Here is a 576,716-nt window from a genome sequence, read left to right on the forward strand (position 1 = left end):
TTCAGTTCCATCCAAGTTGCTGTGACATCAAGTTAGTCTTGTTTACGGTCAAATAGTATTCCACTGTGTACACATATATTTTCTTTATCCATTCATCCATTGATACTTACATTGATTCCTTACTCTTGGAATTGTGAATGGTGCTGCAATAAACACAGGTTGCAGGTATTCCTTTGATGTATTAATTTTCTTTCCTTTGATAGATAGTAGTGAGATTACTGAATTGTATGTTAGCTCTGTTTTTAATTTTTTGAGACATCTCCATACTGTTTTCCAAAAAGGTTATGCTAGTTTATATTCCCAACAAGAATTCCCTTTTTTCTACATCCTCACAAGCATCTATCTTTTTTGTTTGTTTGTTTGTTTGAGACAGAGTTTCGCTCTTGTTACCCAGGCTGGAGTGCAATGGCGCAATCTCAGCTCACTGCAACCTCCGCCTCGAGTTCAGGCAATTCTCCTGCCTCAGCCTCCCGAGTAGCTGGGATTACAGGCGTGCACCACCATGCCCAGCTAATTTTTTGTATTTTCAGTAGAGATGGGGTTTCACCATGTTGACCAGGATGGTCTCAATCTGCTGACCTCGTGATCCACCCACCTCGGCCTCCCAAAGTGCTGGGATTACAGGCATGAGCCACCGCACCCGGCCCACATCTATCTTTTTTTTTCCCCAGAGATAGGGTCTCGCTATATTGCCTGTTGTCGAGGCTGAAGAACAGTGGCTATTCACAAGAGCAATCATGATGCACTGCAGCCTTGAACTCCGAGCCTTAAGCAATACTCCTGCCTCAGCCTCATGAGTAGCTGGAACCTCAGGCATGTGCACCACTACACCAAAAGACTTTTTGTTTTTTTAGTAATAGTCATTTTAACTGGAGTGTCATGCTATCTTATTGTGATTTTAATTTGCAATTTCCCTGTTTAGTGATGTTGAACATTTTTTGAATATGCCCATTTGTCTTTTTAAGAAAATTATCTATTCATGTCCTTTGCTCACTTTTCTTCTTAGGCAGAGTCTCACTCTGTTGATCATACTAGAGTGCAGTGGTGTGATCTCAGCTCACTGCAACTTCTGTCGCCTGGGTTCAAGCAATTCTCCTTCTTCCACCTCCCCAGTAGCTGGGATTACATGTGCCCACCACCATGCCAAGGCTAATTTTTGTATTTTAGTAGAGATGGGGTTTCACCATGTTGGCCAGGCTGGTCAGTAGTGCTGGCAATGGCGACTGTGGGTCAGGTAGGTAAGCAGGTCCATGGGCCCTGGGCATCAGATGTGGTGTGGGCAATGGCAGTAGCAGTGGCAGTGGCAGGACAATCCTCTGGCTCCCAAGTGGTCCCCACTGATTTTTGAGGTGGCTGCAGGCCAGTTCCCAAGCCCACAGGTAGTGCACGTATGTGTTATTGGGGGGCGGTATGCTGGCTGTGGGGATAGTGGCAGGTTGGGTGAGCCCATCTCTAAACCTTCAGGATGAGTGCTCAGGTGCCACTCATCCTGAGGATTGCTCAGCAGATGGGGCTGAGCAATCCCCAGGGCCCTGTATGGGCACTGGGAACAAGGCGGACAGAGGTGAGCCTCAGGCCCCCAGATGGTATGTGCAGGCACTAGCTTTGGTAGGCAGGGTCCTGGTGATTTCCAGGCTCCCAGTGGAGTGCCTGGATGAGAGGACAAGCAGCCATACCCTGGCCTTGTTGCTGTGGTTGGTTTCATTGGCAGCAGCCTTAGAAGGGCCACTGGGCGCACACACTTTGGCCTCAGGTGGTAGTTGCTGGTAGGGTAGCCTGTTCTCAGGATGCTTCTAAATGCATAGTGCCCTGTTGATGGGAATGACAGGTAGCTTCCAGTAGCTCATGCATTGGATGTGGAGGCAGCAGCCAGCAGCAGCAGGATCTGAGTTAGTGGAGGTCAATGGGGCTCAAGGAATCTGGAGTTGCAAGGTCTGCTGGGCTTTCAAAGCGGTACCTTGCTGGAAAGCCTTAAGAGTGAGGTAGGAGGGTGGGTGGGGTGAGCAAGTGTTCGCTCCCCATCTGAAGCGACCCCAGCATGAGGTCTCCAGCCAGGGCCCTATGTTAGTCTCAGGGCTTGTGTGGGTTGAGGGTTTCTCTCCAGTGGCTAGGATCGCAGGAGTCCACTGTAGGAAGGTTGGCCACCGACCTACTCTTTCCTCTCATCACGGAGCCTCTCTAGACTCCCTACCAATCCAAGCCAAGCAGGCTGCCTCATTTTCCTCGTTTCTTCTGCTAGGTGTCACTTCTGTGTTGAATTCCAGCCTTCTCTCGTAGGTGATCTATTTTTATTTTACAAGTTAGAAATACAAGTGCAGAGAAGTTAAAAAAAAAAAAAAAAAAAAGGAGCAAATCTGTGGCCTCCATGAGTAGCAGAGCAGTTTCTAGCCTATGTTGGCTGAGTTTTTACCTGTAATACATATACATATATGTACATATGCATATACATGTACTTAAAACATTTTTATTCCCATGTTTGATACCAGTTGAATAGGGGTGAACACAGAAAATTCTACAATTCATTCTTTGCACGCCTGGCATTCTCAAATGCTTTGCAGATGCCTTTTTGAGGCAGCCAGTCTCGTCCCTTTCTTTGAAGTCGATGAGCATCGACTGTGTTCAGGATTCATGAAATAATTCTGACAATAACCAGCATTTTTTAATAGGAATCATGGATGTGTTATCTTCTGGTATTTATTAGAATTTGCTTTCAACTTTCTTTTGTTCACTTCATAGTTCTTGTTTCATCTTAGTTTCTCTTTTCTCTTTGTTCTTTTATGTGAGAGGTTTTTCTCCCATTGTCTGATAATCCTTAGGAGTCAGTTCATATTGAAGAGTTAGACACTAGAAAGCCAATGAAAATCCTGTGTGTGTACAAGGATTGTGGACTGGAAAGCGTCATGGGAATATTCTTGCCTGGCCATTCAACTGAAGGACATTCAAAAAACTGTTGCTATTTTTAGGTATTTTTTTTCTTGGATTCTTGGTTTTTCTGGTGATCATTACTTTGATCTCTTTGGTGCCATCATTCTACCAGCTGAGTATGAGAAGGGGCTGGAGTCTGTCACTGCAGAATATGTACTTGGTTCTGATATGGTAGCCTGGTTCTAATATTGTAGCCCTTTTCTCAGCAACAGTTGCCACCTGAGTCCTGAATTCCTTTGGAATCAGACTCTCCAGAGGGTATATTTTTAGAACCAGCATAAGTGAGGAGTAGTCATCCAATGACATGAGGTGGGTCAAAATATTTTAACTGCTTCATTTATAGATTTTCAACTGATCCTCTTGTTTTTGAAACCCACCAGTGCCCCCACTACCATAAGTCCTGGATCCTCCATTATCTGAGTCTTCCTGGGATTCTGTGGAGTAAATTAGCTTATTGATGGGTTTCCCTTACCTGGCCTAGGTTTCTGCTCACCCTGCTCCCAAGTCACTTGTGACCTACCTGGCTGCTTCCAGTTTCTCAAATGTAGTGTGTCAGCTCCTTTCCCATTGTCTTTGTCCTTGGGAGCATATCCCATTTAAAAAAAATCATTTTGTTGTCATTTTTGTGGAGAAATATAAAAGCATGTATATTCAATCTCCACATTTAAGTGGAAGTTCCTTATAAAATTATCATATTAGAAACACATACATATATGAATATAGATATGCACTGTCTCTCTCTCTCAGAATACAGAGTGCCTGTTACATAGCAGGTACTAAAAATAATATGTACATATATGTATGTAACAGAAGGCTAACAGGGATTTAGATACACTCGGGAATGTATGATAGCATGGAAGGTTGGAAGATTGGATTGCCTGTGAGCAATCACATCATGGGGACTTAGAAAACGACAGAACCTGGCAGGATTCAATAATTAAGCCAGAGTCAGGAGGAGAAGTACTTCTCAATACAGCATGGCATCTTCCGATTTTTAGACTCTGCTCTACCCCGCTTAATTGATTCATGCCTCTGTGTGTGTGTGTGTGTGTGTGAGTGTGTGTGTGTGTGTGTGTGTTTTAATTTGTTTGTTTTTTTTCCTCTTTTAGACTTCATCAACAGGAAGTAGATGCCCATGTTGTTGATAGAAAAGCTTGTAGGCAGGACTGCACAGACTTGGTTTTGGATCAGCATTTGGCAATAATCAGTCTTTCTGCTTTAGGCTTCAGAGAGTCCACTTCATTCTTTCTGGCATCCCTGTGTATCATATGATTACATATCTAATCAGTGTAACAACATCAGCTACTTAAAGAAGGCATGCCATTAAAGATATTGTTAACATCTCCATATTGCCTTTCAAATATAGGTAAGGATTCTAACCTGGAGTGAAAATCTTAGGTGCTTTTTATGTTGAAATTCTACCAGTCAGCTGAGGAATAAATAGATATGGCTTATCCCCAAAATAAGATATTCCAACAAATAATGCTTATAAAAGCTGTTAATTTAAGTAAAAAACGCTATTAATAAAATATTCAAGTAATTAAATTTGGGAGATTGGCAGTAGGAATATTAAGAGGATTAGCTGGATAATGAATGTAAAAAATTATATAATTATACTGAGTCAACAAAAGATTATATAAATTTAATTAATAAGATGATATTAGGTTAAATCATAATTTTAATCTTCGTAGAATCATTTTGGTATAATTGCATTCATAATAATACTCAAAATAAGCTTAAAGAATATTTTTAATTATTTAACTCCAATAAGTCTTACGTCTTATTCTTTACATTATGTGAGAATGAATTAAAAGCAGAATACCATTTGCCATTTCAGAATTTCATGGAAAGAAATATTTCTGGAATCATGTGCACCAAAAACATAGGAAAATAAAATTTGATAGAAAAAAAGAATGTATTTTAGCTGAGTGCTGACATGCATTTTATTCACAAATCAAACTTCAGAACACAGTTTATAAGATTGCTTTAAGAAAACAATTCCTTATTTTGAATTTATGGAGACCATTCTAATGTCAAACTGATTTTTACAAGCTACCAAGTATTTTCAATTGTTGAAGCTTAGGAGTTTTTCTAAGCTACGTAAATGCATGCTAAGTTTCTTCTAGAAAACATATTACTGAAAAACATTTTCCTGATTTGCATTTGGCTGTGTTATTTTCCAGAAGTTTAAATTATTAAACATGTGAAAGCCAGTAACTCTTTAGTACAGGTTGAGCATCGGTAATATGAAAATCTGAAACCTGAAATGCTCCAAAATCTGAAACTTTTTAAATGCCAACATGAAGCCAGAAGTGGAAAATTTTACACCTGATATCATGTGATGAGTACCAATCAAAACTTCGTTTTATCAACAAAACTATTTTAAAATATGTATAAAATTATCTTCGGGCTATTTGTTGAGAAATAAAAATAAAACTCTACGTCCCTCTGACTGACCCAGTGGATTCTCTCCTGGCTAAGTGAACCCCAGCAAAATCTTGGAAGCCTATTTCATGGTCAAGAAGGGATGGGAGATTTGGCATGCCTCATTATATCCCCACCCTCACTAGCAGTTGTTAGGTTTTCTTCCTTGACAGCTAAACAGAAACCAGCCTTTCCAAAAGACTGCTAGCTTATCTTCCCAAGTACATAACAGTCAGATGAGATTCATTATGTTCACCTTATCTCCAGTACTATGTAGAATTACCAGGCACTAACTAAAGTTTCTCAAGTATGTAATCATTTGTCTCACTGCTGATCCTCCACCTCCCCCAGCTTTTAAGGAAAATATATAAATACTAAACCTCCTAAGAACCTCTTTAGGAAAAGCAGCCACACATGCTTCTGTGACTATTTTCCCAGGTGTGCCCTCAAGCTGGCTCAGTAAGCTTTGATGCTTTGAGACCTTATGCTTCAATCACTCATTCAGTTGTCAGTGTAAAAGGTTTATATAAAACATAAATGAATTTTGTGTTCAGACTTGAGTCTCATCACTGAGATATCTCATTATGTACATGCATTATGTGTATCCCAAAATACGGGGGAAAAAAGTGAAATCCAAAACACTTCCAGTTCCAAGCATTTAGGACAAGGGATATTCAGCCTGTATCAGAAACATGTGATGGTGACCACAAAAGCAATCCGGCAGCTGAAAATCCTGAGTCACTATCATGTTAAACTATAAAAATTAAATTTTACGCAACTTAAAATATAAACCTGCACTAATCATTAATTTATATTATTGTTAAAATTATCATACAGTAAGAGTGAGTTTTTCCCTTTGATGTACAGTTCTGAAACCACCTTTACAAAAAATATAACACTGAGAAAATTTTGACAGTGAAAGCAACCAACTCCATCTTGCCTTTAACCTCCAAACTGCCCTTCATCATTCCTGGGCATGGCCTAACCTAACTTTGGGAGAAATTTAGGTTATACTTTAAATGATAATAGTCCTTTCCAAAACTAAACTGCCTTTGTAAAACTAATGAAAGGCCACCAGATTAGGAAGACAGGAGGGACATGAATTTGGCTAAGATATAAACATAGTTAAGTGATTACCAGCCATTATTCCAGAAGTCACACAATTTCCAACTTCTTCCATTACTCCTGTAAATAACATCACTATTGTAGAACCTAAAAATTAACCTTTTGAGATGTCTTGTCAGGCTTTTGCATTTCTGATGACCCAATGTCCTGAACCAGTGACTCCTCTGTGGCCCCTCCCAGAAGCCAGCTTAGAGCACATGAGGACCATTTTCCACACCCATGTGATTGCATCCCCAACCAATCAACAGCAGCCATTCCCCGGACTGCCAAATTATTCTTGAAAAACTCTAGCCTCCAAATTTTCAGGGGGTGCTATTTGAGTGATAGTAAAACTCCACTCTCCTGTTTAGCTGGCTCTATTTGTATTAAACTCTTTCTCTATTGCAATTGCCCTATCTTGATAAATCAGCTCTATCTGAGCAGCAGTCACAAGGAATCCATCAGACATTTAATGTTCTGTAAATTTTAACACAAACCTTGTTCATGTAACTACCAGTAGGATCACCATCTGGATCAGTTTTACCACCTAAAAAGCCCGTAATACCCCACTCCATGACACCTAGCAACAGTGACTGGTTCTCCATCCTAATTGCTTTATCTTTTGAGAAGTTTATATAAATGGAGTTGTTTAGCATAATCGATTTAAAAATAAAATTTCAAATGCATTCACACATTCCATAACTGTATTCTATGATGATAGTATTTATCTTGAGCCTCAGCTTATGCCAAACTAAGCCTTTCCATGTATGGCCAAAACGTGTATTCAGTATACCTCTAACTAGGAGGATCAATTGAAAGTGTTGCTTTATTAAACTCTATACCACACCGGAATTCAAGTGATACCTTGTAGGATTATTCAACTGATTATAACACAAAAGGGGAGCATCAATATCCCTGTCCCCAGAGACCTCTGGCCAGCTCCAGCTCCCTGAGGGAGCCAGCACAATAGTATTCCCTTTCTCAAGAGGTACTTGGGACACCAGGCAATTCCTCTTAGACCTTCCTAGCAGGAGAGGAGTTCCCAGCAGATGTTGGATAGGACCAGTAGCACTGAGAAGGGGTAGCAGAAGCAGCAGTGGCTTTGACTTGTGTATGTGCCCATATGCAAGGAGCCCTTGCAAGACTCCCCTCTCCCCAGGAAGCAGTAGGGTCTTGCTTACCCTGCTAGTGGCAAGAACCACTGAAGTTTAGTAGTTCATGTTAACATAACCTTACTTCTACTCACAGTGTGGTGAGGCCTCGGAAAACCCAAGTTATATAAACATTTGTCCTAGTTCATTTGGGCTGCTTTAACAAAAATACCATAAACTATGTGGTTTATAAACAACAAACATTTATTTCTCACAGTTCTGGAGCCTGAGAAGTCCAAGATCATGGTGCCAGCAGATTCACTGTCTGGTGTTGTCACATCCCCACACAGTGAAAGTGGCAAGGTAGTTTTCTCTGCCTTTTTTAATAAGGTCATTAATCCTGATCATGAGGACGCAGCCCTCATGACCTAATCACCTACCGAAAAGCCCCATTACCTTGGGGTTTAGGATTCCAACATATGGATTTTTGGTAGACACAAACATTCACACTGTAGCAACATTCAATAGTGGGAAGTCACCTACCAAGGGGGCAACTTTTCATTCCGATGCCCAAATATGACAGACCTCAAATCTGGTATTGCCCCATGAACCAGGAGTTATACAAAGGGTAGAAGGGCATATTTCTGGGTGAAGAGCTGAACTCTGTTCAGTCTGGGCTCTGTGTCATGGTGTCCCAGGTAGTGTCAGTCCAGCTTTTAAGTCCAGTGAGGCTTAGGGAAGTGATGTCATTTGTTCAAGTCTTCCAGGTAGTTCAGTGGTCAGATCATATCAAGTCTCATCATACCCAGGTTCTATAGGCTTTCCTCTTCAGCTGGTCCATTCTTATTTCTAACTGAGACCACATGTATCCTCATAGCTAGCTTAACTATCAGCATGGAAAACAGACCACCTGTGTCAATGACTACTATTTGTTCAAGAAAATTCTTGTCCAGGAAGATAAGACTGTGTAAAATAAATAACTTCAATGTTTACTTCAGAAAACTTCCAAAAACCAATTTATTCACTTGACAAGATTGCTCATTTGAACAAATAAACCCCTTCTCAGGACAATAGATTCCTCTCCAAGTCTAATAGCTTGTTTATCAAAGAGCTATCTATTTTTCAAGACTTCAAGATCCTCTTACCACAGTGTCCACCGATTCTAAACTATAGTATCATGAACTTTGCCAAATTTCCACCAGATTTCTTCATTGAAAGGCCTGACTTTAAACCACTTGAGCCCAGACCCTTAATGCTTATAAATATCTACCTGCAACCTCTCCCTTTTGAGAATTATAAAGACTTTTTCAAGATGTTGCACTCTCTTATTGCAGGTTAATAAACTCAGCTTTGTTCAATCAGTAGTTGATTCTCATGGTCTTCTTTGAAAGTCAGCAATCAACAGTTCTGGGGTCCCAATCAAGAATATCTGCTCCTGCATTTTAAGAACTTCAGCTCTAAAACAGTGTGTTATTCTGAAGTTTGCCATTTGGAAGCCTCCCCCATTGCAGTGTTGAGGCAAGTCTTGCATTGGATATAAGTTCCAGTTTCCTTTTCATAAAGCTCTTAAATTCTGTTTATTTTTCTTCCTAGAAATAAACAATTTTAAGAAATTCCTGGATTGTCTAATCAGATTTGAAAGTATTTTTTTGTGGAAACGTTTTACTACTAGTAACACTACTCTTTTTGTCTTTATCCTGTTTGTTGTAAGTCTACAATAAGAAGTTCATGAGGCAGAAGACAGCCATAGAACTGGCAAAGTTTGTCCTCAAACTGGCTCAAGGATATAATAATATCACCAGGTCTCATCAAACTGGCATCCTTATAGAACAAACTTTGCTCTGGGTCACTTACTAATATCTTACAGAAGACTTATAGCAGCAGTTATATATTGAAGGTGTGAATAAAAATCACCAGAGAATCTTTTTGAAAAAAAAATACTATCAGATTTCTGCTTCTGGCCAAAATGAAGAAACAGGGACTGGATTTACTTTCCAGTAAACCAATGAAAAATCCAGATATAATATTGAAAAATAAAAGATTTCTCAAGACATTGGATATCAGGCAATGAAAAATAGTGACCCGAGAGAAACAAGAAACAAGATGAATCTTATATTCGCCCCAGCTTACTGTCTGGAATGAGTATCCAGGCTGTGGTACAGAATGGAAAAATCCAGATGGAATGCTGCCTTCTCCTTAAGTCCTAAGTGGGAGTCTGGGTTGGGCAAGGTTGGGCAAGGTGAGTCGAGTTTGCAAGGAAAGAGATGGGAAAGGAGACAGCTGTGCAAAGAGAACATTGGGGCTCTGTATAGGGTCTTCAGCTGAGCATGAGTCAGTATATGCATGTGAGGAAACTTCCCAAGACTGGGGGAAGAATGAGCTGAAATGGTGAGAAGGAATAGAATCCAGGGCTTGGAATCATTCCTGTATCTATAAGAAATGTGCATCTAGTAGCATACTTGGAAGAATTTTGCATCAGGTCATGGAGTAACATAGAACTTAGACTAAACACTACTCTGATACCACACACTGAAACTCAAAATAAGACCCAAAAGAATCAAACTGTTTATAAGTAACTTAACTGAGCTTCAAAATAAAGTTCAAGAATATTTACAGAAATGCTGCCTAACAAAGCACAAAAAGGAGTCAAACTGTTTGCAAGTAACTTTAAGTGTGTTCCAGAACAAAGTTCAAAAGTATTTATAGGAATACTTTTTTGTGGATCCAAAAAATATCCACAAAAATACGACCCATAAAGAAGAGAAAAATCGGTCATTTGAAACTGACCCAGAAATGACAAAGATAGAATTAGCAAAGACATTAGAATTATAATTGTATTTCATGTGTCCAAGAAGCCAAAGAAAAGACTGAATATGGAAAACAAACATGGAAGATATAAAAAGACTAAAAATTAAACTTTAGAGATGAAAACTGTGTGAGATGAAAAACACATTGAGTAGAATTAAAGGCAAATGAGAAATTGCAGAAGATAAGACTAGTGAATTTAAGAATCGAGAGATAAAAAGTATGCAAATGAAAAACAGTATCAGTGAGTTATGAGGCAACTTCAAACTAATTAATGTGTAAATTGCAGTTCCTGAAGGAGATGAGGGATATGTTGGAAAAAATTTTGAAAAAATAATGGCCAAAAATTTCCCAGAGTTTATGAAAACCACAGATTCAAGGTCAACAAATTGCTTTAAAATAGAAAGAGAAAGTCTAATATTCAGAAATAAGATCTTGGCTGAGTGAGGTGGCATGCCTGTAATCCCAGCACTTTGAAAGGTCAAGGTGGGTGGATCACCTGAGGTCAAGAATTCAAGACCAGCATGGCCAACATGGTGAAAGCCCGGCTCTATTAAAAATATAAAAATCATCTGGGTGTGGTGGGGCACACCTGTAATCCCAGTTACTCAAGAGGCTGAGACAGGAGAATTGCTTGAACACGAGAGGTGGAGGGTGCAGTGAGCTGAGATCATGACATTGCACTCCAGTCTGGGCGACAGAGTGAGACTCTGTCTTAGGGAAAAAAAAAAAAAAAAAAAGGAAATAAGTTCTCAGTAACTTCAGCTTACACCTTTAAAAAAATAGAAATATCATTAGGGTCAGCACAGCATAGCCATATCGCCATATATGTCAATAAAACTTTATTTACAAAAACAGATGGTAAGAGAGAAGATTTGGCCTGCTGGCAATTGTTTGCTGACCTGGCTTAGATAATCTTGTAAGATTGTGCGGCAAACAGACCCTAAAATTAGGCAATTTGGATATTAATCCCCCTCTGCTAAGTATGGCTATGCTGGCTCTTCAAATCAGGGATGGATCTGTTCTCTTGTTTTAATCTGAACAACTCTTGGCTCCTGGAATAGAAGTCTCATCATGACTCCTCACTGTAGCATCTCTCTGTTACAGCACTCAAATGCATGAATTCAGAGTCCTACAAATGTTGCTGCACGGCCACAGTACTGTCATATCATCCAACCAATGTCTATCCAACAAAAAGAGGGAAAATTGCCCACCAGGAAACCTGGCTCATGATCACATCACAAAATACAGTGCAGATCCAAGTGCATCAAGTCCCCACATGATAATGTCTATCCTCCATCACAGCTGAAGAATGATCACAGACAGGACTGAGAACTGAGTCTCCTGCTTCCTCCTGTGGCTTAATTCATCAATACTGAAAACTGAGACCACTTACATCAACAAGAATTGACTGCTTTTTCCAGGAAATTCTAGTCCCGGAAAATAATTCTGTGTAACAATAAACTGCCGTTTCCTTCAGGAAATTCCTGAAAACCAATTTATTCAGACAATAGGTTGCTCACCTGGGGAAATAGCCTGCTTAAGCAACCACTGTTTACTGAATCAGATAGCTTCAAGGCACTCACCTTGGCTGGATCCATCAATCCTAAACTGCTATGTAATAAATTTTGTCTAATCCCCGTAAATCCTGGCCTTCAGAGAGCTGCCTCAAACCATCTGATGCAAGACCACAAATCCTATAAATATATCTGTCCGTAATCTTCCCCTTCTGAGACACCATGAAAACGCTGTCAAGGTGTTGCCCTCCCTCACTGCCATTGTTAGATAAACTTAACTTTGCTAATCAGTGGCTTCTTTTTGTGATTTTGAAATGCACTGGAAATCAACATCTTTGGGAAATTTTCCCTTTTTTCATATCCCACGTGTCAAAGTGCCTTCTGACTCTGATTCCCCAGGTGTGGTGGACTCCTTTAGAGGACACATCTCAAACCCTGATAAAAGTCCATTTTTCCCACAAATTCATTGGTTAATTTTGTAAAGTACAATGTTATGGTTTGAATGCACTTTCTCCAAAACGTGGATTAAAACATATTATTCGTTGTAGTGATATTAACAAGTAAGGCCTTGGAGGGGCTTCAAGATGGCTGACTAGAAGCATCTGGTCCTTGCCTCCTCCATTAAGAACAGAAATAGCACATAATCACATGTTTAATACATCACCAAAAAGCGAACACTGGATTTAACAGAGAAGTGACAGAAAACGCCTGAGGTGAGGAAGGAGCACTAGCGGGAAGAAATAACAGCCTGCTGGGATTGGCTGAGAAGCTCGCCAGTGTGAGGAAAGGGTTAAGTGACCTACCAACAGCGGTCGTTCCCATCATGGACTACAGCAATCCCAGCCCCGTGAGAGCCCCTCCACCCGCACGGGCCCTGAGGCTAACATAGGTAGCGTTCTGGATATCACAGATGGCATTGCTCTGGAGGGGAAACTCAGGTTGGATCCCACACATCCCCTGAGTCCTAAGCAGCCACAGCAAGCCATTTTGAGAGCCCAGTCTCCAGCAGACGGCATCCTAGCCTGAGGCCCAACAGGACCCGCATCTCCACATACCTGGGACCCCACTGACATCCTCTGCTGAAAGCGGGGTGCTGCTGCTGGCTACTGCCTCCAAGGCTGAAGCACAAGTCATTGACAGGGACCCCACTGGCCCAGTAGTAGGTCTGCCTTGCATTTACAAGCACCCTGAGGACAGACTACCCAGCTTGCAGTCAACAATTGGGCTGAACTGAGCGCTACTTAGCTGCCTATTTATGGCAGCTGCCACTGAAAGCAAGCTCGCCCCTACCTCCACTTCCGTCCCCACCTCCGTTCCCGCCCCACCCCCTGCAGAAGGGCTGCAGTGTGGCTGCTGCCTCCTCCCCCAGCAAAGCATTTTGCTGGGAACCTGGGGATCATCTTGGCTCTGCCTGTGACAGCCAGTGCCTGCACGCCCTGCTCCGGCGTCGCCCTCGTGCCTGAGTATGCCATCCTCCTGTACCCTACTCCATTATGATGTGAGTCCTTCGTGTTAAAACTGTGAGTACATGCCAATGGTCCACTGTTTTACTCCTTTCGGGTAATGCATGTGCATTCAACTTCAATGCATGTAAGGTGCCAGATAGTAACTATTTTAGGTTATTTGGAGGAGGCAGGATGCTCAAAGCAAAGTAGGCAGACTAAATGCTGTGGTCAGGGGTGAAATCAGGCCAGGCAGCTTATGCCTGTAATCCTAGCACTTCGAGAGTAAGAGAGGGGAAGATTGATTGCTTGACCCTAGGAGTTTGAAACCAGCTTGGACAACATAGTGAGACTCATCTCTCAAAAAGTTAAAAAATTATCCAGGCGTGGTGGCATTTGCCTGTAGTCTCAACTGCTCAGGAGGCTGAGGTAGGAGGATTTATCCAGCCACGGAGTTCAAGGCTGCAGTGAGCCATGATCACACCACTGTATTCCAGCCTGGGTGACAGTGTGAGACCCTGTCTCAAAAATAAATAAATAAAAGGCGAGATCAGCGGAGTCTAACCCACAGAGCTACTAAGGCTAGAAGTAGAAAAGCTGGGGAAAAGGGCTGCTTGATGAGATTGGTTTTGCATGCAGAATTGTCGAGATTTGGCCAGGTGTAATCTAATAACTTCTTCTGTTGCTTCTTGTTTAAAAGATATATAATATTGTTCCAGAGTCTACTGGAAGAGGAGAGATGCACTCCTCTTGCAGGAGGGCTATAGAATTTGCATATTAGCTTACCTGGTAGAAAGGATGCTCAGTGCAAGTGCCTCCATCTGGGAGACATTGGGTGAAGATAAAAATGCAAGGCTGGGTGAACTAATTTGCCATTCTCCTTCATAAATGTTGATAATAAAAACCATGAGAGTTCTATGACATTTAGGATTTGCTGTATTAAGAGAAAGTAAGAAATTTAGGGGAAGATGCCAAAAGTTAATGGGAAAAGAATCAGCAAAATGGCAGTTATTAATCAGCTCAAAGTATTTCTTGACCATCTTGTATTAAGACCTTAGAGAAGTGGCTAGAGAGATGAGGAGGAAAGAATAAGGAGAAGGAATCGTATTCAGGGTTTCCATGTTGGTTGGATAATAAAATAGTGTGTTATGGATGACGAATCTGGGCAGAAACCAAATGAAACAACAGTACGGAAATGGGATTTGGATTTGATCATGGGCAGGGATGTGGGTAAATTCAATGATTTGGGAATGGAATAAGATGCCTCAAGAATCTAGATGTTAGAAAACTCATACACATTTAATGACAAGCATACTTGGGAGATAATGGCAGAAAGTCATAGCATAGGTGACCTAAGATACACAAATGACTGTGTTTCTTGAATAGTTGGGCAAGTATCTTATATTTAGGGTAAGTACCATGTATCTGTGAATGGTGGGATTCTTCTTCTGGCCTCCTGAGGGATTTTACTTTGGACAGTGATGTCACTATTGTTGGCTTCTTGGAAGGTGAAATCAGAGGATCTGACTGGGTTGGAATGACTTTGAGTTTATACCTAAACGTGAACAGTCCATTTGTAGACAGGCTTGTTGGCCTGATAATTTTCCCTTAGGAGTTGGTTTTCTCCCTCTCTCTCTCTCTGACTCATTTGCCCATCAGCTCAAGTTTCTTTCAAATCCCAGCTGAAAGCATTTATTTTCCTCCATTTTCCATACCCTTTAATTTGTGGCTCCATTTGCTCTTGCTTAATATTAATTATCCCTGGTGATTGTCTTTTAATTGGCAATAGTAAGAAGTATTTGATGACACTGTTGTTTGGAGGAAGCTAGGGGAGGAAATGCGTGACATTATCAACAGAACCTGGGAACCTTTAAATCTGGTTGAATGCCCCCGCACTGGGGGATTCTCGGGCTATGCAGGGACTTATGGGAGTACTTGGTTTGTACACACTAGAAACATCCTAAGAGATCCCCCCCCCCAGTGCACCGTTCATAATACAACTCGGCTTTTCAGTAGCTTTTCATTTGATTTGGAAAGAACTGATTTCCACACAGTTTTGTGAATACATGGAAAACCCGTATCATTTTCCTGACTCTGCACCCTCTTCACATGCAGCCCACGCTGTTCTTTGTTCTAGTGAAAGAGAGAGAAATGGGTGGGGCTGGGAAGGGGGGAGAGAGAGAGAAGAGAGAGAGAAATAGGGAAATGGAACACAGATCACACTCTTGAGTCTATGATGACCTTTTATTCTTAACTGCTGTGTGTAAGGCACTCCTTCACTTGATAGGCACGAAGAAACAACAGGTAGGTAGCGCTTGGTTCTACACTGGAATCCCCACCACCACCACCCACACTACCACAGGATCACATTGCATAATTGCTTTCTTTTGCTTCCATGAAACATTTCTGATTATAAAAGTAATTAATAAGGAATACATGCTCATTTTTTACAACCAAAAAGCATAAAAAGGAGAAAAAATGTCTAGAACACCCAGCACAGTCACTGTTAACACTTTGTCTTACCACTCAGGACTGATTTAATAATTCATTAAATATTCCTTGAGTGCTTGTAATATACCAGGCATTATTTTAGTTGTGGCAAATACAGAGGTGAGGAAACAAGGTCCTTATTCTTGGGAAAAAATATCCCCTGATTACTTGAGCCCAGGAGGCCAAGGCTGCAGTGGGCCATGATAATACCACTACACTCCAGCCTGGGTGACAGAGTGAGACCTTATCTCAGCAAAACAAAATAAAACAAAAATGTCCCCCTTTTTTGTGTTCACCTCCTCCCGATCCTCCCCATTCTACACTTAGTAGACCCTGGCTACAAAGGAGTGTCAATGTAGGTTCTGTCTGTTTCGTGACATTCTGTTTCCTGCAGAATCTCTTGTGTTTACTAGGCTGGGTTAGCTGAACCTTTTCCTGTCCTTATACAAGATTCTCCTTGTCTCATTATGCAAAATGATTGGAATTCTGTTTTGAAGTGGAGGTCTGCATGTGGGGTTGATGTGAACATTTATCCTGTTGAACATTTAACTAATCACCACAGCCTTTGGGGACTGACAAGGATTTATGCTGGAGTTGATGACTGACCAATAAAGAACTTAGTTTTCTTATGATTGTTTTTTGTTTGAGCCAGCTAGTTATTGGACTAGTCCTTTGGCTACTGTAAACACCCTGGCCATGGTTTGTGAGTATCAGCTGGACTCTTAACCTGTCCATTTGTTTGTTTACTTATTTATTTATTTCACAAACTTCTATTGAGCATTAGTCAGTGTAGTAGGCACTGGTATTGCAGAGATAAGAAATAGCAGAGAATCTCCCTCTCCAGTATAGGGGAGATGCCAGACAAGCAATGCTGTGTGTTAAATGCTCTGACAGACTCTGGTAGGAGAACCAAAGGATGATCACCCGACTTTGCTGAAGTTTGAGGACAGGTAGTTCAAAGAAGTCTTTTTGGAGGAGTGGATGTCTGAGCTATATCTTGAAGCTTGAATAGAAGAAGCAGATGAAAGGTGGGGTAGCAATCCAGGAAGAAACAGTACGTGCAAATACAAAGGAGCGTAAGAGAGCCCTGTGCATTGGAAAGACAGCCAGTAATTCATCATGGCCATATTTGTTTGCAGAGGACTAAATTGACAAGCCATTAGGCTGGGAAAATAGGATTGATGCCAGATTGGAAGGATTGTTTCTGCTGTGCTCAAATGTTTCAGTTTTGTCCTGAAGCCATTCAATGGCAACAGAAAGTGTTTTCCAAAACAGTGACAAGGATTGATGCATAGTATGAAGAGGGTGGGAAAGAGGAAGTTTTTGTAGTAATCAAGGTGAGAGATACAGGCCTAGCAGATGTAGAGAAAAGAGAACAGATTTAAGAGATGTTAAGGAAAGAGAACTAATAAAAGTTCATGGCTGGCTGAGTGCTGGGGGGTGATTCCCTGGTTTCTGATTGGACAACTGGGTGGGTGGCTATGCCACCCATTAAGGTGTTGATACTGGTGGAGGCGTTCACTTAAAAGATGAGCAAACATAAAGGAACTGTGGAGGAAGAAGGAAACAAAAACACCAACTGGAAAGAAGAAAAATCAGGAACTCAGAGATTACATGTAATCCACTCAAGATAATTTCACTGGCATGATAGGGGCCAAAGAGAGGTAACAGTGGGTTAGGGAAAGAATGCGAGGTAGAGGGAAGACACACCAAGAAGAGGAGGAGGGAGGATGCACCCTAGCAAAAGAATTATCTAGTGTTACGGGGGACAGGGGGTTTTGTTTTGATTTAATTCTGAGATGGAATTCAGGACAACTAGTGAGTAAAGATGAGGTTGAAGGATGAAACAAATGGAGAACTGACCAAACAAAGTCACTGAAGAGAGATCCAGAACAGACCAGTAGTATTCTACATAAAGGTGGTGGCTCTTTCCAGGAGGTGTTTTGGAGATGTGTGGGACAGTTTGTGTTATCACGGTGATTTGGGCATGTTAGGGGAAGAATCCAAGGATGTGTTATGTCTTACAATGGGCAGCATAATGAAGAATAATTCTACATCTAGAACAGTTCTCAAATGACCCCCCGCCAGAAAGTCAGGAAGGTTAACACCTATTTAGAATTACGTGAGTTTAGAACTTAACTCTGTTTTTCATATAAACAAAATGTTTTTATGCAGCTTTAATGTAGACTATATTTTCCAAGGATGCTGCCACTGTGTCAATTAAGGAAACATTGTAGAGTGTTTTGCTGGAAGTTTTAGCAAGGGTTGTTGTTTTCGGAGGGCATTTTCGCTTCTATTTTTGTTTCAGTACTGAGCACCTGTGTCAGTTTACACAGTCATAACTATCACATGGTGATTCTACAGTAGGTACAAGCATTTGTCTACCAAATTATTCTAGCAGTGCCTAAGCACTGAGCACATATTGAAACATACATTATTTCCCCCTTTATTTATAATTGCAGCATTAAGTAAAAGTAATTATATTTCTAGGTGGGTTATATTAATTTCTCAATAGTCAAGAGGAAGCAGGTTACAAATTGTGTGTGTGTGTGTGTGTGTGTGTATTTTTTTATTTTTTATTTTTTAAATTTTTTATTACATTTTAGGTTTTGGGGTACATGTGCAGAATATGCAAGACAGTTGCATAGGTACACACATGGCAGTGTGTTTTGCTTCCTTTCTCCCCTTCACCCACATTTGGCATTTCTCCCCAGGCTATCCCTCCCCAGCTCCCCCGCCGCTGGCCCTCCCCTTTTCCCCCCAATAGACCCCAGTGTTTAGTACTCCCCTCCCTGGGTCCATGTGTTCTCATTTTTCATCACCTGCCTACGAGTGAGAATATGCGGTATTTCATTTTCTGTTCTTGTGTCAGTTTGCTGAGAATGATGTTCTCCAGATTCATCCATGTCCCTACAAACGACACAAACTCATCATTTCTGATTGCTGCATAATATTCCATGGTGTGTATATGTGCCACATTTTCCCAATCCAGTCTATCATCAATGGGCATTTGGGTTGGTTCCAGGTCTTTGCTATTGTAAACAGTGCTGCAATGAACATTCGTCTGCATGTGTCTTTATAGCAGAACGATTTATACTCCTTTGGATATATACCCAGTAATGGGATTGCTGGGTCAAATGGAATTTCTATTTCTAAGGCCTTGAGGAATCGCCACACTGTCTCCCACAATGGTTGAACTAATTTACACTCCCACCAATAGTGTAAAAGTGTTCCTACTTCTCCACATCCTCTCCAGCATCTGTTGTCTCTAGATTTTTTAATGATCACCATTCTAACTGGTGTGAGATGGTATCTCAATGTGGTTTTGATTTGCATCTCTCTAATGACCAGTGATGATGAGCATATTTTCATATGATTGTTGGCCTCATATTTGTCTTCTTTTGTAAAGTGTCTGTTCATGTCCTTTGCCCACTTTTGAATGGGCTTGTTTGTTTTTTTCCTGTAAATCTGTTTGAGTTCTTTGTAAATTCTGGATATCAGCCCTTTGTCAGATGGGTAAACTGCAAAAATTTTTCCCATTCTGTTGGTTGCCGATTCACTCTAGTGACTGTTTCTTTTGCCATGCAGAAGCTGTGGAGTTTCATTAGGTCCCATTTGTCTATTTTGGCTTTTGTTGCCAATGCTTTTGGTGTTTTGTTCATGAAGTCCTTGCCTACTCCTATGTCCTGGATGGTTTTGCCTAGATTTTCTTCTAGGGTTTTTATGGTGCCAGGTCTTATGTTTAAGTCTTTAATCCATCTGGAGTTAATTTTAGTGTAAGGTGTCAGGAAGGGGTCCAGTTTCTGCTTTCTGCACATGGCTAGCCAGTTTTCCCAACACCATTTATTAAACAGGGAATCCTTTCCCCATTGCTTGTTTTTGTCAGGTTTATCAAAGATTGTATGGTTGTAGATATGCTGTGTTGCCTCCGATGCCTCTGTTTTGTTCCATTGGTCTATATCTCTGTTTTGGTACCAGTACCATGCTGTTTTGATTACTGTAGCCTTGTAGTATAGTTTGAAATCCTGTAGTGTGATGCCCCCCGCTGTGTTCTTTTTGCTTAGAATTGACTTGGCTATGCGGGCTCTCTTTTGGTTCCATATGAAGTTCATGGTGGTTTTTTCCAGTTCTGTGATGAAAGTCAATGGTAGCTTGAATGGGATAGCGTTGATTCTGTAAATTACTTTGGGCAGTATAGCCATTTTCATGATATTAATTCTTCCTAACCATGAACATGGAATGTTTCTCCGTCTGTTTGTGTTCTCTCTTATTTCATTGAGCAGTGATTTGTAGTTTTCCTTGAAGAGGTCTCTTACGTTCCTTGTGAGTTGTATTCCTAGGTATTTTATTCTTTTTGTAGCAATTGTGAATGGCAGTTCATTCTTGATTTGGCTTTCTTTAAGTCTGTTATTGGTGTAGAGGAATGCTTGTGATTTTTGCACATTGATTTTATATCCTGAGAGTTTGCTGAAGTTGCTTATCAGTTTCAGGAGTTTTTGGGCTGAGGCGATGGGGTCTTCTAGGTATACTATCATGTCGTCAGCATATAGAGACAATTTGGCCTCCACCTTTCCTATTTGAATGCCCTTTATTTCTTTTTCTTGCCTGATTGCTCTGGCTAGAACTTCCAGTACTATATTGAATAGGAGTGGTGAAAGAGGGCATCCTTGTCTAGTGCCACATTTCAAAGGGAATGCTTCCAGTTTTTGCCCATTCAGTATGATATTGGCTGTTGGTTTGTTGTAAATAGCTTTTATTACTTTGAGATACGTTCCATCAATACCGAGTTTATTGAGGGTTTTTAGCATAAAGGGCTGTTGAATTTTGTCGAATGCCTTCTCTGCATCAATTGAGATAATCATGTGTTTTTTGTTTTTGGTTTTTGTTTTTGGTTCTGTTTATGTGGTGAATTATGTTTATAGACTTGCGTATGTTGAACCAGCCTTGCATCCCTGGGATGAATCCTACTTGATCATGATGGATAAGTTTTTTGATTTGCTGTTGCAATTGGCTTGCCAATATTTTATTGAAGATTTTTGCATCTACGTTCATCATGGATATTGGCCTGAAGTTTTCTTTTCTTGTTGCGTCTCTGCCGGGTTTTGGTATCAGGATGATGTTGGTCTCATAAAATGATTTGGGAAGTATTCCCTCTTTTTGGATTATTTGGAATAGTTTCAGAAGGAATGGTACCAGCTCCTCTTTGTGTGTCTGGTAGAATTCGGCTGTGAACCCATCTGGACCTGGGCTTTTTTTGTGTGGTAGGCTCTTAATTGCTGCCTCGACTTCTGACCTTGTTATTGGTCTATTCATAGTTTCAGCTTCCTCCTGGTTTAGGCTTGGGAGGACACAGGAGTCCAGCAATTTATCCATTTTTTCCAGGTTTACAAGTTTATGTGCATAGAGTTGTTTGTAATATCCTCTGATGATGGTTTGAATTTCTGTGGAATCTGTGGTGATTTCCCCTTTATCATTTTTTATTGCATCTATTTGGTTGTTCTCTCTTTTCTTTTTTATCAATTTGGCTAGTGGTTTGTCTATTTTGTTGATCTTTTCAAAAAACCAGCTCTTGGATTTATTGATTTTTTTGAAGGGTTTTTCGTGTCTCAATCTCCTTCAGTTCTGCTCTGATCTTAGTTATTTCTTGTCTTCTGCTAGGTTTTGAGTTTTTTTGATCTTGCTCCTCTAGCCCTTTCAATTTTGACGATAGGGTGTCAATTTTGGATCTCTCCATTCTCCTCATATGGGCACTTATTGCTATATACTTTCCTCTAGAGACTGCTTTAAATGTGTCCCAGAGATTCTGGCATGTTGTGTCTTTGTTCTCATTGGTTTCGAAGAACTTCTTTATTTCTGCCTTCATTTCATTGTTTATCCAGTCAACATTCAAGAGCCAGTTGTTCAGTTTCCATGAAGCTGTACGGTTCTGGGTTGGTTTCTGAATTCTGAGTTCTAACTTGATTGCACTATGGTCTGAGAGACTGTTCGTTATGATTTCAGTTGTTTTGCATTTGCTGAGCAGTGCTTTACTTCCAATTATGTGGTCAATTTTAGAGTAGGTGTGATGTGGTGCTGAGAAGAATGTATATTCTGTGGATTTGGGGTGGAGAGTTCTGTAAATGTCTATCAGGTTTGCTTGCTCCAGGTCTGAGTTCAAGCCCTGGATATCCTTGTTGATTTTCTGTCTGGTTGATCTGTCTAATATTGACAGTGGAGTGTGAAAGTCTCCCACTATTATGGTGTGGGAGTCTAAGTCTCTTTGTAAGTCATTAAGAACTTGCCTTATGTATCTGGGTGCTCCTGCATTGGGTCCATATATGTTTAGGATTGTTAGCTCTTCTTGTTGTATCGATCCTTTTACCATTATGTAATGTCCTTCTTTGTCTCGTTTGATCTTTGTTGCTTTAAAGTCTATTTTATCAGAGATGAGAATTGCAACTCCTGCTTTTTTTTGCTCTCCATTTGCTTGGTAAATCTTCCTCCATCCCTTTATTTTGAGCCTTTGTGTATCCTTGCATGTAAGATGGGTTTCCTGGATACAGCACACTGATGGATTTTGGATTTTTATCCAATTTGCCAGTCTGTGTCTTTTGACAGTCTTTTTGATTGGTTCATTTAGTCCATTTACATTTAGGGTTAATATTGTTATGTGTGAATTTGATACTGCCATTTTGATGCTAGCTGGCTGTTTTGCCCGTTAGTTGATGTAGATTCTTCATTATATTGATGCTCTTTAGCATTTAGTGTGATTTTGGAATGGCTGGTACTGGTTGTTCCTTTCTATGTGTAGTGCCTCTTTCAGGAGCTCTTGTAAAGCAGGCCTGGTGGTGACAAAATCTCTGTGTACTTGCTTGTTCACAAAGGATTTTATTTTTCCTTCACTTATGAAGCTCAGTTTGGCTGGATATGAAATTCTGGGTTGAAAGTTCTTTTCTTTAAGGATGTTGAATATTGGCCCCCACTCTCTTCTGGCTTGTAGAGTTTCTGCTGAGAGATATGCTGTGAGTCTGATGGGCTTCCCTTTGTGGGTGACCCAACCTTTCTCCCTGGCTGCCCTTAGTATTTTCTCCTTTATTTCAACCCTGGTGAATCTGACGATTATTGCCTTGGGGTTGCTCTTCTTGCAGAATATCTTTGTGGTGTTCTCTGTATTTCTTGCATTTGAGTGTTGGCCTGCCTTGCTAGGTGGGGGAAATTTTCCTGGATAATATCCTGAAGAGTATTTTCCACCTTGGATTTATTCTCTTCGTCACATTCTGATATGCCTATCAAACATAGGTTAGGTCTCTTCACATAGTCCCACATTTCTTGGAGACTTTGTTCATTCCTTTTTGCAATTTTTTCTCTAATCTTGGTTTCTCGTTTTATTTCATTGAGTTGATCTTCGACTTCTGGTATTCTTTCTTCTGCTTGGTCAATTTGGCTATTGAAACTTGTGCATGCTTCGTGAAGTTCTCGTGTTGTGTTTTTCAGCTCCTTCAATTCATTCATATTCCTCTCTAAGTTATCCATTCTTGTTATCATTTCCTCGAATCTTTTTTCAAATCTTTTTTCAAGGTTCTTCGTTTCTTTGCATTGATTTAAAACATGTTCTTTTAGCTCACAAAAGTTTCTCATTATCCACCTTCTGAAGTCTAATTCCGTCATTTCGTCACAGTCATTCTCCATCCAGCTTTGTTCCCTTGCTGGTGAGGAGTTTTGGTCCTTTGTAGGAGTCGCGGTGTTCTGGTTTTGGGTGTTTTCCTCCTTTTTGTGCTGGTTTCTTCCCATCTTTGTGGATTTATCCACCTGTCGTCTGAGTAGTTGCTGACTTTTCGATTGGGTCTCTGAGTGGATGGCCAGATTGTTGATGATGAAGTATTTTTGTTACTTGGTTTTCCTTCTACCAGTCTAGACCCTCCACTATACGACTGCTGAGGTCCACTCAAGGCCCTGCTTGTCTGGGGTACACCTATAGCGGCTGCGGAACAGTGAGGGATGCTACCAGTTTCTTTTTCTGCTATCTTTGTCCCAGAATTATGCCTGCCACATGTCAGTCTTCTGGATATAGAGGGGTCAGGGAGCTGATTGAGGAGACAGTCTGTACTTTATAGGAGCTCAAGTGCTGATCTGTGAGCTCTGTTGTTCATTCAGGGCTGTTAGGCTGCTACATTTAATTCTGCTTCAGCAGAACTCATAAAAAAAAACCCTTTTTCCTCAGATGCTCTATCTCGGGGGGTTGGGGCTTTCTTTATGAGTGTCCGTTGCACCGTCCTGCCCAGCTAGGAGGCAGTCTAGTCACTATTTGCCTGCCGAGGCTCCGCCCTGCTGGTGTGAGGTCCGCCCTGTTGCTGCAGGCTCTGCCCTGCTGCTGCGGTCTCTGCCCTGCTGCCACGGGCTACACCCTGCGGCGGAGTCTCTCTGTTGTGGCGGGTTGCCTTGGCAAGGCAGGCTGCGTCAGCAATGGGAGTGTACCTCAGTAGGGGTGGGTTTCCTCGGTAATGGCAAACGCCCCTCCCCCACCAAGCTGCACCGTACTGCGTTCAGCTGTGCCCACAGTGAAACTCTCCACCCAGAGCATTTGGAATCGCCATTTTGTTTGTCCCACTGCACTGGCCAAAACACCGTTTTTCTGGAATCTCCTGGCCTGGCTGACTGTCCAAGTCCCGTTCAATCAGATGGATATGCCAATCTGCCCTCTCAAGTCTCAGATTGCCGGTTCAACAGGGCACCTGGACCAATGCGCTTTGTGTGGAGCGCTGTGGAGCGCCACTGCGCTGCAGCGCCGGCCGCCGGCTGGCCAAAACTGCTTCGCTGGCATCCCATGTCTCTTTTATACCCGGGAATTTCCCTGTTCTGTGGGCAACAAAGATCCATTTGGAAATGCGGCCCTGACTCACCCTCCGCATGTTCACTGAGAGCTTCAATCCTGGGTTGTTCTCTCCGTGCCATCTTGAGTTGGTCTCCTCCAAAATTTTTTTTTAATATATAAAAAGAAGGCACTGGGTCTGACCCAATTGAGAATCACCAGCAAAGGTAGAGACATTTAGCAGGAGAAACTAATAGACACTGCTATATAGAAGGAGATGAAGTGGATGAGATACGAGTAAGTCAGAGGTTAGGGGGACATGATGAATTAGTCATCCCATTCCCATCTTCTGTCAAATAGGCTAAGATGTGTGAGAGTGAAGGGTGAAGGAAGAAGTAAACTTGAAGAAAGTAACATAAGAGAGAGATGAAGTCTGAAGAGCCACACTGGTGCATGAGCGCTGTTTGCCATGAGAAGGTTGCCAAGCAGTGTTGAAAGCCCAGCTAAGGCCAGAGACCATGGATTAGTCAAAAGCCTCAGTCAGCACCATTGTATGGTCTTTGCCAGAAGTACTCAGCTGGAATATGTCTCTGGGAGCAGAGAAAGAGGACGGCTGAATGAACCCAGGTTTAGAGTCTTCTTATGCAGGAGTAGCATGAGAATAAAAGATTAAGATATTGAGAGGATTGACTACCAGAGTGAGAGTGGTTTCATCAGTGAACCATGATTGGGACCAGAAGTGACAGTGAAGAGACTGTTATATCATAAAGGACATTTCCCTTTATGTCCCTGGTCAATTTCAGCGGTCTCCAGTAAGTAGTACATTCTTCTTCTTTCTATTCTAAGAGGGAAACCAGCTTTATATTTTACCTGGTGTGTTAGTGTTGCTCTCAGAAGATTTCCCTCTGTTTAGCTATATGAAATGTTTTTGCACTGATTTTCACAGGCTGACATCTTCCTTAGATGCTGTCTAAGGAAAATCTAAGCTGAAAATAAAAGGTATTTCAATAGAAACCTCTTGGTTCAAAAACAAAAAGCTCTATCAGTTCCCACATGTACTCTGAAGAGTGAGACATTTTAGAATCAGGAGAGGCTGTAAGTTTCTCACTAAATTTCCATTTCCAAATGTTGAAGTCTTGAGTGTTAGCCTCTGACTGCACAATTCAAGTTCCATCCTATTCCCCGCTGTTACTTTACTGTAGAGGAGGAAAAGAAGGACACAGGAAAGGAATCGCATTGGCATCTTATGGCCACATTCAGATTTAACTAAAATACGGAGAGAAGGGGAGGTGAATCACCAGTGGAGTGGTTGCAAGCTGAAGACACTTGGCAGCTCAGTGACACTGGAAATGCCAGGGGCATAACTGGTCTTGGCATGAGGGTTTGCATCCACGTGGGAATTGGATAAGAGTTGCAGACTAATGTGGGAACTGACATCAAATGGCTGTGGTGTCTTCATGAATAAGGTAAAAAATATATATCTGCCTTGAAAGATCAGGGATGGATGTGACTAAAAGCAACATGAGTTAATATCAAGAGGACACCAGGAAGTAGGAAAAGGGCAGAAAGAGGGGATTCACAGAAGAGTAAACTCAAATGGTTAACAAGCACATGAACAGTTACACAAACACAAATAATCACAGAATGGCAAACAAAAATGAGTCACTTGAGATTGGCAAAAATTAGAAACGTCCATAATACATAGCATTGGCAAGGATATTGAGAAGCAGGAGCTCTCAGGCATTACAGAGGTGCAGTCTGGTACAACCACTCTGAAAAGTGATTTGGCAGAACTTAGTAGAATTAAATGTGGCAATACTCTATGACCAGCAGTAATTCTCTTGCACACATACCCAAGAGAAACCATTTAAAGGTTCATAAGGGACATCATCAAGGATATGAGCATAGTGTTTTCTGTGGTAGAGGGAAGCTGGAAGCAGTAGGTGTCTCTCACTAGGGGATTGTGTAAGAAAGTGCAATAGAAGCACGTAATGATCTGCTCTGCAGCAGTCAGAAGCAACCACTAGATGTGCACATCACAGAAATGAGAGTTTTTTTTAAAAGCTAGTGCTGAGTGAAAAACCTAAGAAACAGAACTATACCATTTAAAATTTGAAACACATGCAGACATATTGGATGTCTCTACCTATTTTGCAGAGGTATTGTATTTAGGACATTGGATCAATGGCTACTACAGAAGCACTCAGAATAATAATGGATTAAGCTGGATAGATTTTTTTTTTCCTGTAAAAATTCAAGTAGGCAATCCAGAGGCATATGGTGGTTCAGCACCATCAGTGGCCAAGCTGCCTCTATCGTCTTTCTTTGCACTGTTGACTCGGCTTTTATTATGACTGCTTAATCTTCTGTTACCACAGTCACAACCCAGCCAGTGGGAAGTGGGAAAAGGAAAGGGAAGGACACATTTCTGCCCTGTAAAGATGCAATCTAGAAAGTTACACACATCACTTTTTCTCATATCCCATTGGCCAAAACTAAGTCACTTAGTCATGCCTAGTGCCCAGCTACAAATTCTATTACTATACAAAGAGGAGAACAAAGAGCAGTGCCTGCTTCAAACACGAGTCTTCAAGGAACATATATCAAACACATTAGGGTGGGGTCCTAAGGAGGAAGGAATGAGAGTGGACATCAGGATAACAGAGGAAGAATTATACTTACACAAAGTAAGAAAGAGTGCCTGTGTGATTCACGGTAGTGTGTCATAATCTGAGACCTATGCCTAAGACAATTCTCTGCATTTGAGGTTCATTAAAAACAAGAAAAGAGGGACAAAAAAAGAAAGGAAGGAAAAACAAGAAAGAAGGAAACAAAGACCGCAGAGGTTATGGTAAGGGGAGTTCTCAGGAGAGCAGTGAGAGCGAGTGATAATTACACGTAGGTGAATTTCTAGGTGTTCCAAAATTGGAGGGCAATTTTCTCAACAGTCTCATGAAACCACCAAAATGAAGCAGAGTTGGCCTCTGATTTCATAGGTCAGTTTGGCTGCTGTTTTCCCCTCTGGTCCCTGAGCTGGTCATTGAGAAATTTGCATTGTGGAAGTACACAAACAGCTAATACAGGGAGGATGAAGGTGCAAGGTTTTCCAAGGCCGAGCATTCTGTGGGCTGGTAAATTATCCAAATCTTTATTTACAAAGCAAGGGTAAACAGAGGGATAGGTAGTAGAGTAAGCAATAAGGATGCCATGCTCTGAGGAAAAAAGAAGAGGAAGGAGCAGGTTCACCCGTCAGAAGACTATTTACCCAAAAGCACTGACTTAGGTTAAGCATTTAGTAAGCCTCATTGGACTTGTGCAAAAGAGAGCAAAAGTCTCAGTAATGATTATGCAGTAGTTGATTCTGAAGTGACTAGAGTGGCCTTCATTAATTTACTAACACACATGTATCAGAGAAGTGAGTTAGTCTGTATTTAGCCAGTTGCTGGCAATATCCATGGTGAAATAAAAAGAGAATACAAGAATAACTGGGAAATGATAAAGATGCAAGTTCACATTTTTGCTGTAGTATTGTAGGTGCATGGTCTTGGGGGAGTCACTTAACCTTGCAAAGCCTCCCTTTCCTCACTGGTTGCCTAGCAGAGTTACTTAAGACACCGTAGGTACGTTGCATAAAATGTCTCCAATGCCTGGCTTACAGAGGTGTCCAACAAACGTTAACATGATTCACTGAACATGGAATAGGCCTGTGAAAGGAAAATGAAAGCTCAGAACCCCAGTTTAGTATGCCAAAAGGAAAAACAAACAAGGTGAAAGCTGAATCATGCAAGAAACTGCCTTCCTTTTGTTTCTAAGCAGATAGCTTGAGAGAAACAGTTAAATGTTTCCACAGGTAGGTACTCCATGTTCACCTAATCTTACTTGAAGTGCAGATTGACTGGCACAAGACAAATACATAATTGGCTATTCTCCTTCCTGTTCCTTTTCCGTTGCAGCACGTAGATGACCAGGCCCTTCCTCTTTCCCTTGAAGCCTGCTTTTCCCCTTTAAATACTGAAGCCCTCAAAATTTTCTTTGGAGAAAGGCACAGACCACAGACTGTTTCTATGATTCTGTGTTTTTTTCCTCTGGGTATATCCTTAACCTTGGCAAAATAAGCTTCTAAATTGATGGAGCTCTGTCTCAGATACTTTTCAGTTTGCAGGTCTTTTCCCATCTTATTTTTTAGTTGGTTATTTGATAATGTGAATGTTTTCTATATTTCTGGCTAGTAAATATGTGTGTGTATGTGTGGAGAAAGAGAGAACGAGAATTAACACTTCTCTACATATTTATGTATATAATTCTCATTTTTTAATTTTATTCATCCTTTTGGACCTGCAGGTTAGTAAATTTTGCCCATTGCTCAAACATAGTTGATTCTCAGAAATGTGACAGTGTATCCCACAGAGTCTGGGTGGAAACAGGTGAAATCAAGTGGCATGATGAGAGGGCTTTCTTTTGACCAGGTAATTGGACAGCACTCACATCAATGGTTATGACATTAAAAATGAAATGTCACCGACAGCCTCTGAAATTGTTGAAGGAAAAAATAGTCAATGGAACAAAGTTTTGAACTCAGAGAACTCTCAGCAGTCCAAAAGAACAGTCCTGCTGTTTTCTGGGAACACACACAAAAGTAGAATAAGGGCCACGTGCCAGTTCATTCAGAATCAGGTTTTGCACTAAGGGAGAGCCAAAGTGGAGCCTCACATAGCTCAAGGAACAAATTAATCACCATCGAGCTCAGATTTCAAACACACTGATAGGGAAACCAGTAATTTTCAGTGAATGACTTATCCTAAATTGAAAGAAATCTAAGAATAGCAAGGAGACTTCTCTACTTGCTGGGGTTTTCATGGGATAATTACACCCGGGGAGGATTAAAGGTATCATCTTTGTTTCTTGCTGCGTAAGACCATGGAACTGATTGTCTTTCAATTACCACCCATAGCTGCTTCTCTGGCTCAAACACTTGAGAATGGATAAGGGAGAATATATTTGCCAGTAAAATAATGTCTATGTTTTATCTGGCTCCTTATCATATGCCTTGTGTTTCTTTTTCTTTTTTGAGACAGAGTCTGGCTCTGTCACCCAGGCTGGAGTGCAGTTGAGTGATCTGCTCACTGCAACCTCCGTCTCAAGGGCTTGGGTCATCCTCCTACCTCAGCCTCCCGAGTAGCAGGGACCACAGGTGCAATGCCACCACGCCTGGCTAACTTTATTTGTAGTTTTGTAGAGACAGGGTCTCACTCTGTTGCCCAAGCTGGTCTTGAACTCCTGAGCTCAAGCAATTTGCCCACCTTGGGCCTTTCAATGTATTGGGATTACAGGCATGAGCCACTGTGCCCAACCCTGCCTTGTCTTTCTTAAGGATAGGATAATGATTACAGAAATCAGGGAATCCATTCATAAACTTTAAATTGAATCTAATTTCAGCACAGTAACTTGTAGAGAAATTTTATGTATGCATAGATATGTGCACATATACACATACGTTTGTAAATTTACATACATACAGACCTAGAGAAATATATATGTGCGTATGTGTATATATGTATGTTTGTGTGTATAAAACCATATTTTTGTAAGGAATCTTCATAGATAATGTGATAAAAACTTTTGTAGCTCACTTTCAGGAGAAAGTTTGTCTTTAAATGAGTTTGTGTATGTATACAGTGAAAACTAATGAACTAATAAACTCTTTTTGCCTTCGTTTCCAGTTGTAACAGTTCCTTTTATGCAGGAGCCTGGTAGCACCTAGTCCTTTGTCTCTTTTCTATAATCTCTTTTCTGTTCTTTAATCTTAGTTGTCCCATTTTACATAATGTTTAATTTTATAAGATGCCTGGAATAGTTCTTGGTATCTAGATGTTTTTAAATCAATCAAGCAAACTCTCTTCTCTGAATGAGACAAGGCAAATTCCCTTAAATATTCCCTTGCCAAATCCAGAATTTTGCCACAATGTTTAGATCCTTTTTCTCCTTCTGGTAGAGTTGTTTCTTTCTCTGCAAACGACTTCCCTTAACCTTCGTCATCCTGTCCTGGCTTAAGTAGCAACTTCATCATGCCTAGATTACACGGTCTCTACCCTGACACCCTCTTCAGCCAATTTTCCCCTTCATTTAATCTCCAAAGTGATGCCAAATCGACCTTCTTTACAGACAACTCAGGGTTTCTTGGGTAGCTTGCTACAGTGACTAAAAGCTAAGGTTATGTTGATTCAGCCTCAAACTTTAATGGGAAGTGGATGTATAAAGCCCAAGGGTGATGCGGTGAGTTTCCCAAGCCCTTAAGCCTAACCAGGTTTTCTGCTTTGGGATGATTAGAAATTTTCCTCTTGAAACCAAATAGGGATTATTGAGTTTTTACCCCCAAGGATTGTTTTCTTGCCCAACAAGTCTAAATCACAGGGAAAAGTGTCCAGATGTTAGCACATTTATTACTGGACTAGGCCACAACCATGAAAGCTTTTAGTTTGAGAGAAAAAAAGGATTACAAATCCCTGAAGGCCCAGGGAGGAAGATGCCTGTTTAGCTAGAAAACCAAAAAGCTGTTTCTTTTTTTTTCAGTATGTGTTGTTTGCTGGGTGCTCCCAATGGGAACTTTAATTGAGATTGCTGCCAGTTCACTTCTGTACTCTTGCCAGCTTAGGGTGACAATGATCAAGCCATCATTGGTTGGTAAATGTCTTAGGGCTGCTGTAACAAAGTACAACAAACTGGGTGGCTTAAAACAAACTAAATTTATTCTCTCAGAGTTCCGGAGTCAAGAAGTGTGCAGCCAAGGTGCTGGCAGGGCCATGCTCTCTCAAAGGTTCTAGAGGAGAAACTGTCTTTACTTCTTTCTAGCTTTTAGCAGTTCTTGGCCCTCTCTGGCATTCCTTGATTTGTAGATGCATCACTTCAATCCCTGCCCTCACCTAACACATGGTCATTCTCCCCTGTGTCCTTATGGCTTCCCAGGACATTTTTCTTTCTTATGAGTATACTCAGTCATGTTAGATTAATGGCCCATTTGACTCCAGTATGACCTTCGTCTTAACTAATTACATCTGCAACAACCGTATTTCCAAATACAAGGTCACATTTTGAAATCCTGGCCCTTGTTGGCCAGGCTCAGTGGCTCACATCTGTAATCCCAGCACTTTTAGAGGCCAAGATGGAAGAGTAGCTTGAAGCCAAGAGTTTGAGCCCAACCTGTGCAACAGAACAGGACCCCATATTGATAAAAATATGCAAATTTCAATATTAAGAAAAAAAAAAACAAAAAATCACCTATCTTTTTTGGGGGTATGATTCAACACACAACATTTGGGATCAATTTAGCTTAATGTTTCCCAGGTATGAGGGATATATTATGGCCTGATAGATAAGAGGGAAATCATTTCATCCTTAAGGGGATGGGACGTGCATCACTGGGTTGGGATCAGAAGGCGCTGGAGCCAGCCCATGTCCTCACTTGTCTGCTGCTCAGAAGGGAGGATTACCTTTTGCTGTTTGTCTGAGCCCTGTCTGCCAACTGGCATACACTGCAGCCAGCGTCCTGACAAAGGGTCTGTCCGCGTTTGTTGAGTGAGCAATCAGAGTTACATTTGTGCCGGAGGAATACATGCAGATCTGCCAGGAACATGAATGACAGGCATTTTCCACAAAAGTTTCTCTCCCTCAGTCAAGCCAGGGACTGTTTTCTGAAAGTACCACAGAGGCAGTGAATTCCCTCGTTATAAATCTCCTCGCAGGGAGCCAGATTTGCAATTGAGTGCCAGCTTCCTCTGCCCAAGTTTCCTCTGTCCACACCTCACGGGTTTAGCCTGGAAGACTCTCATGGAGCATATGGCTTGTGGTGGACTTCAGGGGAGGATTTGGCAGCAGTGTGTTTCTGCCTGGGGACCATTCCACAGGGTCATTTCTGGGACATTGGTGGGGCTGGGGAGGAAATGGAGAGGGTCTGCCCTTGACTTCCTAGGAGGTGGGCAGGGCCTGGAGTACTGGCAGCCAGGAGCACTTGGACTTCTGCCCAGTCCCCAGCTGCCACTGCTCCACTCCCTGGTGGCAGCTACCCGGGTACTCCTTTGACGCAAGAAGGACACTGAGAGGGCCAACAACAAGGACATTAGCTAGCCCAGGGTAGAACTGTGAAGAGGCAAAGTGTGTCAGAGTGCCTTGCTACACACATCCTTCTAGAACCCTCTGCCTGTCTCAGTTAAACCTCACTTTTACTCTGCCCTCAGTTTGTTCTAAGATGTAGACAGAATTGAAGTCAATCTGAGCCCTTTTTTCCCTTTCTCCCCCCCCAGCCCGAGCTAGCTGAGATTTTATTTTGGACCAAAAAAAAAAAAAAAGCAATTGAATTGTTTTGCAGCTGGAGCCATGGGCAAGGGGGGTCCCCAGGCAGTAAACTCCCTGCCGGTGGGCTGAGGGCTAGGGCTGAGCATCAGGCGGGGCTTCTGTTGCCTGCGCTCCCCTGCACAGCAGCCTCCCTCCTGGGCTCTGGGGAAGCCTCAGGAGGGGCAGGCTGGGAGGGGCTGTTGCAGCTGTTCACCTGGGCAGGATGTCAGAGGACTCAGACACCAGCCTCCCATCGCGGGTCTCAATCTTCTTCACAACCACAGCCTTGGTGGAGCTGGTGCGGCTGAAGGACCTGGAGCCTGTGACAGAGCCAAAGCTGGAGCCCAGGCCGTAGCTGAGGCCAGGGCTTGTGAGACCCCCATAGGCAGAGCTCAGACAACCTGCATAGCTGCTGGTGGTCTCGTGTGGATACTCATGTTCTGCATCCCGGACTCCAGCCGGCTCTCCTTGCCCTCCAGTAGCTTGCGGTAGGTGGCGATCTCGATGTCCAGGGCCAGTTTGACATTCATCAGCTCCTGGTACTCACGCAGCTGCTTTGCCATGTCCTGCTTGGCCCACTGCAGGGCGGTCTCCAGCTCCTGCTGCTTGGCATGAGCATCCTTGAGTGCCTGCTCCCTGCGATGCTCAGCATCTGCAATGGCAGCCTCCAGGGAAGCCCTCTGGGCTTTGAGGCCCTCGATCTTAGCCTGGAGCTGGCTGATGTTCCGGTTCATCTTGGAGATCTCAGTCTTCGTATGCCGCAGGTCATCCCCGTGCTTCCCAGCCAGCGTCTGCAGCTCCTCATACTTGATCCAGTATACACTCTCTGCCTTAGCCCGGCTGCAGTTGGTGGTCTCCTCGTACTGTGCCTTGACCTCAGCGATGATGCTGTCCATGTCCAGGGAGCGGCTGTTGTCCATGGACAGCACCACAGACATGTCGGAGATCAGGGACTGCAGCTCCCAGGTCTCCTCTTCACACAGCTGCCTGAGGAAGTTGATCTGTCAGTCAGTCCTTCCAGGCGAGACTCCAGCTCTACCTTGTACATGTCAGCTTCATCCACATCCTTCTTGATGAGGACAAATTCATTCTCCATCTCTGTACGCTTATTGATCTCTTCCTCATACTTGCTCTTGAAGTCCTCCACCAGCCCCTGCGTGTTGCCAAGCTCCACCTCCAGCTTCAGCTTCTCCTGGCCCAGAGTCTCCAGCTGCCACCCCAGGTTGTTGATGTAGTTCTCAAACATGTTGTCCATGTTGCTCCGAGCCATTTTCTGCTGCTGCAAGAGGCTCCACTTGGTCTCCAGCATCTTGTTCTGCTGCTCCAGGAACCGCACCTTGTCGATGAAGGAAGCAAACTTGTTGTTGAGGGTCTTGATCTGCTCCTTCTCCTGGGTATGCACGGCCTGGATGTTGGGGTCCACACCCACCTTAATGGGGTTCAGCAGGCTCTGGTTGATGGTGACGGTGGTGATGCCTCCCATGCCTATGCCGCTGGCCCCAGCATAGCCTGCGCCCAGGCCACCCCAGAAGCCACTGCTGCTCACTCGGGAGAAGCTCGAGGAGCTCAAGCAGGCACTGGGCCCACTCGCGAAGGAGCGGCTGCTGAAGGCCCCGGGGCCAGAGGTGTACACCTTGTAGGACTTCTGGGTCACCCTGATGGACGTGGTGGAGGCAGGAGTGGAGGCAGGTGGGCTGAACCAGGGAGAGATTCCAGAAGGAGCGGAGAAGCTGCTTCTTTCCTTTTTTCCCTTTCATTAGCACTTGTCTCAAAAGAAAAATCCAACAAGTCTTGAAGAGCAGTTTTCCCCAAAATCTTACAAAAGGTGGCAGAACGGGTGGCAGGAAAACATTTGTGATGAAACAGCAAAATAGCTAAAAAAACTGATTTTCAAGAATTATCTCCTAGCTGATATCCGTGGACTCTTTTAAAGTGATCTCTTGGTTTTAAAGGGCAATGCCCAGAACTAACTTAGATTGTGGACCTCGCCTGAGACTGGAAGCATGTGTAGTCATTCGCTGCATAATGACATTTTGGTCAACAACGGTCTGCATATATGATGATGGTATGATAAAGGATTATAATACAATATTTTACTGTTAATACCATCTTTTCTGTGTTAAGATGTGTTTAGATACACAAATACTTACCACTGGGTTACAACTGCCTACAGTGTTAGTACAGTAACATGCTGTATAGGTTTCTGGCTTAGGAGCAGTAGGTTAGACCATGTAGTCTAGGTGCGTAATAAGCTACACCATACAGGTTTGTGTGGGTACACTCTGTGATGTTCACACAGGGAAGAAACTGCCTAACTTTGCATTTCTCAGAACGTATCCATGTTGTTAAGTGATGCATGAGTTTATGTAGTAAAATTAAATAAAAATACCACCAAGTGGAAAAAGCATAAATAAAGTGATCTTCTGGATTCTCTTTCAGGATGCCACTTCTGGACCCTTTACCTTTTTTTTCTTGGGAGCAATGGCAGCAAAGCAGGGTAAAGGAAAGTGTGCACTTAACCAACCCATCATCAGGGCAGGGAGGACACAGGATCCACAGAGAGGGTCTTGGAGGGCCGTCTCTGACTAGGGAGGACATGTTTGGAACAATGAGTTTGTGCACATAAATGTGTGTTTATGACTTGGAGAAGCAGTCTAGCTTTAACTCTACTCTAGCTACCGCATAATGAGCCAAATCTGCAGCCACCACCAGATTTCCTTTTATGGACCTGACACTTCACACATTGTTTTTTTAATATTAGACATTTTGAATTGAAGCAAGTAAAAAAAAAAAAACTTGACTGATGTCTGACTCAGAGTAAGAGAATGAAAAGCTAAAAACAAGACATGACTTTAGCTGAAATAAATTTGAATACCCACCATGCTCTTATTCTCAATAATCACATCTAAAAACAGGCCAAAAGATCCCAATTGTTCTATGAACTGAGTAATACCAATGACTGCAGTTGCTGTCAAATGACAGGAGTTCTTGAGGATGAAGAAACACACAGTTGACTTCAGTGTTCCAGGAAAATAAAAGTGCTCATTTGGTTGAGAGGAAAAGGCATTAACAATTACATTCCAGAAAATTCTATGATAGTGCAGATCTGTGTTCTTGCCTTGAGTTCTGCCAGGAAAAATGTGCTGGTGACCTGCCATCTTTTTATGTCAGGCCAGTGCCCGGTCCCTACCTGCACGCACAGCAAACCTGCATACACCTAGATCACAGGCCAGATGCTCACCAATGAGCTGCTTGCTGTGAAAGGCATCAACCCTGAGCCTGAGAGGCAAGGCTGGTTTACCACATTTGCCCTTGATGCTTCCTGGATCAAAGCTCCAGACTCTTTTGACTTCATTAATAATGAAGACGGATGGAGAGGTTATATCGCTGTGAAGTTTGGTGATGCTGATGAGTTTTATTTTTACACTTTAGGATTTCTTGTTCCTCCGTCATTCAGGAAGGCTATCTGGTAACACTGGAAGAAGTCAATGTAAACCTCCTCGTCTCCTGATACTAGATATAAACAGCTTAAAGTATTCTCCAAGGGATCAGCTGGGAACGAGGGATGGGGATGGGGTGATGAGGAGCTGAGTTTCCACCCATCCATCTATAACTGTAGTGGGTGGCTGAGTCAGCACAAAGGAGAGGAAGGCAGTGGTGTGCCTGGGGGTAGAGGAGAAGTGCTAAGAGCAAGCTCCCATTTGGGCTCTAGCTTGATAGCTCCCCAGGTCAAGGATCTATGACATGAAAAGCCCAAAATCCCATCTTGGAAGTAATTGCAGACTCCCTAACAGAGGCAGTTCAACTGTCTACATTTTGGGGTCCAAAGCTTTGTGGTTTATGGTCCGAATATCCTCTAAAATCAGTGTGGGAAATAGCAGGTTGGGAAGCCAACGAGAATCGGATGATGTAAGAGTCTGATATTTGAAAAATGCTTTGATAAGATTGGTTGAAGTATCCCAGGGATCAAAATAGGTTATTTTTAACACCCAGCGCCTTGTCAGCATACACAGGGCACTCACCTTAGTCTGGGGAGTTTTAACATTTGCTTTATGAAGAAGGTCAGCATGTCCCGAGAGTATGTAAGTGATGGCTATTTCAGCATTATTATGCCAGCTTTTGTTACAGTGGCTCACATTCAGTGTGGCCAAAACCACAAATGTTTCTTATTGATGTCTGGCTTAGCTAGTGTATGAAGGCACAGAAAACCAGAAATCACTCTTCTGATATAGTTTTTATTTTCCCATCCTGGACCAGGTACTTCTCTGCCATTGCACCCTGATTATAGAATCTGAACATAAGAGCACTATGCTTCATCTCAATCCAGTGGCCTAAAAATTTCACTCAGCCACCTAGGCTCCTGCAGGTGTCATGCTGTGTTTAAGCATCTCTCAATGAGAACCCTAATGGCATTGGGGGTGAAGGGTGGCATTGGGCAATTCATTGTATAGGGTTGTCCCTTTCAATGAAGAATGACTACTGTGTCTGTCCCCATTACAAAAGCGAACTGAGGTTCACTTGCCCCAGTGCTGTACAACCAGGCATACACATTTGTAGTGATAGAAAGGAAGGCATTTGATTGCAGGGCGCCAAGCAAAGAGGACCAGGAAGGTAATGCTGAAATCCTGACCTCCCTAATGGCTTTCAGGTAAGGGTTTTTATTTATGTATTTATTTTAATATTTATTTATTTATTTTGAGATGGAGTTTCACTCTTGTTACCCAGGCTGGAGTGCAATGGCATGATCTCGGCTCACTGCAACCTCTGCCTCCTGGGTTCAGGCAATTCTGCCTCAGCCTCCTGAGTAGCTGGGATTACAGGCACGCGCCACCTCGCACAGCTAATTTTTTGTATTTTTAGTAGAGACGGGGTTTCACCATGCTGACCAGGATGGTCTTGATCTCTTGACCTTGTGATCTACCCGCCTCGGCCTCCCAAAGTGCTGGGATTACAGGCATGAGCCACCGCGCCCGGCCCAAGGGTTTTTAAAAGCAGGGTTAAATTTCAAGAAAGTAGAAGTTACAGGCAAAATTGTAAATCAATACATGGAGGTCACGCATTGGTTTTGGCCGAAAATGGCAGGATACTTTGAAGCAGGGGCTTACACGTCATAGGTAGTTTCAGAGATCTTCGGATATGCAGTTGGTTAAGGAAGAGAAGCTTTGTTTGAAAATTCAGGGTCAGCAGAATAGAATGTTAACCAGCTTGGGGATGTGATTCTTTTCAGGTGCCTCAGGAAGAAATATAGAACAGAAAATGGTGGTTAGAGCTTAGTCTTTAGTTCCTTCTTACCTGAGGTCTACACGCCAGACGATTTGTTTGGTGGGGGTCTGGGTTTCTGAAAAAAAAAAAAAAAAAAACAAAAAAAAAACCTCAGGGTCATATGTTAAGATGTTACCTTTGGTTTCTATAAGGGAACCTATAAGGGAACCTGACTCTAACTTTCTTGGTTATTGTTTTAAGCTGCTATCAACTTTTTGTTTATCAAGTTGTTTAATCGCTTCTCAAGGATTGCCAGGTGCCAGGAATTTCCCTGGAAGAAATCCAAGATTGTCCTTTATTTCCATGCTTGGGGACCCACGGGCCTCTAAAAGTGTCACTGTGATGTCTCTTCCTCCCACCTCATGTATATTTCCAGATGTCCCCTGGAAAAAGGAAATTTGGTTAAGAAACTCTATATTAAACAGAAGTCAGTAATAAAAACTCAAGCCTCTTGTATAGGTGACTATGAAGAGTTAAAGAGTTATGATACCACATGACCAGTCTGCATAAGACATCTCCTAAGGAAGCATTATTGTGTACCATTATTTGCACTCCACAGATTCCCTCATTTGTGGTCTCAGAGAAACAAAAGACTCAAGCAGAGAAGTAGAGAGAATACACAGACCACATGGTGGTGAATGTCCTTGGTTTCCAATGCTTTCCCTGTCTCTGGCTCTGCAAGGGTCTCATGAGATTTGTGCTCTCTGCTCTTGGATGCCATGGGATTGCCTCCAGCCTTTTAATCTCCTTCCCCCTTTGATTTTTAGCTTAATCTTATTTAAGATGTTTCAGTTCTTTTCAACCAAAAACAAACAAAAAAAAAACCTTGACTCAGAACTTACACTTGAAAGGATAATTAACAGTGCATGATACTCGTAAAACAAACCATAAACCCAACAAGGTCACTGAGGAAATGTCATTCAAGTGGTGACCAGGTTTATCTGGAAGTCTTGGTTTACACCCATTGCCTCCTTTCACATCCAGCATCTCAGTTTGATAACAGATTATGTGGTCACTCTAGCCAGAGGAGCCAAGGCAAACAACAAACTCTTTTTGAAGAAAGTTAACTTTAACAGAAAGTAACACTTCAGCAAAATGGAAGAGGAAATGCTTTGCCCAAAAGAGTTTCCCTTAGCTATGCCCCTCGCTCAGTAGAACCACCTAAGCATGATTTAGAAGGAAATACAGCTGCCCCCCACCAACCAATCAATCAAGTTGTTGATAAATTAAAAAGGGAGTAATATGTTTTTCTGTTTGAAAACTGTTATGTTTTTCTTCACTGGCAAACTCATCCGTTGAAATCTGTTATAGTGACGCATGCAAGTAACTGATTCTGGTTTGACGGAACGACAAATGTTTTAGGTTGATCTATTAAGACAAATGTCTAATCACAGTGCTTGGATGACCCCATCCAATTGAATTCCCTTCTTGTTGCAAAGGAGCAAAGAAGGAAAGGATATCTCCCCCTTATGAGAATGGTGGTGATTTCCAAGGTTGAAGGACATATAAACAGAAGGTCTATGTGACGTCCGGGACCACACAGAAGTAGCACTTGGCAAAAACTACTCTATCTTTGGTGCCAGTCAGGTTCTTTTCATTTGAGGTCCCTCTGACACTATCATATGGAATCCAAAGTCAGAAATTGCTTATTTTAAAAAAATTTTATTTCATGAATTTTGAATGCATGGATTGTATTTGGAACACTTAATATTCGATCCATTTTTTGCAGCAATTCATTATATCGGCAACACTATGTCTAGTTAGTCCATTCCTTGTACTTATCTTTGGGGCTGAGTTGTTTTGCACAAAGAAGCCTCCTGACTTCCTGTTTGGCTCCACTACTTTTAGCCAAAAGGGCTTTTCTACCCTCTCTTTTTGTGTTACTTTTCTATTTTACATTTCTATGTCTAGGAACAGGGAGAAGAAAATAAAACGATCAGGTCACTTTCTTCCATTTCTGTAGAGAAAAGGCTGTATACAAATAAATTAATGAAATAGTAGGAATACAGTTAACATAACTTTCATGTAAACTTCTCACTCTGAGTTTGAACACTTTTCTCAAGGAGCTTCAACTCACTCTTTTTCTGTTGGGCTTTTGCATCTTCACTACTGTAAGACCTCCGGTTGTGACTATTGTGGATGCTGTCTGTTACTTGTAAATTTCAGTCTCCTGACTTTTGTTTCTGAATTCAAGGGCTTTATTATTTATTTATTTTTTTCTATATTCAGCACCTTAGCTACCCTCTTTCTCCATCTCACTCCTTCCTCTCCAATGCAGCCCCTTTGCTCCTTTTAGCTTTACTGTATTTAGAGATCCAATGTATTGTATACCAAATTTATTTTAATAGTACATTAATTTCCTATTTCTGCATAACAAATTAACCACACACTTGTTAGCTTAAAAAAACATACTTTCATTCTCTTACGGTTCTAGAAGTCAGAAGTCCAAATGGGTTTCACTGGGTTGAAGTTAGGGTATGAGCAAGTTTGTGCTCTTTTTAGAGAATCTGGGGGGAATCTGTTTCGTAGCCTTTCCCAACATCGAGAGCTACATTTTTGTGTTCATTGGCTCATGGCTTTCCCCCCTCTATCTTTAAAGCCAATGCTGTGTAGCACCTTCTCTCTCTGAATCTGTTTCCATCACATGCTCTTCTTTTCTGTGCTCAAATCACCATCTGTCTTTGTCTTACAAGCATGTTTGTATTAGGGCCCACCTTAATAACCCAGGCTAATCCACTCATCTCAAAATCTTTAATTTAATCACAACTGCAAAGACTGTTTCCATATAAGGTAACATTCACAAATTCCAGATATTAAGACTTGAATATCTTTGGAGGTCTTTATCAGCCTACCACAAATAGTTAACGCAAATCAATGTTTAACCACCTTTGTCATAAAGTAGTTTGAATTCATGGTTTTCCAGTATTACTAGAAATCTGCAGCCTGAGATTGTAGGTCCTCAGGATCTGGCCCCCATTTCCTTTTACACACTGAGTATGTTTATGGTGTAACAAATTGGGAACATAGGGCACAAAAAATGTAAGGAGATGCTCACTCTCGGGGTGTGCAAATGCAGAGCTGCTCTTGAACGACCTTGAGAGTGTCTTTTTAAATTTTGCACCCAGCCAGGCGCAGTGGCTCATGCCTGTAATCACATTTGGGAGGTCAAGGTGGGCGATCACCTGAGGTCAGGAGTTTGAGACCAGCCTGGCCAACATGGTCAAACCCCATCTCTACTAAAAATACAAAAGTTAGCCAGAGTGGTGGTGTGCCCCTGTAATCTCAGCTACTTGGGAGGCTGAGGCAAAAAATTGCTTGAACCTGGGAGGCAGAGGTTGCAATTAGCCAAAATTAGGTCACTGCACTGTAGCATGGTGTTCGGTAGAAAGTCCCGTCCACCCCCCTCCCCCCAGGCTTCCCGCCGCCCAGAAGAAAACCCTCAGGTGCTGCTCTGTTCTGCCCAGCAACAACAAACAGCCAATCATCGCAGCAGAAAAGCCCGCCAAGCCTCGGCCTATCCTGACCCGACACATAACCCTCTGAGCTACCTCAGCAGTCTGCCCAGAGACGGACAGCCTATCCTAATCTCCCACGACACTCCGCCAGCCCTGTGTCCACGCCCCGTCCACCCCCCCCTATAAAACCCTCCTACCCCAGCTGCACAGTCGCAGCCACCCCCAATCTCCTTCCTTTCCTGGCCTGCCCACTGGTCCCAATAAACCTGAACTCGGCTTCCAACTCTCGCTGGAGCTGTTACTTGGGATCGGGTACCGGGCAGGGGTCTACAAGGGGGTCGCACACATGGGTGACAGAGTGAGACTCCATCTAAAAAAAAATATTGCACCCTATGTGCTTTACTTGCTTCATCCTTGTTCTGGCCATAAAGTAGATCACACGTTGCTGGGGCTGTGTGCCTTTAATTCTTTTCTGCCTTTGCTGGCGCTGTTTTCTCAACCTGGAAACCCCAATATTTGTACTTTCTAGGCTTTGAGGCACAGATATGAGTTCCTTCCCAAGGCCTTATAAAATTGAAATGGAATTTCTTCTTTGCTCATTCTGGTTAGGATCTCTAAATATATAGATTCTGAACAAATTGAGACTAGACAATTCAATAATTGTGGGAAGCTTTCCTATATAAGCCTTACAATTTGGAGAATTAGAGAAAAACTCTGTGGTCAGCCCATGTCCAAGCAGCAGCCCAGTGAGGCTGAGGGGAGCCCAGTAATTATTTGTAAATTTGCTAAAGTAAGTTGTCTTATCTTTTTGGGAAAAAGGAATGAATACAGGAATAGAGAGACCAAGTATGAGAATTATTTTTCCAGTGAATTTTCTTCTACTTAGGAGTAACTATAAGGAGTGGGAAAGAAACATTTATATTTTCTATACCATAATATTAATCCTTTAAAGAAAAGTTTCTTAACGCATTGGACTTAATCATACCCCATGACCAACCAGAGGTGTGGTGTTTTTTTCAAGAGAGGTAGGAGCATATCAAGGTAATTACATTCTCATCTTTTTAGGGCTGGGTCCCACTACCAACACTGCTCCTTTGGGAGTTCTCCAGGAGTCACTCTTGGGCAGTGTAGAGTTCGCCTATAGGGAGATCTAAAATAGGTCAATCCATTAATTAAGCGAAACCCAAGGCCACTTTATACCAACGCTGAAATTCACCAGCTCTCCTCTTTCCCAATCCATTATATCTGGGTTCTTTCGCTATCGTGAGGACCTGCCAAGAGTGTAAATGGAAATATTTATAAGAAATAGATAAAATTGAAACTGCCTTTGCAAAAATGAGTGAGAAAAATCTGACATAGAAAAATTATGACAGTGAAAGGAATCTGACCTAACTGACTCCATCTTGCTTCTAACCTCAAGATTCCCTTGTTCATTTTGGGGCATAGTTCAGGACATATTGTTGGGAAGAATTCAGTTTATAAATTCTTTGTAACAAAAATTGTAACAGTGTAACAAAAATCGTCACAGTGCTCCAACACTCTGCCTGTCCTTGCCCGAAAACTAACCCTCTTCTTGCTCAGGAACAGAAACTGTGCTTGTAAAACTAACAAATTAGTCACAAGGTTAAAATTCTATAGTTCGGGAATCAAGTACCAGAGGTCAAAAGCTTTGTAAACTTCCCAGTTGCTCCTGTTGATAACATCCCTATTATAAAACCTAAGATTGGTGTTTCAGGTATTCTCCAGACCCTACATGCTGATAGACCAGCTGGAGTCACCTGGACCAGTAACCCATACCAAGAAACAGGTTCATCTGGTCTTGTGATTCCCCACCCAGGAATGGTCTCTGCAAAAAGACCATTGGCTTCCTATGATTTTACCCTGGACCCAGCCAATCAGCATTTCCCACTGCCTAGCTTCCTTCCCACCAAACTATCCTTGAAAAACCTTAGCATCTGAGCTTTCAGAAAGGTGAATTTGAGTAATAAATTCCTGTCCTTCCATTTGGCTAGCTTTTTAACAACCAAACTCTTTCCCTATTGAAATACTGCTGTCTCAGTAAATTGGTTTTATCTGTGCAAAGGGCAAGAAGAACCTGTTAGGTGATTAAAAATGGATTCTAACACTGAACTGATAACATGTGGACATCCCTCAAATTTGAAAATAAATTGTATCAGATTGTTAAATTTTTGAAAAGTTAAAGTACCAAAATTATTTGGCAATATCCAACTCAATAAAGCCTTTTTTTTATAGAGTCTCACTCTGTCACCCAAGCTAGAGTGCAGTGGCATGATCTCAGCTCACTGCAACCTTCACCTCCTAGGTTCAAGCAATTCTCCTGCCTCAATCTCCTGAGTAGTTGGGATTATAGGCATGGGCCACCAGACCTGGCTAATTTTTTATATTTTTTTGTAGAGACAGGGTTTCACCATGTAGCTAGGCTGTTCTCAAACTCCTGAGCTCAAGTGATCCACACAAAGCAAGCCACCACATCCGGCCATCCATAAAGTCTTATAGTCTAACTCAAATAGATCTCAGGAAACCTACAATCATGGTGGAATTAAAAGTCCCTTTTTATGAATTAGAAGTCCAAAGTGTAAAAATTTTAAGTTAAAGTTTAAAAACAATCATCCTCACAATTTTTTTATTCTGCTTAGTTTCAGCCAGAACCCCAGTGTGTGCTGAGTAATGCAGAAAAGACAAATTTTTTTTTTTTTTTTTAAGATAGAGTCTTGCTCTGTCACCCAGGCTGGGCTGCAGTGGCCCAGTTTTGGCTCACTGCAACCTCCGCCTCCCAGGGTCAAGTGATTCTCCCACCTCAGCCTTCTGAGTAGCTGGGACTACAGGTGTGCACCACCATGCCCAGATAGTTTTTGCATTTTAGTAGATGTGGGGTTTCATCATGTTGCCCAGGCTGGTCTCGAACTGCTGAGCTCAGGCAAGCCACCCACCTCGGCCTCCCAATGTACTAGGATTACAGGCGCAAGCCTCTGTGCTCAGTCAGAAAGACTTTTCGATTTTACTTTTGTTTGGATGCTAGTCAGTAATGCCAGTTTTCCAGACTCTGAGACCTGTAAATTTATGTTCACTGGGGTAAAGTCTTTTTGGCACTCTATGTTACCTAATATTAGAAATGGAATCCAGCTCTGTATATACTCATCTCTGAAAGTGGCTTTTGAGATGGTGCCGTTTTCCTTGAGAACTTAGACATTTTCAGTGGAGGCAGCTGTAAAGGCAGAGGGAAAGCTACACCTTTGCTCACTGAGGGCTTGCTGAAAATAAAGTGAAAGAAAGCAAATTCATAGCACAAAAAGGCATATAATATTTAACATGTATGGATGAAAAGACTCGAACTCTGTAGAATATTTGAAGAGATTTATTCCGAGCCAAATATGAATGACCATGACCAGTGACATAGCCTTCAGGAGGCACCGAGAACATGTACCAAGGTGGGTGCATCTTGGTTTTATACATTTTAGAGAGGCATGAGACATCAATCAAATACATTTAAGAAATAGATTGGTTTGGTCCAGAAAGACAGGACAACTCAAATGGTGCAGGGGTGAGGGGTGGGGAGTAGCTTCCAGGCTATAGGTGAATTTAAACATTTTCTGGTTGACAGTTGGTTGAGTCTGTCTAAAGACCTGGTATTGACAGAAAGGGAATGTTCAGGTTAAGATAAAGACTGTGGAGACCAAAGTTCTTTTGAAGTCTTACAGTGGCTGCCCTTAGAGACAATAGATAACAAATGTTTCCTATTCAGATCTTAGTTAATCTCTTTAGGATTGGGCAAAACTGGAAGAAAAATATCTAGCTATGCTGAGAATGTCTTTATAGATACAAATTTCCCCACAAAGAACAGCTTTGCAGGGCCATTTGAAATATGGCAAAGAAACATATTTTGGGGTAATATTTTGATTTTCTTCCTTGTCTCGTAATGTTACACCAGAGTCAGGTTGGAAAATAAGTGGCAACATACAGGGTTAAATAAAACCCACCTATTGAGAATTTATTATGTGTAAGGCATGTCTCCCCAGACCCCTTAGATAGGAATTTGAGCAAGATGAAAAAAATCAGAGGTTAGTCCTCACATGCAAGAGAGGAAACTCACAGGAGTGTGATAACTTAATAATCCCGTGATGTCCAGATGCTTGTACACCCTTTGTCATAGGAGAAGGGATGATGGAGGTATAGGAGTGAATGATTTTCAGGGGAAATGAATATGAGCCCAAACAAACGACGATAGTCTGGGATCAAGGCTGTGAGCTCTCAGCTCTCTTCCACAGTGGAAGTTCATTGTGAATAAAAGCTGTCTTATTATGCAGATGAAGCCTTCCAGATAATCTTTTACAGCAATCCTCAGAAGAATAGGTGCAAAGTCTGTCTGGGCACAGTGACAACTCCCACTCTCTTCTCTTTTCTTGTGGTTAATCTTTCCTGGTTATTTGATGAGATTCCTAGGAAGGAGGTCTTAAGACAATTGCATTTCTTTGGAAAAGAAGCTCTTTTAGTCTGATAAAAAAGTTCCAGAGATCTGGAATGATAATTCTAATTAGAAACTTAACAGTAACAACAAAAAGTTCCAGAGAGGTTAAAATGCGCACACGCGTTGATTGGAGAGATCCTCCACCCCCAGACAGGCTTTGTGTGAGCAACATGGCTGTTTATTCACCTGGGTGGCTGGCTGAGGCCGAAAAGGGCATCAGTGAAGGGTGGTGGGATGGGAGTTGGTTTTATAGGTTGTGAGGGAGGCAGTGGAAAGTTACAAAAGTTAAGTTTAGGGCAGTTTCTTGCAAGCAGGGAGGGGGCGGTAGGGTGTGCAGTCACAAAGTTGGCCAAGTGGGGAGGGGGTCGTAGGGTGTGGCGTCATGAGGTTGGCCAAGGTTGGTTACAAAGTCCAATGGCCTTGTCAATTGAGGCCGGACTAAGAAACAATAGAAGAATGTCTCAAGTTAGTTAGACTCTGCAGGGGTTGATCGTTTCTTCCAGGAACACGTCTGGGATGTATGTGCAGGTCACAGAGATTACCATGCTGTTCATGGTGCGGTCAGATCCTACAGTGAGTACCTCCTGGTACTTTGGGAAAAAGGATCAGAGAGACAGGGAAGTTGGGAGAGGACAGAGAGAGACTTTGGTTTTGCGGATTATTTCTGAGGCCTTTCAGTATTCTTTAATTCGAAGCACTCAGCATGCCAAAGTGGTATATTTTGTCCCAACGCTTCCCTAGCAACCATTCTTATTTGAGTTGCTCTTCTTTCCTTTCTACAAATATCAAAATCTCTTAATTTTCATTTCCTCTTTGATCCCAGTGTTTCTGTTCTCTCTCTGATCTCCTTTTGTTCACCCATGACTGAGAATGGGAATCTGCCTTCTTTCCTTGCCCTTAACTATTACTATCTCTTGTAGAGAGCCTTTGTATGTTGATGATGGAGTTGTGAAATGGTTCTGCTATTGTGGGAAAACAGTTTGGTAGTTCCTCAAAAAGTTAAACAAAGAATTATCATATGACTCAGCAATTATACTCAAAAGAATTGAAATAGGTAAGGTTTATTGCAACACTATTTACAATAGCCAAAAAATGGAAACAACCCAAATGTTCAATAACAGATGAGTGGATAAACAAAATGTGGCATATTTGTACAATGGAATATTACTCATCCATAAAAAGAAAGATACTACAACATGGATGAATCTCAAAAACATCATGATAATTGAAAGATACCAGACATAAAGTTTACGTATTATATTATTCCTGTTTAGTGAAATATCCAGAATAGACATAAAATATGAAATATTTATAGAAACAGAAAAAGTAGAATAGTAGTTGGCAGGGACTTGGGTCGTTTGGGTGGGGGAATAGGGAATGACTGCTTAACAGGAACTTACTAGAAAGTCTCTCTCTTTCTCTTTCTGTCTCTCTCTCTCCACACACATGCATGCATAAATAAAAACAAAAAAATTGACAATACCAAGTGCTAACAGAGATACAGAGCAACTATAACATTCACATAGTGCTACAGAGAATGCAAAATAATACAATCATTTTGGAAAGTAGTTTGGCAATTTCTTTTTTCTTTTCTTTCTTTTCTTTTTTTTTGTTTTTTTTTGAGACTGGGTCTTGTTCTGTCACCCAGGCTGGAGTGCAGTGGAATGAACATGGCTTACTTCAGCCTCAACCTCCTGGGCTCAAGTGATCCTCTCACCTCAGCCTCCTCAGTAGCTGAGACCAGTATGCACTACCATGCTTGGCTAATTGTAAACATTTTGGCAAAGCCATGTTGCCCAGGCTGGTCTCAAACTCTTGGGCTCAGAGAGGTGAGATCCTCTCACCTCAGCCTCCCAAAGTGTTGGAATTAAAGGTATAATCCACCATGCCTAGCTAGCAATTTTTTATAAAGTTAAACATACACTTATTATAAGACTCAGATTTTCTACTCATAGACATTTATACAACAGAAATGAAAACTTATAGTCACATGAAAACCTGTATGTGAAAGTGATATGATTTGGCTCTGTCCCCACCCAAATCTCATCTTGTAGCTCCCATAATTCCCACGTGTTGTGGGAGAGGCCTGGTAGAAGATGACTGAATTATGGGGGAGGGTATTTTCTGTGCTGTTAGCATGCATGGTAGTGCTCATGATACTGAATGGGTTTCACGAGATCTGATGGTTTTAACAATGAGAGTTTCTCTGCACAAGCTCTCTTTTTGCCTGCTGCCATCCATGTAAGATGTGACTTGCTCCTCCTTGCCTTCTGCCATAATTGTGAGGCTTCCCTAGCCATGAGGAACTGTGAGTCCAACAGATCTCTTTCTTTTGTAAATGGCCCAGCCTCAGGTATGTCTTTATCAGCAGCCTGAAAACAGGCTAATACAGGATGTTGATAGTAGCTTTGTTTATATTTTCTCTACTACCTAAATGGAAACAATCCAAATGTGCCTCAGCCAAGGAGTGGATAAAGAAACCATGGTGTACTCAGCAGTAGGAAGGAAGGAACTATTGATTCAAGCAACAGTATAAGAATGTTAGATGCACTCTGCTGAGTGGAAGAAGCCAGACTCAAATGGCTACATGCTGCATGATTACACTAATGTGGAATTCTGGAAGATTACTGTGTAAAGAATTATAAATATGATTATATATTCTGGAAAAGGCAAGACTATAGGGACAGATTGGTTGTTTCCAGGGGCTGTTGGTAGGGGTAGGAATTGACTACAAGGGGTGAGAGGGATTTTGTGGCTGATGGAACTATTCTATGCCTTCATTGTGGTGATGGTTATATAACTTATATGTTTGTCAAAACTTCTGGAATTGTATGCTGAAAAATGGTAAATTTTATTGTATGTAAATAATACTTGAATTTGAAAAACAGGGAAAAACATACATACATTCCAACATTGTAGCACATTACCTAACATATAATTAGGCACTCAGAAAATGTTGAGCAAACTCTGCCTTCAGTTTTATTTTTTTAAAGTATTAAATGACAGAAGCACTTACATCAAAAGTTAAACTTTAGTTTGTAGGTTATTGAAACTGCCCCTAGCAATCCTATTGATAAGGAGAAATTTGCTAGGGTATCCAAAAGCTAGAAATTGGGAATGATTTAAAGGTTTCCATGACCTTTGGATCTCCTTTATTTGGGGCAGGTAGTTAATTTGTTCTTGATTTAAGCTGGGCCAGGAGGAGCTCAGCTCTTTTCAGTTTGTATGGGAATAACAGGAGGTGTGAGCTTAAATGGGCTTAACTCCTTTTTTTTTTTTTTTTGAGACGGAGTTTTGCTCTTGTTACCCAGGCTGGAGTGCAGTGGCGCAATCTCGGCTCAGCGCAACCTCCGCCTCCTGGGTTCAGCCAATTCTCCTGCCTCAGCCTCCTGAGTAGCTGGGATTACAGGCATGTGCCACCATGCCCAGCTAGTTTTTTGTATTTTTAGTAGAGATGGGTTTTCACTATGTTGACCAGGATGGTCTCGATCTCTTGACCTCGTGATCCACCCGCCTCAGCCTCCCAAAGTGCTGGGATTACAGGCTTGAGCCACCGCACCTGGCTGGGCTTAACTCTTAAACTGTGGTTGTGAGAACACTTAGAGCACTGATGTGAGGTAAAATGAAAACATAAGCATAATGTAATGAGGTTTCTCTAAAACTAAATCCGTTGATCTTAAAGGACTACCTTTTATTCTGGGATTATATACTTTATTTTTTATGGGTATTCAAATGGATTTTATTATGAAATGATGATAGTGAATGATTTTTTGATGTTTTGTTTTTAAATGTCCTTTAAATAAACAAATAAAATGCAGTGCTTTTTGGTTGTTCTCTGTTCTCCTTTCTTTTTCCCTTTCTCTCTCTTTGTCTCTCCTCCATGTATCTCTTGCCAGTCAGGGAAATCCAGGAATAGATGTGGTAAATAAACACTGGTTAGAAACAGAGCCGAGGGTGTTCCCTGCTGGGGCCATGGACACTGGGCAGGTGCATCTCGTCTCCCGGGAGCAATGGCTTCATTTCTCCACTGTCCTCCATTTTTGCTCTGGCTCTTGCTCCTAGCTGACTTCAACAAATGTGGCAGCCTAGCATGTTTCAGAAATGTTTTGAAAATTCACGAGGCATTTCCTAAATTTCAAGGAGTTGCTCAGAAGTGTTGGATTTAAATGATCAGAATCTAGGCCCTGCAGGTCACACACTTCCCCCGCATGAAGGGTGGAATTTGCAGCTCTTTGGATAGTTTGCTGTTTCACTCTGTCTGCCTAAGGAACAAACAAAACAGCCTGGCTCCACGTAGGCCCTGTTTGGATCAGGTCTCTCATCCTTGACTCAAGTAAGAATTTTAATGTGATCACGAACCTCCACAGCAACTGCTTAGCTGGGTTTATAGACTTCACCTGCCATGGAGGGTCCCAGCAAAGCAGCCACTGTGGGGATTCATGACCCCTACCCAAGGGGTCCCTCCATGGCAGGTGAAGTCTATAAACCCAGCCAAGAACATGTGGCCACCTCTATGCTTTGAAGGCATTATCTGAGTTGAGCATCATTCCACTGATACTCTACTGAGGTCATGTTTTGTTCTGCAACCTGATTGGGAAGTTCCAGGCTGCCATGCTATGCCACAGGCAAAGGGAACCGAGCTCAAAGCAGAGTTGATAAATGATACTCATTGACTGCCACTTGACCAACACCTTATGATTAATCTAAATTTATCCTGCCAATATCTTATACTGGTTAAATTCCTTGTTTATATCAGGTTTTGCATTTGTGGTTGTCTTTTATTAATCATTGCGTATAAGAAGTCCCCTTTTTTTTTTTTGCCTTGGAGGCCATGATTCCCTGTCACCTTACCCTCCCACTCCTACATGAGTCTGCCAATCTCTGAGTGATAAAGTGGGTAGACAAAGGGCTTCCCCTTGCCTCAAGGTGGGATTAACTTTGTGGTACAAAGCTTTTCTGGAGGATCAGAATGAAGTTAGTCTCTGACAGAGACCATACCTGACTTAGTTTTTCCCGTGACTTCTGAGAGCATTCCCTAATTACTTATTCGAACAAGAATCCCTGTGTTAGGCTCTGCTTTTAGGCAACCCGATAAAGACTGGCAGGACCCTGAAGTCACCACAAATGGTATGGTTATAAAAGAGTCCAGCTGCCTTCAACCTAATTTGTCAAGAGTACTGCCCACTAGGGATAGTCCATGTTACGTGGCAACAGACCAACCTAGCCTGATCTCCTTAGGCAGAAAGTTGGCCACTGCATTTCAGGTTATTTCCCAAAAAGATGTGAAGGAGCATTGTTGGACATTATTAAGGCACATACATAGCACATTGTAATGTTGGATGTTCTAGGACCCAAAGGCAAAAATGGTATTGAGAGGTGTATTAATTTACTGTGGCTGCTGGAACAAATTACCACAAACTTGGTGCTATAAAACAACAGAAATTTATTCTCCCACAGTTTGGCAGTCCAGATTGCCAAAATCATTAAGCATCACTGGGTTGAAATCAAGGTGTTAGCAGGGCTGCACTTCTCCAGAGGCTCTTGAAGATAAATCCTTCCTTACCTCTTCCAGTTTCTGGTGGCCACTGGGATGTCTTAGTTTGTGTGACATTACTCTGATCTCTTTGGCTTTGGCTTCTTCTCTTTTGTCTGTGTTTTATCTCCCTTTCCTGCCCTCTTATCAGAATATATGTAATCACATTTAAGGCCCACCCTGTTAATCCAGGGAACTCTCCTCATCTCAAAATCCTTAACTTAATTTTATATGGCAAGATCTTGTTTCCATACAAAATAACAGTAACATTCACAGATTCCAGTGATTAGCCTACTACAAAGAGACAATTGCAGTGCTATCTGTCTCCTTCCTATGCTCCTTCACAATAAACCTCCATCGTGGAGGAGGTCTAAGTGCCTCTTAGTTACATGTTTTATACTTACACAATGTATCCTATACAGGATATAGAGAAATGAAAACACAGCCCTCTCTCTCAAGGCTCTTGCCATCTATTTCAGGAGAAATACATGTTTCATGCTAAATTACAGATAAAAATGCAGATTAATTTATCACAAGGCAGTGTACCCCTCAACTGGATTCTTGTAGGCCTTATATTCCAAGAGGAGGTAAAGAAAACCAGCGGGCTAGAATGTGAAGGGAGACTTTAAAAAAGGGTAAGACTTGAGCAAAGTCTTAATAAGACTTAAATCGTGGTTGAATTTGACCAAGCAGAAGGGAAGAGAGTTCAATTGATTTTCTTATTTGATGTTTATAATTGTCATTTAGGGTTGTGTCTTTCAAACATTGTTGGACAACTCATAGTAAGACATATACATCATGACCTAGCATGTGACATATACTTATGAAATAAAAGTTTCACAAGACAATATTATTTATTCTTAACGATGAATTCTGTTTTTTAAATTCTATTCCATTCCATTCCATGTCCCCCAAAGATTCTGGTTGAAGCTCACTAGATCACAAAATTCAATCATAGCTGTTAGAATGGACTGAGACACAGACATCTGAAAAAAATGCCATTTCAAGGCAAATATTCTCTACCATGGTTTCTGACCATATTTGTTATTATCTATTGCTGCACAAAAATTATTTCAAAACTAAGTGGTTTAAAACAACACCCACTTATGATCTCACAGTTTCTGTGGGTCAGAAATCTAGGGATTGCTAAGCTGAGTGCATCTTCCCCCAAGGTGTCTTACAAGGCTGCAATCAAGGTATTGGCCAGAGTTGTTGTCTCATCTGAAGGCTTGACTGTGGGAGCAGGAGGGTTTGCGTCCAAGCTCACTCACATGTTTGTTGGCAGAATTTAGCTCCTGGTGGGCTCTCAGGGCCTCAGTTCTTTCTGGCTGTTGGCTGAGGGCCTCCCTCAGTTCAGTTTCATGTTTACTTCACAGAGCAACAAGCAGATGACAGCTGGCTTCCTCAGAATGAGTAAGAGAGAGCAAGAAAGGGTGAACAAGATGTAGTCAACATCTTATTATGTAGTCTCAGAAGGGACATCCTAATACTTTTTTCTGTATTCTGTTTTGAAAGAGAGTTATTAGGTACAGGCTGCACCAAAGGGGAGAGGATTGTGCAATGGTATCAGTACCAGGAGGTGGGGATCACTGGGGATCATCTTAGAGGTGGCTGCCTGCCACACTGATAAATCTGATATTAGCAAGAGAAGACAGAGTTAGTGGCAATTGGAGGAGCTGGGTATAACCTGCAGCCTAACTTACACCTTCCAGTGAGACATCTTGACTTGTGGGAGTGTGTCTAAGTCATGGCTGTTGTCCACAGTTCTGATGTTGAGGAACAAAATGCTGAGGACTACTGCTGGAAGGTAAACAAGGAAGCAAGGGTGTTAGCTTAATTTAACGTTTGGGGAATATGAGTTGTGGTGATTGATTTGCTCAGACTCATATGGTGAGCTAGTGACAATGCTGTAGTTGCAACCCAGTTCTCCTGGCTAGAGAACTCACCAAGGTTTCCTCATTCTCCTAAATCGCTAAGTTATTAACTTGACCTTGGTTACACAGTGAAGTGTTAACACAATACCATACCATGTCTCATACCAACCTAGAAGGTTGAGTAAAAGGAACTGACATCTGTTTCTGAGTTAGGAGAGAGTATAACTTTTATGAAGGAAGAAAATCATGCTAGGTTTTAAAGATTTCATCTCAAGTGGTTGGTGCTGTTCTTTTACACCCAATCATAGTTCATTCTTTACTGTAATAAGAAATTGTAAGAGCCTTTAGAATTTTAATGATGTATATAAAATAATGAGATGTGTTTTATAGCATGATACTATGTCACACAAAATCTAAAGTCTTGCTACCTTTTATTTATTTATTTTAGTGATTGGAAGATTGGCACTTGGGAAAATAATTTAAAATTCTTGGATTTGCCATTTACCCTAAGGCTCCATTTTAGTCATATATAATGTTTTAGGGATTCTCAGGTGAGTAGCTGGTGATTCACAGATATATCTGTTTTCTATGTTGCATTTCTCAGTGTGCTGGATGCAGTCTAAATATTAGGTAGCTTCCAACAGCAAAAGGAGGTGAGAGCCTAACAGAATGTAGAGAAGGATGAGTTTGAGGGCCCAAGGCCCTTTCTGCAGCATCACACCGTGAGGGCACCATCACCCTGCTTATGTTGCCATGGTGATCTCTACACTCAACTGCAGTCGGAGATAATGTGCTCAGCCTCATCGAGGATCCTCTCCTTGCAACAACTCACTAGAGAGATTTCAAGTGACAGTGCTCACCAGTGGTGCAGGCTGCATTTCAAATGATGTTATAAAACCTTTTTAATAGAAGAAGGAGTTGTCATGGAGTCACCAAAATGGAAGAAAAATAAATTTTTTAAAGAAAAAAATGTTATTTTGAACTAGGAATGACCCTGGGGTGTGAAAGAACTTTCTATCCTCACTACAGTAGTATCTTTAAGATACTGAAAATATTTTGTTCTCAGTTCCCAGTTTGGGATGAATTGAGTAGAAAGGATTAAGGCATAAAACAAATGAATATTTCTTTTTCTGCTTTTCAGAATTTTAATCAGATTATACAAAAGCAGTGTCTGTTATTTGAGAGACACTTCATTTTTAGGATGACAAGATATGGGAAAATAGAATAAAACTGATCTATGAATTCAATAAAGAAGACCGAGAAGACCAAAAAATTTTGGGTATCTTAAAAATAATAATCACATTTATTAAAAGTATAATTGTTCTTTTGAAATCGTTTTTTAAAAAATGACATATTCTTGCCTTTCTATTCTTTGTTTTCTATTACTGCTGACCACTTGTAGCAAGCTGTCTCAGATTCAATGGTCTTGCCTGACAGACATGCTGGCAGAACCTCTACTCATGACCAAGGTCTGGAAACTACTGGAATTTTCCTTCCAGGGCCTGCATTCCTGTCTGTTCTCTTTTCTCTCTTCCCCAAGTCTTTCCTTCCTATGTTGTACTTAGTTAACCATTTGATCACTTTCATTAATATGGACTGGGGAACTGATACTCAAATGTTTTCAATGGGAATCTTAGCCTAAACGTGGGTCTAGTGAAAACTCACAAAATTGAATCAATGGGGCTGCACACAGCCCAGGAGTCAGAAAGAGCCTCCGGAATCCCCAGGCACCTTCAAGCACTCGGCGGCGGGACTTTTCTATGGCCCCACTCTGCTGTTTCTGATTGTCTGTGTCTTTTTGCTTTTTTCCCCTGTGCTGATTCTCCCTATATTTTCCCAGTCCAAATTCTCAACTTGCAGTCTAATGATTATCATCTCTCTTTTCACAGAGCTTTTTGTGTAAAGCCACATCACAGGTCGAGGACAGCCGAAAGACTGGTAGTTTTTGTGCTTAGTCAGGTCACATGGTTGGAACGTTGCTGGTCCTACTGAAACTACAACTGGAGGCTCCTTTCTTCAGCGGGGCCATTTTTGTCAAAGGGACCGAAGGTCTCACACAATCGCTGTCTGCCGTAAACACTGTTTTCAATAAATCTCTCATGGCTCCAGCAATGTCTTGTCCCACATGTATTATATTAATCTGACATAAGAAGGATTACTCATTCACTTCATGATATTTCCTTTTTGTGATCTATTAAGTTTGTTTGAAGAAAATATGCAGGTGGGATAGAGAAAATTATATTTCTTTACTCTCAAAGGAACATCATTGCAAGAAAGAGAATGCCATGGGATTTCTAAAAAATGTGGGTGAAACCTCCTCTAACCTTTGTCTAGATTGTCACGTGCACTTAGCTAATCTCTTCTTTGGTATGTAAGTGGACATTGAACAGGGAAATGACCAGGACTTATGCATGGACACTGCCACTATCTGTTCATCAGTTAGATCAGCCAAGCAATCCATCGAAAATGGATAAAATTACAATGACCCCAAACTGTAGCATAATCTGTTCCTTTATGGGTGCTTCTCATCTTGGGGCAGTTTGCTCCCATCTTCATTATATTATGTGGCCTGGAGGCAGCATAACACGGAATGGGTAGGAATGCAAGGTTTGGTATTGCCGAGGCTGGCTTGGATTCTATTCCTATGGTTTTCTGTGCACAACTGCCTACATATCCTGTTTGAGGGGTCAGAAAAGATACCATTGGGAAAAAGATGCTTTCCTTTTGAAAATGACTAATCTGAAGAATTATACTTACAGTGTTTGAAAAGTCAGCCATTTCCAAAGGTTTACTAGAGTTTCCTCCTTGACCCAGTTTTAAGTCGTCTGCTGTGTTTCCTATTTCAGCCTTTAAGATTTAGGTTGCTATTAAATGCCTTCAGTTTTAATTTGCTCCAGAGGCCAAAGTCCCAGCATCTGGTCCACAGCCAGTGACAGGAAGACCTAAATTGCTCCATGTGTCCTTAGTATAACTAGTATCCCACTTCTCAGTAAGGCAACCCGCTTCAAGCCCTGCATTCTAAATGGGAGCTCATCCTTATTCAGCGAGAGAATACGTTTCTGTGAACTTGTGTTCTACACCTCTATTTATAAATCCACATGTTTTCTGCTTCCTTTTAAGATAACAAAAATCCATATCAGAAACCACAAATCTGCCTAAATGACCTCATTTTTAATCTGTTTATTTCCTCTTATCCTTTAAGGTTGTATTTAAAGAGTTAAACAATGGAAGGACAGGAGAAGATGCAGGTGGAAATTTCAGATTTGCTGTGTTAAATGCAAAACAACAAAAAAGTATCTGGACAAATAACTGACTGGTACTAACAAATGATGGCTAAAGCCCAAGGATGTCATGTGAATCATTGTATATAGACTTAAATGTTTGTGCATTTCACTTAAAAGTAAAGAAGTATTAGAGCAAATTTACTTTAAAAAGAACTATAAAAAACGAATTATTTTAACATTTTCATATCACCCTAGTGAATTATCTAAACTGTAATCCCTTGCTATTCAAAATGTGGTCTATGGACCAACAGCTTCAGATTCGTGTGAGTGTCTGCCACAAGTTCAGAATTTCAGTTTCCAGCTCAAAACTACTGACTCTGAATGTGTAGTTTAACAAGATGTCTAGGTGATTCTTAGAAACTTTAAAACTCAAGAAGCACTGGCCCAACTGCTTTGTTAGCTGTTGTCCTAACAACCCGGTCACAACCTGGTCACATCATTTCAATTGAATAGTTTTTTTAATCCAGTCCAGTTGCTCATTGCTCAGGGGTCTGCTGGGCAAACCAAACCCAAGTTTTCAGATTGGCCATAATGGCTGAGCACAGTATCTCCAACCTGTTTCTGACCTTGCCTCTCATTACTCCTTCCATATACATGATTATCTCAAACCAGACTTGGCTGTTTCATCCATCCTGTGAGTGTGTGCCTGACCACACAGTCACAAGGTACTTGCCTTTTCTTATGGCATCCTTTCTGTCTGGCCTTCCCTTCTTTCCTTTCTTCTGTGCATGCTGATATCCTACCCAATATTCCAAGACTGTTATAAATGGTACATCCTTTGGAAGCCTTTCCACAAATGCATGTGATTCCTCTGTGTCTTTGAGCTCCTGTGACACTTTATGACTCTTTTATGGTATTTTCCCCTAAATGTTTCACTTGTAGAGTGCTTCTCTGAGCTGCTACCCTGCTCCATATTGTAGAGTCCTTGAAACAATGGCTACACCTTAACTCATAATTGTTCTACCCAGAGTTATGAGGTTAGTACCCTGTGCATAGTGGATAGGTAATTATAATTTGTGAGTACAAAGTAATCATATACTAAGCTTCACATACGAAGAGGACAGTGCTGATGCTCACTATACACATTGTGAGCGGGGTTTGTAACAGCCGAAGAACATGGTCTTGTTCAATTCCCTTTTTGAGTAATTATTTCAGTTGCAAAAGACAAGATTGAATTATTTGGCCTTAGAGCATTGTGAGGCTAATTGGCCCAGTTTGCATTTAATTCATGGTTGGTATTCATTAATGTGGGGTATCAACTGGGATAAACAACCGGATATGTGAATATTCATTCTGCTAATTCCTAGATTCATCCCCTTAAGTACGCAATTGAGCTTTCTAAGCTGCAGTTTTTCATATAATAAAATAGGACACAGGAACTGTTTAACATAGTGTCTGTCACATGAAAAGCACTTAATGAAGAGTAACTATTTTTTTTGGAGGGGGTGTATTTTTTTTAATTTGTAGGTTTGGGGTACATGTGAAAAACATGCAAGACTGTTGCATAGGTACACACATGGCAGCGTGATGTGCTGCCTTCCTCCCCTTCACCCATATCTGGCATTTCTCCCCATGCTATCTCTCCCCAACTCCCCACCCCCCACTGTCCCTCCCCTATTTCCCCCTGACAGACACCAGTGTGTGATGCTCCCCTCCCTGTGTCCATGTGTTCTCATTGTTCAACACCCACCTATGAGTGAGAATATGCAGAGTTTGATTTTCTGTTCTTGTGTCAGTTTGCTGAGAATGATGGTTTCCAGTTTCATCCATGTCCCTGCAAAGGACACGAATTCATTGTTTTTGATGGCTGCATAGTATTCCATGGTGTATATGTGCCACATTTTCCCTGTCCAGTCTATCATCGATGGGCATTTGGCTTGGTTCCAAGTCTTTGCTATTGTAAACAGTGCTGCAGTGAACATTCATGTGCATGTGTCCTTATAGTAGAATGATTTATAATCCTTTTGATATATACCCAGTAATGGGATTGCTGGGTCAAATGGAATTTGTATGTCTAGGTCCTTGAGGAATCACCACACTGTCTTCCACAATGGTTGAACTAATTTACACTCCCACCAACAGTGTAAAAGTGTTCCTATTTCTCCACATCCTCTCCAGTGTTGCATTGAACTTAGAACAGAAAGTCAACACCAGAACAAAAGTATACCAAATTGCAGGGTTTATTGCCGGCGACCACGGAGGACTCACGTCTCTCCAACCCGTGGCAGAGAAAGAAGAGTGACAAGACCTTTTTATACCCACAAAACCACCTTGGGAGTGGGGGTGAGAAACGGAGATGGGAATGAAAGCTGTCAATCACCTCCTAGCCTGAGAGGAAGGTGAGGGGGCTCCAGATATTCCAAGGGCCAGGGGACTTTTGTCATTCCGATTGCCACTTAAGTGGTTTACAGAGGTCAAGGTAAACATTAGTTTATACGTTATTTGGACAGGTGTGGGGTCCATATAATTTTAGGTTACTTGGCACCAGGATGGAATTATCTGGGGGTGCTTACTTTGGTAAGCAAAGGCCAGCAATTCTGGCAGTTACAGATAAGAGAAAGTATGCAGCTTGTCCTCTCTTTACATTTTGCAAGGTAATCTTAGTAGTTTACAGAAGCCATGGCTAGCAGTCATTGTGAAGAGAATGAAAACAGTTTTCCCATTTTAAAATGGCATTGTACTGGTTCTAATTCTAGGCCAGCTATATCACACCAGCATCTATGGTCTCCAGATTTTTAAATGATCGCCATTCTAACTGGTGTGAGATGGTATCTCAATGTTGTTTTGATTTGCATTTCTCTAATGACCAGTGGTGATGAACATTTTTTCATGTTTGTTGGCCTCGTGTATGTCTTCTTTTATAAAGTGTCTGTTCGTATCCTTTGCCCACTTTTGAATCTGTAAATTACTTTGGGCAGTATGGCCATTTTCACGATATTGATTGTTCCTAACAATGAGCATGGAATGTTTCTCCATCTGTTTGTGTCCTCTCTTATTTCGTTGAGTAGTGGTTTGTAGTTCTCCTTGAAGAGGTCCTTTATGTTCCTTGTTAGCTGTATTCCTAGGCATTTTATTCTCTTTGTAGCAATTGTAAATGGCAGTTCATTCTTGATTTGGCTCTCTTTCAGTCTGTTATTGGTGTATAGGAACGCTTGTGATTTTTGCACATTGATTTTGTATCCTGAGACTTTGCTGAAGTTGCTTATCAGTTTCAGGAGATTTTGGGCTGAGATGATACGGTCTTCTAGGTATACAATTACGTCGTCTGCAAATAGAGACAATTTGACTACTTCCTTTCCTATTTGAATACGCTTTATTTCTTTTTCTTGCCTGACTGCTCTAGCTAGAACTTCCAGTACTATATTTGAATAGAAGTAGTGAGAGAGGGAATCCTTGTCTAGTGCCAGATTTCAAAGGGAATTCTTCCAGTTTTTGCCCGTTCAGTACGATATTGGCTGTTGGTTTGTCATAAATAGCTTTTGTTATTTTGAGATACATTCTGTCAATACCTAGTTTATTGAGGGTTTTCAGCATAAAGGGCTGTTGAATTTTGTCAAAGGCCTTCTCTGTATCAGTTGAGATAATCATGTGGTTTTTGTGTTATGTGGTGAATCATGTTTATAGACTTGTGTATGTTGAACCAGTCTTGCATCCTCGGGATGAAGCCTACTAGATCATGGTGGATAAGCTTTTTGATGTGCTGTTGCAATCAGTTTGCCAGTATTTTATTGAAGATTTTTGCATCTATGTTCATCATGGATATTGGCCTGAAGTTTTCTTTTCTTGTTGAGTCTCTGCCGGATTTTGGTATCAGGATGATGTTGATCTCATAAAATAATTTGGGAAGGATTCCCTCTTTTTGCATTGTTTGGAATAGTTTCAGAAGGAATGGTACCAGCTCCTCTTTGTGTGTCTGGTAGAATTCGGCTGTGAACCCCTCTGGACCTGGGCTTTTTTTGGTTGGTAGATTATTAATTGCTGCCTCAATTTCTGCCCTTGTTATTTGTTTATTCAGAGTTTTTACTTCTTCCTTGTTTAGGCTTGGGAGGAATTTATTCATTTCTTCCAGGTTTACTAGTTTATGTGCATAGAGTTGTTTGTTATGACCTCTGATGATGGTTTGTATTTCTGTGGAATCTGTGGTGATATCCCGTTTATCATTTTTTATTGCATCTATTTGATTATTCTCTCTTTTCTTTTTTATTAATCTGGCTAGTGGTCTATTTTGTTGACCTTTCGAAAAACCAGCTCCTGGATTTATTGATTTTTTGAAGGGTTTTTTTGTGTCTCTGTCTCCTTCAGTTCTGTTCTGATCTTAGTTATTTCTTGTCTTCTGCTAGGTTTTGAGTTTTTTTGATCTTGCTCCTCTAGCTCTTTCAATTTTGACAATAGGGCGTCAATTTTTAATCTCTCCTTGCTTCTCATGTGGGCACTTATAGCTATATATTTTCCTCGAGACACTGCTTTAAATGTGTCCCAGGGATTCTGGTAAATTATGTCTTTGTTCTTGTTGGTTACAAAGAACATATTTATTTCTGACTTCATTTCATTGTTTATCCAGTCAACATTCAAGAGCCAGTTGTTCAGTTTCCATGAAGCTGTGTGGTTCTGAGTTAGTTTCTGAATACTGAGTTCTAACTGGATTGCACTGTGGTCTGAGAGACTGTTTGTTATGATTTCTGTTCTTTTGCATTTGCTGAGGAGTGATTTACTTCCAATTACATGGTCAATTTTAGAGTAGGTGTGAGAAGAATGGTGCTGAGAAGAATGTATATTCTGTGGATTTGAGGTGTAGACTTCTGTAAATGTCTATTAGGTTTGCTTGGTCCAGGTCTGAGTTCAAGTCCTGGATATCCTTATTAATTTTCTGTCTCATTGATATGTCTAATATCGACAGTGGGGTGTTAAAGTCTCCCACTATTATTGTGTGGGAGTCTAAGCCTCTTTGTAAGTCATTAAGAATTTGCTTTATTTATCTGGGTGCTCCTGTATTGGGTGTCTATATATTTAGGATCATTAGCTCTTCTTGTTGCATCGATCCTTTTACCATTAGGTAATGTCCTTCTTTGTCTCTTTTGATCTTTGTTGGTTTAAAGTCTATTTTATCAGAGATGAGAATTACAACTCCCGCTTTTTTTTTTTTTTTTTTTTTCTCTCCATTTGCTTGGTAAATCTTTCTCCATTACTTTATTTTGAGCCTTTGTGTATCTTTACATGTGAGATGGGTTTCCTGGATATGGCATATTCATGGGTTTTGGCTTTTTATCCAATATACCAGTCTGTGTCTTTTGATTGGGGCATTTAGCCCATTTACATTTAGGGTTAATATTGTTATGCGTGAATTTGATCCTGCCATTTTGATGCTAGCTGACTGTTTTGCCTGTTTGTTTATGCTGTTTCTTCATTGTTTCGATGCTCTTTACCATTTGGTATGTTTTTGGAGTGGCTGGTACTGGTTGTTCCTTTCTATGTTTAGTGCTTCTTTCAGGAGCTCTTGTAGAGCAGGCCTAGTGGTGATGAAACCTCTGAGTACTTGCTTGTTCATAAACATTTCTTCTTCACTTATGAAGCTTAGTTTGTCTGGATATGAAATTATGTGTTGAAAGTTCTTTTCTTTAAGGATGTTGAATGTTGGCCCCCACTCTCTTCTGGCTTGTAGGGTTTCTGCTGAGAGATCTGCTGTGAGTCTGATGGACTTCCCTTTGTGGGTAACCAGACCTTTCTCTCTGGCTGCCCTTGGCATTTTCTCCTTCATTTCAACCCTGGTGAATCTGACGATTATGTGCTTTGGGGTTGCTCTTCTTGAGGAATATCTTTGTGGGGTTCTCTGTATTTCCTGGGATTGAATATTGGCCTGTCTTGCTGTGTTGGGGAAGTTTTCCTGGATAATAATATCCTGAAGAGTATTTTCCAGCTTAAATTCATTCTCTCTATCACATTCAGGTACACCTATCAAACGTAGATTAGGTCTTTTCACATAGTCCCATATTTCTTGGAGATGTTGTTTGTTCCTTTTTACCCTGTTTTCTCTAATCTTGCCTTCTTGTTTTATTTCATTGAGTTGATCGTTGACCTCTGATATCTTTTCTTCTGCTTTTCAATTTGGCTCTTGAAACTTGTGTATGCTTTGCGAAGTTCTCATGTTGTGTTTTTCAGCTCCATCAATTCACTTATATTCCTCTCTAAGTTGTTTATTCTCGTAAGCATTTTGTCAAATCTTTTTTCAAGGTTCTTGTTTCTTTGCATTGGGTTAGAATATGTTATTTTAGCTCAGCAAAGTTTTTTATTACCTACCTTCTGAAACCTGTTTCTGTCAGTTCATCACACTCATTCTCCATCCAGCCTTGTTCCTTGCCGGTGAGGAGTTGTGATCCCTTGTAGGAGGAGAGTCGTTCTGGTTTCGGGTGTTTTCATCCTTTTTGCACTGGTTTCTTCCCATCTTTGTGGTTATATCACCCTGTCATCTTTTTAGTTCTTGGCTTTCAGATTGGGTCTCTGAGTGGATGTCCAGTTTGTTGATGATGAAGTTATTTCTTTCTGTTTCTTAGTTTTTCTTCTAACATTCAGGCCTCTCCTCTGTAGGACTGCTGAGGTCCACTCCATGCCCTGCTTGCCTGGGGATCACCTGCAGTGGCTGCAGGACTGTAAGGGCTTCTGCTAGTTTCTTCTTCTGCTATCTTTGTCCCAGAATGATACCTGCCAGATGTCAGTCTGAGCTCTCCTTTATGAGTTGACTCTTTGGGTATACGGGTGTCAAGGAGCTGCTTGAGGAGACCGTCTGTCCTTTATAGGAGCTCAAGTACTGAGCTGTGAGCTCCGTTGTTCATTCAGAGCTGCTGGGCAGGTACGTTTAAGTCTGCTGCAGCTGATCTCATAAACGCCTTTTTTTCCCCAGGTGCTCTGTTCCAGGGAGTTAGGGCTTTATTTATAAGTTTGTGTTGTGTGCTGCCTTTTTTCATGGCTACCCTGCCCTCCTAGGAGGCAAAAGCCTCTGCTTGCAGAGGCTTTGCTGAGCTGCTGTGGGATCCTTCCAGCTGCCATGTGAACTTCCCTGCAGTCCTGTTTATTTGAGTATAGTTAGAACTGCCTCAGCAATGGTGACCCACGTCTATAATGGCGGACTCTCTGTGTAATAGCAGGCTGCCTTGGCAATGGCACACTGCCTCAGCAATGGCAGACTACCTCCGTAGTGGTGGACTGCCTCAGTAATGGCAGACACTCCTCCCTCACAAAGCTGGACTGTCCTAGATTCTGTGGTGCTTGCTGTGAAACTCTTAATCCAGAGCATTTCAGATTGCTATTTTTTTGTGGGTATGGAACCAGCCAAGCCTGATCACCTGGATCCCTTTTTCAGACCCTCCTTTTTTTTTCCAGTTGAACAGGTGACTCTGTCTCCCAGGTGTTCTAGTTGCCTGTTGAAAAGGCACCAGGATCTGTGTGATTTCCTGTGCAGTGACCCACTGCCCCAGCTGAAACAGCAGTGCTGAGATTCATGGTGCTTTTTTGGCCAGGAATCTCCTGCCCTGGCTTCCTGTTTTAGTCCCCTTTTTTATCAGTTGAATGGGCAACTCTATCTCCCAGGGGTTCCAGTTGCCAGATAAAACAGCACCTGGACCCGTGTATTTTCTGCAGAGACCCGCCGTGGCGAGGTGTCTACCAGAACAGCCACGCTAGCAACTTATGGGTCTCCTCTGCCTGAGAATCTCCTGGTCTGTGGGCAGTAAAAATCCATCTGTAAATGCGGCGTCCACTCACCTTTCGTGCTTTTGCTGGGGGCTGCAATCCTGAGCTGCTCCTAATTGGCCATCTTGAATCTGTCCTTCGACAGTAACTATTGTGAAGATTTTAAAGATAATGAAAATTGTGACTGGATTAATATGACCACTTATTTTATTATAAAAAGTGAAACTACTAGATCCTAAGAGAGTATCTGTACCCCTGCGGTGGTCATTTCTCATGTTCTGTGCTAGAGACAGTAGTGGACAGAGTTGATCGTCTGTGAGAGAATTCTCACATGCAGTTGGAGATAGAATTATCCCCAAATGATAAAGTGCTGTTACTCAAATGTGGGAAAAATAATTATTTTCCTCTTCTGTAAAATAGCACCTACAGTCATCAACAACTTTAAAGTAAGAGAAATCTGCGTGGGATAAAGTAAATAAACAAAATTTACTGTCATCTTGAACTTTGAAAAGTAAGGTAGACAGAAAAATATAGATGATAACATTATCAATATAACTGTTTTCCACTTGTGACATCATAGCGATAGAGGACCCAGTTAGTAGAGCAAAATCTTTTTCTTTCTTGTTTGGCTTGTTCTGTCACCTGTCATGTTGAAAAAGCAGCATACTTGTTAGCTCAGCAATATTAACATAAAAATCTTGATTATGTTCATTGATTTCTATTTTCTTGAAACATCCATCATTGACATCTTGATTTTTAGAATAATTTTTTTCCTGTCCTCCAACTTTGTTCATTCTCTTGGCCTCAGATCTTTGGCTAACTGGATAATATTCTCATCTTTCATGTTTGTTACTTTATTATTGGCATTTCTAATTATTTAAGTACATTATTTTCTATTTCTCATAAAATCAAGGACTTTCCTTTCCTTTGGTCTTTCTTTAATTTGTTTCTTGTGTTAAAGGACACAAAATCCAAAAAAGGAATCAGATATTTTTTCTGGCACTTCTCATCAAGAAAGGTCTCAAATGATCACTGCCTTTGGAGAAAAGCAGAAGTCTATAGGAAAAGTGAAGCCAGTGTGATCTTACTGGGTCAAAGTAGGTGGGATTAGGAAATTCTGTGGGATTCTGGAAACGTATTTTCTCGCTGCTTACTACACAATTCTTCCTCATTTCCCTTTGGGGAGTGCTAGTCAAAGAATAAAAACGAATCTAAGGGTTAGTCTCTCTTAGAATATGTGAGCCGGTGGGGTTGACCTGACTCCCTCTGGAGGGGCCCAGACCTAACCAATGGAACTCTTGGATAGAACTTTCTCTGGATCCACTGTGAAAGGCACTTTTCCAGCAGAAGTGGCTAAGCAGGTAAGCTGCAAACTGCAGCTGCTATTGTCTAACCTGTCACCAGGGGAGAGCTTACTGCAGATGAGACACACAGAGAGAGGCTAAGCAGATATGGAGTGGGAGTGACCAAGCCCTTACCTATTGGGCTCAAAATCAAGCTTGTTATTTCCATGAGCCATTGAGTTGTTGGCTTAAGTCACTCTGAGTTGCATTTCTGTCATTGTGAGCTGAGCTAGTCCTATCTGAAGCAAATAGTTTTTATTCATTCATAGCTACCTATGGCATGGAAGAGTAAGGGGGGAATTGAGATCTTTTGAAATCTCCATGTGGATTTTATCTGGTTTTACTTTCATTATATAGACTTGGACAGAGTTAAGTACAGTGGTAAGTGCAAGAGCTTTGGGAATGAAAAATACCTGTTTTCAAGTTCTGATCTACAGCTCTGTGGCCTTGAGCATATTACTTAACCTCTCTGACTCTCGCTTTCTTTAACTTTAAACATAGTTGTAAGGATCAAGTGTGATGCTGTGTAAAGGGCTTGGTATGTGAACAAGCCAAGGGTGAGGGGGATAGGGTGGTGACGTTCTAGGAGCGTATGAGAGAAAACAGTGTCCCAATTGGTGTGAAGGAATTTGTAACCTCTAAGACAGGAGGAACCGCAGTGGTGACCTCAATGTGGAGAGCACTTTACAACCCTTGTGCTCATAGAATGCATAAGCTATTGAAACCTGTGACCTTCAAACACCCGACCTGACCATGTCACTCCACTTTTTAAAATCCTTTAACCTCTACCTGTTGTCCAAGTTTCTGAACATGGGTTATAAATAAAAACCATCCAGATCTAACCCAGAGCCACTGCTAACTCTGACTCACCTCCACCTGTTACTTTGGCCTCTGCTCTTCAGCAAGAGCCCCACCTTCCAATTCTCTAGCCGCAATGGATTTCTTGTACTTCTCCAAAGACCTGGCAGCTTTCTTTCCTCTGGCCCTGTTACTTAAAAGCTTTCTCAGAAGCTCCCAGATAGAGATAAAAGAAAATGAAAAATGCCTATCTGGAAAATGCCTACCTTTGTGCAGTTGTGAGCAATTCTCTTCGGAAGCATTCCCTGACCACATCTAAGTTAAGCACTCCCTTAGAATCCTGTTTTTCCCTTCCGTAACACTAACCAAATGCTGTTTTTATAATTGCTTGTTGCATTGTCTGACTTATTTCTAGGCCATTAGATCTCAATACTTGTAGGAATTACAGTCACTTAGGGAACCAATTAAAAATGTAAAATTTGGGATATCCAGTCCCAGAGATTCTGTTTCAGTTACTCTGGGCTGTAGGAATCAGTCTTTTTAATGTAGGTTAAAGGCATGGGGTTCAACATTTGAGTCGTGGTTTTGCTGTTCTATAATAGTTTGACTTTGGGCAAGGTAATTAGTTTCTCTCATCTCAGTTTTCTCATCTTTAAAATGGGGATAATAACAATAGGTCAAATATAGGTTTTGCCTGAAAATAAAAGTATAATCCCTGTAAAGCTCTTAGTTCAGTGGCTGGCATATAACATGACCTTAATACGTGTTAGTTATTATTCATGACTACTTTGATGCAGGTGGTCACCAGGCCACACCTTGAGAGACACTGCACTAGGTGGTGGGTGCTTCAAGGTCAGCCAGCTCTCAGGCCTGTCTTGCTCACTTGAGTCTTTAGAACCTGGCACTATTCCTGCCACATAGGAGTCACTCAATCAATTCTCCTCTGACTCCATTGAGTACTTACGATCTGCCCCAGTCATCTGGCACCCGTTCAATGTTATTGTATGTTGTATATTTTGTGGTCTATAACTTGTCTATCATCCAAATCAGAAACATCCCAAGGGCAGAGAATGTGTCCAATGCTCTTGGTGTCTTCACCCAACAGGGCTTCCACAGGGCTTTTTCATGGAAAAAGAGCTGAGCTCATCACTATACCTGGTGTCTTCACACGTCTGACCCTTTTTGAGAACACAGACCTTGCAGCACCCAGCATCTTTCTCCACACACTCTAGAGCACTGAATTCTCAACCTTTATTCACTGCGGCATGTGCAGAGGCAGAGAAATGCTACATTATCCTCAGTAACACGAGCCCTTACTTCAGTGATTCTCTGTGGTAGGTGGCAGTGGTCTGCTGATAAATGTTTTAAAAAGCAGCTCTTCAGAGAGGCATGAGAAAGCTCTGGTTTATAATTATTGCCAGTTTCCATGTTATAAATAACCACACTATATCTGATTTCAAGCTACCAATGGGATGTCACTGCATATGAAGTTGGAAAAAGATGTGTACAATCTGCTCTTGTGAGCTGGTAGGAACTATCTCCAGCATGTCATTAGTGAGTGGGTAAATGGGGATTACAGTCTCTGGGGTTATGTGTATAGTATGCAGTTGAAAAGCTCTCCAGATGATTCTCAGAAGTTCCTTTAAGGGGGGCTCTATCCTCCTCCTCTACCTTTGAGAATCATTTGTGTAGATTCTTTAAAAATGTAGCAAGTTGCTGGGATTCGTGGGAAGGGTATAAGTGATATAGGTGCTTAATTTTTCAGGGTTTTATTCAGATGCTTTGGGTCGGGTGGCAGTGTAAGCCAGAATATTAAGAGCAGCTTGGGTGTTAAAACATGGGTTTATTGATAATGTTTCTGATGATGCCAACTGCAACCATCATAGCAAGCGTTACCACTGCCATTGGTGGAACTGGGAATTCCTCAGATGGATTTTAAACCATTGGAGAGTTCCATTAGTAGATGGTTTTATATTTTATTAATGTTTATTGATGAGGGCATGCATTGCACTACCCACATTTTTTTCCAGCTACCTTCCAACATACATGTGCATTAGCTCATTTAATCCTCAGAACAACCTTTATGAGGTAGACACTATTACGTTCTCTTTTATAGACAAGGAAATGGAAATGTCTTGTCTGTTTGTATTGCTGAAAAGGGATACCCGATGCTGAGTTATCTATAAAGCAAATAGGTTTACTTGGCTTACGGTTCTGCTGGATGTACAGAAAGCTTGGCACCAACAGCCAGTTCTGATGAGGGCCTCTGGTCGCTCCCCCTCTTGGTGAAAGGTGAAGCAGAGCTGGCAAGTGTAGAAATCACATGGCAAAAGAGGAAGGAAGAGAGAGAAGAAGGCCATGCAGGGCTCTTTTTAACAACCAGCTGTCTTGGGAACTGACAGAGTGAGAACCCCCTCCATCCCAAAGGGAGGGCATTCATCTATTTATGAGGGATCTGCCCCCTTGACCCAAACACCCTCTATTAGGCCCCACCTCCAATATTGGGGATCAAATTTCAACATGAGATTGGAGAGGTCAAATATTCAAACTATTTCAGGAAGCATAGGGAGGAAGGGCAAATTGCTAAAGCACACACAAGTGGTTGACTGGAGAGCTGGCATTTGAACCTGGACCTCCTGTGTGACCAGATGCTGAGCTCTGAAGCACTCCGTAGGCTTTTACTCCAGGCTGTGAGTTGGGGCAGAGGGTTGGGTAAATGGAGAGTGCTGGTGCAGTGTCACCTGGCACCCACTCACATACCTTTAATTCCTTATGTCAGTAACTATGACGTTTCCTAGGAAGGCATTGGCTGTCTTGCCTCAGACTTTCTCCAGTGAAGATCCTCTTGTTCAGCCTCATTCTGTGAGATGGCAGCACTCTTTCCTTGAGAATTTCTCTGGTAGTCAGTTATACCACACTAAGTGTGGCAGAGAGGGCTAGTTATCCTCCAGTCTTCATTCTTTCCTTTCTACATATAAACAGAAGTTCTAACTGGCTACATGGCTAGGAAAAGCCCTGTTTCTCAGCTTCCCTTTAAGTCTGGTAGGGCCAGGACTGCTCTCTGGCTCACTGGTTACAGAAGAAGTGAACTGTGCAGTATCTGGGTTGTGCCTCCAAAGGGAAGTGTGTACCCTCCCATTTCCAATTCCTTCTTGTTGGACAAGATGATAGACATTGTGAGTAGGAAGAAGTGCATTGAAGCCTGGACTCTTGACAACTTTGGGGAGATGAGCTACAATATCAGCTTTGATTTTTATGGAGGAGAAATCAACTTTGAGCTAATTCACTTTTAACACTGTGTCCTAACATCTAAGTCTATCTAAGATGTATGGAGGTCCTTGGCGTTTGGTATATTGTTGTGTTTACTTCACCTTCCTTATAAAGGCCTTTCTTTCTGCTTACACAGGCCCTTTTATGCTCCTGATATGAGCTGCTTTCTGGTCAGCCAAAGAGCACCCCAGCCCTCAACTGTCATTGAGAATTTATTCTTCGAATTTTTCATACAACCCCCATTCTTGGAGCCCCATTCCTTTTGGTCTCTGACTGAGGCAGAGCCATGTGCATTGAGATGAAGATAAGCTGAGATTCAGGCAATGTCTAGGGAAGATGCTGAGCAAGACAAAGGACTGCATAAAAGCCAAATGTCACATGAAGCAGCGAAGCAAATATCTGTTGCAGGGAAGAGCTAGGGATCGGGAAGAAATGGGGGTCAATACAAAACTAAGCTTAAAATCCATGCAGATAAATAAGAACAGAGACTAACAAGAATTTGGAAGCTAAAATGCAGTGGTGGGTGAAAGTCAGATATGCAACTGGGAGACCAAAAATTGCCTCCCTTCAGAGTTTACCTGTTGTAGCAGGAACCCCATAGCTGACTCAGGCTGAAATCCACGAAGAGCCCAGCCCATGTAGCAGTGACAGGTCCTGAACTAGCCTCTCAGAATTTTCCATGTGAGAGCTTAAAGTATGCATCAGCCTTTCTCCTCAAATGGAAACTATTGTAATGGAACAGATTCCACGCACAGTCTCCTTCATCATCCTTTCCAGTCTCTTTTCCCTTTTTTTCACAGTAGAGATACCCCTGATGCCTGGACACAGCCTAGGTTCTGCTGAGCAGATGCAGCCACATGCTTCTGTGACAGAGGAAGCCCCTGCTTTGCATCGCTCACTTCTTCCTTCTCGGTAGTATGTGGCTGCACCTGCTCAGGGAGCTCAGCTTTCTTTGCAAGCAGGGTAGCCAAAGCATTCTTCCCTTTGGTATCTTCAGCAGAGTTTGCACTCTCTGGTTCCTGGTGTCACTGGTGCAGAGTGGCAGGCAACTGCATTAGTGATTTCCACCAGAATATCCCTCGGGTGGTTGATTATTTATTCTGGCTACTGGACATTGTCTAACCCTGGCTTACTGGTCCTGTAAGAAATTTTATATGCCACCTAATAAATTCCTTTTTGCTTAAAATTCTAAGAGTGGATTATATTGTTCACAGCTAAGTTCAGGGCTGATACACACATTTTTTTTCCTGTCTCTTTTTATTTTTTTCTTTTTCTTTTTGAGTTCCAGGGTACCCATGCAGGATGTGCAGGTTTGTGACATAGGTAAATGTGTGCCATGGTGGGTTGCTGCACCTATAAACCTATCACCTAGGTATTAAGCCTCACATGCATTAGCTATTCTTTTAGATGCTCTCCCTACCCCCGCCCCTCTGACAGGCCCCAGTATGTGTTGTTCCCCTCCCGTGTCCATGTGTTCACATTGTTCAGCTCCCACTTACAAGTGAGAACAACACATATTGTTCTGTACTCCATTTGAATCTTGTCTGACATCTATTGTAATGTCTTGCCTTAACAGCTGTAGTATGTGAACCTGGTAGATCAAGAATATTTTAATCCATTTGAGCCATTTTTCTTTTGTCCCTTCTACAGTGCTGAGCACATAGTACATGCTTAACAAAATATCTGTTTTGGGCCGGGCACGGCGGCTCATGCCTGTAATCCCAGTACTTTGGGAGGCTGAGGTGGGAAGATTGCTTGAGGCCAAGAGTTTGAGATCAGCCTGGCCAACATGGTGAAACCCTGTCTCTACTAAAAATACAAAAATTAACCAGACGTGGTGGCGGGCGCCTGTAATCCCAGCTACTTGGGAGGCTGAGACAGGAGAATTGCTTGAACCCGGGAGGCAGAGGTTGCAATGAGCCACTGCAATCCAGCCTGGATGACAGAACAAGACTCCATCTCAAAACAAAACAAAAGAAACTTGTCTCATTGGAAAAAATAAAAAAAAAGAAAGAAAAGATCCTTTTGAAGAAGAGAAATATGAGCTAGATCAATTTCATATACCCTTGAATGTGTATAAAAGTATTTGTTGTAGTACAGGAAGAAAGTATTAGAATGTCTATATAGAGAGAACTTTAATTTTTATTTAAACGTATTTTATTACGTTTTGCTGATATTTAATACAGACTGAAGGTAGTACATCTACATTTACAAATAAGTACATGTGGATGTGCACGATCAAAAGTTTTATGATACAGGTCAGAAATGAAAAATATTTGGAGGTCACTGGGCTGAGTGACTTCTCATGATGCTTTTCAGTGATTTGTTTATAATAACCAGCTGGTAATTTCTCATCAGAGCTGAGATGTGCAGGGAATTTAGTAGAGCGCCACCTGGTGGTGATTCCTGCCACTTGCAACATTTATCCCATTGTTCCTCCCGGGTGCCATCTGTGAGCTTCCTCAGGCCACAGTATCATAGGTCTGGCCTTTAGGCTGCAGGCAACTCAGGGGGGCGAAAAAGGTAAGCTCATGGCACAGCAAAGGTTGAAGGAGAGAGGGAAATTCAAGTGGCCCAAGGAACACAAGGGGCGGAGGAAGAAGAAGTCAGCAACACAGGCGACGGGAGGAGAGGGCAGGAGACCAGACACAAGAGTGAGGTGGGCAGATGCAGAGGAAAAGTGAAATAGAAATCTGTTCTTAAAGTGCTCAGTGTGACGGCAGCAGAAACACATTGCCAAGAAGATTGTGCCTCCTGCGTTCTCCACATCCACAGGTATCACTAAAAACCAAAGGCTAGGAGGGAGGGTGTCCAGAGCTTTCCCCAGGGCTCTCCCCTGGGGCCAGGGTGTCATCGCAGAGCAAGAATACTTCAAGGCTACACTTCACCTTCCCAAGCAATAAATTATCTTCAAAAAAAAACCTTGCAACCTAACCACATAAAATCCAGCCTGAGATCCTCCCTCCGTACCGGCTGAATGATGTGATTTTTGCTGCTCTTGATCTTATTCATCCTTGACGCAATTGCTCCTCTGGGGGAATTCTGGTCGCCAAGAACGTTAGAACAGACACAGCATTTTTCTTGGGCAGCTCAAGGTCACTTGCGATAACGTCAGAGGAGGCTGCTCCTTGGGATAATGGAACTGAGCAGGGACAATTATGCTTCCCAACAGATGCCTGTGTCCTTAATCTGCCCGCTGTGGGGTGAAACAGCAAAGAGGACATTTTAATAGTCTTAGGATTCAGTGTCAGAACTGACCCATTTTGATTAGGATGCATCTGAGAACAGGGAGCTGAAGGCTTATCACTGGAAGCCCCGCTTCTTCCCCCTTAAGAGCACAGAGGGTATAAAGTCAAGAGGAATAGACAGAGGAAAGCAGGCAAAGAGTAGTGATGTCTGCTGGAGGGAGGGGGGTGAAGGGAGAGAAGGGAAGTGGGGACCGCACAGTCGAAGTCCCCTGTTCTTATCTGAGACAGAACTTCATCAGAATAGCCAGTAGGAGTGGGCAGAGGAGAGGGCTGGAAGGCGCACCCTGCAGAAATAGTCACTCAGAACAAAGACAGAACAAAGATCTTGGGCTCTTCACAGTCGGTGACAGCGTTGCGATAGTCTGCAGAGCACAGAGGTAGCCAGGTTGACAATTCCATTTAAAAAGGAGAAGGAGCCTTAATGAGCAGATGTCAGGGGTTTCCTACCTGGACCGTCACCGAGAAGATTTGACAGCAAATTGCCTCACGGAAGTGGCAGGAGATGCTAGGTTAAACCTGGTGCTTTGCAGATAGAACCTACTGTTTGCCAGGTTTGAGGCCAGGCCATTCGCTGAATGTGGGAGGCAGGACAGGACTGAGGTGACCGCAGCTTGGCTTGCTGAACTTTACTGGGGTCATCAGCATCGGGATGACCATGTGATGTAGTGGCAGGGGGCCAGGAGCTGCGTTTGGGGTCTCACATCACCTCTCATTAGCTTTGTAATCTTGGGTGCACCCTGTAACTTGTCCAACCTCATTTTTTGATCTGCTAAGTGGGTACACTAGTCCCTGTTGAATTATTCATTTGTCTGTGGTCTATTTATCGAGGGACAACCACAGGCTCAGCAAAGGGCTCATCCAGGTGCTGTAAATGTATCAACTTGCTTGGTCAACTAACCCTATGAGATGAATGCTATAATTCTCTCTCTCTCTCTTTTTTTTTTCTTTTGAGATGGAGTCTTGCTTTGTCATCCAGGCTGGAGTGCAGTGGCGTGATCTCGGCTCACTGCAAACTCTGCCTCCCAGGTTCAGGAGATTCTCATGCCTCAGCCTCCCAAGTAACTGGGACCATAGGTGCGTGCCGCCATGCCTGGCTAATTTTTGTATTTTTAGTAGGCACAAGGTTTCACCATGTTGGCCAGGCTGGTCTCAAACTCCTGACCTCAGGTGATCTGCCGGCCTCAGCCTCCCAAAGTGCTGGGATTACAGGTGTGAGCCACTGAACTCAGCTTATAATTATCTCTATCTCACAAATGGAGAAGCTGAAGCACCGAATGGTTAGGCACTACACCTAAGGTCACAAAGCAGCCGGGGATCAAAGAGGTAGGATTCCAACCCAGGCGACTTGGTGCTAGAGTCCAAGCTTCCACTTTCTGCTCTGCTTCCGGATGATCACAGACCTGTCTGTCTGCCTGGAAACTGGAGGTGTGTGACCACACTGCCTCCATCCTCGAGGTTCAGTGAGCCCAGCATGCAGTGTCTTAGGTTTCCGGAAGTACTGGCTGCACCACGGGTTTAGTCCCACAGGCCTGTGTCCAGCTTGTATTTGTGTACATAGAACACAGGAGCAGAAAAATTGTCTCTAATTCTCTACAACTCTCCAGTCTCTCGGCAGAATTATTCACCTCCTGTTGGAGGCCAGAAATGCGGATGCACAAATGGCATGCACTTGAGCACAGTGGCGAGTCATTGCAGTGCTGAAAGACAGAACATTGGATTTGGGGGCGGCCTAGGAGAGATCTCTTAGAGAACTTGGTTTTTAAAATTTGCTCAACTAATTATGCCATTTACTAAAACTGTGGTTAAAGGACTGGCAAAATTGTATATTCTGGATGCCCTGAAATCAATGGCAACAAATTATCCCTGAGGCAAGTATGATTGCTTGATGTATGTGCCTGCCTGCCTTCCTTCCTTCCTCTCGCTCTCTGGCTCTTTCTCTCCTTCATCTGTCTGTCTCCTGGTCTCAGTGTGTAGATCCAGAGTGGCCAGGAATGAGGTGAGAATCTAGGATGGGTGATGGAGGAGTTTTGCAGACACATAAAAACCAGCACTGGGCCGGTGGCTCACGCCTGTAATCCCAGCACTTTGGGAGGCTGAGGCCAGCAGGTCAGGGGTTTGAGACCAGCCTGGCCAACACTGCGAAACCCTGTCTCTTCTAAAAATACAAAAATTCACCAGGCATGGTGGTGTGCACCTGTAGTCCCAGCTACTTGGGAGGCTGAGGCAGAAGAATCGCTTGAACCCGGGAGGCGAAGGTTGTGGTAAGCTGAGATCATGCCACTGCACTCCAGCCTGGGCAAGAGAGTGAGACTCTGTCTCAAGGAAAGAAACAAAAACAAACAAACAAACAAACAAAAAACCAGCACTGGATTAACCCCAGGGAGGCATATCCAAGACAGGATGGTTCACATGGGTTTGTGTGTATATGTGGTCAGGTTTTTGAAGGAGAGAAAAGCCTCTTGTGGTTGAAAAACAAGCAAATGGCCAATAATGCCCCGAACTCAAAGAGCAGTTGCAGGCTCCACTATTTTCAAAATATTAAGGGGAGATCTTCAGGACTTCGCACGGAAAGATGAGGGTTCCTTCCACAAGCATTTCTTCTACAAGTTTCTACCACAAATCCCCATAGAGGGATGTGGGGAGGGGGAGAAATGACTGGGAGGTGGGCACCCTAATTGGGAATGCTCATGACTTGGAAGGAATTCCGGTCAGGATGTTGATGGGTTTTACAAAACTGATTTTTCTAAGGCAAAGACAGGTTGAGCAGGTCTGTTGGTTAAGGAAGAGGGGCTGGGGGCCGCCCAGTGTCCAAGCCTAAGAAGAAAACAGGGGAGAGGAGAAGGAAAGCAAACAGGAAGGGCACAACCCCAGCAAAGTGAGTCAGACTTTCCGAGAGCGGAGCCCAGAGGTCTGGCTGCCAAGTTAAGGCCAGTAGCTATCCAGCCATCATTTGCACCCAAAAGTCAAAGAGCTTGGACATGAGGCCAGCAGAGAAATGGTTCAGCTGCTCCAGAGATGAAGGAGCGAGAACAAAGGTCTGGCTTCAGATTAGAGGATGGAAAACTGCAGTGGACTTTTGGGGTGACCCTTCACTGCCATGGCAAGGCCTGGACCCTCCCGGAGAGAAATGACAACAGACAGCGTCTTTCCGAGGCTGCAGACTGCTTTGCACCCTGACCTGGGAGCCGGCATGTGACCTCCCTCTGCCTCTACCAGTCTCTCTTCATCCCTGCAAGTCAGAATGACCTGATGAAGCCAGGAGCTTAGTGACTAGATGTGAGGAGAACAGGAAGTCAGGGAGCACATCTTTAATGACGAAACTCCCCATACAATTTGCCCTTGGAAGTTCACAGAAGCAATGGGAGAGACACTTCCGTCTGATGGTGACGACTGTTCTGGGCTTCGGGTGACAGTCGAAGTCACTTGAAGATGCTGGAAGGTGGGAGTTGAAGGGAGCAGGAAAAAAAAAGCCTGTAAATCAGAAATTATGGCTGGGTTTTAAGAAGCAAGTACTTCCGGAGCCGCTAAATCAAGCTGAGGAGTAAACACGGATCAGATTCTTTCTCAGCAGTTTGGATTTGGGAAGGGGAGGAGAGGGACCATGAAGGGTATGCCTGAGAAGGGCTGGGGGGCAAGGTCGGCACAGTGGGGCAGAGACACCGGCTTGGGATGAGGGCGATTACCTCCTCCAGCCTTGGCCAGGGGCGCTTGGCTCCTGCCTCACCCTAAAGAGAACACACACAAAGTGTTCTCAAGAGACCTGAAAAGAACCAAGGCAGGCTGCAGGTCTGTGCCATTCAGAGATGGGCAGTGCCCTCCCTGCCCCAGTCCCAGGCCCTGCAGTTCTAGACGAACACACAGTGGGTGAGGCTCCCAGAGTGTCCACACTCCCCACAGCTCCCTCCACTTTTCGCCACTTAGAAATGCACAGTTGTGGTAACTTTTCTAAGGGGCAACTATGACTCTGCTATCTTCTTTCTTTCTTTCTGTCTGTCTTTCTATCAGTTATCTGAAGTAGATGGACACACACAGTCTCCTTCCTGTTTAAGTATCTCAGTTTATTGTCAAAAGCACTCCACAACTGAGTTCTGAATGCCCTGAAGAACAGCAATTTGAGGCTACTTGAAAAGTGCCTTGCTACAGAAACATCAGCTCAAGGAGGAGATCTGATCTGCAGTTCTGTGGGCCTCAGCCTTAGGGTGTTGGGCTCCCTGTAAGGTCCTGTGCTTGCTGGTACCAGGTGGGAATGACTGGGTATCTGGGCTGCCGGGGCGGCCAGCCTCCACCATGCCAGGCTGACCTGAGAGCTCCCTCTAGCAGCTCTTTGGAGCACGGGCTTTTCATTTCCCATCCACCAGGTTTTTAAAAGGGTAACTGCTTAGGCCCTGTGTGAGCTCTTAGATCTTTGCTTAGATTCTTTTGTTGATAATAAAAATGAGAAAACTTATTGCATACCAGATCCCAAGTCTCATTTTAACCACATGAGGTGGTATAATTGTTTCCACATTTTACAAATGAGGAGATGCAGCTCCCTAATACACCAAGATCACGCAGATTGGGAGTTACGGGGCAGGATCTGACTGAAGAGCGGTATTCCAGGCCCCCGCTCCTGGCCCTGTCCTCTCCTCCTCAACCATTCAGAGAGCCCTGATCTGCCGAAATCGCTGCCTAAGTAGCTTGCCTGAAACAGGGCACTCAACCGATTCCGCATCTAGCACTTTGATTTCTTTTTGAATCACCATTTTAGACTAACTTGTTACCACATTTACTGTCAAAAGATGCTTTACTTTACAAAGTGAGCTCTTTTGACAAAGTTCTATGCTTGATTTTGTTACTGTACCAAAAATCTTAAAAGTATTTTCTATTCTTCAATTTCCTCCTACCTAAAATGTAAATAGCATATTATTCCCTCTTTTTTTACTCCTACAGATAATTTTTTTTTTGAGACAAATTTAACGGACCTTTGGGTTTTTGAAAGACCTCTATTAAATAAAGACCTGAAGCTATTTTTTTCCCTGTTATTTGGAACTAAGATTCCTGAGGTTTGAAAGTACACTCATTTGGGAGCCAAAAAAGAATTATGTTGACATCTGGCTTTGTCTTTTAGCAGCTGTCTGACCTGGGCAACACTTCACGTTTCTGGATCCCAGTTTCCTTATATATATAAAAGAGAGGAATTTCACCAGATGCGTTTTAAGCCCCCTACCTCTACCTGCTAGAATATTAGGTGCTGCTGGGTTGTGAGAGAAAGTTTATGAAAATGATCAGCGAGTGTTGATGACTGCCCTCATGCAATTGTGCACCACATACTCTCCCTTCTAGCTATGGATAAATTAAGCTTATTTCTTATATTTTGTATGTATTGGGATGACTGGGACTGTTTTAAATTCACAATAGCGATTATCAAATTGAAAATGAAATCCCCCCTATATCCAGTTTCTGAGCAGTTCATCAGAGCAAAAATAAATTGGGATATATTCTCCAGTCCCTTGAGTTAAAACACTTAAGTGCACAAGGCCACATATTTGAGTTGTATATAGTGAAAACCTACAGAACGTGTAATAACATAAGTGACACATATTATTTACAAGGAATTTTCTTCCCTTTCTTGGTTTGAATCACACTTTGCCTCCTCAGAAAAGCAGCAAAAGGCCAGGGTCAGAAATAGTCCTGTCAATGTAACTCTTCGTGGTTAACCTTTACATAATGTGAGGACAAGAAGTCAGGAGTAGAGTTTCTCTGGAAACCACTGATGAGCAGACTCAGGATGTTTGGATTCAAGACCTCCTAGAGACCACATAGCAACTCTACTTTTCTAATTTCCAAGTGATCTACATTTACAAGTTTATTATTATTCATATTATTTTTACAAGTTTATTATTCATATTATTTTTTTAAGTCAAGTTATATAAGGTCAATCTTAGAGATTGGAAACAAAGAAAGCAATGTCCCCCTGTAGGAAAGAGAGGTATTAACATCAAATTTGCTCTCCACAAATCAGGTGTAAAAGGAATGTTTTTCAATATAATATAGGCTATATATGTCAAATCCACAGCTAATATCATACTCACTGGTGAACAGTTGAAAGCCTTTTCTTTAAGATTGGGAACAAGACAAGGATGCCTACTCTTACCATTCCTGTTCAACATAGTACTGGAAATCCTAGCCAGAAAACATTAGGCAAAGGAAAGAAATAAAAGGTTATAACATAATGTTACATATAGAAAATCCTCAGGAATCCACCAAAAAAATGGTATTAGAATTGATAAATGAATTCAGTAAATTGTAGGATACAAAATCAACAGCATTTCTATACACTAACAACAAATGATCTGAAAAAGAAATTAAGAAAACAGTCCCACTTACAATAGCATCACAAAACAAATAAAATGCTTAAGAGTACAATTAAACCAAGAAGTGATGAAAACTGTAAAACAGTTATTAAAGAAGTTGAAGATGACACAAATAAATAGAAATATTTCCTGTGTTTACAGATAGAATTAATATTGTTAAAATGTCCTTATTATCCAGAGTAATCTACAGATTCAGTGCAATTTCAGTCAAAATCCAATGTCATTCTTCACAGAAATATTAATCCTAGCATTAATATGGAACCACAAAAATTTCAAATAGCCAAAACAATCTTGACCAAAAGGAACAAAACTGGAGGCATCATACTGCCACTACCAGATTTAAAGTGTATTGGAAAGCTATAGTAATCAAAACAGCATGGTAATGGCATGAAAACAGACACTCAAATAGGATAGAGAATTTGTAAATAAAACCACACATCTGTGGTCAATTGATTTTGACAAAGGTGCCAAGACCACATACTGCATAAAGGACAGACTCTTCTATAAATGGTTCTAAAAAACTGGAAATCCACATGCAAAAGAAAAATTTACCCTTATCCCTTGTACAAGAGTCAACTCAAAATGAATTAAAGACTTAAATTTAAGAACTACAACTGTAAAGCTACTGGAAGAAATAATACGGAAAATTCTCCTTGACATTACTCTGGGCAAAAGTTTCCTGACTATGACCCAAAAGCACAGGCAACCAAATTAAGAATAGACAAGTGAAATTGTGTCAAACCAAAAAGCTTCTGCATAGCAAAGGAAACAGTTAATAGAGTGAAAAGACAACCCAAGGATTAGGAGAAAATATTTGCAAGTTATACATAGGATAAGCGACTAGTATCCAAAATATAAAAGGAACTCAAACCACAACCCGTATTAAAAAACAGGCAAATGACTTGGCATTTATCAAAAGAAGATATACAAATGGCCAACAGAAATTTTAAAAATGCTCAACATCACTAATCATCAAAGAATGCAAATTAAAAGCACAGTGAGATATTATCTAACACCTGTTAGATTGGCTACTATCAAAAAGATGAAAGATAAGTTTTGGAAAGAATGTGGAGAAAAGGGAACCGTTATATGCTGCTGATGGTATTGTAAATTAGTGGAGCCATTATGGAAATCAATATGGAGGTGCCTAAAAAATTAAAAATAGAGCTACCGTGTGATCCAGCAGTCCTACTACTGGGTATATATATCCAAAGGAATGGAAATCAGTATGGCTAAAAGATGCTTCATGCTTGTTGCAGCATTATTCACAATAGCCAAGATATGGAAACAACCTGAGCTCTCATCAACAGATGAATGAATTTTTAAAAATGTGGTGTAGATACACAATGGAATCCTACTCAGCCTTACACAAACAGGAGATTCTGTCATTTGCAATAACATGGATGAACCTAGAAGACGTTAAGTGAAACAAGCCAGGCACAGAGTGACAAATGCGATGTGATCTCACTGACATGAAATCGAAAAAAGTCAAATCCAGAGAAGTAAAGAGTAGATTGGTGGTGACCAGAGGTTAAGGAGGTAGGTGGGTGTGGTGGATTGGGAAAGGGGAGACATTAGTCAACAGATACAAAGTTAAAGTAGGTGAAATCAGTTCTGGTATTCTATTGAACAGCAAGGTGACTAGAGTTAATGTATATTTCAAAATAGCAAAAAGAGAGGGTTTAATAAAAAAGAGAGGATTTTAAGTGCTTTCACCACAAATAAATGATAAATATTTAAGTGATGAATGTGCTAGTAATGCTGATTTAATTATTCTGCAATGTATATGTGTATTGAAACATCATATCATACCCATAAATAAATACAATTATTATTTGTCACTTAAAAATAAAATGAAACTATAAAAAAAGTTAAACTTAACCTACAATGAGAGAATGTTAGAAGAATCAGCCAGACATCAAGAGTTATGGGATCAAGAAGAGGGTGTTTTCAGTCATCTCAGCTGTCAACAACAGAATTCAATCCTGGCGTGGTGAAACGAGGACATTGTTTACAGAATCCTTCAGAGGCTGGAATACTAGACCTAGAGCCTGTACAGCTCTAGGTCATACCTGCAGTCCTCACCAGAATGGATCCAGCTCATCCTTTTGCTCCTCAGCTTCAGATTTTAACTCTCAGGTAGGTGTACCCCATTAGTGGAGCCTAGTTGCAAGTAAAGCTACGAAAAGGAGCATTGGGCTTCTATAAAGATGTCTGTCTATGCCCCCCAACGTTAGGAATTCCCCAAGCCTAATTTATTAGTCATATTCTTGTCGGGAAATAGATGGCACTCGCAACTGTGATGACTCAAAAAAGTTTAATGAAAAATTGCCGTAATTATAAAGGCATAAATAGGAATATGGAAAACCAACAGGAGACAGTAAAGCTCTCCAGTGCTGTGGGAAGTCATTACCACTCCTAGACCTAAAAGGAGAAGGAGCTATTCTTGAGGTGTGGTGAGACTGCAGAAGTTGTGGCTCCTGCGAAGAAAGGCAGCCACTTCCAACTCATGGGCTGGCAGCGGGGGCACTGGTTCTTTTCTCTCCCGGCCTTTCAGTCTCCTGCTGCTGCGTCCCATTGGCTAAAGGAGCAGCTAGAGAGCCAGGGAGTCCATGTGCCATCCTTGGAATTCAGCCTTTCAAACAGAGCAAGTTGGAGAAAAGTTGAGCGTAGACATGGAGGGGCGAATGGATGCCATCCAACACTCTCAGGAAGGGGAATTAAGGTGTTGGGTGCCTCATCGCCTTCAAAACAAAGGCGAGTGCCCACCACAAAGCTGTGGAACGAGGGCCCGGGTAGAGACACGTGGTGCTGCGGCTGACAGCCTCCTCTTGGTGGTTCCTGTGCCACTTGTCTCATCACCTATTAGCACGTCTGCCCTTTTCCTATTCTTCTGTTACATTTAGTTAACAAAAAATGTTTTTCATGTTTTCTTTTATCTCTTGGCATATGTTTTCTTCTTTCACATTTGCCCCACACCTTTTCCCAACTCATTTGCTTTATCTTTTCCATTTCAATTTTATTAAAGTGAAATGTGTACTGGAATGGGAGTCCTGTAGCCCAGGTCCTAATCCTGGTCCTAACTCATTATGTTATGGGCAGAGGCTGGTGACCACAGCCTGCCTCACATTTGGGACTGTAGTTTCCTCATCTGTCTATTGAGGGTCTGAATTTCATTACTTTATTCTTTCATTCAAGAAATTTATTGAGGACCTACTGTGTGCCTGGCATTGAGCTTGATGTGGTTGACATAAAAATGATGAAAGTACACAGTGACATAGCCCTCAAGAACCTTTTAGCTTTGAGGAAGATAATCGTCAATGACATAAATCAGTGAACACCTATGACTGTGGTAAGCACTGCAGAGGAGGGCTCCAGAGTGTGGTGACAGCATCCAATAGCAGTGAGCAGTCCTGGCATGAGTATGTTGGGGTCAAAGGCAAGACCAACTCCCAGGAGCACGCACGTGAGTCCCATGGGGGCAGAGATCTCGGTGCACTTTGTCTCCTGCTCCATCCCCAGGGCTTACAAGAGTTCTTGGCACATGGTAGATATCTAGTGAATACTGTGAAATGAATTAGTGAAGGAAGGGAAGCTAGGCTGAGACCTGTGGATGAGTGTGAGCTATTTTAGTGAAGCTTGGAGACAGAGAGCAGGAGGGAACAAACAAGCAGCATGATGAGGGGCTTCATGCAAGAAGGGCAAGGCTGCTGTGGAGCAGGGCGACCCTGTGGTCCAGAACGAGGCTGGGGGATGCGGGTTTCCCATTGTGGTAATCTCAGGCCATACTGATAATTTTGACTTTTTTCTAAGATAATGGGGAGACATTGAATGTTTAAGGAAGAGAGAGACAGAATGGAGTTTGAGTTGGATTGGATAATCTAAGATTTCATCCAGTTCTATGATTTCTTCCACTGTAATAGATTCCTTTTATTTCCCAGTTTTCTCTTGTTCATAAATTTCTATGAATTGAACATCTATGATATGCACAATGCAATAGTAGTTTCCATGGGAGAATTAAAAATATTAAAGCATTATCTCTGTCTTCTATAAAAAGAATTTATAGAAACTCATACCTGACATAAAGCTTGGAACAATAAGCTAAGTGCTATAAAAGAAATCAAAAGGAATCACAAGTCTACTGAGTCTGTAAGATTCCAGGGAGAGAGACAAGATATCCAGATAGAGTGATGGCAGCTTCATGGCAGGCAGTGGAGGTGGGAAGGGAACGGGAAGGGATGCCTAGTTGTTGAAGTAGGTAACATTTGAAAAGATATTAGCCAGAGGGAAAATTTCAACAACCAAAGGAAGCAGAGTTTGAACTCCCAAATAAAAAGCAGAGTTTGAACAAAGACAGATGCAGGGAAATGATGAGACACATTTGGAGAAGGAGGTGGTGGCCAGTTGTAAGGGTCGGAGGGAAAAGGAGAGAAGTAAGTGGGTCCCGGATCCCACTGGGTTTGAATGCTCACTCGAGAGTTCTGGAGTCAGTTCTGATCCTTGACGCTGTGTGAGCTGGAAAGGGCTGCTATCCTAGGACGGCATTATCTTCTAATGGAAGAGATGCCATCATAGGATGCTGGAAGGGGAATTCAGCATCTTGGATGAAGCTCAGGCCCATCTAGAGTTATTCCAGTCCTAACGATAAGTTAATGGGGCCTAGACCAAGGGAGCTATGATGGGGATGAAAGGAGGGGATGCGTTTAAGTGCTATGGATTTATGGCCACCAGACTTAGCTGCTGCATGTCCTTAGCAAATGGCAATTTAGGAGGGGAAAGGTCAGAAAAAATGTAAGATGCCTGAGACCTCAGGATTGTGTGGCTAGGAGAATTTTGGTGTTATTAATAAAAAGAAAGAATTCAAGGAGAAAAGCTGGTTGGGAAAAGATGTACTGATAGCCATTGTTCAGATTACAAACATGATCTGTTACAGAAGGATGTAGCAAGACACAGTTTCTGCTTTGAGGAAAGATGAGGCACACACATACACATCAACACAAAATGGATGTGGGTGGCAGGTACAAAAAGGGTGCTATGGAATCCAGAGGATCTCTGGAATAACTCTTGACTGGCCCCAGCTTCACCCAAAATTATGAATTTTCCTTCCAAAGAAGCTATAGGTATTATGATGTGATCATGAGTCCTAAGACAGTACATCTTTCATTAGATGATGATGCCTTTCTGGGAGTTACATGTATCCACATGGACATATCACAAAGACATTATAGTGAGAAATCAGGGTCCCATCAGGAAAATATGGCACACCTATGACATTTAGCAGACAGTAATTCAATGAAGAGACTATGTGTGGAGACGTGGCGGGGTGAATGCAACCAGAGGGTTAGTAAAGCATGCGGGAATTAGCAATAGAAGGAAATCTTTACTGCCTCTGGGGTTGAAGTGATGAAGGGAAGGATTTGGTGCTAACTGAGCCTCTTGAGAGCTAAAGCCACAGAAGAGAACCTGCTAGAAGGATCTATGAACGAAAAGGAAGCCCCTCCCAGAAATGCAGCCAGCTGGGAAAACATATCTTCTATGCATTGGTTCCTTCTTTTTTTTTTTTTTTTTTTTTTTTGAGATGGAGTCTCGCTCTGTCGCCCCAGGCTGGAGTGCAGTGGCGCGATTTCGGCTCACTGCAACTTCTACTTCCCAGGTTCAAGTGATTCTCCTGCTTCAGCCTCCCAAGACATTGGGATTACAGACACCCACCACCACACCTGGCTACTTTTTGTATTTTTAGTAGAGACAGTTTCACCGTGTTGATCGGGCTAGTCTCAAACTCTTGACATCAGGTGATCCACTCGCCTTGGCCTCCCAAACTGCTGGGATCACAAGCATGAGCCACCACTCCCGGAGTACATTAGTTTCATATAAGTGCCACACTGAAGTACCAGAAAATGGCTTAAAACTTAAAATTTTTTAGGTTATAGTTCTGGAGATCATAATCCAAAATAGATTTCACTGGGCTAAAATCAAGGTATCGACAAGGCTGTATTCCTTCTGGAAGATCTGGGGAGAGAATCTATTTCCTTCACTTTCCGCTTTCTAAGAGGCATCTGCATTCCTTGATGCAAGGTATCTTCTTCCATCTTCAAATCCAGCAGTGGAACGTCTTCGGATCCCTCTGTCAAACCATGACCCTTTTGCCTTCCTCTTGTAAGAACCCTTCTGATGGCATTGGGCCCACTCAGACGATCCCAGACAATTTCCCCATTTAAAGTTCTTTAATCACATCTGTGAAGTCTCTTTTGTCATGTAAGGTAACACATTACAGGTTCAGGGGATTAAACATGGATATCTTTGGGAGGGCATTTTTCTGCTGAACACACCATACTTTCTCTTCTGCCTTTCTTTAATCTCCTGTTGTTGCTTTGCAATGGATATATCCAGTCTGACAAGGGAGCCTGCAGGTCCAGTCCATGGGAGTTCCTCTTTTGGGGATCATCATCATGGAGAAGGACAGAGAATGGAAGTGGGGTAGGGCATTTGCGACTAACCAACAGAAAAATAAGTTGCATAATTAAATAGGTAGCATGGCATTATTTATGTAAATTGGAAAATACAGAACAATGTTCATGGTTATAAATATAGGTAGTATTAATATATTTAAATGTAATCTTATTTTGAAATAGTTATAGACTTACAGAAAAATTAAAAAGAGAGTGCAGTTTCTGTATACTCCACACCCAGTTTTCCCTATTATTAGTGTCTTACACTAATAGGGCATGTTTGTCACAATTAATTAACGAATGTGTATTCATTATGGACCAAAGTTCATACTTTTCCAATTTTGTCTTTTCAATGTCTTTTTTTATGTTCTAAGATTCACCTAGGATATCATATGAATTTTGTTATCAGTCTTTCTTTTCTTTTTTTTTTTTGAGACAGAGTTTCTCTTTTGTTACCCAGGCTGGAGTGCAATGGCGCGATCTCGGCTCACTGCAACCTCCGCCTCCTGGGTTCAGGCAATTCTCCTGCCTCAGCCTCCTGAGTGGCTGGGATTACAGGCACGCACCATCATGCCCAGCTAATTTTTTGCATTTTTTTTTTTTTTTTTTTTTTTTTAGTAGAGACGGGTTTTCACCATGTTGACCAGGATGGTCTCGATCTCTTGACCTTGTGATCCACCCGCCTCGGCCTCCCAAAGTGCTGGGATTACAGGCATGAGCCACCGCGCCTGGCCTAGGCTTTTCTTTTGATGGATGATAATACTTAAAAATTACACAGCAGTCACAAATGCCACATTTAGTATAGTGCTTACCTCTGGGGACTGGTGAGGGGAATGGGATCAGGAGAGGGACGTGCAGGTGCTTCAGATATATTGGTAACATTTTCTCTCTTTAAAAAGATTTAAAGCTGGTGTGGCGAAATGTTTGGAACTGATAGCACTGAATAGAGAGTGAATTTATTTTATTATTCTCTGTGATTATTTACTTATTTGAAATTGCTCAGAGTTAAATTAAGGACTTGGTGGGGAGGCAGGAAGATAAGGAAAGGAAGAGGGACAGCAGCTGCAATTGAATGAGCAATGGGGTGTGACCTGTTGGAGCTGGAGTTGGCAAAGGCTGGTTGTGGGACTCAAAGCTAGAATTGTAGGCTGAGCCTCTTGCAAGTGCTGATGATGGAGGCTGGATCAAACTTCTTTGTCCACTGAGAACTACAGAAAATTTCTGAGCAGTGGAGTGGGAATGGAGGGGTGATTTTTTGGGAGATATAAGAGATGTGGTGAAGAATTAAGGCAACTCCGCTAGAGGATGGTGCAGAGGTAAAGATGTATACACATATGGACCTAAATATAAAATAGTAGCAAATATGTATCGAGTGCCCACTCTTTTAGTGCTCTGTGTATCTCATTTAATGCTTAGAACAACCCATTGAAGTATTACCACCTCTCTTTGCAGATGAGGAAACTGTGCCACAGAGAAGTTAAATAACTTCCCCATGGTCACAAATGTGGAAACTGTGGGCACTGGATGAAAAGTAGACAGGCTCAGTGAAAGGCAAATGTGCCTAAAATTTGGGTTCCACTCCCACCTGAGAATGTGAATAATAGAGGTGATGAGACCTAGGTATTAGGGGTGAGGGAGATGGGGGTGTTGTGAATCAATGATTTCAGGCTTGGGTGACCAGAGGGTATTATGACCACAGAGACAAATTTTAAACATCAAGAGAAAGAGCTGAATACTTGGCTAATAAAACAAGGTATGTTAGAGGAGCTGAAGAAAGGTCAAGTTGGCAAGCTGTAAAGCAGTTTGTGGAGCAGCTGCTCTGGGCATGAGAGTTAAAGCCACATGAGAAAGGGAGGAGGGAGGGCGATTTCTTTACAGAGAAAAGGAAGAAGGAGAAGGGAAAGGCAGGAAGCAATTAAAACTGTAAAGATAGAAGCGACTTTATAAACGTGGTTTATGAAATATTTAGCAGGCTTTTTACTTAGGTATGCTCCTTCCTCCTACGTCTGTTGGGGTGAGCCCACCTAAGAGGTGGTTTGTCTTTTCCTTTTACAAATCCATCTCCTTACGGAAGGGGTTCTTGACTTGATACGGTTTCTAGATGGACGAAATAGCACCCCATGCCCAGTTTATTTCTGTTTCTATTATTAGTTCAAATTTGGCTCAGCACTTTTCACTTTCATTTAAAGATTGGAAAATGATCTTCCCTTGTCTTTTTGACATCTTTACACAAACATACTTACTTTGAAGTGAGAGAACAAACACGAGTTGAAATAAACACCTGAAAGTTTAAAATGTTGTGGGCAGAACATTGTTGACTTTCAATTTCTTAAACTCGTCTTTGACTTTAGAGCGAAATTGGGATTTAAAAATGCTTGTTCCTTTTTTCCCCCATGAGGAGATAGCAGGGGAGGAGCTACGTGGCTTCTTTCTTTGCCCTATAGGGGCTTACATTTGCGTGCTCTTGAGATCCATTTTAAAACACACCAAGGAACATTCTTTAGAGCTCAGTAATATTTGACCACAAAACAGTGATTTCATGCATGCCAAAATATGTCAGATTACGGTGAACTTTCTGCTAAAGTATGTTGTAAAAGATGCATTTACTGCAACACTACATTAGGGGGCTATCAAATGCAAGGAAGAATTGGACAGCAGTCTTTTTCTTCAGTTATTTCTGAAGAAATCTGAAAAATAAAAGTTAGGGGAGGAAAACGTTGATCTAAAACTTGAGCTGTTTTGTTATTCTCATAGAAAGCAAGCTTTGTAGAATATTAGGCTAGTCAGTGAAATCATTCTCACATGTGTAGAACTGCTTGGAATAAGAGAGTAGAAGCCTGTCGTGGAAGATCACTGAACCAAGAGTCAGAAGACTTCGTTCAATCTCCAACTGCCATAATCCTGGACAAACTGGGGTCACCTGCCCTCACCTACAGAAATTCTGCTATAATTGATCTGTGGTGGGGCCTAGGCTAGGTATTTTTAAAAACAATTCCTGGGTGACTATCCTGAACACCTAGGATTGAGGACCATTGCATCGTATCAGCTATTAGCTGCTGTTTGATAGAAGACGGAAAGGCAAGACAACTAGTGCTTATGCGAGAGATGAAGGCAGAGCTGGAGGAGGAATACAGTGGGCTTGTGATTGACTCTCCACATTCATTTCACTCTAACTGCTTAGTCCAAGCCAACCAGGGGACTAAATGCTTAGTCCAAGCCAACCAGGGGATGCTTGGACAATGATAGGTTCCAGGTAGAGCATGTATGATCAGACTCTGTCAATGAGACATAAGAAGCCTGGTATTGCTGCTGGTTGGGGGTCAAGGGGTTTCATTCTAGGAAAGGTCTCTCACTTAAGAGAAACTTCCAGAGGAGATAGTTTCTTTTCTTCCTTGTGCTATTTTATGTGAATGTGATGCTTGGTTCCACTGAAGCTATCTGGCTACCTGCTTATGGATGTAATAGACATCCAAGTTCAGAAGATCCTGGGTCTTAATTACATTGATAAGCCATTATATCAACCAGCCCTGCGCCCATCTTACTTCTGGGATTTTTGTTAGGTTGGGTTTTAAAAACATCTATATATTTAAAACCACTTTGAGTTAGATTTTATTATTTGCAGTCAAGCCCACTCTAAATAATACAGTGAAAAATAGTTCATTTTTGGCAGAAAGTCAAAGAGAGTTTTCTAATGGGATTCTCTCTGTGACTGTGCCATTCTTCTTGTGGCCTCAACGAAGCCAATGCCTGGGCCATGGAATCATAGAATGTTAGACCTAACTATATGATTCAGAATCCTTATTTTTGATGAATAAATAAGTATCAGGGAGGTAATATAACATTCTTGAGGTCACACAGCAAATTGGTGCCATGGCTACACCTAGAAAACCTGAAAGATACTGCACAGTAAAACTCAACTGTAAAGGCTACATCTCACCATATTGTTAATATACAGCTAGTTTGTTCATGACCTCCACATGTACAGTGATGCTGTATCCCTTATATACAAAATAATATCAAGAATATTTCTCGCTAAACTTAGTCTGAAAGAGGTTTTACAAATTATACTATTAGTCTTTGCTATATTAAAGTTTCAGTCTGAACAGTCTAGAATTGTCAATCAAGATAAATTAGATAATTGCCCAAATTCATTTTGCTCTAAATTAGAAGCTACTGGAGTCCCATGAAACTTGTGCTTTGCCCTTGGGCAAAACAGGTGTCAGTCTCTTGTGCACGGAATGTAAAGAATTCATCTGCCCATCAAATTGCCTTCTCACCATTGATACTCGTCATCCCTTCTGTGTAAGGCTCAGTCTGATGTTAAAACACTAATGGCTCTGGACAGAAGAGTATTCAAATCATTGCTTCTCATGCAGAGGTAATCATATGCAACTTTTCAGCAGAGGAGCGGGGGGAAGATGGCACACCTTTCTGGAGAACAAACCTAACTTGATGGAAAAAAGAAAAAAAATATGTGGTACAAAATGCAAAATGACAAGAACTTTAAAGATGAAATAGGAGATTGCAAATTTTATGTTATCTGTAAACCTCTGTTCATTTTATTCTGTTTAGGGGAATACTTTGTGTGGAAAAATTTGATAAACACTGATAAGCTTTGCCTCACTTTGGATAATTTTTTTTCTCTAGAATATTCACTGAATGTTAGCCAAGCTTACGTATGGAGCTCACTATGATCAGAGTTTTACGCACTGTGACTGTGTAGCAAATTACATGAAAACTTACTGGTGTCAAATAACAATTTGTTATGCTCCTAGAATCTGTGGGACAGGAATTTAGACAGGATACAGCAAGACCAGCATGTCTCTGCTTCAAGATGTCTGGGGCCCCAGCTGGAGAGCTCACAGAGAAGGTCAAAGGCTAGAATCACGTGAAGGCCTGTGCACTGACATATCTGGGGGTTGATGCCGGCTGCCGGCTGGGAGCATCAGTTTTTCTCTGTGTCGGCTAATGCGGGCTTCCCCACTGTGTCCATGGAAAAGGTCCCTAAAAGAGATTCAGGCAGACGCTGTAACCATTTTCAGTGACCTTAGTCTTAGAAGCCATGTAACATCATTCTGCCATACTCTATTGATTAGTCAAAAGCCTGCTAGGATCAAGGAGAGGGGATGTGGACTCCATCTTTTGATGAGTAAGTGCCAAGGTTCTGGAAAAGCAAGCAGAATTGGAAATGTTGCTGTGGCCTTTTGGAAAATAAGGTCTGCAACTGTTAGCTTACTGTGGTCAAAGAGGTTTCATCTTTTTGGGGGTTAGTCTTCTATGGCTATAAAGAAATCCCTCAACTTTCATCTATATCTCTATTCAGTTGGGAGGTTGTTTTAAGAAAACCTACAAAGAATGTGGATATATCAGTTCTATTTCCAGTGCCTGAAAAGCAATCCTAAATGCAGGCAACTCAGGAAAATCCTTACAAATAATGAAAAGTACATTCAATTTGACTCTAAAAAATGTTGTTAAGGTAATGAAGCATCAGATACTCAGAAATAAGCTAGATTTTGATGTTGTCCTAAGCCTTTTGGATTTAAACTTCTTCACCCCAAATGGCAAAGCCTGGCTCTGTCCCCCTTAGAAGTTAGCATGACAGTGTTGTGTGGTGGAAAGATCATGTTTTGGGGCATTAGACAGTCTGTATTCAAACCTTGATTCACTTCACAAATCTAATCTTAAGCAACCATGTCATTCTTGAAAGCCTTGGTTCCTTGTCAAAGGCCAAAATAAAGATCCCAGCAGAACCTACCTCATAAAGGATACATAAAGATTATGCAGGTAGGCGAGGTGTGGTGGCTCATGCTTGTAATCCCAGCACTTTGGGAGGCTGAGGAGGTGGATCACAAGGTCAGGAGTTCAAGACCAGCCTGTCCAATATGGTGAAACCCCGTTTCTACTAAAAAAATACAAAAATTAGCTGGGCATGGTGGTGTATGCCTGTGGTCCAGCTACTCGGGAGGCTGAGGCAGGAGAATTGCTTGAATCCACTGCAGAGGTTGCAGTGAGGCGAGATTGCACCACTGCACTCCAGTCTGGGCAACAGAATGAGACTCTGTCTCAAAAAATAAACAAAATGATTATGCATGTGAAGTAAGTGACACAAGTAGGCTTTTCAAGTTATAGTTTTCTTATGGGACAGCTGTGATAGTTTAGTGGGAAAATGCATGTTAAGTTACTGTGCACACAGTATACCCTGGACAAAATTTGGTATTTTTGTTGTCATTATACCCAATTTGTTATATCTTATCTCAGCAGTTCTGAAATTTGGTGTTTATGATATTTATCTAATGTAATAGTTAAAAAAATAGATTATTGACATCTGTTTGGGAGATTCTACTCAGTAGGTCTGAGGTTGGATCTGGGAATGTGTAATCGTTGTAGTCCGTATCCCTTCCCATCCCCAGAGACACACTAGTCCATTGAATGGACTTCTGCTTTGTGTTGGGCAGTTTGGGGAGCTTCCCCTGCAAAGCATACAGGCATTGGAGGTGTCAGAATGTCTGCATATCTGAGAAGGGGTCATGGGAGGAGCGAGGTCAGACCACCTAATGGAAGCTCTGTTCCCATGGCAGTCTTCCCAGAAGTCCATTAGCCTCATTGCTGTCCTGAGTTCAGTGGGTATGAGATTTTGGCTGTTGTATGGACTGGGGAAGCTAATAAGGTAGAAAACCCTAGGACTTGATTTTTGTTTGAAAAATTAAGTAATTAAGAAGCAAAACACACTTTGCAGAGTACCAATTTACATGTCAAGCATTGGTAAAACAAGCTTCTTTAACATGGTTGGCTATTGGTTCCTTTCCAACCAATATCAGATCCTTCAATTGGATTCGATAAGATTTGATAAGTTTGGATTTGATAAGATCTGTAGCACTAAGCTGGCCACAGACACATCCGATTCCCCATAGAGATGGCCTTTCTGGAGGAAATGTATATGTTAATGTCAAGTGGTTACCATTGGGTAAGACACTGACGAGAGGGCAGAATGATTGATTTTATTTTCCTTGGCAAGCATATTCCCTGGGCAGTCTTTGGTAACTCAGGAATACCTATAGTTAAGCAACTCTTTCAATCTGTAAGGGTGTTGCCTGCTTCCACGCCTCCAGCAAACTCTTACTTCTGTGGTATTTTTAGATTTAACACTTTCTTTCTGAAAAATATTTTTCCACTTGTATTGCTTAATAGAGAGAGTGCTGTACTGGTATAATTTTTCCATCTCCCAATTTTCTCACTTTATCCCTTCATCAAATTTTAGAATATTTATAAGGATATTACTTTCCCTGGCTGATTACTTTTCAAACAGTAAAAATCTTCTCATAATGACTTTGTTTTCCTCACTGTTGAATTTTCCTGCTTCAATAATATTTATATAATTGCATACATCAATTATATAAACTGAATTTATATAATATTTAGATTATTCATCATGTATTTCTTTTGCGTATTTTTCTTTATTATCTTTTAAAGTCAATTAGATCCCCCTCTCAAGATCTGAGGATAGGTAAATTATGTGTAAATTATGCTCTCACATCACATTCTTGTTTCCCATATCAACATTGACATAGAAAAAGACACAACTGTTTTTACTCCGCCCTCTGGTGGTGGCAATTGGGTACATGTTTTCTCTTCAGCCTTGTCCTCTTGGCATATAAATAATATGCAAATATAATAATACCTACTACATATTTTTAATGCTTTTTTAAAAATAAAATTCAGGAGCACCTACTACATACTGAGCACCACATTGTTCTGGACATTTTATCACTTCATCCTGACCCTAATGTGAGATGCTATTACAATGAAACTGAAGATCATAGACAATGGATTCCAGCCTCCCAGGGCAAGATTCAAATCCAAGGACGTCCAAACGCAAAGCCTGCACCCATTCTACCATGGCATACTGCCTCCAATCTAGTATCTTCAACAAAGAACACAGTCTGATAACTCTCTGAATTGAGTCTTTGATGACTACCTTCAGGTGAGAGTACAGAATTTGGCATCAGAAAGACCTAGCTTTAAAATCAATCCCTGCCACCTCCTGTGTCTGTCACTTTGGGCAAGTTATTTACTATCCCACAGCCCCACTTTCCTCATGTACTGCTATCCATGAGGCTAGATAGATAGACCACATTTTAGGAGTTTGGTGAGAACTGAACAAAATAGCTCATGTAAAGCACAATGTAACTAATGTGTGATAGGTCTGATGACCATAGTCTTGTTGAAAAATGTTGGGCATTCCCCAAACTCAGGTTTGCTGGACACACTTTATTTTGATTCTTGTGTTTTCTGTGACTGCCTCTTAAAATTTCAATGCAATTTTCCTAGTATAAGGGGCTTACAGGCTTTTGGCATCTCATAGAGTGGACCGTGGAAGCTTTTTTTCATCAGTGGTTCTAGTTTATGTGTGTTACCTTTGATTTCGTTAAATACTTAGTTTCAAATGGGAAGTGGGTCCTTGGATCTTCACTTCTTGTATGTTATTCTATTCAAACCTATTTTAGACGTTTACCTCTTAATCAGAAAAATTGATTAATTGAATTTTTTTTTTGAGATTTGGTCACTAATTTCTATTTGATGTCAAATCTCAGAAAATCAATGTTAATTTTGCTGTCTAAAAGGCTTTACCATGCTTAAAAAAGGAGTTACCATCAAATGAAAATGTTTTCAATGCAGGAAACAAAATGGTGCAGGGTAGTTGTAGGAATGGTAAAAAAGCTCTTTAAAAACGTTTCAGAAACTCATGAAAAATAAATGGTACAATAAAAAAACTTCTACAATGCTGGCAAGAATGTGGTGAGACAAGAACGTTACATCATGCCAATGAGTCTGTAAATTGGCATGGTGTTTTTGGAAAGCAATTTGTTAAGTTGTAATAAGAGATTTAAAATATTCATACACATTGAAATGTCACTTTCAGAAATTTGTCCTAAAAAGAGGTAGAAGTAAAGCTTTAGTCAGAGAGCTAGAAGTCACAGCCATACCAATGACCAAAAAGTTAGAAACAACCAAAATGTGAATAAAAGGGGACTGTGTATAAACTCATAATAATCTGTACTAAAATCATTGCAATACAGCCATTAAAAATAATGTCTCTCAATATTTCTCTCTCTCTCTCTTTTTATTAAAAATATTGATGTGGTGAATAACTTGGGAGCTACATTGTAGCTCATAATACAATGAAAGGTGGAAAAATAAAACTAACATATACAATTATTTAAACTGTAAACTGTCTCTCTCACATTGTTTTGCTGTATGTATCTATTGCTCTCTATTGCTGTTTGTATCACATGTGCTTTCTCTGTCTCTGCCTTGCTGTCCCTCTCTTTCTGTCTCTTCACTCCCCGCCCTTTGTGTATTCAAATTATATACATATGCATTTCATTATAAATACAGTATTTCCTTCCCATGCTATTCTCCTTCTTCAAAATCAAACCGAATTTTCTGTGTTGTTCCAGAGCTATTTCTTGCCTCCATTAGTTACTATAATCAGGCACGGATTATACTCAAAGCATCTCTACTGCTGTTAGCTAGAAATTGTCTAGTGTTCACATTTTTGTTTTAGCCTATTATTGGTTGTTGAGCTGAATAAGGAAAAGCTACTAACCACCAATGGAAGTATGAATCCAGCAATTATAGCTAAATGTTTATTTCTAATGTGTAGTTAACACAGGAACGTCATTCTTTTCTGGAATTTTTTTTGTCTGTTTTACCAAAAATCCAGTTCTATACATGGCTTTAATCTACACATTGTCTTCTTAAAAGAGCCATATACTTCTATAGTAATAAATCATAGTACTTTCACTTTATTATATATCTTTTACATTTTTAGCTTTTAGTTATAACTGACCAATAATAAACTCTACATATTTAAAGTGTAAAAAGAGATAAATGTTACATATGTATACACCCGGTGTATTGTAATCTATTGCTGTGTAACAAATTATCCCCAAAGTGAATGGCTTAAAACAACAAGTGCTTGTTATTTCACAGGTTCTGTGGGTCAGGGACTTGGGAGCAGCTTAGCTGGGTGGCTCAGGCTTGAGCCAGGACCTTTCATAGGGCTCCAGCCAAGATGCCGGGTTGCTGCAGACATCTGAAGGTTTGAATGAGGCTGGTGGACTTGCTTCTATCATAGCTCAGTCTCATCGTTGTTGGCAAGAGGCCTCAGGTTTTTGCTTGCTGTGGATAAGAGGCTTTAGGTTGCTTAAATGTCTTAACATGGTAGTTAATTTCCCCCAGAGTGAGTGATACAAAAGAGAACAAGCCTAAAGGAAACCACAGTGCCTTTTATGACTTAGGCACCAAAGGCTATCATCATTTTTTTTTTTTTTTTTTTTTGAGATGGAATCGGCCAAGCACAGTGGCTCATGCCTATAGTCCCAGCACTTTGGGAGGCCAAGGAAGAAGGGTCACCTGTGGTAAGGACTTTGAGACCAACATGGTGAAGCCCCATCTCTACTAAAAATGCAAAATTAGCCAGGCATGGTGGCAGGTGCCTGTAATCCCATCTACTTGGGAGGCTGACACAGGAAAATCCCTTGAACCTGGGAGGCAGAGGTTGCAGTGAGCTGAGATCCCACCACCACACTCCAGCCTCAGTGACAGCGAGACTCCATCTCAAAAATGAATAAATAAACAAATAAGGGAAAAAAAGAAAAAAAGACATTGAGTCTCACTCTGTCACCCAGGCTGGAGTGCAGTGGCATGATATCAGCTCAGTGCAGCCTCCACCTCTGGAGTTCAAGCTATTCTCCTGCCTCAGTCTCCTGAGTAGCTGGAACTATAGGTGCCCACCACCACGCCCAGCTAATTTTTTGTATTCTTCATAAAGACAGGGTTTCACCATGTTGGCCAGGCTGGTCTCAAACTCCTGACCTCAAGGGATCTACTTGAGAACTTTGGCCTCCCAGAGTTCTGGGATTACAGGCGTGAGCCACCACAGCCAGCCATATCATCACTTCCTTATTCTGTTAGGAGCAACTCCCTAAATTCAGCCTATAGTGAAGGAAAGAGAAATTCAGTTCTACTTCTTGAAGGGAAGAATGTTAACATCTTTTGAGAACCTATTTTAAAATCACCTCACCTATGCAATCAGGAATGTGATCAAGATAATGAATATAGCCTATATTAATTAAGCTCTAAGTCAAATTAAATGTCAGTGTCTCTAATCTTTTCTTTGTGGAGAAGTCATTAAATGGCACAAAGTGTTTATCCAAATACCACTGCTACTTTGCATTTACAGAGAACATTCTAATCTGAATTATTTTTAAATAAACTTTTATTTTCGATCTAAATTATTTAAAAGTTTTTTAAAAGTATTTTCAAAATTGCTGTTAGAGCAGTTGGCACATCTTCCATTTCTGAAACCAGCCAACATTCAGAAATTTCTGGCCAGAAATACCAGAATTCTTTATTTTGAGAATAAAGAAAAGGACAAACTATAGCAGAGGAGAAATCAGAGCATGCACACGAAGGATATTTCCTTATGTCAGGGCTTTGATCTCCTCATAGCCTCACTTGGAAAGAAAATTATTTGGAACTTCTCAAGAAAGGTACTTTTCTAATAATACTGAAAATGCTCAACCATCATCTATCCAGCAAGCATATAGAGAACACCTTTTCCAGCATCCGAGTTTCTCTGGGAGGATCATTGCTGCTGTCAGAAGCACTTTTATAATAGCTATCGCAACATCAATGCCAAGGTCACCCATTGTGAGCTGTGCACTTTCATGTGTATCAGGCATGGTGCTGTCTGCTGTACACACGTTATTAAGTCAATTCTCACATTAGCTCTGTAAGATAGGGGTTATTTTCCTATCTTTTTCTTCTAAGAAAATGAGTGAAATTAAAACTGTTGCCCTGGGTCATTCATTCACTCTTCATTTAACAAATATTTTTTGAGCACCAAGCACAAGCCAGGCACTGTTCTAGGTGCTGGGGATTCTGCAGGAACAAAATAGCCAGTGTTCTCTCCCTCAGAGTTACAAACAAGAAGTGAGATGTGAACACAGATTGTTCAAAGTCAGTTGGATTGTTCAAACCATGTGCCAGGGGTCTCAGTCTTTTAGGGAGTGAATACTACCTGGGAAGCTTATTAGTAAGGCACACTTACTCCCTGAAGATTCTACTTTAGAAGGCCCAGGAATCTGCAATTTAAAAACCATCACAGGTGATTCTATTGAGTTGTTTGAATTCCTTATATATTTTGAATATTAACCCCTTATCAGATCTATGGTTTGCAAATTTATGTTCCCTTTTCTGTAGGTCATCTGTCTCTTCACTCTGCTGATTGTTTCATTTGAGGTGCAGAAGTTCTTAGTTTGGTCTAATTCCATTTGTCTACTTCTGCCTTTGTTGCCTGTGCTTTATGGCATATCCAAAAAAACCATTGCTCAGACCAATGCTGTGGAGCTTTTCCGCTGTGTTTTCTTCTAGTAGCTTCATAGTTTCAAGTCTTAAGCTTTTAATACATTGTGAGTTGATTTTTGTATACAGTGTGTGATAAGGATCTAATTTTATTCTTCTGTATGTGGATATCCAGTTTTTTCAGCACCATTTATTGAAGAGACTGTCCTCTCCTTTTTGTATGTTCTTAACATTCTTGTTGATCAACTGACCTTTAATGCATGGATTTATTTCTGGGCTTTCTATTCTGTTTCATTGATCTGTGTGTCTGTTTTTATGCTAGAACCATGCTATTTTGATTATTATGGTTTTGTAGTAATTTTGAAGTCAGGTAGAGTAATGCCTCCAGCTTTACTCTTTTTGCTCAAGATCTTTTGTGGTTCTATACAAATTTTAGGTTTTTTTCCTTATTTCTATAAAAGATGTCACTGTAATTTTGATAAAGATTGCACTGATGCTGTAGATCATTTTGGGTAATATGAACATTTTAACAATAATAATTATTCTAATCCATGAACATGGGATTCCTTCCATTTATTTGTATCTTTTAAATTTTCTTTGTTTTTTAATTTTCAGCATATGGATCTTTCACTTTCTTGGTTAAATTTATACCTTAGGTTTTTCTTTCTTTCTTTTTTTGGTTGCTGTTATAAATGGATTTTTAAAATTTCTTTTTTGGATAGTTCATTGTTAGTGCACAGAAACATGACTGATTTTCGTATGTTGAGTTTGTACCTGCAACTTTACTGAATTTATTTATCAATTCTAATAGTTTTTTGGTGGAATTTTTAGGATTTTCTCTATAAAATCATGTCATCGGCAAACAGGGACAATTTAACTTCTTTTCTGATTTGGATGCGTTTTATTTTTTTCTTTTGTTTACTGGCTCTGGCTAGGATTTCCAGTACTAAGTTGAATATAAGTGGCAAGAGTGGGCATCCTTGTCTTGCTCCTAATCTCGGAGGAAAAGCTTTCAACTTTTGGTATGAATTTAGCTGTGAAGTTGTCATATATGGCCTTTATTGTGTTGAGGTATATTCCTCCTATACTTAATTGGTAGAGAGTTTTTAATATCATGAAAGAATATAGAATTTTGTCAAATGCTTTTTCTATATCTATTGAAACAATCATATGAGTTTTGTTCTTTATTCTCTTAATCTCAATTTATGTCAGATTTATAGATTTGCATATCCTTGCATCCTTGGGATAAATCCCACTTGATTATGGTGAATGATTATTTATTTATTTATTATAATTTTTTTGAGATGGAGTCTCACTCTGTCTCCCAGGTTGGAGTGCAATGGCACGATCTCAGCTCACTGTAACCCCCGTCTCCTGAGTTCGAGTAACTCTACTGTCTCAGCCTCCCAGGTAGCTGGGATTCCAGGCACCTACCACCATGTCTGGCTAATTTTTGTATTTTTAGTAGAGATGGGGTCTCACCATGTTGGCCAAGCTGGGCTCAAACTCTTGACCTCAAATGATCCAACCACCTTGGCCTCCTAAAGTGCTGGGATTGTAAGTATGAGCCACCGTGCCCAGCCAAATGATTCTTTTAATTTAGTGTTGAACTTGGTTTGCTAGTGTTGTGCCCTCTGTGTTTGTGGGTTTTACATTAGTGGATTCAATCAACTGCAGATCAAGAAAATTCCACAGTTTCAAAAAGTATAACTTGGATTTGCTGCAAGCCGGATACTACATTGAATCCACATAGATGAAGCGAGGTGAAGGCATGGTAGTAGGTCTTAAAAGTAATCTAAAGATGCTTTTAGGTGATATAAGAGGATATGCATAGGTTATGTGCAAGTACAACATCATTTTACATAAGGAACTTGAGAGTATTGTTGGATTTTAGCAGGCACAGAGTCCTAGAACCAATCTCCTACAGAAACTGAGAGACAACTATATTTTGCTGAAGATTTTTGCATCTGTTTTCTCTAGGGATATTGGCATGCAACTGCTTTTTCTTTTTCTTTTTCTTTTTTTTTTTTTTTTTTTGAGACGGAGTTTCGCTCTTGTTACCCAGGCTGGAGTGCAATGGCGCGATCTCGGCTCACCGCAACCTCCGCCTCCTAGGTTCAGGCAATTCTCCTGCCTCAGCCTCCTGAGTAGCTGGGATTACAGGCACGCGCCACCATGCCCAGCTAATTTTTTGTATTTTAGTAGAGACGGGGTTTCACCATGTTGACCAGGTTGGTCTCGATCTCTCGACCTTGTGATCCACCCGCCTCGGCCTCCCAAAGTGCTGGGATTACAGGCTTGAGCCACCGCGCCCGGCCCTGCAACTGCTTTTTCTTATAGTGTCCTTGTCTGGCTTTGGAATTAGGGTAATGTTTCCTTTACAAAATGAGTTTGAAAGTTTTTCCTGTTCTTCAAATGTTCGGAAGAGTTTGAGAAGGATTAGAATTAGTCTTTCTTTAAATGTTTGGCAAAATTCAGCTGTAAAGCCATCAAGTTCTGGGATTTTTTTGGATGGGATATGTTTTTATTACTGATTTAATCTCCCTACTCCCCATTGATTTGCTCAGATTTTCCATTTCTTCATAACGTGGTCATATACATGTCTAGGAGTTTGTTCATTTTTGTCTATGTCATCCAATTTGCTGGCATATAGTTGTAATAGTTTCTTATAATTCTTTTGTTTCTGTGGTATCAGTTGTAATGTCTCCTCTTTCATTTCTGATTTTATTTATTTGAGTCTTCTCTCTTTTTTTTTCAGTCAAGCTAATGGTTTGCCAATTTTACCTTTTTAAAAACAGCTTAGTTTTTTCTTATTTTCTATTGTTTTTCCAGTCTAAATCATTTATTTCTGTTCTGATCTTTATTATTTCCTTTCTGCTACTGAAATTATGGGCTTAGTTTTTTTCTTTTTTTCCTACTTATTCGAGGTATAACAATAGGTTGTTTGGGATCTTCTTGTTTGATGTAGGCATTTATTACAATAAACTTTTCTCCGAGAACTGCTTTTGCTGCACTCCATGTTTTAGTGTAATATTTTCGTTCGTTTTAAGGTATTTTTAAGTTTCCCTTTCATTTTTTCTTTGAACCATTAGTTATTTAGAAACATGTTTAATTTCCCCAAATTCATGAAGTTTTCATAATTTCTTTTATTGATTTCTAGTTCATACCGCTGTGGTTGGGAAAGATACTTGATATGATTTCAATTTTCTCAAATTTTTTAACACTAGTTTTATCTCCCAAAATATGTTCTGTTCTAGAGAATCTTTCCTGTGTGCTTAAAAAGGATATGTATTCTACTGCTGTTGGATGACATGTTCTATATATGTCTGTTAGGTCCATTTCATCCAAAGTATAGTTCAAGTCCAATGTTTTCTTACTGACTTTCTGTCTGGATAATCTGTCCATTGTTGAAAATAGGGTGTTGAAGTCCCTTATTATTATTGTATTGCAACCTATTTCTCTCTTGAAATTTATTAATATTTGCTTTATGCATTTAGATGCCCGATGTTGAATACATATCTATTTACAATTGTTACATCATCTTGTCATTATATAATGACCTTCTTTGTCTTGTTTTACAGTTTTTGACATAATGTCTATTCTATCTGATGTAAGTACAGCCACCTCCACTTTATTTTGATTTCCATTTGCAGGGAATTTTTTTTTTTTTTTTTTTTTTTTTGTATCATGTCACTTTCAATCTATATGTGTCCTTAAAGGTGAAGTAAGTCTCTTATACATAGCATGTAATTGTGTCTTGTGGTTTTTTTTTTGAGATGGAGTCTCACTCTATCACCAGGCTGGAGTGCAGTGGCACAATCTCGGCTCAGTGCAACCTCTGCCTCCTGGGTTCAAGCAATTCTCCTGCCTCAGCCTCCTGAGTAGCTGGGACAACTGGTGCGCGCCACCATGCCCAGCTAATTCTTGTATTTTTAATAGAGACGGAGTTTCACCCTGCTGGCCAGGATGGTCTTGCTCTCCTGACCTCGTGATCTGCATCTGCCTCGGCTTCGCAAAGTGCTGGGATTACAGGCATGAGCCACCGTGCCTGGCCTGTCTTGTGTTTTCATTTACTCAGTTACTCAATAAACTGTTCTTGGTTTTAATGATGAGATGCTGGGTTGAATGTAGGGTGCTCTTAATATTTAATAATTTACACTTTAAATCTAAGGGTAGGTTCTTTCAGGCTAAAACCATTATTTTATGGGGCTGGCCTAGAGATCAAATGGAAATAACAAATAATAAATCCCTAAGAATTGTTATTATATTTTTCTATATCACACTGCCCTTGGAAGAGTCTTTTGTCTTTTCTACTGACAATATAAAAACAAAAACAAAAATCTTCTAGACCCTTACTACTTAAGGGCAGATACATACATAGAAGAACATGAAAATATCTTACAGAGTGGTAATAATGTTAGGAGAGTGACTGTTCAGGGAAGTGCCAGCAAATGTGTAGAATGTCCTAAAGGGTAATTTTAAACTAGAACAAGAGAAGAAGCGAGATTTTTTGAATGTCTTCTTCAGGTCCCATTCAGTTTTTAATGATATGCAAACAAAATCTTCAGAGTATTTTTGTGAAAACCCTAACTTATAGCTCTAGGATTTCAATTCCTGGCCACCTGAGAATCTAATAATTTCCAAGACCCCCTTTTAAGAAACCAACTTTTCACTTCTTGCTCATACTCTCAAATCTCTGTCAGTAAAAAATGCTCTCTCCCTCCCCTCCCACCTTCTATTGCAAAGCTTGACTTACCTCTTAGCTCAAGTATCAACAGATCTTTTATGAAAGCTGTCTTTTTTCTTGCTAAGCCTGTGGTTATATGTCAGTTTCCAGAATTTCCATTACCAACAAAACCCCTCCTTCCAAAGTTCTATTTTAAAGTGTCCTTGGAATTTTGGCTTGTTCTCCATTAGATGACCCTGTCTTTTGACTTTTCTGTTCTATAAATAGAGGCAAGAGCAAAATGATGTTGAGGAATATGCTAATTTATACTTGCTCTAAAGTGACATTGGCCGTAGGGAATGGATCACACCTGGTGCATCACAATGAGTGGAGAAAAGAATTATAAAGGAGCATCTGCCAACTTGTCAAAAACATGGTCACCTTCCCTCCTCCTGCAAACAGGTTCACGATTTGGTGAGCATTTAAAATTGCAGCTCAGTTTGGCCTGCCATCCGCTTAACTGACTGCTTTCTGGCTTCTATTACATTAAGATATATCCATCACAGTTGAGATGAGATAGTCTTTTCTTGGTGAAAATTGTAAGGAATAAATAAATAAATTTACACGTCTAGTCACAATAAGGATCTCAAGAAAGATAGCTATTGTTGATTTCACCATTAGTGATTGTCGCAAGCTCCATGCCCTACAGATTAATAAAAGTATCAGGAGAAGACAAAATCAATTAGCTTGGGATAAATGCATAGGAAACATTAATAAGATGCATAGGAAGGGAGTAGAGGAGATAGAAACAAGATTAGAAAGGAAAAATAAGATTTGGATGGAGAAGTTAGCGATTTTTGCTTATATCTTAAAGTCTACCTTTACTGGCTTTTAAAAACATACAGTGATATATAAGACACTCATTTGGAAGTAAAACCTTCCTTAGACTATCCTCATTCAATAACCTTCTCTTTTATTTTTCTTTCAAAGTACCCGAAAGAATAGCGTCTCATCTTCTTCATCACCATTTACTTCCCCATTCAGTGCAGTCTGTCTTTGTCCCTCATAACTATTCTAAAACTGCTTCGGTCAAGTTGACTTTTGTCTTTTTTAAAAAAATTATTTAGGTTCAGGAGTACATGTGCAGGTTTGTTATACAGGTAAATTGTGTGCTGTGTGGGTTTGGTGAACAGATTGTTTCATCACCCAGTAATAAGAATAGTACCCGATAGGTAATGTTTTTTGTTTTTTAAGACAGAATCTCGCTCCGTTGCCCAGGCTGGAGTGCAGTGGCATGATCTCAACTCACTGCAACCTTCACCTCCCAGGTTCAAGCAATTCTCCTGCCTCAGCCTCCTGAGTAGCTGGGACTATAGGCATGCGCCACCATGCCTGGCTAATTTTTGTATTTTTAATAGAGACAGGGTTTCACTATGTTGGCCAGTCTGGTCTTAAACTCCTGACCTCGTGATCCGCCTGCCTTGGCCTCCCAAAGTGCTGGGATTACAGGCGTGAGCCACAGTACCCAGCCCTAATAGGTAATTTTTCAATCCTCATCCTCCTCTCACCCTCCACCCACAAGTAGGTCCTGTGTTTGTTGTTCCCCGATTTATATGACTGGCAGTTGTGATTTTGCTTTGCATCATCTGAAAATGTGGATCACTCCTTTCTTAAAACTGGCTCCTCTCTTGGCTTCTTGTGTCCCGTTCTCACTTGATTCTCCATCCATCCCTTTGACCGCTCCTCTTTCAAGTCTCCTTTGTGAACTGGTCTTCCTTGGCTGCCCATAACTAGCATGTGCCCTAGTTCTCAGTCGGCTCTTCTCTCATTTAAAACATTCTCCTGGGTGTCATTTTCTCTACTCCCCAAGTTTTTGTTATCATCTATATACTAGAACTTTCCAGAACTCTCTTCTGAACTCTAGATCTGCACCCTCCAGATGTTCACTGGACTGCATCCTTTGCATGTCCTCTAAAAACATCAACCACAACATTGTAAATGTGGAACTCATTCTCTTTTCTTTAAACCTGCTGCTATGGTTGTACTTTCTTTTAGTTAATGGCAAAATCAACCAAGCCAAAAGCCTGAGGGTCATCCTTGGTTTCTTCCTCTTCCTGAATCTTACTGGTCACCATTTCTTACCTTGTAAAGCGAACTTTCATGTATTCCCTACTCTTCATTTCTGTCATTCCCCAATTCATTTAGAGATAAAACTTAAAGATTACTATAATCGCTGTGTAATACTCTTCCTGTTTCTACTTTAATTCATTTCTCATATTGCCAGTTTTGTGATCTTCCAAAATTCAAATCTGTTCAAACTTCTTCCTTTCTTAAGTCTGCTCATGAATTCCCACAGCTGGAGGATAAAATCTAGACATTTAAAGCGTTTCTGACAGTGTTATGATCTCAGGCCTTGCTCTTTCTCCTTTTGTTTCATCCTGTGGTCACCCTGTGTGAATGGCTTTGAAAGTCCATAAATAGTCCATGCTCTGCTATACTCTGTGGTTCGCTCCCCATGCTTGGAGCAGTCTTGTCTCACGTCTGCTTCTGCTTAATTCCTATATGTCCTGTATGTTTTAGCTCAGTCCTTGTTTCCTCTAGTAGGCCGTCTCAGAACACCCCAGCCCTTGCTTTCAATCTGGGTTACTAATTTCTTCTGTGTTTTCATAGTAGCTTGTATTTAACCTCTGTAATGACACTAATCAAATTATACTGTGATTGTCTGCTTGGTAGGAAATCGTTTTGAAATATTAATCCAGATTTTCATCCCACACTCACTTTCCATATATTTTTTCTATACTCTTTGCCTTTCTTCCACTTAGCAGTATTGCTTTAAGGGAGAGGCAATATTTTAAAAAGATAACATAATCTTTAGATAAAATTTCCTGAGATTTAGAATTAATAAACAATGAGAAACTTTAGCTCAAAATGATCAGGTCATTAGCAATAGATTATGAAGAAAAGGCGACCAGCCAGACTAAAGCTTCTTTGAACTGGGTGAGGGGTTGAGAAGTTAGTGGAGAAAGAGGAGAACCGAGAACCAAGAGGTGGAGTGTCCCTGAGAACTGTGAAAAGACTTTGTGGCCTTTTATTTAGAAGGTGTCTTGTCCTAGTCTGTTAGGAAGTTGAGGAGAATGACTTAGCATTTTCTGAAGGTGACAGCTGTTTTCTGTTTCCTGCCTACTCTCTCAATGCTGTTGAATAAGTGGCCGCATAGTAACTTCGTGTTTTAAAATTAATTCAAAGCTAAGGGGATATTACTTGAGAGAACAGAGTAGAGGCAGATTCCTGCTAAAACCAGTTGGATCTCGTTCTGCCACAAGAGCCTCAGAATAATCAGGAAACATGTGAGGTCTTTCTGGGCTCTTAATTTTTTTTAAGTTTTGAACTGAGTTTTATTGATTGTTATAAATTTATCTGGGAACAAAGGACTGTAGTCTAAAAATGCATTTTATAATATTTCAAAGAAGAAATTTTGCAAGCTCTTTTGAAATGAAACAAATTTTCAGCATTTATTTTAAGTATTAGATATACAAATTAAGGAATATTTAGTCTATCAATTATGGTTTTTTTAATTGATATTAACTTACACATTTTCCTTCATTACAATGGTTTAAATTCATGGAGGGTCAGGACTCTATTGTATGTGCTTTCATGGATACTGAGAAATTCGCATATAGAAGGCATTTTGTAAGTGTTTGTTGATAATATAACTGGAAACCTCTTAATTTATTATCGTTTTCTTAATTTTGGTTTCTTAAGCCCTACCTGCTTTGTCTGCTCAGGGAAATTACCCTTCTGTTACCGAGTTCAATTTAGAAGCTAATTTGACCCATGGGACTCACTGGCTCTTCCGGGAACCTTCCCCCTTGACCGATTTTCAGTGCAGAGTCCTGGAAATTGCCCTGAAGAATATTTGGAAGAAATTTTATAGAATCAGTGCTGTTAGCACAAGTAGAATGATACAGGATTGCAAAATTAGTAGTAGGTCTGCCGTGATACAAGTAGATTCATAGCCGGGTGCTTCCCCATGACTTGAGGTCCATGCCCAAGGAGAGCCTGCACAGCATCCTAATCATCACTGCACCAAGCACTGTGCATAAATGAAACCCATTCCATTCACACATCCCATCCATGTGTTGTCCTTGTTGACTACCCTTGCCTCGGGCTGTGCCAGTAGTGCATCAGTGATCATCAAACCTTAGACTTCCGATTTAGGGACACATGGTCTTCAAGTTGCAGACCTGAAGACTTTTTACTACCTTAGCAGCTATTCCTAATACTACAGCTAAGGTCTTTGTAACTCTGGAACCCAGTCAATTGGGTCAGATAAAAGGTTATCTACCTTGAAAGATTACAAGTATTAGAATTCATTCCTGTGCCTAAGTCCACATTTATGTGTGAGATATTCAATGAGCTAAATATGTTCACTCTTCATCTTTAGTTCAAACTCTGTGTTGTACGTAAGATTATTGAAGAGGAAGAAGAAATGGAAATAAGCGTTCTAGGATGAATAATAATATGAATTGAAAGAAGACAAAAACATTAATCAGACTAAGGCTGAGAAATTCAGGAATATAGTCTCTTAGATATTTATTGTAATCTTCAAGAAATTAAACAACGTAAACTCAAAGAACAAAAACCACTTTCTATACAGAATTCACATACAAACTGAATACCTAATAGAGCACATACCATTTTTACACAATTAATTTCAATAAAGATAATTAAAACTTCACAATGTGAATACACTTCATAGCTTTAAACCCACACAAGAGCTCCTGTGGACACATGAAGAGTCGCAATATTTGCTATGCAGTAGTAGTTTTCAACTAAATGTCAGTCACTATACGAAAGCATTAAGCTGTTTACAATATTTTCTTAAGAAGAGTTCTACAGTGCAGACACTGAGAAGGGGCCAAAAGTGCCTGGTTCCAAAGAAAGATCTTCATCTGTGCATTTCCAATGCCCTTTACAGGAAACACAGAGCTACAGAAAAATATCTGGGTACACACCTGCCGGGTGCCATTAGGTAGACAATCTCGCATGGTTTGGTGCACTGGCAAATGTCTAAAGCAACTGCTGTAATGTGGCATTAAAGCAATTTACATATTGTGGCTGAGTCTTGAGCGGCTCAGCACAGAGGAATATGGTGATACAACAGCTTGTCTTCCTCATGGAGAACAAAAGGTAGGGAGCTAAACTGGGGCAATTTGAGTGGTTGCAAAAAGCCAGTTTGGCTGTCTTAAGAAAAGAGTGAATCTATAGCTCATAGCTTTGTCCCTCTTCCATTCAAAGAAAACATAACTGCGGCCTTTCCCACTCATTTTCCTGGCACAGTCTTCTCAGTACCTAATTATTTCTGGATTTATGTTTGACCTCCTCAATGGAGCCCTCTCTGACTCTTCCAGTTCTTATAGGTCCTCCATTCTCTGTGCTCCTAAACCCTGACATAACCTAGCATTTAGAATACATCTGGATTTTTGTCCCTTGTTCTCATTAGGGGCAGGAGCCATACCTCTTCCATGTTTGATTCCCACAGCACTGAGCATATGGGGTTCAATAACTATGTGACAACTAACTAAACATTCAACCACACCCTTAAATTATCATTCTAATGTTGGCTACCTGTTTCCATTCTGTAAAATTTGGCACAAAGTTGTCACTAATCTCTCTATTTTACCCACCTTCACTTGACTTCTTCAGTGGGTTTGAGAGCTAAGAACAAATTTCAGTCTATCACAGTTACATTCAGGCCACATATCACCCACATAGACCAAATCCATTTAATATGATTGGCACATCCTCACATGGCAATCTTCAACCAAGCTCCATAGAGAGAACTGAAGGCTTAAATATGATGAACACATGGCCATGGTCATCTAGAATTAACTGTCTTGCATCAATTTTAGTGAATAAGTCATAATTTTTTTTTCTTCCTAAGGGTTTCATGACTTACTCCACTAACTGAATGAAAAGACGAAGTACAATATTAAAATGAATGCTTTACCTTAAAAAGAGAAATGGCCAATTCCTGTTTAAGATGGTTACTTGAAATTTCACATACATAAACATTTATAGCTTTTAGTTATCCAGCAGCTACGCTTAAGTTCTTGATTTTGCATTTCAGTGAAGTTTCAGGCCACCAATTGGCATTAAACAAGGGAGTGTGAGGATGAATGTATGAATTTATGATGGCATTAAAGTGTTTAAGGATTCTGATTTGTTCCTCTTTTATCACCAGTGTGGACAACTGAGAAGTGAAAGTGAATACAACATTAGCTACAACCTGGAAATACACTGGTATTTTAGAATTCCCAGCATTGACATTGTTGAATTTGTAAATAAAATACAAGTTTGAGTAGCAATAAAATATACATACAAATACAGAGGTGAAAATTCTTAGTAGACATATCATGTGATCAACTTTTGTGAGAAGAAAAACATGACTTTTCCTAATGCACATAGTTTTTCTTAGGTATCTAAATTAGTTGCTTAGAAGTAAAATGTACACTTTTATATGACACTTAATGTTTGAGTTATAGAAGGAGATGCTTTTATAAAATAAATGAACAGCCATTCTGCCTTGACAATAAAATCCACAACTCTAAAAGATAAAACTGACATATTTCCAGATACTAAATGTTTGGTTTTATAAGAAAAAAGTATTTTGAAGTAGGCACAGAGGAGTTTTACATGACACCAATAAGATATTTACTGTATAAATTGCACCACAAGACAAATACAGCTACAAGAAAATCATTTGAATAAGTCACACAGCTATCAAAGCATCTCACACATTCATTATAATTCACTCTTTCATACTAGTTTATGTACACTGAGTAAGTCATTAAATATTGCACTTATTGGCCCATGAACCCTCAATTCTGAGGTGTTGAAAATAGAAAACAAATCTATTTTTATAACATATTTCATGCAACATTTAAGACATTTCAGTTCTACAAACACCATTAAATAGTTGTACATTTGGACAGTCCAACGGTATCACATCACGTCTGACATTAACAATATATTAACAGGAATTACAGGACAGTTTTCCTTCAGCATGTATTCTAGGGATAACGAGATAATGCATGGAAAGCCATCATACTGATACAGCAAACAATACCCAAACTTTACTTTTACAAGAAGAAGTATGGAACCACTAGACAGATGTAGGTCATACTCACGTCCCTGAAAGGGCAGGTGTCTGAGTGGCTCATGTGCCATCTGTGTCTGTAAGAACAGCATTCACAAACCTAAGCAATACCTAGCCCCAAATAACATGAATGCAAAATAATTTGCATCAAGAAATAAAGCCACAGCCAACTCTCACTTGTCCACGATGAACAAAATATGAACACAGGTGAATGAAATACACAGGTAACCTCAAACCTCATTTCGACAAGTAATGACTGTTTGAAACTCCACTAATAATGGTTGCTGATGGGAAGTAAATGGTGAAACTTGAGTTTCATTTTCTATTCTTGGTCCTGTCATTCCATGAGGGTAGTGTTTTTAAAAACTGCAATAATTTACAAGAAAGTCAGATAGTAAAAGAGAACTGCAAATAGAAAGTTCAGTTTGTCCACTGGCTAGATGGTCTGATCTTAATACTCGAGCTCGGAGTGAGGTTTTAAAATAACTCATTTCTGTTATCTAGACTGTTTGCAAAATGTATTTCCCCTCCACTCTCTCTGTTAAGAGAAAATTAATTGTGTATACAGACTAATCAAATCAAATCAGTGTGAAGAACCAATTTCATGGACTTTGTAAGTAAGATGTGAGTTATAGTTAGAACATAGTAAAAGCTCCCTTTTCCCTAGCACTGAGAAAGCACCATAGAAGGACTTTTCCCTTCTTGAAAAAGTATCAGTGTTTACCTGATACCTTTGTATCATATGAGTGAGCGTGTGAGTGATTGTTGAGAAGGGCAGCACTGTGTGTGTAATCTAAGAGCAAATATTTCAATCTATCAAAGGGAAATTTTTTTTTACTGGAGTGTCAAGCATTTCTGTAAATGTTTTCAAGAAAAAATATGTGTAAACTACCAGTAACAAGGTATTATAACTAGGTAGATATATTTTAGACAAATCCCCCAATTTGGTTTTTCCCAGTTAGGGGGTACTGTATTTCTACAACCTAGAGCCCTTTAGATACAGTGCAGTGCAGGGATAAAAGTTTTTTATTCTGGTCATAAACTTTATTTTTTACCTAATTTGTCCCAGTAAATTCCAGGATATAAAACAGGTTATGCCTTTAATTGACTTTGGTCAAAAATTCACCTAAAATATGAAGAACTCCCAAAGGCTGTCTCAAAGGTTCAGCATATCAAAAAGACTTCACCATTTTACAGGCAACCTACTGAAGGGAAGTAGTCAACACACACAGGCAGAGCTGAGCAGAGCTGTGGAGGCTGCATTTTCCAGGGAGTGACAGAAAGGCCCCATGGGTGTAGTTGCCCATGTGGCCCCCAGACAGCACATTAAGTGACTATACAGGCAAAGGAATGGAGTTCCAGGTTCTAGTCATGCAAACTGTAATTGTGAGAAAGGATTCTTCATACAGACAGGCCAGCTCCCAAGTATGCCACACCAAAAGTACATGATTGAGCATTCCAGTAGTACTAGGAAGATTTTTATTAACACACACACAGAAACTTTTTGGTCTAGAAGGGTTTTAGTTAAGACTTTTTATAAATAAGATTCATATCACAGTTTTTCACATGCAGGTGCTACCTCAGCTTGGTACAGCTTGGTAGTTTGGATATGCTTTTAATATAGTCCCACAAATGCCACACTGTTAACTAAAAGATCACATAGTACATTCTCAACCATGCACTAAAAACACATGTTGGATAAATCACATCACAATGAACCACTGATTATGGACTACCATGCTCTAAAATTAATATTGCTTCATGGAAGTTCAGTTAATAGTGGAATGTATTTAACTTTTAAAAGAGAAGAAGAAGGTTGTATATGCCTGAAAGTCTATAGTCAGCATCCATGTATTTAAAATTGAAAGTTTAAATTGGTTCCTTAAAAAATAACCGGTGTACTAAACAAAAGGCCTATAATTCATATGAATAAAATTTAAGTAAGTGAAATATATATTTGTTTACTGAATGTATTGATGTCTTGTATAATTTTGGTTGTAACTTTATAGATTTTATTATTTCAATGCCGCAACTTTCTGCTACAACTGAAGGCATAGTTTTCTTGCCAAGTAAACATCTCAGCACTTAGTTAACAGGCAGGAAAAGAAGACTGAACTTCAAGTGACCCGAAGGAGGAACTAGAAGAACGTCCTGGCTTTCACAGTCATTAGAAGTTCATCAACGCAGTCGGAGCTGTTCAGTGGGGCAGGAACAATGAACTGATTCATTGTCCTGAGGCAGTTCCTTTTATGAGCGTGTAGATGTGATGCTAACATTCAAACATCCATCTTAGGATGCTTCCTGTACCTTCTACTTCTGTCCCCATCTCCAAAAACTGAAATACTGATTCACTCTGAGGATGGCTATTTAAGTGATTAAATTTTCAGTCCAATTTTTCAGTTGCATTGGGAAAGGAAAGGAAGGTACCAACACCAAAGCTCTTGGAAGAATCTATTTGAGACAGTTGAGGTTTATTCCTAAAGGAATTTAGAGGAGTGAGAGTGGTCAGGTAATGAGTGGCAAAGAAAAATAAATTCATTTTTAAAACACCAGTTTACTTGCATTGAAGACAAGAGATAAATGTGTATGACTTACAAACTAACAGGAGTATGCACTTTTTAAAATGTCTTGTTTTTAAAATATAAATTCAGTTAGGCCATTAATAAAAATGACCTGCATTTGTTTATGTATTTAGGTGGTTGAAAGATGAAGGGGTGTGTGTGGGTGTGTGTGTGTGTGTGTATGTGTGTGTGTGTATGTGTGTGTCTTGGCCAAAAGGCTGAAAAACCTTGGAACGATAGTGCTATAATTTATAAGTAACATAGCTCATTGCCAGTGAAAGCTCACTTAGTTAACCTTGAGTTGCTCCCAGCATTTGCCAAACTTGATGTTAAACCCCGGATTTCTTGATGCAATTAGGAATACAGAATATTCTCTTTCCTTATATACTTTACATTAGAAGAAAGTGTTCTTTCTCTTGAGCTCTGTGACTATTTCTCTGGAAACTTCTCATTGAATTATTTGGAATGGAAATCCAAGCAGGGTGGGAGTGTCAGACTGAGAATCAGTGAAATTTGTTTCCATTGGGATTTAGAAATTAGAAAGCATCAGATGTTTCTTGGCAATGACACTTGGGCTATGTTGCATGCCTTTCCTCTGATTGGTATAAAATGGTTCAGCTTTGGGATGTTTGACACTGCGTAAGTGGGCACTTGGCTTAGGGCTTCCCATCTAAGGGCCAATTAATTTTAACAGCAATCAGTTCTTCATGGAAGGGGTTTTCAGCAGAGCAAAACTCTGCTCTTTCACTTTTAAATACTGTTTCATTTTGATTTTTATTTTACAATAATACATATATCAAGGTCCTTCTGAAAAAGCCATTGAAGTATTCTTTCTATGCTTTTTACATCTATTTATATATGTGGTATGAGGGCTGTGAAGGAGGATGGGAAGGGTTTACTGGCTTTATTAGTTCCTTTTAGATTGTAAAAGTGAGCTTAATGCTATATCATTTAACACGGCCACATTCTCGTCCAAGTTACAGAAATATTATAACACCATGCAAACAGACTGCTGCTGCAGTCAAACCTGTTTTTATGCCCACCGCTATCTTTCCATCCACTGTAATTCCTGTGAATTTAAAGTTGGTTTCCCTATTAAAAACTAATAAAGCATTAATGTTTTCTTGTCTTTACCATGCTAAGCCTTGCCTTGTAGGGTGCCAAAGTAGAAACGTACTATGCATTAGTGGCTTTTCAACCAGGAAGGTGAGAAATAACATAGAAATGCTTAAAGCATTCCAAATGCTCTCTCCCCTAATTTCCAACTTTTAACTCACTAATGTATGCGACCTAGTTCTGTAACTTGTAAGGATTTAATTCTCCAGAGATATCTTCAGATGTATGCCTGTTTCACTTCTATCCAATGCTTTTATGGAAAGCTTCTCTATTTTTGAAAATATGAAAAAAAAATTCTTTGGCATAACCACTAAAAAAGGAGAAGGTTCACTTAATGGAACTATCCTTCCAAATCTGCCAAAGAGTCCCCGTTGCCTCCCTAAATCCTAGCAACAGTGGTACAGAGGCCAGGTTTCCCTGTCACTCTGCACAGCTGTAGGACTTGTGGTTTGCTCTTTATTCATATAGGTTCTTTAGGAAGTTTGTGATACAAAATTGGAATGTTCCAATGGTTTCCTCCCTCTTTTAAATTCCTATGGACCCTAAATATTTCAGAAATTGAAATACTACAGTTATAGAATGTTTGCTGTGTAACTTAACCATGCATGTAGTAGGAATATGCGTTAGAATTTATAAACATCTGGACTTAAAAGATGATTAAAGACTAAAATTTTTCTTTTCCTCAACTTGGGACCCTTTGAAATCTGATTTAAGTAGCATTTAAACAGGTAAAAGAGCTTAGCTGAGGTTGGAGAAGATGGCCATGTTTGGGGAGGCAAGTCTACATCCTATGGTAAGAGGAGCCCTAACAAGCTTCAACATAAGCTCTAGTCCAAGAGTGGGTGATGGTTCCAGAAAGTGATGGTGGTGATGATAATGCTGTGCATTATAGGGGTTGGAGGAGGCAAGTCATTAAAAAATAAGGAAGCTTGGACCTTGGAATCCTAGAGCTACTCACACCCTTCTTGGTTAAAATGCTTGTTGCATAACTGGCATTCAGTAGATACATCTCAGTCTGTTCGATGCTCTCAAATATTCAGGGAGTTGGGTAGGATCAGTGAAAAAAAAAAAAACAGTACTGAGTAGGTGTTTGCTTATTTAAATGTGTAAACAAAGATTATTGTTAAATGGCCCCAGTCAGGTAAAATTAATGACTTAGGAAAATTGCAAGGATCTTCAAAACAACATTTCAATTTCTTTATAGGCCAGTGATCTCCTCAGTTATGAATAAAGTGAAATAAAGACCCAGTTCCCAACAGTAAACTGACCAGACTCATGACAGCATCCCTAATCATGAGAAAAACTTCCATTTGATTTTCCATTAAGAGTAAAGCAATTGAAATCTCGTGACATCTTCCTCTGTGTGTGCACACACACATACACACACGCGAAATTCCTTGGTCATCATTCCTACAAGTGAATACTATAATTTGAATCAATGGGACAAAAGCCAGTTACAGTGAAATTATAGTCTGATATCCCAGAAGTAGTCTGAGAACAAATTTGAAACAAAAAAGAGCCTAGCAGACAAATAAATAACAAGTCACATGCAGGTACTAGATGTTTATAGGTGGATAGTCCTTACAAATTTAAGATCACGTGTTTGCCACATATTAAACAGGAAATCTCCCAAGAAGTGAATGCATGTATGAGCCATCGACATCAAATTATTCCTTCAAATAATTATTAGGCAGTATAAATGAAGGTTAAAGACCATTTACAAATGCTGTTTGTTGGCAACTGGAGCCCTCTGGAGCTGCCTGTGTGCATGGGGACACTAGCAGGCACAGTTGGGCTGCGGTGGAGGAGGGGTTTCCTTGAGTCTTGTGTTCTGCTTTGCCGCAGTGATGGCAGGATCAGTCTCCAAACCCTCTGACATTTTGTCGCAGATGATATCCACAAGGCGCTCAAAGGTCTGCTTGACATTAATGTTGTCCTTGGCACTTGTTTCAAAAAACTCAAACCCTGGAAGAAACAGAGCTTGGTTATTTCACATTTCTGAAATTAAGTGGGACTGATTATGGCTTTGAATGGTGATGAGTTAATGGTGAGACAGCAGTAGGTGGTAGCTTCAGTGTAGATAAGAGATTAGAGGTGGGCATGAGGTGCCATTGAAGCAAATGCTACCATCTCTCACTCCAATAAACATGAACAAAAGAGTTAAAAAGTGGAATTGGGGCTGGGTGTGGTGGCTCATGCCTGTAATCCCAGCACTTTGGGGGGCCAAGGCAGGTGGATCATGAGTTTAAGAGATCGAGACCATCCTGGTCAACATGGTGAAACCCCATCTCTACTAAAAATACAAAAAATTAGCTGGGCATGGTGGCGCGTGCCTGTAATCCCAGCTACTCAGGAGGCTGAGGCGGGAGAATTGCCTGAACCCAGGAGGCGGAGGTTGCGGTGAGCCGAGATCGTGCCATTGCACTCCAGCCTGGGTAACAAGAGCGAAACTTCGTCTCAAAAAAAAAAAAAAAAGGTGGAATTGGTGATGTTCACATTTTACTTTATTGATTCATTTGCATTACCAGCATGACTGAATAGATTAAAAATATTATTTTGCAAGAGTTAGTAATGACAACATTTAGAATCCTCAACACCAAATCTATCATCTTTTCCATCCCTTCCCTCAACCCCCAGCCCACCATATAGACTCTTGCAATCGTTTCCTGGCATTATTTGGCATTTTATTCTCTTTTTATTTCCATATTCTGTCAAAAATTTTAATATTAATTTTTTAAAATCAATTTAAAGCTCAGAAGGCTTCATGTGCATATTCTGCTATAAAAGGGAATACCAAGCTCCAGTTGAATCCAGCTCTAACTTTTCCATGTCTGCCCTGCTGCTGCCTAATGATGGGTCTGAGAGTGGGCTTCTAGTAAATTTTCAGTATCTAAAAGGACACAAGATGGCACTGAAGAGTCATAATATTTACCTTAAACGTGCTTCAACCTTCAGAAAATTTTTGAGTAGTGTTATTCCAGCAGCTCTCCAGGGCTTTGTATACCTCTGCACCTATCAGCTGGGTGCTGATTTTTCCATAGCTTCTGTTATCTATCAGCAGGAATGTTTTTACCAACATCTGGGAAAGGGCACTTGGCAAATTTCAGATGAGCTGCCAGAGATTGTTAAGAAGGTACAAAATGTAGCAACAGCCTCACACTTTCACCTACGTGCCACTGTGCCTGGGCAGAAGCAGCCTTAGTATGTTACTCTGTAAGCAGTCTTATCACTCTATTGTTTGCATTCACATTCCACTGGCTGAGCTTGCCAGTCAGTTGCCATGACAACCTCCTCACTAGGCTAGCCAGAGATTGCTCTGGTCCATTCAGAGGACGTTGATTTAGGATGTGTTGGGCTGAACCTAGAAAGGCTTTTCTAATCCATTCTGATTTTTACACCCTATAAATCCTTCTGGTTACATCTGGCCCTATCTCAGAGGAGCCACATGGATTCAAAATGATTAAATCATGTGATTTCATCCTAGCTCCCAGGTCCAAAAGAAAAAGAACAGACTAATATTTTGCATCGATGTCAAAAATCCCTTAAATAACCTGGAAATACTTATTTTCTTAAATAGTATTGAAGCTAGACAACAAAAGGCAATTCTCTTAAGTTAAAATCTCTAACTTAGTCATTACACTATTTGGTTGAATGACTACATCTGACCTTGAACTTCCCAAGCTACTCTCTTGTTAAAATCTATGTGAATAACTGCAGGACTGGGGCTGAAGAACATCAGTAGAGCCAAGGCTGTATAAAATAGAGGTGGATATTTCAAACCATTGTGGCTTGTATTTTTCTTTCCTTCTGTCTCTCTGGACAATGCTTGTATGGTTCTCTTATAGTCTGGATTTAAAAAATCTACAGATAAGGCCATCTGGTGTTAACAGAGCTCTCTTTTCTTTTCTTTTCTTTTCTTTTTTCTTTGTTTTTGAAATGGAGTTTCGCTGTTGTTACCCAGACTGGAGTGCAATGGCACGATCTCGGCTCACCGCAACCTCTGCCTTCTGGGTTCAAGCAATTCTGCCTCAGCCTCCCGAGTAGCTGGGACTACAGGCACTCACCACCATGCCCAGCTAATTTTGTATTTTTAGTAGTGACGGGTTTCACCTTGTTGACCAGGATGGTCTCGATCTCTTGACCTCGTGATCCACCTGCCTCAGCCTCCCAAAGTGCTGGGATTACAGGTGTGAGCCACCGTGTCCAGCCCCAGAGCTCTGTTTTCTAATGTTTATACAGTCTATAGAGCTAGACCATTCAACTTCAAGTAATTCAATCCATATTTGGGGAAAGGTAAGTATAGATCTAAGCAAGATCCTTGTTGCTAAGATATCAGACCTATTGGCATCCTTGTTGTGATTTTCCCAGAGCTAATGGGAGGCTGCTTTATGTCATAAGATACCAAGAACCCACTGAAGAATTCCAGATCCCTGAATGACGCATTGAAGAAGAACATCCTAGAATTTGGTACAAAGGTCTCATTTACAAGTTCAGTTTTCTCATCTCCTTTGCTAACACTTCTTCTACTTACTAGTATGATTTGGGAAGTCACTGAGCTTGAACAGTATCATAAAAGATTCAGCCCTTATGAAAAAATGGTAATCCACACAAGGTTTTGTCAACTGTGACATGTTTAGTCTGGGCATCTCAACACCCTATCATCAAACTGGTATACAATGTGAGGTCAGTAAAATGATCTTTGATCTCAGAAGCCAACATGCTCTCAGCTTCTCAACCTTAACAGGAACCCTAAAAATATGTTGCAATTAAAGAGACAGTGTGCCAGAAATAATGGCACCTATTTATTCAGCATGCTGAGAAGGAGACATCACGATATGGTGAGAGATAAATTATCAGTCAAAAGATGTGGGATCTAGCCCCAATACTTCTAACTTTGGGACCATGAGCGAGTCACTTTTTAGAAATCCTTAGTTTCCTTATTTATGACATTTGCCTTCCTTACCTTATAGGGTTATCATCAGACTAAAATGAGGAGAGATAGACACAAGTGCCAAGCAAACTAGACTATGCTATGATAACAATAGCAACAATAAACTGACATTTGTTGAGTGGTTACTATATAATAGGTGCTATTCAAAGCACTTTAAACATTGTAACTCATTTTATCCATTAGTAGGTGCCATTATTTTCTCCAATTTACTGATGAGGAAGTAGAGGCAGAAAATGGCTGAATAACTTGCTCAAATATTTCCTTGCTCAGCTAGTAATTGGCAAAGCTGGAACGTGAACTACTAACTTGTACACTCTCCTGCTTCTCCAGATACAGTGAAAAAGTAAGCTGCCATTTTGTTCTGGCTAAATTGTAAGTCCTATGTTAATTAACAATCACGATATACCATAAACTTTCATCAAGTTAAATAATCAGAAAATAATTAACTAGATTTAACACTGCCAGTAAACCAAATGAAACAATCTTTCTTGGTAATTCCAAAAGTACTGTGATATCTTGTACTGCTTAAGATTAATCAAGATGGTCATTATGACAGCTGTACTTCTACACAGAATTCTAGAATTATAGATATAAAAGGTTCTGGAGGCCGGGCGCGGTGTCTTGCACTTGTAATCCCAGCACTTTGGGAGGCCACGTGGGTGGATCACCTGAGGTCAGGATTTTGAGACCAGTGTGGCCAACATGGTGAAACCCTGTCTCTACTAAAAATATAAATATTAGCCCAGCATGGTGGCACATGCCTGTAGTCCCAGCTACTTAGGAGGCTGAGGCAGGAGAATCACTTGAACCTGGGAGGTGGAGGTTGCAGTGAGCCGAGATCGCACCACTGCATTCCAGCCTGGGTGACAGAGTGAGACTCCGTCTCAAAATAATAGTGATAATAATAAAAGGTTCTGGAAATTAAAGTGCCTTTAATTGACCAGATATGCTAGATCTTCTTGTCGTAAGTTTGTCATAAAATAAGATGTTCAGGATCAAAATCAATATCAATATTTTAGCATTTATTTAGTAGTTTAGATTTGGAGTAAAAGAATGTTTTCTATATAAACATGATTTTCTGTCCAAGTGAATCAATCTTTTCATTCAATCACCTGTGTATGAGGACGCTCATGCCCACAACTGTGTGTGCCCATGGGTGCTTATAGCTCATGGCCTAACTTATAACCACTAATTCAACCCCTACAGCTTTTGTTTTTTCACTCACTCAGATTTTATGGCTGTTACCTCCCAGTATCTCTATATTTTCTCAGTATTTGGAGCTTGTTCTCAGAAATCTTTAATCTTCCATTCGTACACACCAACATTAGTGTGAAGCTGGCACTTCAGTCAATGATACTTCAGAAACAGAGACTTATAACTTTGAACATCACTTCCAATCTACTGGGTAGAAGAGTGTGGTTCAGCAAAATCAAATAAGTAGCCCAAGGTCACACAGCAAGCTGATTGTGAAGTCTGACAAAGACCTCCTGATAAATAGGTTACTGATATAGCTTACAGCCTTGAACACCTGCCTCTCAGACTACATCATCCAACATTAGTATTTTCAGCTCATGTAGGTTTCTTCATCAGCAAATCAGTGAAGCCTTTCACTTAACTATAGAAACTCTGATCATTCTGTCTCATTCTTCCCTTAACAGAGCCTTTCTCATCTCTCTGGCAGAGGCAGGCAGCACTGTTCCTGAGATAGATGAGCTTTGCACTGTGATCCAGCACATCTCTGTTGCAGACTTCCTCATGCCTGATCCTGAAAGGGTCATTCTGTACTTTCCAAAAACTACTATAGGTACAGTGGGACACTAATCCCTTCAGGTTTACTTGACATTAGGGCTCAGAAAGGTTTTGTTTGATAAAACATGTTAGCTATGCTGAGGAAAGAAGAGAAGAAGCACAAAGCCAACCTGTGTCCTCTTCATGATGGACACTGAAAGAGCAAGCAGAGAGAGGCAGAGAGAGTGTAAGCCAGACATCACTTTAGTGCCAAAGGGCTACAATCTTATACCCTGACTTCATAGGATTGGGGTTTCACCCTCACTAGAACCACCTGAAGTATGGGCTGGGTGCTGTGGCTCATTCCTGTAATCCCAGCACTTTGGGAGGCCAAGGCGGGAGGATCGCTTGAGCTCAGGAGTTTGAGACCAACCTGGGCAATAAAGCAAGACCCCATCTCTCCAAAATGTACAAAGATTAGCTGAGTGTGGTGCTGGGTTCCTGTAATCCCAGCTACTCGAGAGGCTGAGGTGGGAGGATCGCTGAGCTCGGGAAATCAAGGCTACAATGAGCCATGCTCATGCCACTGCACTCCAGGCTGGTGACAGAGCGAATCACCCGAAGTACTTAAAAGTTTCTGAACTCCACTCTATACATACTGAACTATGGGAATGTATGGGGCTTCAGAACATGCATTTTTAACAGGCTGCTTGGAGGTTTCTTACACACATCAAAGGTTAAGATTCATCTTCCTCTGTTCACCCATGTTCATAGCAGCATTATTCACAATAGCCAAAAGGTAGAGCTAATCCAAGTGCCTATCAGCCTATGAATAGGTAAACAAGATATTGTATATACAAACAACAGAATATTCAATTTTAAAAGAAAGGGAATTTTCACACATTATAACATGAATGAACCTTGAGGACATTATGCTAAGTGTAATAAGGTAGTCACTAAAAGGCAAATACTGATTCATACAACAACATGGATGAACTGTGAAAACAGTACGCTAAGTGAGTAAGACCGACATAAAGGACCATATCTTACATGAGTCAATTTTATAAAAAATGCCTAGAATAGGTAAATCTATAAGACAGGAAGTAGATTAGTGGCTTCCTAGGCTGGGTAGAGAGTGAGGGAAAAGGCAGAGTGAATGCTGATGGGCAGGGGGCTTGTTTCTAGGGTTATGATAATATTCCAAAATTGTGATGAAGGTGGCACCGTCCTGAGAACATACTAAAAACCACTGAATTGTATACTTTAAATGGGTGAATTGTATGCTATATGAATTATATCTCAATAAAACCATATATATGTACACACACACACACACACACACACACACACAATGAAGAATCACTGTCTTAATGAATGAGAATGTATGTTACTCTTAGAGATTTTTCTGGGAAACCCCATGGCCAATTGGGGAAACCATTCCAGTGACTGTCAGAATTCTCTACCACAAAAATAGCTCTCTGGCCCAACAAGAACACTTGTTACAGGTGTTTAAATCCAGTCCTTTTTGCTCCGGTCTCAATAGAGAAGATAGAGCAGCTGCTTCTCAAGAAGGGCATTCTAATACATTCCAGTGCACCTGAAGAACATGAAGCCACACTTCCTGGCTGTGGTGCAGGCCTCATTTGCCAACACTCTTCTGTCCACTTTGCTCCCAGGAGGTCCTTAGAGCAAAGGAAGCATCAGAGAAGGCTGGGGCCTTTTCACCCTGATACAGGGCAGCAAGCGGGGCCTTAGGCCATAAGTGTGCTGCTAACTGAGGTGGCAGGCTCCGGGATGTCACTCTGGTGCTTGATGAGTACTGGAACATCAGAGTACCCCAAGGGACTCTGTTCTACTTGTGACTGCACCTGTTAATGGTAATAATCACAATTCCAGTCTTGCACACTTAACCACCTCTCTCCGCCCCCTTCTCTGGTGCATTACAACACTCTTAAAGGAAACACTTGATTCGTTTCAACCCGTCAATAGCTACACCATACTGTGAAATGATGTTTGTTTTTATGAGATGTTCTGCAGCACTATTGCTCTTTTTTCACAACAGGAAACTTCTAAACACCGCTTGGGCCACTCTGATTTTTTAAACCTTACTTTGAAAGAAAAATCACAACTGCTATTTTTTTTTTGTAGAAAGAAAGAAAATAGCTACTAAAAGCACACTGCAATAAATCATTTTCATCTTTAATTGTTAAAAATCTGTGATTTGTTCTTAAGTTTCTATTCTTAAATTTCTAAATGAGAAAATCTTCTCTTTCCAGATTCTAGTTGCAGTTCCAATGCCTTGTCTCCCCTTTCCTGTGGAATTGGATGGGCCAGAGCTGCAAGAAAAGGTCATTCTGCTACTGGGTGGTTGACATTTGAGCCAGAAGTAGGAATTGCTGAGCAGCAGGACAAACTGGCATATTAGCTTGTCCTTTACTGGGCCCCAGCCCAGGACAGGCTTTAGGAAGGAAGTGGGGGGTAAGGCTTTTGATCAATTTGCCCGAAGATGGGCCAAAACTGCAGACCAAAGCTGGAGAAAAGCAGGAACAGGAGCTCAGCCAAAGGCTAATGCTACTAAAAAACATGGCATTTCAGCCCCTGAGTCCATGTCTTAGCCAGGCATGACCAGATGGTAGCGTTTTCCTTCTGTTAGAATTCTGAAACCATGCAGTGGTCAGTCTATGGCCTTAACAAATCCTGGTCCATGTAGAGAAGGTTTCCTTTTTGCCTTTCCCTTTCAGACATGAGCTAAACCCTCTTCACATCTTGGAAAAGCTCGAATTCAGCTTTAGAGAGGATAGCAGCAGTCAGATTGCTGGTATAAAGGCTGCACATGCTAGGAGTCATTGTTAGCTGAAGAACTCGCAGCTCCACAGCCTATCATTCACTTCCCACCTTTATTGACTTTCCTGCCCCATATGCTCCCAGATGTACACCCGTGTCCCTAAGGCCTCTGGTAAATGGATGCAGCACAAGCCTTATTACAGTTTTGCCCATGAACGTCTCCTCTTGAAGCATTCTCCTCAATCCTCTCCATCTTCTCAATCCAATTTAACCTTTAAGGTAGAGTTTGTTGTGTGTTATATCTGTGGGAAATTTATTCTTAAGTCAACCTTTAAAAATGAAAATGCAGATTTCTAACTTATCTTTAAATATTAGAATGCTCAATGGGTCTGTGAGGGCATACCCTGCTGTCTATGACTGGTGCATGTCAGAGGGACATCCTCTCTCCAGCTGACCACAGTCCCTGTCAGTTCTGTTTGCCTCTTTGTCATGAAATCCATGTTTCAGTTGTCAGTTCTCCTTGCACACAGACTTGTGCTTCTTGGCATCCCCATCTTTATTCACAGTGCAAAATGGAAGCTGCATAGAGAAGGGCTTCTTGTTTCAAGAGAAAGGAGAAAGTATTCATTTGTGTTTGTGAAAACATTTTTGTATGTATTTAATCTGCAAACAAATTGTGTTTGCATCTTATTCCTAACCACTTTGCTTATTTGATTATTGCATCACCTACCTTTCCCCTGTGGCTATTCCAGTTTGAAAATCTCCAGATCAAGCTGTGTTCCCACTCAGCTCTAAGGTCTTGCTTGATTACTCTAGCCCACACTGGACATTATCTGCTCCCTACCAATTCTTATTCCTTTTTTTTCTTACCATATATTTGTAAGTTTGTTGCTGCTTTGTACCAGGTATAACATTTATATAACATACAATTCACTGTTTTAACTATTTAAAAGTGTCTAATTAAAGTGAATCCTGATGCGCAGGGGACTTCTTTCTGGGTTATGAAAATATTCCAAAATTGACTGTGATGAAGATAGCACAGTCACCTTCAGTGGCTGATATGGTTTGTTGTCCTCTCCAAATCTCATGTTGAAATGTGATTGCCAATATTGGAGGTGGGGCCTGGTAGGAAGTAATGAGATCATGGGGGAGACCCCTTGCGAAAAGGGATTTAGCACCATTCCCTTGGTGATAAGTGAGCTTTGTCTCCCAGTTCATGAGATCTGGTTGTTTAAAAGTCAGACTTCCCCAATTCCCCTTGCTCCCACTCTGGCTACGTGGCACATCTGCTTCCTCTTTGCCTTCTGCTGTGATTGTAAACCTCCTGAGGCCCTCACCAGAAACAGATGCCAACACCACACTTCCTTTACAGCCTGCAGAATTGTGAGTCAACTAAACATCTTTTCTTTATAAATTATCCAACCTCAAGTATTTCTTTGTAAAAGTGGCCTAACACAGAACCTTTTAGTAAATCCACAGTGCTGTGCAGTCACCATGATCTAATTCTGGAACATCATCATCACCCCTTAAAAAGAAACTCTGCATCTAAAAGCAATCACTCCTCATTCCTTGACCAGCTCCATACTATGCATTTTGCTCCCCAATTAGGATGTACATTCCGTAGTATGTCTCCATATCTGTAGAGATAATAGTGCCCAGCATGAGCAGGTGTCCAGTTGATGTTGACTAATTAAAGGATTTTTTTTTTAAGTTTTGAAATTTTTGTTGGTATATAGTAGGCATTATATTTATGGGGTTAATTAAAGGATTGACATCTGTTAATTGGCTGAGAGAAGCAGTGGGGCAAATAGGGAAACAGAGGGAAAGAGAATCACTTTTTCCTTTGTTTTTGGTTATGAAGTGACTAAACCGATGAACAATTCTGTCAGCCACACTATTTTTAGATTCATGCTTGGAATTTACCAAGCATGGAATTTCACAAAATATCATTTTGGTTTTTCCCTGGGGGAAATTTATGATATAAAACAAATTAAACCAGTTCTATTCAGAGGAAAGGCATATTTCTGAAAAATTTGAAGAAACGCAAGATCGTCACAATTCAGCACCTGAACTAAAAGTGCCAAGAAGCCGATGTTCTGTCATATTGATTTTAATAAAGAGATAAGGATCATTTGTGATTAGCAGAGTGGCTGCTTATATGCAAAGAGTGCTAAGTGTCTCTGAAATGGGTTAAATATATTTCCTTTGTAACTTCTTGACATTTCAATAGGCTTTCAAGGATAAAGGAGACAATTTCCAGCTCAGCCTATTTATGAATTTTCAACAAAAACATTGATAACTTCTGTCTGTTTAGGATTTTCAGGTTATAAAAACGTATACATTATCAATTAGCAAGTTATTTTTTTTCCTGTGAAGGATGCATATAAAATAGAGCAAATAATGTAATACATTTTTAATTAGTAGGGCCCAAACAAATGAAATTTCATTGTAATATCAAAGGATATGATCTTAAATATAGCTAACATTCATTAAGTACATATTATGTGCATATACTATGCTAGATATTTTTGCATTTATTTTCTAATCCTGTAACCAGCCCCATGAAGTAGGTGCCTTTACAATGCTCATTTTACAGTTGAGAAAATGGTTGAGTCACACACTTGGTAAACCAGGACAAGAACTAAAATCTGACTCTAAAGTCCACACTCTTAACCTCTTTACATCCCTAATGTCCATCTTCTTATACTTTGGCAGTGTTCTACTCAAACATCATAGAGTAATAGCTGTTGGCTTCATTTACAAGTTCTTGGGATTTCTTATCCTTCCTAATATGTACTAATGTCTGCCCATTCTTAAAATGAAGAAATTCTTCTTGAAGTCTAAATCTAGCTCCTTTCAATAGTAACACAGACTAGACACAGAACACTATGCGAAACTTCATACAAATGATTTTACTTTACGCAGTGATAAATTTGGAGAGTTGTAATTAAATCATCCCTTGTCTTGATGAAGCTTGAATATGGAAAAGAAACTCTCTCCAGAAGTGGCTGGCTTGTTCCCTGAACTCTCAAGGCAGAGGATAAGTTGATGTTTAACTTTCTCAGAATGGCTACTTTCTTTGTCAAATAAAGCCAAGCCATGCAAATGCCAGTTACGTAAAGTTAAAGGGAAAACAGAAAGAATAGGGCATAGTACCTAGACTTGGTGGAGAAAACTATTCTAATTGCTTTCATGGTGAAATATCACAGGTTAGTCTGTACACAGCTGGAGGTGAGATGCCTACAGGCATCAAAGAGCGTATGTCTTTGGAATTTGGGATTGAGACAAGAAAAAGTCATCCATTGAGAATAAAGTTATTATGTAAATGCCACAAAGTCCATGCATGAGATTAGCCATCTGCAGAAGTAACTAACTCACTCCAAGATAGGATGAACAAATGATTTTTCTGGTGATAATAGCACACTCCTCTATATCCATCAATGCACTAGAGTGTCTCCCAAATTTCTAAGATGGAGGGTAAGACCTCTCTTTTATCAGTGGTCTAATAAATGATAAAATTTTTAAGGTAAGACAATAAAAAGAAAATAGAGTTGGTTAATGTGAAGTCAAGGAAAAAGAGAGTCAAGGATTGAGAGTATTTGCTGACAATGTGGTCAAGGGGGAAATGAGAGGCTGCCTGCACTGAGCTGAGTGAGTATACAGGTTTACTTGCTCTGTGTTACAGTGAAGAGCATTGTATCCTCAATCCCCAGTGAATACCATTGTATCACTCAATGGTATCCCTTAATGTCACATGCCTGGCACATAGTGAGAACTCAATAGGATAAGAAATACATGTGTAGAAAAGGACCAAGGCAAAGAATAGACGGCTACAATGTGACTGGAGTATCAAAAGGAAAATGCTAAGTGCAGCAAGGAACTACAGACACACCGAGGGTGATTTGAAATCCAGAAGGGCTGTGTAGAATCACCTAAACTCTCCAGACTTGTGTCTCCAACCGGGATCAGATCTGCCTGGAATTAGAAGAGACTTTCCACTGAAGAGGAAAGGTAAAATGATTCCCATCAGCCCCCACTACCACAAACACCTATAGTCCTTACAAGAGGAGAATCCCAAAGCTCTTGCAAACCCTAAGCCCATTTTGGAGAGCTGCTAGGAATTCATGCAGCTGTATTGCCCTGTATCAGGAGAACAAGGCATGCACTCCCTATATCCCACATCCCTGTGAGCCAAGCTTCTGCCACATAGCACCATCTTGAGACCAGCGCTACCTCTGTAGTATACCCTTCTGTGGGGGCCAGTAGTTACCGCACCTCTCTGGCACTGGGGCTCCATTTTAATTCCAACAAGCTGATACAGGCAGCTGAATACGAAAACCCCAGCTGTGCAGAGCCTGGGCCCAGGATCAGCTATGAGTCTGGTCCTGCACAGCAGGGAAACCAACTCCTACCACTACACTTTCAGTTGGGGGAATAGTCTAGCAATCTTGCCCAGGGCAACTCTACTCTTGAGCCAGCCAAACTGCTACATGCCCTCCCATAAATGGGAGAGGGCCTGAGTCTCTGAGCAGCTGACTGCTCCTGGCCAACAAATCAGCTATGTGACTGAACTCAGGACCTGAGAAATAGCCCTGCCCCCTGTGACATGGCTGTGGCCTACCCAATGGTCCTGCACTCACTATCAGTGCCTGAGAAACAGCCTTGCAGGTTGCCCCTGGTGGGCATGCCCCCAGGCCAACTGAGCAGCCTTGAACCTGCGTCTCTACCTGAGAAACAGTTCCAAGGGCCACCCCTGGCAGGGACATCACTAAGTCAGACAAGCAATTGCATGGTTGTGCTTGTAGCAAGAGTAACAGTACCGTAGCTCCAACCCCAGTGAGCCAGACTCCACGTTAGCTAATGCACTGTGTGCATGTGTATGCCTCCAAACTGAGAAACAGTCCAGCAACTCAATCCTGACAAAGCTACACCACTGGTGCCACAAACTCTTTCATCCTGGATTACTGAGAAACTTGCTTGCGCTACCAGTATGGATTACAGTTGAAGAAACTACATGGAGAGTACACTGCTGCATCCAGCTAGAAGCAAAGCCAATGTACTCTATCAAACCAGTACCCTAAAACTCATTCATATGAGACCTACTTTATAAAATTGGAAGAAGTGACTTCACCACATTCATAGAAATCAGTGTAGGAACACATCAAACATGAGAAAGCGAGGAAACGTGACACTGTCAGTGAGAAACAGTAATTCTCTAGTAACAGACCTCAATGATAAGAAAATGTGTGAAATGCCAGAAAAAGAATTTAAAACAGTCAACTTAAGAAAACTCACTGAGCTACAAGACAATATAGGCAATTCAATGAAATCAGAAAGACAATTCATGATTTGAAAGAAATTCAACAGAGATGGGTATCATTAAAAAGAACAAAACAGAAACCTTAAAACTGAAAAATCCAATGAATAAAATAAAGAATCTCTACTAAAAATAAAAAAATTAGCCAGGTATGGCGGTGCATGCCTGTAATTCCAGCTACATGGGAGGCTGACATAGGAGAATTGCTTGAATCTGGGAGGCAGAGGCTGCAGTGAGCTATCATCCCCACTGTACTCCAGCCTGGGAGACTCTGTCTCCCCCACCCCCAAAAAATACATAAAAATGGGCAATGAATGTCTCAAAAATGTTCAACATCACCAATCATCAGAGAAATGTGAATCAAATCCACAGTGAGGTGTCATCTCACCCTAGTTAGGATGGCTATTATCAAAATACAAAAAATAACAAATGTTGGTGAGGATGCAGAGAAAAGAAAACTCTTATACACTGTTGGTGAGAATGAAAACTAGTACAACCACTGTGTAGAAAAGTATGAAGGTGTCTCAAAAATTGCAAATAGAACTACCATAGGATCTAACAAACTCACTACTTAGCATTTATTCAAAGAAAAGGAAATCATTATATCAAAGAGACATTCTGCTCCCCCATGCTTACTGCAGCACTATTCACAATTGCCAAGATATGGAATCAAGTGTCCAACAACAGATGAATAGATTTAAAAATGTGGTGTATATACACAATGAAATAATACCCAACTATAAAAAGTGAAAGCCTGTCATTCATGGCAATATGGGTAAAAACGGAGGACATTATATTAAGTGAAAAAGCTAGGAACAAAGTTAAGCACTGCATATTCTCACTCACATGCAGAAGCTAAAAAAAGTTGATCTTACAGTAGTAAAAAATAGGACAGAGGATACTAGACATTGAGAAGAGTGTGGGGGAAGGGAGGCACAAGAGATATTTGTTAAAGGATACAAAATTACAGCCAGATAAGAGATGTAACTTCTAGTGCTCTGTACCACTGTAGGATAACTGTAGTTAACAACAGAAGGAGAATACTGAGTGTCCCCAATATATAGAAATGATAAATGTATACTAATTACCCTGATCTGACCACTATACATTATGCGTATCAAAAAATTGCTGTGTATTTCATGAATATGGACCATAATAATTTGTAAAAAATTTAATTTTAAAAACAAAGAAATACATGAGTGAACATCATTGGATTCCCTTTTCTTTGATCTAGAGCCACTAAGAAACCATATTAAATTGATAGCCTTTCTAAGGGTATTTTTTCTATTGATAAAAGGATATGCTGATTAACAGGAATATTACAAACTGTGTGACATTTACATTTCTCAGGATATAATAAAAGGCATTTTAAATTAGAAATCAGTCCTCTGTGAGTTTGGTTAGTGTGATTTGTTCCCCTACTTTTCCCAGCTCTAATAATTTTACCCTGGGAGAAAGGAAATAACATTGGCCAGTGTGCAAAGCTGATGAACAGAGATGGGTTTCTGCCAGCTGTATCCAAGTACAGATCTCACAATTTAATGTGAGAAAACCACTTTTTCAGCTCTTAACACTTAGCAGATTCTCAAATCCAAATCCAAATACTGCATTTTATATTTCTTATATCTGACTTTAATTTTGGTAAGTAATACTGTCATTTATGCTTTTTTTTAAAGTAAAATCGAGGCTGGCACAGATTTCAGTTACATGGACCTGGATTAAGTTTTAAACATTTCACAAAATGTGTTTGCAAGTTTGTGTGAATGAGGAAAGTGCACAGCTTGGAAGATCATTCTAAGAGACGGAGCAAAGATGAGGTTTTGAGCCAAATCCAGTTAAGAAAAATGAAGAATGGACAATTTTGTGAGATGGGACAGGAGACATGTAAACATAAGGTTTGTTAGAGGATAAGCTTTGATCCAGAAATAGTAGATGGACAGTGGGGGTTTGGAAACTCTTTATAATGAAGAAGGGCACTTTACATATTGGTCACCCTTGGAGCTGTGAGAATCATGAGAATGGGGAAACTCAGGGATCAAATGTTGGTAAGATCTGTAGTAATAAGAAGCAGTATAGGAAAGAACACCTAGATTAGTGGAGTTGGTTAAGGAAGGCAATTAGGAAAACAGGGATTTGCCAGAGTCTTGGGAGTTTATTCACTGGAGAATGTGAGAACACAAGTAGAGGCTTACCAGAAGGGCAGCATAAGAAACACAGGAAGTTGAGTTTATCACTCTAAGATGCCGCATGGGTGGGGTTTCATGGATTTGATAGTCATATCATTTGTTCTCCAAACTGAGTTACTTTTGAGATTGAATGGGGATGCGATTAATACTTACACTGGGAAATGAACATAAATCAGGACTGTCCTGAGCAAAGTAGGATGTAAGGTCAGTTTATTCATAAGGAGCAGATTGTTTCTGAGGAGTGAATTTCAGCTGCCATAAGGGAAAGTGGAGATCCATAAGATTATGAAATAAAGATCAAGTTAACAGAAATTGGGGAGCACAAAGGAGACAAGAACCAGGGCCAACAGTCCCTTCCCTTCCCACCCCATGGATATAACCACACCTAAACCAACCTAAACACATTGAAATGTACACTGTTGGTTCATTTTATACCTCCTGGGAATACTTAGCCAAAAAGAATGTGAGCCAAGAGATACAGTAGTAGGGTGGCAGTGCTTCTCCTCAGAGAGCTGTGTGCAGATAGATATTTAGAACATTTCAGCAGCATCACTGGGATTCCCTGCTGGACCCAGAAGTTGGTAATTTTCATTCTTTGAAAAATACTACAATTAATATTTAAATAAATCTTTAAAAGCTGCTGAAGAACAGAGCTAATGCATATTTGGAACAGGTGGTTTGAGTTTTAAAAATAGGCTTTAGGGCAATGTTACCCTCATTAGAGTTTCTGGCTGCATAACCTGGCTTTATTACAGAATTGTTTTTGCAGGGGTAAGAGGGAAATGATTAAAACTGAAGGAAAAAACCATCATCCTTCATTAAAGTAGGGTGGTTAGAGGCAACATTGCGGGTCTGAGCTCAAGAGAAAAGCTTTAAGATGGCCAAGATGGGTGCATGCCCACAACGAGGGCTGCCCACGTATCTCTGGCTTTGCTGCCTAGCTTACTAAATGATCCTTGGCAAGCTGGACTGACACTGTAATGACAGGCTGAAGTCTATGAAATGAAATTAGCTATACACGTATTTGCACCACCAAACCATCAAATCAGCCATGATCTTTGGCTAAAGAGGTTAACAATGCAGACATAGGTAGTCACAATGGCTAGTTCTTACTGATGTGCTTTACTTTTTTGTACTAATTTCTTGTTTTATCAAAAAGACATTGAATGAAGGCAACTCTTAAAAACCTATTTCAATTACATTAAAAAGAAAGGGGTGGTTACCTGCTATATGCAATATGCAAATTGTCTTTTTCTTCCTAAAGAGCCTCCAAATTCCCATTATCCTCCTACATGTATTACTTCATGGATCATTTGTGGACCAATATTTATCAAAGAATTTAAACAATAATTTAGTGTCATATTTAAAATGATGGATTCCAGTGCATAAAGATGAGTTCTTTCAACATATTTTCTAGGTCGTGTCCCATTTGCTTTCATGACTGTCGACTTAGTATCTCCACTCTCCTTACTCTCTACTCTGACTTTTCTGGATATCTTCCCTCTGCCTGTTAGTATGTTGATTTTACTCTCAAATTCTCCATCCACAATGATTTCAATCTGTTACTCGAGCTAGATACCTATGTCATCTTTTATGCCTCTATTCCCTCAGCCTCCAGGATCCTTACATTTACCAAGTATTATTAGTTCTACAGCCTAAATTTTGTAAAAATCTCTTTCCTTGTATGTATCCCCAGTGCCACTCTTTGATTTAGGTCTGTGGCCTTCAACTTTAACACAACTGGGTGAGACACAGTGAGGGCCTAAATTCAGGGTTCTCAACCATGGCTGCCCATTAGAATCACCTAAGCAGCTAAAAACACTCATATTTGTATCTCAGCTTCAGATATTCTGATTTACTTAGGGTTTGTGTGTGATGGGGTCCGTGCCATGGTTTTTAAAATGCTACCTCGGTGGTTTGAATGTACAGCCAAGGTGGGGAACCCCTGCTTTTGGCCTTGCCATAATTTACCCAATAGCATCAGCTTCTTAATGGGATCTTTGCTTCCCGTCCTTACCCCCCAGTCTATCCTTTAGCCAGCGGTCTCCAAACATATGTTGTTTTATAATTATTAGTTTCAAAAAAAGATTCAGTACTGCTCTAATACATGAATATTTCATAAATTATATAATGTTCTATTCCAGTAGTAGATTATAAAACATACCCAATAACTGAAAAAAATTGAGATACAAATAAATAGAACTATTAATATTTGCTTTTTGTACTCTTGCTGATCTTCAGCATACTAATTTCTGGAATATTGCCAGTGTAATTGGTCCAAAATGAAATCTGATCTTGTCGCTCCAGTGTTTAAAACTTAGCATCCTCAGCATGCATAAGACAAAGCCTGAGTTCCTCAAGTCTTCAAACAAGGTTCTCCATGATATATGATGTCAATTTTCCAGGCTTACATCTGTCCAGAATGCTATTTATTATGCCTAGAGAGACCATCACCTGTTTGTCTACCTATCAAAATCCTATTCATACTTCAAGAATTGGTTCAGACATTGTCTCCTCAGTGTGACCTTTCTCAGAGCCTCCAAACAGGGGGAGATACTTAATTTTTGAAGCTCCTTTAGCACTGAGTCCATGCCTCTATTACAGCAATTATATGTTGTCTTTTAAAAGTCTTTGTTTATGTGTGTCTCAGACTAGAATCTCCTTTCAGGGGCAGGAATTTGGTCTTTTTGCTTTCTAACTCCTAGTGCCTGGCCAGTAGTTGATACTCAATCATGCTGAATAAATGAATTAGTAAATCAATAAAGTCCTGTAATATATTTGTGAATTCTATTTTGAAATGTCTATCTCCTGCCCCCACCAAAATAAATAAAGTCCTAGTGTGACGCCGCTGCAGTTTAAGAAGAGAATATTTGGCTTATTTGTTTCAGCTCAGTGGGTTGTTAGGCAATTCCAAGTGGACTTTGCTCAATTCACGTTAGACCTAATAATTACGCTCTGTTGCCTAACCTCATACTCCTCTTCTGATCCCTAATAGCCTTCTGTAAAACATGTGCACCCATTGGCCTCATGGGTACTAGACTAGGGTGCATGAAAGCTTCAGCACAAATCCATCCAGGAAGGCCAGTTCCCTGTTGTGTGCAGCACGAGCCCCACCATGAGGGTGAAATCAATTACAGCTTCCTTCTGCTGGCCCCTTGTTTTTTTTCTGTAAATCAGTGGTTTTCAATCATGTCTACACATTAGCATAATCTGGGACTTAAAAATACATACTGTTTTCTGGGTCCCAGCCCAGAGATTCCAGTTTAATTGGCTAGGGATGCAGCTTGGTCAGTAGGATTTTTAAAAGCTTCCCAGCCTATCGAAATGTGTAGCCAAGGTCGAGAACCCTTACTCCTTGTCCAGTCTTCCTTCTAGATTTGTTTCCCTGTCCCTGCCTTGGTTTTTCCTGATTTTATTTATTTACTTATTTTGAGAAATAAGCAAGGTCCCCTCAATGTGCTGAAGCCTAGCAGTGACTCCCGATATCCCTGCTATTCTCAATATCAGCAGTCTCAATGTAACAAACAAGCAAATAAAAGAGCACACTCTCTAACACCTTGGTTTTTAGTTATTCAGATGAGAACCACCTTAAATAGCTCTGATTATAGCTTCCCTAAAGTGGTGCTGAGAAATTGCTGTACAATTTAGTGGTAATTATCTCAATGTAACTGGGACATAGAGTGAGACACCAAGAATTTCCAGAGGTTTCTTATAAAGCACAGCATAGTTGGCTAAGGAGTTTTTCAGTTTATTACTTGGGGAAGTTCCAGAAAGCTGAGCACATTTTGAAAACAGAAATTATGCATTTGAGTAAGATTGATTTAGGATAATTTATTCTTCATAATCATCTGGTTATTTTCTAGCATCTTCCATTGGATTGTGTGGATCACTGAAAGATTGTCCAAGGTCAGAGTCTGAATAGGTTTACCAGCTACATATGCCCTAACTTCCTCCTGGACTTTAAGATGAGAAACTTAATTTAGTTAAGACCCATTGTGGGCTGGGCATAGTAGCTCACGACTGTAACCCAGCACTTTGGGAAGCTGAAGTGGGAGAATTGCTTGAACCCAGGAGTTCCAGATCAGCCTGGGTGATATAGCAAGACTCTGTCTCTTAAAAAATAAAAACCATAGCCAGGCATGGTGGTACGTGCCTACAGTTCCAAATGCCTAGCAGGCTGAGGTGGGAAGATTGCTTGAGTCCAAGAGGTCAAGGCTGTAGTGAGCTATGATCATGTTACTACTGCACTTCAGCTTGGGCAACAGAGCAAGATCCCATCTCTAAAGAAAAAAAAATACCTATTGTGTGACTCAAGATTGAATCAAGAGTATGATGACTGAAGTGGAGCTTAGTAGTTCTAGAAGCTATGATGCTGCTATTATAATTTTTCCTGGTAGAAATTGTATAAAGAGAACCTGGTTGCTTATGGCTAGAGCATAAGGATCCAGAAGTTCAGGGTTTCCACTACTTTATGATTTCACATTGCAGCCAATGCCTTTCTCCTTACCTGGGTTGGCAGTGAGAGACAAGGGTGATTTAAACTGAAAAGTTCATAGGAACGAATTAGAGAATTTAAAAGTCGGAGTTCCCAAATCAGGCATGCTGAGGTCATTCAGGCTCAACAGAAATCAAGAGCATGTTCCTAAAATCCAAGGAGGTAGAGTTTTCTAACTAATATATTTTCTAATCTATATATTTGAATCACTGCAGTCATCTTGCTTCTGAAAGTGAGGCCACGGCATATGATGTAGCATGGTCAGTATGCCCAAACTCTTATCCTTGGTGACACGGAAATATCCCACGGAATGCAAACTCCCTTCATTAGCCATGGTAGATCTGCCTTCATTGATTTATCTAGACTTTTTTGGGAAGTGATTATATGTCCTGCCTGCACCGCCTTCCACTTTCAGAGGTAACTGGTTCCATTAGTATATTTTTTGTTAGGTGAAAGAATATCCTTTCTCATTTATCTTAAATTTACCTCTTTCTAATTCAAGAAACTTGAAGAAATTGTTTAATTTAGCCAGTATTTATCAAATCAATGTGTTTTGGAGTTTACAGACATAGAATGTGTCTTTTTGTCAGTTTTCATTTTCCAAAAAGAGAGGTAACTACTCACTCATAGAACTTCATGCCCTTCCTTCATTCTTTGAGTTATACTTGTATTGATGTTTCCAGCCCTGTTTAAATATTCATAATATTTTAGTGTATTTCTGAGACAAGTCCACACTTTAAGCTTCATGAGAGGGAAGATACATGATATTTGTCAGATGAATAATCAAAAGAGCTATTAAATAGGAAAAGAAGGGAAGACAAATTATAGGTCTTGGAAAAATGGCAAAATATAAGAATATTTTGTACTTTCAGAAATTCTCATGGGGTTTGTGCTGGACAAGAGAGAAGGCTACAGAGGATGTATCTGGAATTTGGTAATACATATGTTCAGAGACTATTATAATTGTATAAATGAGATAATTGGGAATACTATCTGTTATTTGTTTTAGGAAGAAATATTAATGCAAATTAAAAACACTTTAAAATTGGCTCCTTACAAATTATTAATATTGACTTCTCCCGGAAGCAATTTTAGTTTAGCTGCAGTCTTTGGTTCTCTGACTACATTTTTTGAGAAACGGGAGTTTCTGCACCTTCTGCCCTTTTAAAGCTTATAAAAATGGTTGAAATATTCTTTCACCTGTGGCTTCAGGGCAATACAAATCCATTCTCCTGTATAAATTTCTTTCTTTGTTCCTATTCCCATGAAATTACTTGTATTTTATGAAGCATATCTTTAATTGTAGCTCCAAATTTTTTTCTCATTTGACATACCAGTTGTACATTTAAAACTTAAATTATGAGATTTTGCATATATAAGTACCATACTATAAATTTAATATAAAATTAAAAAATATTCTTATGTATTTTTATAGGTATATACATATAGACTGTTAAAACATGCATGGGAAAATAATACCAGCCATAGGATAATGTTTAGCTCTGGCAGCAATTCCCTACCCTCTCCAAACACTCGCTTCCCACAAAAGCCAGTGTTATAGATATTTAGTCATATAAAAGTCACAAAAGCATTTTTTAAAAAGGTGGATTCTAGCCTTTAACATCAAAAACTCTGATGAAGCAGGTCTGAGTTGGGTTGATGAATGTGCATTTGAAAAAGCACCCCAGCCAATTCAGCTGCAGATGCTTAGACAACTATTCTAAATCAGAAGTACTGAATATGCACAGCTGGCAGGTGGATGTTGGTGCCTGAAGTGGGCGCCTAAAGTGCCAGTGTGAGGTCAGGCCTGGGACATGATTTGGCAGCCATTAGTATGGAGGTGGAGTTAAAACTCCAGAGAGAGAGGAGTAGTAGACTACGGATAGAAAGCCAGAGTGCAAGAGACAGAAAGAGGAGGAGGAGTCTACCAAGGAAACTGAATGCAAGTCTGGAGAGGGAGGAGGAAAACATAGAGCACCATGTCATAAATGCCAGCCAGGCAGCATTCAGCAAGGAGGGGTGCTCAAAGGGCCAAATGAAATAAAATGGCTGAGAAAGGGAAAGCCAGAAAAATGCTCTTTGTCTGTGTAGTCTATCTCAGGCACTATCGTCTTTGCTCCTAAAGGCAGGGTTATTTATCATTTCATTCCGAGTAACAGGCATATTGTAAACATTTGATAAATGCTTGGTGAACTAAACTGGATTCAGAATGACAGCTGCCATACAAGAATTTTTTAAGAGACCCATTACAACTTGGTTCCATCAAGGACCCTCATTAGGATGAGCAAATGTTGTACAGATAAAACAATTCACAATGGACAATTAATTGCAACCAGATCGATAAGGCAATTATTTTAAGCCATCTGCCAAGATGAAGTAATGACATTTAAAAAACAGTGTGGAACCTTTGTGTGTATGTGATGGTATTCTGAAAAATAAAATTCTTTAGTCATTAAACAACAAAGCAAAGACCTTTAAAATCTTTACATTTAAATCACGAGAGCATTTTTAAAAATACAAATGATCTCTCCTGATCACTTGTAGAAGCATGTGTAGCCATGAGGAGAACAAGCCACATTAAATGAGGTAAATGACTCTCCAAGAATGCACATGTGTTGGTTGCTATGACAACAACTGGGTTTTTTTGAATAGAGAGCAAAAAATCAATTAGATACCATTGGAAGAACTTGAACAGGAACATAAAACATTCTGCCTCAGAATTTCAGGAACTTTGCTACATCTGTGTACTGAATGGACAGGGTTTGTGTATGCCAGTAGATGGAGCAGTAGAAAAGTCACCCTCCTGATGCATTTCCATCCTCCTAACATCCTCTTTCACAACCTGGTCTTCTCAATATCACAGTAATTTATGAGGGTGGTAAAAAATTTAGCCAGTTACCTGCCTCTTATGTATCAATGACATTAAATAAATCTTGGCTTGGATATATACATATTTTGAAAGAAACGCTTTTAATTTTTATTCATAGAGATAGCCTACATCTGTGTAGCAGTTTCTTCCCCATTCTGGCATGTACCCAGCTAGTTAAGAAAACACAAGAAGACATGGAAGAGACCGTCTTAGGAAGCCAACCTGCCAACCCTTTCCCAGGTTTCCTCCCTCTCTTTCTTTGGGGATCTACTATTTTCCATTCTTATCTTTCTGAGGTCCTAAGATGATTAAGAAAAAAATTTTAATTCAATTTTTTTGGACTATTTATAAGACATTATTTAATTGGTGGAGTGGCAAGAGCCCCTGTGTCAGAGATGATAACTTCAAAAGTAGCCACAGGAGACCATACACCAGCCATGTAACTTTCTCCTGGGTGGCTCCAAGATATTTGGCAGAGGAGTTCTTGTGGCCGTCCAGGGATAGATTTTAGTTTAATGAACTCATTAAGCTTATGAGAAATGGTCAGGCTTTCAGAGTGAACTGTATACAGTTATGAGATGATCAAGAGGAAGAGTGACCCAATGAAAGGGCCTTTGCTTTTTTGATTCATGTTGCACAATACCAGCAGATCAATCCCGAATCATCCCCTTTATAACAGTGTTTTTCAAATTATAGATTGAGACACATACTGCTTCTAGAGATGGGTTGGGACCACCATTATTAAAAAAAGAAGAAAGATTAAGACAGAAAACAGAGTGAATCTCATCAAGTAAAGTTAAAATGTGTTTTGTGAAACTTTTGTTTCATTCTCTCTCTCTACTCCTGTAGGTACTGGGATACTAAATTGAAAGTATTTCTTACTGCAGGTCCTGGCCAGAAAGGTTAAAAGTCAAAGTTTCCTTTGTTAAGACTGTCTCAATGTTCTCAGTGGTCTACCAAAAAACAAAAAACAAATAAATAACAACAAAAAAGAATTCCAACCCCTTCAACTCTAGGACTGGAGTTGTTCCCCAAATCCACAACTCACATCTGCAACTTTATGTTAGGTTCTCACCTTTCTGCTCACTATCCTCTTAACTTATGCTCATCTCAATGTCCGTGCTTCATGGTGCCCTTTACTAATAATACCTCATCTCCTTTGTTGCTGCAAATTCTACTCTTCTTTAGAGACCATTAAAGCTGTATCTTGCCATGTCAACCAAATGATCTCCATCTCCTCTCATCACACATCTCTTCCTCTTGGTGCTATTCATTTCCACACCTGATCTTCCCAGGGACCCTCTCTGTGCTGCTCTTTATCTTCCTCCGATCACACTCCACTCCTACATCTCCTTCTGGCAATGTTTTCCCCCTCCCTGTGTCTGCCTCCCTCTCCCTGTTGCTTTCCTGTCGGCATCTGCCTTGCAGCTCATCTCCTCATTGACCTGTTTTTGCTGTCTTGTTATTTCTCCTTCCTTATGTGTATCTCCAGTCTTCAGTCTCCACTTGAGTGGGAGCAACTTGAGCCTAGGAACTGTGAATCACTTTTTTGTATCCCCCATGATGTTTGGCATAATACAAAGCATACGTGAGTGCCCGGTAAAAATTTCTTGACTCAATCAATCAGTTAATCATCAATCCCTCCTTTGCATTAAATCTCTACTCCACTCATGCCAGCATTTTTCTCTTTAAATACAATATTTTGTGTTTGAAATGGCTGTGCCATTTCTGAAGCTCTCTCAAATCTATTATCTCATTTGCTGTTATCTACAAGGACTTGGTTAAGTAGGCATGGGCTATGATACTCTTCTTGAGAGATGGGGTGACTAAGTCTCAAAGGGAGTTGTAACAGTAACATGGCTCATCAATGATGTCACTAGAATCAGAATCTAGGATGTGACCTATTCTGTGCCATTATCCTCCTCCGATGGAAACCTGACAACAATAATCACACAATAAAATAAAGAGCTCAATGAATGCAATATGGAGTATGGAGAGAGGAAAAAAAATAGTGGGCAAGGCATAACCTGTGTTTCTCACGGAAGAAGAATTTGAATACCTTGTATTAATACCAAAATTCTAAGTATCATTTTTGCGTCTGTAATTGTGCTTGAGCTCTCATGATGCCATAGTAAATGGGAGAAAATAGACTGTCCACTTAGGGAGGATATACTGCTTTCCACTGTCGGATTGACAAATATTTCATTAACTCCACCCTGACAATTCACTGGAACTCTGTACAGTGTTAAAAATAATAAACAAATTCTGTTTCTTTTTAACTTATTAATTTGTTTCTTACCAAGCTGTTCTCCTAAATGTTGGCCTCGCTCCGTTGAGATGACCCGCTCGTCTTCCATGTCACACTTGTTCCCAACCAGAATCACCTGGGCATTATCCCAAGAATATGTTTTGATTTGAGTTGACCTAAAAGAAAAAGAACAAGCACAACATTATCAGAGGAAAGTAGAACAGCATAAAATGAAGGAGAAGAAATACTTTCCACAGGTGATGATGATAGCAAAAGAAAAAAAAAAAAACACATGAAGTCCAAGTGCCTGACATTTAGAGTTGATTAGTTTGGTGCAGTTTTACCCTTCAGATACTCATTAGAGATTGCATAAGTCAAAAATCAAGGGAACAGTGGAGGTGTACTAATAATCCTTTTGTATTTGATGAGATTACTACTACTACTGAATCTTCCTTTCCTCTTTTACCCCCACCTTATGCAATACCTTTATAGTAGAGTAGCCAGGCCATCTTGATTTGCCCAAGACTTTCCCGGTTTAAACAGTAACAGTCCGATGTCTTGAGAAACCCCTCAGTTTCAGGCAAACTGAGATAGCTGGCCAACCTGTTTACAGCCCATCACACAAACACATTATTTTCTCTTATCACACCAACAACTTAAAGAGCTAAAGCAATGCAGCTTAGGAAATCTAGGAGAAGTGGTAATTTTTAAAAAGGGAATCATGAGAGTAAATATGTTCTTGCCTTGCCTTTATAAAAGAAAAATATCAGGTTGATTAATGTCAAAATTATAATACAATGGGCTGACATTTTAAGTTGCTATAAACAGGATATTTAGAGCTTAGAATAAGCCTACAGTATGAATCATCACAAAATAACCAACTTTTGATTTTGGAACTTAGATAATAAATGTAATAGTTTGCTTTTACAGGTATTGTTTTTTTCCAACCTGCTTAGCCAGTAAGTTTATTGTCTTTATCTGAAAAATCTTCCCAGAACATTGTCTGTTTTATTTCTCAGCAGCCTGCTCCTGAGCTCTGAGGAAGCTTCCCTTCTTTTGGGCTACCTGATCTTTCTTCTGGGCATGAGACATTTTGGGACTGTTCCACCCATAATGTTTGCTGTTGCTTCTTAACTTCTTTCTTGGGCTTCTTCTCATAGTTTGGATTCTCTTGTATAGCAACATGAGCTTTTGTTTTTTGTCTTATTTATTTATTTGAGACAGAGTCTAACTCTGTCACCCAGGCTGGAGTGCAGTGGCATGATCTTGGCTCACTGCAGCCTCGACCTCCTGGGCTCAAGCGATCCTCATACCTCATCCCCCCGAGTCGCTGGAATGACAGGTACATACCACCACACCTGGGAACTTTTTATAAATTTTTTTTTTTTGTAGAAACAGGGTTTTGCCATGTTGTTCAGGCTGGTCTGAAACTACTGGGATCACGCAATCCACCCACCTTAGCCTCCCAAAACGCTGGGACTGTGAGTCACCATGCCCAGCCAATCTCAGCTTTCTTGTACATCTCCATCCGCTCTGAAGTTATGCTGTTCTTTATGTATGGAGAGAACCATTTCTTGTAAGCATCTTCATCTGCTTCCAGTAGGTAATGCATGTAATCTGCTTTATTCTGACCCATGATGTGTTTCCCATGCACTTCTGTATTAAATTCTTTGCTTTCAGAATCCCAAGCAGGGAATCATCTGGTACTATGAGGGACAGAACAGCCTTCATCAACAGCCCCCTTCAAGGCCCCCAAAACTTTATTGTCAGTGATGATTCTGGCAAGGCCTACATCCAAATAGCAGGTAAAGGCATCAGGCTGACCATCAGTGCTTTCCATATCACATTAATCTCTGATTATCTCCACTTGGCCTTCCATGACAAACCTACTGAGAAGCCTGTAGGGCAGTGGCAGGCCAGTACAATGTGCTGCAGCATAATTTGTCAGACCAACTTTCACACCATATTTTGGTAGTTCATACCATGTACATATACTGTGCAGACTACCGTATCCCCTTCTATATGGGCATAAGCATTCTGACAAATGATATCTGTTTGTTATACAGACTATCACCCTGTATTTGAGTGTGTTGTATTTATTTTTGTCCTGTATCACTGAGCCTTTTTGAGCACAGTAATCCATTTTACCCTCTTGTCATCTCCTAAATTTCACTTGGTATCTCTTAGTGGGCCTTATTCTTAACAACTTTAATAAACCCCATTCTGTGGAATAAAGACCCTCATCCACAGCTTGACACAGACCTCCAGGCCCAGCAATGCCAGGCAGAGAAAAAGTGCAGGTATTTTTCTAAACACTTTATATATGTTGCATTAATTTAATCCTTAGAATTACTTAAGGAGAATATTGTTATGCGCATTTTACAGTTGAGGAAAATGAGGCATAGAGAGGTTAAGTAATTGCCCAGGATCACTCAGCCAGTAAAGTGACAAATGTGGGAATCATGTTCTGGCAGTATGGCTCTCAAGCCTGTAGTTTAAAAACATGTTTCCATACTACTCATTAAAGGTTCAAAAAGTGAAGTTCTAGTGCATTTATTGTAATCTGGAGGATAACTATGTTCTAGAGGAAGGTGTGTTCTTCTACTCTTCCTTCATATTGGCCACATTTTTATTTGAGAGCAGTCTAAGATAGGTGGGAAAGATATATTACCCAGTGGGTGGTCAGGAAATAAATACTGAAATGTTGACATGTAAACAAATGATTAAAGTTTGAAAAAAAATAGATTTGGAACATGTTGAAGAGTAAAGCTTGTGAATGGTGTTACAAACAAGTGTTAAGAGAAGGAGCACTGAAAAAGAGAATGGTGATGAGCTGTTCTCAACTTGAAGAGGGAATAAAAAGCAAATATTATAGCTTTAAACTGCAGCCGGAGAGCTTTCAATGAGCTATGATCACTGTTTCTCCTTCCTGAGAAGAAAGGAAACAGCAAAGAGGCAGACAGGGTTTGATTTCAGCATATTCCCCTGAACCAGGTACATCTAACTTTTCGAATGAGATTAAATTATCTGGGGAAGTAGATTGTTGATTCTACCTGGAAATCTCAGAGTCACAGCATATTTCATCAGAACAATATGACCTTTCTAATTCTGATATCTAAGTTAATAATATATTCCTTTAGCAACAGTGAGATTTGGCAGGTATCTATAGAATGGAGAAATAAAGACAGAACTTCTAAACTCTATACTTTTTCCTCACTTAATCTTCTGTATGGAGAATATGAAAAATAATGTATTCATAATGAATTAGGGTGTAAAATAAATCTTAATCTTGAAAACACTTTAAGTAACAAATGCTAATATATTTTTGCAAAGGAAGTCACAAGTTTCTTTTGAAGGGTCTCACATCTGATCAGGTTTCCTCAAGTAATTAAAAGAAATGATCTCTCTGTTCCTATAGGTCTTGTAAGCCAGGGCTTGGACAGGCCCTGGGTAGAGGCCCTTATGTTAACAGAAAAAGTGCTAATCCTTGTAGTAAAGCTAGAAATTAGATACACAGAATGAGATTAGTGACAAGGGATCCACCAGAGTGTGTCACAGTTGTCTAAGTGTCTAAGGAAAGAGTTGTCTAACTCAGAAGTTGGGTTGGGTGTTACTGACCCAGCTTCTGAGTTTCTTGAGGACAAATGAATGCTTGAGGAAATGTAGCACTCTTCTGACTTGGGCCAGTATATCCGACTGCACCCCTAACTGTATAAACTCAAGTCGGTGTGCTTTTGTGAAGGTCGGGAAGGTGCATAACTTACCATCCACTAGCTGATTTATGTCCTTTAACCAAATTAATGGAATGCTTGCTTCTATACCTAAACACATCTGAGTATCTCAGTTCTGCTTACATAATAATAACCCATGGGGTCTTAGGCTACTGTAATAGGCTATACATTTATGCATATACAATATTCCCCACTCCTCAATAATTTATAAAAATATATAACCAAGAAGAATATACTTTTTTTGGCCATGATTATTATGAGATCCAAACTCTCCTCCATTTGCTCTTATATGAGAAATATTTTCATGTAACTTCAAATTTTCTAAATTGCCAGGGAAATAATGTAAAATGCTTACTTTATACAATTATCAGGGAATTATAAAGCATTATTATTTTGAAAGCTTAGACAGCCAAAGGAGACCGCTTTTCTTTTTAATAACAGAAAAACTGTGGTCCTGGAGCATTTGTACTAAGATGAAAAAAAAGACTGATTTGCTATTAGAGTTGGTTAATTTTATGATTGAAATTGGGGTTACAAATGTTCAATGTTTGGCTTGGTTTTGACTACTTCAGACTTTCTGATGTTGTTCTGCACCAGCAGAGCAGGGAAAGGAGCTTTAGGTACAGTCCCACCATCCGCAAGAGGGGATCGGAACCATGCTGGCTGATTTGTGAATTCCCACCCATCATAAAACCTAACATAAATGATAAGATCAAAATTATTTTACAATGGCCATGAACAAAAAGATGTAGCAAATGAGAAGCAAATCAGCTTCTTGTTGCTTTGAAATTCCTTTCATGTATTCTGAAAGAGTTAGCTTTTTTTTTTCTTTTAGTTTCTTTGCTTAGTGCATGGTAGGTTGACATGCAGGATCTACTTGTATCTTCCCTTTTTAGGTCCTGTAGAGCACTATGTTGTTGCTTTGCAAGAAAATGTAAAATGATGTTCATTACTCCAAAATAAGTATTCATGTGTCACTCATATGAAATTTATACCTCTTTCTTTTTTTTTTTTTTTTTTTTGAGACGGAGTTTCACTGTTGCTACCCAGGCTGGAGTGCAATGGCGCAATCTCGGCTCACCGCAATCTCCACCTCCTGGGTTCAGGCAATTCTCCTGCCTCAGCCTCCCGAGCAGCTGGGATTACAGGCACGCACCACCGTGCCCAGCTAATTTTTTTGGTAATTTTAGTAGAGACGGGGTTTCACCATGTTGACCAAGATGGTCTCGATCTGTTGACCTCGTGATCCACCCGCCTCGGCCTCCCAAAGTGCTGGGATTACAGGCTTGAGCCACCGCGCCCGGCCCATTTATACCTCTTTCTACATACACAATAACTTTCGATCCATGTACCAATAACTGTATGACTTTGGCAATATAAGCAGCTAGGACCAAGTTAGTACATGTACAAGTAATGAAATCTACATTTGGTATTGCTGCATAGTGATCATAATAAGCCATTGATTAAAAGACATATCTCAATGTCACAGATTATTTTATTTTATTTTTTGAGATGGAGTCTTGGTCTGTTGCCCAGGTTGGAGTGGCTCACTGTAACCTCTGCCTTCTAGTTTCAAGTGATTCTTATGCCTCAGCCTCCCTAGCAGGTGGGATTACAGGCACATGCCACCACGCCCAACTAATTTTTGTATTTTTTATGTTTAGTAGAAACAGGATTTCTCCATGTTGGCCAGGCTAGTCTTGAACTCTTGACCTTAAGTGATATGTCTGCCTTGGCCTCCCAAAGTGCTGGGATTATAGGTGCGAGCCACCATGCCCAGCCATAGATGTTAAAGTATGAAAAATGGTGCATCTTAGAATTTGTGAAATGCTATTGTGTTCTTGATGTTTTATTTTATGTGTGAAGACCTAGGTTGAAATAAGAGCTCAGAGTATTCCCTTAATCAGAAAAACTTAGAGATGAAGAAGTATAAGCCCCATGAGTTAAGAAGGACCCAGAGTTCTGTATTTTTTATCTATACTGTAACAGGTATTAGAGTCAGAAGAATGTGGGGATACTAATTCAGTTCTCATCCCTTCCAACTCAGACTCAACAATTTATTCAGCCAGTTTGAAAGAATGCTCTGATACTAGGTGAGTATGGGGAAGTCATTCTGAATTGTTTAGTTCAGTATCTTCATCTGTAAAATTAGGCTTATATTTTACATGATCTGGGGCTGTTGTAGGCAAAATATGGTTTTAGGTAGGGCCACACTCTACTTTTTAAATTGCAAACAGAACACATTATTAGTCTCCTCTTGGGCAGCCACCTGATCCTTTTCCCAAATCCGGCTTAATTTATCCTTTCTAATTTCTATAATTGAAATAATAATTGGGATTTTTTCATTAAGGAGTCTCAAATTTTGTTTCCAGTCCATATCTCTAGGCTGAGGTTCTATATAAGTAAATTTTTAACTGGGAGTAAATGACCTTCCCCTTATATGTCTATCAGGGGTATGACTCATGTTTGTTGAAATCCTCCTTTCACATGGTATTTATATGTATTTACCTTTTCACCATTGTCTGTATTTTGTGAAATTTCTTATTTGAGGGACCCATTTCCAGTCACCTCATTAATGGGACTGTCTTATTTCTTTGTTGGGTAGAGATGCACACTGAAAGAGAGTGGCTGTCACCAAACAAAATACATGTGAAAAGATGATTTATTTCTAAATCACTGCAAAAGATCCTTCGGGATTTACTGTTAATCTCAACAAGATTAATGGAATCAGAAGCCACATGCTGGTCACCATGGTTACTCTGCAAATGGCAGTTAACTCAGACCTTACCAGTACCAGATCATAGTTTCTAAAGAGCCTGCTATTTACCTGACATTTAGCTAAAACAAAACAAAACAAATACCCCAGGCTTTCTCTCAACATTTATGCATAATCTTCAAAGAGAAAGAGAGGAGGAAACCATAATTTATCCCCATTTCAGTTCTTATCAAATGTTAAAGTGGAATCTCTTTAAAAGCTGGGATGAGACAGCAAGATAAAAGAATTTTTGATGTTTTATGGTATTTTACATATAAATAACTGAACTCTGCACAGAATAAAATAATTTAAGTCTGAAGAGCTATAAACAAGTGAACAAACCACGTCTGTACAAGACTTCTGGTATTCCTTCCGTGCTATTCAGGGTGTGTAAGTAATTTCCTATGAGTTCAACCCCTTCTCGTGGAGAATAGACTTTTGCCTAATCACTATGTTCTGAAAAACAGTTCACAAAATGCATCTCAATGACCCACAAAAACAATTGTCTCCTAGTGTCTGATTTGGCATGTATGTGGGAAATATGAGGTATCAGAGAGAATAGGACTCATTCTTCCTCACTCAGTGAAGCTCAAACAGATCTTAATAGCAGTCCCTTTCTAATTCTTGAAGCTAATATTGCTCTACTGCATCCATTTCCCTTATTCTTTTTAATATTTGTGAGCTTTGTCTCTTTAGTATCACAGCCTACTTCAAGTTTGTAAAGAAACTTCCCAACCTGCTTGTGCTCATCACATACAATTGGCCCTTTTGTTATTTTTTCACTTAATTTAATCATTTGTTTATTCTATTTTTTTCAACCTTCAGAGAGTTTTTAAAAATTAGCCCAATTCAGAAACATTAAATTGGAACCTCTAGGGTCTTCATCGGAGGTAGTAAAAAGAAATCTCCAGGTGAGTTGTATATGTTATCAGGGTTGAGTATTACTGGGATGATTCCCTACAACTATTTTTCTTTTTAATTTTAAAATAATCTTTTTAATTTTAAAATAATCTGTTTCTTTATTTCCTAGCTAACACCACAAAGTATTTGCAGGTGATTTACAAAGATATATACACAATTAAAAAATTTAATGAGACTAATACTAAGAAACCAGAAATAGGCACATAAGAAAGTCTGATTAGTTACACATGCCATAAAGACAAATAGGTAGTTTTAGGAAGTTGAGGGGCTAGGCCTTTTATATGTACATTAACTCATAAATAACACATTAGAAAGGAAAATTTTTAAAAGATTATCCTTAAATAAATGCTTTTCAATATTTTATTATTTAGAAGTATAGGGTTTTTTTTGGTACAATTGCTACGTTCTTATTACAAATTCTAACAATAGTGAAAAGCTAAAGGAAAAATGATCAGAAATCACACTATCTCACTATCAAGTAGGATTTGATGTGAATTCGTCTAGTCCTGCACTTTTTTCTTGGTAATTTTTAAATTACCATTTCAATCTCATTGCTTGTTTATTGGTCTGTTCAAGGTAGCTAATTCTTCCTGATTTAAGCTAGGAGGGTTATATCTTTCCAGGAATTTATCCATCTCTTCCAGGTTTTCTGGTTTATTTATGTATAGGTGATATATTAATGTTTTGGGGGAAATCCAGTAGTAGGTTGTATTACAGTTGTTAGTCATTATTTCCCTCCCTGTAGGTGAACTATATTTCCCCGCTCTACTAACTTTGGATCTGGCCAAGTGAATCACTTTGGCCAGTGGATAATAAGGAGATTTGACCTGTGCCACTGTGATCAACAGACATCAGAGGCATGGAGAGGTTCCATCAGCCCTCTTGGGTTCTTATTTTTCATCTTGGGAAGATCCCATCCCAGAAAGGGGTTGTTCTGTTCTGTCAGCCCATCCCAGAAATAAGATGCCACAAGGAGCCCAGCTGAGTTTGGCAGAGACCAACAAATCTCAGCCAAATCTAGAAAAGCCCAGTTTAACAGAGCGCCCCTCAAGGGGCTTGGCTTAGCTTTCTAGCTTCTAGCTTCAACTTTCTAGTTACTTATTTCATCTCTTGCTACCCTCAATCTTCCCTCCAATTCTGATATGGGCTTATTAATTTCTCTGATTTTCCCATACATGCTGTATTTTCAGCAAATAAGGGCTATCACTATAGGTGGTTTCAGGTTTTGTGAGGTCTAAAATTCATAAAAAACTGAGGCCCCAATTTAAGAAAAATTCAAATTACAAATCCATAATTAGGCACAAAATATTTTGTACCAGATGCTATCTATATCCCTCAGGCCTTTCCACTTCTGTGCTTGTTGGCTGACTTCCAGCTGTCAGTATCTGCATCTCTATGCTTTACAGCCTTCTCCAAAGCAATGGAAGGTCACTCCGCTCATCAGGGAAGGTAAAATATAAAAGGAAAATAACACAATCTGGAGCAGACCTGAGCCAATGACTGAAAGGAGTTGGTGTATAAATACCCCAGCTCTCTTTCTTCTCAGGTTATCACACTGATTCTCAGAATTTTCAAGAAAGATTAAGCACAGGTTACCCATAATGGTAGCTGTTTTGAAAACACACCTTTTATTGGCTGTCTTCCCTTTCACAGCCCATTTACCTTCCTGCTATGGATATTTCTTACACTTCCCACATAAACTACTTGTGTGCAAACTCCTGTCTCAGGGCCTGCTCTGGGGGAATTATTAAGACATTAAGAGGGGATTTGTCCTAGTAAGAGGCCCAAAGTTCAGCAGTATTCTGGAGCTTGCAGTAAGGATCAAAAGCACTGATTATTAAATAATTTCATCCTTTTTTCAAAGAGCCAGTTTATGGGGACACCACTAAACTTAAGCTTCATTAGTATTGCAAGAAATCACCTGTAGCCATCGCATGTACCATCTGTCTAAAACACATTTCTGGCTTCTGTGTCAGGCCCTCTCAGTCTCCTCCTTCTGGTCTCAGCATACATCTTCCTCTGGGTTAGTTGTCACTCATGTGAGCCCACATATGCCTTATACATCACTCAGTATAACTTTTTCACTTACCCATATGCCCCCTTGACTATAGGTACCATAAGGGCAGAGACCTCAACTGTCTGTTCATTATTAGGTCTCCAGCATTCAACAAAATATATGGCACACAGAAGTTACTCAAACAGTAATGTAGAACTAGAGATTGAATGAATGAGTGAATGATAGACTGAATATGGCAAAAATGCCTGATTCAGAACATAAGCATAAAATGCAACAGAGAAGATGAGTTGCCATCTTATGTGATGCCAGTGCCCCTCTGCATCCCTTTTAGGATGTGTTACTGGCAGGTTCTTCCACAGAACCTCTTATACCCTGACACTGACCACAGTAAGGGAAGGCAAGTGTTCACTCCATCACAGTCTGCAAAGGACATCTGTGTGACTGGCTATTCATCTAAGTCTGGTAAAATAACATTTTCCTTTCTGATCTAGCACTGACGGTTAGGAAGAGGATACCTTAGGAGTGACTTAGCACCTTGACATCATGGAAAAGCTGCTTTTCCAGTCCAGCACCTTCATTTTGGAGATGACAAAGCTGAGACTCTAGATGTGAGTGCCTGAGATGGCTCCACTACGTAGTGGCCCATGCGGGTCTATATCCCAAGGCTCCTGCGAGTGCTTGTCTTCAATGTGCTGTCTGCTTGCACAGGGAGGGAGGTGCCTACGTTGTGTTGAATGTAGAACTTGGTAAGAAATTCATATCTTGATTATCTTTTAAAGAAGAAAATAGTCCGGGCATTGTGGCTCAAGCCTGTAATCCCAGCACTTGGGGAGGCCGAGGTGGGTGGATCACAAGGTCAAGAGATCGAGACCATCCTGGCCAACGTGGTGAAACCTCGTCTCTACTAAAAATACAAAAAATTAGCTGGGCATGGTGGCGCGTGCCTGTAATCCCAGCTACTCAGGAGGCTGAACCCAGGAGGCGGAGAATTGCCTGAACCCAGGAGGCGGAGGTTGCGGTGAGCCAAGATTGTGCCACTGCACTCCAGCCTGGGTAACAAGAGCGAAACTCCATCTCAAAAAAAAAACAAAAAGAAGAAAATAATATATCTCCTGGGGAAACAAAAAATGCTTGATTCTGCATAGATCCAGGAGTGTCATTCAGCCGCATGTGGAAGCAAGCAGAACTGCATGTTCTGGAAGGATCTGTTTGATCCACCTCTCCGTGATAAGTCTGCCGCAGAGAGCCAGCACTGAGAACGTTTTTTGAGAGCTAAAGAAGCAGCTTTCTTGATCCACCTAGTCCTGGAACTACCTTGCACCACATCCAATTCTCCCTTATTAGTCTAAATCTAAACTTAGACCTATTTCCATCATGCCCGTCTTATAATTTCTAATCTTTCTGATTTTATACAATGTCAAATTCATATGTGTGGTCGAAACAACTGGACATTCCTTTTCTTCTGTGCAAGAAAGAAAAGCAACAACTACTAGATGAAGCAAGGATCACCCTTCTGGACAACAAAGGGAGAGAAAGAAAGTCTGACCTAGGAAAGGGTAAGACGTTCCTCAGCTCAAAAATGCCTGGGTTATTCTTTCACAAGGGCAAAGCCAAAGTCATGTTATTAGAAATACCCTTTTCACAAATTAGACAAGATTTATACTGTCCTGAGGGAATTGTATTATACTGTCCTGAGGCTTTGGCAAGATACGCTTCCTTCTTAGGTTAATGGTAAGGCGATCAGACTTGCTGAAGGGGAAGCTGAGCTTAGAATCCTGTACCTACTTGCTGTCACTAAGGTACCAGAGCCTTCTCCTTCGTCTTTGTATCCCTGGTGGCTGAGAAGAGAAGCTTCACACACATTCATCCAACGCCTGAACACTGAGGTTTGTGAGACGTTAAGACGGGACCAAGGAGGAAGAAATTCCCCTATGGGAGAGTTGCGACTTCCAGGGAGAAGGAGTGGGATTATGAGTTTGTGGATTTTGTGGAACTTAGAGATGGAATCTTCAGGAAAGGGAGAAGAGGGTATTAAGAGAAGAAGAGAACAAAAGGAGAAAACTCGCTCAGGCCTTTTGAAGCCTAGAACTGTGAAGCCTCCTTTCTAGGCAGGGAAATAAGTAAACTGGATATAGTGATACCTTCTCTTCCTCCAATAGTAAACTACTCTTTGAGATCCCACCGTCAGGGAAGATTGTGAAAAACTTCAAAGTGGGCAGAAAAGATGACTGGGGCCCCTGTTCAGCACACCTTTCCAGGTTCTCTCTGCTTTTCATCATCTTTGAGCTATTTAATAGCTCTGTAGATGGTAGAAAACCGATAATAATACAAGTTCTTGCAAGTAGAAAGAAATGCCAATAAATTGTGTTTGGTGCAATGCATCTGATTCTCACTCCATGGATATTAACCCGTTATGTCACTTGATAAATTTGTTTCTGCATTCCCGATTGCCTGTATGTGTGCATTCACTGAATATTCCCTTGAGTCTGTGCAACATCTTACTAGTTCCATCTTTAAATCCAGTGTTAAATATCTTTGACATGTGTTTATTTTATATTTGGATAAAAGCTGTGGTTCTATCATGTGTGTGTGAATATATATATATATATATTTTAATTAACCATAACAACTTAACAATACAATTGCTAAAGAAGGCCCATGCTTGCAATGACTAGGTAACCTGTCCATGAGAGAGGGTGGTAAGCACTGTGACCACAGCAGATACCCAACCTGCAGCACGTATGAAGACCCACTGGGGAGCAGCAGTGAGAAACACTCCGGCGTGAAAGGCAGACTGGAGGCCTTAAATCTGTTAAGTTAGCAAGGAACACCTTCTGAGATGAGGAAGACCCCAGCCTTTCTAACTCACATATGAAATATGTATAATATATAAATTCAGACATGTAATAATAGTAATAAAACAGTGGCTTCATGTATTAAACCCTTACGTTGTGCCAGGACCTGTGCTAAGTGCCTTACCTTATTATTTCATTTAATTCTTACAACAACCCTTTAAGATAGGAACCATTGTTTTCCCCGTTTTGCAGATGAAGAAACTGCAAAGTAAAGACTTATAAGGGTAAGTTACTAGAAACACTCAGATAATATATGACAGAACTGGAATACCAACCTTTCCAATGGAGCAGGAGCTCAGAAGTCCGGGGTTCTAGCTTTTGTACCTAATTAGAAAAACTAAGACTATTTTCTCAGCTTTTCTGAACCTCTGCCTCTTCTTCTATGAGAGGAAAGAACAAAGCCTACACATTTTCCTGCCAAAATTTCCTGAGGACCAAATGAGAAATGTTCATGGAAGAGTTTTCAAAACCACAGAGTCACTATATGACTAGAAGATATTAATACTACTGGTAAACTGGTATTATTAATTATTCACATGGTACTGACATATTATCTCAAAACCATTCTCTAAACAGCACTCACTGTGATTTTCCTTGCTGTTTTGAAACCTTTAATTAGAAAAGGTTAAAGCAGAAAAATGAAAACAGAAGCAAAATACTATCTGATTCTATTTCCCTTCAACAAATGCACTGTCAGGCATTATGCAAGGAGCTAGGGAGACAGCAGTGAAGAAGAAAGATATGGTCTCCGATCTCAGGGAGCTTGCAGCCTGGCTCCACACCAGGATCTTGCAAATATACTTAAATCAGCAAGTCTTCAACTGTGCACAAGACACTGGTGTTGCTTGTCTTTGAGTCCACTGCCTGCTAAAGTTGGGAAAAGCAACACCACAGCAACCATATGGGGCCATACAGAGCTCCCAGCTAGCTCTATATCTTGGGGAAAGGGGAGGGGAGAGAGGAGGAAAGGAAAATGATATGCAGGAAGGCAAGGAAAGATTATCCTCAGGGCCTAATAATGGACGTAACTGAGGACTGTTGTCCCTTTTCTAGGCCTTGGGTTTTGGTAAAATAGATTTGAAAGAGCTAAAACTAACTTTTTTCTTTCAACACTACATTTGCCTTTGTGACCCCTCTCATTAAATGTTTCCAAAGCATTTTTTATTGTCATAAAAATCACTATAAAATCCTCCTTCTCTCTCTCCTCTTTCTCTCTGTCTTTCTCTCTCTCTTTCTCTCTCACACACACACATACACAATCTAACCTTTAAAATGACATTGTTTTTCAAATGAGCCAGAGCAAAGAGGTTTGGTCATTGTAGAGAACTCTGGCCTCAGGAAACCAAGAAATGAGAAAAGGCCAAGCTCCACAGTTGCCATTTGCCCCTGGTTGTAGAGAGTAATTGCTCTTCAGTCTTTCAGATCTCCCATCAAATAATGCATCCTGTAATGGGTTCAGCTGCAGGCTGTGCATAGAAACCATAGCACTTTTGCTAGTATGCTTTATCACAGCGGAGAAGTGGTTTATTAAACCCTGTGCTCAGTTCACCTGCTCAAATTAAGTCCTGGTCTTACTGTGCCTCAGTACGGTTAGAACGATCCATGTTCATACCACATTCCTTGGAGGCTGACGAGGCCATGGTTGTATCATTTTGATGGTAGCAAATTTCAGAAATGCACCATTAAAATAAGTGAATAAAGGGCTGGGCACAGTGGCTCAAGCCTGTAATCCCAGCACTTTGGGAGGCCGAGGTGGGCAGATCACTTGAGGTCGGGAGTTGAAGACCAGCCTGGCCAAAATGGCAACAACCTGTTTCTACTAAAAATACAAAAAATTGCTGGGCATGGTGGTGTGCACCTGTAGTCCCAGTTACTGGGGAGGCTGAGGCAGGAGCATCACCTGAACCTTGGAGGTGGAGGTTGCAGTGAGTGGAGATTGTGCCACTGTACTCCACCCTGGGTGACAGAGCGAGACTCCTCAAAGTAAAGTGAAGAGGGCAAGCTACAACTGATGCATCAGAGCAATACAAGAACTAAAAGACATATCTCATGTGTATATTACCATCCATTCTTGAAGTATATACATGTATCCTTCTAGTACTGCTTTATAAGGAACTGTGCAATATTACTAGGCTTCTTGAGAAGATCATATTAACTAGTATGGTTCACATCTTAAAACGAAACAAAAACAACTTCCAAACACACACACACACACACACACACACACACACACACACACAGAGAGAGAGAGAGAGAGAGAGAGAGAGAGAGAGAGAGAGAGAGAGCATACAGAGTACTTTTGTACCAGTAGAAGCACTTTTGTCTCTTGACTACTATATTCAAGATGTGCCTGTCATTTGTCTGTTTGCTCTTGAATATGTTTCTTGCCCTCCCTGTTCTTGAATATGTTTCTTGCCCTCCCTATGTTGTATCCTGCGTGGTAGGAGGCTGACCCTTGCAGTCTGTGTTTTCCTGGCTGCGTTGCCAGTTGGTTTCTGATGGGAGGCATTGGCAGGAGACTGGACATAAGGATGAGGGGTGAAACTGAGTGTTTCTCCCCGGCTTTCAGCAGTTTCTGTAGGAGGGGCCATAGCTCTATTGTCCCACTTCTACTGGGTGGTTGCCCCAGCCTGTGAGCTCAAGGAACACCACAAACATCTGGGCTGTTTTATTGCTCCAGCTGTTCTGCAAGCTTCATCTGCCACAAACAATGTGAAATGGAAGAACAGTAAATAATAAAGTTCATATAACTATCAGCTCTCCTAGCTGCATACTAGGTTGCAGTATGTCTTAGTACAGGCTGCTATAACAAAATACTATAGACTGGTATTTTAGACTGGGTGACTTAAGCAACAGACATTCATTTCTTTCAGTTTGGAGTCGGGGAATTCTAAGATCAAGGTACGGCTGAGTCAGTTCCTGGTGAGGGATCTCTCTCTGGTACAGAGAGATTTCTCTTGTGTCTATACTTACAAAGGCACTAATCCCACAGTGGTGGGGGGCCCACCCACATGACCTTGTTTAAAACTAATTACCTCCCAGAGGCTTGACCTCTAAATATCATCACACTGGGGATTAGGGCTTCAACTTATGAACTTGGTGGGTGGGGACACATAAACCTGCAATCATTTTCAAGTTTCAAAGTCAGTAAGGGGGAAATATTGAATTTGAGGAATTTCCTGTAGTGTCTGAAATTCTTCTATTGCTTTTCCTACCTAGCACTAACTTTTAAAAAGATTCAATGATCAGTTTGTGTTTCTGCTAAGGTTTTTTTTTTTTCTCCTAAGAAGAAGAGCTTTCAAAACCAGAAATCCTTTTTCTTTCATCAAAAGTCTGCCTTCACGGAGGCTTCAGGCACAAATTCTTCAGCGATATTTTGAAGTCAAAAGTACCTTTTCCAGGGACAGCCACAGTTCTCCAGGGTGTCCTTCTATTTTTATATGAGAAGAAACAATTTTTGGTCACAATTAAATACTTCAAACTCAAAATAAGTATTTTACTCCAGAATTTAATATTCCTTTTCATTCATACATAGTTTTTCAGCTACACTGAGTATTAGCATTCTCTGGATATGTCACATGCTTGAATTTTGCTGGGCTTTTGCCCTTCGGTGGCTTATGCTAGAATGTTATTTGGTAGAGAAGCTAGAAACATTACCATCTTATGTTAATGCAAATGCACTGAAGATAAAGCCATGACTACCAAATTTGGTACATGAAATTAGAATTAGATGTTTGCTCTACAAATAGGATTTTTATGAACCTCGCTTTTGAAATGCTAAGTCAAGAGAGCAGGAGAGTTATGCTGCCAATATGAAAAGCTGTAACAAGCTCTGTGGTTACGGCTAGATGTGTTATCAAACACTGTAATATTCCAAGTAAAAGCAGATCACGGTGGACAAATAAGAAAGAGCATCTACCATGTAGCAGACAATAATTCAGTTAGCACAAAGCTTTTCAAAATGGTTAGGTTTCAGTTTAAATCAAATACAAATTCAATATGATAATATCCCTACTAAGTAATTCTATTATTCACCTCATTATAAATTTCTTAATTATGTTACAAGTCAAAGAAATTAGAAATTAAAAAAGAACTCAGGCCACTTAATTTAGCTACCTGCCTGCATAAGATTTGCCCAGTGGGTTTATTTACCAGATCAACCTAAAATAATAAGGTTGGGGGAAATAGGTCAATAATCTGATTTAAAATGTTAGTTTTATTTCCTGCAACAGATATCCAATTTTCCTGTCTTTAATTTTATCTTCGAGCAGTAGCTTTTCTCATTTGGAGTCAGTAAAGAATATTTATTCTTTCTGCAGCTTTTCTCTGCGTATTGTGTCAGTTTCTCCAGAAATGCTGTATCATGTTTTGTCATTTCACAATTCATTTGTTTTGCCTGTAGCCAACTAAAGTTATTTCAAATATCTCGGTAAACACTAGAGTTTTAGATTTTTGAATACATTGTTTTTGCTGAACAGAGTCTATATTTTTTCTACATTTACTATTATTTCTTCTTAGAGATAATTTTATATTTCTCTCTTTTTTTTTCCATTTATTTTACTGGAGAGTACCCGCTGTGCTATGGATTGAATTTTGTATCTTCCCCCAAATTCATATGTTGAAGCCCTAATAATGTGATGGTATATGGAGGTCAAGCCTCTGGGATGTAATTAGATTTAGACAAGGTCATGTAGGTTGTCCCCCTACACCACTCTAGTTTTAGTGCCTTTATAAGTAGAGACATAAATCTCCTACTCTCTCTCTACCATGTGAGAATGCAAGAAGGCATTTCTCTGCAAAGTAGGAAGACAGCTCTCACCAGGAACTGACTCAGCAGGCACCTTGATCTTGGACTTCCCAGACTCCAAACTGGGAGAAATACGTATCTGTTGCTGAAGCCACCCAGTCTGTGGTGTTCCATTATAGCAGCCCAAGATGACTAAGACGTACCGCATTGTAGCTGCAACTCAGTATGCAGCTTTCAGTGGTCTCGGCGCTCACAGCATATAGCCATTTAGCTGAAATTGATCTTTCTAAAGTTGATAAATTATGATGGGAAAAAATCTAGCTATATTAACTCTCTAGGCACAGACAGATCACCTTCAATCAGAAAGGTCTTGCTTCCCATCTGCAGAGACCATCCAGGCCATGATGTCCTTTTGTCTGACATGCTGCCTGCTGCTTTAAAAAGCAAATTGCCCCGGAAAAAGCAAGAAGCAGTAAGTGTGTAAGAGATTCACATGACATACAGATTAAAGTAACCCTTTCTTAAGGAAAAATGGCTACGAAAAGCCAAATGTTTACTATTTTTATTTTCCTATTCTACAGAAGCAAAGAGATGATGGTATTACTCAGGCCATTCTGGTTGCTTAAAAAATAAGCACTATTCAAATCTTGCTAAATCATCAACACATTTCCAATTCCTCCTCTTTGTTGGTACCTTTGCACTCTACCACCTACCTGCCTTTGACACTGGCATATGGGCTGGGTGGTTTCTGCTCAGTGAGGTGCATTGAGATGAAAGCTGTCTGGTTTATTTGAGTGGGCATGGGCTAGTGGTACCAGTATTGACTTTGGCCATGTTCTTGTGTTTGAAAAACACAAGCAATGGGTATCCATCTGATTATTCTAACACAGAAGTTCTTGATTGGGGGTGATTTTGTTTCCCAGTGACATCTGGGGAACAAAACGGTCTGCAAACATTTTTAGTTGTGATGACTGAGGGAAGGAGAAGCTACTGGCATGTCATAGATAGAGGCCAGGGATGCTATTAAATATCCTTCCAGGCACAGGACATCTGCCTTTCTTTCCCAACAAAGAATTATCTGGCCCCAAATGTCCATAGTGTCACAGTTGAAAAACTCTGTTCTAACAGAACCAAGGGGTTTCTTTTCTTAAATAATCACGTATCCAGGGAGGTTGTGCTTCACCTTGGTATAAAGTAGTACAGTTTGATTAGCACTGTTTAATACTAAATGCATCCAAGAAAATCAGATTTATCAGTTTCTTCTTCCTTCTCTTGATGTATTGGTTGCCTGAGTTCCTTCTTCCTCACTGGAATAACAATAGCTACCATTTATTCAGCACTTACTATGTACTAGGAACTTTTCTAAGAATGTTACATATTTGGTCTCAATATTCAACCATATGAGATGGGACTAATATTATCACCATTTTACTGTTTAGTAAAATAAGGAACAAAAAGTTTAAGCATCCTGTGTAAAATTGCAAGCCAATGAATGGAAGTGTGGGGCACAAACCTAGGGAATCTGGTTCCAATGTTAGCACCCTTCACTTCCAGGCTAATGCTCAGTACAGAGAATTAGATACTCCTCTCTCTCTTTTATATATTTTTCCCATCTTCCCTTACAAAATTTCTGTTGGCTACAAAGAATCTGTCTACCACCAGAATGCTTAAAGGGATAGGAAAAAAAAATAAGTAGGATGCTAGATAACCCATTTACAAGAAATTAAAATATTTATAAGTTAGGAACCTGGTTATGTATATAGACTTCATGTATATACTCCCTGCCCCGCCCCACCTCCCTCCCATACTTTCTCATGGTGGAGTCATTTTTCAGGCTGATATACTTTGTAGCACTTCACTTACACCTCCTCAGCTTCGCCAACTCAGGCTGAACACTCACTCATACTACCTACCTATGAATATTTCATGCTACTCCTCTGCTCTCTATGTTAATCATGCTTCCTCATACAAGCCCAGCTCATCATCTGGGCACATTTTTCTATGTTCTCTGCCTTGAATACCTTTCCTTTCTTTTCCTTCCCTTTCTCTTTCTTCTTCTTCTTCTTCTTTTATTTTTTTTTTTTTGAAATGGAGTCTTGCTTTATCACCCAGGCTGGAGTGGAGTGCAGTGGCACGATTTTGGCTCACTGCAATCTCTGCCTCCCAGGTGCAAGCGATTCTCATGCTTCAGCCTCCAGTGTAGCTAGGATTACAAGCACATACCACCATACCCAGCTAATTTTTGTATTTTTAGTAGAGATGGGGTTTCATTATGTTAGCCAGGATGGTTCTTTCTTTTCTACAAATTCAAAATCTATCCATCTTTCAACCCCCAGCTCAAGTTCCACTTTGTTCAAATGCTATTTCCCATCTTCTTGGTATTGATACTGCCCAGTTGGCACTTAATTCTAAAGAATATTATTCTGTATTGCTATAAAACATTATATATGAGTATTTTTTTATTTCTGAGTTATGGAGTTGGATTCTTCAAAATAGGGAGACTTCCTTGTAGTCTCTCATGTATTTAACAGTGCCCAATAAGTATTTATAATTGAATAAATAAATGAATGAATGAGTGCAGTTTGGCAAAAATGAACCATTCTAGCTCTGAAGTAAAATTTACATATCTGAATAAATTAAAACCTAAATAAATTAAAAAATACCTTTGCCTCTCCCCAGTTTTGATCTTTTTACTATTGCAATATCTAGTATGTACAAACAACATGGACATTCAGTATAAGTTGATGGATGTTGTGTTAAAAAAAAAAAGGAAAATGACCAGGCAAAAACCATCATCTTTAGGCATTAATTAGCACCAAAAATTGATAAATTTATTTTTATTTTTTCATAGAGGAGTCATGGTTCCTATATGTGGGTGTTATTAGTAGCTTTTTCAAAAAAGGATGTTTAATGGAGCACGTGTGTATGAACATTGCTGTGGAGAAAAGCTGCTGTCATTTTAACGGTATGTGCAGACACACACACCCCACTGCGTACTATGACTTTTTCTTCTCTAGCATTCAGACCAAACCAGGTTTATATTAACATTCTTTCCCTAACTTACCTGTATTGCAAATAAGGTGCTAAAGATGTGTTAGCAATGGTGCTATTAAGACAAAAACCTCTTTGGGTCTAAGAAAGCAACTATGAACTTGTGATTTCATGCTCAGTCCTGAGTGGCTTCCTCATGTCCCTCCCTGGGTTGAGAGTGTGCCTATGAAGGAAGAAATCTGAATGGAACAATCCACTGCCAAATGGAGCAATTCCTGGGGACTTTGCAAGATTAAAGACCTGGGGAGGCAATAGGAATGCAAAGCACTCAAGAAAGAAAATAGCCTGATTCAAAACCTGATTAAAATCCGTGGGGCTCCTGGCATTTGAATGTGGAGACAATAAAAAAAAAACAGCTGGTCACTGCTTATTGCCAGCTATCCTAGAAAGGAAAGGAAAATAAAGTTGGTTATCTTAAGACATGTCACCAGAGCAGTGGTTTGTAGTTCTCCTTGAAGAGGTTCTTCTCATCTCTTGTTAGTTGTATTCCTAAGTATTTTATTTTCTTTGTAGCAATTGTGAATGGGATTTCACTCATGATTTGGCTCACTGTTTGTCTATTACTGGTGTATAGGAATGCTTGTAATTTTTGCACACTGATTTTGTATATCCTAAGACTTTGCTGAAGTTGCTTAACAACTTAGGAGATTTAGGGCTGAGACAATGGGGTCTTCTAAATATACAATCATGCGTCTGCAAATAGAGACAATTTGACTTCCTCTTTTCTTAACTGAATACTCTTTATTTCTTTTTCTTGCCTGATTGCCCTGGCCAGAACTTCCAATACTGTGTGAATAGGAGTGGTGAGAGAAAGCATCCTTGTCTTGTGCCAGTTTTCAAAGGGAATGCTTCCAGTTTTTGCCCATTCAGTATGATATTGGCTGTGGGTCTGTCATAGATAGGGCTCTTATTATTTTGAGATACATTCTCAAAATAGTTTATTGAGAGTTTTTAACATAAAGGGCTGTTGAATTTTGTCAAAGGCCTTCTCTGCATCTATTAAGATAATCATGTGGTTTTTGTCTTTGGTTCTATTTACGTGATGGATTATGTACACAAATAGATGGAAAAACATTCTATGCTCATGGTTAGGAAGAATCAACATTGTGAAAATGGCCATACTGCCCAAAGTAATTTATAGAGTCAATACTCTTCCTATCATTCTACTATTGACTTTCTTCACAGAACTGGAAAAAACCACGTTAAACTTCGTATGGAACCAAAAAAGAGCCCACACAGCCAAGACAATTCTAAGGAAAAAAAAAAACAAAGCTGGAGGTATCATGGTACCAGCTATCCTATTGCCAGCTATCCTAGAAAGGAAAGGAAAAGAAAAGAAAGACTTCTAACTATACTACAAGGCTACAGTAATCAAAACAGCATGGAACTGGTACCAAAACAGAGATATAGACCAATGGAACAGTACAGAGGCCTCAGAAGTAACACCAAACATCTACAACCATCTGATTTTTGACAAACCTGACAAAAACCAGCAATAAGGAATGGATTCCTTATTAAATAAATGGTTGTGGGAAAACTAGCTAACCATATGCAGAAAGCTGAAAGTAGATCCCTTCCTTAGCACCTTATAGAAAAATTATCTCCAGATGGATTGAAGATTTAAACATAAGACCAAACACCATAAAAACCCTAGAAGAAAACCTAGGCAATACCATTCAATACACAGGCATGGGCAAGGACTTCATGACTAAAATACAAAAAGCAATGGCAATAAAAGCCAGAATTGACAAATGGGATCTAATTAAACTAAAGAACTTCTGCACAACAAAAGAAACTATCATTAAAGTGAACTGGCAACCAACAGAATGAGAAAAAATTTTTGCAACATACCCATCTGACAAAGGGCTAACATCCAGAATCTACAAAGAACTTAAACAAATTTATAAGAAAAAAAACAACCCCATCAAAGAGTGGGTGAAGGATATTAACTTCTCAAAAGGAGACATTTATGCAGCCAACAAACATATGAACAAAACTCATCATTATTGGTCATTAGAGAAATGTAAACCAAAACCACATTGAGATACCATCTCTTCAAGCCCCCACCTACCTGACAGGCCCCAGTATGATGTTCTCCTCCCTGTGTCCATGTGTTCTCATTGTTCAACACCCACTTATGATGAGAACATGTGGTGTTTGGTTTTCTGTTCTTGTGTCCGTTTGCTGAGAATGATGGTTTCCAGTTTTATCCATGTCCCTGCAAATGACATGAACTCATCCTCTTTTATGGCTGCATAGTACTCCATGGTGTATATGTGCCACATTTTCTTTATCCAGTCTGTCATTGATGGACATTTAGGTTGGTTCCAAGTCTTTGCTATTGTGAACAGTGCCACAATAAACATACATGTGCATGTGTCTTTATAATAGAATGATTTATAATCCTTTGGGTATATACCCAGTAATGGGATTGCTGGGTCAAATGGTATTTCTAGTTTTAGATCCTTGAGGAATTGCCACACTGTTTTCCACAATGGTTGGAACTAATTTACATTCCCACCAACAGTGTAAAAGTGTTCCTATTTCTCCACATTCTCTTCAGCATCTGTTGTCTCCTGATTTTTAATGATCGCCATTCTAACTGGCATGAGATGGTATCTCAATGTGGTTTTGGTTTGCATTTCTCTAATGACCAATGATGATGAGCTTTTGTTCATATGTTTGTAGGAGGGAGTGGGGGTCTAGGGGAGGGATAGCATTAGGTGAAATACCTAATGTAGATAACGAGGTGGTAGATGCAGCAAACCACCATGGCGCATGCATACCTATGTAACAAACCTGCATCTTCTGCACAGGTAACCCAGAACTTAAAGTATAATTTAATAAATTAATTTAAAAAAATCATCCCACCAGTAGTTTCTATTGAAGAAATCTACCTACAGATAAAGGAATTTAGAGAAAGAATAATTAGCTAAAGATCCTGACAGTTTTTAACAATTTCATATTTTTAAGAAGCCCAGAAAACAGACTGAGTTCTTTGTTCCAGATACCTTTATCTTCCTGATTCCCTAGCTATCTTCTGTCAAGGATTGGTCCTTTTTAACCTTACTGCACAATCAATCATCCCACCTCAGGCTGTGCAGCAGATATGATACTAACAAAGTTTAAATGATTTGCAGAACATGCTGGTTATGAGAAAATGGACTGGCATAGACAATCAGAATTTGTTTTTATTTTTACAGACATAGAGCTGGTTTTGCAAGAAATTTAATTTATTTCTGATAGTGAGTAGTATAAGGTTATTTGTAAGTTTATTGAATATCTCAATGGAAGTCTAACAGATTCTCATATATCAAAAGCCACCTTTCACTTTTGACAGTCTCTGAAATGAAAACAAAAAAGCATTTATACTCTCATCAGTGAAAACTAAAACCCTAAACTTTGAGCCTAGTGCAGCAAATCTATTTTATTTCATTAACAGCTTTTCCCAGAAATGAAGCTTGACTGTTTAGTGCTTCTGACATCAGAAGCCCAGTTGAAAATAATACTAAGACTCAAGCAAAATGCAGGAGAGATCCAAAATGGCCGATTACTAGCAGCTCAGGATTGTAGCTCCCAGTGAAGGCGCAGAGAACGAGAGGACACCACACTTTCAGACAAATTTTTGTTGCTCACAGACCAGGAGATTCCCAGTGGAGGAGCCCCACGGGTTGCCAGCGCAACTATTGTGGCTGGTGCAGTGGTTTTGCTGGTGTCTCAGTGTGGCGGTTCTTGGTGCAGAGTAAACGGGACTGGGTCCCCTTATGATTGATGTTTGGAGCTCCAGGAAGGCAGAGTCACCTATTCAGCTGATTGAAAAAGGGACGCAAGAAGGAACCCAGACCGGAGATTTCCAGGCAGAAAAGCACCATGAATCTTAATGCCACTGTTTTAGCCAGTGCAGTGGGTTGCTTAGATTCTGGCACTGGGAATCAACAAGTTGGACGTCCACTCAGAGACCTAATTTGAAAGTCGGTAATTACAAAGACGACAGGTGGATAAATTTACAATGATGGGAAGAAACCAGCCTAAAAAGGCAGAGAATATCCAAAATCAGAATGCCTCTCCCTCTACAGGGGATCACAGTTTCTCATCAACAAGGGAACAAGGCCTGATGGAGAATGAGTGCGTTCCATTAACAGAATTAGGCTTCAGAAGGTGGATAATAAACTTCTTGAGTTAAAAGAACATGTTCTTTTAACTAAGAACCTTGAAACTAAGAACCTTGAAAAAAGGTTTGACGAAATCCTAAAGAGAATAGACAATCTACAGAGGAATATAAGTGAATTAATGGAACTGAAGAATACAATATGAGAACGCTGTGAAGTATGCACAGGTTTTAACAGTCAAATTGATCAAGCAGAAGAAAGGATATCAGAGGTCAAAGACCACCTTAATGAAATGAAACTAGAAGACAAGATTAGAGAAGAAAGAGTAAAAAGGAATGAGCAAAGTCTCCAAGAAATACGGGACTATGTAAAAAGACCTAATTTATGTTTGATAGGTGTACCTGAATGTCATGAAGAGAATGAATCCAAGCTGGAAAATATTCTTCAGGATATTATTCAGGAAAACTTTCCTAACCTAGTAAGGCAGGACAATACTCAACTCCAGGTAATACAGAGAACACCACAAAGATATTCCTCAAGTAGAGCAACCCCAAGACACATAATAGTTAGATTCACCAGGTTTGAAATAAAGGAGAAAATTCTAAGGGCAGATAGAGAAAAAGGTCAGGTTACCCATAAAGGGAAGCCTATCAGACTCACAGGAGATCTCTCAGCTGAAACCCTACAAACTAGAAGAGCGTGGGGGTCAATATTCAATATCCTCAAAGATAAGAATTTTCAACCCAGAATCTCATATCCAGCCAAACTAAGCTTAATAAATGAAGGAAAAATAAAATTTTTCACGAACAAGGAAGCACTCAGAGATTTCATCACCACCAGACCTGCTTTACAAGAGCTTCTGAAAGAAGCACTATACACAGAAAGGAACAACCAGTATCAGTCATTCCAAAAACTCACAAAAAGGTAAAGAGTAGCTCCATAATGAAGAATCTATATCAACTAATGGGCAAAATAGCCAGCTAGCATTAAACGACAATATTAAACTCACAAATATCAATATCAATCCTAAATTTAAATGGTTTAAATGCCCCAATCAAAGACACAGACAGGGAAATTGAATAAAAAGTCAAAACCCATTGGTATGCTGTATCCAGATCCATCCCATAAGCAAGGACACACAAAGACTCAAAACAAAGGGTTGGTGGAAGACTTACAAATCAAATAGAGAGCAAAAAAAAAAAAAAAAAACCAGGAGTTGTAACTTTCGTCTCTGACAAAATAGACTTTAATAGTAACAAAGACTAAAAGAAACAAAGAAGGACATTACATAATGGTAAAAGGATCAATGCAACAACAGTAGTCAATGATCATAAATATATATGCACCCAATATAGGAGCACCCGGATACGTAAGACAAGTTCTCAATGACTTATAAAGAGACTTGGACTCCTGCACAATAATAGCAGGAGACTTTGACACCACATTGTTAATGTTCGACGGATCAACAACATAGAAAATTAACAGGGACATCTGTGATTTGAACTCAGACCTGGAACAAGTAAACTCAGTGAATATTTATAGAATTCTTCACTCCAGGTCGATAGACCATAGATTTTTCTCAGTATCACATTACACCTATTTTGAAAGTGACCACATAATTGGAAGTAAATCACCCATCAGCATTTGCATAGCATTTCACAGACTTAAATGAAATATTGGTTAGCTGTTTGTTTGTTATTTTCTTCCCTTTTTCCTTCCTGTCTCCACTGTTAAGCACAATTATCAGCATAAAAGAGGTTTTCAATACCTATTTTTAGATTGCATTCCAGCCTGGGCAATAGAGCAAGACTCCTGTTCTCTGTCCCCCTTTCTCTTTCTTTCTTTCTAAAACAAAAAAAAAGCAAAATGCATACCAAAATATCTCTATTAGTGTTAGGAAGCACCACAGTCAATGATAGCAATTAATACTTCATATACCTTACAGAGAATTAAAGGATGCTTAATTATTACTCAGTATAATACATAAACTTAGGAAATATAGTTGATGACTATAGGGGTCATATAATACATACAATACTATAGGGGTCAGTATAATACATAAACTTAGGAACTATAGTATATGACTATAGGGGTATTATGTTGCCAAAGAAATGCATAGTAATTTCAAATCCAAACAAGAGAGGTGTAGCATTTATTGATTTTAGAAAAAGAAAAGCAGAGTACATGTTGTAGTCCATAATTGGAAGCCTATGCTAGAGTTACAGGATTTTCAAGGGTATTCCTCAGAGGAAAGGAATACTCTTCTTGACAGCTAAAATAATAATCTCCTGCAACAACTATTTATCAACCACCTATCATGTGCTAGGCATTATTGTAGATAAAGGGGAATGCAGCAGGAACAAAATAAACTAAAATCACTGCTTTTTGTTTTTTCTCAAATAAAAAAAAAAAGAAAATAATACTAAGACTCAATAATGAAAAGCCCAAGTCAGACAGTAGTAGACTGCCATTTGTCTCTTCCAAACCAGTTTTCTTCTTCTTCTTCTTCTTCTTAGGAGCATGGTCACCAGACAGACACCATTTCCCAGCCTCTGCATAGCTTGATATGGCTGAAGGAGTAAGCTCTGGTCAATGGAATGAGAGCAGAATAGATGGATACTATTTTGTCTTATTACCTTAAAAGGAAATTGTTTGCCCTGGACTGCCTCTGTGCCCTATTTTTCATGCATGTGAAAACCCAGCTCTCACCATGCAGATGATGTTAACATCCTGGTGAAGACTTCAGTAGCAAGCTGGAAAGAAGTTGTGCCCCTGAATGACCTTGTGGACAGTCTCCCAGTTTAGACCAGTTGTGAAGTGAAATAGAAGTCAATGTCTTGTGTCATTTAGCATTGTATTGTAAGGTCTTTTTGTTATTGTAGCTTAGCCTTTATATCACTTTTACATCACCTATTTCAGGATTCTTATCTAAACCTGTGTGAATTCAGTACACACCCTTATGCGCATCCACCTATTGCTATATTTCACACATAGAGCCATCGCCTGTATAGATTCTTAGCCCATCAAAAAAGGCTAGAATATACTTTTTAGACCCATGTCTTAGTAGCTGATGAAATGAAGACATTAATTAAATACCTACAGTTGCAACTTCTAATATGTACCAGTCTAGTTATTATCATCCTTATGTCAGCAGCTGCGGCTGTTAGGCACGAGCTGACATTTTTTTCTGCAAACTGCATGTGAAGTTTCTGCATGATTTCTTTGTCCTTTGGGAGTGTGCACACAGAGTCACTGCACTATAAATGCATTTTCTCAGAAGCACAAACAATAAAGAACAATGGCAGAGGGTCTTTGACTTCCTTTGAACCTGGAATAATGTGTGCTGGCCCATTAGCAAGGAATACCAGTTCCATTACAAATAATATAAGAAGAAGAAGTTCTCTAATTCATAATGAAGGTCAACGGGGTTTGTGAGTATGGATGAAAGTCAGATTGATTTAGCATAATTAAATACAGTTTTCTAACTTTCAAATACAGTATTTTCTCATGCTGTAGATTTTTAAAAAATCTTCTAAATATATATAATATTCTCTTATTACTCTAATGATTTATTGAGAAAATATTTTGTCTAATGCTTTGCTCAATAAGAACAATGTATGTCAGTGCTAAATCTTCACACATTCATATTAATGCAGTTTGGACGCTGGTTTTACAGAGAATTAAAAGAATTCAGCTTCATGTTTTTGTTGTTGTGGTGGTGTGAAGTCCCTAACAGTTGCTAAAGGAGCCATAGCTAGAAAGCTGAAAGCTTGGAGGACAGTTAACTTCTCAGGATTTACTTGAAGAGCAGCCTCACTATATGCCTAGGCAGCCTTTCTCAAAGTGGTCCTGGTATTACAAGTTGTTTATGTTGCACCATTTCAAGAGCTCTGCTTTGAGCAAAGCAATGAGGGTCTCATAATCTGCTGGCCTTATTACATCTCCAGAGAGTTGGCCTCTGGCCAGAAAATAGAAGATCCCCTTTCTGGGATTAAATTATAAATTTCAAATCTCATAATTTTCATAGGTATCCATAACTGTGAGTTGGAGATGATGCCATGCTGTAGTCTAAACATCAGGATTTAAAAATTTTGAAATCTGCATAGCAACCTAGTCTTCAGTGATTGGCTGGATTTAAATTTTGCCTTTGCCTCTGAGATTCCCCAGATGCTCACATGCCTCTGATTTCCATTGGTTCTCATGTCGCATGTCATGTACAGGTGCCACGTAGCCTACCGCCTCATGCTTCACCCTGCCATGTGTCAGTAGTTTCATGGATTACACTGGGATGAAATACTGCATGTTGTCATTTCCTCATTCCATCATTCATCATTTCATGAAAACGTGGCCTTGCTCAGGACTGTCGAGGTAATCCGTGGAACCCTACTTGAGACTTCTGCCCCTAGCCTTGCTGCCTCTTATCTCAGTTCCTTAATTGCTTGTATCTTTGCTAGAAACCCTCTAGAGTCCAAGAAAGAGAAAGCACCCCAGCTGTTAAGAAGGGAGAGGTCTGGGGAGAAGAGAAGCGCAGCCACATTCTTCATGAAGAGCATAATATTTCCAAGTCTCTGTTGGGGCAGGGGGTTTTTTGCAGCCCCATTGATATTCTGTTGTGTATCTTGACTCAGGAATGTACCCAAAGGCAAATGAGGGTATATGCTGCTGCATACACTGACTATGAGAAAATGGTAATAATTCCAGGTAGGAAGAAAGTGACTCAGAAGTGATGTGTTAAGTCCATATTTTCACTAAGAATGACTGGGCAAAGCCTAAGAAATCACTTGGTTGCATTTAGTTCCACATGGAGTTGAAGTGATTCACCAGTGGTCACTCTGAGCTACACTTGCTACCCTGGGGACCCTGACTCTGTGCAGTCTCCCACATTATTTTTTTCCTTTTCCTCAAGCTTGCCAAAGAATTCCATTTAGAAGAATGTTGACAGTCCCCCACAAAGTGTGATTTTCCCTGCCCTTCACCCTCCATGTGTGGCAGCTGACAGGCATCACAGGGGGATGCCCTGATGCACGAGCCACAGGCAGCACGGAAACACAGCATTTCCATTGTACTTACAGAGACAAAGGCACGGCAGGGACTTGCTTAAACATTAAAAAACACTCATCTTCAGGGGTGGAGAAAATAAGCATTTCCTAGTAGGAGGGAAGTACTAGCTTATAGAATTAATAGCTTAAAAACACTGATTATATTTTCCTGCTCTGTAAAGAACAAAATTGCTAATGACACCACTCACCTACAGTGAGCTTTTCCCCACTGCCTGCATAAATCACTTTCCAAAAAAAGATCTGGCTGCTATCAGCAATCTATAAAATACAAAAACTACATGTAGGGTACAAACAAAGGGTAAGAAGAGTGAGGCTGCTGCCTATAACTCATGAAGAATGAGTTTGCTTTAACTAGTTATATTGACTAAAGACATTTAAATAAGAATCTAGCTCAAATGCCAAAGAATTGTATTATGTAGCAACATAAGGTGTTAAAATGTAAACTTCCAAACACCACTCACTGGGAAGTCTAGGCAGCTTAGTTTAAATTATGGACATGCAGCAGGCATTACCTAAGATGGATACTGTTGAGGTAAATTGAGTGGAAGGTTATGTGATTAATCACTTCATATATACCAGATAAAATCAATCATTGTTTTCATAAATAGCTGATGATGTTTTGAAGAAAGGGAGTCAACTGGTTTGAAGAAACGCCCGTTTCCTCTTTTTTTTTGTTCAGGTATTATCAGTGTAACTACAATTGTGTATATTATGTTGACTTCTATGAGTTGTCTTCTGTTATCTCCTAGGTTTTATGTTCTGAGATGGTGAAAAGTCAGGATTCATTTAGATCCCAGCATGCTACAAGAGTTTACATTAGGCCTTAATGACTGACACAGAATGAATTCAGTAACATTAATAGAAGAGGGATGTGCCTTTCTCCTTCTCAGGGATGAGGGGACTGAGTGTGGGGGTGTGGAGAGGAGCACAGCACACCTGCAAACCAAACCCAAGTCCTTGTCTGTTTAGTCATGAGGGACTTAAAGAAATGAATGACATCCATTTTAAAGACCATTACACACTGATTGTGTTCACACTAATTTATTTTTATTTTTTTGAGACGGAGTTTCGCTCTTGTTACCCAGACTGGAGTGCAATGGCGCGATCTCGGCTCACAGCAACCTCCGCCTCCTGGGTTCAGGCAATTCTCCTGCCTCAGCCTCCCGAGTAGCTGGGACTACAGGCGCGCACCACCGTGCCCAGCTAATTTTTGTATTTTTAGTCGAAGCGGGGTTTCACCTCATTGACCAGGATGGTTTCCATGTCTTGACCTCGTGATCCACCCGCCTCGGCCTCCCAAAGTGCTGGGATTATAGGCATGAGCCACCGCGCCCGGCCGTGTTCATACTAATTATTCCAAGGCCAAAATGTACTCAAGTGGTTAGTAGAGTCAGAGGGACCTGGACTTGAAAATCAGCTCTAGCATGTACTAGCTGGGACACCTCAAGCTTGCTATACATCTTGAAAAAGTAGGATCAAGAATACTACCCATTTTCCTTCACCTCTTTATTTAAAAAAAAAATTTAAAGCTTGTAGACAAATAGAAGTTGCCATACACCTAGTTTTAACTTCAGTTCCTCAGTGGACATTTTGCCACATTTGCTTTGTCTCTTTTCCTATAACACTTTGCAGTGGTTGTTGATCTATCTGAAAGTAAGTTGCAGACTTGGTGACACTTAAACACTTCACAAATATCTCCTAAGAATAGAAAACAGTCACCTCCATAACTATAGTTGAACTAAATCAACCAGAAAACTCTGACTCTGAATACTATAACATGAATATGTACCCCATATTCAAATTTCCCCCACTGTCTCAGTAATGTCTTCATACATAACATTTTCCCCCCCACAGGATCCAGTTAAGGAGCAGACATTACACTTAGCTATTGTCTCTGCAGTCTGTTTCAGTTTAGACTCCTCCCTAACTTTCTCATTTTTTATGATGTTAATATTTTTGAATAGTCAAAGCTAGTTGTGGTCAGTTGTAGAATGTCCCCAAATTTAATTATGTCTGTTTCCTCATAACTGAATTCAGGTTAAACATTTTAATAAGAACACTACAGGTTTACATAAAAACCCTAAAAGAAAACCTAGGCAATACCATTCAGGACATAGGCATAGGCAAGGACTTCCTGACTAAAACATCAAAAGCGTTGGCACAAAAGCCAAAAGAGACAAATGGGATCTACTAAACTCAAGGGCTTCTGCACAACAAAATAAACTATCACCAGAGTGAACAGGCACCCTATAGAATGGGAGAAAATTTTTGCAATCTATCCATCTGACAAAGGGCTAATACCCAGAATCTGCAAAGAATTTAAACAAATTTACCAGAGTAAAACAACCCAATCAAAAACTAGGTGAAGGATATGAACAGACACTTCTCAAAAGGAGACATTTATGCAGCCAAAAAAAAAAAAAACATGAAAAAAGCTCATCATCACTGGTCATTAGAGAAATGCAAATCAAAACCACATTGAGATACCACCTCACGCCAGTTAGAATGGTGATCATTAAAAAATCAGGAGACAACAGATGCTGGAGAGAATGTGGAGAAATAGGAACGCTTTTACATTGTTGGTGGGAGTGCAAATTAGTTCAACCATTGTGGAAGACAGTGTGGCAATTCCTCAAGGATTGAGAAATAGAAATTCCATTTGATCTGGCAATCTCATTACTAGATATATACCCAAAGGATTATAAATCATTCTATTATAAAGAGACATGCACACGTATGTTTATTGTGGCACTGTTCACAACAGCAAAGACTTGGAACCAACCCAAATGTCCATCATTGATAGACTGGATAAAGAAAATGTGGCACAAATACACCATGGAATACTATGCAGCCATTAAAAAGGATGAGTTCATGTCGTTTGCAGGGACATGGATAAAGCTGGAAACCATCATCCTCAGTAAACTGACACAAGAAGAGAAAACCAAACACTGCATGTTCTCACTCATAAGTGGAAGTTCAACAATGAGAACACATGGACACAGGGAGGGGAATAATACATACCGGTGCCTGTCAGGGGGTTGAGGGTTAGAGGAGGTATAGCATTAGGAGAAATACCTAATGTAGATGACGGGCTGATGAGAGCATCAAGCCACCATGACACGTGTATAACTATGTAACACGCCTGCACGTTCTGCACATGTACCCCAGAACTTAAAGTATAATTTAAAGAAAAAGTCAAAAAATAAGAGAAAATTAAAAAAAAAAAACTACAGGTTAAGTATATTTTATCTACAATGCTGGGGACCAGAGAAGTGTTTCTGATTTCAAATTTTTTTCCAGATTTTGAAATATTAGCAAAAATGTAATGAAATACTTTCAGGATGGGACCCAAATGTAAACATGAAATTCATTTATGTTTCATAGACACCTTATACACATAGGCTGAAGGTAATTTTATACAACATTTTAAATAATTTTTGTTCATGAAAGTTTGAATCAGTTTTGATTATGACCAATCAAATGAGGTCAGGTGTGGAATATTCCACCTGTGATGTCATGTTGGTGCTCTTTTGGGATTTCAGAACATTTTGAATCTCACATTTTTGGTTTAGGGATGCTCAACCCGTATATATGATGATGCTGAGCACTTCCCATAAGAAACCATCATGAGGTACATCAGGTCAGTGTGTCTCATTACTGCTGACCTTAACTCTGCTCACTTGGTTAGTATGTCATCGGCCAGACTTTTCTATTGTAAAAGTATCTTTTTTTTTCCTTTGTAATTAAAAAATCAACCTGCAGCATGATGCTTTGAGAATGCACTTATATTCTATCCTCTAGCAACCTTTTAACCAAGATATTTTAGCGTCCACTGATGACCTCTGCCTGAATCATTTACTATAATCATGGTTGAAAAATCGTGATTTTCTATGTTTCATTTTCTCTGTATTAGCTGACATTCCTCTGTGAAGAAGAGCTCCCCGCTCGAGTGTATTAAGAATTATTACTCTTTAAGTTTAATATATTATAATCTAATAGTATCTGTCTTAAGAGTTGTGAGAAATAGGACAAAGGTTTCTAAAACTCTTGACACATGCCTGGACAACACCAGTCATTTGACAAGTGCTCTCTCTTATTTATAATTATTATTTTATCCTATGGAGCAGAATTTAAAGTGCCAATTCAATGTTGTTGTTGTAGTAGTGCACAAATTAGTCGCCAAATCTTATCTTGCCTATGGGAGAAACCATAATGGGGCTGCCTTGACCAAACAATTTCCAGATGTCCTGTAAGCCTGTGGTTAAAAGATCTCCCTCTTTCTTGGAGATCTAAATGGTACTTCAAGACTGACCAAATGATTCACAGCTGCTTATTTTCCAGTGATGCCTCTGCTTCCATCTCAAGACCATAGCATGAATAGCTCCTTTGCTGGTCCCTGCTGTAGGCTCACAAGGTCCAGACATCTCCACCAACCTGACTCTTCTCTATCTCTCTGGAGGGAAGGAGGATGTTTATCTTTTCCACTGGGAGGCAGCTCCAGTTGCCAAGAAGCCATTACCTAAATGAAGGAGTCCTGGGGAAGAACAGTGAGTGGGAAGTGGAGGCAGCAGCACTACACACTGAACTCCCTGCTAATTTTTAAATTTCTTTCTTTTTCTTTTTGTCTTATTGGGAGTCTGATATCCTTGGTGCTGAATTCACTCACTGGGGAAGCACACTAACTCTCTCAGTGAGCTAAAGGATATTTATGTATCCAAAAAATTGAATTTGAGTCCAAGAATTAACACGTCTTGCCAAGTACATACAGCCACTAATGCCCTGAACTTTGGGAGAAGGAACAACAATATTTAGTTTGAATTCATTACTGGACTTAGCAAATAAACATCAGTGGAATTATACCACCTGCTTCTCCCAGTACTACACATGCAGTTTTGTTTGGAAATATGGGGGCGGGCGGGGAAGGTGGGGGGAGAGAGAGAGAGAGAGAGAGAGAGAGAGAGAGAGAGAGAGTGAGAGTGTCTAGTGGGTCAGAAATGAAAGGTAGAAATGATTTTATTGAATAGCCCTTCTGTACCTCCTCCTTCCCCATCCATTCCATGCCTGTCTCTGTGCCCAGGGAGGATGACAGCTATGAACTCTGTCAGCCAGGCTTCTTTCTCATGTGGCTTCCAACTGAGTTTGGCCATGGGATGCTCAGCAGGAGCTCACATGCTGAGAGGAGTAAAAGGTCTCCTGCCCCTGCTTCTCTGGCTGGGTCTCTCCAGGCTCTAGGGCTTACAGGCTTCTCCTCCACAGCTCCTGCACTCATTGGAGATAGGTAATATTCTTTCCATCTCCTTTCCCTTCAGCTATGAGTAGTAATGGTTTCCTGCGTGAAAGTCTCCAGGTGCCTCACCATCCCATTTTTCTATCCCTGCCAACACTTTTGTAAATAATCTCTTTCAAAGTCACTTTCTTTGAGTCACCTGGGACAGCTTCTGTTTCCTGCCAGGACCCTGTTACATCCTAATATACCTTCTATTTTTCAGGTTCTGTACTAAATAATTATTCACCTAGTCTTCTCCACTACTCTGGGGGATGCATTATAACCACCATGTTATAGCTGGGGAAATTGAAGGTCAGAAAAATTACATGACATACCAAGTGTCATGTATCTACCATGGGTGTTAAGGCCCAACTTAGCATTTCTCAAATGCTACATACAGTGCTTCTACATACCATGTTTCTGTAAGTCTTGTAACACTTTCTTAATGATGGTCCAATAAGTTTTTAATTTCATAGGTGAGGAGATGCCTAAAGGTATTTATAACGCTTAGAACAAACACCATAAGAGCGAACCCTAAATGGCTTTGGAGAACCAGAGACCCTGTTAGATTTTTATTTCCTGCCTTCCAGTCACTTTATCTCAAATTCACAGGGAAAGGTCATCTGTTGGGCAAACCTATTATATCAGTCAACCTGATTGAAGGAGATACAGATCTGAGAGGAGTAATTTTCCTGGAGCTAGTAATTTGCAGTTGCCCTAGGAATTCTAGAGAACACACTCAAATCTTTGGTGGTCTGGATGATGTGCTGTTAACCTTAACCATGGTTCACTTTATTAACAAGATCCCCCATCTCCATAGCCACTGCCCTTTTTTCCATTTCTTTTTTTTTCCTGCTTTTTTTCTCTTTCTCTATATCTTACACCCACACTTCTGCCCTACCTCCTATTTTTCTTTCTACCACTGCTATAGAATTTTTCTGCATCAGTTCCCAGCGAGTGAGTGAGTGTGCCGCTGCTTAATGGAAATCACCATTAGAAGGGAATGGAAGGTCTGTGGGTTGGGAGACCCAACGAAACAGATAAAGCTATACCTGTCTTCTTTTCTCCTGAGCCTCTTCTCTCAACTCCAACTTTCTCAACAATTTTCACACCTCTTTTGGCCCTCCACACAGAATGAAGTTCAACATGCAGTTTCAGTAATCACTTTTTAAGTTACACAACTATAGTTAAAAAAAACTTTTGATTGAAAGTTATACATCAGGCCAGGATGGGTAGGTTGGAGTGTGGTTTCCTGTGGCATGAGTTCTAAGGGGACAAAAGCAGGTGATATAAAGGAAATGGAACAGGGTACGGACTTCCTTCTTGTCCTGAACTCTGAGCAGTCTTCCAGAGTGGGAAACCTATAGCATGAGTTCTAAGGGGACAAAAGCAGGTGATATAAAGGAAATGGAACAGGGTAGGGACTTCCTTCTTGTCCTGAACTCTGAGCAGTCTTCCAGAGTGGGAAACGTATAGTATTATATAAGTATCTGTTCTCATACTGCTAATAAAGACATATCAGAAACTGGGTGATTTATAAAGGAGAGAGGTTTAATTGACTCACAGTTCCACATGGCTGGGGAGGCCTCACAATCATGGCAAAAGGCAAAGGAAGGGCAAAGTCACATCTCACATGGTGGCAGGCAAAGAGACCATGTGTAGGGGAATTCCCCTTTAGAAAACGATCAGATCTTGTGAGACTTAGTATCATGAGAATAGCATGAGAAAAACTCACCTCCATAATTCAAATATCTCCCACCGCGTCTCTCCCACAACACATGAGAAATAGGGGAACTACAATTCAAGATGAGATTTGGGTGGGGACTCAGCCAAACCACATCAATAAGCTTTTTCTAAATGTGGCCTAAGAACTGCCTGCATTAGGCTCAGCTGGTGCTTGTTAACAATGCAGATTTCTGGACTCCATGGAACCTACTGAAGGGGAATCCCTAGGAGAAATCAGCATTTTAAACAAGTTCTCAGTGGAGATACTTAATGTACATCAAAATACAAGAACTACATTAGTTAGCCGAATCATTTGAGAAAGTAAACTCTGAGCCTCACTTTCTTCATCTGTAAAATGGGTGGAAAACCATTTTCATAGAGGTGTTATGAGAAGTAAAGCGTCATTTAGTCATTTGTCTATAATACTTAACAACACTAAATAAATGTTTTTAAAAATAATTAAAACCAGTGATTATTACATGACAAAACTTAATAGATTGGTAAATATTCACACCAACTGGCATTTGAGTTTTAGTAAAGACACAGACAACAGAAGAATGATTTTTTAAAAAGCATAACCGTTAGACAATCTGGACCACAACAAGCTTGGTCATGCCCACTTCAGGAGAGAAACTGAAAGTGCTATATATTGCTATTTTCTGTTTCATACAATCCTGCAGCCAGAAAAATCAGTAAGTTATCCTGCTTCCCGCAAGGTTCTGTGTTATGTTTTGTTTGGTGTCATGCCTGCTTTTTTCTACTTTTCTTCCTCTTTTATCTTTTAAATTGTAATTTTTGTCTGAAAAACAAACAAACAAAAAAAGAAAAATGAGGGGCATTATTTAAGTAGAGAAAACAGTTTTATACACTTCCAAGGGAGAATCTAATATATATGAGGGTATAAAAAGCACTGTGAATTTTCATTGCATTTGCTGGTTTCAAAGTTCTTTGGTGACCTGCTATAAGAACAGAAGGCCTTCCATTTTAATACACACTTTGCTGAGAAACTTGCAGCTGATTTATGACCTCTCAAACCTGAGGCTTCACTTTCTACATGTTTACTTGGGAGAAATCATGGTTTCAGGAAAGGAGAAAGAGGATTTTTCTTCCCTCGGTAATTAAATTCCAATTCTATCTTAAGGTGATCTCCAAGATTAAATAAGAACATAGACAATAAAAAGACAAAATAGAAATGTACAATCAGGACCATAGAAATTTAATTGGAGTAGAATATTATCAGCATAGAACTAGAAAAACGCAAATTCATCACCAATGATTCCTTTACCTAGATGACCATCAGAAATATATGAATGCTTTTAAAATGCTGATTCTTGGGCTTCATCCCAGGCTTAGTGAGTCTCTCCAGAAATAAGGTCCAAAAATCAGACTTTAAAGCTCCCCACACTGGGAACATAAACTATATGTATGTGTGCATGTGTATATGTGTGTGTTCATTTACTCATTCTGTACTCTACCAAAGCAAAAAAAAAGGCAAAATGAAGTCTGTAACATTTATAAATAGGACTTCTTAAAGTAGGAAACATAAGAGAAGCTTTTCCTCGAAGTGAATTCTGAAGGCAATCTCTCTTTTGGTATTGGATCCACAGGGCTGTGTAGTTTAGCAAAGCCCTTCGGGCCCACAGAGAGGTATGAGGCTGTGTGTCCCTTCTCTGCAGAGTGAACCAAGTATTTTTCTGAATGGGCTGCTGACTCCCCTCCAATGTGAGAGCGTTCTCAATAAGAGTGTGCACTGGATATAGATAATTTTAACACAATAATAAAACACTCTAAATATTTTTCTATTATTGCCATGTGCTAGCAAACATGAGAAATGAAATAATATCAATGATAAAATACTCCTGCCCTTAAAAAAGTTTTTTTGTTAGTATAAATTCTAACAATTACTGTTGAGGTGTCTTTCTGGTTTGTTTTTTTTTTTTGTTTTTTGAGATGGAGTCTTGCTTTGTTGCCCAGGCTGGAGTACAATAGCATGATCTCAGCTCACTGCAATCTCCACCTCCCAGGTTCAAGCAATTCTCCTGCCTCAGCCTCCCAAGTAGCTGTGATTATGGGCACCCACCACTGCTCCCAGCTAATTTTTGTATTTTTAGTAAAGACTGGGTTTCTCCATGATGGCAGGCTGGTTTGAACTCCTGACCTCACGTGATCCGCCTGCCTCAGCCTCCCAAAGTGTTGGGATTACAGGCGTGAGCCACTGCACCTGGCCACTGTTGAGTTTTAATAGCATTATATACATATACACACATACACACAAGTATGTACATATACTTAATAGTGCAGTGTTTATAAACACAGAATCAGAACTTGAATTCCTGTCATCCCATATGGAGTTAACTTATGCTGTAATTTAAATACAGTGTCTTCCCCAAGTTTTTATTTGTGCTTTACTTTAAAAACAGTAACAGAACATGAACTACAAATTGTAATATCCTTGTTTGGTAAATGCAAATTTTAGGTCACACATAAAATATTTTGTGGAATTTGAAGACATATATAAATACTAAGGTTTACTCTTCATTTTGAATTGTTTAAAAACTAAATAACAATTCAAGAAAATATGTTATTTAGTGTACAATTTAATAGCTACTAAAATTGTTTCATTTGAAGACATTTTACTTATTGCTATTGATCTCTACTGGCATGATCATGTATAAATATATATAATGGTTATATATAGCATGATTTATATATATATTATTTATATATAAATCTTTTATTCAACTTTGTGTGTGTAGATATACACCAAGTTTTATATATACATACACACACACACAAAGTTCAGTAAAAGACGATTTTTACTGTGTTTATTTCAGGCTATTCATTCCACATAATATTTATTAACGTAAGTAGCTCGGTCATCTATAGGAGGGGTTGTTAGGAAACATTCTGCTCTGCTGTCGAATCTAGTAGGTACACTGTTGCTCCCCTTCATATCTTCCCTCCCTCCCTCACCAAAATCAGTGTTTCCAGGCATGGTTCACAGCTTCTGCCTCTGGCTCTAATTGTTACTGCACTGTAATAGTCCCTTGCATTTGTATTTGTTGCTTTCCTCTCTTTTGTTTCTGCTCTCCCTTTTCCTTTTGTAAAATTTCTTGCTTTTTTCCTGTGCACTTGGTTCCTTCTTCAGATGCTTGGTTTGGACCATTCCTGGAGCCAGTAAGAATCCCTTTATTTCTGCTTGGAACACTCATTACTACATGAGGAAAAGATTTTGCCCCCATGGCTGAAGGGCTGTTACTGTTACTTGCCTGGAAGCTGATCCCTTCACCTTTTCCTTAATTCCTGGAGGTATTCCAGATATAGAAGTCACCAGGTTTATATATTTCCAATTTAAACACTAACACAATTTTACCTATAATGCTAAATTATTATAATAAGCTCTGGTGGTGAATTTAATGTACATAAAATGGACATGGCTTGCCATGCAAAGAAACAAGCACTCCCATTATCACCTAATTTCCTCATCTATTCCTTTGAAAAGTGTACAGTGACACCATCTCACACTTATTTGTATAGTACTTGCTCTTCCATTTGCATTAGTTCCTTTGCCATTTACAACAATCTTATTATAAGTAATCACTATTACTACTGGCCAATATCATCTCCATTTTAGAAGTAAAGCACTAAAATGACTTGCCTATAGTTACTTGGAAGGCCAGTGGCAGAAAGAAATATTTTCCACACATCAAACTGCTTCTAAGTATCATAAATTGTTACTTTTTAGAGTTTCAGAAAATACTGAAATGCTCATGTGAGGAAATAAAATTTGGGAGGCTCTCACTTTAAAATACATCATTATGCCTGATGATAGAGACCTGCTTATCTGAGTATCTGAATGATACAGTCTCTTTTATTATAAATAGAATCTTTATGAAACCAAAACATTTGATTCAAGCATTAAATAGATGGAGTAGCTTCTTAGATTCATAATAGTGGAGGGGGTTCTGGAGAGCATGAATTATGTTTCAACAGAATTAAATTTTCTTATCTCCTCTTAACTAGCCCATCCTCCAAGACTCATTGCTAATCATACCTTCTTGAAAATCTTCTTATATCCCCAGATGGGTATCTTTCTCTCTGCACCTGCAGATTTTGCGCTGGGGATTCCTTACTTTGTCCAGCCCAACATCTAACTCTTCCAGTGGTAATGGAACCCGCATTTCTCCTGTGGACTCACTCTTCTCCCATTGTGAGTCCTAGGTGGTTTGAGCATGCCAACTCTCTCTTGATTCCTGGGATGAGCCCATGGTAAAGGCCTAGTCAACGAAATCCCCTTGGCTACAGAAACTAGTTGAGGCCTGGGTCCAACGAGCCTCAATCACAAAGCTTTTTGTGAGACTGCTGTAAGAAAGAAAATGACTTTGGGGAACTAAGAACTGGAGGGACAGAAATTGAGATTTGTGGAAGCTGCATGGGTAAAGGGTTTGACTGAGAGTAAGCCTCTTCTAATATGTCTTTTTAAAAATTTCAAACATTTTATGTATAGCCAGACTTATTGTAAGATACTCATAACTTTGATCTTAGTTCTGAAGTCAAAATAAAGCCAAATTTGAGGCAAAGCAGGACCAGACAGAGGGAGAAAGGAGGAACAGGAGTGTCTCTGATCCACAGAGACAGAGACCAGTGTTGTCACCACCGACCTTCTGGATTATTTATGACTGATGCGAGATCACCTCCGGACTCTTATGTTATGTGAGCTAATGGTTTCTCGATTTATTTTTTTTCCTTCAGGAAAACTGAGTTGGGTTTTTATCAAATAATTATAATAGAAATAATCATAGTTACTATAGAGACATTAGTTTTTCTTCTCTTAGGCCACATATCATTCTTTGCCACGTAGAGCGTTAGCCTGTGAAAAAATGCAATCGTCTTGCATCAACAGGGAACTTTTGAAAGCAGAGAGCAGGTTCTAGGGGTCCTTGTTTGCTTTTTTCCCACATAATATTTTAGATTTGATTTTTGTTGTAGAGCACACATATCAGGGCTAGTGGTCCTTGTTTCCCTGTGGAACCTGGCATTTTTGGGGGTATAAATGCTCTACACTCACTTTCTTATGGACACTAAAGCCCACATGTTCATTTAAATTAACTTGCTGATGTAGAGCATTTAATTTGAGCATTGTCTTTCTTTGGCATTCAGGAGGGAGTTGTCACAACATTTCTAATATTAATTTGGTGTTTGAATGTGCTACTCCTTGGGTAAATCCCACAAATGCAAATATTTATGAATTTATATAGCAGCCATTTAGTGGTCAGGCATGCCTATTTTAATTTCAGAACTCAGATAAAAATATGACTAACTTATAAGTCTAGTTATAGTGTTTGACATTAAAAAATATCATATAGGAAGGCAAGGGTCAGGTTTAAGTGAAAAGATATAAAGTCCTATTTTGGACATGTTGAGTTTGAGATGCCTACGGGATAGGGATATTAAAGCAGAGATAGCTAAGAGTTAGCTGAGTTAATGGGTCTAGACTTTAGGAGAGAGTGTTAAGGGGAAAATACTTACTTGGCTACATATTAGTATCACCTGGGGAGTTTTTAAAACCCATAATATCCAGGCCACATCTCAGACCAATTTAATCAGAAGCTCTGGGAGTGGAGAGTAGACATAACTACTTTTTAAAGCTCTTCAGGTTGGTACAATGTGCAACCAACACTGAGAAATAATGCCCTGGGGTGTCTGGCTGATGTTTCAACTGGAAAATTCAGGCAACAGATAAAAACATTTTGGGATATAATTATCCACTTAAGGCATGGTTCCAATATTCCCCAGAAAATGGTTTTATTTGTATGTCCCTTTTCTCACTATTCCTATAATTCTATGAAATTTTCCAATTAAATAGATTGCATAAAAGTGGAAAGAACATAAACTTTCCCAGATATATAGATCTGAGTTCAAATCCTGTCTCCTCCACTCAATAATTGTGTGGCCCTGGCTAAGATACTTAACTTCCTTAAGCCTTAACAGTTTTCTTATTTGTAAAAATGGGAATAGAACTGACTTTCAGAAGACTATAGGTAAATGAGATACTTTAAATAAAACAGAAAACACAGGGCCAGCTATTTTGTAGCTGTTTAATATATTGATAGTAACCATTGAAATAAGGTACACAGTTCACATGTATAATGATAGGAGCAAATGTCTGTTATTCTGCAGATAACAGGCTTAAGGGTATCTGGTTTGGGGTCTGCAGCCATGCCTGAGTAGATCTACACACTGTATCTCAAGTTTCTGTCATTCACTGTCAGGGTTTTGTAATCTTTTCACCTTGGTTAATGTTGTGAGAAGAACGGGCCCTACACGAGGCAGCTGGTAAGCACAATGGTGGTGATAAGTCATAACCAAACAAGACAGTGGTTCCATTTTTTTTTCCCCACCAAGGCCTGGCTTAGCATCTAATCTTATTTCCCCAATTTTGTATTTACAATGCATTTTCCTTTTCTCATGCCTTTTAACAGCTATTTCTTTCCCCTAGCAGCACACGCTCATGCACCCCCATTCCCAAATTCATGTGCCCATGTTCCTTAGCATAGACTCCTAAAGCTAGCCTCTATTTTTATGTCTCCTCACTCTTCCCTTCGTCCCAGTGGCATCATCTGGTTTTGCAGATATTTCACAAAACCTCAACAGGCACTAAGCCAAGGAAATCACTTAGGGAAGGAGGAATATGATGTATTTACATACCATTATCTAAAATGTGAGATTTCTATAGCAAACATTGCTTATTTATAACAGCAAAATGGAGCCACCTACTTAACCTTTCAATAAAACTTTGATTATACATAGACTTTACCAGTACTTATTTAGAAAAGATTACACACAAGTGAAAAAATGTCCCTCCTTTCTCTACCACCCACTGTTCGATTCTAAATGCCTCATTAGTGCATCTGAAATGCATATTTTACTGAGAAGTGTGCCTAAAGCTTCCACCAAATCCGCCTTAAGGTGCACTAAAGCAGGGTCCAGCAACATTTTCACGAACAGGAAATCACACACACATAAATGCATTTGTTTTTGATATCATCTGTCAGACAGGCAAAATTAAAGCTGATTTTCTTTCCATTCATTTACATCAAAAAAATCCCAAAATAATAGAATTCAGCAGGTTCTCATTTGAGGGAGAGACAGAAATGGACCACATAGGACTTACCTGGCAGGAGTAGGGGGCAAGGTGGTGGCAGTGCAGCTGGGGCTTTCAGCCTACAGCATATGCATCAAACACAAAGCCATCTTTGGCTGTTTTTCAAGACAGAGGCAGGGGTGCTGCAGAAAGATACCGTGAACTCCTTATATGGAAAGAAGCCAGACTGAAGCAGCATGTGGAGCGAGCTGAATTAAGTGTGCAGATTAAATGAACAGCTTGCTTTATGTACATCAGTTAAGTTCAAAGCTTTTGGACCTGCTGCTAATAGCAGGCTTGGTGAAGAAATAAACAGTGAACGGGTGCCATGGGCCTGGCAGAAGGCAGGCAAGAACTGCACCTGCCCTCTGGCTCTCCGTTCCTCCTGCCTTTCTGTTGTACAGTTTCCTCTGTATTTGGGGCTTTATTTACAGCACTGATTCTTGTGTGAAAAAGAAAAGGCTTCATCTCTGTTTAGTCTGGAATCCCTAACCAACAATAGTGGAAGGAGGGGAGTGTTCTGTACCCAGGAAGAGGAGTTAGGACAGCTGAGAATTTAATAGCACTGACTTGAACATCAGAACCTGAAGAATGAGGGTGTCGTTCCTGCTGACCCAGGCACAGAGCTCTCCACAGGCCTTAGATGCAAATAGGACTGTGCACACCAAAGAACACAAATGTCATGTGGTGTCATTAGTGTTGCTTTTATTGTGCTTATTATCCATGGTAGCTAAAGGTGATTCTAGTTCCAGCCCAGTGAGGCTGGCAGATCCATCCCTCTAAGGTCTATGTGCAGAGGAAATAGTCTCCAAATGGTTACTGTCTCCAGTTCAAGCCAAAGAGCGTAAACTCTCCATAATTCTTCTTAAGAATTAGAAACTTATTTTCCAAATTATTTAGATAAAACACATTCTTCTAGAAAATAAGAAAATATAGAAAAACATAAAGAAAAAAAAATTACCCAGAAATCTACTTCCAAAAGAATCCCTTAACATTTTTCTGTATGTTCTTCTCAGGAGACTTCTTATGAGTCTCAAACTCCTAATAAAACTGGATTTTATTGGAATTTATGAGGTAATCATTGACAAAGGCACTATAGCTGAAATTCCCAGAGAAAATGCCTACAATTTACATAGAGAGTATTTCTCTGCAGTGGAAATCGTAAGGAACCCTGTGGTCAGGCTCAGAAAAGACAACAGAGCAAGCCTAGCAGCAGCTCCAAGCAGAAGTATTTTCAGCTCTGAGCTCCCGGGGCTTCCCAGGGGGCAGGTGTGGATCATCCAGGGACGTGTGAGGCTCAGGCCTATTGGCCAGTGCGTGTTGTCGTGGGGCTGCCAGCAACGGCCACTCATGTCACCCTTAAGATGTGAGGAGTCTAGTTTCCAATACATGAAATCTCGAAATGATGCACTGAACTTTCTGGCCCTTGTCTTATCTTGGCATCTTGGGCTTCTTCATTTCCTTTCAACTCGCCATGGATATCTTAGGAAGCCTGGATGCCTTTCAACTTCTGGACATGCCAGGCAGATGCGGCACATGTACCGCAGTGGATCTTTCCTATGCAGGGCGGGTTGTGGGGGGTGAGGGGCTGTATAAAAGAAACCTTAATTGTGCTCAGTTCTCACACATAAGTAGATGTCTTTTGAAAAACTGAGTCATGTCCTTTACTTCCTAGATTGGGTCTGTTCCCTTTTTCCCCTACTTTGTGGTGGAGCCAGCTGGGCTCAGTGCCTCAGGGAAGCCATGTGGTCTGGAAGAAAATTAAAATAACCTGCACGTTTTCCTGAAATTTGTGTTCCAAAGCTCAAACCTTTGGGATAATTTAGGGAATTTATAGAGATACACACAGAGCCTGGAAGAACCAGGGAGGCAGAAGAGCTGAGACAAGTCATATTCTCCTGGGCTGTGCTGAAGGGGCCAGGAGACCAAGGAAAGGGAGTGGGAGGGAACTGGGCGCCCCTCCTCTTTGTCTGGAACCGCCTCTTCCACCGCAGGAAGCCCACGAAGATTGCACCTATCAGTGTGCCAGTGGGGAAAAGGTTGTTGGTCCAGCCAGTTGCCTCCAATGCTAAACGCTGGACTCTAGGACTATAGCCAAATGTGAAAGTAGGGGTGGTGGAGTTCCAAAACCCCAGGAAGGGCTGAGGTTCAAGTCTGGGAGAGTGACTCAGAGTGAGAAACTGGCTTAATGAACAATGAAACTGTGTTTATTGCTCTTCTGAGTCGTGGATGAATATCATACTAGTATTAGTTTCCTATTGCTGCTGTTCCAAATAACAATAAAGAAAGATTTGAAATGGTGCAAGTCTATTATCTTACAGTTTTGTAGGTCAAAAGTCTGACAGAAGCTTCACTGGACAAAAATCAGTGTGTCCTTAGCAGGGCTAAGTTCCTTTCTGGAGGCTCCAGGAGAGAATCTGTTTATTTGCAATTTTCAGCATCTACGGGCTTCACAAATTTCTTACCTCCGGGTTCCCTTCTATCTTCAAAGCCAGCAATGGCTGGCTTTGTCATATTGCAGAACTCTGAAACTGACTATTCTATATCTTCCCCTGCTTCATGGACCCTTGTGATCATATCAGGTCTACCTGAATAATCCAGGGTAATCTATTTTGAAGTCAGCTGATTAGCAACCTTAATTCCATCTGCAACCTTAATTCTCCTTTTCAAATAACATAACACATTCATAGGTCCTAGAGTCTAGGATGTGAACTCCTTGTGGGGAGGCATTATTTTGCCTACCACAAACCCAGTTATACACTGGACCAACAGCATCAGCATCACTTGGGAGCCTGTTAGAAATGCAAGTTCTCTAGCCTCCTGTCATACCTACTGAATCAGCATCTTCACTTGACCAAGATCCTAAGGTGATTGATTCCTATGCATTGATTCAGAGCATTCCAAAAGCAGAAGCTTGAATATTTGTACAGAAGTAATATGCAAAGAAGCAGGGCCAATTTTTACCAAAAGAAAAACAGAATCAGAGGTTAAATAATTTAGCAAAATCACTTCATGCAGTGGTTGCCTGCACATTAATCTGTCCTGCACATTGAATTAGCTGAGAATCATTCACAATTGCTACCAAGAGAATAAAATACCTAGGAATACAACTAACAAGGAATGTGAAGGACCTCTTCAAGGAGAACTACAAACCACCACTCAAAGAAATAAGAGAGGACACAAACAGATGGAAAAACATTTTATGCTCATGGTTAGGAAGAAACAACATTGTGAAAAAGGCCATACTGTAAAGTAATTAATAGATTCAATGCTATCCCCATGAAGCTACCATTGACTTTCTTCACAGAACTGGGAAAAAAAACCACCTTAAACTTCATATGGAACCAAAAAAGAGCTTGCATAGCCAAGACAATCCTCAGCAAAAAATAAAATAAAATAAAATAAAATAAAATAAAATAAAATAAAATAAAATAAAATAAAAACAAAGCTGGAGGCATCATGCTACGTGACTTCAAACTATGCTACAAGGCTACAGTAATCAAAACAGCATTGCATTGGTACCAAAACAGAGATATAGACCAATGGAACAGAACTGAGGCCTCGGAAATAATGTCACACATTTACAACCTTCTTATCTTTGACAAACCTGACAAAAGCAATGGGGAGAGGATTCCATGTTTAATAAATGGTGTTGGGAAAACTGGCTAGCAATATGCAGAAAGTTGAAACTGGATCCCTTCCTTACACCTTATTCAAAAATTAACTCCAGATGGATTAAAGATTTAAACTGAGACCTAACACCATAAAAACCCTAGAAGAAAACCTAGGTAATACAATTCAGGACTTGGGCATGGGCAAGGACTTCATGACTAAAACACACAAAAAAGCAATGGCAAATTTCCAGCATGTACAGGCTTCACAAAATTGACAGATGGGGTCTCTTAAACTAAGAGCTTCTGCACAGCAAAAGAAACTATCATTAGAGTGAACTGGAAACCAACAGAATGGGAAAAAATTTTTGCAATCTACCCATCTGACAAAGGGCTAATATCCAAAATCTACAAAAAACTTAAACAAATTTACAAGAAAAATAAAATCCATCAGAAAGTGGGTGAAGGATATGAACGATACTTCTCAAAAGGAAACATTTATGCAGGCGACAAACATGAAAAAAAGCTCATCATCACTGGTCATTAGAGAAATGCAAATCAAAACCACATTGAGATACCATCTCAGGCCAGTTTGAATGGTGATCATTAAAAAATCTGGAGACAGATGCTGGAGAGGATATGGAGAAATCGGAATGCTTTTACACTGTTGGTGGGAGTGTAAATTAATTCAACCATGTGAAAGACAGTGTGGCAATTCCTTAAGGATCTAGAACTAGAAATACCATTCGACCCAGCAATACCATTACTTGGTATATACCCAAAAGATTATAAATCTTTTATAAAGACACATGTACATGTATGTTTATTGTGGCACTGTTGACAATAGCAAAGACTTGGAACCATCCCAAATGCCCATCAATGACAGACTGAATAAAGAAAATGTGGCACCTATACACCATGGAATACTATGCAGCCATAAAGGAGGATGAGTTCATGTCCTTCTCTGGGACATGGAAACCATTATTCTCAGCAAACTGACACAAGAACAGAAAACCAAATATCGCATATTCTCACTCCTAAGTAGGTGTTGAACAATGAGAACACATGGACACAGGGAGGGGAACATCACACACCAGGGCCTTTCAGTGGGTGATGGTCTAGGGGAAAGATAGCAGGGGATGGGGGAATTGGGGAGGGATAGTGTTAAGAGAAATACGTAATGTAGATGACGAGGTGATGGATGCAGCAAACCACCTATGTAACAAACCTGCACATTCTGCACATGGACCCCAGAACTTAAAGTATAATAAGTAAAATTTTTAAAAAACTACCAAAAAAAAAAAAAAAAAAGAAGTAGCTGGGAATATTGAGGCACTTTAAGAACTCCCAAGGGCCAGGCTACATCCTTGACCAGTGAAGTCAGATTCTATGGGAGTGGGACACCAATATCAGTTGCTTTTAAAATGCCCTAGATGTTTCCACCTGCAGCTAATTTTAAAAGTATGGGTTTTAGAAGACTTTAATGGTGAAGAGAACCTAAATTCTAGGTTTTCAGGATGATCAATTTTCTGGGTTTGCCCAGGAATGTTCTGGTTTTAAAACTATAAAGTGGTGTGTCTTAGAAACTCCCCTCAATCCTGTGCAAACTAGGATAGTTAGGCACCCTTGTTTCCAGGTATAAAATCCAGACCACCACAAGCTGCTGCAAACTATTGAGTTTAGCTTTTCACCCTTACCTTTCTCACTTGTTTCCATTTAGATACACACCGGACACAGATAAGCCATAAGGAGACCGTGCCTTGACTTGTGAGTGAGATAGGTAACACCATGCTCTCCTTTAGAACTGAGGTCTGCTCTTAGATCTGCATCTCACACAGCCTATGGAAGCATACTAATGATCCTTAAAAGCTCATTAACTCTTTTCAAGCATGACAGTGAGGTCATGGGAAGAAGGTAGATGATTTCTCTTTCCTTACACTGAGCCTTTAGTCTTTTGGACTCCTCCCTCCCTTCTAGTATATTTGGTAATAAGAGCAAGGTCATTTATTGGTTATTAATTGTCTTCTAAAACATTTTTTTAATGAAAAAGCAGGACTACATGTAAACTGGGTAATATGGTTTGTCAGTGTTCCCACCCAAATCTCATCTTGAATTGTAGCTTCCATAATTCCCATGTGTCATAGGAGGGAGGGACCTAGTAGGAGGTAATTAAATCATGGACATGGATCTTTCTCATGCTGTTCTCATGATTATGAATAAGTCTCATGAGATCTGATGGTTTAATAAAGGGGAGTTCCCCTGCACACGCTGTCTTGCCTGCAGTCATGTAAGACGTGACTTTGCTTCTCATTCTCCTTCTTCCATGAGAGTGAGGCCTCCCCAACCATGTGGAACTGGGAGCCAATTACTCTTTCTTTTATACATTACCCAGGCTTGGGTATGTATTTGGAGCATAACAACAGACTGATATACCCAGGGTCTCCAAAATGAAAATGTGGAGGACTATGTATTATATTCCTCACTTTTTTTTTCTTTTTTTGAGAGAAGGAAAGAAAAAAAAGGAGTGAAGGAGAGGAAGAAAGAGAAAGAAAAAGAGGGAGAGAGAAGAGAAATGTTGCTTTATTCTTAAAAAAAAATGGGTATTAATAATGGCCAATCAATGTTTCATTTAAACCTATGAGTAGGTGTGATGTGGTATTGACCAGAATGTATATTTTGTATATTTAAAGTGGAGAGCCCTATAAATATTTATTAAGTTTACTTGTTCCGGATCTGAGTTCAAGTCCTTGATATCCTTATTAATTTTCTGTCTCGTTGAGTCTAAGTCTCTTTATAGGTCTTATGTATCTGGGTGTTAGGATCATTAGCTCTTCTTGTTGCATTGATACTTTTACCACTATATCTTTGTTGCTTTAAGATCTATTTTATCAGATACGAGAATTGCAACTCCTGCTTTTTATTTATTCATTTATTTTTGCTCTCCATTTGGTTGGTAAATCTTTCTCCATCCCTTTGTTTTGTTTTGAGTCTTTGTGTATCCTTGCAAGTGAAATGGTCTGGATGTAACATGCTGTTGGGTTTTGGCTGTATTTTTGATTGGGGATTTAGTCAATTTAAATTTAGGATTACTGCCATTTGATGTTAACTGGCTGTTTTATCCATTCGTTGATGTAAATTCTTCTTTATGTTGATGCTCTTTACTTTTTGGTACATTTTTAGAAAGGCTAATACTGGTTGTTCCTTTCTATGTGTAATGCTTCTTTCAGAAACTCTTGCAAAGCAGGCCTGGTGGTAATAAAATCTCTGAGTACCTGCTTGTTCATATAAGATTTTATTTTTCCTTCAGTTGTGAAGCTTAGTTTGGCTGGATATGAAATTCTGGGCTGAAAGTTCTGTTCTTTAAGGATGTTGAATATTGGCTCCCACCCTCCTCTGGCTTGTAGAGTTTCTGCTGAGAGATCTGCTGTAAGTCTGATAGGCTTCCCTTTGTAATTAACCTGACCTTTCTCTCTTGCTGCCCTTAGTAATTTCTCCTTCGTTTCAACCCTGGTGAATCTAACAATTATGTGCCTTGGGGTTGCTCTTCTTGAGGAATATCTTTGTGGTGTTCTCTGTATTACCTGGGGTTGAATATTGTCCTGCTTTGCTAGTTTAGGAAAATTTTCCTGAATAATATCCTGAAGAATGTTTTCCAGCTTGGATTCATTCTCTCCGTCGCATTCAGGTACACCTATCAAACGTAAATTTGGTCTTTTCACATAGTCCCACATTTCTTGGAGACTTTGCTCATTCCTTTTTATCCTTTTTTCTCTAATCTTTTCTTCACGTTTTATTTCATTAAGTTGGACTTTGACCTCTGATATCCTTTCTTCTGCTTGAACAGTTCGAGTGTTTAAACCTGTGCATACTTCTCGGAGTTCCTGTACTGTATTCTTCAGTTCCATTAATTCACTTATATTCCTCTCTAAGTTGTCTATTCTCATTAGGATTTCGTCAAACCTTTTTTCAAAGTTCTTAGTTTCTTTACATTGGGCTGCAACTTGTTCTTTTAACTCACAGAAGTTTCTTATTATCCATCTTTGGAAGCCTGATTCTGTTAATGGGATGCACTCGTTCTCAATCAAGTCTTGTTCCCTTGTTGATGTGGAACTGTGATCCTCTTTAGAGGGAGAGGCGTTCTGATTTTGAGTATTCTCAGCCTTTTTACACTGGTTTCTTCCCATCATTGTAAATTTATCCACCTGTCGTCTTTGTAATTACCAACTTTCAAATTAGGTCTCTGAGTGGATGTCCAAGTTGTTAATTCCCAGAGCCGAAATATGAGCAACCCACTGCGCAGGCTAAAACAGCGGCGTTAAGACCGATGGTGCTTTTCTGCCTGGGAATCTCCAGTCTGGCTTCCTTCTTGAGTCCGTAATTGGTGACTCTGCCTTCCCAGAGCTCCAAACCTCGGTCAGGAGGGGAACCAGTCCCGTTTACTCTGCCCCAAGAACTGCCGCGCCGAGGTGCCGACGAAACTGCTGTGCCGGCCACAAGAGTTGCGCTGGTGACCTGTGGAGCTCCTCCACTGGGAATCTTCTGCTCTGTGAGTGACCAAAATTTGTCTGAAAGTGTGGCATCCTCTTGTTGTCTGAGCTTTCACTGGGAGCTGCAATCCCGAGATGTTAGTGATCGGCCATCTTGGATCGTTCTCTATTCCTCACTTTTTGATGGGTGAGGCTTTCTGACCCATTTTTAAAAATTATTTATTTATTTATTTTTAATATATTTTATTGCACTTTAGATTCTGGGGTACATGTGCAGAACATGCAGGATTGTTGCATAGGTACATACATGGCAATGTGGTTTGCTGCGTCCATCCCCCCGTCACCTGTATCTGGCATTTCTCCCCATGTTATCCCTCCCCAACTTCCTATCCCCCACTGTCCCTCCCCTACTCCCCTGAAACAGACCCCAGTATGTGATGCTCCCCTCCCTGTGTCCATGTGTTCTCACTGTTCAACACACACCTATGAGTGAGCCCATGTGGTGGTTGATTTTCTGTTCTTATGTCAGTTTGCTGAGAATGATAGTTTCTAGATTTATCCATGTCCCTACAAAGGACATGAACTATTTTTTATAGCTTCATAGTATTCCATGGTGTATATGTGCCACATTTTCCTTGTCCAGTCTATCGTCAATGGGCATTTGGGTTGGTTCCAGTTCTTTGCTATTGTAAACAGTGCCACAATGAACATTCGTGTGCATGTGTCCTTATAGTAGAATGATTTATAATCCTTTGGATATATACTCAGTAATGGGATTGCTGGGTCAAATGGAATTTCTATTTCTAGGGCCTTGAGGAATTGCCACACTGTCTTCCACAGTGGTTGAACTAATTTACACTCCCACCAACAGTGTAAAAGTGTTCCTATTTCTCCACATCCTCTCCAGCATCTGTTGTCTCCAGATTTTTTAATGATCACCGTTCTAACTGGCTTGAGATAGTATCTCAATGTGGTTTTGATTTGCATTTCTCTAATGACCAGTGATGATGAGCATTTTTTCATGTTTCTTGGCCTCATATATGTCTTCTTTTGAAAAGCGTCTGTTCATATCCTTCATCCACTTTTGAATAGGTTTGTTTTTTTCTTATAAATCTCTTTTAGTTCTTCGTAGATTCTGGATATTAGCCCTTTGTCAGATGGGTAGATCGCAAAAATGTTTTCCCATTCTGTTGGTTGCCGATTCACTCTAATGATTGTTTCTTTTGCTGTACAGAAATTCTTAAGTTTAATTAGATCCCATTTGTCTATTTTGGCTTTTGTTGCCAATGCTTTTGGTGTTTTAGTCATTAAGTCCTTGCCTATTTCTATGTCCTGAATGGTTTTGCCTAGGTTTTCTTCTAGCGTTTGTATGGTGTTAGGTCTTATGTTTTAAGTCTTTAATCTATCTGGAATTAATTTTAGTGTAAGGTGTCAGGAAGGGGTCCAGTTTCTGCTTTCTGCACATGGCTAGCCAGTTTTCCCAACACCATTTATTAAACAAGGAATCCTTTTATTTTTAAGCTATGTTTCCAAATAGGAGAGGGGAAGGTGGGCCTTCAAACAATCAAAAATAGATAGACACAGATCTACCTGTCACTATGGATTCTATGCATCCCTCATTCCTTATCATGGGATAAGAACCAGGCACAACATTCTAGGGTTACTAATAAAAATGCCTTCCCATATGCTCATCCACAGATTCCCGACTCACAACAGAATATAGTTCCCATTTCAACTTCTGGGTCTCCCAACAGACTTTTTTATGGTTATAGGGGCATGAAAATGTATTACCATGAAAGGATTTAAATCAGCCAACATTTAAGTCAAAAGCAAGAACTTCTCAAGGTTCCTGGTTTGCTTAGGAAATCTTAAAAACAATGTTGTTAGTGGATAAAGGGGAAGGAAAAAAAAGGGAGAATTTTTGATGTTTAATACCTCAGTACATTCTCAGGTCACAACTGGTCACATGCCAAAAACTGCCTGTAGGGTAAGCACCTTCATGGGATCCAAGCTTATTCATGCATTTACTTTAAAAGTATTTGATCCAGAGCAAGTACTATGTGAAAAATACTTTGTCTTATCTCCCTCGGTACTTTGTGAGACAACTACTTAAAATGCAAATAATCATTTTCTGTGTCATGTCTGCTTCAGCAGCAATACAAATTACTACCTAGAATATATCCCAATAAAAGATTATAACTCTTTGGAAGAAAATACAAATCTATTTTTGGTTTACCAGGTACAGAAAAAGCTTTCTGTGCTAAATGAAACACACATCTTTATTCCTGCACTTCAGATATGTATTATTCTGAATAATTCAAATGTCAATTTAAATTTTCTCACCATACATGAATAAGAAAATAAACTTTTTACTCTGCTAAGCTTGAGGTACAGGTATCTTTTAGCCTTTAGTCTGAAAAAATATCCCATGATGAGTATCTCATAGGGCATTTTCTTTCTGACTGGGACATTTGTGCTTTATATAAACATATATATGTTGGACTCTCACTAAATTAACTCCTAGCAAAGGAAGGATAGAATAAGGTCAGGAAAACACATTCAGACATGGCCAGTACTACATTAATGACACAAATAGATCTGAAGCAAAAAGGAAGAGTTACGAAAATTCAGTGTTACAGATCCGCATGCCACCTCTCTTGGAATTCAAAAGGGATTACATGGTAGTCTCCTACCAGGAAAGAACAGAAGCAATTTAAATAAATAACATTACAGGACATAATACAATAAAAGGCTATAAAAGTGGAGAAAGCCTTCATATTTTAAATCTGAAAGGTAAATGTGGTCCTAGAACCTGGCTCTTGAGAAAGTATTCTTATCCTATCTTTTTTTCAGGTGCCAAAGGCAGTAAGTGCTTTCTGGGTGTAAAGTTAATATTCCTACTGCAGTGCGGACTGATTCATACCTTTGTATGGCTTATATTACAACAATCCTATAGAATTCTCAAATACAAGGTACTTTAGAAATGCAAAGTTTTAAAAATTACTATCATTGAAATGATTTCTGAGCAGAAAAATGCTTAATTTTCATATTTGGGCTAATTTAGAAAAAAAAGTAACTCTTTAGCAGTCACTAAAAAGAAATCCTGTGCATTATGTTTAAGTATAGGAATAAATATTTAACATTTAATGTCAAAGATTCACAATTATACATATATATAATGGTGGGCATAATGAGTAATCACATTTGGAGATGCTACTTAAATACTGTGTACAAGGTGTTAAAGAATGCAGTGAGAAATTCTGGAGGACAGCCTAAGATAAAAGATTTGGTTTAAAGCTCTTAGAGGAAGTAGCAGGGGAATGTAGATTTTTTATGGGAGTTTAAAGCTCCATGCCATGTCATGTAACACACAAGCATGTAAAGAAGGAAAGCTCATTTACAACTAGGATGCTTTCTCTTCCAAGCCTCCCATGTTTAACCTGTTGAAGTTTGAATTTATGGTATACCAGTAGAGAAGTGCCAATGTATTCCACTTCTCATTCATTCATTCATTCATTCATATTCTCTGCAAAGCTTTATTGACCTTACATCTTTTAGTCATGGAGATAAGGGGTGAAAGAGGGTGCAAATATGCCTAAAACAGTTTTGCTCATTCAGGAAGCTTTCATGCTAGAGCAAGTGCACTCAAAAGATAGTGAAAAGTATTACAAAAAATCTTTAAAAGTAAAATGTTGTAGATATTAGCTAGAAGGGAAAGTCCAAAACAAATATTATGTATAATATAAAATCTAAGCTTGGCCTTAAAAAATGAGTAAAATGAGATATCCAGAGATTAAAGTCAGGGACTAGGGTAGTGGGGAGGAAGGAGGTAGCTGGAAGAATATATTCTGGTTTGGCCCTGGGTGAGCTGGAGAACTAGAGTGAAGCCCAGTGGCCCTGATAAAGAGAGATAAAAGATACGGTGTAGGTTGAATCCAGATTATAGGGAGTTCTACATGCTAAAGGGTTTAAACCTAATTGTATAGGTACCAGGGAGCCACTGGTAGATTCTAAGAAAGCTGATGACATGAAACATGAATGACAGAGTAATTTAAGTAGATTAACATAGAGTTTCCATCCCGACCCTACTTTTTTTTCAACTAAAAATTAAGCCTGAATGCTTTCAAAGTATATATTTTATATAACAAATTAACGTGTTCCCTGTGGATGTAGAATGGTGCTTCTGTCGTTAGAAATATGGTTAGGAGAACTAAGAAAATAGTGACTTAAATCATAGATGAAGAACCCTGGTTAAGAAAGGAAATGCTTAGAAATATAGAAGCCAAATTAGAAGACTTTTACAAGTTGAAACAAAAGAAACTAAGGTAATAGTAGGAAAAGACATATGTAAGTATTAATTTTAACCAATCATATCTACCTAGCAGTAGACCATTCTCTCGGCCAAAAGGTTATATGCAAACATGAAATCCTAGAGAACCATACTGAGTCAATGATAAGCAGCTATGAGTATTTTTGCTGGGGGTTTTAACATTTTTTATTTGGCTGATATCTCATTCATTCATTTTTAGAGAGGTTTCTCCTTGCCTTGAGAAATAATGCAGTTCTAGTTACTATTCAGAGATAAGGCTGGAGTATAATTAAGGAAAAACAAAACACATTTGGAATCCTAGAGAGAGGTGAAGAGGATCTGTATGAAATTATAGCTGGTACACAGTTACAGACTACAAGATATGTGATTAATAATAAAATATTAAATATATCATAGTAGTCACAATTTTTTTTTACAATGGAGAACCCATTTTTGGCCCTGTCATTAAGCAAAAAGCCACACTTCTTCAGAGGAGGGTTTGAAAACCTCCACCTAAGATCTTGATTCCAGAACACTGATTATACTAGGAACAACGTGGCCACAAAGGGTCATGAAACAGACATAGGCCGTTCTGTCTAGGGAGACAGAGTGGCAGCATCGCACAGCCACAGTCTGCATTTTGCTGAATACATTGGAAGCACCCAGTTCACAAGGGTGATGCCTGGAGCAAGTGCATACGCAAGGGACAAAACTTAGGTACGAAGGTCCCTGGAGTAAGAAATAAGATATCTAGACTTAGGCGATCTGGGGACAGAGACTGCACGTAAGTTACAAAGAAGGATCCAGACCAGACCAATATTTTTCTTTAGAAAGGAGAACCTGAAGAGATATTGGTACCCAAGGAGTGCTTTTAATAATTTGTTATACTTAAATACATGAACTGTTAAGCCCTGGGCCTCTCACTATTATCTTTCAGGGTTGCGAGGCACAATGCTTTGATTTTCAGGAAACCAAATTTGGAAGCTCTGTAAAAATTAGTCATTGTAAAAATGCATTCTCCCCCCAGGAGAGGGAATGTCGCATTTAATCGGAGCGCATACTTCTACTTCTGCAGTCTCATCTTTTTGGAGTCTACAGGCCTTACCACCATTTTGCTAACCAACCATTTGCTGTTGCTGTGCCACCCACAATTTGCTGCCAATAGCATGCCCACAACACTGCTGACCGCTTCTATTCCTCTGCCCTCCAATGCTTTTCAGCCTTAGACCGGTAGGGCATACCTTTCTGATGTTCATGACCATCATGAAGATGAGGTCTCTTCACCCGAAGCTTTTGGGCCCAAGTGTCACGTCCTTTCCATTTTCCACAGCATCTCCCTTTCTCTGTGCAAAATGCTCCCAGATGAGCCTCTTTCAATATTTCATCCTAACTGTGGATTAGGCTCAAGTTTTTGTCCACATTGCTTGCTGGCACTATATATCTCAAGAAATGTGGCTAAGCACCTTTTTTTTAGTGTTTCCCAAGCATTTTATAACCTTTCAATTCTCCCAAACACATTATATAATTAGCAAGCTGGATGGCCCAGTACACATAGACAATCTACCAATGATTCAGTTCTGGCTCCTCTAAATAGCCCTTTAAAATCTTATATTGTAAAGGCTGGGCAGAGTGATTCATTTCTGTAATCCCAGCAGTTTGGGAGGCCAAGAGGGGAGGATCTCCTGAAGCCAGGAGTTCATGACCAGCCTGGGCAACATGGTAACATCCTGTCTCTGTAACAAAATTTTGAAAAATAAGCTGAGTGTGGTAGTGAGTGACTGTAGTCCTAACTACTTGGGAGACTGAGACAGGAGGATCCCTTGAGCCCAAGAGTTTGAAGTTACAGTGAACCATGATTGTGCCATTGAACTCCTGCCTGGGCAGCAGAGTGAGCTACTGTCTGGGAAAAAAAAATCTTATATAGATGAACCCATTCATCTTCATCTATAATGGGTTCATTCCTGACAAGTGTACAAGTTCCTTTTTTTGGAGTTGTTATAGAATGCCTTCCAAGTTATAGCAGTACTGAGAGCTGACGGTCAAGACAGTCAGGGTCAAGAGCCAGAGTGAGAACTTGGATGGGTCCGTTTGTCATTGTGATTCTGTCTTGTTGGCACTAGACTGGACTCTCCTTTTTGAGGCTGATGTTACAAGTATTCAGCTCTGGGCTGCCTTTAGTTGAAGAGCTTTCTCTCAAAAGAATAGCACGAGATCTTCCTGTAAGTGAGTTAGCAGAGACAGAATGAATGTGGCTTACTAAGTGATTGCTGATGTGATATATAAACTGTCAAAGATGACTTGGTGTTTTTAATCCTGTCCCACTGGGAGAATGATGCTATTATTAACGGAGCAAGGAAAGAGAGAAGTTGCAGTAGGCTTGGAAGTGAGGGTGATTTAGTTTTTGACATGCTGAATTAGAGATTCTTGTGGGTCATCTGAGTGGAAATGGCAAGAGTCAGTCAGATACAGGGCACTTAAACTTAAGACATATATGTGAGAGTCATTTACATAGGCATGATAGATGAGGCCATGGCATAAATATTTTAATTCACTACCTTCACACTCCAGTTGGATATGAGAGGTAGAGAAGCTGGTAAGCAAAATAGTGTGTTCCTGACATGTCTCATTCAATAATGGGCTCATTCCTAATACTTGATGATGAGTAAGATGAGAAAAGCAAGTAAGTCTAAAATTACTAGGCAGTGCCAGAACCCTTTCTATCCTTTATCCATATCTTCAACTAATGCACAACTGTATTAGTTGAGATTCACAGTTTTTCCCTGCCTTCATTCCCTTTTTTATTGGGCATGGGCATGACTCTACATAAGAGGAAGTGAAAGAAACAACCAGCTCCCAGATAACCAACAAAATGCTTACTCTCTTTTAGGAGGCTTTAGGGATTTTAAGATTCACAATTTGTAAAACTGATTAGACTAAGAGGGTAAAATCCTAGAAAACCCTGCTTCTTGTTGAGATGTAGCTAAGGATTTATTGTAAGATTCTATATGATCTTCAGAGAAAAAATCTGCTAACTTGACTAATGAAGAATGCTGCTTTTGATAATGTTTCCTCTGAAATTCAATAATATTTAGAGCTAATAACTCCTATAACACAAATAATAAAACTCTGAAGTACAGAAAAATGATGAGCTGTATTTTTCTGAAAATAAAAATACAGTGTTCTAATTTGCATTATAGTGATCCATGTATTCATCAAACATCAATTGAGCACCCACAATGTACAAGCTTTGAACAAGACTCAGGGATTACAAATCTGGTCAGTAAAATTGTATATAAAGCATGGTCTTTCAAGAAGTTCCCAGTCTTATGGGAAATATAGACGTATAAAATTATCTATAAATGTGCCAAAATGTTATAGTGCTATATGAACTGCTATGGACATTAATTCTAAGGGATTTCGTAAAGCTTCTTAAAAAAGTAACATTTGAGGTGGATCTTGATGCTCAAAGAAGGTGTTTGAAGTGACCAAGGCAGAACTAGACATTCTAGAATATAGAGCACCCCCGGCGCACACACAGAGCTTAGCAGCGAATTGTTTGAAGAAAGAAGGACGTTTGGTACATAGCGTTAAGTGAGTTGCAGGAGGGATTGAGGGAGAGAACTGAAAAGGGCAGAGCTGGCTGGGGCAACTCTGGACTTCCCCCTGGATGCAAGCAGTAGGAATCCAGTGAAGAGAGGGAGGTTGTGTTAAAACTAGAAGTGACGAGAACAGGGATTGCAAAGAGAAGATGCTGGACTTTTCTGAGGTAGAATTACTAAGACCCAAACATAAAGTTGAGGTTATTCTCAGGTATGTATTTTGGAAGACTCAATAGCATGGCTGAGAATCCTAGTAATGTCCAATATTCTTCTTTCTTCTTTTCTTTCTGAGTATAGAGCTAAACTTAATTTCCCAAACTTTTGGAGTTAGTTGGGATTATGTATCTGGTTTTGCTTGACAGAAATGTGGGCAGATGTTATACACACAGTACTTCTGGTCCTATTCATTCTCTCTCCCCCGTCTGCGCTAAACTTCTAGGTAAGGTGTTAATGATGGCCACATCACAGGATAGAAGGAGTTTGACCCTAATATGTGTATGGAGCCTCCCCAAACCCTGTGGGACTGCAGTGGACTGTGTTATCCAGTGGAGTGGGAACAAGCAGTCAGGTTTTATTGTGCTAAGCTATTAAGATCTGTGGTTTATCTGTTTAAGCAGTGAGGTTTACTACTGTGAGCAACATTGCAAAGAAAAAAGGGGAGTGGTATAAGTAAGACAGACGATTAAGAAGAAAATAGTTTTTCTTCTTAGTTTTACCTATGTTGAATTTAAGGTAAATGCAGGGGCACCCAGGTGGTCAAGAGATCAGTAGAAAAAGGAGTTTGAAGCTTAACAAAGAGGCTAAGACTAGCTTTGTTGTAAGACCTTGGAATAGAGATATTCTTTGAAGTTAAAAAAGTAAAAGAACCACCCTTGATGCACAGGCTCAGATGAGAACATAAAAGCAGAACTCTGGGAGTAACACCAATATTTAAGGTATGGAAGGAAGAAGTTTCATCAAAAGAGTTTGGAAAAGTGAAAGAAGTCTCTTTTTATTTAAGTTCGTTTCTTCTTGCCGTAAAGCTAGCACATTAGGTGCTCTTCCATAAGCCTATCAGACATGATTCTCAAAAATCCAGTGAAATGAACACTTCTCAATTTAGGACCTAGAAAATGGAGGCATGAGGAGGTTGCATGACATCTTAAGTTTAGAATGTTTCTTAAGCAAGTCAGCAAGAATTTGAATCTGGACCTGTCTGCTCCAGGAAACTAGAAATGACCTAAACAGTGGCTGAAGAAGTGAGTTCCTGCAGAGAGAACAAGGGAAGAATCTGATATGTCTGGTGAGAGGCAGGGTGAGCAGAAGAAAAGTGTGGAGAGTCACAGCCAGGGAGTGATGGGCAAAAAGGTCAGTGTGTGATTGAAAATGCAGGGTCAGCTGGGCGCGGTGGCTCACGCCTATAATCCCAGCACTTTGGGAGGCTGAGGTGGGTGGATCACGAGGTCAACAGATCGAGACCATCCTGGTAAACAAGGTGAAACCCCATCTCTACTAAAAATACAAAAATTAGCTGGGCATGGTGGCGCGTTCCTGTAATCCCAGCTATTCAGGAGGCTGAGGCAGGAGAATTGCCTGAACCCAGGAGGCGGAGGTTGCGGTGAGCTGAGATCGTGCCATTGCACTCCAGCCTGGGGAACAAGAGCAAAACTCCGTCTCAAAAAAAAAGAAAAAAGAAAAAAGAAAATGCAAGGTTGTGGGATAGGCAACACGAGGCCAGGAACTCAAAAAAAAAAAAAAAATGTGAGCAAGAGGAGTTGCATGCAGGAGTTTAAGGCTGAGAATTGGGGAAATGGTGAGTGACACTTACCACCAGAACATCCACAGCATTTACAGAGCACCAGACCAAAGCCTGTGAGCCTCACCACTGCACTTAGCAGTTCCTCTAAGAGGATTTGAAAACTGGTGGTCTGCAGTTGTGTATGACTCACAGTCAGGTTCTGTTTGGCCCATAGGTATTTTTGTTTAAATTTTAGTTAGTTATCAACTTTTAAAAATGGAGGAACTTCACATAAAACTTCTATTTTCAGGATTCTTTTGAAAAATTCAAAGCCCGGCCACCCTGAGCCATTATTTCACATGGTACTTATCATGTGGAAGTGAGAAGTATTTACCACCTTAGGGGGGTCATCCCATTTCCATCCACCTTCACTCACCTGTTACCTGTCAGCCTTTGTCAGATTTCAGTTTTTAAATCCTGATTGAAAGAAATTAGAAAGGGAAACTCAAGCCTTTGTGGCTGTCATGATTTCACGAAACCTGCCAGGTGGGATCTTCTTACTTGGCATTACTTTTTATAGGTCAGGACACAGTTGGGCTTGCTTTAGCCCTGGGGTTTCATAAAGGAGCCTCAGACACTGAAGAGAAGCCCCTGGGTTTGACATTTGCTCTTGGGTCACTTGTGATCTCAGCCAAGAGTATTTTCAGAAGAGCAGTGGGGGCATGAGCCAGATGGGACTAGATGAGGACAGAAAGTACGGAGGCGATGAGCGAAACTGCCCTTCTGACAAATGTGATGGGCAAATGAGGACGCAGTGGTGCATGGCACTTCTCTCTGGGATGATTGCCATCACTTCCTAACTAGGGCTCCCACTTCTTCCTCCACCCCACTCTACTCAATTCATAACACAGAAGCCAGAGGGATCCTGCTAAATACGTTAGACCATACCACTCTACTCTAAACCTGCCCACCCGCTTCCCAATTTCCCCAGAACAAAAGCCAAAGTCCTTAGTAATAATGCTCCACAAGGCCCTCAAGACCTGGTCCCCTGATCTCTATCCTTTTAAAGTTCCACCCCTCACTCAGCTCCAGCCACATGGTCTCTTTTGCTTTTTGATTTGTGCTAAGGACACTCTGCCCTGATACAGGACATTCACATGGCTGTTTCCTCTGCTTCGAATGTGGACTCTTCACTTGGCATCTTTACCTCCTTCAGACCCTGACTTGAATGTCACCTGTATCTATCTGCTTTATTTAAAGTAGCATCCCTACTTTCTCCTTAGTAGACTCTGCCCCCATTTCCTGCTTGTATTTTTCCTAAGAAATTTATAAACCTCTATTTTAAATCTATTTGTCTCTCTCATTACCTTATTAGATAAGGTAATGCCCCCACTCACTGCCATGAAAGGACAGATGTTTTATATGTTTTTTTTTTTCCCACTAGTATCTCTGTAGTGCTAGGAATAGTGCCTAGCATATAAAAGATGCTCAGGACATACTAATTGTAGGAGAAAAAGACAGAGACTTAAGCATGTTTGTCGGCTGAAATGTGATGGAAAGAGAGATACAGAAGAAAGAGCATATGAATGATTCCAGAGGAGAAGGGAGCAGATAGTAATAGAATCAAGAGCTTAGGTGGAAGTTCTGGCCTTGGAAGGCAGAGAATTCTCCCTCCCTCCCAGGTATGTGTACAGGAAGCAAGGATAGATCTGATACCAGGTGAGAAAGAAAGAGAAACTGGTGCTTACCAGTTACATGCACGAGTAAATTAATTAATGAATTCATTGATCCATTGCAACATACTATGTCTCAGGTGCTACTCTAGGGAGTAGGGGTACAGAGCTGATGTCCTCTATTTTCTTGGTAACGTCAAAGCAAAGCCAGTAGCTGAGAATGCAAAGGGAGGAGAGCTCCAGCAAGCTTGAGAAGAGTGTAAAGAGTGGAACAGCTGCTCTGGGCACTGTTAATGGAAGGTAGTTAGGACACGTGAAAAGACTGCTGAGTAGCATGGAGAGCCCAGCTGAGGTTGTCCTGGTGCCAGCTGGCACAGGTATCCGATTTTCTCCAGCAGCATTTGCATCTTGGGAGCAGAAGCAGGAAAAAAGCAGATGGCCAGAATAAATTGGTCCTGGGAATTACTAGGAGAGGATGTTGTGGGGGGGACTAGGGAATGAGGGGATCAACTGATCAGCTCCTAAACCTAATGGTTTACTGAGTCTTCATCTTGATGCTGTTCACCTGATTTGGAGGAATGCCACTGATTGACAGCAGGGCTGCTTTCCCCCAGAGCTCTTGAATCAGTACCAGCCTCATCAAGGTACCCAGTGTGAATTGCTGCATAAACGCTGAATAACCAAAACGTTGATGTTTACTCATTAGGGCTCTTCTCTCCTTACTCCTCATGAATTATTCAAGAGGGGTATCCACCTACTTTCCACACAAAGACACCTTGAAAGCTGATTCCTTCCTATCCATTAGACATTTCTGACCCACTCCTTGGTGAATATTTCTTTTGCTTCTGGAACAGGCAGTTCCAGTCCTTTGAGGGGCAATGACTCTACTGCAATTCCGAGTTCATTTAGGACAGTCTCTTATTTGGGTTCTCAGAAACCTGCTTTCACTAATAGGGGTTCTTCCCTGCACCTCTTTCTCTGTATGAGTCTCTGTTGCCTTAAAAATGGATACTAAGTAGGAGCAGTATGTACTTCATTCTAGGCCACATCTATAGCTGGTCAGTTCCCTGGTCCTAGGCTTACCTTGCCTTTATCTCTTCATGTGACTGGTTTACAAAATGCCATTAAGCTGAGCCAGGTTGGCTTATCCCACTATTGGCCTAGCCTTCTTAGGACTTTCTCTGAAATCTTTATGACTGTTTTCCCAGATAAATAGTGTGTGTCTATTGCTCTCTTGGGAGAATCTCTTTATGTAGGCTTCTGGGTCAGGTGGGTCAAATGATGCATGAAATGCATAAAATGCCTGCTTCTTTTGGTTGTTCTTCCTTCCTACCTAAAACCTGACGCTCTCACCCTTGGTCATGGCCCTGTGAATGGAACGTGATTTTTTCTTTGTTATTGAAAAAAATTTTGCTTCTCTGCTCTTTTTATGATTTGCCATGATACAATAGATCTGTAAGTTCCTTACCTGATACATGAACTTCAAGCAATTTATGATTTTTGACATATGAATGCTGGACATTAGAAGAATGCAAAGATTTAGATTATTATGTTGAAATGAGGTCATCTGAAATAGTTAGATATTTCTAGAATTCAAGGAAATAAGTTGACTGTGCTTTTATGGGATGCCCAGAAACAAGATAAAATCAAAAGAAAAACACCATGAGCTTTCCCTCCTGTCTTCTTTGTTCTCATGACAGTGAAAAGGTTTATTCAACCTTGGAGAACACTCTGCAGGAGCTTGGCTGGGGCTGTCCACCTCTGCCATAGTGGTCTGAGAGAGCTGCCGCATCACTGTGGTGCTTTAGTCTTTCTTCCCTACAGAAATTTCTTAGCACACAGACTATTTCCAGTATTGATTTTCTGCCCTTCTGTTCTAATGGAGAGACCCACAATAATCCCACAAATGTTCACCCTACCAGGTTCTCCAAACACCCTATCCCATGTGACTCTATTTGAATACCATAATCAGGTTCATAGTCTTGAAGCACTACATTGATCCTGTTAGTCCCTTGCTTAAAAACCTTCAATAGCTTCCTGTTGTTAACCAAGTACAGTCAATTCTCCTGGTTCTGGCATTCAAGGCTGCACTCATCAAGCCTCTGCTTACATCCACGTCCCATTAGCCAGTGTGTTTCATAGGGCCAAGCCCAGAGTTAGCGTGACAGGATTATAAAAGAGTGTGGACACCTAGAGGCATGTTTTTATTGGGAGTTAGCAGCACAACCACCTAGCGTATTTCTGCCTTATGCAGTAGTATTTCAACATTGCTCTTTTCTATTTCCATTTTATAAGCTTTGGGTTTCCCAAGCCTTCTCTTATCTCTTAGTGCTCATGAATGAGATTGTAGTGCTTAGCCTTGAGAGGCCGGCTTTGTTATTAACCTCTGCCAGAAAAAAAAAAAAAAAGAAAAATGTTTTCACTACCTCTGCAAAAACAGATATTCTGATTTTTGGTTTTTCATAGAACTTGAGACATTGGCAAGAGTAGATCTTAACCTCTGGAGACTTGTGTAAGTATAATCATTCTTTACTGATTTCTGCTACTTTAAAATTTGTTCTGGCAACTGTTGCAAAAAAGTTACTGACAGTACCTAGACTCTGTAAATTATTGCTATTTCCTAAAAATTTTAATCTTTTAAAATTTTTCCATTTTTCCTTTCATGGATTAAGGTATAATATACCTTTCGGTGACTTATTTATGTTAAGTAGGAGTCTTAAGAGATTTTTTTTGTCTCATTTAAATTACTAGTATTTAGCTAAATATTTATTCCCTGACAAAATATAATCTTTTGAAGCAGGACTTCTTCTTACATATGTATACCTATATTTATATAACTTATTAAATATATTCATATTCTTCATAATTATTCATCCAGTACCTAGCATTGTCCCTTCGCCAACAAGTAATTGCTAAGTAAAGTTTTAAGTAGCTTTCATGATTTTTAGACTTATCAAGACATATGAACATTGTCTAATTGATCTTGGTAGAGCAGGAGCTGGTGATGCTAAAGTTGGGATTTTGGCCTCTATGTGTTCAGATATAATAGGGAAATGTTTATTGTTCTATGGCCCAAATTACAAATACAGTGAAACATTTTTAGTCTTTTCTGAAACACTTGAAGTACTTTTTAAATATTTTTAAACCATTCTTATTTAATTAAAAAGTATAAACTTATTATTCTGTAATATACATGTTTTTACATGTGTGAGTATATATAAGAATATGCATTTCTGGCTGGGCGCGGTGGCTCAAACCTGTAATCCCAGTGCTTTGGGAGGCCGAAGTGGGCGGATCACCAGGTCAAGAGATCAAGACCATCCCGGCCAACATGGTGAAACCCTGTCTCTATTAAAAATACAAAAATTAGCTCGGTGTGGTGGCGTGTGCCTGTAGTCCCAGCTACTTGGTAGGCTGAGGTACGAGAATTGCTTGAAGCTGGGAGGCGAAGGTTGCAGTGAGCAGAGATTGTGCCACTGCACTCCAGCCTGGCGTCTGGCAGCAGAGAGAGACTCTGTCTCAAAAAACAGAATATGCGTTTCAGAATCCAGTCTCTTCCTAAACTATTGAGTTTTGTCCTGTTTCCTATGAATCTTATTTAAATACTAACAAGGTAAAGAATAACACGTGTAAAATAAAAAAGAATTATTATGACTAGTGATGATAGTTAATGTTATTGGCCCAGACAATGGAGTATAGTAAAATTCATGTTAGCTCTTCAAATTCACTTCCTGTTTTAGGTTTAAAGAGATCCCAAGGTTTTTAAAGAAGGCAAAGTATAACAAGATGCCATTTATTAAAGATATTTTCTTATAACAAGTTCAGGGAAGTTTATGTTTTAGAAACTCTCAAAAATAAGAAACATTGAGGGGAAGAAGTAGACCAAACTATTACAAGAAGCTAGACATTAAAGACATTTTCTTATAACAGGTTCTTGGAAGTTTATCTTTTAGAAACTCTCAAAGATAAGAAACATTTGAGAGGAAGACGTAGGCCATCTCAAGGAAAACCTGAACTGGACTCAGGCCTGCATCAAGCCCTGAAGAACCACATTTACCCTTTGCATTGTGTCAGTCCTCCAGAATAAACACTATTTCAAGCTATTTCAGTGATTATTCAGTTTCTCTGACAAATATCATTTCTGGGTTATAGATAGCAACTCCTTTTCTACCTAGTTGAGAAAATGATGTGGATAATCCATTAGCAGGAGAGAATACCTAACCTGCTATACTATACACATCACTGAGTCATCCATAAAGTAAGAGAGAGGGTGGTTCGTTAATTAAGCATCCTACTCTCACCTCAGGGCAGAACATATTAATAATTACCATCCCTATTCTTTAATAACGCTATTCTGTATTGAAGTGAATAATTAAATTACATAGAAACAACCCAGCAAGGATAATTAAAATGATCATGACGGAATGAACTGCAGCATCATTAACTGGACTACACTTTTCTAAAATAGATGCAACTAGATTTATTCCTATAAAATGTGATTTTTAAGGTTTAGGAACATTTTTGCATGTGACTTAGTTACTCTTTTTCAGTAATCCTCTTCAGAGTTTTTATCAGAAAGAATCTGATCAAAACACTGTATATTATCAGTATTCCCTGGTATAGAATATGAAATGTAAGTTTATATCTTGAAGGATCTTGCACATAATTACAAATGTGAACTGGACTCCATTGTCCCAGGGGGCTAGCTTTCTCTCGCCCTTTAGAGTTCAGCTAAAATGTTAGAGAGGACATCATGACCACTTTCTACAGCAGCCTCTTGGACACTCTATCAAGTTATTATCATTTAAATTTTTTGCATAGCTCATATCACTCATATTTTTCTTGCCTATTTTCTTTCCCTACTAGTAGGCTGTAAGTTTCCATGTCTCTCTTTTTCTTATTAAATCCCCTGGGCCTAGAACAATGCCTGAAATAATAGTAGGTGATTAGTAAATATTTGGTGAAGACGAATATGACCTTTGTCTAGCTTAGTGCTTCCAATCCACTGAGTACCTAACAAATGCTACTAGAAATATCAGCAGAATGCATATCTAGCTCTCTTCACCAAGTCTCCAATTCATTTATAAAATGATGTAAAACTTTTTTTTGACAAAAAAAGAGAAAATGTTTATCTTTTACCCCAAATATCTCTGCAGCCTCTTTCTCTTGAATTTATGCTACATTATTATTTCTCTTCTTTTTGAACTAAGCAAGGACTATGATTTATTTATCCCTTTGTAGTACAGAGCAGAGTATCTGACACAGAGCAAGAAGAAACTAGAGTGCTTGTTTTCAGCCCACCTTTCAGAGCTGAGAATTTTCAGGTGAATTATTTTGGCCCAATTTCTGAGGTCTGGCTGCCTGCATCACTTCAACTCACTAGAAAACTGCTTATCCTCTTTCCAAAATGTTGGCCTGTTGTAGAAATTGTTGAAGACCCCACAGATAACTCAGTTTTTATCTGAAATTATCAGCACCAGCAGAAATTAGCTTTCCCTGGGTGCCAGAGCACATGTACTGGCACTGGTCTGTCCACAGGGTGATGATTTTCATGGCAGAGGTTTGACAGTTCCTGTCTGGGTCCCCTCCCTGGCTATATGACTATGTGAGTGTGCATTTGTGCTTCAGATTCAGAGATGCTGTTCTCAGTCTCTTGAGGCCTGTTTCTCACTTCTTTCTTCTAACTCCGTGGTACTTAGACTCCTCACCTGTATGTTTGGTTTGGAATCAGCTTCTGCCCGATGTCTCCCGGCTGCTGTGGCTTTGGTATATCATATTCTATACCCTAACAGGTATTTCTTGTGCTTTTGTGCCCCTGCAGCAAGGCGTTACCTAATTTGAAGGCTCTGATGATACCTTTAGCCGAGCTCTGTCTACCTACCAGACTCTGAACCCCACCAGCAACCTCTGGCTCACGCCCGAGCTTCGCTAACAAGAGTCGTAGTGACAATACACCCCATCTTCTGTAAATACCAGAACCTCTGGAGATTTTCCTCCGTATTTGGCCATCTGCTTCCTTGAAAGGGCTTAATTGTTCTCAAATTTCTAGAAATTTCAGGTGCTACAAGGCAGCTTGTCTCTGTATGAACATACAGCCTCATTTCAGGACTTTAATTCCATATGTATTAGTTGGTTCTCATATTGCTATAAAGAACTACCTGAGACAGGGTAATCTGTAAAAAGGTTTAATTGACTCACAGTTCCACAGGCCATACAGGGAGCATGGCAGCAGGAGGCATCATGGGGAGGAAATTTATAATTATGGCAGAGGTGAAGAAGAAAACGTCTTACACGGCCAGAGCAGGAAGAAGAATAGTGAGCAGGGGGAGGTGCTACACACTTTTAACAACCAGATCTCTTGAGAACTCACTCTCATGAGAACAGCAAGAAGGAAATCAGCCCCCATGATCCAATCACCTCCCACCAGGCCTGCCTCTAACTCTGTGGATTACAATTTGATATGAAATTTGGGCATGGACACAAATCCAAACCATTTTACCATATTATCTCTTGATATCATGTTTCTTAATGTGATGGATTAAATGAGAGATGATGCATCTACACAGTGAAATATTATATGTCCATTAAAAGGATGATGTATGACTGTATTGACATGGAAACATATCTGTGATATATCTTTTATAACAATATAAGGTTACAAAACAATATACTTAATATGATTACATTAACATGTGATTATATATTTACTTATAAAAAGAGGAATGGAAGGTTGCATAGCAAATATTGATGGTGGCAAGATTAGGAGTATTTGGACATTCTTGTTTATACATGACGCATTTATTACATTTCTAAAATGAGCAAGTGTTATTTTTGTAAATAGGCAACAGAATTAAATAGAGAAAAGAAGGTGGTAAGGACTCATTACATGACTGTTTCTTCTCTTATTTGTCATAAAGCAAGTCAAAGGAAAATGTGAGTGAAGGGAGGTGAAAATGGAAAAATCTGAGCCAGTCATAGCTCAATTTTAATAGATTTAGGCTGCCAAAGGCACACTGGGGTGCTGGGTCTTGTCCTCACCTTGGGAACAGGAGATGCTGGCTAGAAAGTTAGGGGTATATTCACTATTAACCTTAATTTTCCCAAAGAGTGCCTGATCCTCAGTTGTTTGATCCAATTCTCTATTTTTATTTTTTTATAAGAAGTTTCCTGCTCTCTAGTTGATTTTCTTTACAGTTTTGAAGAAAGACAAAACAGTATCAAAATATATTTCACAAATACATCAGTCATTTAAAATAGTAAGTGCTTGAAAATAATAACTATGATATGTATGCAAAGAAAGGAAGTCTTAAGGGCAGTACTCTCCTTAATGTTTACTTCTGTTAGAAGAAAAATCATCAGACAGGCAAATTAGATAAAAAGCCAAAACCCATTGGTGTGCTGTATCCAGGAAACCCATCTCACATGCAAGGATACACAAAGGCTCAAAATAAAGGGATGGAGGAAGATTTACCAAGCAAATGGAGAGCAAAAAAAAGCAGGAGTTGCAATTCTCATCTCTGATAAAATAGATTTTAAAGCAACAAAGATCAAAAGAGACAAAGAAGGACATTACATAATAGTAAAAGGATCGATACAAGAAGAGCTAACGATCCTAAATATATACGAACCCAATACAGGAGCACCCAGATATATAAGGCAAGTTCTTAATGACTTACAAAGAGACTTAGACTCCCACACAATAATAGTGGGAGACTTTAACACTCCACTGTCAATATTAGACACCTCAACCAGACAGAAAATTAACAAGGATATCAAGGACTTGAACTCAGACCTGGAAAAAGCAAACCTGATAGACATTTACAGAACTCTCCACCCCAAATCACAGAATATACATTCTTCTCAGCACCACCACATCACACCTACTCTAAAATTGACCACATAATTGGAAGTAAATCACTCCTCAGCAAATGCAAAACAACTGCAATCATAACAAACAGCCTCTCAGACCATAGTGCAATCAAGTTAGAACTCAGAATTCAGAAACTAACTCAGAACCGCACAGCTTCATGGAAACTGAACAACTGGCTCTTGAATGTTGACTGGATAAACAATGAAATGAAGGCAGAAATAAAGAAGTTCTTCAAAACCAACGAGAACGAAGACACAACATACCAGAATCTCTGGGACACATTTAAAGCAGTCTCTAGAGGAAAATATATAGCAGTAAGTGCCCAAATGAGAAGAGTGGAGAGATCCAAAATTGACACCCTATCATCAAAATTGAAAGAGCTAGAGGAGCAAGATCAAAAAACTCAAAACCTAGCAGAAGACAAGAAATAACTAAGATCAGAGCAGAACCGAAGGAGATAGAGACATGAAAAACCCTTCAAAAAATCAATAAATCCAAGAGCCGGTTTTTTGTAAAGATCAACAAAATAGACCACTAGCCAGATTGATAAAAAAGAAAAGAGAGAATAACCAAATAAATGCAATAAAAAATGATAGAGGGGAAATCACCACAGATTCCACAGAAACTCAAACCATCATCAGAGAATATTACAAACAACTCTATGCACGTAAACTAGTAAACCTGGAAGAAATGGATAAATTCCTGGACACTTGTGTCCTCCCAAGCCTAAAGCAGGAGGAGGTCGAAACTATGAACAGACCAATAACAAGATCTGAAGTTGAGGCAGCAATTAAGAGCCTACCACACAAAAAAAGCCTAGGTCCAGATGGGTTCACAGCCGAATTCTACCAGACACACAAAGAGGAACTGTTACTATTCCTTCTGAAACTATTCCAAATAATCCAAAAAGAGGGAATCCTTCACAAATCATTTTATGAGACCAATATCATTCTGACACCAAAACCTGGCAGAGACTCAACAAGAAAAGAAATCTTCAGGCCAATATCCATGATGAACATAGACGCAAAAATCTTCAATAAAATACTGGCCAGCTGATTGTAACAGCACATCAAAAAGCTTATCCACCATGATCAAGTAGGATTCATCCCGGGGATGCAAGGTTGGTTCAACATACACAAGTCTATGAACGTAATTCACCACATAAACAGAACCAAAAACAAAAACCACATGATTATCTCAATTGACACAGAGAAGGCCTTTGACAAAATTCAACAGCCCTTTATGCTAAACACCCTCAATAAACTCAGTATTGATGGAACATATCTCAAAATAATAAAAGCTATTTACGACAAACCAACAGCCAATATCATACTGAATGGGCAAAAACTGGAAGTGTTCCCTTTGAAATCTGGCACTAGACAAGGATGCCCTCTCTCACCACTCCTATTTAATATACTACTGGAAGTTCTAGCTAGAGCAATCAGGCAAGAAAAAGAAATAAAGGACATTCAAATAGGAAAGGAGGAAGCCCAATTGTCTCTATTTGCAGACGACATGATAGTATATCTAGAAGACCCCATCGTCTCAGCCCAGAAACTCCTGAAACTGATAAGCAACTTCAGCAAAGTCTCAGGATATAAAATCAATGTGCAAAAATCACAAGCCTTCCTATACACCAATAACAGACTTAAAGAAAGCCAAATCAAGAACGAACTGTCATTCACAATTGCTACAAAGAGAATAAAATACCTAGGAATACAACTAACAAGGAACGTAAGGGACCTCTTCAAGAAGAACTACAAACCACTACTCAACGAAATAAGAGAGGACACAAACAGATGGAGAAAAATTCCATGTTCATGGTTAGGAAGAATCAAAATCATGAAAATGGCCATACTGCCCAAAGTAATTTACAGACTCAATGCTATCCCCATCAAGCTACTATTGACTTTCTTCATAGAACTGGAAAAACCACCTTTAACTTCATATGGAACCAAAAGAGAGCCCACATAGCCAAGTCAATTCTAAGCAAAAAGAACACAGCGGGGGGCATCACACTACCGGACTTCAAACTATAATACAAGGCTACGGTAATCAAAGCAGCATGGTACTGGTACCAAAACAGATATATAGACCAATGGAACACAACAGAGGCCTCGGAGGCAACACAACATATCTACAACCATACAATCTTTGATAAACCTGACAAAAACAAGCAATGGGAAAAGGATTCCCTCTTTAATAAATGGTGTTGGGAAAACTGGCTAGCCATGTGCAGAAAACAGAAACTGGACCCCTTCCTGACACCTTACACTAAAATTAACTCCAGATAGATTAAAGACTTAAACATAAGACCTGGCACCATAAAAACCCTAGAAGAAAATCTAGGCAAAACCATTCAGGACATAGGAGTAGGCAAGGACTTCGTGAACAAAACACCAAAAGCATTGGCAACAAAAGCCAAAACAGACAAATGGGACCTAATCAAACTCCACAGCTTCTGCACGGCAAAAGAAACAGTCACTAGAGTGAATCAGCAACCAAGAGAATGGGAAAAAATTTTTGCAGTTTACCCATCTGACAAAGGGCTGATATCCAGAATTTACAAAGAACTCAAACAGATTTACAAGAAAAAAACAAACAAGCCCATTCAAAAATGGGCAAAGGATATGAAGAGACACTTTACAAAAGAAGACATACATGAAGCCAACAAACATAGGACAAAATGCTCATCATCACTGGTCATCAGAGAAATGCAAATCAAACCTACATTAAGATACCATCTCACGCCAGTTAGAATGGCGATCATTAAAAAATCTGGAGACAAACAGATGCTGGAGAGGATGTGGAGAAATAGGAACACTTTTACACTGCTGGTGGGAGTGTAAATTAGTTCAACCATTGTGGAAGACAGTGTGGCAATTCCTCAAGGACCTAGAAATAGAAATTCCATTTGACCCAGCAATCCATTATTGGGTATATATCCAAAGGAGTATAAATTGTTCTACTATAAGGACACATGCACACGAATGTTCATTGCAGCAGCACTGTTTACAATAGCAAAGACCTGGAATCAACCAAATGCCCATCACTGATAGACTGGACTGGGAAAATGTGGCACAGATACACCATGGAATATTATGCAGCAATCAAAAACGATGAGTTCGTGTCGTTTGTAGGGACATGGATGAATCTGGAGAACATCATTCTCAGCAAACTGACACGAGAACAGAAAATGAAATACCGCATATTCTCACTCATAGGTGGGTGATGAACAATGAGAACACATGGATACAGGGAGGGGAACACTACACACTGGGGTCTATTGAGGGGAACTGGGGAGGGACAGCGGGGTGGGTAGCTGGGGAGGAATAGCATGGGGAGAAATGCCAGATGTGGGTGAAGGGGAAGAAGACAGCAAATCACACTGCCTCGTGTGTACCTATGCAACTATCGTGCATGTTCTGCACATGTACCCCAAAACCTAAAATGCAATAAAAAAAAGAAGAAAAAAAAAAGGAAAATCATAATAGATAAGAGGAAGTGGTATTATGAGAATGAAGATCATTGATCTAATCGGTTTATGAAAATAGTTAAGATCAGTTCTTTGTGAAAGTATCTAAATTGATGGCTTCAGATATAAGCTACTTGCCTAGGTATGGAAGCAAAAATAGTTCAAATGTGCCAAGTTATTATGGGCAGGTTTTTTTTTTTAACCAAAAGAACAGTCCAATAGAATGCAGTGAGTGCCATCAAAATTGACAAACTAAATTGTATGCTCATTTAAAGTGAGAAGTTTATGCCTTTTAACTGAAGATTTTCCTAGTCTAAGTGAATCTTTAATTTAAATGTTAGAGAGTATTCTGGATACCACATTAATTATTTACTTAATTGAAAATGGCTGTGGCCTGGCAGGGAAGTGTCTCTCAGTGAGTTGGGACCACTCGTTCTGAAGAAAGCAAGTCCTCGGTTGACTTTCAGTAGTTATCTCCCAAACAGAGGACTGGGAGTTGCACAAGTGACCATGTGGGTTCCTTGCCTCTAGAACAAAGCTCTGTCCACACTGCTTTCTAAATGTCTTAGCCCAGCTTAGTACACCATCATGCATTAGGATTTAAAGGTCATGGCCATGGGCACAAGGAATAGCGGCTAGATTCAGAAACGTACTCAGGTTAGACTTTTAAAATTTACACAAAGATAAGACTTTCAGACCTGAGGATGAAGGAGTCACTGAAAGAAATTGTCTCCCTCTCTTAAGTTTGACATTAGACTTCTGCATCCTTAACAGCACAGATTAGTGTGTTGGGTTCTACAAAAAGATATTAAAACTTGATAGATGATACCAAATTAGGCTTGTTTTTATGTTGCCTGAATGTTTTTCTTCTAATTTTTAAGGAAAATAATTAAAAATAAACCTTATTCAATAAGGACATGACTTCATCTAGGACAAGTTGACAATCTATTAGATTATCCATTATTAACATTATAATATTATGTAAATATTATTTACAAAATATTGTGTGTTCCAATGGAAAACCATGAATCATATATAGTATGCCCTTTTGGATTTTAGGATTCAAGCCCTACTCACTGTTTTTGAGCTATTTTGTAATTCTTTGTAAGTTCTAGGTAACTTGGCAGTTCTGTAAGTTCTGTCTTACTTGGATGTAATTTAATTGGCTTTTTCCCTCTTGTCGAAAAAAGTTTTGTCCCCATTCGGAATTCATCTCAACATTGCTCTATTCCATGTAAATTTATACTGTTTTGACTTTTCTTTTGAACCGTTTATAACAGCTGCCTAGTTCTCTCATATCATGAGTAAAGAAAATTCTGTAACATATGTTCATTTTATATTTGTATGAGAGTCATGATTTTTACCTTTCCCATAACATTATCTTTTAGGAAATATTAAGAAAAAACATATTGTTTTTTCTTTCCTCAGATGGCTAGTTATTGGTAGGAAAACTGTTAAAAGGATAAACAGACACCTATGAAAAGTGAGAAAAATAAAATATTTTTCATTAAGCAAGTCAATTTAATATGTTATTTATTTATTTATTTATTTAAGACGGAGTTTCACTCTTGTTGGCCAGGCTGGAGTGCAATGGTGCTCTCGGCTCACTGCAACCTCCACCTCCCAGGTTGAAAGGATTCTCCTGCCTCAGCCTCCCGAGTAGCTGGGATTACAGGTGCCTGCCATGACACCCAGCTAATTTTTGCACTTTTAGTAGAGACGGGGTTTCACCATGTTAGCCAGGCTGGTCTTGAACTCCTGACCTCACGTGATCCACTCGCCTTGGCCTCCCAAAATGCTGGGATTACAGGCATGAGCCACTGTGCCTGGTCCAATTTAATATGTTATTGATTAATTACATTTCAGGAAGAAAAGAAAATCCTGCAAAACAATACATTACATCTTTAAATAGACCACTGATGAGATGGTAGTAACAGTTTTAAGGAGGTAACAACCATTGTCTAGATCTTCATTGTCTAATATGGTCACCTCCAGCCACACATAGCTCCTGAGAGTTTGCACTGTGATTTGTCCAAATTGCAATGTACTGCACATATAAAGTACACACCAGATACTGAAGACTTAGTACAAAAGAGTAAAATACCTCATAATTTTTATATTGATTACGTTAAAATGATAGCATTTTTGATGAATTGAGTTAAATAAAATACATTTAATTTTACCTTTTTTTTTTTTGCTTTTAAATGTGGCTGCTGGGAAACCAAAAATAATATATGTGGCTCAGATGATGTTTCTATTAGTCAATGCTGTTCTAGCAAAATAAGTGAAAAAATTTAATATTATCATATTAAGCATTATTGACATATTCTTGGGCTTCATATGTATGCTAGAGAAAAATAAAGGACAAAGAATGATCATAAATTGAAGAGCAGTTACCTGGGAATTTATGCAAAATTAATACGCATTCTTTTATGAACAGTCACACAATATTTGGTTGTCATCATTTATAGTATATAAAGACAGAAAAGATAATGAAACAGCTGCATTAAACAATTTAAAAATCAACGAGCATATAGTTGGTTTTATTATACCTTATGTCCCTGATGGAAAGCAAGCAAAGTCTGGAGTGTGTGTATGTGTGTGTATGTCAAAGTTCAGGGTTTCCACGAGGACATAAAAAGAGCTGAGCATTCAAAATGAAGAGATGCAAGCTTAGCTAAGCTTTCTAGAGATATCATTGGTTACCTTGGAAACAGTTCAAATTCTTACATCAAACAAGATCCTAGAAGTTGACCTATTTTTTTCAGAGCCAGTAACATAATGCATTTAAAATGTTTATTGCCCCCACATTAAATGTAAAAAGTATTTTTGGGATAGTAAATGGTTAGCTTAATTAATTGTATACTTTTTATTTGTAAAGAAAGAACATGTTGAGGGAGGGGACTCAAGATGGCGCTGTGAGAACAACCCAGGATTGGAGCCCGCGTTGAATTCGCAAACGGTGAGTCAGTGCTGCATTTCCAGACTGATCTTTGTTGCCCACAGAACGGGGAAACTCCCAAGTATAAAAAGACACGGGACGCCAGGCAGTAGGTCTGCCTGGCGAAGCCGGCAGCCGGGGCGGCGGCGGCCGGCCCTACCCAGCAATCCCCACAGGGCGCGCTTGTCCGGGTGCCTTGTTGAACCGGCAACCTGAGACTTGAGAGGGCTGGACTTGAGACTGAACGAGACTTGCACAGTAGCCCAGCCCAGGGGATTGCAGGGACAGATCGCTTGGGATACCCAGTGGGACGAACAAAACCGCGATTTCAAACTATCCCGGGCAGACGGTCCGAGACGCTCTGTGGGTGAGGGGCATCCACCACTACGGAGGCAACCTGCCCCAACTGATATACACGCCCACTGCTGAGGCAGCCAGCCGTTGCCGAGGCAACCCGCCCCAACTGAGATACACGCCCACTGCTGACGCAGCCAGCCATTGCCGAGGCACCCCGTCCCTACTGAGATACACGCTCACTGCTGACGCAGCCTGCCGTTGCTGAGGCAAAACGCTACAACGAAGAGACTCCGCCGCAGGGCGTGGCGGAGACCACAGCAGAGCCGGCAGGAACAGCGCGAATCACACAACAGCAGGGCGGAGCCTCGGCAGCCAAACAGTGGCTAGTCTGCCTTTGAGCTGGGCAGGACACCTGATCGGACATCCAAAAATAAAGCCCAAACCCCTCAACACAGAGCATTTGAGAAAAAAAAAAGGGTTGTTTAATGAGATGTGTTGCAGCAGAATCAAACATAGCAGCCTAACAGCCCTGAATGAACAACAGAGTGCACAGCTCAGCAATTAAACCCCTATAAAGTACAAACTGTATCCTCAAGCAGCTCCCTGACCCCTCTATATCCAAAAGACTGTCATTAGGCAGGCATCATCCTGGGACAAAGAGAGCAGAAAAAGAAACTGGTAGCATCCCTCGCTGTGCCACGGCTACTAGAGGTGCACCCCAGATAAGCAGGGTCTGGAGCGGACCTCAACAGTCGTACAGCGAAGGGGCTAGACTGGTAGAAGGAAAACCAAGCAACAGAAATACTTCATCATCAACATTCTGGGTGTCCACTCAGAGACCCAAACGAAAAGTCAGCAACTACGCAGACGACCAGTGGACAAATCCACAAAGATGGGAAGAAACCAGCGCAAAAAGGAGGAAAACACCCGAAACCAGAACACATCGCCTTCTAGAAAGGACCAAAACTCCTCACCAGCAAGGGAACAAAGCTGGACGGAGAATGACTGTGACGAAATGACGGAATTAGACTTCAGAAGATGGATAATGAGAAACTTTTGTGAGCTAAAAGATCATGTATTAAATCAATGCAAAGAAACTAAGAACCTTGAAAAAAGATTTGAAAAAAGATTCGAGGAAATGATAACAAGAATGGATACCTTAGAGAGGAATATGAATGAATTAAAGGAGCTGAAAAACACAATAGGAGAACTTCGCGAAGCAAACGCAAGTTTCAATAGCCGAATTGACCAAGCAGAAGAAAGAATATCTGAAGTCGAAGACCAACTCAATGAAATAAAACGAGAAACCAAGATCAGAGAAAAAAGCGCAAAAAGGAATGAACAAAGTCTCCAAGAAATGTGGGACTATGTGAAAAGACCTAACCTACGTTTGATAGGTGTACCAGAAGGGGACAAAGAGAATGAATCCCAGCTGGAAAATACTCTTCAGGACATCATCCAGGAAAATTTCCCCCACCTAGCAAGACAAGCCAACACTCAATTGCAGGAAATACAGAGAACACCACAAAGATATTCTGCAAGAAGAGCAACCCCAAGGCACATAATCGTCAGATTCAACAGGGTTGAAATAAAGGAGAGAATACTAAGGGCAGCCAGAGAGAAAGGTCAGGTCACCCACAAAGGGAAGCCCATCAGACTCACAGCAGATCTCTCGGCAGAAACACTACAAGCCAGAAGAGAGTGGGGGCCAATATTCAACATTCTTAAAGAAAAGAACTTTCAACCCAGAATTTCATATCCAGCCAAACTGAGCTTCAGAAGTGAAGGAAAAATAAAATCCTTTGTGAACAAGCAAGTACTCAGAGATTTTGTCACCACCAGGCCTGCTTTGCAAGAGCTCCTAAAAGAGGCACTACACATAGAAAGGATCAATCAGTACCAGCCATTCCAAAATCACACTGAATGCTAAAGAGCTTCAACATAATGAAGAATCTACAACAACTAACAGGCAAAACAGCCACTTAGAATCAAAATGGCAGTATCAAATTCACACATAACAATATTAACCCTAAATGTAAATGGACTAAATGCACCAATCAAAAGACACAGACTGGCAAATTGGATAAAAATCCAAAACCCATCAGTGTGCTGTATCCAGGAAACCCATCTCACATGCAAGGATACACAAAGGCTCAAAATAAAGGGATGGAGGAAGATTTACCAAGCTAATGGAAAGCAAAAAAAAGCAGGAGTTGCAATTCTCATCTCTGATAAAATAGACTTTAAAGCAACAAAGATCAAAAGAGACAAAGAAGGCCATTACATAATGGTAAAAGGATCGATACAACAAGAAGAGCTAACGATCCTAAACATATATGGACCCAACACAGGAGCACCCAGATACATAAGGCAAGTTCTTAATGACTTACAGAAGGACTTAGACTCCCACACAATAATAGTGGGAGACTTTAACACTCCACTGTCAATACTAGACAGATCAACCAGACAGAAAATCAACAAGGATACCCAGGGCTTGAACTCAGACCTGGAGCAAGCAAACCTGGTGGACATTTAAGAACTCTCCACCCCAAATCCACAGAATACACATTCTTCTCAGCACCACATCACACCTACTCTAAAATTGACCACATAATTGGAAGTAAAGCACTGCTCAACAAATGCAAAACAACTGAAATCATAACAAACAGCCTCTCAGACCATAGTGCAATCAAGTTAGAACTCAGAATTCAGAAACCGACCCAGAACCGCACAGCTTCATGGAAACTGAACAACTGGCTCTTGAATGTTGACTGGGTAAACAACGAAATGAAGGCAGAAATAAAGAAGTTCTTCGAAACCAATGAGAACGAAGACACAACGTGCCAGAACCTCTGGGACACATTTAAAGCAGTCTCTAGAGGAAAGTATATAGCAATAAGTGCCCATATGAGGAGAATGGAGAGATCCAAAATTGACACCCTATCGTCAAAATTGAAAGAGCTAGAGGAGCAAGATCAAAAAAACTCAAAACCCAGCAGAAGACAAGAAATTACTAAGATCAGAGCAGAGCTGAAGGAGATTGAGACACGAAAAACCCTTCAAAAAATCAATAAATCCAAGAGCTGGTTTTTTGAAAAGATCAACAAAATAGACAGACCACTAGCCAGATTTATTAAAAATAAAAGAGAGAACAACCAAATAGATGCAATAAAAAATGATAAAGGGGAAATCACCACAGATTCCACAGAAATTCAAACCATCATCAGAGAATATTACAAACAACTCTATGCACATAAACTAGTAAACCTGGAAGAAATGGATAAATTCCTGGACTCCTGTGTCCTCCCAAGCCTAAACCAGGAGGAAGCTGAAACTATGAATAGACCAATAACAAGGTCTGAAGTTGAGGCAGCAATTAAGAGCCTACCTCACAAAAAAAGCCCAGGTCCAGATGGGTTCACAGCCGAATTCTACCAGACACACAAGGAGGAGCTGGTACCATTCCTTCTAAAACTATTTCAAACAATCCAAAAAGAGGGAATCCTTCCCAAATCATTTTATGAGACCAACATCATCCTGATACCAAAACCCGGCAGAGACCCAACGAGAAAAGAAAACTTCAGGCCAATATCCATGATGAACATAGATGCAAAAATCTTCAATAAAATATTGGCAAGCCGATTGCAACAGCAAATCAAAAAACTTATTCATCATGATCAAGTAGGATTCATCCCAGGGATGCAAGGCTGGTTCAACATACGCAAGTCTATCAACGTAATTCACCACATAAACAGAACCAAAAACAAAAACCACATGATTATCTCAATTGATGCAGAGAAGGCATTTGACAAAATTCAACAGCCCTTTATGCTAAAAACCCTCAATAAACTCGGTATCGATGGAACGTATCTCAAAGTAATAAAAGCTATTTATGACAAACCAACAGCCAATATCATACTGAATGGGCAAAAACTGGAAGCATTCCCTTTGAAATCTGGTACTAGACAAGGATGCCCTCTCTCACCACTCCTATTCAATATAGTACTGGAAGTTCTAGCCAGAGCAATCAGGCAAGAAAAAGAAATAAAGGGTATTCAAATAGGAAAGGTGGAAGCCAAATTGTCTCTATTTGCAGACGACATGATAGTATACCTAGAAGACCCCATCGCCTCAGCCCAAAAACTCCTGAAACTGATAAACAACTTCAGCAAAGTCTCAGGATATAAAATCAATGTGCAAAAATCACAAGCATTCGTCTACACCAATAACAGACTTAAAGAAAGCCAAATCAAGAGCGAACTGCCATTCGCAATTGCTACAAAAAGAATAAAATACCTTGGAATACAACTCACAAGGAACGTAAGGGACCTCTTCAAGGAGAACTACAAACCACTGCTCAACGAAATCAGAGAGGACACAAACAGATGGAGAAACATTCCATGTTCATGGTTAGGAAGAATTAATATCGTGAAAATGGCTATACTGCCCAAAGTAATTTACAGAATCAACGCTATCCCCATCAAACTACCATTGACTTTCTTCACAGAACTGGAAAAAACCACCATGAACTTCATATGGAACCAAAAGAGAGCCCGCATAGCCAAGTCAATTCTAAGCAAAAAGAACACAGCGGGGGGCATCACACTACCGGATTTCAAACTATACTACAAGGCTACAGTAATCAAAACAGCATGGTACTGGTACCAAAACAGAGATATAGACCAATGGAACAAAACAGAGGCACCGGAGGCAACACAACATACATACAACTATACAATCTTTGATAAACCTGACAAAAACAAGCAATGGGGCAAGGATTCCATGTTTAACAAATGGTGTTGGGAAAACTGGCTAGCCATGTGCAGAAAGCAGAAACTGGACCCCTTCCTGACACCTTACACTAAAATTAACTCCAGATGGATTAAAGACTTAAACATAAGACCTGGCACCATAAAAACCCTAGAAGGAAATCTAGGCAAAACTATCCAGGACATAGGAGTAGGCAAGGACTTCATGAACAAAACACCAAAAGCATTGGCAACAAAAGCCAAAATAGACAAATGGGACCTAATCAAACTCCACAGCTTCTGTACGGCAAAAGAAACAGTCACTAGAGTGGATCGGCAACCAACAGAATGGGAAAAAATTTTCGCAGTCTACCCATCTGACAAAGGGCTGATATCCAGAATTTACAAACAACTCAAGCAGATTTACAGGAAAAAAACAAACAAGCCCATTCAAAAGTGGGCAAAGGATATGAACAGATACTTTACGAAAGAAGACATATATGAGGCCAACAATCATATGAAAAAATGCTCATCGTCACTGGTCATCAGAGAGATGCAAATCAAAACCACATTGAGATACCATCTCACGCCAGTTAGAATGGCGATCATTAAAAAATCTGGAGACAACAGATGCTGGAGAGGATGTGGAGAAAAAGGAACACTTTTACACTGTTGGTGGGAGTGTAAATTAGTTCAACCATTGTGGAAGACAGTGTGGCGATTCCTCAAGGCCTTAGAAATAGAAATTCCATTTGACCCAGCAATCCCATTACTGGGTATATATCCAAAAGACTATAAATCGTTCTACTATAAGGACACATGTACACGAATGTTCATTGCAGCACTGTTTACAATAGCAAAGATGTGGAATCAACCCAAATGCCCATTGATAATAGACTGGATTGGAAAAATGTGGCACATATACACCATGGAATATTATGCAGCAATCAGAAATGATGAGTTCGTGTCGTTTGTAGGGACATGGATGAATCTGGAAAACATCATCCTCAGCAAACTGACACAAGAACAGAAAATGAAACACCGCATATTCTCACTCATAGGTGGGTGATGAAAAATGAGGACACATGGACACAGAAAGGGGAGTACTAAACACTGGGGTCTATTGGGGGGAAAAGGGGAGGGCGAGTGGGAGGGGGAGGTGTGGAGGGATAGCCTGGGGAGAAATGCCAAATGTGGGTGAAGGGGAGAAGAAAAGCAAAGCACACTGCCATGTGTGTACCTACGCAACTGTCTTGCATGCTCTGCTCATGTACCCCAAAACCTATAATCCAATAAAATATTAAAAAATAAAAAAATAAAAAAAAAAAAAGAAAGAACATGTTATATAACTATTAGGTTAAAAAGTCCTTAATAGGAAATGAATTTAGCTTTTTCAGGGAATTATCTTCAATATATTTTTACTAAAATAAATAATTTCATTGTTTTTTCTGATTTAATTGTAAAAACAATTCAATCAATACAAAAGACTATGGAATAAAATGTGAAAAGTAGTTTTCAATTTCTAGTCCCAATCTCTTTGTCAGAGATGTTCACAGTAAACAATGTGGTATATGGTCTTCCGTATTTGTTTGTGCTGTGTGTGTATGTGTATGTGTGTGTATGCGTGTGTGTGTGTGGGGGGAGAGAGAACGGAATCATATGTAACTCACGTTCTATAAACTGCATTTTAAAAGCACAAATATTGTCTTCCTTTGGGAAATTAAAATGTTTAAGTGACACTCATATCTATTTAACTGGAAGTCTTGACATCAGCAGATAGACTCCACTGCCTGCAGTGCTAATCATTTGACTTGCTGTACTGATAACTGATGTTTTAAGACACATATGTTCCTGACATGTCTCCATTAACTAGACTGTAAGTTCTTTGGAAGCAGAAATCAGGTTGCTTTCAAGTGCACCATAGCATCTAGCACAGAGGTCTGAGCATGATGGACTCTCAAAAATACTTTCTCAATAATCAGTATTTTTCATTTCTATCAGAGTACATTAGCTGATCATGTAAAATATTCTAGGTCCTGAACATCAGACAAGAAGAGAGAACATACTAATTATTTAATACCAACTGCTTACATGAATTGGCACTTGCTTTTGGGGTGATACTCAGTTAAGTGTTTTGGCGATCATTTTTTTGAGCATCAGGATGCCTAAATGAGGCTTACAGTGAGCCGCCATGCCAAGTCCTTTACATATATGGGCTCACTTAATTCCCACAACAATCCGATGGTGTAGACACCTTTCAACTAGCCATTTTATAGTGAAGAATCCGATGCACTCCAATCCTTAAGTAGTGGTGCTGGGAACTGACGCAGCCATCTAACTTCAGAACTCATACTCTCATGTTCCATCTGGGAGCTCATATTCCAAAACTTTCATGACTTTTCTCTATGGTCACAGTAGACAACAAGTAAAAGGCTAAATTTTCATGCAAATAAACACCCAAATCTGATGGACAAAAACATCCATCACACATTTGTCCTATGCATTATGTTGGCATTCACTGGGTCATTCCCCATCATGATCTAGTGAATGGCAATGGTCCCTTAGTGGGAAAGTCTCAAATAAGGGTAGAGGGAACTAGCAATTAGGATTGGGTAAGGTCTCTTATCTAGGTCAGGGAGACAGAAGAGGAAGCAAGGAACACTTGTCTTGATTCTCTCTATTGCTCCTATTAGTTCCAATTTGGCAGTGACATTTTTAATAATGAAGAACAACACTTACTCTGAGGCCTAATTTTCATCTTCTAAATTTGTCATCATTTAGTTAATGCTCTTGTAGGCCAAATGACTCATCACTAATTAATCAATATCCATGATGCTAAATTTTGACCACAGAGTGAACCAAAGCCAAGTCGACCTGGCTTTCAGTTAATTGGAAAAACTGAATGGGTGAGAGAAGCCAGTTCTTCCAGGTATAAATTATGTGCTTTACAACCCATCTAGTTGAAGGCATCAGCAAAAATGTTTTAATACTAGCAGACTCTAAAACCACTTCATCCTCCTTTCTATTATGTAATTAAAGCTCAGGATGAATGTAAAGTTGATAGGACAGAAAGAATCTCATACACTACGTATTATAAAGAATTTGATATTAAATTGTATCATTGTTAACTTCTCTTCTGAGGACAAAATGTCCCTTAGCAAGTACCTACTCACTTGTTTCAAATTACTTATTGTCAATTATGTGCCAGATACTGGGGAGGCAGACAGTGGTGAACTAGGGGTTCGGGGTGTATGTGCCTACTTTCCTTGTGACATTGTACCTATTGCATGCACCTGGATACAGGGAACAGCTTGGGGTCTCTGGCTAACTTATATTTCTCTTTAAGTATGAGCTTCAATTCTAGAAAGCCTTTTCTGTCCATTAGACACAACCCCACCACATCTGAGTTAGAATCCTGTTCTATAATCTTTCTCAGGACCCTGTACTAACCACTGTAGTTACATTGATCACAGTATCTTGCCTAATTACTTGTTTGTATCCTTCACTGAAACCAACATTCCAATGACAAGTGTTCCAGTGTTCTGGGACACAGTGAATTCTTATTACATATTGTTGAATGATGGAGGGAGGTAGTATTTAGTATAAAGTGGTTCGGTTTGGCTATGTTATCATTTGTATCCTGGTGTACTTACTGACGTCACTGGTTTGGAAATGTCAAATCCAAAGGCTGGATCCATGCAGGGGGCAACAGCAGACATGTGCCTAGTTATGAGGCTGCTGCAAACCAACTAGTCAACCACCATGGAAAAGTATCCAAAAAATAAAAAGCCCAAGGAACATCTGCCCAGTGAAGCGCCATTTAAACATTCATGAGAGCCCACGATGAAGTGATCATTCCAGATTTCATTTTATTTTAGTAACGACTGACCCTTTTTTTTTTTGAGACAGAGTCTTGCTTTATTGCCAGGCGCCAGGCTGGAGTACAGTGGCGCAATCTTGGCTCACTGCAACTTCCACCTCCCGGATTCAAGCAATTCTCTGGCCTCAGCCTCCAGAGTAGCTGGGACTACAGGCGTGTGCCACCATGCCCAGCTAATTGTTTTGTATTTTTAGTAGAGCTAATTGTTTTGTATTTTCACCATGTTGGCCAGGACAGTCTGGATCTCTTAACCTAATGATCCGCCTGCTTCAGCCTCCCAAAGTGCTGGGATTACAGGCTTGAGCCACCGAGCCTGGCCCACGACTGGCCTTTATGTTACCTTGGTCATCATCCTTTATCTTAGCTCTGGTGTTTATGTTTATTTCTTCCTTTTAAAACACTTTTCAAAACCTGCAATTCTTCTGATAGTATATTTATTTCTTTATTGTCTTCCCCATTTGATTGTAAACTCCCTAAAGATAGGGACCCTGTCTGTACTCTCAGTTCCCAGAATGGTTCTCAACAAACCAGTGTTTTATAAATCTATTGGAGAAATGAATTAAGGGTTTAACTTGCATATTAAAAATATTCTTTTAGACTCTAGTTCTCAAATCTCTGTACATAACACATAAATGTCTATATATATGAGAAAAACAGGTTACATCTGTTTTGCCCACAGTTGTATCTCCAGAACAGACAGAGAAAGAACCTGGCATATTGTAAGTGTTCAATAAATATTTACTAAATGAGTAAATAAACCAGTTAATTAAAATATTATTCCTAATTATAAGCTATTGGAAAAAATTTATAGGTCTAGATCAATAATAAATAAAGAGGGGAGCTTTTGCTGGAAGTAGAATTCTGAGAGCTGCTGGCAGATGTGAAGAGAGTGCTGACAATGGAACATCATAATTTTGCAATTGTTTTATTAAAGATCAGATCAGGCAAGACTCATCAGTGGATGCTAAATCTAGAGGGAAATCTTAATGAGAAACTAGATACTAGCATGGCTTTAAACTCTCTCTTTCAGACTATTTATTATTTGCAGGGGAGAAAATTATACAATAATTACCTAGGAGGGAAATCAGAACACACTTGTCTGGCTGATTAAAGTTAGCATCACCAATGAAGAACAGGTGGACATGATATGCCTTCAGATGTGACAGCCCAAGAAGGACACAACATCTCCATGCAACATTCCAAGGAAAAATGCATAATGTGAACGTGATCATGAAAGACTATCCAAAAAACCCCCAGTGGGAAATGTTCCATTAAAAAACTGTTGGGAGCGGGGTGGCAGTAATCCATTCTTCCTAAATGTCAATGTCAGGAAGAGTGTCAGTGTCAGAAAATAAAAAGGACTATAGAAATAGTCTATATTGAAAGTGGCTAATGAGACATGGCGCTTAAATGCTATACCTGACTGGATCCTGTACCAGAGAAGAAAATACTAAAAGAACATTACTGGATCAAATGACAATACTGACATATGAAAGGTACATAAGACAAAAGTATTCTACCAATGTTGAAATATTTGAAGTTGGAGAAATTCGGATCAAAACCACAACCAGATATCATTTCACTCCAGTCAGAATGGCGATTATTAAAAAGTCAAGAAACAATAGATGTAGGCAAGGCTATGGAGAAATAGGAACACTTTTACACTGTTTGTGGGAGTGCAAATTAGTTCAACTATTGCTGAAAACAGTGCAGCGATTCCTCAAGGATCTAGAACCAGAAATACCATTTGACCCAGCAATCCCATTACTGAGTATATACCCAAAGGAATATAAATCTTTCTACTATAAAGGCACATGCACACATATGTTTATTGCAGGACTATTTACAATAGCAAAGACATGGAACCAACCCAGATGCCCAACAAAGATAGACTGGATAAAGAAAGTGTGGTACATATATACCATGGAATACTATGCAACCATAAAAAGGAAATGAGATCATGTCCTTTGCAGCAACATGGATGAAGCTGGAAGCCATGATCCTCAACAAACTAACACAGCAACAGAAAACCAAGTATCACATGTTCTCACTCATAAGTGGGTGTTGAACAGTGAGAACACATGGACACAGGGAGGGGAACAACACACAAAGGGGCCTGTTAGGGGGTTGCGGCGGGAGGGGAGAGAACCTAGATGATGGGTTAATAGGTGCAGCAAATCACCATGGCACACGTATACCTATGCAACAAACCTGCACATTCTGCACCTTTATCCCAGAATTTAAAGTAAAATAAAATAAAAAAATATATATATAGACATACATATGTACACATATAAATATATAGTGCTAACTCCTGGGGCTAAGTAAGAGAATATCTACATTCTTAGAAAATATGCACTGACGTTTGGAGTAAAGGGCCGTCATGTATATGAGACCTTCGATTTACTAAGGAAAAAAAATTAAGTATGTAATGACGTGTGTGTAACATGCATGGAGAGAGGGAACGGTGGGGTGAGGTGGGTGGAGAAAGAAATAAACCAAAAAGCAAACTGTGTGAAATGCTAACAAGAAGTCTTTCTGGGAAAAGGGTGTATGGGTATTCTTTATATTCCTTCTATATTTGCCACTTATTTATACAATTGAAATTATTTTCAAATAAAAGTTTTTTAAAAGTGTACAAATGTCAATATGTATAAATAACCACAGCAAATAAAAACATTATTTCATTAAAAACCCTTGCATGAGTTTTAATATTTCATCTAAGAATGTTGTTATTTTGCATAGCAAATTTTTAAACGGTCTTCTTTTGTATACTTAAAATTGGTTTAAATTCAAAGGTGAGAGTAGAATAAAGTCAGTGATAATGTAAAAGTTTGGAAACTATTGCTAGTATTCAGCAGTCCCCACACTTAACACTTCTTTGGGATCCAAAATGCTGTGCAGTGGGTATATTTAGAGTGAGAGAGACTCCCGCCTGCCTGCCTTGACAACGCTATCATTAAAGAGAAACAGGTTTCTTTCTGTAGCACTAGCTCTGGCAACAGTCACTGCCCTCCTCCAGTGCTGCAATCTTGCAGATGCCATCAGCTACCCCTGCCTGGTCCTGCCTGCCCCCAGTCCTGATGTGTAGTCTTGTCTAGCCCCCAGTACTCTCTTGCAGTAGTCTATGGAGGTACACTCACTTCAGTATTCAGATGTGAGATTATCAGGCATGACTTACAGTTTAAAGTGGTACCCAATATATATCCAAAGGATTATAAATCATTCTATTATAAGGGCACGGAAACACGCACACGAATGTTCATTGAGGCACTGTTTACAATAGCAAAGACTTGGAACCAACCCAAATGCCCATCGATGATAGACTGGACAGGGAAAACGTGGCACATATACACCATGGAATACTATGCAGCTATAAAAAACGATGAGTTTGTGTCCTTTGTAGGAACATGGATGAACCTAGAAACCATCATTCTCAGCAAACTGACATAAGAACGGAAAATCAAACACTGCATGTTCTCACTCATAGGCAAGTGTTGAACAATGAGAACACATGGACACAGGGAGGGGAGCACTACACACTGGGGTCTGTGGGGGCGGGGATAGGGGAGGGACAGTGGGGGGTGGGAAGTTGGGGAGGAATAACATGGGGAGAAATGCCAGATATAGGTGATGGGGAGGAAGGCAGCAATCCACATTATCATGTGTGTACCTATGTAATAATCTCACATGTTCTTCACATGTACCCCAAAAACCTAAAATGCAATCAAAAAATAAAATGGTACCCAAAATACGAACATCATTTCACAGTACACAAAGTGTATTCCACCCTAAAGAACAAGCAATCTATGTCAAATAAAAACAAATCACCAGATTAAAAAGAAATGTTAATTGGAAGTAGATAATTAAGCTTTTCTTATGTCAGATCAGTTCAGGCTTACAACCACATTAAATCAGGACATCAAAAGGCATTGCCCTAGAATAAAAATTCAGAAACCAGCACTGTCACTCAATATCTTCTGGAAATTTTCAACATGTGCCCTTCTGTTGTCCTCCCCTGGAATACAGTCCTCTTTGTCACAAGCCTCATGTGGCTGCAGTTCTTTTGGAGTTGTTGAATAAGTGATCAGAGAATGATTTCCAGTTGATAACCTGTCAGCTGTCAGCTCCAACTGCATGTCTTAAATTCAGCATCTTAAAGCCAATGTGATTTTTTTTCACGTGTTTTGTTTGTTTCCTTGCCTATGTTGCTTGGAATTGGAATTTACCTGGGGCTGACACAAAAGGCTTTATTGATTTGTGCAGAAGGAAAAAAAAGGAGACTGAGGAGATTTAGATGTAGCTCTCTGGATGATGCTGAAGCCGTGGACACAAGGGGGTGCTCAGTTAATAAATGCTAGATAGGATGCTGTATTTGCACAATTTGTTACTCTTTTTGTCAGTTTCCTTTATTTCAAGAAGGTACAGATTATTAAAGATTGAGCATGATATACACATTTATCTGGTTCCTCTTTGTTGCTGTGGCTCTTTGTGGCTGGTATAGTTGTATGAGTTTTTGTTCTGTCTATACTTGATCTGTGGTAATTGGGTAATTCCCACTGTCAGTGTGCTGGGGAGTGGATGTTGTCTACCAAAGGCCAAAGTTACCTCTTTGTGTCCTCCTTACTAAACTGGCCCTGGGCTGTATCCATACTTATGCTGAGTGTGATGCTGACCTTGACCTCTTTTCATTTTGGCAAGCACTTATCTGACGCCTAACATATGTAAGGTACCTGGGTTAGGAAAGGCTGAACTAGAAACAAAAACAAGACTCAGCCCCCACAGTAAGGAGCATGCCCTTCTGACAATGATATCCAGACAATGATATCCAGATTACAATCATTATATTGTTTTGGTTATATAAATAATTTAGTGACAGTTTCCATAAGACCTTTGTTAATGACATAGGCAGTATAATAATTGTGTTATAAAGCACAAGTCTCAGCCAGAGAGATACAGTGAATTATACAGTTCACATCACATAACAGAAAGGAGGGCTAACCCTATAAGTGCCAAAATTTAAACCTTTTGTGATGGAAAGCCTAAATGTCTGTACAATTCTCTCCTCTCTCAAATGGAAAAATCTCTTACCTCCACCTAATCCTGTCTCCGACCTCCAATCCCCTGACCCCAAGCTGAAATGCAGCATCTGACACGTCTTGGCCCACTAATGTTGGCAAGCAATTATTCTTCCCTTCCCCTCAACACAGAAAATTAAACCCTTACAAGTTGCAATATTTAAAGGGCTACAGTTTGGAGACCTGAGAAGGTGAAGGCCCCACCCACAGGGTAAGTGGTTCTTCCCTTCAGATCCCCCATGTATACAACTGTCCCGTCTGCCCTGAGACAGCCATGTCATCCCAGACACCACCAGCCTACAGAACTGCTACTTGTCTGTCATTCCCTTGCTTCCGTTCTTGTCTCTTGTAATCTCTCCCATGCTTCTTGCCCTTGTGTCTTTCATGGACAGGGCTGGTGGGTGAGGGCTCTCCTTTCCCTCCTCTCCTGTGGAAACAACTGTGGAACTAACTGCAGGGCATTTCTTTACAGTTGGCCTCTCCTGCTCCTTAAGGTTGACCTTTCCAGATGCTCCAGAGTTTCTTTTTGCCTTAAAAGACAGCTATTGTTGAGGGAGGTAGATTATGGTGCAGGATTACTTCTGGATCAAGTGCAGGGAAACTGGAAGTTTTGGAAATTCAGATTCTGGATAAATGAGGTGTTACTTATGTATTTATAAATGAGGCAGATTTACTTGCTTCTTAAAGTCTATGCTTTGAGAATAAGGAAACAGCATTTGCCTCATTGAGATCTCTTGGTTTTGGGGGGGGGTCAGAGAAAGTTAATTCAATTAAATAATGCCTCTACATAGAGAAAGATCAAGTTGATAATCCCCATTAATTTCCTTCACACATTGAAAAATAAATGCAGGCTCCAGACAGGACACCCACCTTAGCAGATAATTATTTTCATTCAGCAGCTAAACATTAAGCTTCAAATAACTAATTGATTCAATGAATATTTATGAATCTTGAAAGAAGTTTAAACAGGCTCAAAACATCCTATTAACCATTTTTCTGATAGCAATGTAGATTTTTTTTTGTTGTTAATGATTCCTTTTCATTTTTAAAGGTCTCTGTTAAAACTGACCCTGCCTGGGATCCTGAAATAATGGCTCTCATTCCAACTGTCATAAAGCAGTCATAAGCCTAATTTATTACAAGTAGTTAGATCATCAATAACTATTTTCAGATTGGGAGTGAATTTCCATAATTTAATCTTTTAGGCAAGCTGGTATATGATTACATTATTCAAATAGCATACTCTATTTTAAACTGATGAATAAATCTGCATTTTAGGTAGTAGCTGAAAAATAATAAAATTGAGCGAAGTAAAGGAATTTCAGATCTCTATATTTCCCCCAAAGCTGTAATATCTATTTATTTAGTATTTAATAGCTGGAGAAAGTCCATCAGCAATCAGGTTGCCATTTGTAATCAAGCAAAAAGGCTCACTATTGAGAATTTCCATTGGCTGAAATCACTGATAATATACCACAAAACCTATAAAGATAAGATGAACTTATTCAAATGTTTAACACAGATGTCTTTCTCCTTGCTGATTTTTTTTTCTGTCATTGACTCAGTAAGTTTTCTGTACTGTAGATCTTAATCTATTCTGCCCAAAGCAATCCTAGAACTTGTTTTCCAGGATATCCCTTTGGGACACAGTCTTGCTGGGAGTTTTCATGGTTGGCTGTATTTCAAAATCCCTTATATATAATGAGGGGCTGATATCTTGTTTTTTTCCAAGTACTGAATTACAGTTCTATCATTAAATTACAGAAGTAGTATTTTGTAAAATAAGACCAATATTTATTCTGGTAGGAGATACTGCTTAGTCAACAGATTTGTAGCCAAATAGTTACAGAGCTCAGAAATTGAAAATTACTAAATAGTTTCAAGAAGTAATTTCAGTATGTAATTATCTTGAATTTAGCTTATGTGCCATAGCTTAGGTTAAATATATATTTTTTGCGTATCTATAATAATTTTGTTAACAGTTTAGGCAAGTCAAGAATTCTAAATACACTTATCTCCCTGAGTCAGAAAAAAAAGAATCCTACTGAGTCTGCAAAGTTGATTTCTGTATCTACTTGCATACTGTAATGTGCTGAACTCTGCCCCACCTTTTTTAATGAAAAAAATGAAGGCAAATCAACAATTCTCTGACCTATATTTAAGGCATTAATTCACAGCTTTATTTATGCCTGCAATCCCAACACTATGGGAGGCTGAGGCTGGAGGATCACGAGGTCAAGAGATCAATAACATCTTGGCCAAGATGGTGAAACTCCATCTCTACTAAAAATACAAATATGAGCTGGGCGTGGTGGTGGGCACCTGTAGTCTCAGCTACTCAGGAGGGTGAGGCAGGAGAATCGCTTGAACCTGGGAGACGGAGGTTGAGGTGAGCTGAGATCATGCCACTGCACTCCAGCCTGGAGACACAGGGAGACTCCGTCTCAAACAAACAATCAAACAAACAAAAAACTACTGAAATACCAGACTGAATTCAGCAATCTGAAAAACAATAAAATATTTTATTAAATAAAATGTCAACTCAGTAAAAATATGCTCTTCATTCAAGTAAAATGACTAACATGACTAGAAGTAATTACACAAAATAGTTATTTTGTGACATCAATGTACTTTCAAAAAGGGACTTTAGCCATATGACAATGGAAATCACAAATATTCTTTGTATGCAATATGCAGATGTTATCCTGCCAGTCTATAAAGACTTTATAAAAAGCCAGGAAGTCTATCTCCCTCTCCTTCACATACCATGTTCATGGCTTCCATCCAAACCTCTGGCCCTAAACTATCTACAATCTGCGTTCAGACTTCCTCTCAGCCTACCTGGCTTAGACCCATGATTGCTCCTCACTCAGCTGCTCTGCTGGCTTGACTCATGCTTGACTCAACTTCCATCACTTGACAAGTGTTTACTGAGTGCCTACTATGTGTCTTCAAGCACTGCTCTGGTACTGGAGACATGGCAGTGAACAAAACCAATACTTCTCAATTCTACCTTTGGATTTCTGTCTCAACTATGATAACTATGATTCAGATCTTTATTTTTTTCTTAGTTATGCATGGTTCTAGCAGCAGATGTAAAAACAGAATAATGGTCAATAATAATACATGACAGGGCTGGGCATGGTGGTTCACACCTGTAATCCCAGCACTTTGGGAGGCTGAGGTGGGGAGATCACTTGAGGCCAGGAGTTTGAGACCAGCCTGGCCAACGTGGTGAAGCCCTGTCTCCACTAAAAATATAAAAATTAGCCAGGTGTGGTGGCAGGCACCTGTAGTCCCAGCTACTCTGGAGGCTGAGGCACAAGAATCACTTGAACCAGGAGGTGGCGGTTGCAGTGGGCCAAGATCACACCACCGCACTTCAGCCTGGGTAGCAGAGCAAGACTCCATCTCAAAATAAATAAAGAATAATACATGATGGCACAATTTAAAAATAATTATATGTATAGCACCCTTTCCAAATCTAACCTAATTTAAATCTTTCTTTTAAAATGAAGAAATGAGTTACAATAAACTACATGAGATAAAAAGTGAAAGATTTGCAATCTGATTAAGACGACTCTACTGACTGGGGGAATAATTTCCATATATATAAAGAATCTAGAGTGAAATCTTGTACTCAATAGTTTTCAAGAGAGGCGGAGACTAATTTCTTTTCTGCTATTTCAAAACCTTATTAATCTAAGAGTTTCAATGTTTTCTAATGAAAATATCTTTGAGTTTCTGTATCTACTTTAAATAGTGGCTGAATGCAACTGTTCCCCAGCTGATTCTTAAAGTTACTGCCACACAAAGAAATCGGCCTAGGCCAGGCAATAATTCAATTCAACACATATATCATGCATTTATTTTCCAAAGTCTTAAAGAGAATTAAGGAGAAAAATTAGATCACTGCTCTTGAAGCACTCACAATAGCAAATAAGAAGTACCAACCATATACCTTACTATTTCCTTGTTTTTAGACCTCTCAATTCCTTCTTGTTTATATTATTTGTTTTTAAACTTGCGGCTTTTGGGAAATGTTCTCTTGCCAGAGTGAATACTGTATTAGTTGAGAAGAGTCAGAGGGAAGATGAACACTGGGGAGCTTGCCTTGTAATATAGAAGAATATATTATAAAGCACTAGTTTCAAAATTGTGCTTTTCTATTTTAAAAATAGAAGGTTAAAAATAGAAGACTAGAATGATGAAAGTGAATAGAGATACTGTAAATGTAATAAATTATAATGCAGTAAGAAATAAAATAATAGTCAATAAATGGCTAATACACAGATTAATTATGAATAATATCTCATATAATAAATACTGGTTTATTTGTAATCACATAGAACCATAAATTCTGAATAGACTAAAGAATAATTTTTTAAAAGCATTCTCAAACTTAATAAAAATTAGGATGTGAATTAGATTATGTTTTGTTGTTGTATGTTTTATGAAATTAGCTGTAAGGCTAACACGGTTATTGAAACAAAAAACTTAATAACTAAGTTAATAACTGAAAACTTTATTCAACAAAAGGCTACAACAATGGAAAGTTATTTCTGATGAATATGACAAACTTTAATATTACAAACCATTAAATTTATATCAAAAGCAATATTCTATCTAAATATACAAATATTTAAAAGTTGTAAACAGTTATTCATATCCTTTGATAATTTTTATCCTGCAAGACCTAACTCAGTGACACCTTTCCTATGAAGCCTTTATCTTCTACTTCAAGTAAAGACAACGATATTTTCTACCTGCTCCTAGAGACTTATTCATACCGTGGTAACATTTTTATTGCATTCTCTTCTAATTTATCCTTTATATGTCTTTTTCTTTTGTGAATTCATCAGCTAATCAATTTGCATTCCCGAGGCCTAGAAGAATGTGTGCTCCACATAATGGTTAGATAAATGTTAACTGAAAACAAAATTCATACAGAACCAACCATATTGAAATTTTTTAAAAATCATAATTTCTTAGGAGGACTTTTCTAAACACTGTGAAAGATGGTGAAAGGCAGACTATAAGAATGCATAGTCTAAACTGGTTCTGGAGATTAGACAATAGAAGAAAGCTGAATAACTGCAAAGTAAAATTCTATTCACAAAGTATATTAGGAGTGAGGGCATGATAGAAGTTTACTCCTTCTGTACATAGTGTCTGAAATGAATGTTTAGGTTTGATGACATTGGAGGAGGCTTTCTTTTCAGGGGTGATTCTAGAAATCAAGGCTTTTTCTATTTTCTAGCTCTACTGTTTTTACTATATGGCCTCAAACATTCTGCACCAAGCTCATTAAAAGAGGAAAACAGGGATGGAGAAAGCAAATTCATTTCTTAACTACCATGGTCTGGAAATAATGGCATACTTACTTTGACAAGTATTGTTGGTGAGAACTAATCCCATGTCCTACCTATGTGCAAGAGAAGCTGAGAAATGTAGCCACTGACTGCAACTACTTCCCAGTAACTATGTTATAGAAGGGGGAGCATAAATTTGATGGACAGTTAGACATTTCCACCTCATACTCATTTCCTATCCTTTGTTCTAAATTATTCCTAAATAAATATCTAGGACATATATATATTTCATTTCTGGAAGATAGATATGTGTGTACACACACACACAAACACACATACACACCCCTATGGGTCTTTGAGAAATATAAGGTTGGAGCTACAAGCAAGGCAATGAAATTAGAGGTATGATTCTTCCCCAAATTAAAGAGTTGAGTAGTTTTATCTCCCAATTCAATTATATTCTATTTTACAGCAATGGTTCTCAGACTTTATGCAATAATTACTGCATGCACAATGAATCAGACAATAGCACAATGCTAGACAATAGAAACAAACAAAAATGAGGCAATTCCTATGACCTCACAGGAATTTTCAGCCTCATGGAAAGAAAGACAGCATAATTAAAATAGCAAGGATAAACCCACAATGAGAAAATATGCACAGTTTTAAGCTTTAAAGGGTCAATTATCCTTCTTGTTCTTGTGTTTTCCCTGTATTTTCTCTAGATTGATACATCATTTCTCCCCTTGAAATTCTTTCTGGGCAATGTAGAATTGCTTATGTGCCTATTAAGAATTCTTTCATTTCCACTATGTTAACAACAAGTATTGAGGATAGGAGTGAAAAAGAGAGCAGAAAGGATCTCTACCTCCCTGACATACATTTTGTTATTACTGTTACATCTGCCATTCATTCAGCAGTTATCATCATGGCCACCTGCAGCAACAGCATTGACTCTTTTTTCACCCCCCGCCAAAGATGACTCTAAATGTACTATTTAAATGCCTAAAAGAATTAAAGTGTTAATTTAATAAGGAGGGGGATTGGGCATAGGCGATATAAAATCCTATTTACAATCATTTAAGCCCTAGATCTTTTTTTCCTTATTTTAAGGTCTTAATTGTAATGCTTGCTGTTATGGAAAACAAATATTGACTGAATATTTACAAAGTAAATGACTTAGTGCTGAGTGTTGTTAGATTTATGGAGTTTTTCTTTGTTATCCCAAGCTAAAGAATTTTATAATTCTATTGATAAATACAAAAGGCTATCTAAATAAGGAGGTGATTAACATATATATATATGATCATATCTCCAGAGAGAGAGAGAGAATAATAATAACGTAGGTGGTTTGGTGCCCTGGTACTGCTAGCAGTGAACCCACATTATGCCGTTTTATTTTTAACAGTTTCTCACCACAGCCTTTCAAAGCTCACATGCTTTTGCCAGAAATAATAAATATTTTGACTAAATAATAGCATGTTTTTGGATGCCAGCTGTGACCTGCAGAAAAGGAAAGAGGCAGATGGTAGAAAGAAGTAAAAGGGAAGTTTAATGGAGAAATGTTAGAATGTGAGTGCTTTCACAGATGTTCTGCTATTCTCAGGTTGTGTATACCCTAAAAAGTAGCATAACGAAATAAAACAGAGGACACTCAGTTATATCTGAATTTTAGATGAACTATAAATAATTCTTAGTATATGTCCCACATATAGCATAGAGACACTTATACCAAAAATTTATTCATCATTTATCTGAAATTAACATTTAACTGGACAGTTTATAGTTTTATTTGCTATATCTAGCAACTTTACTAAAAGATCCATTAAAGATCCTTCAACTATTATAATCTATGTTTACTGTTGTTTAAAAACTGTATTAAAAACAGATTTGATCAGAAATAATGTTAGAAAAAAATATAGAAGATTTTGTTGTTGGTTCTGGATCAGTGAAAGCTGTCTGTATTCAGGGTATGTTTTAATTCCTGGGAGGAATGAGAAGACAAAGTGTCTGGCAGAATAATTAAGAACGTACGTTCAAAGTCTGCTGCTTCAGTTCTAGTTTCCACGGCCTTCTAGCTTCAGGATTTGTCTCCTGATGGATAACTTAGCTATCGAACTCAAGGAACCAATCAAGCAATTTTCTGATCTAGAAATATGAATCATTAAAATATCAACAGTAATTATTAAAATAATTTATATCTTTACATTTGCAAGGTGTTTCAGCTTTAAAAATTTTCAGAATCTGTTAGCACATTTGATTTGCAAAACAACCTTGTGAAACCATTTCCTATTTCAGAAAGATACACATGAGATTCTTGGTTTTAGAAAAATCATGTGAATTCTCTCTGCAGCTGCAGCAGTAGCTTGAAACAAATACCGCTTTCCAATCTAGCTTCAAACACGCACTTTATGGATGAGTTAATTATTATGCAAGATGGAGCCAAATCACATCGATGTGTAGTGGCTGCTAATGAGAAGTCATAAATCAAAGTCCTTAATGTTAAGCTCAAGCTCCCAAATGTAGTTCTCTAGAATATCATAAGGATGGCTACGTGTGTGTGCATATATGTGCAAGACCCTGTCCGTTAGCAGCTGCCTCATTCTCAGTTAAAATATTCAGCATATAACCCATTCTATCTCCCCTGAGTGATGTTCTTTGTTGTCGTGAAGCCCCAAGTACTGGTAGAGCTCTTTGGAAAGGTGATCAAAGCATAGACTGCCTGATAACGCACACAACAAGGTGGGCTCTATGCTCTTAATCCCTCACAGACCAGTTACAGGGAGGTTCTTGACTTTGCCTGGATGAGAGGTGGTTTTTGTTTGTTTTGTTTTGTTTTGTTCCTAGCTTCAGCAAGGAACAAAAAGACCCTTCTGTTTATATTGATCATGAATCCTACAGAAATTGGAGATTACTCTGAGGATATAAAGCTCTCCTTTGAAAGTGCAAATGTTCCCATCTACCTTATCAAATAAATTATCAACTTACGAATTCTGCGAATTGTTTTAATTTGATTAGTCTCTGGAAAGTAACAAAGCAGTCAGCTAAAAGGAATTGTTTAGATAAGAAGAAAATCCTATGGGAGGGAAAATTATGTGAGGATAAGTTTGGGCATGGGCATTTTCCTCATTCATTTATTCATCAACTGAATATTAATTGAGTCCCTAAGTATAAGGTTCTTTGAGATATCCTTGGGTAATATGAGGATAAATTTAATTCACATTCAACTATCAATAACTTTACAGCAAAGTACAATAAGGAAAAAAGTAAACATTAATAATATAAAGTAGAATAAAATAAGTGCTTGTAAGATATATGAGGGACAGTGCTGAGGGAGCCCTGAAGAGGCAACTGATCCTGACCAGGAGATAAGGAAGAAGGAAAGATAACTAACATTTAGTAAATACTTACCTCATGGGTGACCTGGGCCAGGACTTTACTCCCATTATCAAGAGTGGGATGTATCTGAGGTATGCTTTAGAAGGCAAGGAGGACTACAGAGGCCAGCAGTAAGGAAAGAAGTCCTTTGTTCTGATGGAAGAATGGAAATAGCAGGGAGCACCACTCACTTGAATAACAGCTTGTGGTCTGATGAGTCAGCATGAAGAAAGGTACCTGGGCTTATAATACCCCATCTACTTTCTAAATAGTTGGTCTGGAGGAAGGGGGGCTTTAAAAATCAGAGGGTGACATGAAAGCCCTGGCAACATGGAAGAAAGAGAGGAAAGGCAAGGGCTGAGAGACAGGCCAAAAAGGCAATCCTAGGGACAATCAATAATGGCCTGGTGACTACAGTCTTATTTTCCCTGAAAAAACTGAAATCTGAGAGAACAGGATATAAATCATTTTGATGTCTTTCACAGTGATTGCCATGAAAAAACCCTTGAATTGGCAAGCAAACAAATAAACAGAGTCCTTGTTGAATAGAATATTTTGTTGGTGGTGTTCTCCAGAGAAACAAAATAGAACCTTGTATGCTATCTTCAACATACTGTAGACTTCATGCCAATTAAAAAAAAAATTATAATATTTGAAAAAAACCACAAACATGACCATTCCCCTATGCCAATTCAGGAGTTTTCAAAGTTCAGAAGCTATGGCCTTGCCGCTTTTCTATGTAGTCATCTCAAAGGAGAGAAAAATGAAGCCATGAGGGGGCATATGTACTGCTGTTTCTTTTCAAAAGACCTCCCCAGGTGCTGCTTATGCTCATGAGAAGTTGTCCTAACCTGAATTAGCTGGTGATGTCATACACTGCTGGTGAATCGTGTGACGATGACTGCACATTTGTGGATATATTTACCCCAGGCATGCAGAAGCCTCCTCCATATCAGTCCTTCTTTGTCTACTTCCATTAATAAGATAGTCATGAGGTCCCAGGAACCTTTGCAGAGGCAGCACTGATGAGAAATCTTTGACGGAAACACCTTCTCATCATTGCATTTGTTATCTCTTCAGGGGACGCTACTTGATTCAACCCATGAGTTGAAGCCTGTCTTTCTCACATTGAGACAAAGTCTACAAGAAATCCCTGCCTCAGAAAACAGCTGGTTCCACTGCAGGTCTTGCTTTTGTAGATGATAACCAGGACTTGTTATATGAATCCTGTTGGCCCAACCACTTCAGTTTGAATTCCTGATCCATACACAGACTCTATGCCATGTGTCTATCTGAATCATAAAATTTCTGAAAACACACTGGCAAACAATTAACGTTAAGATCCAGTCCAAATTTTAATGTATTGGTCATAGAGATAAGGGCTTTAAAAAATCATTCTGCAAAATCCAGCTAAATGAAAGGTTAGGAAGTTATATAAGATCTATATGTGTATTTTTCAAGAATGTTTGTTAATACTCTACATGAAAGTTCAATTCCAGTAATATGTAACCAAAATTGCCTTGGGAAAGCTCTCATTTTTCAATGTGACCTCACATTTTAATCACTTGGAGAGATTTTTTAAAAATCTTGATGCTGTGTCCTCTGCAGAGACATGGATGAAGCTAGAAACCATCATTCTCAGCAAACTAACACAGAAACAGAAAACCAAACACTGCATGTTCTCCTTTGTAAGTGGGAGTCGAACAATGAGAACACATGGACACAGGGAGGGGAACATTACATACTGGAGCCTGCCGGGGGATGGGGGGCAAGGGGAGGGAAAGCATTGGGACAAATACCTAATGTATTAACGACTCAAAACTTAGATGAAGGCTTCATGGGTGCAGCAAACCACCATGGCACATGTATGCTTATGTAACAAACCTGCACGTTCTGCACATGTATCCTGGAACTTAAAGTATAATAATAATAAAATCTGATGCTGGGGTCACAATGGCAGAGATTGTGATTGATTTGGCACAGAAGATAAATATGCCTTTAAAAGATCTCCAGGAGATGGCCGGGCTCGGTGGCTCAAGCCTGTAATCCCAGCACTTTGGGAGGCCGAGGCGGGTGGATCACAAGGTCAAGAGATCAAGACCATCCTGTTCAACATGGTGAAACCCCGTCTCTACTAAAAATACAAAAAATTAGCTGGGCATGGTGGTGCGTGCCTGTAATCCCAGCTACTCGGGAGGCTGAGGCAGGAGAATTGCCGGAACCCAGGAGGCAGAGGTCGCGGTGAGCTGAGATCGCGCCATTGCATTCCAGCCTGGGTAACAAGAGCAAAACTCCGTGTCAAAAAAAAAGATCTCCAGGAGACTTTAACGTATGATCTGAATTGAGAACTATCATCTTAAAAAATAAACACAAACAAACAAAAAACAGGTGTTTACCCACTGCATGTACATTAGATTTTTCTCCTCTATTCCTCATGGCCACCTTGTAAGTTAGGAATTATTTTCCCATTTTTAAGATGGTCATTTAAGGCTGAGAAAAGTTAAGCACTGTCAAATTTTCCAAGATTGCACAGTATCTGGGTCGGTTAGATTTGTCTAACTTTGAGGCAAGGGACATCAGTAAAGGGATTGCAAAGCATTCAGAGCTCTGCTCACCAGACTCAGAATCCCAGCCTGGTGCCTCTTTTCCTTCTCAAAATGAAGCCTTAATTAAGAACTCTGCTCTCACATGGACTCTTTTCTTTCTGCCTTTTTCATTCCCTCCCAGATCCCTATCTTTGTTGGTTTTAAATGGAGGGAATTAAAAAAAAATTAAAAAAAGAAATTTTCCTCCCAGTTTAAGGAAATTTTTCCTACAAGACGCTGTCTTATCTGCTACATAAATGAAATCATATTTGGTACTTTTCAATGCATATTATAGGGTCATAGGATGTAAAACTCTTCTCTACCAATTCAGAAAGCACTCATTTCTACAATATAAAATATGAAGGCAAAGATTTACATAAATTACCATATTTATGTACATATTTTAAATTCACAGTTTATTACAAACAGAATGATAAGGAAATAATTTCAATGATAACAAAGCATCTATGTTTTCAAGTTGCTTAAATACTTGATATGCAATTAGGAGGTGCTAGGTTTGGGGTGGAGAGCAACTCTAGTTTTTATTATACTTAACTCCTTGAATACCAGACGGCAAATCTATAAAAAAGGTCATGATTAGGAATCAGCCCCATGAAATTCAGAGACAGCATGAAGTTGAGTGAAGGAATTTTCAGAGATGAGGTTACGGACAGAATAGGAGGTCGAAATATTTGTTGTACTATTGCTTACTAATATAAAAGAACCTTTTGACAAGGGCCTTTTGATGAGGGCTATATAAAAATTACCCTGTCATACTGGTGTTAGCCCTATGTTTAACTTCAACGGCAATGAAGCCACTGATTTGAATAGCAAAATTTGGGGAGCCAATAAAGGCAAAAGAGGGAAGGAATGTCAAGGGGAAAGTGAGATGTCAATAAAATATTGAGAGGGCCAGGGTAGACAGGCAGGCATGGCTGCAGTTGGTGTGCACCATTTTTTGTCAGCTTTACTGCTCTGCTTTATGGGGTATCTGGAGAGTTTTCCACTGGTTTTATACAAGGGTGCTTGAAAACAATATTAAAAACTCTAACTTAACCTTTTTTTTTTTTTTTTTTTTTGAGACGAAGTTTTGCTCTGTCTTCCAGGATGGAGTGTAGTGGCGCAATCTCAGCTCACTGCAACCTCTGCCTCCTGGGTTCAAGCAATTCTCCTGCCTCAGCCTCCCAAGTAGCTGGGATTACAGGCATGTGCCACCATGCCCGGCCAATTTTTGCATTTTTAGTAGAGACAGGGTTCTCCCATGTTGGCCTGGCTGGTCTGAACACCTGACCTCAGGTAATCCACCTGCCTTGGCCTCCCAACCCAAGTACTAGGGTTACAGGTGTGTGCCACTGTGCCCGGCCACCTGATCCTTTTTAAACATCTAGTTTTCTGTGCTTAATAATGTGCACTGTAGATCAACAAAGTGGTATGTGATCGCTATTTATAGATAAATAGTTTATTATTGCATAATAAACATTGTGTGATAAATAATTTGGCTGACCTTTGTTTCCAGTTCCTGAGAGGTAACCTTTAAACCCATGGTGTTTCCCCAAGTGATTGGAGTGTCTTTGTTCTTCATGGTGGGCCCCTTAGAGCATAACTGATGGTTTATGCTAACGGGATGACTCAGGATGAAGGTGGTCATGTCAGGAAGACCAAAGACAAGATGAGACGGTTGGAACTATGAGCCAGGTGGCATTAATTCCACTTCCAAAGAGAGAAGATGCATTGGAAATTGAGTTTAACTATTTGGGCAAGGATTTGATCAATCATGCCTATGTAATGAACCTCTAGTAAAACTTCTCTGGACATCAAAGCTTGGAGAAACTTCCCTGTTTGTCAAGCCTATGCATATTGTCATGCAGCAGTGTGCCATTAGGGTAATGTCCTTGAGGACATCAGAAGCTTCTGCTTTGGAACGCTCCCAAATCTTGCCCTGTGTATCTATCTTTTTGTCTGGTACTAATTCATATGTGTTTGTTATAACAAAACTGTAATCATAACTGTAGTGCTTTCTTGGTTTCTGTGTGTCATTCTAGTGGATTATCAAACCTAAAAGTGGTCATAGAAAACCCCATATCTGGTCAGAAGTTACGGTGGCCCTGGGGACTCCCAAATTTGCAGCTGGTGTCGGAATTGAGCCAGTCTTGTGAAGAAGTGTGTCCTTAATCTGGAGTTTGGTTAACTTTGAGTAGGCATATATTTGATGGGTTCTTTTTTTTCTGTTAAGGTATATATATATATTTTGAGACAGATTCTCACTCTGTCACCCAGGCTGGAGTGCAGTAGTGCGATCTCAGCTCACTGCAACCTCTACCTTACCGGTTCAAGTGATTCTCTTGTGTCAGCCTCCTGAGTAGCTGGGACTGTAGGCATGTGCCACCAGACCCAGCTAATTTTTGTATTTTGTAGTAGAGATGGAGTTTCACCATGTTGGCCAGGATAGTCTCCATCTCCTGACCTCGTGATCCACCCCTGTCGGTCTCCCAAAGTAATGAGATTACAGGTGTGAGCCACTGCGCCCAGCCAAGATGTTTTATTTTATAATCAAAATAGGCAATGTGAACAAGTTGACAAACCAAGATTCATATAAATAACTGGGTATGAACTTTATAAGGAAAAATACCTGTGAGCATGGTGGCTGGGCTCCTAATACGGGCTGGAGACCCAACCAGGTGACTCTGCTTTTAAGAGGTAGGAGCCCAGAGGCTGAAGGGATGGCTGGGCAGGGCTGCTCTGAATGGAAGGGATAAGTCCCTCCATAAATAAAACACAAACTTGTAAAAACACTTAAGAAAGAGCCACATTCAGGCCCAGGAATGAGGTCCAGGATGCTGCCAACAGCCCAAAACTTAGCAAAAATCTTGTAGTGACTGACTCTGGGCTCCTGAACTGCTTTGTACTCTCCCATGCCCACACATGACCCCTGCTTGGCCTGGCACCTAATTTAGAGGAGGCATGACTGACCCAACAACCAGGTACTAACAAGTGTGAGATTCTCCCTAAACCAGGAGGCAAGAAAAATCGAGGGCAAAGGGCCCTAAAGCCCAAAAATGTGTTATTACTAAGGGCATTTGGTTAAAACAAATTTTGGAAACCAAGTAAAAATACATTCTGGCCTTGTGACATCTCTCTCCTCTCCTACCGTTCACTAATGATTGCTTTCAATATGCTGTGGAGAAGAAAACTATAAAAAAGAATCATTTGGTGTTTATAACTAAAAATTAGGTTGTAGGATACAATAGGCTTTAAATGTGAACCAAGTGTTATTCTGTAAGTAGAGACCATGAGATCGAGGCTATGGACACTGTGACATATGGTTGGGGTGCTTTTAAGTTTGTCTTACTTACACTATAATTTTTATTCTTGCTTTGAAAATTGAGGATCAAGAAAGGGAACAGTATGTGAGAATACTTAATATGGGCTCAGTCTAACACGAACAGAATCAGACATGATATACCCTGACCTGTCTTCTCTGGTGACCTCCCATGTCTAATGTTGTGCTGTTTTTCGAATTTTTTCCTTTCAATAGTTTCCTTTGCTGTCTCTTTTTTGTTTGTTTGATTTTAAGAAGTGGGTACATAGTTGGTTCACAATTGTTAATTAGGATAATTATCTTAAATAACTGAACTGCTAAGATAAATTCTAGATAAAGACTCCAGAATTCTCCAGCTATAGAAAAGAATCCTACATTTAGGAAACAATGTCAAAGACTTGAAAATATGTAAAAAGTAGACTCGAATTGTATCGTTTTAGACTCAGAAGATTAGGCCTTTCTACTCATTTACAATGCAGTGGCTGAATACATATTTCTTGCCAACTGGGCAGATAGAAAATGAGGGTGAATAATATGTATTATGAGGTACAGAACACATTGGCTGAGGTTAGAAAGCAGACTTGATGGAGAGTATATTTATGATGGTTCTGACATCACTTGCAAGGTTCAAGTAGGTCACAAGTGTAATTGTTTTTTAAAGCCCAGAACTCTGTTTTCTAAACAGAATAATCAACAATATTTACTTTAAAGCAATCATCAATAATGCCAACCCAAGACCAGCTGAATACCTGGGACTGGATAATAGGTTCTTATCATAACTTCTTCTGAGGAGTTATGTGACAGGTGTAATTATTGTCTTTTAAGACAAATCTACTCTCAAAGGCAAGTAACTAATTTCAAAGAAAAGAGGGTATGTATATTGCAATAGAGGGAGACCAAGAAAAATGTTAGAAAATGCTGGTATTTGCAGTAAATATTGTAACACAAAACTGCATATTAAGAGCTGAGAGGGAGTATATGTTCAGAGTGCAGGTGAAACAGTACAAATAGCAATCATATTTACATAACACCTTTTATTCAAGAGTCTAAGTCTTTTATTTAATCTTTAAATTCTCTATATAGCCTAACTTGGGTAAGGCTGCATCTACTATAATTTAGTTTCTATCCTTCTCTTGAGTGTCAATATTTATGCAAATATTACCACTTCCAAAGTTCAGTGAGGCCAAAGTACAGTTGAGTTGACCGAAACACAAAGTCATAGAGGACAAGTGGACAAGGGTCTCTCTCTATTCTCTTAGCTCCTTCTGTAAGCATAATCAGCACATTAACTGCTAACATGTGCTTCAAGCGATTTGCTATTTCCCGAGATACACACACACACACACACACACACACACACACACACACTTTTCTGAAACCAGACTAGAAGCCCGGCTTTGTCTGTCTGGTCTGGACAGAAACTTGCTTAACTAAGACACGTTTCATTCAAGGCTTTACTTTTTTTTTGTTGTTCACATATCTTCATTGTTTATGGAGCTAATTTCTCTCTCGCTGTTCAGCCTGGGGAACTCATTGAGACAAGCCAGAATCAAGTGCAGTAAATGAAGGTGTGAGTGGGGAAAAAAAAAACAAGAAAACCCCGACTGGAAACCAAAACAGTAAGAGAAACTTTGAACAGAGGCCTTGAGAAATGAGCAGACATTTCCCATTACGTGACATGGCATCTTTGGTTCTTTTCAGATGTCTAACATTTGTGCTGCACTTCATTGGCACTAAGTTATCTGCAAATATACCCCTATCCAAAAACTAAAATGCTGTTTTAGGGAAAGAATGTGCTGCAGTAACTAATCAGGTAACCTTAAGACACTATGTAAGATAAGACACATTTTTTCCTTTTCTCTCTATCAGTCCTACCCACATCTTCTCTCCATCTCACTGGAAAGAAGAGATGTGCTTATATAAGCAAAGCTTTGGTAAAACAGACAGTGCCTCCGTATGTGATTTGAATGAAGCACATTGGTTTGTTTTCATCATAATGATCTGATACTATTCCAGCTCTCAGTCATCATTTTCTTTGTTGTAGAAAACATATAAGTGATACGTGCCTGGGCCTGTGCTAGACTATGGAGCTACAAAGTGAATAAGATCCAAACTTATATAATTATCATTCTGTCATTCATATAGTCATTCATTCTACAAATATTTATGGAATACCTAGTATCTGCCAGAGACTGTTCTAGGCACAGAGGATATGATACTGCATAGAAGAGATCTGCAGAGATCCCTGTCCCAAGAAGCTTGCATTCTTGTTAGGTAGACAGCCAATAAACATACTAAATAAGTAAATTATATATATATATACATATATATACACACACACACACACACACATATATATATACACACACATATATATATATATATTTCATAGGGTGATAAATACTATGAAAAAGACATAAAACAGAGAAAGGGAATAGAAAGGACTGCAGAGGGGTGTAATATGAAATAGGGTGGGGGAAGAAGAGAAGGCTTTCTGAGAAGGTGACATGACAGTGAAGATGTGAAGGAGGTATGGGGGCTACCATAAGGGTGTCTAGGGGAAAAAACTTCCAGGCAGCAGGATGGCAGATGCAAATGTTCTTAGATATAGGCATGTCTTGAATGTTCTAGGGATAGCAAAGAAGGTGGTGTAGCTAGACTGGTATGTAGAGAGCGAAAGCAGCAGAAGATGAGTTAGAGAAGTAGCAGCAAATTGTATGCGGTCTCCTAGGCTACTACAACGGCTTTGGCATTAATCCAGGGGAGGTGGCATGCTGTGAAGTTTTGGAGCAAAGGGGTGACAAGATCTGATTTACAGTTGTAAAAGCTCACTCCCGCTGCTGCCCTGGGAAGATTCTGGGGACAGTAGTTAAAATGCAGGAAGACCAATTAGGCTGTTCCAACAACATAGATGAGATGATGGTGGCATAAACAGGTGGCAGCAGTGTATTGTGGGTTGAGTTGTGTCCACCCAAAAGATGCTGACGTTGTAACCACCAGGACCTGTGAGCGTGGACCTTATTTGGAAAGTGTTTGCAGATGAAGTTAAGATGAGGTTATTAGGGTAGGCCCCAATCCAATCTGACTATGTCCTTATAAAAAGAAGAAATTTGGACAGAGAGAGAGAGAGTTATATAGAGAAAAGATAATGTGAAGATGTTTTTGGTGGGCTGGGCTAGTTCAGGTCCTTGACTTCGCCACACAAAAGAATTTGAGAGCGAGTCCAAAGTAAGAGTGGGTGAAAAGGTTTATTACAAAGCCAAATAATACGCTCTGAGAGGTAAAGTGGGCTGCTCAGAGGGAGAGGCAGCAGCTAGAGCCTTGAGAGGAATTCCTTTTATGGGAGCTGTATGTACATATTCATAAAATACTGGTGAGGTCAAATATGCAAAGAATGTGCTCAATATCTACATGCGGGAACAGATATCACACGTATTATTCGCATATAAAATCTCTACCTAAGGGTGTGCTTTTTACTATTAAAATGAGTTTTACTATGAGCTAAACCTGGAGACTAGCAGGAAGGCAGCAAGATGACGCCTAGACTATGGGGCCCTACCTGCTGTTAAGGATGAGCTTAGGAATGGTCCAGGGCTGCAGGAGCGGGGTAAAGCCAGGGGGACAGGGTGCAGATTACAAAGGGCTACATGCTAACACATTTGAAAACTTAGCTAAAATGGTAAGTTCCTATAGAAACATGACATTTCCAAAATTGTTGATGAAGAGCCTAGGTGCACATGCAGGACCCCAGAGAAGCCCCTGGCTCCCACAAGGCAGGAATTTGTAGCTAATAGTTTCCTGGGCTTTCGGTGCCAATTGGCTGGAGAAGCCTCAAGAATAAGAGGCTTCTGTTCTCTTTGCCGGGCTATACCAGGTGTTAGGGATGTATAAACATCCAGCAGTCTGCTGGGATCCTCCAGAACGGCTTACCTTGCAAAAGAGTTAGGTGCTGATACACGAGGGTGCAAGAGGTGTGGAGCCTGCTGAGATAGGGGTGCACCGGGCTTCCCAAGGGAGCAAGTCAGTATGGCCTACTAATCTTACTTAGCCTGTCCCAAAGACAAAAGGAGAATGCACTCTACAAGCCAAGGACTGCTCGAGGCTACCAGAAGCTAGAAGAGAGTCCCAGAACAGATTTTCTTTCAGAGCCCTCAGAAAGAATCAATCTTGTGGACACTTTGGGGACTTCTAGCCTTCAGAACTGTGAGATAATATATGCCTACAGCTGAATCTACCCAGTTTGTGGTATTTTGCTGCAGTGACCCTAGCAAACTAATATGTAGTAGATGTGGTGAAAAACGGTGGGAATTGTAATTCTACAGTTTGTCCTCTTTACGCACAAATTCCAAATTTGCAAATTCACCGACTTGCTAAAATTGATCTGTAACCTCAAAATCAACACTCGTGATGCTTTCATGGATAGTTGCAGACATGCTCTGAGCAGCGAGAAATCTGAATTGTCTGATACACATGTTCGCAGCTAAGGCTGAACAAGGCCCTGCTCACACTGTAAACAAGCGCCCTTTCACAGTGTATTTAGTGCCATGCTTTCTGTATTTTTGTGCTCATTGTAGGTGACTTTGCTGTTTTAAATGGCCCTCAAGTAGAGTGTTGAAGTGCTATCTGCTGTTCCTGAGCACAAGAAAACCGTGATGGGCCTTATGTAGAAAAAACAGGATTAGACAAGCACCTTTCCGGCATGGGTAAGAGAAAGTTGGTCCTAAGTTCAATGTTAATAAATCAACTGTATATATTAAATAAGGTATATTTCAGTAGAAACTCAGATAAAACACAGTTATATGTTAATTAGTTGGTGACATGTGATGGAGGCTTGCAGGAACATAACCCTGTGATTCCCTTCTGGGGCAAGAACTCAGTATATGCTAATTCAGTATCCGTGGCAACTTTATAGGGCATAACTGTCACGAATAATGGAAATAGATTGTGTTTTGAAATCAGACTCCAAATATAAAAGTATTTTTTTTAAGGACTGGGTGTGCAGTCTGAGAAAATGAGGAGTTAAGATTAACTCCAAAGATTTTAGCCTGATCAGCCAGAAAGATGGAGATGTCATTTACTGAGATACAAAGACAATGTAGAGAACAAGGTGTTTTGGGTTTTTGTTTTTGAAGGTGCCGAGGATTAGGAGCCCTCTATCTTCTAAATATAAACTTGAGTTTAAGTTGGGTTATCTGTACAAAGATAATGTTTTATGGTTGGGTCCAGCCAGCAATAAGAAATGTATCATTAACACCCAGGGAGAAAGAAGAGACTCCTTGAGGTCCACTGTGGGGTGGTCGTGAGAGTCTGGGGAGCAGAATTCTGTGCTCTCATCCCACCACTGGCCCCTCTGAGCTGTGACTCAGAACTAAGCTTTTAGTTGATAGGAGCCTTGAGCCAGATGAGAAAGCTCTGAACAGAGGCTTAGCAATTGCTCCTCACATCTTAGTTGTTATTAGCAGGCTAACGTTCATATATAGCATGAAGTCACATTAATTTAAGACCACTATGTAGTTCTGGAGGGGAAAGAAAAATTTAAAAATTGCAGAAGAGAACATTGGAAGGTGAAATTTCATTCTAGTTTCAGCACATCTGCAGCGGTACCCTGAATGTCACAGAAATGAATTATTTAAAACTAGTGGAAAGACAGTGTTAGACTTTTATCCTCAGCCTCTGATTTTTTAAAAATATCAATCTGCAACCAGACTTCCTGCTTTTAAAAATCCTCTATATTTGTAGTTCTTCATTGTATAATAAAAAGCAGAATGTAAATAAATAAGAGAAGGGGAGATAAGCCAATGGTATTCCTTTACAGGAAATACAGCAGCCTGTGGCCATGCCATACTTAGAAGAGAAAGATGTAAAAATTGGGATGGGGAAGATTTTAAGTCAAGTTCAAATGTACTGTAACGTATGCAGACCCTGAGTCACAGTGCTAGGAAGAGCCTGGCCATGTACTTGAGGTCACCTTCTAATTAAGACCCAGTAAACTCTCTGGTCACAACCCATTTGAGAAACACTTCGAAAGGAGTGAAGCTTTCATCAGTAACCTGGTATTTCTATATTATTTACTTAAGTCTATTTAGGACCTATCTCTTTAATAAATCATTCATTAATTTATTTATTAAATCAAAACCTGCAGGGGGATCCAGACACAGAATACTGTGTTTTTAAAAAAGAAGTAGCCTTCATTTTCCCAAAACCATGGAGCCACTAGATTGCTGCATTTGCCTCTATAGCTCTATGCAGTTTTCTCCTTAACAAACTGCAGATTTAAAAAAATAAGGTATCTGGCAAATTAGCCGACTTAAGGACCATGATTATGCACATTTTTACCACATGGACAAGTCTGAAGCACATCGTAAGCCTCATTGCAGCTTCCAGTGTGATTGTTTATAGCCATCTAACATCCCTGTGATTTTTATAAAACATTACTTAAGATAACCTCACTAGGTCTGCATTTTCTATTTCGTTTTACTAAGTCATTCCATAAATACTGAGCAGCCACTAAGTGCCAGGCACTGGAGTAGGCACTGGGATGTAAAAGTGGGGAAGATAAACATATTCTTTATCTTCGAGGAAGTTAGAATCCAGCAGGAAAAAAGATAACCAAATAAGCAGTTTAAGAAGTTGTTAGATATACTGGGTAGCACTGTTTCTAGAGTTCACTGCATAAGCAACTAAGCTCCTCTGGGAGTAAGAAAAGTTTCTCAGAAGAAATGAGAATCTAGCTGAAATCTGAATGATGAGAATAAATTAGCTTGATCTGGATGAAGGTTGGAAGAATATGGCTTGTTATAAAAGGCAGAACCCAGCGGAAGAGAGACTCAGAGGTATGAGAAGTTCAAGGGACTGAAAGAAGTTCAGAAATTGGAAAGAACTGAGCAAATATATTAATATAAGGTCAGCATCTGGTTTCCAAAATATTAGGTGGAGTATAAGCACCTGAGGTATTCCTTAGAGAGCATAACTTCACGTATCAAACTGCCTATCCAGCTCCTATCGAAGGCATAAAGTAGAAAAATGACATTTAGAGAAGATAGTCTAGGTAGCATGCAATCCATTCATTCCCTTGAGTGGTTACCATTCAGTTCTTGGATCATTTGAGACAACAAGAACTCTATATGCTTGGATTGTATTTGCCCAGCCACTCACAGAGGCCTTCACTGTACGTGCTCACACGTTCTGTCCTGAGACATAAAAAAAGGAGTCTCAGAGTCTTTTTAGTACTAGTTATAAAAGCTATTGTTAACATAAACCCAATGTGCCCCAAATAAAAAGCATTTCCATCCAAATTCAACAAAAACTTTTTTGAAGTTTCTCATTGCCCTGTAAGATTAATAGTTTTTTTTCTCTTTTCCTATGAGAGCTATATAATACATCATGTTTAATAAATAAAACATTAAATATATTAAAAATATTTTTTGGTCTTGGTTATTACCTTGGTTTTCAGCAATCTCATAACAAAATTGTATTTCAAGCACAATAACCATTTGCCCCTTTGGATTTCCATTAGCTTTAAAATTTTCTATACGACACCTTTTATGGAACCCCTCAGGTCTTCCTGGACTCACCTGTCTAAAGGGCTCTTGGCCACTTGTTCATTCCTTCTGCTAACCACTTCTACAAGGGCTCTTCTGGACTATCACCTGTGTTGTATGACATGGTCACAGCCTAAAGCAGCTCATCTCAGGCCAGTGCCATAGACCCCCTGCCTCCCACACTGAAGTTTCCCTGCTGCTGCTGAGCCATGAGTTACCCATGTGTAACTGGGAAGGGTGGAGGAGTTAAAGTCCCAGAAGTGAACATTGGACCAATAGATGAGAAGAGTTAATGGGTCAATTCTTTCTTCCTTCTACCAGATAGTCAGTCTGGAGATGCATGATTCATAAGGCACTTCTGAAGACGATCCTGTGAAATCAATGGTCAGTTATACTTGATACTGAGTGGAGATTAGTTTGCAAGTCCCATCTCCCTCCATGTTTATTTCTCTCTTCCCTGATGCTCCCTTTTCTTCTCACTCTTGCTTCCAGGCACCGTATGTCCTAATAGCCTATTAGCACAGAAAGCTTTTTTCTTCTCTGTTTCAAGGGAATGACAGCTACAACCATCATCCTGATTCTTGGGAGTTACTTTCTATTCATATTTTATTAACCGCAGTGTATGCATTTTTTGTGTTGAGTTTCTCACATTCTTTTTGAAAATTTATAGATTCTAGATACATTTCTAAATAGGCTCACAGTCAGGTTAATTTTGTCTTAATTTGACAGAACTAGAGAATTTGACCAGATTTAAGAGGATAATTTAACTCCTTAAATAAAATTCCACTGGAAAATTCAAAGCACAGTCCAATGTGTTTTCAAAAAAGAGAGAGCTTCCATTTCCTCAAAATAATCTGTTAGCTTGCTGCTACTCTCTAAATCTCCATGCTTGCTGCTATCATTTGGCTGTGACTCCTCCCAAATCTCACCTTGAATTGGAATAATTCCCCCTTGTCATGGGAGGGACCTGGTGGGAGGTAACTGAATCATAGGGTGGGTTTTTTCCCCATGCTGTTCTTATGATAGTGAATAAGTCTCACGAGGTTGGATGGTTTTATAAAGCGCAGTTCCTCTGAACATGCTCTCTTGCCTGCTGCCATGTAAGATGTGTTTTGCTCTTCCTTTACCTTCTGCCATGACTGTGAGGCCTCCCCAGCCATGCGGAACTGAGTCAATTAAACCTCTTTCCTTTATAAATTACCCAGTCTTGGCTGTCTTTCTTACCACTTTGAGAACAGACTAATACACTTGCCTTCTCCTTTAGAGACTAGAATTTTTTTAAAAGGAAATTTTAATTCTTTTATATAGTAAGACAGTTTTAGGATTTTGCTGAAATCACAGTCAGTAAGCATTGCTTGCTTTCTTTATAATCAAAGTGCATTTTGTTTGGAAGAGTAGCTGAAACTTTAGCTGCAATTCAGCTTTAATTAATGTTGCTTTTTGCTAGATATATTTTTCTGTATTTTTTATACCCTTAAGATCAGCACTTGGAGACCAATAATTTAAAGAATGTTTTCTTTGTGCTTATTTCTTTCAGAATACCTTATTTCCTGTTGTAGAAGGCCATCACTGAATATCAGCAAGCTTCCTCACCCACAACTACTGTTCAGTTATACTGTACATGTAAAGCAGGTTTGAGCAGCCGCACTGGAATGTTTTTCCCCAAAGGGACTTTTTCTCTTATGATAGAATTCTGTTCTTATTCCTTAAACATTTCTTAAGATTTTTTTTTTTTTTTACTTTTGCAATTAATAATAATTTTTAAAATATTTTGTGCTACTTACTATGTTAAGCAGGAAATATAGATGAGTAAGACAGTCTTTCCCTACAAGTAATTTCTAATGTAGTAGGAACTTAAGACAAGTACACTTAAGAAAAACAAAAAGCTAAATATAATTGGTGCCATAGTGGCAATTCAAACACAATCTTAAATCTATTGTTGAGAGGAAGAATAGAACCATTAATTTCTGACTATGTCAGTTTGAAGTAATTTCTATATTTTTGTTGGGAAATCAGGTAAGGATGTAATTTTCTTTAGTACTTTGGATCATCCATACAAATATATATTGTATTAATATAGTATATATATGTGTGTGTATATATAATATAAATATATAAATATAAAATATATTTTGTGCATTATACACATACACACAATATATGGTATATGTTGTATAACATATTGTGTGTGTTTATGTTTATTTTATATATAACATGTATATATATTTTATTATACATATAATAAAATATTATAAAATGGAAGGACATTCTCATATGCTACAATATAGATGAAACTTGAAGACAGTATGTTTAATGAAATAAGCCAGTCACTAAAAGACAAATAGGCATGATTCCACTTATATGAGATACATAAAGTAGTTAAAATCAGAGAGACAGAAAGCAGGTTGGTGTTGGCCAGGGAGTACAGGGAAGAGTGATAGGGAGTTACCGTTTACATATAAGTTTTGCAAGATGGTAAGAATTCTGGAGCTGGATGGTGGTGATAGTTGAATGTATTTAACACTACTGAACTGTAATTGAAAAACTGGTTAAAACAGTAAATTTTATGTTATATATATTTTACCAAGATAAAGAAATGACAAAAAATAAAAGAGCTCATATATTGTATTATATTCTGCAGTGGGGAAAATGATTAATGAAAATATAATGAAATAATAGCAGCAACTGCTAGGTCTTATGTTATCTGCAGAAAGTACTAGGGTAGTGTGGATGCAGAGATGAGGGTGTGGATAGTATTGTCCACTGTGAATAAAGATGAGAGGGGTAGGGAAAGGGGCAGAGATGTGTTTTAAAGCTTTATAAAATAATCAATATTTGAGATAACCTTGAAAAATAAATAGACTTTTTAAAGATAACAGAGAAAGTATTTCAGGCAGAAAAATAGAGGTAGTAAAAGGATGGAATTTAGGTAAACAGAAAATTTCTGTTTAGATGAAACATAGAGTGAATGGAAGAAAATGGTAAGAGATGATGTCAGTGAAATAGATATCTGGAGGTTGCACGGTCCACTATGTTAGAGAGTTTGGATTTCATTATAAATCAACGGTCTTAAACAGAAATGGACTTCAGAATCACTTGTGGAGCTTTGAAAAATTCATATGCCCATATATCTCATGGGAGATTTGATTTAGTAGATCCAGAGTAGAGCCTGGGCTTGTATATGTTGTCAAAACTGTACAGGTGATTAATATGTGCTCCCAGAATGACTACTGTACATAATAAGACATTATTGGGAGTTTTATTTTTAAGGCCTGAGATGTGCTAAGGTTCACTTATATAGCTCTGATGGCAATATAATGGATGACCCGGAGAACGTGGAACCTGAAGTTAAGGAGACAAGATAAAAGACATGAATGAATGGTTTGTATTAAGACATTGGCAATAGGAAGAAAAAAGAGCAATAGATTGGAGAAGCATTTAGAAAGTCAAAATGATTGTATTTTGTGGTCAATGAGATTCTATTTGTAGAAGAGGAATAAATAAAAGACGGTGCTCATACTTCTACATCAGATAACTGGGTGATAATGGATCTATTAACTGAAATAGTAAATGCCGGCATAGATACTAAACGCTATGTCTGACAGATTGGTTGTCAAAAAAGCAGGTACTCCTAAGTGCTTGTTGAATCAATTAAAAAACCCTAATAAATCAACTGGTCATATAATTTCAGATTAAAAAAAAGAATATGTAAGGGTTTGTTCCTAGAAGTAACTTTTATTGGTTTTTGACAAATCTAGATGCCTTGGGGCAGGTGGAATAGCAGACTGAGGCAAGAGACATGCAAAGCAGAGAAAAAAAAATAGAAGCACAAATGCTGGAAAATTTAAGCTGGGCTCCAGGAACAATGAATGATTCAGTTTGCTTCTAGAATAGTAAGAGATAAAACCATGAAGATATAGTGACACCATTATATGGTATGTCTGAAAGTCAGGCTGAGGAAGTTTTAATTAATTCAGCAGGCACTGATGAGTCAGGACTTTTGGACAGAGGTCCTCCATGTTTTTAAGATCTTGTTTTTCTGGAAAACTTATAATAGCAGTTCTGACCTGGTAGTGCTGGAACTCAGTATTTTCAGACAGGAAGTAGTCAAGGTTAAAATTACCATATTACATAGCAATTTGTGTGTTGGACGATGTGTGGCAATTAACTAGATGTCATGACCCTCTTAATTGAACCAAACTTTTTGTCACTAACTTGAATGTTACTTTTATCATAAACTATATCCCCATATAGATTTGTGCCTATCTCTAGATTTTTCGATTTCATTCCATTTTGTACAAAATCTGCTATATTTATTTGAGATGCCTTGAATTTATAATTTGAGAAAAACTGGCATTTTTACAATATTCAGTTTGCTAAAAAGAATAGTTACTTAAACTTTCTTCTGTATCCTCAGTGGAAGATAATTATTTTTTCATATACATCTGAAACTTGTCTTTTTTAGTTGATAACCCTGTATTTTTCTTTTGAGTTGCTATCATCGATAGTAATACTTCTTGCACTGTAACTGTGTGTGTGTAAATAAGAAGTCTTCCTAGATGAACAATTAAAATAGAAAAGAAAAAACAAAAGCAAATTGAAATATTTTCAATAGCATCTGACCCTCACTGAACTGATGTATATGTAAAAATCATTTTGGATAATATTATTATAGAACAAAAAGAATGCTGTTTGTTTTGCCTATGTATTGTCAAAGTTTTCCTTACATAAGATAATCTGTGATTATATGTACAGCTAAAGTATGGTATTTCTTCAATCAGTCCTGGTCACTACCAGTGGGAGCTTCATTTCCCTCCTAGTATCACACAAAGCCCCACCTAGATTCTCTCTCTTTCCACAGACAAACTGCGCTTTTTAGCCCTGTGCTTGAGTTCATGACCATTCTCCTTGGCTTTTTAGTGTCTCCTCTCAAGGTGTTGGTGGGACAGAATGAAGGATACTGTAACCATAGGAATAAATCCCCACTGTAAACACTCATCACGGTCAGAAATATTTTCAGATAGTTTGATGCAGCTATGAGTCAGAAAAGGTTTTGGTTTTATCTTATCCTTTGACTCAGTTCTTTGAAAATTTTTCAGTTTGAACAACCTGTTTAACAAATCTTCTGGATAAGGGGTCCACAAACTTTTTTCATAAATGGCCAAATTGAAAATATTTTAGGCTTTACTGGCCATATGGTTTCTGTTGCAGCTACTCAACTCTGCTGTGGTGGTGGTAAAGCTGTCAAAGACAGTAATGAGGTGGGTATATTCCAACAAAAGTTGATTTACTAAACAAGCCATGGGCCAGATTTGGTCCATGAGTCATAGTTTCTAGATCCCTATTTTAGATCAGTAAACTTCCAACCCATTCATTATTTATATTTTAAAAAATCAAAAGCAATGCACTAGTTTCCATGGAAGAAATGATGACAAAATGCAAAGCACTGAAATGAACAAAATGCAGAAAAGTCACCAAAATGACTTCTTATCAATCCCGAAATAATGGTACTGTATATAAATAGCATTTTTTAAAAATGAAGCACAAGCAGGATTGTAGTATAATGTAAACACATATATTACATGGTGGCATGGTCACTGCTTTGGGGAGAAGGACAGAGTTGACTGGAGAACCATCGTTATCAGTAATAGGAGTATTTGCTCTAACTTACCAATCTTGTACTGCATTGAAGGATTCTTCATTTGTAATGTCATACATTAAAATAAAGCCCATGGCTCCACGATAATAGGCTGTGGTGATAGTCCGGTATCTTTCCTGGCCTGCTGTGTCCTGAAGAATAAAAAAAAATCTCTCAGAAATAAGGCAATACATTTTGGGAAGTGATTAATAATTCCAAAAAAGTCACAATGAGTCTAAAATATACTTGCTGTGTAAAGCTGTGTATCTTGTTTCGTCTTGTTTCCGCTAATTTTTAAAAATAATTTTTTTACTGATATATAATAGATGTAGATATTTTCAGGGTACATGTAATAATTTAATGTATTTATATATTTTATAAAGATCAAATCAGTGTAATCAGGAAATACATAATTTTAAATATTTGTCTTTTCTTTATGCAGAAACATTCAAATTATTCTCCTCTACTTTAAAATATATAATCGATTACTATAAATTATAGTCACCCTAAAGATTTATCAAACACTATGTCTTATTTCTTCTACCAAACTCCATGTTTTTACTTCAAAAGACCAAATCTAAAAATTACTGGCGTTCAAAAGAGTTGATCAGAAACAAGGGATAGAAAGCTTATTTAAAGAAATAATAAGAGAAAACTTTCCAAAGCTTGAGAAATAGATAAATATCCAGGTGTAGCAAGGTCAGGGAATATCAAACAGATTTAACCCAAATAAGACTACCCCAAGGAATATAATACTCAAACTCTCAAAAGTCAAGGACAAATGGAGAATCCTAAAAGCAGCAAGTACAAAGAAGCAAATAACATATAAAAGAACTCCAATTTGTCTGACAACTTCTCAATGAAAACCATAAAGGCCAGAAGAGAGTGGGACTGCTCTTTTCAAAGTGCTGAAAGAGAAACTTGCCATCCAAGAATACTGTATCCAGCAAAAATATCCTTTATCTATGAAAGAGATGAAGTCTTTCCCAAACAAACAAAAGCTGAAGGAATTCAACACCACCAGACCCATCTACAAATGTTAAAGGGAGTTCTTCAGTCTGAAAAAAAACCTATTAATATGCAAATAGAAGACACTTGAAGGTATAAACACCACTAGAAAAATTAAGTGCATAGATAAACAGACAATACTCTATAATTGTGGTGGCAATCCCCTCATAATTCTAGTATAAAGCCCAAAAGACAAATCTATCTAAACAACAATAGTTACAGCAAACTGTTAAGAGAAAGGTAATATGTATGTAAATTGTAATAACACAGAGTCAAAATGTAGGAGGATGATTTTAAAGTGCAGAGGGTTTTTTTTTCCATTTTTTTCTTTGTTTCTGTTCTTTTCTTTGTGATCTGGGATAACTTGCTACCTCTTTTAAACCACTTATTATGTCCTAATGATATTTATATGGCAGCTCTGCAATATTCTGAAAAATTTTTTTTTGGTAAAGAACCAGCTCAAAGCACCTTCTATATTTGTTTACTTTCATTATCAGCATCTAACTGCAGAAAATGAAATAAAAAGAAAGATCAGACATAATTAAAATCTGAGCTTTTACTATAGTTTAAGATCGGAGGAGTATATTAGCTCCACCGTATGCATTTATCTACTAAGTACAAGCCAGTGTGTGGACAAAAAGGAAGTTTATAAAAATGTCCCTGCTTTTAAGAAGCTTGCAATTCAGTCTCAGTTTATTCAACTGTAAGATGGGAATATAAATAGCTGCTCTGTATGTGTGTTTCAGTCAGATAGATCTGGATTTGAGGTCCTTCTCTCCCATTAGATAGCTGAGGAATGTGAACAAGTTACTGAACCTCTGCAAACCAAATCCCTCTAACATTTAGCGTGCTTGTTAGGGTTCTATGAACTAATTCATGTAAAGTGCTTCCCACAGAAAGCATCACACAAAAATTGGTCAATAAATGACAATAAATGACTAGCTTTTATTCCCGAAATGTGGGACAGCAAGGCTAACAGAAGATAAAAATAGCAGCTTACAAGTACAGAAGTTTGACACTTGCAAAAGGGATAGCATATAACAGTTTAATTGTTCCTTACTTCAGATTTCCTCCTCAGGACCTGGGGCATCACTTATAAATGCTTTTCAGTTTCTGTCTTTGCCCTTTCCCTGGAGACTGGCATCTGGCTTATCTTTCCTAGTACTCTTTAGAAGCTTAGCAGTTTGGACAGAAATATTATCTTCTTTCTGACTTCAATCTGGACTCTCATATCCCAGAGATGCCTCCTTTGGGTGTAGAGTGCATCCCAGCTACCCCTAAGGTTTAACAGGCCTTGGAGGGAAAACGAATGTGTTGCACACAAGAACAGCTCCCTTTACCATCAAAACAAAACTAACATCTCATACGGTCACTACTGGGAAGGGCTCATGTTGAATTTGCTCTTCTTTACCCATAGGTATGTACCTGCTTAGATGCTTACATTCCACCATGAACAGCAGTGTGAAACTAAAGATTGCCTACTGCTCTCTCCCAGTTTGTGTGGTATATCCTATTTGGCTCCTGAAAGTCTACAGAAGAGTGATCAAAGGAGGCTGGGAATCAGTGAATGCTTCTGGAAGAATGTAGGGTATAAAATGGAACTGGAAATTAGCTAAGGGTGTGAATTTTTGTGAAGCCAACAATTACATTCTACTCTTGGAGCAGGGATAAGGTTAGCCTGATTAGAAGATATTTATTTGGTAATTTTACAGAAAATAAAGTTTCAAAAGTAGGATGAAAACAGATTCTAGTACTCAAAATATCAGAAATAATGTAAAACAGGTGAGGAAGATCTTTCAGAACATAGTACCAATGGCAGAAAACAAAAAATAAAGATTATCACTACACGAAAATCTGTCAATTCCTTGAATATAAAAAAGTAAAATTAAAATGTTAGAACATCAAATGTTAAACTGATAAATATATTTGCATTAGACCAAATAGACCAAAGGTTAATATATTTAATATGTAAAATGGTGTTAAGAAATCACTAAAAAAAGTTAAATATTCTAATAGCAAAAATTACTTATAAATAGGCACATAAATGGCTACTTTATAAAAGAGTTGAATCCAAGCCATAATAATAGATATGCAATGCTGCATAACTGCATGACTATATAATAGAAATTACTTGGCCATTATTTGAACATTTTATTGTACTTTGCTTACTATTTTATAAACATTAAAAATAAAAATGTAGATGCTAGGGATAAACAAAGACATCGTAAACTATATCATAAGGACAAATATACAAATTATGCAGAAAGAAGCAAATCTTGAACTTATTTGGATATTCTTATATATTCATTGGATTTAATTCAGTTAGCAGTATATCCAACTGTGAAACAAAGAAGAAAGTTAGACCAACATGTATAAAATGCCAGAATCAAACTTTCAAAGACCCTTTGTAATGCAAAGTATAAGCGAGGCTTTTGTGATATGTGTAAGCTTTCCAGGGAGCAGAACCCCTTATAACTATTGAGTCTATTTTAAAATTTTCCCACATTTGGCTTGGGTTCATATTTTCCAGAACATATTATCTATAAATGTAATTTACCTTTTTTTTTTCTTTGTGCCTATTTTAAAATAAATTTAAATGGCTTTCTTTTTCTCTTGGTCACACTTTTTTTTTCATTGATTACATAGTGTTTTTGCAGGTTGGAACTCCAAGCCTGTTGCCTTCTCTGCACTACAATAGGCAGCTTCCCCCTAATTTCTCAATAGGGGAAAACAACCAATTTACCCAGATACTGCTAAAAGGTGACCCAGACCTTTTCTGTCAAGGATGTTTTCAGCACAGACACTGAATAACGTTGTGTTGAAAAACTGACTTTATCTCTCTCTTTCTTCTTGACCTCTTTCAGTGGTGTCCCCTTTTCATAAAATGTTAATTTCATTTTGACAGTAAAGAAACTTGTTCTAGTGTTATGAAATACATCAATTTCATATTGTGGGCATATTTAATCTTTGAGAGAGAAGAAATCAAGTCGCCATTATATTCTGATTGAAATGTTGCAGGAAACTGTTAGAAACCACAGGGTTGAATAGCCATTATGTATCAAAATCAAAAAAGAGAGAGGGGAAAACCAGCTTTCAAGAAAAAAAAAATAGAAGCTTACAGACAGTACTGAAGTCACAGCAAGGGGCAAGATCATCAACATCATTCTGATTTGAACCCAGAAACACAATCTAATTGGTAATATTTATCACATAAAAGCTCTCAGGGAGAATAAGAAATTGCACTAAGTAGGGAAAGTATGGTAAGAAATAAAATGAGAAAATTTCTTCTCCAAATATAAAGAATAAAATTAAGCTAATACACAGTCATCAAATTGACTGTTTTGGCTTTGAAAACAATTTCAGGATTATAAACTCATTAGCATTTTCTTCCATTATATAAGGAAGAAGAGGAAGTGGGAAAAACACTTCATTACAATTGACATTTATTAATGATGACAGAAGGTTATATTTGAAAGGAAAAAAACATTTTATAATGTCAAGTGCCTCTGATGTAATTGAACAGTCTCAGGTAACTAACTAAAATGGTATCTCTTTCTTCCCAATTTGCCCAGGAAGCTGGCTCAAAATCCTGGCTTTGTGTTGTTCCTCTGCCTCGCTGGCTCTAATAACTGGGTATATTTGCTGATTTTCCACAAATGTAGGCTTCTGATGATTGAAAAACAACTGGAAATCTCAGAGAGAAAAATGAGGGAAACAAATGTGATTAAAAAATAAAAGCTTTCTTCCATGAGTGATAGTTTTCATTTTCTTCTTTTTAAAAAACAAAATTATTTTAGTTAGCTTAAATATTTTGATTTCCCAATCATGTTTTTGGGATGATTTTGGCATTAATGGCAGGTTTGATTAACAAATACTTGAATACCTGTCAAGAAAAAAACAAACTTTAAAATGAAAAACATTCACAGCTTGATAAGTAGTAGCCTAAAACATTTTTGGTTTAAATTTGGCACACTTATGTTTGTTTCTGCCTTATAATTTTTTTTTCTGATGAAATCTTTCCTTTTTAAAATAAATAAATAAATGGTGATATTCTCACAACCTTCTGAGGTCATGCAGAAGTAACACTTAGCTTTAAAATTGAGGAAATAGTCATTTGTAAGATACGAGTTGTACTGTCATTTATGTTTTGTTTTAGTGGCTATTTCTCTTTGTTATTTAATTAAAGGGAAAATGGGCATAACTGTTAGTATAGAAATATAACTCAAATAACACAGCCACAATGAAAATACATTTATTGAATACCTAGACAGAGAAAAACAGATCAAAGGACAGATAATCCTGATATATGATAAAGTAGACAGTTTTTTAGGTGGAGAAACCAAATCAAAACACATTGGTGTAACTGATCAACAAAAGTGGCTTAATGAAGCTGTAGAAAAGAATATACGATAACCTAAAAGGGGAAGTCAAAAGAAATGGGGGCTGGGAACAGTGTAATCCGAGACAAAAAAAACCCACTTTACCTAATGAGTTTCCAATGGACATAAAGAAGTGAAATAGAATTCTTAGTCATTGAGCACTTAAGTAAGTGGAAGTCTCTTAATTCGTACCTACTTACCTTATGCCCAAAGAAATTGTTTTGAATCATTAAAGACAGATTATACTCAGTATAGTTTAATGTTAACACTGACTGATTCATTCAATAAACATTTAGTAAACACCTATTACAAGTTAGGAATTGTGATAGTTATATATTATGCTTATTTTACCTACTCTAGCCATATTTGTACATTTTAAAATTCTACACAGTGAGAGCATTTCATTAGGAATACCATATTCTCTATATATCTACAAAAATTTAAAGTTGAAGGGAAAGGAAGAATGGGAATAACCATTAGTAATGAAAAGTAACTCAAATAATACCATCACATAGCAATTTAAAATTGTAATGGAGACAATTTATTCAGTGTTGAAGTTCCCCAGTTCAGTTTCTGCTGTGGGTTGTATTATGTCCCCCAGAGAGATACATTGAATTCCTCACCCCAGACTGTGAATGTGATCTTCTTTAGAAAAAGGGTCTTTGCAGATACAACCAAGTTAAATGAGGTCTTCTTTTTTAAATTATTTCAATAGGTTTTTGGGGAACAGGTGGTGTTTGTTTACATGAATTAAGCTCTTTACTGGTGATTTCTGAGATTTTGGTGCACCCATCACCCAAGCAGTGTACACTGTACCCAATGTGTGGGTCATTGTGGATTAAAATGGGCCCTAATCATTATACACGTAACACTTTAGATACATAATTCTCAGAGGAGAAAGCCACGTAAAGGCAGAGGCAAAGACTGGCCTGATGAATCTGTAAGATAAGGACTACCAAGAACTGGATTCTCCCCTAGTGCCTTCAGAGACGGCATGGTGCTGCTGACACCTTAATTTAGAACTTCCAGCCTCCAGAACTGTGAGACAATAAATTTCTGCTGTGTTGAGCCACCCAGTTTGTGCGTCTTTTTTACAGTAGCTCTAGGAAACTACCACAGTCACTGACCCCACTTTGCAATCTTCATGATCAGACTGAAAGCAATATAAATCTCAGAGCAACCCCCACACAACGTTAGTACTTTACAGAAGAAAAAACAACAGAAAGTTCAAGGTGGTCTATGGAGAAGTCAAACACAGTCTCACTGAGTGAAAGATGTTATGCTAAAATCCACTACCATATTCTACATTTAACTTATGCTAAATGAACCTGTTCAAAAAAGTTGGTTTGATGTATCTTGTACTTCAAAAACTAGCTATCTATTTCTCTATATCTATATCTATTCTAATATATGTCCTATTAGAAGAACAAAGCAGTGTTGCTTGATGTGACAAAAAGTTTCTGTTGGGATTTCAACCCAAAATGATTGAGATACTGTTACAGAAAAATGTAGAGTCATGATGTATATACTGAGACACAACTCCCCCAAACAACAGAAGCAACAAAATTTCAACTATTACACATCATGTTGTTTATGTTATGTCATTAATACTTGCCCCAAGTTGCATTTTTAGAGATTTCCATAAATAGACACAAAGCAGTATTGAATTTGTCTTTTAAAAATAAGTAATTGAACTGGGAAGCTTAAATATTTCATGCTTTCTTCTTGCACATTTATTTTTGGAATGAAATAGCAACTTTTTCCTTAGAGCAGTTAATCCTCCATTAAAGTAAAATTTACACACCACTTTTCCCAGCTGATCTTGTGCAGTCAGCCTGACTTCATTTATGCACATTTAGTTGTACAAGCATCTTTACAAAAAGCCCACATTTTAGAAAATACTAATAAACTGGCCTCTAAATAGTTCTTCAACCAATTTAAACATTCTCCCTATCTATTCTCATTTACCCACCCTTTTCATAACTGCAGATTTATTGATCAGATTTTTCTTGTCATGATGTCTAGCTTTGAAATACCAAAACCCTTCATTTTACAATGGTATCCACTTCTAAGTAAAACCTAATAGAATAAGCCTGAGGCAGAAGAATAAAACCTGACCTATTATTTCATGGCAGTGTTACCATGGCAATTTATCTTTCTTGGAAGAGAGGAAAAGCCATAGATAGCTTTTTTTATAGGGGGCCTTTGACTCTATTGTCAGTAATACCCTGACATGTCTGCCAATTGTATGTTTCTGCTCATGAAGGCTGGAGATGCTTTTCAGCAAACACTGTTTAAACACTCAGATGAACTCTCTTTGAGACCTTGATAAAATTTACAACCAAAAGCATATAAAGACATCTTTACTTATTTTATTCAAGTGCTTGTTTCTTAAGAATGTTTAACGCAAAGGCAGGAGAAGACACCATTTTTGCTTTCCTTCTAATTAATCTTTTTGACATACTTCTTCCCAGTGGGATTTTGATTAGGCTCATTTTTTTTTTTTCAAAACCTGCAGGATAAATATATAAATGCAGGCAGCTTCCAGCTTTTAATCAAGGTTGAGAATTGTTTTTCTTCACAGAACACATTAAGAAACACTTGCATAAGATCAAATGCATTGCATTTTAAAGGATATCAGAGTTTTGAGTGGGACTTTTACTATTGCCCTAAAATAGGCAACTAAGACTCAAACCAGACTCTTTATAAAGGAATGGGTGCTTTCATGCACACAAAGCCATGTGCTGGTTGGGCTGATTGGATAGTATCTGCTTAAACAATGACATTTTGATCTGCTTTTGTGCAAGAGCACTTGACATCTGGAGAGAGACAGGAGGGTTGAGGAAGGGGAGGCAGTGGAGAAGCCTGATTTCCACAGGTTGGTATGCCTAGGTTATGTGAGTTTCCCATGGATCATCAGTAAACACTACAGCAGGTAGCTGTACTTGAGACATTTTGCCATTAAGCTACCTCCAAGAGAGCTGTCTCCTGGATGAGGTGTGGAAAGCTATGATATATATTCTCAGGGACAGAGGGAGCTGAAGACATTTAAAAGAGAATGAATCTGAGCAAATCTTCCACGTCATGGCATTATGCAGTGAGAGAGCCCTAAAAGGCTCCCTCTGAAGATCCTCCATAAGGGAACCAGAATTCAGATGTGTCACACAGAAGTTTGTTCTGTGGGTGGCAGGACAGGCTTCACTAAAGAAGTCAAGAAAGAATTGTAATTGCACATCAGGTTAGGCACAGTCATCTGTCCTGTCTTCATCTTCCAGCTCTCATTCCATCCCTCGTTTTGAAACAGCAAGAACTACAAAAAGAAGGGACTGAAAGGGAGGATCAAACTGCTCTTTTGATTACATTAGCAGTCCCTGGGAATGTAGGCAGACTTATGGTAAGGGAAGAATATTATTGTTAAACTGGATATGACAATTTTGTCTTTTTAAACTAAACTCAACGGTACTGAGATTTGTTTTTTGTTTTAATCAACTTTTAAAAGAGAACTTTTAGGTTCACAGCAAAACTGAACAGAAAGTACAGAGATATCTCATACACACCTAGCCCCACACCTGCATAGCCTCCTCCACTATCAATGTCCCCCACGAGAGTGGTGCATTTATTACAACTGATGAACCTACATTGACACATCATTATCACTCAAAGTTCATAGTTTACATTAGGGTTCACTCCTGGTGCTTTGCATCCTGTGGTTTTGTGGAAATTTGTCATGACATGAATCCACAAGTTTAGGCTTTTTACCAAGCTAGCTACTGATAAAATATTACAAAAACAACCTCAAGAATGTAGACTTAAACAGGGTGTTACATGTATGTACATTCATATATATCACGCCATTTATTTATTCTGAAGTAGTAGACCATTTTTTAGATGATGAAACTGAAAGGTAAAGAGGTTTGGTGCCAGTTCTATGTCACAGTGCTGGGAAGTGACACAGGTCATACCAAAGACCAGCTTTTCTCAAATATCCAAAGCGTAGTCCTCTTTCTAAATATTAGGTTAAATGGTGAGGAATTTAGGTTATATAGTTTTTAACTCTCTCGCTATTTGATGTTATCATCTCTCTTTTGAACATTTATTCAGGTATGTGCTTTAGATCGTTTTCAGCTTCGCTATTTCAAACCCCATTCATTTTTCAAACAATTGTAGCTGTGTTCAGTGCTAAGACTCTACTGAAATTGTTCATGCTAAAATAATCAGTGACCTCATCACTGCCATATCCAGCAGGTTAACTTTTGATTCTCATCTTACTTGTCTATTCTGAAACACATGGTATAGATGATAACCCCTTATTTCTTTAAATTCACTCTTTCGGTGCACGACTCTGTCCTGATTCTTTAGTCTCTTTTAAGTTTTCTTCTTGACTTGGCAAGCTCCTCTTCCTGATTGGCAAGCTTCCCTTTCTGCTCACCTCTTAAAGGTGCTTTAGAGGCTTCTGATCTTCATTCTTTCTCATCCTCTTGCATGATGCTACCAGATACTACACTGTCTTCACAGTTTCAAATGTCATCTACAAATATAATAGCTCCTCTTACTAGGAAACCTTGAATATGCTTCTGTATTCCAGAACCATGTTTTCATCAGGGGACATGCAGATATCTCAAATTTAACTTGTGCAAAAACTAAAGTCAATGAAATTCTCCAAAATCTATTGTGTCACCAGCACTTAAAATCTTTAATCACAACATCAAAACTCACAAATTTTAACAAGCTGAAAAATTTCCACCTATCCAATATTCTTCTTGCTCTTCCTTCATTGATTTCCTGTGCATACTTTTAAAGATATAATTAGATATGAAATTATCTTTCCTTAAGCTTAGGTTGAGTCAAAAGACAAAAAAAAAATCACCTAAATTTTTTCTGTATTGCAAAATTTTATTCTCATTACCAGTCAGTCACAGCCTTGTCTATCCTCTAGGGAAAAAAAATACCCTTAGTCCTGGAGTCAAGGCCAGTAGTATCTTCAGGAAAAAAAAAAAAAAAAGATGCACCGAAACTCAGCCTGTGGAATTAAATACATTTTTGTGGAAAAGAAAATAAAAGTATCATTTAGTAGAGCTTACAGTATTAGAAGCCAGGAAACCTGAGTTCTAGTTGAATCTCTGGTACTTGTTAGATATGTGAACTTGCTTATCTCACTGGCATCTCTAGGCTTTGATTTTCTCATTTATAAATGAGAATCTACATTTTCTAAGTCCTTTTTAGCTCTGGACTAAAATAAATTTTTTTCTCTCATAGTATTTTTGATATAGTGGATCAGAATCCTTTTATCAGGAAATTGGCCCACTAATATTTTCTGTAATTACCACTATATTTACTTCTATATTTACTATCTTATTTTATGACATTTGACCTGATTATGCTATGTTTCTTTTTTTCACATCCTGCTTTCTCTTTGGTTGAAAATTTTCTATTTTGTCTAATCTCATTCACCTCTTTATTAATTTGGAAGTGATACCTATAATAAAGTGATTATTAAAATGTTAGAATTTATATTTAAAATAAGCAATCAATATCTTCAACTCCATTTTCCAAAATTAAAATACTTGGAATAATTTTTCAGTCATCCATTCCTATCTTAAATAATAATGTCATACAATGTTTTATATTTTAAAACTACCTTGACTTGTCACTCCTCAAATTAGACGTTTTTGACCATAGACATTATTTATTTGTATTTATCCCCATGTTTTCCAATTTCCCTGCTCACAGCTTTTTCTTGCATCTCAAATCATCCTTTCATGTTTTTGAAATCCCACTGGTGAAGGTCTGCAACTAATAAATACTCCTTTTGTATGTCAAAATATATTTTTGGTAAATCCTTATTAATGAATAATGTTTAGCCAGGTATATAATTCTCGTGATAGTCTATCTTCACTTTATCATATTATTCCTTTGTTTTCAGGCTTCAGTTGATACCATTGAAAAGTCTGCTGTCAGTCTAATTGTTGTTCCATTTTAATCACTATCTTTATTGCAATAAAGACCTCATGACTTCCATCATCATCCATACTACCATTCACCTGTTATTCAAAACCATGCTATGCCTTCCTGTTGGCTAGGAAATAAAGTCCAAGTTTCTTAGGCTCTTTTTCATTTATCTCCAACACATGAGCTATCTTAACTTTGAATCTACCTTTAGGAGCTTCCTTTCATCTTTGGTATTCTGTAGTTTCACTGTGATGTGGTTACATCTACATTCCTTTTACATGTACTGCTCAGGGATCATTGAGCGTCCCAGTTTTGAGGATTGTTGTCTTGTAACAACTTTAGAAAACAAATTCAGTTATTAACCTTACAAGCTACTTTAACCTTATTTTTAAAATGTGTTTATTTTAGAATTCCAATTATATGTAAGCAGATAGGGTAACCATACATCCTAGTTTGTCCAGGAATGTCCTGGTTTATACCTGTGTTTTGTCAACAAACACTTAATTAATTATTGTCTCAAAAGTCCTCTAAACCTGTTAATTCATGTTTGAAGCCAGATGAGGGTTTATAAAGCAAGTTCATAATTTCTGACATATTTTAAAGATTTTTATCATATTACCATCGTCAATTCTATAGAATTGAAGAATATTTGCAAAAATTGTAAAGCCTGACCAAGCTACACACACTGTAAATGTGTTCATTTTAAAATAAAACCAGTGAGTTTGTCTCTAAAATAAGAGTATTTCTCTGTCATGTGCAGTTCTTGCCCTGATTCTGACCAGCTTTCTTTAGTCACCTATTTTGAAAAGTGATCGTGTCACTCATGTAGGTCAAGATCACATGCTGGTATCTGCCTCACAGAAGTGCTCTGTTTGATTAACATTGTGTTTAAAATTTCTTAAGCTAACATTTTAAAATGTGAATTTTTTACACAAAAGCCCAGATTTCTAATTTGTTTTGAAAAATTTCAAGAGATGGTAAAAATGGTATGTGCATTTCCCTGTGACCACGGAGGACTACAGCTCGTAGCCGCTCCCACTTTGTACTCTTATCTGGCTGTCTTTATGTTGTTGGCTGTCCCCTGAGGTACTGAAGTATTGAGATGACCCCACTACCTCCATCGCCATCTGCACTACCATTCACTCCGGTTCAAAAACATTCTGTCTTCCTACTGGCTGTACAATAGAGTCCAAATTTCTTAGGTTACTTTTTATTTGACCACAGGATCCCTATCCAATTTTATATTCGCATTTATACTTAGTATATATGTTTATTCTTTTGTTTTTGATCCCTTCATGTCAGAATTTGACCATGTTTCCTAGTCTGTCCCTGTTTTCTTATCTGTCTTCTTCATTGACTCTACTCCTTTACACCTATCCTTTTGGCCTTGTGTTTTCATGTTCACATATATCTTCAAAAATAAAAATAAAAATATTCTAGGTTGGGTGTGGTGGCTTACGCCTGTAATCCCAGCACTTTGGGAGGCCGAGTCAGGTGGCTCACTGGAAGTCAGGAGTTTGAGATCAGCCTGGCCAACATGGCAAAACCCTGTCTCTACTAAAAATACAAAAATTAGTGGGGCATAATGCTGCATGCCTATAATCCCAGCTATTCGGGAGGCTAAGGCAGGAGAATCACTTGAACCCAGGAGGAGGAGGTTGCAGTTAGCCAAGATAGCTCCACTGCACTCCAGCCTGGGTGACACAGTGAGATTCCGTCTAAAAAAAAACAATTATATCAAATGTCTATTATTTCTATTTTTCTAGACTATTTTTAAACTAAGAATAAAACTAGTTATTAACTTATCCCAAATAATTTAGTGCCTAGGAAAAATCGATGTTCATACTCAAAATTGATAGAAAGCAAAAATTATGTTGTTTAATCAATATTCTTAACCTAACTACATAATGAAAACCAACCAAACATCAAATATCTATATTCCTAGCATTGTGCGGGGTACTGAGAAAAATACAAAGTAAACATCTGTGAGATACAACTTTGAAATCAGAAAATTTGTATCTCCCATTAACTTGCAAAATGAAGCACATAAAGCAATCTGAGAGCCCGGTTGTGTGTGAACTGTTTATTGTATGATGTAAGTGCTAGAGAAATCAGAGAAGAAACAAATCAATGTGAGCTGAAGCAAGCTCCAGGGAAGGGTAAGGTTGGTGCAGGTTCCCAGTGATGGGTAGATTTTGATGGGCTGAGGGGTGTTTGTTACTAGACTGAAATCACAATGATGAGAAAGACCATGAAAATGGGTTAGGGAGGAAAAAGGCTAAGACTGATGTTTATCTTTTGTGTATTTTCTACCACTTTTACAGTGCAAGAACTGAAACAATATTTAGGTATTGCAGAGGCTTCTGCTTGGCCTTGAAAAACTCACCAGACACTGCACAAGGGCAGTATGATGGTCACATCCTCCCTAGTTTTTAAACTATAGTATCCAAGGGGATGGTAGGGGTAGAGGGAAGGTATCAAGAACAAATTCTTGTGTATTCCAGAGCGGGATCCATAATCTGTATTGGAAGAAAGTAAATGTAATATATGACATGGTATCAGTTATATAATGCACTTACTATAAAGGGCAAGTAATTAAAGCCCTTTGAGTTTTTGCTTTCTAGCTAAAATAATGATGATATCTATCTTCTCAGGGTTTCTGTGAATAATATGTAACATATGTAATGCTTCTTGTGCATACTAGGTGCTCAATAAATGAGACTCCCTCTGCTTTTTTATTCAGTAACAGCAATGTGTGGCACAAAGAAAGGGCTCTGGAGTTCCAACACCTGGGGGGTTGCTACCCCAGGTCTAAAACTCACATGCAGGGTAGCTTCAGAAATACCATCTAACCTCTCCGTTCATGTTTCCTGATTTCCAAAATGAAATAAATACCTAATACTGAGTTGAATTGCAAGACATAAATGAGAAAAGTTCTCTGTAAAGTATAAAATGCTATGGTAGCATCATCATTATAGATTGTGTTAATAACAGAAAAAAATTGAAGCTAGCCTGTCAGACCCTAATAGAAAATGTCTTTTGGCCGGGCGCGGTGGCTCAAGCCTGTAATCCCAGCACTTTGGGAGGCCGAGGCGGGTGGATCACGAGGTCAAGAGATCGAGACCATCCTGGTCAACATGGTGAAACCCCTGTCTCTACTAAAAATACAAAAAAATTAGCTGGGCATGGTGGCACGTGCCTGTAATCCCAGCTACTCAGGAGGCTGAGGCAGGAGAATTGCCTGAACCCAGGAGGCGGAGGTTGCGGTGAGCCGAGATCGCGCCATTGCACTCCAGCCTGGGTAACAAGAGCGAAACTCCGTCTCAAAAAAAAAAAGAAAAGAAAATGTCTCTTAAGACAAAACTGGATTGCTCAGTGGAACAAAATTTCTTGCTCATCCCACTCCCAGGGGAGAAGAGAAAATAAAGATATTTGTCCTTCAGGATCTGCCAGAATTCACATGCTCTCATTTTCTCTCTCCATGTCTCCTTACATAAAATGAAGAGAGAATTCAAAGATGAAATATGCAATTAAATTCTTAACTTGACTATCACCTGATTATGTTTGCTGATTTAAGTTCTTCTGCACATTCTTATTTTTATGATTGTTTTGATCCTTATGGAAACAAAGAACCCAGTAAATTATGAGGGTGTTTTAAGATTAAAGCAGATTCTCACATCTCACACTAGTTTGAGTGATAAGAATCCATAAGTATTAGGCCTGGTGATAAGGTCTGTAAAATAGAAAGAAAGAAAAAGGGAAATGAAAATGTAGAAATCAGATACTAGAGAGCTAGGTGCTGCTGCAGCATCTCCTCATGTGCTCCATAGAGAGAGCAAGCACATAGCTGCCTGTGCAACAGACTTGCAACAAGAGGACCAAATGACTGCCTCTCGGAAGAGCAGTGGACAGCCAGGGACAAGACAGCAGAGAAAGGGTGGCAACTTTGGAAACACTTCTTTCTTTCTCTCTCTCTCTTTTCAAGATGGAGTCGTGCTCTTTCACCCAGGCTAGATTGCAGTGGCACAATCTAGACTCACTACAACTTCCACCTCCCAGATTCAAGCAATTGTGCCTCAGCCTCCCGAGTAGCTGGGATTATAGGCATGTCCCATGTGGCCCAGCGAATTTTTGTATTTCTAGTAGAGACAGGGTTTCCCCATGTTGGCCAGTCTGGTCTTGAACTCCTGACCTCAAGTGATCCATCTGCCTCAGACTCCCAAAGTGCTAGGATAACAGGCATAAGCCACGATGGCCAGCCTAGAAAAGCTTCTTGATTTGACCTGAAATAGTACTACTGTTTATAATGATGCACATTTTTCTTTATAGTGGGTCCACTTTACTTATTAGTTTCTTTTTAGATAATATATCATCTTAAATAATTCTAAAAACATAGTGCAATGATAATACATCCAAATGGAGTATCTAAACATCAAAGGCAATTTTGAGTGGGCCAGTACTGTCTCACAAGTGGTTAATTTGGTGAAAAATATTAAGCCTATTTGTCCAGCATTTGGGAAATGGTGATATTAAGACCGAGGCCTCAGAGAGCCTAGTGTACTTTCATGTATGACTTTAGTGACCTCACATTTCTGTATGAGATTACATGATATCAAACTTTATAAGGCATAAAGTTAACCACGGCCTCCTAAGGTCAATAATAACAGCAGCAAATGAGGCTTCAAGGTCACACGGCTAATTAGATGCCAAATCTGGCTTTTCACTGACTTTTTTGGGGGATATGTTGAAACCATCCAGAGGTGGCTTCCACTGCTGTTAAAGTAATTCTTTTCTGTTTAGTTCTGACCAGACACCAAAGACACTGGTGCTCGGATCCATAACTAGAGGAACTGAAATCACAGGCAGGGGTCAGAGGCCAGCTACAAAGAAGACTGAAGGGTTGAGAGATGGACCTATGGAAAACAATCAAGGAGCACCATAAACCTCAGAAGTCTGAGTGACTTCCTACCATCTTTGAGGACAGGAGCCTTTCTGATAGAGCATACAACAAGGGAAATGGCTTTTGTTCATTTTATACATCTTCATTCAAGACAGAAGTGGAATTTACTGCCGGAAATTGTGGCCTGATCATTGGCTGCAAAGATTAAAGAAGCTAGAAAGGCAGACATCTCAGTTTGAGGACTGCTCTGTGAGTTGTGGACTCTTCTGTGGAGGAGGTGCCGACCCCTCTGGAAGGTAGAAGGGCCTGGGTGGTGTAGGGAGACCGAGTCCCAGGGGCACCCAGGGCCACTTTGACACTGTTAATTCTGAGTCCTGCTTTTGAAAAGGATAAAACTTGACTGAAACGCCAAAGACAACAACATGTAAAATCAAGGCCAAATGCTTATGAAAACTTGACACAATTTAAATGTAGAATAACAGCTACTGAATGTATTCAATCCAAATTCTATTTAGGGGTTAAATTCTCTGCTAAGTCAGAGAAAACAAATTTCTAAGAGTTATTACAAATGAACCAACTCTATTATTTCCAAGCCACAAATGAGAAAGAACCTGCATTGATTTATGTGTGAAAAAGAAAGCAGACTGGCAAATATGTGCTATATAGCATACAAGACATCTGTACATTTACATTTTAAATTTAAGAAGAAAGATGAGGTAGGACTAAGAATGTTTTGGGGAAATAAAACCCATGTCTAAAGCAAAACTTAATTCTTTGTTTTTCATATTAAATTGTTAACAAAATCATTGCATTGCAGATAAATCAAATAGACCTAAATCATTTGCCAAACAATCTGGCAATTCATAAAAGCATTTTTTCCCACATTTAAATTTCACTGTCAACATGACTGTTGGCATGAGAAACCTGAAAGGGCACTAGTATTCTGACTATAATTCAGATTCCTATTTCATTGCAAAAAGTTCTTTCAGGGATTGTGTGCCAGACAAATGTATTTTTCTTACCCTGTAAACAGACTCTACTGCTTGAATTGCTTGGTAGCAGAGTCAGAGAGCAGATGCAGTGGCCTCTACTGATCCTTCTTTTACAGGAAAAACAGAAACTTCTCCAGCTGGGCGCCACTCAGGCTGGATTACGCCAGCCATCATGATAAGGTCAGGGTCTGATTCCTGTGTGTTTTCTCTCTGTTCCGAGCAGCCCACTATATGCTCAACCTGGTGAATGATTTCACAAATGTGAGAGTAGGCAGATGAGCAAGGGTGTAAAGCTAAATTTGCCCAGATCCATCCTCCTTCATAGAAGGATGAAGGAATGGGCCAGTCATGGTGGCTCATGCCTGCAATCCCAGCGCTTTGGGAGGCCGAGGATCACTTGAGTCCAGGAGTTTGAGACCAGTCGGGCAATGTGGCAAGACCTGTCTCTACAAAATATAAACAAATTAGCCAGGTGTGGTGGTATGCACCTATGGTCTTAGCAACTTGGGAGGCTGAGGTGGGAGGATCGCTTAAACCCAAGAGTTCGAGGCTACAGTGAGCTATGATCCTATCACTGCATTCCAGCCTGGACAACAGACAGAGACCTTGTCTCAAAAAAAGGAAAAAAATAAAATAAAATGAAAAATAAGGGATGCTTCATGATTCTTAATACCCAAAAACAGTTGCAAGCTGCTGCAGAACATGCCCAGGAGGGGCAGAGTTTCAAATCCCCTTTTGGAACCAAGCACTGAGTTATAATAAAGCACAGAATTGGCTCAGAGGACAACAGAGTGAAGAGTTTCCTTATCATTCATTTCTTTGGGGAAGTTTTAGGAGACATATCCCTACTAATGAATTTATATATACATTACATTTGGCAATTTAACATAGTGCTACGCTCTCAGAAGTACTCCCTTAGTAGATTTGGCAGCTGAGTCTGGGAATGTGTACTTTCTCCAAGCACCCTTGGTCATTCTGATGCTGGCTGTCTGACCAATACTGGAAAACTGTTAAGAGCAGGGACTCTAGGGCTGGATGACTTGTATTCGCATTCTGGCTCCCTCCTAACTGGCTGTGTGATGTTCAGCAAATCAATTAACCTTTCTCAACTGTAAAATGAGTTTTTCTGGAAACCTAAGGTTGCTATGAAAATCAAATGAGCTAACACAGGTAACTTGGTTAGCACAGGACCTCAGACACAGAAAGCATGCCACACATATCAGCTATTGGAACTCCTAGCTGCTCTTTCATTTTTTTTAAGTTTCTTTTTCATATGCAATGTTTTATACATCAACATATTTCATTTTCATGATTTGGGCTGGTTACATCTCTATAGAATTATCCAAATATTATATATGATATCTAATAATTGGATGCCCTTTTTTAAAAAGGTGTGGTTACGAACTACTGTTAATCACACTTATTTGAATAAAATTGTGAGTATTTTACAAGGAGTAAAGATGTTTTACAGGTTGTCATTCTTTCCTCAAATATCATCTTTTTTCCAGAAATGGAAATAAGATTGCTGCGATGGCCTTCCAATTTGCTTAAAGTTGACAAGCAAAAAACTATGAGCTTCAACACTTCTGCCAGAGGACCCACTTCAATATGGAACATCCAAGGCAATCAAACAACAAATAGAGACAAGCAAATAAAAACTGGAAACTGTCATGGAAAGAAAAGCAGGCAAAGGATGACTAAAGGTTGTCTGGGCTTTTCTCCAAGCTGGCTTTGGCAATGGGATCAAAACCCTTTGTCTCAATGGTAAAAATGATTAGATTTGCATAGCTTTTGACTCAAAATAGAGAGAAACTAATAAAAATGGGCTGCATTAGAAATTGGTGAGTACTTTATCACTGAAGATGTTTGAACATAAGAATGATAAGGATGAACATTAAGGATGTTGTAGAAGAGAGTTGTGCATTCTGTAAGAGGTGAGACTACACAACCACAAGATCCCAAGAGACAAGTTGCAGATGGTATCAAGGTTGCAAAAATGAGTTATTGTAAGGTTAATGTTATTAATCAATACAGATAAGTAAAGAAGTTACTGCATGTCTGTGGAAAGATAAGAAGCTTGAATGTTAGAGATGCTTTATCTTAATCCTAGATGAAAACTTCTACGCAGAGATATTCTAAAACCAACAATCTATAAATGGATATATTCTCATTATATTACAAATCTAACTTTTCTCCAGCAACTCTGTTATTACTGTTTTTCTGCTTTTCCTATTTTGTAAATTTCAACGTGTCCATGAGGGAGACTAGCCACTTACTTCTAAATAAAGATATAAATGTGAAATGAATGCCCAAGGCAGCCACCAGAAAAAAAAAGCAAGCTTATCCAGAGGTAGCCAAACTCTCTCACTTCCAATGCCACTGTCCTACAACTTGTAGCTGTAATTGACAGATATCACTTCTCAATTAGTGGAATAGTAAAGCTTATCATTTAAGATGGCACCATAAACCATTCCTAAGAAACAACAAAAGTTTCTGTACTTGCTGTCTCCTTTACACTAACTCCTAGATCACCCAGTGGTTGTTTGAACTTGATTATTTTTATTGGCATTTAAAAAAATTCATCCCAAGTACCCTTCAAACCATCAGAGAAACATCATGAGAGTTATTAAATTATAATTTTGTACTAAAAATGTAATATTCAGTATATCCTAAGAGCAAATGAACTGCAAGGCTACTAGGAGCAATATGAAAGTAAGAGGCAGTGGATTGGGCAACATAGGATCAAGTGTAGCCTTGTCTCCCATTAAGATGATACTCCAGGCACAAGTACATTACTGTGTAAAATTTAATTTACTCCATTTCCAGAAACAAGTTAAATAAGGTTAGGAAGCAAAGGGCTCCTTTCTAAAGAAAGACAGAGGGAGGGATGAAGAAAGGGAGAAAGAGTGCAAGTGTGGAAAGGGAAGAAAAAAGTGCTTGGGAACAAGTCATTGTAACCAAGGAGTCCTTCCAATTAAAACTTTGGGCAGCACCTACTTCTATTCCATAAACACAGTTGCAAGAGACTTACATTCTCCATCAAAAGAAAATTTCTCTTTAACCTTATTAATATTTACTGAAATACATGTTTATTTTGGATTCAAATTCAAGTACCTCTTAACTCCTTTCCTAATAGATAGCAAATCCAAATTCTATAATGCAAAATTTGTCATCAAAATCTTTTAAGAATTCATAAAACAAAGCCAATTATTTGTAGATGTTCAGGAATTTCACTTACTAACAATATTGCAGAACTCCTGACTGAAAGATAGAAGAATCTAGTTCACATTTGGACTGGGCACTTCTTTCCAACTGCTGCAATGGAATTCACTTGTGAGAAGCTGTTTTCCTACTGAAGGCAAAGGTTGCTTTGCCTACTTATAAAATAAGAACTTAAAAAATACCAGATGTATATTCTACTAGTTGTTTATTCTAAAAGTACGTTGAAAGCAGAGATTCTCTAAAGAAGTATCTTTCTACCTTCCTTTAGTGTAACATACAATGTGATGTCATAAATAACCAGATGGTTAAAAAAATTTATCAAAGATCCAGGAAAAACATAAAGAATCAAATTAACCCATTTGCTTCAGTGAAATTGTCTCTGAATATAATGTTGCATTAACACTCACTTTGAACCTGTAATTCATAAATTAAAATAAAAGGAAACTCATACAACTATTAATAGTTACTTGCTGGAAGTGCAGATTTGGTAACTTGAGTTTCTTATTGCACTATTGGTGAATACAACATTGTCCAACAAATCAACCTTTCTGGTATTTAGCAATAAGATGACCACCCCTCATTCAAACTAGAACTAAAAGTTCAACAAAAGAATGAATGAAGGTTATAAAAATTTTAAAAAAAAGAAAAGAAAAAGCTAGTATCCCTTTTAGACTTCTGAAAATATGGCAACCAAAATAATTCAGATAAAAGAAAAGTCACTTTACCTGCTCATCATGTTTTTGATGGCTTTTTAATGACTATTGTTCTAAAATGCAATAGAATGTCAGCTCCAGATACATACAGCACAGATCACTTATATAGCATTGCTTTTGTATGTCTTTATTAAAAATTTCTCAGTACTTTCAAGAATTCTGTTTATGATTATATTAAGCTATTTTAGATTACTTTTCACTTCACTAAACAAGCAGAATTTTTTTCTTTTCAGGAAATAGAGATATCAATGCAGTTTATTCTATCAGAGCCCTTTAATTTGGAAGTGTACCTGCTTCCTCTTATCTGAGTACACCAGCAGGCAAACTTGAGCATTATGAACCACAAATTACATGCAAACTGCAAGCAGTGTGCAGTTAGCAAGGGAGATTTCATGGCTCTGTAGTTTTCATAATTACATTAAAGCCAGGAATGTTTCTCTTTGAACACCAAAATGTGTTTTTATAAAGAAACTGATTTCAGGATTTGTCATTAGAAAGTAAATAAGCAAGGATTAAAGTGGTATTTACTGTGATGAAATAGTGCTTAAAATAGGTAAGCCAGGAGATATAGTAAAGCATGCTCCAGTCCGGAATAGGGGAGAGGGCTTAGGACTTAGAATCAGAGGTTCTTTCTGGGTAAAAGGCTCAGTTTCCTCTACAAACCTGCTCGGTGACTTGTGGGAGGACATTTCATCTTTTTAGTTTCCTCATTTGCACAAAGATGTGATTAAAGTACATTTTAAGGTCTTGTTTGGCTCTAAAGACTTCTGAGATTAAGCCCTTTTTAAGGAATGGAATTCTGGGATAATTTTCATTAACACAAACTATTAGTGCTCCCAAAGAGCTGTTTAATACATTGATTTTTACAGTCTTATAAGTTTAGTGTAGGGATATTCAAATTTTATTATGCATCAAAACTTGTTAAAAGGGGAAATTCCTGGCCTCCATAATTAAAGACATATTCAGTAGGACAGGATGGGCTTGGGAATCTGAGCTTTTAGTGGCCCGCAAAGTAATTCTCACGAAGTTGCACGGTGGACCTCACCCTGAGAATGCACTAGTGGCTTGAAAAAAATAAAACAATTTCTCCAAATTCTGGTTTAATCTCTGATAAACTGTCTTAATAGGGTACTAAGGCACAATAACAATTCCAAATAAAACTTGCTTTTCATCAGAAATATGATCACAAAAGAATAACTTGATATTATTCATCAGGAGAGTCCAAATTTGGCTGCTAAATATAATTTTGGCTGCCATATATAATTTTGGAAGAATCCTTTGCTTCTTTTATTAAAAGTTATTTACATTTCTTTTCATGGAAGTCATCTTTAATTACTATGTATCCTGAGTCTTCATTAAACCAATATATAGATTGCCTTGTATTTCTCTGTCAAAACTTGCTGGTTATAACTTACACTCACTATCCAGGTTAATGTCAAGTCCATCCCCAACAGGTTACAAGATTTTACCGCATGAACCTATCTCTGTTCAGTAAAGTGTGTAAATCTAGATACAAAAAGATTAACTGAAAACGTGTAAATAATAGTAGTTCTCTCTGGAGGGTTTGCTTAGAGGTAGGTTTAGCTTTCTGTTTATTCTTCTGTATTTTCGAAATGTTCTACAAAGGCTATTGTAACTGTTATCTTTCTTTTAGAATGGATAAAAATAAAGGAGAAAGAGAGGAGAACAGGAAAGGAAGGAGGAAGGGAGAAGGAGCAGAAGGAACAGGAGGAGAAAGAGAAGGATGTGTGTGTTCAGGAGTGAGAGAGAGACAGAAAGAAGAACCAGAGACTACCTGGCAAGTTCTATAACAGAGACATCATGGGATGCTGGTAAGACGTAGGTGTGTAGGTACCTGGAGGAAATCAAGAGTCTTTCTAAGGAACGAAATGTTTTGAGTTCAGCAGATAATAACATGTAAGCTTTGCAGGGCAAGAATAGCCTAGAGGGCATAAGGTATGAAAAAAATGGCCTGTTTGGGATCTAAAAGTAGTTTGCATGAATGAAGCACACACAGCCTGTATGATGTTTTAACTGTGGCTTGAAACCCACTAACAAGCCAGAAACTCAGTGAAGTAGGTCATGGACAGCATTTTACAAATTAATAGGCTGTAACAGAAACTATCAGAGTGAATTACATGTAAGAATAAGTGCCAAATTTTGTAAAGATTTTCATGTGTGTCTGTGAGTGTGTGTGTAAATTGGATCATGATGTAAAATACAATTGTAGGTTGAGTTCAGAAAAAAGTAAAGCTGTGCTGAGGCCTGGGAAGTCATGAGTGCTCCATGCAGGAAAATGGCAGGACCAGATCTGCATCATACTAAAAGATATCACTTGAGTTTTGTGGTAGGCAGAACGATGGCTCCCCAAGGAGTCCAAACCTGTGAATATTACTTTACATGGCCAAAGGAATTTCACAGGTATCATTAAATTAATGATCTTACAATGAGGGGATTAGCCCAGAATTTCTGGGTGGGCTCAGTGTAATTACAAAGGTTTTAATAAGGGAAAAAAGGAGGCAGAAGAGTCAGAGAAGAGGTGACCACAAAAGCAAAGGTGAGAAAGAGATTTGAGGAGATGCTATGCTGTTGGCTGTGAAGGCAGAGGAAGGGGCCATGAGCCCAGGAATGTAGGTGGCCTCTGGATGCGGAGGAAGGCAAAGAAGTGGATTCTCCCCTAGAGCTTCCAGAAGGAACATAGCCCTGAAGACCCATTTTGGACTTCTGACCTCAAGAACTGTAAGATAATACACTTGTGTGGTTTCAAGCCACAAAATTTGTGGTAATTTGTTACCGTAATAGGAAATGAATACAAGTTCCACAGGAATGGATTTGCTAGCAGGAAGCTAGAAGCCTAAAAGTGAAGAGAGGCAACTGAAATATACTGGGAGAAATGATAAGTGAACTAAAGTATAATTGGAAAGGAAACTCATCTTCAGAATGAGAAAGATTCTGAAGGTATTTCAAAGGTAAAATTGTTAAGATCAGAAGAATAACAGAATTTGGAATGTGATTAAAAAATGAACTAAAAGATTTTTAAAGTGGAGTACCTCAAAAGCTACCTCCTTTCAATTATTTGCAGGTCTATCCATAAAGGAGGAATTAATAAATTTCTTCCTCAGTAGCATGATTGTGAAACGTTTCACAACCTCGAGCTGATTTCCTAGCCAACTGGAACAGACAGGAATATCTATTTTTAAATATATATTTTACATACATACCTATGCATCAATTAATCATATAAAAAAACTTCACAGGCAAATAATGATGATGTTTTGCAAAGTGGTTCATAAAGTACAATCACATTCTCACCTCACTTGATCTTAGACAAACTCTGCAAGAGAACACACAGTGAATATTATCTTTGCTTTGCAGATAAGCAAGTTAGGGCTCTGAGTTGGGAGGACGTTCTCGAGCTTATCCATTAGACCTACAAGTTAATTGTGTTTCTAAACAGAAGCAGAAGTCTTAGACTGAATGTAACCTATTCAATATTTTAATAGAATTCAAATTCAGTTCATGAAATATCATGCACACATACAAAATGCATTCGTTGCTTCTCTCCATCCCCCTCATCAGAGAACATGAACATGTAGAGAGACACTTTGGATTTTAATATTACCTGGAAATTTCAAAAAACTAAATCATACAAAACACATGTAAAGTGCTACTTTTGTCTTTTAAAGTATTTCTATTAACTTGTAGGATAATATTCATAAAACACTTCCTGAGTACTTACTACCAAGTGTCATGCACCATGCTGACTCATTTAAAAGTTGAACAGAGGGGTTTGTCTTTCAATTCAAAAACTGAATAGATGGGAACTTATGGCACAGTGGAATGGACTGGGCTGTCCAGCACATCCAGGAAAGCCTCCAGACACCTGTGACTCTAGCTTTTTATCCAGAAGTGCTCCCTGTGCATAGACTAGAATTGGTGTGTTATCAGGCAAGCATTTATTGAGCCCTGCATATTCTGGTCACTGGGTTAGGCAGTGGGTTTACAGAGACATGTGTATATGACAAGGCACTGCTCTCAATTCAAGGGCTTAGAGTCTAATAGAGGAATGTATGGGGCTGTTTATACTGGACCATCTATGGTAGCTTTTGCTGAATAGAAGTAGTCACAGGGAGTCACTTTTAAACTTCTTAGCTCTACCTCTTGGCTGAATTAATATCTATTTTAATCAAAGAACAGTAAACACAATTTTGCAGTCTTTTGTTACATTTGGGTAAAACAAAGAAAAAAAACTTGATGGTTTGTATTAAACAAGATATATTACGACCCAGCTCTCACAGTTTGAAACCAAAAATGTTTATTCCCAGGTTATATTATAATTTAAATTCCTAGTTCAGGTGAATTGCAAGGTTTTAAGAAATTATATTTTGAATCTCTAAAGGATTATAAAATTATAGGTGCCAAGGACTTACAACCATTGTCTAAATGCTTTATTTTGGAGAAAGTAATTGAAAAAGGAATAGAAATGGAAAAGCAGTGCCAGAAAAGTTGACCCAAGAAGAGTCCTTAAACACAGGGCATGGATAGGGAACTATCTGTCGGGGTTATTGATGCTTACTTCTATTCGAATGAAGTGCTATTGTCACCTCAATGTTTACTATAATAAAAATGATGCATATGGGCCAATACTCTAGAGCAAATGTAATATGTTCTAATTGTCATCATGTTTTTCCCACTTAAATTTAATGTATCTTGGTGGTAGTTGGCTACATTTTATGCTTAACATCAAAATAAAATTCCAACTACTGACAAAAGATATCATTACTTATCCCACCTATCATTTACAAATATGAGGTCAGTCTATTTTTTTTATTTTTTTTTCCTGAACATTATTTTTTTCCAAGCAAATATGTATTTGCATTTCTGGTTAATAGTATACTAATTCATTGTTTTCTACAAATGCATTATCGAAAACATATCAACAAACAGTGAATATTCCATTAGCCAAATTTTATAAAACACTGAGATAAAAAGGGAAGTACCTATATTTTAAGATCTACTTAAATTGCATATACAACCTATCCTTTCATTGCTGTAACTATACATACTTCGGGATTTTAAATGTCCAACCGTTTGGAGCTATTTTCATGCCAGATGTAGCAGAAAAGAACCATTGTGCAGCAGGCTTACTCATCCTTGGGTGTTCTGACCTTGAAGGAAAAGCATCACTTTATTGCTTTAGCTGAAGTCTAGACTGTGATCCCCTGGTCTGAAATATGCTTGGGTCCATGAATCTTCAGAACACAATCACATTTTGTGAAGGGAAGAATGGAAGATTCACTTATGATTAAAGAACAAGAAGACCAGTTTCACACACTAATTGAATCATGGTATAAATGTGATTTATCTCTGTTTTTTTCAGTGACATCACAGGTGAGCAGAAAATAAATAAACCCTAGTCCAAAAGTGCATTATGCAAAAAAATATACATTTTGAGATCAAACACCCACTTGTATTCATTACATGTCTGGGTTCTAGGTATAATGCACAGTGAAGGCATGTTTCCTGCTTACCAGAAGCTTTCAGTAACATGACATTATGTATATTCCCTGAAAAGACATTCTGTAGAAGACTATTTCCTTCTCAATGCTGGTCAGTGTCTCTCAGACAGTCTGTTATGCCTGCGAATTACCCATATTTCCTCCTTCCAGATAGATCTTTTAATTAGTGGATTTAAAGATTGTAAAAGTGTTTTGGCTGATTTCTCCTTACATCTGTGTCAATGCTAAGAAAGATACATCTCTTCTTCCCTTTCTTGCTTCTTTCCTTGGCTTTTCATTTCCTGTGAATTCAACCAATATTTACCCAGCAAACACCACATCTATATGTCTCCAGCACTCTCTGGTTGTTAAGCTCTTCTTCATTTGGAGAAAGAAAACTCAGCCCATTTATGAACAAATGCAGAAGAAACTTCATTATACACTCACCCACAACCTAAGAACTAGATTCAATAAGACAAGAGTGGGTGTGGGAATCTGTACTTTTAGTAGCCCTACAGGAAATTCTGACGTAGGTGTACTGTGGACCTCATTCTAAAAATGAACTAGTGGCTTGAAAGAAGTAAAAGAATTTATCCATTTTTTTTTTACTGGAACTTGTGTGAACTATCATAATGTATGTATTCTTGGTGACTTAAATATATATTACATTTATGTATTAGTAATAAGCAGATACAAAAGTGGCTTAAGAGCAACTTACCATGAAACATGAAAATCTTCTGTAAGTTATCATCAATAATAGCCTCTTATCTTATGATCAATTGCTATACTTTTTAAATGTGGCAACTGGATTTATTACTTATTACAAATCTTACTAGTTATATTACCATATTATAACCTAATGGAACTATAGTAATAAGTAATATTAATTATCTCCACTTAACTATATATACATCCTTTCATCTTTCATGCCTTTCTATAGTCTGCTTTTTTTAATTTAACTACAAAGGCAGCAAAGAACCTTGTGCCATTTCTCAACCTAAGCAGTAAGCAGGCATGACAGTTTCAACATTTTTACTTTGCAGAGGCCTAAACTGCTGCTTAAGAAGCTGGATTACCCTTTTGGAGAGACTATGTGAAAAGATACAGAGAGAGAGAAAAAGACCCAGAGACTGCATGGAAGAAAATTAAAGAATCCAGCTGACAGAAATCTGTAGCCCCCAAACTACAACCCCAGTTAGGTTATTCCAGCCAACAGCAGCTGTCCAAGCCATCCCAGCTGAGGTGTCAAACATATGAGTACAAAAAGCATTTTGCACATTTCACTCCAGCAGACATCATGTGGAGAGAGATGAATCCTCCACACTGTGTCCTGTCTAGTTTTTTGACCTACGAAACCATGAGAAGTAATAAAATACTTTAAGCCACTTAGTTTTGGTATCATTTGTTACACAGTAATAAAGAACTGAAACAGGAATGTATTCGGTTACCTTTGTTTCACTTTTTAAAATAATATTTTAAAGTTACAAAGCATTAAGACCATCTCAAATAGCTACAGAATTCTTAACTAGAAGCACCTATTTTTAAGCCAAGAACTAGGTCATTCAGGTCTATACAGCTTTCCCTGTTGCTTCTCAATAATCTTATTTCTGCCGCTAGAGAAAGGTATAAATTTAGAAAAGTCATTCTTGTAGGAGGAGACAGTTTAGATGGATGCTAGTATGCATAACTAAAGGAATAAATTGTAAAGCATTTTAGAGGAATTAGTGAGCCACATAAACTTCAAGACATCTCCCCTAAGTACTGCTTCACGCACTGGTCTTTTGCTAAATATTGAGTGACAGAATATTAGATAAAAATTTGATCTGGAGTGCAATTGGTCTGTTATACCACCTAACACTAAGCAGTGTACTTTAATTGTCATCTGAACAAGGAGAAGAGTTGTATCATCTGAGGCTTTGAGGAGGCTGTCAGGAATAACAGCCTCAACAGAGGACATTTCTACCCCACTTAACTTGTGTCAAGGGAATGAATGGAAGGAGGAAAGACCATAATTCTCTGTAAGAAATAATTTTGCATCTGCTCTCTCACTAGAGAAATGGGTAATCAAGCCTCATTGTCTTCACCATCAGCCACGGTGACACTAATTTTAACCACCCCCACAACCCAAATCTTGGAACAGCCACAGAAATTAACCTAGGCCATGCACATTTTTTTCTTCAACAAAACATCTACAGTAAACAAAAAACAAAAACAAAAACTTAGCCTGAGCAGAATTACTTCATGGGATGCCCTCTAAATTACCTGATTACAAAATAGACATTTACTTAACTGAAAGATTTAAATTGCTTTAGGATCTCAACCCTAAGCCATTTAAATGTTAGGAATTCATAGTGAAAATTACCTTTAGTTTTATTGTCTGCTGTGAAATATTGTGTTGGCACTAGAGAGCAGGATAAGTTGTCTATACCAAATCTGAATTAAGGAAACAATACTATCTTTGCATAAGAGGTAGTATATAGTAATGATTAAGAGTTCAGTTCCAGATTCAGATTTTGTGACTTGAATTCTGGTCTCATCTGATAGTAGCCATGCTATCTGTGAAAAGTTACTTCTACCTCTCTAGGTTTCAGCTTTCTATTTGGAAAAATGGGAATAAAAATGGCATCAAGTTCATAGAGCTTCTGTGGGGATTAAATGAGAATAAACTTTGTAGAATATTTAGCATAATGCCTGGTAAACTGGTCAATAAATGTCAACTATTTCTAGTCCCTATTATGCAGAATGTATATCCAACTCACTACCAAGTGTAAACAAGTTATTAAGGTAAAAATTACAAAAAAGCCAAGATCAAATCAAATACATGTTTGACTTCACAGTAATCACTACTAGATCCATCAAGAGACCACTTCTACTGATTTTCCAAGTAGTATTTAGGTGTCAGTATTAATTACCAAAGATACACAATATGCTTGTAGAGTTTAATCTGTAATAAATTCCTATTCATGGATTCAAAGGCCAAAGAAATATCAATAAATCACGCAAAGTAATTAAAATGGATTCCAAAGTGATAAAGAATGCAAATCTTTCCTGATCTTTCTATAGAACCTTTGGTCTGAGGAGACAGTAGTATTGACATGTGCTTAGGGGAGTTCAGGAGCTAAAACTTTTGAGTGGATTGTTACTTTATGTAAAGGCTTCACAACATAGTGGCTGGCATAGAAAGGTTGGCTTTCAAAAAGTGGGATAGACTATGCCCTGAATAGGATCAGATGAGAAGACTGTCTACAGATCTGATAGAGGTCAACTCATTGTCAAAGACTGAATTATGCAATTTAGAGTTGTCTTTGGCCTATTCTGGGTCCTGGAAATATTACTATTTATATTAAAGAGTAAGAAAGGGGGAAATAAGGTTATTTCAGGGTACACATGGCTGCCATAAACAACATGCTCTTGGGTCAAAAACCTTCAGCCAGCCAGGCTTGAGCTATGAGGAGCATCTCACATGTAGAAGATGGAAAAGAAATGAGTGGCGAAAAGTCAACATGGTTGATAACATCTTTATGAGATTCCTTCTATATGGGTGCTCTGGAGAAACCATGAGAACAATAAACAGGTTATAAAACATCCATACCTCTAGGCACCAAGTAAAATGATTTTTGATATTATATAGAAACAAACATTTTGGCCTCTTAAAGCATTTACCAGAATTAATTAAAATAGTTCATATGTTAGAAATACCATATTCAACTAAAAAGTATAAGATGGTTAATGGAAGTTGACAGAGAAGGAAATGTAGAATAAACTCAGATAATAAACCAAATAAACTTTAGCAAGTCCATTCAGACTCGTTGCCCCACCAAGCAAATTACTACTGAAATGTTTACTGTGTTTTCTTTACTTGCAATTACTTTTGTTTTTGTTATTTTTAGTTCACAATTAGTTACCTTCATTTTTAGAACTATTCTAGCTAATTCATATCTGAAAGGAAACAGTGTCAAGGAAAAAATCAACTTAAATGGAATTATCCTCCAGCTGTCTACCATGCACTAGCACTAGAAATAGAAAATAAAACTTGGTTTAAAATGAATTCTGGCAAGGTTCCCTCTCTTTTAAAACTTGGCATAAAATATGATTTGGGGAATAGATGCACATTTTGCCAAGATAGCAGGTTATTTTGGTATCTCGTGGGTTGGCAAAATAAACCACAATCATTTCTAGAAGGGCTTCAACTCACGAAGATGGATGAAATGATCCTGTTCCCAATTAACCACGAAAAGAAACAAAGATGATTACATTGTCTTTATTATTCACTGGGGAGCCAGCTGGTTGGAGTTGTTAGCAAAGAAAAAAGTCCTTGAGCTCCAGGTCACTGAGTGAAATCACTTCAAGGTTTAAAACTGAAAGGTTTTGGGGCTTTTTTTTCAACTCTCTTTGAAGGGTAATTGGGCTTGTATCAAAATTGGTAAAGTTGTTGGGGAGATGTTATTACACATGCAAAGGCTTGTACCCTTCTCCAAGGGACTGTGTCAGTGGTCAATGGGCTGGACAACTGGATGGGCCAGGAGACCCTGCTATCTACAAAATTTATTTCAAAATAAAAGTTATTGATAAAGAGTCTGTCCTCTTCTTCACCCCTGTTTGATTAAGAGAGCTGGCTCTAAGAATTAACTTCGTGTGTGTGTGTGTGTGTGTGTGTGTGTGTGTCTGAGAGAGAGAGAGAGAGAATCAGAATTAGAGACAAATATAGAACAAAGAAAAGGGCAGCACAGATGGCAACAGGACTCATAAGCCATAATCAGTCATAACAAAAATAGTTGTTAACGTTTTTGTTAATCATACCTAACATGGAAGACATGTAGAAGCAACTGTTGCTAATCTGTTCCTAGAGAAGGAAATGTGGAATAAACTGAGATAATAAACCAAATAAAACTTTGGCAAATCTATTCAAGGACAGCTCATCAATTTTCAATGGTCTAAGTCTAAGGCTTCATAAACTGAAGAATACAAAATAATACAGTAGTGACTAGAAGGGATACTAGTGCATCTAAATGCTGAGCCAATCTATGTGCTGTTAAGGTATTTGTCTTTGACCACTTTTGTCTTTCACTCTTTCCTTCAACTTTGACTCCATAGGTCACTCTACAAATGCCATGATGATATTTTCAACTTCTTTGTGCTGCCTTAAATTATTGTACTTCCGGCCTCCAATAGCATCCAATGCTATAAGCTAATTCAGACTGTCATCACTTATCACCTGGATTAAAGCAGCATCTCTTAATTGGTCTTCCTAATTCCAGTCTTGTTTTCCTCTGACTCACAGTTTAGCCACAGGAATCTTCATAAACTACATATCTAATCATGTCACCTGCTTTTCTTTTAAAATTATTTCCTGCAGATTATAACCTTTCTAGCATAGCTCACAATGACTTCATTTCTTTGTATTCTATGCTACTGCCATATTGAACTATGCTACCACCTCTGAAAGGTGCACACTTTCTTCTATATCCATGTTTTTTTCCATATGCCTAGATTATTTTTACATAGAATCTAAGCCCCTAGAGAACAGGGAAGTTAGTGAATTTATTCACTGTGGTATTCTCATTTTCTGAGCTCCTAGAAGAATATCCAGCTCATAGTAGATACTCAACAAAGGTCTGATAAGTATGTCAACTAAATTAATGAATGATCAATTGTGTTAGGTTAGCTAATGTCACATTGAGCCAGTTCTCTCAGAGAAGAAGCCATTATCTGCTGCAGGCTGAAAAATATCCCAAGAAAGTCCACATCCTATTTCCTGGAACTTGTGAATATGTGGTCTTATTTGGTAGAAGGAAATTTTCAGATATAATTTAGTTAAGGATCTTGAGATGGGGAGATTATGCTGGATTTTCTGAGTAGGCTCAATGTAATCACATAAGTCTTTGTAAGCGGGAGACAGAAAGTTAAAGAAAGAAGATGCTAGGTTTGGAGACAGAGGAAGAGGCCATGAATCCAAGGATGCAGGCAGCTTCTGGATGCTGGAAAGCACAAGAAAAGAGTTTCTTCCTGGAACCTCCAGAACGAATGCAGCCTAATACATTCATTTTAGGCATCTAACCCCAAGAACGTAAGATAATACAGTAGTTTTCTCTTATCTGAGGGAAATATGTTCTAAGACTCCCCAGTGGATGCCTGAAACCGTGGGTAGTACCAAACCCTATATAGGCAGTAATCCTTTGGTGTCTATGAGGGATTAGTATGTATCTGTGTGTGTCTCATGAAAGTTAGGGTCAATAAAGATTCTAATCACATTTTCTAATTAAACATAAGCGTAAGTAAGCATTTTTAAGTACAAACTGCCACATCAATATTTCAGTAATATATTATCAGTAACATATTGTAATATATTCAGTAATATATGATCAGTAACAAATTGTGATAATCTGTAACAATATTTCCCAGTGGGCAGAACTAGGCCTCTAAAACAGGCAGATAGCATCACTGTCTTTTTTGACCCATGAGCCCACATGCCAAGGTAAAATCTTCCCTAATGCATTCAGCCAGCGGAGGGCAAAAGTAGGATTGCAACTCCTGATCACCAATTTGAACAATGATATCTTGCTATGATGACTTTCAATCCCCTAGAAAGCCAGGTAACAGTATTATTTGGCAGTGCTATTCCTGCAGACATTGCCCTTTCATCAATTAATACTCCCCTCTCCCCATAGGAGCTGCTAAATTCAAACAAGCCTGAAAATGGCCTTTATTAAGAAGATCCTTTACCTTTTTCCTATAGATTTGGGGGTCAAGTAAGAAATTTCAGCTAAGCCACAGTCAGAAAAGAGACACTATACATTTCCTAGAGCTGCTCACTTACTTGGCCTGATAGCCTAACATGTATTGTATCCCATAACCTAAGTTGGCATTCCAACTGAGGCCTGTGGATCTCTAAGGTGCCTCAAAGTAAGATACAATGAAGACTGTTTATATCAATCCCAAGTCCTATTCCAAAATTAGGTTGATTCCAAAACCTGAAGAAACATGATTGTCCCTCAGTATCCATGGGAACTGGTTCCAGTACCTCCCATGGACACCGAAATCTGTAGATGCTCAAGTCCCTGATATAAAATGGCACAGTATTTGCATATAACCTATGCACATCCTTCTATATGCTTTAAATTATCTCTAGATTACCTGTAATACCTAATACAATGTAAACACTATGTAAATAGTTGTTATTCTGTATCATTTAGAGAATAATAATAAGGATTAAAAATCTGTACATGTTCAGTGTAAATGGATGTTTTTCTGGATATTTTCAATTCATGATTGGTTGAAGTCATGGATGTGGAATGCACAGATATGAAAGGCTGGCTGTACTATGTTTTTCCTATACGTATCTATGATAAAGTTTAGTTTATAAGTTGAGTGTAGTAAGAGATGAACAATAATAAAATAGAATCATTATAACAATATGTCAACATCAATACTCCTGTGCTTTGGACCATTATTAAGTCAAATAAAAGTTACTCAAATGCAGGCACTGCAATATTGGGACAGTTGATCTCATAACCAAGGCGGCCACTATTTTACTAACAAGAGGGTGGCGCATGCAGTGTGGATAGCATGGACAAAGGGATGACTCATGTCCCAGACAAGATCAAGTGGAACAGTGTGAGATTGCATCACACTGCCCAGAACGGCATTAAATTTTAAATGCATGAATTGTTTATTTCTGGAATTTTTCATTTACTATTTTTTAACCATGGTGGACCATAGGCAACTGAAACTATAGAAAGTGCAACCATGGATAAGAGGGAACTACTATACATTTGTGTTTTTTAAGCCATTAAGCTTGTGGTACCATTACAGCAGCAATAGCAAACCAATACATCATCCCCACATTCTCAGTGTTCACATGTGTATATCCAGATATAAGAAAAATGCAGACACACACACACACACACACACACACACACACATATAATGGGTTCCACGTACAATTCTAAGTGGTTTACAAAAATGTATATTAAAAAGATAATTTTATTTTTAAACAGAAAAATAACAAAAAATAATTGCAGACCAGGAGGAAAAGAATATAAGAAGAAGGAAGCCAGGAATTCGAATTTAAATTATTATTCAAATCACATATTTTCAAGCTTTAAAATTTGTAAAAGTGGGCATAAATTTGTCTCTATGCTTTTCTGTAGCCAGTGAAGAGAGATATACATGGTGTAAAGATATACAATACTCAGCATTTGGGTCATAAAATGATAAACCATGCTTATGAGAATCACATATTCCTGGCCCTGAGAACAGAGAGAAATTCCTTCAGTAAATCCTCATTTCTTAAAATAGGCTGAAGATAATTCAGTGAAAGTGAAGAGAAAAAAAAGTTCACTTTAGACAAGGAAACATCATTTGTTGCATGTGTAATGATGTACAGAACACTCTAGAGTCAAGGAAAGCACTAGTTGGTAATATAGTCCTTTGTGTTATAACTTGGCAAACTATCAGGAATATGTTGAATAAATCCCGAAATATTGAGAAAATATATGGACCCAAGGAAAGGTAATCCTGGAAGGATCTCAAATGCTCTCAGTCATTTAAATTCCCTCTCTTACACTTCCCTCATAATAGTAATGTACCATACAGTATGCAGCCTGATTTGCAGAGAATTAAAATTCAGTGTAGCAGGAATCAATAACCTTTGGGTTTCTTGGTATTTCTGAAATTATCTTAAAAAATAATGCCTCAAGAATGTATTTTTCATTCTATTTTAACATAGTCTCAGTGGCAAAATGACCTATGTACAAAAAAGGCATTTGACTATACAATAAATAGCAGAGTCGACCTTACTGCCACTCTCATGTTCGGTCACATAAGCATATAACCTCTAAGTAGTTGACTCACATTTTCTCTCTAACCTTGACCTGTCTTCCTGAACTTTCTGTCTAGCTCACTTGATGTCACCATTGTCATGTCTGCAGTCACCCCAGGCTCAGTATCTTCCAAACAGAATCTTCACATGCCTCACCTCAATCATACAAACGTTACTCTTCATGACATATCACTTCTTGATAATGCCATCATCAGTTACAAAAGCTTGAACTTTGGAAACGTTGTTTTCCTCTTTGAATCATCTCTTTCCCTTTGACCCACAGATAATCAGCTGATAAATCACAAAGGTGCTTCCTTTGCACAGCCTCAAATCTGTTCCTTCCCTTCTTCCAGCATTATCTCAGCTATAATTCACTCACTTTTCATTAACTTATTTTCCAAATCAACCTGCGTCTAAGGGAGTGGTCAGATGAATCTTCCTAAAATATCCCAATCTTGCTTAAAATCCCCAATCACCACTCTACCATTTCCTGTTCAACTAAGAATTCTTTTCTACTCTGGTATTTAAAGACCCCATGCTTTGGCTTCAAGTTCCATGTCTAGCTTTTTCTTTTGTGTATCCTCAACTCCAGGCGCTATTCCAAAATACAAATGCTTCCTCTCTCTTCACTATGACTCAGGGCAGTTCATGCTAAAGATTTGTTCCAACAACTATAAGCTTATTCCTGCAGGTAATAGAACAGCAAAGGTAAAACGTATTCACTCAGGTGTTCTAAGCTACTTCATCTTCATTTTTGTGAGATTGCTGAATAGTAGCCATTTAAATGTTAAGTTCTCTTACGGGAACAAAAAGTACTTCATCACAATACAAATTTCCCTCTGGTGCAATTGACTGTCCAATTTTCCAAAATGACATTCTAGTTAAGTACCAGTTTCATTTACTTCTCTTCAAGGATAAAGCAGATCTTCACAATGGCACGACCCCAATATTCATCTGTAATGGTTGTGGATATTCTTGATTTATCATGTTGCGTGCCTTGAATAGATGCAGCTTTTATTTGTCAATTAAACATGTTTTAAATGAAATAAACATGGGAAGCAGTGCCTCACTATTTCCTTCTTTGATCATGTCTTTTTCTGATTCTCTTAATCTGTTTTAAGGATTAGAAACAAGCAATTCTTGATATAAATAACATTTACATAAATGGCATATACTTTCTTCATGAACATAATCAGTTCTCTATTGACGGACCCATGTTCCCACAATAATTTAAAAAATTTTTAAATAAATTTAAAATATTAGCCCTTATTTCATTAAGATTTATGTAATTGCTGTTTAGATGGCTGAGTGAAACAAGGGAAATGTGGCGGGCTGAATGACAGCTCTTTAGTGAAGTCCAAATCCAAATCCCCTGAACCTGTGAATGTATTAACTTACAGGGCACAAGGTCTTTAGATTAGTAGTCTTGAGATGAGGAGACTATCTTGGATTATCTGAATAGGCCCAAAGTAATTACAAACCCTTATAAGAGAGAGATGGGAATGTCAGAAGAGAAGGAGATGTGCTGATGGACAGAGGAAGTGGCCATGAGCCTAGGAATGCAGGAGACCTCTACACGCTGAGTAAACACAAGGAAACCGATTCTCTTCTAGAGCCTCCACGTGGAATGAAGTGCTGGCAACATCCTGACTCTCATCCAGTGGGACTGATTTTGAACTTCTAACCTGAGGACTGTAAGATAATAAATTTATGTACTGTAAGCCATAAATTCACAGTGATTTGTTATACCAGTAGGAAATGAATACAGAGGATAACTAATATTTTTTACCTAATAAGTTGCTGAGCAGTTTTTTGTTTTTGTTTTGTATATGATACAAGTGTCCAGGTCATCTTATTTTTACAATTCACTTCAATAGTACCACATGCAAGAAGCACAGCTTTCTGAATCATTCTTGATCTGGTTTCTAGGCAGTATAAGCTTTTTCTCCTTGGCTAATGGCCTGGCAAAGCTAATTATTTTTTCAGATTCTAGGATCTCAAAGGAAAGATCAATGGCCTAATTAACAAGTAGCTAAAGTGTTGCTATTGTGTATAGGGTATCTCATTTTTTTTTAAATGGGAAACCTCTGAAACCTCATTCAAAAATAATCCCTTCCCTTTCTTTGATTCTTTTATTTGTTATAAATTAGTGCCACATTTCCCTTACTACCATTCATTAACAAGGATAATTTCCCGGTTTGTTTCAGTTTATAAGGTTTGGGCCTCAACCATTTAGAATATTCAGATGGAGAAAGTTTAGATTCCCAAAGAAACAAGCAAAAATTAGAAAGACATAAAAAATCTGCTGACAAATTCAACCTCTAAAAGAATGAGCATAGCATCCATTTCTGCACTGAAAATCAAACAGTACATTACCTAAAGGATATGTTTGCTGCTCACTGATTTGAAGAAAATATTGCCTCTACTTATTTTACAGTGCAAAGAAAAGCCTCCATGAATTCGCTAAATAATCCACATTTGTATTTTCTAATTCTGATTCTGATATTTGAACCAAATAACAGCATTAACTAGCTTCATTTGAGGTTTAAAGCATTCAAATACAGCAAAGATCATCTGAAGGCATTATTTTCAGGGAGAAAGCTACAGAAAATATCTTAAACAGAAAAATTGCCTTCGGTCAGATAAACAGCATGCTATGAGACTATAAAGAACTGAAATGTATTATTCCATGTGGGAAAACCATAAGGTGAAGGCCCATGATCTAGAGAATTACCATGTTCTAGATAAAGACACAGGCTTGTACTATAACCGAATTGACTGCCTCAAAAATACTGAGATTGAAGTGCTCCAAATATTGTATTTTCAGTCAAAACAAAGATTTTCCTTTCAGGGTATTCATAATTAAGATAAAGAGAAGCCTAGCATCCTAGAGATGAAAGGGGCTCTAGAGAAGATCTAGTTCAAATTGTGCAATGAGTTTCACAACTAAAACCACCAAGAAAATGAGCCAAGTCCCAAGTCCTGGACCATGACATTCACAGAACCCTCATTCTCTCTCCTTCCTCATACCCCCACCCTGCTGCTCCTCCCTCATTATTTTCCTCCTTTCCTCCACTCCACACTGTCTCCTTGCTCCTCACGACCACATTGTGCTCTTGTTCATAGCAGCTGACACTGTGTCTCCGTTCTGGCTTGCATCATTGGGGTGGAAGAAAATGACAGGGGCCAAATACCACCAGCTTACAGTCCATCAGCTCGGGAAATGTATATTAGCCAGCATCTAAAATGTGAATGTTCCCTAAGTTGGAAAAAAGGGGGAAAAAAGGTTTTTTGGACACATAATAGCCTTTCCCTGGTTAAATAGGGTTTTTCTATTTATACCCCACATCCAGCAAAGATAGCAAAAGATTTTTTTAAAAATTAGAATGTGCCCTTTTAGTCAATAATAAAAGAGCTTAGCATGATTCATATAATTCTAAGCTTTTCAAAAAGATGTTACAATTATATGGGAATTAGAATAACTTGCAGTTGGGTCATTGTTAAAATGTAGAGAAAATAGAGAATGGGTGAATTTAAATTTTTATTCAGTTTAAAATAACTCTCTTAGGCAGAGTTGGAAAAAATATTTGTTACTAATCCAAAAAATATTTGTTTCTAAAAGCTAGCATATTAATACTTTTCTCTAAAACATGCAGGGAAGACTATGTTAAAATACAAAAAATATATAGTGTTTTGCTGAGAGATGAACTCTTGATATATATTTTTTTTCTAATGACTTTCCTGAAGTCAGTGAATTATCATGCTATCCTAGCCCATGAAACATCTTCTCTTCATGCTGACCGATGGTCAGGCAAGACTCCATGTGTTGCCTTCAAAATACAAATGACTATCTGTAATCGCTTTGAACACAAATATAAATTAAATGTAAAAATTTCAGCCATTTGTAGCATAATATCCAAGTAACATATCTATGTGTTATCAAATGCCAAACATGGACACACATAAGTTTCATTCTTAGCCACCAAAACTAGTTTTCAATATTTTTAAAAATGTTTATGTCTTACATGAAAAATACTTAGGAATTTAGCATCATAAAGTAGGAGATTGTTCTCTAAAACTTAAAACTTGGAATAGACCCAAAACAATCTTTTACTATTATTGCTCTAAAATGTTGCTTCTAAATATTTTCATGAGCTTCCATGGCTGTTCCTAGGATTATTTTCCTTGCCCACTCCCATGACATATTTACCTTGAACACACACACACGCGCGCACACACACACACACACACATGCAAAATAATCTATTACCTGCCAGTAAAAGAAGAGATCTGTTTTATAAATCATTATTTGATTCTAGGTCATTACCCTGTCTTCTATGCTATTACAGAAGATATGTCACAGAAACTGTGTTCATTTCCTTCAATAAACAGAAAATGTTAGCATTTCTGCAACCCAATATCCTTTTGGATCACTGCAGCTATAGGCTTTGTCAATTCTCTAGGATTTCTTCACTACTTGTGATCAAATTTCTAGATAGCCCCCATCGGTTCCAATAAATAAGCTACCTCCTAGTTACAAACTTAACATTTCAGTTATCTGGTAAGTGATGTAATTCGATTTTAAAGAAATTTATTGAGCATTGGTGGCAATACTTTTATATTTATTTATTATCAATCATTTTGCTAGGCTCTGAAGAGAATAATATCATGAATGGATAAAACACTATAATTAGCACTAACTCTTCAGTAAAATACCCAGGTGCATCCTTACCCCTGTCTTAGTCCTCAGACCAAAATAAATTTCAGGTGAACCTCAGATGAAGAAAATAAACCAAAACAACAAAAACTATCTATCTAGATAGCTAGCTGTCCGAAAGTCTTATAAGAAAGCCAGGACAGTCTTAGTAGAGTGTGTTACAGATTGTCTTGTGCCCACCGTCCCGCCCAAATTTATTTGCTTAAATCCTAGTTCCTAGTACCTCAGAATATATCCTTATTTGGAAATTAGTTTGTTACAAATAGAATTTGTTAAGTTAGAGTGATGTTATACCTAAGTATGATGGGTCCTTAATCCAATATGACTGGTGTTCTTATAAAAAAGGGAATTTAGACACAGACATGCACACTGGGAGAACACCCTGTGAAGACTGCAGTTGCACTGCCTCAAGCCACAGAAATAAATGCAGCAAGGAGACAGGCCTGGAAGACATCCTTCCCTAGAGCCTTAAGAGGGAGAGTGTCCCTGATAACCCCAAAATTTCAGATTCTGGCCTCCAGAACAGTGAAGCAATAAATTGTTGTTCAAGTCACCCAGTTCATGGTACTTTTTTACAATAACCCCAGTAAACTAAAATAGAGTGGGAAAGGCCATTCTAAGGAATCATAAAATCTAGAAGCCATAAAATACATTGATAATTTTGGGTGCTTAAACTTTTTTTTAAAAAAGTCTGATGACATGGGAAAACAAAACAAAACAATAAATAAAACAAAAACTTCCTGTTTTGGAATTTCAGCTGAGGAAAATGGAAGTCAAATGTCCTCACATGCTAGTGAAGCTGCCTGGTCATCAGTGTAGGACCTGCCAAGGGGGTGATCAAAACTGAACTCTGCCAAGATCAGCCCACCTCCCCTACCGCCCCGCACCTCCAGTCTGAATTCTCAACACTTCCCAGTCCAGTATAGCATGTATTAAGAATTTGGGGTGGCCATAGGTATCTTTTTTTTTTTTTTTTTGGAGATGGAGTCTTGTTCTGTCACTTAGGCTGGAGTGCAATGACAAAATCTGGGTTCACTGCAACTTCCACCTCCCAACTTCAAGTGATTCTCCTGCTTCAACCTCCCCAATAGTTGGGATTACAGGCATCTGCCACCATGCCTGGCTAATTTTTGTATTTTTAGTAGAGAGGGTTTCACCGTGTTGTCCAGGCTGGTCTCGAACTCCTGACCTCGGATGATCCACCTGCCTCAGCCTCTGAAAGTGCTGGGATTACAGGTGTGAGCCACTATGCCCAGCTGGCCTGGCAATAGGTTCTTTATATTTTAGAGAGAAGGTTATCTGAATGTTATGGTATTTCCTTGTTCCTTGACACAGTTTGAATGAGGGAGGCTTCAGAGAATTCCGCAGAAAGAGTGAGTTATATCCCGTGGGGCTTGGGGAAATAAGCTGACTTTTTCTTTGAAATGAATCTAAGGCTAATGAGAGGAATCTGCGTGGTGCAGCAAAGAGCCAAGCTATGCCAGGAAAGCCCTGACCTTCCACAGTGCCACAGGGTAAGGATGCACAAGGAATTTGGTGGGCCAGCTGGGGCCTGCTGAAACAGCTAGACTTGAACAGAATGGAAAGCAACTCTGCCCAAGAGACTGTAGAGGAGACAGCTGATGCCAACAGAGAAATCAATGAGTAGGAAATGAGAAGGCTGGGGAAGAATCACAGCAAGCTTAGAAGATACATTCATCTGAGATTCACCATGAGAAAACATTTTTAATAGAAATACTAAACCTTCCATGATCCAGTCTAACGCCTTGTGCAACAAGGGTTGGAGTGCTACTGATTTGGGTTCTGAGAAACTTTCTTTTAGTAGTCATTTGCTGAAAAGCCAAGAAAAAAATAAAGAAAAAAAAGACAAATGGCCTCTGGTGGGAGATGCTGACGCTGTGTTGGGAAGCACATTTCCTTCTCATTTCAGTAAAACTGTGACTCCCAGTTGCTATGCTTGAATGCCTGCCATGTGTGGAAATGAAGCAATGGTGAGGTTTTCTGCTGAGAAGAAATTTTGACTAGCAGATGGGAGAAAGAAACAGAAAATTTAAATTACAATGTACAGAAAGTTTAAAATGTATCTTTACAAAGGAATCTTAAAAGCCTTGCAGACATGGGAGTTAAGTAAAGGTTAACAGCCAAGGAAGAATTGATAGAGATGAAGAAAATCAGGTATGGAGAAAAAAATGTTTATCTTTTTAAGATATAAACATTTTTGAATGTGTAAGAGATATATTCAATGCCTTGTAGGAGACATATTCAATGTCATGTCTCAATGAACTGAAAATAATAGGATATGGGACGGAGACAAAGCCATTTTCATAAAAAATGTTTTTCAGAAAGGTAGGCATTGAGCCTGAGACAGGTTTGTGCTTGCAGCAAATCTTGCCTGTGGGGAGCATGAGAAAACTGCTTAGTAAAAGAAGAGCCTAAGTTGTAGTGATAGAGTTTTTAGGCTCAGTTTAAAAACCTCAATATGATCCTCAAGGTGCTGGATTCACCACGAGGCTTTCTGCTGAGAGGAAATTTTGACTAGCAGTTCCACGAGGTCTGAGGAACTCTCTTAGAGGAATCCTCTGAGCTTCAGGGAAACAAAAGGAAGTGCAAAAAGTCATGGTGCTTTTGGATGTCTATCATGTGACTCAGTATTGAGTTAGACTTCAGGTTTATAAAGAACTTTTTTTTTTTTTAATGTATGTGTTTCATCTCAAGACTTGCCCTAGCTTGAAAGAGAATCCAAATTTCTAAAGACCAGCAAAAGATAAATCTTATAATTTGTGTCTTTACCTTCTAAAGTTAAAGACACAAAATGCACTGTGTCTATGCACTTAAAATGTACAGTATTATTCAATGTAAAGCATCTTAACAAGTATTTGAACTTCATACTATTGGAAGCTGTATTACAGAGTTAAATATTGCATTTTGTGTTGACCACATGGTCTTCTGCACTCCACTTGTAGTTGGACAGAGCTTTTTGACTGTCATCCGTACACTTTTCACATGGATTGAGCAGGAAACATGATTTCTTGGCACGACATGCCATTTCCTACTGCTTTCTCTTCTGTAGGAGAAAGAAAAACTTTCCAAGTAGCATCCATTAGAAATTGGTTGGTTTATATCCAACCATAATACTTCGCTTTCAATTTAAAACCCAGGAATCACTGGATTGACTAAAGAACATATTAATATATACTTAAAAAAGACAAAGCAACAACTCAATCTCTAAATCTGTTTCCTGAAGAGTGAGAGAAATGATGCCTCGAAGTCTAAGTCTTGTGTAATATTCGCAGGGATGATTCACATAGAACATTCAAATAGATACTCACTGCTCTCACTAAATAACATATATCACATATATAAAATTACCTCAGTTTCAATTCTGCTCTCAATATATCATTTCTATATTCTCTGTCTAGAGTCCCTCAAATATTTGAGTGGCATTTTATTCTGAAAAATGTCAACACTTTGCATCCTCCTAAACTTCCTTTTTATTGCTGAATAATCATTTCACAAAGCTTATATATATCACATTATCATGTATACCTTGAATATATATAATTTTTTTGTCAATTATATCTCAATAAAGCTGGAAAAACTAGCCAACCAGAGGTTTATGCATGAATCAGAATGATATATGCCAAAGTCACCTTTTCAGGGTTTAATTCCTCGCATAATTTTAGGCTCAAGACTGGAATGCTGGACATAGATATGACCTTCGAGAACCATCCAATTCCATATTGTGATTCTACACTTATCATGAGATAAGTGAGGCTCAAGAAAATTGTCTGGCAACTTAGTAGTGCAGGTATAAAGTTAACTAAACGGTTGTGTGTTCCACTGCGTTAGAGGTCCATGACCCGGCTGAAGAGCTGAGTCTAAAGGAGAGGGCACTGTGGAGCAGGGCAGTGGTTCCGTGTTTGCCTAACCCTAGGCGATTCTTGTGCCTCTTGCTTAGTGTGCAGTTTCTGCAGTTCTTGGGTCCTTCCAAAGAGAGACATCATACTCCTGACCCCTCAACCAAATGCTGTTTTTACTTTATCCCATTATCCTGAAAACATTGAAACAGTCTACTTTTAGTATGTTTTGTTTTCATTAGTAACCCCTCTTGAAAGCTCTATAGTAAGACATCTCAAAAGCATATTTACTATAAAATTCTGGGATTATGGCCGCTAGTTTGTAATATGCCAAGCTGGAAAGATGAGTGAAGAGTACCTGATTGCTATGTAAATAATTCTTATTTAAATTTTTTTTCTAGAACCTTTCTTATGTATCATATCATTGTTTACTTGTATTTTGATTCCACTTAATATCTTAGCCCGTCTCCTGATGGAAACAGTATATTCTAAGTATTTCTAAATAACGCTTGTATTTTGCTAGTAGCCTTTCTTATTCAAAAAAAAAAATAAACTAGTAAAGACCTTGAATACCAGCACACCTAAAAGCTGAATGAAAAGTGTAACCTCACATTTTGGCCACAAAAATGACAATAAAAACTTTTTGGTTTAAATTATATTTTATTTGGAAACCCTATGTAGTCTGCAATCAGTGTATCTGTCACAGAAGGCTGATATGAAGACACAGGAAGGATTTAGTTAAAAGCAAATGTGCCTGACAGGGAAATTAATTATATCAAGTGCTTTTTAGGGGCACAGTTCTTTTTTCTGGTTCCAGTTCTAAAGTGTGTAAATTTTGGTTAAATGTCTCAAATCAAAGAAAATACATTAGAAAATAAGCAATTCGATGTAAGAATCCTAACCAGAAACAATTGTTGCTTTGCTCCAACAGTAGGGTCATTATTTATGTTGGCTCTGGAACCAAACAGCCTTCATTTTAAAGCCTCACTGTGCCTCTTGCCAACTGTATGACCTTTAGCAAATTATTGAACTTTCCTGATCTGCAGTTTTTTTCATCTTTCAAAGGAGTGGGATATCCCAATGAGAGCACTGATGACATAATATTGTTGTGAGATGGCCGGGAGCGATGGCTCATGCCTGTAATCCCAGCACTTTGGGAGGCCGAGGTGGGTGGATCATGAGGTCAAGACATTGAGACCATCCTGGTCAATATGGTGAAACCCTTTCTCTATTAAAAATACAAAAAATTAGCTGGGCATGGTGGTGCGTGCCTGTAATCCCAGCTACTCAGGAGGCTGAGGCAGGAGAATTGCCTGAACCCAGGAGGCGGAGGTTGCAGTGAGCAGAGATTGTGCCATTGCACTCCAGCCTGGGTAACAAGAGCGAAACTCCCTCTCAAAAAAAAAAAAGATTGTTGTGAGATTTTTTTTTTTTTAAACATAACATGCTTTGATCAGTGCCCGGTATTGATATATCTCAGGCTTTTGACAATTATTGTTATCTTTGGGAAAAGAAACAACATGCAATTAATTGTCAGCTGCTGATGATGAATCATTAGGAAGAGCACTGACTAGGAGCTGAGAGGTCAGTGATTCAACCTGGCCACTTTACAGAAAACTAAACTTGTTGTTGTGGCTTGCCCAAATAGAAACAAGAATCCAGTTAGCCCCTACTCCAGCTGTCTACCTGAAAAACATATGATGGCTGGGGCTTTGCCATGAGTTTGATTTCACAGATGTCATTGCATACTGACTTAGGTATGGCACATGGAGTGAGCTTTGTAAGTCACAAAGGCAAGGTTGGACTGAGTCAATAGTGAAAATGGGATTTCTGACTTTGACCTTGAAGTCGATCAGGTTCTATTATGCAGTTTACAAAATAAAAATGTCCCAGCTGTCCAAAGCAGACATAAGGCCTCTGTTTAACGCACTTTAACAGTTACACATCAGGTGGACAGTTTAAACAAATAGGCACTGCAGTTCTATACTATCTGGATTTTGAAGTGATAATTGTATAATTTGTCTTTGATAACATTTCCACCCTTTTCAGCATGTTTTCATATGCACCTTAACTTTTTCTTCTGTTGGAAATGCATAATGACATAACTTTGCTTTGAAAATTGGCAGATCCTTAAGAGATATTTGGCTAACTTAAAATATTATCACATTCAGCATAGCTCAGGAAGTCCAAAATCACCAAAAAGGGAAAGATAGTTGAAGAGAAATGTGTCTTTTCTTTAGATGTTGAGCACAAATCACTTATGTTCTTTCACAATTTTTTTCTCAAATTATATATAAGCCAAAGCTTAAATTAAAAAAAAAAAATCTATCCTTTGGAAACCGTCTTTATTTTAAGAAGCGTATGTAGGCATAGAATAAAAGACTTTATCACTACAGACTTTTCCAGAGGGTCTGTAAAGGCATCAGAAAGTGCTGGGCCTCTAAAATTGTATGTCAATTGTTCAGATGTGTATGTGGTAGTAGTGTTGGTGGGAGAGGGAATAAGAATGCTACTGTCAGATTCCCAGAGAACTCAATGACCCCTACCCTCAAATAAAGCCAGTTCTCAGAATACAGAGAGGCACACGGAATGATTTACAGACATGTGCATCAATAAGAAAATATTCACGCAGATGGTGAAAACGGCTGAGTATTGCCTACTCTCCAGATCTTCAAAACAAACAGGAATAAGAGCAAAAAAAAATTAAAGTACTCAGAAGTCACCAAATCCACCCATAGAAAAAGCATTGGTTAAGGAAAAGAAATGTGACGAGTTCATCTTTGATGAGAACTGGATAATGAGCTGTTGGTTGGCTTGAGCTTTGGTCTTGCCTGCATTTAGGATTGTAACAGACTTGGTGCTATTATCAAGCATGGATCACACTTACATGAGTCATCATTTGATCCTTTTAACTCTATAGAGTTAATATTGTTAGATCTGTTTTACAAATGAGAAAAGCCAAAGCACAGAGATAATCAGGGACTTTCTCAAGATCAATTTAAAAACTAGTTACTAGTGGAGCTGGCATGTGATCTCAGCTGTACCAGTGCACCTAAACTACTGCCTTCTGTCTACTGCCTCTAAGGAGGCACTGGCTGACCTTGGAATTGGGAATTACACCATCACTGTTAGTGTTACCTTGAATTTGAGGCTGATGGGGGTTAATGGGAAGTGGGTTGAATGTGAATTTAGCCCATCCCTATGGGTTCACTCTTTTCCATGTTGTAGTCACCTCTGGGTGTGGTCTGGTATGACCTGGGCAGTAGGCTCTTTGAACATAAGGTTGCATCTCAATAGGGATATTTTCTCTATTTTGCTTGAGGGAAAATGATACTCTATGTGACCACATTTGGGATAGGGATTTGGTTTCGGGAACAACACAGGACACATATGAAAGTTATTCATTGTTTGTAATTCTACCCATCTTGTGAGACTGAAAATATAAAAATGATACTAGAGAAATTGCTATGGCTAAATTATGTGTAAGAGTAGTTGGAGGACTTCAGGAGGTAATTAGGTCATAGGGGTGGAGCCCTCATGATGGGATTAGTGCCCTTATAAGAAGAGACATGAGATTGCTTTCTCTCTTTCTTTCTCCCTCTCTTTCTCTGCATGCAGCAAGAAGATGGCCATCTACAACTATAAGCCTGGAAAAGAGCCCTTTGTAGGAACTGAAGCAGCTGCCACCTTGATCTTGGACTTCCAAGCCCCTAGAACTGTGAGCAATAAATGTTTGTTACTTAAGCCACCCAGTGGATGGTATCTTGTTGTAGCAGCCAAACTGGCTCTGGCAGGAATGTTTGGTGAGAGACCATTAATGACTAGAAATTCAGATGTCGGAGCCCCTAACTCTAGTTCTGCCTGACATATTAGAAAAAAAAAAAAGGTGATCAGAATATGAAGTGGAGGGGTTATTCTTCTACCTCTCAGCTATATTATTTTCATTTCTAATATTATCTTAAACTAGATATTCTGAGGTCTTTAACTTTTGATGATTCTCTGATTTTACCTCAAATATACCTAATGTGGACTCAGAAGACATGATTTTGTAAACTCTTGTGATCTCCTGATAGGGGACTAGGCTGTGGGACTCATTAAAACTGTTGGTTGGCCTTTAATAATGATTTTGTGGAACACTGAGTGCCACAGAAAGTTTCCGTTTTTTGAGGATAATTGACTAGAATTTCAGTCTGATATTAAATCTAATTTAAAACTAGATTCTCAACTTCTCTCCCAAGACTCTAACCTCCCACCCACATATTTAAGCTGCAAATAAATTCTCGATAGTGTGAACCATCTCTTTGCAAGCTAATTTCTTCCTTTATTTATCTCTGAGGGTCAGGTCAATTTGCTCCACTTAATGTTCTAATCACTTGTCTCTGAAGAGGAAAGGAAGAACATGACAGTACAGACAGATTTTTAAGATGGGCAATTGCAATACAAAAATAATGAAACTGTCCAGACCACTGGAATATAATATAAATTTCAGGACATGCATGGGTAAGCTATGTTGTGTATAATACTCACAGCAACTACAATGAAGTCATGTCTACTCAAGCCAGATTCTCTCCCGAGTTTACACCCAAGTTACAAGAATCAAAACTGCTTTTTGCTTGTTTGTTTGTTTTTGGTAGTAAGCCTCACCTGTTTTTCAAGCTCAATGGAAGATGTGTATTAATAATTTCAAGTCAATATAATAGGCATAAAATATTACCACCATAAAATATATTATGTGTAAAATAAGTGTCAAAAGATTAAGAGAGGAGTTAAGTCAGGTTATAATAAATAAAATTTAAATTTACTCACAGAAATTTACCCTGGCATTATTAAAAGTCCATTTTAAAATGCTATTGATTCTTCTCAGAGCTTTTGGTAAAATAGAACAATGCATCTCATGGGGCCACTGTCAGAATTCAACGATATATAATAAGCATACAAATTTTTAGAAAAGTGGCTAGCATGTAATAAATTCTTAAATCAAACCCATTTCATCTGTTAGGAATTTTGCTTGGCTCCATATAATAAGCACACAAAAGCAGCTGCTTAACACAATTAATATACTCTTCTTAGGCAACAGGAATCTGGCGTAGGCAGCCCGGGGCTAGCATGGAAGTTCCAGACTCCCTCCATCTTTTCATTTGGCTTTTATCCTAATGCTTTCAGGATGGCTCCTACACACCCAGGCCTCAAAATCACATTCCAGGAAAGGAGGGAGAGGAAATAGCAAAGGGTGCAATGCAGCTAAGTCTGCCCTTTCATTTCTTTAAGTCAGTAAAACAATAGGATTCCCAGAAGCCTGTTTAGTAGAGCTCTGGTTATCTCTCACTTGCTGGAACTCTGTCATGCAGACCCAGGTAGCCGAGGAATCAAATTTTATAACTGGACACATTGCCACACTCAGTAAGACCTGCCCCAATTGTGAGTGCCATCAGCATGTAAAACCAATTCTCATTTGTTTCCAGTTTATTATATGGTGGTTCTGTTGGTAAAGGAGTGAAAAGACATTGGGAAAGCAACTTGGAGAGTCTGCCACAACTATCACTGTGATTCTTTTACACATCACACAGTCTGCCTAAACCACTAGATAATTTTGTTTTCCAACATTAATGGCAATTGCTTGTCTCCCTAGGATAAAATGCTCAAAGCTTCAGATGGAATAAAAGAAATTTTTGGCTCTGGTCTGACGTCCCACGCACGTCATCACCTCACTGCTGTTTTCATATTTCCGCCCAGTTTTGTAGCACCACTTTCCATAAATCATCTCCATTATCCTCTGAGTCAGATCCCATATAATTAGCTTCACATTCATCATCTGTCTTCAGAGAAGTCACAGTTTCTTCTTGGGGAAGATGCAGGCTTTCCTGCTCTGACCTCAGCTCAGGCTTCCAACTGATTTCTACCTAACTTCAGCCAAATGTGTGGCCCGCAGCCCCTATCTCTACTAACTGGCCAGCCTAGTGTGGTGTTACAAAGACTGTGGTGTGTGAACCACCATTGTTTGGGAGTTTGTTTGAGATTCAGTATCTTATGCATGCCTTGGTCCTCCGGAATCAGAATCTGTGAAAATAAGGCCCAAGAACCTTGAATTTTAACAAATACTCCAAGTGATCCTCATTTATGCTCAAATTTGAGAAAGACTGTCCTTGTCCCCCCAGTGGTTTTCAGCGTATCTGTAATGTAAACACTTGGTAGAACTAAAGGTATGAACACTTCAAGCTACCCACTCATACAGAGTAAGCTTGTTCGCCTTCTCTGTCAACAAATGCTTTAAATATTTTTGGTCTCCACGCAATCAAATAACCATAGCTGACTAGGGGAAACATGAACATTAAAAACATAATAAAATAAAGCCAATTATATTGTGCCGTGCTGATTTCCTGTGGGATAATGAATATTACCCTATGCAATCCCTAACCAAATAATTACAGCTGTCTACTTATTGTTTCATCCTCTTACCCCTGTGTGTTGGAACCTGCCAGAAGCAAGGAATTAAAATATAGTACAGCCCATTATCCATTCACAGAAATCTACTGCAGAAACAGATAGATTTGCAATGCAGGCAATAAAAGGGTTATTTGTGTCCCTCAATATTTTAGTGCAGTATACTGGCCTTCATAATCCTCAGTAGATATACATGTTTCCCACCAACTCCTACATTAAAGGATTTCTGGAAGTGTAGTATTCCATGACTTCATTGAGTTTCAGAAAAAAAAAAAGCTTATCAAAGATCCCTAATCCTAAATATGTAAAATAGAATTAAATATCCTTTTTGTATTCATTTCTTTGTTCTACAATACATGTATGGGATGCCTTTAACATGTAAGGCACTATGATGCTACCATGAAGATAAGAAATTAATAACATGGAGTTTGAATGATCTCAAGGAGAAGTAGTCCGAAGATTTGCATTGAGAATATGATTTTTCCAAAACAAGTGTCCATCAAGGAGTTAATGAAATAACAGCAGTGAAATAAAAGCACATAAATTCAAGAGTATTTAATGGACTACTTACTGTACTACTTCAGTTTGAAATCATTAGTATCATTCTTTGGTAAAAATGAATAGTCTTCTGTTTCCTGGTAGGGCCCAAGCTTTAGTCTATTCTGATAAGAACAGGCACATAGCAGCTCATTTCTCAGTAGGACAACTTAAATAAATAAAAACTGTATTGCAACTGAAAGAAGCTGCTACCAAATTTGCTTATGAAACATTTTTCTTAGGTAACACACTCACATTTTCTGCCAAAACAAGAATAGCTATCAGGTACTACTTATCTCTTATCTTACTTATAATGCAGTATTACCCCATAAAAGCCTTATCCACTTACCTGCCTGGTACGATTAAACAATATATAATGATTATTTTGTGCACTAAATTTTACACACAAATGTTCTCATAAAGGTATGTATAATTTTCCAATTTATTTTTGCTCATCAGAAAATACAGAAATATGTGTGCTGTTTTAGATTAACTGGTCAGGGAAGTCCTCTTCCAGGAAGTGATATTTTAGCAAATAACATTAAGGGAGTGAGATTAAGGAGGTGACATTAGAGCAACTATATTAAAGGAAGGAGTAAACTAGGCTATGATCTTGGAGAAACATATTACAAAGGCTAGAGACATCCAGCACCAAGATCCTAAGGTAGAAATATCTTTGGAGTATTTGAGAAAACAAAAGAAGTCAAGTGTGGTTAGGGGCAAAGTCAGTCAGAGGGAGAACAGTAGTAGGAAATGAGCTGGAAAGGGATGTCAGGAGCCAGCTACTGCAAGTCCTATTAGGCAACATTGAGGAGTTTTAGATCCTTAGTATATGTGATGGGAAGCTATTGGATGGTTTGCAGGAGGAGAGCAACATGATTTAATATGCTTTCTCAAAATGAAATGTTTTATTTTGAAGTAGATTCACATGCAGTTTTAAGAAATGATATAAAGAGATCCTGTGTGCCCCTTACCTAGCGTTCCCCAATGGTAACATCTTACAAATCTATAGTCCAGTATCACAATCTGGATGTGGACACTGATACAGTCAAATGTTACAAAGCATTTCCATCACCCTCACATTGATTCCTCCTGTTGCCTTTTGTATCCAACTCCACTGCCCACTCCACTCTGTCCTGACCCCTAGAAACTACTATTCTGACCTGGTTCTCCATTTCTATAACTTTGTTATTTCAAGAATGTTGTATTAATGGAATCATAAAAATATATGACCTTTGGAAGTTGGCCTTTTCACTCAGCATAATTCCCTGGAGATTCATCCCACATATTGTGTGTATCAATAGTGTATTTCTCTTTATTGCTTAGTTGTATTTGAGAGTATAGATTTGCCACATTTGTTTAATGATTCATCTATTGAAGGAAATCTAGGTTGCTTCCAGTTTGAAGCTATTAAAAATAATGCTGTTATAAATATTTGTGTACAGATTTCTATGAAAATATAAGTTTTCATTCCTCTGGAATAAATGTTTAGCAATTGATTGCTGGATGGCACTGAATTTTTAGAAGTGTAATTCCATGACTTCATGGGGTTTTAGGAAAAATAAGCTTATCAAAGGTCCCTATTCCTAAATATGTAAAATAGAATGAAATGTCACGTAGGGGAAGATCCAAGATGGTCGATTAGGAGTAACTCAGGATTGCAGCTCCCAATGAAAGTGCAGAGGGTGAGTGGACACCGTATTTCCGGATGGATTTTTATTGCCCACAGACCAGGAGATTCCCAGGCAGAGGAGCCCCATGGGTCACCAGCATGGCTGTTTTGGCTGAAGCAGCTGCTTTGCCGGCGCCCCAGCGTGGAGGTTCTCCGTACAAAATACACTGGTCTGAGTAGCCTTTTAAGTTGGCAACTGGAGCTCTAGGAAGGCAGTCACCCATTCATCTGATTAAAAAGGAGACTGAAACAGGGAGCCAGGCTAGGAGATTCCCGGGCAAAAAAGCACCATGAATCTCAATGCCGCTGTTTGAGCTGGTGCACTGGGTCACCACATAAGAAACCACACAGATCCCAGCACCTTTTCAACAGGTGACTAAAACACCTGGGAGAGAGTCTACTATTCAACTAAAAAAGGCTCTGAGGCAGGGAGCCAGGTGATCAGGCTCGGCTGGTCCCACCCCCACAAAAAAAAAAAAAACAGCAGTTGGAAATGCCCTGGGTTGAGAGTTTCACAGCAAGCACAGCTGAACGCGGGATGGTCCAGCTCTGTGGGGGAGGGGCATCCACCATTACCAAGGTTCTCCACCACTACAGAGGTAGTCCACCATTGCTGAGGCAGCCCACCGTTACGCAGGCAACCCACCATTACAGAGGTGGGCCACCATTGCCGAGGCAGTTCTAACTACACCCATATAAACAGGACTGCAGGGAAGTTCACACAGCAGCCAGGTGGAGCCCACAGCAGCTCAGCAAAGCCTCTGCAGGCAGACAGTGACTTGGCTGCCTCCTCACCAGGCAGGGCAGACCTGAAAAAAAAGGCAGCAGCACAAAGGAAACTAACTCATAAATAAGCCCTAACTCCCTGGGACAGAGCACCTGGGAAAAAAAGGGGTTTATGAGTTCTGCTGCAGCAAACTTGAACGTACCTGCCCAGCACCTCTGAATGAACAATGGAGCTCACAGATCAGCATTTGAGCTGACAGACTGTCTCCTCAAGCAGCTCCCTGACCCCTGTATATCCAGAGTCACCTCATAAGAGAGAGATAAGACTGACATTTGGCAGGCATCCTTCTGATACAAAGAAAGCAGAAGAAACTGGTAGCAACCCTTACTGTTCTGTAGCTGCTGCAGGTGATCCCCATGCAAGCAGGCCTGGAGTGGACCTCTGCATTCCTACAGCAGAGGGGCCAGACTGTTAGAAGGAAAACTAAGAAACAGAAATAACTTCATCATCAACAAACTGGACATCCACTCAGAGAACAAATCTGAAAGTCAGACTACACAGACAATAGGTGGATAAATCCACAAAGATGGGAAGAAACCAGCACAAAAAGGATGAAAACAACTGAAACCAGCACACCTCTCTTCCTACAAGGGATCATAACTCCTCACAAGCAAGAGAACAAGGCTGGATGGAGAATGAGTATGCTGAAATGACAGAATCAGGCTTCAGAAGGTGGGTAATAAGAAACTTCTCTGAGCTAAAAGAACATGTTCTAACCCAATGCAAAGAAACTAAGAACCTTGAAAAAAGATTTGATGGAATGCTAACAAGAATGGACAACTTAGAGAGGAATGTAAATGAATTGATGGAGCTGAAAAATACAACATGAGAACTTTGCGAAGCATGCACTAGTTTCAACAGCTGAATTGACCAAGCAGAAGAAAGGATATCAGAGGTCGAAGATCAACTCAATGACATAAAACAAGAAGGCAAAATTAGAGAAAAAAGGGTAAAAAGGAATGAACAAAGTCTCCAAGACATATGGGACTATGTGAAAAGACTTAATCTATGTTTGATAGCTGTACCTGAATGTGACAAAGAGAATGAATCCAAGCTGGAAAATACTCTTCAGGATATTATCCAGGAAAACTTCCCCAACCTAGCAAGGCAGGCCAATATTCAAGTATAGGAAATACAGAGAACACCACAAAGATATTCCTCAAGAAGAAGAACCCCAAGGCACATAATCGTCAGATTCACCAGGGTTGAAATGAAGGAGAAAATGCTAAGGGTAGCCAGAGAGAAAGGTCAGATTACCCACAAAGGGAAGCCCATCAGACTCACAGCAGATCACTCAGCAGAAATCCTACAAGCCAGAAGAGAGTGGCAGCCAATATTCAACATCCTTAAAGAAAAGAACTTTCAGGAGAGAGATCCAAGATGGCTGATTACTAGCAGCTCAGGATTGAGGCTCCCAGTGAAAGCTCGAAGAACAAGAGGATGCCATACTTGCAGATGAATTTTTGTTGCTTACGGACCAGGAGATTCCCAACGGAGGAGCCCCACGGGTCACCAGTGCAACTCTTGAGACTGGCGTGGTGGTCTTGATGGCACCCTGGAGCGGCTGTTCCTGGTGCAGAGTAAATAGGACTGGGTCCCCTTTTGGTCAATATTTGGAGCTCCGAGAAGGCAGAGTCGCCTATTCAGCTTATTGAAACGAACTCAAGAAGGAACCCAGACCAGAGATTCCTGGGCAGAAAAGCACCAGGAATCTTAATGCCACTGTTTTAGCCAGCACAGTGGGTTGCTCAGATTCCGGCGCTGGGAATCAACAAGTTGGATGTCCACTCGGAAACCTAATTTGAAAGTCGATAATTACAAAGATGACAGGTGGATAAATTTACAATGACGGGAAGAAACCAGCCTACAAAGGCTGAGAATACCCGAAATCAGAATGCCTCTCCCTCTACAGGGTATCATAGTTCCTCATCAACAAGGGAACAAGGCCTGATGGAGAACGAGTGCATTCCATTAACAGAATTAGGCTTCGGAAGGTGGATAATAAGAAACTTCTGTGAGTTAAAAGAACATCTTCTAGCCCAATGTAAAGAAACTAAGAACCTTGAAAAAAGGTTTGACAAAATCCTAATGAGAACAGACAATCTAGAGAGGAATATAAGTGAATTAATGGAACTGAAGACTATAATAAGAGAACTCCGTGAAGTATGCACAGGTTTTAACAGTTGAATGGATCAAGCAGAAGAAAGGATATTAGAAGACAAGATTAGAAAAGAAAGAGTCAAAAGGAATGAGCAAAGTCTCCAAGAAATATGGGACTATGTGAAAAGACCTAATTTATATTTGATAGGTGTACATGAATGTCATGAAGAGAATGAATCCAAGTTGGAATAAATTCTTCAGGATATTGTTCAGGAAAACTTTCCTAACCTAGTAACGCAGGACAATACTCAACTCCAGGTAATACAGAGAACACCACAAAGATATTCCTCAAGTAGAGCAACCCCAAGACACGTAATGGTTAGATTCACCAGAGTTGAAATAAATGAGAAAATTCTAAGGGAAGCTAGAGAGAAAGGTCAGGTTACCCATAAAGAGAAGCCTACCAGACTCACAGGAGATCTCTCAGCAGAAACCCCACAAATTAGAAGAGAGAAGGGGTCAATATTCAATATCCTCAAAAAATTTTCAACCCAGAATCTCATATCCAGTCAAACTAAGCTTCATAATAGAAGGAAAAATAAAATTTTTTGCAAACAAGCAAGCACTAAGAGGTTTCATCACTACCAGGCCTGCTTTACAAGAGCTTCTGAAAGAAGCACTATACACAGAAAGGAACAACCAGTATCAGTCAACCCAAAAACTTACCAAAAGGTAGAGTATCACCATAATAAAGAATCTGTATCAACTAATGGGCAAAATAGACAGCTAGCATTAAATGACAATATTAAACTTACAAATATCAATATTAATCCTAAATTTAAATGGATTAAATGCCCCAATCTAAACACAGACAGGCAAATTGAATAAAAAGTCAAAACCCATTGATATGCTGTATCCAGATCCATCTCATAAGGACACACAAAGACTCAAAACAAAGGGTTGGTGGAAGACTTACAAATCAAATGGAGAAAGAAAAAAAAACAGGAGTTGTAACTTTCCTCTCTGACAAAATAGACTTTAATAGTAACAAAGGCTAAAAGAAACAAAGAAGGACATTACATAATGGTAAAAGGATCAATGCAACAACAGGAGTCAAAGATCATGAATATATATGCACCCAATATAGGAACACCCAGATACATAAGACAAGTTCTTAATGACTTATAAAGAGACTTCAACCCCCACACAATAATAGTAGGAGACTTTGACACCACATTGTTAATATTCAATGGATCAATGAGATAGAAAATTAACAGGGACATCTGTGATTTGAACTCAGACCTGGAACAAGTAAACTCAGCGAATATTTATAGAATTCTTCACCTCAGGTCTACAGAACATACATTTTTCTCAGTATCACATTACACCTATTTTTAAAATGACCACATAATTGGAAGTAAATGACACTTCAGCATTTGCATAGCATTTCACAGACTTAAATGAAATCTTGGTAGGCTGTTTGTTTCTTATTTTCTTCCTTTTTTCCTTCCTGTCTCCACTACTAAGCACAATTATCAGCATAAAAGAGGTTTTTAATACCTATTTTTAGATTGCATTCCAGCCTGGGCCATAGAACAAGACTCCTGTTCTCTCTTCTCCTTTCTCTTTCTTTCTTTCAAAAAAAATGAAAAGAAAAAAACTTTCAACCCAGAATTTCATATCCAGCCAAACTGAGCTTCAGAAGTGAAGGAAAAATAAAATCCTTTGCGAACAAGCAAGTACTCAGAGATTTCATCACCACCAGGCCTGCTTTACAAGAGCTCCTGAAAGAGGCACTACACAAGAAAGGAACAACCAGTACCAGCCACTCCAAAAACATACCAAATGGTAAAAAGCATCAACACAATGAAGAATCTGCATCAACTAACAGGCAAAACAGACAGCTAGCATCAAAATGGCAGGATCAAATTCACACATAACAATATTAACCCTAAATGTAAATGGCCTAAATGCCCCAATCGAAACCCATCAGTGTGCTGTATCCAGGAAACCCATCTCATATGCAAGGATACACAAAGGATAAAAATAAAGAAATGGAGGAATATTTACTAAGCAAATGGAGAGCAAAAAAAAGCAGGAGTTGCAATTCTCATCTCTGATAAAATAAACTTTAAACCAACAAAAATCAAAAGAGACTAAGAAGGACATTACATAATTGTAAAAGGATCAAGGCAACGATCCTAAATATATACGCACCCAATACAGGAGCACCCAGATACATAAGGCAAGTTCTTAATGACTTATAAAGAGACTTAGATTCCCACACAATAATAGTGGGAGACTTTAACACTCCATTGTCAATATTAGACAGATCAACCAGACAGAAAATTAACAAGGATATCCAGGACTTGAACTCAGACCTGGAACAAACAAACCTGATAGACATTTACAGAACTCTCCACCCCAAATCCACAGAATATACATTCTTCTCAGCACCACATCATACCTACTCTAAAACTGACCACATATTTGGAAGTAAATCACTCCTCAGCAAATGCAAAAGAACGGATATTATAACAAACAGTCTCTCAGACCACAGTGCAATCCAGTTAGAACTCAGAATTCAGAAACTAACTAAGAATCACACAGCTTCCTGGAAACTGAACAACTGGCTCTTGAATATTGACTGGATAAACAATGAAATGAAGGCAGAAATAAAGATGTTCTTCAAAAGGCAGAAACTAACTCAGAACCACACAGCTTCATGGAAACTGAACAACTGGCTCTTGAATATTGACTGGATAAACAATGAAATGAAGGCAGAAATAAAGATGTTCTTCGAAACCAACGAGAACCAAGACACAACATACCAGAATCTCTGGGACATATTTAAAGCAGTCTCCAGAAAAAAATATATAGCAATAAGTGCCCACATGAGAAGCAAGGAGAGATCTAAAATTGACACCCTATTGTCAAAATTGAAAGAGCTAGAGGAGCAAGATCAAAAAATCTCAAAACCTAGCAGAAGACTAGAAATAACTAAGACCTGAGCAGAACTGAAGGAGATAGAGACACAAAAAAACCCCTCAAAAAATCAATAAATCCAGGAGCTGGTTTTTCGAAAAGATCAACAAAATAGACCACAAGCCAAATTAATAAAAAAGAAAAGAGAGAATAACTAAATAGATGCAATAAAAAACGATTAAGGGTTATCACCACAGATTTCACAGAAATTCAAACCATCATCAGAGATTATTACAAACAACTCTATGCACATAAACTAGTAAACCTGGAAGAAATGAATAAATTCCTAGACAATTGCCTCCTCCCAAGCCTAAACCATGAAGAAGTCAAAACCGTGAATAGACCAATAACAAGGTCTGAAGTTGAGGCAGCAATTAAGAGCCTACCACACAAAAAAAGCCCAGGTCCAGGTGGGTTCACAGCTGATTTCTACCAGACATACAAAGAGGAGCTGGTACCATTCCTTCTGAAACTATTCCAAATAATCCAAAAAGAGGGAATCCTTCTCAGATCATTATATGAGACCAACATCATCCTGATACCAAAATCCGGCAGAGACTCAACATGAAAAGAAAACTTCAGGCCAATATCCATGATAAGCATAGATGCAAAAATGTTCAATAAAATACTGGCAAGCCAATTGCAACAGCACATTAAAAAGCTTATCCACCATGATCAAGTAGGATTAATCCTGGGGATGCAAGGCTGGTTCAACACATGCAAGTCTATAAACGTAATGCGCCACATAAAAAGAACCAAAAACAAAAACCACATGATTATCTCAATTGATGCAGAGAAGGCATCTGACAAAATTCAACAGCCCTTTATGCTAAAAACCCTCAATAAACTCAGTATGACGAAATGTATCTCAAAATAATAAAAGCTATTTACGACAAACCAACAGCCAATGTCATACTGAATGGGCAAAAACTGGAAGCATTACCTTTGAAACCTGGCACTACACAAGGATGCCCTCTCTCACCACTCCTATTCAATATAGTACTGGAAGTTCTAGCCAGAGCAATCAGGCAAGAAAAAGAAATAAAGGGTATTCAAATAGAAAAGGAGGAAGACAAATTGTCTCTATTTGCAGACGACATGATAGTATATCTAGAAGGCCCCATCGTCTCAGCCCAAAATCTCCTGGAACTGATAAGCAACTTCAGCAAAGTCTCAGGATACAAAATCAATGTGCAAAAATCACAAGCATTCCTCTACACCAATAACAGACTTAAAGAGAGCCAAATCAAGAACGAACTGCCATTCACAATTGCTTCCAAGATAAAGATACCTAGGAATACAACTAACCAGGAACATAAAGGACCTCTTCAAGAAGAACTACAAACCACTGCTCAACAAAAAAGAGTGGATACAAACAGATGGATAAACATTCCATGTTCATAGTTAGGAAGAATCAATATCGTGAAAATGGCCATACTGCCCAAAGTAATTTACAGATTCAACGCTATCCCCATCAAGCTACCAATGACCTTCTTCAAAGAACTGGAAAAAACCACCTTAAACTTCATATGGATCCAAAAGAGAGCCTGCATAGCCAAGTCAATTCTAAGCAAAAAGAACAAAGTGGGAGGCATCACACTACCAAACTTCAAACTATACTACAAGGCTACAGTAATCAAAACAGCACGGTACTGGTACCAAAACAGAGATATAGACCAATGGAACAGAACAGAGGCATCAGACGCAACATATCTACAACCAACTGATCTTTGACAAACCTGACAAAAACAAGCAATGGGGAAAGGATTCCTTGTTTAATAAATGGTGTTGGGATAACTGGCTAGCTATGTGCAGAAAGCAGAAACTGGACCCCTTCCTGACACCTTACACTAAAATTAACTCCAGATGGATTAAAGACTTAAACATAAGACCTGGCACCATAAAAACCCTAGAAGCAAATCTAGGAAAAACCATTCAGGACATAGGCATAGGCAAGGACTTAATGACCAAAACACCAAAAGCACTGGCAACAAAAGCCAAAACAGACAAATGGGACCTAATCAAACTCCACAGCTTCTGCATGGCAAAAGGAACAGTCATTAGAGTGAATCAGCAACCAACAGAATGGGAAAAAATTTTTGCAGTTTACCCATCTGACAAAGGGCTGATATCTAGAATTTACAAAGAAATAAAACAGATTTACAAGAAGAAACAAACAAGCCCATTCAACAGTGGGCAAAGGATATGAACAGACACTTTACAAAAGAAGACATACATGAGGCCAACAAACATGAAAAAATGCTCATCATCACTGGTCATTAGAGAAATGCAAATCAAAACCACATTGAGATACCATCTCACACCAGTTAGAATGGCGATCATTAAAAAATCTGGAGACGACAGATGCTGGAGAGGATGTGGAGAAATAGGAACACTTTTACACTGTTGGTGGGAGTGTAAATTAGTTCAACCATTGTGGAATACAGTGTGGCGATTCCTCAAGGACCTAGAAATAGAAATTCCATTTGACCCAGCAATCACATTACTGGGTATATATCCAAAGGATTATATCGTTCTACTATAATGACACATGCACATGAATGTTCACTGCAGCACTGTTTACAATAGCAAAGACCTGGAACCAACCCTAATGCCCATCGATGATAGACTGGACAGGGAAAATGTGGCACATATATACCATGAAATATTATGCAGCAATCAAAAATGATGAGTTCATGTCCTTTGTAGGGACATGGATGAACCTGGAGACCATCATTCTTAGCAAACTGACACAAGAACAGAAAACCAAACAGCACATGTTTTCACTCATAGGTGGGTGTTGAACAATGAGAACACATGGACACAGGGAGGGGAGCACTACACACTGGGGTCTGTTGGGTGGAAAAAGGGGAGGGACAGTGGGGCATGGGGAGTTGGGGAGAGATAGCATGGGGAGAAATGCCAGATATAGGTGAACGGGAGGAAGGCAGCAAATCACACTGCCACATGTGTACCTATGCAACTATCTTGCATATTCTTCACATGTACCCCCAAACCTAAAATGCAATAAAAAAATAAAAAAGAAATGTCATGTATTCATTTTATTATTCTAGAATACAGCTATGGAAAGCCTGTCACAGGCAAAGCAGTATTAGGATACTATGAAGATATAAAACACACACTTGCTTAGTTTTAGACAAAACTGCCAAAGGGTTTTTCAGGGTGGCTGTACCATTTCACACTCCAGCCATTAGTTGCTCTGCAACTTTGCCAGCACTTAGCATTTTCAGCTTTTGGCTATTTTTGTTTGTTTGTCTTCATTTTATCATTTTTGTTTTCTACTTCACCCATTCTAATATGTGTGTGGTAGTATTATCCCATTATGGTTTAATCTGAATTTCCCTAATAACTAATGACAAGCAACTTTTCATATCCTTATTGGCCATTTGAATGTCATCTTTGGTGAAGTGTCTGGTCAGCTCTTTTGTCCAAGTTAGATTTACTTTTAGCTAGCAGTTACATTTGAATAAGTCTTTCCCTTTCTATTTCACCCAAATGAATTTCGTTATGTTTTAATATTTTAACTTGAAATTCTTAGGAGAAAGATGACTGATCTCTTTCAAAATTAAGTTTTCAACAAACTGATAAAGAAATTTTTATCCAAAATCACTTTTTGAAATGTATTTACAGGACAGATTGCCTGTGCCACAGATGGATCTACTAATTCTATCCCTTTGATCTGAACTGGTATAAATTTTATAACACACATTTGCTAGTAGGGTCACCTAGGCAGAGGTCAACAAAGCCTTATCTTTACATATAAAATGTCTACAGATAAAAGCAAAAATTAAAGCAATCATCTGAATATTTTAATTATCTAAAATATGCTTTCTTTTTAATTTGAGAAAAAGAAATAGCGAATGAGTGCCTGGATTCTTCACTTTGCACATTTTGTATATTTAGACATAACTATTGTGTCCCTATTAATTAAATACAAAAAAATGTTCAGTGGTGAAGTAAAAAATGCAGAAGTACTATTTATATGATTCATACAAAAGAAACATAAACAGCTCTTTCTTCAATGGCAAGCAATTCCACACTTATATTCTCCTTAAGGAAAGAATGTACAATATTGATAGGATCATTGGTTGTTAAAATATCTGTTTCATTGTGTTAAAATTTACATACAAGACATCCATTTTTACATAAAGTTTGATGAGTTCTGGCAAACATACACTTGAACTACCACCACAATCAAGAAAGAGAGCTTATCCATCACCCAAAAAGAGTTCCCTCATACTCTTTTGAAATCAATACGCTCCTGCCCCTTGCCCAGTCAACTACTGATCTGGTTTCTGTCACCATAGCTTAGTTTTTGTCTGTCCCTGAATTTCATATAAATGGTATCATGTGGTATGTTCTCTTTTGTGTCTGGCTTTCTTTGCTTTGCATAATGTTTTTGAGATTCATCCAGCTCACTGGATTTGAATCCCAGATCTTTTTTTATAAGACATATGACATTTGGGCCAATTATTTATCCTCTGTTTTCTCAGCTGATAAATGGTCTTATTAATACCTTCTCCTTGTGGTCGCTGTAAGAATTAATTTTAAGGTACTTGGCTTGGTGCTTAATAACTGTATCAGTATGGATATAAATAATATAATTTACATGACTGATTTTTTCCTTCAACCCCTCCTCTCACCAGAGGGAGAGTCTGCTGCAAGGCTTATTCAAGTCCAGCACATTCTGTGAAAGGAATCAGCATGAAGAAAGCTCTACAATCATAATTCTGTATTATTGAAGAGCACACCCCTCAATTTCTGCCTCCTTCTTTCCTGTCTTCACGGTCTATCACAAATTGGCAGCAGTCAGCTCTGATTTCTCTGCTCTATCTACAATTTGGTCCCTTCCAGAGTCTAATGATTTCCAAGAAAAGAGTGCAATATCCTCTTCCCCCAATCCAGAGAAAGAGGGAGTGAGCAGGATCTAAGACCTAAAGGAGACCTCTCACAAGAGCTGACGTAAAAGACTAAATTAAAAAGGACTTCCCTTCTAAAAAAAGATCCATCACTCCTGACCTGATTCCATCAAATGAGGACCTGGGATGTGGGAGAGAATGAGCAGTGAGAAGGATTAAGTAACTTCTCCCTGAGTATTTACCCCTGCCAAGTCTTTTCATGTTTACACTAAAAATGATTGATATTCGAGTTTCTTTTCGCTTTTACAACTGCTCATTCTGTTTTGCATGTGTTCTCTAACCCCTCTGTCCATCTCTTCTTCTGCGTGCATACATATTACAATGTGAGCATCCCTTGAGAGGAAGGTAAGGGAAGGGGAGGTAAGACAGGGCCAATAGTTCCAGCAATTAGCAGCTCTGAGAAATAGGGTTAATGGATTCAGTAAACTAGCCTTGCTCTAACCTATAAGACCTATCTTGCAGTGCCCCTGCCTGCTAAAGCATTGCCACCACACGGCACAGGCAGCTAATCAACTGAAAGACAAATCTTATGTGTTTGATCAAAGTTAGATCTGCTTCATCTAGGACTTCTCTAATCAATCTGCTGCATCATCATTTGCTCCAATGGGTCTTTAACCCTTAAGTTATTGGAGCCACTTAGTTAGGCATGCAATAACAAACATGAAAGAAAATGTAAACGAAGAATATCTTCAAGCAGCCAATGTTTGGATCCAGGAAATTAACTATTCTTTTGGGTCACTATAAACTGTCTGCTATGAATGGCATATTAGTAACATGGACATGTATATTAGAAATACCATGGCAGAAAAAAAGTAAGAGATAGTCATAGGATTTCAGGTGATAGTTTGATACATTGATTTATAATTCCTGATCTTGCTTATTTCACTGAGTATAATAACATCTGCTGTAGGTCACAAAATTCTAATGAAAAGCCCATGAGATATACTCTAAGATATACTTTAAGATATACTCTAGTTTCTTTTTTTTAAAATATAATGAGTATCCCATGTTTATTTCCTGAGAGAAATGAAATACTCACAATTAAGACTTTAATAGGACCTTCAGAGATGAATTTTGGGGATGCAGGAACATTATCATGTAGTGACTTTGATAGAGTCTGTGTTAATCAAGGTTGTCTGCATACCTCTCTGTGTGAGAGAGGCTGTTAGTTCCCACTTAGTCTCCGTTTGCTCCTCTGCCTTCCCCTAACTTCAAGCATCCATTGTAGATGAGTCCTATGACTCACTCTTACCAATGGGATTTGACAACAGTGAGGTCTCACTTTCAGTCCATGCCAAGTAAGAGTGTGCCCTTTCCATGTTCTCTCTTTTTTCCTTATGGTTAAAATACAGGAAGCTAAAATGGCAGACCTAAAAGATGGAAGTAGCCTGAGGCCTTGAGCTTCATGGAGAACCACACAAAAGAGCTACCCAGCCTGCTTCAGAGAAAGAACTCACCATATTTCCCTTTAAGTCACTAATCAGGGTTGGTCTATTTTGTTGGTATTAATTATACTGACTAATGGGGGCTCCTTCCCTCATCTGATTTATGTGATAAAATGGGGCTGCCATTGGCAGATCAAAATAAATATTGGCCAAATTTTGATTCCTAAAAATAATACAATGTGGTATGGAAAATATAGAGATCTATCCCTCCAACTCCAGACAACAGGATGAGACATCCTTGCAGATCTATTTACATCTTCCTCTCATGTTGTTTCTGCATGGGTTGGGGTGGGAGTGAACAGGAAAAATAATAAATATTATAATTCTCATGGTGGAAGTTTATACCACAGAGTAACCATCAGTCTCAGGGACTATTTCATCTTCTGCTTTTCAAATCCCAGGCAAGACATAACAATCCGAATTTCCACAAGGGACTGCTAAAATATCATGGGCTTAGGCAACCATCTAATAAGTTTCACATCTATATCTACCTTGCATAGATAGAAACGAAGTATTAAATTTTTTGTTGGCTTTGTTTTGTTTTGTTTTGTTTCTTCAAAGGTAACTGCTGTATTAAGAATTTAAGAAAAACCAGGCATGGTGGCTCACTCCTGTAATCCCAGCACTTTGGGAGGCTAAGGCGGGCAAATCGCTTGAGTTTAAGAGCTGAAGACCAGCCTGGGCAACATGGCCAAATGGCCATCTCTACAAAAAACGCAAAAATTAGCCAGGCATGGTGGCAAGTTCCTGTCGCCAGCTACTCAAGAGCCTGAGGTGGGAGGATGGCTTGAGCCTTGGAGGTGGAGGTGGCAGTGAGCTGAGATTGTGTCACTGCCTTGGTAATAGAACGAGATCTTGTCTCAAAACAACACAGAGCTTAAGAAAAAAAGTGATCATCGTAAGACTGATGGTCAGCAGATCCTTCGAACTATTTTTCAGCTGCTTGAGAAAAAATTAATTTTACTATTTCTTCGAAAGTTCAATATTGATACATTTTAAGCCTTACTTTCTTTTCTATGGTTCCTTTTTATGGCTGAGTGGTATTCCATCTTATAAGTATACCACAGTTTCTTTATCCACTAGCTGATTGATGGGCATTTGCGTTGGTTCCATGATTTTGCAATTGCCAACTGTGCCTCTATAAACATGCATGTGCAAGTACCTTTTTGGTATAATGACTTCTTTTCCTCTGGGTAGATACCCAGTAGTGGGATTGCTGGATCAAATGGTAGTTTTAATTCTTTAACGAATCTCCACACAGTTTTCCACAGCAGTTGTACTAATTTACATTCCCACCAGTCGAGACCTGACACCTCTTTCTAAAGGGACTTCCCCAGTCACCCTCTGTCCCCTTTCCTCACCTTTGTGTCATTTCCTTTTAAAATTTATATGCTTATTTCATTTTTATCTACTTAACCTATCTTTTAGACTCTTACTAGTGTGTGCTGCCTACTTCTACTTTATGAAAATGTTTGTGTTAGAGGCAGAGATATTAAAAACTACTGTAACTTTATTGTGACTTATGGAGTTTTTAATTTTAATTTTAATTTTTGAAAATTCAAATACACATTTTGGGCTTACAATATGGTGTATTGACGTGTATATATTGTGTAATGATTAACTCAAGATAATTAACACATCACCTCACATACTTATTTTTGTGTGTGTGGTGAGAATATTTCAGATCTACTCTCATAGCAATTTTCAGATACAAAGTACATTATTATTAGTTATAGTCACCATGCTGAACAATAAGAGGTCTTTAGTGTTTTAAAATGTTTCCTTTATTCCAATCTGTAGGTTTGGGCTTTAAGTCTACTTTGTGTGCAAACTAGATCAAAACTTCTAGGTGTTTTTTGTCAGCATCTGCCTAATATACCTCTGCTGATACCTTTTAGTCTTTCTAAGTTCCTTTGCTTGGTGTGTCTCCTATAGACCAAGTAAGAGTTAGGTTTTTTTTTTTTTTTTTTTTGTCAGCCATTCTGAAACCCTTTTCTTTTTAACAGGTGATGTGATTATATAGTATTGATACAATGACTATGCTTGATCTCAAATCTGTCACAGTATTTTGGGTTTTACTTACTGTGGCATTCTATTTCCCCTATTTCATTCTCCAAATAATGTTTCCTTGCTCTTTTTTTTTTTTTAAAGCAAATGTTAATTAAAAGAACTTGCATTTTTTTTTGCAGTCATTAGTTTTACTCTTTATCTTTCATAATGCCCTAGTTCTTATTTTTCTTAACATTCTACTAATTGCTTTGTCAGCCTTAAACTATAGCCTTTGCCTCCCAACAATTACCTACGTAACAATCAAAGCGTTTATTCTAATTTTACCTTTCTCTGTCTCTTCTCTATTTCTTAGGTTTGCTATTTCTACATTCTCAAAACATGTCCTTTTATGGAATTCTTCCACCCTTGTCCCACCTTTGTTTTTGACGTATTTCACTGGTCACTGCAAAACCTTTTGCCAAAAATTCCGCATTCATCTATTGACTGGATGAGGCTCATTTTCAGTTGGTACCACAGGAAGAAAACTTGACTAAGGTATTCCCTGAGGCTTTGTATCTTGCTATCCTAATTATGATAAGAACTTCAGTTGTAGATGGTTTTATTTGTTCTTCTTACTGATCTGCATAGCTTTGGAAGCGTGAGAACAAAACTATATTTAGCAATCATGATTCCCTTGTATCCTGCTTTATTTTCTGTATAATATCTATCATAAATAAAATTATATGTACAGAGAGAGAGAGTAGGTATATATGTAATTAGTTTATCACTACCTAAAATTATAGGTGCATAATTTATATTAGATCACTTACTGTTTGTCTCACCTACAAAAATGTAAGCTTTCTGAGGCATTTGTACATTATATCCCCACCACCTGAGATACTTGCCTGGGACATAATGGGCACCCAGTAAATGTTGAATGAAGGAATACATGAACAAATGACTCTGAATCATCACTATCAAACATGTTTAAGCAATTTTGGAAAGACAGCTATATAATCAAAGACTTTCAAATGTACTTTTGGGATATATTGGAGAGAGCTACAGAGAGGGAGAAAGATGGGGGCGGGGTATGATACGAAGGGACTTCACTGATGCAGCTTTACACAAACCTTATAATGACTTTTCATCACAATGGGAATTAATTTTTCTTATCTAAATTTGAAGATTTTATTTAAAATTTGGAAAACTGTATAATTATTTAAATAACCACTTTATAATAGAAATTATTCCTGTGACTTAAAAACATTTAAATTATAATTAAATGGCATAATCACATATACATCTGTCATATAATCTAGTTGAGAAGCTGAATTTGAATCTTGTAGGGTAAAATAAAACTGTTTTGTAAATGTTTCTTATTTCCCAGTTTAAAATATAGCCCAACTTGCTAAGCTCTTTGGAAAGAATCCATAAATCCTCTACCAAGAAAACCTCTTTTAATATCTGCCTTAAAAAATGATTTCCTTTGGGTAAATTGCACTCTCCAAGCAATACTTCATTACCTACATGATATATTATAGTCCACAGTGAACCTGAGTATTTTAGATACTTTTAGATTGCTGTAAGCTTTAAAATTAAATGCTTAGACTAAGCCAGCTCATCTAACAAAAAGAGCCACCTGAAGAAATTAGGCCAGCAAGGTGATGGTGAAGAAAAAGAACACACAGAAAGCAGTAAACTAGTCAGAAAGTCAGAAAATATAAAGTTTTATAGTTTTGGGATTCAGTTCTGGGGTTATTTAGTGTAGAACACTTTGTATATTCTTAGGGCTGCTGATATGATATGAATAATAAGCACCATAAGTAGATTACATATAAATGGAAGATTGTGGAAATTAGAATGCACAAAACTTGATCATTGTTTTTTAAGTTGAGATAAAATGTATCTCTCTATGACTTCAGCTATCAGCTCATGACTAATGATGTCCAGATCTTTGTTACCAGTTCCTATATCTCTCATGTGCTTCAATGGTCATCACCAAATAAATGTCCTACCAACACTTCATCACAATATTGTGAAAATAGATTTTTTTTTTCTGAGAATGATGGCTTCCAGCTTCATTCATGTCCCTGCAAAGGACATGAATAAATTCTTTTTTATGGCTGCATAGTATTCCATGGTGTATATGTGCCACATTTTCTTTATCCAGTCTATCATCAATGGGCATTTGGGTTGGTTCTGAGTCTTTGCTATTGTGAATAGTGCTGCAATAAACATACATGTGCATGTATCTTTATAAAAGAATGATTTATTATCCTTTGGGTATATACCCAGTAATGGGATTGCTGGGTCAAATGGCATTTCTGGTCCTAAATCCTTCAGGAATTGCCACACTGTCTTCCACAATGGTTGAAGTAATTTATACTCCCACCAACAGAGTAAAAGCATTTCTCTTTCTTCATATCCTCTCCAGCATCTGTTGTTTCCTGACTTTTTAATGATCACCATTCTAACTGGCATAAGGTGGAACTAACACCGGAACAGAAAACCAAATACCACATGTTCTCACTCATAAGTGGGAGTTGAACAATAAGAAGATATGGGCACAGGGAGGGAAACATCACACACAGGAGCCTGTCGGGGGTGGGGGTCTAGAGGAGGGATAGCATTAGGAGAAATACCTGATGTAGATGATGGGTTGATGGGTGCAGTGAACCACCATGGCACGTGTATACCTATGTAACAAACGTGCATGTTCTGCACATGTGTCCCAGAACTTAAAGTGTAATAATAATAATAAAAGAAAATATAGATTTTTTCTCCAAATTGCGTTGCAAATTCAATGTGATTTTAACAAACAAAACAGATTTTTATTTTGGAAGTTATCAGAATTTTTCTAAAGTGTATCTGGAAAAGTAATAGAGTAAAATTTCTAACAATAAACAATATGGAGAAAAATAGAATCCTTCCAAATATTGAAACTATTATAAAGCTAAATTAAAGCCAAAGTACTGGCACAGAATTAACAAACTGTCATCAACAAATTTACTTCATGTTTTCTCTTTTTTCTTTATCACGATAAAAACCCATAAACGTCTAAATAAATAGACGTGTATGTAATGTACATCAGTACCAGAGGTTTGAAACTGCAAGTTGCAATCCATAATTAATGGCATCTTTCCTGTCATACCCTGGTGGAATAATAGCAGCCTCTGGACAACGTGCTCTACGCTTTGATATAATAATACTTCTGACTGTACAGTTCCTGTAATAATGATTTCATCTTTATAGTAGACAAGGGCAAAAAGGGAAAATATAACTCATTAAGTTTTATGGAAAAAGTTTATCTTCCTTAGAGAATATAAATTGATTATAGACACTATACTTTATGGGACAATTCCTTAGAGAATATTGTAAAGTATTTTCCAACTTGAAAATAAAACTATAAAACAATAGTAAGTCAGAAGCCTTCCTTACCAACTCTCAACCCCAGACTAGGCGAAGTGCCCCTATTATAAGCTTACTTATATGTATGGAAAACATTTAGAACAAAGAAACCAATAAAAGATAATGCAACAATAAAAAGTAATACAAACAACAATACAACACTATAATCACTTAAATAGCATTTACATTGTATTAGGTATTATAAGTAATCTAGGGATGATTTAAAGTACACTATACCATTTTATTTAAGAGATTTGAGCATCAGGGGATTCTGGCATAGGGATGGGGGGTCCTGGAACCAGTCATCAGTGGATACCGACTCTACTACTGAATGTAGGACTTTAGCTTATCTTGATTACTATCATATCCTCAATGCCTAGCATAGTGCCTGGAAAAAAATAGCTGCTAAAAATTTGTGTTGGATGGATGAATAGTTAAATAAATGCATTGAGGTTGAAATGAAGTCCACATAATGCTTAGTTTTTTTTGGATGGCATATACATGCATACATAATAAATTACATAATACTGTACTAGTATCAGAAATATGTGCAAATGAAAACATACATAAAAATAGATTTGAATAGCATAAATAGATTTTCTAACATTTCCTGCTAATGTGTTATCTTGGGCACCTGCTGGAGTGAGCACTACCTCTATTGTTACCATCACCTTCACCATTCTTGTCACTTTAAAGACAACTGATCTAAAGAACCACAATATTTTCAAATATTGACTTATTAAATGGTGACAGAAAACATGAAAAAGAGATAGGAAGCTAGAAAAATACACTCAGTGTCAGTCACGATTAAGCAAGTAGTCAATGGTACTGTGGCCACAGCTAGTACAGATCAGCATTTCTACCTCACAACTCAGTGAGGCGACATAGTTTATGTGAAAGCACTGGGGTTGCTACTTCTATTGCTGATCCTGCAGGTTGCACAGTGAATAGAAACAACCTGATTTTAAGTAGGGTCTAATTTGCCCAAGTTCAATATTCTCGTCAGTGATACATTACACACTCCAAATGTTGCAAAGACATTATCTAGCTCTTATGGATCCAAATGCCTAGTTTAATCTAGGCTCAGAGAAAGTGATTTCTCCAGAGAATGAGTGATCCTGCTTAATAAAAACATTCAAAGCTGTTCTCTATTTCAGTTCCTAGTTTGCCCTTTTTCTTTGCTTTTGAGACTGGTCTTTTAGACTCACACATTTTCTTATTGCAATGTACATGGATGTTGTTTACCAAATGAGTCTCAGAAAGTTCCTAGCCAATTCTCTGTAATTCATATTGGAATCATGGATGTTAAATCCTGGACTCAAACCATCTGCAGATACACCTTTAGAGATGATAATAGAGGCTTAGCAAATATGACCATATGTATTTTTGTAGGAGTTGTTTCCTTAATTATAGTTTACAACAATTATGAAAGTTGATAAACTGAGGTATGTATGGACTCCATCACGCTCTACTGATAATATTTAGCATTCGTATGCTAATTATCACACATATCAGAAATCTCAGGGTTTCTCCTTACTCAACCAAACTGTATTACTTGTAAATTCATCATTTATTATTTGTCATTCATCATTCAAAAACCAGAATTTTACATTTTATTCTTTTCAAGTTTCTTGACTGCTACTCCTTTCTCTATGCCAGCCTTCTCTCCCCTTCCCTCTTTTCTACTCTCTCATTTCATTTCTCTTATTTCCTCTCTTCCTTAGATACTGATCTCTTACCTGATATTGCTGAATCACTAGCAGAAGACATATATCTTGCATTTTAAATTTGAATAAAGACCAGGGTTAGAAACCCTCATGTCATATTTAAGAAAATGTGAATTGGTACAAAGCCAGTATTTATTGTTTATTTATTTAAAAGGTCCCTAGCTACCTGACTTGGGATTCTTAAACCCATTTAATTTGAGGTCCAAGAGCAATATTATACAATTCTTTCAGTTTGTAATGGTCAGATGTTGAAAATTCTTTCCATATAAATTTGTAAATTATAAACAGAAAGGCAGGAAGTTAGAAATGCTGGGAAGAAAGAATAAATCAGAGACCACCATAGACAGGGGAGGAAAAGTGCAGCTTGATGTTGCTGTAGTGCCTGAAAGAACAACAGAGAGTGCTGCTTTTTGAGCTAAGGCTTTATCTGCAACATTCTCCAGATGTCAGGCAAATGTGCTGTGATGGGCAGACCATTACAACATTAGCAGAGAGTGTTTATTGCTTTGGCTAATAGAGTTCAGAGTTCCCTGGAAACATAATATTGGTCAGACAGATTTCGATGAGGTGAGGAAGAAAGTCTCTCTTTGTGGGAGGGAGACAGAGAGGGAAATGATAAGTGGGGAGAGGCAGGAGCCTGTCGGGCTTGGTGAAGCATGACAATGAGAGACTCAGAAAGCCAAGGGAGATTATGAAGATTATGTGTGCCTTGGAGGCTCCTCTGGGGTAGTTAAGAGACCCAGGAGGGGAAATGGGCAGGCAGTAAGATGGAGATGGGCCATCGTTACTGAGGATCTGAAAGAAGTAGGTCTGTATCCTGTCAAGGAAAGATGAAGCATTTCAGGAAGGTACTAATCAAGTCCAAAGGAAGAAATCTGGAATTATTGGTCAGTGAACATAGCAAGCAAGTTAGGGACAGTGAGTTTGGAAAACGGCGCTCACAAAGACACTAGACACTGATGTGATATGTCAGATATTTAATAACTAGTACTGAATAGGCACCAATTAATCAGAAGTGATTCCAGGCAGAACTTTGAAACAATGTCTTAGATCCCACTTAGTTTGGGCATCTGGTCAGGGGACTGTAGGGAGGTTCAGGTCAGGAGCTCCAGTGGACCACCAGGTGGTAGAGCATTTGGGGAACTTGAGACAGCAACTCTACCATAACATGACCAACTGAAATGTTTACTAGGAAGTGGCTGTCTAGCCAGTACATTTCTAGGCTTCCTTTTCAGCATGGTGAGACCATGTGACTAGTTCTTGCCAAAGGAATGTGAAGGAAACTAACTTTTGGCTTACAACCTCAGTGATTGAGCATTGGGTGTGAGATTATTTTCCCATTGACAGGGAAATCTTGAATCTACAAGCTGATGAAGCCGTGAGATAGCCACAGCCATAAGACAGAAGCCCCCTGGAGCTGCTCAGGAGAACTGTCCCCTGGGAGAAAATCAGAATTGGACTTTACATGACTCAGAATTAAACTTTATTATATTAACCTCCTTAGATTTGGGTTTTTTTGGTAGCATCTTATAATATCTTTTGTATATTGTATAGCTTTCTCTAATAAAACTATGGCATAAAATACTTGAGTATTTTAATGCATCTATTTTACACTGATAAATATGAGCAAATTCTAAGTTTGCACTTGTCTCTCCTAGAGGCTGTAAGACATTCTTCAAAGACCTTTAGGTTATTTCAAGAAACAAGTTTCCAGATCTTGTAGTAAAATCTTTTCAAAAAGCAGATTTTGTTTTTATTTTCTACTTTATTACATTTTGGACTATGATTTCCCTTTATGTTATGGAAAACTACAAGAGATTTCCATTTATATTGAGAAGCTCATTTCACAAACTCAAAACCCAAACAATCATATATTAGATTGTGATCTCTCTAAAAGAAGATACTAAGCAGTGAGTCTTGTTCATCTTTGTACACATAGTACAGAATCTATAGGACTTAACCAATAAATGTTCGCTGAATGCATGAATGGGTGAATAAACAAAATCATTGCTTCTAGAAACGCAATGTGCTAAGAAAAAGTAAATTAAAAGACAATTGGGGAGGCCAACCTGGGGTCTTCTGCTAATTCACTTTAGAATGCAGAATTCTCCATGAACCAGTGGGCTTTATTTCTTAGAAGGACTTTCATGACTTTTTAGTTTTAGCTCTCATTTTACAGTAAGGGAACTGTGGCCCAGGGAAGCAAAGTCATCAGCTTAAACCTATGGAATGATTTTATATCAAAACTTAGATAAAAACTGTTGTTTTTGTAATCTAAGAATATTATATTCCCTATACTATGTCACATTATTTTTTATACAGCTGTTTTTCAACATGATAACCACATTGATTTAACCTCAAACGGTTGTTGTAAAGAGAACAACAGTGTCAAAGTGCTATATCATACTCACTATCAAAGGAACCAGGATCCTTTCAGTCTGGAGACCTGATTAGCTAATTCAGATCCATGTGAGATTGTGTGCATGATTACATCCAAGGGTTAGGATTATCGTTAACTTCAATGTGTCATTTAAAAAATTCCATGGTACTTACTTATCCTGGATGCAACACAATTCATGCCTTCAGGCAATCTCACAAGAAATATCTGAGAACAGTATAGAACTCAAAGTTTTGGAGTGAGAAAATGATTATTTAGTTTATCAAAAAATAGCTAAAGTATTTGATATGGTTTGGCTGTGTCCCCACTGAAAACTCATCTTGAATTGTAATCCTAATGATCCCCATGTATCCAGGGAGGGACCCAGTGGAAGGGAAGTAGTTGGGGTGTTTTCCCCCATCCTGTTTTCATGATAGTGAGTGAGTTCTCACGAGATTTGATGGATTTATAAGTGTTTGGCAAGTTCCTCCTTTTCACACTATTCTCTCTCCTGCTACCATGTGAGAAGCTCCAAGCTTGCTTCCCCTTCCCCTTCCACCATGATTGTACATTTCCTGAGGCCTCCCCAGCCATGCAGAACTGTGAGACAATTAAACCTTTTCCTTTATAAAATTACCCAGTCTCAGGAAGTTCTTTATAGCAGTGTGAAAATGAACTAATACAGTATCTTTGTAGCTACAAAGCAGTTGTGTTGGGATTTTTATCATCCTGAGAGCTGACTTTACTTTTAATTGGCTTAAGTGCCTTAGCCAGTAGCTCTTCAAAATAGAGGATCTACATTTGATTTGATGTCAGTTTCTAAAGAGGAATATTAGTCAGTTTCTAAAGAGGAATACTGGATCAAGAAATACTCTGCCTCCATACCTGGATATTTTTTAGGTGGAGCTAGAGCTAATAATCCCAGCCTGCAATACAGGATGAGCAATATAGAGTGTGATTACTATTCTTCTTAGCTGATTCTGCACACTTTAAAATGATACAGCAGAAGGTGCCAAGGGGCAGCTTGAGGAGAATTATTTGCATGACTCCTAATTAAATGTGTCGGCCATGACTGATCACTGGTCTTGCCATTTAATGAATGCACTAAAACTCAGGCTAAGATGCATGGGGCTGACTTTCCCTGCCCTCACGAGTGATGAGGGAATGTAATCACAGAAGGAGGCAAAACTGAGCAGCAGGCAAAATTGATTTCAATGCCTCTATTTTCACTGTGTGCCCTGCCTTCCATGTACAGCACTCTCTACCCATCTGAAGGAGCTTAGTGTACACCATTGAAAGGTTTGTTCTTCCTTTTCACTCTAACCCCACATCCTAGGAGTCTATCAAGTGCCTAGAAGAGAACATTGTACTTTGCTCATTGGGTTTCTGGTGTGAAGCTTGTTCTGTTAATGTTTTTTTTTCTCCCTACAAAACCTTATGTATAATAGGTTTTCTTAAAATTCACCAGAATATCTAACTCATATATTTGTAGACTAATTCTTTCGATGAACCTTTCATCGACCTGACAAACCTTAGTTTGTCAGGTGTGCCAGGTGTTAAGGATGCAAAGGTATTAAATAAATACATTGTTCTCTGCTCCTCAAGAGACTGAGATAGAAGTTGTTTGTGTCAGTTACAACACACTGTGATTGCTGCAGTGAGAGAGATGCTATGAGAACAGAAAGGGGATCCTAACCTAACCTTGGAATAGGGATGGGTGGAGCTCCAGAGGCTTCCTACCACTCAGAGAATGAAGCCAAAATAGAAATCAGGCATACCCTAGAAGGCAAAATTATTCGACTTCACACCTTTTGTGAAACCTTTAATGAAGAGTCGATGATGAGGTTCGGTACGGGTACAATGTCCCTCAGACTCCAGAGCCCACTTATGGCTCTGCCCAAATCTTAATGGGCGACACTGAAGGTGAATGACATTTGTTTCTGGAATCACTCTCTCCTCTCCTAGAGTGAGAAAGAGTGTCCTTATTCGCCTCCAGGCCCTACCTGACCAGTCAGGTCCCAGTATCTGTGGGCCCCAGGCCACCTCCACCTCATTCTGCTACCTCTGCCTGGAAATTTCTGACCCTCAACACCACTCCTTCACTCTTCAATTAATTTGTTCTTGACCTTCGGGCTCAGAGAAGTTATGTTTTTCCAGAAAACATGCTGCACTCTTCGCTGAGAATACTATGATATCCACTGCTTAGTTACTTCCAGTCTTTCACAAATTACACTAAAGACCCTGTCTTATATTTTCACTTGTCTGATTTTGAAAAGACAGATCTTTATCTTCTTCTTTTTTTAACACAATGCTTAGCAAATGTAGATGTTCATAAGTTGGGTAGGTGGGTAGATGGATGAATAATGTGCCCTTATTTTTTGTCATATTTAAAGAACCCCTAGGACTTCCAACAATTATCCTACTCAAAGAATAACTGGTGCTACATCTCTTCTGTATTTCCAGCCAGTTGTATTTCATGCATCTTTATAAATCTGAAGCATATTTTCTTATATTAGAAGTGAGATACACGATTGGTCATGGAAATTCATTCTCTACACATTCATTTAGGAGACTTACAAGAGATAAATAGAATCTGGTCATCTCTCAATTTGTATTCTGGTTGCTAGTAATCAGCCCATAGCACTCGCCAATACACAGCAGCCTAATAAACTTTACAGAGGGAAATCTGCTCAGTCTCACTTGAGCCTGAATGATCCTAATATGTCTACTGACTACCTTGTGGTCATATTCAAGGACCTTTGTTTGAATCACATCTCCTTTCCTTTCCTAGTGGCTCCATTACCTCAAACACTCTCTGGGAAATTCTGTTTTCCAAATGACAGCTGCTTTGATCATAAATCACCTTCTCATTAATATTACTTGATTCTTTAATTACTCGGTTTGGTTATTAACCAAGAAATAGTCAAATCAGAACTTCATTTGTTCTCTGTAAATGCAGTGCTTAAGGGACAGGCTGGTCTCACTGTGTGCTCCTGTTTAGCTTTTCCGATACTCCTGCTGTGGCACACTTAGGGAAAAAGATAGAGTGCAAAGAAGTCTGCCACCATGGTTAAGCTCTGCTAGTGTGCATGGTAACACTTTCTTATTACATTGGTCAAAATACTATAAATAATTTTAATACCAGAAATAGCATGGAGCAAAACTTTAAATGAAGAACCAGGACAAATGATTAGGATGGGAACATTTCTTCTTGATTCCCGATTTGATCTATATATAGCTCCAAAATCTTAACCTTTGATCTTGATCTCTATGCCAGGCTTGAGACCCACTAGACGACTCCATTCCACAGAGAACTCGAACTTTACAGTCTAAAATAGAACCGAGTTACCTTAAAAATGACTGCCTTTTTCTCCCTGATCCTGATGTCTCAGATGTCATAATTATGAGTTATTAGTATCTCCCACCTACCTTGCAGTCACTGGTCTACGCATCTTACACAAATTACACCATCAAATCCTCTCAGCATCCTGTAAAGTCAATAGCATTATCATTATCCCTGTAAGAAACAACTGAAGCTCAGAGAGTTAAGTAATTCCCTTATAGTTATCTAGCTAATAAGTAAGGCAGAGCAAGAATTCAAATCCAATTCATAGAACCCATATTCTTAATTTTAGGCTACTGTTTGACTCAATTTCTCTAAAGAAATTAACAGAATCTTTTGTTGTTCTTTTATTCCACAAATATTATATCATAGAGAACCAGCATTTGTGGAAAATAAAACCAGTATTGCTAGGCTGGGTGTGGTAGTTCATGCTTGTAATTCAGCACACTTTGGGAGGCCGAGGCAGGCAGATCACCTGAGGTCAGGAGTTTGAGACTACCCTGGCCAATTTGGTGAAACTCTGACTCTACTAAAAGTAAAAAAATTAGCCAGGCAGGGTGGCAGGTGCCTGTAATCCCAGCTCCTCTGGGGCTGAGGCAGGAGAATCTCTTGAATCCAGGAGGTGGAGGTTGTAGTGAGCTGAGATCACACCCCTTAATTCCAGCATGGGCAACAGAGTGAGACTCTATCTCAAAAACAAAAACTAAAACAGTATTGCTCTAACAATTTAAACACACCTTGATATAGCCAAAAATCAATGATGTCCTAAATAGTATTTTGCAATCTGTAATGTGAACTTTCTGACTTGGCAACATTGTGACCAATTTAATTAACATGGATTCCAACTTCCTTTTTTTTTTTTTTGAGACCAAGTCTCTCACTCTGTCACCCATATTGGAGTGGAGTATTGCAATCTCAGCTCACTGCAATCTTCGCCTCCCAGGTTCAAATGATTCTCATGCCTAAGTCTCCCGAGCAGCTGGGATTACAGGTGTCCAACATTAGGCCCAGGTAATGGATTCCAACTTCCATAAATAATTCAATAGAAGAATAATTCCAAGATAAGTAAAAAGAAAAAAAAGTTACAGTTTACTAAGGTCCTAAAAATAAATCCCACAGGTGTCACCTGAAGCAGAATAGCTAAACATGCATAAAAAATAAGCCGGCCAACTGATACTTGTGTCATCCTAAATTCAATGAAAAAGGATTATTCCATATTGAAATAAGATTGAGGATTTTAAAAGGACAATGTTCTTTTAGCTGTTAGGATTCTAATTATCTGCTAGTATGCTCAGCCACATGCCCCATGCTTGGGAAATCTGTTACATGACAGGTATCAGATTCTTTATGATATGTAATTGGTAATTAGCTATACAGGCAGTCTGTTGGCAAATGTATCACATTTTTCTTTTTGAAATTTAGGCAAAGTGCTCGCAGTTGAAAACATACACTCAAGAGTCTGATTTAGCTTCCAGGTTGATGCGTGATTGAAAGTAATGATTTTCTACCTTTCAAGTCATCACATGTGACCTTCTAAAATCCCTATGATAAACAGCCTGTTTCTGAAATCATGCCTCTGTGTGGCCACAACCCATTAATTACACCACCACTACTGAAATGGTTACCTGCCTTGCTTTCCATAAAATAGTTCATTAGCTTTGCAGGGATTTTACTTCAATTCTATATTTACTTTGCACTCCCCGGGATGTTGCAAACAAAGGAGTGGGTTCCCTAAGGGAGGAAGCAGTGTGGTTAAAAGAACAATCAAGAAATACATATATAGTTTTCAAAACGTTCTTGGTTATACAGAAAAAAGCATCACAAGGGATGCTAGTAAGTCAATAGCACTGTTTTTCTATAGGCTTTCCTTTCATGATTATTTCAGGTAAGTCATAACAGCTTTCTCTAACAGGAAAAACATACTGTGACTCTCAGGGAACAATATCTAGTATTATTGTTGTTGTTTTTATAATGCTTAAAATTGTATTGAGGCCTGGTATAGAGCCCCTTGTAGGTAGAATGTGATTGCTGACTAGACTTAATAACTGTATTAAATGGTCAGAGTGATTGTGAGGAGAGCAGTTGACAGAAATAGTTATGAGAGAGGAAGAAAGCTCAGGTTGAAGAAAATTCAATAGATCTGAAGTTGGGTCAGATGGAATGTCCAGCTTTGGTGCTCCCATGTAAAACCTCCCATGAATTATTTCAGTTCTAGGGTATCAGTTTCATCTTCCAGTGAACTAGCACCTAAAGCTAAGATTTCTTAAGTCTCATTTGGTTCTAGAATTCTATGGTTCAGTAACAGTTTAAAACAAACAGTTCACCATGTTTAGAATCCACATTAGGCTGACAGCAAATGCATCCCATCATACAAATGGCATGGCTTGATGATAATAGAAATGGCTCATGGAAAGGAAGTTAGCCTAGACAAGGTGCAGTGGACTCACAATGGCCAGCCCTATGTACAGGTGTTACTACTGTGGTCCTTAGTTTCCAGAGGAGAACTGAGGCACAGGGAAGTTATGTGCCAAAGGAGCCTGTGCTCTTAACAACTACACTTCCCACAAGCCAATAGACATATTCCAGAAATTGCACAACACAAAAAACATAAATGATAATTATTTTAAGAAAAAGTAGAGAAAAAGAACAAAATAGTTAATAGATGAGCCTGATATGGGAGACAGGGGCTTAGATATGAAAACCTTAGAGGTAGACAGACTTTGCCTCAGTCACAGAAGGTACTGGTCTACCTAGGCTGCGCTGAAGGGGCAGGTCCTCCTGAAACCTGCAAGCCCTGAGGAACGGAGCAGAGAGCAAACTCCTGCAGGAAGGTCTGTTTGCTTGTTTTCTCTCCCAACTCACTTGGGTAATGCTGAGTGAGGAGTGGATGAGAGGCCAGAGTGCTCCAATCACTGTGCCAGTTGGAAAGAAAAATTAGAAATGCAGAAGAAATGTCCCATCCTTACCATTTCTGCTGGTTTAAAATTTATAATTTAGTTCGTCATTTTCATGCTATTTCTAGTGTTAAAATTACTTAGAACATTTTGACCAATATGAAAAGAAATTGTTACCATGCATACTGGCAGAGCTACCATGGCAGGCCTCTGCGCACTCTCATTTTCCCATCCACAAGTGGGCCACAGCAGGAGGATTGGAAAAACCAAACCAGGGTACACAGTGAGAACAGCCTGTTCCTTAAACACCACATTTACAGAGACTCTATATTCTATTGACTACCAAGTACAGCCTGCATCAGCAACATATCACACCTCTTTCTTTCTGGGGTCAACTCGTTTTTCATTCACACATTAACTTTGCTCTGTTACAAACTGACAGAGCACACCAGATCGCATTATATGAAGCTGCTCGCAGGTGATGACGGTCAGCCTGCAGGAGAGATCAAAAGCAGCTAAAGCAGTTTATTCACTAACATGGCTCCAGGATGCTTGCTCTGATGGGATAAATCACAATCCAAGGAAAGATTTGATTAAGAAAATATGTATTTCTTCATTCCTAAGAGTACAAAATACCAATAAGGTAACTCACCTAAAACTGTCTTTTGGAAGCCTCTGCTGTCTAATGGTCAGAAAGTTTGTATAATTACAATATTGCACTAGAGTACTAGTTAACAGCAGAAGAATTTCTGTCCTCTTTATAAAATGCTGTTGTGTGATTAGCATCCTACAGAAAACACCTTCTCTGACAACTGTCTCTGAGAGACATTTGATTTTCTATTCTGCTCTTTCATTTCAGTACCCTTTGGCCGAACCTAGGAGAGCATTTCTAGGGTCAGATATTTCAGCAGCATCTTACGTAGCACCTGAAGCAAGACAGTCTCAAATAAAAGCAGCACTGAGCATCATGGAAGTAATTAAAAATAATTATGTCCTCACAGTATGTGGGCTCATAAATTTTAATAGAGCTCTCTCTGCAACAGTGATTGCCAACTTTCCTGGCATTTGTGGGATCAATGTTTATCCAAACAGAAATAATATAGTCTGAAAAATTGCATAGTCAGCCTGAATCTTCCCTTCCTCATTCCACACTCCAAGTTATTTTAAACGCATAAGGTTTGGTGGAAAGGAAGAGGGGAAAGCTATCCTACTTTGCGAGTTCTGATGTACACTCCTGACATTCATTTTCCTGGCAGATATAGGTCATGAAAAATAGCACCAAAGCAGGCAGACACATTGGCTGCCAGCAGCTGGAAGTTCCTTCTTTCCAAGCGGCCAAAATGAGCTTGACTTCAGCAAGGGAATCGGAAGAGGCTGCTCCCCTTTCTCCCTCTTTATTTGCTGTTGGCTGGAGAGGGGCTGGGAAAGAAATCAAGCCCACACGTTAAAAAGGCACTAGGAATACCCAGCATGACTGCACTTTTATATTGTGCTCCTGTGTGCAGTAGATTCCCTTTATGTAGTGAGCTTCTCTAGTTCATTTAAAAGTCATTGATTAGTTGAGAGAATCTGTGGATACAGAAAGAGACTGGAAATGTTAGGAATTGTTGACAATGAAACACCATCGGGGAAGGAAGTGTAACATCTTTACATTTATAAAATAAATCTTTGAGAAAACATGATTTTATATAATTCAAGACAGTTAACAGACATGTTTTAGAAAACACACTGTTTGAATTTGAGTTCTTTTAAAAGCAGAGCCAGAGACAGGAACCTGTGATGAGCAGGTAGTTTATTTGGGAGGTGATTTTGGGAAATAGGAGTGAAGTAACAGGGAGCAAGACTTGGGAGACTGAAAGTTTGTGTTCCCTCCAAATTCATATACTGAAGCCCTAATCCCCAGTGTGACGGCATTTGGAAGTGAGGCCTTTGGGAGGTAACTGGGCTTAGATGAGGTCATGAGGAGGTGGTCCCCATGATGGGATTATTGTCCTTAAAGAACAGAGATCAGGGCTCCCTCTCCTCTCTCTGCCATGTAAGGACACAGAGGAAGGCAGCTGTCTAAAACCAGAAAGAGAGCCTTTGCCAGAAACTGAATCTGCTGGTACAGGTATCCTGGACTTCCCAGCCTCTGAGAAAATAATTTTTGTTTTGAGCACCGTGTTCATGGTGTTTTCTTATGGCAGCCTAAGTAGACCAAAACAGGGAGGGTGAGACAGGAAAGGAGAAAAAGACATTGTAAAGATATGTCATGCATGCCTATCTCACTCATTTCAATGAGCAAGGGTGTTTCAATACTGCTATTATCTGAAAAGCATACAGAAAGCTTTCCAGAACTGTCCACTTGAAAGATGGAAAGCTCGAGAACTTATCTCCTGGCTCTGGTCTTCTATCAATTAGGGTTGATGTGAGGGTGGCAGTGTTTCAGGGCACTACACTTCCAGGCCATACTTGCGTGTGTAGACCTAGGGAGCTGTGCTGTCAGAAAAGCCTTGGTAAATGCAGAAAGGCAAGCACGGTGTGCTTGAGGTAGGATGCTACCTGTGCACAGACCTGCCTGCTCTGCTGCTGAGGCTAACATCAGAAGCAGGCCAAGGAACCCTGTAGGGAACGCAGAGGCACCTGCTACATACATCTACTGAACAAAGAAGATCATTTCCTAGCCTTGATGTCAACTGCTTCAAGAGCTTCTAACAGTGTTCCACATACAGGTTGCATATATTCAATGCCAGAGGTGACATTTAATGTCTGTTTCCTGCAATTTTCAATTCTGAACTTTGTGTCTCTGTTCTGACACTGTTTTTCTTTTTATTTTTTCCTCATTAAACTTTTTTAATGCGTCTCAAAATTCTGTGACAAATTTTTGGTCAAGTTGTTTCCATTACAAAGTAGATTTTTTGGGCCAGGCGTGGTGGCTCACGCCTGTAATCCCAGCACTTTGGGAGGCCGAGGCAGGTGGATCACAAGGTCAAGAAATCGAGACCATCCTGGTCGACGTGGTGAAACCCTGTCTCTACTAAAAAAATACAAAAAAATTAGCTGGGCATGGTGGCGCATGCCTGTAATCCCAGCTACTCAGGAGGCTGAGGCAGGAGAATTGCCTGAACCCAGGAGGCGGAGGTGGCAGTGAGCCGAGATCGCGCCATTACACTACATACAGCCTGGGTAACAAGAGCGAAACTCCATCTCAAAAAAAAAAAAAAAAAAAAAGTACTGATTTTTTTTTAAAAATCCGTTAAAAAGCACTGATTTTTTAAAAAAACTAATAACTTAAAACTGCCACAAGCAAAAAAGAAAACCAAAGTGGTCCACAAAACATTCTCCTTTCCTTCTGAAGGTTACGATGCATTGTTATCATTAACCAGTTGGCTGAAGTTTCTATTATACTCACACCTAACACATATCTATGTGAGTTGTAAAGTGGATTGTAATTTAAAAATAACAAGGACTTTTAAAAATTTTAAGTAGTTTTAACATTAGTATGTCTTGTCTTTTGGATACATTTATTTTAAAGAAAATAATTGATAAATATAACTCCATGAGAATGAAAAAAAAAAAAAAAAAGCATGACCCAAACATGCCACATACAAAATTCAAAGAATTAGAAAAGCTTATCTTCAGAAAAAACAACTTTATTTATAAGAGGAAAAAAGCCTTAGAAATCAATAAAAATAAAGATGCATAGGACAATAGAAAAGTTAGTAACTTATGTAAGAAAAAAATGCAAATGGAAAATAAACATTTGAAAAAGACACCTCAAAAGATGAAAGGGAAAAAATAATGAATTCAAAATTGGCAATCAAAAGAATAATTATGACGAGCATTCAAAGGATTCAAAGAAATAGGCATCTCATGCCCTCTTGTTGAAGTGTAAAATCACAGCAATTAGGATGTCAACTTGGCAACATAACTGTAAGAACCTCAAAATTCTATTTTCTGGGATTTATCCACACAAAGGGGTATTTGTACCATTGAAAACTATCATTATTTATAATGACAAAAATAATCAGGACAAAAGAAAAGCCAGTAATAAAGGATTGCTTAAATAAATCATTCCTATGTTGCTACTTATAACCAGGTTTTCAACGTGTATTTTAGAAAAGATTCATAACATATATGTGAAAACACAGTTGGTGATATAGTATGTATATTTTCTTTAAAATACAGAATATACATATAGGGAAAAACTGGAAAGTTGTATGCCAAATAGTTACCTTTGGGTAGTAACATTTCCCATGATGTCTTTTTCTTTCTATTTTGTATTTGCAGATTTTCCACAATGAACATATGTACTTTAAAACACTAATAAAAGCTAATTATCTTTCTAAAATCTACTTCGTATTAAAATTAATTATGACTAAGCCTTGAGTGGGTAGCTCCCAACTATTTTTTCTCTTTCCACCTTTCCTTTTAAAATGTTTTATCTTTTAAAGGAATATATTAATTTTGGAACTTATAGTATATCTAAAATTTAAAGAGTTACTCTAAATTCTGTCTATTCTTCTTCAGTTAAATCTTCTTATAGGAAAATCCCAGAAAATCTTTGGAGTCATTGGGGATAGAAATTGCAGATCTTTTACTGTTTCAGCACCAGAATATATCCAGGTAATGAATATCTAATCATTTAGACTGAGAGTGAGTGAGTGATAGCAGGAGAGATAAAGGGAAAGAGGAAGACAGAATAAAGGAAGAGGAAGAAAAGCAGGTAAAAAAAATTACAAAATGTAGTTTGAATATTCAAACTTGTTTTGTTTTGGTTTCTTTCTTGAGTTCAGGAAGCCAGAAAGGCTTATTAAAAGATTGTTAAACTTTTGGTAACAAATATGACACTTTTGTAACATCAGGGATGGTAAATTGGAAGAGAATTATTAAACCATTCAAACTGAAAAGTTAAAAAAAAAGTTGTTCTTTGAATTAAAAAAAATAAAAAGATGATAATACTTTCTCAACATGTCCATTCTTTTCATGGTTATTTTCCATTAATGTGAATTTAACAACAACAACAAATAACCTGATCTATTATTAAATGTTTCTTTCCTATTCATGCTTCTGATTTGCATATGCTCCCTATCAAGTTTTCTAATTATTTTTATATGATGTATTGAATATGCAAAAATGTTACAAATGCATGAACTTTAAGGACTTGTATTAAAGGCCTTGACATAACCAAAAGAAAGAGACTGAAATTCTCATATGCCCTTCCTGTCTTTTTGGTGGTCTGTTACTGCCTTCTCATTGCAACAGTGTTCTTTGGGAACTGAAAAGGAAACAATTCCAAGGTTTATGATTCACCATTTTCTGGGTGATTTATTTTTCAGCCTGGTCTGGCACATTTTGTTTCTCTTTATTTGTTCTTTTCTATTAGACGAGGCTGATAAAATGATATTAACATAATTGAAAATACACTGGAGAAAGCATTTGGTGAACATAAAATCCAAACAACGGACTGGGATATAGGGAGTCCAATCAGAAAACTCAATAACACAAGTGCAGGCAATAAGTAAGGCAAAAGTAAATAAAGGGGCAGAAATGCTAGAACAAGGTGATGGCTAATCAAGGGGCATCTACGGTAGGACATGAGTTAAAAGACAGGATTCAACATTCAAGTTATGGTGAATACTTGACCAGAACCCAAACGAAATAGAGAGATCAGCATTCAGGGCAGGAATGTAGTTTCTACAAGGACTGGGACGCCAGGAAAGGACATTTGGACAGTAACCCATCTACTAGAAAGCTGGGATAGAAGAAGGAAATCAATTTCTAGGAAACTGGGATACCAGGAAGACCAGATAGAAGATCTATTTGAATCTGAGCAGGTGAACAAGTATGTTTTGATTTTATATATTCTCTTCATCTAAGATGGATTAGTTTTCAAGCTGGGGTGGAGCCAAAATAATAAATACAGTAATTATCTCACCCGCCTCAAGTTTGCAGGCTTGAGCGCAATGAGTCAAACAGGTAATTAATGTAATACTATATTCTCTTTGGCCCATGCTTTAACTTACTTAATTTGATTGCATTTTATTTTTAATATACTCAGTGATTTTCAATTGTCTTCTTTACTTCTCAAATGCAGGTATAAATTAGTAACCAGAATTAAATAACATGTTAACACAAATTTTGCATGTGTGTCATTCTATTACCAAACACCATGCATTGTCAACCACCTAGTGAACTCTTCCCTCCTGAGAACCTTATTTGCGTATTATGATCATGGACTGCCTTCTCAAACTGTCACAGAGTGGTATTTATTTTCCTTTCTGTGTCAGGAAAGAAAACAAATGCTCAGGGGACAACTGTTCTAGAGGTAAGTATCCTCTGTGCTTAGAGCACAGCCTCCGGGCTAGAGGAGGAAGAAGGAATCTGAGGATGTACAAACCCTGGTCCTGACAGGCACTTGCACTAGCCAAGTCCAAGGAGGTTTCTAAGTCCAGACGCAATTAGTCTGATTTTAATTCCCAGGATGACAATTCTCTGTCTGGCTAAAAAAAAAAAAAAAAAAAAAAAAAAACTGTAGAAATCATTCCTGTAAGCTCAGGGAACTATTCTGTGTGCCAAATGACACCACTTTAATTTAAAAAGGGGTTTTTGGAGGCAGGAGCCTTTGTAAGTCACCAATTCACTGCTCTGCTTTCTTTAAACCATTGAACCCAGGTTAAAATGCATTCCTTTGGAAAGCTTCCATTAAGAATGGACAGCAACTTCCCCATATAACTTCCCATATCTGACAAAACAAAAGAGACTTCCTTATTTATTTGATCTTAAACTTTTCATTTGCCATTTTAGTACATTTCTTCCTACTTTGTCTTCAAGATAAACAGGTGGGAGCTGATAACCTTTATTTACAGATGGGTATTCCAGTGTTGTGACTCTGGACACGTGATGACTTATCCCTTCAACGCACCACTGAACACTGGACAGAAAATATTCTTGTCACTTCTTTGAGTGTTTTTACATCAACCATCCACCTTACTGTGGCACCTTTACATAATTGAATGCAATAATGCTCTTGTACCAAAAAGTGTTGCTCTTTTGTATGTATTATCTCACATTCTGTCTTTTCCTCACTATCTCTATCAGCTTTATTTTAGTCCAATTGTAAATCTTCATCTTGAATGACTACTTCTTCTGCAAAGAGGAACAACAACCTCCAATATATTGTTACCACACTGCCTCGGCATTTCTCCCCCACTGACTCGGGAACTGACTTAGACCCAGGTTCTGTGGGGCCCAAAGTTTATAATATTTGAGAGGCATCTTGCAGAACTTTAAGTTTTTCTCAAGAAGAGAGTCAGAGAGGTATGACCTGAGGTGGTTACGGTGGGGCACTCTGATTTAGTGGTTTTATATTAACAGGGAAAAGTTTCAAAATGGCAAACCATAACATTCTGAGACAGGATGTTGAATTTTTTTCTTGGTCTAAGCTACAAATAATAACCAGAACTAATACTTCTGGAGTCTTACCATTTATGAGGTTCTGTGTTAAATGAAATACACGTTTTAACCTGATTATTCCTCATAACCATAGTATGGGGGAGATAATCTAATATGCCCATTTTACAGGTAGACAAACTGGAGCTGAGAGAAGTTAGGAAGCCTCTAGAATGGAGCCGATTCAGGATTTGAACCCACACAGTTTGACATGAAGGTCTGTGCTCCTAACCAGAATGCTACACTTGCTTCTGGGAAACAGAGTTCTCCCAGGTGATCTTATTTCCCTGTGTAATATTTCCTTAAACTTTTCAATGGTGTGAATAAATACCCCTCAACTTGAACTCCTGAAATAATGGGATAGAAGAATGGTGGTGATCGTAAGAACTAAAAATACCTAATAAAATTTAGGAGTACAAACGAACAAATTTAACAATTAAATACAATAAATAACAATTAAATAGGGTAAATGAGCATGACCATAACTCTGTTAGGTATGACTGTACTCATTCATGAATTGATTATGTGCTGAGATCTCCTGTGGGCCAATAATGCTAGATGCTGAGACTCCTGAATTAAACGATGTCTAGTCCATAACCCATAGGAGCTCATAACTTAGTGGAAGAGGCAGATAAGAAAAATCAAAATCTGAATGGTATTCATATATCTGTTAATAATATGACTTTTATTCAGATATTAAAAGTTTTAACTCTTGCTCTCATCTCGATTTTTTTCTCTTCTCTATCTGGAAGAATGTCCATGTTAAATGATTTTCCTGGCACTATTTACTATTGAATCTGTATCACACAAATACACAAGTTATATTAGAGTTATGGCAGATTCTCTGTGGGCTAAATGTCTTTAAGTTTGTGCCTCCCCCTCCACTTTCCTTCCTATTGTCTAGTTTTAAGAGACCTCAGGGGCTTTTTCCATAAAATCTGCCATCTCCAAGGGGGCTTACCCCATGGATGGAGTCTGCCAGAGACATGTCTGTATGTTCTTCTTCCCTTGTTCTAAAAGACATTGTAGAGCAATGGTTTTCCAGGATGAGCCCTTCCTGCCTTCCTCTAGGTAAAGGGTTGGGAGGTGGAAGAAAAGAAATGCAAGGCTTCTGAGCTTGCTGAAAACAGGTCAGTTCCCTCTAGTCACTGGAATTTTCTATATCCCTTCCTTTAAAGACATGACTCCATGACATTAAAAAAATTTGCAAATCACTGTGGGAAATGCCAAAAAGCCTAAGGAGACAAATGTCTCTTTAGTTGAGATAGAGATAGTACTATAACATCCCCATTTTGCTTCATGTCCAGTTCAAAGACTAGAATAGAAAACTGAGATGATGCCAAATGGAGAGAAAATGCTTCTAAACTTCAATATCTAAGAATGTAGTGAGTAGGAGGAAAAAGAAAGAATTCAAAGCAAAGTTAGCAACCAGACAGAAGTGGGACTGTACTAGGTCATAGAGAGAGGGAAGGAATGATGATAGGCTGGTAGGGAAAGAAGAGAAAAGGATAAAGGAGCAAGTAGAACCATTGCCAAATAGAGTAAGAGCTCTTAAGCTTTGAAGCTATTTTCCCAGGCACATACACCCTCTGACCACAACCATGCTAAAGGAAAGGTCTCCAGCCTGCCACCATATTTGGGCCAATTTGGGCCACCATATTTGTGGCTCTAGAAAACAGAAGGAGGTCTGAGAAGAGGATCTTAGTCTGCCCCTTCCCCAATCCATCCTCAATGTTTATACACTAAAGTAGACCTCCCTTCAGCCCTCCATGAACAGACACAATATGATAGCATGAACTCTTCCTCAGGATGGCAGTTATCACCTGGGAAGTTTATTGGAAATTCACATCTCCTGATTCTGTTTACAGAGAGATTTTAATTCAATAGGCTTGAAATGGGGTTCAAAATCTACAGTTTTAACACATTCCCCAAATGATTCTCACACAGGACTGACTCTGAGACCACACTTTGTAGGGGCCATGGTTTCTGTGTTAAAATTATTGACCAGACATCCTCTGGGAGACAGTGGTGCTAATAAACCCCAGTGTAAAAAAACTGTTCACCCAGGCTTCTAGTTTCTACAGCCTTCTTTGTCTGGTTGCTTTCATATGTGAATCTCTCTCATATTCTGAGATCAGACTATCTGCAAACTTGAGTGCCTCCTAACCATAGAATCACTTTCATGTGTCATCATCAAGGCCAGGCTGAAAGGTCTCAGCAGATCTGTATTTTCACCAATCTCTGAGTAAGAAGCCTCTCTCCTTTCATCTCTGCTTTCAGCCTTTCTTCCACTACAAAACTCAATTTAGAATTTCATTCTCAAAACCACATATACAGACCTTGCTACAACATTTGCAGAAGCTAGCCATACAGCAAAGTAAGAAAAACGCTTTCAATTCTCAGTCTTTTATTATATTTCCAATTGACAATAAATTAGGACAAATTAAGGGGTAGAGATAAAATATTCTGAGTTTTGTCTTAACCTGAAGGTTAATTCCTTTGCAAAATTTGAAGAGAGGAACCTCCCCCACAAACAAAAAAAACAAAAGTATTATGCTTTTTCCTTTCTTAAAGTAGGAGGGCAGATCAATTGTTTAATTAAAATGAAATAATTTATATCAGCCCATTTCTCCCTCTCAATTACAGTAGAGTGTCAATAATTTGCCTTGTGAGTCAGAATCAGCCTTCACACAGGGACTCTAATTTCAAGAGTCTAGGGAAGATGACCCACCATTCAACTTGTTGCTGAAAGTTCATTCACTTCTTTGCTTCACAAACTGCTATTCTAAAATTTAAATACCATTGAATGTTTGAGACATTAGCCTATCAGTAATGCATAACTTCATGTAACTGAACATTTAGCTTCTGATAAACTTTGAAAGACTCGGATTTCAGAATCCAGGAGCTTGTTTTCACCAGCTATGCTCCCTTTTTCAGAATTTGGCCAGAAAACCCAATGGCTTCTCCACTCAGTTGCCCAGTTTGTAAACCAAATGGAGGATGGAGGGAGGAGGACTCATCATATTCGTCCCCGGCCTCCTTTCTCAGAACTGGGGAGACTGTTGCTTCAGTGAGCCAGATTTGAGCAGTGAGGTGGGGCCATGGGACCTATTTCCCAGTCCTTTGCACTTGCTGTTGCCATACTGTTAAAAATAGCTGGTATAAAGGGTGTGTGTTTGTGTTTTTATTTACTCATTTTCTCACTCAGATACTGCTGAAAAATAAAAACTTCTTTCTGGTTTAGTCTTCTTTGCAAGACTCTTTGTCCTAAGCTTCAGACCTGGCTTCCATAGAAGCCACCTATTGTCAGAAGATCTGCTGCCTTTAATCTGACAGCATATGGGAGTTTTCCAATCATTTACAACAGCACGGCCTCTTTATAAAGATGGAGCTGTATAAAGAAGTTCCCCTTGTGATATATGCCAACATTGCTGTAATCTTCTGCTAATATTATTAATGATTTATATGAGTGCCTTCTATTGTCTAGAGCAGGGGTACTGAAAATGTGGTCTGTAGTGCCTAAAGTCTTTAAGAGGGTCTCTGAATTGAAAACTACTCTCACAATAATACTAAGTTTTTATTTGCCTTCTTCATTGTTGTTCTCCAATGAGTATACGGTGGAGTTTTCCAGAGTTAACTGACGTGTGATACAGCAACAGGTTGAATAAGAAAACAGATATGAAAAATCACCTGTCCTTTATTAAGCCAGATATGAGATTTTTTTTAATGCCACTCTTCTTGCTAATTTTACTATCTTTCAAAATATAGTCATTTTTCCTTAAAATATGTTCTTTATGCGTACATACAATGGGCTTATTCTGATTTTAAAATGAAAATATTTTTATTTCTTCATTTTAATTTATAATACATTAAATATCAATAGATATAACCCACATTCAAACAAGGTCATTGGTGACCTCAATAATTTTTAAGGGTGAAATGATTTTAAAAAATTTAAGAACACCATAAGAGGCACATTATACACATTAGATTATTCCTTAAAAGAGCCCTGCAAACCAAATATATTTTGCCTACAAGAAAAATATTATCCTCATTTTATAGAAAATGAAAACCAATGCATCACAGAGTTTAATAACTTGCCTGCAGCCAAACTATCAGACACCCAAAACCCTTTACTTTTTCTTGTGGTATCTCTCTTGCTGCACTAATTAAAGTTGGTTCTGAGTTAGGTATATTTATGAGACTGAATGTACAAATGGACAACACCCAGATCATATGTAAAAACAGAACTTTGACCCACAACCTTCAGCAGCCTTCCCAGGAAATCAACCTCCTTATCTACAATAAACACCAGAAGAGCCAGCCTGTTAGAAGTCAGACTTGCGAGAAGCCACACTGCTCTAATTCGTGACAATCCTGGAGGCTTAGCAAACACTTTTGTAATAATTTTCCTAAAAGGGCCAGGACTTGATTAATAACTGACAGCTTCCCTAGTTTTTGTCCCTGCTTCCAATTTAGGATCAATCAAAGACAGCAAAATATGTACCCCAAGCCAATCACATAGGATACCCCTCTTTTTGTAAGCAGGCCTACAGCTTCCCCATGCTAACAGCCTCCAACCAGGGCATACCTGAAGGCTCCCCCTTTTTTCCCACTGTAAAGCTTTCCCACTCTTCTCCTTGTCTTTGAGTCTCTGCCAAAATGCAAGTTTTGCAAAATCCAAAAATTTTGTAAAATCATTAAACTCTCCTAAATTATCCTCTTTGTTTCTCCCCAAAACCCTGTCTCATACTTTACCTACTTGAACTCTTTTTTATTTTATGTCTCTTTTGTACTTTTCTATTGTTTATCTGCTATTGTTTTTCACACAATCCTTTGTAAACATTTTTAAATTGATTTAGTTGTTTCCAGAGATTGTAAAACAAGATGGAGTCCTTGCTTTCCCTCTCTTCATATGCATCAGCACCTTCAGCAAAGTGATATGTATTAAGTGATGCTCGTATCTGCTCTCTCTTATCTCGCTGTTTAGCTGCCACAGTGGAAATGTTCAGGACCAGCAAAATTAGTGTTCAGAGAGCAAAAGTAGAAGGAAAAAGACGAATTTTCCTACTACTGAAAATAAGTACTACCCAACTAGGAAAATGCTGTACTCTTTTCTTAAGTCTGACTTAAAAAATAAATCTGGAGTAATTAAATGCTTAATTTGCACTGAATTTAAGCTGTGTTTAATGCCAGAACAACTGGCCAGTTCAGTTTAACTCAAATGAACCAATAGAAAAATAACCACAGGTGACCTGGTGGCATGGACACAGCTCACATCGTAGTCCAGGAGCTGCTGACATCACTAGACAATATCATATCCCAGTATGTGAATAACAGCTCTCTGTGGATCCAATAATTTATAATTGTTTTGTTCTAGGGCAGAACATCAATTTTATGAGGATTTAATAAATAAGCTATATGGGTTTGCCTTTCCTGTACAGTTGATGACTCTATTTCAATGCACAGATGGCTCCAACACACCAGGAAACACCTCAACAACACAGCTCACTGCACTTGGGCATATTAAAATTTACCAGTGGTTGGTGAGAGGAATCCAGGTACCCAGAAGATATGTCATCTTGTCAATATGCTTGTATATATCATTACTTCAGGACACCAAAATTAAAGTTCTTCATATAAATACCTGCCTGGCAATTAATTTATGGACCAGAAAAAGTCTACTTGCTGTTGCAGAAAGTATGAAGGGTTTGGCCCATAAAAAAAAGGCTGCTGAGAGACATAATAATGATTTGTTTCTTGAGTACTTATTATATGCCTGGTATTGTGCTAAGAACTTTGTAAATATCATTTTATTTCATCTTTACAATAAGCCTGTAAGCAAAGTATTATTATTATCCCCAGTTTACAGATGAAAACACTGGCAGGGAGAAGTTAATTAACTTGCCCAAGGTCATAGTATCCATAAATCTTATAGGCACAATATGAACTCAGACGGCCTGGCGTTGGAGCCCATTGTTGGTCACAAAACCACTATGTGATATTTTTGTCCTATGGGAATTTAGAACCAAGTAAGTCTAGAATAGTTCTAATATAAAAGTACCACCAATGTGTTCAGGCAGGTAAATATATGAAGATTACAATATAGTGCAAAGGGAGGCTTCTGGGAGATCAAATTAGATCTGCCCTTACTACAAAGCTCATACATACTAATTTAAAAGATCCTCATACCTATATATCGAGCCACTTTCCTCTCAACTTGGCTAAAAAAAAAAAAAGCATCATGAAAGTAAAAAATTAGAATTGGAAAGGAAAGCAGCTAGAAACATGAAGAAGGGCAGTTTGACACTGAAGAAAGAAAACATATTAAGTAGAACTAAGTATACAGAAAACATCATCAGATACTGATAATCCTGAGCATCAAGTTGGCTTATCTTTTGTGTTCTTTTTCTCCTGTGATAAACAAATGTGCAACACATATTAGAATAAATGTCATTAAAAGATTTAATTTGTTTAAAGTTCTCACAATTTGAAGCTTTACTGATCTGAAACTTCAGTTATACAGAATTTTCGTTCTCTGCTACCAAAATTATGCTATTCCAATTTTTTGTTTGAGACAGAGTCTTGCTCTGTTGCCCAAGCTGTAGTGCAATGGAGCAATCTCAGCTCACTGCAACCTCTGCCTCCCAAGTTCAAGTGATTCTCTTGCCTCAGCCTTCTGAGTAGCTGGGATTGCAGGCGTGAACCACCATGCCCAGCTAATTTTTGTATTTTTAGTAGAGACGGGGTTTCTCCATGTTGGCCAGGCTGGTCTCGAACTCCTAACTTCATAATTTGCCTGCCTGACCTCCCAAAATTCTGGGATTAGAGGCATGAGCCACTGCATCTGGCCAGTATTCCAATTTTTAGGTTTGAGAGCTGCTTAGCAGTCTTGGGATAGAAGTTCTGTAGGAGTTGGGCTGACTAGGGGATCATGAAAGAGATCGATCTGGATGGAATATAATGTCATGATTTGTCCATTTGTACCTTATATATTCCTGGAAAAACTTTTTCCTCCATTGATTGTTGGCTACTTTTTGATTTATTATTTTAATCAGTTATAAGGTTTGAAGTCACTCTATAAGCAGTAGAAAGAATTATGTGACCAGTGGGGAATTATTTAAACTCTCTGAGTCTTGGTTTCCTCATATCTTTATAAAGAGCAATATTAATACCAACATTTCTAGGTTATAAATAAAATTTCGAGCATTACAAATAAAATATGTACAGTGGCTTGTTGAGAACAATTATTCAAAAGTTGTACCTATAGAGAAAGAGTGCAGCAGAATGGATTAAGAGAAAAAGCTCCAAAGCTAGGTGGTCCACACTCAAGAAACTAGCCACTTCTTATCTATGTGACTCTGGGCAAGGAATATACACACTCTGTGCCTCGGTTTACTCATCTGTAGACTGAAGACAAGAATAGCATCTATCTCACAGGGGTTTTGTGAGGATTAGATAACTTACTATCTATAAAGTATACACAGCTGTTCCTGGCATATTAGGGATCACTGCATACCAGTTTGGGTTTTTTTTTTTTTTCCAGTTGAGTGGATCCTTTTCATTTCACAGATGAGATAACTGCTTCCCAGAAAGGTGAAGTTATTTGTCCCAAGGTTACACAGAGAGGTTTCAAATCCAGTCTCCTGCCCTGATGCCTCTTCTTTATCCCACTGTCTTGACACACCTTTGCCTGCATGTTCACTGTGCACTGCTCTTTGGTACTAGCTGTCAATGTGTCCCATCTCCCACATGTGTCTTTCTTGACACACACGTAAATTTTCCACAAAAGTAGAGGTGGATTTCCAGGAAGCTGATTAAAGATTAGGCTTTGGGTACCTTCCAAGTGGGCTTTAGCAATGTGTTTGTACGGCCACCTGCTTTCTGTCATCACTTCATAAGGAAGACATTTGTGTATCCTTTTCCTTAAAGAGGACTGGCAAACTGTAAAAACTTCAAGCCCCAACAGTATCAATCCACCTCTGCTCAAATAGGGGCAAAATAGGAGGAAAATCAGGCTCTGTTAGCTCAGTTAGCATCTTGTATAAACCCGTATCAATCACCTAAAACAGGCTGCCCCTTCCCATTGTTATTTTTCATTTATCAGAGTGCTCTGCTTAGTTCTCCACAGCACTTACCACGGTCTGTATCTCTTGTGCATATTTACTTTCAGTCCTTAATTCCTCCATGGTATCTGGCACATAGTAAAAACTTGTAAATACTAAGTGAGTGAGTGAGTGAATGAATGAATGAACAAATGATTCTTTTTCATTTGTCAGTTCTCAGCTCAGATACAGATACACCCAGAAAAACCTTCCAAGGTCCTCAGGACTGTGTTGGGTATCCTCCCTGTGTGTGCTGTGCTCAGGCCTTTTGGGCCATTTACAGCAGCAGTGGAATTCCATCTCCTATGGCTCCTGATGGCAGACCCTCGTAATGCTCTACATTATATGTCCAATGCCCAGCACAGTGCCTGGCACATAGTAGGCACCAACAAGTACTGGACTCAAATAAATTCCTTGAATATAAAATTCTGATTGTTGATATACTATTTATGGAAAAGAAGAAAACTAAATGCATTGAGTGCCTGTTTTGTGCCCAGTATTGAACTAAGTATAAGTATTTACAGTAGCAAATACTTAACAGCTCAGGGATATGGGTTATTTTCCTTCACTTCATAAATGAGGAAATGGAAGCACAGAGAAGTCAAGGCTTGAGGTCACACCCTAGAGAGAATCAGGGCAGCATTTGAACCCTGGGTCACCAGACTCTAAAATCCCTGCTCAAGTCAGTAGGCCACTCTACCTGTTGGCAGAACGGTTACTGATCCACAGGTTGATCTTTTCTTCTATGTTTGTTTTCCTACTTCCCATGGAGCTGGTGAGCTCTATTAAGCCAGGAACAAAGTCTGTAGCATCCTTTGTATTTTGTCAGTGCTGGCTGAGAAGAGCGGTTAAACACAGTGGGATGCGGGAGCTGCTGCATTCAGCTGCCTGACAGAGTGAATGTTTTCAGGCATCTTGACATTTCAGACACAGTATCAGCTTCCTCTTAGGAGTAAAACTAAATCTTCCCTTTCTCAATCTCTCAGGAAAAGCAGATGCTAAGTTAGAAGAAATGTGATGGGGGAAAAGAGCATACAAATGACAGCACCAAGAATGGTCTTGGCAGCTGTCACTGGCTTGGGTAGTTTTCTTAAGAAGCTCGCCTGGGCAGATAGTGTTGCTTCCTTATAAAGAGACAAGAGGACCTAAATGTTATTCTGGCATCAGTGGGCAGGGTGACTAGGCCACCTGAGCACCAAAAGCAAAGACTATAGGCAGAAATATTTTCTTGTAGGTATTTACACCATTTTACTTACACTCTTTCTTTCACACCCTTTTCTTTATGTGCACATTTTCCAACAGCCGAAACAAGACTCCAGAAATGTGCAGGAAGAAGTTAGCTGAATGTGTTCCAGTCCCTCCTTCTGTGCATATCTATGTGCTTTAAACACAAAACAGATAAAGCACACGGTGCTTATGCTGCCAGATAGTAAGTTCCAAGCACAACTGATTCTTTTCTGTTAACTATAAATAATATCTTGGACGGGTCACAAGAAACTACTGAAAGATACTGAGTAATTATATAGCATGGAAAAAGTACTTGCTATGAATTAAAATATGTGGAATTTGATATCAGATCTGAAAATTCTGACAAATCAATTGGCTTCCCTAGATCTCTTCTACCATGTGGTCAAGCACATAGGCTTAGGACTCAGTGCCCAGGTTGGAATCCTGCTTGTGACTATAACCTTGGACAAATCACATTGTCTTTCTGATTTTCTGTTTCCTTGCTATAAAAAAGGCTAGGCCAGGCGCGGTGGCTCAAACCTGTAATCCCAGCACTTTGGGAGGCCAAGGTGGGTGGATCACGAGGTCAAGAGATCGAGACATCTGTTCATCCTGGTCAACATGGTGAAACCCAGTCTCTACTAAAAATACAAAAAATTAGCTGGGCATGGTGGCGCATGCCTGTCATCCCAGCTACTCAGGAGGCTGAGGCAGGAGAATTGCCTGAACCCAGGAGGGGGAGGTTGCGGTGAGCCGAGATCACGCCATTGCACTCCAGCCTGGGTAATGAGCAAAACCCCATCTCAAAAAAATAAAATAAAATAAAATAAAATAAAAAATAAAAGAGAACTAATAATACCACCTTCATTTATTTGGTTGCTGCAAAAAATAAATTTTAAAACGCATAGAAACGTAAAGTACTTATGTTATGGGGCAGCACTGGGCTTGATAAATGTTGTTATTATTAATAGTATCATCAAATGAGGAGGTTGAGGCAGAAAATCTGTCAGATCTTTTCCTGGCTCGATGTGCCAGGTCTCCAAATACTGAGACCCAAAAATGTACCAATCCTGTAGTGAGAGAGTTGGGAATCATAGCATTTGTCAGAGTGAAATTAGTGACAGAGACTGGCCCTGGGGCTCCAAGAACTTTCCCTCCATATTAACCATGTCTTTTATTTTTATACATTTTAATTTTGTATTCGGATTCTTTGACATCTGGGGCCTCACTGAGTCTGGAGGGACTGCCCCTCCCAGGATTAGCCAGTTTCCAGAGATAGTAAACAACTCACTGGAGCACTCTTTTCAAAGGCAAGTCAACCAATCCAGAGCACATACTCCCAACCACCTCCATTACTCAGCTTTCACACTCTGGGCCACTATCCATCTGTCCTAATCACCAGGACTAATTACGTGCCAGGCAACTGGGGGATTGCCCCTGCTTCCCAGAGCCCACTGAAATTCTTCAAACTAGCTAATCCACAACCTGCTTACTCTGACTCTCCCATTCTTTCCTCTTTCCACAGAGATGTGTAACATATACAGGAAGTATAAATGTGTCTATATTACCTGTTAAAATGCTTTATTTGAATGTGGACTGTGCTAACTAGTAGATTAGCAAATCTACTAATCCAGTTTGAAGAATCAGAAAATCCCTATGCAGCACATGACAAGAAAGCAAACCATCAAGTAGAAAACAAGAGCTTTCCCACTCAAGCTCTTCCTTCGTGACATAGTAAAAATGCCTCTTGGGGCTAGGCATGGTGGCTCAAGCCTGTAATCCCAGCACTTTGGGAAGCCAAGGCGGGTGGATCACTTGAGGTCAGCAGTTTGAGACCAACCTGGCCAACATGGTGAAACCCAATTTCTCCTAAAAATACCAAAATTGGCCAGTGTGGTGGCACACACCTGTATTCCCAGCTACTCAGGAGACTGAGGCAGGAGAATCACTTGAACCTGGGAGATGGAGGTTGCAGTGAGCTGAGATTGTGCCACTGCACTCCAGCCTAGGGGACAGAATGAAACTCCTTCTCAAAAAATAAAAATAACAATGAAAATAAAAATTCTACTTGAAACCTGATCTCAAGTTTGATTTTTCTATAGCTGGAGGATTCCACTGACAACCAGGTTGAGATTTATCACAATTTTTGCCGTACAACACTTACCTTGAGAAGAGGTATAATGTCGTAGAACTCAGACTAGCCCAGCTAGCAGGAAACCTGGATTTTAGGCTCTGCTCTGGTACTAACTGTAAGGTAAGGTCAAATCACTTAGCGTCTCTATATCTTGGATTCCTAACTTGGAAACAGTTCTATTTGAGGGCAGTTTAAAATGAATAAAGTGATCCAAGTTAAATCAATGTCTGAAACCTGTCTTGTAGAGAAAATGGTATATCTATTAATCCACGATGGTTTCCATACTAGGAAACCATTTTGCTTCATTTCTTTGAGATATATAATAGGCTAAGATGATGTGGATCTTAATGAATTAGATACACATAATATAAATGCATAAAGATACTGTAAATTGGGAAGAGCAGTTCACTACTTGGTTATTAAAGTACAATGAGATGATAAGCCATCAGTGCTAAATATATTTCCAAATAAGTGATTTGTGAGAGTTGTTAAACAATCATAACTACCTACAACTAAATATTTTCCAGCACACTTACATTATAGTATAATACCAGGGTCCCTAAAATTATTATAGGAATGCCTATACTTAAGCATACCACTGTTGCTCCTCACTGTATCTTCTCCTTCAAGCCTCAAATCTGAACTCTCAAAAACATTTTCAACATCCCAGATGTATCACTCAAGTTTGCCATCTTCAAAAAAAAAAAAAAAAAAAAAACACCACCACCAAACTCAGGAAGACTCTTAATTAGAGCAGTGTTAGAATGTGATAGATCTAGCCTGGAATCCCCTTGTAGCCATCCTGACCAAGTTATTTAACTTATCTGACTGTCCTCAGGTAAAACAGGATAACAATAAATACAAAGTTGGGTTGTGAGAATTAGAGATAAGGCATAGATAAGGCCTAGCATATGGTATGTATTCAATAAATGCTAGCTACGCATTTTTTTTTTTTTTGAGACGGAGTTTCACTCTCCTTACCCAGACTGGAGTGCAATGGCGCAATCTCCGCTCACCGCAACCTCCCGCTCCTGGGTTCAGGCAATTCTCCTGCCTCAGCCTCCTGAGTAGCTGGGATTACAGGCACGCGCCACCATGCCCAGCTAATTTTTTGTATTTTTAATAGAGATGGGGTTTCACCATGTTGACCAGGATGGTCTCAATCTCTTGACCTTGTGATCCACCCGCCTTGGCCTCCCAAAGTGCTGGGATTATAGGCATGAGCCACCGAGCCTGGCCCTATCTATGCATATTTTTATACAATTTGTTATTTGCTTGTAGAAATACATAATTATCCAATGAGTATTAATTTCCCTTTATAACTATACAAGTTCAATAAACACAAAATCTTTGTATTGTGCTTCTTTTAAATGTTTCACAAATTAATAGGCCACAATAGTATGTATAATAGTATACAGTATTGTATGCACTATTGTAAAACCAATTTTCACACTCCTAGAATCAGATGTGCCTTAAGAGCACACAAAGAACACATGCACCTAAACAGGAAGAAATTGGATTATGTTTTAATTGCAACAATATTAATGGCCATTAATCTACTACTGTGACTGATGAGAAGTGAAAACTGAAGGATTCCCAAGTGGCTGAACCCTGATAGGTGTGTGGGTGACTGCAGAGCAGGAGAACGGAGGCCCTAGAATTAGGTCCCAGACCTGAGTGTCTATAGACTTGAAGGTTTTGTTGTTTTTTAAAAGAAAATGGCAGATTTTGGAAGATTAGAGACAAATCTGGAGAGAATGATATTTCAGAGACATTTTGATGAACTTACAGAAACTGAGAAGCGTGAGGCAGTATTAGAGTAGAAGCAGCTCAGGAATCTGAGCTTTGGTTGGCTCAGAGAAGAGCTACATTCATCCAGAAGTGAGATGTAGACAGGAACAATTTATTTCAATGCCTCCGAAAAGGTTAGTGAATTAGCACTGGCCTGGTACCAGCACTGAGTGTTTTAAGAAAAGTATTTTTAAGTGTGAAAAATAATTTATATTATTTGAAATACATATGATTTACATTAAAGATATATCATTTTGTACCTCAAAAAACAAATTCTGTCAAAAACATACATTGAAAATTTGCTATAAACTACAAGACTGCCTTAACACACCATGTTGATGTTTTATGTAAATGATTCTAACAACTATTTTTAATTATCTCTACAACAGAAAGAAGAGAGGAAAAAGTGGAGCTATCAACAAGAGGAATGATTGTTCTTTCATATTAGCAAAAAGAACACTGTCATGGAGTTAAGGGGTGTATAGTTTCCAAATTAATTTAATTTTCCATTCACCAAACCACTGAGAATTAAGGGACCTTTCTTAAAACTTAATATGAAATGTATCATGTAACAATTGGGTTGCCTACGGTTCAAAAGGAAGAGAATGAATCAGGACCCAGACATGAAGCAATGGACAAAGCTTTTTCAGCTATACAGGAGTGTGTGACTGGTATCTATACTAATTGAGGTCAAGTTCCTGAAGAGTAACGCTCCCAATAAAAATGGCTTTGGGGAATGATGGAGCAGGGAATATGCTCAACCTAAGGCCTACTTGTACAAGTTCTTATGTGAATTATAATTAGATCTGAAAGACCGCAGAGTTAGAATAAGTAAAACAGTAACGGCCTATTGCAGCTATCTAAGAAGGTACCTGTCTGTATATATACCTACATCTTTAAATTTTACTTTAAATTTCTACTTTAATAAAACCTTTAGGATGTTTAAAGGTCATTCAGTTTATATAGATTTTTAAATAAGTGGATGTTTTCTTTTTTTAAAAAAGTTAAAATTATCTGCTGTGAGATTTTTTTCTGTTTGTTGTTTGTTGTTTGTTTTTAGCTTTCTATATTTATGAATGGAGGCTTATTGTCAGTCCTACAGATCAATCCTGGTACCAGCACCAAATGGTAGTAGCTGTTGTAAATGTCTCAGAAGAAGGTAGAAAACACCTCTTGGGAAATGCCAGATTACAGATCAAATCAGTTTGAGTGGCAGAGGTATAAAGAAATTTTCCAAAAAAGGTACCAAAACTTACTGTAGAAACATTCTGCCTATGTACATATTATGATGTCAATAAAATATTTACCACATCAGTCTTTTTCATGCAACCATTTTTTTAATTGGTTACTTCATCTTTTGTATTACCTTGGACCTGCTATCCACATATATTTTCCTCTGTTTTTTGCTCACTGGGTCTCCTAAATTTATCCCACAAGTTTGGCTACCTCTGATCTTCTTCTGGAGGTAAGGAGAGGCATAAAGGTAGCCAAAACTTCAGGGGAACTTTCTGTTTTGGGAAGGCTGTTTCAAATAAAATAAATGAAATAAAGATTTCATTTCATTTGTTTTGTCTGCATATATGAGCATGGCTCTTAGAGTTGAAAACAGTTTGCAGAGTATAAATAGACCATCTTTGATAATGTTATATCTGGAGCTTTATGAAGGGTCTAAACCTATACTTTTCCTGTATTTGGTTGTTTATCTTCTTTAAAATGCCCAGGAAAGGCTGGTTTCTGTGACCTAAAAGGCCAGATCTACTTAGTCTATTTTATGGACTATGAAAATGTCAGAGAAGGAGTCACAGACTTTCTCAAGGTTACACAGATCATAAAGGACAGAGCCAGACTTAAAGTTCGTTCCGCCAGCAACAAGATAAAGGTTCGGATTTTTTTTTCTTCTGAAGACTCTTAAGGAGTGCCACATGAGAACAAGGCATAATAATTCACCCTTCATATCTTAAAGAATAATCATCACTGCTGTCTTTGAAACAGAATGTTCTGCAGCAAAGAGACTGGAAATTGAGGCTTGTGGATGCCATGGGGATAGAACAAGTCGGAAAGCTTCTCCCTTACACATGGATATGTTCAACACCCCAACCTGAAGAACACTGCCAGTTCAAAGCCACTTACCCAAATCTGAAGCTTGATTCTCTTTTCATTTTTGAATACAGTTTTTACTTTGAAGTCGATCCCCACTGTGCTGACGAAAGCAGATGTAAAGGAGTCATCCGCATAACGGAATAGAAAAGATGTCTTCCCCACACTGCTATTGCCGATGATGAGTAATTTGAACATGTAGTCAAAGTTCTGATCAGAGGAGTCTTTCTGGCCATACCTAGCATCTTGGGCAGAGGCCATCTGTGATAAAAACAAAACAAAAACAAAAGAGGTATAAATCAGACTCTCATTTGATATGAAGTTGGCAGCATACTCATTATTGGGTGTGCCAGAAACAGATGTCAGACACTCAGGAGGCGAATGGAGAGTGCTCCCCAGTCTTCCTCTGATGTTGGTATCCATGGCAATAATTCCCTGCTGGAAGACAGAACAGCAAATCTTACAGGCCTTTCCAGCTGTGCTGGTGCATGTCACTGCTCAGCATTCAGAACCAATCAAAGACACCAAAGGGGATATCTATAAGGGTAACATGACAAGCAAAGATATAAGAAATTGGCCAGGGCATGTGGGCTCTGAAACTTTATAATCCTACTGATGGACACCAAAGTGGCCGAACAGCAGAGTGTTTCTTCCCGAATTATCTGAATGATTAGAATCTCTCTTATTTCATAGGGAATCACTCCCAAAGCATATCTCTACTTCATTTATTATCATATCAAATCAACATCCTAACATAAATAGCAGTGTCTTTTAAATTAAAAATCATTGTGACGGCAAATATATACAGTTAAAACAATGTGCCAGATACTATTAACTTATTTAATCCCTCACAATAACCCAATGAGATGGGTACTTTTTATTATTACTATACTTTAAGTTCTGAGATACATGTGCAGAATGTGCAGGTTTGTTACATAGGTACACATGTGCCATGATGGTTTGCTACACCCATCACCCCATCATCTACATTAGGTATTTCTCCTAATGCTATCCCTCCCCTATTCCCCTACTCTCTGACAGGTCCCAGTGTGTGATGTTCCCCTTTCTGTGTCCAGGTGTTCTCGCTGTTCAACTCCCACTTTTGAGTGAGAACATGTGGTGTTTGGTTTTCTGTTCTTGGGTTAATTTTCTGAAAATGATGGTTTCCAGCTTCATTCATGTCCCTGCAAAGGACATAAAACTCATCCTTTTTTATGGCTGGACAGTATTCTATGGTGTATATGTGCCACATTTTCTTTATCCAGTCTATCATTGATGGGCATTTGGGTTGGTACAAAGACTTTGCTATTGCCAATAGTCTGCAATAAACATACCTGTACATGTGTCTTTATAGTAGAATGATTTATAATCCTTTGGGTATATACCCAGTAATGAAACTGCTGGGTCAAATGGTATTTCTGGTTCTAGATCTTTGAAGAGTGACCACACTGTCTTTCACAATGATTGAAAGACAGTGTGGTCACTCTTCAAAGATCTAGAACTAATTTACACTCTGAGATGGGTACTTTTAATATTTGCATATTAAAATGAGAAAAATGAGGCCCAGTGAGAGTAAGTAAGTTGCTTAACTTCATACAGGTGTTAATAGTAGAGGCAGGATTCAAACAAGCAGTGTGGTGCCAGGGCTCACGTTCTTTACACCTGCCCTACTTCCAAATGATGGCTAGGGAGGCTTGCACAAGTGCCCCAAAAGACCATGTAGGAAATATTCACCATGAAATGCATCAGTGGAGAACCTGACGTGGGTTCAAAACAACTCCACTACTTATTGGCTGTGTGACCCTGGTTTGTTATTTTAAATTGGTGTGCCACAGCTTTCTGCCTTACATGAAATGAAAAAATTTAATATCTAACTTGAAATTCTTGTGAAAATAATAGATGATATAGCTGTAAAGCAGATATGTAAACCATCTAGCATAAAATAGAAAATGGTCTCTACAACCAATTGCAAATGCTTTAGGTGGATATTGACTTTTATTCAACTTTTTTGATGATCATCTTAACATCTGTCACAAAAGATATTGCATTACTTCTAAGTATCATTTGGCTCAATATAGAAAAGAGGTATTTAGAATGTTGCATCTACTGATTAGTACATTTGCTCAGCACATTTTCTGATGCTATAAATTATTTGGCAATTGTTGTTCTGTTTAATATGGTAGCCACTAGTCACATATGGTGATTTAAACTTACATTAATATGAAATAAAATTATAAATTCAGTACCTCAATCATACTAGCCACATTTCAATGCAAAATAGCAACATATGACTAATGGCTACTGTACTGGACAGGGCGAGTACAGAACATTGGCATAATTGCAGAAAGCTCTATTAAAGAACACTAGGCTAGATCGCCTATTTTCCATTGCCCATAAAAGCTGATTAATAGTTACATCTTTCTCTCTGGGGTAGGGGGAGGAAAAGGGAGAAGCTCCAAGGAATAGGAAAATGTTAGAAACAGTAACAAATGGGAGTGGATCAGACTTGATCCACTCAGCCTCATCTAGGACAACACTGGTTGCCTGAAGTCAGGGGGGGTGTGTGTGTGTGTACACATATGTTTACAGAAAACTGAGGAAAAGGGAAATGGTGAGGTACTGTATTCCTCTTCTACAAATACTTAACGCCAGCAAGATAATACAATTTTATGTATAACAAAAAGGACAAAAGAAAAACCGTGTGTATCTCATGAAAGTTAAGGGCAATAAAGATTCAAATTGCATTTTATGTTTTCTTAGTAAACATAAACTTAAGCATTTCTCTTTTTAAGTCTATACAGCCACACCAGTATATTCAGAAATTATGAAAACCTGTAACAAATGCTTCCTGGAGGGCAGAGGTAGGCCTCTAAAACAGGCAGACAGCATCACTTTCTTTTTTGGCCCACCAGCCCACATGCTAAAGTAAACTTTCCCCAACACACACAAGCCAATGGCACAAGTAGGACTGCAACTCTTGACCACTAATTTGAACTATGATATCTTGCTGTGAAGATTTCTGGTGCCCCAGGAATCCAGTTAACTGTTTTGTTTGGCAGTACTATTCCTGCGGACATTGCCCTTTCACCATTTAATACTCCTCTCCTATATGAGCTGCTAAGTTCAAACAGGCCTAAAAGTGGCCTTCATTATGAAGATTCTTTTACCTTTTTTCATATAAACCAGTTTGGATTTGGGGGTCTGGTAAGAATGCTCAGCTAAGCCACAGCCAGAAAAGAGACCCTATACATTTCCTAGAGCAGCTCACTTATTTGGCCTGATAGCCTCCTCTCTGTTGCACCCCATAACCCTATGGTGACATTCCAACTGAGGCCTGAGGATCTCTGGGATGCCTCAGAAGAAGATCTAATTAAGACTATCAGTCTCAGGTCCCATTCCAAAATTAGGCTGGTTTCAAAACCCAAAGAAACACAATTGTCCCTCGGTGTCTATAGGGGTTGGTTCCAGTACCTCCCATGGACACCAAAATCTGCAGATGCTCAACTACTTGATATAAAATGGTGTGGTATTCACATATAACTTATACATATTCTCCTGATACTTTAAATTATCTATAGATTACTTATAATACCTAATGCAATGTAAATGCTATGTAAATGGTGGATATTCTGAGTTAAGATATGATAACAAGAAAGAAAAGTCTGTACATGTTCAGTACACATGAAATTTTTTCCCAAATATTTCCTATCTGTAACTAGTTCAGTCTATACACAGGAACTCATGAATATGAAGGGAAAACTATATAGAGATCATTAACATATAGCCTTTTGGAATATAACTGCAGGCATTTAGATGAAGGCAAGCACAACTGGGACAGCAATATCTTTAATTTCAAGGGCTAATATAACTTGTTGTGTTGGCAACAAAGAAGGTAATGGGGGCAAAAGAGGGTGTCTAGGAGGGAAACAGGGCTGGTGGACCCAGCAAAATTGTGTACCCAGAATTTTGTGTACCCAGCAAAATTCTTCTTAGGGAGAGACTCTAAATGATTAATTAGAAAAAGGTATTAATTTACTCACTCTTGAAGACTGTTTATGGGTTTGCTTTTTTTTTTTTAAACTATTCCCTAATTTACACACATAATAAGATTCACAAAGAGCCAAAAAGATATGCATTGGAAATGTATGTGTGTTTTTGTAAAACTTCAGAATAATGAAATAAATCCTAGCTCAGAGGATGAAGAAAGAAACGGCTCTAATCTTGCTAAGACCACAAGTGAAGCAATTTGACAGCATATGAATGTCAAAGAGGCTTATAGACAGGCACTAGGCAAGTTTACTGACATCTCTAAATGCCAAAGTCATGTGAACATTCTCAGAATTTTCATGGGGAAATACAGCTGAAATCTGAACAGAGGAGCAGGCAAGGAGCACATCAAATTTCATAATAGAGTTACAAAAGTAATTCTTCAAATGGCATTAATTTCAACTTCAAATAACAAAAAACCATAGAGTTGGAAAGAATCTTCAGGGCAGTGCAACTTCCTACCCATCATGTCCCCTTCATGGCATCCATCATCTGAGGTTGTTGTCATAGCTTCATCCTTCACACTGAGCAGCAAGATGTTCACTATGCTGTGAAGCAGCCTTTACAGCATAGAGAGAATGTCGGGTATCTGAAGGAACCCATCAGGCTCTGTAAGCTTTCTCTCCTCCTGCGTGGATGATCCCAACTGATTTAGCCTCTCTTATACATAGGACATGTCTGAAAATAGAACATCTCCTGCTAGGTTAAAACTGACACTGCTTCAGATTTTCAAAGTCCCATGTGTGGCTCTCATACTTGGTCACAGCATTTCAGATATTTATCTCCTTAGTGCAAAGTAGAATGAAACCATTATATCTTACCAACTTGACTTAACAGTAAAGTCTCCAAAAATGCTCATCAATGTTTTCACATGTAACCACAGACTTCTTCAGAGTTGTTCACATTTGTTTTTCAAATTACATAGGAAAAAGAAATTATTTGCAGGAATTACCTTGTGCACTCACAAATCTAAACTGCACTAAGCCATTCTGTGGATCTGATGAGGAAAAACAAAAATAAGTCATTTCGAAGTTACTATGTTTCATACAAACAGCCCCACTAAAAAGCAGGCGAAGAACATACACAAACACCCATGCATGCACACATGCATGCATGCATGCATACACATACACACCCCTAGGAACACAGCTAACCAGGGAAGTGAAAGATCTCTACAAAGACAATTATAAAACACTGCTCAAAGAAATCAGAGATGACACAAACAAATGGAAAAACATTCCAAGCTTATGGATAGGAAGAGGCAATATCATTAAAATGGCTATACTACCCAAAGCAATTTATACATTCAATGTTATTCCTATTAAACTACCAATGACATTCCTCACAGAACTAGAAACAACTATTTTAAAATTCATATGGAACCAAAAAGGGGCATGAATAGCCAAGGCAATCCTAAGCAAAAAGAACAAAGCTAGAAGCATCATGCTATCCAACTTCAAACTATACTACAGGGCTACAATAACTAAAATAGCAGGGTACTGGTACAAAAACAGACACATAGACCAATGGAACAGAATAGAGAACCCAGAAATAAGACTACACACCTACAACTATCTGATCTTCAACAAACCCGAAAAAAACAAGCAGTGGGGAAAGGACTCCCTATTCAATAAATGATGCTGGGAGAACTGGCTAGCAGTATGCAGAAGATTGAAACTGGACCCCTTCCTTACCCCATATACAAAAACTAACTCAAGATGGATTAAAGACTTAAATGTAAAACACAAAACTATAAAAATCTCGGAAGACAACCTAGGCAATATCATTCTTGACATAGGAGCAGGCAAAGATGTCATGACAAAGATACCAAAACCAACTGCATCAAAAGCAAAAATTGATAAACAGGTTCTAATTAAATGAAAGAGCTTCTGCACAGCAAAAGAAACTATCAACAGGGTGAACAGACAACCTACAGAAAGGGAGAATTTTTTTGACAAACTATGCATCTAACAAAGGTCTAATATACAGCATCTAAAAGGAACATAAACAAATTTACAAGAGAACAACAAACAGCCCCATCAAAAAGCAAGGAACATGAACAGACACTTTTCAAAAGTAGACATATGTGCACACAACAGGCATATGAAAAAAAGGTCAACATCACTGATCATTACAGTATTGCAAATCAAAACCACAATGAGATTCCATTTCACACCAGTCAGAATGGCTATTACTAAAAAATCAAAAAGTAACAGATTCTGGCAAGGTTGCAGAGAAAAAGGAACGCTTACACACTGTCGGTAGGAGTGTAAATTAGTTCAACCATTGTGGAAGACAATGTGGCAATTACCCGAAGACCTAAAAACTGAAATGCCATTAGACTCAGCTATCTCATCACTGGGCATATACCCAAAGGACCAGACATTGATCTATTGTAAAGACACATGCACATATATGTTCATTATAGCCCTATTCACAATAAAAACATATGGAACCAACCTAATGCCCACCAATGTTAGACTGGATAAAGAAAATGTGGCACATACACACCATGAAATCCTATGCAGCAATAAAAAAGAATGAAATTATGTATTTTTCAGGAACATGGGATAGAGCTGGAGGCCATTATTCTTAGCAAACTAACTCAGGAACAGAAAAACAAATGCTGCATATTCTCACTTACAAGTGAGAGCTAAATTATGAGAATACATGGACACAGAGAGGGGAACAAAACACACTGGGGCCTATTGGAGAGTGAAGGGTGGGAGGAGGGAGAGGATTAGGAAAAATAACTAAGGGGTACTAGGCTTAATACCTGGATGATGAAATAATCTGTACAACAAACCCCATGACACAAATTTACCTATATGCAAACCTGTATATGTACCCCTAAACTTAAAATAAAAGTTAAAATAAAGTTACTATGTTCCAGCTACTACTATTGATAATAACCTGAGGGTGAAAGGAAGGAGGAACTAGAGTAAATTATTTTTTAAAAATGTGATTCTTTTTTGAAATTAAAAGGGTAAAAATAAGGATGGGACATATGTATTGGAAGTGCGGAAATACAGAAAGTGGTTTCTAACCACAATCATTGTCACCTGTGAAAAAAATAAAAGAAAATGGCAAATTTCAGATTTAAAAAATACTCAACATTGTTAATACTAGAATATGCAAATTAAGACCACAGTGAGATACCACTATATACCTATTGTAACAGCTACAATTAGAAAAAAAAATTAAAACCTCACAACAATTGCTGGCAAGAATGTGGAGCAACTGGAATGCTCATAAATTGCTACTGAGACTGTTTAAAATGGAACAGCCTCTCAGAAAAACAGTTTAGCAGTTCCTCATGAAGTTAAATATGTATTTACCATATGACCTAACAATCGCACTCCTAGGGATTTGCCCAAGAGAAATAAAAACGTGTACACACACACACACACACACACACACAGAGAGAGAGAGAGAGAGAGAGAGAGAGAGAGAGAGAGAGAGAGAGAGAAATCACTTTCCTGAGAGCTTCAAAGTAAAGACTAAATTTTTTAAGCCAAGAAAGAAAATATTTAAAGTTAGGATTTCCAAACACCTGTCACCTGGACTACAGGCTATTTCTTCTGGTGAAAGTCCTCATCTGTGCACAGGTTTGCAGGTTTCCACATTTGTCTCTCAGAATTGATTAGAATTGTGATGTGCTTTGCAACCTCTAGCCCGCAATTTCTCCATGTATCTGCTGCTGTTTGCTCTTACAAGAGCCAGTTCACTGTTTACAACTCACCATTGAGCTGAAATGATGCTGCCCAGGGAATAGGAAGTGGCCAAGGCACTGGAAGGTTTAAATTCTAACCCTGGCTTCTGAAATAAAGGGCCTCTGAAAAGGGCAGATTCAGAAATTTTATTTATCTTTTTCTTTACTTTAGCAGAGAATGAGTAACTATTTAATGGGACTCACAAGAGAATGTATACAATACTATGCCAAATTATGGTAATGCTTTCAAGATGCAAAGCACTATACATTTTAAAGGTATAAAGGTATTCCTCAAGCTGAATTTCTCCTTTCAGCCTTTCTCTGGACCTCCAACTCATGTGTAGCTTCTTTAGAAGATGTGGATAACTCTCAGCTTATGTATAGGAATATGGCTAAAAAATAACAGTGCATGGGTCTTACATGTTCTAAGTGCTTTACATGTATTATCACACCTAATCCTTGGAAGGTGTGATAAACTCATGGGTCTTATATGTTCTATGTGCTTTACATGTATTATCACACCTAATCCCTAGAAGCTGTAACTAGTTTAACCATTAGCATCCCTTTTTAAAGGAACAGAACTTTCTGGTACATTTCCAAATGGCTACTTTCCCCTTTCCCCTGCTGGAAACATGAGACATTTTTCTCTGATCTTCACTGGAGGACCTGCTAGGGCTCCTGAAGGTAAAATGTAAAAGGTGTGAAGGGGCCCCTTAAGACTGGCATCCCCTGGAATTTTTCTTTCTCAGACTGGGCCACACTGAGCCTCCAGCAATGCAATTATAGTTCAGGTTCTTGTTGTTGTTGTTGTTGTGGTTTGAGATGGAGTTTCGCTCTTGTCACCCAGGCTAGAGAACTCTGCAACCTCTACCTCCTGGGTTCCAGAGATTCTCCTGCCTCAGCCTCCCAAGCAGCTGGAATCACAGACACCAGGTGCCCGATGCCACACCTGGCTAATTTTTGTATTTTTAGTAGAGTCAGGGTTTCACTGTGTTAGCCAAGCTTACCTTGAACTCCTGACCTCAGGGATTACAGGTGTGAGCCATTGTGGCCGGCCAGTTCATATTTTTCTACTTTAGTGCTAGTTCCCACAGAAGTTTCTGCTCTGTATACACCTGTCTGTCACTCCAATTACTGGGGGCAGTGATATGCCCCATGACTTCATGTATCTGATGGATATAAGAAGGGTTGTTGATTTTTAGTTTGTTCAACTTTTTTCTAGTGTGAAGATGGAAGTGATGACTTCCAAGCCTCTCAAGATGCAGAACCAGAGTTATCTCCATTTTAAAGATGAAATTAAGGGAATCTGAGAAAAGGGAGGATCATGACAGACAGGAGGCAGGACTAGACTGCAGCTCCATACAGAGCAGCATACGGAGGCTTGCATTGTGAATTTTAGCTCCAGATTGAGGGCAAGAAAAAACCAGCAATCCTGAGAAGGTCCACAGACCCTCTGAAGGAAGCAGAGTGCTCCTCCAGGACCCAGAAGACACCCCCAGTACTGTGAGTGCCCCAACTGCGGAAGTGGGAAAGGGAGGCCCTCCTCTCCCAAATATACACCCCCAATGGAGAAGCTGAAGGTTTGTTTGTGGGAGAAGTTTCCTACTTTACCTGGAGCTGAGTCAAGTTAGAGAGCCAAAGTGAGCGAAATACAGGGGTAGAGGAAGCAGCAGAAAGGCCCTGGGAACTCGTGGGATCCCCAAGCAGCCCATTTTTGCCTGGCACCACAGAGGATTCATCCAGAGGGCAACCAGAGGAGGAAGGGGTAAAACTCCACAGGAAGAAGGATTTCTCTAGCTGAGCTTTCAACAATTTGACCAGGGCAAGAAGCTTCCTGGCCAGAACTCAGGGGAGGGTATGAATCCGAATCCAGCTTGCAGACTTCACAGACTGGGAAAGAACTAAAGCCTTTTTCTTTAGCAGCTGGGAGGAGGAAAGCCTTGGGCAAGTTTTCAAGCCCATCTTGCCCTCTGCCTGGAAACAGACTTGGGGCTGCTGTTGGGGGCACGGTGGGAGTGAGACAGCCTTTTGGTTTGTGTGGGAGCTGAGTGAAGCCTGTGACTGACAGCTTTCCCCCACTTTCCTGACAACCTCCATGACTCAGCAGAGGCATCCATAATCCTCCTTGGTACACAACTCCAGTGACCTGGAAATCTCACCTCCATCCCCCACAGCAGCTGAGGCAAGATTTACCCAAAGAGAGTATGAGCTCAGACAGGCCTAGTCCCACCTTCCATAGTCCTTCCCTACCCAACCACCCTTCTGGTAGTGGAATACAAAGGGCATATAATCTTGATAGTTCTAGTACCCCACCCACTGCCAGTCCCTCTCCATATACCACAGCTGATGCTTTCTGCAAAGTGCCACCTCCTGGCAGGAGGCCAATGAGCACAAAAATAGAGCATTAAACTACCAAAGCTAAGGACCCTCATGGAATCAACTGCACCCTCCACCACGTCCAGTGGAACAGGCGCTGGTAGACCGTGGCTGGGAGACCTATAGACAGTTCATATCACAGGACTCTGTGTAGACTATCCCTAGTACCAGCCTGGAGCCAGGAAGACTGGCTAGGTGGCTAGACCCAGAAGGCAGACAACAATCACGGCAATATGGCTCACAGGAAGCCACATCCACAGGAAAAGGACAATACTACATCAAGGGAACACCCTGCAGGACAAAAGAATCTGAACAACAGCCTTCAGCCCTAGACTTTCCCTCTGACAGAACTTACCCAAATGAGAAGGAACCAGAAAACCAACCCTGGTAATATGACAAAACAAGGCTCTTCAACACCTCCCAAAAATCACACTAGTTCATCAGCAATTAATCCAATCCAAGAAGAAATTCCTGATTTGCCTGAAAAAGAATTAAGGAGGTTAGTTATTAAGCTAATCAGGGAGGGACAAGAGAAAGGTGAAACCCCATGCAAGGAAATCCAAAAAAGGATACAATAAGTGAATGGAGAAATAGTCAAGGAAATAGATAGCTTAAAGAAAAAAATGATAAAAAATTCAGGAAACTTTGGACACACTTTTATAAATGTGAAATGCTCTGGAAAGTCTCAGCAATGGAACTGAAAAAGTAGAAGAAAGAAATTCAGAGATTGAAGACAGGGTCTTTGAATCAACCCAACCCAACGAAGACAAAGAAAAAAGAATAAGAAAATATGAACAAAACCTCCAAGAAGTCTGGAATTACGTTAAATGACCAAACACAAAAATAATCAGTGTTCCTGAAGAAGAAAATTCTAAAAGCTTGGAAAATATATTTGGGGGAATAATCAAGGAAAACTTCTCTGGCCTTGCTAGAGACCTAGGCACCCAAATACAAGAAGCACAAAGAACACCTGGGAAATTCATCACAAAAAAAATCATTTTTTTTGTGATCTTTAAACTATCAAATGACCCACCTAGGCACATTGTCATCAGGTTATCCAAAGTTAAGATGAAGGAAATAATCTTAAGGGCTTGAGACAGAAGCACCAGGTAACCTATAAAGGAAACCCTATCAGATAAACAGCAGATTTCGCATAAGAAACCCTACAAGCTAGAAGGTATTGGAGCCGTATCTTCAGCCTCCTTAAACAGAACAATTAACAGCCAAGAATGCAGTGAAACTAAGCATCATATGTGAAGGAAAGATACAGTCATTTCCAGACAAACAAATGCTGAGAGAATTTGCCATTGCCAAGCCACCACTATAAGAACTGCTAAAAGGAGCTCTAAACCTTGAAACAAATACTGGAAACACATCAAAACAGAAACTCATTAAAGCATAAATCACACAGGACCTATAAAACAAAAAGACCGTTATATGATGAATGCAACAGTACCTCACATTTCAATACTAACATTGAATGTAAATGGCCTAAATGCTCCACTTAAAAGACACAGAACCACAGAATAGATTAAGAACTCACCAACCATCTGCTGCCTTCAGGAGACTCACTTAACACATAAGGCCACATATAAATGGGTGGAAAAAGGCATTTCATGCAAATGGACACCAAAAGTGAGCAGGGGTAGCTATTCTTATATCACGGAAAACAAACTTTATTTATTTATTTTTATTAGACTTTAAGTTCTGGGGTACCTGTGCAGATTGTGCAGGTTACATAGGTATACATGTGCCATGGTGGTGGTTTGCTGCATCCATCACCCTGTCGTCTACATGAGGTATTTCTCCTAATGCTATCCCTCCCCAATCCCTCCACCCCCTGCTATTCCTCTCCTAGCCCCCTACCCTCCAGACCCAGTGTGTGATGTTTGCCTGTGTCTGTGTGTTTTCATTGTTCAACACCCACTTATGAGTGAGAACATGCAGTGTTTGGTTTTCTGTTCTTGTATCAGTTTGCTGAGAATGATGGTTTCCAGCTTCATCTGTGTCCCTGCAAATGACACGAACTCATCCTTTTTCATGGCTGTATAGTACTCCATGGTGCACTGTGCCAAATTTTCTTTATCCAGTCTATCATTAATGGGCATTTTGGTTGGTTCCAAGTCTTTGCTATTGTGAACAGTGCCACAATAAACATATGTGTGCCTGTGTCTTTAAAATAGAATGATTTATAATCCTTTGGGTATATACTCAGTAATGAGATTGCTAGGTCAAATGGCATCTTTATTTCTGGATCCTTGAGGAATCCCACACTGTCTTCCACAATGGTTGAACTAATTTACACTCCCACCAACAGTGTAAAAGTGTTCCTATTTCTCCACATCCTCTCCAGCATCTGTTGTCTCCTGATTTTTCAATCATCGCCATTCTAACTGGTGTGAGGTGGTATCTCAATGTGGTTTTGATTTGCATTTCTTTAATGATCACTGATAATAAGCTTTTTTTAATATGTCTGTTGACTGCATAAATATCCTTTTTATGCAGTCTGTTCATATCCTTTGCCTGCTTTTTTATGGTTTCTGTTTCCTGTAAATTTTAAAGCAATAGTGATTAAAAGAGATAAAGAGGGACATTATGTAATGGTAAAAATCCTTGTCCAACAGGAAAATATCACAATCCTAAACATACATGCATGCATCTAACACTGGAGCTCCCAAATTTGTAAAACAGTTACTAGTAGACCTAAGAAATGAGATAGACAGCAACACAATACTAGTGGGGTACGTCAATACTCCACTGACAGCACTAGACAGGTCATCAAGACAGAAAATCAACAAAGAAAGAATAGATTTAAACTACACCTTGGAACAAATGGACTTAACAGATATATACAGAACATTTCATCCAACAACCACAGAATACATGTTCTATTCAACAGCACATGGAACTTTCTCCAAGACAGACCATCTAATAGGCCATAAAATAAGTCTCAATAAATTGAAAAAAATAAAATTATATCAAGCATTCTCTCAGACCACAGTGGAATAAAACTGGACATCAACTCCAAAAATAACCTTCAAAACCATGCAAATACGTGGAAATTAAATAACCTGTTCCTGAATGAGCATTGGGTCAAATACAGAATCAAGATTAAATACAGATCAAAATTCTTCAAACTGAATGACCATAATGACACAACCTATTGAAACCTCTGGAGTGCTGAGAGGAAAGTTCATGGCTCTAAACGCCTATGTAAGCAAATCTGAAAGAGCACAAGCAGACAATCTAAGGTTGCACCTCAGGAAACTAGAATAACAAGAACAAACCAAACCCAAACCCAGCAGAAGAAAGGAAATAACCAAGATCAGAGAAAAACTAAATGAAATCGAAACAAACAAATAAAAATATAAAAGATAAATGAAGCAAAAGGCTGGTTCTTTGAAAAGATAAATAAAATTGTTAGACTATTAGCAAGATTAACCAAGAAAGAGAAAATTCAAACAACCTCACTAAGAAATGAAACAGATGATATGACAACTGATACCACGGAAATACAAAAGATCATTCAAGGATACTATGGACACCTTTATGTACATAAACTAAAAAACCTAGAAGAGATGGATAAATTCCTGAAAAAATACAACTCTCCTAGCTTAAATCAGGAAGAATTAGATACCCTTAACAGACCAATAACAAGATGCAAGATTGAAATGAGCAAACAAAAAAAGTCCAGGACCAGACAGATTCACAGCAAATTCTACCAGGCATTAATGTACACAAATCAGTAGCTCTTCTATACACCAACAGCAACTAAGCAGAGAATCAAATCAAGAACTCAACCTCTTTTACATTAGTTGCAAAAGAAAAAAACAACAACAAAAAACTTACCAAGGAGGCAAAAGACCTCTACAGAGAAAACTACAAAACATTACTGAAAGAAACCATAGACAACACAAACAAATGAAAACATATCTCATGCTCATGGATGGGCAGAATCAGTATTGTGAAAATGACCATACCGCCAAAAGCAATCTGTAAATTCAGTGCAATCCCATCAAAATACCACCATCATTTTTCACAGAATTAGAAAAAAAACTTAAAATTAGGATGAAAACAAAAAAGAGCCTGCATAGCCAAAGCAAGACTAAGTAAAAAGAACAAATCTGGAGGCATCATATTTCCTGATTTCAAACTAAACTATAAGGCCATAGTCATCAAAACAACATGGTACTGATATAAAAATAGGCATGTAGACCAATGGAACAGAATAGAGAACCCAGAAATAAACCCAAATACTTACAGCCAACTGATTTTCAACAAAGCAAACAAAAACATACAGTGGGGAAAGGGCACCCTTTTCAACAAATGGTGCTGGGATAATTGGCTAGTTACACGTAGGAGAATGAAACTGTACCCTCATCTTTCACCTTATACAAAAAATCAGCTGAAGATGTATTAAGGACTTAAACCTGAGATCTGAAACTATAAAAATTTAGAAGATAACACTGGAAAAAACCCTTCTAGACGTTGGCTTAGGCTAGGATTTCATGACCGAGAACCCAAAACCAAATGCACTGAAAACAAAGATAAATAGCGGGGACCTAATTAAACCAAAAATCTTTTGCACATAATAAGCAGCAGTCAGCAGAGTAAAGAGACAACCCACAGAGTGGGAGAAAATCTTCACAATCTATACATCTGACAAAGGACTAATATACAGAATCTACAACAAACTGAAACAAATCAGTAAGAAAAAAAAATCACATCAAAAAGTGGGCCAAGGGCATGAACAGACAATTCTCAAAAGAAGATATAAAAATGGCCAACAAATATATGAAGAAAATGCTCAACATCACTAATGATCAGGGAAATACAAATCAAAACCACAATGTGATACCACCTTACTCTTGCAAGAATGGACAAAACCAAAAAATCAAAAAAATAGTAGATGTTGGTGTAGATGCAGTAATCAGAGAACACTTCTACACTGCTGGGGGAATGAAAACTAGTACAGCCACTATGAAAAACAGTGTGGAAATTCCTTCAAGAACTAAAATTAGAACTACCATTTGATCCAGCAATCCCACTACTAGGTATCTACCCATAGTAAAAGAAGTCATTATTCGAAAAAGATCCTTGCACACACATGTTTATAGCAGCACAATTCACAACTGCAAAATCGTGGAACCAACCCAAATGCCCATCAATCAACAAGTAGATAAAGAAACTGTGGTACATATATATGATGGAATGCTACTTAGCCATTCAAAAGGAATGAATTAACAGCATTTGCAGTGACCTAGATGAGATTGGAGACTATTATTCTAAGTGAAATAACTCAGGAATGGAAATCCAAACATTGTATATTCTCACTGATACATGGAAGCTAAGCTATGAGGACACAAAGACCTAAGAATGATACAATGGACTTTGGGTACTCGTGGGGAAGAGTGGGAGGGAGGGGGTGAGAGATAAAAGACTACAAATGGGGTGCAGTGTACACTGTTTGGGTGATGGGTGCACCAAAATCTCACAAGTCACCACTGAAGAACTTACTCATGTAACCAAATATCACATGTCCCCCAATAACTTATGAAAAATAAAATGAAATGGAAAGAGAGAGAGAGAGAGTGTGAGCGAGAGAGAGAGAGAGAAATTGGGAATCTGGGAGAAAGTTAAAGTGGAATGGTTCCTGTTTTTCAATAGGATATCCTGATTTCTCTCAGCCTGTGTACTGAGTTCTTATTACCTGGGCCAAATGTGTTCTTCAAGAACTAATGACATGCAGATCCAGCTGGTTCATTCTGCCCTTCACCAAACTAACAAGTCTGAAACTTCAATCACCGAGAAGGATACTGGAAAAGGTATGGGAGCTTCTCTTTGCTTTTAGAAAGGATTTATGTCTTTGTTGAAGAGGAATATAGCCTAAACTTGATTTTATATGTATATAGATATACATACACATATATGTATATAAATACATATATAATCCCAGCTGATTTTATATATATATATGAAATACATGTATATGTATTGTAATGGTTTTTCACTTTGCTTTGAAATTTATAGATGTATACTGACAGAGTATCAAGAAAAAGAAGATGAACGTTATCAAACTATGTGAAAACCATTCCTACTAGTATCAAAGGCCAGTGTTCTCCTCTCAGCCCATACTATATAGTTCACTCCCAGTTTGGTTCCAGAGGTTTCCCTGAGTAGAGACAGCCTACATTGGGTCTTACCAGCAGAAGAGTAAAGGAGAACCCCAGACCACAGAGAGAAGATTATAAACGAGGTCTTCTGGGACAGGAATGACAGTGACTGGGAAAGCCCCTAGAATCTGACAGTGCAACAGTGCAATCCTGACAGCTGCAATGATGTGGTTGGCAAGCTGAGAACTAGATTCAGATGTGGTCCTGAAGCTCCTGAAGCTCAGGCCCTGGTCCCTGAAGCTCCTGCACATATAAATGTGGAAGCCAGGGTGTCATTAGTGCAGTCCTGGGATACCAGAGAGGACCCAGCTACTGGCAATCCAGGCCGTATAAATCACAGTGTGGTAAGAAGTAGGAAAATACCATTCCACTTATTTCCTATTTCTAAAATTATGTGCATGCAGATGGATCTGTGAAAAGGAGCATTCCACATTCTTAGTGGGATTTAAGCATGGATAAGAGCACACGCCCTGAGGTCAGGCTGCCAAAGAAGGAATCCCAGCTCTAATACTTGCCCCTTCACTACTTAGGAACATTTGGGCAAGATTTTTGTTTTGTTTTGTTTTGTTTTGAGACAGAGTTTCGCTCTTGTTACCCAGGCTGGAGTGCAACGGTGCGATCTCGGCTCACCGCAACCTCCGCCCCCTGGGTTCAGGCAATTCTCCTGCCTCAGCCTCCTGAGTAGCTGGGATTACAGGCACACGCCACCGTGCCCAGCCAATTTTTTGTAATTTTTAGTAGAGACGGGGTTTCACCATGTTGACCAGGATTGTCTCGATCTGCCGACCTCGTGATCCACCCGCCTTGGCCTCCCAAAGTTCTGGGATTACAGGCTTGAGCCACCGCGCCCGGCCGTTTTGTTTTGTTTTTACCTATTCCAAGCTGCAGTTTCCTCATCTGTATAAAACGAACAGTGAGACGAGCAATGGAAAAGTGTTGGTATATGTTAAATTCTCAGCTGAAGCTTCCATTATTATCTTTGATATTCTTCTTGATTAATTCCCACCAGTGCTATTCCCTGAAATGGAGATGGTCAGTTTTATAGAACATGCTTTCTCTTATTACCTAACTTCAGAGGGCAAGAGGTTTTAACATCCAACATTTTCCCAAGACTTTCATAATTTCCGAAATAGATGCCTTACATTTTCTCCCTATTTTCAATGATTATGACATGGAACAAAAAGCATTCATCAATATATCTCTTGGGGTAGAAGCTAAGACACTGAGATAACTGTATGTAGGTAGAAGTGTTCTGTGGTCCAGACAGACTGCGAGGAGAAGAATCTGGCCAAAGGCCATATTCCCTGTGATAGGACCTGTCTTATAACGCTGCCTGCCACCCAGTAACTTCTAAACCTGCTAAAATCATGAAATCCTTAAGAGCAAATGAAATTTTGTGGAAACCTGTAGAGAGCTGAGTTTCATGTCTGGACTAATAAGGGGAAGAATGCAAGTGGTAAGAAAATGTAAGAAAGGGAGCCCCAGGAACTCACAGGGCTGTGGGAAAACTGTCCTCTCCTACAGCTTTGAAGGTGTTTGGGTAACGTTTAACTTAACCTCTGATACTGGACTTGGAAAAATCACCAAAGTCCACAATATCATTATTTCAATATTGGGAATCATTAAAAGGCTTTCAGCTATATATACATGCATAAAATCTTGCATGTGATGATGATCACCATCCTTTCCCCTAAACCCCTCTAAAATAATAGTAAAGGGATTTCACAAAAGCAAAATATTTATAGACAAAGAGAAGTAGACAGGAGACAACAATAGAAAAGACAGGTCAAGTGAATAGACTGGAGAAAGCAGAATCCTAAGCCTGCTGAAAAACCCCACAAGAACTCTTGCCTGGCAGAACCAGGAAAGGCCTTGGAATTGGAGATACCAATTGTCTTGATTATAGGGTATGGCTAGGGTTACCAATTGTCCTGGTTTTCCAGGGAATGAGGAGTTTCATGGCACACAACAGAACTTTCAGTGCTAAAACAAGCCAGCTAGGCAGTGGGTCACCCTAGTTGTGGCTGGGGCATGCAAACAAGAGAATTGGTTGAAAGTCCAAACCCCACATCCCTCTCAATAGCCAAGCAACTATCTTCCCTTTATAAAACTCTGATAAAACAAAAGTAAGTTTAAAACATAAAAAAAAACCTCATCAAACATTCTTGACATTCACACTTTCTACATGCAGATGTCAGTTTGTAAAAATGAAAGGGCCCCTCTCTTAGCAACAAAATGTAAAGAATCCTTCGAACTTTTCTCGCAGATATGATAAAATATACATAAGATTTATCATCATTTCTTGGCAGCAAAAAACACCAGACATCGTGTTTTCAAATACCTGTTCTCTCCAGTTGGATACATTTTTATTTGGGAATACAAAACAAAATACTTTTAGGGTAAAGTAGATCCAAAATTCTTAGACATGCAGAACTCCACTCAAATTCTGCAGAATTAGAATATTTAGATTGAGGCCAGAAATCTGTCATTTTTTATAAGCACCTCGTATGTTCTTTTCATCAGTCAGGTTTAGAAATCATTGGATTAACAGACATTCATATGGACGCCAGAACAGGCATACATTGCCAAGGCCTCAGGGATGAACTATGAGGTGACTAAGTAATCTGACATTTAGGCTGAGATCCCTGGAAACATGGAAATATGATCCTAGCGCTCTCCACCAGCTGTTGTCTTCACGAGACACCCCTCTTGGTGATACAGTTCAGCAGATCTCACCATCATGTTGGCTCTTTTAGAGAAGGATCTCTAACCCTGTAATGCCCAGTCTGCCCAGACAAGCTGAATTCTGAGGAATATGTTGCATTAATCATCTCTGCCCTGGTAAAAGCCAGAACCTTCTGAGGACCAGAGATATAACCCACTGCAAGCACCTTACTAGACTTTGAGGAAGGACAACCTAGCAGTAAACATGTTCTCAAAGCTATGCAACTCTGCTCTGCTGAACTCAGTGGAAGGTGGCCTTGACTTTCTCCATCAGTCATTTTATAAATAACACACAATTGGGCTTTACTTCCCCCTTGCTCCATTAGAAAGTATCGACATCTAAAGGAAATCTGTGTCCAAATGGAGACCACAAAATGAGAAATACTCTTACAAGAATACCTCTTCCTGAGGAGAAAGAATAAACAGAATGGACGTACCCAGTGCTATGTGTTATAAGGAAAACCTCTCCTAAAAATACCTAGTAAAGTACTCTAAAAATTCCCACTTGAAGAAAAAATAAAAGCATATATGTTAATATTAATACATTTGTTTCCCAATAAGTTTTCATCATTAAACATTTTTTAAAACACTAAATTTTTTTTTTTTTTGAGACGGAGTTTCGCTCTTGTTACCCAGGCTGGAATGCAATGACGCGATCTCGGCTCACTGCAACCTCCGCCTCCTGGGTTCAGGCAATTCTCCTGCCTCAGCCTCCTGAGTAGCTGGGATTACAGGCACGTGCCACCATGCCCAGCTAATTTTTTGTATTTTTAGTAGAGATGGGGTTTCACCATGTTATCCAGGATGGTCTCAATATCTTGACCTCGTGATCCACCCGCCTCGGCCTCCCAAAGTGCTGGGATTACAGGCTTGAGCCACCGCGCCCGGCCCAGCACTAAATATTTTTAAAATATCAAAACACTTTAAAAAAAATATGAGCCATTGAAAAATGCCTTCTGAAATTTGCTACAAATATTGGTTCTAGTGATATCTTGCCTCCTTATTTCATCCATCAAGGTAGGTCATGTGTAGGAACAAGCAGTTTGTTGTCCATGTACTTATGAGACAAAAGAATATCTGGATTATCTGTGAAAAACTTGGCGTATTCACAGTCTACATGTTTTTGTTTCCAAATTGTATAACTGCCCCAATTAGGATGACTTACAAAGCCATTTTCATAGTCATAATCATCCCTGCTTTTCATTCAAAAGCTACGGCCACTATTATTTACTGCAAATAACAAACTCACCCAGCATATCCATAAAAGAATGTTCACATCACAGATGCACTACGTTTCTGTTATTCTTTTTCATTAGTCCTGCCACTCAGACAGGTGTTCAGTGGATCAAACATTCTAATGAAAAACTATCTTCTATTAAAGCTAACATCTACAGGTGAGAGCTACAGGCAAGCCAGAATTTGCCAATTGGTACTTAACACATCTTTTCTTCATGCTCTTTAATAACCCTTGAGCTGCGGCCACTTAAACAGAAAGTATTCATCAGCATTGGCTTGTAAGTTTCTTTGTCATCCAAGACACTTGGTGGCTAGCAAGTAACGCCCATTGATCTTTGATAAGCTAGAGTTAACAAATGGCAGCAGACAAGTGATGAGAGGCTGATGGCCTTACCTCTTACTAGCAGATTATGATTCCGGTAGCCAGACATAAAGAGTAAGACTGTAGGAGCTAAGTGGCTATGATTCCATGTTTTTCTCAGACAGGAGGCCGAGTAGGCACAAAATGTGGTTTTTTGAAGGTCGTTAGACCTAAGTTACTAATACTATCCCCCAGCCAACCAGCTTGCTGGAAAGTGCAGCAGGGAACTACCGGCCCTTTCTTTTCGCCATTCACTAGAGGACTGAAGACCTAGAACACTTACTCCTATGGTTTCATTGTTTAGTGAATGCAAAAATACTTCATTATCTCAGCAGAACTGACAGGACGCTTCAAACAAATATGAAACATGTTGCTGTTAGAAAAGCATTTTGTTTCTGCAGGGTTGAAGCTATTAAGGAATACATAAGTGGCAAAAGAAAGTAATTGTTAAAGTTATTTTATTTTTACAATTTTGCACCTTGTTGAAATTTCAAAAAGTATCTTGAAGCCCACAATTTGATTTCAAAAACACAAAGAAAAAGTATCATATCACAGGGACAATGCTCAATAGAAATATAATTAAATGATAGAAATGTAAATGTAAATATAAGTATTTTTCCAAAACAATCTACAAAAGATAATCAAAGCACTAATATTACTGTTTACATTTCTCTATCACCTTTCCTATAAGAAACTCAGTTAATAACTGTGCTTCCTTGGTTTCTGCACAATTCTAGAAATGAATCTTATTAACCTCTTTCAATAGTCAAACACTTCATCCCAAGAGCTAATATCTATCTTCACTGGAAACAAGTTTTTAGTGTAAAAGGAGCCAATATTGAGCCTCAAAGGAAAAGTAAAATAACTAAAATGAACAATTCCTAGATAGCTTTAACAAAAGACTGAAGATGACAGAAGAAAGATTCATTAAACTTGAAATGAATCAATAGAAATCATACAATCTGACAAATAGAAAGAAAAATTTGTTTAATGAACAGAGCCTCAGTTATCTGTGGGATATCAGAATTCTAACATACATGTACTTGGCAGTATCAAAAGGAAAAAGAAGAAAATAATTGGGTAAAAAAATACTTGAAGATGTAATGGCTAAATAAATTTCCAATTTGGTGAAAAATATAAACTTATATGTCTGAGAAGCTTATCCAATTTTTCAATCTGACTAAATATAAATAAAATGACACCTAGGCACATTATAGTCAAATTGTTTCAACTCGAAGTTAAATAGAAAGCCTTGAAAACAGATGAGAAAGAATGACATTATATACAAGGGTATGATAATATGAAGAACAGTTGAACTCACATCATAATGGAGGTCAGCAGACAATAAAACAGCATATTTAAAGGACCAAAAAAAATCAACAAGAAATTTTATATGTAGCAAAACTCTTATTCAAAATTGAAGGCAAAATATTTTTAAAAAATGAAAATGAAAAGCCCAACTCTATACTGACTACAAGATTCACAGTTTAAATATAAAGACACATATAAGTTGAAAATAAAATTACAAAATTAAATATATACCATGAAAATACTATTAAGAAAGCAAGAGTGTCTGCATTCTCTATTAATATTAGACTACATAGACTTTAAGACAAGGAGTGCTGCTGGAGATAAAGTGGGACATTTCATAATATAAAAGGGAAAACTACTCGGGCAGACACATTTAAAAATATGTGTGTGTAGCTAATAACAGAGTCTCAAAATATATGAAAAAACTCAAAAGAACTAAAAAGATAAATAGGCAAATTGACAATAATAGCTGGAGATTTGAAAATCTCTTTCTCAGTAATCGATAGAATAGACCAAAAATCAATAAGGATATAAAAGATCTTAGCAACACCACACAATGCCATAACCCAATTAATATTTAGAGACTACTACACTGCACAACTACAGCACACACAGGAACACGTGGAATATTGATAAAGTCACACCACATGCTGAACTAAAAACAAATCAACAATTTAGAAGATTAAAATCTTAAAGAATATCTTCTGCAGTAGCAATAGAATTTAACTAGTCATCAGTATCAATACAATATCTGTAAAAATACTCAAGTCTTTGGAAATTAAACATACTTTAAACCCATGGATTAAACAAAATTATGAGTTCCAAATAGTTTGAAATAAAATATACTGTAAACACTACATTCAGAAATGTGTGTTTGTCAGCAGGAGAATCACCTGAACCCAGGAGGTAGAGACTGCAGTGAGCTGAGATCCTGCCACTGCACTCCAGCCTGGGCAACAGAGTGAGATTCTGCCTTAAAAAAAAAAAAAAAACAAAAAAAAAAACAGTGAACTAAATTTCTACCTTAAGAGTCTAAATAAAGAAAAGGTTCTACTAAGTAAGTATAAGAAACACAAATATAGTTTTTTTAAAAAAACTAAAAAATCAATAAAATACAAATTAAACAAAATTAACAAAGGTAAAGGTGATATTAATATTGATATAAACATTTAGTAAGACTGGCATGAGAAAGAGGGAGAAAACTCAGATGATCAGTAATAGGAAAGAAAGGGGATATCATTATAGATCCTACAGAAACTTAAAAGGCAATAAAAATATTTTTAACAACTTTGTGTTAATAAATTGGAGAAATAAGGTCAAAAACAATTTACCAAAACTGACTGAGAATAAAACAGAGAATTTTGTATATGTATATTTAGTTTTCTATTGCAGCTATAATGGATGTTTAAAACCACACTCACTTATTGTTTACTGAGCCAGAAATCTCAGCTGGGTCCTCTGTTCACTTTGCTTAGCTCTCTACATGGCTAAAATCAGTGTGTTGGCTGGACTAGGTTTTCATCTGGAGACTCAAAGATAGTTCCACTTCCAAACTCATTAAGATTGTCACCATAATCCAGTTGCTGGTGGTTGTAGGACTAAGGTCCCTGCTTCCTTGATACGTCCTTCTTCATCTTCACACCAACAATTTTTTTCATGTTTTGAAACTCTGACTTCTTCTGCTACATCACTCTGACTTCAATGAGAGAAAGTTCTCTATTTTTAAGATGTCTTGTGATTAGATTGGACCTACCTGATAATGCAGGTTAATATCTCTGTTTTAAAGTTTATAATATTAATTACACCTGCAAAGTCCATTCACTTACGTAATGTAACTTATTGTTACAGGGTTAGTCCATGGAGAATTTTGGGAGGGATGCTATTCTGCCTACTGCAATATACTAAAAGGAGATAGAGAGACAGACAGACAGACAGACAGATAGATAGATAGATAATAGAGATATTAGTATATCAAAGAACATTTTTTAAATTATGGAACTCTTATTTAAAATTTTCAGAAACAAAATTCCAGGCTCCACTGGCTTCAATGGTAAACTCTATTAGACATTTAACAAACCAAAATATACCCAATCTTATACAACAAAAATATTCAGAAAACTGAGAGGCAAAGAGTACTTCTCAGCTTGTTTTATAAGCATAACTCCAATACTATAACTTTATTAAGGTACTAAGAGAAAATCATAGCCAAATATCCATCATGACATATGCAAAAAAATACTTAACAAAATAAAATAAAGCTTAATCCAGCTATATATAGAAAGAAGAATATATCATGACCAGTATATACTGGGTTTGTCTAAGGAATGCCAGATTAACTAAAAAATCAATCCATGTAATCCAACAAACTAAAATAGATAAACTGCACGATCACATCAATAGATGTAGAGCAAGCATTTCACAAAATTCAACACCCATTTTTGTTAAAAACAGTTTTCTCATCAAACAGAAATCAAATTTATTCATTATAGTAAAGAATATCATACCAAAACATAACAAAAAAGTAACAAAACCTGATAGCTAACTTCACACTTAATGATAAAAAAATGGCCTTCCCTCCTAAAATGGGGAACAAGATAAGGATGTCCCCTGTCATAATAGATATCACACGTCTACTCAACATTGTACTAGTTGTTCTATTCTATAAGGTAAGGGAAAAAAGTCAATCTCTGGAAAGAAAAACGTAAACTATCTCTATTTGCAAATAATATGATAGTTTATGTTGAAATTTCTAAGGAATCTTAAAAAAGAACATAGAAATAAATATAGCAAGCCCTCTGGACACAGTCAGGACAAACAGATCAGAGTCTGGATACAGACCCCACCTATAATTAATTACCCATTACCCTAAACGTCATCAAAATTCAAAAAATCCTCATCAAAAGGCGGTATTTAGAATTTGAATGCACAAGCCACCAACTGGGAGAAAATTTTATTTATATAACTGTCTGACTTGACAAAGGACTTACTTGAAGATGAAAGATCTCTTGCAACTAAACAATAAAAACCAACCCCTCAAATGAATAAAAGGTTAGAACAGACACTTCACAAGGGAAGATAAGTAAATGACCAATAAGCATGTAAAAACATACTCAACACCATTCATCATTAGGGAAATTCAAATTTAAATCATAATGAGATACCAGAAAACACTCATTAAAGTAGCCAAAATGAAAGACCACTGACATTACATGTCGTTGAAGATGTGGAGCAACTAAAACTCTCTCATACATTGCTGGTGAGAATTGGGGGTCCTCCCACTTTGGCAAAAGATTTGATTGTTTCTTGTAAAGCTTAATACACACTTACCATTTATCCCAGCAATTTCACTTTCAGATATTTACCCAAGAGAAGTGAAAAGATATTATCATAAAATAGAACAATAGAAAAAACGATTATAGCCTTATTCATAATATCCCCAAACCAGAAATTATCTCAAAGTTCATAAACAGGATAATGAATTTTAAAAGTATAACAAATTGATTTAAAAAGTGTAATATTCAGCAATAAAATGGAATGAATTACTGATACACACAAGATGGATGAATCTCATACGCATTATGCTGAACAAAATAAGCCAGACTCAAACGAGAACATATTTTTTCATTCCACAGTATGTTCATACTGCATGTTCTACAGAACTATATAAAGTTCTGGAACAAATCAAACTCTTTTATGGTTAAAAAAGTAAAAAGTTTACTGCATAGGTAGATTAGGAAAAAACATGAACTGTCAGGGGTGATTAGAAACGTTCTATATCTTTATAGTGGTATGTGTTACACAGATCTATACATTTGTCGATATTCATCAAATTGTTCACTTAAGATTTGTGCATTTCCATGAATATAAACATTATCTTAACAAACCTAAAATTAATTAATGAAAAGCGCTAAAGATCTATGTAATTCTGAATAACTCCTAAAGACTTAATATTCAGAGGCTGTAGTATCCTCGGTAATAAACTGACCTTCTAAGTTGATTCCCACAGAACCTCTGAACCACATTAATAAAAAAAGGGAAAAATGGTTGGAAAACCTTTAATCTATATGAGAACATTTTTTTGAGGTGGCCCAGCTGCTTGTACTTAGTGAATTGAGTGGGCAAGAGTAGTTTCAAGAAAACCTATTCCTCAGCATAGACATATATTTCCTTCCTGGAATATGATGGTAAAGAAAGGATTGCCAATTCCAATACAAGCCTAGAATGGTGGCAGAAAATTATGACAATTTTGTGGTTTTAATGGAAAACCATTCTTATACCACAGAAGTGAATTTTTGCTATAGGTTAAGTTACCTTGCTATCCTCCACTTCCCTTTACAGGAGAAAAGTGAATATGTGAGCAATTAGCTCAAATGGAGTAAGGAAGAATTTCTCATTTCTGTTTCTGTAAAGGATGAGGACTGCATTTCCATTTCTCAGAAACATAGAGGGATGATCACTGAGGATGAATATGATTGAGTTCAACAATAATGAAATGCAAGAATGCCATGTACTTCCCATAGCCAAATAAAACAGTGATATTTAGACTTTAATTCTTTGCAATTTTGTTTTGTGTACAGCATGGCTAACTTTAATATAAAACTAGTGGTTTTTACTTCCACTTAATCTTCAGCCTACATCTATAGTCCTTCTTCAATACTCCTCATCTTAAACAATTTTTTGGGGCCCTCTTCTCCATGCTTTGGGTAGATATTTTTCTTTGAATTTTTTGTCAATAGTCAGAAGTGCATTTATGAAGTGATCCAGAAAACTTGTGGATAACAAAATAGAAAAGTAAGCATTTAGTCAGGGTCAATGAATTCCACTTTGGTCCTATAAGAGAGTATGTGAACCTGCCAGAAATTATAGTAGATAGAAGCGAGCCATTTTTAAAACATGGGCCCTTTTCAAATATTCGGTTTAGTTTATGCAAGTTTATTTTATAAAAACAAGATAGGGCCATTTTTTCTTTCTTCTGAACCAAATGAATGACTCAAAAAATTATATTAAGAGTTGTCTCATTCTTTACACCACCCATTTTTGTCTTCTTGAGGAATCAAAAGTAACAGAGGAAAGAACATGGGTTTTCTAGACAGAGAAATCTGGCAGAAATTTTACTCTATTCTAGCAGGAAAGTTATTTTGTCTTAATAAGTTCAAGTGATTGTGCCTGTAATTAGGGTAATGGTGGCCACTAGGATTTATATTGTCATAAAATATATACATACACACATATGATTGTTATATATACAATAAAAAAATAAAAATTATTTTATACATACACACAAATATAATGAGACCTGAATCTAAGTCACAGGGCTTGGCACAGGCAAGGCACTAGATAAACTAGAATTTGTTCAATGTGGCTCCTGAATCAAATGACAATTTGTTAACCAGAGTCTTGTCCTCAAGTCATGAGAACTGCTGTTTCTCATTTCATTTGGCCTTCAGGATTTATGTATACACTGAATGAAAGACACAAATGACCATCTCCTGCATTGGAATTCTAAGCCTATCGCTTGGGACACTTACCAAATGCTATTCCTGGTTATTTAGTTAGAAAGGAAATAAAGACGTCAGAGACTATCATTGTATATTATTTTAGTAATTACTATAAAAAACAATTATCCCTTATTTTCCATCAATTCGAAAAGAAATATTTTTGATAAAATATGCACATGTCAAAGATAACTACCTTGAACAGAACACCAAGTTATTTATATAGATATATCAAATGCTTTTTAAAAGACCTTATACGATTTTCAAAAGGCTTCTTTGATTTAAAAAAATATAAGTAGTAAATTGGGAAATAAGCAAAGACATTAAAAAGCTCATTTTGTTTCACATCAACAAATGAACTAAATATTTTTTAAGGCAGAGAAGAAATCCCTTAGAATAAGGAAACCATAAAATGAGGTTTTGCTTGTGAGTCATCTTCTAGAGACCTGAGTAAAGAAATATTTGGGACATATATTTAAAATGATGATGTAGTTCAGTCTTTAAATGGAAAAAAGTCAACTATTTATCTTGTTGCATTGTCATATATCAAAGTCAGGTGAAACTGATTACAATTCAGAAATATTGGTGCTATAACATTACTTGTTACTTTAAAATATTCAGAGTAAGCTTATAGTTTTTATCCTATTATTATATAGTTTTGAAAACTGATAATAATGGAGATGGGGTCACCATAACAACAATTTATTAAGTTGAATTAAAGCATGTGCTTTAATTAAATATGCTTTTAAAAAGTCTTTGATTTCCTAAAATGTACATTACTCATGACAGCATTTGGAAATTTTAAATTTCAAAGACTTTGTCCAATTACTAAAAATACATTATAAATATGACAATAACTCTATCCACAAGCAAATTAATTTCATTTTACCTAATTTTTATTTTAGTTCTTCATTAAAGTTTTTACTGAAATAGAAAATCACAGTGCCTACTACATAGTTGGTGAAGACAAAAAATAATTTTAACTATTTCCCAAAACATTACTTTAATATAGTTCTGTAATATTTTAATGACCCTTCTGAATATTCTAAGCAACTCCTGTAGGAAAGCAAAATTAATATACAGTGTGGTTAAATTTTTAATAATTTATTTTGATTGAAAAATATTGGTGCATATATAGAGCTGACTTTAAATATTAGCAATCTATTTTTCAAAAATTCTTGGAAATCTTTTTTATTGTGTAAATTCAAGATGTACATGTTTTCCTATACATATACATGGTGAAGTGTAATGATCTACTTTTAAAGCCTACTGTTAATGTTTACTTGTAATAAAATATGATTAATTTAGACAGTTGGCTCCTGGCAGCATCTCCAGTAATAGAAAATTATCATAAACCAATGTATCTTATTTCAACAGCCTGTACCTTTATTGTCCTTTCAGATTCTTTTCACATCAGGTCTAAATAATAGAAAGCTAAGTCACAAATAGAGGTATTAGAAGACACACAATGGGGCCACTGTTCCCTGGAACAAATCATATTTTCAATAACTCATAAGTAATTTGAGGACTTCCCTTATATAATCCTCCAACAAACAATTTAATCCTATAGGTTTTTCATTTAACAGTCCAGTCAGCGTTTCTTAATATACATAACCCATAAAATAAATTAAAAGTAAATCAAAACATATGTTTAAAGTCCATGATTCATGAAGAAACCAATTGGAAAACACTGAAGCCCGAATTAATGTAAAATATTTATACTGTTGGGTTTGGCAACAGAGGTGGGTTCTCAGGAGAGAGAGCACATTCCAAATGATGTATTCCATTCTCCTCTCAACCCCATTCATAAAAGGCTTTCTGTTACGCAGTGGGATCACTGCTTGATTAATAAACACAAGCTGATGTTTAGCATTAACTGGCTGTACATAGAGACGAGAATTATTACTCATCTGTACTTAAAAACAAAACTTAAGCAAGATGCTTAGGCAGAGGTACTTCTGCACCGGAGTACTTCGCATTTCTCAAAGGAAGCAAACCTAAGAATGTGACTGAAATGCGTAATCCGAGAACAAATAGGCACGTAACACAGGAAAGCTCAGAGGACTCAGAAACGGAGTAAACCAGTTGTGTGGACAGCGATGCGGGCATAGCTCCGGGATATGCCAAGCCCCGCTGTGTTTTCTATTTTCTGCTGATACTGGGAACTTAACTGAAGAAAGGGGACTTTGAGGAGCCTAACGTTGGCTTCTCTTTATTTAATGTGCCTTCAACCAAGCAGAATTCGCTCTGTGCCTACTCCAGTGGGGAGTCTTCAACCCCGAATCTGACCTATCTGCCTCCAATCCGTGAGTTTTCACCGCAATCTCAAACCTCGATGCCAAGAGAGAAGATCAATGCCAACACGAGATTGCATGCTCCTCTGACTTTTGTTTGCTCGGGTTTTCATTTTAGACGGACACTCTTATCCTCCTTTCAGAGCCTAGAAAGATTGTGAATAGCCCGATCCCTCATCAAGACAGCCCCAATCACAGCTACACAGAGCTTAGAGAAACCCAACTCCGTGCCCAGGGTCATGTCCCAGAGCCGCATCTCCGCGGGTGGCCGCCAGACCTTCCATTAGGTTGGACACAGTTTGTACGCGGAGAGAGGGGAAAAGCATCTCTTTCAATTCCTCCCGAGGCCACTCTTTCTTTATGGACCCACCTGCATGGGCGCTTCGTGTCTCATTGTTGGCAAATGTTCTTTCTCTCTGGCTAGGACAGCACTGACCCGGGCTTCCGGTCAAGCGTGCACAACCCGCGCGCTCCAAGCTCCACACTCTGCACTCTTGGGGTTCGCTCACCGGCTCCAACATCAGCACCGGAGCTGTCCTCTCCTGGCGCCGCACACGCGTACTGGCGGGGAGCCGCGTGCGCTCCTGGGAGCTGTAGTCTCTGCCTGAGGGGCTTCCCAGCGAACGAGTGACCAGTGAACTACAACTCCCGGCAAGCAAGCAAACTCTTAAACACGCTCAATCCGCCAGTCGGGCTCGGCCGCGGAGCCTCCCTTCTCCTTTCGAAACGCTCCTGGGTTACCTCTCCCAGTCTTCCCTACGTTTTTCCTCGCCAGGGGCAGGTGAAAGTAGCCTCAGCTTATCTCAGCTGGAGATTTTTCTTTCTAAACGCCGCCTATCAGGAGTAGATTGTGATTTCCTGATTAGGAAGCACACTATCTTAAGGTAATTTCCAATGCAAACGAAGCCAGAGCTGGTCTCTGGGACTCTCCCCCACTACCCTCTACCCATCCCGAATCGGCAAAGTTTCTACGTTTCCTTAGGCAGAGTGGGGCGGTTTTACAGTCTTTTTCGGCAAACATGGGGGAAAAAGACGATGAAGGGTATATACATAAGGAAAGGGGTTATCCGCACAATTGCACTGAGAAGACGCGCGCGGTACACACTCACACAACCCACACACCAAAGTGCGTGAAAGCGAGATTTCTGGCTAAGCACCCCAAGGAACTCCCTTTGCCTGCTTACCTTTCCATACAGCTCCATTACAACTCGAGGCTCGGAAATGCTCAAGTGCCCTCCCTACAAAAGAGATTAGGGCTACGTAGGAAGCGGGGCTAAAAGGAAAAGGCACAACACAATAGAAGGGGTAGGGGTGGCGTCTGCCGGAGAGAGAAAGGAGGGACGTGGAGAAGACAGCTGATTTAGATGGAGGGCTTCTTTCCTCTGGAGGGAAGGCGTGGAGTCTTCAAGCAGCAGCTGCAGAGAAAGGGCTGAGTCTCTTAGGAAGTGCCAGGGGCGCGATCGCGCTGGGCAGCCCCTCCCCAGACCCTCCCCCGCACCTTCCGCCGTCATTAGCGCACACACACAGCCGCTGGCCGCAGGCTGCAGAGCTGATAGGGCACTGGGTTATTTACCAAGAGCAAGCCACTTAAAATGAGCACATTCATCACTGGAGCCCAGAAGCACCGTCACAGAATGAGATGAGAGACCTCTATTAAGTTATCCTGTCGTTTCTTTAACACAAAATCATGCCTCATATTACAACGGGACTCCTCCCAGATTAGTTCAAAAAATGGTTTTGAAATCTCGGAACTGTACTTTTGTTACACTTACCCTTTTCCTGTCAGTTGACTAATAGGTATGACTATCCGTGTCCTCTGTAACTATCTAGAGACAGCCCTCTCTACTGAAAAGTAAGTGTTGATCATCCAGCAAATGAGCCCTGCCTTGGCATGAAATCAAAATTATATCAGAGGCAGAGTGAAAAAGGGATGATTGTGAAACTGGCGTGGAGGTGTGAAAGGAATAACTTGAATCAGCTTTAAACTTCATTGCAGCAGTAGAACAGAGGTTCTGAAACTTAAATGTACTTGAAAATCTGTTGGGACGGAGAAGAAAAATTTTAAGCCACAGGTCGAGATTCTGATTCACTAGATCTTTTGAGAGGTCTGGGAATTAGCATTTTAAACAAACACCCCAACAATTCCGATGCAAGTGGTTCCTTTGCCATAATTTGAGAAACATTGTCTTAAAAGAATCTTTGTGTAAGACTTTTTCAAAGATGCAAACCTCAAAAATTTGACAGTATGGACTCATTAATGCAGCAGTCTCATATTGGGAACTGCCATATTCAATATTTCCATTAATTTTAGTTGATTGTATTATTTAACAACCCTATAATCTGTCTTCTCTTTTTGCAATTAGTGAGAATTGAATGTGATATTGCCTAAGTAAGTAGTTTTTATAACTATTCAGAAAATACATTTAAGCCAGGTGTGGTGGAGTACACCTGAAGTTATAGCTACCCTAAAGGCTGAGGCAAAAGAATCATTTGAACCCAGATAACTCAAATGATTCATCTGGGCAACATAGTGAGACCCACCATCTGAAAAAAGAGAAAAGACATACATTTACAAATATCAACCTTATAGTTGAAAGTTGTGCGATGCTTAGAGAAGTTTTATGTAAGTTAGCTAATAACAAATAAAATTAAAAGTTGAAAGGAAATCCAATATCATATGTATCACAGAAGCAGCTTATCAGAAGTATGACTTATGCAATGTTTTAAATTAAGAAGTATCTAAAGAGGCATCTCTTTAAAAATTGTTTTCAAGAGAAATGCCAACAAAATGATACTGACATTTAAATGTATAGAATTTTTTGGCATTTAATAATATTTGCATAGCTACTTAGAGCCTGCCTTTCTTTAGAACAACTTCCTGTGTTTTTTGTACTATCATCACTTTCTGAAATTCTCAGAATTCAGTCTGATATAGAGCATATTTAAACATTATAAATATTTACCTTGCAAATTTACTATTCTTTGAGAAGTTTATCCCTTCTCAACGTTTCACTAAAATTATGTACATCTTCAGATTTTTAAAATATGTCTTTGTAGAAGAACCCATGAAAATTTAGTTTTTAGCTCCATTCTCCTCATGCAAAGCTAAGCCACAGAGATCCTGAATAGAAGTTTCAAGACCACAGGCATATAGTGTATCGGTTAGTTTTGCTGTGCAACAAGCAACCTCAAAACTTAGTGATTTAAACAACCACGTTTTTAGTTCATAATTCTGTGATGAACTAAAAACGTGGTTGTTTAAATGGGCCTTGATAATTGGGCCTGATTTTGGTTATGTATGCATCTGTAATCAGCTAGAAGTCAGCAAAACAGCTCTGCTTCTTTCAGATTGTCTGGCTGTTGGCTAGGGGATAGGACAGGAACAGATATACATGTTTCTGATCTTCCAGCAGCATATCTCAGGTTTGCATATGTGGCAGCTTTGTAGGGTTACAAGAGAAAATGCAGAGACATAACACCTCTTAGAGCTTAGATTCAGAACCACCATAGCATAATTTCTGCTGCATTATATTGGCCAGAAAAAGTCCTAACTCAACTCAGATTCAAAAGATGGAACAATCGATTTCAATTCTTCATGAAAGAAACTTTAAAATCACATTCCAAGAAATCTTGGATACAGGAAGGTATGGAGAATGTGGCCACTGTTGCAACCTCCTACATCCAGGCAGGTATCCTCATGGAGGCTCTCCCACTTTGGAGGCTATGCATTCTGATAAGCCCCTGCCTCTGCTGTTCTGGAAACCATAAATTTCACCACTTTCTTGGTTTCAGGGGTTCTATGAACATCATAGGGCACCTCTTTAATCACAGTACATCTGCTGATTTTCTCTTTGAGAAATACAGTTTAATTATTCACATGGACCTAAGCTTTTAGTAGTGAAGACGTATATGGGAAACTCCCTCCAGCATACCCTGTGAATTACTTCTCTTTCTGACTGTTAGCTACATCAGGAAGATAACTCTTCCTGGACAGAAGGATCAGAAGCCTGGTCATTATTACTGCGAAAAGAGAGTATCTTTCACTCTTCTGTGACCACCCTACAGAAAAAAAAAAGAGTCAATCATTCCTCAGTAGCGATTCTGTCACAGTACATTCTCATTTAATCTTCTTGCCACAAACCTTATAAGAAACTTGAATTAGAATTATTAGTCATTTTCAAAACAAATTTTTGTAAGCAATGCCTTGTCCACAAAGGCATTATCTATGTCAAATAACTGTGACCACTCACAACTTACTTTTTTTCGATCTGTTCCTTTAGCTCTTTCATAGTCTGAGTGTACATGTTTCTTAGAGAAGGATAGCATATCATTATAAAGCACATTTCATTCTAGTTCAAACAACTATAGTTGAAGTACTCTTTTCTTTATATTGCCATGATTTTTGGAAGATGCATTTTCTTGATTTATTTGCAAATGAACCCTACATAAAAAAGGTTTTTTTTATTTTTTCTACAAAAAAACTATTTTCTCTAGTTTTTCTTTTTCTACAAAAGCCTCTTCACTTAAAAGCTTATTAAAATCCTAAAAGTCACACTAAACACAAACTCCCTAGTACCATAGATGAATATCATGTCTTTAAGAAGGCCAGAGTAGAAGGAGAAGGAGAGTGAGAAAGTCATGTTTATCTATGACTTGCTTTATATTACGGGCTGTGCTAGACGCTTCATACAATTTAAATAAATATTTACACTAGCAAGAAGTAATTACGATTGCCTTCTATATTAACAGGAAAAGAGGACATGGTCAAACTGGGTAATTTGTAGAGAACTTAATAAAGAGACTGTTTACCATGAGCAGTGTTAGTGGAAACACAGAGGGCGAGTAGAGTACCCTGGGAATATAAGCAGCAGAGAACTAGTGAGAAGTTCTAGCCAGAGGGTCTGAGACCATGAAAAACAGAATCTACTGAAAATGCTGTTGAAAATGAAGTCTGCTGTAGAAGGAAATTACCAGCACTTCCACCCTCTGTCTCCTGTTGGCTCCCCATTGGCTGAATCTGACCAGAATCCAGAGCCTTGGAGCCTGTCGATGAAGTGCAGGCACTCAGACTCCTAAGATAGAGCTGTGTGGAAAAAGGAGAAGGAGGTAAACCAGGAGACATCAGCATATTTCCCCTGCATCCCCCCATTTTAAAGATGAACAGGTTGAGAGTTAAAGAAAATAGCTTCAGGAGGTCATTGAGGTAAAACAGAATATAAAATCAGGTCTTTCTTGCTCTCTTTGCATAATATGTGTTCACTATCCTATTGAGTTTGGTAAAGAGAAAAAAAAATATATATATATATATACTCACCATGAAGAGTATTTTCCAAACCAATTCCATCCCCTGCCCAACTTTAACTTCCACATCCATATCATCCCCAGGACTACACAGTCAGGGATGGTTAGTTTTGTTTAAAAAAAATTTTTTTTTTATTATACTTTAAGTTCTGGGGTACATGTGCATATGTTGCAGGATTGTTACATAGATATACACGTGCCATAGTGGTTTGCTGCCTCCATCCCCTCATCACCTACATTAGATGTTTCTCCTTTTTTTTTTTTTTTAATTTTTTATTTGATTATAGGTTTTGGGGTACATGAGCAGAGCATGCGAGACAGTTGCGTAGGTACACACATGGCAGTGTGCTTTGCTTTTCTTCTCCCCTTCACCCACATTTGGCATTTCTCCCCAGGCTATCCCTCCCCACCTCCCCCTCCCACTGGCCCTCCCCTTTTCCCCCCAATAGACCCCAGTGTTTAGTACTCCCCTTTCTGTGTCCATGTGTTCTCATTTTTCATCGCCCACCTATGAGTGAGAATATGCGGTGTTTCATTTTCTGTTCTTGTGTCAGTTTGCTGAGGATGATGTTCTCCAGATTCATCCATGTCCCTACAAACGACACGAACTCATCATTTCTGATTGCTGCATAATATTCCATGGTGTATATGTGCCACATTTTTCCAATCCAGTCTATTATCAATGGGCATTTGGGTTGATTCCAGGTCTTTGCTATTGTAAACAGTGCTGCAATGAACATTCGTGTACATGTGTCCTTATAGTAGAACGATTTATAGTCTTTTGGATATATACCCAGTAATGGGAATGCTGGGTCAAATGGATTTTCTATTTCTAAGGCCTTGAGGAATCGCCACACTGTCTTCCACAATGGTTGAACTAATTTACACTCCCACCAACAGTGTAAAAGTGTTCCTTTTTCTCCACATCCTCTCCAGCATCTGTTGTCTCCAGATTTTTTAATGATCGCCATTCTAACTGGCGTGAGATGGTATCTCAATGTGGTTTTGATTTGCATCTCTCTGATGACCAGTGACGATGAGCATTTTTTCATATGATTGTTCGCCTCATATATGTCTTCTTTCGTAAAGTATCTGTTCATATCCTTTGCCCACTTTTGAATGGGCTTGTTTGTTTTTTTCCTGTAAATCCGTTTGAGTTCTTTGTAAATTCTGGATATCAGCCCTTTGTCAGATGGGTAGACTGCGAAAATTTTTTCCCATTCTGTTGGTTGCCGATCCACTCTAGTGACTGTTTCTTTTGCCGTGCAGAAGCTGTGGAGTTTGATTAGGTCCCATTTGTCTATTTTGGCTTTTGTTGCCAATGCTTTTGGTGTTTTGTTCATGAAGTCCTTGCCTACTCCTATGTCCTGGATAGTTTTGCCTATATTTCCTTCTAGGGTTTTTATGGTGCCAGGTCTTATGTTTAAGTCTTTAATCCATCTGGAGTTAATTTTAGTGTAAGGTGTCAGGAAGGGGTCCAGTTTCTGCTTTCTGCACATGGCTAGCCAGTTTTCCCAACACCATTTGTTAAACATGGAATCCTTGCCCCATTGCTTGTTTTTGTCGGGTTTATCAAAGAAGATGTTTCTCCTAATGTTATCCTTCCCCAACCTCCCCAACCCCAGCTACCACTCCCCTAGCCCCACCCCACAACAGACCCCAGTGTGTGATACTTCCTGTGTGTCCATGTGTTCTCATTGTTCAATACCCACCTATGAGTGAGAACATGTGGTGTTTGGTTTTCTGTTCTTGTGTCAGTTTGCTGAGAATGATGGTTTCCAGGTTCATCCATGTCCCTACAAAGGACATGAACTCATCCTTTTTTATGGTTGCATAGTATTCCAAGGTGGATATGTGCCACATTTTCTTTCTCCAGTCTATCACTGATGGGCATTTGGGTTGGTTCCAAATCTTTGCTATTGTAAACAGTGCTGCAGTGAACATACATGTGCATGTGTCTTTATAATAGAACAATTTATAATCCTTTGGGTATATACCCAGTAATGGTATTGCTGGGTCAAATGGTATTTCTATTTCTAGATCCTTGAGGAATTGCCACACTGTCTTCCACAATGGTTGAACTAATTTAACTCCCACCAACAGTGTAAAAGTGTTCCTATTTCTCCACATCCTCTCCAGCATCTGTTGTCTCCTGATTGTTTTAATGATCACCATTCTAACTGGCATGAGATGGTATCTCAATGTGGTTTTGATTTGCTTTTCTCTAATGACCAGTGATAATGAGCATTTTTTCATATGTTTGTTGGCCACATAAATGTCTTCCTTTGAAAAGTGTCTTTTCATATCCTTCAGCCACTTTTCAATGAGGTTGTTTGTTTTTTTCTTGTAAATTCATTTTAGTTTTTTTGTAGATTCTGAATTTTAGTCCTTTGTCAGTTGAGTAGATTGCAAAAATTTTATCCCATTCTGTTGGCTGCCAGTTCACTCTAATGATTATTTCTTTTGCTGTCAGAAACTCTTAAGTTTCATTAGGTCCCATTTGTATAGTTTGGCTTTTGTTGACATTGCTTTTAGTGTTTTAGTCATGAAGTCCTTGCCTACGCCTATGTCCTGAATGGTATTGCCTAGGTTTTCTTCTAGGATTTTTATGGTTTTTAGGTCTTATGTTTAAATCTTTAATCCAACTGGAGTCAATATTTGTATAAGATGTAAGGAAGGGATCCAGTTTCAGCTCTCTGCACATAGTTAGCCAGTTTTCCCAATACCATTTATTAAACAGGGAATCCTTTCTCCATTGCTTGTTTTTTTCAGGTTTGTCAAAGATCAGATGGTTGTAGGTGTGTGGCATTACTTCCAAGGCCTCTATTCTGTTCCATTGGTTTATATCTCTGTTTTGATACTAATACAATGCTGTTTTGATTACTGTAGTCTTGTAGTATAGTCTGAAGTCAGGCAGTGTGATGCCTCCAGCTCTGTTCTTTTTGCTCAGGATTGCCTTGGCTATGCAGGTTCTTTTTTGGCTTCATATGAAATTTAAGGTGGTTTTTTGCAGTTCTGTGAGGAAGATCATTGGTAGCCTGATGGGGATAGCATTGAACCTATAAATTACTCTGGGTAGTATGGCTGTTTTCACGATATTGATTCTTCCTAACCATGAGCATGGAATGCTTTTCCATGTGTTTGTGTCCTCTCATTTTGAGCAGTGGTTTGTAGTTCTCCTTGAAGAAGTCCTTCACCTCCTTTGTTAGTTGTAATCCTAAGTATTTTATTCTCTTTGTAGCAATTGTGAATGGGAGTTGGCTCATGATTTGGCTCTCTGTTTGTCTGTTATTGGTGAATAGAAATGACTGTGATTTTTGCACATTGATTTTGTATCCTGAGACTTTGCTGAAGTTGCTTATCATCTTAAGGAGATTTTGGGCTGAGACAATGGGGTCTTCTAAATATACAATCATGTCATCTGCAAACAGAGACAATTTGACTTCCTCTTTTCCTAATTGAAACCCTTTATTTCTTTTTCTTGCCTGACTGCTCTGGCTAGAACTGCAATATTATGTTGAATAGGAATGGTGAGAGAGGGCACCCTTGTCTAGTGCCAGTTTTCAAAGGGAATGCTTCCAGTTTTAGCCCATTCAGTATGATATTGGCTTTGGGTTTGTCATAGATAACTTTTATTATTTTGAGATCTGTTCCATTGATACCTAATTTATTGAGAGTTTTTAACATAAAGGGCTGTTGAATTTTGTTGAAGGCCTTCTCTGCATCTATTGAGATAATCATTGGTTTTTGTTTTTGTTTCTGCTTATGTGATGGATTATATTTATAGATTTGCGTAAGTTTAACCAATCTTGAATCCACAGGACAAAGCCTACTTGGGTGATGGATAAGCTTTTTGATGTGCTGTTGCATTTGGTTTGCCAGCATTTTATTGAAGATTTTCACATCAAAGTTCATCATGGATGAACTTTGAAATTTTCTTTTTTCATTGTGTCTCTGCCAGGTTTTGATATTAAGATGATGTTGGTCTCATAAAATGAGTTAGGGAGTATTCCCTCTTTTTGTATTGTTTGGAATAGTTTCAGAAGGAATGGTACCAGCTCCTCTTTGTAGGTCTGGTAGAATTAAGCTGTGAACCCATCTGGACCTGGACTTTTTTTGGTTGGTCGGCTCTTAATTGCTGCCTCAACTTCAGACCTTGTTATTAGTCTATTCAGAGATTCAATTTCTTCTTGGTTTAGTCTTGGGAGGGTGTAAGTGTCCAGGAATTTATCCATTTCTTCCAGGTTTACTGGTTTATGTGCATAGAGTTGTTTGTAGTAATCTCTGATGGTAGTTTGTATTTCTGTGGGATCAGTGGTGATATCCCCTTTATCATTATTTATTGCATCTATTAGATTCTTCTTTCTTTTCTTTTTTATTAGTGTGGCTAGCAGTCTATCTATTTTGTTGGTCTTTTCAAAAAACCAGCTCCTTGATTTACTGGTTTTCTGAAGGGTATTTTGTGCCTCTGTCTCTTTCAGTCTGCTCTGATCTTTGTTATTTCTTGTCTTCTGTTAACTTTTGAATTTGTTTGTTCTTGCTCCTTTAGTTTGTTTAATATTGGTGATAGGGTGCTAATTTTAGATATTTTCTCACGTCTCATTTGGGCATTTATTGCTATAAATTTCCCTCCAGACACTGTTCTAAATGTGTCCCAGAGATTCTGGTATGTTGTGTCTTCATTCTCATTGGTGTCAAAGAACATCTTTATTTCTGCCTTCATTTCATTATTTATCCAGTAGTCATTCAGGACCAGGTTGTTCAGTTTCCATGTAGTTGTGCAATTTTGCTAATCCTGAGTTCTAATTTGATTGCCCTGTGATCTGAGAGACTGATTGTTACGATTTCCATTCTTTTGCATTTGCTGAGGAGTAATTTGCTTATAATTATGTGGTCAGTTTTAGAGTAAGTGTGATGTGGTGCTGAGAAGAATGTATATTCTGTGGATTTGGGGTGGAGAGTTCTGTAGATGTCTATTAGGTCTGCTTGGTCCAGATCTGAGTTCAAGTCTTGGATATCCTTATTAATCTTCTGTTTTGTTGATCTGTCTAATATTGACAGTGGAGTGTTAATAGTCTCCCACTATTATTTTGTGGGAGTGTAAGACTCTTTGTTGGTGATTAAGAACTTGTTTTATGTATCTGGTTGCTCCTGTATTGGGCGCATATATACTTAGGATTGTTAATTCTTCTTGTTGCATTGATTCCTTTACCATTATGTAATGCCCATTGTTGTCTCTTTTATCTTTGTTGGTTTAAAGTTCATTTTATCAGAGACTAGGATTGCAACACCTGTTTTTGTTTTTTGGTTTTTTTTTTTTTTTTTCTCTCCATTTGCTTTGTAAATCTTCCTCCATCCCTTTATTTTGAGCCTATGTGTATCTTTGCATGTGAGATGGATCTCCTTAATATAGCACACCAATGGTCTTGACTTTTTATACAATTTGCCAGTCTGTATCTTTTGATTGGGGCATTTAGCCTGCTTACATTTAAGGTTAATATTGTTATGTGTGAATTTGATCCTGCCATTTTGATACTAGCTGGTTGCTTTGCCCATTAGTTGACACAGTTTTTTCATTGTGTCAATGGTCTTTATGATTTGGGACATTTTTGCAGTGGCTGGTACTTGTTCCATTCCATATTTAGTGCTTCCTTCAGGAGCTCTTGTAAGGCAGGCCTGGTGGTGACAAAATCTCTCAGCAATTGCTTGTCCATAAATGATTTTATTTTTCTTTCACTTATGAAGCTTAGTTTGGCTGGAAATGAAATTCTGGGTTGAATGTTCTTTTCTTTAAGGATATTGAATATTGCCCCCACTCCCTTCTAACTTGTAGGGTTTCTGCTGAGAGATCCACTGTGAGTCTGATGTGCTTCCCTTTGTGTGTAACCTGACCTTTCTCTCTGGCTACCCTTAGCATTTTTTCTTTCATTCAACCCTGGCGAATCTGATGATTATGTGCCTTGGGGTTGCTCTTCTTGAGGAATATCTTGGTGGTGTTCTCTGTATTTCCTGGATTTGAACGTTGGCCTGCTTTACTAGGTTGGGGAAGTTCTCCAGGATATCCTAAAGAGTGTTTTCCAGCTTGGATTCATTCTCCCCATCACATTCAAGTAAACTGATCAAGCGTAGATTAGGTCTTTTCACATAATCCCATATTTCTTGGAGGCTTTCTTCATTTCTTTTCACCCTTTTTTCTCTAATCTTTCCTTCTCGTTTTATTTCATTGAGTTGATCTTCAATCTCTGTTCTTCTGCTTCATTGATTCGGCTATTGAAATTTGTGTATGCTTCATGAAGTTCTCATGCTGTGTTTTTCAGCTCCATGAAGTCATTTATGTTTTTCTCTAAGCTGGTTATTCTAGTTAGCATTTTGTCTAACCTTTATTCAAGGTTCTTGGTTTCTTTGCTTTGGGTTAGAACATGTTCCTTTAGCTCAGAGAAGTTTGTTATTACCCACTTCTGAAGCCTGCTTCTGTCAGTTCATCAAACTCATTCTCCATTAAGTTTTGTTCCCTTGCTGGTGAGGAGTTGTGATCTCTTGGGAGAGAAGAGGCATTTTATCTGCCTTTGGTCTTTGAAGTTGGTGACTTTCGGGTGGGGTCTCTGAGTGGATGTCCTTTTTGTTGTAGTTGAGGCTGTTTCTTTCTGCTTTTTAGTTTTCCTTCTAATAGTCAGGCCACTCTGCTGCAGGACTGCTGGAGGTCCACTCCAGACCCTGCTTGCCTGGGAATGCAGAACAGCATGGGGGCTGCAGAACAGCAAGGATTGCTTCCTGTTCTTTCCTCTGGTAGCTTCATCCCAGAATGGTACCTGCCAGATGTCAGCCAGAGCTCTCTTCTGTGAAGTGACTCTTGGGATATAAAAGAGTCAGAGTGTCGCTTAAGGAGTCAGTCTGTCCCTTGTCAGAGCTCAAGGGCTGTGCTGGGAGCTCCATTCCTCCCTTCAGAGCTGCTGGGCAGGGACGTTTAAGTCTGCTGCAGCAGAACTCACAATCACTCCTTTTCCCAGGTGCTCTGTCCTGGGAAGATGTGGCTTTATTTATAAGTCCCTGACAGGCTCCTGCCTTTTTTCAGAGATGCCCTGCCCAGCAAGTAGGGAGTCTAGAGACACTCTGCCTGCAGAGGTGTTGTTGAGATGCTGTGGGCTCCCCCAGCTGCTGTGTAAACTTCTTTGTGCTCTTGTTTACACAGGTAAGGTTAGAGCTGCCTCGGTAATGGTGGACACCCCTCCCACAACAGAGCTCCACTGTCCAGGGTTGAGCTCAAACTGCTGTATTGGCTGTGAAAATCCCAAGCCAGCGAGATTCAGTTTGATGGTCTCCGTAGGGGTGGGACCCACGGATCCAGATCACCTGGCTCCCCGCCTTTAGCCCCCTTTCTCTCAGGGGTATGGGGCACTGTGTCTCGCAGGAGGTGCCAGTCAAAACGGCTGCTCAGATTTGTGCTGGCAACTCACAGTGCTGGCCCAGATTTGCCCTGGAAACCCGTGGCACCTGTCAGCAGGCAGGAATCTCTTGGTCTGTGGGTTGCAAAGACTGCGGGAGAAGTGCAGCATCCAAACTGGAGCTCTGGAGTGGCCAGAAACGTCCTCAATGGCCTCTGTTGGGTAGGAGGGAAAGCCTTCATGCCCGTTGCACTTCCTGGTGAGGCAGTGCCCCACCCTGACTCGGTTTGCCCTCCTTGGCTACACCTACTGCCCAATCAGTCCCATTGAGATGAACCTGGTACCCTGGCTGGAAATGCAGAGATCATTTGCCTTCTTTGTCACTCTCACTGGGAACTGCACTCCAGAACTGTTCCCATTTGGCCATCTTGGCGGATGAACCGGGATGGTTACTTCTATCATCACATTTTAATGGGACCCTTGAATAACCTCCATATTTATACCATTTCTTTTACACTGCTTTTATTTTTGTTTCCTAATATGAACAATTCCACTACTAAGTGTTTTAATTAATTGTCAACAAATATTTATTAATTGCCTAGTATGTACCACAGCTATTTTTGTTGACACTGTAGAGGATACAACTGATGTCTATAAAGACATGGTCTATACATTTTTGCTTATACTCTTGTTTTTGTTTTTTCTTCTTTTTTTTAAAGCACTATACGCTCCAGGAGACCAGGGATCATTTCTGACTTGTTCGCTGCATTTTAGCAGTTACCTGGAAGAGTGCCTAGCACATAGTAAGTACTCAAAAAACGTTGTTGGTTTAATGAATAATAATTTTAAAATACTGGAAATCAAATGTGATAAAACTCATAAATATGTGACACACATAGTGAGGAGTTTGGAGGCGGGGAAAGATGAAGGTCAGGAATAATGCAAAGACAAAGGAAGATTTGTTGAAAATGGAGATGCCCAGAGGAGCATTGAAGGGTGAATTGAGTTTAATAGATATCTGAGAGAAGACTTCAAAACGTAAATGGAAATATGGGATTAAGAGATAAAAATAAAAAATATAAAATTCATTTCTCAACATAAACTTCATCAAATTCAAGACACTTTTGTAAGCTATGATACCAGCCATTTAGTTCAATTCTAAAGAACTGAGGTTCCTGGAAATCTAACCATGTTAATGCAATCTTTTTTACATTACTAACTAAAATGGGTGTCTTTTAAAGAGTTTTCTAAGACTCTAAGACACAAATTAGTCAGAAGAGATCATGTCAGGACTGTAAGGTGAATGCCTAATGATTTCCCACTGAGATGCTTACAAAATTGCCCTTGTTTGATGAGAGAATGAGTAGGAGCATTGTTGTAATGGGGAAGGACTATTTGTTGAAGCCATTCCAGGTATTTTTCTGCTAAAGTTTTGGCTATCTTTCTCAAAACACTCTTATAATAAGTCATTGTTATTGTTCTTTGACCCTCCAGAAAGTCAACAAAATGCCTTGAGCATCCCAAAAATCTGTTACCATCACCTTTTTCCTTGGTCCACTTTTGCCATAACCTTTGCTCTTGACTACCAAGAGGTAGCCATTGAGATGTCAATTTTAGCCAAGTGAGATGTCTTTGGTGTTGGCTGTTGCTTCTGCTGTTAATGGCTAGTCTTCTTCAATTACGGCACAAACAAGATTAATCTTTTCCTTGCCAATTGATATGGATGGTCTGCTGTTACTCATCTTCAACATTGTCTTGTTCCTTCCTAAAAAGAATTACCCATTTGTAAAGTGCTGGTTTCTTCGGGACATTGTTCCCATAAAATTTTCATAAAGCCACAGTGATTTCACCATTCCTCCACCCAAGCTTTACCAAAAATTTAATGTTTGTTCTTGCTTCAATTTTAGTAGAATTCATGTTGCATCTATTGGGGCTTTTAAAAAATTAATGTCTTATCTTTCTTAGTGCCTCAAACAAGACCTTGTTCAAACATGTTAAACAAGTGAGTATGAATTTGGCTTGGTGCAAAAAATGTGGAAGTCCATACACAGTTTTTTCATAACACTTATTTTCCATAAACTTTTTGAAGATTCCTTGTAAATGGGAAGGGCATTTGGGTACTTTAGGCTTGAGGGAAAATGGCTCAAGTGACTAGATTTTTTCCAGAGGTAATCAAAACAAATGTGATAAAAGGGTAAAGTTTGTCCTGGAGGAACCAACTATGTCCCTTCTGGTGCATTCACTGGTCTCTTTCTCATTGTCTCTCCTCCTGTCACTCTGGAGCACCTCCTTTCCCCAGCAATGTCTGTTGTTTTAAGTTGCATAATATTAAAAAAACAAACAAGAAACACGTGCCCAGTTGTCCCTCTCAGCATAAGGCTTTGTTTGGTGTCTTCTAGCACTAAAAGAAGAATGTATTTGTTTTAAGATTTCAATTTAGCTGTCATTCATATGGGAAGTTTTTCTCAACCCTTCCAGGTATATTCCACCTGTCCTCCTATAATGCTCATAGCTTCTTCCATGAAAGCAATTATTGGGATGTATTTAAGTGGTCTGTATTGTAGCCTCTCCCTAAAGTAAGGCAGAAGAGGTCTGAGATTGTCTTGCTGATGTCATGTGATGTTTGAACAACTATGCAGACCTAAAAAGCCATAGGGAGAATTTTGAATCATTTTATGAATATAATTTTATTTATCTCTTTTCAAATACTGTGTTTCAAACTCATAAAGGTGCTTTTCTTTGTGAAGGAGTTTTTGGAACCCTCAAAATTACTTTGTAGTTATGCCTAGGAGTAGGACTAAATTGATTTGAGAAATATGATTGCCAGTCATCTTGGTTTAACTGGGACTCAAGAGTTTTTGGGACCTGGGGATTTTCAGTGCTAAATCCTGGAAACGTTCAGGTAAACCGGGGCAAATTGGTTCCACCATATTGGAAAATAAAAAACAAAGAATAATAAGCTTCCTCTGTGCACTATTCTATATCTATAAATACTAGCCAAGGTTATGTTTAGTGCTGCAAAATTTAATTTCTGATCTCACTTTTTCATCCCTTGAGTAATGGAACATTATGCTTGGTAGGAAAGCGCTCATCCTGTGCATAGTGAGTTGAGGCAGAGAATTCATAGACTCTGTCAATTTATGTTGCTTTTAGCATACCACAATAATTGGTTCTCTCAAAGTCACCCTTTATGTCTTGTGCTATAATTAACTGGAAGAACCTTCAAGTAGGTCCCTTTCCCTTTAGATGTTTTATTACAGATGAATTCACAGGAAATGATTTTTGTGGTTGTTGGTTGTTCTTAACTCTCAGAAGCTCTTGAGAGAGAATTACTTTCATCCCTCAAGAGGAGATACTGGATGAGAAGACAGCACTCATACTCAAGCATTTCAGCACCATTTGGATTTGGACCAAAATGAATTGACTTCTGGTTCAACTCTTTCCATTATTTCCTTGTTGTGTTCCTTGTTTATGCCTGTAGTAAAAGGAGTTGGTGGGTAATAGAACAAAGATAAAAAAATAATACAAGATTTTAAGGGATTCATTTTCTTATTCAGGAAATAAGGTGGATGGAATATATAGTATTGGGAGTTCTCTCCAGTTTAACACTCAAAGCCAGGAGGGTGGCAGCCTCTTGGCAATTTTATTAGCTTGGAATCCACAGACTGGTTATCAACTTAACTTATGTAGTGCAAATGATTTTCTGGAACATCAGGATAAGAATACACAAGAAAAAATTTTGCTCCCCTGTGAACTTTATGTTTTATAGCCTCATGAGTGATTGGAGCTTAGATTGGTCATTTGTTGTCTCATTCTCATGGATCACAGGTATGTATCAGATGAAGGCAAACCTAAGCCAATCCTTTTAGGTAGAAGTCGGTAAGTGCATTAAATAGCTGGCTTCTCAAGAGAATGCATGAAGCTTTTTACACGTGCTGTTTATCATTTTCTTCTCACATAAAATCTATAAGGTAGATATTATGACAGTTCTTGTTTACAGGAGAAAACCAACCGAGGAGTGGAAAGTTTGAGGTTTCCCTTTTTGTAAGCAAAGACATAAGTATTCAAATCCCGGTGATCTGACCCCAGAACTATCTGCTTATTTACCATGGCACAGGACTTGCATAGGTGTGAACATTTTTTTTTCCTTTTTTTTTTGAGACAGAATCTTGCTCTGTCTCCCAGGCTGGAGTGCAGTGGCGTGATCATAGCTCTCTGCAACATTTGCCTCACAGGCTCAATCAATCCTTCCACCTCAGTGTCCAGAGTAGCTGGGACTACAGGAGATTGCCACCATACCTGGCTAATTTGTGTGTGTGTGTGTGTGTGTGTGTACACACACACACACACACACGCATGTATATAAGTGTATATACACACGCGCACACGCACACACACATATGTATATAAGTGTATATACACACGCTCACGCACGCGCGCGCACACACACACACACACACATATATATATATAAACACTTTTTTTTTTGTGGAGACAGCGTTTTGCCATGTTGTCCAGGCTGGTCTCAAACTCCTGGGCTGTAACCATCCACTTGCCTTGGCCTCTCAAAGTGTTGGGATTACAGGTATGACCTGCACCTGGCTTCCTTACCCTTTTATAAAGAGAAATGGTCTCCAGTTCTTAGATAATTCCCCATAATATCACAAGGGGACTTGACCCTTTGTGTGTAACTTTAGAATTTCTCAGTTTCTGAATTAAAAAAAAAGTTACTCCCAAGCTAGAGCACAAATTGTCAATTGTCCTAATTAGATGGATACTCAGAAATCAAACCTGGTAATTTTCCTCCCACGAATCTCAATCCTAGCTTCTACAATCTAAATTTTGAATTTAGGAAATAATTGATGAAAAGATCATGAAAATAGAAACATAATATGAGATAAACACTTTGAGGGAGAAAAATATTTATTAATTTAAAAAGTTACTATTTTCTGAGATTCATTCGGTTCATGATCTTTTACACAAATCCCATATGTTTCTTTTTCTTATCATGTTCTTTATATCTAATAAAATACTTTCCTTTTAATAATCCTGCCACGTTGCATTAAAATAATTTTGAAATGAAAGATGTATCATAAAGCCTCAGGAGAAACAGTAAAGTAATAAACTAATTTTTATATCTTGGTGATAACTGTGGTATAAGAATTATTATTTTAATCCCATTTTATAGACGAGGAAACAAAGCTAAAGGTAAAGTGAATTGCCAAGGATCACTTGTCAATCAAATTGAAGACCAAAAGCTGTAACCCAGTTTTTCAAAAGAAGCAATGGCTTGCACGGTACGTAATAGCCATCCAAGGAAACACAAAATGATTCCCTGGGTCATCACTCCAGCGCTTACACTGCTAGGAGAATTGAGCAGTTAGACTTGGAGAAATAAATATCACCACTACTAGGAAGTCACTCATCTAACCATGAGCATTCATCAAGGCCCTGAAGTTCTTTCTCTAGTAACATCAGCCTTCTCTATCCAATCCTAAATATGAATACTGTTTTCATTGATGCTGGAATTACTCTGGGTTGATGAAATTCATCCGGATTTTTAAAATATTGCTCATGTAGAATTTTCAAACAGTGACATATTTTGTGACAGGATGGCCCTGCCAGACTGAAGTAGAACCTGGGTTATTATCATTAATAAAATAAGAATAACTTCTTATGATGTGGTTATTTGCTATTTACTAATCACTTTCACATTGATTAAGTCATTGATCTCAAGACAATCTTTTAGGCGGAGGATATGATGCTTTAAATCTTATTTTATATTTCTTTGATTGAGGGTGGGCTAATAAGACATTTATAGGTGAATCCATCCTGCAATGATGCATACATTTATATACAAAAAGTTACAAGGGTCTTTCAGTATTATTGCATTAACTTCTGAATTATAGTGTGGTTCCTTATCAATTCCCTCAAACTGATTATTAGAATCCTGGTGGCAAATTTTAGTAGCTTGCGGGTTCCAAAATAATATCCCCATATTTTAATTTTATGGTACCAGAGAGTCTGGAACTAAAGAAGAAAAATAATCACTAGGGTTAATATTTATTTATTACTTTGTTTTCAGAAGGAACTATACACCTTCTGGCAAAACTTTAGTGAGTTCCCAGAAAAATTATGATGCTTTCTGTGGACAGACAGAGGACCAATTTCATACTGAGACAAAGCAACATGAAAAACTAAAAATGTTATTGAAGTCATAGACCATAAAAATTTGCTATGTAGTTACTACAAGTCAGCAGGTATTGAGAGCTGATTCTATGGCATCAAAAGACCTACATGCAATTTTGGCTACTCCATTTTCAGAGCAAGAAATATTCATTCACCTCGGTCAGCTGTAGCTTCAGGGCTGTTTTTGAATGTATGTTCACTGTAAAGTGTCATATAATGGGATTGATTGTTAGAGGTACTGGGATGGAGCTGGGTGAGCTTGAATGAGCTGAAAATACTGAACTTCTCGAAGGCTCAGTGTCCTTGTCTATAAAATATGAATAATGATAATAACTACCTCATAGCTATTAGCACTATTTTTTCAAGATTGAATGAAGAAATGAATGTGTGTGAAAATACCTTTCAACCTGTAAAACACATGGTAGCCAGATCACATTAATATAGAAAGTGAATCTACAACTGAAAACATCGTGCTGTCTTTGGATATTAATCGGTTTATATTCACCAATGAATTGAGGAGAAACAGTTCTAAGGAAGGCCATCTTCTAAGTCATGCTTTTAACCTGATTTTAAAACTGCTGCCTCCTATCTTGAGGGGTCTCCTTTTCACATTGAACATGTTGGAGTTGTTCCAGGGTATACACTGTTCTTTTTCCTGCCGTCTCTCTGCTACCTCCCTAGGCAATCTCATCTGCACCCTACCTTCAATTTCCGTTGATACAGTAATGCCCAGATCCACATTTTGAACGTAGATTATCACCTCTCCTTTAGATTGTCATGGCTAACTGCTGACTGGTTATCTCCAACAGTATGCCCATAAGTACTTCAAACATGGCCTTCCTCTGGTCCACACCTAATCCTTTTTCTGTATTTCTCATCTTGGTGAATGGTCCCATCATCCACTACTTCTTTAGGTCAGAAATCATGTTTAGTATTGACTTTCAATCTCCATAATTCCTCAAATTCAATCAGTCACCAAGTATTGTTCACTCCACTGTCTAAGTATCTCTCCAATTCAATTCTCTCCATTTCCACTGCTTTCACCCAAACTAGATCACCATGGTTAGTGATTTAAATTACTTCTTCTAGTTCCGAATCTTTATTTTCTCCCAATCAATTCTCCACATTCTGTTTTGAATGATTTCCTCCAAATCTAAAAATGATCAATTGATACCTATAGTAAAAACCCTTAAGTGGCTTCTGCACGCCCAGCAACTTAACATGACTCACAGGCCTTCATGATCTAGCTTCTGCTCATTCCCATAGTTTTTATCTCTTACCACCCCAACTTTACTCTCTGTACACCAGCTTTGCAGAAGTTCCTGCCAGTCTTCCACTGCATCATGCTCCCTCTTGCCTCTGGTATTTAGCACAGGGCAGGTATTCTGCTAGAAATGTTTTATCACTGTTCTGCCTGCAACACACATGCTTTTCTTTCTTTTCTTTGTGTTTGGTTTTTTTTCTATGTATTTTTTTCTTTCGTCTTAATTTGTTTTTTTCCTTTCTTAATTCATACTCAGTTTTTCTTTTCTTTTTTTATTGTATTTTAGATTCTGGGGTACATGTGCAGATCATGCAAGATTGTTGCATAGGTACATTCACGGCAAGGTGGTTTGTTGTCACCATCCCCCCATCACCTATACCTGACATTTCTCCCCATGTTATTCCTCCCCGACCCTCCCTCCTACTATCCCTCCCATAGCCCCCCAAACAGACCCCAGTGTGTAATGCTCCCCTCTTTGTGTCCAAGTGTTCTCATTGTTCAACACCCACCTATGAGTGAGAACATGCATTGTTTGATTTTCTGTTCTTGTGTCAGTTTGCTGAGAATGATGGTTTCCAGGTTCATCCATGTCCCTACAAAGGACATGAGCTCATCCTTTTTAATGGATGCATAGTATTCCAAGGTGTATATGTGCCACATTCTCTTTGTCCACTCTATCAGTGGTTTCTAGGCTCATCCATGTCCCTACAAAGGACATGAACTCATCCTTTTTAATGGCTGCATAGTATTCCAAGGTGTATATGTGCCACATTTCCTTTGTCCAGTCTATCATTGATGGGCATTTGGGTTCGTTCCAGGTCTTTGCTATTGTAAACAGTGCCACAAGGAACATGTGTGTGCATGTGTCTTTATAGTAGAATGATTTATGGTCCTTTGAATATATACCCAGTAATGGGATTGCTGGGTCAAATGGAATTTCTATTTCTAGATCCTTGAGAAATTGCCACACTGTCTTCCACAATGGTTGAATTAATTTACACTCCCACCAACAGTGTAAAAGTGATCCTATTTCTCCACGTCCTCTCCAGCATCTGTTGTCTCCAGATTTTTTAATGATCACCATTGTAACTGGCATGAGATGGTATCTCAATGTGGTTTTGATTTGCATTTCTCTAATGATTAGCAATGATGAGCATTTTTCATATGTTTGTTGGCTTCATATATGTCTTCTTTTGAAAAGTGTCTGTTCATATCCTTTGCCCACTTTTGGATGGGTTTGTTTGTTTTTTTCTTGTTAATTTGTTTCAGTTCTTTATAGATTCTGAATATTAGCCCTTTGTCCAATGGGTAGATTGCAAAATTTTTTTTCTATTCTGTTGGTTATTGATTCACTCTAACAATTGTTTCTTTTGCTGTACAGAAGCTCTTAAGTTTAATTAGATCCCATTTGTCTATTTTGGCTTTTGTTGCCATTGCTTTGGTGTTTTGGTCCTGAAGCCCTTGCCTATGCCAATGTTGTGAATGGTTTTACCTAGGTTTCCTTCTAGGGTTTTTATGGTGTTAGGTCTTATGTTTAAGTCCTTAATCCATCTCGAGTTAATTTTAGTGTAAGGTGTCAGGAAGGGGTCCAGTTTCTGCTTTCTGCACATTTGTAACCAATTTTCCCAACATCATTTATTAAACAGGGGATCCTTTCCCCATTGCTTTTTTTGTCAGGTTTGTCAAAGATCAGATGGTTGTAGATGTGTTGCTCCAGAGGCTTCTGTTCTGTTCCACTGGTCTATGTCTCTGTTATGATACCAATACCATGCTGTTTTGATTCCTGTTGCCTTGTAGTATAGCTTGAAGTCAGGCAACATGATGCCACCAGCTTTGTTCTTTTTGCTTAGGATTGCCTTGGCTATGCAGGCTCTTTTTTGGTTCCATATGAAGGTTAAAGTGGTTTTTTCCAGCTCTGTGAGGAAGGTCCTTGGTATTTTGATTGGGATAGCATCAAATCTATAAATTACTTTGGGCGGGAGGACTCAAGATGGCGCTGTGAGAACAACCCAGGATTGGAGCTCTCGTTGAATCCGCAAACGGTGAGTCGGAGCTGCATTTCCAGACTGATCTTTGTTGCCCACAGAACGGGGAAACTCCCAAGTATAAAAAAGACACGGGACGCCAGGCAGTAGGTCTGCCTGGCGAAGCCAGCAGCCGGGGCAGTGGCGGCCGGCCCTACCCAGCAATCCCCACAGGGCACACTTGTCCGGGTGCCCTGTTGAACCGGCAACCTGAGACTTGAGAGGGCTGGACTTGAGACTGAACGAGACTTGGACAGTAGGCCAGCCCAGGGGATTGCAGGGACAGATCGTTTGGGACACCCAGTGGGACGAACAAAACCGCGATTTCAAACTATCCCGAGCAGACGGTCTGAGACGCTCTGTGGGGGAGGGGGCGTCCACCATTACCCAGGCAACCCGCCCCAACTGAGATATACGCCCACTGCTGATGCAGCCAGCCGTTGCTGAGGCAACCCGTCCCTACTGAGATACACGCCCACTGCTGATGCAGCCTGCCGTTGCTGAGGCAAAACGCTACAACGAAGAGACTCCGCCGCAGGGCGTGGCGGAGACCACAGCAGAGCCTGCAGGAACAGCGTGAATCACACAACAGCAGGGTGGAGCCTCGGCAGCCAAACAGTGGCTAGTCTGCCTTCTAGCTGGGCAGGACACCTCATCGGACATCGAAAAATAAAGCCCGAACCCCCAAACACAGAGCATTTGAGAAAAAAAGGGTTTTTTTTTAATGAGCTCTGTTGCAGCAGAATCAAACATAGCTGCCTAACAGCCCTGAATGAACAACAGAGCTCACAGCTCAGCAATTGAGCTCCAAAAAAGTACCGACTGTCTCCTCAAGCAGCTCCCTGACCCCTCTATATCTAAAAGACTGACATTTGGCAGGCATCATCCTGGGACAAAGATAGCAGAAAAAGAAACGGGTAGCATCCCTGACTGTGCCACAGCTCCTAGAGGTGCACCCCAGACAAGCAGGGCCTGGAGTGGACCTCAACAGTCGTACAGTGAAGGGGCTAGGCTGGTAGAAGGAAAACCAAGTAACAGAAATACTTCATCATCAACAATCTGGGTGTCCACTCAGAGACCCAATCGAAAAGTCAGCAACTACGCAGACGACAAGCGGATAAACCCACAAAGATGGGAAGAAACCAGCGAAAAAAGGAGGAAAACACCCGAAACCAGAACACCTCGCCTCCTAGAAAGGACCAAAACTCCTCACCAGCAAGGGAGCAAAGCTGGACGGAGAATGACCATGACGAAATGACGGAATTAGACTTCAGAAGGTGGATAATGAGAAACTTTTGTGAGCTAAAAGAACATGTATTAAATCAATGCAAAGAAACTAAGGAACTTAAAAAAAGATATGAGGAAATGATAACAAGAATGGATAACTTAGAGAGGAATATGAATGAATTAAAGGAGCTGAAAAACACAATACGAGAACTTCGCAAAGCATGCACAAGTTTCAATAGCCGAATTGACCAAGCAGAAGAAAGAATATCTGAAGTCGAAGACCAACTCAATGAAATAAAACGAGAAACCAAGGTTAGAGAAAAAAGCGCAAAAAGGATTGAACAAAGTCTCCAAGAAATGTGGGACTATGTGAAAAGACCTAATCTACGTTTGGTAGGTGTACCAGAAGGGGACGAAGAGAATGAATCCAAGCTGGAAAATACTCTTCAGGACATCATCCAGGAAAACTTCCCCCACCTAGCAAGACAGGCCAACACTCAAATGCAGGAAATACAGAGAACACCACAAAGATATTCTGCAAGAAGAGCAACCCCAAGGCACATAATCGTCAGATTCAACAAGGTTGAAATAAAGGAGAAAATACTAAGGGCAGCCAGAGAGAAAGGTCAAGTTACCCACAAAGGGAAGCCCATCAGACTCACAGCAGATCTCTCGGCAGAAACTCTGCAAGCCAGAAGAGAGTGGGGGCCAATATTCAACATCCTTAAAGAAAAGAACTTTCAACCCAGAATTTCATATCCAGCCAAACTGAGCTTCAGAAGTGAAGGAAAAATAAAATCCTTTGCAAACAAGCAAGTACTCAGAGATTTTTTTGTCACGACCAGGCCAGCTTTACAAGAGCTCCTAAAAGAGGCACTACACATAGAAAGGAACAACCAGTACCAGCCATTCCAAAATCACACTAAAAGTTAAAGAGCATCAACATAATGAAGATTCTACAACAACTAACAGGCAAAACAGCCACTTAGCATCAAAATGGCAGTATCAAATTCACACATAACAATATTAACCCTAAATGTAAATGGACTAAATGCACCAATCAAAAGACACAGACTGGCAAATTGGATAAAAATACAAAACCCATCAGTGTGCTGTATCCAGGAAACCCATCTCACATGCAAGAATACACAAAGGCTCAAAATAAAGGGATGGAAGAAGATTTACCAAGCAAATGGAGAGCAAAAAAAAGCAGGAGTTGCAATTCTCATCTCTGATAAAATAGACTTTAAAGCAACAAAGATCAAAAGAGACAAAGAAGGCCATTACATACTGGTAGAAGGAACGATAAAACAAGAAGAGCTAACGATCCTAAACATATATGGACCCAATGCAGGGGCACCCAGATACATAAGGCAAGTTCTTAATGACTTACAAAGAGATTTAGACTCCCACACAATAATAGTTGGAGACTTTAACACTCCACTGTCAATATTAGACAGATCAACCAGACAGAAAATCAACAAGGATATCCAGGGCTTGAACTCAGACCTGGAGCAAGCAAACCTGATAGACATTTACAGAACTCTCCACCCCAAATCCACAGAATATACATTCTTCTCAGCACCACATCACACCTACTCAAAAATTGACCACATAATTGGAAGTAAAGCACTGCTCAACAAATGCAAAACAACTGAAATCATAACAAACAGCCTCTCAGACCATAGTACAATCAAGTTAGAACTCAGAATACAGAAACCAACCCAGAACCGCACAGCTTCATGGAAACTGAACAACTGGCTCTTGAATGTTGACTGGGTAAACAACGAAATGAAGGCAGAAATAAAGAAGTTCTTCGAAACCAATGAGAACGAAGACACAACATGCCAGAACCTCTGGGACACATTTAAAGCAGTCTCTAGAGGAAAGTATATAGCAATAAGTGCCCATATGAGGAGAATGGAGAGATCCAAAATTGACACCCTATCGTCAAAATTGAAAGAGCTAGAGGAGCAAGATCAAAAAAACTCAAAACCCAGCAGAAGACAAGAAATAACTAAGATCAGAGCTGAACTGAAGGAGATTGAGATACGAAAAACCCTTCAAAAAATCAATAAATCCAAGAGCTAGTTTTTTGAAAAGATCAACAAAATAGACAGACCACTAGCCAGATTGATTAAAATTAAAAGAGAGAACAACCAAATAGATGCAATTAAAAATGATAAAGGGGAAATCACCACAGATTCCACAGAAATTCAAACCATCATCAGAGAATATTACAAACAACTCTATGCGCATAAACTAGTAAACCTGGAAGAAATGGATAAATTCCTGGACCCTTGTGTCCTCCCAAGCCTAAACCAGGAGGAAGCTGAAACTGTGAATAGACCAATAACAAGGTCAGAAGTCGAGGCAGCAATTAAGAGCCTACCACACAAAAAAAGCCCAGGTCCAGACGGGTTCACAGCCGAATTCTACCAGACACACAAAGAGGAGCTGGTACCATTCTTTGTAAAACTATTTCAAACAATCCAAAAAGAGGGAATACTTCCCAAATCATTTTACGAGACCAACATCATCCTGATACCAAAACCCGGCAGAGACCCAACAAGAAAAGAAAACTTCAGGCCAATATACATGATGAACATAGATGCAAAAATCTTCAATAAAATATTGGCAATCCGAATGCAACAGCAAATCAAAAAACTAATTCACCATGATCAAGTAGGATTCATCCCGGGGATGCAAGACTGGTTCAACATACGCAAGTCTATCAACGTAATTCACCACATAAACAGAACCAAAAACAAAAACCACATGATTATCTCAATTGATGCAGAGAAGGCATTTGACAAAATTCAACAGCCCTTTATGCTAAAAACCCTCAATAAACTTGGTATCGATGGAACGTATCTCAAAGTAATAAAAGCTATTTATGACAAACCAACAGCCAATATCATACTGAAAGGGCAAAAACTGGAAGCATTCCCTTTGAAATCTGGCACTAGACAAGGATGCCCTCTTTCACCACTCCTATTCAATATAGTTCTGGAAGTTCTAGCCAGAGCAATCAGGCAGAAAAAGAAATAAAGGGTATTCAAATAGGAAAGGTGGAAGCCAAATTGTCTCTATTTGCAGACGACATGATAGTATACCTAGAAGACCCCATCACCTCAGCCCAAAAACTCCTGAAACTGATAAGCAACTTCAGCAAAGTCTCAGGATATAAAATCAATGTGCAAAAATCACAATCATTCATCTACACCAATAACAGACTTAAAGAAAGCCAAATCAAGAACGAACTGCCATTCACAATTGCTACAAAAAGAATAAAATACCTTGGAATACAACTCACAAGGAACGTAAGGGACCTCTTCAAGGAGAACTACAAACCACTGCTCAACGAAATCAGAGAGGACACAAACAGATGGAGAAACATTCCATGTTCATGGTTAAGAAGAATTAATATCGTGAAAGGGGCTATACTGCCCAAAGTAATTTACAGAATCAACGCTATCCCCATCAAGCTATCATTGACTTTCTTCACAGAACTGGAGAAAACCACCATGAACTTCATATGGAACCAAAAGAGAGCCTGCATAGCCAAGTCAATTCTAAGCAAAAAGAACACAGCGGGGGGCATCACACTACCGGATTTCAAACTATACTACAAGGCTACAATAATCAAAACAGCATGGTACTGGTACCAAAACAGAGATATAGACCAATGGAACAAAACAGAGGCACCGGAGGCAACACAACATATCTGCAACTATACAATCTTTGATAAACCTGACAAAAACAAGCAAGGGGGAAAGGATTCCCTGTTTAACAAATGGTGTTGGGAAAACTGGCTAGCCATATGCAGAAAGCAGAAACTGGACCCCTTCCTGACACCTTACACTAAAATTAACTCCAGATGGATTAAAGACTTAAACATAAGACCTGGCACCATAAAAACCCTAGAAGGAAATATAGGCAAAACTATCCAGGACATAGGAGTAGGCAAGGACTTTATGAACAAAACACCAAAAGCATTGGCAACAAAAGCCAAAATAGACAAATGGGACCTAATCAAACTCCACAGCTTCTTCGTGGCAAAAGAAACAGTCACTAGAGTGGATCGGCAACCAACAGAATGGGAAAACATTTTTGCAGCTTACCCATCTGACAAAGGGCTGATATCCAGAATTTACAAAGAACTCAAACGGATTTACAGGAAAAAAACAAACAAGCCCATTCAAAAGTGGGCAAAGGATATGAACAGACACTTTACGAAAGAAGACATATATGAGGCCAACAATCATATGAAAAAATGGTCATCGTCACTAGTCATCAGAGAGATGCAAATCAAAACCACATTGAGATACCATCTCACGCCAGTTAGAATGGCGATCATTAAAAAACCTGGAGACAACAGATGCTGGAGAGGATGTGGAGAAAAAGGAACACTTTTACACTGTTGGTGGGAGTGTAAATTAGTTCAACCACTGTGGAAGACAGTGTGGCGATTCCTCAAGGCCGTAGAAATAGAAATTCCATTTGACCCAGCAATCCCATTACTGGGTATATATCCAAAAGACTGTAAGTCGTTCTACTATAAGGACACGTACACGAATGTTCATTGCAGCACTGTTTACAATAGCAAAGACTTGGAATCAACCCAAATGCCCATTGATGATAGACCGGATTGGAAAAATGTGGCACATATACACCATGGAATATTATGCAGCAATCAGAAATGATGAGTTTGTGTCGTTTGTAGGGACATGGATGAATCTGGAGAACATCATCCTCAGCAACTGACACAAGAACAGAAAATGAAACACCGCATATTCTCACTCATAGGTGGGTGATGAAAAATGAGAACACATGGACACAGAAAGGGGAGTACTAAACACTGGGGTCTATTGGGGGGAAATGGGGAGGGCCAGTGGGAGGGGGAGGTGGGGAGGGATAGCCTAGGGAGAAATGCCAGATGTGGGTGAAGGAGAGAAGGAAAGAAAAGCACACTGCCATGTGTGTTCCTATGCAACTGTCTTACATGCTCTGCTCATGTACCCCAAAACCTAAAATCCAATAAAAAATTAAAAAAAAAAAATTACTTTGGGCAGTATGGCTATATTCACAATATCGATTCTTCCTAACCATGACGTGGAATGTTTCTCCATCTGTTTGTGTCCTCTCTTATTTCCTTGAACAGTGGTTTGTAGTTCTTGAAAAGGTCCTTTACCTCCTTTGTTAGTTGTATTCCTAGGCATTTTATTCTTATAACAATTGTGAATGGGAGTTCGCTCTTGATTTCGCTCTCTTTTTGTCTGTTGTTGGTGTACAGGAATACTTGTGATTTCTGCACCTTGATTTTGCATCCTGAGACTGCTGAAGTTGCTTATCAGCTTAAGGAGATTTTGGGCTGATATGATAGGGTCTTCTAAATATACAATCATGTCGTCTGCAAATAGAGACAATTTGACTTCTCCTTTCCTAATTGAATACTCTTTATATCTTTTTCTTGTCTGATTGCTCTTGGCTAAAAGGAAGCTTCTCCGTAGTGCAGCTACCACCGAGTGAGACAGAACCAGAGCGATATCCGCGTCTCCGAGGTACAGGTTTTGTTTTAAAGGGACTGGTTGAACCGCGGGATTAACCCCCCAAAAAGGCAGTGAAAGCAGCTCAAAGGCATCCAGCTGAGGCAAGGCGGGGCAGTGCCCCACGTGGAAAGTGTATCAGGCACGGAGGATTGGGGGGGTGGGCATCTCCTCCTGGGTTCTCTGAATCAGGTACAGCAATTCACTCCAAGACTTCAGCAGCAAATAGACCAGGAAAATGCTGCCTTTCTGAGAACCACCTGGAGTTGCAGACCCAGGCGACAGCCCAGGCCAGCAGCCCCGGACAGACAGGTGCCTTATTAGGGCAGACCTGGACGGAGATTTGGACTAATCCCAAAAATGCTTGCAAAAAGGGACTGCCCGTCCCACAGAAGGGAGAGTTGAAAGCAGGGAAAGGGGAAAGACCAGACAGGCTCCTCCCCCACAAGATCCAGCAACCAGAGTTCCTCTCCCTGGAGAGTTTTGCAGTTAACACATCCTCCACCGGGAACCGCAGGCTCGGCAGAGTGAAAGAGCCCGCCTTTGGAAGGCAGGGCTGACCCCACCAGTATGGAAACCAGGAGAATAAACGGCAGCCTGGCTGAGACTGAGGCAGCCCAGCAGCGCCTCCACAGGCAGACAATGAACAGACTGTCTCAAGTGGCACACTGACACCGGCATTAAAAAAAAAAAAAAAAGGCCTGTACAGGAGAAATAACCCAACTTTAACAGAAAGGATGTCCACTCAGAGAAGATGGGAGGAAACCAATGCAAAAAGGATGAAAACATCAAAGTCCAGAGGACCTCTCCTCCCCAGAGAGATCACAATGACACAAGCATGGCAACAAAGCAGGTGAGAAAATGATTTTGAAGAGTTGACAGAAGCAGGCTTCAGAAGATGGGTAATAACAAACTTCTCTGAGCTAAAAGACCATGTTTTAGGCCAATGCAAAGAAACTAAGAAGCTTGAAAAAAGATTAGATGAAATACTAACTAGAATAACCAGCCTAGAGAAGAACATAAACGACTTGATGGAGCTGAAAAACGCAGCACAAGAACTTCATAAAATATACACGAGTTTCAATAGCCAAATCTATCAAGCAGAAGAAAGGATATCAGAGATCAAAGATAAACTCAATGAAATAAAAAGAGAAGGCAAGAAAAGAGAAAAAAGAGTGAAAACAAATGAAGAAAGCCTCTAAGAAATATGGGATTATGTGAAAAGACCTAATCTATGCTGATCGGTGTACCTGAAGAGAACAGGGAAAATTAATCCAAGCTGGAAGACACTTCAAAATATTATCCAGGAGAACTTCCCCAACCTAGTGAAGCAGGCCAACATTCAATACAGGAAATACAAAGAAAACCACAGAGATACTCCTCAAGAAGAGCAACCCCAAGGCACATAATTGTCAGATTCACCAGGGTTGAAATGAAGGAAAAAATGCTAAGGGCAGCCAGAGAGAAAGGTCAGGTTACCCACAAAGAAAAGCCCATCAGACTCACAGCAGATCTCTTGGCAGAAATCCTACAAGGCAAAAGAGAATGGGGACCAATATTCAAGATCCTTAAAGAAAAGAACTTTCAACCCAGAATTTCATATCCAGCCAAACTAAGCTTCATAAGTGAAGGAGAAATAAAATCCTTTACGGACAATTACTGAGAGATTTTGTTGCCACCAGACCTGCCCTACAAGAGCTCCTGAAAAGCACTAACCACAGAAAAAAACATCCAGTACCCGCCACTGGAAAAGTGAACCAAATGGTAAGGACCATACTCAGTTTTTCAACTCTCAAATTAAACTACAGTCTTCCAGGAAACTTTCCTTACTTGTAACACTGTGAAGTCTAAGTTAGGTATCTCTACGTTTGCCATCATAAGGCTATCTTGTAATCATTAGCTTCTCCTGTAACATTTCCACTAAACTCATACAATTGGTAGGAACAAGGCCTGAGTCTGTCTTATGTATCCCTCTCTTCTCATATATTAAGTCAAGATTCAACCAGAGTAACAGAACCAGTAGGAAATAGCGTTAAGTGATTTATTGCAAGAAAGAGACCTAAGTGATTTTAGGGTTTGACTGGAAAAGTCTGAAATATGTAGGGCTGGCTCTCAGGAAGGACAGGTTGGAACTCAAGTATGAGTTGTACTGAAGTCTGCAGATATTGAACTTCTCTAAGCCTCAATGTCCTTGTCTGTAAAATAGGAATAATGCTAATAGCTACCTCACAGGGCTTGTTTTTCTTCAGGGAAGCCTCAGCTTTGCTCTCAGGCCTTTCAATGGATTGAATCAATCAAGCCCACTCAGATTATTTAGAATAATCTCCCTTACTTAAAATCAATTTACTGTGGACTTTAATCACACACAAAATGCCTTCATGACAATCCCTGAAGTTACTTGAATAACTGGGGACTGTGGCGTAGCCAAGTTGACAAATAAAACTAATCATCACATCTTCATATTTAATATAGAGTAGGAACTCAGTAAAGATTTGTGAAATGAACAGAAACCCAGACCATTTTGTTCACCAAGGGCATTCCCTGGGTGCACATGAAGTGTTCTACTTTATACTACTTAATCCATCACTATCATTTATGTTTTTTTACTTAAAGTTGGCGATTTTTTTTCCTCTTGGTACATCTGAAGGAAAGAAAATTACATGTCCCATGCTATTTTTGATCCCTCAAATTTCTTTAGAAAGAATACAGTCAGGCCAGGTGCAGTGAATCACGCCTGTAATCCCAAAACTTTGGGAGACTGAGGTAGGAGGATCACTTGAGCCCAGGAGTTCGAGGTTACAGTGAGATTGTGCCACTGCACTCCAGTGTGTGTGACAGAAGAAAACCCTTTCTTTTACAAAAACAAAAAGAATCCATATTAATTCACGTCATTCAATGTGACAGACATTGAGTTTCTTGAGGTCGGGACTGTGTGTTAATATTTGTGTGCTCTCTCAGCCTTACCAATGTGTGTGTGCAGTTACTGTTCAATGCAGCTGTTGTAAAAAACTAAATTAACCTACAAAGTTTTTTTTAAATGATCAATTTATAGCACTTTCCATTGCATTTATAAACACTTATAATTGATCTTGGACTCATTATAATAAAAGCCTTAAAAAAGTGAAAATATATATTTGGGAGTAAATGAAAAATTTTTTCTTCAGCATCAATGCAATATCAGATTACCCATTGTAGTTAATAATTGTGAAATAATGTTCACTGTAAACATTATATATATGACAATACTCTGATTACAATGTGATGCTTATCAAAAATCAGCTAAAATAAAAAATGTTTTTAAGATTACATATTATATGACTTGATCAGAGGAAGAAAGAAGGAAGTTCAGCATATTTCATCAATTCTAAGATATCATCAATTGATTACAAGATACAGCATTATTTTATTTACCATTAAGAACAAAAGAAAAATCTGTGCCAATCCATCATGACTCATTATTAATTATAAATTGCATCCCAAGTTCAGGTAAATTACAATGTAAAAAAAATTTTTTTAAACTGCATCTCAGAATTGATTAAATGTGATGTGTTATCCTGATTAGTAGTAATCATGCCCCATCAGGGTGATGATCAGGTATCTGCTTCATTTTGTCCAAAGTAGAACAAAAAAAGCAAACTCGGTCATCACCAAATTATGTTAATCACCTGGTCATTGTATTTTTCTATATTGTTGGGTGGGCTTCTATGTATTTTAATTAATTTCCAAAGGGTCTATCATTTTACCTTAAATAAAATAAGAATATTTCTAGACCATAAACTTACCCATAACACTGAAGGTGCATTTTGCTTCAGGATGATTCACCTGAATTTTTCTTTCCTGGGAGGCTATGAAGAGCAGTAGTCTGGAGTGTAGACCTTATAGCCTGACCAACAAATCTTGGTTCTTACTTTTTAGCTACATGTTAACTAATCTCTCTATGCCTTGGTTTCTGCAGCTGGAAAATGGAGATTACAATAGTACTACTCATGGTACATAACGATTCAATGAGCTTACATGTGTAATGTGCTTAGAAAGTGTCTGATGTATATAGCATGTGCCAATAAATGCCAGCTCTTATTTAGTATTACTATTGATTCTCAGAGAGATTGAAGAACTTCAAGGAAATATTTTTTTCTTTTCTGATGTTGCTACTGTAACCTCCAAGTATACAGACTAATGAAGAAAAACTAGCTTCCTCCAGTAGAATAATTCCCATCACCAGTATCTGCTATTGTGCTATTTCCTGCTAGGAACTCAGAAGATGAATTCATCTGAAGCCATTACTATAATAACAGATTCTTATTATTGCCTCCTTCTTAGCCTCTGAATTCTCAGTATTTTTGTAGTGTTTTTCCAGTGTTAGCCGAGCTGCCTTCATTAGAAGAACAGTTATATTAACTATGTACAGCATTATTTTTGCTGCTTACTCTCAAGAGTGACACTTGAGGCAAGAGATAGGCTGTTGGACTAATGGTGTGGTGCAGCCCAAATCAGTGAAAAGAGTATGATCTTTGTTATCAGACCACCCACAGTTGGAATTCTTATTCTATGAATGCACTAGCTTTCTGACCTTGGGGAAAGTACTTAAATTCTCTGAATCCTAATTTTGGGTTTTGATTGGTATAATTTTGAACTTACAGGGAAGTTGCAAGAAGGATACAAAAAAATCTCATATGTTCTTTACTTCAATTCATTTATTGTTAACACTTTCACATTTGCTTTATAATTCTGTGTGTGTTGTATATATATATGTGTATACTTTCAGACTTTTTTCTGAGTCATTTGAGAGTAGATAAGAATATTCTCTTATATAACCAGAGTAGATTTATCAAATTTAGGAAATTTAGCATCGATATAATTCTATTACCAAGGCCATATTCAAAATCTACCAGTTGTCCTAATAATGTCCTTTATTGCTTTTTTCCCAGTCCTAAATCTAATTACAAGGTTCACACATTTTATTTGGTTGTCATGACTTTTTCACATTCTTGAATTTGATTTTCATTAACTTTTTTGAACTTGACATTTTTGAAGAGTACAGGCCAATTATTTTGTGAAATGTTCCTCATTTTGAGTTTGCCTGAGGTTTCCTTAAAATCAGATTCAGGTTATGCATTTTGGGCAGGAACAGTACCTAGTGATGTGTACTCAGGACATCACATCAGGGGGCATGAGTAGTAAATTTATTTCATAATTGGTGATGTTAACTTTGATCATTGATTAAGCTTTTTGCATATTATAGTTACTATTATCCCTTTTGTGATTAATAAGTAATATGTGGTAATATATTTTTTGGGATATGTGGAGATATCCTGATTCTCATCAAATATTCACCAACCAGGTTTAGAATCCATTAATAATTCTTGCTGGATCAATTATAACTGTGGTAGAAAAAAAGTGGTAATTTTTTAAAAATGATGTTTTTCTTTAAAAAACTATATTATTACACTTACATGTATTAGTTGTGTTCTGTTGTAAGGAAGCTTTCTCTTGTCCCCATTTACGTATATATTTAATATCGTATGAACTTAATATTCTGATTGTATTCAATTAGTTATATTAGTATTATTATTAACTTTAACATCCCTTAACCTGAAATCAATTTTCAGGGTCGTAATTTCCAAAGGAAACTTCTTTTTTTTTTTTGAGGCAGGGTCTCACTCTGTCACCTAGGCTGGAGTGCAATGGTGTGGTCATGCTCACTTCCACCTCAAATTCCTGGGTTCAAGTGATCCTCCCACCTTGGCCTCCAGACATGAGCCACTGTGCTGAGATTACAGACATGAGCCACTGTGCCTCGCCCAAAGGAAATTTCTACCCAGTTTAAGACAGAAGAAAAGTCATCCCACTATACAAGCAGGACTGTGCTTATAGGGCGAATGCCCTATCTAAGCTAAATGGTCCCTGAATGTCAAGTGAGAGAAAGTTTTTTCGAAGCTGCTCTGAGTGTTGTGGGTGATGTATTTTTTTAAAATTTAGATACAGTAAAATTCACCCTTTTTGATGTACACTTCTGAGACTCTGACAAATGTACAGAGTGTTTAGTTACCCAAAATATGACCTAATCCACCTTTATAGTCACACCCCATCCCTGCCAACTCAAACCGGCAACTGGTGTTTTCCATCCTTACGGTTTTGCTTCTCCCAGAATTTCATGTACGTTGAGTCATACAGAATGTAGTCTTTTGTGTCTGGCTTCTATCACTTGGCAGAATGCACTTGAGATTTCACCCGTGTTGCTATGTCAGTGTAATTTGTTCTTTTGCTTGCTGAGTAGTATTCTATTGTGTGGATGCATCACAGTTTTTTTTTTTTTTTTCCTCCATTGCGGTTCCTGCTTATGATTACTCAAACCTTCATTCCTCCCTTCACTCTTCCTCAATCCTTTCTTCTTTTTTCTTCCTTCTCATCTCCATCTCTACCCTCAAGGAGATGAAGTACTCTTCTCTTTGGTTAGATTTAAGGATACTTATTTAACCATCTTTTGTGGTTGGAGCCTTGTGGATAAATATAAACTTATACTAAGCCACTTATTTCTCTCAAAATACAATGTGAAAATTAAAAGAGAAGGCTTTGTCTGCTAGTATCCCAGCTCTGCCACTTACTAGCTGTGTGATCTTGATCAAGTTACCTAATATCTCTGTGTCTGTAAGTCCTTATAGGTGAGATGGAGAGAAAAACAGTACCTATAGCCTTGGGCTACAAGCATTAAATAAGTTCATTCATACTTTGAGCCATTTTGACACATGGGAAGGCTTTTATTTTAAGTAAACACACAGTATATCAAACATAATTGGAGTTTGGTCTTGCTGTAGGAGAGTGGTCCTACAGTCTTGGGAAGGTGGGTTTGGGCTGAGGAGACAGGAGCTAGAAGCTCTGTTCATCTGTAAGCTATGTGGTCATCCTATAGATGGTAGTGGGAAGTTTCCATATTTTTTAACCTCATTTTGCTAGTGGAAAGCTGCCTAATACATCCTCATGCACTTTCCCCATTGTCCCTGCTCTGAGATAATTGGATTGACCTAGCCGGTATAAAAGCTGTGTCTGGGTGAATTACGAGTTTGGCATTTATCTGACTTACAAAGCCCTTTTAGCAATAGAAGCACAGGCTTGCTGGAAAATATTGCTGCCTTAATCCTTGCGTGGGCTCTCAGGTCATTCACTCCTGCGGACACCTTGCCACCACCCTCAACAACATTATTCTGTGCACATCTTCAATCTTTGCTGAACTGCTCCTGGGAAAGAATTACAAGCAAAAAATGATTTTATTTTTCTTTTATTCTGACCTCTTTGAGGCTGAAATATAAAATAAGTGCTTCCAACCTAACTCGTAGTTCCCATGCCTCATTAAGTTCTATACGTTTCACCTACTGTGCCCACGCTACTGGAAAATAATTCATTTTTTCCATATTATTCTATAAACCTAGTATTTGCTTCACTTATAGAATCTTCCTTTGAGATTTTAGAGACCCATTTTTTTCAGACATGAATCTGTATTCCTTGGACTTCTATTTTTATAAGCAGTCTAAGCTTCTGCAAACCCTGCAGTAATTATAAAATAGTATCAGAATAAATTATCACTGTGTTATAAGCTTCTGATATAAAAAAGTCTTCAATTTCAGCCTTTTGTAAATGATAAAGCATTTTTATGCCAGTTACATGAGTATAACTTATATTTTAAACATTCAAATAAACAAGAAAAAATTAAAGTGACCTAAAGTGCCACCACCTGATGATAATCCCTTTTCCCATTGTTTTTTTTTCCCAAAATTACCTATATGTCTATCTACGTGTAAAACAAGAGTGTCTTACCTTAACTTCCTATGCCAATAAATATGTTCCTACATTTTAATGGCCTCATGATTTTATGTCATTTTTATCATGGGCTAAATAATATATAATCCATACACAAACGTCTGTACTCTTTAATATGTTTATTGATTTTTTCTGTTCCTTTATCTCTCTCTCTCTGTGTATTCCAATGCTACTCCCATGATACTTTAGTTTTTGTAACTTTGTTCTACTTTTTAATGATTGATTGAGCAAGTTCCCTCTCATTGCTCATTGTAAAAATTTTCAACTAAAGAATTGTTAGTATTCAAATCACAGTATCTAATCTTAGAAGATAGTTGTAATTTTAAATATTTCCTTCACTCTCTTACACAGACTGTGCAAGTGCACACACGTGCACATACCTTAAGGCAGAGCTATTGGAGGAAAATGGTGAAGTAAAGAGAGGTGGTTTTCAGCATTCTCACTCCTTTTTTCATATGGGCTTCTTCTAATGCTGGCAGTCTCGAGATGCCCAGTGTTCTCTATCTCTCTACCATTTCTCCACCACATCTTCCCTTCAGTTAATGGTCCAGCTAGAAAGGAAAGGCAATCCCATGTCAGACTTCTCTCTTAAAGACATTTGCATTTTAATATTCTCTGCTTCTTTAACCCAAGGAAATAAAGCCTTGATTTTGGGATTTCGGTTTTCTAGACATGAACCATCAGGTGAGAAATTTTTCATCGCACTTGCGTAGCCACATATTTTACCAACTATGGACCTGCCTGTGACTCTGGAAATCTAGGCTCATATATTATGCTATGTATCAGTTTTTAAGATTTAAAATATTTCCCCAGTATTAAAATTAATATTAAATGCTGTCTATTATACCCAATGATGCCATCCTCACTTATAGAAATTAATTCGTAAACAGTTGATAATGGTCCAGTCGTGGACAATAAGTGAAGGAACTGAGCAGAAGAGTGATGTGACAGTGTTTGGAACTTTAATAGGAGGTACAGGTGCAGGAAAGCTTGCAAGAGAAAGTGGCTAACAGAGACAGGAGTCAGCTGCGTCAGAGGTTAGTAACCCTGGGGCCATCTCAGTCATCTGTAGCATGCTTAATAAATACCTATGCCTTCCAGGCAGGGACAATGAAATACTATCATCTGGAGGTAAAGCTGAGGTGTTTATGTTTTATTTGTTTGTTTTAATGGTGATTTTTTAAATTATTTATTCATTGTGGTAAAATATACACAACATAAAATTTACCCTTTTAGTTATTTTCAAGTACAATTATGAGGAGATTCTACTTAGGGCTGCAAATGAGTTCTAATTAAAAAGATGAGGAAAGGTATATGTATTGGGGAGATAGAAAGCTTTTGAAACAATGCCATTTATACTTAAATGCAAATTAATCTATGACATCTGTGGTGTTTAGCAAATCATCTGATAAACTCATGAGGACTCTCACTGAATAATAAAAAATAAAGAACCATCAGGTCTAAGCAAGTACTGAATTAGAGCAAATCACTTATGTAGGCAAAAGCAAAATTTTTGCATAAATGATTTGTTCACCTCAGGGCTTCTTTTGATTTATAAGTGCATCCTAGTGTAAGTAAGCAGGCCTTTTCATGCTTGGTGACCAACACATTTTACTGAGTTATAGCCCTACTTTCTGGCAAATGCTACATGTTTTAGATCTCACACTGTGTGTGTGTGTGTGTGTGTGTGTGTGTGTGTGTGTGTCGTTCTCTAAATAATTCCTCAGATTATTAGTACCAAATATAAGTCTTAAACTAAAATATCACTTAATGTTGGTACCCCTGTTAAAAGCTAGTATGCAAATGCCTTGAAACAAGTCTTCCCTTCACATATGCGAAACCTGCAAATATAAAATGTTTAATTTTTTCCTTTCTCTTCCCCTTAATTTCCCAGCAGTAGCAACTACCACCTCACAAAAATAGCCACCAGTATTAATCATCATAATTTTTTCCCTCAGGTTCTTTCAGTGGTCATTAATTGTGCAGCATCAGAGTTTGTACAATAGAAGCAAACTTCTATGCCCTGTTAAAATTACCATGTCTGAATGTGGTAAGAAATAGCTCATTTTGATCTTTGACTTCTAGAATAAAAATAAACATTCTTATAAAGCAAGTGGCCAATGGCCCACTAAATTAAGGTCCAAGAAATCAATTTCAGGGAGCAGTTCATCAAAGTTAATGTGCAAGACATGTGATTTAAGATTTAGGAAGTTACAATGACTCGGTCGATTCTATACAAATCAAGGTCAAAATCCTGAAAACAACTGCTTCTCTGAACTTGCAAAACATCTTACAAGAAATACAAAAAAAGTATTAAAAAATCTGAACCAGGTACTTCCAATTTTTTTCCTAGAATGAAGTAAGTTCATTTGATTCAGACAAGAATCTTGATATTTTGATATCTTGTCGTGAACCAGACTGGTATGATCGAAAATCTAAAACCTTTTTTATTGTTGAAGACCTCTGAACATATTCTCTCAAACAACTTAGACAGTTGGGCAAATCCAAAACACAACGTAAAGGATGTGTTCAGTCATAGAATGAATAGGTTGAGTTAATGGGCAAATAAGTAAATATCTATTAGAACTATTTTTGTTTTGAGATCATTACAGTTGTATGTGCTTTTAAGGAGGTTAAAATAAATTGTGAAAAATGGAATTTCTCAACATTAAAATGTATACCATACTCCTCATTTCCTCTGTAATAAAACCAGGTGAAATGTCTCAGTGCTCTAGGGTATCTTGCAAAGGACAAATAACCTTAACTAAATGTGGCAGCTCAAGTCCCTAGAAGGCAAGAGTATTTGCCCTGTTATGGGGCTTTTAGCGTCTCACTGGGAAAGTCGGTTAAGAATAGAATCACTCTCAAACACCAAAGATTTCTCCTCTTGTCTTCCTACTCCAAGAGACACTCATCTGTAGTTGAATGGAGTCCTTGCTGCAGAAACCTGTAAGAGAATTTCAAGTGGGTGAACTGCATCAACAAAGATGAACCCAATGAAATGAAGAGAAGTGAAAAATATACTAGAAAAGTATTGACTGGAGAAAAACAATGGGGAAACTTTAATACGATATTAAAGAATGCCGGCCTTATCCAAATGATAACAGAGAGTCATCAAAGTACTTATTGCAGAGGAATGATGTGATAATGCCTTTATTTTTTTGAGACAGAATTTTGCTCTTGTCACCCCTGCTGGAGTGCAGTGGTGCGATCTTGATTCACTGTAACCTCTGCCTCCTAGGTTCAAATGATTCTCCTGCCTCAGCCTTGCAAGTAGCTGGGATTACAGGTGCTGGCCACCATGCCCAGTTAAGTTTTGTATTTTTTACTAGAGATGCGGTTTCTTCTTGTTGCCCAGGCTGGTCTTGAACGCCTGACCTCAGGTGCTCTGCCTGCCTCAGCCTCCCAAAGTGCTGGGATTACAGGCATGAGCCATTGTGCCCAGGCAATAATGCTTTTTTTTTTCTTCTCTTTTTTTTTTGAGTCAGGATTTTACTGTGTCACCCAGGATGAAATGCAGATGCAGTGGCATGAACACAGATCACTGCAGCCTTGACCTCCTGAGCTTGAGTGATCCTCCCACCTCAGCCTCCCCAGTATCTGGAACCTCAGGTCTGTGCCACCACACCTGGCTTATAATGCTCTTTTAAGGAGGGTGATATGGCTCCATGATGAAGATAGGTTAAAGGGGAGTTGACTCCCAGCTGAGTGATCTGTCTGTTCTGAGACATTCTGGTAATGGGATGAAGTGTATTGAGAAGTGACTTGACAATGTAAACACTCAATGGTGACATGATAGACTGTAGGGAGGTCTTTAGCTCTCCTTATTCCTGGCCTGGAAGATTTGGGTGGAAGATGTTTCCTTAGACCATAGTAATGTCACATTGGCATGTTCAGCAGGTTGTTTGGCTCCCAACCTTGGAACGATCAAACCCATACAAAATAGTCTTCTCCTGCTGTCGGAGCCTGTGTGGAGAATGAGACAGATCATTAAGTTCTGTTCCGCACTCTTCAATAACGAAATCTCTAAGTAATCAGATACTCACAAAGTAGACTGTGGAGGTATAACCCATGCCTCTCAACCTCAACCACCTCATCTGACTCAGTAAATCAAAGTCCAGCATTATTGTTCATGGGATAAAGTAAAATCCATTGTTGAATATAATGAGTATTATCAGCACTGAAAAAGCAGAGTCATCTTTGCCAGTATTTGATTTCCTTCACAAGAGACAATGAACATTGAGAGTTTGTTTTGAAGAAGAATATTGGGAAAATAATTACAGGGAAGGAATGAGTGAACAGATGAACCTAGAAATGGTGGTTGACATTAGAGAGTATTCTATAGAAAAAAGCCTATATAGACAAGGAACCAATTGCAGGTGCTTAACATGCCGGTTGTGGACATGGCTGGCAAATATGTGCTTTCAGAATGATGGATCACCCCCAGATTCACTTCTGGGCTGACGCGCTGTTGAGAGCTGGTTAGCATTCCAGTTCCGGACTTGGAGGGCCTCTAGTGGCTGTCAGCCTCATTAGGAAAAGAGGAACAACTGCTATATCATCCGAAGAGTTTTGTGCCTGGAATTTAAAATGTAACATCTCTAAGACTGCCCTCTTTTGTGGCAGTTAAAGAGTTTAGAATGACTAAAATATGAGTGGATTCTATAATAGAGAAACAATGACACTGGTACTTCTTGACTTTATTTGTATTTGTTATTGAGTTAGTAACACAAGAGGTTTTTTTTTTATTGAAAATAAAAGATGATTAATGTACACCGCTCCAGCAAACATATTTCTACCCTTCTTTCATTCACAACATAATATGCTGGGTAAGTGTTTAAAAATCTTTTAAGTAGATTTAGTTTAGTTAATTATATCCTCTGCCTACCTCTCATCTGTCATACCCAGAGAGCCCTAAGAACTCAGAGAGCAAATAACACAGCTTTTGGTGGGAACAGAAAAATGCATCCAACATTTCTACTATTTGACTCTTATTATCTCCTTCCATTTCAGAATAGGAGGTGGGACTGGAGGTGCATTCCGTTAAGAGCTGCTCAAGTAAGAAAAGCTGGCAAGAACTAGGTAAGCCTGGACTAAAAAGAGTCCTATAGAACAAAGCTCTACAATGAGAGGGTTCATATTTGTCCTGTTCACTGTATCTTCTATAACTGACACATAGAAAATATCCAAAACATTTTTTTCCAATAAAAGAATGAAAAACTATTAAATGAGTTTCTTAGAACTAGCTCAGTTCTAGACTATATGGACTGGTATTTCTAGAAATTTCTTTGTGATATAGGCTGTATCACTAGGGTAAGAGACTAGATAAGCCTTTCGGGAAGGGAGAGGACAAATGGCAGTTAGCAATAGACATATACACATTACCAATAGCACAAGAATTATGATTTGGGGGAGATGTTATAATAATCAAAAGGATACTGAATAAAGCCTGAAGCCAACAAGGAAGAGCTTCCTGACACTTAGGAGGCATGGACTTCAAGTTACCAAAAAAACCAAAAAGGGGCCACTGTATTCCTTAGTATTCCCAAACTCAGAGCAAATGCATTACAGTTTAATATTCCTTTTTACATATCATACTTTATTACTGGGAATGTTGTGAGACTGACTCATTAAAACCAAAATATGTCAAAATGAGGCTGAGGCAAACCAAGGGATCCTTTCAAAATCCATCTCCAACGGTGCTCATTAAAGATGGCACACCAGACTTCCCTATTTATCGCTTCTTCCTTCCAAGTCTCCATTCAATCAGTAGGACAGGAATAAAAGATGTATTTGTCCATAAAAACAGATAGAAGAAGAGAGAGACTATTAATGGAAAAGCAATTTTAATGTTTCTGGAAGGCAGAAACAGAGAGGTGACATTGACTGTGAAGACCAGATGGGAGGAAGCTGCAGCCTAGAATCCAGGCTATATGTACAGCCACCAAAGAAGCCCACAACTTTTCCAAGGGACACTGGCAAGGCTTCAGACTCAAGGCCCCATGGAAGGCGTAAAACATGTGGGACTAGTGGAAGGTCTGATAACAGAGTAGCTGGCTTCCCCTCCCTATTCATCCTGACAGCCAGAAGACAGGCATTTATTTCAGAGGGAAGACATGAGGGCTCCTCCCTAAAGGAACTGAACAAAAGCTGTCTGGGAGAACCACAGCAGCCAGTGTGAATATTTTCATATTAAAGCAAAGCACACAGTCACCTGGAATTTGGGGGTTATACAATATAACAACCAGCTTCTTGCCCATTACCCCTAAAGCAATAATAATTATTAACATAACCAGTTCACAGAATCCCAGGTCAGACATTATATGACCTGGTTATGAAATACAGAATGACCAATTAAAGCTTACCAGGACTTTCAGGAAAGATTTCTAAATGAAGGGAAAAGTAGACAATAAACACATTTTAAGAATCATTCATAAAGAAATTAAGATTATTCTGGAAATAGAATGTCTAGTTAGTAATCTTCAGAGAAATTTGAGAAGATATTTATTAACAAAGCATCGACAGTATGCTAGAAACCATAAGAAAACATGAAGAAATCATAAAAATTAAAGAAGAAATGGTAAGAGAACATGAAGACATCATAAAAATTAAAATACAATTCAAAAATTCTGAAAGACATTAGCAGCTTTTAAAGACAAGGTGAAAAACTTTTCCAAGTAGATTAAATTTTCCAAATACCCAGGAACAGTTCTAACTACTTTATTGACACAGCAAGCCTATCGTGTACACAGTATGAGGTTCTTCCTTTACAGCCGAGGTACAGAGAAATTAAGCAACTTTCCCAAGGACACTTAGCTAAGTAGCCAAGATTAAAAACCAGTTAGTCTAGCTCTAGAGCCCATGAGCTTAACTGCTTTGCAATACTATTTCCAGTAATATTATAATAGCTAACCTGCATTAAGTGATTACTCTGTGATAGGCACTTATAAATAAAGTAACTCATTTAGTCCTCTGAACAATGCAACAAGTAGACATCACCATTAGTCCATTCTATAGATGAGTAAATGTAAGAAAGAAAGGTTAGAAAACACCATGGGTCACATACATGATAAGTGGGGAGACAGGATTTAGCCCATGAAGTCTTGTTTCGGAATCTATTATGTTTTCTAAAATGCAAGGGGGCAAAAATATGAAAGGAAAGATAAGATATGGTATGTAACCAAGCCATTTATCTGTCTTAGAGTAGTTTCAGAAAGATCAGATAAAATAGTGGTGAAGAAATCATCAAATAAATTTTAAAAGAAAAGGTCCCAAGCTAAAGGAAAACAAAACTTTCATATTGAGAAAGCTTACTAGAATACCATGTAAATAGTCCATTTCCACACTGCTATAAAGAGACTATCTAAGACTGGATAATTTATAAACAAAGAAGGTTTAATTTGCCCACAGTTCTGCACATCTGGAGAGCCTCAGGAAACTCAAAATCATGACAGAAGGAAAAGCAGGCATCTTCTTCCACAGGGAAACAAGGGAGAAAAGAGAGAAGAAAGAACTTTAAAATACTTATAAAACCATCAGATCTCATGAGAACTCACTTGCTATCACAAGAAGAGCATAGGGAAAACCACCCCCATGATCCAACCACTGCCCTCTCTCAATACCTGGGAGCTTCAGGTCCCTCCCTCAACATATGGGGATTCCAATTTGATATGAGATATGGGTGCAGACACAGAGTCAAACTATATCCAAAGCTGATTTTAAAAAGACCCCTCAACCTACCATTGTGAAATTTTAGAGCAATAAAAAGAAAGATAATATATTAAAATTTCTATTGATGGTAGAGGCATGATGATGGAATAAGGTAGGAAAAAACAAATAAAATGAGACTTGACAGAATAAACATCTCATCTACTGTAGTGGATGCTAGAAGACAGTGAAGCCAGACTTCAGATTCTGAGAGGAGTGGTATTCAATCTAGAATTCTGTTCTCAGTCAAATTATTAAAGTTAAATTTGAAGGCAAAGAGGACACCATCTAAATGTGTAAGAAATGAGAAACTTTGTATATCTTCTGGTAAGTAGCTACTTGAGGCTCTGTTCCAACCTGGCTAAGCCAGACACTAAATTAAAAACAAAAAGACACAGGATCCAGGAAATAAGGCTTCAACCTAAGAAAACAGTTAGAAATACCCTACATGCAGCAGGTACCAAGATCAATTAGTCTAGCTTGAAGCAAGGGCTAGAGAGCTCCAAATGAGAAGAAAGGAAGAGAGGGAGAGAATAAAAATTAAAAATGGCAATTTGGGAGAAACAAAAAGCTATACAAAAGAAAGGATATACAGTCATAATTTGTTTTCCTATGGCGAATGATACATAGGTGTAGTAATGTAAAATGCTTTACATTAACATTTAACCTCTATACAAAACACAAATGATGATGCTTACTAAGGAGAATGTAGAAGTTAAAAAATGCAGCACAGTAGATAGAGCGTGAAGCCAAGCTAAGCCTTCACTCTGCCAGTTTGCATGGTTGCAGGCTTAATACCACATGAAAAAAAACCACCAAGGGTTACAGCTTGTATTCTCCAAAGTGGCAACTTGAGCTGCACCTGGGTCCCTCTGACCTTGATGGGAGCTGGAGCTGCTAGCTAAAATGTGGAAAGCAGTGTCCCAAGGCTGTGTAGGGCAGTGGGGTCCTTGGCCTGGCCCATAAAGCAAGTCTTTCTCCTAGGTCTCTGGGCCTGTGATGTAAGGGGCTGTTGTGAAGGTCTCTGAAATGCCCTTGAGGTCTTTTTTTCATTGTCTTGAATATTAGTCCTTGGCTCCCTTTTACTTATGCCAAAATCACAGGTAAGTGGTTGCTCCAAAGCCTACTTGAATTGCTGTCCTAAAAATGTTTTTTCTTTCTTTGCCATATGACTAGGCTGCAAATTTTCCAAACTTTTATGCTGTGCCTCATGTTTAAATATGAATTCCAAATTTAAATCATTTATTTGTTCCGCATCTAAACATATACTATTAGAAGCGGTCAGGCTACATCTTTAACACTTTGTTTGCAGCTTAGAAATTTCTTCCATCAGATATCATAAATCATCACTCTAAAGCTCAAACTTTTACAGACCTTCAGGGCATGAAAACGATGCAAGAAAGTTCTTTGCTAAGGCATAACATGCATGACCTTTGCTCCAGTTCCCAATTAAGTTCCTCATTTCCATCTGAGACTTCATCCTGGACTTCATTGTTCATATCACTATCAGCATTTTGGTTGAAACCATTTAATCAGTTTCTAAGAAGTTCCAAACTTTCCCTCATCTTCTTGTCTTCTCCTAAGCCATTCACTCTTCCAACCTCTGCCCATTAACCAATTCCAAAATCATGTCCACATTTTTAGGTATTTTTATAGCAATACCTCACTCCTTGATAGCAATTTTCTGTGTTAGGCCATTCTCTAATTTCTATAAAGAAATACCTAAGATGCAGCTCCCAGCGAATGAAACGCAGAGGGCTAGAGGACTTCATGATTCCAAATGAGGTGCCGGGTTCATTTCTGTGGGACTGATAGGGCACTGAAATTAGGCCCAGGGAAGGAGCCACAGGGCGAGAACCACCCACGGGGGCAAAGCAAGATGGGGGGAGCGCTTCCCCACCTGAAACTTGCAGTCAGCTGGGAGAGTTGGGGGACTTAACCCCCTCAGTGCTCCGATTCAGATTATGTACTTACCTCATCCCTCCTGCAACCCATGGTCCACGAGAGTCCTGCCAAACAGTGGGGTGCAGTGGGTAGTTGATGCAAATCTGAGCAGTGGCTACTGCCAGGTGGGGCTTGTTGCAGGGACCTGGGCAGGAGTTTGGACTAACATCAGTGGGACGGACGGACCATCCCACAGAGGGAGGCAGAGTTGAAAGCAGGTAAATAGACCATAAGGCCTGGCAGGCCCCACCTCCACAGAACTCAAACTGAAGCCCTTGCTACAGGGCTTGGCAGCAAATACACTAGCTTGACCAACCAGGACGATCCAGCTGGGGAAGGAGAGACTCCATTGGGAAGGCGGGGCCAATCTCACCTGGAAACAAACTCTGGGGAATGATCACCCACCCAACAACCTGAGCGAACCGAGAGAACCCAGCAACGCCCTCTAAAGGCCAAAAAAGATACAGCTCCATCCTCAACAGAAAAAAAGTCCACTCAGAGACTCCTCCTGAAATCACCAACTTCAAAGATTCAAGGGAGATAAATCCATGACGCTGGGAAAAAACCAGGGCAAAAAGGATGAAAACATCAAAGAACAGAACACTTCTCCTCCCAGGAATCACAACTCCTCACCATCAGGGTAACAAAAAAAGACAGAGAATGAATCTGATGAATTGATGGAAGCAGGCTTCAGAAGGTGGGTAATAGCAAACTTCTCTGAGTTAAAAGACCATGTTCTAACCCAATGTAAAGAAACTAAGAGCCTTGAAAAAAGGTTAGACGAAATGCTAACTAGAATAACCAACTTAGAGAAGAACATAAACGACTTGACGGAGCTGAAAAACACAGCACAAGAACTCCTCGAGACATACACAGGTTTCAACAGCCAAATCGATCAAGCAGAAGAAAGGATATCAGAGATAGAAGATCAAATCAATGAAATAAAATGAGAAGGCAAGATTAGAGAAAAAAGAGTGAAAAAAAGGAACAAAGCCTCCAAGAACTATGGAATTATGTGAAAACACCTAATTTACGCTTGATCGGCATACCTGAATGTGACAGGGAGAATGAATCCAAGTTGGAAAACACTCTTCAAGATATTATCCAAGAGAACTTTCTCAACCTAACAAGGCAGGCCAACATTCAAATTGAGGAAATACAGAGAACACCACAAAGATATTCCTTAACAAGAGCAACCCCAAGGCACATAGTTGTCGGATTCATCAGGGTTGAAATGAAGGAAAAAATCCTAAGGACAGCCACAGAGAAAGGTCGTGTCACCCACAAAGGAAAGACCACCAAACCCACAGTGGATCTCTCAGTGGAAACCCTGCAAGCTAAAAGGGAGTGGGGGCCCATATTCAACATCCTTAAAGAAAAGAACTTTCAATCCAGAATTTCATATCCAGCCAAACTAATCTTCGTGAGTGAAGGAGAAATAAAATCCTTTACGGACCAGCAGTTGCTGAGAGATTTTATGGCTACAAGACCTGCCTTACAGGAGCTACTGAAGGAAGTACTAAACAGGGAAAGGAACAACCAGCACCAGCCACTGCAAAAACGTACCAAATGGTAAAGAATAATGACACAATGAAGGAGCCACATCAATTAACGGGCAAAACGACCATCCAGTAACAAAATAGCAGGATCAAATTCAAACATAACAATATTAACGTTGAATGTAAATGGCCTAAAAGCCCCAATAAAAAGACACAGACTGGCAAACTGGATAAAAAGTCAAGACCCATTGGTGTGCTGTATTCAGGAGACCCATCTCACATGCAAAGACTCACATAGACTCAAAATAAAGGGATGGAAGAAGATTTACCAAGCAAATGGAGAGCAAAAAAAAGCAGGAGTAGCAATCCTAGTCTCTGATAAAATGGACTTTAAATCAACAAAGATCAAAAGAGACAAAGAAGGGCATTATATAATGGTAAAAGGATCAATGCAACAAGAAGAGCTAACTATCCTAAATATTTATGCACCCAATGCAGACGCACCCAGCTACATAAAGAAAGTTCTTTTTTTCTTTTTTTGGATTCTGCTAGGTTTATACTTCAGTTGAAAACTCAAAGGAAAAGGTTATGTTCCAAAAGAAAGTAAAAAAAAAACTTTGAATGCTCTAGCCTGGGAGCCTGAATTCACAGGTGCCCCTACCAAAGCAGAGGCCCTCGAAAGCCTTCAGTCCCTGTGTGTCTACCCCAGAGAGCAGCTCTCTATCAGGCTTCTGAAGAGCTGTCAGTTCCCCTCAAAGAAGCTCCTGCCTCAGAAGATCCCTGGATCAGGCAGGGAAAGCCAGGACTGGGCAGCTGAGAACCTGACTTCATGTCCCCCTGCGCACAGTCAGCGTTCTGAAGCAGTGGCTTCCCACATGGCTGTTGAATAAGTTAATAAATACCTTGGGCATGAATAGGAGCTTGTAGAGCTCTCTCTGCAGGGCCGGGACTCACTGGCCACGCTGTCTCTTGGTTTACAGTGGAGGTGTGGAGGAAGGGGGAGAATTACCTATACCAGTGGGAGAGTTTCATATCCTCACAAGTATTTTGAGCACAATGGCAAACAGCTCATCTTCTCTGCATTTGAAGCACATGTGGTTCTGAGTTTCCCAGCATTCCATGCTGGTTAGTCTGTCTCAGCCAAGAATCTTGCCCTTGTCAAGGAGCAGGAATTAGAGTAGAAGGTGAAGGAGTTTGAAATCTTTAGCAGCCTAGTCCTAGCTTAGATCAAATCTCAAACATCCGGAAGCAGTTCCCCAAGCTGGACAGGGGTCCTGGAAGAAGGCCCGGCAGGCGGGGCTCTGTCCTGGGCAGGTCAGCTGAGTCTTCTCAGTGGCCCTGCAGTCACCATTCACCTGCCAGGCCAGGCTGAGCTCTTCCACGCTGTGGGCCACAGAGCTGTCCAGCAACATCAGATCAATGCCTGCTTCATTGTCGTTGGTGTCCAGAAGGCCAGCGGATATGCCGTGTTGCCAGAGGCGCAGAGTCAGGCTGCAGAGGCCGGTGGGCACGTCACAGGAGCTGGAGACCCATCCTCACTGGCCAGCTCAATCCTGGGGACATCCCTCCTTTTCATGGCAAAAGGCAGCTGGAGGTCTGGACAGCTATACCCTGCAGGCTGGAGTAGAAGATGAAGGTCACATGGTTCAGCTTCACGATCAGGGCCATGAGCCCCAAGCCTGTCTGACTCAGCATCAGTGAGAATGTGTTGTGAGCAAAGTCTGGGCCAGGAGGATGCTGCCTCACTGGATGCTGAGGTTCCACACTCAGCCATCAAAAGTCACCACGTGCTGGGCCCCGGCCACCAGGGCATGGTCTGAGCCACAGGCAAGCTCCTCAGGAGCCCAGAGCTGATCATCCCAGCACCGCCCTTGGCTGCATTGCTGGGCCAGGCCTTATAATCTGGCTGTGAGGCCATACAGGTCCAGCAGGGGTTTGCAGAGCCTCTTCAGTGCCTGTGAGAATGTGGCCTCAGCCTAGGACAGCATCTGGTGGGCCACCTGGTCGAGTGGCAGCTGCACTGCATTGCCGAGGGGCCACAGCAGGGTGGAGTCCATGGTACTGGTGGTGCCAGAGGGCGACAGAAAGGCTTAGACTAGGGACTGCTCTCTACTTTGCACCCAGTGCTGCCCACACTTACTGCGAGTGACCGCTCCCCCACCTCTGATTTCCAACAACTCCCAATGCCAGTTCCCCACTTTGTGCACGCGGGCGCCGACGGCCGCCCACGGCACCGATAAAGCAAGTTCTTAAAGACCTACAAAGAGACATAGACTCCTACACAATGATAGTGGGAGACTTTAACACTCCACTGACAATATTGGACAGATCAACGAGACAGAAAGTAAACAAGGATATTCAGGACTCGAATGCAGATTTAGACCAAGCGGACATAATAGACATTTACAGTACACTCCACCCCAAATCCACAGAATATACATTCTTCTCAGCACCATATTGTACTTATTCCAAAATTGACCACATAATTGGAAGTAAATCACTCCTCAGCAAACGCAAAAGAATGGAAATCATAACAAACAGTCTCTCAGACCACAGCATAATCAAATTAGAACTCAGGATTAAGAAAAGCACTCAAAGATGCACAATCACATGGAAACTGAACACAACTTCCTCCTGAATGATGAATGGATAAACAGTGAAATGAAGGCAGAAATAAAAATGTTCTTTGAAACCAATGAGAATGAAGACACAACATACCAGATCTTATGGGACACATTTAAAGCAGTGTCTAGAGGGAAATTTATAGTAATAAGTGCCCACATGAGAAGCAAGGAAAGATCTAAAATCTACACCCTATTATCGAAATTGAAAGAGCTAGAGGAGCAAGATCAAAAAAACTCAAAAGCAAGCAGAAGATGAGATATAACTAAGATCAGAGCAAAATTGAAGGAGATAGAGATGGAAGAAACCCTACAAAAAATCCATAAATCCAGGAGCTGTTTCTTTGAAAAGATCAACAAAATAGACCACTAGCTAGACTAATAAAAAAGAAAAGAGAGAAGAATGGAATAGATGCAATAAAAAACAATAAAGGGGAGATCACCACCGATTCCTCAGAAATACAAACTACCATCAGAGATTACTACAAACAACTCTATGTATATAAGCCAGAAAATCTGGAAGAAATGGATAAATTCCTGGACACTTGCACACTCCTAAGACTAAGCCAAGAAGTTGAAACCTTGAATAGACCAATAACAAGGTCTGAAGTCAAGGCAGCAATTAATAGCCTACCAACCAAAAAAAGTCCAGGTCCAGACAGGTTCACAGCTGAATTCTACCAGACATACAAAGAGGAGCTGGTACCATTACTGTTGAAACTATACCAAACAATACAAAAAGAAAGAATCCTCCCTAACTCTTTCTATGAGACCAACATCATCCTGCTACCATAATCTGGCAGCAGAGATACAACTAAAAAAGAAAACTACAGGCCAATATCCATGATGAACTTTGATGCAAAAATCTTCAATAAAATACTGGCAAACTGAATCCAACAGCACATCAAAAAGTTTATCCATCACAATTGAGTAGGCGTCATACTGGGGATGCAAGGCAGGTTCAACATACACAAGTCTATAAACATAATTTACCACATAAACAGAACCAATGACAAAAACCACATGATTTTCTCAATAGATGCAGAGAAGGCCTTCAACAAAATTCAACAGCCCTTTATGCTAAAATCTCTCAATAAACTAGGTATCTATGGAACATATCTCAAAGCAATAAAAGCTATTTATGACAAGCCCACAGCCAATATCATACAGAATGGGAAAAAATTAGAAGCATTCCCTTTAAAAACTGGCACTAGCCATGGATGTCCTCATTCACCACTCCTATTCAATATGGTATTGGAAGTTCTAGCCAGAGCAATTAGGCAAGAAAAAGAAATAAAGCGTATTCAATTAGGAAAGGAAGAAGTTAAATTGTCCCTATTTGCAGACAACATGATCATATATTTAGAAGACCCCATCTTCTCAGCCCAAAACTTCCTTAAACTGATAAACAACTTCAACAAAGTTTCAGGATTCAAAATCAGTGTGCAGAAATCACAAACATTCCTCTACTCCAATAACAGACTTAAAGAGAGCCAAATCAGGAGTGAACTCCATTTACAATTACTACAAAGAGAATAAAATACCTAGGAATACAACTAAAAAAGCAGGTAAAAGATCTCTTCAAGAAGAACTACAAGCCACTGATTAAGGAAGTAAGAGAGGACAAAAACAGATGGAGAAACATTCCATGCTCATGGTTAGGAAGAATCAATGTTGTGAAAATGGCCATACTGCCCAAAGTAATTTATAGATTCAATGCTATCCCCATCAAGCTACCATTGATTTTCTTCAAAGAACTGGAAAAAACCACTTTAAACTTCATATAGGACTGAAAGAGAGCCCACATAGCCAAGATAATGCTAAGCAAAAAGAACAAAGCTGGAGGCATCACATTACCTGACTTCAAACTATACTGTAAGGCTACAGTAATCAAAGCAGCATGGTACTGGTGCCAAAACAGACATATAGACCAATGGAACAGAACAGAGGCCTCAGAAGCAATATTACACATCTACAACCATCTGATCTTTGACAAATTGGACAAAAACAAGCAATGGGGAAAGGATCCCCTGTTTAATAAATGGTGTTGGGAAAACTGGCTAGCCATATGCAGGATGCTGAAACTGGACCCCTTCCTTACACCTTATACAAAAATTAACTCCAGACAGATTAAATATTTAAACATAAGAACTAACACTCTACAAACCCTAGAAGAAAACCTAGGCAAATCCATTCAGGACATAGGCACAGGCAAGGATGTCATGACTAAAACACCAAAAGCAATGGCAACAAAAGCCAAACTAGACAAATGGGACCTAATTAAACTTAAGAGCTTCTGCACAGTGAAAGAAATAATCATTAGAATAAACCGGCAACCAACAGAATTGGAAAATATTTTTGCAATCTACCCATCCGACAAAGGGCTAATATCCAGAATCTACAATGAACTAAAGTAGACTTACAAGAAGAAAACAAACAAGCCCATCCAAAAGTGGGCAAAGGATATGAACAGATACTTTTCAAAGGAAGACATATATGAAGCCAACAAACATATGAGTAAAAGCTCATCGTCATTAGAGAAATGCAAATCAAAACCACATTGAGATACCATCTCACATTAGAATGGTGATCATTAAAAAATCTGGAGACAACAGATGCTGGAGAGGATGTGGAGAAATAGGAACACTTTTACACTGTTGGTGGGAGTGTAAATTAGTTCAACCATTGTGGAAGACAGTGTGGCAATTCCTCAAGGATCTAGAAATAGAAATTCCATTTGACCCAGCAATTCCATTACTGGGTATATACCCAAAGGATTATAAATCATTCTGTCATAAGGGCACATGCACACCTATGTTCAGTGAAGTGTTTAAGATAGCAAAGACCTGGAACCAACCCAAATGCCCATTGATGATGGACTGAACAAAAAAAATGTGGCACATATATACCATGGAATACTATGCAGCCATAAGAAATGATGAGTTCGTATCCTTTGTAGAGAGATGAACCTAGAAACCATTATTCTCAGCAAACTGACATAGAACAGAAAACCAAACACCATGTGTTTTCACTCACAGGCCGACAATGAACAATGAGAACATTGGGCATAGAGAAGGGAACAACATTCACAGGGCTAGGTTGGGGGGTGAAGGGGAGGTGGAGGGACACTGGGAGAAATACCTGATGTAGGCGATGTCAGGTGGGGGGTGATGGAGACAGCAAACCACCATGGCATGTATGTACCTATGCAACAATCCTGCAGGATGCAGGTCATGCACATGTACCCCAGAGCCCAAACACAATTTTTTTTTAAAGGCATAAAAACAACAACAACAGAAATACCTGAGAATAGGTCATTTATAAGAAAATAGGTTTAATTGGCTCATGGTAGAGAAAACATAGCACTGATATCTGCTTCTGGGGAGGCCTCTGAAAGTTTACAATCATGGTGGAAGGTGAGTGGGGAGCAGGAATCTCAAATGGCGAAAAATGAGAGCAAGAGAGAGAGAGCGGAGACAGGTACCATGCACTTAAACAACCAGGTTTCATGAGAACTTACTCGAGGTCATGAGGACAGCCCTAGGCCATGAGTGGTCAGCCTCTATGACCCAAACACCTCCTACCAGGCCTGATATGGTTTGGCTGTGTCCACACCCAAATGTCATCTTGAATTGTAATCCCTATAATCCCCAAATGTCACGGGAGGGACCTGGCACATCACAGGGGTGGTTTCCCCCATGCTGTTCTTATGATACTGAGTGAATTCTCACAAGATCTGATGGTTTTATAAGTAGCTGGCATTTCCCCAGCTGGCACTCATTCTCTCTCCTGGCTGCCCTGAGAAGAGGTGCCTTCCACTATTATTATAGGTTTCCTGAGGCCTCCCCAGCCATGTAGAACTGTGAGTCAATTAAAACCTCTTTTCTTTATAAATTACCCAGTCTCAGGTATTTCCTCATAGCAATGTGAGGATGGACTAATTCAAGGCCCTAACTCCAACTTTGAGGAGTACATTTCAACATGAGATTTCAGCAGGGACAAATATCCAAACGATATCAGACATGTTTTCATTGTACTAAAGATCAAAGACCTATCAGCCATGCCCATATGGGTTGAGTCCACCTGAAGCAGCATCCTTTCTCAATTGACACAAATATTCAATATATATTCATAGGTACCTTTAGGTAAAAGTAATGTGAAGGGAGAATAAATCTTGGGGCCCCAAAATCACTAAGCTGAAGGGAAAAGTCAGGCTGGGAACTGCTTAGGGCAAACCTGCCTCCTATTCTATTCAAAGTCACCACTCTGCTCACTGAGATAAAGGCATATTTGACTGCCTCCTCTTATCTACCTAATTGTCCTACCTTTGAGGACCTCCTGAGGCTGTGTCAGGGGTGCACATCCTCAGCCTTGGCGAAATAAACTCTGTAAGTTAACCAGGACCTGTCCAAGATTTTTGAGGTTCACAGTAATGATAGGGGCACTTAAAGGTGTTAAAAGGTACTATTTATAGGCGAGATAATAAAAGGTTAAAGCATGCCATTTAATGTTAATTACTTTTGCACCAACCTAATATTAAATAACATCTATATATGTGGGAGGTAAAGGAGAGATCATGGGTGGTAGTAAAAGTAAGATAGCACCTGACTGATCATATGAGACCCAGTTAATTGTGGTATCAGCCTATTTAGAAATGTGACAGTATCTATAAAAAGATGTAAAAACTGTTAAAAGTGGTTGCAAGTAGGGAGAGAAAATAGGGCTGGCAAAAAATATGTGGAGCCAATTATTACTATTTTTTTTTTACCATAAGGTCTTCTATACAATTTGATTTTTTAAAAACTACTTTGCATATATTATTTTGATAAAGTAGGTATTTTAAAGCAATCCAAAAACTATTTTAAGTCATTATATTTTTTTCTGAGCAATTCTTTTGCTCTTTGCTGTTATATTTTAAGTCTAGAAATCTGAAGGTTAGAGGATATAGACATAGAGCAGGATCACATACCAGTCAACAAAGATTATGTCAGAAAAAGATATGTGAAAGCAAAGGATGTCTAGTGGCAGACAGACGGGTGTAGGAAAGAATAACAGTAAGGGAAAAGCACAGAAAACAATCTGGACAAAGAAATGACAGGAAATTCCATTTTTTGCCATGCGATTATTCATGCATTCAAAAGATATTTATTGTGTACTTACTCTATGACAGGTGCTATGATGATAAAAAAATTGACCTAGAAATGATCCCAGCCCTTTATAAACCTGTAATTTTATAGAACTGGCAAGAATGGATTCCACTATGCACAGGAAAAGCCATGAATTAAGCATCACAAAAGAGGTACAAACACAGTGCTGGAAGAGATCAAAGGAAGTTAATAACTCTTGATAGGACAAATTATTAACCCGGCTCATGGTAAAAGTCAGAGAGACATCACAGGACAAGATATCCATGTCATAGCTAAACATCTCTATGAAAAGGAGTATTTTTCTCAATTTTTTAACCAGGCCTGGCTGCAGAATATTTGAAGGCATCTTACAGGCAAAGATAAAAACGATGAATAATTTTGAAAATATATACCAAAATAATGATAGATGGTAAAAGTTCTCATGCCAGGAATATCTGGTGGACTTTTAAACACTCTTTCAAAACCACAATCAATATAATAGAAATAATCCTTCTCTGAAACATCAACTATTAATAAATCTGCCTGAACCAAAAAGTAAAGGCAGCTTCTAACCAGGCTCACGGAAAGCATACTTCTGTGGCATCTTTCTTTTTAAGGCCATAGAACTTCCTCATGACACTAAGATATGATATTAAGCAAAATTCAAGGTACCTTTAATGAGGTCGATAGAAGAGTCTTCAAATTTAGTCATATAAATACAGCATCTGCTTTAATAAGACGTAGCTAGAACTGTGATATTGTCTTTCTTTTAGCTTCTCAAAAAGCTTCCATTGGTCATTTAATGGAGGTACTTTTATATCCCATTCATTTTTCCTTCTATGTGGGTAGAAATTCCTTAGTTCTTCCCTTCCACCCTCTCACTCACTCTTCCAGGGATATTGGTGAGAAGGGAAAGAGAAACTGGACATAAATGTCTCAGGACCTTTCTTTCTTTTTTCCTCTTTAAGATCCAATTGCTCACAGAGAACCACACATTTTACTTTTTCTAAGCCCAATGTTTATAGGGGCAAGTACTTACAAGGAAGAGTAATGGATATCCAGTTGTGCTTGTGACTGGGTGTGTAAATCTTCCAATTTGTGGGTAGAGTGTTAGCAAGTCAACTTAACTAACAGATCCCAAACCAGTTTTCCAACTAACCAATGTCAGTAATAAATGATGGAATTTACTCTCTATCTTCCTTATTCTTCTGACCTTCTTAATCAATTCAGAATTTGGATAAGAAAAGGGATTGATATTTTTGTCTCCCCTTGAAACCCAACGATTTCTTACCAAATATACACACAATGAAGCAATAAGGCTGGCACCATCAGGACATTTATGTTGTACCAATGATACAATCAGAGCTGTAAGACTAGTTAATTATACATTAAGAGGTCACTCAGTTTTTTCCTATTCTGCCCTTGCTTTTATTGACACAGACACACAATCCACTTTTTGTTATTCCTGCATACACATATACATAATGTACATATACAGTGTATGTACATTTACATGTAAAATATGTATATATTGCATACAATGAAACACTTCAAATAAATAGCAAAAGAAGAGAAAACGGTATAGTGAACTCAATATACTTATCACTCAGCTTCCACAATTAAAATATCTTAAACAAATAACCAATCTTGTTTAAACCACTTTTTCCCTCCAACTTTTCCCATTCCACACCACTCACTCCATATCTCTTCTCTCTGTGACCTCAAATCATTGACAGAAAATAGAGAAGTCAGAAAGATGAGAAGGATGAGTCTGGTGGTTTGGATTCAAGTAGGTACTAGCTGAACCAGACACAATCCCTGCCCTCAGGGAGCGTACACCATACAATGAAAGAGTGTGGAGAGATTTGAAGGAAATTATACAACACTCAGGGTGTACTTTTATCACCAACAATATTTTGTCCTGCATAATCCAAGTTTTTAGGTAGATTTTTGAGATTTTCCTAGCAGTTGGAATTGTCTTGAAGTTGGTAGAGAACTTTATATCCCATTCATTTTTCCTTCTATGTGGGTAGAAATTCCTTAGTTCTTCCCTTCCACCCTCTCACTCACTCCATTTACAGACCTGTGGAAAATATGGTATTACTGCACTGTTTTAGATACATGAGAAAACAGGCTTGGCAAGGTAAAATGATAGGCTCAAATTACACAGGTAAGAAAGATCAGGCTGGCACTTAAATCCAGGTCCGTTTGACTTCGAAACTCATGCTCTTAACCATTCGACTTATTTTCTCCCATTGTACAAAAGAGGTTTGTTTGATTTTCTTAGTGGATGGCATGAACTTAAAATACGAGTAAAAGCGATACGGATCAAAATAGGCAATTAGGAGAAGACACTGTGTCCTCCTAATGGAACTCTGGAGTAAGTGTGGGTGAGAGAGAAATCCAATGGAGGTAGTAAAGAGAAAAATACTGAGTTTCAGTTTATTTTGAGAAGTGAAGTAAATGTACAAGAAACGAATCAGGATATCGCCAAATTTTTTCAAGAATATTTTTTACATTATATACATTTAATGGTGAGCTTTTACATTAAATATTTAAATGATCTGTTCTAGCCACATTTGTATTATAATGACAACCTCAATCCCTTCTCAAACGAATCTAGCAAGGATTGGGCCCAGCCTAATGCGTTGGTGAAATAGTTAATAGTCTATACATTTTAACCAGGAAAGACACAGCCTTTTCCCTGCTCCCAACGCTTTCCTTCTCCCTTTCCTTATTAACTCTCTACCAAGTTGTCAAAGATGTCCAAATTCCACAACTGGCTGTTTAATCCTTTTCAAATGCAGATTGTCTTTCTTGGTGGCAAACAAACGCATTTGATAGAGGGAGCTGGCATTCAGGATCCGGAGTTAAGAGATGGAAAAGAGACGGGAAAGTGAAGTTAGAGAGGAAGGAAAAAAAGATACTGATGCAGAAAGGGAAGATAAGAAATAGCAAATATAAAGTTGCTTGCTTCTTTTCATAATTTTGCATAAGATATTTGGATATCTCTGTAAAATAACACACTTTGAATGTTTTTGAGAACGTTGAAGCCACTGAGGGTAATTATTTAGGCAGGACATCAGAAATTTAATCAGAATAAAGTTAGTTGGAAGAAGCAGTATCACCAACACTTGGTATGGAGTCCTTTTAGTTGTATCAATTCAAGTGGGCATGTAGGGTAACTTGCTTTAATTTGTATTTCCGTAGCATCTAATAAGGTTGTGAAACTTTCTATGTGCTTATTTGTTATCCACATAGCTTCTCTGGTAAAGTGTTTCTTCACATCTTTTGTCATTTTTTAATTGCAATTTTCATCTTCTTATTGAGTTGTAAGAGTTTATTATATGGTCTGGGCACTGCCCTTAATCAGATAAGTATATTCCAATTATTTTCTCTGATTCTGTAGCTTGCCTTCAAAGATTTAGCTTTTCTCACTGTGTCAAAAAATTAGAAATTGAGTTCCACAGAGCATCTGAGTTCTGCAGCAGTGTTCCAAAGTGCTGAGGTGTGTAAGAGACAGAGCATTTCTGCTACCTTCCATCTTTCCTCTCCCTCTCTCTCTCTCCCTCTCTCTCCCTCTCTCTCTCTCCCTCTCTCTCTCTCTCTCTCTCTCCCTCTCTCTCTCCTCCCCCTCACTGTTGATCTGTCTATCCATTTACATATTTTGTTTTATTTTATTTATTTTTGAGACAACGTCTCATTCTGTGACCCAGGCTGGGGTTCAGTGGTACAACCACGGTGTACTGCAGCCTCCAGCCTCTAACTCTTGGGCCCATGCAATCCTTCCACCTCATCTTCCTGAGTGGCTGGGACTACAGGTGTGCATCCATACACCTGGGTAATTTTTTAAAATTTTTTTGTAGAGACAAGGTCTTGCTGTGTTAAGAGGGCTTAAATATTTTTGATTTGGGGGTACTGCATAAGATTTTTGTCTGAGCAAAATACTGGAAATTACCATGACCACATAGCAGGTTGTGGTAATTGTTTACTATGTAACAATAATCTGACTTTCCAAACATGTATTAAATCCCTGATGTGAACCTAAGGGAAGCTTGCCTTACTGGGGATGTTTGAAGACATTAGTGGACTTTGACATTCTTAAGTTTGATAGTGTCCACATATTATATGACATATATTAAAATTATCCATTCACCATTAAATGTATTTTAGTGTTTTTATAAATGACTTATGTCAGTATGGATTCATAGGTATTTATTTTATACTTTAGCTTAGAATCTAATACTATTTTATTTTGTTGTTCAACTTGTTTGTTTTTGCCACTGGGAGCTCTTTCAGGTTGGTTCCTATAGCCTAAATATATTTTTTGCATTAAAAAACTAAAATGAATCTCATGACTTTGTTTTTGAAATGATTTGACTGTAGGTGATACATTTAATTAACATTTGGCTATAATTTCTCAGTAATCATCATGTATACTCTAAAATTTTTGCAAACTGAGGAAAAGCTAAGCTATAAATTACAAATCACATTCAAATGTAATGCAATTTTGTGATTATTAGTAGTAAAGAGTAAATTTAATATATATTTAGTTAGTTCTTAATTTTGCAGTTTTATTTGGTGCATTTTAGAGTCAATATTTCTTTCCTTTGTTGTTTGTCTAAGGTCCTGGTTCCTTTCAAAGTTCATAGATTCTAAGCTCTTTACCTAAATGAAAGTGCACAGGAGAAAATAATCCACCCCTTACGTGGTACGCATGCAGAACAAATGTCAGCCGAAAACCAGGAACTTCACAGGTGTCCATATGAAATGCTACTTCTGCTTCTGCTTGGCTAGGGTCTTCTTTTTCCCCCACAAAAATGACAAGGCTGAACAAAAGAAAGTAACAGCTGTAATTAAGATCAGATTCAGGAAAGAGAAAGGGGAATAAATTATAATGAATTAAGCCCACATAATAACCACAGGACATAGAGAAACAACTGGGAAGGGTGATAAAATTAGAAATTAGAAATGATTTATTCTGCCAATATTTTCTCAGAAGTGTTAGCTAAGCATGATTATAAGAGCCAAGAGGTCTCACATCCACAGTAAATGGGAATAGTAGCTATTAACCTTCTTGGTAGGTACACTGCTTGTGGATTGGAAACTGGCAGAAACTACATCAGATTAATACCTAACAGGAGCTAAATTTGGCAGCACAAGCCTCTCACACCATACATTTCAACATTCTGATGAAGCCTCTTGCTTCATCCTCCCAACCATGTAAAAACAGACAATGGGAAAGAAATTTTTTGCAAATACCGATCTCTGTTTCAGCTCAGAAGATTTGGATTCTGTCTGAGGAGTAGCTCAGGAATTTGTAGTTTTAAGTCTCCCAGGGACTTTTAGTGAGCAGGCAAATATTTAAAGTATTCATGATAGGCTGGTTTACCTGTCTGTGATGAGACATTTTGTACAGGATTTGAATCACAGTGGGAAATTATGAGTCTCTGGAATTTAATATAATGTGCTATTATTTGGAAGCGCACATGCTAAGAATTTGCTCCTTAGGTGGGATGAATAAAAGGATGAAGGAATCAGGACCTTAAATTCTAATCTAACAGCTTATACACTATAGGCAGGACTAACTATATAATGCGCAAAGCCCAGTGCAAAATAAAAATATGAACCCTCTTGTTTAAAAATGATTATTAGCTGGGCATGGTGGCATATGCCTATAGTTCCAACTACTCACAGAGGCTGAGAAAGGATGGTCACTTGAGCTTAGGAGTTCAAAGCTGCAATGGGCTATGATTGTGCCACCTCACTCCAGCCAGCCTGGGTGAATGAGACCCTCATCTCTAGAAACATAATAAATAAAATTATTCAAACTTCCAGGATAACAACAACAGAGCCTTAAACCAAGTGTGAGCCTCTTCTGATTATAAGGCCTGGAGCAAATGCACACCGGGGCCACCCATGAGTGCCCTAATGGTGGGATTAAAATGCTGGGGAGAAAACCCATTCTGTGAATATAGTCATCAACATCAAAAAAATGAATTGCTTAGGATTAAGTTTAGACTCAATCATTTAGTGGAGACAGTGTAAAATGCTGAACATTATCATTAGGCTAAGCATTTTCTTCTCTAATATATAGTGTCTATCAGGGTTTTTGAACATCAAAATGTCATTTTGTTACTGTAGAAGAATGTTTTAGCTGTGGATAAACCTTTTTATGTTTAATTAGAAAAATCAGTGTGAAATCATGCATTAAAAAGAACTATACATGTGTGTACATATATGTATACATGCATATAGATACATACACACATTTTATCTGTTTCACTAATGAAAATGAATCATATGCAGAAGAAACACTTTTGCCAACCATCAATATTCTTGTGCAATTCTACCGCCCATTTTTTTCGTTCTGTTACCATTCTCAACTAAGAGTCAAGGGATATTATTGGAAGGTAATAGATTTCCTGTCTTAGAGAAGAGAGCTATCTAGTATGTTCAGTTATTACTGAAAAGCAGGACAGTGCTAAAAGGACAAAGTGCCTGCATAAAGGGATTTCTGGTCAAGTTGTGATCATTTGAACTTTAAATAATAATAGTTGCTGTGGTGTTAATTTGAACAAGGTTTGCTGTGAAATTCAATGAGTTCTTAGTGCCATTCCAAAGAGAATAATCTGTATAACATTTGTAAAAAACGCTCCAAGTATAAAAATAGTGACTATAGTAGACTATAAGTTTCACATTTATTTTAACAAGTACAGAAGTTACTGCTATGTGTAAAGGTGCTCAGCTTCCTATGATTTTTTACTTAACAATTCTTTATGTCTGTTTCTAAGGAATAGATTTGATTTTGCTTCCACCAGTGCATAATGAAAAGAAGGCTTATGAAGTTTAGTTTGGCTGGGCATGAAATTCTGGGATGGAAATTATTTTCTTTAAGAATGTTCAATATTGGCCCCCAATCTCTTCTGGCTTGTATGGTTTCTGCTGAGAGGTTCACTGTTAATCTGATGGGTTCCCAATTGTGGGTGACCTGGCCTTTTTCTCTGGTTGCCCTTAACATTTTTCCTTTCATTTTGACCTTTGAGAATCTGATGACGATGTGTCTGGGGTTAATATTCTCATGGAGTATCTTACTAGGGTTCTCTGGAGTTCCTAAATTTGAATGTTGGCTTGTCTTGCTAGGTTGGGGAAGTTCTCCTGGATAATATCATGAAGTATATTTTACAACTTGGTTCTCATCTCCCCAACTCTTTCAGGTACCCCAGTCAGACCACTACAGATTTGGTGGTTTTTTTTTTTCATAATCCCATATTTCTCAGAGGTTTTGTTCATTGATTTTCATTCTTTTTTCCCTGTTCTTGTCTGCCTGCCTTATTCAGGAAGATAGCTCTGAGATTCTTTCTTCCACTAGATCTCTTCTGCTATTGATACTTGTGATCGCACTGTAAAGTTCTTATGTTGCGTTTTGAGCTCTATCATGTCAGGTATGTTCCTCTCTAAAGTGGCTGTTATGGTTATCAGCTTCAGTATTGTTTTATCATGATTCTTAGCTTCTTTGACTTGGGTTACAACATAGTCCTTTAGCTCAGCAAAGTTCCTTACTACCACCTTCTGAAGCCTACTTTTGTCAATTCAGCCATCTCAGCCTCAGCCCAGTTCTGTGCCCTTGCTGCAGAGGTGTTGTAGTCATTTGGAGGAGAACAGGCACTCTGGTTTTTTGAGTTTTCAATGTTTTTGCTTTGATTTCTTCCTGTCATTATGGGCTCATCCACCTTCAATCTTTGATGTTGCTGACCTTTGAATGGGGGTTTTTGTGGGGTCTTTGTTGTTTTCTGTTTGCTTGTTTTTCTTTTAACGGTAAGGTCACTGACTGTTAGCAACCATAGGGCTGCTGTGGTTTGCTGTGGGTTCTGCTCCAGACCCCAGCTGCCTTGGTTTTCCCATACCTGGAGGTATCACCAGTGAAGACTGAGAAACAGCAAAGACAGCAGCCAACTGTTTCCTCTGGAAGCTCCATCCGATGGTGGTAACTGACCTGTTGTTGGCTGACATGCTCCTGTAGGAGGTGTCTGGAGACCCCTGTTGGGAGGTCTCACCCAGTCAGGAGGAACGGAATAAGGGAACCTCTTACAGAAGCAGTCTGGCTGCTTTCAGTAGAGCAGGTGTGCTGCACTGGGGAAACCCTTCCTCATCCAGACAACCTGGACTCTCCAGAGCCAGCAACTACAACAGTTGAGTTGACCTAACTGCAGAGATGATGGCTGCCTCTCCCACTGGGAGCTAGTCTCGGGAGAGATCAGAGTCCATATAAGCCTGACTGGAGGAACTAAAGGACCCCCTACCCCTGCAGGGAGGCCCTCCTAATGAGGAGGAATGGATTGGGGTTCCACTTAAAGAAGCAGTTGAGGTACAATCTGGCAAAGTAGGTGTGCTATGTTTTTGGGGACTTCTCACTTGGACCACCTGGACTCTCCGGATCCAACAGGCTGGAATGCTGAGTCAACTGAACCACAGAAATGGTGACCACCCTTCTCCCCAATCCCATTTCAGGCAGACTCAGCCTTTTGCCATTAGCTTACTGGGATTCCAAGCCAGTGGGTCTTAACATGTGAGGTGCTGTGGAAGTGGGCCCACAGAACAACATTGCTTGTCCTCCTGGATTCAGCCACCTTCCTAGGGGAATGGACAGATGAATCTGTCACCTTGCTGGGAATCCCACAGCCAGAGTATGTAAAACTTCTGGGTCTCTGTGTGTGCCTGAGCAGATGCTCTGCCAAAACTCCACATAGCTCTGTGTATCAGACCCGAGTCCCTGGTGGTGTGTGCTCAGGAGGGATCTCTTGATCCATGGGTTGCAAAGATCCATGGGAGAAGTACAGTTTCCCAGGCAAGGTCGCACAATCATTCACCACTACCCTGGGCTGGGGGGCTTCCTTTGGCTCTGTGCTGCTTCCAGGTAAACTATTGCCCCAGCCTGCTTTTCTATATTATTCATGGGTTGAGTTGATTGCCTAGTCAGTCCCAATGCAAAAACCTGGATATTTCAGTTGAAGGTGCTAAATTCACTCATTGCTTTCATTCCTGTCCATGAGTGCTGCAGATCGCAGCTGCTTCTGATTGACCATCTTGTAAATAAAACTCCTAAATAAATTTTAAATAACTAAAAGATGTAAAATTTGGGGAAAATAAAATTAAAAAATAATTGATCATTGCTCCCTAAAGAAATAATGTTTATGCCACATAACAGTGTAACATCTTAGTGCTCTAGAGATTTTTTTTTCCAGTAATTATCCACATGAGATAGAAAGTGAAATATGATAGTCCATTAAATTGTGTGACAGGTCACAGTGCTGGTAATAATATAAACTCTCCATATTTTTATTTAAAGAGAAACATCTGTGAGCTTCATCTTCTACTAATGTGATTTGCCACTAATGTGTGAGTTATGTTCTTGCTGGTGTCAAGAGCTGAAAGTGGGAATATGGAATGGGGCTAAAAGAAAAACTTCAGTATAAATTATATTATACCTTTTGAATTTTGAACGATATAAGTATATAACAATTAAAATTTTAAATTTAATCTCTTAAAATGTCCCTTTTTAGTCAATTGATGTATAGTGATTCTTGGTATGTCACATAAGTGTTATTGTAGTAGTCTAGCCAATATGTCACTGGCCTTGACAAACTGACAGAAAAGTCTAAAAAGATACCTAGCCAGAGCATTCCAGGAAGAGGAAATAGTTAGTTAAAAGGCCTGAAAGACACTCTTCTTTAATGTGTGAAGTCACTTTTAGAAATGAGATTATGGTGAGTTACTTAAAAAGGTTGTATTAGTTCATTTTCACACTGCTAATAAAGATATACCCAAAACTGGGAACTTAAAGAGATTTAATTGGACTTACAGTTCCACAAGTCTGGGGAAGCCTCAGAATCATGGTGGGGGGTAAAAGGCACTTCTTACATGGCGGCAGCAAGAGAAAAATGAGGAAGAAACAAAAGTGGAAACTCTGATAAACCCATCAGATCTCCTGAGGCTTATTCACATCATGAGAACAGGGTGAGGAAGACTAGCCCCTGTGATTCAATTACCTCCTCCTGGGTCCCTCCCACAACACATGGGAATTCTGAAAGATACAATTCAAGTTGAGATTTGGGCAGGGACACAGCCAAACCATACCAAATATCTATTAAAAGTTAGTGTCCTTTGGGAGGCCAAGGCAGGCAGATCATGAGGTCAGGAGACTGAGACCATCTGGCTAACACAGTGAAATCCCATCTCTACTAAAAATACAAAAAATTAGCAGGGTGTGTTGGCATGCATCTGTAGTCCCAGCTATTCAGGAGACTGAGGCAGGAGAATTGCTTGAACCTGGGAGGTGGAGGTTGCAGTGAGCCCCGATCGTGCCACTGCACTCAAGCCTGGGCAACAATGAGAGACTCTGTCTCAAAAAAATAAAAAAAAAGTCAATGACATGCAAATTGCCACTCAACTATCCAACAGGATGATTTTATAACATTGCAAAGTAATGTAAGGAAATAAGTACTTTTGCTTTATTCTCTAAGTCCTTTCATCACTTGATTTCTCAAGCTAAACTTCCAGTCAAGTGGCACCAATTGTTATTTTTTAAATACCCTAAAGAACATTGTATGGTTGTGTACCATTAGTGTGCTGTCACTTTAAAAAAAATTATGTAACACCAAGGAAATAGAAACATAATGTATTAGCATAAAATTTTTTTTATTGTTTTCACCTTAACTTTCAAAATTAATCTTTTAAATAGCAACAAATGTAATCATTTATTTTAAAAGCAGAACTCTTGCATAAATTAAATTGAAAACTCAAACTTCTTTCTTTGGTTATATAATCTATATTGTTCTCCTACTGAGTTTTTCAGTTGTTACTATGTTCTAATCTTTAGCCACTTAATCTTCTTTTGAAATAAGAAGATTGAGATAATTTCTATCTCAATATGTACAATCAAGCATACTTGAGCAATCTGTATTGCTGCTTATTAGATTTAACTTCATCACATTATATTATCAGATATAGTTGGGTTGGAAAAATATGGAAAACTATAACTTATTTTCGATGCAAATTTTTAATGGTGGAAGCTACGCAGATGTGGTGACTTAGAAAATGAAAAAGAGAACATAAATTTATAAAAGAAGCAGACTGTTTTTTAAAATTTGTGTTGGTAAACAGATTGGGAATGGAGGAAACTATTATTTTTCCGAAATAATTTTTACTAGACTTCACTACTTGTGTTTAAATGTTTATTTTTAACAGTATCTCTTTTATTTGTTCAAACTTTTGCTTGTTTATTTCCAGTAAACACTTAGAATGATTTCTATTTCTTACAGATAGACATGACTATGTAGGTAAATAGGAAAATAAAAACCAGTGTGTGGTGTCCCCTGTCTCGTTCTTTGTTGATGGATACCTGGAGGGAGGTGAGAAGTGAGGTAAGGGAAGTAGATTCTTAAGTCAGGACATGTGGCTGCTACATATTGTCTATTATCTCTTGACTCCACAACCATTTTTCTATGTCTTCTTCTCTACCACTGGAGGTGGGAGCCTGCAAACTATATTTCTCAAACTCCTTTGACAGTTGGCTTTTTGTTAGATTAGAAGTAAGAAGCCGTTAGTTCTGCTTTCTGTTGGCATTCCCTGTGGCGATGGCAGCAGTAGTGGTGACTATGCCTGTCACTTCCTGGCTTCCCTCTCATGCAGCTTGCTTTCATGAGCCCCAGCCTCAGGATGTCCTGTGGGCTCTGAGAATGTCCACTTTGCTTGAGCTCTCCTTGCTGCTGTATAGAAAGGAAAAGATTTTTTCAGTTCCTGATCTTTTGAATAAACTTACCTTCTCCTTTTAGTCCCCTCAATTTTCCAACACCATTGTAACCAATTCCTTTATTTAAAATGCTTATATTCACTTGCATGTATATCTTCTACAAAATACTAAGAAAAAGTATGCATTAATATTTATTATAGGAGGAGGACTCAAGATGGTGCTGTGAGAACAACCCAGGATTGAGGCTCTCGCTGGATGCGTGGAGAGGGTGAGTGGGGGACGCATTTCCAGACGGACCTTTGTGCCCACAGAACGGGGAAATTCCCAGATATAAAACAAACGCGGGACGCCAGCCAGAGATCTTGACTGGTGTAGCCAGCAGCTGGTGCGGCTGCGGCCCACGCCGGAGCGCAGAGGCGCTCCACAGAGTTCCGCACAAAAGCGCACTGTTCCGGGTGCCCTGTTGAACTGGCAACCTGAGACCTGAGAAGGCTGAACTTGAGACTGAACGGGACTTGAACAGTGAGCCAGCCCAGGACAAAGCGTTAGGGGTAGCGCAGTGCGACAAACAAAACGGCGATTCCAAACGCTCACTGTTAGGAGATCCCCTTAAAGCGCAGCTCCGTGCGGGAGGCGCATCCGCCATTACTGAGGCAATCAGCCCCTACTGAGGTACACGCCCATTGCTGATGCAGCCTGCTGTTGCCAAGGCAACCCGGTACAACAGAGAGACTCCGCCACAGGGCGGAGCCCGCGGTTGCAGGGCGGAGACTGCAGCAGAAGGGCAGAGCCTGCAGAAAAAGGGCGAACCTCCACCAGCAGGGCGGAGCTTCGGCAGGACAAGACTGCCTCCTAGCTGGGCAGGACAACCTGGTGGACACTCAAAAATAAAGCCCCAACCCCTTCAGAAAGAGCAGCTGAGAAAAAAAAGGGCTTTTTTTATGAGTTCTGTTGCAGCAGAATTAAACATAGCAGCCTAACAGCCCTGAATGAACATCAGAGCTCACAGCTCAGCCCTTGAGCTCCTATAAAGTACAGACTGTCTCCTCAAGCAGCTCCCTTGACCCCTCTATATCCAAAAGACTGACACTTGGCAGGCATCATTCTGGGACAAAGATAGCAGAAAAAGAAACTGGTAGCATCCCTACTGTTCCGCAGCTGCTATAGGTGTACCCCAGACAAGCAGGGCCTGGAGTGGACCTCAGCAGTCATACAGCGAAGGGGCTAGACTGGTAGAAACCAAGTAACAGAAATAATTTATCATCAACAATCTGGGTGTCCACCCAGAGACCCAATCGAAAAGTCAGCAACTACACAGACGACAGGTGGATAAATCCACAAAGATGGGAAGAAACCAGCGCAAAAAGGAGGAAAACACCCGAAACCAGAACACCTCACCTCCTAGAATGGACCAAAACTCCTCACCAGCAAGGGAACAAAGCAGGATGGAGAATGACTGTGATGAAATGACGGAATTAGACTTCAGAAGGTGGATAATGAGAAACTTTTGTGAGCTAAAAGAACATGTTTCAAATCAATGCAAAGAAACTAAGAACCTTGAAAAAAGATCCGAGGAAATGATAACAAGAATGGATAACTTAGAGAGGAATATGAATGAATTAAAGGAGATGAAAAACACAATACGAGAACTTCGCGAAGCATGCACAAGTTTGAATAGCCGAATTGACCAAGCAGAAGAAAGAATATCAGAAGTCGAAGATCAACTCAATGAAATAAAACGAGAAACCAAGATCAGAGAAAAAAGCGCAAAAAGGAATGAACAAAGTCTCCAAGAAATGTGGGACTATGTGAAGAGACCTAACCTACGTTTGATAGGCGTACCAGAATGTGACGAAGAGAATGAATCCAAGCTGGAAAATACTCTTCAGGATATTATCCAGGAAAATTTCCCCCACCTAGCAAGACAGGCCAACACTCAATTGCAGGAAATGCAGAGAACACCACAAAGATATTCTGCAAGAAGAGCAACCCCAAGGCACATAATCGTCAGATTCAACAAGGTTGAAATAAAGGAGAAAATACTAAGGGCAGCCAGAGAGAAAGGTCGGGTCACCCACAGAGGGAAGCCCATCAGACTCACAGCAGATCTCTCGGCAGAAACTCTGCAAGCCAGAAGAGAGTGGGGGCCAATATTCAACATCCTTAAAGAAAAGAACTTTCAACCCAGAATTTCATATCTGGCCAAACTGAGCTTCAGAAGTGAAGGAAAAATAAAATCCTTTGTGAACAAGCAAGTACTCAGAGATTTTGTCACCACCAGGCCTGCTTTACAAGAGCTCCTGAAAGAGGCACTACACATAGAAAGGAACAACCAATACCAGCCATTCCAAAATCACACTAATTGCTAAAGAACATCAACATAATGAAGAATCTACAACAACTAACGGGCAGAACAGCCAGCTAGCATCAAAAGGGCAGTATCAAATTCACACATAACAATACTAACTCTAAATGTAAATGGACTAAATGCACCAATCAAAAGACACAGACTGGCAAATTGGATAAAAATACAAAACCCATCAGTGTGCTGTATCCAGGAAACCCATCTCACATGCAAGGATACACAAAGGCTCAAAATAAAGGGATGGAGGAAGATTTACCAAGCAAATGGAGAGCAAAAAAAAAGCAGGAGTTGCAATTCTCATCTCTGATAAAATAGACTTTAAAGCAACAAAGATCAAAAAAGACAAAGAAGGCCATTACATAATGGTAAAAGGATCGATACAACAAGAAGAGCTAACGATCCTAAACATATATGGACCCAACACAGGAGCACCCAGATACATAAGGCAAGTTCTTAAAGGCTTACAAAGAGACTCAGACTCCCACACAATTATAGTGGCAGACTTTAACACCCCACTGTCAATATTAGACAGATCAAACAGACAGAAAATCAACAAGGATATCCAGGGCTTGAACTCAGACCTGGAGCAAGCAAACCTGATCGACATCTACAGAACTCTCCACCCCAAATCCACAGAATATACATTCTTCTCAGCACCACATCACACCTACTCAAAAATTGACCACATAATTGGAAGTAAAGCACTGCTCAGCAAATGCAAAACAACTGAAATCATAACAAATAGCCTCTCAGACCATAGTGCAATCAAGTTAGAACTCAGAATTCAGAAACCAACCCAACATTGTACAGCTTCATGGAAACTGAACAACTGGCTCCTGAATGTTGACTGGATAAACAACGAAATGAAGGCAGAAATAAAGAAGTTCTTTGAAACCAATGAGAACCAAGACACAACATGCCAGAATCTCTGGGACACATTTAAAGCAGTCTCTAGAGGAAAGTATATAGCAATAAGTGCCCATATGAGAAGAATGGAGAGATCAAAAATTGACACCCTATCATCAAAATTGAAAGAGCTAGAGGAGCAAGATCAAAAAAACTCAAAACCCAGCAGAAGACAAGAAATAAATAAGATCAGAGCAGAACTGAAGGAGATTGAGACACGAAAAACCCTCCAAAAAATCAATAAATCCAAGAGCTGGTTTTTTGAAAAGATCAACAAAATAGACAGACCGCTAGCTAGATTGATTAAAAAGAAAAGAGAGAACAACCAAATAGATGCAATAAAAAATGATAAAGGGGAAATCACCACAGATTCCACAGAAATTCAAACCATCATAAGAGAATATTACAAACAACTCTATGCACATAAGCTAGCAAACCTGGAAGAAATGAATAAATTCCTGGACTCATGTGTCCTCCCAAGCCTAAACCAGGAGGAAGCTGAAACTATGAATAGACCAATAACAAGGGCAGAAGTCGAGGCAGCAATTAAGAGCCTACCACACAAAAAAAGCCCAGGTCCAGATAGGTTAACAGCTGAATTCTACCAGACACACAAAGAGGAGCTGGTACCATTCCTTCTGAAACTATTCCAAATAATCCAAAAAGAAGGAATCCTTCCCAAATCATTCTATGAGACCAATATCATCCTGATACCAAAACCCGGCAGAGACCCAACAAGAAAAGAAAACTTCAGGCCAATATCCATGATGAACATAGATGCAAAAATCTTCAATAAAATATTGGCAAGCCGATTGCAACAGCAAATCAAGAAACTTAATCATCATGATCAAGTAGGATTCATCGCGGGGATGCAAGGCTGGTTCCACATACGCAAGTCTATAAACGTAATTCACCACATAAACAGAACCATAAACAAAAACCACATGATTATCTCAATTGATGCAGAGAAGGCATTTGAGAAAATTCAACAGCCCTTTATGCTAAAAACCCTCAATAAACTCGGTATCGATGGAATGTATCTCAAAGTAATAAAAGCTATTTATGACAAACCAACAGCCAATATCATACTGAATGGGCAAAAACTGGAAGCATTCCCTTTGAAATCCGGCACGAGACAAGGATGCCCTCTTTCACCACTCCTATTCAATATAGTACTGGAAGTTCTAGCCATAGCAATCAGGCAGAAAAAGAAATAAAGGGTATTCAAATAGGAAAGGAGGAAGCCAAATTGTCTCTATTTGCAGACGACATGATAGTATACCTAGAAGACCCCATCACCTCAGCCCAAAAACTCCTGAAACTGATAAGCAACTTCAGCAAAGTCTCAGGATATAAAATCAATGTGCAAAAATCACAAGCCTTCCTCTACACCAATAACAGACTTAAAGAAAGCCAAATCAAGAATGACCTGCCATTCACAATTGCTGCAAAAAGAATAAAATACCTTGGAATACAACTCACAAGGAATGTAAGGGACCTCTTCAAGGAAAACTACAAACCACTGCTCAACGAAATCAGAGAGGACACAAACGGAGAAACATTCCATGTTCATGGTTAGGAAGAATTAATATCGTAAAAATCGCTATACTGCCCAAAGTAATTTACAGAATCAATGCTATACCCATCAAGCTACCATTGACTTTCTTCACAGAACTGGAGAAAACCACCATGAACTTCATATGGAACCAAAAGAGAGCCCGCATAGCCAAGTCAATTCTAAGCAAAAAGAACACAGTGGGGGGCATCACACTACCGGATTTCAAACTATACTACAAGGCTACAATAATCAAAACAGCATGGTACTGGCACCAAAACAGAGATGTAGACCAATGGAACAGAACAGAGGCAACAGAGGAACACAACATATCTACAACCATACAATCTTTGATAAACCTGTCAAAAACAAGCAATGGGGAAAGGATTCCCTGTTCAACAAATGGTGTTGGGAAAACTGGCTAGCCATGTGCAGAAAGCAGAAACTGGACCCCTTCCTGACACCTTACACTAAAATTAACTCCAGATGGATTAAAGACTTAAACATAAGACCTGGCACCATAAAAACCCTAGAAGGAAATCTAGGCAAAACTATCCAGGACATAGGAGTAGGCAAGGACTTTATGAACAAAACACCAAAAGCATTGGCAACAAAAGCCAAAATAGACAAATGGGACCTAATGAAACTCCACAGCTTCTGCTGTGAAACAGTCAATAGAGTGAATCGGCAACAAACAGAATGGGAAAAAATTTTTGCAGTTTACCATCTGTCAAAGGGCTGATATCCAGAATCTACAAAGAACTCAAACAGATTTACAGGAAAAAAACAAACAAGCCCATTCAAAAGTGGGCAAAGGATATGAACAGACACTTTACGAAAGAAGACATATATGAGGCCAACAATCATATGAAAAAATGGTCATCATCACTAGTCATCAGAGAGATGCAAATCAAAACCACATTGAGATACCATCTCACGCCAGTTAGAATGGTGATCATTAAAAAATCTGGAGACAACAGATGCTGGAGAGGATGTGGAGAAAAAGGAACACTTTTACACTGTTGGTGGGAGTGTAAATTAGTTCAACCACTGTGGAAGACAGTGTGGCGATTCCTCAAGGCCTTAGAAATAGAAATTCCATTTGACCCTGCAATCCCATTACTGGGTATATATCCAAAAGACTGTAAGTTGTTCTACTATAAGGACACATGTACACGAATGTTCATTGCAGCACTGTTTACAATAGCAAAGACTTGGAATCAACCCAAATGCCCATTGATGATAGACTGGATTGGAAAAATGTGGCACATATACACCATGGAATATTATGCAGCAATCAAAAATGATGAGTTTGTGTCGTTTGTAGGGACATGGATGAATCTGGAGAACATCATCCTCAGCAAACTGACACAAGAAAAGAAAATGAAACACCGCATATTCTCACTCATAGGTGGGTGATGAAAAATGAGAACACATGGACACAGAAAGGGGAGTACTAAACACTGGGGTCTATTGGGGGGAAATGGGGAGGGCCAGTGGGAGGGGGAGGTGGGGAGGGATAGCCTGGGGAGAAATGCCAAATGTGGGTGAAGGGGAGAAGGAAAGAAAAGCACACTGCCATGTGTGTTCCTATGCAACTGTCTTACTGCACATGTACCCCCAAACCTAAAATGCAGTAAAAAATTTAAAAATATATATATTTATTATACCCACTTCCCACATATTCTTGAATCTCTTTCCCACTCTTAGTGTTCTCCCAACCTCAAAACTCCCTCTGATCTCCAGCTGCCCAGAATTTATTATCACATGCCTTAGTTGTGCATGATGACTTGATGGGTGTCCATAGATCCCATGCTCATATTATCTTTCATATCAAAAGATGTGTATCTTAGGCTGAGACAGGAGAATCACTTGAACCTGGGAGACAGAGGCTGCAGTGAGCCAAGATGGCACCACTGCACTCTATCCTGGGCAACAGAGTGAGATTCTATCTCAAAATAATAGTAATAATAATAAAAAATGTGTATCTTTTATTTTGTATTTCCAGGAACTTCCAAGGTGATAAAGTTTTTTGTTGTACCCCAAACTCAACTCAACATGAATTTCTTTCTGAAGACATATTTCACTCTTCAGGCAGAATTAGATTACCTCATCTTTGCTCATGAAGCTATGAGTTTGAAATTCATTAAAGATAACATTTATTACATTGTACTAAAACTGTTGGTTTATTTATATGATATTTCAGTCATCTATGAGTTATTTGAGATTATCTTTGCGTGACTATAGCCTAGAATGGTCCCTGGCATATGCACACTTGTATGCATGTTGTACTAGAATGCTATTGGGCTCCAACAATTTGCAGGCTTAACAGTGCAAATCGATGATGTGTGGCAGTCCATGATCTTAGTCCATGATCTTAGTCCATGATCTTAGTCCATGATATAAGGTTCAGTAGACTGTAAACTCTCAAGAACAAAGACTTGCCCTTCACTTCTCTGTATCCTTAGCTTAATACTGTGCTGAGGAATTGCAAGGGTGAATGTTGTGAATTAGGCAGACATAATCACTAAAGTCAAAGATTTTTTTAAAAATCCCTGGCAAGAATTTCCAAGAAGTATGAGGACATTCAGCTAATTTCCTTGATAGTATCTTTTACCCCAAATCGTCTAATCTTATATAGGATTCTTCCCCTGAACCAAGACCAGACTCCCAGAAACCCTGAACTAAGCTACCATTTGTCTTAGAAAAAAGCAATTAATTGTTGCTCAAACAGTTGGTACCACTTGTCCAAATCCTTGTAACTTACCTGAAACATTAACTCTTGAAAGTAATAGCTTGTGAATAATAGTTAAGGAGCACATCATATGAGAATATGCACATTTAAATAATGAACCCCTGGAGATGTCTGGCAGTAGAGGAAAACTCTGTAATGGCATGAGTGTCAGACTCTGTGATAGGCAGTAGGGATGGGTAAGTGGGACTTTAGACACCCTAAATTACCTAGACTCAGGTGACATTCTCTTCTGCCAGTCTTATTCTTAGGCAAGTGCACACACTCACAGTAGCAAGTCAGCAAGGGGGAAAATAGAATGTCACCAATTTTGATAATTGAAAAAACATCTCACATCATCATGTTGTGACCCAAATAAGGGAAGATACATTTTTTAAATTGCTATTTCAATAGATTTGAGGATACAAGTGTCTTTTGTCACATAGATGAATTCTATAGTGGTGAATTCTGAAATTACAGTGCACTTGTCACCAGGTAGTGTACTTTATACCTAATGTGTAGTTTTTTAATTCCTATCCTCCTCTCTACCCTCCCCTTTATACATCTCTAAAATCCATTATACCGCTCTGTATGCCTTTGTGTACTCATAGCTAAGCTTTGTTTTTCACTCCTGTGTTACTTCACTTAGAATAATGGCCTCCAGCTCCATCCAAGCTGCTGCAAAAGACAACATTTGGTTCCTTCTTATGGCTGAGCAGCATTCTGGTGTATAGTTACCACATTTTCTTTACTCACTCAGTAGTTGATGGGCACTTAGGTTGGTCCCACATCTCTGCAATTGTGAATTATGCTGCTATAAACATACATGTGCAAGCATCTTTTTCATATGACTTATTTTCCTCTGGGTAGATACCTAGAGTGGGATTGCTGGATCAAATGGTAGATCTACTTTTAGTTCTTTAAAGAATCTCTATACTGCTTTCCCTAGAGTTTGAACTAATTTACATTCCCACCAGCAGCATATAAGTGTTCTCATTTTTCCACACCCATGCCAACATTTCTTGTTTTTTGACTTTTTAATAATAGCCATTCTTGCAGGAATATGATGATATCTCATTGTGGTTTTGATTTGCACTTTCTGATGATTAGTGATGTTGAACATTTTTTAATGTTTGTTGGCAATATGTATATCTTTTTTTCAGAAGTATTTGTTTTTGTCTTGATTTGTTTGAGTTCCTTGTAGATTCTGTATACTAGTCTTATGTTGGACGCATAGTTTGCAAATATTTTGTCTCATTCTGTGGGTTGGCAGATACAATTTTCAGGTTTATTTTCTCTTTGCTTATTACTTCTATATCCATCAAGAGAAATTATCAAGGCACTCAGTAATCCTCCAAGAAGAGAAGCTCACATAATAGCCAAGGAGAGGCAGCAAGGCACACAAAAAGCTGATGACTTTTGAGTAGACATATCGACCTAACTGCAGATATTTTTGATATTGTTTATGTTGGAACTCATAAAATAATATGTGACAATTTTCAGAATGTGAGAGTTTGCTGTTATAATGGAATCAGGACAAACATTTGAGTCAATGACCTAACAGTAGAATCTACAGAAACCTCAGAAACAACCAAGAATATGGCTTTGAGTTCAAATGCATATAATTTTCCCTTGGCACACATTGCAACTAGGATTTAGCTGATCTCTACTGTGCACTGGAACCCAACTGAGGTCCACAGTGCTATTGGAGGAGCACCTATCTCATCGATCTCCAGCCCAATGTCCCTTAACTTGGTTCTTGCATCAGTATTCTTGCCCTGGATTTTTTTTCCTGGAAAGGAATTTGGACAAGACCTGTTTTGAGGGGACTGTTAACATGAGAGTTATTTTGAATTTTTTTAAAATGGAAGTAGTAAAAGTAGTTCCTTCTGTTTTCAATGTGAAAATGTCTGAAGTCAATGTAATCATGTTGATAAGCTCTGGATGTTGGTTAAAATTACATAATTGTAACATTTTTTGAAAAACATTACATATTAAAGTTCAATTTGTGAGAAAACATTTTAAATGGTCTATTTTCAAGGCATGATAAATCTAAGTACTGATAGCCAGTCTGTAAATGTAACAAACCACATGGCTCATGCTCCTAGAAGATCACAATAAGTGAACAGAATGTAGAGGAGTCAGCCCATAAAAGGGAAGAAAGTTCTGTTATTGGGAAATCAAAACTGAAACAGGGAAGGGCATGGGGTATAACCTTGTAACCTTATAAGGGGGATAATGAAACTTAGGCAACAGCCAGGAAGATTGTAACCCCATAGTACTTGACCAGTGAGGGACTAGGGGAGGGACTTGTGTGCTAGGAGATAAATTATCTGCTGTGACTGCCTGGATGTGCATGTCTTCCAGACACTCGATCTTGCCAGACCGTTATTAAAAGTCTCGCTTTCACTGTTCTTCGTGCCTCTAAGTCCATTATTTGGATTTGAACAAATGAGCGTGTTTCTTACAATTTTATTAAGCAAAATGTTTCAAAGCAAAAAATCTTTTTTTTTTTTTTTTTTTTTAAAGATGGGGTTTCACCATGTTGGTCAGGCTGGTCTTGAACTCCCGACCTCAGGTGATCCACCTGGCTTGGCCTCCAAAGTGCTTGGATTATAGGCATAAGCCACCACGCCCAGCTTGAAGGCAAAAAATCTTTGAAGAATAAAATCATAAAAGGTAGTCGTTAGTTGTGAAAAGTCCAATAGGTCAAGTAATACAGAAAATAAAGGTTTTACATGCATCTCAGTTATGAATAACGTTAATGTTTAAGGCATTTTCATACGTTATCTCATTCAATTTTTACGGTGCTCTGGCAAGGTTCTTACTTTTACCATTTCTCAGCTGTGGATTCAGAGAGTTCAGAGAGGATAAATAACTTTTGCAAGGCCGCATAACTAATATCCATCAGAAGTGTGATTCAAATATAGGTCTGCTATATCTGCTATATGTGATTCATTAATTTTTTCCACTCTGTACGCTGCCTCGACGTATTTAACTTCACACCAGACCTTTAAAAAAACTAGTCTCTGTGAAATTTTCTCTACCAATAATTTTTGTTTCTTTCAAATTGTTGTTAGTAGTAGTTTATAAACCCTTCAAAGGAATTTGAGAATTTGCCCTTTCTTTTAAATAAACAAGCCAACACAGATGATAATGTTCTATAACAATGGGCCTCTCCTGTAGCAAGCAGTCACTAATTCTTGTTTTCTTTCTAGGTAGATTCTGCTTATATAATTAATACATTAGTAATCCAGTTTAAATAGCCTGCCGCGACAGGTTGGATAAGTAAAGTTTAAATTTTTCTATTAAAATCATTCATACCACCAGGTCTCTTTTCTTCCTAGCATTTACTTATGCTTCTAATTATGTATTTATTTGTGTGATTTTTTAAAACATATATTATATCTAGGCTGTTGGCATGATGTGTTCTTATTTACCTTTGAGCCTTCAGTCCCTATCACAATGTCTAACAGCAAATAATTCCTCAATAAATATTTGTTAGGTGAGCAGATGGCTAGATGCATGGAAAAATGGATAGATAGATTAAAAAAAGAAATCAGAAAAAGAATAAGTTATTTGTACTGCTGTTTTGCCAAAGCCTTCATAAATGAGCTGGGATTTAATCTGGACTTTGAAAAGGAAACAAGAGTGAGACCTCCATATATGTGTTGAAAACATACGATCTTTATTATGGTTTTTATTTTTTTCCACTAAGTGCAACCAACAAGATGCATTTTAAATTAAGTCTCAAAGCTTTCTTTTTCAATATATGTGGAAGAAGGTATTGCTATATTAAGCAAGGCAGCTAATTAAAAGAGGAAATGAGAATCATTCTTAAATGAACCTCTCACTTCTGCTCTGGCTTCCTTTAATACTGTCTATCTTTGAACTATAAAATGTTTCATTACAAATGACTTTTACTACAAGGTTAAATTAAAACTGTATTCACCTTTTTGTGTTTTCCTTCTTGCTTTTTTTTTTTTTTTTCTTTGAAGAGAGAGACTGGGGTGGGGCATCTAAGCTGGAGTGCAGTGCAATGATCACTCCTCACAGCATCCTTAAACTCTTGGGCTCAGGCAATTCTCCCATCTCAGCCTCCCAAGTAGCTAGGACTGGTGGCATGCTTCACCATGTTTGGCTAAGTTTTTTATTTTATAGAGATGGGCTGTCTCTATGTTGCCCAAATTGATCTGGAACTCTTGGCCTCAAGTGACCCTCCTGCCTTGGCATCCCAAAGTACTGAGATTGCAAACATGAGCCATGGTGCCCAGCTAATTTGTTTGTTTTTGTAGAAAGGAGTTCTCTCTATGTTGCACAGGCTGGTCTCAAACTCCTGGTCTCAAAGAATCCTCCCTCCTTTGCCTCCCAAAGCACTGAGATTATAGGCATGAGGCACCTTGCCCAGCCCTTATTTACTCTTTCTACAGACCTGCATGATGCATTAGGAATGAAAGAAACAATTAAGTACATCTTGGTTAGAGCTAAAGTACATATTCATTTGATTACTGTCTGGCTTGCATAATATCTGAAAAGATAATACAACTAGGGCAGCCGTTTCACCTGCTCAGCATGCAAGATTCTTTGCACCACTGCCTTTTGGCAGGCCTCATTCATAACTATAGGTTCCCTGACTAGCCCATGTTGATGTCTGAGTTTTTAATTTTTGACAGAACTTTCCCTCTTTGATTACCACCAAAGAGGTTATATGACCCCATCAAAGCCTTCTTTATTTGTACATCTATTCATTTATCTTTTTCTAAATTTTCACCCTCCCATGCACTTTTCCTGTCACCCCTCAAACTTTTGCTCTAAGCTTTAATTGGCTGTTCTAGTAAATTAGACAGAAATTATTGCTTTGCTATTACATTTTCATCATTTCATTTTAAAAGGAGACTCACCTGGGCATGTCACAATATTCTCCTTGATTTTTGTCTGGAACAAAGAGACTGAAGGTCTCTTTCAGACCTTCTTCAGCCTGCTTGAGAGGATATTTACTTTGTCACTAACTCTTCGTTCAAATATGCTCTTCAGTGCTCTTGTTGCAATGCGGTTGTTATAAACATACTCACACTCCTCCCTCTTCTTACCAGGAATGTTCCTCTTCTGTTGGTTATGTTTTTCTCTTATCAGATAATTGAGTTTAAAGTGTATATAGTGTAGACAAATATTGCCAGATGAGACAAGATGACAAAGGAGTACATTCTAAGAAGTAATGACCAGAAGAGGACATACCGTACACCACTCCACTCCTGATTGATTGCCTTCGTTACATAGCCCTACCAACACAAAAGCCACATGCACTAAGCAATCTGTATACTCTGCTCTCCTAGGACTATCCTTACTTAACATTTGGAAAAATCAGCATCATTTCTAGGTGCAGAGAATAAAATGTCCAGCTAAAATAGAGTAGATAAAAAACAAAGGGCCTAAGAAAGGAGATTCAAAGGGATGCTTTGAGGAAGACTTGAGTCTGAAAACAACAAACAAAACAAAACAGGAACGCTTCGTATTTTCACAGTCAACAGAATGGCAGCAAAATGTACAGAAAATTGCCTTGGAGCCAGGAGCCCTGAATTCTTCCTCTTTTTGAGTAATTACTCAGTAGTGAGATTGCTGGTTCAAATGGTAGTTCTATATTTAGTTCCATACTATTTCCCATAGAGGTTGAACTAATTTACATTCCCACCAATAGTGTAACAGCATTCCTTTTTCCAGGAACCCCGAATTCTGATCTGGGTCAGTCATTAATTCAGTGTGTGAACTTAGGAAAGTCACATAAATTTTATGGCACTCGTTATTATCATTTTCAAAATTAGGAAGTTGGTCTAGATGAGTTCCAAGTTATTTTCTAGATTTTCAACATGGAATTGAAATTCCCTGATGCTAAGACAAAAGATAGTATCATCAACTAATAATACTATAAAAAAATAACTTGAGTAAGTCAATCCCATCAGAATGACTGGGTTGAAATATTGCCTCTATTTTTTATTCACTCTAAGATCTTTGGTCCAGTTTTAACTTACTTAAGTTCAAATCATCTCACCTGTAAAATGTGAATATTAACACTCTCTATGAGATTGGTAAACTAAGAAAGATAACTCGCATAAAGCCTAAATATAGTGCTTGGTGCACAGAGGGCACTCCAATGCTGGGCATTTAATATGAACTATAATCTTCTTGGAAATACCTAGGAAGAAAAACATGAAACACAAATTTGTGTTTTTAAAGAGTTCATATCTCTTAATATGACATTTTAAAAATTATTTGTTAACAGAACAAACCTAGTTCATTGTATTCCTCTTCTTAAATTCTGGCTATCGTTTACAATTAATATGTCAGTCTAGTCAGTTTAGTCTAGGGTGGAGTTGGGAAGGTGAGCCCGAGGCAACGGCTAAACTCTGTCCTTTACTGAGCCTCCATCTTATGCTTTTGACAGCCTTTTGGCTGCTGGGGAGTTCACCCCAGACCCAGGTAGCCTTTGTCTTCGTCACTAACAAGAATTTAGAATACATGTGACAATGGATGATCCAACATCCATAATTTGCAGAGTCTTAACTATTCTCGAAAGCCAATCTGTCCTTTCAAAGGGAAAACACTCCAGGACCACCGAGCTTTGGTTTCCATGGCAACAATATGGGTCAATAGCTGCAGTCACACCTTCACTAGCCTTGATTGCATTTGGCAATTTACCATCTTCTGTGCTTCCTTTTGTTTGAGCCTCTCTCATTTGCTTAATTCCCTTCTCTATTGGGAGAATCTTAAAATGCAAAACTACAGGAGCTGAATTTAAATTAAAAGCTGCAGAAGTTTAAAAAAACAAAACACCTCTGGAGAGCACTATTTATCTTACAATCATTACATGTAGTTGAAATCGAGTCTTATGTCCTCAACTTCAAAATCTTGCTTCCCATATTCTGTTGCAGCTCAGAAATTCTTTGCTTGCAATGCCTTGTGTGTGTGTGTGTGTGTGTGTGTGTGTGTGTGTGTGTGTGTGTTGGAAAAATCAGCAGCATTTCTGCCTTCTCAGACATATTCTGATATCATGAATGTCAGGATTAGTAGGATAAAGTCCAAATTTCTCACCCTATTATTCAAAGCCCTGAATCATCTGAACGTTACTCGCAGCTTACTCCCTTCCCCTTACTCTTCTTTTACATACGATGCTCAAATATTTACTTTCTTTCAGGTTCTTTTTTTTTTTTGAGACAGAGTCTCGCTCTGTCGCCAGGCGCCAGGCTGGAGTGCAGTGGCAAGATCTTGGTTCACTGCAACCTCCGCCTCCCGGGTTCAAACAATTCTCCTGCTTCAGCCTCCTGAGTAGCTGGGACTACAGGGGCATGCCACCACGCCCAGCTAATGTTTGTATTTTTAGTAGTGACAGGGTTTCACTATGTTGACTGGGATGATCTTGATCTCTTGACCTCACGATCAGCCCACCTCCGCCTCCCAAAGTGCTGGGATTATAGGCGTGAGCCACCGCGCCCAGCCTCTTTCAGGTTCTTGAACAAGCCCTGTGCTCTGAACCCTTGTATGTTGATCTCTCTTTTTTGGAGCACCATTCCTTCAGCCTCTGCCTATTTCCTACTCATCCTTCAGATGTCAGTTTAGGTGTCACTGTCCACAGGAAAGCTTTCCTACACCCTGGCTTTGGTCTTTTGTTATACCATGTGCTTCCCTATCATACCATTATTGTACTTCAGTAGCCTCTGTAAATATCTGACCTCTTTTGTAGCTTGTGAACTCTCTGAGTATTGGGCAGTGTCTGTTTCTCCACCCTTCACCCAATAACCCTGCTGTTAAATTCCCAGTTCCCTCGCAGGCATGGGCATTTGATAAATATTTGTTACGTGACTGAAAGTACTTTTTCCCGCTAGATCATCTAAGCCATATGCTATAAATCTCATGATCTTGATATTCTGCAACCTCCTTTCCATCCCCCTACAGGTATCCACTAGAATGTGCTTTTCATTCAAGATATATTTGCAGTCTGCCTATCTTTCTATCGATATCTGGGATATTCACAGTCACCCAAAGTGAAAAAATTCCAAAATTCTTGGTCTTTTTTTTTCATAACATATTCCATTAAACATCAATTTTTAGATTCTGTTTAATGTAACTATCCTAAGAAGATTTAAAAAGAAGTGGTAAATGAAAGTGCTGCATTCAACAAAACAAATGGCATTACTGAGCCATGCACCTGTAGTGTTCATACAACTCCTCTAGCCTGCCGCCCAGCCGTTCCTGGACCGCTTCTTGCTACTACATACACAGTGGTGCATTTTAGAGCTCCTCACTCAGAAGCCAGGGGACAGGAAAGACACACTGTTTTCCAAATGTAACATCACCTGGCTTCAGGGACTGGGAATCACAGTGGCACACTGTTTGAGCGAGGTATTGATGTTGAAGAAGCTGCTACTCAGGACGGCAGTCCCCTCTCACCTGTGTTTTCACGTTCCTAGGTTTCAGTTATCAGGTCAACAATGGTCCATATGTATTAAGTGGAAAATTTCAAATAAACACTTGAATAAGTTCTCAGTTGTGTGCTGTGCTACATTGTGTGGTGAAATCTTGCTTCATCTCACTTTGTCCTGCCTGGGATGTGAATCATCCCTCTGTCCAGCATCTCCATGCTGTAGATGCTCCTTGCCCCTTTGTCACTGAGTGATAGGCTCGGTTATTAGATGGACCGTCACGGTTTTACAGTGTTGCTGTTTGATTCACCCTTACTTTAATTTAAAATCACATAATGCACAAGAGGAGTGATGTTAGCAACTCAGATATGGCGAAGAGAAGCTGTAAAGTGCTTCTTTTTCAGTGAAAGGTAAAAGTTCTTGACTTAAGGAAAGAAAAAAAATTGTATGCTGAGTTAGCTAAGGTTGATGGTAAAAATGAATTTCTACCCATGAAGTTTTGAACAGTGTGTTGTCATAATTGTTCCATTTTATTATTATTAATTTCTTACTGACCTAGTTTATAAATTAAACTTTATCATATATGCAAACATATAGAAAAAATGTAGTGTATATAGGGCATCCACTGAAAGTGCAGAAACGTTTTCCCCATAAATAAGGGAGACTACCATACTTGGTACACTGATACCATGATATTTTGAGGTTGATGTCTTCGACATTTGAACATTTTGAATGGTTAGGTTTTTAAAATTATTATCAAGTGATCTATGCAATGCTATCCTTCCTTTATCTCTGAGTCTTCTATTCCATCACGATTCCATCTCTATTTCTGAATGACACTCCAATCTTGACCCCAATCAGTTAGTTGACTAAATACTTCCTTTACTATCTTTTCTGGTCAAAGAGAATAACCAAATACCCAAGTTGGATTTCAGTTGTCTGCAGGACATCAGACAGAGATAAGTAGTAGATGCTGAGCTGTATGATTAAATGCTTCAAAAAGATGTGGGAGCAGAAGAGGTCAAGTATAAATGTCTTGATCACTGAGGGAAAGAGTGATAGGAAAGGGAGTTGGGAACCAAGGAAAGATCATGAAGAACCACTCTGGTGCAACTGAAGGTTGTACAAGAGAAAAGGAAGCTTCAAAGGATGTTTAGTGGGGAAAAAGAGGGAGCAAGAGTACAATGCTGGAAAGTGATCATATAAGGTAAGCACTGCAAAGTAAATATTGGACTTGTCACTCTCTGAATCTAAGAAAAATTTATTATGGCTTAGAATAGCAGCTTAACATGTGTCTGCTTAGGTTGCTATAACAAAAGACCACAGACTGGGCGCTTAAAACCATAGACATTTATTTATTACAGTTCCGGAGTCTGAGAAGTCCAAGGTCAAGGTGTCGGCTGATTTGTTTCTTGGTAAGTACCCACTTCCTGGCTTGCAGATGGCTGCTTTCTTGTTGTGTCCTCACATGGTGTGGGAAGCAGGAGTGAGGTGGGTGTGAAAAGAGAGGAAGGAAGGGAGAGAGACAGAGAGAGGGAGAGAGAGAGAGAGCTCTGTTCTCTCGTGAGAGTACTAATTCCATCATGAGGGTTCTACCCTCATGACCTCATCTAAACCTAATTATTAATTCCTCCCAAACCCCACCTCCAAATACCATCACATTGGGAAGTAATGCTTCAATGTCTGAATTTCAGAGAACACAAACATCCAGCCCATAACATTGTGGATACAGGCATCACCTCCCCTTTTTGATTTCTTTCTTTCAGCTCTCCTCCTTGGAGCTCAATATCCCAGTCTCCCCCCAGGCCCTTATCAAAGCAGTAACTGGGAGGTTGTAAAGTAAGGCTTTTAATGGGCTTATCAGGGGTCCAATTGCTGTGGAGATCAATCATAGGGTAAGAAACGAAGTGTAAGGCAAATTGCAGCAAAATGTTTCAAGTTGGAGGCTGAAAGCAAGGTCAAGACATCAGGTGCTCATTGTTGCTGGATGCTGGCCAGTCTTAGAGTGGCTGCAAGTCATGGAATGTGAACACACCTACATGAGTGTATGTAACAAAATCATCTCAGTATATTCAACACTACTGTCTCCTTTTTCCCACCCCCAACATCCTTCCTTTTACATTGTGTGCATGTGGTTCCTTTTTTAAATGATATAACCCAAACACCAACTGCTGCTTTCAACTGATGCAGACAGATTTTATTAATTTTACCTCTTGTGAACAATTTTTGCTTTTGAGATTTTGAAAAGGCAAAGAAATGCTGTAATAAAGAATGCAGATAAGAGGAATTTGTAGGGGAGAGAAAGATACAGTTAGAAGAAAAGAAAGAGGAGGAGGAGGAGGCATATTGTGAGAGAAGGAGAAATGAGAGAGGGAGGGAGAGAAGAGAGGATAGGAGAGGGGATGAAGAATAGAGGACATATATAGTAAAAAGAGAAACTTGAATGATGTTCTTCTTTATTCTCCTCAGCAATTGATAAAGAACTTACAATTAATTTAAAAAGGAAGTCAAGGTAAGAATTAGGTAAAGAATCATTGCCTAAATACTTCTTTTACTATCTTTTTCTGATCAAAGACAATAAACAAAGGTCAAACATTCCCTGCATCTCTTGTTAAATAAAATTTGTGGGAGTCCATTGATTTGGACTGAGCTTCTGCACTGGATTCCAACAGACCAAATCCAAATGGAGTCACTCAGGCCAAAGTTCCATGCCACCAAACTGACTCTTGCTGTTTATCTGCAAATTGTTTATTTGACCTTCTAATAAATCAGGATAGAGATAATAGCCAAATCCCCAAACAGACTGGTTTTACCCTGCATGATAAGGAAGTCCCCTGTGCTTTAGTAATTACAGGGAAAGTAACCTAAAGCGACCTGATGTTAACCAATCCGTTTTGTGTATTATACTATTTTATTGTCCTTGCTTAAGTTGTCTTATAAGAATTGACTGTCTGCCATGCCCAATGGAGTACCTGTTTAAATCTTTAAATGGGATGCTGCCGGATTTATGAATTGCTAATAAAACCAGTTCAATCTTTAAACTTAATCTATTGAAATTTCATCTTTGACATTTTGGATAATCAATTATAATTGTCAATATATCATATATTTTACAATATAAACCACCATTCTTAGAGATCACAGGAATTTCCTTTTTTACATTTAAGCTTTTACATTCACATTAGACAGCAGTGGATATAGTGCAGATAAACACATTCAGGGAAATGGCACAGGACTTACTGTTGAATTCAGTTGTGTGTGTGGTAGGGAAGGGGTAAGATTGGGAGTGTGGGAAAGAAAAGAGTCTACAGGATAATTGCAAAGCACTTTACAGAGATGAGGAAGACTTACAGAAGAAACAGGTTTGGAGGCTCTTTTAGGAATGAGTTGAGCTGTCAATGACACTGATAGTCCATTCATTTCACCTAAAAAGGAGCCTGCAGTTAGGCTTTTGATGGCTAATGTCAGCTCAATGATGCCATGTAGAGATGATCTCACTGGTCACTCTTTCTCAGCCACATTTACCAGAGTCTCCTCAATAATTTATCCCCAAAAGATTGTAAGTTCTAGAAAACTTCTAGATTCTTCCCCTTCCTCCTTTCTTGATTCCTTACTCTGCACTCCCTCTGGTGTCTTCCCAGGAGATGGCATCCATTCTTATTCCTGTGAATATCACCTAAATGCCCATGTCTATTAGATTTACACCTCCAGCTAGGACCTCTCCTCCAAAATCCAAATGTGCACATAAAATGGCAAACTAGATTATTTCTGCTTGGGTCTCAGGACATATTTCAGGAAATGTCAAAATAAACATTTCAAAACTGAGTTTTGCCCCTGTGTCAAAATTAGAGATTGACTGAGTCACATTCAATTTTCAACTCCCCTTTCCTTTTCTTGCCTACTCTGTGAGGGTACCGAGGTAAAATTCAATTGCCCATGTACTCCTGCACCTGGTGGTCTGTGTGACACAATTCTGAGCAATGAGATAAATAGGTATCTCCTGGTGCTGCTCTTTCTCCTCATTTCTTCTTCATGGCTGAAGCACGAATAGAAGGCTTAAAGATTTGGCAGCCATATGGTGGCAACGAGGCAATAGATATGAAGATAAAAGTTGAAACACTAATGGTGGCGGAGAGAAAATAGAGAAAGAGCCTGGGTCTTTCTCTATGGCATCATTGAGCGTTAGCCATCAAATGCCCAACTGTAGCTTCCTTTTCAGGTGAAATAAATGGAACTATCATTGTTCAAGCCCCTGGATTGTGGTTTTCTATCATTAGCAGCCCAACTAATTCCTAACCAATGTGGCCTCCAAACCTATTTCTTCTTTCAGTCTTCCTCATCTCCGAAAAGTACTTAGCAATTATCCCTGTTTAGACTCTTCTCTTTCCCACACTCCCAGTCTTACCCCTCCCCAACCAAGCACACATGCTGAGTCCATCAGTAAGTCCTGTGCCAGCTCCTTGAAGGATGGGCAGCACTGTCAATGTGTTGCTCTGCGCTGCAGCCACTCTAGTCTAACTTAAATGCAGAAGCTTCTTAGCTGTCCTACCCACTTCCATTTTTGCCTCTTTCCAGTCACTTCTCAACCCAGTAAATCTTTTAAAAAATGCAAATGTCATCATCACTTCTCGCTTAAAACACTTTACTGATTCCCGTTGCACCTATAATGGAGTCAAAGCCACATACTAAGACCTATGAGAAGCTCATGGTCTCCTATTCCCTTCTTCACCAACCCGGCAGGTGTCACTTCAACCCTTCCTCAGGAAGCTCCATCCACAATGGCTGTCTAAGGTCCCAGAGTACCATATATTCTCTTATGTCCTAGATTCTTTTTACTTGTGGGTCCCATTCTTACCTTTAGCCCATCACATTTATTACAGCTTCCTTCTACCTTCAAGTCTCAGCTTCAGTGGGTCTCTAGTGAGGCCTCCTTTGACCAGCCTATTAAAACTGAAATACTCTTTCCTACTCAACCCCATTGCTTTCAAAAACAGAGAGAATGTTTTATACAGCACCTACTATTACGTTGATATGTATCATTCAGGGTCCACTTAGGGATATAGAAACCATATCAATTTGTTTTGACAGAGAGAATTTAATAGAGATAATTGGCTAAACAGGCATTGGCAGGATGAGAAAACACAAAGGGGACACAGGTACCACAGAGGTAGTAACTGTAGCAATCTTGGTTGAGAGTTACCAGACCTCACAAGAGGAGCCCTGCCAGGCTGGGATGCAGAACTCTGAGGGTGCCACTTGTCTCCTGCACTACTTCAGGCGGGTTCTGGCTGTCAGTCTAAGGGAGGGTGCCACCTGGCTGGTGCTGGCACTTCTGACAGGTTGCAGGGAAGCTGGTCCTGGAAGTGATAGAAGAAACTAGAAAGCAGGAAACAGCCAGTGATGCTGTAACAAACCACATGACAATAATTCCTGTGGGGGCAACAGCGGGAACTGGCAGGAGCAAGTACCTATTATGGTTTTCCATAGTTGGTTCCAGTTCATTTTTCCAATGACTTCTCCTACTATCTCTTATTTCTTTGTTTTCATCAGAATCATCTCAAAACCTGCCAAACTTATCCTTCCTTCACAGCTTTGCTTTTCTCCCTTCTCTCTCAAGCCTGCTTCAGATCATAAGCTTACCACACGTCTCCTTTTGCCTTTTGCCTTTCTCCTTTTGCTTCCTATTGCCTTTTGGACTTCTTTAGTGCGCCCTATTGGTAGAGACTACAATGAATCCACCTGGCATAAGAAATGTTTGCAGAGGCCGAGACCAAGCAATTCAGAGGAGCAAATAAAAGAGTGGATTTAGAGCTATTCATAGCTTTATGACCAGTATTGTATTCATTTGTTTATGATCTTTTCTTTCCTACTAGGCTGCATGTGTTCAGAATCCAGTCTCTCTTTTTATTATTATAAGCCCTCCACCAACCCATGTCCCCCATGTGCACAGCCCAATAACAAGTAGACAGAAGACACTCAACAAATATTCCTTGTATGGACAAATAATAGATGAATTTATTAGATTTTTTTCTCAAAACTGCTTAGCAAAATACAATTCAATTCTTGTCAGTGTTCATGAGGCTTTTAATGCCTTATGTGATGTTCTAGGCATTTGTGTTAAAAATTGCTAGAACATCACATGAAGCAGTTCCTTTTTATTTAGGTAGGAATTTAAGACATTTTCATATAAATCTACGTAATAAAATGCTGTGGCAACATTCATGTTTAAATGTCCTAAGAATTGAAGAGGCATCAAAACTTATATCAGAAAATAAAAAGGTAAATGCGGGCTTGGAGTGATTCAGGAGACGTGTGGTAAGCTTATGATCTGAAGCAGGCTTGAGAGAGAAGGGAGGAAAGCAAAGCTGTGAAGGAAGGATAAGTTTGGCAGGTTTTGAGATGATTCTGATGAAAGCAAAGAAATGAGAGATAGTAGAAGTCATTGGAAAAGTGAATTGAAACCAACTGTGGAAAACCACAAAGTTTGGAGTTCAAATTATGGGTACTATGTCTTTTGCAAAGAGGGGGCATTAAAGCATTTTAAGCAAAAGAAATGATGTGTCTGCTGGGAATATTTTCTGAAGGTAATCTGGCAATACTGTGGGTAATTGATGGAGTTGGTAGAAACTAGAAGCAGGAAGACCATTTAGGAGCCTGTGACAATAATTCTGAACTAGATAAAGATCATGGTAGAAATAAAGAAAAGAGATAACAGGTAACATTTAGAAGGAAGAATCAATATCATATAATACATATTTAATCTGGGGCGAGGAGGGAGGAGAAGATATCTAGAATTAATCCACAGCGATACGCATAGGATTCAGAAGGGTGGAGATAGAGCAGAGACCACCTCCTTATCAGAACTTGATTAATAATGGCATCAGTACAATAAAAACCACAGTGAATTATTTTTAATATTTTAATTTTTATTTTATGTCCAGGGGTACACGTGCAGGTTTGTTATATAGGAACACGTGTGATGTGGGGGTTTGGTGTAAAGATTATTTCATCACCCGGGTACTAAGCATAGTACCAATAGTTTATGGTTTTTTCCTGAACCTCTCCCTCCTCCCACCATCCTCCCTCAGGTAGGCCCCAGTGTCTGTTGTTCCTCTCTTTCTTTCCATGTGTCCTTATTATTTAGCTCCCCTTTCTAAGTGAGAATAGGTGGTATTTGATTTTCTGTACCTGTGTTAGTTTGCTAAAGACATGTTTTTGGAAAGGGTATGATCTTGTTCTTTTTTATGGCTGCATAATATTCCATGATGTATGTGTACCGCATTTCCTTTATCCAGTCTACTGTTGATAAACATTTAGTTTGATTCCATTCCTTTGCTGTTGAAAGATTACAGTGAATATTTATCATCCAATAACAAAATTCAATATTTTGAAAAGCTAATATGAATCTGGAAGAATGTATATGTCTTCATCTTGAGGAACTTCAGAAGGAAGAGGCTTCTGGAAGTTGTAATAGTCAGAAGACGTCTCATTTCCATAGATATGCTCCTTGAAATTAGACTGCTGTGTGTTTTCATATAGTTCCTTATCGGTTTCTCCTTTAGCTTTGGGAGGACCTGCTTCCACATTTTCATAGTTGTTGTGTATATTATTTCCCCTGACAGCAGATCTGTGGTCTTGGGTTTCAACTGAGATTTTATGCCTTAAGCCAATGATGCGGGGTCCCAAGAACGTTTTAGTACAGACTTTTCTCCTGCTGCTTCTCCTTTGCAAAAACCTCGGTAAGGTAAATCGTGTGGCAACATGGTGTTTACAGCGCCAAACACACCCGATTCCACAAACCACTAAGAGGAAAAGAAGCATAATTCCTACAGAAATAGCCACTAAATTATTTCCACAGCTTTTCAACATTTCTGTACAAACAGTGCTGTTTAGTGGTTTGGTGTTAACCTTAACGAATTCACAGGTACAGACCAATGTAATTCCTTGTAGCCTATTATTATTCAAAAATGAGCCTGGAAGCTCTTTTAGGCATTTCCTTTTCAGATCTGAAAGAACATTATCTGGTAAAGCCCTGATGTGATTAGAGGAAAGAGTGTATATACTTATTTTTGGAAGACGGATCTCTTCGTGTGTGATGCTCTTCACATTACAGCCATTAATGTGTAATTGTACTGTATCGGGGGGATCTTATTCCATTCCACTTCCTTTTCTGTTAATGAATCACAAAATGAAGCAGAAATGAGTGGAAGATGACAGCAGAGTAGAAAACTCAAGAAAAAGAAGGTTGAATGATCTGCCATAAAGAAATCTGCTATAAATTAAAAATATGTTAATTGCATACTTACTATGTATTGAACACCAATGCATTGAACACCAGTATATAGTGAGTTTCTACTTTCAATATAGAATACACTACCTATTGTGATGAAAGGACAAAGAGTTAGAAAAATCCTGTCGCTGACTAAGCCTGAGTCGTTTTATCACTCAGATATCCACATAATTTTTGACAATTAGCATAACAATTTTCAGGTGAAAGATAATGTTCTGAGCACATTTAAAAGGAATGGGACAAGTGCAGACACATGCAATCTAACTTCGTTACCTGTCACCTCTTCTGTGATGCCCTGCCTATCCTTCTTTGGTGCAGGCAGAGGCCATGTCCTTTTCTTAACCATTGCTTCCTCTGTAATCCTACATTAATGAGTCCATTTTCTATTACAGTGTGATAACCTAAATGAGAGAGAATTGTATGTCTTCTTACTTGGTTAAATGGTCAGCAGGATTCACGTCATTTCATCGGTATATTCTTAGAGGACAGCACAAAACCTGGCACAGAAAATGAATCCAATTAATATTTATTGAACAAAAGAATGCATTTAAAAATGACTCCAGATTTCAGCATCTAATTGCTTAACATGATGGTTTAAAATTCAAGGATATAGTTTATACTTAAAACATGAAAAGAGATCTTTAAAGTAAACCAGTATATTTTCAAAAGCCTTCATATCACAAGTTTTCTCATAGCTTTCAGAAAATAACTTTCATCCAAGATTTTACATTGTTTTCTGTTGATGCTTTAAAATGGGAAGGAAAAAGCAGGGGGAGGTGTTCAACTGGGCTGCATGTTCCATTGTGGTTTTAGCAACAAAACATTATTACTGCATATTTTCAGTCTAGATACAGAAACAGATTCAATAGTGCTTGTGGGATGATCATCATCATCTATGGAATGTCATCCTCAATAATATTTAGTTCAGAGCTTCAGCTTTTAAGCACTGTCACAGGGATTATCTCATTTAATCCTATAGCTGCTATATGTACAAGGTACTCTTCATATCATCATTTTATAGATAAGAAGAGAGAGTTAAAGAAGTTAAGTAACTTCCGTACAACTAAAATGTGACTGAATGAGGATTCAAGTAAAACGTTCCCCAAATATTATTTATCCAAATATCTGTAACGTGCTAATAAGTGCATCAGTCATTAAATTTGTATAGATTGATTAGCTCAGAGGTTCTCGAAGGTTGTAAATCATATATTATTTACCTTTGTAATACCAACACCAGCATTAGACACAGAATGACCGATCTATTAAATGTTTATTAATGAATAAAGTAGTCTCCTTATAGGATAATAATAGAAAAATGAAGAAGAAAAATAGACATTCACAAAGTGGTGCTCTGCTTTCAGTGAGTATTCATGAAAAGTTTAATGGTAACGAACTTCCATAAATTTTTCCAAGGTTAGAATATATTAATGCGCAAATATTTAATTTGACATTTTGTGTAACAAAATTAAGATGTGCAGTAATTTATAAAAATGTTTTGATAAAAATATATGGACAAGCACCACAGGTGTAGAAACTTTTTAATCTTCTTGGAATTTTGGAGAGTAATATTGAGGTTGAGAACTGTATGGTCGGCCACATAAGCTTTGCAATCCATAGGGTCCCTCTTGTATAAATGCCAGCCACGCTTATGTTCAAGGACAAAAATTTAGCCAAGTGACTTTAATCATTAGGATCTCCTTTTCTGTCTGAAACAGATGAGCACCAATTATCTGCAAGATATTTTATGGTATATATGGTTACTGATTTAAAAAATTATTTGCTAGAATACTTGAAATAAATTTACAAAATAAACTTTAAATATTGATTGAAGTTAATCAACTTTTGGAAAATACTAGGCCTGCAACAGAAGTGGGAGTGAGGGTTGAGGAAGGCTAACTATTGTCTCTTCCACAGCTGAGGATAAGGCAATAAATTGCCCTCTTAACTTTTAAGAAGAAAAGGTATTTTTACCATCTATGTTATTCTGTGTAGAGTAGACTTTCTGGCACATCCAAAATATTAAAATTGTTTGTCTAAGGGATATTTACTGTGATAAAGACAAGAAGACTTTTTACAGAAAAAGAAATGCATCTTTTTCTTCAAAATAACATTATAGGAAAAAATCCTGTGAGACATAAACAAAGACCTACTATAATAAAAAACGTATTTTAAACAATAACCTTTCAAATGTAGTTTAACACCTAAATGATGTTAACTTTGCCCAGTTTGAAAGAAGACTCTGTCTTCATTTTGGAAAGCAGTTCCAACAGTGTTACTAAATTTTTCTTAAAATTGAAATTTGTTAAGAAACTTCAGGAATTTTCATGTTAGAAAATGCAGTTCTGTTTGGAAACAAGGTAACAGCAAAGCATAATCATATTGTAAAGGAGCATTAACGTCACTCTTAGTTTGTAAATTGGGTTTCCCCCTTATGACTACCTAAGACATTTTTTCTAAAAACTGTGATAAGATAAAAATCATTGATTAATTAAAGACAAACTTGTTCCTTACAGTTTTTCATTACCCAAATACCTTAAATCAAGTTCTTACTTACCTCTAAATTGGTGTGTCAAGCTCTTTCTTTAGCTCTTTTGGTTATGTTTTAACCCTGCATTGACTTAGAACTTGTTCCTCTTTTGTCATTTTGGTCAGTTACTTCCTTCTTTCTCTCCTTCTTTCAGGTTATTTATTACTTGCAAAGTTTCCTGGCTCTAGAGGAAGTTTGTATCAGATGCAGCAGAATTAAGATAAATGGCCTGAGTTTTTGAATAAGGAAGTCTGGCCCTCCACCTTTAGCAAGCATAATTTTTTAACTGTGTCAGATAATAACATGTAAAGCCTACATATTTATTTGGGTCATATTTGCAGTTCCCACTTTAATATTAATAAAAGTCATTTCACTTGTATTTTAATTCTTTTTAAAAAAGAAATAGTTTAAATGTGGTAACACGTAGGTCTTGAGTTTTTCATTATTATTATTCACTTGTTTTGCTAGACCAGTCCTCTCTTCAAATATTAATATTATGTACAAATGATCCCAAGTTATAGCCATAGTGATCAAATCAGTGTCCCAATTTGGGTTCAGAAAATGTTAATGCTCTTTTAGATTTATTAAGTAGGAATTTCCTAAGGTATATTTTGAGGCCCATTACCTCTGGGATATGTTAGTAGCTCTTCCATCGAGTAAACGTGGGGAATACTGTGTCCCTGGAGATTCATGGATATATCAGCATGATAAAGACTCTCAGCATTCCAACAGCAAGCAAAACAAAACAAAACTAAGAAAAAGAAATTGTTTAACTTTGCTTAATAATAGTAGTCAGTATGTTCTTAGCACTAAGTACTCCAAATCTTTTGTGTAATACTCAGCAAACCTTGGCAACAACCCTATAAGGGAGAAAAACTGTTAGTCCTAGTTTACAGAGGAGGAAATAGAAGCACATAGAAGTAAAATAATCACTTGCCTGACAGAGCCTGCAGTCTGCCCCCAGCACCTGTGTGCTAAACCGCTGCACTGGCTGCCTTGCTAGATTGAGTAACATGTTTCCCTCACAGAAACCCTTACTAACAGCATCTCTTGGAGTCCAGCTCCATGGGAACACACACAGTGGTAGATCCTGAATTAGACAAATTACAGATGAATTCAACAGATGAGATGACAAAGTAATGGAAAATTTGTCTTTTAAGTTGTATTGGAACTTTTGAACCACAAAGGATTAACTTTGCATAAGGTGGTTTTAAAAAAGAGGATTTAGTTACTGAAATAACTACTGGACATTGGAAGGACAGCATGTATTATCAACCCCTGTTGAGCACTGACGTTGTACCAGGCATTGTGCTAAGTGATGAGGATGCAAGAGTGAGTAAGCTCCCTGCACCACCTACAGCCAAGTAGGGAGGCTGCTGCAACCACAGAACATTTCAGATCAAGGTGGTAAGGCCCAGGAAAGACATGATTATGGACAGGGACAGTGGAGACAAAGAAAAGAGGCAGCCAGCTCAGAGGGTGCTCACAGAAGGCAAGACATGAGCTAAGCCTCATAGAATAAGGTGTTAAGGCAGAATAGGGGTGTCCCAAACAAAGATCTTATAGTGAAGGAAATTATGAAGTTGTGAAGCTATGAACTTGATGTGCTCCATTAATATGTTTAACTGCAGTATTAGCCAACCCTTCAAATAATATACACACTCTCCTGCCTAGGCACAGATCTGTAAGAAAAGCAATTTATACAATGTTTCTGTAAAATTATGTGACTTTCTCTAGAAGGCAGGACGACTGATGCTCATTCACGTTTTGCCCTTTGAACTTAATCAAAACCACAATGAGATATCATCTCACTCCAGTCAGAATGGCAGTCATTAAAAAAATCAGGAGACAACAGATGCTGGAGAGGATGTGGAGAAATAGAAACGCTTTTATACTGTTGATGGGAGTGTAAATTAGTTCAACCATTGTGGAAGATAGTGTGGCGATTCCTCAAGAACCTGGAACAAGAAATACCATTTGACCCAGCAACCCCATTACTGGGTATATATCCAAAGGATTATAAATCATTCTATTATAAAGACATATGCACATGTATGTTTACTGTGGCACTGTTCACAATAGCAAAGACTTGGAACCAACCTAAATGTCCATCAATGATAGACTGGATAAAGAAAATGTGGCACATAACACCATGGAATACTATGCAGCCATTAAAAAAGATGAGTTCATGTCCTTTGCAGGGACATGGATTAAGCTAGAAACCATCATTCTTAGCAAACTGACACAAGAACAGAAAACCAAAGACCAAATATTCTCACTCATAAGTCACTGTTGAACACATGGACACAGGGAGGGGAACATCACACATGGAGGCCTGTTGGGGGGTGGGAGGAGAGAAGAGGGATAGCATTAGAAGAAATACCTAATGTACATGACAGCGTGATGGAGGTAGCAAACCACCATGGCACGTGTATACCTATGTAACAAACCTGCACATTCTGCAAAGGTACCCCAGAACTTAAAGTATAAGTATAATAATAATAATAATGATTATACAAGAATGAAAGAAAAAAAGTTGTTTAACCCCTGATTACTTTAGTTTTTCTATGGATAAATAAAATGGAGGGATATTGCCTGGCAGTCTCCTCAAATAGAATTTTTTTCAGGTAATAGATATAACTATCCTTAAATATAGGATATAACTATCCTTAAATGAGCCGAGATCGCGCCATTGCACTCCAGCATGGGCAACAAGAGTGAAACTCCGTTTCAAAAAAAACAGCAGCTAAAGATGAAGAGAGAAAGCATGAATAGGAAGAGGTAAAAATAAAATTGCTTTAATTGTGTTGTTGCTTTAGTTATGCTTAGGGGCCAATCCCATTAGCAGCTGGCAAACTTAAATCACATAATTTGTAGAGTACAGGGGATGGATTTTACTGAAAGGTATCTCAGATACTAGTCAAGAGATTCATTCCCAAACTTGAATGTTTATCAAAATCATTTATGAAGTTTTAAACAAATATGTAAATTTCTAGGACTTCAGGGATTCTGCTTCATTAGGTCTGGAGTGGGGCCCAGAGATCTTTATTTGAAAACCTTAGAACAACATCTGGGAATTTATGGGTAGGAAAAGGGGATATTATACAGACAGTGAGGGGAGAGATGTTTACAGTTTATTTCACAGTCTCTTCTGTTATTTGATCTTTTCCATTAATATGTACCACTAGTATAACAAAACAAACTTTAAAGCTTCCCCAGATGATTCTGATTTGCAGCCATGTTTGGGAACCATTGATACAAATGAACACCCTGGCTGAAGTGCAGGTAAGTGATGTGATTCAATCCATAGCCTTTAGCCTAGAAAGCAGAAGCCTGGTCTGGATTTAAAAATCCAGTCCCTTCATTCTGACCAGCACTTCTCTGTTGTACCACAGCACTATCTCAGTGAGAAACAGATGAGAAAGAAGTCCTTAGATGTCCCCTTCAATAGTCTATCTTTTTTTCTTCTTCTTCTCACATCATGAGGAGTTGGAAAGATATATGTATATACACAAATAACAAAAAGTTGGGGAGAAGGAAAAGGGAGAGCAAAATCCATTAGGGGTCCCATAGGAATGAACTTCGAAAGGTATAGCCCTATTGGTGGACCCTTTGAAGACATGAAATTTTCCACCTGGATCACTTCTCTGGCCTAAAATGATGAGCGTTGTTATGATTCATTTGACAAACTTAGAAAGGTTAAATTATGGTCTGGGACTAAAAGAGAAGACATCGAAAGCAAAAGTAAGAAGACCCAGGAATTCCATTCATTGAGTGTACACATTCAATAGAAATAAGTATCACTTCTCTTTATAACAGCTTTAGGCATAATAACTCAAAGCTCTAGAAATAACCCAAAGGTCCATCAATAGTAAAATGAGTGAGTAAAGAGCATAGTAAATTCATGTGATGCAATACTACACAGCAATTAAAATGAATAAACCATATTCCTAATGTGAAGCTCACAAGCAATGCAGAATTAAAGGAGCCACATACACAATACTATATACTGTATGATTCCCTTTATATGAGATCAAAATCACATAAAGCTTATCTATGGATATATGACAGACGTTAGAAGAGTTGTGGTTACTACAGACCTGGTGGTGCATCAGGGAGCCTTCTTGGATGCTAGGAAAGTTCTATATCTTGATCTTTGCAGTGGATACAAGACTTATTTTGTGTAACCATTCATTAAGCTGTACATTTAAAATGTGTGAACTGCATATAAATTGTATCCTGATTTTAAAAAGATATTGGGAATAAATAATAAAAGAACTCTTTTATGTTATAACAATGGAGATAATTATATATATTTTTTATTCATTCATATTACCATCTTCTTTGGCAAGCCGGTCTACTAGTTTGAGGGAAGGAATTCTTTGCTGAATTTGAGGTAGACTTTAAACTATTTGAATTCTAACTTTATTTGGAACTTCCCGAGCTTCAGGCTTGGTGAAGCTGGCATGAAGCTGAATTATTAATGAGTTATTAATGAATCTTGAGCTTCAACCCAGTCAAAGCAAGGGGTCCTATTTTCTGAGATAAAAAATATGATCATACATACTTTGACTTACTCACAGGATGTGTTCCCTTGAGATTACGTATAACCAAAAAACACATAGGTATAAAGCAATTTATACCTATTTCTTTTTCATCTTGATTAAGTAACACAACTGTGAATCTTGCTTTCTTTGTCCATGAGGTAGCAATGGATGGGATTATCCCTGAGGTTCCTTCAGATCTACTAAGTGCAGATTAAAAAAATGGTCATCAGAACAGAATGTTTGAAATAGGTTTTCGTGTTTAGTGTATACTTCCCTTTAGTCCAACTCTTTTTTTTTTTGCATAAGTCTTTCCTAATTGCTATGCAAATCAGATAACAGGGCATGAGGCTTGCTTCAACTTTAGTTGAACAACACTGTCTCTTCTTCCTTGATCATTTCCCCTTTTATCTCTTCAGATAAAACTAAATGCACATTGAAGAAATCAAATAACCATTTAATATGGAAAAAATTGAAACATTTTTCTTCTTCATGAATACAACTGAAAACTGCATCATTCAGTATGTCTATATCAGATACATCATTTATCTCAAGACTATGTATAAAATTTCACAGGTCATATAACCCATAAACTATTACAATGGGAAGATTTTTTGTTCATTTGAGAAGAGTATTGTGAACTAGTACATAAGACACCAACTAAGTCATTGTTTGATTTTGCTAACTTCTTCAGTAAATGTTGAAAGGCCTAGTATAACATATTATTATTATTTTTTTTAGACAGGGTCTCCCTCTTTACCCAGACTGGAGTACAATGGCATGATCTTGGCTCATTTGCAACCTCTGCATTCAAGGCTCAAATGATCCTCCTGCCTCAGCTTCCTAAGTAGCTGGGACTACAGGCATGAGCCACTGTGCCTGGCTAATTTTTATAATTTTTGTAGAGAAAGGGTTTCACTATGTTGCCCAGGCTGGTCTAGAACTCCTGGATTCAAACGGTCTGCCCACTTTGGTCTCCCAAAGTGCTGAAATTACAGGCTTGAGCCACCGCACCTGGCCACATAGTATAATTTTTAAATAACTAGGTATGTTTTGAAATTGTACACATAGTCAGGCAAGATGAGAAAACTACTGGATTCATAGAACTTTTCTCCCACAGACAGTGTCAATCACTATTACCATTTCAAAACTGGCTGCGTTTGGGGGCTAGCTCATTAAAGGAAAATACTACCCTAAGCCCTTTGCTTTAAGACCCTGCATGATCGCAAGTGTACACTGATCCTGAGAATCAGTGAAAAGGAGGCAGAGAGAAGTAACAGCTTTAGATCCATTCTTTTTACAAAATGGGGTGGTGCCCTGCATAAACCTATTTCAATAAGGAGAAGTAGAGGGTGAAGAAAATAAGAGAACAAACACTAAAAGAATGGGTGTGGCAGGGAACCTGTCTAAATGAGTCCTCTTAATCAGGTCCCCGCCTTTTATTCTCCTATGGGAAACATGCTTTGAAAGCCAATTTATCTTTAGATGAGCACTGATTAACATTCACCCAGGACCTGAGAGCACTGATGTAGGGCATTAATGGTTCATGACCTCAGGCAAGCCAGTGTGATGCTCCTGCTAACACTGCTTTGTGCTTCCTTCTCCTTGGATATGTTAACTATAGATTAGGCTAAAGTCACAATGTTCTTCCTTAAGAGATGTGTTACTTACCATGATATTTTCCTTTTATTAGTTAATTTATTAGAATTTTAAGTCTATCTCTGTGTTGTCCTCAGAGTCTATTTCTATCTCTGATATTGATTAATTTGGGCCAGTCATTCAGTCACAGAGAATCTCAATTTCCTCATCTGTAAAATGGATTTTAATAAGTAAATGATTCTTAGGTTCAGTTGCTCACTGGAATCTCCCGAGCAACTTTAAAAAATATGGATGCTTACATTCCAGGCCATAAAAATGAAAGCAAAATCTCGAGGGTGTAACACAAGCATTAGTATTTTTTTTTGAGATGGAGTCTTGCTCTGTCACCCAGGCTAGAGTACAGTGGCGCGATCTCAGCTCACTGCAAACTCCGCCTCCTGGGTTCAAGCAATTCTCCTGCCTTAGCCTCCTGAGTAGCTGGGATTACAGGTGCCTGCCACCACACCTGGCTACTTTTTGTATTTTTAGTAGAGACAGCATTTCACCTTCTTGGCCAGGCTGGTTTCAAACTCCTCACCTTGTGATCCACCCACCTTGGTCTCCCAAAGTGCTGGGATTACAGATGTGAGCCACTGCACCTGGCCAGCATTAATATATTTTTTAAAGTTCCCTGGGTATGTAGATGTCCCCTGCTAGCCAGTATTGAACAGTCAGAGCTTTCTTGAACTAATCTGTGACTTTCTACCCTATCCTCTTCAGCAAACCACCTAACTCTCTACTTTGGGTTTCTTCACATGAAAAGGGAACCTGAGAGACAATGTTGCAAGGGAAAACAATCTGCAAAGTACTTAAAGTTCATCAGAGGAATATATATCACTAGAAAGAAAGAACTCAGGGCTGGGTGCAGTGGCTCATGCCTATAATTCCAGGACTTTGGGAGACCGAGGTGGGTGGATCACCTGAGGTCAGGTGTTCAAGACCAGCCTGGCCAACATGGTGAAACTCCAACTCCACTAAAAATACTATATATATGTATATGGGCTTGGTAGAGGTCCCTGTAATCCAGCTACTCGGGAGGCTGAGGCAGGAGAATCGCTTGAATCTGGGAGGTGGTGGTTCAGTGAGCCAAGATCTCACCATTGCACTCCAGCCTGGGTGACAAAGTGAAATTCCATCTCAAAAAAAGAAAAGAAAAGAAAAGGAAAGAACCCAGTAATTTGCATAGTGGCTAAAATATTACTAATAATTCACATTTATTGGGTGCTGAAAATATGGCAAACATTTCTCTAATGCTTTACATGCATTTTCTTTTTTAATTTCCACAACAAGCATATGGATGAGTATTATTCCCGAGTTTGGAAATGAGGAAACTGACACATAGATCAGTTGAATTACCAACCAAAGTTCATACAGCTTATTCCAGAGCTTATATTCCAACTTAGATCACACAATTTGTGTCTAGAGCCTGTGCTTTTAACCTCGGCAGCACTGTGAACTACCTTATTATTTTTACTTTGTTTATCTAAATTCCTGTGATGAAGTCCCAGATTAAAATCTGTTTTATTCCAAAGGAGATAAAGTCAAATTCCAATTTATCTCACACCATCTGATCTGAGCTAAAGACAGTGCCCTGACTGTGGAAGATTGACGGACTAGAGCAGAGCTCTTGCTTAGGTTTTAAGAAACTATGAGAGGTTTTAAGAAGTAATTGAGGAGATATAAAAACAAGAGGCTAAGCTGTAAAATCAGGAAGCTCATGATTAGAATTTTTCTTCCCTACAGTTCCCAGATGGGGAGTGACATGCTCAAAAGGGTCGCTTAAGTATAGCGACCCTTGTTACTATTATGCAGAATGATGGAAATGACCTCATGGTTACCTATAACTGGACTTAGTGAGTAGCTCCAAATTAGAGGTGGCCCATGTCCCCACATATGCAAAGACATGTCTGTACTCCAGATCACACTATCTCTTGCCTGAACAACTGCAGTAGCCTCTTCCTGGTCTTCCTACACTGACCATCCTACAGTACTTCATCCTTCAGCTGATAGAGTCATATATCCCAAATTATAAGCCAGATCACATCAGCCCCCTGCATAAGGCACTTTACTGGCTACCTATAGTCTTAGAATTAAACCCTGACCCCTAATATAGGATATAAGGCTCTCCATGCTCTGGTGGCTGCCTCTTGCTATGATTTCCTCCTGTGTCCTCCCCGGATCTCTAGCCTCCTGTCACCCCTACACATGCTGTCCCTCACTGTCACTCCACATATTCTGTCCTTCACTGTCACCTCTTCAAATGAGCCCCTCATTGTCACCCCTGCACATGCTGTCACTCCCTGTCACTCCACAGACTACTACTCACTGTCACCCCTACCCATGCTATCCCTCATTTTCACCCCTACATATGCTGTCACTCACTGGCACTCCTACACATGCTTTGTCATTCACCATCACTCTACATGTTTTTACTCCACTGTCACCCCTACATATGCTGTCATTCACTGTTACCCCATACATGCTGTTCCTTACTGTCATTTATAAACATACTGTCCCTCACTGCCACCTCTACACATACTGTTTCTCACTGTCACCCCTAACATACTGTCCCTCACTGTCACCCCATACATGCTGTTATTCACTGTCACTCCTACACGTTTTCACTCACGGTCACCTTTACACATGCTGTCCCTCACTATCAACCCTACATATGCTGTCAGTCACTGTCATTCCTAAATATACGATCCTTCACTGTCACCCCTACACATGATGCCCCTCACTGTCACCCCATACATGCTGTCATTTACAGTCACTCCTACACTTTTTCACTGTCAAGTCTACACATGCTTTCCCTCACTGTTACCCCACATATGCTTTCCCTCACTGTCATCCCTACACATGCTGTCACACACTGTGACCCCTAGATATTCCCTCACTGTCACTTTTACACATGATCTCACTCACTGTCAATCCTACACATGTTGTCACTCACTGTCACCCCCTAGATGTGCCATCACGGTCACTTTTACACATGCTGTCACTCATTGTCACCCCTACACACGCTGTCACTTACTGTCACCACTACACATGCTGTCACTCATTGTCATCTCTACACATCCTGATACCCATTGTCACCCCATACAGGCCCTCACTGTCACCCCTGCACATGCTATCACACACTCACTCCTACACATGCTCTCACTGTCACCCCTACACATGCTTTTACTCACTGTCACTTCTACACACATTATCATTTGCTTTCGCTCCTACACATTCTCTCATGTACTGTCGCTCACACACACATTTTTCTCACTATCACTCCTACATATATTGTGGCTGTCACCCATACACATGCTCTTACTTTCACCCTTTATAATTGTCATTCACTATCATACCTACACATGCTTTCACTGTCACCCCTACACAAATTGTCACTCACTATCACCCCATACACATTGTCACACACAGCCATCTTACACACACTGTCACTCTGTCACAGCTACAATACTCTCTCACTGTCACCATTGCATACACTGTCACTCACTGTTTCCTGTGCACACACTCACTCATTGTCACCCCTATACATACTGTCACCCACTGTTACATATGCTCTTACTTTATCTCTATGTCCATTATCATTGTTAGCCCTATGCACAGTCATGTCACCCCTGCACACATCATTACTCTCTTCTCTGCACATGCTCTCACTGTCACCCTGCACATGCTGGCACTTCCTGTTACCCCCCCACACAGATGCTCACTTTCATATCAACTTGTTCCATTTTCATAATAGCTCATAGCACTATCTAACACTTTGATATTTCATGTTACTCTTCTCCCTCCTAAATGTAGTGCTAAGTTCATGAGAAGATGGGTTATGGTTCTTGTTCACTGCCGTCTTATTTATCAGTGTCTGTCATGTCATGTAAAAGGGGTTCAATAAATGTTTTTTATTAATAAATGAAAAAAGTAGGAATTATTCTGGAAGAGTAATCTTGGGATAAAACAATAGACTTTATGATGTTAAATATAAATATGTATCACACAGTATATGCAGCACTGGTATGTGTATTTTATATATATATATATATACACACACACACACACATATTTGCACACATATAAATATACATATATAGTTTAGAGGATGGCAAGTAAGTACACTAAGGTAAAGAAATTGAAAATCACCACTACTTTGGAAACCTCAATTTGCCCCACCCCATGACGTTCTCATTCTTCATCTCAAAAGTAACCATCACCTTGGTTTGTTTTTGTTAACCATTCTTGTTCTTTTTAAGAATTTGGGCCGGGTGCGGTGGCTCATGCCTATAATCCCAGCACTTTGGTAGGCCAAGGCAGATGGATCAAAAAGTTAGGAGATCCAGACCATCCTGGTCAGCATGGTGAAATCCCGTCTCTACTAAAGATACAAAAAAAATTAGCTGGGCGTGGTGGTGCACGCCTGTAGTCCCAGCTACTTGGGAGGCTGAGGCAGGAGAATTGCTTGAACCCAGGAGGCAGAGGTTGCAGTGAGCCGAGATTGCACCGTTGCACTCCAGCAGGGGTAACAAGAGTGAAACTCCGTCTCAAAAAAAAAAAAAAAAAAAAAAGAATTTGATTATCTAAGTGTGTGCCTGTAAATTGTTTTGGGAAATGAGAGCAAGTGCAGGAGTGCAGGCTCAGCTAGTACAGAAATGGCAAGATCTCCACTCTTTGATGAGGCTCTCAGGAGAAAAGAATCCACACTGGGCTATGAGACCAGCTTGTTGAGAACTTAAAAAGTCCCTTCTGGGGGCCTCAGAGGTCAGTGGAACAGGTGTGGAAAGTGCCATGAGAAATATCCAGCTTGTCTGACAGCTGGCAGGGCTCTAGAGTAGACCAGACACTGGATGGCTGATGGAGACAAGGTCAGAGCCAGGGTTGTTTCATATTTTCTGCTCCTAAGTAAGGCTCTAGAGTAGACCAGACACTGGATGGCTGATGGAGACAAGGTCAGAGCCAGGGTTGTTTCATATTTTCTGCTCCTAAGTATGGCCTTTAGGGTTTGTCAACAACAAAAGAACATTTCTGTAGAGAAAGAAGGGTTTTCAGCTAATCCAGGCAGCAGACTGTCAAGATAAGACAATTGTAGGCAGGTATAGGGGCCAGGCTCATTGGGATATTCTGTCCTTAGTTTTAAAAAAGGTGCAAAGTTAGCTTGAATAGTGTGCATTATTTGCAATAAAAAGCTGTCTGATACCTTATGTTTTGATTCATTTAATATTTATTCAGTTTTATACTTTGCCTCTAGATTGTCTTTAGGACTGGTTTTATTGGATACATATAAATTCCGTTTGAGCTCTTTTGTTTCCAGGGACAGAGCCACAGCTCAAATTGACTTACACAAAGTGGATTTACTGACATATCTAACTGAAGAGTCTATGTGCTAGTTTCATTGGCAATCTTATTTCTCAAACTGCCTGGTGAGGACATGGGTTTTCATTATAATACTCCTCTTGAATATCTGAAATATTTCATAATAATCTAACATAAAACAAACATGAAATGACTGGATCCAGGGTTTCAGAAGTGTCGTCAGGTCTTGGTCTCTTCTTCTGGTTGGTTCCTTTTCCTCTAGGAAGCCCCTGCAGCTCCAGGCTCCACACACTGGCAGGTTAGTAGTAAGAATGCTTGTCCTCTTTACATTTCCAGAAGTCCTAGAGTTGGCCACCAGCCTGAGCCAACTGCTGGAACACCCTGTGGCTCGAGATGTGTGATGCTCTGAAGGGTTGAGCCAGGCACGCACACCCACCTTGGAGCTAAGGAATGAGGCCAACCACTCCTCCCTACTCCAAAGCATGGTTTGTCAATTGCTAGCAATGATATTTTTGACTATAAGAAGGTGAAGGGATGCTGGATAGGAGAAACACAGGTGACCATTTCAATTATTGTGGATTGTTTCAAGGAGCAAGGGCAAGACAAACATTTCCCTAAAGAGAGAGGTAACAGCCGTTTCTCAAGTTGTCTCCCAAATTCTGTTGAAGATCTAAGGCAGCCCCTAAGCAGAATTACTATCAATAAGTCATCAAGAAGCACCAACTTGTCCTATTGGTAGAAGAAAATAGTGGATTTATACTTTCGTCAATAAAAATAGTATTGATACTCTCCACTGTGACAAAGACTCTATTCTTGACCAAACTCTCCCCAGGCTTTGCTGGGTCTTTTCTCTACTAAGCACCAACCTTGGCCTATACAAACTGGAACAAACACTAACAGTTTCTCACGGCTCAGCGCCACATCCTTAGGATGACCCTCGTTGCCCCTTAAAGAGCTCGCCTGAAAAACCTCAAAGCTACCAAAAGAATTCACTGTTTGTTCCAGCTAACACCTGAAGATGGGGCCCTTGTCTCCCAGTCTCTGTGGAAGGGTAGGAGCTCAACCTTGCTACTGTCAGTAACAAACTCAGATGGGTTTCACATGGACCAACTTCCCTATGCCTGATTTTGTAATTTTTTCCCTTTCCTGATTCCATGGAGCCTCTGCTCACTCCCTCCCTATTCCCTCATTTTCCCTTTAAGATGCTGAATTACCTTTGTACAAATCAAACTTGACCTCAGTTCATGCTGGGCTCCTTTTCTCATTGTGATAATATATTACTGATTCAAAATCTGTGTTTTTAATTTTACTAGTGCCAAGTGTTGTTTACCTTTGAAATCTATATCACCTGCAAGGAAAAAAAAATGCTACTGTAGAAGTGTCAGCATATTTTGGGAGCAAATGTTCTAAAACCAAAACCTGGAGAAGGCTGCCCTCTACTGCTTAAAAATCTTGGTTTGGCAATGCGTGTGTATAGTTTTGCTTTTGTATTCGTTTTTTTTTTTTTTAATTTCTCACCCCCTATTCTTGTACGCATGCCCAGTTACTAGTGTCTTTGTTATAAACATGAATTCTATGCAACTGATCTTTAGAAACTGTCACACTCTTGACCAATACAACTTAAGTAAGATTGAATGGCTGATCCTTCTAGCTTGTTTGCTCAGCTATGAATAGACTGCCTGAAGGTTCTAGTCTATAATTTAAAAGGACATCTCTATAAGCATTAAAGACTGACCAAACAAACTGAAAAATATTGAGTTAGTCCATATAAATGCAATAAACTCTTCCTTTAGGTTAGAGTACCAAGAGAACTTGCTCATGACATTGTCTGCACCTTCTTTGATCTTTTTCTTTAGTGAGGGTGAGGAGCCTTTATTTTGAAAAAAAAACTTTCTTCCTTGTGTACTATAGGAAACTGGACAAATGTCAATACTTCACCTAAAATTTCGCTTTAGGAACTCATCAGAAAGCTAGGATAGGCAATGATCCTGAAGTGGTCCTCTCTCCAACTCCCCGATTATGGATTTCTTGGCAAGCTCTTCCAAATAGTTCCTTCACTCCTTCTCTGCTCTCCACCCGAATAGCTACTCTCAGCACATGACTTCATTTTGTGCTTTACTGAGAAGAAGGTCACTTTGTGGTGGAAGCTCTGACTCCTTCCTTCCTCTCCAGTGATCTCCAAAGTCCTCTTCTCATTGCCAGCTTCAGAGAACAGCTGTCTTCGTTGTCCCAAAGGTGAATTATTTTCCTTTTGCCCATCCCCCAGATTATATTCCTTCAATAGTCCTTGTTCTTCAGTATCTTGAAGTGCTTTTTCTATTTTAAGTAGTTATAATCTCGATGATCTTGCTAGATAATATTCTAAATAGCACTCAGTTTTCCTCACGATCACTCCCCAACTTCTTGAATGACTTAAATAGACTCTTCACTCTGTTCTACCTACAAAAACTGCATTGACACAGATTATCCTCTAATCATTGTTCTCTTTCACCTTCTTGCAACGTTTGACACTTTATTTCCTGGAGTCTTTTCTGCCATCTCTTCTGATTCTCTTTTTATGCCTTTGACAATTTTTGTCTCTTCCTGTCTTCTAACTCATAGAACTTTACATGTGTTGTTTACTGGACTCTAATAAAATACTTTTGGAAATTATGCACCACTTCATACACTTTTAAGTTGGCATGTACATTTTGTTAATAGGATTAAAGAGTGTTATGGTTTACCTGTGTCCCCACCAAAATCCCATTTTGAATTGTAGCTCTTATAATTCCTGTATGTCCTGGGAGGGACCCTGTGGGAGGTAATTGAATCATGAGGGTACATCTTTCCAGTTTTGTTTTTATGATAGTAAATATGTCTCCCAAGATCTGATGGTTTTATAAACGAGAGTTCCCCTGTGGGTACTCTCCTGCTTGCCACCATGTAAGACATCACTTTGCTCCTCATTTGCCTTCTCCCATTATTATGGAGCCTCCTCAGACATGTGAAACCATAAGTCAATTAAACCTCTTTTCTTTATAAATTACCAGGCTCGGGCATGTCTTTATTAGCAGTTGTGAGAACAAACTAACACAGTAAATTGGTACTGGTAGAGTGGGTTCTGCTATAAAGATACCTGAAAATGTGGAAGTGATTTTGGAACTGGATAACAGATAGAGATTAGAACAGTTTGGAAAGCTAAGAAGACAGGAAAATGTGGGAATGTTTGGAACTTCCTAGAGACTTGGAGGGCTCAGAAGATAGGAAGGTGTGGGAACGTTTTGAACTTCCTAAAGACTTGTTGAGTGGCTTTGAGCAAAATGCTGATAGTGATATGGTCAGTAAGGTGCAGGCTGAGATGGTCTTAGATGAAATGAGGAACTTGTTGGGAACTGGAGGAAAGGTCATTCTTGCTATGCAAAAGAGACTGATGGCATTTTGCCCCTGCCCTAGAGATCTGTGGAACTTTGAACCAGAGAGAAATGATTTAGGGTATCTAAAAGACACTTAGAAATTTCTAAGTGGTGAAGAAGTGTTCAAGAGAAAGCAGATCATAAAACTTTGGAAAATTTGCAGCCTAATGATGCAATAGAGAAGAAAAAAACATTTTCTAAGGAGAAATTCAAGCTGGCTGCAGAAATTTGCTAAGTAGCAAGAGGCCTAATGTTAATCACCAAGACAATGGGAAAAAATGTCTCCAGGGTATGTCAGAGAGCTTTGTAGCAAGCCCTCCCATTACAGGCCCAGAGGCCTAGAAGGAAAAATGATTTCCTGGGCTGGCCCCAGCACCCCTTTGTTGTGTGCAGCCTAGGGAATTGGTGCCCTGCATCCTAACTGCTCCAGCCATGGATAAAAGACACAAAGGTACAGCTTGGGCCATGGCTTCAGAGGGTGCAAGCCTTAAGCATTGGCAGCTTCCAAGCAGTATTGAGCCTGGGGGTGTACACAACCTCTGACTAGATTTCAGAAGATGTATGGAAGCTTCTGGATGTCAAGGTAGAAGTATTTTGTAGGGGTGGGGCCCTCATAGAGAACCTCGACTAGAGCAGTGTGGAAGGGAAATGTGGGGTGCAAGCCCCCACAGAGAGTCCCTACTAGGGCATTGCCTCCTGGAGCTTTGAGAAGAGGGCTGCTATCCTCCAGACCCCAGAATGGTAGAGCCACTGACAGTCTGTACCATGTGCTCGGAAAAGCTGCTGAAACTCAATGCCAGATGAGAAAGCAGCTGGGAGGGTGCTGTTTCCTGCAAAGCCTCAGGGTAGAGCTGTCCAAGGCTGTGGGAGTCAACCTCTTGCACCAGGATGACCTGGACGTGGGATATGGAGTCAAAGGAGATCATTTTGGAGCTTTAAGGTTTAATGACTTCCCTATTGGATTTTGGACTTACATGGGCCTGTAGTCCTTTTTCTGGACAATTTCTCCTATTTGGAATAGCTGTATTTACCCAATGCCAGTACTGACATTGTATCTGGGAAGTAACTAACTTGCTTTTGATTTTACAGGCTCATAGGCAGAATGGTCTTGCCTTGTTTCACATGAAACTTTGGACTATGGACTTTTGAGTTAATGGTGAAATGAGTTAAGACCTTGAGGGACTGTTCGGAAGGCATGATTGGTTTTGAAATGTGAAGAGGTGAGATTTGGAAGGGGCAAAATAATATGGTTTGACTGTGTTCCCACCCAAATCTCATCTTGAATTGTAGTTCCCATAATTCCCACATGTGCTGAGACAGACCCAGTGGGAGGTAATTAAATCACAGGGGCACGTCTTTCCCATGCTGTTCTCATGATAGTGAATAAGTCTCACAAGATCTGATGTTTTTATAAGGTGGAGTTTCCTTGCACATGCTCTCTTGCCTGCTGCCATGTAAGATGTGAGTTTGCTCTTCATTTGCCTTCCACCATGATTGTGAGGCCTCCCCAGCCATGTGGGACTGTGAGTCAATTAAACCTGATTTCTTTATAAATCACCCTATTTTTAAAAAACATACCTCCTACAGATCTATAGAAAATAAACAGCATGGTGCTGGCATAAGAACAGGCACAATGAGCAATGAAGAGAATAGAACACCCAGAAGCAAATCCACACACTTACAGTGAACTGATTTTAGGCAAAAGTGCCAAGAACATACATTAGAGAAAAGACAATGTCTTCAATAAACGGTACTGGGAAAACTGGATATGCATATGTAGAAGAATGAAACTTGATCCCTATCTCTCACCTTATACAAAAATCAAATCAAAGTGGATTAAAGACTTAATCTAAGACCTTAAATTATGAAAATACTATAAGAAAACATTGGGAAAAATCTGCAGGACCTTGGTCTGGGAAAAAATTTCTTGAGTAATGCTCCACAAGTACAGGCAACCAAATAAAAAATGGACAAATGGGGGATCACATCAAGTTGAAAAGGCTCCACACAGCAAAGGAAACAATCAACCAAGTGAAGAAACAACCCACAGAATTGGAGAAAATGTTTGCAAACTACCCATCTGACAAGGGATTAATAACCAGAATATAGAAGGAGCTCAAACAACTCTATAGGAAAAAAATTTAGTAATCCAATTTTAAAATGGGCTAAATATTTGAATAGACATTTCTCAAAAGAAGACATACAAATGGTAAACAGGCATATGAAAAGGTACTTAACATCACTGGTCATCAGAGAAATGGATTTCACAATTACCATGAGGTATCATCTCGTCTGTTAAGATAGCAAATATCTGAAAGACAGTCAGTAACGGATGCTACCAAGGATGTGCAGAAAAAGGAAGTCTTATACACAGTGGGTGGGAATATAAAGTAGTACAACCACTATGAAGAACTGTTTGGCAGTTCCTCAGAAAACTAAAATTATAATTATCATATGATCTGGTAATCCTACTTCTTCATATATACCCCCAAAAAGGAAATCAATGTATCAAAGGATGTCTACATGCTCTTGTGCAGCACTGCTCATAGCAGCCAACATTTGGAAGCAACCTAGGTGTCCCTCAATAGATGAATGGATAAGGAAAATGTGATACTCTTTATCTATTCATCAATAGATACTCTTTGAAAATGTGATACTCTTTATCTATTCATCAATAGATGAATGGATAAAGAAAATGTGATACTCTCAATCCAAGATGGCCGATCGATAACAGCTCAGGATTGCAGCTCTCAGTCAAAGCGCAGAGAACTAGAGGACGCCACACTTTCAGACAAATTCTGGTTGCTCACGGAGCAGAAGATCCCCAGTGGAGGAACCACACATGTCGCCAGTGTGACTCTTGTGGCTGGTGCAGCGGTTTCGCCGGCACCTCGGCGCGGCAGCTCTTGGAGCAGAGTAAACAGGGCTGGCTCCCCTTCTGACCGAGGCTTGGAGGACCCACACGGGTCCCCAGCACAACTCCTGAGACTGGCGCAGCAGCTGTGACAGCACCTCAGCATGGCAGCTCTCGGCGCAGAGTAAACGAGACTGGTTCCCCTTCTGACCGAGGTTTGGAGCCCGGGGAAGGCAGAGTTGCCCATTACGGACACAAGAAGGAAGCCAGACAGGAGAATCCTGGGCAGAAAAGCACCATCAGTCTTAACACCACCGTTCTGGCCCTGGGAACTAACAACTTGGATGTCCAATCAAGAGACCTAATCTGAAAGTTGGTAATTTCAAAGACGACAGGAGGATAAATTTACAATGATGGGAAGAAACCAGTGTAAAAAGGCTGAGAATACTCAAAATCAGAATGCCTCTCCCTCTAAAGATGATCACAGTTCCACATCAACAGTGGAACAAGGCTTGACAGAGAACGAGCGCATCCCAATGACAGAATCACTCTTCAAGGAATGGATAATAAGAAACTTCTGTGAGTTAAAAGAACACGTTGTAGCCCAACGTAAAGAAAGTAGGAACTTTGAAAAAAGGTTTGACGAAATCCTATTGAGAATAGACAACTTAGAGACGAATATAAATGAATTAATGGAACTGAAGAATACAATACAGGAACTCCGAGAAGTATGCACAGGTTTAAACACTCGAATTGTTCAAGCAGAAGAAAGGATAACAGAGGTCAAAGTCCAACTTAATGAAAGAAAACAAGAAGACAAGATTAGAGATAAAAGGATAAAAAGGAACGAGCAAAGTCTCCAAGAAATGTGGGACTATGTGAAAAGACTAAATTTACGTTTGATAGGTGTACCTGAATGTGACAGAGAGAATGAATCTAAGCTGGAAAATACCCTTCAGGATATTATTCAGGAAAATTTTCCTGAACTAGCAAAGCAGGTCAATATTCAACCCCAGGTAATACAGAGAACACCACAAAGATATTCCTCAAGAAGACCAACCCCAAGGCACATAATCGTTAGATTCACCAGAATTGAAACGAAGGAGAAAATACTAAGGGCAGCCAGAGAGAAAGGTCAGGTTACCCACAAAGGCAAGCCTATCAGACTTACAGCAGATCTCTCAGCAGAAACTCTACAAGCCAGAAGAGAGTGGGGGCCAATATTCAACATCCTCAAAGAACAGAACCTTCAGCCCAGAATTTCATATCCAGCCAAACTAAGCTTCACAACTGAAGGAAAAATAAAATCTTTTATGTACAAGCAAGTACTCAGAGATTTTATTACCACCAGGCCTGCTTTACAAGAGCTTCTGAAAGAGGCATTACACACAGAAAGAAACAACCAGTATTAGCCTTACTAAAAATATACCAAAAAGTAAAGAGCACCAACATAAAGAAGAATTTTCATCAACGTATGGATCAAACAGCCAGTTAACATCAAATGGCAGTAATCCTAAATTTAAATCGACTAAATCCCCCAATCAAAACACACAGCCAAAACCCAACGGCATGTTACATCCAGACCTGTTTCACATGCAAGGATACACAAAGACTCAAAACAAAGGGATGGAGAAAGATTTACCAACCAAATGGAGAGCAAAAATAAATAAATAAATAAAAAGCAGGAGTTGCAATTCTCATAGCGGATAAAATAGATTTTAAAGCAACAAAGATATAGTGGTAAAAGGATCAATACAACAACAAGAGCTAATGATCTTAACACCCAGATACATAGAGACTTAGATTCAATGAGACAGAAAATTAATAAGGATATCAAGGACTCAAACTCAGATCCAGAACAAGTAAACTTAATAAATATTTATAGAGCTCTCCACTTCAAATACACAAAATATACATTCTTATCAATACCACATCACACGTACTCATAGGTTTAAATGAAACATTGATTGGCCATTATTAATACCCATTTTTTTTTCAGAATAAAGCAATATTTCCGTTCATCCTCCCTCTCTCTCTTCCTCTTTCTTTCTCTCCTTTACTCATTTTTTTTCTTTTCTTCTCTCAAAAAAAGAAATCAACTTGTAAACTTCTAGATCCAGGTCGGCAATGTCTCTTATAGCCTGAATTCCTTCCTTCCCTTCCCTCCCTCCCTCCCTCTCTCCCTCCCACCTCCATTCCTTCCTTCATCCCTTCCTTCCTCCTTCCCTTCATCCTTCCCTCCCTTCCTGCCTTCCTCCCTTCCTCCTTCCCTCCCTAAAAAAAAAAGTATATTTCCTACCTAGTTATTACACAGCAAGACTAAAAAAAAAAAGAAAATGTGATACTCATAAACAATGGAGTACCATTCTGCCATAAAAAAGAATGAGATTCTGTCATTTGCAACAACAGAGATGGAACTGGAGATCATTATGTTAAGTGAAATAAACCAAGCACAGAAAGAGAAAAATCACATGTTCTCACTTATTTGTGGGATCTAAAAATCAACTTCATTGAATTCATGGAGATAAAGAACAGAATGATGGTTGTCAGAGGCTACCAAGGGTAATGTGGTGATATGGGGAGTTGGGGGAAGGTAGGCATGGTTAATGGGTACAAAACATAGGAAGAATGAAGAACACATAGTATTTTAGTATTTGATAGCATATAGGGGGACTACAGTCAATAATACTTTAATTGTACATTTAAAAATAAATAAAAGAGTATAATTGAATTGTTATGCAAAGGTTAAATGCTTGAGGGTATGGATACCCCATTTTCCATGATATGATTATTACGCATTACATTCTGTGTACCAAAATGTATTATGTGCCCTATTAATATGGGTACCTACTATGTACCCACAAAAATAAAAAATATAAATATAAAAAATATACTCCTATTTCTGTTGTCTGAATGGGCTTGAACTAAAAATAGTGAATATAGTTTATTAAAATACTTGTAAAGTATAAAAATCCATGAAGCCACAATGATATTAAAAAAGCAGTAAATGTGAAAACAAAAATTTCCTTGCCCATATTGGCAATGACGATTACACCAATCTTTATTTGAAAAATTGGTGATTAAAAGGAGTGAATTAAACATGTATTCTACTTGCAGTGCAGGTAATAAAATAGCCTCAGTTGATGAGGAAATACTTTTATGGAAGACAACTAAGTAATAAATGGACAGTATCAGAAAATCACCATTTTGCAACCACAAATGAAATAACTGTTTCCATTAAGAATATCAACATGGGATCAAGTCATTGGATGAATGGTCCATGATAACATTTTTCCACATTGGCCCACGTATTACCTGCCAATACCAATGGGGGCACTGTACATCTACAGTGCTCAGATATGGCTGCCACCATCCTAACACAGTAGTCAAGCTGACTATCAGGAATAGTGAGACACCATATGCTTCCTGATGGGATGCTGTGGGAATTATACAGTGTTCTCTAGGACATATCCTTACTAAAACATGCTTAACCCAAATCTAAATCATTCTCCATTTCTAACTAAAAGTTTAAAAGACAAACAGTTATATAAAGGACTTTGGGAACAAGTGGTGAAAATGTGAATATGAACTAGATATTAGATATTCAGGAATTATTGTTTATTAATACAAGGTGTGTAAAAGGTATTGTTATATGAAAATCTTGTTTTAAGAGATGCATGCTGAAGTATTTGGGAATAACATGTTATGATGTTTGTAATATACATTTAAATGAGGAGAGAGAGAATTGTTGAGTTTGGGGGATGGATATATGAATATTCACTGCATCCTTCTTTCAACTTTCCTATACATTTTAATAATTTTCAGAATTTTTACAGCCTCTATGCTACCTTCTTGTCATTGCTGCTCATCTTTGTTACTGTGAAAATACAGCAGCCCATTCTTTCAATCTCTGCCAAGCCCAAGTCATTGCCATCCTCAGAATGCCATCCCTTTCCCACATTTCTGTTTGGTCCTTGTAGTCCTGAAGTCCCGGAGACTCGGTTGGGTTTGGACGTGGAAGGAAGTGGGGGACACTGTTAGGGCAGAGTGTGTTTGGGTTTCCCAGGCATAGCAGGTCACACCTATTAAACCAGAAAGTATTGGAGGCAGGTCTTTATCAATTTACAAAGTTTATTTTGCCAAGGTTAAGGACATGCACCTGGGAGGCAGGTCTGTGCCTTTCTCCAAAGATGATGTTGAGGGCTTTAATATTTAAAGAAGGAAGGATAGACATTGAGGAAAGGGGAAGAAATTTTTAAGAGGCATGGGTAGATAAGAGACAAGTGGTTGCATTCTTTTGAGTCTGTGATCAGCCTTTCACTCAATATACAATTTACATGTGAAAGGGAGGTAGAGGAATAGTCACTTATGCCTTATCTAGCTCAGTGAATATACATTTTTTTACATCAGAGGAAGCAATCGGATATGCATTTGTCTCAGGTGAGCAGAGGGATAACTTCTGTCCTGCACCTCTGAAGATAAGCTATCAATTTACATTGTCAGGTTAAAATTTAACAAAACTGATATAAGGTAAAGATCTTGGGGCTCACAAGGAATTTCCTAGTGGAAAAATTGTGAGGGAGGTATGCAGCTTTTTTTTTTTTTAATCTCTGTAGTTATCTTATTTAGGAGTAAAATGAGAGGCAGATTTGCCTGAAGCAGTTCCCAGCTTGACATTTCCCCTTGGCTTAGTAATTTGGGGGCCCCAAGATTTATCTTCCTTTCATACTTCCTATCCACACAACCACTCACAGGCATCTACTCATGGCCAGATGTTCTTTAAGGCTCACTCAGAAGCCTGTACAGCTGTGCCTCCTAAGCAAAGACTGAGAGTAGCACAACAGCCCCTCCCCTTCCCTCACAGCAGCCGCAAGGCAGCTTCCTTCACTTTCGAGGTCCAGAACTGAGCCATCTTCTTGATTGCCTGGTGGTGACAGCCTCCTAGGTACTTGTTCTCTCACTGTCTCTCTCTTGTCAACTCCCCAAGTCGAAACAAATTTTTTAAAAGGCAGACAAAACAGTGCTTATCTGTCGTTGTTCCTCCTTGTCAGCTCCGTTCAGTTTTGTTGAATTCCTTTCTGTAAACCAGATGCTGGAGACAGTAGCTCTCCACTCTGCTTTGGGTTCAGCTCCTTCTTGTCCATCTCTCCTGCCCTTGGTAGTTTTTCATCTTGCCCCTTCCTTTCTCCTGAATAGTAAATAGTAACTAACGTTATAGATTTCCCACCATGTGACAGGCACTGTTCTAAGCACATTCTATGCATTGGGTTGCTTAATCATTATAACAATTGTCGTAGCCCCTCTGGTCTGCGATAACAAAATACTGTAAAACTTGGTGGCTCATAAAGAACAAATTTATTTCTAACAGTTCTAGGAGCTGGGAAATCCAAGATCAAGTTGCTAGCAGATTTGGTATCTGGTGAGAGCCAACTTCCTCATAGATGGAACTTTCTCACTGTGGTCTCACACGGTGAAAGGGGCAAGAAGTATCTCTTGAGTCTCTATGATGAAGGTATTAATGCCATTTATGAGGGCTCTACCCCCATGACCTAATCACCTCCCAAAGGTCCACCTCTTAATACCATCAGGATGCAGGGGTGGTGGGTGAGGATTTCAACAACTGAATGTTGTGGGAACAAAAACATTCATATCATAGCAACAACTTGATAAAATATCGTCATTCTCTTGTTACAGAAGAAGAAACTGAGACACAGAGAGGTTCAGTAATTTGTGCGAGATCAAATCTAAAAGGTATCTTGTTTTCTCAATAGTTTTATATTTATAAATGTGTCTATCTGACAAACAACTGAGTTTTTACTCTGTCATGTACTATTCAAGGCATGGGGAATATAGCATTGAACTAAGAAATGTACCTGTCCTCATGAAGCTTTCATACCTGTGGGAAAGAAAAATAATAATTAATTAAGTAATATAAAGTGAAGTATGTATCACAAACCTTGATTAGATGATAGAGCATAACAGAGTTGAACATAAAGTTCTCTTTGAGGAGTCAAATCACATCATTAAAAAATATTTTTATATGTATTTTTAAATAGTAATGTATTCTCCTGGTTCAACATTAAAACACATAAAAATGATCAGAAAAGTAAATAATCTGCTCACAAAAATATGTAAACAAGTAAATAGAAGAAAATCTATTATTAGTTTGCTATTAATTCTTCCCCAAATATTTTGCTTTATGCATATTTAAGCTTATAAATTTATGTTATTTTCACCTCATTTCTTACTCCAAGGAAACATATTTTACTATGCCATACACTGTTCCATACTTGCTTTCCACAGTACATATTTTGGAGATATTTTCATATAAATACTTAAAACTTCTTCATTTTGTTTTTACAACTGCCTGCATTTTCACTGTGTGAACATATCAGCATTTATTTAACCAGTTTTCTATTGATGGGCACTTAGGTTGTTTCTAATCTTTAATTACAACAAGCAATACTGCAGTGAAGAAGCTTATACATGAGGGGTCAGCAAACTGTTTCTGTAAAGGGCAAGATAGTAAATATTTTAGGTATTGTAGGCCATATGGTGTCTGTCACAGCTGAACTCTGCGATTGTAGCATGAAAGTAGACATAGACAATATATCTACATAAGTAAATGAACATGGTTGTTTTTCATAAAATCTTATTTACAAAAGTAAGAATTGGGCTTAATTTGGCTACAGTTTTATCATTTGTTGATGAGTCATACAAAAATTTATATGATTATATCCATTTTATATGAGATTATATCCATAGGATAAATTCCCGAGTAAAAGCATACATTCATTTCTAAATTTGATAGATTCAGCCAATTTACCTTTCACTGAGAGTATATCAATTTTCATTCCCAACAGCAATATATGGAATACTGCTTCATATATTCAGCAATTCACGATGTTCACACCAACTTTTGAGGGTTTTGCCAATTTTGTAGGTAGAAAAGTGTGTCTCAGTATATTTTTCATTTCAATCTTTCTTCTGATGAATGAAATTGAGCAAATGTAAGAACCATTTGTTTTCTATTGGATAATTGGTATTTCATCCATTTATGGGAGTTTTTATATAATAGGAAGATAAGCTCTTTCTCTGTAATGGGTTGAAAATAATTTTTCCAGCATGATATTTATCCTTTGACTTTATGGTGTTTTGTTATTTTAAATCAATGAAAAGCTTTTGTTTTTATATAGTTACATTAATGATTTTTTTTTTTAGGGATTCTAGATTTTGTAAACAGTTGAAAGATCTCCCACACTCAAAAGCTATGAAAAACTCTCTCACATTGTCTTCTGAGGTAACATTTTACATTTCAAACTTTCATCTGTTTGAAATTAAGCCACATATGAAGTATGGGTTAATTTTTTTCTTCCTACTGGTTACCAAATCAACCCCATGATATTTAGTAATTATTCTACTTACTAGAAAGTACATTTATTTCCTTTTTTTGTCCTATGAACTACAATTTTGGTTCTTTCCACATGATGGCACCACAATCCAAAAAAAATCATTTTCTTAGCTGGAAAGAAGACACCATAAGATTTACACAGTGTTAATATTTCATTAAATGCCTCCATGTTGTGGAAGACAGACCTGAATTTCACATGGAATGTTCAATAGTTTATCAAATACTGAAGTCCGTTTGGTAAAGACACATACCATTGTGTATGCTAATCAAAGTAATTGAAATAATTTTTAAAAATCATGACAATCTATTCTTCATAGTCTTTATCTTAGGCACAAAGAAATACATATGCACATACACACGTGTGTGTGTGTGTGTATAAACTTTATTATCAACCAATAAAGACATGGTGTGTAAAACTAGCTTTGAGAAATTCTAGTAATATTTTCTAAAACTGAAAGCCTTCAAAATCTTATAAAGTAGGTTTGCATAAATCTGGGGAGCAAAGGTCACCCCTAGGTTTATGAATAAAGAGGATGATTACGTAATTCTGAATTCCCACTCCTAATCCCCACCCCCTTACTCCATCCCTGACAATCTTGGGATTAACGTCTATTGTCACTTATGAGAAACATGCCCAGACTTGCCCTGTACTCTTTAAAGAATTAAAAACAGAAGCCACAGAAAGCACTTTTCCTTTCTCTATAATGGCAAAGACTTTCCCTTTCTCCTCTGTAACGGCAATGAGCCTCGTTTCCACATTATGCTGGAAGTATTTGAGACACAGTATCTTTGTAAATGTTTGATTCATGTTGATACCACGCACGCCTAAATTTGACAGTGGACTGCAGGAACCCTTTTTGTACATACCTTCCAGGGATCCAATAATCTGATATTCCAAATGTCTCTGGAATTTTGCTTCTAAAAACTGTTTACCATATCTTGTTAACATAGATAAAAAGATTCAAGTGTGCTAATTAAACTAACTTCGATGATCTACTAAAAATATAGTTAAATTCTCCAAATCTCATCTATAAAATGGGAATAATAATGTAGGAGACCAGAACCTGCCACTCCAAATATGGCTCTGGGATAAGGATTATTTAGAGATAATTATTTTGAGAACTAGCCGACCCAGGAGATGCTCTAAAAAATGGCATATTACCCTTTTGTAAGGGAAACTTACATTTACTAAAACAAAAACAAAAACAAAACCCATAAAACTACATTTGTAAGAGTGTCTTCTCTGTACCAGGAGGAAAAGTTTGACTCTAAATCATGAAAAACTCTTTTGTCAGTGAAGAAATAAGAAACCCCACTCCTATTTACTATACATTTCCTGGTCATGCTTCCTTAACTTGCCCGCCCCATACTCTTTTCTTTTGGTTTAGCTAAAGATGGTATTTAAGCCCAATTTTCAGCAATTTCATGGGTTATCTCCCATGTATATAGGAGACATACATGTTAATAAACTTCCTTGTTTTCTTGTTAATCTGTCTGGTTACAGGGATCCAGGTCAACTTTGAAAGGTAGAAAATTATTTTTCCTTCCTTACAACATTTCTCACTCAGAATTGTTGTAGGATTAAGTAAGGCATTTCAAAATACTGCACAGTCCTCAATAAATGTAACACTATCATAATTAGAGTAAGAAAAATTAAACGTGTTCCTAGGTTAGTAAAACTGCACAGTAAATCTGGAAATAGAAAACTAAGCCGTGTTTGCATTCACTGGACTATGCTCCTCTCTTCATCCTCCCAATCCCCCATCCCAGGAAGTCTCGGATTGACTCTTCATGCGCCGGGGCAGCTCATGAGGCATCTCAACAGATGCATTCGGAAGAAGTCATAGATGACTCTGATTCCAAACTCTTAATCGGCATCGATTTTTAATACCAGTAACTGTCAAAGGCCTACAGTCCTCAACTGTGGCCCACTCCGACACCTAACAGCACTTCTGGAATATTCCACAAGATGCCGCCCTTGCTTTCCAATCTTCGGGCCACCGGCGGAGGACGCCTTGCCAGGGCGCCGACCTCGCTCTCCAGGGTTCAGGGCCTGACCTCGTACAGAGGCTCGCTTAAGGGGGATGGGCGGGGGTCTGACGGGCCTTGAGGGGGATCCTGGCACGGTGGGCCGATCGGCCCGGGATCCCAGCCTGCGGGCCGGAGTCCGCCCCAGCGCGATGCGGGAAGAGCTCGAATGTCCGGCTCCACGAACCGTGGCCTCTCCCCCGGCACGGCCTCTCGGCACTGCCCCTGATAGACACCAGCGAGCTCGTCACAGCGCCGCGGAGCAGCGGCAACCGAGTCCTGTCACATGGCCAGGGGAGGCCACGCATGCCCGTGCGGTGGGCTCCGGGCACCCTAACACCTAGACACAGAAGGCGCCGGGGGCGAGGCGGCCGGGAAGGGCTGCGCGGGGGAAGGGCTGCGTCTGCACCCGCGCCCAGCTCGCTAGGGTCACTGCACTGCCCCGCCACCCGGCGGCTGGGGCGGGGGTGGGGCCGGTCGCTTGACCTCGGATTTCTGTTTTTATCGCTGAGGCTCGGAGCCTTCGAAGAACGGGCGGCAGGACCCACAGACGCCCCTGATGGCCTCCTCGTGGCCGCGAGAACTCTCAGCGGCCGGAGTTCGAGGTGCGCGGCCCGGTTCGGAAGCTGGACCGGGGTGGCGGGACAGACCGGCTTCTCGGCCCTGCGCGCTCAGGGCGGCCGTGGGGCGGGGCGTCGGCCGTGACGCAATGTTGCGTTTCGAATCTCCGCCCCATTGTCGCCGGCTGGTATATAAGACTTCGAGCCTTCTCACTCGCACAAGTGGACCGGGGTGTCGGTTGCGCGTCGGCAGCAGAGGCAGGGGTGCGAGGGCCACGGCCGGTTCGGACGTGTGACCGCGCCTAGGGAGGGGACGGCAGCGGGCAGTGTGGGGCGGCGAGGCGACCATGGAGCTTTTGCGGACTATCACCTACCAGCCGGCTGCTAGCACCAAAATGTGCGAGCAGGCGCTGGGCAAGGGTTGCGGAGGGGACTCGAAGAAGAAGCGGCCGCCTCAGCCCCCAGAGGAATCGCAGGCGCAGCAGTCCCAGGCGCAGGTGCCGCCGGCGGCCCCGCATCACCATCACCACCACTCGCACTCGGGGCCCGAGATCTCGCGGATTATCGTCGACCCCACGACGGGAAAGCGCTACTGCCGGGGCAAAGTGCTGGGAAAGGTGACGAGCGGAGGGCGCCGGGCTGTCGGGCGGGCGGGAGGTCTGCCCGGGCGACCCCGAGCCGGGCGGGCCCGCGGGGTCCCGCGCCCGCGGCTTCCGGGTTTCTCGGGGGTCCGATCCCAGCGCGAGGTGGGCTCCTCACCTGTCCTGTGGCTTTTGTGCCCCGGCAGCGCAGGCGATCTCGGCTTTGCAATCAGCCTCAGAACTGTGTGCCTCCCGTAGCCCAGAGAAATGCATCTTGAAAGAAGCGAGGGCTTTTCTATTTCAGACCTCTGTCCCTCCACCTGCTCCCAGAGAATTTTCCTGACAAGTCTCATCAAACATTATTTTTCATGTCTCCCCGCTCCGACCCTCCATAAATCTCCCGTTTGTAAAGGAAAAAGAGAAACTGAACTTGCTGTTTCTAGCAATGCGTTTCTCTTCACGAGGGAGCTTCAACGGAGTAGAATGCATCCCTCTGTCCACTCTCCTCCATTCCTCTTTTTTTTTTGCTTTTCTTTCTTCCCATTTATTTATTTATTTAAAGTATCTGCCGTCCATTTTTGTGCCATACTCAATTCCATCTCGGCTTTGTTTCCTTTCAGGGTGGCTTTGCAAAATGTTACGAGATGACAGATTTGACAAATAACAAAGTCTACGCTGCAAAAATTATTCCTCACAGCAGGGTAGCTAAACCTCATCAAAGGGAAAAGGTGTGTATGACTCTTGAGTAAAGTATTTTCTTTGTGTGCACGGATGGCCCTTCCCTGTTAGGAAAATGTCTTCTGCCTGTGTAATCACTGGCTTTTCCGAGGTGACTGGAGGCTAACAAGCCCTACCTTGCTTTTTCATGTAGATTGACAAAGAAATAGAGCTTCACCGAATTCTTCATCATAAACATGTAGTGCAGTTTTACCACTACTTTGAGGACAAAGAAAACATTTACATTCTCTTGGAATACTGCAGTAGAAGGGTAAGTGTCAATTCCTATTTGAGGACATTTACTTTCCCTGAATTAACATGGCATTCAAACAGTATTTTATCTGGGATTTTAGCTGTGGCAGTACTCATACTGCAATGTTAACTTTCATTGCTCAACCTGCAAAGGGAAACCAGTGATTTTGATAACTGTTTGACAGCTTCTCTTTTTTCCTTCTCGTATCCCTAGTCAATGGCTCATATTTTGAAAGCAAGAAAGGTGTTGACAGAGCCAGAAGTCCGATACTACCTCAGGCAGATTGTGTCTGGACTGAAATACCTTCATGAACAAGAAATCTTGCACAGGGATCTCAAACTAGGTGAGTCCTTGACACCGAAAGCTGAGTTTTGTGTTAGAGATAGTTCTTTTTTCTCTCCCTCCTTTTTTTTAAACATATTAACGTTCTTAATTGGGATCTAGCGTCTGCAATTTAGCTTTTGAATGGGTGACTTTGATATAACAATTGGCTGCCTGGGTCCAAAGTGGATGTGTGTGTACTTGGTTAGAATGCATTTTCAAAGGGATTCACTTATTGTTTTGTTTCTCATCTAGGAAACTTTTTTATTAATGAAGCCATGGAACTAAAAGTTGGGGACTTTGGTTTGGCAGCCAGGCTAGAACCCTTGGAACACAGAAGGCGGTAAGAGTCAGAAAGATGCATCCTGGGAGGGTTTCGTGGAAACCAAATGTGCCTTAATTATTTTGCAGTTGATGTTTCAGAGGTCAGGTGATAAAATCTGTAAACCATAGCAATGCTAAAGAAATACTAAATGCCCACTGTGTACTAGACAGAGCCCCCTGTGCCTCTAAACTGATTATGAAAGCAGTCAACGAAGTCTTTTCTGGGCCTGAAATGTATAAAATGCCACAATGTCCCTGGTTTTAGTTGGTTAACAACGTTTTGTCCTGTGGGCTAACACACTGTGTGTGCATGTAAAAATTATCAAAACTCACTTGGCCAGACCTCAATTGTTCAGATGCTAAAATTCAAATGTTTCCAAATAGAAATTGAGCATAGATGTTAAGATTTCGTTTCCCATCAAGTCACATCAGGAGAACTAAGTTTAAATAGTGGAATAGTTCCTAACAAGATTTCAATTTTTATCTTTCCAGAACGATATGTGGTACCCCAAATTATCTCTCTCCTGAAGTCCTCAACAAACAAGGACATGGCTGTGAATCAGACATTTGGGCCTTGGGCTGTGTAATGTAAGTAAATACAGCAGAATAATTAAAAAGCAAATTCAGATTTAGATGTTAACACCTGAAAAGGGTTGCTTTATGACCATTGCTAAAGATGTGTTTCTTTGCACACAGGTATACAATGTTACTAGGGAGGCCCCCATTTGAAACTACAAATCTCAAAGAAACTTACAGGTGCATAAGAGAAGCAAGGTATACAATGCCATCCTCATTGCTGGCTCCAGCCAAGCACTTAATAGCTAGTATGTTATCCAAAAACCCAGAGGATCGTCCCAGTTTGGATGACATCATTCGACATGACTTTTTTTTGCAGGTTGGTTGCCATCTTCTTCTTTTTTTTAATTGCATGCTGTTGATCCCAGTTACCTGGCAGGTTACTGAAGGCCTTTTCTAATATTCCACAGGGCTTCACTCCGGACAGACTATCGTCTAGCTGTTGTCATACAGTTCCAGATTTTCACTTATCGAGCCCAGCTAAGAATTTCTTTAAGAAAGCAGCTGCTGCTCTTTTTGGTGGCAAAAAAGACAAAGCAAGATATATTGACACACATAGTAAGTTAATAACACTCCTTTTCCTTTTTTGTACACAATATCATATTTAAATTTGGTACATCAGTTAAAAGGGAATTTTATATTAATATAACTAGCCAGATTCACAGATTCTTAAATGTTGATATTTATAGCTTAATAAATCCACAACTTGAATTGTGATTGATAGCTTTTTATTTTACAAACATTAAAGAGGGATTTTTGGGGTAGTTGCAGCTAATGGCAAAGGTAAAATGCTATTTTGCCTTGGATGCTTATAAGCTGGTGAATAATGCAAGAATGAGGAAATGTGGCTAACCCTTTTCCTTCCTTGTTAAGATAGACTAATGTTTGTAATTTTATTCCTTGATATACAGATCGAGTGTCTAAAGAAGATGAAGACATCTACAAGCTTAGGCATGATTTGAAAAAGACTTCAATAACTCAGCAACCCAGCAAACACAGGACAGATGAGGTGGGTTGGAGAAGAGTAGATATTCATGCTTTACGTTATTTCCACTCTTTATGAATTAGCACTTGAACTCTGATTATCATGGCCATATTTACCTCAAGTTTTTCTTCAAACCCGTTGAAAGGGAAATTATTGGCTTTTAGTTTTATAGTGCATGCAAGTGAGTTACTGCTTTATCTTTTATCTGGCTTGTGTCCATTGGTTTTTGATAAGCTTTCACAGCAGCTGCCTCACCCTCGTCTTAATCTGGAATTCTCAGCCTTAAATATTTTTGATGCTTGACTCATTGCATAACTTTTCTTTCTTCCTAGGAGCTCCAGCCACCTACCACCACAGTTGTCAGGTCTGGAACACCCGCAGTAGAAAACAAGCAGCAGATTGGGGATGCTATTCGGATGATAGTCAGAGGGACTCTTGGTAGCTGCAGCAGCAGCAGTGAATGTAAGTAGTTGTCAATCTCATTTTAAATAATGAAACTCTAAATGCCAGTGCTAAATACATAATAATTTAAGTCAATTTACATTGTAGCTTAATTTCACATAGAAGTAGCAAGGTTATAGGAATTGGAAAATAATCCTAAGTTCTATGTCTTCAGAATTAATGGAGTGAAACTTAATATCTACCAAAGCCTGAGGTTTTAGTGCTAAAATATTGTTTACCTTAAAACATTTCTGTCTGACTGTTTTAGGCCTTGAAGACAGCACTATGGGAAGTGTTGCAGACACAGTGGCAAGAGTTCTTCGGGGATGTCTGGAAAACATGCCGGAAGCTGACTGCATTCCCAAAGAACAGCTGAGCACATCCTTTCAATGGGTCACCAAATGGGTTGATTACTCTAACAAATACGGCTTTGGGTACCAGCTCTCAGACCACACCGTGGGTGTCCTTTTCAACAATGGTGCTCATATGAGCCTCCTTCCAGACAAAAAGTAAGTGTATTGATTAATGAAATCCTGTCAGTTCTCTAGTTTTGGACTAAAGAAATGTAAAAACAGTGATTAACTACTTCTGTTTTTTTCCCTCTTTTCTCCCTGTCATTCCTGTTTTTATAGAACAGTTCACTATTACGCAGAGCTTGGCCAGTGCTCAGTTTTCTCAGCAACAGATGCTCCTGAGCAATTTATTAGTCAAGTGACGGTGCTGAAATACTTTTCTCATTACATGGAGGAGAACCTAATGGATGTAAGTTTTGCGGCTTTAGAGTGGTGTCATTTGAAGGGTAGTCCACAAACCAATAGCATCTGCATCACTTTGAAGTGTTAGAACTAGAGATTCGCCTGTCCTACCCCTGATTTACTGAATCAGAATCTCTGGGAGATGGAGGCAGGGATTTTCAAGGCCATTCTGATGCTTAAGTTTGAAAAGGTTTTCTTAGAATAAGAATAGAATACATGCTACAAAATCTTTGTAGGCACTAACTCACTCTCATCTCTTCCAGGGTGGAGATCTGCCTAGTGTTACTGATATTCGAAGACCTCGGCTCTACCTCCTTCAGTGGCTAAAATCTGATAAGGCCCTGATGATGCTCTTTAATGATGGCACCTTTCAGGTAAGTGAACTCTGCAGGACAGTGCACATTTAGGTCCTAAACAGAAAGATTTGTACCTAGGCAGTTTAGTAATTGACTGAACTTTTCTAATTCTTGACTATTTTGAGAGATCTAATGTCTTGTGTTTATTTTTTAAGGTGAATTTCTACCATGATCATACAAAAATAATCATCTGTAGCCAAAATGAAGAATACCTTCTCACTTATATCAATGAGGATAGGATATCTACAACTTTCAGATTGACAACTCTGCTGATGTCTGGCTGTTCATCAGAATTAAAAAATCGAATGGAATATGCCCTAAACATGCTCTTACAGAGATGTAACTAAAAGACTTTTTGAACAGACCCTATGGGACTCCTCTTTTCCACTGTGAGATCTACAGGGAAGCCAGTAGAATGATCTAGAGCATGTTGAAGAAGATGGACATGTGGTGGTACGAAAACAATTCCTTTGTGGCCTGCTGGACTGGGTGGAACCAGAACAGGCCAGGGCATCCAGTTCTTGACTTTGGATAATCCACGAGTGAACCAGAATGCAGTTTTCCTTGAGATACCTGTTTTAACAGGTTTTTTTAGAAAATTTTGCAGAAAGGTGCATTGATTCTTAAATTCTCTCTGTTGAGAGCATTTCAGCCAGAGGACTTGGAACTGTGAATATACTTCCTGAAGGGGAGGGAGAAGGGAGGAAGCTCCCATGTTGTTTAAAGGCTGTAATTGGAGCAGCTTTTGGCTGCGTAACTGTGAACTATGGCCATATATAATTTTTTTTTTCATTAATTTTTGAAGATACTTGTGGCTGGAAAAGTGCATTCCTTGTTAATAAACTTTTTATTTATTACAGCCCAAAGAGCAGTATTTATTATCAAAATGTCTTTTTTTTATGTTGATCATTTTAAACTGTTGGCAATAAAGAGTATGAAAAAGCAGAAATAATGGTCTCCTGTCTTTGGTAGAATTCATCACCACATTGTGGCATTTTTTGATAGGGTCATGCCAAGCAGTGCCAAGAAGCCATTGAGGATAGAAGCATACTAGAAATTCAGAGCTTCAATTTTTTTCTAACTGCAGTTTCTAGGATGTCTAATACCTGAAGTATAATCATAAATGTTCAGGGTAATCTAGCATAGGAACACCATTCTAGTTACGACCATAATATAAGCCTTCTACAAAATCCAAATCCAATTTCTCTCTGAAGTGTTTCTTCAAAACTTGCTTAGCTTGGAGATAAAGCCAGAGTGAACAGATGTCTGTTATTAAGTGTCAATAGGTACAGGAAGTTTATCTTAATATGGGCAAAACTCTGAATTAGAATGTGTGCACCAGCTAAACATGTTACTCAGCATAAACCTGCCTAAACACTTCCAGTGCCGCAGGCAGTACTAGCACTTAATTCCAGTAGTGAGGAATACTTTGTGAATAAGTCATTTTATATTCCTTCTGGTGCATGGTAGTTGAGGAGTGGTATGGGAACCACCTTACAGTTTGGGCCCATCTTTTAAACTGTTAGGTTACCTAAGAGGTAAATCTGAGGTTTTCTTTTTCAGTGGGATCTACTCCTTGACAGCTGTAGTAAAGGAAAGCTGCTTATCCTGTTCCTCTGAACTTACAGGGATCTGCATAAAATGTAAATATTTTTTGTTCAATTGTAATCCCACTATACAAAAAATCCTGTCCTATGGAAAGAATTGCTTTGGCTTGTAAAGGCTGTGTTTACATTGTGATCCTGTACAGCATAGTGTAGAGATGGTAGTTGCACTTTTACATTTTTCTAAAGTTGTTAAAATTCCACTTGGTGTATTGTATTAATGGAAGCCAAATCCTAGGAATATGTTATGAGTATTTCACAAGTTCTAGATTAACTCCTGCTGGCCGGAGTTCTCTGGCCATGTATACAAATTCCGTTTTCTTTAAATGGCTTATAGCTGAAGAAAACGGAATATTAACAGGTGTGTGTGCAAAGGTAGAATCCAGCTGTATTTTTATGAGCAGAGAAGAAACAATAGTTTCCAAACAGTGGGGAAAAAAATGTTCCTTTCTTTTGAGTTTCACAGTGGAAGATCGTATAACCTCATGTTTCCAAAATACACATTTACCCATTCTTACATGTACTGAGCATCTGCTGTGTGCTACATCCAGGGCCTGGCATTGGAGGCACCGAGTGAACCCAAGCCACTTGCCCCCCCACCCCACCATCAAGGAAGTCACCGCGGAGTGGAGGAGACAGTGCATTTACCTATTAGGGTGATAACAGCTGTGATTTTATGATAAAGGTATGTACTGAGTGTTGTGGGAACTCACAGTAGGAATCATGAGGAAGAAGCCCCAGGCACGGGCTGGACTCAGTGAATAGATTCCAGAGAAGAAATTTGTTTATATTGGGTTTGAAAGACTAGTGTGGGGTAAACAGAAGTAAACAGTGTATTGGGCTTGAAAGCCCAGTATTGTGTTTGAAAGACTAGTGTGGGATGAACAGCGATGGGGAAGAGTGTTACAAGCAGTGGGAATAGCACATACAGAAGCCTGGTGGATGAAAGAGTTCGCAGATGTGGGTGTGCAAGTCTGAATTATTACAGGTAAAGTCTGTAAGACACGAATTGTGTAACCCATCACTTTTAGGCTGCATCTGAAGGCTACGCCAAAGTACTGAAAAATTTCAGGGAGGAAAAGCGACATAGTATTTCAGATTTCTAAAATTTATTCTGGGGGCCTAGGAGACAGGAGTGGGGAACAAGATGGAAGCAGCCCAAAGAGTAAAAATATTAATGTTGTGATTCAGGTGAGAAAGGATCTGAGACTTAATGAAAAGGAGCAAAGGAAGAGTTAGGCAATATCTCATTTGGCCCACCTGTTTCATTTCAATGTTCCAGCACAGAGCACCAGATCTGGTATGGGACAGTCAACTCTCAAATGAATGAGTAAATGAAGATTGATTTGGGAGGGACTTAGAAAGTTGATTTTAACAGGATCTGGAGCCTGGTTGAATGTGGTGCCTAAGAAAGAAGGTGAGGTGTAGAAAGATTGGCTGAGGCAGTCAGTGGTGGAAGGGTTGCATTCTTGGGCCATTAACTCTAGAAAATTAGGAATATAGAAGGAAGAGCTTGATGGGAAATATAGGGAGTTTTAGACATATCAAATCAGACTTGTATGAGGATGCCCACAAAGGTCCAGAAAACATGTGGTTATGCAGGTCTATATCTCAAGAGAAAGCAACCTTTGGAAGTAACCACGTTTTGGAGAATATCATGGGAGTGGATGAGAACACGTAAGGATGCCTTTCTGTCTCCCCTTCCCAACTGCATTTTTGGGTGAGGAGTACAGAGTTTATTTCCATAAAATATAAGTGTTAATAAATCTTTGCCATGGGGGAAGGAGAATAAAAAATTCCCAAGTAAATTACCCTTCCAAATAAGGGGACCCTGAATTACACACACACACACACACACACACACACACACACACACACACAAACACAAACCTCTAGGTTTCTTTAATAAACACCTTTGATCCCCTGGAACACTTCTCCATTAGTCCTCACAAATCCTAATAGTCTATAGGCTGAGAAAAAAAAAAAAGCAATATTTAAAGATTTAGTAGTTTTGTTGCATGTCCCAGCTATGGGGGAGACTGAGGCAGGAGGCTTGAGCCCAGAGGTTTGAGGTTGCAATAAGTTATGACCAAGCCACTATACTCTAGTCCAGGTGACAGAGGGATATCTCTTGTCTCTTAAAAAAGAAAATAACTAAACTTGGTGTGGTCATGATATTAACCTTGATCTCTCAGATTATTTGACATTTAAGACTTTTATCTCTTAGTCCCAACAACCCTTCAAGAACTATTTCTGAATGTAACCTCATGTCAGCTAGGGAGGAAGCTTACTCCAGTGAAAAAGCTGTGGAGTCAAGTCTTGAGTCCAAACTTCTGTTCAACCACATGTTATTAATGCGATCTTCAGTAAACACCTAATCTCTCTAAGCTTCAGTTTCCTCATCTGTAGAGGTAAAATGAAAATAAAATACTTGCACATTAAAGGTGCTCAGTAAGTATTTGTTCCTGTTCTTGCTTTGTTTCTTCTGCCTCTTTCCACATCTGTAACGGCAGGAACCCTAATTATCTAGAATATAAAATAACTGATTCATTCTTGTTTCTCCCACTTTCAGTTCTATATAAGTAGTGGTTGAGTCTTCAGTTCTAAGTTTTGATCCAGTTAGGATCATTTTGGGACTTTCAGGGAGGAGGAATCTAATGGAGATTGTTGGTCATACAGATGATGGAAGAGCTCAGTAGTGAGGCAACCCAGAGACTCACAGCAGCAGAAGGCACTACTATCCCAATGGCTAGAGAGATCCAGAGAAAAAGTCACGTTACCAGAGCCCAGAACTGAGTCTTCCAGCAGAAACTAGAATCATGATGGTCACTGCTTACCAGGATTTTGAAATCATGGAACAAATGTCATCATTGCTTGAGATGACTCCTGTGCCTATTTGGATGAGAAAAAAAAAGGGACAAAATGTTTTGGATTACTTCTTCCTATTGTCCTCCAATCTCCTATTGACCAAATGAGCTGGAAGGCAGTAGAAAAAAAAAACCTTGGAAATATAGTTGTCAGGTCATTGTAGTGTCGCCAAATAAAGAAGATAAAGGGCAGAGAATGGATCTGAGCCTTAGCCGGCATATTAACGGCCTACCTTCCTTTCTTAGTTTTTATCTTCCATTAATTTTGTACCACTTATATCTTCTCCTCTTAAATACCAAAGTGACATAATTGCTAAGAGCTATAGTTAGCTAGGCAGCAGGATGACAGGCAGTGAAGGCTGGAGAAGGAACAAGACTGCATGGGTGGGCATGAAGAATGGAGTCATTCCTGCTTTAGGCCTCTGTGATTTGTAACATCATCAGACTGTTTACACCTTAAAGAGATTTTAATCTACTGAAAATAGGTGTGACTAAAAATGAATAGCTGTATCTTCATAAGATACACAGAAAAACCAATGCTGCATGAGAGAATGATTCTCCATGCATGATACAATCAGTATATTTCTAAACCTTGTAATAAACTCCTCTTTAACCAGAAACCTGTAGATTCCACTTTATTTTTCCCAACTTGGAAGAGATTCTGGTTTATAGTTGTTCAGATTCATGCTTTGTTCTAGCTCTTCTTTATATCTTATTAACTCTAGTAATAGGAGGTATCTCTTTGTTTGAATTGTCACAATTTAGTTATATTAGTGAACTCAAATTAAAAAGGTAAACTTTCATATGCAGTGCTAGAAAATAATATCATGGTTCATCGATGTCTGAAATTCAATTGAATAGAATAGATTTTGCCTCTAGGATTAGCCTGATTATACATTTATATGTAAAACAAAATTGATCTTAATGATTGAGGTACAAAAACTTTACTTCTAAAGTGAGATAAAATAACAAACTACCAATCTATCTCTGCTATGAAATACTAAATGACTAGATAGTTTAACCCAGCCATGCAAGTTAGAACACATTCTCTGTTCCAAGCCTACAAAAAATCAGCACTTCACGAAATCAGGCAACAGGCCTAGGCTAGGGGTGGTGGCTCCTTCCTGCAATCTCAGCACTTTGGGAGGTGGTAGGATCACTTGAGTCCAGGAGTTCAAGACTAGCATGGGCAACACAGTGAGAATCCATCTTGATATAAAATTTAAAAATTAGCTGGGCATGGTGGGGCATGCCTAGAGTCCCAGCTACTCGAGAGTCTGAGGCGGGAGGATTGTTTGAGCCCAGGAGGTTAAGGCCGAACTGAGCCATGATCACACCACTGCACTACAACCTGAGTGACAGAGCAAGACCCTGTCTCTACAAATAAACAAACAGACAGACAAAAAAATAAGGCATCAGACTTCAATGAAATAAGTAAAAAATGCCTTTCTTTTATACCTCTTTGAAATCAGTGGCAGCAGATTTCAAAAGTATGATCATATAGACACGTCAAAGAGTTTCATTGAGATATAAATTTATTATGTGACCTATGTGATCCTATTAAATAGAAAAAAATGTGATAGGTACACACTTTGGGACTACATGGAAGATCTTTAAATATTTCAAGAGATAAACAAATGTAAAATACAAACAAGTGATAGTGTAACCTGGAGGGGAGTGCAGACAGAGAATTAGATAATAACGTAACTACTGGTGTACCAATGAATGTTTAGCAGCCAGAACATTCAAACCAGCCAGATTTACATTCTGGCTGAATGTAAATCAGCCAGAACCCTGATTTACTGCCTTTGCCGATTTCTGTGGTATAACTTCTTTTACCACGATGGACTTCTCACTACCAGAGTGATGTCACTGAATGTGGAGTTGGAAAGAGATGCATGGCAGCATATTGTTATCAAGTATTTCCAGCATACAGATGTAACAGATAATAGATAATAGTAAAATGTAGATCACCTCTCGGCCTTTTGGCTAAGATCAAGTGTAATAATAAAATGTAGGGAAACAATCAGCAATGAGTTTAAAGTATTTATTGCCTTTGTTTTAAACATAATTTATGTAATTGTAAGTGTATATAAATACATAATGGCTATGTTAAGAGCTGGCTTGCATGATTCCTGATATTTTAGCAATCACTTCTCATGAACCTTTATAAACCAGCTCCAGTTTACAATAATAATTTGAACCTGAGGACGTGAATTATATGTGGTCTGAGAAGTAGGAGATCACTCCTATATTCTGAATAATTAATAGGGCTTGGTATGTTCCTTTAACATCTCAGAAAGCACTGCAGTAAATATCTTGGTCTACAGCTGTGGTTGTGTATGTAGAATCTCAGCCAGCCTAGGTTACAAACAAAAATTTTAATTTAGATGATATACTAGTTTCTTTAGTAGTGAAGTACCATTTAATTTCAAGAAGACTTAGTAATAAACACATAAGTATTTAAGATAATCTGAATCACAGAATTAATAATTTTGTTACAGAAAGAATGTCTACATTTTAGCCCTAACATTGAAACTATATGTTAATATTCACATATAGTAATGTATCAGTACTATAATCCCAATTAAAACCTGAAATTTTAGTAGCTGATATGGCCTTAGAAATTAAAGCCAAAGACTTATGACATTTAAATGTAGTATTATAATATATAACTTAAATTTATCATCTTAAAAGCTTAATTTATTCAACTTATAAGAACGTTTACATACTTAGGAGTATTTGTTATAGCAGACAATTGCAAAACAGTATATTAAAAGGAAGTCAAGTATATTTTAAATGCAAGATAAAATATTAAAGAGAATTTAAGTTTTAACTGGGATCCTATAATAAAATCCTCTTAAAGTCTTTTGTTGAAATATAGAAACAGAATATAAATTTTTAAAATTATACAAAAATACAAAGAAGAACTAGATGTTTAAGTACCCTGAATGTCAGGTTTTTAAAACCAAATCCACTTCTGAGCATGAAAGTCAATCTCAAAAAAAAAAAACCAAAAAAACAAAAACCAAAAACAACCCATTGGCTATCTGTCTTCCTGGGAATTTGTGTTTGTAGATGAATGTCAGTATAATTTTCTGATAAAAGCATGTAATTTTATTCTAGTAATACTCGTCTTAGAACATGACATGAGTAGAAATGAAAGGCAAAGATGAAATCCATGTAGAGAATTAGGCAAACCTTTAGAGCTGAGACTGGATATTGTCAGAGATAGACATCTGCTTGAAGAACAGTGAGTTTTCGAGTGGGTTTTAAAATATTTTCAAGCAATTGTCATCACTTAGTCATTGGGAGCTTTCAGATAAAAATGAAAATTTCTAACTTCTTTTGCAAAACTTTATGATCAGACAATATGATCAGACATTTCTACATATCGACAATCAGCTGGAGCTGAGAAGCACCTGCCCTCAGAGAAGAGGTAGCCCTCTCCAGGGACCTTGCTTGACTGATTCACTCAACTGGTTCCTCAGATGTTTGAAGGTGAGCCTAGTGCATAGAGTCAGGGGAAATATTCAGGGAGCCTGTCTGTTTCCAAGTTCTGTTTATGAAAGCTGATTTTAGTTCCAAAAAGTGTATAGATGATTTTAGGGAAAGTGTGGGCTTCATCCAAAGCTATTTTCTGGCATTTTTAAGTGTTATTGGTTTAAGTGGAGTCAAAGGACAGGTAATGACTCGGGAGTGGGGCAGGGAAGTGCTGGCTGGAGAAAGGCAGGTTCTCGGCTAGGGCTCTATGCCTGGGCTTGTGCCCACGGACCTACGTGAGGACTGGCATTTCTGTTTTCCTGCTCAATGTTGCATTTTCCAAGACCACCCTAGGCCTCTACACCCCCATCATCTGCCTATAAAAACCTGGAAACCCTGGCAGGTCCCACACAAGCAGCTGGATGTGGAAGGGGAATACAGTGGCGGAAGAAGACACAAGCAGCTGGACATTGAGAGGAACGCACCAGGGAAGAGCACATCGACAGGCACAGGCAGAGGATGGCAGGCCGCTGAGCAGCAGAGTGATTTGGAGTTTGGCCGGGGCGGTTGGAGGAGAGTTGCTGAATGGCCAGACTCTAGAGGAAAACCACCTTCGCACTCCATCTCCCTTCTGGCTCCCCCATCTGCTGAGAGCTACTTTCACTCAATAAAGCCTTGCACTCTTTCTCCAAGCCCATGTGTGATTTGATTCTTCTGGTACACCAAGGCAAGAAACCCCGGGATACAGAAAGCCCTCTGTCCTTGCAATAAGGCAAGGGGTCTAATTCAGTTCATAAATACAAGCCGCCTACAGCTGGCAAAACTGAAAGAGCACATGGTACCACATGCCCACTGGAGCTTCAGAAGCTGTAAACATTCACCCTAGTTGCTGCCATGAGATCAGAGGCCCACAGCCTGTCTGCATGTTCCCCCTAGAGATTTGACCAAAGAATCAGGCCACACCCCCAACACATGCCCTGTGAGGGGAACAAGGGACCTTTCCCATTGCAGTAGCACTGAACAGAAATAGAAGAATAAGTCTGACAAAAGAAGATCTACCAAAGTTTTCATAAGCCAAGGTTTCCACCGTGATGTAGATGGTTTCTTTTCTACCTGGATTTTCACCTGATCCACATAAGGTTATCAACTCACCTCATTCTCTTAAGTTTATAATAAAATTTAGGATAAAGGTGAATTTGGCAGTTTAGTCAACTACGAACAAGAGATCATCCCTTAATTGTATTGTTGGTTGAAATATCAATTTCATTAGCAGTTGCCATAATCTATCCTCTTTTCCTTTGTTAGGCTTGTGAATAGACTGACTTTACTGATTCTGAAATATCGGGGCTTGTGTGAGCTTATGTGGCTAATCTCTTCATTTCTTTTACCACATTGGGAGAGGGAATAACATAATAATTTGAGGAAAAGCAACATATATGGGTGGCAAATGGGCAGTTATAGCAGCAAGTTGCACGTGCTACATGTGGACTTAACCTCGTGAATTCTTTAGTGAGACAAACCTTTCACATTGCTATTCACTATTCAGTAGGTATGCCTGGAAGTTTTGCTACAGAGTGACTCAGGATTAAGCTCCAAATATCCTCAATATAGATTAGTCATAGGGAGGAACCAATGACTGGCAATAGGCCCAAGAGAAGCACTAGGCTTTTTGGATTTAAATAAATAATATACTCTGGGTTGAAGCAATTAAATCTTCCTCCAAATACAACTTTCTACCTAGATACTAAAGAAAAAATAACAGTTGAGTTTTGTCAACTCTGATATATTTCTCTCAGATTTTTCCTCCCCCAGGGGTGCACACACACATGCTTATTTTAAGTCAATTATCCTAGTCAAGTTAAAACCATATAGCAGAAAACATTTAAAATTTTAATCAGATATATCAAGATTGAAGCAACTGGGCCAATTGCTTGGTGAACAATCATGAACATGACACTGATCCTATTTTTTCTTTTCTGTAAAACAAAGATAATAATAAAAACTGTCTTAGAATTCATTAGTTAGAAAAATATAATATTGTGAGTATTTGACCATTTTTTGATCTACAACAAAAACCTCTTCTTATCTGAAAGAATAGCAAGAGGAGAAATTAGTAAGTTTCCTCCCCTCTCTAATTACTTTAATATTATATCTTTATTAATATTTCTCTATTCATATTAACTGTTTTATATTGACATCAGTAGTTATTGATATTTATGTCATGTTATACTGCTGTCATTCAATAAAGAGCATATCTTATACTTAACCTATTATTAGAGTTTTAAAATTATTAATTGATTCCCTCATCATGCTTTTGGGGAAACCAAATTGGAGAGTGTCCCAAAGTGAGAGCAATTTACTTTTTTTTTTTTTTTCTGACACCGGATCTCACTCTGTTGACCAGACTGGAGTGCAGAGGCATGATCTTGGCTCACTGTAGTCTCTGCCTCCTGGGTCAAGCAATTCTTGTGCCACAGCCTCCCAAGTATCTGGGATTACAGGTGCATGCCACCACATCCTGCTAATTTTTGTATTTTTAGTAGAGACGGGGTTTTGCCATGTTGGCTAGCCTGGTGATCAACCTCCTCAGCCTCCTAAAATGCTGGGATTATAGGTGTGAGCCACCACACCCAGCCAATTTACTCTCTTATGACTGACAAAATCAAAGGTAAGTCACATAAATGTTTCCTACATTTTGACTGTTTTAGGTTGCTTTTTCTTATTATTGTCCCTTCTCAACTATCTTTAAAAATTTTTCCCAACTGTATTTCCAGGAATACCAAATTTCTTTGATATTATAAAATATTTCCTGAAAAACATACTCACTGGCAAATTCTTTTGGGAAATGCTGTTTTAAATAAAATAAACAGATTTCTTTAAAACAAGATTTTTCTAGAACTTCCATATCCTAAATCTGCATTATGAATCTCCAAGAGAGAAATAGAGTATAAAGGTTTTTCCAGACTGACACATACTGGCACATTATTTTTCTTCAAAATAACTTTTAAGATTACAAAGACTATTCCCTGAAAGATTTTGTCAATATATGTAAGTAATTGTCCTATATAAGGTACATTTAATTTAAAAAGATTCTGAACCTGTCAAATAGATTGGGGTGCCAGCTCAGATTTTTCTTGTAGTAGGGAAATAATTAGGTAAATAGGAAATTTAGCACCAACTTTGACATCATACGTCTTAGTCTCTTTTGCATTACTATAATAGGATATTGCAGACTGGGTAATTTACAAAGAAAAGAAAGTTACTTCTTACAGTTCTGGAGGCTGGGGAGTCCAAGAGCATGATGCTAGCATCTGGTGAGAGTCTTCCTTCTGTGTCATAAGATGTAGAAGGCATCACATGGTGAGAGAGCAAGAGCATGCATATAAGCTCAGATCTCTCTTCTTCTTTAAAGCAATCAGTTTCGTCATTGGGTCCCATCCTGATGACCTTATCTAATCCTAAGTACCTTCCAAAGTCCCCACCTTTAATTAACATATGAATTTTAGGTTTCCAACACATGAAATTTGGAGGACTTATTCAAACCATTGCATAGTGGTTCCAGAGCTGTTAAATTGTCTTATCCACAACCTCGCTCGGTAAGAAAATTCCCTTCTGGAGGGAGAAATTTATGGCCCAGTGATCAACTGGATGGCCAGGTAGTTAAGGTAACTTTGCAATGTAGATATCCTATCTCCAGATCATAAAGAGTGGTTTCAGTTGCCTTTTGCAAATTTATATTTTCTTATAATGGCAGAATTGAAACATTTTAAAATAAATTTAAGTCCATGTCCACTTTAGTTTGCAAAAGGCATTTTGTGTTTAAAAGAGAGCTTGTTGGTAGTCCTTATCACTGAATGGGACAGATGTAGAAGCCATAAAAATTTCTTCATAGGCCACTTTTGGGGAAGAGCCTAACTAACAAAGTATAAGGATATATCACATTGAGTACATTAGAGCAAGACTTTTACACTTGACCTTAGCCAAAAGGCCAGGAAGTGATGAAAACAAGCTTTTTAAAGTTAAAATTTAAAATAGGTATAGAAGAGTGTGCTTCAATTGATTTATTTTAATGGCACAATGAGGAAAGGAGTTACTCCTCCTCTATATCCACCTCTATGTCCAGAAGTGACATAGAAACAAAATTTGGTAAAAAAAAAAAAAAAACCCTAAAAATCCAAGAAAACTTAAGTGAATGATTTTTAAACTATTTCTTATATAAAATTATAAAACGTAACTTCACAGTTCAATTCAGCTGAGGTGCATCCTTCCATGTCCACTACATGGTTTGGAACATGTTGGACTTGCTATTGACTAAACAGTCCATTTTATTTCTCACTAGTGTTGAACAGCTGTGTAGTGCCAAAAATACAATGCACATATATGGATGGTGACTACACAACTGTTTACCTGGGAAACTCTTAAGCATGCCTTGTCTCCGTTAAAAAATCTCTGTATTTGGCTGGGGGTGGTGGTGGTTTCCTCTCGTAATCTCAGCACTTTGGGAGGCTAAGGTGGGAGGTTGCTTGAATCCAGAAGTTCAAAACCAGCCTGAGCAACATAGTGAGATGCTGTCTCTACCAAAAAAAAAAAAAAAAAAAAAAAAAAAAATACAAAAATTACCTGGGTGTGCAACTGGTATGCATCTGTCCCAGCTACTCAGGAGGCTGAAGTGAAAGGATTCCTTAAGCCCAGGAGATCAAGGCTGCAGTGAGCCAGGATCACACCACTGTACTGCAGCTTGGAGGACAGAGAGAGACCCCATCTCAAAAACAGTCTGTATTTCTAAAAAGAATTATATGGTTATCCTATGAAATATTCATTGCTAGCCCATGTGAGTGTAACATAGGTAAGATGCATTTAGCATGACCCACTTCTCATGTTACCACACCTTTGATTTCAATTGCTTCTCCTATAAAAGACAGATTCAAATTTTTTCATGCTATAAGCATTTATGACCTTATTTTTGTGATTTATTAAGGAGAACAGCAGAAAAATGAAGGCAGGCTATCTAAATTTATTCAGATCCTACTACCCCTTATATTATTTTTCACTTTTTCTGTTTTGTTGACCACTATGTCTGTGGTGGTAAGAACTGTTGATGACAGTCAATGACACAAGTACCATCTGGTATATGAGAATGAAAGACATGTATTTGGGCAGGATATGGTTTCTCTAATCACTAATCTTTTGCAGACTCTGAGTCATAATCAATTTCTTATCATTTCAACTTGGAAGTATATGTTTTGTTGTATTACATAGCAACATTATTTCATCCTGGCTTCAGAGAGGAAGGACTGAAATAGAAATTTGAAATTCTTGTTTCAGATAAAAGGATTTCCTACAATTTAGGCAAACATAACTAGAAAAATAATTTGAGAGGAGAAATGAATGAATTTGAAGCGTGCTCTGAGAATAATAGGTCTCATTCATTATAAGATACTTAAAATGTGCTATGACGTGGTGGTGAAACTCTGGCAGAGATAAGAGTTTAAATATAGCCACACTACCTTCTTTGGTCAATATTAGCTGAAATGCCAATGCTAACTAAACATACTGAGATGTCATAATTATTTATCCAGAAAAGGAAGTTGTAAAATAATGTTCTTCTGGGTTCCTAGATACTTCAAAAGAATTTCACCTTGAATTTAGTAACACTGTCAATTTGCTGATACATTGAGAATTGCAATCGAATTGATACATTTTATGGGCTTCCTTCCGAAGTAAAAGTAAGAATGTGCTTTATGCCAGGCATATAACAGATGGTTTGCTATAGTGATGTAGACAATACACTAGTGTACTACATCGCATTTTAAAATATTTATTTGGTCTTCCCTGATTCTAAGTGGCTTTTCTCTTAGCACTCATGGCATAAGAATGATATTCTATGATTTCTTGAAGTTACATTTTATTTGTGAGAAAAAACAAAACAGAAATGAAGATTGGGCACTTTAACAACTGAAAATAAAACTTTTATTATATGCATTTAGAGATTTCCAATTAATAATCAAAAATATAATCTTAAATATCTTTGGGATATGTCAATATACTTATTGAAAATTATTAAGTTTGTGTTTAAAAATAGCAGATACTGGCCAGGCGCGGTGGCTCACGCCTGTAATCCCAGCACTTTGGGAGGCCGAGGAGGGTGGATCACAAGGTCAAGAGATCGAGACCATCCTGGTCAACAGGGTGAAACCCCGTCTCTACTAAAAATACAAAAAATTAGCTGGGCATGGTGGCGCATGCCTGTAATCCCAGCTACTCAGGAGGCTGAGGCAGGAGAATTGCCTGTACCCAGGAGGCGGAGGTTGCAGTGAGCCGAGATCGCGCCATTGCACTCCAGCTTGGGTAAACTCCGTCTTGAAAATAAAAAATAAAAATAAAAAAATAAATAGCAGATACTATAGGTTATATCACAGCACCCCAGATTCCTGTAAAGAAGACTTAACCTCTCATTCTTCTGTGCCCATTAGTGAGTTCAGCATTGAAATGACCAAAGTAACTGATTTTTAAAAACATATCATTTATTTCAGTTACAGAGGCATGGTCTTAATTTCTCTGTGTGTTTGAATGACTTTTTTCAGTGAAGTGCAATGAGCTTTTCAGAAACAGTATTACACATGTCGATATTTGACCTAGCACTGTTGCTACAGTACCAGTCTGATACTAAAACACACCAAATGTCTGTAGGGGCAACTGTCTTGTGACCTTGAAGGAATTTTAGGTCAGTAAATTAGAGAGAATCTCAATGTTCGGTTACATTCCAACGTACTGACCCCAGTTGAAATTATTGTAGATTGTTTTCCAAACATTGTGTGCTTGTTTGCATGGACATGAGATGAACAAAAGGACAGTTTCTTGAAAGGTTAATGGAAGAATGTTATTCACTTTATAAAATAAAACAAAACAACACAAAAAGCACATCTCTAACCAAAGCATCCAAAATACGACTGGTGCCATGAGAAAGAATGAACAGTTTAAAATCATTTAAGCTAGAACTTCCTGTTTTTAAGAAAGTTGACAAATAAAATCCTTTGAGGAATGAACTGTTTGTGTGTGGGGGGTGTGTGTGTGTGTGTGTGTGTGTGTTTTAGACACTGCTTATTACAACTAAGCGAAGCACTTTGAGAGTTTCTTTACAGTGTATTAACTTATTGTTTTCCTTAAAACAAGAGAAAGAAAAATGAAATGATACTAGTTAAATTTAGAAAAAAATTACTTCCCATGAAATAGTTGATAAAGTATAATAGTCATAAAAATTCTTATTTGTGAATTTCAGATTCTTTGAGAAAAATGATTTTGTATCATTTCAAAGTCAACTTTGATAACCAAAAACATTTTGTTTGTTCAGGTGATTTGAACAATCCAATCCAAGGTGAAAGTTTGCATTTCTTATCTTAAAATGTCCTCTCAAAAGTTAGCATATGACATCAAATTTACAAGCTATAGCTGTCTCCGGGGCTTAATGGTTTTATCCCTGAGAACTCTGGCTTGTTGAAGTAGTCATTCATTAGGAAGACCTCAGCTGTCTGGCTGCTGTACCTCAGGCACTATTTGGAGAGCTTACAAACTCTCCAGTTCCCCTGCGCAGAAAGCCTGCCAGCCAGCCTGACTAATGAAGACAGTCACCAGGTTCAGCAATCCTGTTGTGCCATTTCTGGATTATGTGGCAAAGTGATGCTTTTGGTGTCAAAGCAAAGCCTGTTTCATCATTTTATGCAGTTTTCTGAGCCAGTTTCTATAGAATATGTTGTTCCCTATGTAGAGCAAAATGGTTAATGTTCATATTGATAGCTAGTACAAGTTAGGTAAAACACAGCTTGGGTGGACGGTCAAGATAAGAGGATTGCAGCCCTCAGTAGTGGTCTGTAAAATGGCAAGATCTATAGAATTGGAAAGTCTATTTCCTGCATTGGCATGTAAAGTAAATCAGAAAAAATAGTAATAATAATAATATAAATTGTGATTTGTTCAGTGTGGCAAGAATCTTTGCTGAAACCATAATTTCAGTTAAAAATTACATTTAAATGTCATAAACAGATGGGCTGTCATCATAAACAGATACAAGTTCAATAAAAGTCTCACATTTCTATTTCTAGAGCATCTCCACAACATTTTAGAAGCATTAGTTCCTTCATTCTAGTGATGGTAGTGGGTGGCAAGTATTATCCTCTCCATTTTAAAGACAGACATTGATCATCAGAGAAGTGAACAATTTATTCATTATTGCAGAGTCAGAGGTAAATATAACCTGGAGACAAAGAGTGTGAATAAACAGAGTTTATCTCTTTGTTCATTTCATCCAAAAATTTTTGAAGAGAATATACTGTCATGAATTCATTGGGATAGACAAAACATAAAGATGACTTCTCCCTGCAGCTTAGATATTAATTTTTTTTAGAACCTTGCCCACAGTTAGAGGGAAAGCATAGGACTTTGGCAAGGGAAGTCTCTGGAAGTCTGAGCGCTGCTTTGCCACTCACAAGCTGTTTGACCTAAGCCAAGTTCTTTCCTAGGTCTGTATCCTCAACTTCAAATAAACAGAATGCCACCCTAACTTTACATCAGGGGTATTGTGAGGATTGGATTGGATATCAGGTTTGAAATATTTTGTAGAATGCAAAGCATTCTACCAAAATGAGGTACAGTTAATAATGGTTATTATGACCATCATAAGCAAAGCTAAAGTAGGCAGAAGCTTCTTCTATTAAGGGTTCTAATGTGAAGATATCTTTACAGAGCTATGGGAAATCCAAAGTTCATGCCTTCATTAGGGTCAAAAAAAGGCTGGGCCAGGTGGGGCAGGGTCATGTTTCCTTGGCCAGGCCTCATTCAAGGGGAGTACATGGGTGGGTAGTGTGGATCTAAGGTAAATCCCAGACCCTCATTTCCATACCTGTGGAGACTCTGAATCTTGGCATTTTTCCTGGGAACTCAGAAAACTCTCTTTGGGTTCCTTTGTCTCAGCTGCCTATCATGGCCAGCATGCCACTCTGGTACTCCTGACATCAAGCTAAGAAAGCTGCCTGCCCCTTTCCGAGACACATAAACCGTTCATGTGCATGAATGTGTGCACATGCAGGTATCCTGTGATTATTCTCCTCAATGTGTCTTGTTACAATCTGCCTACAGTTTTGGCCTTGAAAATAAAATCCTTCAGGCTATGCCTGTACTTTCTTCTTCCTATTAGGAATCTCAGAAATAGTCATAGCCCTGAACAGCCATAATAAAGGTTCTCATCCATAGGCCCCTAAAGATATCAGAAGCATAAAACTGAAAAGCAAAACACGACACAAAACAAAACAACAAAAAAATAAAGTTTGGGTAACAGCTCCTGTGTAGTCCCTTCCTGGCATGTATGTAGCTGCTTTTGTATTGATCTCTTGTCTCTGGATTGCTTCCTAAACCTATGTATTAACTTTGAATGTAATCACCATGTCAATCGGCTACTTTGGCTGGAGACGATTTCACGCTGTATTAAGGAGATAAACTCATGCCTCGCCATTCATAGTATGATATACCACTGAAATACACAGTGAACCTACATATAATGAAAAAGTGGAAATCAAAAAAATCAAAAGTTGAGTTAAAAATATTTAAAACACAATCAGATGGTATATAAAAGACATTTTTGAGAAGACATATATATATATATACACACACATACACACACACACACACACACAAATACACACATACATATATACCTCTTTTTTTTTTTTTATGAGATGGAGTCTTGCTCTGTTCCCCAGGCTGGAGTGCAGTGGAATGATCTTGGCTCACTGCAACCTCAACCTCCTGGGTTCAAGCGATTCTCCTGCCTCAGCCTCCTGAGTAGCTGGGATTATAGGTGCATGCCACCACACCTGACTAATTTTTGTATTTTTAGTAGAGATGGAGTTTTGCTATGTTGATCAGGCTGGTCTCGAACTCCTGACCTCATGATCCTCCTGCCTCGGCCTCCCAAAGTTCTCGGATTACAATGAGCCACTGTGCCTGGCCATCTACCTCATTTTATCATACTTTGTAGATAAAATGCCCGTTTTACAAATTGAAGCTTTATGGCAACCCCAAGTTAACCAAATCTATTGGTGCCACTTTTCCAATAGCATGTGCTCACTTTGTGTTTCTGTGTTAGATTTTGGTTATTCTTGCAATATTTCAAATTTTTCTTTATAATGGTATCTGTATGGTGATCTATGATCAGTGATCTTGGATGTTACTATCATAATTTTTTGGAGGTGCCATGAACCATGCTCATATTAGACAGCACATTTATTTGATTAATACGTGTGTGCTGACTACTCCACCGATGAACCATTCCCCTATCTCTCTCCCTCTCAGGCCTCCTTATTTCCTGAGACACAACAGTATTGAAATTAGGCCATTACAAACCCTGCAATAGCCTTTAAGTGTTGAAGCGAAAGGAAGATTCACATGTCTCTCACTAAATCAAAAGCCAGAAATAATGAAGCTCAGTGAGGAAGGCATGTTGTAAGCTGAAACAGACCCAAAGCTAGGCCTCTTTTGTCAAAGAGTTAGTCAAGTTGTCACTGCAAAGGAAAAGATCTTGAAGGAAATGAAAAATTACTATTTTAGGCTCAGTACAGTGGCTCACGCCTGTAATCCCAGCACTTTGGGAGGCCCAGGCAGGCCCTGACCTGGGGTCACTTGAGCCCTGGTTCAAGACCAGCCTGGGCAACATGGTGAAACTCTGTCTCTACAAAGAAAATGCAAAAATTGAGGTGTGCGGTGCATTCTTGTAGTCCAAGCTACTTGGGAGGCTGAGGATAGAGGATTGCTGGGGCCCAGGAGGTGGAGGTTGCAGTGAGCTGAGATCACACCACTGCACTCCAGTCTGGGTGACAGGGCAAGACCCTGTCTAAAAAAAAAAGTACTATTTCAGTGAACACAGAAACAATAAGAAAGCAAAACAGCGTTATTGATATGGAAAAAGTTTTAGTAGCCTTGATAGAAGATCCAACCAATTATGAGATTTTGTTAATCCAGAGTCTAATCTAGAGCAGGACCGTAACTCCCTTTGATTCTATAAAGGTTGAGAGAGGTGAAAAAGTTGCATATAGAAAAGTTTGAAACTAGCAGAGGTTTGTTTTTAAGGGTTAGAGAAAGAAGATGTCTTCATGACATAAAAGTAGAGGGAGAAGCAGCAATTACTGCGGAGGGAGCTGCAGCAAGCTATCCAGGGACCTAGTTAAGATCACTGATAAGGTGGCTACATAAAATGATTTTTCAGTGTAGATGAACAGCCTTATCTTGGAAGAAGAGACTATTAAGAACTTGCATATCTAGGGAGGAAAAGTCAATTTCTGGTTTCAAAGCTTCAAAGGACAGGCTGATTCTCTTGTTGGGAGGTAATTCAGATGGTGACTTTAAGTTGACGCCAATACTCATTGACCATTTTGAAAATTCTAGGGCCCTTAAGAATTTTGCTAAATCTATTCTGCCTGTGCTCTACAAATGGAACAAAGACTGGATGACACTCCATCTGTTTATGACATGTCTTACTGAATATTTTAAGCTCCATGCTGAGACCTACTGCTCAGAAAAAAGATACCTTTCAAAATATTACTACTCATTGACAATGTACTTAGTGACCCATGAGCTCTGATGGAGATGTACAAGGAGATCAATACCTGCTCAAACAATATTCATTCTATAGCCCGTGGATCAAGAAATAATTTTGACTTTTAGGTCTTCTTATTTAAGAAATGCATTCCATAAAGCTATAGCTGACATAGATAGTGAGTCCTCTGATGTATCTGGGCAGTGTAAACTGAAAACCTTCTGAAAAAGATTCACCATTCTAGATTTCACTAAGAATATTCACAATTCATGACAGGAGGTCAAAACGTCAACATTAATAGGGATTTGGAAGAAGTTAATTTCAACTCTCATGAATAACTTTGAAGTGTTCACAACTTCCGTAGAGGAAGTTACTGCAGATGTGGTGGAAACAGTGAGAGAACTAGAATTAGAAGTGGAGCCTGAAGATGTGACTGAATTGCTGCAATCTCATGATAGAACTTGAACAGATGAGGAGCTGCTTCTTATAGATGAGAAAAAAAAAAGTTGCTTACAATGGAATCTATTCCTGGTGAAGATGCTGTGAACATCGTTGAAATTACAACAATGGATTAAGAATATTATGTAACTTAGTTGACAAAGCATCAGCAGGATTTGAGAGGACTGACTTCAATTTTGAAGAAAGTTCTGATAGTAAAATGCTACAAAACAGCACTGCATGCACAGAGAAATCATTTTCATGAAAGACTTCTCTTTCATGAAAGAGTCAATTGATGTGGCCAACTTCATTGTTGCCTTATTTTAGAAAATTACCACAACTACCCCAGCCTTCAGCAATCACAACCCTGATCAGTCAGCAGCCATCAACATCAAACAAGATCCCGAACCAGCAAATAGACTATGACTTGCTGAAGGCTAAAATGACCATTGGCATTTTTAATAATAAATATTTTAGAAGATATGTACATTGTTTTTAGACATAATGTTAAACTACAGAATAGTGTAAACATAACTTTTATATGTACTAGGAAAAAAAAAGTGTGACTTCCTTTATTGTAATATTTACTTTTTTGCAGTGGTCAGGAACTGAAACCTGCCGTATCTCCAAGATATGCCGTGCATATATTTTGTGGCTAAAAGAGAATACCACAGATTAGGTAATTTATTAAAAAGCAGAAATTTATTTATCATGATTTTAGAGGATGGGAAGTCCAAAATCAAGATATTGGTATCTAATAAAGGCTATTCTTTGTTTCCAGATAGTGCCTTAAAAGCTAAGTCTTCTGTTATCTGGAGCATAGGAATCCTGTGTCCTCACAAGGTAGAAGGGCATGATAGAGTGAACCCACGTCTGCAAGCCCTTTTTAAAACACTATTAATCCATCCACAAACATGGACCCATTATGACACATCTTTAGAAAATTCCTATCTCTCAACATAACTGTTCTGGGTATCAGGTTTTCAACACATGAATTCTGAGGGACATACTCACACCATTGCAGAGATGAAAGCCACTTTCTGTGTAGTTTGTGTTTTCTTACGTTACTCGAGTCTTGAGGGAGGGAGGGAAAGTAAAAATAGAATGAGATCAATAGTTGTGATGTTGGTTTTCTAGGTTCTCACTCATACTTGTTAATGAAGAAATTTTATCTTCCAGCAAAATGCTTCTTTCCACTTATTTTTGAAGTCTGCAGGGATATCTCACTGGCATATGTCCTCCAGAATTCATGTGTGGGAACTTGGTACCTAAAACAGTGATGTTGAAAGGTAGGACTTTTCGAAAGATGTGTCACGATGGCTCCACCTCCGTGAATGGATTAATGGTGTTACAAAAATGGCTTGCAGGAATGAGTTCACAGCTAGTTGCTTTAGCTACAAACCATTTTGCTTCTTTTGCTCTTCCATCCTCTAGAAGAATGCCCAGGCTTCCACAATGCCCATCTACAAAGTACTACTGCTCCTAGGTACCATCAAGCAATATCCTGCTCTCATACTAAAATTTTCCAGATGTCAAATTGAGAGTATATATTTCAGAACCTTCAATGGGTGAAGATATGATGCAAAGGGTTCCTTGTAAACAGAAGGGGGAGGAAGAACCACTCATCTTCATTTTGTGTGGCATGGTGTCATGTGAATATCAAAGTACTGCTGTTTTATGAGAGTTTAGTGAAAACAATTATTTTAAGTTTTACTCCCAGCATCCTCTCTACCTGGGATCAAGACATGAGTCTATGGTGTCAGAGTTGGGGCAAATCCAAGTGACAGACATTGTGCTGAACTCTGTTATGCACATTCTAAGATCAGACCACTGAGTCCAAGTCCTAACTAGTTTTTTTTTATTTTTAGCAAGTTATTTGACTTCTCTCTCTGGTCCTTATCATGGTCCCTACAAATAAGGCATAAAAATCCATGTCATAGGACTGTGAACTCTCTGAGGATTAAATACAATAACCCATGTGGGTGATTCCATAAATATTAACTATTATTTTTCTTTAAAATATTTGTAACAGGGGAAATATAATTCTTAATGTGAAAAAGTTAAGATAAGCAAACTTCAAATGAACATGGTAAAAACTCCTTTTGTAGAGTTTTTTGTATTCACTAATGAAAATTATAGCTTATCTCTTCAGGGAGAAAAAAGTAGCTAAATTTTCCCCAAGAATTAATTCATATGCTGGGCAGGAGCTATGTCTGAAACACTGTTGTAAGAAACAACTTATATATGGTAGTCATAGTCAGTTAATTTAGGTGATCTCTATAAACAGGTATATTTACTTTGTTTGGTTTTTGTTATTTGTAGTGACAAATTTCTTGATTAAGCAGCGATTTTTTTCCTGTATGACCAGATGAGCTGCACTGACAGAATGAAATGAGTATTTTTGGCACAGATTAAATTATAGCCTTAATATTTCTATTTAAGGTTACCTTTGTGTATCAAATGAGTGTAATGATACAACTGCAAAGAATAAAATAAGAAATGACTAGTAAAATTTAACAAAATATTTCAAAGTGCAAAATGCTCTATAAACAATGAGGATATATGATAGGGACAACATTGAGCATTGAGAACCCTGTCTTATCCCCCCATATAAGCATTTTCAGTAAACTAATTAATATTATAGAAGATAGAAAATTACCTTGTGCTTAAGACAGGCTTGAAATATCTTTTTTCATGTATACCGGAAGATATATGAGTTGTGGTCAGAATGAGAATTTAGACGTTTCTATTTGTATATAACAAACCAGAGTTATTTTTTATCTTCTGAATTATATTTGCAATATCTTTTCAAGGACAAATCCATGAAATAAAAATTTAAGAACCAATAAGCTCCAAAATTAAACATCATCTGATTTTCAAATAGGTACTCTGAAGCATCCAGTTTAGTTTCCCAAATGTGGCTCAACAGTGGAAGGTTTTGGTTGAACAAACAAACCCTTGTGTTATGAAAATTGCCTCCGAGGATTTTATTGCATCAATATTCTTTTATTCATGAGTAATGAGTGCCAAAACTTATTTCAAAGTATAATGATGAATATGCTAATATAAATTTTTGTTTCTATCAACAAGTAACTGGATATCTTACAGACATAAACTAGTTCATCATTAAATTGTGAATGCTGAACTGCGTGAGTTGATACCTATTTTCTGGACCTCTTTTGCATAAACAAGACCACGTGGAATCAGACTGTTACATGTACATTTGTACAATGTCTATTTTTCCTCCTCTAGGGCCAGCTGAAATCATCACATTGTATTTGCTAATATCGAAACTCATATTATAAATTCTTCCCACTTTTTGTTACAATTGCAGTTATAGGAACTTAAGATAGGATGTTATGAGCTACATAAAAACCACTGATATTTACCATTGAAAGATATAATTCTATACAGAAAAAAAATGAAATCAAGTTGTTTATACTTAATCTGATAAGATTTTGAGTTGTTACTGAGAACAACTAAGAAGACTGAATGATAGAAATCGGATGAAAAAATGTATAATTATAAATTTTATCAAAATAATAGATAACATTTATTAGAATGAGTAACAAGTAAATAATATTCTCTACACGATACTGAAAAAAAGCAGGTCCTTGTCAAAATAACACCATACTTTTCATAGAATGATGTACATTTTACGTTATTATTTTTTTTTTACCATGGATTGTAGGGGCCAAATACATGCTTCTAAATTATTGTTTTAATATTTCAATTATCTTTAAAATTTTGAGGTTCAAAAATCATTATCAATTAAATAATCAGATTTAGTGCTTTTGTATTAAGCAGTGGGAAATTATACTGATTGTGTTTTATTAGAGTCAATTGTCAGTTTCACAAGTCTAAAGAGAAGCTATTATGATTTGATCAAAGAAGATCTGTCTCTTGTTTGGGGGTGGTTTGAACAGAGTGATAAGAAAATGTACTCAGATTTTCTGAGCCAGACTGTATCTCTTGTTCTAATATGGGTATTTACCATTTCCAAGATTAAAGGCCAAAACATCTCTTTCATACATATAAATCATTTTGTTCAGCTCTTCTTATCACTTATCATACCTCCTAACACACTGACTGAGATGTTCATTGTGGAGGATTTTGCCATTCTCTGTGTTCAACTTACTGAAAAAGTAATGATCCTATTTTAGAAGACAATTCATTTAAAAATATTAAACTTAAGACATTTATGGGTTTGATTTACAGCATTCATATTAGCATTTTTGAGTCATTTCTTTTAAAAACCCAATCTTAGCCAGAGACTTGTGCTTATTTTTAGACATGTTATCTTTGAGTAAATGTTAATTGTGAGGCCACCTCTTGGAAATTTAAAGCTCGGTTACTTTTGTCATCTGTGCTGATAAACTATACCAAGATATTTGTCTCTTTCAGTAAAAATTGACTGTGAATTTAGCTCTTTTTGTAAATTGAGACAATATTTTTGTAAATGAGACTTTTTGCAGCATCAAGATGCTTTATATTCAGACTTCCTTCTATAAAACCTATGCTGGGAAAATTGACTCTCACTTTTGTTCTATACTAACACTGAAATAGCCAGCTTGTATTTTACGAAGTGGAGCAGGATGTTAACATTAAAATGCCTTTAAAACCATTGGCTCCTATCTATTCATGTGTAGGCAAGTAATTTTGTTCAGAAGGTGTGATTTGATATAGGAAGAAATCAGCTCTGTGTGATCATGCACAATGGAAGGTGCTGCTGGAATTTATTTTACTCAAATGAAATTTGACTTGAAGATTAGTCTAAATTCAGAGTTGAAATTAATTAAGATTCACTAGTAAGGGCCCTTTTCACAGCCTTGGCAGTGGCATAAGGTGATCATGTGAATGCATGTTTCATAAAGTTTGCAAAATACTTTAACCCCAATCTCTTAAGGGCACCCTTTCCATCTCTACTTTGCCTGCATTATCTTTTCCATCTTGACAGGCAGGATTGGAGTCACCACATTTGGTGAATCTGGCAAAGGATGTTGATTGGGGGATATGTTTAGTATAAAATGGTTGTACATACATGGTTCACAGCAACCTTGAATTATTTTTCTTAAACACATACCCTCAATTTGTACAAGCTTCCAAATCTGATGCTGAGTTTGCTCTCTTTCTCTACACTGTTAATCAATTTGTTCTAGATTATAGAACAAAATGTTTCAAAATATTTGAAATGACAGAGTTTTAAAAATGATATTCTTCAGCAATCAATGGAAATTATGGGGTAAATGGGAGTATAAAATGAAGAATGTGCAACTAGCTTAAAAACTGATAAACATTCATCACTTGTAGGTCCTGTCTTTATTTGTAATTTCAATATTTTGTTCATCATGAAATTTTGTATTAATTTTGATTTTTAAAAAATTGCCTGGAAATATTCATCTTGATTATTATGTTTTTTGGCACCCCCTCACATTTTGCTCCTGAGGAGAGTACCTCACCTGTCTCACTCTAGCCACTCTATAGTGACTGACTGCAAACCTTACCCTGTTCAAAATATTTTATAATAACTTGAATATAAGTGTACAAATTATGTTGATTAATTTCTAGGTTATCCAAGTATAGATTGAGAAAGGATAACAACATTTAAAAGGCTGACCAAATGTCAAATGATGGAATCAAGCAAAATAAAATAAAGCCCATACTTAACGTTCAAAAAGTCAGTCAGCAAATAGAAAAAAAAAGGTTGCCAAAATAGGAGAATGGGATCTAATTAAACTCCAGAGCTACTGTGCAGCAAAAGCAATAATTAGAGTGAATCAGCAACCAACAGAATGGGAAAAATTTTTCACAATCTACCCATCTGACAAAGGGCTAATATCCAGAATCTACAAAGAACTAAAACAGAGTCACAAGAAAAAAACAAACAAATTCATTCAAAAGTGGGAGAAGGACATGAACAGACACTTTTCAAAAGAAGACATATATGAGGCCAACAAACATATGAAAAAATGCTCATCATCACTGGTCGTTAGAGAAATGCAAATGAAAACCACACTGAAATACCATCTCACACCAGTTAGAATGGCTATCATTAAAAAGAAAAATCAGGAGACAACAGATGCTGGAGAGGATGTGGAGAAATAGAAACACTTTTACACTGTTGGTGGGAGTGTAAATTAGTTCAACCACTGTGGAGGACAGTGTGGTGATCCCTCAAGGACCTAGAAATAGAAATTCCATTTGACCCAGCAATCCCATTACTGGATATATACCCAAGGGATTATAAATTGTTCTATTATAAAGACACATGCACATGTATGTTCATTGCAGCACTGTTTTCAATAGCAAAGACATGGAACCAACCCAAATGTCCATCGATGATAGACTGGAAAAGGAAAATATGGCAAATATACACTATGGAATACGATGTATCCATAAAAAAGGATGAGTTTATTTCTTTGTAGGTACATGGAGGAATCTGGAAACCATCATTCTCAGCAAACTGACACTAGAACAGAAAATCAAACACCACATGTTCTCACTCATAGGTAGGTGTTGAACAATGAGAACACATGGACACAGGGAGGGGAGCATCACATATTGGGGTCTGTTGAGGGGGTGGGGGAGGGACAGCAGGTGGTGGGGAGGTTGTGGAGGGATAACATGAGGAGAAATGCCAGATACAGTTTACAGGGGGGATGGAGGCAGCAAACCACATTGCCGTGTATGTACTTATGCAGCAATCCTGCATGATCTGCACATGTACCATAGAACCTAAAGTACAATTAAAAAAAAAAAGTTCATATGAAAAATGGCCTAGGTCTAACTTAACAGTGAACTTAATAAAAATTAGAAATATAATGTGGTCATCAAGAAATTGTGCCCCCAACACAGTTAGGTTGTTCTCAGATCCACTTGTCACTCTCCCTTGCCTCTGCTCTGTAATTCAGGAACCATATTTCCTAAGTTCCTTTGGACTCTGGTTTCCAGTTATGTTCAGCCAATGCCAGACCTGACTGAGGATTGGAGGGCAGAAGGGGAGGAGCAGCAAGAGCATTTCTAATCCCTGCATCTGTTTCTTGTGGCCATCAAGCTTACAGGCAGTCCGTGTTAGGTCTTAATTTGCAGCTTCCGTTGTGTAGCCCTTGTTCCTGGACTCAACTTCTGTGTCCTAGGGGTGGTAATGAGCTCCTGCTTTTGCAAATCTCTTGATAGTCTGTGCATCCCCTGTTTGGCTTCTCAACTCTTTCATCACCAAGTTCCTTGTATGGTTCCCAGGTTTGGAAGTTGTAGAGTGATATTTATTTTTCATGGCTGAATTCTGACTAATAATAAACTTAATTTACAGCCCCAAAAGAATGCAGTTGAAGACATGGGAGACTCCTTCAGTGTGCAACTGCAGTGCTGCACTTAAGGTAGGCACCTTAAACAGAAGTGGTATAGAAGAAAGAGACCTGGACTAGACATCCTGTGTTTAGTTCTCAACACCGCCACCTTCTAGAGGTGCTATTTCATCAGTCAGTCACCTTTTCAAGCCTGAATTTATTGACCTATAAAATGATGATGGTGGTAATAGTTATCCTCTGTACTAAGAGGCTCAAATGACATAATATATGTGATAGAGCTTTATAAAGTATAAGACAAGTGTTACTGCTCTTGCTGTTTTGCCATTTGAAGAGTTATTTACCAAGCAGAGGAAAAGTCTGAGAGAAAATGTGGTAGTAGTTAGCAATATTGTGCTGTAACGGAAGGAAGAGTGTCCAATGGAAACTCCAAGGAAGCATATTTCATCTCAGCATAGGGCAGAGCTTGTCAATAAGTAGACTTGTTTAATAACCTAAAAACTATCATAGAAAGTGAAGTCACACAAGGAGGAGCTGGTACCATTCCTTCTAAAACTATTTCAAACAATCCAAAAAGAGGGAATCCTTCCCAAATCATTTTATGAGACCAACATCATCCTGATACCAAAACCCGGCAGAGACCCAACGAGAAAAGAAAACTTCAGGCCAATATCCATGATGAACATAGATGCAAAAATCTTCAATAAAATATTGGCAAGCCGATTGCAACAGCAAATCAAAAAACTTATTCATCATGATCAAGTAGGATTCATCCCAGGGATGCAAGGCTGGTTCAACATACGCAAGTCTATCAATGTAATTCACCACATAAACAGAACCAAAAACAAAAACCACATGATTATCTCAATTGACGCAGAGAAGGCATTTGAAAAAATTCAGCAGCCCTTTATGCTAAAAACCCTCAATAAACTCGGTATCAATGGAACGTATCTCAAAGTAATAAAAGCTATTTATGACAAACCAACAGCCAATATCATACTGAATGGGCAAAAACTGGAAGCATTCCCTTTAAAATCTGGCACTTGACAAGGATGCCCTCTCTCACCACTCCTATTCAATATAGTACTGGAAGTTCTAGCCAGAGCAATCAGGCAAGAAAAATAAATAAAGGGTATTCAAATAGGAAAGGTGGAAGCCAAATTGTCTCTATTTGCAGACGACATGATAGTGTACCTAGAAGACCCCATCGCCTCAGCCCAAAAACTCCTGAAACTGATAAGCAACTTCAGCAAAGTCTCAGGATATAAAATCAATGTACAAAAATCACAAGCATTCGTCTACACCAATAACAGACTTAAAGAAAGCCAAATCAAGAGCAAACTGCCATTCGCAATTGCTACAAAAAGAATAAAATACCTTGGAATACAACTCACAAGGAACGTAAGAGACCTCTTCAAGGAGAACTACAAACCACTGCTCAACGAAATCAGAGAGGACACAAACAGATGGAGAAACATTCCATGTTCATGGTTAGGAAGAATTAATATCGTGAAAATGGCTATACTGCCCAAAGTAATTTACAGAATCAACGCTATCCCCATCAAGCTACCATTGACTTTCTTCACAGAACTGGAAAAAACCACCATGAACTTCATATGGAACCAAAAGAGAGCCTGCATAGCCAAGTCAATTCTAAGCAAAAAGAACACAGCGGGGGGCATCACACTACCGGATTTCAAACTATATATATATATATACTACAAGGCTACAGTAATCAAAACAGCATGGTACTGGTACCAAAACAGAGATATAGACCAATGGAACAAAACAGAGGCACCGGAGGCAACACAACATACATACAACTATACAATCTTTGATAAACCTGACAAAAACAAGCAATGGGGAAAGGATTCCATGTTTAACAAATGGTGTTGGGAAAACTGGCTAGCCATGTGCAGAAAGCAGAAACTGGACCCCTTCCTGACACCTTACACTAAAGTTAACTCCAGATGGATTAAAGACTTAAACATAAGACCTGGCACCATAAAAACCCTAGAAGGAAATCTAGGCAAAACCATCCAGGACATAGGAGTAGGCAAGGACTTCATGAACAAAACACCAAAAGCATTGGCAACAAAAGCCAAAATAGACAAATGGGACCTAATCAAACTCCACAGCTTCTGCATGGCAAAAGGAACAGTAACTAGAGTGGATCGGCAACCAACAGAATGGGAAAAAATTTTCGCAGTCTACCCATCTGACAAAGGGCTGATATCCAGAATTTACAAAGAACTCAAACAGATTTATAGGAAAAAAACAAACAAGCCCATTCAAAAGTGGGCAAAGGATATGAACAGATACTTTACGAAAGAAGACATATACGAGGCCAACAATCATATGAAAAAATGCTCATCGTCACTGGTCATCAGAGAGATGCAAATCAAAACCACATTGAGATACCATCTCACGCCAGTTAGAATGGCGATCATTAAAGAATCTGGAGACAACAGATGCTGGAGAGGATGTGGAGAAAAAGGAACACTTTTACACTGTTGGTGGGAGTGTAAATTAGTTCAACCACTGTGGAAGACAGTGTGGCGATTCCTCAAGGCCTTAGAAATAGAAATTCCATTTGACCCAGCAATCCCATTACTGGGTATATATCCAAAAGACTATAAATCGTTCTACTATAAGGACACATGTACACGAATGTTCATTGCAGCACTGTTTACAATAGCAAAGACCTGGAATCAACCCAAATGCCCATTGATAATAGACTGGATTGGAAAAATGTGGCACATATACACCATGGAATATTATGCAGCAATCAGAAATGATGAGTTTGTGTCGTTTGTAGGGACATGGATGAATCTGGAAAACATCATCCTCAGCAAACTGATACAAGAACAGAAAATGAAACACTGCATATCCTCACTCATAGGTGGGTGATGAAAAATGAGAACACATGGACACAGAAAGGGGAGTACTAAACACTGGGGTCTACTGGGGGGAAAAGGGGAGGGCCAGTGGGAGGGGGAGGTGGGGAGGGATAGCCTAGGGAGAAATGCCAAATGTGGGTGAAGGGGAGAAGAAAAGCAAAGCACACTGCCATGTGTGTACCTATGCAACTGTCTTGCATGCTCTGCTCATGTACCCCAAAACCTAAAATCCAATAAAAAATTAAAAAAAAAAAAAAAAAAAGAAAGTGAAGTGCTCATGTTCTCAAATTGTATTCTAAAAGAGCCTGGTGACTCCCAGATCGAATGACACAATAATTATTTATATAACAGCAATAATTATGGCTAACATTTACTAAGGGCTTATCAGCTTCTATTCAAAGCTCTGTTCTAACTACTTAACGAGCATTATTTCATCTAATTGTTACATCAACCAAATAGATGCAATTGAGCCACTTTACAAGTGAAGAAATGGATGCACAGTGTTATAGCAATTTATCCAACACCACACAACTGGTAACTGGAAGATCTGCAGCTTACGGTTCTAGGAATTTTAGTATCTACATAGGAAACGCTTAAGAAAATGAATTTTGCCTCAGTGCATTTTTCCATACTTGTCTTTTATGAACGCCTTTGACTTTTTTTGTAGAATCTTCCTTAGCTTGGTTTCTAATAATATTTTTATCTGATTACAAAAATGCATATTTACTATAATTTGAAAAACATAAAGTATCAAAAACTTAGAAATCACCAGTAATCATAAATCCCAGAGATCAAAACTATGCTGAATTCTCCAGTTGTATTTCTATATACAATCTTTATTTTTAAACAAATGTATATGTCCATACACATATTTGTTTCATGGCTGTATGTTTTACAAAAACTTGAAACATTTCTTTTGGCCATTGGTTTGAGAGGACTTTATGTTGCTTCAGAGGGTGTTTCCGAAGGAAGAGGCCAATAACGATGTGAGTTTCTGCATGTCTCAAAAATTGTCCTTACTTAGAGGGAGATAGTCATTTAAGTAAATGAAGTATTATCCCTTGTCAGCTCTTTCACTCCACTGCTCTTCAACCCTGGCCACTAGGTTAATTCTATTCTTTGTTTCTTCAGATTATAATATTCCTTTTGTAATACCTCCTTAATGTTGGCAAAGTTGGCAATGGTCTGTTTCCCTGAATGGAGAAACTGCTGTCTCTTTGTTCTCCCAGTAACCCCAGAACCTGGTACAGGACCTGGCCCATAATGTGTGGAATGAGATTTGCTGAAAAACTTGAATAATATTTAAGGTATATGTTATGATGCAGGCCATGCACTGTCACTAAGTGGTGACACTACATCACTAATGCTGAAGACTGTCTGGTAAGATGTGAAAACAGACTTATGGCCATCTCTACTTTCTGCCTCTTCATTGGGGAATCCGGCTGTGTTTTATACTCTAAATGTTGCTGTTCTGCTTGCAATTTGTTCAGGTGTCATTTGCAGACCTATATCAGAGTCACCCTGGGCACTTTCTAAAATTGTAGATTTCCCAGCTTCATCTCAGATGTACTAAATCAGAATTTCTGTAGAGTGACCCTGGCACAAATTTAACACATTCCCAGGTGATTCTCAGGTACACAAGAGTTTGAGACCCACTGATCTTGCCTCATTAGCCAGGGAAGAAGGCTAGAGACCCCTTCAGGAAACATGGAATTATACACAAAAGTATCACCCAGTCATGAGTGCCTGGCCTTCACTGCTTGTGGCCTGTAGATTTAGGAAGGTAGAGAGAGGAAGGGAGGCAGAAGAATTTTTCCTAATTTCAGATGCCCCCTGATGTCCCCAAAAATAATTCTTTAAGAGCAGGGACCATGTCTTTTGCCACTTAGAAATAGTTACTTAATAAATACTTATTGATTTCATGAAAACAAGATCGTTGATTTCTGATGGAAGCATTCAGTTCCAGTTTCTTAGAAAGCAGCGGATAGACTAGGAATGAAAAGCACAGTCCAGCGCTCTCTGACCTGAGCTTTGATAGGGAAGCCAGCTAAAGGAGCTACATGGTAAGGGAACAATATGTTTCCTTGGCCATGATCTTGTCATAGCTGGTCAGGTGAGAGTATGTACAGATGTCACAGAACAGCAGTTGTGGGGAGATGATATTCACATACAAAATAGCAATATCCCAAGTGGTTAAGAGCTACACCAGTATCTGGAAACTTAGTGTACATAAGCTTATCCAATGGCTTGTTATAATACAGATTTCTGGTCCTCACCCTTAGAGTTTCAGTAAGTCTGAGTTGGGGCTCAAGATTTTACATTTCTAACAAATTTCCAGGTGTTGCTAAGGCTGCTGATCTTACATCACTCTTTGAAAATCACTAGGCTAAATTATTTGGTCATTTGGTAAATGCTATGTATACTCAAGAAAGGATTAATAAAAATCATGGAAGAATTTCTGAAAATAGGGCTTTTTATGTAAGGAAAGTATGGATGTTCATGATTTGGTGGGTACTTGGTTTAACTAAATGTGATGTGTAAATGTAAGACATAGAGTTGGATAAGCAGCTTGACATCATGTCTACCTACATCATCTCAGAGGTAAACATTGCCTGTTCTCTCAGCCTTCCTTGGTACAGCAGGGATTTCAGACTCTTGATTATCACCCTTCAACATCTAGCTGCCTTTCTTTGTGAGTCTTTGTCTTGTTTCTTTTGGTCCAAATGAGCACAATTCTTGAGCTGGGATCAAGGCAATGTGTACCATAATGATATTAAGGCTGCCTAAGGACAATTCAGTGATTATGTTATATTATTAAATCATAATGAGTTTATATCAGACAAAAACATCTCTCTGCTTGAAAATCTGTTCGAACATGCTAACATTGTGGAGTTAAATTTATGGGTTTAAAAACTGGAATTGATTTTATCACATTCTCCCTAGCCCCCACGTAAGAGTAAATCTAAAAACTGATGAAATCTGAATAAGATCTGTTGCCTAATTTATAGGAATGTGCCAAGGTCAATGTCCTGGTTTTGCTAATATGCTATAATTATGTAAGATCTTACCACTGGGGGAAGCTGGGGGAAGGGAACACTTCTCTGCAGCTTTTTTTTTTTTTTTTTTTACTTTTTTGGAAACTTCCTCTAAGTGTATAGATATTTTAAACAAAACATTTTAAGAAAATTAGTCATTCACAATATTTAAGACCACCTACAATGTTTTGGCTCAATTTCTCTGGCCATATCTCCAATAATTTTAGGTGAACTCCTTCTTGTCTAAACATGACGACTTCTGGTTTTATTGCTTGGTCATTCTGTAATTTTAGGCAAGTTGCATTAGCCCCTCTTGGCATCCATTTTCTCATTTTTTACAGTAATAGCACCTATAAATCATTGTTTTAAGGATTAAATGAGTTAGTGTGTACCCAGAACAGTACCTGACACATAGAAAACCCTCTATAAATAGTGGCAATGAAGCTAGTGATGGTAAATATGATAAGAGGATGCACTGGTGCTCATGCAGGTCTTTAGACAACCCTGCCCCCGCTCACTGTCTACTCTGCCACCCATTCCCAAATTTGCCTTCCTGCTTTAAGTTCAGCTAAAGCCATGTATAGGAATTTAGGTAGAAAAGGGTATATAGGTGCTTGAAAGGACTGTAGGAAGTAAAGGTCAAGGAAAGCTATTGCTAGTTATTGGGTTTGCTGTTAACATTCATAAAATCAGGAAGTTCAAAGAACTGGAGAAAATTGCCAGTGAAGTTCTCTGCTGCCTGGAGTGGGAAAACAGGTAATTCTCAAAAAAATGCCTAAAGTCACTAAAAAAACCTCAGCTTTAGTGTAGCTCACCCCACAGCTTGCTACTGTCAAAGGAACAGTAATATGGTTTTGTGTCTCTTTTGCCTCCGAATTTTGCATAAATTCCTGTCACTGGCAGAGTCTAACCTAAAACCTTGCTAGCAAGGGATTCAGGAAAATATAGCTCCGAGTTTTCTAGGCCCTGAGATGCAAAGGAACAACAGAAGAGAACGGAAAACGACCTAGCCTGCCAATCGACAATGCATTCTGCTCTTCTTGAGTAGTCATCAGCCCAGCCACGTCTCTAAAATAGTAAAGTATTTCCTTCATGCCCCACTTTTTGAACTTAACATAGGAACTTATATGGTAGCCATTTGTGAATGTGGATTCTCTCTCATGACACATAAGGATCTAGAAATTTAGAACAGTGCCAGAACACAACAGGTTCTTACTACATATTTATTAAATCAATGAGTGTATTAATATATCCTATTCCTATTTTTAGTCCTTTATTGTTTGATAGTTATGGGAAGTTACAGTTAAGCAGAACTTAAACTCTGAAGGAGACAAAAAGAAAATATCACTCAAAAAATTGAGTGGTCTCTTTAATAACCACTGAAAAGTACTTTAAATGTTTTTCAATGTGTTAAATGAAACCAAAGTATTTAAAACAAATATTGAAATGTTTAGAGAGATTGAGCAGCAACATGTGGTAATGGATGTCTGACAGCTTCTTCCCCAAGCCACTGTAATGGATTAGAAGGTTCTCAGGGCCTCTCCAGCCTCTCTCTCTCATTCTAGTGACTGCAAAGCTACATAAAAAAAGTAAAGAGCTGAGTTCAGGTTAATTAGCAGAACAAGCCTGGGGCTATGTGAGAGCATTGCAGATGAGTTACTGAATCATATACCTAGCTTTGTAGCTTTACTGACTTACATGATGAAACTGTATTTTAAAACCACAGTGAGGTCCCTTGAAGGATACCATGTTCTACTTTTGAAATTGCCATGCTATGTACAAGGAAGAACAGTCTATTGTAGTTCAGAAGCAGTCACACTTTTGAGAACTGTAGAAGTGCAATTTACAGCTACTCCTCTAATATTTTTTCCTACGGAATGAAAACTCTTCAATGAGGCAGGTGTTAATTTCCAAATCAAATTCCACTGGGTAGAGGGCAACTGTTTTTGGAGGTTCTATTTGGGAAATTCTGAGGAAAAACACTAGCTAGAACTGATGTTCTGTGGTCATGAACTTATTCTGCTCTTTTTATTTTTTAACCATAACATTGGAAAAATCAATGTAGTTCAGAGTTAATGAATGGATTGTGGACTGGATTGTTCCTGTTTGTGTAACTTGCACTCTTATCAAGGGCAACTTACCCAGGAATCATTATTCCTTGGATTAAAGTTGTAGCTTCAAAAATGGAGAAAAATTATTTTGGATACTGTGTGAGGGGAAAATATTGGTACTAACTTGCTAATTGTTCCAGGTGGAAAGAATGTTCCATCAACAACACAGTGACTCTGCCCTCAACAGTGCCAGCTGAAGGCAAAATTAGAGGAAATTGTCTTAGGTATTCCAAGGTCCTTCTTGATCCTCTCTTCCCTTATTCCATGTCCTGTCTCTCTCCAGATGCCCAATGACATTTTATTTATCTTATTTTAATCTTCTCATAGGAAACAATCCTATGTCATGCTTTTACACCCAAATGCATTACCTCTTTAAGTCTAATTTAGAATGAACACGTATCCCTCATATAGAAGAACTCAGACTTTCATAACCAAGTAAAGTTGGTATTTGAGGTGAAAGAACATTCTTCCAGGCATCCTTGAAGCTCTGCATAGACAGTGTGATATAGAGTGAGGTGTGTGAACTCTGGCTCAGAGGTGAAAACAGTTACTGTTCCTCCTGGAGCAGAATTCCATTCAGAATCTCACTTTCTATATCTATGAGATGAGGGAGACTAAGACTAACTTCATGAATTTATCATGAGGATTAAATGAGGTGTCCATCAGAAAGTGTCTAGCTCTGTTCTTGCTGTCAGGCAGCTTTTTGAATAATGTGGCTCCCTGGCCCTGTTCTTCCTCACTCCATAGGAGAGGTTGTCCCTGGCCGAAAGAGTAGATAGAGTGTTTATATATACTGGCATAAAAATAAGTGTAAAAGAAGGAAGAGGATCAGGAAATACCCTATACAATAAGAAAGATATCAAAATTATTTCTAATTATCATTTTTCATGTGGTTGGAAAGAGTGGCTTAGTATTTCTTTTGAAGATGAAATATGCATTTTTAATTGTTTTCCATATATATTCTGATTTCTGTGATTCAAGTTTGCATGTTCTTTTTCATTATCATTATTATTATTTTTTGAGATGGAATTTCACTCTTGTTGCCCAGGCTGGAGTGCAATGGTATGATCTCAACTCACTGCAACCTCCACCTGCCAGGTTCAAGCGATTCTCCTGCCTCAGCCTCCCAAGTAGCTGGGATTACAGGTGCCCACCACCATGCCCAGCAAATTTTGTATTTTTAGTAGAGATGGGGTTTCACCATATTGGTCAGGTTGGTCTTGAACTCCTGACCTCAGGTGATCCACCTGCCTCAGCCACCCAAAGTGCTGGGATTACAGGTGTGAGCCACCACTCCCAGCCTCTTTTCCATTATTAAAAAAGCACTGCGTCATAAGCATTGAGCACCAGGAATAAGTTAAGCTATTGCAATCCATCCCAATACCTAACAACAAATAAAAGAAAACAAATAAGGATGATCTAGAGTCTTTTGATGATATATTTTCCTGCTGTCATTCTTCAGCTTTCTCTCTCCCCTTCATTTTCCTACCCACACTATTAAAATTCTTTCTGTAATTATAATTTCTGTAGAACTTTTAGAAATATAAGGCTCATCTTTATCTACATTTTCAAAATGAAATCAGCATGATGACTCTGGGGCCCTTAAAAATTTAAAGTAAACGATTGGATCAAATCATTAACCTGCAAGTACTATTTTCTGCATTTGGGAAAAATAATATTGTACATCCTCCTAAATCTGAATATATACTGAGCCTCCTGTGGTCTTCCGTGATGTTCCTACGAGGTTAAAAATCTTCTTAGCTTTCTCATAAATATGTGATTCAGGGAATCAGTAAAATAGAACAAAATTCCTCTGGAAGAGAAGCTTCATGAATCCTTTCTATTTAGCCCAGAAGAATCTATTCTTCATGTTTTCTTCCTAGTGTATCTTTCACCAGTGGTTAACCCAATGACAACTTTATCCTTAAAACAGTCTTTCTCCTTGACTTCTAAAACCCAACATTCAGTCCTAATTTTCCACTTATCTTCTTGGCTGTTCCTTCCCAGTGTTCCTTTGAAGACTTGTCTCTCTGTCTCATCTTTAAATACTGGAATCCTTTAAGATGTACCCCAAGGTTCACACTTCTCCACTCCTTCAGTTATTACACACATGCACAGATAACTCACAGCAGTGCTCTCCAGGTCTGACCTTTTTTTGAGCTTCATACACATATATTTAACTATTTATTTGAAAAGTCATCTTAGAGCCCCCAAATTAGATTAAATTCAACATCGAAATCTGAACTTATGACCTTCTTGCCTGATTCCCATACCTATTTTATTATTCCATTTCTCAGTGGCTAACCTTTCCAATGAGTTGTGTTAGTCTGAAAGCTCAAAGCCATCCTTGACACCCTCCCTCTTCCACACATTGAATACTTGATACAATAACTCCATCCACTTCTTTCCATGTGACCCTTCTCATCACTCAGCTTGAGGTGCCTGGCTACTTCCTGGGAGTTATATTAATGAATACTTGCCTCTCTGGAATAAACGGTTCTACACTAACACTAAACAGAACACAAAACCTTTGTCTATTGAGAAAAAAGTCAGTTTAGAACTTTCTATAAATGATGAGAGAAAGCCTGCAATAATTTTGTACCAAAGAACACAAATTAAACATAAAGTCACAATGTTAGAACAAAATATCTATCTAATTACCACTAGTTTTTAGAGCAAAGAGTACAACTGTCCAATACATCTCTTAAATTATTCCCTCAAGTTAATATCTCATGTTAATCTCTCTGCATCTCCACCATTCTTTAAAAATGTCAATATGTGTTTGACAGATTAACACTGTGTACATTCAAGATGCCCAATGTGATGTTTTGATACAGGAATACATTGTGAAATGTTTCCCCCAGTCAAGCTAATTTACCTATCCATTACCTCACATGTTTACTTTGTGTGTATCTATAGAAACACTTAAGATCTACACTGTTAGCAAATTTCAACTATAAACAATACATTCTTCTTAGCTATAGTTATCATGTTGTACCTCGGGTCTTCAAAACTTATGCATCTTATAATTGAAAGCTTTTACCCTTTGATCCAGATTCCCCCACTTTCCCTAAACCCCAGCCTCTGATAACCAACCACTATTCTATTTTCTTTTACTATGAATTGTACTCTTTTATAAGCTTCCACCTATGAGTGAGACCATGTAGTATCTATCATTCTGTGCCTGACTTATCTCACAGAACATGATGTCATCTAGGTCCATCCATGTTGTCACACATGAAAGGGTTTCCTTCTTTTTTAGGGCAGAATAGGATTCCACTGTGTACATACACCACATTTTCTTTATCCATCCATTGATAGACACTTAAGTTGCTTCCACGTCTTCACCATTGTGACTAATGCTGCAATGCATATGGGAGTGCAGACATTTCTTTAAGAGCCTGGTTTCATTTCCTTTGGATATATACCCAGAAGTGAGATAGCTGAATTATACAGCAGTTCTATTTTTTGTTTTTTGAGTTGTCTTGATAGTTTTCCATACTGACTGTATCACTCTACGATTTTGGAGCATCCTCTGCATGAGGCCTTGTTTCCTAATCTCTATTTGTAAGTGTATCACCAGGAATTGGACAAACTGCTCCAAGAATGGCCTACTGAGTGCAAGGAACAGAAGAATCACTTTCTGATCAATATTGTCACTCTTTCATTTTGGTGAAGCTTTAATTGACTTCCTCTGCCCTCAAATTGCATCAATATCTTGAATGGAGAGGGATGAGGTTTCCCAGGTCCTTTCACATATGCTGATATCAGGCCAGGCTTTCTTAAAGCAAATTAATAATCTTCTCATTTATCTTCATTAATGTTAGAACCATCTCTTCTCTGGAGCACTGTAATAGTCTTGATGCCTGATCATCCTGTTTCTACTCTTGTCTCTTATATTATTTATTTATTGCTATGAAACAAATTACTCTAAAAGTAAGCAGGTGAAAACAACAAACACTGATTATACCACTCAGTGTATGGTGGGTCAGGAATCCAGGAGAGGTTGAGCTGGGTGAGTTTCGCTGAGGATAACTCATGAGGTTGCAGTCACAGTGCTGGTCAATGCTGCAGTCATCTGAAAACTTAACCGGGGTTAGATCCTTTTCCAAGAGAGATACTCATGTGGTTGTCCCATACCATGCAAGTCTCCCTGTAGGGCTGCTCTTGGCATGACAACTGACATTCTCCAGAATGAGTGATCAAGGGAGTGAGAGTGACCACGATGGGAACCAGAGTATCTTTAATACCTAATGTTGGACATGCCATCCTATCATTTCAGCTGTATTCTACTGCTTATGCAGATCAACCCTGGTACAATGTGGGAGGGGACTCCCCAGGGTATGACCTCCTGGAAGTGGGAGATCCCTGTTAGAAAATGGCTACCACACCACCTTGCAACCCATTTCTACCACGGGGATTATAGCACTCCCTGCTTATGACCTTCCAATGATTTCCCAACACACTTAACTTAAAAGCTCCAAGTTCCCCTTCTCAGGTAGCAGCCCAGTGCTAATGATTCAGGGGCCCAAGCTTCTTCCATTTTGTGTCTCAATATATACAGTGGAAAAAAAATGAAATGAAATTGTTTATGACGAACTGTTAATAGTTTCCATCATCTTCCCTTCTAGTCTAGAACTTTAAGGGTATAGCTGTGAGAATGAATTATACAAGTTACCATTATGATAAAATATTTATTATTGAATCATACAAATGTTTTATATATAAAAAGATTGATCATAAATTTACTTAAAGGTACTTATACATTTAAAAGATGCAATTTAAGAGTTCATGATAATATGAAGTTACAAAACTCATGATATTGTAAGCTATTGTTACAATGAAGTTCATTAGATTGCAAGACAGATAAAGGAATTCAGTTTCAATCTTTAAAAATATTGTGTTCTCAGCACTAGCATACTGACCAGAAGAATGCAAAATATTCTTTTCTGGGGTATTTTAGATCAGAATTGATAACCTGAAAGTAGAATGATGATTTAATTATGAGTTGAAGACAAAAATACCTTTAGAATATGGCCTTCACTTCTCTTGCTAGATTAACCTACTCAAATAAATACATACCACTTGTAAAGTGAAACTTGCATTAATTGAGTTTGTATTAGTACAAAAATGATCGACCAACTTCTAGTTAGCCACCACAGTTCTACACACAATATACATTTTCCTATCAGGCTTCAGTGGTAATACCCGTAGTATAAGTTTACTACGTTTTTAAAATAGCTGAAGATAGGGTGAGCAAAATGATATTAATAATAATAATGATTTAAAAAGTGAAAGAAAGAATCCTAATAAAGACAATACAACCATAAATGTATTGACAACATGATCAAAAATGGAAATTATTTGGGAGACCGAGGCAGGTGAATCACGAGGTCAAGAAATCGAGACCTGGTCAACGTGCTGAAACCCCGTCTCTACTAAAAATACAAAAAATTAGCTGGCACATGCCTGTAGTCCCAGCTACTCAGGAGGCTGAGGCAGGAGAATTGCTCGAACCCAGGAGGCAGAGGTTGCAGTGAGCTGAGATCACGCCATTGCACTCCAGCCTGGGTAATAAGAGTGAAACTCCATCTCAGAAAAAAAAAAAAAAAGGAAATTATTCAAGATAACAATTTATTTGCTATGCTTCAAATTTTCCAAAGTTTTAGAAAAATGTCTGGAGTCAAGTGACATTTACCAGTATGGATATTGATTCACCTAAGAGGTAAGCTTTAGGTTCCACATGCACATAGTGAGTACTACTGGTTTGTGGAATTTGCCGAGATCACATCCTGGTATTGAGAACTATTCCATGACAGTTAGGACCCAAGCCTCAATGCCACGGAAAGGCAAGAAGAAGCCTAAAGGAGCGGGAAGCCACACTCAAACACTAAGGTCAAAAATATTGTGATTAGAATATGTTAAATATCTGCAAAGCCTAATTGCAGAATAGGGCCTTTTTCATATTTAAAGGCACTGTTTGATGTTTTTCCTATTGCTTTTTGTCAAAGGAAAAGATCCACGTAGTAACTGGAAGTCTTGATAAGTGTCTAGATGGGTATAGTTCAAGAATTGTGCTAAGCATATTTCTTGTGTTATGGCATGAAGCCTTTCCAACAGCTTTGTGAAGCACATGCTGTTGTTAGAATTACATTTTCACAGATAAGAAAATCAAGTCTCAGGAAAGGAAAATCAATTTACTCAGTTACACAGCTAAAAATGACAGTGAGACTCACATCCTGGTCTATATGAATCTAAAATGTAAGCTCTTCACCACTATTTATAATGACTCTAGTGAAGTGGCTATTCTAACCATCATCTCTAATACGAGCCGTAAGAACTGAGGCTGTGTCTGCACCTGATCTGGTATCGAAATCTACTAGGAAGTTTAAACAAATCAGATGAGGTATGTTTAGACAGAACCTGAGGACAGTTGTTCTCCCCCACTTCTTCTAATTTTGCCTGTTCTGCAAGTCGAGTTCATTCCTCAACAGCTCCCGTTAGTGCTCCCTGACCCACCCCACTGGGTCTGTGTCCCTCCTCTCTGTTTCTTTCACTGGTAGTGCATATGTTAGACAGAGCGCTGATCATATTTTATTGTAATCGTCCTCTCCTACTCTCTCATTCTGCCTTATTATCAGCAGGGTCACTGAGAGTAGGGTAGGTCCTTGGAGAAAAAGAAATTTGGGGCCTTAGAAAAGACCAATTTGTATTGACATATGAGTCAACCGCCATGTGTTTTTATGCATCCTCCAACATCCTTCTCACCTCCCCACAAATTTTAAATTCAAAGACTCTCTTTCCTTTGTGTTTCCACCATCTAGGATGGTGTCTGGTACCTACCAGCAGGCGGCACATTTTGGTCCAACTGGTAAATATGATAATGGTGTGTTTTAGATAGGTCTTAAGTCTGGAATAAGAGGAAATTTATTCTCCACCATTGACTCAAGTTTCTCATGACCACTAAAATAAATTTTGGGATGCTTTTGTGGTTGATCACTTCCGGTGTAGATGTTATAGCATAGCAAGGTAGTTTGAAGCACTGTGTCTTAGTTGTATTATCTGTGAAATGAGGGTAATAATAGCATTTTTTCCACAAATTTATTAAAGGGATTACATGAACTAAACATTGTAAACTTCTTAGCATAGGGACTGACATATAGTAAGTAACAAATACATAGATATTAAGCAAAATTTGGCTGAAATCTCTTTCTCTACTAGACTATAAATTCTGTTATAGTAGGAGCTGGAATTGTGTCTATTAGTGCTCATAATTTTGTTATGAGCACCTAGAAAAGACTTTCAGTAGGTATTGGTTAAATAAAGAGCCTTTTAAAAAAAGTGTTCCTTAAATCAAAACTTGTATTTTTTTACTGTGTAAATTTTCTAGCACATTCTCAATGATGCCACTGCCCATCTAATATTATTTGAATTTCAATTTGATACAGTGTTAATGAGAACTGGTTGCTAAAAAGCAGTTACATTCAGATATTCAGGAATGTTTAGGAGAGAGAACATGAGGCCATGAGGGTCCATGTAAAAAAAAAAAAGACTGGGACAAATTTGAGACTTTTTGTGATGGAGAGAAGAGGCAGAGAGCATGCTGGCACACTCAAAGAGTTTAATTGAGGAGAGATTCATGAATAAACTCTACTCCTTGCAGCAGTGTGGCTGAGTTAAGGAAATAAGCAATGGATGGCAAAGCTCTCAGGAAATGGCAACAGTGAAAAAATATGAGCATAGATGGGATGGGGAGTGGGAGGCAAGTGCAAGCAGTGTTACTAGGTCCCAAGAGAGCTGAAGATCTGGAGACATGGAGGTGAAACCACCTGAGAGTTTAAAAGGTATAATCCTAGAAAACCACCAGAATCCAGCAAACAGACAAGCAGAAAGCAGCTATGTGAGAGGTGGGGTGGGAATCAATACCTCTATTTCTTTTTTACTTCCAGCCTTTTCATCTCTCATTGGTCAAACCCAACAAGAAGGACAAGGGGACCTGGATGACACAATCAGAAAAGGTGAGCCCTTTGGAGCCGGAAGCAGGGCATAGATCTGGAGGCGTAAGGACCAGCACAGCAGACACAATCTCAATAACTGATAGGGTTGGGTCAGGGAAGCCGAGCTGAAGTATAGGGTGATGCTAATGCCAGTAATTAAGGTAGAAAAGCAAATGCTTTGTCCCAGGGCCTTAAAATAGGGAACATAAAGACTTTAAATAACGATTTATAAAAATGGATTGAATTGTGAAGTCATCACTGTCAGCAAATTTATCATTTTATGACAGTTCCACGGGCCCCATGCAGAGTGGTGGGTTTGTGCTTTGTGCAGAGGTGCTCCGCTATGGAGGTAGGTGAGGGTTGACATCCTGCCCTCATTTCTGTTCAAATTCACCCTCCTACAGTTGGCAGCACTTTGTGATTTGCACAAAAGTGCCATAAAAACACACTCCAAAAGTATGGCAATTTGCTCTGAATCCTAAAGCAGATAATTAAAGCCAGAGATTCAAGGTCAAATCTGAAATGAGTAATGGCATCAGTATACCCTCAGTCTACTCACACCTTTAATAGTATTTATGTAGAATAGACTGTCAGAAATGGTATTCTTAATCAAATGACAGGTTTATTCAATACTTTTTATAGATTGGGGCCAATACATGGACTTAAAAGTTTTCTAGTAAGTCTATTATGTTGACTTCGACTCCAGTGTAGCCTAGAGTATCTCTACCAAATATTGTCTTACCTTGATTTTCAATTACTAATTGATATCAACAACAGTCTGTTTCCTAGCTTTATAACTGCTGGGTTTAAAAGGTCTTCAAAGCTGTTATGCTTGGTACATGTCCTTCTAAGGATAGATTACCATTCCAAATCTCCAGATGAATTTAAAATTACAATAGTTGGGGGGGAAAGAATGTTTGAAATTGGTTCTTCTCAGGTTTCCTGGGCACTGGACATACATCCATTACATTTCTGAAAAGCAGAGGAGAAAGAGACGAATGGACAGGAGCCCCTGTTCTACTCATTCAGGCCACAATTTTAAGACCACAAAAAAGGAAGAAAAAATATTACTTTGGCTTCTTCCAAACTATAAAAGTAGGTATTTGTCACATTTGTTTATATATTCTCTTCTCAGTAGAACACAAACTTTCCTTCCAAGCTGTTGGAGCTGAGATTTTCCAAAGTTGAAATTTGCAGTCAGGGAGCAGAATATCGAATAACACATAAAAAGGATCTTTCCGGTTGAGTTTCTTTTATATAGTTTACAAAAAGAGAGTTGAGCACATGTCTGTCTGATCTTGGCTTAGTTTATATAATCAAAAGATTATTGAAAGAAATGCCATTTTGGCTTGCTCATCTGTCTAGATGGCATTACATCTTATGGAAATGTCTGGTACAAGTCTTCAATTCCTTTCCTCCAATTCTGAAATTCAAAAGATCTGAAAAAATGAAAAGTTTTCTGTAGCTTGTTTGGTGACAAAACCTTACTTGGCCTGAATCATTTGGCAGCAAATGTTGAAAGGAATTGACATAGGTCTATTTATAATGTTTGTTCATTTCTCTTGGAGTGAATATTAGTGTATTTTAATGTAGTAGTGTGGTAATTATAAGATGATGCCCTAGAGCTCTGACGGATCACTGCTGAGGATTCTTTGTAACATTTGGTAGATGTGATGTATTAAGATTCAAAAATCCCACAAAATCACATAGTACAAAAATATCTGGCTCTCAAATTGTCAGATGCGTAGTGTCAGCTCTCGGGTTGCAGGCCAGTGTTGATAGGCGACATAATCATCAACAGAAGTCTAGCTTCTTTCTTAAAGCAGAATTGAAATGCCTCTTTTCTTATGTCTTTTGTAAGGGATCTCTTTTTAATGTACTAAATATAATAGATGGCCAATGTATACTGTTGTCTTAATGATTTATAATTGAGTAATAATATAGCTGGAAGCAAAGAAGATGAGGCATAAATGGATAAATGAAAATGTGGCTAGAAAAAGATATATCTTTAAAGTGACAGAAGCACGATAGATTTTCCAGAAGCATAAGGTTTTGAGGAGGTTGAATTCTAAGAGGTGAGGCTTCCAAATGCAAGGTCTTTTAAAGATGCCCTTTTATTCTTTCAGAGAAAACGAAAAATGACTTTTTGTCCTGTGCTTAAATTAGTCTAGGATACCTGTAATTTCTTAAATACACTGTTTTCTTAAGGATGGAAGAATTGAGATATCCAAAATAATTAAAATTAGTTTATTAATCAGATAGCAATAATTTAAATCATTCTAGCTGAGTACAATAGTCATAATTTAGTTTAACCTTGACAAAAATCATATGAGGAAGTATTGTTTTTCCCATTTTACAGATGAGGAAGTTTCTAGATAAGTCAAATAGCTAGTCAAAGTAATATAATAGTAAATAGAGACAGAGTGCTCAGCCCAAGCAGAGCTCAGATACTTTGTGTTTAATGTACTGTATTGCACTTGATTCCATAACACTATGAAATTCATGGTTTAAAAAATGGACAGTTCTTTGAATAATATAATACTGTATAATATGTGCTGGGTTTCATGTCTCATGAGGGCTTAGTTAAGAGTTATCATAAAGACCCCTCTGGACACAAGCTATATCATTAGGGAAACATTCAGCTGCAGTGAACAGAAGGTCCAATAACAGTGCTTACACAAACAGGAATTTATGTTTCTCACAACAAAAGATCTGAAGGTAGGTTGTTCTCAGCATTAATGTAGTGGATTAAGAATGTCAGGTTCAACGCCTTTGTGATTTATTGACTTTTCTCCCATGGTCCAAAGTTTTCTGCTGCAGTTATAGCTTTTACGCCTCCATTCAAGGTAAGAAGAAAGGGTTGGTAGGAGATAGAGCAGCTATAATTTAGATCTCCCTAAAGTGGGGAGCCCCAGCAGATGCCTAATCATGTGGTCTCATGGCCGCCCTTAGGTGCAAGCGGGGGAGAAAGTGAAAAGCAAAGTTGTGATAATTGAGTCAATCCCGTAATGGCCCATCATCAAGGGCATGAATCAGTCCACTTGTCAAGGGCAACTTAGTAAGTATTTCAGGCTTTGCAGTTTAGATGTCTCTGTAGCAGCTACTCAACTACTGCAGTGGAAAAAGAGCCCATAAACAATGTGTAAATGAATTAGCTCCTCTGTGTCCAAACAAAAAAAGAAAGAGAGAAACTTTGTTTACAAAAACAATCAGTGGAAGGCCAGCATGTGGCTCCTGTCTGTAACCCCAGTACAGCGGCTGAGGAGGGCAAATCACTTGAGCCCAGGAGTTCAAGACCAGCCTGGGCAACATGGTGAGACCCTATCACTACAAAAAATACAGAAATTAACCATGGGTAGTGGTGCACACCTGTGATCTCAGATACTTGGTAGGCTGAGCTGAGGGGATCTCTTGAGCCCGGGAGGTCGAGGGTGAAGTGAGCAGTCATCGTGCCACTGCACTCCAGCCTGGATGACAGAGTGGCATCCTGTCTCAAAACAAACAAACAAGCAAGCAAATACACAAACATAAAAAAAAAAAAAAACAACCGTGGAGAGGATTTGACCTGTAGCTGTAATTTACCAACATTTAACTTAGAACCTGGTGCACTGCTGCCAAGTCAAATTGGGAATTAACTATTAGCAAGGGAAAGGGGTGAGGGTTCCTGAGTAGAAAATAACAGTATCTGCAATTGCTGATAGAAATATTCTTTGGACTTTCTCTTTTCCTCCTACTTTTTCCAAGTTGGAGGGCCCACACTGTTGCACTGCACAGTTGCAAAGTGCTAGACTTTGCAGCATTCCATCAGGAGAACTTGCCGGGAGTTGGTCAGACAGGCTTGAGGCTGGCTGTTGGCCCACACAAACTGAACTGTCTGCTTTTGGTAATGACTGGCTGAGTGCTGGGTACCAGGGTGTGGTAGACAGTGATTGCTGTTTGCCCATTATCCCTTCCCCTCTTTCTTGCTCACTATTTAGCAAAAGGAAGTAATATGCTCAGATACAGAAGTATATTTCCAGCCTCCCATGCGGCAAGAAGTGGTCATGTGACATGATTTTAGCCAATGAGCTACACACGGAAGCCTCTGGTTGGAAAGGTTCTTTACAGGGGCAGCCTCGCTTGTCAAGAGTTTTTTACCTTCTGTCTCCTTTTCCCTTTCCTGCTTGGACAGAGTTATCTTGTAACCACAGTGCAACAAGTGTGAGGGTAAAAGCCCTCTGCTAAAATGGCCAGAGGGGTCCAAGAAGCCTTAGTACCTGAATGACATTGTGGAGCTGCTGTGCGAACCCTGGGCTGGCTGCCTCTGGACATGTTATTACACGAAGAAAGGAAAACCCTTAAACTGCTTAAGCCATTGCTTGATTAGAGTTTTTGTTGTTTAAAGCAGGATGCATTCAGGACAGATATACATCTTGTTGTACTCAACAGAGAGAAAGAAATGGCTCTCCTTCCCACCCAGAGGTCAGGAAAAACAAGACTCCTCATTTCTGGTAACTCTGTGGCAAGACATTAGAGTTAGTCTTAGTCAGGGTTAGTCTCCTGTACTTTTTGCTGTGTTTTGGTTGAGATCGGCTTAATGTATCCCGTTGTAGAGAACACGCTATTAGGTGGTGGCTGAGATCCTGATTTTCCACTTTGGTTCCCACCACACCTTATTTGTTTATTAGGTCACAGAGGGTTCTGAAAATCCATTCAAGCAGTTTAAAGTTATGGTGACTGCATTTTCTCAGCTCAAGTATTGAATGTATTTTGAGGTGCCAAGCAACTAAATTTACTACAGGATTAGAAATATTTCATTATACTTCAATTGGTTTACAGACTGGTCTCATATTTTCTCCACATTTTTTTCTTCATATCTGCACTGTGAGCAGTAAAGTTGGTCATAAAGTCTCTCTTGCTTGATGTATGCTGTGTCTGTCATGGAACTGCAGCTTTGTACTTCCTTAATGATGTCTCTCAAAATCCTTCAATCTTAATGCATATGTTTAACTAAATGTTTTAAACTGCTTTTCGAAACTGAAATATTCTATCTCCTTTCTTCGGGACTTTGGAAGTGGAACAATTTACTTAGAAATGTTCATCAATAGGCATTAGGCGTTTCTTTAAACCTGTTTGATGACTGTCTAATTTCCTTGAAGCTAAAACAAAGTCTTGGAAGAGAACATACGATTCTATATTTCTGTTATAATCACATATTATAAATTAGATGACTCTGAAGTGCCTTGCTTTTCTTAAACCTACCACTTTAATTACCTCTTTGTTTTCACAAAAAGATTCTAGAATTTTCGAAGAGCTTATTTCAAGTGGCTATTTAAAAAGTAACAGTTCTCCAGAGGTTTACAATTTTATATGCTAAAGAAGTTGCATGGTCTGATACTGGTTGCATCCGCTCCTCATTCTCCTCTGACTGGCTCTATCAGCTATGGACTCTACATTGTGAAACCAGAAACTGATGATGTCATGTCTGAGAATTCCATTGTACAGTATTTACAGTGAGAGGGAAGTATTTTTTTTCTTGTTCCTCTTTGTATAAAACACCATACTATTTCTCATTTGCCTAAAATAAATGTGTTCTATGCCCGATTGTTACTCTGAGATGCCTATATGACTTAGAGCCAGTTATCTAAACTGGCAGATGAGTAAGTCAGAGATATGATGTTTTAAAATTAAAATAAGGAATAGATTATCTTTAAAGGAAGATTCTTGTTTTAAAAGCTTGAATAAAGACAACCATAGGAAGGACTCATTTCTAGCTAGTTTATTGGCAATAAAAATAGGATCCATGAGAGACTATTTGGTTAGATTACAATGTACTTCTCTTTGGTTGTCTGCTGGATGTTTCCAACAACTTAAAGCCCTGACGACTTGCTATTTCAGTATTTTTTCTGAAACAGACTCTTCAAGGAAGTCACTGTTTGGACTCAGTAATAACAGTTAAAATAACCAGAATTTATCAAACACTGACCATGTCCTAGCATGGCCTTACTGGCCCGCAGGAGCCTCCATGTATCTTGGAAAAAAGCTCTCTAGGTGGTGGGTGTAGGGCTTGACAAGCAATAGTACCAGATTTTTGAAAGGTGCCTCTCCCTCTGAGCAGATCCAGCCCCATCCCCATGTTAGGCTCAATTTTTTTCCCTCAACAAAGCACCATGCTTCCGAGTGCAATGGACACATTTATATATGGTGTGAAGGGCTTTTGGTGGATTAACTCACTTAATTGAGACGGGGAAAACTTTATGACTTGAGAACTATTATTGGAAGCATAGTGAGCTTAAGTAACTTGCCTAAGGGGGCGGGTGGTGAAGAAGAAGGGCCAAGGGGACTTTCTAGTTTCCAGGGTGGGGCCCCAGTTTTGCTGAGAACTTATCCTGCAATAGAAGAAAACTATCTTCTACCAGCTCAGCAATCTTTTTTTTTCTTTTTTTTTTTGACCAAGTCTTGCACTGTCTCCTAGGCTGGAGTGCAGTGCCTTGATCTCGGCTCATTGCAACCTCTGCCTTCCATGTTCAAGGGATTGTCCTTGCCTCAGCCTCCCAAGTAGCTTGAATTACAGGTACCTACCACCACACGCAGCTACTTTTAAAAATATTTTTAGTAGAGATGGGATTTCACTATGTTGGCCAGGTTGGTCTCAAACTCCTGACCTCATGATCCACCCACCTAGGCCTCCCAGAGTGCTGGGATTACAGCGTGAGCCACCGCACCTGGCCCTCCTCGGTAATCTTGGTATTTGCATGGAACGATTTAGCAGAGCTAGAAACGCATAAGCGCTCAGGCACAGATTTTACAATCGTGGGAGGAAAGGAGCAGGATTTATGACAAACTGAGAAAGCAGCCCAACAAAAGAGGTGTAACAACCCCAAATATCTGAGACAGGTCTCAATTCAGAAAATTCATTTTGCCAAAGTTAAGGATGCAGCTGCGACACAGCCTCAGGAAGTCCTGACGATATGCACCCAAGGTGGTCTGGAGTAGTATTTTTTTGTTTGTTTGTTTTTTGAGACAGAGTTTCGCTCTTGTTACCCAGGCTGGAGTGCAATGGCGCGATCTCGGCTCACTCCAACCTCTGCCTCCTGGGTTCAGGCAATTCTCCTGCCTCATCCTCCCGAGTGGCTGGGATTACAGGCAAGCGCCACCATGCCCAGCTAATTTTTTGTATTTTTAGTAGAAATGGGGTTTCACCATGTTGACCAGGATGGTCTCCATTTGTTGACCTCGTGATCCACCCGCCTAAGCCTCCCAAAGTGCTGGGATTACAGGCTTGAGCCACCGGAGTACAGTGTTTTTATATGTTTTAGGGAGATATGAGACATCAATCAATATGTGTAAGATGTACATGGGTTTGGTTGGGTAAGGCAGGTCAACTGGAAGTGGGGGCTTCCAGGCTAGAAGTAGATAAGAGACAAAAGGTTGCATTCTTTTGAGTCCTTGATCAGCCTTCCACTTAATACACAATTTAGTTTGGCTCAGTGAATCTGCATTTTCACATAAACAATAGAGCAGAGGAAGCAATCACATGAGCATTTGTCTCAGGTGAGCTACAGAGGGAGGATTTTGAGTTCTGTCTGTCTTTTGTCCACAAAGAATTTCCTGTGGACAAATGGTGAGGGAGGTATGTAGCTTCTCATCTTCATAGCTATCTTATTTAGGAATAAAATAGGAGGTAGGTTTGCCTGACATAGTGTCCAGCTTGATTTTTCTCTGGGCTGAGTGACTTTGGGGTCCTGAGATTTATTTTCCTTTCACACTACTGTCTTCAGAAAGAGGATGGTGAGACATTCATAGAACATTGAGGGTTGTATCACTGTAGCCGCAGCCATCTTTCCCTCTCATTAGATTGATATGTCTAGAACTGAAAAGATCAAGATATGAGGAGCATGGAGTTATATTCACACATCATCTGTGGGCTCCAAATTTCCCCAGGATTATTTATTGTCAGTATACATGACAATGAGAAGGAAACAGAGTAAGGAAGGAGTGCCAAGGGCCACGCTGGGGATGAAAGCTACAGAAACCACACATTGCCACACAGGAAGGGTGGCTAGGGTGAGGATGAGTGACTGTTGGGATTAGGGAGTGAGCATTGGGATCGCTGGCAGAGAGAAGGTGACATGGTCCCATCTGAAACCCATGTGACCCCACAGTCTTCTGCCAGAACAGAGAAGCATGTTTGGGAGCTCAGCATTGAAGACTTTAGACTCTTTCCCATGTGTCCTGTTTGAACAATCTTTTTTTTTTTTTCCAGAGGGGAAAAGTGAGAATCGAAAAAACACAGGCTGTGATAAATCAGAAAGCTTTGTATAATACAAACAATAAAAAAGGGTTGGACATCTTCAGGAAGCAGGAAAAACTCCAGCAGCTAAAACTGAGAACAGTGTGTTTAGGAGGCAATGAATACACCATTCTGGCTGAGGCAAAAAACTTGTCTGGTGACATAGTAAAAGACAAGACTGGAAGGTAGGTAGGAGCCAAACTGCAGAAGAGTATGAATTCCAGGAAGAAAATTTACATGTTTTGAACACCTTTTATCTGCTAAGCAATTTAACATAAATGAAGTCATTCCATTTGCACTATAGTCTCCAGTTTTATTTTTAAATTTAACATCATTGTTCTCATTTTACTGATGAGGAAAGTGAATTTCAGAGAGGTTAAGTAACCTATCCAAGTTTAGATAAGGCATTTGAACCTAAGTTTATCTGAGTCCAAAACATGAACACGTTTCGTCGTCCCAAGACAGTAGAATTTAAATAGGGGGCTCTTAAGAAATATCATGAAATTAGTGTCTCAGGAAGATTAAAGTATCTATGGGGAACTGAAGCAGAAAGCCTAGCAGCATGGAGCATTTTGAGGAAGTCATTTCAGAGTACAGCCTAGATCAGGGTGGTGGTAATGGAAAGGGATTGACATCAGAGACGGTCCTGAAGAAGAGTCTGCAGAATTGGCGTCCGACTGAATAACTTATGAAGAAAAGGGAAGAACCAGGTTGAGCAGTGAAAGGAAGACTTGATATGAATTTCTGGGACTGAGTGTCAGGCCTGGTTCTGTTTGCAATGGGAATTTGCAGAAAGCAGGATTTCTTGAAACTGCATGGCCTTGTCTGCAAGGTAAAGAATCAGATTAGGTATCCTTTAAGACTTTACCCAGCTCTGAAGTTCCCGGCATCTCTGACTCAAAGATGAGTCAAGGTTGCAAGCTTGGGTGTTGGAAGAACATTCTTTGATTGACAGAAATACACTTACAGAAAAGGGGGTGGTTAGTTTGGGGATGGAAAAAGGTTTTTTCAGCCTTATTTGTGGCTTTCACTCACATACATCCATGGACTTCACCTGATTTCGCATTGTGAAAATCCCTCCAATCCCTCCCCATTACCATCCTTCTGTCTTCCAGCCACAGCCCTGCATTCCAGTCCCTAATTTCCTCTGCCTTTTGCTGATGCCACGCTGACTAATCACTTTTAGTTTTGCAAAGTGTCTGTAGTTACACTAGTAGCTACCAATCTTCTTACTTTTTCTTGTTTAGAGTAACAAAAGGCAAGACCAGAAAACCCTTTCATACAAATTGTTACCGAAGAAATCTTTCTAGTTCAACATAAGAAATGTGTATCTTGAAGTCATCACCACAATGAGATCTAGAGTATGCATAGAACCTTTCTCCAAATAATTTTTATCCTCCTTAACAAAAATACAACATATGAAAACATAATTGGCAAAACTGACGAATCAGGAAACCATTTCCTTCTTGGAAAGAGGTTTTCAGTAGAGACTCTCTTAAACAGTGAAATTACCTAAAGCATTTAAAATATGACTCAAATGTTAAAAAATGTTATTAGCATGATTGTTTGAAGGTATTTACATAGGTGTAACATAGGGTGCACTTGTGAAAGGAAAGGTAACCATTGTAATCCCATTAGTAATCAACCTAAAACAATGTTTGGAGAAAGTAGGCTGCACCTAATGTTCCAAGATTTTTGCTGACTCAGAAGTGCCACAGGAAATACGGCAATAAACTCTTCCCCAACATTCTAGTTGAGATGAGATTTGCAAAACAATAGGGAGCTCTGGTCATCAAGGTGAATTCTTAGACATCTGTTGACCAAGTCGTTTTCTTTGATGAGTCAGGTAACACTGCAGACAAAAAGGCCTAAATTTCCACCACATGCTTGCAAAGCAGGGCTGCAGGGCAGCGTTGAATCCTTTAGTGAAACAGAGTGGGCTGCTAGCTTGTTATAGGTCTTCAGGGATTTCAGAAAAATCCCCTGCTAGCCGCATGTGTCTCTCAGACCTGCCATTCCATTATTAGAAACTTTCTTTAATGTTAATGAATTTTGATTCCAAGAATATTAGTTAAATGCAAATACATGACCTGGATAACAAAACAGAGATCCAGCATCAATTCCTGCCTCTACCACTTAGTGTCTTTGGAGTTGTAGGTCATTCATATAACCCCTTTTTGTCCCTCTTAATTTCACAAATTTGTCTCTGTTAGTATCTTCCTGTAATGGAGCTCATTATGGAATTATTTAATTTTCAAATGAAGAATCAATATCACCTGGCATGGAATCATAGAGTTGGACGAATGTCTAAAATCTCTTTTACACCATAAGTGATCGATCCCTTAAAGGCAAAAGAATGTACTCAAACTCTAATCCAATAAATGCATAATGTGCTGAGCAGGTCAGCTGTGGAAGAGCAGAAGAGCCTGGCATAGTTCTCAGTCTGCTACTGCTAATGCTTAGGAAGTCTTAAGTAACCATAACAAAAATAACACAAGAGTGTGTCAAAAAGGTAGAGAGAAAGTGAAGACCCAAACTTCTGAAATTTAGTTATAAATCCTAAATTCCTCAGCTAAACTTAAGAGAAGGGCTAACAGATGCAAGCTCGCATGCAGACAACTCACAAAGTCACTAAAATGCTCTTTTTGGGACCCAGGAAGGGATCGTTTGGATGGATTTGGGTACTTTCCGTATTACAGCAATTATCTCCTTTGCTTAGGGATTAAAGCAAATGCTTTATTCTGAATCGTTTTAGTGGAAGGGGAAACATCAAGACTCTAAAACAGCGATATTATATAATTTTTTCCCCTCTGACATCCATACCCACCACTGCCATTCCTACCTCAGTCGTTGAGGTACTTTACTGTTGCCTCATGCACATGCTTTTATTGGCAGTAGGGAAAGTTGAGAAAGGAGAAGGGAGTGGAAATAAGGATGAAGAGAGAAAGACTGAATAGCTGGTTCTTCCCCTGCTGCAGGCATTATCTATTTCCTCACTGAAGTCAGCGGTTGCCTGCACAGGCAGGCAAGGGTGAAGCTCCCTGACAAGGTAGGGCTCCTCAACTTGCCAAAGTCAACTGTGAGGATGCTAACCAGTTTCCCATTCCCTGATTTTAAGAAAACATCCCCAGAAAAACTTGTTATTTCTAAGAGCCTTCAAAAGCTCTTCTACTGGATTTTGTGTTTTGTCATGTGGATTGGGAGAACTATCTCCATTGCCAGTTCCTCCATTATAAATTGATTACAAGTTTCCATCCAGAATTGGAGTTGAAGAGCTGTCAATGGCCATTTCTCTTTTCCCCATTCGCCAAACGTTTACCATTGCAATTGACAGCAAGTGTACTTAGTTTAATAGCCTTACCCAACTTCCTTTGAATCATGTGTTGCTGAAATGGTTGAATCTCTGTTGATAAAACCTTATGAAGTTCACATTTCAAAAAGGTTATTCCCTGCAGTAGACAATCATCTCATCTTTCCAGTAAAACACTGTGTCAAGCTACAAAGTGATGATTACTGTTGGGTGGGGCTTTGAGTTTTCTAGTTGGCAGATAATTTGTTTTCTTAGTCAAAATGACAGTATCTAAGCAGCCTTATTTTTATCAGCAAATTAATTGTTTAAACCTCTTCAAGTAATTAAAAAGTAAACATCAGGAGAGTAAAATGTGACATTTTCTAACGTGGTGGCTCACACTGTATCTGTACCTTCTTGTGCCAAAACCAGGTAATCACTTGTTTGCAATCTGATAATAACTGCATTCACTTATTTCCATGCAAATAGCAGTAGTTTTTGAAATATCACTTGATGAAAAGACATACAAAAGAATATATGATACCAACGTATATGAACACGTGTTAAATAAGGAAAATTTTGATGCAGATAAAAGCACAAATCTAAACAGGCTTTGTTTTTTTGAGAGTATGGTGGGGTGGAGAGGTGTAGAACATAAGAAATATTTATTATTACTCTTATACACCTAAAAAATTTCAGTTAGGTGTATACAGCATTTTTTACAACACATGTTTTTAAGGGTTTCATACCTATATATTTATACAATAGAGCTGTATTCATGTCACATACATTCTTTCCATTAGAGTTGAGCACGGAGATATTTGAATTATTTCACAGTGGTTCATGTCCTGGCATGTCTCATTACGCAGGTACAGTTTTACAGTAAGAATCTATTGCTACTCATAAAACTTTGTGATTTTTAAATGTTTAAATTTCCTTTGGATAGGCAAATTTAAAGATCTGTATCAGTCTTATTTTCTAGAGTCACAACAATTATAAGGGACTATATTTCCTCTTTGTGCCTAAAAGGTTTACGAGAAGAGTCTACCAGTCCTGTAATATCTGGATGTCTGCCTGGGTCCCTGACTGAGCTGCTGTCCTTCGAGCTGAATAGATGATATGAGCTCATCCACACTGGTACTCTCCAGGACTACCAAGTACAGAAGAATACACAGAAGAATGCCCAATTTGGGGATAACCTGTCAAAGGCTTCCTCCCAGGAACTATTCCTAGAACAGTGGCAATGTTTTTGTAGTTCTCATAGAATATGTTTTCCCTCCTACTGATGGCCAATGCTCCTTATGTGAGTCAGAGAGTTAGGAGGCCCAGAAGAGCCTCGAACACCAAGCTGCTTCTTTATCTGTATGCAAATGAAAATATAAAGTTGCTGAGGTTTTCTAGTAGTTATTTAGGTTGATAGTTTAAGAACCACATTCCAATGAAACTTTGGGGAAGGAGGTCCTGTAAACACTTTGCGGAGAATTGTATAAAACCATAAAGAAATTCATTGACTCCACAGCCTGGAGATCAGGAATCTTCCAAATGCATGGCACCCTCTGCAGTTGTGCAATAGTGGCCTTAATTCTATGAGAGTCACCCTGAACAAACAGGGCTCAAAAGTAGCCTAATAGAATTAGCTAAATAGTACCAACTGAAAGTATTAAAAAGAAAAAAGCTGAAAGAGTATTGGAAAAAGACCCATTAAACTATGCGGTTTCATGTCATATTTTCTTTGGGGGAAATCTAGTCTTTCCAGAGGTAGCCAGCAAGGTCCACAGGTATTTTAAATAAGCACTTAACAACACAGGAAATAAAATTACCTAACTCCTTAAGATTTTCTCTAAGACATGAATGTAGGACTAGTGAAGCAAAAGTCTTTAAAAGTAAAGCCAAGACGTGACTTAGGGGAGGCTATTTGATCCTGACAGTAGTCTAGCAAGAGTCGAAATGTTTAGATCCTTTATTTCTTCTTTTTCATTCAGGGCTACGCTGGGTCACTTCTACTTCTCCAGCTGGCACAAATGTAAGGAACCAAGAAGTATTTTTCATTACTCACTACATATAAGTAGTTAATTTTCCATGACAGCTACGTGCATATAAAGTAAAACAGCTTAATAACACATATTTGACAAAATGA

At 39.0% G+C, this 576,716-nt stretch overlaps 4 protein-coding genes, 1 long non-coding RNA gene, 1 other non-coding gene and 1 pseudogene across 8 annotated transcripts in view; 3 read left to right on the forward strand and 4 right to left on the reverse strand.

Moving 5' to 3' along the window:
* Positions 1-32,890: 32,890 nt before the first annotated feature.
* On the reverse strand, positions 32,891-34,603 carry LOC100393127 (keratin, type II cytoskeletal 8 pseudogene; annotated as a pseudogene).
* A 72,952-nt stretch (positions 34,604-107,555) lies between these two features.
* On the reverse strand, positions 107,556-393,902 carry RAB3C (RAB3C, member RAS oncogene family). Of its 2 annotated transcripts, none has more exons than XM_035291538.3 (5): positions 393,640-393,902; positions 362,760-362,987; positions 259,274-259,392; positions 140,453-140,577; positions 107,556-115,788 (listed from the first exon to the last, which is right to left on the reverse strand). In XM_035291538.3, exons 1-5 carry the CDS (start codon positions 393,655-393,657, stop codon positions 115,601-115,603), a joined length of 678 nt encoding a protein of 225 aa, XP_035147429.1. In that variant the 5' UTR covers positions 393,658-393,902; the 3' UTR covers positions 107,556-115,600. The 2 variants fall into 2 exon arrangements, with proteins under 2 accessions (XP_035147429.1, XP_017825397.2); XM_017969908.4 differs by lacking the exon at positions 393,640-393,902 and adding an exon at positions 392,826-392,983.
* Positions 393,903-482,772: 88,870 nt separating this feature from the next.
* On the reverse strand, positions 482,773-486,928 carry GAPT (GRB2 binding adaptor protein, transmembrane). Its single transcript, XM_035278310.2, has 3 exons — positions 486,671-486,928; positions 484,549-484,613; positions 482,773-483,996 (listed from the first exon to the last, which is right to left on the reverse strand). Exon 3 carries the CDS (start codon positions 483,693-483,695, stop codon positions 483,222-483,224), a length of 474 nt encoding a protein of 157 aa, XP_035134201.1. The 5' UTR covers positions 483,696-483,996; positions 484,549-484,613; positions 486,671-486,928; the 3' UTR covers positions 482,773-483,221.
* Positions 486,929-508,500: 21,572 nt separating this feature from the next.
* On the reverse strand, positions 508,501-514,944 carry LOC144581598 (uncharacterized). Of its 2 annotated transcripts, none has more exons than XR_013532633.1 (3): positions 512,666-514,944; positions 510,261-510,283; positions 508,501-509,575 (listed from the first exon to the last, which is right to left on the reverse strand). XR_013532633.1 is itself a non-coding variant. In XM_078365905.1 (3 exons), the coding sequence occupies exon 1, from the start codon at positions 514,733-514,735 to the stop codon at positions 514,328-514,330; it is 408 nt and encodes a 135-aa protein (XP_078222031.1). In that variant the 5' UTR covers positions 514,736-514,944; the 3' UTR covers positions 509,439-509,575; positions 510,261-510,283; positions 514,313-514,327. The 2 variants fall into 2 exon arrangements, 1 of the variants encoding a protein (XP_078222031.1); XM_078365905.1 differs by having other exon boundaries at positions 509,439-509,575; positions 514,313-514,944.
* PLK2 (polo like kinase 2) lies at positions 514,607-520,644 on the forward strand. The gene is made up of 14 exons (XM_002744937.6): positions 514,607-515,003; positions 515,588-515,695; positions 515,839-515,955; positions 516,151-516,280; positions 516,514-516,601; positions 517,075-517,170; positions 517,279-517,477; positions 517,569-517,716; positions 518,070-518,167; positions 518,476-518,605; positions 518,853-519,093; positions 519,217-519,346; positions 519,603-519,713; positions 519,851-520,644. Exons 1-14 carry the CDS (start codon positions 514,734-514,736, stop codon positions 520,040-520,042), a joined length of 2,058 nt encoding a protein of 685 aa, XP_002744983.1. The 5' UTR covers positions 514,607-514,733; the 3' UTR covers positions 520,043-520,644.
* Positions 520,645-526,135: 5,491 nt separating this feature from the next.
* LOC118151716 (U2 spliceosomal RNA) lies at positions 526,136-526,322 on the forward strand. Its single transcript, XR_004740146.1, has one exon. It is a non-coding gene; the product is annotated as a U2 spliceosomal RNA (small nuclear RNA).
* A 44,244-nt stretch (positions 526,323-570,566) lies between these two features.
* Positions 570,567-576,716, forward strand: part of LOC118148897 (uncharacterized) — a 9,116-nt gene continuing 2,966 nt past the window's right edge. The window contains exons 1-2 of the long non-coding RNA XR_013532634.1: positions 570,567-571,475; positions 575,609-576,602. This is a non-coding gene — a long non-coding RNA (uncharacterized LOC118148897). The remainder of the gene's footprint in view (positions 571,476-575,608; positions 576,603-576,716) is intronic.

This window comes from Callithrix jacchus, chromosome 2 (assembly GCF_049354715.1).
Source record: "Callithrix jacchus isolate 240 chromosome 2, calJac240_pri, whole genome shotgun sequence".
Classification (NCBI taxonomy): domain Eukaryota; kingdom Metazoa; phylum Chordata; class Mammalia; order Primates; family Cebidae; genus Callithrix; species Callithrix jacchus.

Bases quoted from the DNA above. Each gene is read 5' to 3' on its own strand.
- RAB3C (XM_017969908.4), bottom strand. From the start codon at position 392,849: ATGAGACACGAAGCGCCCATGCAG. The intron at 362,988-392,825 runs GTGGGTCCATAA...TTTTTATCACAG, and splicing joins GACACGAAGCGCCCATGCAG to ATGGCCTCTGCCCAAGATGC. The intron at 115,789-140,452 runs GTAAGAAACAAA...TGTTTCTTCCAG, and splicing joins ACATTTAGGAGAACAGCTTG to GGTTTGAGTTTTTTGAAACA.
- GAPT (XM_035278310.2), bottom strand. From the start codon at position 483,695: ATGTTGAAAAGCTGTGGAAATAATTTAGTGGCTATTTCTGTAGGAATT.
- PLK2 (XM_002744937.6), top strand. From the start codon at position 514,734: ATGGAGCTTTTGCGGACTATCACCTACCAGCCGGCTGCTAGCACCAAA. The intron at 516,281-516,513 runs GTGAGTCCTTGA...TTTCTCATCTAG, and splicing joins GCACAGGGATCTCAAACTAG to GAAACTTTTTTATTAATGAA. The intron at 517,478-517,568 runs GTTGGTTGCCAT...AATATTCCACAG, and splicing joins GACATGACTTTTTTTTGCAG to GGCTTCACTCCGGACAGACT.
- LOC144581598 (XM_078365905.1), bottom strand. From the start codon at position 514,735: ATGGTCGCCTCGCCGCCCCACACTGCCCGCTGCCGTCCCCTCCCTAGG.